This window comes from Harpia harpyja, chromosome 12 (assembly GCF_026419915.1).
Source record: "Harpia harpyja isolate bHarHar1 chromosome 12, bHarHar1 primary haplotype, whole genome shotgun sequence".
Classification (NCBI taxonomy): domain Eukaryota; kingdom Metazoa; phylum Chordata; class Aves; order Accipitriformes; family Accipitridae; genus Harpia; species Harpia harpyja.
Window position 1 is genome coordinate 45,024,608 of NC_068951.1, and position 572,433 is coordinate 45,597,040.

At 42.1% G+C, this 572,433-nt stretch overlaps 20 protein-coding genes, 6 long non-coding RNA genes and 1 pseudogene across 71 annotated transcripts in view; 13 read left to right on the forward strand and 14 right to left on the reverse strand.

Moving 5' to 3' along the window:
• Window positions 1-1,493: 1,493 nt before the first annotated feature.
• On the forward strand, window positions 1,494-13,447 carry CLRN1 (clarin 1). Of its 2 annotated transcripts, none has more exons than XM_052804967.1 (3): window positions 1,494-2,060; window positions 9,649-9,762; window positions 10,847-13,447. In XM_052804967.1, the coding sequence occupies exons 1-3, from the start codon at window positions 1,742-1,744 to the stop codon at window positions 11,110-11,112; spliced, it is 699 nt and encodes a 232-aa protein (XP_052660927.1). In that variant the 5' UTR covers window positions 1,494-1,741; the 3' UTR covers window positions 11,113-13,447. The 2 variants fall into 2 exon arrangements, with proteins under 2 accessions (XP_052660927.1, XP_052660926.1); XM_052804966.1 differs by having other exon boundaries at window positions 1,497-2,060; window positions 9,583-9,762.
• A 3,060-nt stretch (window positions 13,448-16,507) lies between these two features.
• Window positions 16,508-26,907, forward strand: MINDY4B (MINDY family member 4B). The gene is made up of 12 exons (XM_052804931.1): window positions 16,508-17,013; window positions 17,264-17,291; window positions 17,918-18,064; window positions 19,710-19,829; window positions 21,310-21,401; window positions 22,151-22,316; window positions 22,764-22,829; window positions 23,363-23,433; window positions 24,289-24,361; window positions 24,680-24,832; window positions 24,945-25,125; window positions 26,765-26,907. Exons 1-12 carry the CDS (start codon window positions 16,907-16,909, stop codon window positions 26,905-26,907), a joined length of 1,347 nt encoding a protein of 448 aa, XP_052660891.1. The 5' UTR covers window positions 16,508-16,906.
• A 177-nt stretch (window positions 26,908-27,084) lies between these two features.
• On the reverse strand, window positions 27,085-44,658 carry LOC128149582 (uncharacterized). Its single transcript, XR_008237683.1, has 9 exons — window positions 43,081-44,658; window positions 40,506-40,640; window positions 39,798-39,891; window positions 39,151-39,258; window positions 36,975-37,118; window positions 32,096-34,163; window positions 31,644-31,829; window positions 28,383-28,437; window positions 27,085-27,196 (listed from the first exon to the last, which is right to left on the reverse strand). It is a non-coding gene; the product is annotated as an uncharacterized LOC128149582 (long non-coding RNA).
• On the reverse strand, window positions 28,889-30,943 carry LOC128149584 (uncharacterized). The gene is made up of 2 exons (XR_008237684.1): window positions 30,873-30,943; window positions 28,889-30,528 (listed from the first exon to the last, which is right to left on the reverse strand). It is a non-coding gene; the product is annotated as an uncharacterized LOC128149584 (long non-coding RNA).
• On the forward strand, window positions 31,418-41,828 carry SIAH2 (siah E3 ubiquitin protein ligase 2). Its single transcript, XM_052804932.1, is given in 3 exon segments — window positions 31,418-31,621; window positions 31,623-31,836; window positions 40,362-41,828. Coding segments are annotated over 3 exon segments (948 nt in total). The 5' UTR covers window positions 31,418-31,445; the 3' UTR covers window positions 40,920-41,828.
• Window positions 44,659-45,250: 592 nt separating the features above from the next.
• Window positions 45,251-54,169, forward strand: ERICH6 (glutamate rich 6). Of its 2 annotated transcripts, XM_052804929.1 has the most exons (11): window positions 45,251-45,375; window positions 47,564-47,610; window positions 47,713-47,829; window positions 49,085-49,186; window positions 49,264-49,421; window positions 50,416-50,483; window positions 51,332-51,493; window positions 51,641-51,722; window positions 52,785-52,937; window positions 53,219-53,450; window positions 53,906-54,169. In XM_052804929.1, exons 1-11 carry the CDS (start codon window positions 45,264-45,266, stop codon window positions 54,167-54,169), a joined length of 1,497 nt encoding a protein of 498 aa, XP_052660889.1. In that variant the 5' UTR covers window positions 45,251-45,263. The 2 variants fall into 2 exon arrangements, with proteins under 2 accessions (XP_052660889.1, XP_052660890.1); XM_052804930.1 differs by lacking the exon at window positions 47,713-47,829.
• A 614-nt stretch (window positions 54,170-54,783) lies between these two features.
• LOC128149580 (glucose-dependent insulinotropic receptor-like) lies at window positions 54,784-56,254 on the reverse strand (annotated as a pseudogene).
• A 3,530-nt stretch (window positions 56,255-59,784) lies between these two features.
• On the reverse strand, window positions 59,785-68,544 carry SELENOT (selenoprotein T). The gene is made up of 6 exons (XM_052804933.1): window positions 68,343-68,544; window positions 66,817-66,927; window positions 65,595-65,721; window positions 64,026-64,113; window positions 62,396-62,547; window positions 59,785-60,517 (listed from the first exon to the last, which is right to left on the reverse strand). Exons 1-5 carry the CDS (start codon window positions 68,480-68,482, stop codon window positions 62,423-62,425), a joined length of 591 nt encoding a protein of 196 aa, XP_052660893.1. The 5' UTR covers window positions 68,483-68,544; the 3' UTR covers window positions 59,785-60,517; window positions 62,396-62,422.
• A 374-nt stretch (window positions 68,545-68,918) lies between these two features.
• On the reverse strand, window positions 68,919-85,028 carry EIF2A (eukaryotic translation initiation factor 2A). 4 transcript variants are annotated; one of them, XR_008237467.1, is made up of 15 exons: window positions 84,914-85,028; window positions 82,371-82,440; window positions 81,969-82,043; window positions 80,383-80,501; window positions 79,107-79,206; window positions 78,643-78,725; window positions 77,236-77,309; window positions 76,951-77,095; window positions 75,933-76,049; window positions 73,001-73,572; window positions 71,579-71,695; window positions 70,552-70,680; window positions 69,517-69,582; window positions 69,046-69,434; window positions 68,919-69,013 (listed from the first exon to the last, which is right to left on the reverse strand). XR_008237467.1 is itself a non-coding variant. In XM_052803381.1 (14 exons), exons 1-14 carry the CDS (start codon window positions 84,939-84,941, stop codon window positions 69,369-69,371), a joined length of 1,761 nt encoding a protein of 586 aa, XP_052659341.1. In that variant the 5' UTR covers window positions 84,942-85,028; the 3' UTR covers window positions 68,919-69,368. The 4 variants fall into 4 exon arrangements, 3 of the variants coding, with proteins under 3 accessions (XP_052659341.1, XP_052659342.1, XP_052659343.1); XM_052803381.1 differs by having other exon boundaries at window positions 68,919-69,434; XM_052803382.1 differs by lacking the exon at window positions 84,914-85,028 and adding an exon at window positions 83,206-84,801 and having other exon boundaries at window positions 68,919-69,434.
• A 106-nt stretch (window positions 85,029-85,134) lies between these two features.
• Window positions 85,135-87,262, forward strand: SERP1 (stress associated endoplasmic reticulum protein 1). Its single transcript, XM_052803385.1, has 3 exons — window positions 85,135-85,332; window positions 85,424-85,499; window positions 85,646-87,262. Exons 1-3 carry the CDS (start codon window positions 85,249-85,251, stop codon window positions 85,684-85,686), a joined length of 201 nt encoding a protein of 66 aa, XP_052659345.1. The 5' UTR covers window positions 85,135-85,248; the 3' UTR covers window positions 85,687-87,262.
• A 7,658-nt stretch (window positions 87,263-94,920) lies between these two features.
• TSC22D2 (TSC22 domain family member 2) lies at window positions 94,921-125,718 on the reverse strand. Of its 8 annotated transcripts, XR_008237479.1 has the most exons (5): window positions 123,492-125,714; window positions 106,690-106,761; window positions 98,050-99,322; window positions 97,426-97,477; window positions 96,566-96,627 (listed from the first exon to the last, which is right to left on the reverse strand). XR_008237479.1 is itself a non-coding variant. In XM_052803423.1 (4 exons), exons 1-4 carry the CDS (start codon window positions 125,483-125,485, stop codon window positions 96,367-96,369), a joined length of 2,403 nt encoding a protein of 800 aa, XP_052659383.1. In that variant the 5' UTR covers window positions 125,486-125,712; the 3' UTR covers window positions 94,921-96,366. The 8 variants fall into 8 exon arrangements, 4 of the variants coding, with proteins under 4 accessions (XP_052659383.1, XP_052659384.1, XP_052659385.1 ...); XM_052803423.1 differs by lacking the exons at window positions 98,050-99,322; window positions 106,690-106,761 and adding an exon at window positions 122,795-122,890 and having other exon boundaries at window positions 94,921-96,627; window positions 123,492-125,712; XM_052803424.1 differs by lacking the exon at window positions 98,050-99,322 and having other exon boundaries at window positions 94,921-96,627; window positions 123,492-125,710.
• Window positions 125,719-126,509: 791 nt separating this feature from the next.
• Window positions 126,510-158,750, forward strand: LOC128148698 (uncharacterized). 3 transcript variants are annotated; one of them, XR_008237379.1, is made up of 7 exons: window positions 126,510-126,679; window positions 137,872-138,034; window positions 148,608-148,778; window positions 153,003-153,205; window positions 155,421-156,010; window positions 156,862-157,080; window positions 157,692-158,750. It is a non-coding gene; the product is annotated as an uncharacterized LOC128148698 (long non-coding RNA). The 3 variants fall into 3 exon arrangements; XR_008237381.1 differs by having other exon boundaries at window positions 153,003-153,084; XR_008237380.1 differs by lacking the exon at window positions 157,692-158,750 and having other exon boundaries at window positions 156,862-157,343.
• LOC128148695 (uncharacterized) lies at window positions 127,237-135,297 on the reverse strand. 2 transcript variants are annotated; one of them, XR_008237377.1, is made up of 4 exons: window positions 135,114-135,297; window positions 131,944-132,059; window positions 129,924-129,974; window positions 127,237-128,659 (listed from the first exon to the last, which is right to left on the reverse strand). It is a non-coding gene; the product is annotated as an uncharacterized LOC128148695 (long non-coding RNA). The 2 variants fall into 2 exon arrangements; XR_008237376.1 differs by having other exon boundaries at window positions 131,858-132,059.
• LOC128148692 (uncharacterized) lies at window positions 137,455-237,777 on the reverse strand. Of its 12 annotated transcripts, XR_008237372.1 has the most exons (12): window positions 237,434-237,777; window positions 219,318-219,459; window positions 218,478-218,709; window positions 216,667-216,742; window positions 213,996-214,233; window positions 198,065-198,164; window positions 171,853-172,028; window positions 170,630-170,771; window positions 148,971-149,158; window positions 145,879-146,746; window positions 145,139-145,312; window positions 142,257-142,741 (listed from the first exon to the last, which is right to left on the reverse strand). XR_008237372.1 is itself a non-coding variant. In XM_052802769.1 (7 exons), exons 1-5 carry the CDS (start codon window positions 197,243-197,245, stop codon window positions 145,945-145,947), a joined length of 612 nt encoding a protein of 203 aa, XP_052658729.1. In that variant the 5' UTR covers window positions 197,246-197,249; the 3' UTR covers window positions 142,257-142,741; window positions 145,139-145,312; window positions 145,879-145,944. The 12 variants fall into 12 exon arrangements, 3 of the variants coding, with proteins under 3 accessions (XP_052658728.1, XP_052658729.1, XP_052658727.1); XR_008237373.1 differs by lacking the exon at window positions 148,971-149,158 and having other exon boundaries at window positions 198,081-198,164; window positions 237,434-237,774; XR_008237367.1 differs by lacking the exon at window positions 148,971-149,158 and having other exon boundaries at window positions 237,434-237,772.
• A 43-nt stretch (window positions 237,778-237,820) lies between these two features.
• PFN2 (profilin 2) lies at window positions 237,821-243,670 on the forward strand. 2 transcript variants are annotated; one of them, XM_052802774.1, is made up of 3 exons: window positions 237,821-238,169; window positions 239,656-239,848; window positions 241,917-243,670. In XM_052802774.1, the coding sequence occupies exons 1-3, from the start codon at window positions 238,038-238,040 to the stop codon at window positions 242,012-242,014; spliced, it is 423 nt and encodes a 140-aa protein (XP_052658734.1). In that variant the 5' UTR covers window positions 237,821-238,037; the 3' UTR covers window positions 242,015-243,670. The 2 variants fall into 2 exon arrangements, with proteins under 2 accessions (XP_052658734.1, XP_052658733.1); XM_052802773.1 differs by having other exon boundaries at window positions 237,826-238,169; window positions 241,596-243,670.
• A 4,282-nt stretch (window positions 243,671-247,952) lies between these two features.
• On the reverse strand, window positions 247,953-294,278 carry RNF13 (ring finger protein 13). 2 transcript variants are annotated; one of them, XM_052802764.1, is made up of 10 exons: window positions 294,152-294,278; window positions 287,318-287,445; window positions 284,249-284,329; window positions 278,913-279,038; window positions 273,874-273,961; window positions 271,918-272,008; window positions 270,437-270,542; window positions 264,555-264,648; window positions 251,165-251,245; window positions 247,953-249,428 (listed from the first exon to the last, which is right to left on the reverse strand). In XM_052802764.1, exons 2-10 carry the CDS (start codon window positions 287,429-287,431, stop codon window positions 249,064-249,066), a joined length of 1,146 nt encoding a protein of 381 aa, XP_052658724.1. In that variant the 5' UTR covers window positions 287,432-287,445; window positions 294,152-294,278; the 3' UTR covers window positions 247,953-249,063. The 2 variants fall into 2 exon arrangements, with proteins under 2 accessions (XP_052658724.1, XP_052658725.1); XM_052802765.1 differs by lacking the exon at window positions 294,152-294,278 and adding an exon at window positions 293,573-293,913.
• Window positions 294,279-294,652: 374 nt separating this feature from the next.
• COMMD2 (COMM domain containing 2) lies at window positions 294,653-304,396 on the forward strand. Of its 2 annotated transcripts, XM_052802772.1 has the most exons (6): window positions 294,653-294,785; window positions 296,641-296,742; window positions 301,351-301,428; window positions 301,980-302,062; window positions 303,417-303,590; window positions 304,096-304,396. In XM_052802772.1, the coding sequence occupies exons 2-6, from the start codon at window positions 296,688-296,690 to the stop codon at window positions 304,291-304,293; spliced, it is 588 nt and encodes a 195-aa protein (XP_052658732.1). In that variant the 5' UTR covers window positions 294,653-294,785; window positions 296,641-296,687; the 3' UTR covers window positions 304,294-304,396. The 2 variants fall into 2 exon arrangements, with proteins under 2 accessions (XP_052658732.1, XP_052658731.1); XM_052802771.1 differs by lacking the exons at window positions 294,653-294,785; window positions 296,641-296,742 and adding an exon at window positions 301,059-301,205.
• Window positions 304,397-313,928: 9,532 nt separating this feature from the next.
• On the reverse strand, window positions 313,929-316,363 carry LOC128148697 (uncharacterized). Its single transcript, XR_008237378.1, has 3 exons — window positions 315,349-316,363; window positions 314,999-315,069; window positions 313,929-314,292 (listed from the first exon to the last, which is right to left on the reverse strand). It is a non-coding gene; the product is annotated as an uncharacterized LOC128148697 (long non-coding RNA).
• A 58-nt stretch (window positions 316,364-316,421) lies between these two features.
• On the forward strand, window positions 316,422-400,892 carry WWTR1 (WW domain containing transcription regulator 1). Its single transcript, XM_052802766.1, has 6 exons — window positions 316,422-317,091; window positions 363,577-363,713; window positions 384,079-384,278; window positions 395,174-395,307; window positions 395,880-395,992; window positions 397,076-400,892. Exons 1-6 carry the CDS (start codon window positions 316,697-316,699, stop codon window positions 397,258-397,260), a joined length of 1,164 nt encoding a protein of 387 aa, XP_052658726.1. The 5' UTR covers window positions 316,422-316,696; the 3' UTR covers window positions 397,261-400,892.
• A 6,895-nt stretch (window positions 400,893-407,787) lies between these two features.
• On the reverse strand, window positions 407,788-413,905 carry TM4SF4 (transmembrane 4 L six family member 4). Its single transcript, XM_052802775.1, has 5 exons — window positions 413,485-413,905; window positions 413,130-413,219; window positions 410,835-410,968; window positions 408,301-408,490; window positions 407,788-408,009 (listed from the first exon to the last, which is right to left on the reverse strand). Exons 1-5 carry the CDS (start codon window positions 413,656-413,658, stop codon window positions 407,992-407,994), a joined length of 606 nt encoding a protein of 201 aa, XP_052658735.1. The 5' UTR covers window positions 413,659-413,905; the 3' UTR covers window positions 407,788-407,991.
• A 36,857-nt stretch (window positions 413,906-450,762) lies between these two features.
• TM4SF1 (transmembrane 4 L six family member 1) lies at window positions 450,763-465,664 on the forward strand. Of its 4 annotated transcripts, XM_052805120.1 has the most exons (8): window positions 450,775-451,007; window positions 452,758-452,847; window positions 452,937-453,085; window positions 454,482-454,662; window positions 461,698-461,787; window positions 462,486-462,628; window positions 464,179-464,359; window positions 465,573-465,664. In XM_052805120.1, exons 1-8 carry the CDS (start codon window positions 450,831-450,833, stop codon window positions 465,585-465,587), a joined length of 1,026 nt encoding a protein of 341 aa, XP_052661080.1. In that variant the 5' UTR covers window positions 450,775-450,830; the 3' UTR covers window positions 465,588-465,664. The 4 variants fall into 4 exon arrangements, with proteins under 4 accessions (XP_052661082.1, XP_052661081.1, XP_052661080.1 ...); XM_052805122.1 differs by lacking the exons at window positions 461,698-461,787; window positions 462,486-462,628; window positions 464,179-464,359; window positions 465,573-465,664 and adding exons at window positions 455,615-455,664; window positions 455,954-456,142 and having other exon boundaries at window positions 450,763-451,007; XM_052805121.1 differs by lacking the exons at window positions 461,698-461,787; window positions 462,486-462,628; window positions 464,179-464,359; window positions 465,573-465,664 and adding an exon at window positions 455,615-456,142 and having other exon boundaries at window positions 450,763-451,007.
• Window positions 465,665-469,937: 4,273 nt separating this feature from the next.
• Window positions 469,938-491,304, forward strand: CP (ceruloplasmin). The gene is made up of 20 exons (XM_052805100.1): window positions 469,938-469,979; window positions 471,574-471,743; window positions 474,618-474,862; window positions 476,101-476,313; window positions 476,834-477,007; window positions 477,597-477,851; window positions 479,104-479,269; window positions 480,249-480,388; window positions 480,994-481,134; window positions 481,250-481,461; window positions 482,026-482,176; window positions 484,076-484,288; window positions 484,661-484,868; window positions 486,109-486,248; window positions 486,728-486,856; window positions 487,443-487,549; window positions 488,300-488,516; window positions 489,157-489,296; window positions 489,784-489,946; window positions 491,015-491,304. The coding sequence occupies exons 1-20, from the start codon at window positions 469,953-469,955 to the stop codon at window positions 491,083-491,085; spliced, it is 3,282 nt and encodes a 1,093-aa protein (XP_052661060.1). The 5' UTR covers window positions 469,938-469,952; the 3' UTR covers window positions 491,086-491,304.
• A 327-nt stretch (window positions 491,305-491,631) lies between these two features.
• On the forward strand, window positions 491,632-495,306 carry LOC128149645 (uncharacterized). Its single transcript, XR_008237721.1, has 2 exons — window positions 491,632-492,183; window positions 493,321-495,306. It is a non-coding gene; the product is annotated as an uncharacterized LOC128149645 (long non-coding RNA).
• Window positions 492,592-512,960, reverse strand: HPS3 (HPS3 biogenesis of lysosomal organelles complex 2 subunit 1). 2 transcript variants are annotated; one of them, XM_052805101.1, is made up of 17 exons: window positions 512,660-512,960; window positions 511,324-511,818; window positions 509,807-509,996; window positions 507,650-507,735; window positions 506,264-506,456; window positions 505,921-506,002; window positions 503,858-504,012; window positions 502,304-502,412; window positions 501,912-502,093; window positions 501,398-501,575; window positions 500,544-500,774; window positions 498,595-498,780; window positions 497,239-497,427; window positions 496,591-496,698; window positions 496,021-496,227; window positions 494,598-494,688; window positions 492,592-493,444 (listed from the first exon to the last, which is right to left on the reverse strand). In XM_052805101.1, the coding sequence occupies exons 1-17, from the start codon at window positions 512,880-512,882 to the stop codon at window positions 493,317-493,319; spliced, it is 3,033 nt and encodes a 1,010-aa protein (XP_052661061.1). In that variant the 5' UTR covers window positions 512,883-512,960; the 3' UTR covers window positions 492,592-493,316. The 2 variants fall into 2 exon arrangements, with proteins under 2 accessions (XP_052661061.1, XP_052661062.1); XM_052805102.1 differs by having other exon boundaries at window positions 511,324-511,838; window positions 512,660-512,761.
• A 1,022-nt stretch (window positions 512,961-513,982) lies between these two features.
• LOC128149641 (tubulin alpha-3 chain) lies at window positions 513,983-519,318 on the reverse strand. Of its 5 annotated transcripts, none has more exons than XM_052805112.1 (5): window positions 518,701-518,799; window positions 516,864-517,086; window positions 516,204-516,352; window positions 514,616-515,296; window positions 513,983-514,378 (listed from the first exon to the last, which is right to left on the reverse strand). In XM_052805112.1, exons 2-5 carry the CDS (start codon window positions 516,982-516,984, stop codon window positions 514,073-514,075), a joined length of 1,257 nt encoding a protein of 418 aa, XP_052661072.1. In that variant the 5' UTR covers window positions 516,985-517,086; window positions 518,701-518,799; the 3' UTR covers window positions 513,983-514,072. The 5 variants fall into 5 exon arrangements, with proteins under 5 accessions (XP_052661072.1, XP_052661068.1, XP_052661071.1 ...); XM_052805108.1 differs by lacking the exon at window positions 518,701-518,799 and adding an exon at window positions 518,559-518,690; XM_052805111.1 differs by lacking the exon at window positions 518,701-518,799 and adding an exon at window positions 517,871-518,035.
• Window positions 519,319-527,649: 8,331 nt separating this feature from the next.
• HLTF (helicase like transcription factor) lies at window positions 527,650-554,809 on the forward strand. Of its 5 annotated transcripts, none has more exons than XM_052805105.1 (24): window positions 527,650-527,720; window positions 529,652-529,862; window positions 530,416-530,582; window positions 531,038-531,171; window positions 532,182-532,282; window positions 533,024-533,098; window positions 533,305-533,496; window positions 533,633-533,728; window positions 534,750-534,798; window positions 536,574-536,661; window positions 537,382-537,461; window positions 538,366-538,455; window positions 538,675-538,772; window positions 541,101-541,244; window positions 542,046-542,184; window positions 542,878-543,013; window positions 543,317-543,496; window positions 543,957-544,078; window positions 545,079-545,257; window positions 548,518-548,646; window positions 550,003-550,115; window positions 550,415-550,595; window positions 553,591-553,671; window positions 554,378-554,809. In XM_052805105.1, the coding sequence occupies exons 1-24, from the start codon at window positions 527,665-527,667 to the stop codon at window positions 554,528-554,530; spliced, it is 2,994 nt and encodes a 997-aa protein (XP_052661065.1). In that variant the 5' UTR covers window positions 527,650-527,664; the 3' UTR covers window positions 554,531-554,809. The 5 variants fall into 5 exon arrangements, with proteins under 5 accessions (XP_052661065.1, XP_052661063.1, XP_052661064.1 ...); XM_052805103.1 differs by having other exon boundaries at window positions 536,574-536,660; window positions 537,372-537,461; XM_052805104.1 differs by having other exon boundaries at window positions 532,185-532,282; window positions 536,574-536,660; window positions 537,372-537,461.
• Window positions 554,810-558,226: 3,417 nt separating this feature from the next.
• Window positions 558,227-572,433, reverse strand: part of GYG1 (glycogenin 1) — a 15,480-nt gene continuing 1,273 nt past the window's right edge. The window contains exons 1-8 of one of the 5 annotated variants that reach the window (XM_052805118.1): window positions 572,242-572,323; window positions 569,951-570,086; window positions 567,873-568,047; window positions 567,285-567,447; window positions 563,383-563,509; window positions 559,969-560,188; window positions 559,256-559,306; window positions 558,227-559,028 (exon numbers count right to left, since the gene is read on the reverse strand). In XM_052805118.1, coding sequence (XP_052661078.1) covers window positions 558,858-559,028; window positions 559,256-559,306; window positions 559,969-560,188; window positions 563,383-563,509; window positions 567,285-567,447; window positions 567,873-568,047; window positions 569,951-569,955 — 912 coding nt within the window. In that variant the 5' untranslated portion in view covers window positions 569,956-570,086; window positions 572,242-572,323 and the 3' untranslated portion in view covers window positions 558,227-558,857. Of the gene's footprint in view, window positions 559,029-559,255; window positions 559,307-559,968; window positions 560,189-563,382; window positions 563,510-567,284; window positions 567,448-567,872; window positions 568,048-569,950; window positions 570,087-572,241; window positions 572,324-572,433 lie in introns of those variants that run through there. The other 4 variants (XM_052805116.1, XM_052805114.1, XM_052805117.1 and 1 more) reach the window with 4 other exon arrangements.

The window sequence follows — 572,433 nt, forward strand, 5'->3', positions numbered from 1 at the left end:
CCAGCCACTGCCTAGCCTACGGCAAGACACGGCCAAACTGAGGCAAAGACCCCTCGGTGCTAGCTGCTCCCCTGTCACCACCTCTGCTTTTCTGAGGGATTCTGAAACTTCTTAGCTCATTGAGAAAACTATATAATTTTCCATGGCATAAACTATTGCTTCATATGAAAAGACTGTCAGAAAGCTGACTCTTGAAAAAAAGTAGTCACCAAGACAGATCAATGCAATTAAATTTTTTCCCCCCCCATCAAATTCTTCCTAGGACATAGTCACTTTCATATGCATGTGTTCAAGTCTGTTCCTTTCACCGCTTTTGTGCTGGTGATAATCATAGTAAAATACTACAGTCCCTCTTCAGGGAACAATAAATGCATTCTGCTCAAGTAAAGTATTCGAGACCATCTTTAAAAATAAACATTTTCCCAAACCTGTGTGTATTCAGCACCGCACACAGTGCAAGCTCAGTGGTAACAGACCCCAGTGATACAGCAGTCTGCCATCTCTTGGTTACATGTAGTGATCACAGCACAAACCACAGCTTTATTTAAGCATTAGCTTAAAAAAAAAAAAGTAAATCATTTGTCTGTACACAGCCTTGCTTCGTTTTAATTCCAAGGTTGTCTTAAAACCTATGTAGTTAAACCAGACACAGGCTTTAAGCCTAACTGGTATGATACTCTTAAACCACCTGAAGAGTATTCCTGCAACAGATATGCATCCAACTAACAAACCACTTTAAGTTGATCTAGTTCGGAAAAAAACCCAAACCCTGTGTTTGCTGAAGTCACCAGCATTCAGTAGACCGATGCAGATGGCCATGATTCTGGTCCTAGCCGAGGCCCCAAGCTAGCCACCCTCCAAGGGATGGGTTAGTTCGTGCCCATGACTTTGGCTCGCATGAAGAGCGAGGCAGATGCCCGGCCGCAGCAGGAGCCCAGCGGTGCCTCTCCTGCACGAACCACAGGGAGCCGGTGTGCTGCCAAGCTGCAGGGTAGACTGGGTCTCGTGTAAAGAAGTAAGAGAAAATGTATTTGTGTATATTTGAAACCTAAACCGAAACGTTTATCTGAGCATCATACACACTGCAGCCAAAACAATACAATATATAACAGACACGCTGCCCTTACCAGGGAATGCCTTGACAGGGAAAAGCAAGTGCCCAAATGCAACCAAATACTGCCGAGGGGGTCTCCTGGCTTCACAGGGGTACTGTGTGTTACCTGTGCTATCGCATTAGGAACAATGGCAAAAAAAGAAAAACACCCCCCCAAAAAAGAAAAAGAACAGAGCAGCTCAGCATTGCTAGCTTTAGGGGAAAACCAGGAAAAATAAAACCCTCCGAAAACTTCCTTTTTGGAGAGCAGGTAATCAGATGCGGCAGCCAAGCCTGTCTGAAATGCCCCGCTCGCCCAACCAGACAGGGCTGGGAAGAGCAGAGCACTCATCAAATTACAGAGAGGCTCCTTCTGTCATCTTAAACCCCAGTTATCAAGTGACACAGAGGATGCGCTGAAACACTCGACAGACTGCTCTATTTTCCAGCTTATTTAAACACATTAGTGTGCAAGCTGGAGCGATACAGAAGGGGACAGGGAAGAAAAACCTTCACAGCATCTTTCAGGAAACGTATGCCTCGCGGAGGTTTGCTGCCAAAGCTCTCCAAGGAGACAGCTCCCGCCGCGAGCAGGGCTGGCTGGGCGCCCGGGGCTCTGTCCGGGGAGCTCAGCCCTTTGCCACGCTGATGGGAAGAATTCCTTGTCACTGCCTCGCTGAAAACTGCGTCCCTCAGAGGACTTTGGACGCCACCATGCCAGCCCAGCAGAAGAAAATTATCTTTTGCATAGCCGGGGTGTTGAGCTTTGCTTGTGCGCTGGGGACCGCAGCAGCCATCGGCACGCAGCGGTGGGTTAAGGGGATGATACTCTGCAAGACGGGAGCCCTGCTCGTCAACGCCACTGGCCAGGAGCTGGAGAAGTTCATTGGCGAAATCCAGTATGGGCTTTTTCACGGCGAGCGTGTGAGGCAGTGTGGGCTCGGGGGGAGACCCTTCCAGTTTTCATGTGAGTAACAATGGCATTTGAATTATTTAACACCACACTGCTGATGGCTAGGGGAGCCGGGAGATGCTGCCCGTGTCCCCTTGCTCATACACAGAGCCTAACGAGCATGAAATACTCTAAAGCAAATGCTGCCGTTACGGCGTTCTGACCTTCAGGTTCAAATAACTTATTTTCTGATACTAGTAAAGCCACGCTAACATTTTCAACAATCTATATTTGTTACACAGATACCTACATTTCAAAAGATTTATACTACTACTATAAAAAAAGAATATTTTTGGTTTTCAATTAATCTTTCATCTTCCTCTGTGTGTCTGTGTCAACGTTACATCCTCTGTGCCTTCATGAAAGAATGAACTGAACTAGCAGAAATCTTATGAAAGAGCTAGGGCATAGATAGGTTTGGCTGCTGTTGAGAAACAAAGCAGCCAAAAAGTTAGCAACCTGCTGCATTAACTGGAAGAACAGCTGGTTGGTGCTAGCTGATGTTCAGTTGGCTGATCTGCAAGTTGAACTTGGTATCTGACATATAGAATTTTATCAAAGACTGTTAGCAGTGGTTTTGCTTTACATGTAATATTCATAACCTATTTATCTTCAAGGATAAGAAGATCAATTAAATGATCAAGTGAACACACACTTTGTATATATAGCAGCACATTAAACAGATGATAACAAACAGCCATTTGTTATATGTGCAATATGCCACCTGAAGTTATTACAAAACACAGTTTAGAAGCATTCTGCTACAACAGCACTGGTAAATTCCTTCCCCGAGTCATTTGAGGCAAGGTAAGGTTACCAGGTTAGGTATCAGAAATTATTTACTATAGAATAATTTTCCAAAGTAGTAGACCAAATTAATTTAATATAATATTAAGATTTGCCATCTCTAATTAAATTCCATCACTAGTCCATGGATACAGCTGAAGTTCTCCTCTCAATCACCTTGTTCACCATCACAGCACACAGCTATTCCGCCCTGCTGGTTACAGGCTGGGGTGAATTTTCAGAGGGGTCCACTAAACCCCAAGGAATTAGTTCTCTGCTGTAGGTGAAATCGTTATGAACCACAGCCGACAAAGCCGCTAGCGATCAGCAGCCCTGTGACAGACGCTTGTCTGGGTTCGTCGCAGCGACGGAGCTGCGAGGCAGAGCTGAGCTGCTGTACAACGAGGACAAGATGCAGCTGCAGCCCGAGGCCGGGGCCGTCCCCCACCGTCCCCCCGGCCGGGTGCGCGCCCCACTTCCCGCAACTCCCGGCCGTGGGACGGAGCCCGGCTGAGCAGCCCCGGGGCTCGCACCAGCCCCCCCCGGGATCTCCCCAGGCAGGGAGAGCAGCAGCAGCAGAATGGATCGGTGGCCAGTTTGGTGCAAGTGAAATTTTGGAAGGGTCGCCCGCAGCGACCTGGGCACGCGGCAAGAAGCGGGGCGTCCCTCCTAGTCCGTATCGGCTCCGTGCACGAGGCAGGACTGAACCCCGCTGCAGCAGACAGCCCCCACATCAGAGAAGCCACAGTCGAGACAGCCCGTTAGGCTTCTCTCATTATTTTCTTTCCACGTATTTGTTACTTTGATACTTCTAAACCATTTCATTGAGGTGCCTTACATTCAGGCTCCCATCTGTACATTTCATCTTGTTGTGGCTGAAATATTTTAATATACTGCTAGTGTGATTGTAGCAATAGCTTCAAAGAATTTTAATTTTGTGGGCAGTGTGAATTAATATTACACATACAAGAGAGAATACAAAAGTCAGCTTGTTTGTGATGATTTAATTATATCAATCATCACGTATTTTTAAATATCTTACAATGCTACATACATGTAAGCTCCGCAAGTACTGCATTTTCAACCAAAAGTACTCCACGGTTACAGAGTTTCCTCTCACTATGGCCATACACTTTCCATCCACACTCACAGAAGTCTCATGTAACCAAGCTTTCCTATCCAAATGTTTACCAAACTTGCATTCACAAGTATAATTTCAACTGAACACAAACACAGATTAACCAAAGAACAGAAATAATACAATGTGAATTTTTCAATTAGTCACAGCTAAACAATCCACAAAACCTGAGTGTTCATACAGAGCTGCAGAATCCTACTGCACAGGACAATATTAAAAATTAACTTCTTTAATATGAGTGCCTAATGTACATATTCAAAGAACTCCAAGGCTTTCAGGAATTGCATAAAGAAGAAAAGATTGAAAAAGTAATTCACTCAACATCAGTAAATATCACTGTTCTCATTTTCAGACAGAGAAAATGAGGTTTGATGCATGTGCTTTAATGCCTGTTCCCAGGATCTGAAATCAAGGCTGGATTTAATCTTATGCCCGAGACTCCTCCAGGCAGAAGTGAAGCTGCTGACATGCCTGAAATGGAGCAGCATCTTTCCCTGGAGAGAGCAGCCTTGTTCCATGTGTCCCAGCCCATCGGGCATCATCACTTGCAGCAGCAGAGCTAGCAGGTCACTGGGGTTGGAAACACAACCCAAGAGCCTTGACTGACCTAAAACCAAACCCAAGCTTGCTTATTAGAGAAATCTTTTACCTTTTATTCTCCTTCCATACAAGGCAAGCATTAATAGCAAAATATCTCAATAGGTCTCACTCACAACATTACAAGCCCATCTTGTCAGTCTTATTTGCCTGCACTGGCATCCTTTATATAGCACTCTGAAAAGGTAATGCTACGAGGTGATCTTTGGCACTGCCTATACCTGAGATGTAGCCCAGTTACAGCCTAAATAATTTCACAAGCCCAGCTGTACCCATCAGAGCACTCCGCAGGGCAGGCTTTGCCTCTGTGAGCTTTCACAGACAGCTGAGGGTGGAAGCATTGCTGTCCTCCTCACAAATTGTTCTCAGATCATCTTTTATTTAGATTAAAAAGCAAATGCAACACTTACTTTAATAGGATTTAGAAACAATGATTGGGTGGCTTAGCAAAATATGCCTCTACTAGAAGTGTTCACTTCAGAGACCGCTTAATGAAGGAGGCTGGTTCACGTTCTCAGGGCTGCAGCAGACCTGTCCCATCCGAGTCGGGGCTCTCGGGAACTCACCGGAAGCGTCCCGGAAAGCAGGATAACCATATACAATATACACATCCATAGTTTAATGCACTGAAGTGCACTTTAGCGTGTCTCAGAGGAAAAGGCACAGAAAATAGGCTAAATGATTTAGTTCTATGTTTGTTCCCATTAAATGCTCCCCTCTGACCACTATATCTCTCTTAATTGTAAAATGAATTTGCTCTGCCAGCAAACCCAGTTCAGCTGGGGAAAGCCTTCTGCTTCATTTGCTCTTGCTGATTCTCATCAGTTTCTGGGTCAGCAGTTCATTTTCTAAAGGTCACTGGCATGCATACCTAACACACAATTTCATTCATTACAATGAAGGAATGTTTTTCTTTCAAGACAACATAGCTGCTGGAACTAATTTTTCCTGATATGTCACATATAAAATTTTAATGACATAAACAACTATAAATGCAGGTGCCAAGGGAAAGATTCAATACAATGTAGTAACATGTTTTCTTAAAATAAACAACACAAAATTCTGTTATTAAATACACAAGTTCTCCCAAAACATCAGGTGGCATTGCAAGAACTAATGCTATTCCCTGTAGAAATTCTGCACAGGCAGGGATTCTTCAGCCTTTTTGTTGGCTAGCCTGACTGGTACAAAGGTGAAATTGTACCTTATACCCCACTAACAGTACAACTGCCTCTTACGCTTGCAAATATTTGAATTATGTAATATAAAGTCCAACAAACACAAGGTCTAGTTTCTAAAACATGCTTTGTGTTTTACTAGGATGATATAAGGAATTTAAGCACCGGTGGCCAAACTGGACAATTAAGTAGCCATCAGCAGAAGTAACCTTTTATGCACGTAAATTCTTCCTCTAGGTAAATAGGTGAATTTAGCAAACAGGTAGTTTTGCTGTGTGCGGCACTTGCACGTGCAAAGACAGCAAGCGGTTGCGTTCCTGGTCTAGACCGGACAGCCACAAGCTCCCCGCGTCAGGAGCCAGGCGGGGGGATGCCCCAGGGAAGGGGGTCCGGCGGAGCAGAGCCCGGGGCCGGGGCCATCCCCAGGAGCAGGCGGCTCCTCCGTGACCCAAGGAAGGTGCGAGCGCTCGTGTAGTGTCGTGGAAGGTGGGCGCAGGGCTCTGCGTGCCCCCTCGTGACCCCGGGCCACGGTCCCCCACGGGCACCGGGTGCCCCTCTCTGCTCCCAGCCAGCAACAACGCAAAAGGTGATATTTATGTAACACGGCTTCAAGAATAGTTTGCAAACATTTGCTTCGTTAATTTCCCTTTCATTTAGTCGGGGAGATGAATTGACTTGACACCACATTACCTGCTTCTCTGTGTTTACTGCGTGGCAAGCTGCAGAACTGTTTGCTGGTAAACATTTTACAAGGTAGAGTAATTTATGTGAGGCTTTTTTACTCTCTGCACATTACAGCTGCAGCAAGGCAGCGCTGAGGCGTTATTACCCCCACTTTAATCGTGCCCCTGTGGATCAGGAGCAGTTAAGTGTATTTGATGATTCCTTCCAAAATACCCATTGTTGCCAAACAAACATGAATGATTAAAAATTATTCTCTCGTACCGAGTCTGATTGACTATCCCCTTGTGCCCTAGCTAAGCAGGATCGCAATATGAAATAGTGGCTAAAAAGCTGCACTAAAATATTTAAAATAAAGTATTCCTAAATATTTGCATACGTAGTCACACCGGCTGTTACATAGCTGGAACTCAGCACAGCCTTCAGCCCATCGGGCAGCGCTTCACCAGGCAGCAGCCACCAACTCCAAGTGCAAAACCGCACACGCCGGTCGGCTGCCGCTTCCCACAGCGGCCGACCTGCTCCGTGGGCTCTCGCGGGGCAGCGACCAGGGCAAGGGATGTAGTGGCAAAGGCAGCTGATGGGATAGTTTCCAGCTTTGGGAAACTTCAAATTAAATAGCATGTGGATGAAAGCGTTCCATTAACTGCGTAACAGATGCAGTATTTGCACCTACCGAGCAACAGCCTTCTTACACTCAACTCCACGGAGCAAAGCTCCGCTGCAAACAACCGGCATTTCACCCGCCGGCAGGAGGAGAGCTGGCAGGGCACAGCACAGCAACAGCCCTTGCAGCTGCACACTTTTTATTTGTTCTGTCCTATTTTAGCTTGGTACCCCACTTTGTCATTGTAAGATTTCTCCATTTCCTCTCATTGATTTATCATCTTCCCTTTTTGGCTTTGTGCTTCTAGGCACAAAATGTTCCACAAGACTTTTACTTGGGGAAATACAGGGGAGAAAGTTTTGATCATACAAAATTTGTTTATTCTTTCAAAATTTCATTCAGAGAGTTTGTTGCAAATAACTCTTTGATGTAACCTTTATGAATTTCTCCCTCTTCAGTATCATATTTCGTTTTTAAAATAATTTAAGAGATTAATGTATGTACAGAAATACATGCTTTTTCTATTTTTAAGGACTTTTGTCAAAATACCAAGGTTTTTTTCTGTTTTCTAAAAATAGAAAAGTGCCAAAGGATAGGAGGTAAGAAACCTTCAATCCTTTTACATGTCTACACATCTCTTTGGCAATAACTGTTGATGGATTTTCACAGGGAGTCTCCATACTATAAACAACTTCACACATTATCATCCCCAGATATCAATCCTTCCTGGAGCCCTGAGTGTCTCCCAGCAACACACAGTGCACGACACGTTTAACCTGCCAGCGTGTCAGCACCGTGGCTTCACTAATGATTTCCTGCTTCTTCATAATAAAATGCAGAGCTTTTCACTTACAGATTTCAGAAGAAAAACCACATATTTTTTGTCAAGTTTACACCTATAGAATTTTGGCTAAACAGCACTGTACATTTGTATAAATGAAAGCAGTGGAATCACCGCTCTGAAACAGAATGGAAACTGGCATCCCAGCCAGGAGCAGCTCTTTGCTTCCCCAGCAGACAAAGTGGCCAAACCCGAACATTTGCTCACTTCAGGCACATCGGACAAAAATAAACAGCACACGCTACCGCAAACGGAGCAGCACACGTGCCGAGGCTGCGGGAGCCTTCCGCACCACCTGCCCGGTCACCTCCTCGCTTGTCCGTACAGCCAGGGCTTGGATACTCCCAAGGACTTTGTCCGTCATGCTTTGCCCATGACGTGGTCCAGACCGAGAGGCCGGTGCGAGGGAGAGGGACCCCCGCGGGACCCCCCGCACCCACAGGGGCTGCCCAGCCTCCTCCCTGCCCACGCACCCGCCCCGGGAGGGGGGACCCAGCAGCAGCATCCCTTGGGAAGGGGAGCTACCTCACCCTGTCCCGGCTACCACAAGACACACAACGCACACGGTAGGGATACTGAGACAGAGTCAGGAACTTCTCATCCTCACCTGACCCTCCCTGCACCTGTGTTTTGGAAAACAAGATAAATACAAGACTCTACTGACCAGAACAATCCAGTCCGAGAAACGCATTTTGTACAAAGTGCTGACCACTCCAGGCAGGGTCAGGTGTAAGTGACACACATCAATTGTGAGCAAGCCCACAAGCTGATAAAGATCCAGGCAAGCAAATAAGTATCAATTGCCTTCCATTCAGTGAATAAGCCGAGCAGGTATAATTTCATTTCCAAGCTCATGTCCCTCAGTGGGACCTCATAAGCATAAGTGCAGAGAGTCTGTTTCTGGATTTACCATCCCCCCCCTCTCCCAAAGAGGAGTAGATGGCCAAGCCTTCAGCTGAGGGACACAAGATCAGACCTGTAACACAGGCGCTGTGGGTAGCCCTTCATGCCATCCTGCAGACCAGTGCAAGGTGGACCTGCTTCCCCAAATACAGCTTCCAATTTTTTTTTCTAAGTATATGCTATTCACGTTAAGGACCAAATACCACCTTGGCAGATGGTAGGCACATTACCTTCCACCTTGCATCCGCATGATCTGGTTTCTGAGGAACGAATAACCCCCAAAACCTCGCACTGCCCTGAATAGTGCTTACAGGTGGAGAAGAGGCTGTTCTGCCTGCCAAGACACCGGGGTGAGGGAGCAGCCACTGAGGATGCTGAGCCGGATCAGGTCCCCAGCGTTTAAAGAGCTGGAGGTGCTGGGGGTCACACCCTGCAGAGCCCGGCACAGATGCCAGGCAGGGACAGCAGCATTGCAGAGGTGCCGTTCTGCATCCCGCAGGGGCTATGGCCAGGGCAGCGGGAATAACACCCTTAGGGAAATACCCTCAGGAAGGGGACGAGAGGCTTTCCCTGGAGCTGGTCTTTCTCTCCTTGCCAGTCTACACTTCCGAGCATCACAAAATGCCTCTGCCTCCAAACATCCATGAAAACCTGTTTCTAGTTAATAACTTCACTTTCACCTTTGGCTGCATTTGGAAGAGCGTGTTTTAAAACAATTATCACAAACCAGCAAGAAATCCCTGGCCTGACTTCTGAAACAACTTTGCCTAATGTGTATAATAATGTTTTGTTTGTTTTGTTTTTAGTTTTTCCAGATTTGCTCAAAGTTATCCCTGCAAGTATCCATGTTAGTGTCATTCTCTTCTGTACAGTACTGATTATCTTTGCTCTGGTGGGAGCAGGTTTCTTCATGTTCAATGCTTTTGGCAGCCCTTATGAAACTCTGCATGGCCCCATCGGGTTGTACCTCTGGAGCTTCATTGCCTGTAAGTACCACCCCACCCTGGGCTACCAGGCTAATGCCTGTCCGTGTTTGCTGCTTGCCACGACTGATTCATCGGTGTAGGAGACCTTATTAAGGACCGTAGCTGCATTGACTCTAAACTGGCAAAACAGAGGTAGGCAGAAAGGCTGATGATTTTGCTGTATCAAAACACATTTTTTCCAAACTGGAGTTAAGAGATAAAACGCTGAACTCCTCCACAAGGGCGGACAGTGGGATGGGTGCGGGAGAGCGGCTGCAGGAGGCCGTGGCAGGCAGCCCCAGCACCTCTGGCTCTTCTGCATAAGCTGGCAGAAAAAGGGGATGGTGCCCACAAGCCCCAGGCACCCAGCGCTGGGCTGACACCACGGACACACAGCACATGGTCTGAACTGGGAATCACACCAGAGGGGGGAATGGGGCAGGGTGGGGGGAACCCAACCAAAAAAAGTCAGTGGTGCAACTGCTCATATCCACCACGATGGGAGGTTTCCAGCCGCGTAAGGGAGATCACCACTTACACCAGCAAGACTTTCTCGAGGAAGAAAGGAACTGAGAAGCAGAGAGGGAGAGACTGCCAGCAGCTCACTGTAAAAGCAGTCTCTGAAAAAACATGGCCAACAGGGATGATGGACCATTCCCGTCCCTCTGCCACTTAGAGAAGGTAAAGCCCATTCTCTGTGTTGCTGGCTTAGCTGACAAGAACATTTACCATTACTTTACAAGGTAATATGTATTACAACCATAATGTAAAAGTACTTAAGTACATATTTATCTTTAAACATGCAGCCAGTTCAGTTATGTTCACTGGGACAATGACAGCTTAAAGCTGAAAAAGAGCACAGAGACCTTGCCAGATCAGGGCAAAGAAGCAGCCGTGCTAAATATTACTGGTCCTAAGCCAAATTCAATTTAAAAAGCTTACCAATTTCTGTAGCCATTGGCTTGGATTCTAAAAATAACCCCTGATAAAGCTAAGTTACAGTAGCCATAATAACACTATCAATATGGCATTTGGTTGTGATGTACATCACATGGCCTTGCTGCAGGGATGGCCAAGATGATGAGCATCTCCCCCTCCATTTCAGGTTCCTGTGGTTGCCTCATCATGATTCTCTTCTCTTCAGAAGTGAAAATCCACCACCTTTCAGAGAAAATTGCTAATTTCAAAGAGGGAAGTTTTACATTCAAGACTCACAGTGAACAGTTTGCAAATTCATTCTGGATCATCCTGGTTTGCTCCCTGGTGCACTTCCTGAACGCCTTGCTAATACGTTTTGCTGGATTCCAATTTCCCTTTTCAAAATCAAAAGATTCAGGGACAATCACTGGAGCGGTTGACCTGATGTATTAGAACTACATAATTTAAGAACATTTCAAGTAAAGAGGTTCATCACTGCTACATTCAACAACCACCAGATGTACTAACTTGTAAATGATTAGCTCTAAAGAAGTTAAAAAGAGTGAAGGTTTCAAATAAACATCAATATGGCATATGCAGTAAACAAAAGATGACATGCTACTTGGTAATGTCTAGATCAAAATACCCTCTCTTTCTTGGGGTAAGCCCTTATGAAGACATTTGCCTTTTTTTCCAGCAAGTTACTTGAAAAGTAGCTGGTATAAAAAAAACTAGGAATATCAATAGCATTTAACAGGATCTGGAAAGTAAAATAAGTGGGTTGCAGTAGAGGCACACACTATCACCAGCAGCAGTTTCACCCTTTAGCCCTTGCGAAGACAAGGATGCAGTTATTACCATGTCAGGGCAGTGGAGAACAAGGACACCCAGCAGAGCTACAGACATCAAACAAGAGAAGAGAAATTGTACGGGCTTTGCTCGTAACACACATCAGGCTCCATCTCAAAAGCACAATGCTCAGGAGGAACACAATGCTATAGCAAGTGCTTGCAGGACAAAACCCAAACACCTGAACCCACCACTAACACTTTAACATAGCATCACATGCACGGCAATATCATAATTTCTGTCCATAAAGCTCTCTTTTGGTTTTTTAGTTTTAACAAACCAAATTGTAACCCTTTGACCCTGAAGTCCCAAAAGCCCTCATTTCCCTGTGCCACCACGGTGGCTGGGGGCTTCACGATCTTGGTTAAAAAGCGGCACACGGCAAAGCAGGATGTAGAGGAGATGCAACACACTCCTGCTTGCCTGCGGGAGGCAGCCTGGCTTGGTCCTGCGGAACAACCCCTCTGCAACGCACCAAAGCAAAGAGCATTTCCCAGAGCAAAGGGACAGGAGTGAGACCAGGCACCCTTCACATTGCACTGCAGCCTCCCAAAGCCTCACGGTCAGAAGCATGAAGAGCCCTGCCCAGAAAAGAGCCCCGCAAACTCTCTCTCATCAAACAATACAAATAAACAAAGTCAAAACCTTTGACAAAGGGCAGCAACAGACAGGCTTACAAGGCATGCTGCAGTTCATCAGAGAGCAATGAAGAAATACGTGAGGTTCTCTACCTCAAGGCATGCAGGAAGCCAGAATGGACCAACACATCAGCCCCTACACGCTTAAACTTCTGCAGGTCAGTTAAAGCAACCAGACCACTCATCCCAGGTACAGCTGAGCCAGCCCAGTTACAAACAGAGAGATGAAAAGAGCATTATGCCACCAAACACTACCTCTGTGGGATTACATGGGTACCTTGAAGATGAGGCGGTCCTTGCAGGACACAGAAACAACATTCAGAACAAACACAAGAGGAGACATGCAGAGGGGCAGGTGCTGCCCCAGCCGCCCATTTATCTGCAGGGGCTGCAGCCTGCTTCTGCACAGCTGGAGGCGAGGAGCAATCCCGCTCAGCATCCATCGAGTCACCTGTGGTGCAAATCAGGCCCAGGTGCCTGCTAGGACTCACCTCTGGAAACCATAAGCTTCAGGCTCTAGCAACCTGCAAGATGACCTCACTGACTTTTATGCCATTTTTTTTGTACTTCTACTACAAATGGCAAAACATTGCTGGGTTTTGTGTAAAACGTTTGTCAACTATAGCCCTACTCCACAAACCGTTTCACAAAGCAGCTCAGTCTCCCCATGCTGTACCCCATCTCCCTAGATTTTTACAATGTGTAAGGGCTACTGCCAGATGCCACGACCCCCAACCTTTTTTTCATCATTTTCGTCTTAATTAATATGCATATTCTTCTTAATGTTAATGTATCTTCTTAATGCATAATTTGTATTACATCTCATGGTATTGTTTACTATACAGAAAATAATGAGGAGTAACGTTCCATCCTTCTCGTTCCTGACGTTTCATGAAGCTGCTCTGCTTTGCAGCTCTGTGGCAGCTTTGGCAATCGGCAGCGTACAGGCTGCTCACGTGCGTGTGTCTTTCTGAGTGATCCTTGCCAGTCCTGAAGAAGGACCCGGCGCCTATGTGTGAAATACAGAGTTGCCCAGACCTGCCTCAGCTCAGAAGATAAACCCGTTCCCATTCCTTTTGCTGTGCAGGAGAGAGCAGCCCCTGACTCAGCGTCCAGGCGTTTTTGGGGGGGATCACGTCCCAAAGAGCCTGGCTCCACCGCTCCCCCCCGCATCCCACCCCGCTCACGAGCATGAGGCCAGCTGTTATTTGCATTCTTATCCAGTTCCCAAGGCAAACATAGCAACTTCTTACTAGCAAAATAAAATTGAGACAATATTTGTGTGTTTGACCAGCTGAAAGTAACAGAGCAAGAATGACAGCAGTACCCTGTGGCTCACTTGTAATCAATGAGCATCAGCTAGAGAAGTTTTGCCCTGTTTAATTTCTAGGCTAGCATATTTCATGCTTTAAAAAACATAAAAATTTGTATAGCGAGGAGAAATATATAGATATATTTTGAAGGTTCCCGAAAAAAATCAGGTTTTTTCGTATCCCAATAAAAAGTTAGGATGTATGTGTGTATGCATGCAGTGTGCATACATATAAATACAAATAGAGCTATAGTAAGTATATATATATATATATACACAAGGGTGTGTACCAGGCTTAGACCACTGGCCCGTGATGCTGATGTAGGGGCGAGCAGACGAGCACCGTGTTGCAGGTGTGGAGCTCGCCGTGCTCTCTGGACCCGTATTGCACCCCACTGCTGCGACTGCCCTGCGCAGGGATCCTCAGGTCACACTGCTGGCTCCCATAGTGGACCCTTCTAAAGCGTATCCCCATTATCGGGTTTTCTTGTCAAAGTTACTACCCCAAGCAGAGATCATTTATCACTTGGAAACAGCGTGAACAACAGACTTAGTCAACTTCCCTGCAATGGCACGAGCGATACGCCCACACTGAAATCTGCGGCCGTAGATCCATAAAGCGCAGCCAAGAAAGGACACCGCAGCCAGACCCCGTGGTGTGGAGCAGTCGAGGCATTAGTGCGGCGGGAGCAATGCTCACGACAGCACTGCAGCCGGACGCCCCACGGCATGGGCCCGGGGAGCGGTGGGCCGAGGGATGCCCCCCGCTGCCTGACACAGGAGGGATGCTCAGCGCCGGCTCCGGCTGCGGAAATGCCGGTGTGGCTGCCCCAGCGAGGAGCCTTTCCTCCCCGAGTTATTGCAGAGCTGAGATTGCGCTAGGGAAGGAGTTAATTAAGCTTCACAGCTTCCCCTCTGACATCTCAAAGCATTTACCCACGTCATGGAGAAGTGGGGAGAGGTCTGTGCCAAAGCCCTGTTGACACAAGTGGGGGTTTCTCCCCTTGGGCCAATATTCACTTGTCTCTCTAGGGAAAGGGCTTTGACATCTGGAGACAGAAGCTGCCATGGAAATGCAAAATTTCATTGATTTAACTGCATTATTATTGCCGCCAGCCATTGTTCCCGTCAGAGGCCGAGAGGTGTGGGTCCATGTCCCCTCCAGCCTGGCAGTGGCACACGGATGGGGGTGTCACTCAGCTGCCATCGCCCCGAGGTTGAACTTCATCCTCCCCTGGGGGGGCACCAGGCAGGCTCACGAACAGCCCAGCCTGGATGGAGGTGGGAAAAGGGGAGAAGGGAACCAGCCCCTCGGGGGGACGGGACGGGACGGGGTGGTGTGGGCACTGCACGTGGCCGAGGGACGGGGTGTCCTGTGCCACGTCCTCCCTCCGGTTTTCCAGATCAACTGCTGAACCAGGCCGGGGGGGGGTTCTGCCTCCTGCAGCCAGGGCCTGGGCTGTTTGCTGCCCTGGTGCCTGAATTCGTCATCACCACCAGCACCGAGTTATGTGGCCTTGATGGGCAAAACCACCTTTCAGTCCGGCATTCTGCAGGAAGACACAATGTCAAGCACCTTATTGACATGATGATGCCATGCCTGTTGGAAAACATGAGAGCGGGGTACAGGACACTGTTCCCCCCCCAGCCAGCAACTAAGCACCACGCAGCCACTCACTTCCCCCCACCCAGTGGGATGGAGGAGAAAAATCGGGAAAAAAAAGTAAAACTCATGGGTTGAGATAAGAACATTTTAATAGACAGAAAGGAAGAAACTAATAATGATAATTATAACAATAATAAATTGACAATAATAATAAAAGGATTGGAATATACAAATGATGCACAATGCAATTGCTCACCACGCACCAACCTACACCCAGTTAGTTCCTGAGCAGCAATTCCCTCCCCAGCCAACTCCCCCCAGTTTATATACTGGGCATGACTTAACATGGTATGGAATATCCCTTTGGCCAGTTTGGGTCAGCTGTCCTGGCTGTGTCCCCTCCCAACTTCTCGTGCCCCTCCAGCCTTCTTGCTGGCTGGGCATGAGAAGCTGAAAAATCCTTGACTTTAGACTAAATATTACTCAGCCACAACTGAAAACATCAGCATTATCAACATTCTTCTCATATCTAACTCAAAAACCATAGCACTATACCAGCTACTAGGAAGACAATTAACTCTCTCCCAGCCGAAACCAGGACACCCTGGGAGCACAAGCTGGGGCTCACCCCAGCACGCTCAGCACAATGCTCCCGCCCGGCTCTTCCCCAGCCTTCTCCCAAGCAGAAGTGCGTGTTTTACACTCAATTTGTTGGGAACCTAGTGGATACTCCACCCTTTCTCTAAGGAAGTGCTACTCCAATAGAGACAAAGGGGATGAGGGATTTTATGTCAGTTTTTAGGAAGCTGAAAGACTGGAGCCTGTCTAGCACCAAAAAGGAGAGCAGCTCTTTTTACCAACTAAAGCCTCGGCTCCTTCAGCTGGAAGAAAAAAAAAAAAAAATGGGCATTTGATGTCTTGTGTGCAGGCTGGTCTGCATAGTCTCCATTTTCATAAACCAAGATCTGAGCCAAGCTGTTCCAAACGACCCTGCAGAGAATGCAAAGCCGCCAAGAGCCGGACCGTATGGCTGCCCTGGGCAGACTGAGCTTCGGCACACCTGGGGAAACCCAGAGCAGCTCCCCAGCGTGCACCAGGAAGCCAGGCTCAGCTCATTAACATCAGCTCAACCTCATGTTTTTTCCACTGAAACTCAGACAGATACCCCCGGTCACTGCGTTCTCACAGACTGAAAGAGAAGAAAAAAACCACATGAGATTTCCGTGACCCCAGCAGCACAAAACCAGCGGGTTTTCCCCCGCTCAGCTGCGCAGTGCCTGACCCGTGCCCCTGCACGCCAGCCTTGCCGCAGCGAGCGGCAGAAGTCACGGGAACATCGCTGCACAGATTTTGCCTTTCTCCAGCTTGTCTTCCTGGGGAACTTCCTCGGCTGTACAGACACCTGCTGAGTCTGCATTTTTTTTTTTCCACTTGAGCTACACACTTCCCACTCAGCCCTCGCGGCCCAGACTCCATCCCACTGGTTGTCAGCCCGCACAGAGGAGCTGAAGCCCTGCAGCTGGAAAATGCCCCCTGCTCCTGCACCGAGCCTGGAGCCAGCCCTTACAGAGCAGGCACGTAGCTGCGGTCAGCTTTATGTAGCTCCGTGTCTGGCATTAAACATTCATGCCCCTTATACAGCAAACAGAAAAACACAGACTATGACTGGCTCTAATGAAAATTTAATCACGTTGTGGCAGTGGGAGCTGACAGTGAGCCCCGGGAGGTGACAGGCAGAGGGGATTCGGATGCCTCGCAGAGCCGCGGGTCTCGGGGGAGCCACCCCTGAGCAGTCCCAGTGCCCGCACCCCTCAGCATCGGCCGGAGCGCAGGCGGGTGAGGATGGGTGACCGGGAGGCTGAGCACATGGTGCCACGGACAGAGCTAGAGCAGATCACCAGCAAAATTTCAGATCTAAATAAATGGAGAGAGATTTTTAGTTTCCATGGGTAAGATTTTTATTCTGCTTCATTATCACATGTTTTCAATTCCAGGTGGTTTTTTAGTATCATTTTTAAAGTTATGTTTTATTACAATACTTACGTGAGAAAGGTCTTCACATACTCAGTAATGCAAGTACTACAGCTTTTACTCTTCCTTTCTTTTGGGGTTCTTTTCTGGCTCGTCTCCTGTTTCTTCATATGTTAGCAATGCCTCTGTTGGGTTTTTTTTAATTTGTATTTTATTTTCCCTTTTCAGTTTCGAAATCGGTAATACAACTCATCAGGTAACTGTTTGTCTAAAAGGTAACATTTTGTATTTGTCTAGTGGTTTTTGCAACTGTTCCACCAGGTTAGCATGTTGAGGAAATTGCACATCTATATGTGCAGCACAGCAGACAGTTTATGGAGATTTATTTCTTACGCTCCTCCTTTAAGAAACATGCATTTTCTTCAGGTATTTTAAAGGAATGTCTTCCTGATCTAAATCAAAGTGGCAGAGTAGTCCAACATAAATTAAGCTTTCTGTCTGAAAGTTAAGGTTTTCATGGTCAGCTTTAGAACATGGGAAAAAAACAAGTTAAGGTCTCTTAAATATAAGTATTTGGAAAACCTGCTGTGTCTTTTGGTTGGAAAGCACTGAAGTTTATTCCCTGTAATTCAGACAAACACAACATTACTTTATACTCCAATCATTAGCTTGTAGGGTCGTATCCTTAACGACCGAAAAAAGCAGGGAGTCAAACACGCCAATGCTCCTGGCAGCACATCTCCTGCCTCCCCTGCCCCTCTCTAAGCTCATTGCCGGGTCGTTGTGCCCACTCCACTGGGAATACTGGGGGGGGGGGTAACTTCGGGCGCACACGAGGCAGCAGCGTGGGATGATGCACCATCCGCTCCTCTCTCTGTCCAGCGAGGCCAGGGCAGCGCTGGCGATGGAGCACCCGGAGCCGGAGAGCCCGCGGGGCCGCGGCCGTCTCACCCCCCCTGCGCCGTCCCCAGACCCCTCCTGGTCCCTCCAGACACGGGCGGCCAGCCCATCTCCTTGGAAATGGCAACGGTGAGCAGGCCTGCTGAATTAAGCATGAGCTGTAATTTAATCTCGTTAAAAGAAAGAAACTCGGGAACCTTACCTGGCGTTGTGGGAGGCTCAGAGCATTGCTGGGCTGAAGGCTGCAGCCTGCTGTTAGCTGTAACAGAAGGATAAAATCGCAATGATTTATTTATGAGACTTTTAAAGAACATGGTTGCAACACAACCTTAAAACTGATATACTATATTTCTCATTAGATAACAGGTCAAATGACAAAGTGTAATGTTTCCCTGCTCTTCAGTGCTTTCCTAGGGAATAGCCTCAGAACAGGAGGCAGAAGTTCGGGAGATCAGCAAGGTATTGCTACTCTCCCCCAAATACGTGGTTCCGAGAGCACTAGTGAGGGGTGCCTGCTGCCCCTAGAAGAGCCTTCACCAGAGGCTCGGGGGGTTCTGCAGGTGATGGCAGAATGGGCTCGTGCCGGCCTTATTGCCCATGACCTCCCACACCAAACCAGTCCCCCGGCACTTCAGCACAAACTTAATGAAAACCTCAAGGGCTTTAATACCGGAGGTGAAAGCCTGGCCAGGGCTGCGCTACTGAACACACATCCAAAAAGATCCTGAAAAGTCCTGAAAAGATTTAGATACATAGCCATGCTTACCGTCAGCTTCACATGAATCCACCTTCTCCGGTTCATGACCCACTTGCACAAATCACCCACATCGGAGGCAAAGCAATTTTTAACGGGAAGAACCATGATGTCTGTTTGGTTTACTTTGCTCAGCGAATACGTCATTCACTAAAATTAAAAATAATTAGGAAAAATGTTCCAGGTGGGCCCAGGCAGTGTCCACAGACTGGGGGTGGTGGGGGGTGAGGCCAGGAGGCAGGTTCACCCCCCCCAGCCACCCGCACCCAGGCAGGTCCCTCACACCACCCAGTGAGAGAGGGAGGGGGGCAGCCGGGGCCATCACCCCCACAGCCGCCCTGGTGAACAGCACCCGCCTGCCCTCCCAGCCACGTGCTTGTGTTAAAAGTTACCATAAGTGAAACTCACCGATACAGTTAGAGATTGCAAACATCTCTATTTTACGTGGAAGCCACGTGATTTTTTTTCGAACTTTCTCTTTTAATTCAGCTGCCAACCCGAAAGCTGGCTGTGCGTGCCTGGACGGGTCCTGGACACGGGACACGCTCAGCGATGCCCGTGCCTGCCCTCGGAGGAGGAGGCCACAGACAAACCCTCCTCTGCCTCCCACCAGCGCCCAGCCGCCCCGGCCACAGCTGAACAGGCACCGTATAGAGGGGTTGCACGGGCAAACGTAGATGTTTAATTCTGTCCCCAGATGTGCCGCTGATGACAGCGAGTGCCTTGCCCAGGTCTTCCCCCAAAAGGTGTAGCGTATCCAAATGTAAATTATTTACACACTGCAACTGTACTTCACAGGAGTGGTTGGATACTGAGTGAAGTAAATGACTGAATTAACTGCAAACATCACCTTTGCTTTGAAATTATGGAGCCTGCTTCTCGGTAGATGATTTTACACTGCTCTGGCCATGAGCACACACGCTGAACCTGTATCCCGAGGCCCCTCTGACATTAAAGATCTTCTATGACGCTGGGATGTGAAGGTAGCTGAACCCAGCCTGTCTTTCTGCTCCTCCGCAGAGCCTGCGAAAGCTGCTATTTGGAAACGTGTTCCACATCTTCACCTGTGAATGGACAAGGGCGTACTTCAGGTTTCGCGAGCCGTACTCTGACCTGGCCTATGCTTTGGAGGCAGGAAAGGTAAATGTTGCAGTGCAGCAACTGGCACCGTCTCCTCAATGTCTCGGACACTCGCGGGAGCTGGCAGCCAGCGCTGGGTGCCTCAGCACTGCACACGCCTGCTCCCCGCGCTCTGCACGCCTGCATTCTGCACGCTGCCTGCCCACACCCCACACCTGCACCCCACGCTCTGCACGCTTGCACCCCACATGCTTCACACCTGCACCCACGCTTGCACCCACACTTGCACCCCATGCTCTGCATGCCTGCACCCCATGCTTGCATCTCACTCTCTGCACACCTGCACCCCATGCTCTGCACACCTGCACCCCATGCCTGTACCCTACGCGCTGCACACGTGCACCCCGTGCTTGCACCTCACACTCTGCATGCCTGAACTCCACGCTCTGAACACCTGCACCCCATGCTCTGCTCACCTGCACCCCATGCCTGTACCCTATGCTCTGCACGTCTGCTCGGCTGAGCTTTCTCCACAGGGACTTCCAACTGCAGCCACACTCCATAGCTGTCCTGAGCAAAGCGCCAGCTGCCCTCGCAGTGGAGATGCTGAAACGTGTCTGGAAGCGGGATGAACTGTCCTGATCCAGCAGCATGCTGCAGACACAAACTTTAAATACCATGGTATTAAATGCTTCCAAGGTGAAGGCTCAAGAGAGAAGCAGCAGGTTGCTGTATGTGGGCACAAATAAGTGGTACTTGCCTCGTTTTGGGGGGAATTAGAGTTACCTACTTCTTACTGCCCCACCTGGAAATCAAACAGGTGATTTTACTTACATTTTCGTTTACTGAAAGAGGGAGGTTTTCTTCTTCCTTATTTACCATCATAATACTGGCCCCCAAAAAGCAGAAGCCCCCAAAAAGAAGAAGATACACACTTAAAGTTGCAAACACCCTTAACCTGCCAGGAAGCTAAAATGCTTTTTACAAATGCAGGTGAAGATCTGTGGGTTCAGAGGCTCTGTGGCTGCAGAGAGGACGACAGCCCTGACGTGCGCAGCCAGCATGGCTGGGAGCAGGCATGGTCACCCTTGTGCACTGCCCCACATCAGCCCCACGCTGCCTCAAGACCCTGGTCCCTTTGCTGTGAGGCTAGAGGAGAGAAAAAATAAGCCATGGTGCTTCTAGGCGTACGTGATACCTGGAGCTCGGAGCCCTTCCCTGCGGCTGCAGCGCTACAAGGGAGGGACCCCTGCCCGGGACCTCCCCTCCCCAGGAACACACAGGCAGGGCCACCCTGGAGTCTTTTCTTGCAGAAAGGCTTCTTGGTTTTAGGCGCATAAGACCTTTTTCAATTTACTTTTCCATTTACCTCAGGAGCTGTCAGCAGCGCTTCTGAATTCCCATGGAGAAAAGAAAAATTACCCTCCTGACACTGACAGCAGGATGGCTCGTGCTGGCCAGGGATTGCTGCTATTTCCCGGAGACTGACATGCTAGTTCAGGCTCGTTAGCACTGGGGAGTGTTGTCTTTCTGTTTCTAGGGGGGAACAAGAACAATTCTGATGGCTGTACAAGCACACATCATCAAATACCTGCTTTTCGTAAGAAACACAGAATATACTCACCTGGAAAGGTAAGAAGCTGAGCCTTCCCATGGGACATATGGAAACTATTTCCTTGCATTATTTGGACTAAGGCAGACTGGCACCAGCCTCTAAGTTCAACCGAACTAGACCCAAGTTCAGGTTTGCAGCTACAGGTGGGAATTTGCACGCAGGAGCAAAGCCTTGTCTGTCTCCCAGGCAAGGCCTTTTCCCACCAAAACGTTTGGTTTTGTAACAGCGGCGCTTGCTCCCTCGTCCCACTCCCCGGTGCCGCGGTCCCAGCCTGCGGCAGCACGTGCGCAGCGTCGACGCTGCATGGCTGCTCGCCAGGCTGCCGGCTGACGCCGGCCCCGGGTGCCAACCGCACCGTGGGCAGCGTTGGGAAGGGGAAGGCACAGCTCAGCCCTGGGTGCCGGGGACACCCACGCGGCAGCCCCAGCCGGGATGAAAGCCCCTGCGGCAGACGCGTCGCTCCCAGCGCACGGGAGGCACGTCCGCACCAGCAGCGGCGACGGCGCCGAGCGAAGAGTGGGAAGTTGAAGGACGATGGGCACGGCTCGACACGCAGCTGCCTCCTCCACAAACCCTCACCTGTGGCTGCACGGTCCTCCCAGCCACCAGACACCCCAGGCAGGGCAAGACCTCTGGGGTCCAATCCAGCCCTCCCTGGGAAGGGGCCCGTTTCACACTCAGGTTCAGCCTCGGGGCTGGGGTCTCTCAGCATCCCCGAGGACGGACCCTCGCCACAGACCCCCCGCCCCTGTCTCCTGCACTGCAGGCTGTGCGGGATAAGCCGGCAGGAGCAAGGGGAGGCGCTGGCTGCGGCCCTGGCAGACACCCTGTGGGCAGCAGGAGGAGGTGGGAGAGCGGTGGTCTGCCTCGTCACCGCAGCTGTCCACGTTATGCCAAGCCGAGACTACAAAGCCGACAACTTCACGGAAAGAGTGAGTACGAAAACGCCTTCTGCAAACAGGATTTTGTTTAAAGACATGTTTGGCCTGAAATTTCTCAAGGCAAGCAACATCAAATCTCATAAACCTCTTCCCTAACTCACGGTACATCACAAATTGTGAGCACTTTAGACCCGCGTCCCAGCTGCAGCCTGTAAGACACTTCTGCCTCCTCACAGAGGCTTTAGGTGAGCCCAGAGGCTGCCGTTCCCTTTCATTAAAGGCTGATCTTTCTTCTCCCGTAAAAAGGAGAAAGCAGTTAACGTAAAGCTGTTCCACTAACTCTTTGTATAGAGCTGAACTCACTTTAGGAAGGGGCAGAGTAGACTCTTGCATTATTCTTTCATTTGTCTAAAGGAAACACTGGATTAAAAAAGCTCAGCTTTTTCATATAATTAATGTCTCCTTTACAACATCTTCCCCTACACTCGTGCCCGACAGATCCAGCTGTTTGAGTTCTCTGAGAAAGCAGCAGCTCAGGAGTTCATCTTTGACCATATAAACTGTGTAAGTATGGGATATTTGCTTTATTCTGGTTATTTTTTTGCTTGCTTACAACTTACTTCCCATTCAAAAGTGGACCTCATGGAGATCAATGGTATCACCTTCAGCAGGACATTCAGACTGTTAACATACAGTTAGTGCATGGATCAGTTTTAACTTTTCCTATCCTGCTCCCACTAAAATCCCTGGGACTTCACCCACCGATAGCAGCACTCTCAGTCCACAAACGCTGAGTAAACAGCAGCAGCATTTTGTACATTACACAAATACAAAATACGGTTCCTTGCAACTTTAGCAAAAATCTGCGAAAAAAGTGTACAAAACCAGTTTAGCCAATGACTGGAAATTTCTTCTTTCTTTTTTTTTCACCTGATCCTATTCAACAATATTAGTTACAAAATCTTCCCAGAATAACACCTTATTCATTTGGCTCAACATAGTCACCTAAGGTTGTATTAAAGCAGAGGAATTGTTTTAATTAAACATCATATACCTGCCATAATTCCTCCCCTGTGATTACTTATTTCTTGTTCCAGTTCAAAGGCGAAGGAAGTCATGGAGTGATCCTATTTTTATACAGTTTAATTTTCTCTAGGACACTTGCAAGGTATATTTCATTTTTTAAACATTTTCCTCTAGTTTAGTTACATCTTCTGAAACGGTCTTTTCCTTGTTTTACTTAAACGTCCATTCTTAGTCGAATGTGGAGAAGCAGCTGTCCAAGAGGCAGATGCAGCTGGCTGGTTTACGGCTACAGATAATTGTACACCCCGAGCATCTGCCTGCACATCCAGGAGCAGGCAAGGAGGGGCAGCAGAGAGGAGAGAAACCCTCTGCATTCACAGCAAAAATAACGCACTGTGTAAAACCAGGAGTTATCCCACTGACGGCAATAGTCACTGTCACAGTCAATTAAACTTAAACAGGAAAGTCACAAGAAGTTTATTTAAACACAGAAGAATTCTGCCAGTGTGACTATGCTGGCAGAGGTGACTGACACAGTCTTTCTAAACCTGATGTAATTAGATTTGGGTAAAGATGCTTTAGAAACGTACAGAGGCATATTTATACCAACAGAAACCATGATTTATACTAATGTGACACTATGACAGCTATTTAGCAAAAAATTGCACTGCTACTTCAAATAGTTTGTTCAGGCTACAGCTGGGTGCAATGGAGGCCTTCCAGCAGTAATTGCAGGGAGGGAGATCCCGGCTCCGTCTGCAGGGGGTTTGAATCTGACCCCGAATTTGAATTTTAATGGGAACAGATCTGAAGTGCAAGAGCTCCAGCTGAGCATAGAACTGCTGTGTCAGGATAGCACTACTGTGGCAACAGCAAAGAGAAATAAAGGAGTCTTCGGAATTTCCTCATCTTTCCTGTTAATCAGACAGGGATGTACAGCAACCGCCTCAGGCGCCGATCCAGATGCTGCCGTAACACTTTGTGCTTGGTCATACAGGGTCCAAGAAGATTTAGACTGCGCAGCAACTCCTCTGTTAAAATTCAGTTTTGGAAACATCACCTGTACACAGGTAAGATTAGCCTTATTTCTCAAATTTTCTTCTTTTACTATCGTTACATTTGATTTAGGAAAAAATTCTCTCTTGTTACTCCAATGAAAAAAAAGCATAAGGCCACAGAAGAATATTTTGCAAATTTTAATCGTGGCTGTCCATTTACAAAATGGATGACGATGATGATGATAACAATAATAATAAAGCTGCAGGTAGTCTGGCGTTCCTCTGCTCGCGACAGGCACGACAGAGCTGGGAGCAGGACGCCAGCTGCCATTTTGCAGAGGCCTTTTGCTCCGCTGCCTCGTGGCGTGACCGTGGGCCGTTTCCCCGCAGGCCGTGCTCAGCCTCCTCCTAACGGGGCGAGCGAGCCCGCACCAGCTCGATGGCGGCCGGGAGCCGGGTCCCAGCGGCGCGGGCGTCGAGGCGTGGCGGCAGCGGGTCCCGGTGGGCTACCTGCGCTGGGGCAGGGCGCAGGCGGAGCGGCAGGTGAGAGCTGGCACGGCCCCGCGGCCGGGGGGGCCGTACCCGCACGCCAGACACCACGGCTTTGGGGACAAGGACGGCATTGAACGCCAGGCTTCACCCCCCCTCTGCCCAGGTGTGCCCTCGGCTGCGGACGCCCCGGCTGCCCGTCTGGCTGTGCGGCATCTCCGGCAGGCACAGCGTTCTCTTCGGCACAGACAGCCTGCTCCTCTCCGACTGGAAAAGGGAGAGGGTCTTCCACCTGTACTTCTACAACGGGCAGCAGGAGCAGACAACAACAGCCCATCTAACGATAGGTACGCACCGAGCTTGCCGGGGGAGGATATGGGGTATGGATGTCGCATACGGACCATGCATAGAACCCTGTATGTGTACAGCTAGGTGGGTCTACTTACACTACAATTCGTTGTTCTGTATTTAATGTATACATACATACACTGTATATATTACTAACCTTTCCAGAAAGTGAGGAGCCTCCTCTGAACAACAGCGTAAAAAGACACGAATAAAAACCTGGCTTTGAAAGGACCCTGGCCATTTTGGAAGGCGTAATGCTCTTAAGCAGGCGGCCCATTGCTGGGAAGAGCTATAGGAGTGTTTTCTGTAGAAGTAATAACTCCCGAGTCCCTGCGTAAACTCCGGTTCAGTGCCACCCCCCCCCCCCCCAGCCCCCAGCCGGCTCCTGGGGATGGTGGGTGCTCAGCACCGGGCGAAGCTGAGGCCGTGCCGTCCTCCAGTGCCGGGGGTGAGCGGGGCTCCGGTGGGCAGGCGCCGGGTGAGCTGCCAGCGGGACAGAGTCCATCCCACCCGTGGAGCACGCAGCGGGGGTGGCCACCGGGCTCACCTCCCCGGGCGCAGAGCCCGCGGTCTCGTCCCAGCATGGGGCCCACTCAGGACTTCGCCATTTCTTCCCCTACTCCCCGATGTGGCCAAAGAGCTTGTATTGGGGAAGGGACAGTTTTTCAGGACACAAGATGCAGCTGGCGCTTCTGCGTTAAATACCTGATACGGATGTCCTGTCTAAAACCGTGTTTCATCTTCCGTTGCTGTTAAGCCCCCATCAGTCCAATATGAATGCTCTGCTGACTAAGTGTCCTAGAACAACCAGTAGGAGAAGGAAAACCCACAGACACCCACCCCTCCCATGGGACAAATCCCAGGAGAGAGCGTTCCTGTAAGTGCAAAGTTTAAATAAAACAGGAAGCAGAATCGTTTCATGATTAATTCCAAATTTGTAATAAATCTACTTCTAATGCAGTGATGCTGGCATGCAGGATGGGTTAACAGCCTGTTTTCAGCATCTAACTTAGACTTAAGTCGGTATTTTCCTGCCCAGCAGCCAGGTGCCACCATGGCCCTCGTTCCCCTCAAGTTTTAAATCCACACCAGGAGGAGTGAACTGCTCCTTGCAGTATCAATTGGGTTGCAAACCAGGCTCCATGCTTAGGATGCGAGTTTCTTGTTTCTCTGTGCCACTGTGCACTGTTTACCTTCACTTTGTGAACGCCCAGCCCCTTTACCTTGCTCTCCTTTCACTACGGCATTTAAAGTAAAGTAAGAAACTTGAAAACATTACACTAAAGGCTGAATTTGCAGGAAAGAAGGGTGAATCGAGATTCACAGTCATGATAAGCAGCATGGCCGCAGATAAGGATGTGCCTATGTGTTCAGAAAACAATATGCAAATGGACCCTGCAAGGAATCGAGAGCTGTATTTATAGCACCTGAATTTCCCGAGATGGGGGCCCACACAGCGGGGGGGCAGCCCCCACCAGCCGGGGGAGGCCGAGTCAGCGCTGCCCCGAGCTCCCTCCTGGGGCAGGGTGGGCAGCACACCTGCAGCAATCCAGCCAGTTCTGCTTTTAACCTTTTCGGAAACTTTTTTGAGGGGGATGGGTTTTTTAGACTTTTTTTTAAACTGCATTTCCTTTTCAGACACTCATTCGCATCACTGGGAAGAGGACCAAAGCGAAGACCCAAGCGGCCCAGAGAAGAGGCGTCCGTCCGTGGAGATGGCAATCAGGACCAAGTGGGCAGGCGCGACCGTCAGCTGGAACGGGACAGACCCCTTCTTCTGAGGAGTCCCCGCATCTCCCACTCGCTGCCAACTCCACCAAACACTGTGGTCTGGAGGAGAAAAAACACTTTCACCAATAAAACAGCCTTTGGCGCCTGGAGCGCTGTGAAAGCCTGCGCCCCTGAGGAACAGTCGCTAGCAACACTGCCTTACTGCACGCATTTTCCAGGTGGTAGGATGCAGGTTCTTCTGCTTCCCACGACAGCTGGCAGAAAAAGGAAAGAGAGTGGGAATTTGCCTTCCTCCGTGCCAGGCAGAGATGTTAGAGAAATCAAGGTGTCTCTTGAGTGCTGTGGAAATGAAATCGATATTGAGCATTGGCAATACTGTGTGCATCTAATTTATTTAATCCAGTGTGTGCAACTAATTTAGCTGTTTGCAACGAGTAAGGTTTCCTCCCAGCTCCCTGCAGCTGTGACTTCTGCAGCCGGGTCTCTCTGCTGCTTCAGCGACAGCTCGAGTGCAGACCCCGGCCGGGTTGGCTCACAGAGCTACCCTGCATCCCACGCACCAGTGGGGAAGCACAGCTCGTACATGGGCACCGAGGCAAAAGAAAGTCTCATGAGGTGCTCCTTGCTGTGATTTCAACAATTTTACTGGCTCTGAGTGTGGCCAAGTCCTGGCACCTGTGGCAGCCTGGCGAGCACGGGCAGGGCACATCACTCCTCGCTCACGTTAACCACTTTCCACTTCCTTTTTTATAGACATCACCCAAAAAAGACCTATTAGTCATACCAAAACGTGTGTTGCTGATGACAGCTGTACTGAGAACAACAAACCTTTCTGCAAGCAATCCAGAAGTTTGGTTAAAATGATTTGATTTGAATTAAAAAGTGGTCACAAACAGCCTGAGATTCAGCCCAGCCAGGGCGAGGAGCCTGCTGGTGAGCAAGCTAATATGGGGTCTGCGCTTGTCATTGCCCCCCCCTTCAATTTCTGCTGAATTCAGAGCTCCCCTGAGCGCGTGGCATCCCCGCTGCACAGCTGTGGTTCAGCCGAAGCGCTGCAGCCCCCCGGCACCCGCAGCCCCGGTGACACCGTGACAGGCGTGCCGCCGCCGCCCAGGCACGGGCACCACGCAGAAGGGCCTGGGGCAGGGCTGGCAGCACCCAAAAGCTGGGGGGCATTGGCGAGACGGCAGCCCCCAGTGCCGGCCGCGGAGCTACCAGCACAAGCCAGAGCCAGAGGGTGCTGGCAGGTGACAGGCAGCCTGCCTGCAGGCAGGAGGGCACCCTGTGCCCCCATCCCACCAGAACCTCCTGCCAGACTGGGGAGGACACGCTGCCCACCCAGCAGCACCGGGGGCTGCACGCTGACTTTCCTGGCAGGTAGGGAAGATGTCAGCTCTTCCCTGCGTGGATGTACCAGCACCTGTTAAGTCTCGGCTGCGCGCTGCCGCGTCCCTCCCAGCCACCCACCCACCGCCCTCCCCATCCCGGCCACGCAGCTTCAGAAAGTGGTGGAAACGTCCGTCACCCTCAAGGTCCCTCTCCTGCGTGGACCTGGTCGCGATGGGCGGTGGGCTCTGAAGCTGCAGAGGAGACAAGCAGAGCTCATGGCTCCATTTACCACTGTTTTACAAATCACCTTTTTACTGCAAACAATTATTCCTATGGCATAGACACAGTAACCTACAGCGTTGCAGGGAGCCAGGCTACGGTTATCTCCAGAGACCAGGGTCTTTTTTAGCAGAGGATCAATAACCGGGGAAGCCGGTGGCAGCCTCATACCTTTCTGGCACTTATTCGACCAGCTCAGAGTCTGAATTGTGCTTCCCCATTTATTCCAAGCAGAAGAAATGGACTCTATTCAGAGCATCTTTAAACCAGACACCAACCTTCTAAAAACTATTTTGTACATTATTTATTTAAGAGGAGTCTTTGGGGCTGCTGAAAAAAAGTGTGATAGCCACATTCTGACCTTTAAAAAATATAATTTTATATATATATATAGCTTAAATAACATGTTTTTAAATTACCCTGTATTATTGAAAGCACAGAAAAAACATATTTTATTTGTATAAACATCCACACCGTTCCAGTCTATTTGTGAAAAGGCTCTTATTTTTCCTCCTCCCTATACCACAGAATATATAATAAACCACAAACCAAGTAAGAGGTCTTCTCCAAGACCACAGGACTATTCTGGCCTTGTTTTCATGCCAGGCCGTGGGATCAGGGCGGGAAAGGACTCAGCACTCCAGGATGCAGACTAGAATCTCAGGGACTGTTAACTTTGATTTTCTAATCTCAAAAGAGACACTCATATGCCTATGGCAAAGTTTCTCAACAGCTTTTACAACCCAAGTTTCCCATTTTGTTTTGATAAAACCTACAGATAAAAAAGAGGGAACTTCTTAAAAGCCTTAATAACTCAGTAGTCTTTTTTAGTCTATATATCATACGGCCATATAATTTCTAGAGAAAATGGTACAAATGTCTCAATTATACCATGTCTGAATCTATTAAACATTTTTTTTCCCAGCAGTTAGTTATCAAGAGTTTCGCTTTCTGTTGTGAATTCAGTTTTAACTGGAATCGGTTTGGTAAGACATTGGTGAAGATTTTAAGTGTAATTTTATTCCAAGATGTCAAAATACTGTCATTCTTTGAGAGTGGTGGTGTTGGTTTTTTTTTTTAAACTACTCAGTGTAACTCGCAAATCTTTCCTTAGTGCCATCTAACTTCTAGGGCTCGTGGAGAGACGGCTCTCAGGCTTCATTCAGTGCAGTGCTTGGTTCCTATAAAACTCAGCAAGAATTCAGGTGCTCATTCCCATTTGTGCTTTCGTGGTGAGGTCCACCCTATAATCTTGTTGATTTGAACCTTATATAAAGTGCAAGGCCTTTTCATTACACCCAAATGCACGGTGCATTATTGAATGATTTCTCAAAACAGCAAAAGAAAACAACCTGTAAAACACTGCCAGGACAACTGTATACAAAAGGATTTTTTCTCATTTCTTGGCCTGTGCCATCTTGCAAGGTTTAATGGAACTTTAGAAACCTGACAAAAAAATCAGACTTCAGCTAATAAGGCACCTCCTTTTTAATGGAAGTTGAGTACAGATAGTGCCTCAACTGAAAATTTTGTGAGGCCCGGAGTCAAGAATGAGTCACACAGCTGCACATCCTGATGGGTCTCTGACAATAACACCGCTTTAGTGAAGTGTTAAAAATGCTCAGTGCGGGTATCTTGGAAGAAAGCATCACTCATTTAAGGACAAGGATCCTCAGAGCCAAATAGCAAGAAGAACTCTTGGGAAAATAATGTATGTGAGAAAAACTTGCCCATTTTGCTGACAGGGGAAATAACCTTGTATGACAGAGCTCATTTCTGGTCACCCTGACTGGATATGCTGCACAGGGGCACCGGGCCGGGTTTTGCACGGGAGAGGTGAGAACTGCATCTCCACCCAGAGCGAGGAGAGCCGCGACATCACAGGGGCCAGGTGAATATTAAACAACAAGCCTACACACAAATATGCCTTTTTTAACAATGACTCCACCACCTACGAGCAAACACTCTTCTTTATTCCTCGATCTTGCTATAATAGGAAGGGGATTTTGGAAGATTTCTGTCCTGAGACTTCAGCGTCATCACTTCTCCAGTGAAGTTTATATCTGGGTAATGAAAACAGCCCAGCTTCTTTCCTTGTCTGGTCCTCACACGTGAAACCAGAACTAAGAAAATATCTCATTCTAAATAACACTTCAAAAGAGCAAAAAACACTTTTCATTGTTCTTTCTCACATTTTTACCACTGCAACCCACCCCGTAAGCATCGCATCGGCCTGCGCCCAGCTCTCCTAATGCCCGCTCCCGTTTGCAGGAGTCACCTCTGTTATCCCGGTGCGGTCCCACGGGTCCATAACCACGCGTGCTGGCGGGTGCGATTCTCAGCGGCGACCACCCCCCTACTGAGAAGTCAAAGGCAGCCCCCGAGGGGAGATGTCCCTCGCACCCACCTCTGAGGGAGATGTCCCTCACACCCACCTCTGAGGGGAGATGTCCCTCACACCCGTGAGGGGAGATGTCCCTCGCACCCACCTCTGAGGGAGATGTCCCTCGCACCCACCTCTGAGGGGAGATGTCCCTCACACCCCTGAGGGGAGATGTCCCTCACACCCCTGCGGGGAGATGTCCCTCGCACCCATCTCTGAGGGAGACGTCCCTCGCACCTTCCCGACCCCCCTCGCAGGGCACCCCACGCTCCGCCAGCCCACAGACCGGTCACCACCGCCGGCACCTTCCACGCTGGGAAGGCTCTGGGTACAGAACGACAGGCGCTTAATTACCGCCGACAACGACAGGCGGTCAATTACCGCGGACAGCTCCTCTTCCCCGCGCAACCGCCCCCCCGCCCCGCCGCGCCCCCTCCTCCTCCTCCTCCTCCGCCCGCCGTCCCCGCCGCTCCCGCCGCTCGGCGGAGGCCCCGCCCGCCCGGAGCATGCCGGGACCGGGGCGGAGGCCGCGCGCAGCCGCCGCTGCCGTCAGCGCCGCCTCCCTCCCTCCCTCCCTCCCTCCGGCGGCCCGGCGCGATGAGCCGCCCGTCCTCCGCCGGCCCCGGCGCTAGCAAACCCTGCGGCAAGCAGCAGCACGCCCCGTCCCCCGCCGTGCCCGCCGCCGTCCTCCCGGGTCCCGGCGGGGCGTCTCCGCCGCCTCCCCCCCCCCCCTCCTCCTCCTCCTCCCCCCCCGCCGCCGCCGCCGCCGCAACAGCAGCAGCATCACGAACTGACCTCGCTCTTCGAGTGCCCCGTCTGCTTCGACTATGTGCTGCCGCCCATCCTCCAGTGTCAGGCCGGGCATCTGGTCTGCAATCAATGCAGGCAGAAGCTGAGCCTCTGCCCCACTTGCCGGGGCTCCCTCACCCCCAGCATCAGGAACCTGGCCATGGAGAAGGTGGCCTCGGCCGTGCTCTTCCCCTGCAAGGTAAGGAGGGGGTTTTTTAGGGGGATGGGGATGGGGGGGGGGGGGTCCGGGCGGCCCGGTAGGGCCGCCCGGGCCCCCCCCCCCCCATCCCCATCCCCCTGCCTTCTGTCTCAAGGCTTTCCCCACAAAACCCTTTTCCCCTAGTAAAAAGGGGGAAAAACTTTCTGTCCGGGTGGCAAAGTTTGGGTGTTGGCGGCTTGCAGTCAGGTTAGGTTCCCCCTCCGCAAAAAAAAAAACCCAGCGCAGCGGAAAAGCTTACTCATTTGGGTGTTTCGGTATAAATGCGGCCTCGAAGCGTGGCGGGTTGGTTTTTTTGTTTTGCGGTTGTTTCTTTTAACGGCAAAGAATCCTCTACCTTCGTGGTCTTTCACTTCCAAAACCCCGTGAACCAGCTGGGGTAGGTACAGTGTCATGTTTGGCCGCCTCTGCGCTGGCCTCAGATTTGCACGCCGAGCGGACTGAGGAGGGGAGAGCAGACCGATGCAGAATTTCCCGATGGGTTTATGTCTCGCCTTCGTTGCTAGTTCGATAGCGAAACATTGCAGCTCACGAGAAGACTTTAAGGCGCTTTCTAAGGTTCATCCAACATAAGCAATAGCAGGTTCACTTGGCAGTTTGTAGAAGGTGATGATTTGGCACGTACAATAATGCCCACGCTGAAGACACCCGAGGCGTCTCCTCCCACACCAGCATGTGGGACTTGTCCAGACCCACTGCAGACAGCAAAGCTGTAGCTCTGCAGCTTCATTCTCTGCTGGTCCAAGTCCCCTTCCTCCCTTTCTTTCTTCACTGTCATAAACACTGAACAGTAAAAGGAGGCACTTGCTGGCCTCCATGAGCCTGTTTCATGGTTCCGCAGGTTTCTAAAGTAAAATAAGATGATAGGAGCGCCACCAGCCTTTAAAAGCAAAACTTCTAATGATTCTTTCTAATTCACTGAAAATCCGGCTCTAAATTTTGTCCTAGTATTTGGCATAATCAGTAGATACAAAGGATAGACTTCCCCCCCCCCCTCCCCCCCTAGTTATTTTAACCTATGCTGATGCTCAGTCTTAAAAAAGGGTTTTATGGAGGTAGCAGAAGTTCTGTTCATGTCCCTCTTGTTAGTTCTCTGCAGCCCTCCTTTGGAAGGGCAGGGGCTGGTAAGCTGTCAGGTCAGTAATTACATCTGAATTATTCTTTTTTCAAGTCTGTTCTCTCTCAGCACTATTTCACATATTCAGATTAAACATTTAAATCTCTTTTTTTTTAAAGTGAGTTTTCTATTTAAAAGAACTAGATGAACTGCTCTAAAGTGCACATCCTTCCTAATAGACATTCACCAGGATGGCAGATAGATACATACACGCAGGCAATGCTGAGTAGGCCCTTTTTATATCTTCCTGGAGCCCCTTGATCCTCATACCTCTGTAATATCAAAAGCACTTTAAAACCACAGGCTGAAGTGATGGAGGGACAGATACAGGAACTGCTGGAGCCATCGCTGATGTGGAATGTGAGAAGAAAGTTTTAAAATATAGAGCTGTCCATGGAGAACTGTGGTCGGGCTGGCAGTGGGACCGATGCAGCCGGAGCGGGCCCCGCCGGGCTCCAGCGGCACGTGGCGAGCTTTCCGGTGAGAGCTGCGAGCAGGCACTCGCCACCTCTGCCTGGAAAAGCCAGTCCCTAGCAGCAGCTTTCCCCGGCCGGCCCGCAGGAGCATCGCTAAGGATGCGCAGGGAGTAACGGCACCTCCAGAGGGAATCGTCTGTGTCAATTCTTGCAGCACGGTGTGGTCGGTGGTGAAAGCCCCGTCTGCCTCAGGGGGCTGGCTGGGTCACGGGATGGGATCGCTGTCTTGCGGAGCTTTTCATAGTGTGGGGCTGTTTTACCACTTGCCCTTGAACGGGAGTCAACCTCACGGTGGCAGTAACAGATGGAGCGCAGTGGTGGGACACAGGTCCTCTCTGCTGAACACAGCAACAAGTGCAGCCAGCCACACGCCCAGCTGTGACCCAGTCTGAGCCCAAGGGAATACAAACAGCCAGCGCGGGTTTTTCACTGAAACGCTGGCCTAGTTCTCGTTTTCTGAAGTCTCTTGTCGGTCTCGTCTGTGGCAGCTAGTTTTCCCTGCTTGTCCTTAATGAAACGGATGCATCCAGGCTGGAGCGGCTCCCCGGACCAGAGTCCTCGCAGCCCTTCATTGTACTGAGGTGCAGCTCTGCTGCCCGCAGGATGCCAGTCTGTCCAGCAGCTGAACTGCCAGGCAGGACTCCTGCCTGCTCATCCCCATGCTTTGGGGGTAAACAAAGCGTGGGAGAAGGAGGAAAAAGCCTACAGACTCTTCGCTGTAAAGAGAAGAAGATGAGATGTTCCTAACTTTACCTGTCAGATGTTACTTTACTCACTTGGTAAGAGAAAGGTTTCTTAAGCCCTTAATTATGGGATTGGCTTCTTTACCCCTTGAGGTTTACTTTCTCCATGGTTCAAGAAGTAAGCACCAACAAAGAGAAGTATGTATAAGAACACACACACCCCCCCATGCCGTATCCTCCCGGGAGAACTGAATAGCAATCCCTGTGTCTGTCAGGGAAGTTCTGGTTCAGGTGCATCAGCTGTAAACACTCCTCCAGTTTGGCATTCTCTGAAGATAAATAAGAAGGCTAGCAGATGTCAGCCAGTTAAGAAAAGAGCATTTCCAGAAGTTCCTCCCAGTATTACTCCTGTGGTTGACGTTGTGCTCTTCAAAGCAGCAACATGGAGGAGGAGGGATGCTGGTGAGGTTTGCAATGCGCTGGGGATCGGGCAGCTCAGCATCTTGGTTACGGGGCTGTGAGTGTTTCGCCTTGACCCGGGGGTGTTTTGGTGGTCTCTGCAGTAACCCAAGGCACAGGTCTGTGCTGGTTGGCATGTCAGACGCTGCTGCTGCAGCCAGCAGGAGGTCGCGGACTGGGCTCACGCCAGCTCGGGGCTTGGTTTGGTTTCTCGATACAGTGCCTGCGAGCCAGTTTAGAGCTGGGAGAGCTGGAGAGGGACTGAACCAGCAGCGGTCGGCGTGCTGCACCTCGCAGCTACCTGGCGAGATGCTAGCACAGGCAGGAGCCCTGGGCTGCAGCGCGTGGGAGGGGACGGCCAGGGCAGCCCCCGGCCTCAGCTGCGCGCAGGGGCGCTGGGCGGCACTGCCAGCAGGATGTCAGGTTCCCCCACGCCATGCTGCTGCGGTCACACGCGCACCTGTGAGTTGTCTAGCTCGGACCCGAAAACATGGCGCGCTCGGAGCCCCGCGTCCCAGACCGTGCCGCGGTACGACCGGTGTGGGAGTGTGCATCCTCCCCGCGCACCAGCATCTGCTCGCGAGCTCTCCGCCCCTCACTCGTCGGGCTCCCAGAAGCTCCTCGCAGAGGCGTAGATAAGTCTCTGCTCCTCTTCCCTCGCACACCCTCTCTTTTATGTGGATTTTTTTCTGCCGTGAGCAATTCCTGCTCTGCTGCTTTCACTGTTCCCAAGAGCCGCAAAGTGAAATTAGCACACGTTAACGCTTTTCGCTCTCACTTCTTGGGCCCAGAAACAGCAACACGCCGTCAGGGCTGTAATTCTCAGTCAGCGTTATGTAGGTCGCAGTCAGCCAGCGGGGATGTGGCCCACCGTGCCCCTCGGCGGTGGGCGTCCATTGTGTGCTGCAGCAGCACCAGGGGTTTCGGCAAGAACTGCCCCGCTCTGCAGCCGGCACGCGGCAGCTGACCATGCACCAGGGCCTGGCCCTGGTCTGACTCACCTGTGGTTTTCACCATGTTAAGGGAACCTGATGTAAGCTTGCGGGAGGCGAGGGGGAAGTCAGAGTTCCAGAAAATGTGAAAGAACAAATAGAGACAGTGGTCTGTCCAGAGGAGGACCCTGCACTTCCAGAGACAACTATGAATGGCACTCGAAATAAGTAGGACTGAGACACAACAGTGCAGAGCCAACAGAAAATGGGGATTTGGTGTTGCCTGTGGCTCTAGTTGCTTTGAGGGTTGTTCTTAAAATGCTTTAAGAAAGAATTACAGTTATTGCATCTCGGTGCTTTTTACAGGGCTTCTGGGAAAAAAAAAAAAATCTATAGGAGGATTTAAGTCGTAAAGTCACAGTAAAGCTACTGAAAATGTAAAATGCCTTTTAGTGCTCTAAGCAATCTGCACAAGATAAAATGCACTTCATAAACACACTCAAACTCCTAATTAGTAAGTACCAAAAGGAATCGGTTGTTTTCTTTCATCTTTTAAACAAGTACAAGTGGAAAATAATACAAAGGTGCTCTCTAGTTATGAAGCTGACTTAATTTGGACATAGGTTCTTCCGTAACTTTGGGGGTTTTGTCCAATACTGGCTATGAAAGAAAATAAATCTTATGAATTGGCAGCTTCTTGAACAGACACCAGAATCCATTTTCACAGCAGTTGTGTGAGGTATGCTGTGATCATTAGCTGCTAAACTTGGAACTGTGACCTGGCTAACTGAGCAGTGTAGGGCGGGAGAGGTGTTTCTCGATTTAACCACTTCATCCAAAGTCTATGAGAAAACGAGTTGTGAGTGTTCTCTGTTGTCATTGGCAGAACTGCAGTCCTCGCATAACCACGAGTATTAGCCGAGATCTGTGTCCTGACGTGTTTTGCTAGCCTTTTGTGGTGGGACTTGACAAACAAAGATGTTCATGCTTGAGTGATCTTAGCATGGCCACGGAAATGACGTGGGACCAGCACTCCTCGTCTACCCTGTGTAAAACTGCAGGCAGTTCCTGCTTGCATTTCAGTTTATAGTAGAACTTACCTCCAACATACACGGGCAGAAACTAGCCCAGCACTAAGGAAAGAATATCCAATAGCAAATTCAGTATTTGTTTACACACTGATAGGAGCCCAGTTGGGCAGCTATATGGATGGCATTTAGCAATGTGTGATAGGGAAAAAGAAAAAAAAAAACAAAACACCACACAAAAAAAACTCCACCAAAAATCCTGCATAGGTACACCAGTGAATTGTCACTGCTGTGATTAATTCAACCTAACAATGAGTTTTACTTATAATAAAGGAAATTTACTTTTCTAGTTATTACATACATACATTAAAAAAATCTAAGTACACAGGGCTTGATTTTTCAGAGGACTGAGACCCCATTCTTACCAGCTTTCCTAGGAGTGGTAATGCTCTGCATCGTGGAAGCTAGGACAGATACCTCGCATGAAGAGAGTCTTCTGAGATCCTTGAACACAGCCATCTCTAACTGGAGATACTGCCATGTTTCTGAGTCTCCAGATGGTCCTGGTCCTTTTGAAGAAAAGTGAATCCAGTAAATTCATTGTGCTGTACTCTTACACTTTGCTCTGTGGAAAAGTCTTTCTGCACTTCACAACCATCACTTTGTGTTTAAAAAGTGGAAGGCATAGTGAGACTGTATATAAGCTAACAAGTCTTAAATAATACCAGACTAATCACTTTAATTTTCTTTAGACAGGTGGTACGAGGTAGGCAAAGCCGCTCTATGTCCTTAGACCACTGCTGCTACACTATCAGTTCAAGGGAAAGCATGAGAGGTTTCGCATGTAAGCAAACAACTTGCAAACAGAAATTGCAAGTCATGTTATTGTATACAAACTTACTCCTGTATACTGTCCAATGCTGCTTCTACAGCCTCTTCAGAGCTTTAATTAAAAAAAAAAATTATGTCATTTTAAAGATTTTAAGCAAATATACTAAACCTAAATAAGGTCACCCTTCCTATTTCCAAGACATAGTAGACTCTAATAAAGCGGTGGGATTTTTTTCTGATAAAAATGCAGTTTATTTTGGTTGTAATTGAACAGGAGTCTGCTTACATCACCCTACCTGCACAGGTGCATAGAGCTTGCATGCTCTATGCATGAAATGACAGAATGTTCGCTGGTCCTTTCCCATGTGAACCATAACAGCAGACCCAGCACTGCTGGCAGAACAGAGTTTATAAATGCACTCTGCCAGGCAGCTGGCTGTGGCCCAAGCCGGTTTCCTCACTGGTGTGAGGCTCTGGAAAGCACAGAGGCTCGCCGTTTTCTGGGCTGGACCTCGCTGTGCATCCCTGGGGGAGCTCCCTACTGTCAGTGCTAGACTGGCCTGAGCATCTGTACCCAAGGTTCAGCGAATACTTCGGAAGGCTGGAGGGATCTTAAAAGCAGGGACAGAGGTTTTACAAAGTGCTGGAGGAGGGAGAAGTACGAGAGGGTCTCAATCCTTGTTGAGTCCGTGAACATTGCTGATGCACATACAGGAGCAGGCAGGCATATTCTTTCCAGAAGCATTATTTGTATCTCACACTACTTCTATACTAGAGGGAGAGGCTGCTGGCTAGAGCAGGAGGGATTTGGACTTGGCAGTCTATTCCCAGCTCTGCCACTGATTTCCCATGTGGCTTCAGACAAGTTACTTTAATCCTGTGTCCCTGCCTGGCTTAATTTACAGGGTTGATAATACTGGCCTGCCTCTGCTGAACACTTTCAAGCTTAACTGGTGTTTTCCAAATGCTTTAGGACACTCAGAAAGCTATCCTGTCAAAGTGAAATTCAGAGCAGCACACGCAGAGTGACACACGTGGCGAAAATGTGGCACACTAAGCTATGTATATGGTGATGAGCTCTGAGCTGACTGTTTCCTCTTAGGAAAGAGAATACAGTGCTAAACAAATGACTACAAAAACAAGTACATAATACTTTCCGGCATGGAATACCAGAAATTATGAGAAGGGCAATGAAAAAGCAGAAAACAGTCATGCCAGCCCAGGCATTAGTAGCATACCTGCACTGTTAACACTGCACGCAGCCCTGGCTCCCCGTCTCAAGGATGCGGTAGAGGTGGAGAAGGTGCACAGGCCACATAGCTCAAAGGTATTGTATAACCTGTACACAGGGAGAGGTGAAGCAGGCTTTTGAGGGGTATGATAAAGATGAATGGCATTTGCGAAGCAGCACAAAGACAGCAAGTCAGTTTTTGCTGTTCATGGTCTCCCACTGTTGGTAGGGCTCCTCACCAAACAAAACCCGCAGTGATGGGTTTGGGAGCACATGAGCTCAGGTACTTCTCACGAGGAAGGGCAAAGCCAACGGTATTTGCTTATCTTGTTTTTAAGCTCTCGCTTCTCTACTCACCACTGGTCGCTTTTGTGAGACGGCTGCTTTCGCCCAATCAGCAGCTTGTATATTCTTACTATTTTTGTTAATGAGGTTAGACTCGGAGCTGGTCTTCAGCACCTCGCACGATTGAAGCGTTAACGGGGGTAGGAACATGGGAAACACCAGCAGGCTGGTGGGGCTTGCGAGTATACACGTACCTGGGTCGCTGCATTGCGCGGCAGGGCAGCAGACATGGCAGACGGGCGTGTTTGCCGTGATGGGGCTTCTGCCTTTGGCAGGAGGACGCCTTGTTCCACTGTAGCACCCTGCAATAAAGCCACTAGCAGAGGATTAAGCAGCAGGGGCAGACACAGTAAGTGAAGCCTCACGTTAACTCTTTATGGCTTATAAAACAAGCTCCTCCAGACGCACAACGTCAAGGTTCTGTCCCAGTATTCCTAGCGCCATGTTCGCAGCACGGGTGATTTGCATCTTGGGCATTTAACCCTTTGAGCTGAAACTTCTTTCAGACATATTAGCGCAGAAATAATCATTTATACCTTGGTTATATTTGTCCTCAAGGAAGTGTCATAGCATCCATAAGCAGCCGTGCACGCATGTTGTAACGTTCATGCTCGTGTTAGCAGTGGAGTTGATATTGCTACAGATACCTACAGACTGGGGGAGCTGTGCTCTTGGGGAGAACAGGAGAGACTTTTTTTTCCTCTATGGAGGTAGCGTCAAAGCAATATGGTCAGTGTGGACAACTGAACTGACCGTAGAGAAAGGAAGAGCATCCCCGGTTTAAAGCAAATTAACCCTCCAAATTGCCCAATGACTTTAAGAGAAGTTAGAGGGTACTTACTTGTGTGCTAGCTTTATGCTTGGTGAAAAATCATCCTCTCCCTTTCCACTTCTCACAATTGCAGTGTTGAAACTGTTCCAGTGTTTAAAAAAAGCTGTGGGGAATCTGCATTTGAATTTAATGGGAGTGCTTTTGCTCTCTGATGGTAATAAGGTACATCTATTAAAAATACTTCACTCTAGTAGCTGTTTGCTGAAACTAGAATCCTTTGTTCTTTTTAAAGAAAAGAAAAATCCAAACCAGGACCACTTCAGCTGATCTGGACCGATCAGATCTAACTACAACAGCAAATCTAACTACAACTCAGCCTTACAATCCGTTTTATCTAAGCGCTTGCATTAGAAAAAAAACAACCACAAAAGACAAGAAGAATCCATTTTTAAGTGGAAACAAAAATAAGTAAAACTCAGCTCTGAATCCAGGGCTAAATAGAAGTATCTAATGTAAAATTTGCAATGAGAACAAGAGTTCTGGTTGATCACCAGTGTTTCCAGTTGACAGGTGGGAGCAGCGAACACTAGTGCTGGTGCCTTTCCTGACAGCTTGTATTTGGTCTTTTTCCAGTACGCCACAACAGGCTGCTCTCTGACACTCCATCACACAGAAAAGCCAGAACACGAAGACATCTGTGAGTATCGTCCCTACTCCTGCCCATGCCCTGGTGCCTCCTGTAAATGGCAGGGATCCCTGGAAGCCGTGATGTCCCACCTCATGCACGCCCACAAAAGCATTACCACCCTTCAGGGAGAAGACATCGTTTTTCTTGCCACAGACATTAACCTTCCAGGGGCTGTTGACTGGGTGATGATGCAGTCGTGCTTCGGTCACCACTTCATGCTGGTGCTGGAGAAACAAGAGAAGTATGAAGGTCACCAGCAGTTTTTTGCCATCGTGCTGCTCATCGGCACCCGTAAGCAAGCGGAGAACTTTGCATACAGACTGGAGCTGAATGGCAACCGCCGCCGGCTGACCTGGGAGGCAACGCCTTGCTCCATCCACGACGGGGTGGCTGCGGCCATTCTGAACAGCGACTGCCTAATTTTTGATACGGCTATAGCACACCTTTTTGCTGACAATGGAAACCTTGGCATTAACGTGACTATTTCTACGTGTTGTCCGTGATGTATTTGCGTAGCTAGCAAAACCTAGGCTGTCTGGACATAGTGCTTTACATTCACCAAGGGTTTTCTTTTTGTTCCGTTTTTTTTAATGCTATTCAACTATGTCATTGTGTATGCTAAGGTTCCTAACTAGCCAACATTTTTAACCTTGGAGAGAAGAGGAACAAGAGTGTCCTGTAAGTAATATGAGTGGGAAAAGGTCTTTTTAAATTCTTGGGTGCCTTAGGAAGATTCCCCACACACAGTCACCTTTTTTAATTTAATTATATTTTATTTAAAGAGTGCTTCCATTAGACATGTGGCTTAAGAGACCTGGAGGACTGCATTCCCATTTGGAGCGCAACTAAAAGCCCTTTCAGCAGGAACACTGACTTGCTCTCTCACTGGTGAGCTTTAATAACAGTTTTTAGAAGGCGGGAAAGGAAAGAAATCCAAGCAACCTCTCACAAGAGAAGTTCTGACTCAAAGGGGAACAATAGGTACTTCAGTGTTGATACTCCATTTCCTGCTACCTTATTAAAAAGGGATGGGCATTGGATCATTTGCTGCATTTTTAAAACAAAATAGGGGAGGAAGAGCTGGGGTAAAGCATGGCAGAGCATGGGAATTGCTGGCTCCTGTCTGTTTTAGGGGGATCAGTGAGCCCAGCACACAGTACAACCGCTCACAGCCAGGTACAGGTGAAAGCAGGAGGCACACATCTAATGTATCTCAAACAGCTAGAGCCAATAATATAGAAATATGTGCAAGCTGTCCACATGCAGCTTCCCTTGGAGACATACTTGACTATTGATTATTGTAAAAGACTAATAATATAGCAAGAGCTTTATGGCCAGTGTCGCATCATTTGCTATTTAAGTTTTGTTGCCATATTTACTTTTATTTTGTAATAAATACTTTGCAAAAACTACACTGCATAGCATGCTGTGCTAACATGCGTGTGCGTGACAGTAGCTATGACTTCCCGGTTACTTTGCGTGCTCTGGCTCGCTGGATCTGCTGGGCTTCCTCCTGCGCGGGCTAGCTCACCCAGGCGAGCGGCAGGACGCCGCAGGGCTGAGGGGGTGCTCACCCCCACCACCTCCCAGCCCTGCTGCCAGAGGGCCGCTTTGCAGCACGAGCAGGAGAACCGGGTGGGGATTTGAGTCCCAGGGGCAACAGTGACAGCCTGACTCGTGCAAACTGAAATCACGGTCTGTCACCAAAGCTGAATCTGCCTGCAGCCTCCCCTCTGCAACCAGAACCTTCTGTCTGATTCACTCAAGCAGAATACTAGCTCCGCATATGGCTTTCCTGAATATTAAGATGTTTGCCATTTGGAAGAGGCAATGAGTTGTGAGGTGATACAGTCTGCTGAGTTATTCAGTGGTAGGAAGCCTCACGATAGTAGAAAACTACACGTAAAGTGACAGATGAAGCTTGGTATGAATAAATATAATGCATAGGGAGGAAAAACAGTCCTAACTGCATCCCTCCAGGGAAGAGCACTTTGGAGTTATGACAGAGTCCCATGCAAACATCACCTAACGCCTGGTAGCAGTCCCCAGAAAAGTGCACAAGAGAATGACGAGGACCACATCAGTGAAGAGAAGCTTGTTCCAGCCTTGAGAATTTGGAAGTGACCACAGGAAAAAACCTCCCAAGGAATTACTCTAATCTTTTTGTATCCAGTTCCTATAAAGATCCTACATCTGATCTCAGTTACACTGTGCTGGCAGAACTCCAGCAGCATCAGCCGAGTAAACTAATTTACTCCTGCTTAAGCAGGATCAAAGTCAAGCTCTGGCTCTGACAGGCGTTAACACCTGTGCTTTCAGCAGAACTTGTTAAGCAACAGTTCCTAAGGATTTGATTCATTTTCCCATATTTCAGCAACATTTATAGTGGAAGATAATTTTTCTTACTGACAGTTGGGACATAAGAGCTTTTTTGTGTAAAACAAAACTCTGAGGCATGTCTTTGATTATAGCAGGATTAATGAAATTAATTACTCCAGTGTTGCCTATAACCCACATTAGATAAATTAACACACATTATTTCATTAGGTCTTTCCACACCATTCAGTGCTGAAGGAATGGCAAACTTTCATTATATCTCACACCAAAAAAACCCCAACACCCAGTATCTTTTCTGTCTGAAACCGAATTTAGGATAAGGAATACCTCAGCTGGTACTGCCAAGAAGCGATGTGTTTCCTCTTCAGATCAATAAATGAACAGGTGACATTCATTCCAGCAGTGACAAAGCGTTTCAGGTTTTCTTCCCTATGCAGCTGGGCACAACGCAGCTGGTACGACTTCCCAAGCATGATGTCCAAGTGCCAGAGGCAGGAGGGGCTTGCAGGGCACCAGTACCTTGCCAAGGGAAGTGGCAGCACATCAGTAAATGTGTGAAAGTTCCTCTAAATATTCAGAAAAAAGTTACTGAGGCCAGCCTCGTTTTCTTAACAAAACTCCTGACCACCAACAAAGCAACCTGACTTTGAAATGGACGATGAAACGTACCCAGAGAAAACTCTGCCCAGGGGCCGGCAGCAGCCAAGGAGCCGCAGCCGGCAGACCTCCCTGCCACGGGGAGCTCTCCCACTGCCCAGCCGGGCTGCAGCAAACAGCGTGTGCCCAACAGCCCCTCTCAGCTGCACTCAGCACTGCCTGGGAGAGGTTAGCTGCACAAGGCGACACGAGCTACCAAGAGTTGTCCCTATGAAGTGGTTTTTCTGTTGAGTCGCTACACTATATTGTTGACAGTTCTCCCGAAAAACAATTTCTGCTTTAAACACAAAGAAAAAAATGCAAAAACTCCTAGGGACTGATGAGTTTATAGCAAGAGCATGGCACAACTTGAGTGGTTCCCACCCGCGGCTGTGCCAGCGTTGGGCTGTGTGCTGTTAGGACAGGCACTCTCCTCCAGCCGTGCCACAGCCAGAGGCGAAAGCTGCAGCAATACCAGGATCTGCACCAACCGACATTGGAAGCAATGTCCCAGGACCCCAATGCTACGGGGAGCTATGAGCACCAACGCCAGCCGAGCAGCGTGTCCAAACGCGGCACTAATACCACCGGCTGCACCTCAACATATTCCTTCCAGTTTTAAAAACGAGTGACTTGCTTCTTTTGTTGTAGAACTCACGTGCTTGTAAGACAACTGCAAGTTCTTATAAAAAGCCCAGATAACGTAGCACATACACGTTGTCCTAAGGTGCACCTAAAGCCTGCGTTTGTTTGCAAACGACGTTTCTGAAGAAAACTGCTTTCTTTTGTTCTCCAAGCGCAAATTCCTTGGAGGGATCCAACCGCCCCTAGTCCTACAGGAGACATCAGCGACAGATGCGCAACACGCCTATGACACAAACGTAAGAAATCTGCCCGGGCAGGTGTTTCGGGGGCAGTTAGGAGTTCATGCCCAAACAGCCAAGCCGCAGCAGGTTTTGTAACCCGCCTTTCACCTTCGGCCCAGCTCCCATCCCACGCAGAAGGCTGCGGCTCGGCTCCCGCGCTCCCTCGGATCCCCAGCAGCGGCGGGACGAGGACGGGCCCCCCCGCTCCAGCCCGCAGCGCGGCCCCGGCGCAGCGGCTCCGCGGGCACCGTCACGGCGGGCTTCTGCGGCCCCGGCCACCCCCGGCTCCCCACGCCCGGCCGCAGGCTCCCGGGGCGGCTCTCCCACCGGAGGAACCCGCGCAGGCGCGGCGGGGGGAGCACCGGCCCGGGGCAGGCGGGCCCCAGCGCCTCAGGCGGAGGAGCCGCCGCCGGCCTCTGCCGCCGCCGCCCCGGCAGCCCCCGCGCCCGCCGCGTCGCCCTGGAGACGCCGCACGACGCCACGGACGGGCCGGGAGCGGGGCCGGGAGGCTGCCGAGAGCCCGCCGGCCTCGCAGGGGCGCGGGCCGGGCCGGCGGGACAGCGCGGTTTCTCTGCGCCTCCCGGCGGCGCGGGCGTTCCCGCCGCCCTCGGCTCTCTGAGGAGAGACCGGGCGGGTCGGTAGCGCCGGCCGCGGGGAGAACCCGAGGTACGGGAGGTTCCCCCGGCCGGCACGCAGCTCCCTGCCCTTCTCGGGGACGCTCCGAGCATCGCACGTACCGAGCCCGTCCCCCGGCAGACGGCGGTGCTGAAGGGACGGGCTGCTGCCGCCCCGGGCAGCCGCCGCCCCGGGCAGCCGTCCGGCGGGATCGCGGCGGGCCAGGCGTTCAGCCGCGGCAGCGAAACTGCGGGCAAGCCCCACCGAGCGTATCATCTCAAGCGCTCGGATTTTTAGCGAGATACGTCTGGAAGAGCCTCCTTCCTTAGTACAAGCGTCAAGGGCAACGCTGGGCGTGACTAACAGGTGGGTTTGTGCCTTCCGTTAAGGGAAATGGAGGCGTCGGGCAGCGTTGAACCCATCGCGGCGCAGGAGCTGCCAGGAATTTCGGCGTCGGTGCAGACAGAAGCTAGCTGGCTTCATGAACACGCCCACAGAAAATCAAGTAAGAAACAGCCTTGTTCAAGAAAGAGGTTGCTCACTTGTACTGTCATTCACTCAAGCTGCCTCGTACCCCACCGTCCTTCGTAGAAGGCGCGTGACTTTGCAATTTCCCAGACATGCGTTTGCAAAGTGGCAGCAGACCCGGGAGCGGCCCCCAGGAATCCCCCTCTGCGGTCCCCTCGTTAACCTCTCTGCAGAGCCACTTCGAAATGAACCTCTGGGTCCCCGTTAAGCATGCGGGAACGCTCTGCCAGCCAGCAGGCGTAGGAATGCTCAGCAGATGGCAGAAATAGCGTATTGTATTCCTGTGAGAGGTACTGGCAAAGCCTCTAAGGAGAGCTGAAAATAATCAACCTTTTTTCTCCTTCTGCTCGGCTGAGTCATCCCGGCACGTGACCGAGTAACCAGCTCCTTGGCTTGCTCGCTGCAGTACAGCGTTGTACCTTAGCATGCAGCATATTAGTGGTAGTTGCTGCCTGATCCCATCCCTTTTGGGCACCACATCAAACAGCCTTTGTGCTTCATTTTCAGTGCCAGGCAGCTCTCCTCTGTAGGAGAATGTCTCCCGCATCTCACGTGCCTCTGAGAGCAGGAGGAGTGATCTGGGCCACAAAACACAGCGCACCAGCTGAAAGTACTGGGGAAAGTTGTATGCAGACCTATCGCAATAGAAAGGGGGCATGCACAGCCCACAACAGATAAACAGTGCTCTCTTTGTTTGGAAATGCACTGTGAACATGTTTGCAGGAGAAAAACAGTGTAGGCTTTGTACTTTAGTTGGAGCTTCACGAGTCCTTGGGATGACTATCACTGTAATGATCAAAGTACAGCATAACCAAACTTGTGCCAGCAGTAAATCATCTACCTGGGTTTGGATGCAGCAGCGGTAGGTAGATAGAGATGATACAGAAGCTGCAAAGCCCATTAGAGAGGACAGAGTAAGGTACCAGGCGTCCCTGTGTCCCTCGGTGCCACGGTGCACCCAGAGCCGTGCCCCAGCTGCACAGCTCCACTGGTGCATTTTGCACTCCCTGAAGTCACTTCTTCTCAGGCAGGGTTTGTGATCGGTTACTCTCTGTGACACAGCTTGATTGCAGAGGGCGATAACTACACGTCTTTGTACTGCAATTTAAAAAGACAAAGTTCAAGGAAACCAGCAGCCACATCATTCAGCCTTCTAAAAGCATAAGCAACTCCCATAGCATCGCTTTCTGCCACTTTCTGCTTTTCCTCCTGTGTGGGTGCATTCACTTCCAGGCGCCTGCCCAAGCTGTGGTTCCCACTGCAGGCCTGGGAGCTGGGTGTTGACCTGGGGCTGTCGTGATTTTTACCCCTTCCTTTTTAAATGCCTGTCCTGATTTTTTCATACTTTCCAAAGAGGAGGACTTAGAAAGGGTTTGGTATTTCAGCCTGCCCAGAGTTTCATCTGGCTGAGTGTTTTCTGGAAAGCAGAACAAGCTTACTTAGAAGGGCCAGACAAATTGGGTGGCAGCAAGGGAAACTGAAATTCAAGATTAAAAGAACAAGGAATGTGTTTAGTTTGCCTGAAGGGGAGGCTATGGCAGCTGGCATGGTGGCCATGTCGATGTTCAAATAGAAGGTGACATATGGGACAGCACACAGTTGTGCACCTGAGGCAGCTGGATGTCGGTAGCACTGCCTGCCGAGAGGGAACCTGGGACTGCCGAGGACAGTGATAGACACTCAGTCATCTGAGACGTCTCCTGTTGCCTCAAAGGCTAAAAAACCCTTCGTTGCACTCACGCAGCATGGACTGCACTTGGAAATGAGAAAAAGCTTCAATCATCTCTACAGCTCTTTCTTCTTAGGACAAGAGAGGCTGGAAATGCTTTAGAGGATAATGTAATATTAGATTAGTGCTACAAGTCACTGACCCTAAGCAATAAGCCGTCTCCATGACTTCAGTGGAATGATTTTGTAAAGCCCTGATCCAATGTCAGTGCCCAGTTCCAGTCCCTCAGGCATTTGGGAAGGGTTGCACACAGATCCAGAGCTGCCCTTCTGAAAGCGTAGGAGCAAGTCTGGCAAGAAGGTCTTGGGCAGCCAATGTGGTTGGTGAGAAAAGGCTGGCATGCTGAAAAAGGAACAAACAAATGTGTCTAGAAGATAAGCTTTCCGAGAACACAGCACTGCTGTTCAGTAATTCTCATTATCGCTATTCCTTGCAGCCCTGTCAGAAGAGTTCAGCAGCTTGGATGTTTTGTGTGACATGGAGGTAAGGACTCACCCAGGTTGCATATATACGTTTTATGCTTAATGGTTTTACCTCTGAACAAAGATATGACTCCACATTGCTTTTGGTATTTTCCACTTTGAGTTCAAAGAAGATTTTGTGAACCTGTTCAAGAAATCACTGTGCATGCTCCCCTCCGTTGGCCTGCCTACCCTCCTGGCCTACAGACCCGAATTGTCACGAGAAAACATACAGATTGAGGTGAGCCAGTGGTGGGTGTTCCCTACTGTGTGGCTTTTTTAGTTTATTTTAATTCCTACGATTGCCACGCAGGAAAAGTAATAATAATGCCCTTTGCCAAACTAGCGCAGGAGTTCCTTTATGAAAGGGTTTTTCTTCTGTGAGGCTGTTGAAATGATGCTTGTTGTGCACTCCTAAACAGCAAGAGGCTGTGCAACTCCTCTCACCACCACTACATCCTATGTTGAGAATTGCCTAGCAGAAGATTCTGCCCTTTGGCTAAAACAGAGGTACAAAATTTATATAAATACTAGGCATACAGTCAAAGAATACAAGCTGGGCATAGAGTTCTCTGTAATCCTTAGCAGAGTAAAGTCATCAGAGAGAGTTAATCTTACGCGTGAGGTGGGGACAAGGGAATTTCCAGGAACTACGCTCCAGAGAAGTCAAGTATTTCAAATTAGTATGTTCAGAAAAGGGTTTGAATGAAAGTGCTAAACACGTAGTATAGTAAATGAAGTGTAAGTGAAGCACACCAGCTAAGCAGCCCCAGAGCAAGTACCCTTCACCCCTTGCTGCTGTGGCTGGGTGGCTGCTGTCTCTCCGAGGAGCGCTGAGCTCGGTGTGCTGCCCTGGGGAGCAGAGGCATTAGACACGAAATTCAGCAGCGTACTCTTGGCAGCTGCATCTTCTACAACTCAGCTTCAAAATGTGTTTTCAAAAAATAGATATTTCTTTCAGAATATCTAGTACCCGTCCTCAAAATATATCCTGCAGCAGCCCTGATTTGCATCTGGTCAAATATGCTCAGCTCTTTTGTCAACAAATCTGCTGGTGGTTCCTCATGAAATTTCCCACAGATTTTCCTATGATGAACAGTGCAACAATCTGGGCACTTTTTCTCTTCGAAGCCCCAAGCAATGTATTTGCAAGGGTTAATGCACTGGAGTACTCAACTATAGCGTTCTGCATGCTCTGAAGCATTCCCTTGGAAGAAACGGGTCTCATAAATGCTACAGTAATTCTATTTCTTTGAGGGGTTTTATTTATTTATTTACTACAGATTGGCTTTTGGTTTTGGTGGTTTCCTGAACCTAATGTGTTGAGTTAAACCGTTCCACGGTATCACAGACACAGATCTGTTTTAACTGCTCTTATGCACTTTATAACATTGCATTTTGAGCAGAGCCCTCTTTCCCCAAGATAAAACAAGGATTTGCATGCTGATACCGTATTTCTGTCCTCCCCTTGTTCTCTCTCCCCACCTCCACTTCAGACAGAGGAGGACTCTGCTCCGAGGTGCGAGTACTGTGGCAGTCTGCTGAAGCCGTTCCCTTCCGTCGAAGGCGTTTGCCCACCGTCACAGGATTATGAATCAGTAAGCTGGCGGGAAAGATTAACAGAGGTTTGCTGTGGAAAGGCCCGCTCTCATGGCACCGCTCGTCTGCCTTTCAGAAATTCTGCTGCGAGCGTAATCAAGACCTCTACGAGTTCATCGTAAATGAGAGGAAGAACCACGAAGGTGCCTGGAGTGTTCCCATTGCTGTTGGGCCCCACGAATCCCACGGCACTGAAGCCGACAGGCTGCTGTCAAAGGAGAGAGCGTACCAGAGGTACCATGAAGTGACTACAGGGAGAACTGGGGATCAGGTCTGTATGAGGAACAACAGGCGACTCCGGAGGGAAAAGAAGCATTAAGAAAATGAAACTGCAGCAAGAGGGAATGAAAGAAGAAAAAAATTTGCTTTAGGCAGCACAAGTTCATATTCTATCTAAACCCTCTTGGCTCTTCTCTCATCAGGCTGTATTAGAAGGTGGCGAGGTACATGCTAGGTAAAGCATTAATTCTGCTGCTGACAGACATAACACCTAGAGACAGGTAGAGCCAAAACCAAATTGCAGCTGTGGGAGGGTCTAGCTTTTACCTCAGGTGCTGAAACAATTTGTATTTCTCAATTTTGCTGCATAAACTGTGACATGCATTTGGATTCCAATTTCCAGAGTCATGAGAACTCTGCGAGTTTGACTTCTGCTGGGCTGTTTAGCAGGAGGCCCAAAGCTTATACAAATATCTAAGCCTATGGCATAGACATAAAGAAAAGTAAATCAGCATACCTGGAAGTAAACCGTTAGTTTCCTTGAAGATCCTTTGCAGACTGATGATGCGAGTACCTCATATTATGTACAGAGCATAAACCAAAGCCATTGTCAGACACTGTCAAATTTATAGGAAGCTAGATAAGAAGAACAGTGAAAATATTCTTGGAGATTAGCTGTTTTCTTGATCTTGTGGGCAGCTCTCCTTCTCTTTTACATAAAATCTTGATACAAAATCCACTACAATGTTTAGCTCTGCTGTCAGTAGAGCTGATGCTATTGCAATTGCAGAGTCTGTTCACTGAAATCTCTGTATGGGAGCAATTCCTTTTTGCTGAGATTATTATTATTTTGGTGAGATTCCGTTGCCTCTAACTGTTATTTGCAATTATGAGAGCGGAGAGAAAAACAGGTTCAAAAACTTGTGTTCCTACAGCAAGGATATCCAGTACTTCTAGCTTTCAAAACAGGATATATGAAATGTATATCAGGAACACTTTCATTTTCCAGGCAGCAGGAGAGACAAATGGCCAGACAGTTAGCTTTCCTGGCAGCAGAGGCGACGAGTGTAGCTGAATGTGAGTTTGCATTTCCTTATGTATTTATTTGTCTATTTATTACAACAATGAATTGAATGGAATTGCTTGTCTCTAATGCTCTCTAACTGAACAGGAGGATTTATACAGCAACATGTTAGTTCATTGTCAAGTGTGCAATCCCATTAAATTAGATACTGCCATATTAAATAATCCCTCACATGAAAAAACAAAAGCAGTTACATTCCCATTGCACAGAGAGGATCTCCTTGCTGTGACTTTCAGTATTTATATCTGAACATTTCAGCTGAGAGGCACAGAAATTGACCTTAGAGAATAGTAAGTTGGCAAAGCCAAGCCCTTGGAAGGTAGGAACTGCCAGCATTAGGGTGATCAACTTTTTGCCTAATCAGGTGAATACTCCACTAATTCCTAGCCCAGGCTGTGGATGACTGAGCAGCCCTTTGGATCTAGCTATAAAATCAAAGGCATTTTGACTAAGAACAGATGAACTAGGTTTACGATATGGGCATATTTTCACAGAGGATGGCAGGGCACTGAGGCTTTTGCAGCACCAAGGATTTCAGCACGTCAGTCCTCCAGAGCATGGAGCTGTGAATGCTATCCAAAAAAAAGTCATTCTTTACTCACACAGATATGTATGTATACATAATTGAAAAAACTACAATCCTGTTCTCTGAAATAGCTGAACACTTTGGACTGTCCTTGTTAGATAGAAAATACCGCAAGACAGACTCCCAGGATGGAGCATTTCAGCCAGAAATTCTCACTCCCCCAAGTTACAGCCTCCCTGCAGAGGTGCCAGGCAGCCCCGACATTGACGCTGCCAGCCCTACCCGATGCAGACAAACCCTCCCTTTGCTCTCTAGGTTCAAATCAAGCTGGCACAATTTCCTACCTGCTTTCTCGGGAGCCCCCATCACCAAAGGGCCGGACGCTGGTGCCTGGTGGGAAAGCAGCAGAGCCCGAGGAGGATCCCGTCTCCGACAGCGTCACCTGCTGCAATTTTACCCTTGTGGGTGGAAAGGCAAGTAGCTGCTGCCTGATGGTGATGGGCTGTGCCTCGGCCGTGTCCACACTCCGGAGCGGCTGGAGCCTGGCACCTGCCTGTCTTTAAAGGGCAGCTGGTGCAGGACTGCTCTCATCCATTTTATCATTTCTTTTCGAATCTTAGGTAGTGAAGAATGAACTGTTGGAAAAGTACTACAAACATGGAGGGAAATTCCTTACCATGCTTCCAGATGGAACAGCACAGTTATTGTATCCTTTACGGGATTCACTTGCCTGCATTAGTCCAGGGTTGTAACTGTAATTTTAAGTGTGTTCTAGTCTGCTTTATCACCGAATAACCTGGTCCACCACTCACTCTCGCTTTCACAGTCTGAAAAAAAGCAGTAGGGAAACTGCTTCCATAGCTCTTGGTCTGAAGTTTTTCAGATCAGCCAGTAGCTTTGATGAGGGACAGGCACTTGTGTCTTTAAAACCCAGCTTAAGAAATGCGCTAGCCCAGTGTTCGGACACTCTCCCAAGCTCTGGCCACCCGTGGAAGGGCTCTGCTGGCTGAGTGGGCTCCGAAAGTGCTCAGCCCCAACAAACCAGCACAATGTTTCCGACCAGCACTGGTGTGGGGCTGACGTCTCTGTCTGGCACGTAGGAGCATGTAAGAGGTGCACAGACAAACTGAAGTTACCAGTGTAACTAAGAGTACTGTCTGAAGAAATAAAAACATGGCAGTTTCACCAAAGGACCCCATAGCTTTCAGGCTGCCTTTGCTATTATTTAAGCCGTAACACTTTAAGTCACCCACATTATTTTTCCTTACTGTGAGACACAAAATACCTGCTGTTTGGATATGTTCAACTCAGGTTTAAGGGCCAAGGGCCTTTTTTTCCCCCTGGTTGGTTGTTTTTTTCCTCTGGGAGAATAATACCTCTCCCTGTTTTCTCTGCTGTCATCCAAGTTGAGTATTTTGATCACTTCACTTTGCTAGGCTTCTACAATCGTAAGCATTGTCCAAGAACATGTCTTTAAAATAAATTTGCTAAGTGGTTCTGCCTGGGTTATTGGTTAGAAAACAACAAAAATGTATTCCATATCTCTAACAGCTCTTTTGTCAGTGTACACAGAATACTTCAATGTAGGAGAAAAGCACTGGCAGTGTCCCAGGTAACACTGGCAGCACACCACCATTCCGCCTTTAACACAGGGATCTAGGTAATATGTCAATTTTTATACTCCAAACTAGCACTCTGAAATACTTAGTATGTAATAATAGACAAACCAGACAAAAAAGGGGGTTATGAACACCTTATCTGATGACAGCTATCCATCTGGAAATCTGGCAATCATTGTTGTACGAGAGAAGAAATGGCTTACTTGCATAGTACAGGAAGACAAGCTGAGTAACGTCAAAATACAAGCAGTATTTAAGTCCAATGGCAGAAGTACTTGCTATTATCCAAATGGAGCTGTGTGGTATGTTCACGTTAGTCAGAGCAGTTTTGCTTTCCACTGTGCCTTTTAAATTTCAAAGGTCATAAAGGGTATTTTTAACAGCATTCAAAAATTAAGACAAATACAGCAGCTCATGAACCCTGCTTTGGGTGCCTCCCAGAAGAGCAAGGCTACCCCAGCTGTGTCTTGAGATGGGGGTTAGATCCCAAACTAGCTGTGCCTCGGTCCCATCCCTCTGGGGAAGGAGGGACATAGGCTGTGGGTGCTGCAGGGTTCAGAGCTTTGATTTTCCTCTCTTTTAGGATAAACATGAGTATTCAGGGAGGGCAGTATTTGGACCAAGCAGGCAGCAGGGTGAGAAGGTGGACGTGGCCAAACAGCGTCATGTCATCAGGACCCCATGTCCCGCTGAGCCCCATCTTCATCTCCCTGAACTGGCACGTGGGGGTCAGGATCCTAGGCCAGGACAAGATCACTGTTTCCTTCCTCGCCATGGGGCAACAAGCAAAATTCAGCGTGGGAACTAAAGTGCAGGTATTTCTCAAGCACACAGGCAGCTCCACAGAAAGCCGCTCCCCACAGCAGGAGTGGGGCGGCCAGGGAAGCTCCCATCCGTAGGGAAGAACGCTCATCCCACAGTGGGTACTCCCTATGTTGCCCCATGGTCCTGCCCCCCAAAATAGCAAACAGTGGAGGTGTACCAGTGCTCAGTCCCATGCAGACAGGGGACTCAGCAGCCCTGGCAGCCCTGGCTCTCTGCAAGGGGCTGCAGAGTGCAGGAAGCACTCCCGCGCCGGTCCCCAGTGTCCCTGGCTGCATCCCCAAGGGACACCCGGGCTCTGCCATGGGGAGGAGAGCCGTGATCCATGGGGGCAGGGTGCGTGGCGGCTCCCTTCCTCCACAGGGGCAGGTTTATCTGCTGGGGAGAGACCAAAGCCCCATCCCGCAATGCTGCGGCTCTGCTGACAGAGTTCGCCTCTGCTCCCCAGGTCAGCGACATCGGCCGGCTGCCTCCCCCTACCTGGCTGGGCGAAGATGAGCTCCTGCTGCTTGCCTTCAGGGTGAGGATTCTGCGGCTCTTCGACAGACTGCGTGGATGCTTAAACTTTCCTTCTAACGAGCAATGGGACAAAATTAAGCCTCCGGCTTACCTTGTCACACAGACTTTAAAGATCTTACAGCTTTGCACAACTTCTGACATAAGCGATGAGCTACGCAGCTCGGTCAGGGCAATAGTAAATGCTCAAGTCTGATCAGCACATGTGTGGTGTGAACGCAAAAGGAGCCAGGGATGCTCCCTGACACTGCAGCGCTTGCGCACACACACTCAGCAAGGTTCCACCTGCAGCCCTGCCATGGCATGGAGCAAAGGGCAGCCCGTGGCTGTTCTGCATGGCCCCTCTCCCGGGGCTCTCCCACCCCAAGGGGGACTTCCTCAGCATGAGCAGGGCTGTGGGGCAGGTAGTACCAGACCACATTTTCTTGTTAGCCCACAGTGAAGTGCAGCTTGGCCATGGAGGCACAAAGAAGAGCTTTGCTCGGGGCAGAGTGAATCCGTGCTTGATGTCGGTGCGTTGCTCCTAAGCAATCTCCCTTATGTCTCCCAGCAGAAACCAGCCCAGGCTGACCAGTTGTTTCAGCCCATGGACGTGGCACAAAGATAAAAGCAAACAGAGCACAGCTAAGTCATAGCCTGTGACAGGTATATGGGGAGGAGGCATTTGCTCAGAAGTCACCCACGCAGGCACCGCTCTGTACAACCAGCGGCTTCTGCCAAGGACATGGCACCAGCGGGATGCCCAGACTTCCCTGACGTGAGCGCTGGATGGCAGCTCAGCCTGCTACAGGTACGAGACACAGCAGTTCTCCACGCAGAGAGAGGGACAAAAGCCCACAGTTTGTCCAAAGCAATCAAAGGTCTCTATCTTGGCGACATTTGTGTGGATGCCAGGGACAGAAGGCTGTTACGGACAGCAGAGAGTGTGGACGAGACGCAGCCTCTTGGCAGGAGCTCATAAATGGCTGATGCAGCAGGAAGGCTCTGCTGTACCGGGTACCCTGCGTTTCCCTCCTGCCATGGGCACGGTGGCCACGGGAGCAGCATGGGCGGAGGTGGTAGGGCACAGACCTCTCATGAACCAGATGCCTGAGGCTGGCCCCCACCCCAGCTCCCAACAGTTCAGCCATTTGAGGCCAGGGGCTTCACCTGGCCCTTCATCCTGCACCTGAGCAGCTTTGCGAGGTGGCTCTGGATGTCTTTGCTGTACAGGGCGTTGATGAGGGAGTTGGTCTCACCCAGCAGGAATAAGATGTCCTTGAGCAGGCCGGCCAGGTCGCAGGAGCTGCAGGCAGCCTCCACGGTGCCCCCCACCAGGTAGGGACCCCAGGAGAGGCTGAAGCCAACGAGGACAATGAGCACAGTACACAGCACTTTGAAGTGGTGCAGGTGGGTGTGGAGAGGCCCTGCCCGGGCGCAGGCGTGCTGGAGCCGCGTGTGCTGCACGTAGGCAATGCTGCCCACCAAGACCTGCAGGCACACCAGCACCGGCAAGGACAGAGCAAAGACGCCGAAGCAGATCACATAGAGGCGCTCGCTCTTGGCCACGCACAGAAGCCCGCAGTAACTGGTGTAGTTGCCTCGCTGGAGGGAGGGCAAGATCAGAGGCAAGTGCCCGAAAAGGAAGGATGGAGCCAATGCAAGACGTCACGCTCATGGCGATGTGGTCAAACTCCCCGTTGAGGATGTCGACCAGCGCCTCGGCAATGCACATCACACCCACCAGCAGGTCAGCAGCGGCCAGGTTGAGGATGTAGGCGTCGCTGGTGCCTGGCTGCTTCCTCATCAGCTAGTAGACGGCCACGATCACCAGCAGGTCGGCTGGCAGGATGAGGCAGCCCAGGAGGGAGTGCGACACCATGTACAGGAGGTTGACCATCTTCCCTGGTGAGAAGGGTTGAAAAAGATGTCCAGGAAAACTTGGCACCAGTGCAGAAAAACCCCACCACGAGGAGACTTGTGGCTGAGCTGGAGGGATGGGACAGAAGTGCCTCAGACCCTCCAGCTGCAGCCCAAAGCCAGAAGCACCTAAGTCACTCCTTTAAGGGGCACTTTGTCCACCCCAGGAGACCTCCAGGACCTTCCCAGCTGCTATGAGTCTCCGGTGGTTTTTCCAGGGCTCTTGGCCTCCCTCCTACCCATCCAATTTTGCTCTGCGCCTGCAGGGGTGCTCTGAGATGCAGAAGAGCCAGAGCCCTCGCCTGCACTCAGCACGAACTGTCACAAAGTGAACACACCCAGGGCAGGAGCTCACCGCCCGGGCGCTGGCTGGGTCGGCCGGCTCCTGAGCACGCCTGTGACGCAGAGCGATAAGGAGCAACTTTGCCAAACAAAACCGAGACAAGCAGTCAGCAAGGATGGGAATGCGGGCAGTCAGTGCTCCTCCCAGCGAGCCAGCACCATCCCCTCCCAGCACAGCGCCCACAGACAGGCAGCCAACACACCAGCTTCCTTGGGGCACTGCCTCTTGGCAACAGGGACGTGTGGGGCCAAAGGAGTACCTGCTGCGCCAGGACACCGTGCTGGGCAATGCACGGCCGACAGCCCAAGCTGCCGCATACGGCATCTGATACGGGGACACCTTGCAGCCTCCAGACCCCGCTCATGGATGGGAGCACATGGAGAAGGAGGAATGGCAAAGGAAGCACCACCTCCTTGGGCTCCGGGCAGCCTGTCCATACAGCCAGGGCATGGCCAGGCAGCGCTGCCCTGGTCGGTGCAGAAAACCCTGGAGGTTGGTCTGCTAAGGCCATGGGAAATAAGGACACATTGGAAAACCAGGGGAGCAAGGCAATGCTTGGAGGGTTCCTCACTGTCCCATCTTTTAACAGGTTCTCCTGGCCACAGGTCAGCAAACACATATGAAATGAGCTTTTACACTATACAGCTGCAACCGCAACACTAGTAGGAAGTTGCACAGTAAATGAATCCCAAAAAATTAAATCCAATTTTTGTCAAATTAGGCTCTGGATAAACATACTATATTCATTAAGTTCACATTTGTTACAGATTTGGAATTTAAGTCTACCAGTCCAAGACAGGCAGTACTTGCAAGTTCTTGTTACTGAGCTGCATGATGGCTCTGCTAATAGCACCACAAACACCACTTGCAAGGGGCTCGTGCCATGCCGTCGTAGCCAGGCAGCCACGCACAGTGCCTGCCAGCCTCTGCCGCCTCGAGAAACACCCCATCCCCAGGAGAGCGGCAGTGGAGGGGACTGCTCCTGCCCGCGAGCCTGGGCTCACGCTGGTCTCATCACAGGGGTGTCAGTCGGGTGCAGAGCCCTTGGGAAAGGGTAGAAACTGGATGCTCAACGGAGTAACTGAGGTTTAAATCCACTCCAAAGCCTGTAACACAGTCCACTGGGCAAAATCACATACTAAAATTACCAGAAGTGGTGGGGCATCAGAACGCTCCCACCGCCAGCTGCCCCTCACCTCTCCATTCCCAGGCAATTTCAGAGCTTTCCCCAGAGACGGAGCAACGGACCGTCCCCCCACGACGCAGGGCCCAAGGCAGAGCAGCATCCTGCTGCTGCACAGCCCAGCTCCTGTGAAACTCCGCAGGCTCGGGCACGGTGGCCTGGGTGAAAATTGATTAGATTAGGTGTCTTCTAGATTCTAAATCTTTGATTTAGAAAGATGAAGATCACACCTGGGAGTTTGATTTTGACCTGTTATGCCATTGTAATTTCAATTTTTAGCAGGGTTACGTCTGATTTACGCCAGCACGAAGTAAGACTTGAACACAGATCTCCGCTGCAAATGGCTTACATGTAACGGCCCCTTTTTCTGCTCTCACAGCAGGAAACGCGAGACCCATTTTTTGTCCTTCCCTAGTCTGCACCCAGCTCACAGCAACTCCACCAGACCTGTATCATCTATCCTTGTGCTTAACAAGCCATGATCAACAAGCTTGAATCTGCCCCTCAGATCTATTCTTTAATATCCATTTTGCACATGGGTGAAATCAATCAAGTGTTCAAACAGGGCTTTTTTAGATAAATGGGTCTTTACACCTTCATGTTAAAATTAGAAATTAGCATTGGGCAGGAGGGGAAAGCAAAAAACTGCAATTTTAACACCAGGACGACACACGGGTATCTGGGCTTCCTGCTGACCCCAGCAATGCCGCTTGTCCTTCTCTGCAAAAGACAGACACGTTTAATAAGATGATTCAAGGAGAAACCCTTTCAGATTGCTGAATACACAGAAAGCACAGAGAGCCCAGAAAGCCCCATGCTGAGTGCTTCTGGAGGCCAGGAGGCTAGAGAAGGTGAAGGGGATGCGGTGTATGCTGGCCCTGGAGCCTGTCCCCCTGGGCACTGCTGGAGGCAGGATTCCAGGCTCAGGACCCCTGTGAGCCAAAACTGCCCAGCTGGGCTTAAACTTGACATTAATAAGCACTGATTTCAGACCAGAACAAGTTCTCCTGGTTAAAGCACCACAAATACCAAGCCATCAGCTGGCCTTTAGCAACTGGTTTACAGGAAGGCTGGCAGGTATCACTGGCTTTAATGACCGTCAAGGTTCTTTATTTCCATTTTATTGTTCCACTTTTTCTGTTTGGAAGCGCTCTATGAATGGGGATCATGGGGCTTGGTCCCACCCATAAAAAGTCTGCTCTGCACACCCTGCAACTCAGAGCAATTACAGATAAGACTGAAACACAGCCCAGCCTGTGCCCACCCAACAGAAAAAGCTTCTGGTGCATTTAAGGGACATCAGCAAAGGTTCTCGCATACCTAACTCCAACATATCAATAAACCATCTTGCTCAGATGGAAGAGAAGGAATATTGGGGGCAGCAAGCAGATCGTGACCAAGTACCACTAGGGTGATGCTGCAAACAGCTCATGGAGAATCTTAGCCTAGCAACACACCCGTGCATTTTTCTAATTTGTCTGAAGTATATAATTAATGAGAAACTAAAACTCTAACCAAAATTTTCTAGTGTGGATAATCTGTTTCAGAAGAAAAGGCCTGAATTACCTAGAGATGATTTCATCACAGAGTCAAAGCAGCCTTGAGGCCATCATGTTTAATGGTTGTGATGAGCGACACCTCTGTAACAACAGGCATCCACTCTTCTCTCAGCTGCATGGACAGAGCTTTCGCTACCTGAAGCATTTCTTACGTCAGTCCCTAAAGCCTTGGGGAGGGTCAAAGACGATTCTTACAAACCGTGACAGCTGCCTTCGTCGCGGCTCTGCAGATTCCCTTCTCATCTGATTTACTGTCCCAACAGACAACATCTCCCTCCCCCTCCAGAGATCATGTTTGGTAAGAAGGATCCAGGAGGTACTTCAGCTGGTTTTACAAGGGGCATGAAACCCTGTAGCTCAGAGCAGGGACAAAAAACAGGGTGGGAGGCAGGTGCTGCTGGAACCGAGCCTCCCTGCACAGGTGCCACAAGCAACAGCCGCTCAGCCATCCAGCCTGGAGCACGCCGCAGTCAGGAGGCATGATGGTGAAGAAGAACCGCAGACCAGAGGCTGCAGCCTGCAGCTCGCACCGACTCGGGAAGCCAGACTGAGGAAAATTCCCAGCCCCTGCAAGAGAACTGCATTTGAGACTTGCCTTTAACCCAGTGACCTTCCCTCGGGACAACAGCAGCCGAACCCTCATCGCAGCTGAACCTGGCAAGCACACGAAGGAAAAGACAAAGCTCTGTGCGTTCCTTCCAGAACATGGAGGTTGTTAGGGGCTTAGACACAACAAACACAAGATTAATGACTTTGGAAAGTAGGCTTTTTATGCGTTTTTTCAATTGCAATTCTAAGAGTATCCATCAGCGACTCAAACAAGGTACTTCACACAGTAAATGAGAACTCTTTATTTAAATTAACTTTCTTGGTTTCTATTTAGGACAGTAGAAAGGCCCAGCTTTTCACCTCTTCAGAATGGTGAAGGAAAAACCTCTTGAGCTGGCCAACACAATTTAAAGAGCAGTCGGTTGTAATTTTTACCGAAGTCACAAAATGATGTAACTACTCTGCATATAATTTTGTTTATATAATTTAGTATATAATGCACTGTTCAACTCTGCCATATACTTTGAAAAATATACAAACCTGCTTTAACCACATTAGAGATATTTGATAGACAGCTGTCAATTACTTAACAGTTTAGGACAGTATCAGACACTCCTATAACTTCATTTTAAACTACAAAAAGAACATAAATTCATATAAAATACAACAGATTAAACAAACTTTTTTTCCGAGGAAAAATTAGATATCAACTCAATCTGCCATTGTGTGAAACATGAATATAAAATAAGTTACAATTAGTAATGCCTGCATTGTTGAGCTATGAACTGGTCGAATGACATCTTAAAAAAACTATACAGTATTATTGCACTCCATGAATGTGCAGTATCTGGAAACACGCCAGCACTGAAAGAGGTCTTTCATTAAGTTTTTTTTCAGGAGGCACAACGTGGCTGCGAGAGAAGCATCCAGTCTGTACTAACAGCGTGCTGTCTTCAGTACAGGCCTTCATGGGTCTGAGCCACGCTGCCTTTGGAAATCACCACTTAATGCCTGGAAATGGAGACACAAGCATTACAGTCGGCAAACACTCCTGCGTTAACGAGCAAGCCATCTCCAACGCTGTCAGAACAGAGAGCCAAGGCATTTTCTGTAAGCTAGGGAGAACAGCAGGCTATGTACGCTTCGGATTATAAAACCTGAATTACAAGCACTGTCTCTTGGGAGGTCATAACTCCAGCAAGAGAGCACTATTATTATTTCATTCTGGGCGACTGCCTGCTAGGATACCATCAGAATGACAATCATTAGCATGAATTTAGATAAGGAGACATGAAAACACAAAGCCACTAAGTCTCACTATCAGACTCTCCTAACCTGTAGCATTACTTCCCACATGGATGCAAATACAACTGAATGGGGTTTTCTGTTGCTGTTTTTCTAAACTCATATCCCATTACATAAAATGTAATGACACAAGAACAGTCTTGGCATGCTTCGTAAGCTTAAAAGTGACATCAATCTACTTTGCAACAGACTACTACCTGAGACCCTCTAAATCCATACATACAGGACGTTGAGCTTCAGCAAGCCCATCTGAAAAGTACAGATAACACCAAAATTTTTGATACTAAGTAATATTTAAAAAATACAAAACAATTTATTTCACAATTAATGTGTTTTTTGCTAAATTACTAGGACAAACCAGACTTAACTGAACAAATGGGACATGCCTGCAGGAATCAAAAGTCAACTGTTCCTCACATTCCCTGCATGAGGACTTTGAGGTAGCAGTCTCTCCGAATTGCTCTCCCTACTTCAGGAAGCCACAGGGGTGTCAGTGGAGGGAGAGATCAATAGGGCAAAAAAGCAGGGTTTGAAGACTGAGCTCTGAAGCAGCGAGAAACAGCAGAGCGAGCCCTGGTTAGGGAGCATGCTTTCCTACAAGGAGTGAGACTGCCTGCAGTGCTTTGACAGAGCTTTGGTTTCTCCAAACATTATGCTCCATGTGCCACGTTCTTGCCTATGTAAATACGAACTTGCAGAAGCCGCATCATATTAAACAGAGCTCCAAAGAAAATCTGTGTTCGAATAGAGCCAGGTCATTAACTGCTACAGCTGGGACCAACTGATCAGTTTAAGTTGGTGAGATGAGTTGCGGGACGTCAGTCAACAGAAATGGCAGCACAGGGTCTGCCAGCTGAGTGGGCTGTCTCTCAGCAAGGTAAAGCCAAGAAACGAGTCTCTCAAACCAAAGCGTTCTTCTGCAAAAAACTGCACCACAGATCACTACTTAAGTGGTCTCCTAAGTGTCAACTGTAAATTTTTGCACCAAGACAGTCTTTTTGTAGCACATCAATGTTCCTATGAAGAACCGTAAGCCAAATGTTTTCAAAGCCACAGGCAACATAGGAACATGGATTTGGTTTGTCATAAAATATATAAGCACGGATGCAAACCCTCTGCTTCTAAGTGTCAAGAGGTATTTGCAAAAGCTTAAAACAGTATAGCACACAGATGGGAGCAAGAAAATGTTCTACTTTCTAAGGTCATGCAATTCAACTAGGTTACAAGTTATAGAGAAATCCTCCGCACACAGACTATTTTAAGGCACACAATGCAGCGTGTTTTCTGATCTCTGCACAATACAGTTCACTAACTTAAGCCTTCTGCACACAGTAACACATCTTTTTCTGCCCAAAGGAATACCAGCTTCCAGTTTCGAAATAGGCAGAACAAACCCCAACCCAAAACCTCCCACCAAAACAGCACCTGTAAAATCATACATGTCAATTTACTTAAAGTCACTAGAGCTGGTTCTCCAGTAAAACACTTTCAAATGAACAAATATATGATTACAATGTTCAATCTGCAACATGCAGTCCTTCACACCCAAGTCAACAGACAGCTGGTGACTGGAAGAAGACTTACAAGAAGTTTCAGTGCTGATAGATGGGGCTATGATCGATGATGAGGCATTGACTCCATGTGCACATTGAGCTTCATTTCGTTATCAAGAATTTCTACAAGCTGCTGCATGGAAGGAAGGTGGCCAGACTCTAGCTTAGACCACACTGGAACATCTACCACAAAACAGAGGGGAGAAAAGCACCATTACATTGACAGTCGGAAAACACGTAGGGCTAGTTTAAACATAAAATTCAAAAGAGCTAGGAAGCTATGCAAGTTAGTACTATTTTATACTGAGGAAAATACCTGATCAACAACGCTTCAACCCTCTAGCTGTACTAAAACCCAGTCCAACTAGGAGAACAAAGAGTCTAATGCTTCCATTTAGAAGTACATCATATGGATTTAGAGGTTCACAATATCCACTGACAGAATGTCTGAAAATACCTTAGTGAGTGGCAGAATACCATACCGAGTTTTTAAACCATTGCTAAAACTTTGAAACTTGTGGGTCTCATTAGTTTTCATCTCACTCTGCCTAACATCTAAGGCTGACCCTCAAAAGTTCTGCTTACCAAGACCTGGCTTGGAAGGTTCCACTGAAAGTAGCTGCAACCATTATTCCATGCCCACCCCACCCCCCTTGAAATATAAAAGGCAGCACAGTCCATAAATACTTTAGGGTAAACACAGTATTAATTTCTGATGTTGACAAATACTTATTGCCTCAAATACCCCTCACTGCTATAGCACTTCATGAACCCACACTGAAAAATACAATTGCTGTCACCTACATAAACCAAAAGCCAGACTGGAACCACATTGTCCCAAAATGCAACAGAGAAACTTACAGAAGTCCAGATGCGACCGTTCACCCCTAGGAAGGCTCTGCTGCCAATTCTAATCAGAGATTTAGGACTAGAAGTGCATAGAGTTCAACTAGTTTGATTCAATACAGTCAGGCTTTAAAAGGTTCTGCAGTATATGACTTGACTTCGAAACTACTGTATTGAAATGCATCCTGCACAACTATAAATTGAGATTATAAAGCACAGAGCTAGATTACATACTTGTACCTAGAGCTTGAAGAATTCTGTACTCCATCAAGCTTACATATTCTTTAAAACTATAAAATTATCTGAAGGCAGAAGGTCCACAGACTCTTAACCTAAAAAATCAGTATTGCTGTCCACTGGTACTGAGAAACTGGGAATAGCAATGGATTCAATAGGATTCCAAGGCTAAACCACGAAACGCGATAGGGAAAGCATCTAATTAACTAGAGAGTATGCTTCCCTAGTTGATTATTTTTTACTTAATGCACATCACATGCAAAGAAAGAACATAATACAGTTACCCCAAGTGACCAAGCATTCCTCTTATAAGTTTTTACATAGCTGTTTTAAAACATATGTAACTGACATCTGTACAGGCTGCTTTATAAAACTTCCATGATTTTCATCATTTATTGTGATATATAACATCTGAAGTTTCAAAATGGATGGCGATTACCGCATGCCATCACATTTTCAAACACACCACATTTCATAACGTCATCCCTCATTGTCCCAACACAACAGCTCTCACCAATCTGTGTGTACACATGCAAACCAATGTGATTAATCCCTTAAACAGAAAGTTCTCAGCTCACCATTCAAAGTTATTTCAAATGCACCTGTTGACATACACTGGTTCTCAATCATGTTGCTCAGGAAGAAGACCATCATACAAGCATAAACCTAGAAGAGAACAGAGAGAATCCCAGATACTTCAGCCATGTGAGCCACAGCTTATTTTACTCACTCTTAATAAGCACTAGAAGTTTACAGGTGTCTTTGAATTCCCCTCTGCAGTTTAGCAAGTAATCTTCTAATCGCACAAACATCTTTCATCCTCTTTTTAAAAAGATTGCGCACATTGCCTTCCCTAGACAGGTATCAAAATAGTTCTGAAATCACCCAACTCACAATCCTGATTCAAACCAAGTTCCATCTTCTCGCTCCTTTCCTCCACAAATCAATGCACATCTTGACAGCCAGTTTGCAGAAGTACATAGCTACAATGCCAAGGGAACACAAACTGTTCCTACATGTTGCCTGCCATTGTCAGAGTAACACTTCAGATCAAAGAACCACAGGCCTAGACACAAACAGCAAAGCAAGTCAAATTGCATTTGTTCACAAGAACTGTCAGCTCTCTAGCATTTCTTCAAGCTAATCATCTGGAATTTTCTGTGTGTATTGGTGCCTCAGGATGAAATGATGCAATCTTCAGCAACACAGCATCTCCCTCCATCACCATCACCTTTATAATTCCCTTTTCATGCACAAGGGCCCATTCACACGGTTACTGCAATACAAAAGAATTTAGCATGGGAGATAGATAGTTGTTTACAGCACCACAGACCACAGACGTACCGCAGGCAGCCTAGCCTGTTAGTGTATTTGGCCCACTTAATTGAACAGGATATATTACAGCTTCTGTACGTTCAAACTGACTGGTGACAGAGACCCACTGCACTGGGTAGCTCAGTTTGAGGATCTGTGCACCAATAAAATAAAAGTTAATGAACTTATTCATTGCTTTTGTAGAATAAATCCAGAATAAATCTGGAATAAGGTTACTATAAATCAGAGGACAACAACATTAATCTCTTAGCACCATCAGTACTGACTCACAGGGATATTCATCCCACAAAGCACAGGCTGTCATGCCTGAGTATGTTCTGCAAAAACACCCACAAAATTTCAACTTGATTTTTCTAACCACCATCTAATTGAGTGCCTAATCTATTAAAAGTCTCATGAAAGCAACAACTGCAAAATAGTTATGAGACAATAGAAGAGGGAAGCTGTAAAGGTAACGCCAACAACACCGGCTTGAAACTCTACTCCTGAGCCCTAAAAAGATTAAAAAAAAAATCTTTTATCATCTTTGTCAGTAATGTTAACCTCACTGCCCCTCTGCAGCATCATCAGCTTCGAAAGAGATGCTGAGAATCAAAGCTGGGTCTGTCAAAAACATGAAGCACTACTATTAAGGATAATTATGCTACTGTTAAATTCTCAAGTGTATTTAGTTATAGAAGCCTAAAGGTTCTGTTAAGGCTGCAGTGTGTGAAAGTTAAAGCAGTAACAATTGTGAAGTACTCCCAGAGCACTCTCATGAAGTCATTCTAAAACTGCTTTTTCAAAATAAAAGAAGAAAGTATGCTCTTTACCTTATTTTCTTGGCCCCACTGCCAGATACTTGGAGCTTGCATGCCAAAGAAAGCAAATGGATCCTTGCCAACGATTATTAAGCCTATTAATACTAGTTTGAAGACAGACAGGAAGGATGCTATGTGCCTATCAAAAGACAACACATAAAAGTGACTTAGAAGGTTCACAGTTACTACTTCACCACTATATAGCTGTAATTCACCTAATTAGCAGCATTTTGATAGTGTACAATCAAGTGTTTCAAAGAAAATACAAAACTTCTCAACCAAGTTTATCTCGCTGTTAAAAACAAACAAAAAAAAGCAACACATACGAACAAACCCACACATCCTCAGAAGGATATCGTGTGCACCACGCATACAGATTTTTTTTTTTCCTAAGCAGACGTCAAATAGAAATTTGCTTTCCACTTATACATGTTTAAACTGGATAATACATTCAGTTTCTTAAAGAAGTTGTTCCATATTATAGAGACATGTCTAATTGACATGCACTACTTCTTTGTAAAGCATTTTCCCAGCAGATGCAGAAAACCCTACAGTTTTTTTCTAAGAATTAAACCTATAGCCAGAGAGCAAATTGACACCGAGGTATTTGATCCTGTAGCATTCTTACCGTTGTAATTATTACAGTAATTAGGTCAAGAAGTGGTTCAGAAGCCACCACAGCACCTATGGCATCACTCTCCAGCATGCACACAATGGTTTAAATAATAGGAATAACACTATTTTCGTTTTGCCTTTTTCCAAATTTCTTTGGGCTTCCTCCCCACCCCTGTAGTTAAGGACACCCTGGTAGTCTCTCCGATGAGGTCAGCTCTCCCCTGACTTAGATGTTAAAAACAAACTCTTCCCTCCTCTGCAGCCTTAACCTATTACAGGAATTTGTCACTAAGGGCATAAGCCTGAGCAACAAAAGTGAGTTTACGTCCAGATACATCATGAAGAAGAGCTGGAAAAATTCACTGTGAAAAGAAGTTAATTATATAATTTATTTCAGATTGGAACACGACAGGCCTCATCATATGGATGTCCAGATGGAAAACTAAGGTGGCTACCTGGAAGGGAGCAGATAACCAAGGTGTATGTAACCATAATGCAAAAACCCCCTTAAGTTCTCATTTTCAATATTATTTAAGTGTAAATGCACATATTCAGAACTCACCATGCTGAGCCTACATATTAGAAAAAAGACAATTCGTACTGCTAGTCATTTGCTTACCTATATATAGGTTGAGGAAGGTAGTTCTCCCCTTCAATTCGGATGTCTGGGTACCGCTGGCTAATAACCCGCATGTACTCCTCAAACACCCGCCTGTAGCCTCAGGAGACACTAAATGCAGACAGACATTGTCACTGAAACTGGAATGCTCTAGGTTAAAGTCGCTGCTAAACTGGCAACACCAGTACTCGCACTGTTCATAATCCATTCAGTTTAAAATAAAACTAGAATTCTTCATGCCAAAGAAAAAAACTGATTTGCTGCTAAGCTACACATCAAAAATCCTGACAGCTGGCTAGGCACTTGGTTTTACACAGATTTGTTTTCACGTACTAGCACAGACACAACGTTTTGGTCAAGTCCACTGAGCAAGGAATTATTTGTTTCCCCCTAAAAAGCCAAGTTAGACAGTCAGCTTAAGTATCACCTTGCCCTGTGTCCAAAAAAAAGAAAAAAGTTTCACACAATGCCGTTTTAATTCCTCACTAGTCAAATTTAACCCTCTCTGGGACTGCCGACAGACAGGTAACATCGCTCCCAGGTATTTCTCGACACGGGTGACCAGAGTAACCACAGAAGAGTGAAGTATTACAGAGCTGTACTTTGACTTCTACCAGCTGCCTCTGTAATAATCGAAATAAAAATTACCCAGCCCCAGCCTACCGCAAAAGAAATCAAACAAAGCACTTTCTCCCGAGGCTTTGGCGGTGCTTCGCAGGTCCGCCTGACACAACCCGGACCAGACTCTGCTCCGGGAACCGCAGCGAACGAACCTTCTCGTTCCTCCACGCCCCGGGGCGGCGGCGGCGGCACCGGTGGGTCCGGCCCGGCCCGGCCGCCCTCGGAGCGCCACGAAAACACGGTGACGGGCGCTGAAGGCTCCTTTTTTTTTTCTTTTTTTCCCCGCAAACAAGCTACATGTGCTAGAACTAGCTCAGCCCTTCCTACTGCTCTTCGGTTTTGCTCCCCGCAGCTGACGCCACCGGTAACGTTCCGAGAACGACGTAAAGGTGCCTGGTCTCCCTGACCGACAGCAACACAGCCGTTAAAAAACCAAACAAACAAACAAAACCGCTCCACTACGGTCTTCGTTAAAACATCAGCTCCTCCTAACTGTAACCCTCAATCACTAAAACGCCTCGTCTTACACCAAAAGGGCCCGGAAACGGCGTTTTTTACCGCGAATCGCCATTTTGCAGAGCCCTTTTCTCTAAGCGCGGCCCGCCGGGCGCCAGCGCCCCACAACCCAGCCCCAGCCCCGGCCCCGACCCCCGCCCCAGGGGAGCCCGCAGCCCCGGCAAGCGAGGGCCGGCACCGCGGGGCCGCGCTCCCGCCGGCCTCCCCCGCCCCAGCCGGGGTCGGGCGGCCCGCGGCCGCTCGCCTTCCGCGGAGGAGAGGAGCGAGCGGAGCCGGAGCCGGCCCTGCCCGGCCGCCACGGCGAGGATGGGGAGGGGGGGAGGGAGGGAGGGGGAAGGGGGGGCAGGCGTCGGCCCGGCCGGCGCCGCCATCTTGCCGGGCGCCCTCACCAGATCTGGAACTTGAGCAGCGGCCCGGTGGCGTAGGCCATGCGCAGCTTCTTGGCCGGCAGGCCGCCCTGCTCCGCCGAGCCGCCGCCCGGCCCCGCCGCCAGCGCCAGGAGCAGCAGCAGCAGCACCGCCGCCCGCATCTCGCCGCTGCCCGCCGCCAGCCGCCGCACCAAGGTCACGCGAGCGCCGCCCCGCTCCGCGCAGGCGCCGGCGGCCACGTGAGGCCGGCCAGGCCCCGCCCCCGCGCCGCCGTCGGGCGGTGGGGGCCGTCCCCGGTTTTCATTAAGCCAACGAGGAGGCGACGGCGGTGAGCGAGCAGCGGAGGCCGGGGTAGGCCCGTCCCTGCCCCGAGGCGGGAGGCCGGTGGGTGAACGGGTCAACGGCCACGGGGAAAGGGACCAAAAAAGGGAGGGGTGGGCGGAAGGAGAACGGAAAATAAAAACCGCGGAGTCGGGCAAAAAAAGGTGCGAGGGTCACCACAGCAGCCGCAGCATGGGAAGCGTCGTCTGTCCTCAGCGGCGGCACGGCCTCGTTATTTTAAGAAGCTCTGCCCGTATGACCAAAGAAGGGAAGTACTTCTTATTAAATGCTCTTTATTTTTATCTACAGCCCAGTATTGCATATAGATCACCTGTCTTTTTCAATACAATAAAGCTATCAAGCGGGTAAACCTCATCGCCTTCCTTCCTCACACCGGGTAAACCTCAGCGCCTTCCTTCCTCACGCCCAAACACAAAAGAGATAGACCAACAGGCTGCTGCTGGTTTTGGGGCAATATGCTTACGTCAGCACGTTTCTGGTTTGAACAGCAGCAGAACTGGCTGACGTGATACTCGTTACTTGCCTACAGTTCCACACGTGCACAGATCTTTAGGAAAGCTCTTTAAAAGGCAAGTGTGCAGCAAAGCCCTGGACTTTTGCATCCTCAGTAATTTGCTGAAACATTTTATTATGTTCAAGTTAATAACAAATTATATTTTTCATGAACTTTGTGTTAACGTCGCACTGGATTTCCGTGAAGTGTTTTTAAAGACCCAGTTCTAGGTCTTCCAGTTCCTGAAGGAGAGCAGTTTCTTTCTGAATCTTCTCCAACTAGAACAAAAAAGCACAAGACGTCACAGAGCTAGCTTATTATAAAATGAAACGAGAATAAACTGCATACATCTTACAGTACCTGATTTTTCTCTAGCTGTTTGCCAGCAGCTGCTTGTTCCTTCAGCTGCTCAATTGCTTTTAGTTTCTGTAAAAACAAACAACCAAAACACACTAATGCAAAAATATTGGTGAACCACGAGTAGAAAAAAGTCTTAGAAGTTCCTGCCCTTGCAATTGCTGATTTACCAGGAGGCAGATCTCAATATGGAAGGCACATTTCATTTAAGCATCTCCAGATGCTCAATCCAGAATTTCCCACCAATAAAAGACATTTCTTTCAAGAACAAAACTAGAGAATAGAAGCGCTGCTTAGTCTCTGAAACATAAACACCATACATTAGCTCACTGCAGGGCTGGATCCAAATTCAGAAATTACTCCTCCAGTATCACTATATCCCTCTTCACCACACATTTTCCTCAGAAAGCCTGTAATATTAATCCAAACAGAGATGATGAAAAACAGGAGGCAGCCAAGAGAAGAAAGCCCCGATGGATTACGTAGAAATGGGAAAGATTCTCTAGCCTGAACCAAACAACTTCCGTTCTGAAATTATTTCATCCAAGAATTTCCAAGATTGGCAGTAAACTTCACACTCATACCATTTAGAAGTTAGGGAAGAAACCAAAACCACATAGCATTTTCTCAGATCCAAGATCCAATAAAGAAGCAGCCCACACAGCTGCTTTCTAAGCACAAACACCTTTAAGCTGTACCCCTACCCCTCAGCTCTGAGCAGCGGCTGCACATGCAGCAGCATTCATCACAGGAGACTGCAATACTCTTCCATGCACCTGTCAGTGGCTTCTACCCTGTCTAGATGCTACTCTGGTAAGATCTTTAGGAGTCCTGGCAAAGGATGACCTCCACTGTTTTAGGAGAGGGAAAAGCAAAAGGAAGTTGGTTTACAAATTCAGGAAATTACCATCTGTGTAAATGCTACCCTTCTAAGCTCAAGTCACCTTACAATCAGACTAGATCTTACAGACCATCTCTTAGAGAAATCTGCTGTTTGTTAGAAAAAAAAAAAAACCCACCCAACAAAAAACACCTCACCTTTTTTAAATTCTTTATCTTCTTGTCAACTTCAGGATCTCCTGATGTAAAGGTAGGCACAGCACTCCGTGGTGCATTCTGTGATGCTGAGGACTGTGTAGATTCCTGGTTTGCTTCAGCTTTGGCCTCCTGTAGACAAATAAGATAAACACATTATCTTGATTGCAAAGGGACTGAAAAATGTCTTTAATCATTTTAAGAAATCCATTTAATATTTCTTCTTTCACTAGTTTGCTGGTATTCTCCAAAATTTCTAAGTGACTTGCTTTGATGTATTGAATTACCTATATATATGCTTTCCACAAAAAAGGGGTTATCTATAACAACTCACATGCTGCATCTTGTTTAATTTCTACTTCCTCAAGACACCAACCATACATAGCATAGGGAAGCATCAGTAAGGATGACACGACAAACACATACACAAATATTTTATAAAGTGGACTGGTGGGTCATTGTCTCTGAAGTAAAAGGGCTCAAAACCAGTGTAAGAAACTAAAAAAAAAAAAAAAAATCTTATTTAAAGAAATTATTGCTTCAGAATTTTGTAGAAATTGGAAGGCTAATACCAAAAACTGATTTTTATCTACCTAGCCAAAGAACAGCAAGCAAAACAGAACAGGCTGTCTTTGATCTGCCCTCATAACATGCCTCAGCCCTGACCTGCCGGGGGGGACACATCAAAGCAGCAAGTCTGTTCTTAACCTCTCACCAACCATTGAAAAAAAAAAAAAAAACAAACCCCCAAACCTGTGCAGATTGTCTGAAGGTCAAAAGTCAGGATTACTTAGTCTTAACACTGATTTCTGCTACCATTCACAGCAACTAACCAAAGCTGTTATTTTTAAGTCATCCTTTTGTACCTGCTTCAGTCTGATAAGAAACTCTACCACCCTCCCCACAACTTAACACATGCAAGATGTGTGGAGGGCTCTCAGTGGGACTAACAGTCACTGCCCTGAGACTGATCAACACCGTTTGTTAAAACGAATTAACATTATCATTGAAAGAACTACTTTTGCAGTACCTGTTTAGCAGCTTTCTTTGCTTCATGCTTCCTTTGATTTTTGAGAGCTGTTTTAGAGAGTGGCTTATCACCGCTTCCTGACTGAGGTTTCATATTCTGAGGTGGCTCATCCTCATGCTGCAGCATATGGAAAATTAACAGTTACAAAACCAATACTCCATGTTGGCAAGCGCATTGGTACAAAAAACCCAACAGTGATGCTCTAAACCTACTTAAGACAACACCATATGCAAGATGGACCATAAAGGAAGAAGAAAGAAAAACAAACAAAGGAAGGAAAAAAAAAAAGTTTGTGCCCTTTCAAGTAGCAGAAGACAGTGTGAAAAGGGTTTCAAACTCATTCATTCTCAAGTTTGGATGGGACTATCCTGTATGTCCTAAAGATTTCATGGACTTCTGATAAAATAATCATCATGTTTTCTATCTGGGGCTGAGGGGGGGCAGGGGGAATAAAATCAGAGAGGAATAAATCAGCACAAAATTACTGAAGCTTGGCATTTTGCTTTTGCTGACAACTTTTAAAACTCAGTCTCCTAGTGACAAGAAAGGAAAAACAGGCTGCTGGGAGGGTAGATGGGGTGGGGTTTCTTGGGGGGGTGTGTGTGAAAAGGGTTTTTTTAAGGTAACTCTTAACTGAGGAGCTGGATTGTTTTAATGCACATGACAAGATTTCTTGCCCATATAAGTAAACAATTACTTTATTTAATGCATCTTTTCTCTACTACCTCTGCTTGTTGATCATTTGCAAAAACTGACATGAGCATGAGATTCCTCACAAGCCAAACAGCAGTCTTTCCTTCAAAAGCACCAGGCTCAAAATCAAAGCTCTTCTAAGACTTACACATCAAGGGTGCAATTGTTAAGTGTCGTTAGTTGCTACTCAGCCTACTTTGAAAATTTGCAGAAAAGAAACTAATTAGACAAGTAGGTCACTATACTGAAACCTGTTTAAACTGCAGCTGACTGGCTAACAATCAATCTCTTTCTAGCAAGGGAACTTACCTTAAAAAAAAAAAAAAAAGCAGCTGTTAGAAGGACAGTCAAACCACCTGTCTAGCTGGATTTAGACTGGTAAGTCGGGTCACCCAAATCAGAGGTTTCTATCTTAACTAGAGTATCCAATTTCACCATAAACCAAATTTGCTGTTTATTATTCCAGTGGATGTTGTAGAGAGCGTTTTTAAAGTTTGCAAATGACTTTGTAAAAGGAGAGTATTTGGACCAAAGAAATTTCAGTTTTCTAGCATACATTCCTTCAAATGGTGAGCAAAGTGTCAAAGAGGATTATCAAGAAAACCTCCGAAAAAACCCACAATACTACCGCCAGTCTGATTACTCTTCTGATGTGTCTCATTAAATACAGACGGGAGAAGCAAGGAACAGAACAATTTAGTTAGTTCACATACGAAACTGTCTACTTACAAGCTTGGAACTTGTTACAGGTTTGTTTCTCAGGGCTGGAGGTCTATACGCTTGAGCAGGCTTTGGCTCAGCACTGGGCAATTCACTTGGAACTGCCTGGTATTTTACTGCTTTCGCTGGGAACACTCCATCCAAGAAGGGCTGCCAGGAAACTTGCCACATTTCTTCGTTTGATGGAACTTCATAGTTGTGTAACAGAGAGCCAGTGTAGTGCCATATCTTGTAACCGTTACTGACTCGTAGCCTGGGAGCACATGTGGCTGTTACAATATGCTCCCCGTCAGGACACCAAGCAAAGTATGTGGAATCCGAGGCTACTGGTTTGGAAATGAGTTTGTAGTTTTTAACGTCCCACACTTCCATCTGTCCCCTGAGATTTCCAAATCCTGCTAGCACTAGGATGTGTCCATGGGGGCTGTAGTAGGCAGCATTGCGAGGCCCGGTTCCAAAATCAAACACGGGGTCACATTTCAGATTAAAAATTGTTGCTTTGGCAGGCATAAAACCATAGACAGCACAGAACTCAACAGAATTGGGGTTCCAAACAACATCATAAATAGGACCATTTTTTGCTAAAGGAAAAGGAAAATATGCAGCTGTTGTTAGGAGACTGTATCTTTTCAGTGTAAGCAAAAATAAAATGAATAGTAATTCTTAACTTCACGCTTTGCCAAAATGCTGTGATCTAATTATTGACAGTGAAAATTAATTCTGCTAACAATAGAGGTAGAAACAACATTTTATCTTCTGATAATTTTAGTTAAGGTTTGCAACAATAACTGCAGCCATTCCAAATTACCTCTGTAGGGTCAGCATCAGCACTTTAACAGTAAGCATATTTTTTTCCATGTAAAAAAATTCCTTTTTTTTTCCCCCTCGTTATTCAAGTATGATCTCTCAGAACCTTCTCAAACTGTCCCACTGGAAACCTGCAAAAACAGGAGTTTTATACCAGCTGGATACTAGTTCCTCTTTTTTTTAATCTAAGAAATATTGCATAGCTCAGCTTTGTAGAGCTAAGAAATATTGATCTAAGTTACCTTTGGACCATGCTCACACACGGTATTTTATAAGACAGATTTTAAAGTGAGAGAGCACACAAAAAATGGTTTTACACATAATGATTAAAACTTGGTATTGTTAGACGCTATTCTGGGGGTTGGAACTTTAGGAGATACTGAAGAATGATGAAGTAGTGATGGAAACTCATGTAAAATGTACAGGGGTAAATTAAAACCATAGGTCGTTGTAACTTTTCATAATCTGGGTATCTGCACCTGTATTTCAGATAAGTGCTACGTGCGTTACTGACAATTCTTAAATCCAGACGTTGACCCAAAATATCAAACTGATTTAAATCATTCATTCCTGTTGTTATTCTAAAGCCTCATTATCTTTAGAAACTAGCCTGTGCAATCACACTGTCTGTGTGTTTTCCCTTTTAAAACTTTCCAGATGACATTAACCAAGTCCAACTGCAGAGACAGAGGTCTGACAGAAAATTATGTCTCTGCACGTTTCATGACAGTAGGCAGCTGGAGAGATGAGGACAGCTTTATACAGGCTTCAACAGCTAAGGCAAAGGCTACAGCATGAGCATGTATTAGTCAAAAATGAAAAACCCTCTACAAATGCCAGTGTGAAAAAAACTTCAAAACTGGACCTCAAAAGTAACCAGATGATACAAATCCACAGGAAATGAGGCACCACTCAAAGTGCCCACCACTTGCTTTTGTTGGAAAAAACAGTTTTACAAAACAGACATCAGTTTGTTTTGTTCCTTGAAAGGAATAGCTAAATTAAATGAAAATTAGCAATAAACTTCCTGTTAAATAAAGATGCGTTGGAAATAAATAATTTCAAAGGGCAAAGAAGGTTTTAATAAGCACGTAATTAAACAACTAGTGTTCTCAATCCAGGAAACTGTTCCCAGAGACATTCTAGATACAGAGTTATAATCCTGATTATTTTTCCCCAGTGAAGTTAGCAACAAAGGGAAACAGGGCATGGTACTTGCTCCCACAAGTTTTGCTACAGAAGGCAAACTGGGGAAGTTCTCCCAGTCAGCACTAGTATTGAAAAGAACATATTCTCAGTCTCTCTATGGTCACTTAGACATAGATAGTCTGCATCACCCCATCCCCAGTGTTTTGAAATATTCACAACAAACTAGCCTCTCTACAACCCCAAAGAAGACAGGTGTTTATGGTAAACAGCAACAGCTTAAAATAATGACAAAATACCAACATAGGGGAAATTAACAAATGGACTTCCAGTTCAAACAAGACACTGAAATTAAGCACATCCACTTGCCTCTCCCTGACATGTCATTTTTATGTCTCAGAACACTTTCCATTTTACAATACAAAATAAAGGACTTCTATTTTCCAATATGCTTCAAAAAATTGTTCTCACTCTGCCCCAGCTCCTTAAGTAACACTATCAATTGCACATCTAAAAGTGCAGGTAGGATTATTCTGTTTGGTAACATACCTTCCCGCCCATTTTGGATTCTCAGACACTAACTGGCTTCGTTGTCCAGGTGTTTCCTTAGTAAACATACACAATTCCCTTCCTGTGCACATGAACACCCTCCCAAGCAAATTATTTGTATATACTAACTGAAAGTGTCATCTTAATGTCAGTGGCAGAGAGCACACAAGTATGCCAAAGATGACAAGATAATTCAGCTATTAAAAAAAAAAAAAACAACAAATAAACCCCACACACCACCGCTTTACTCCAGAGTAAAAAAAAGTCTGGTGAAGGTTTTTTTTTGTTAATAGTACTTTGATTTTTTTTTTTTAAAGATTACTTCATTACACTAACAAAAAAACACTTCATACATTAAACAAAAGCTGGTGAAACAGCAATTCCCACTATCAAGAGCTGTAATACATTGAAAAAATGCCTGAGAGTGAGAGCTACTTACGCAATTGTACGACCGCACTTTCTCCATTTGTTGCAATGTAGTGCAGAGTTTGCTCTCCGTAGTACGAAGCACCCGTTTTATCAACTTCTGTACTAGCTATTACTAGCACAGCAGTGGCTAATAGAACAGACACACAGTTACTTTAATACAATTACTGCAAATTATATAAACTATTTCACAAACTACCATGAACAAAGAGAAATTAGTTCGATTATGAATTCTAGTTAGTTGCTTACATAACAGTAATGTTATTCTCTTCTGAATTTAATTTCTCCTCAGTGTTAACCCAAACAGAAGGAGTATCTTCCTTTCTCAAATGAAAAGTGTAAGCTAAGTCTATTCATCCACCGCTGAATTACGAGAAAGCGAACATACTTTTGCAGCCATAAAAAGAAGATTCCCATCTAAGGCAGAAACCAAGCAACCTGATCAGTCCTTGAATGAAATGTTTCATCAACAGCTTTTGTATGTATATCTATTTTATCCAAAACTGTGTGCCCACATGTGGTTTCTACATGTACATAATACCTTCCCTGTATTCCAAACAATGTGGGTTGAAGTAAAACAGTTTTTACTAAATTATTCTGAAACAGCTCATGGCTAACAAATAGCAAAGCACTCAGAGAACTGTCCAAGTCTTCCCAGTTGCGATACGCCTGGGTATATACAATTTTACAGATTAAGAACAGTTTATGCTCTGGTATAATCTTATGTTTATTGTCCAAGTACATTATCATCACAGAATGCAAAATTAAATTTGAATTTGTTACTCAACTGCAAAATTTACCACCATGTAGAATATTCTCAATTACAATATACAAAATCATGGAAGTCAACACAGAAAAGTTATGAGTACTTCAGGGTATTCAGAATTGTAACCTTAACATTGCACTGGCATTAATGGCTATCTTCAGTATTTATCTGCACATGGAAATTAAACGCAAAACCCACACAGTAAACAAAGTAATTAAATCCAAAATGGGTGGAATACAAAAACTTAAACATAGAGCTATTATACCTTTTTTGTTCCATAGCATTGTCACCTTGTCAGCTTTAAAGAAACTTTTATTGGCTAGTGCAGACTGAGGGCCACCAAAGTTGGGATACTGATAGAGTCTAACAAATGACGGTGCGCCTTTACTGCCTGGAACATACACAGCCACCTAAAACAAAGCCACGAGATTTTATTGCAGGCAATATTGTTGGTAGCATGGGGTCTATTCACTACTAGTATGCTGTACTAAAATTACAGTAATTTTTTGAAGAAAACCAAGAAAAAAATTGGAAACATCAGCAGAAATACCTTGGTTGGCTGTGCTCCTGGAGATAACACAAAATCATTAACCTTCTGCAAATGCAGTTTATTTGCAATAGTAGCTGAAAAAAAACCAAAACAAAGTCCACAGATGTGATGATGTTAATGACAAACCATTTTAGCCTGGATTACTTAACTATACCTTTTTATGGGTCTGTATCATGGATAATAAAGAACAGTATATATAATGATAAATGATTTTTTTTCCCTAGGCAAACAACCATTACCTTCCCATTTCATCACACATTTTTACTTACAAAACCAACTTGAACTGAGCCTAGGTCTGAAATCCAGTATTTAGTATCTGGAAGTTCAATCAGCAAGGAAGCTTCTGAACCCCATGTGAACACAGCTCATGTTTTAAGCAAGGGACAGTGTTCTTCGTCTTATCTGTGCTGACTTCAGAGGAAGCAGCATCAGTCACATCCAGGTAACACACACCATTACAGAGAGCTGGAGTTCTCCCCTTGCAACTTTACTGGATGATTCTTCCTGATAGGAGGTGTTCATAAAGGCCTGTTCTGTGCTGAACATTGCCCCTTTCCACAAACAACTTATGGGAAACACGCTTTTAAAAAGTAAACAAACAGCAGCAACCCACAACCTTATTCCAGCAAGGAAGTCTGCACTGAGCAGCAGACCTCATGCTGGAACAGATATTCCATACTTCCCTAGTATAGCTTTGTTAACATCAGTAGGGCTAATTCTCAGGAAACTGCATCTCTCATAGGCTGTATTTTTAGCTCCCAGAATAAATTATTGTACCAGCTTTATATTAAAAAAAAAAACAAAACAAAACCAACAAAACCAAACCAACAAAAAAACCACCAAAAAACCACACCACTGTTCTCCCCCCAGTAGTTGTCTTGTATTCCTTTAAATTTTTGTTCTAATCCATTTTTATCTTCCTGCCTTTTTCTTCCCCTTTCTCTTTTCAACCTCTATTGACTCCAAATATTCTACCACTAGTAGTAAATTTCCTTGAAAAAAAAATGCTCTAGCTGTACAACTTCATTTTTGCCATAAATTTTCATTTTTAATAGCTCATTGACAGAATACACACAACCCAAAGAAGTAAGCATAGATCACGTTCTCTATTGACAATTTCCTGGATCTCATTAAATGAGAAACGATACAGAATCAGGCCTCTTTAATTAAAAAAATTAGATGCACTTCATACTAGATAAGTCACTAAAAAGGTAAACAAGAAAGTGAAAACAAACTTCATTAAAACATAATGATTCTGAATTCCAAATTCAAACAGAATGTAGGCAATATTTAAAATAAAAAGCAAGCAAAAGAAAAAATGAGGAAAACTTTGGAAAAAAAAAACCCAACACCCAAAACCAGATCTCTATATAGAATGCAATGAAACATATAGAAATACTTGCGTACCAAAGTTGTTGTTTTCAAAGAAGTGCACTTCATTGTTTACATTCCTGGCACAAATGCTTTCGTCATCTGCCCAGCAAGGACACCTACATTTAAAGAAAAAAATCAGAAACACTGAATGATGCTCATCTTTAGGAGCCTGGGATTTTTTTTTTCTTCCATTTTTAAAGCCAAGCAAGTTCAAACATGATACATGTTTCAAATGGACAAATGACATCTGTATAGTAAAAAATATACAACTAGACTTTGTTATTGTCTCCCCAGCTTTCTCTGTGGTGCAAAATGATAGTGAATTTATACTAAGAAACAACAACTATAACTACATACAAAGATACTTACAAGCACAGATACTTGCTTTCAGGCAGTATTTTGAAAGCCACCACCACCCTAAAAGCTCTATTTACCCGGATCAGATTTTGGAAACCACATTTTTTTGCAAACAATTAGCAGCTGGAAATGTTATTTACCAGTTCTGCATCTTCTTCTGGATGAAAGATTTTAAACATTTTCCAGTTTTCACATCATGAAGTTGTAGGTTGGGCACCCCCACTGTGCCATCTTTAGCAGCTGCAACAAAAACAGTAGCGGTCTCTGGGGATTAAATCTGCTTCACCACAATGACGTTCTCTCTCATGATTGCAGAAGCAACCAAACATGCATAAACTTCTTACAAGAAGCATCCTACCCTGAGGGACTAAACCCTAGGTTGCTAATTGCTTTACCTATGAACATAAGTCTTTCTACAGTCTTTCAGTCTGCAGAAAGAACTAACATTTGGAAGTATAGGGTTTCTACTCCCCATTACAAGACTAGAACCACCAACACTTAACACAGCTTTTTTAATGCGTGTTTTTTAACCAAAATCAAAAGCTGTCCTCTTGGCAAACAATGAAGGTATGTTCTCCACTCCTACATTTTGTTCTCACAAGAACACAGTGCATTTTGTCCATCACATTGCAGTCACAGCTCTACCTGCAAGCCATACAAAATGGTTCTGCTGGTTTTAAACTCTCTGTACCCTTCTACTCACTCTGGATACTACAGCCTGCCTCTTTCTACCAATGATTCAGAACAGACCTCCTAACAGTTCTCTAACAGTCCACAGCTGGCATCAGTTCTGTCACTTGTGCTGCCTTATCTTATCCTACAACCTGTCCCAGACCACTTCCCACACACTCAGCTTATGGCCAGCTCGCTCTGTCTAAGGAAGCATTTACATCATCTACTTTAGACACACAACTTGGATGAGACGGAGGCTGCCTAAATCAGGAATATAAACTCCACAAAGAGGCAGAGGAGAGAACAAAGCCCTCTGGACGATGGAGAACACTCAAGTCAGCTATGACCAGTGGAGGACATGACTACTCTGACACAGCTTACAATTTTCCTGGTCTGTATATGAATATATGCTGTTCAAGCAGTTTATATTCATAACATACTCTTTGCACTAAGATCAGTTAGCAATTTTTAGAAACACGTGATTTACTTTTATTAAGTAATTGTTAGTACATGCGCTCTGATTTAGTGTTTGTAGGAACGGTCGATACCAGATGCTTTCAGAAGATGGCAGCCCTCCCTCCTCCACTATATACTTGATTACCCATATAATTTTCTGTACACTTTCTATACTGCTCATTTAGCCAATAAACATGCTACAATGACAAATCAGGTACTGGAAAGCCTGCAAACCGAATTAAAGTATGCAGTTACCCCATGTACTTTTACAGCTGGAAAAATACTCACCTGTATAGGCCTGCCATGTTGCCAGAATATTATTCTTTGGTGAAAATTCAAGGCAAACTGCCTTTGGAAGATCAAAGGAACGCAGTAACTGAGCATTGGTGACATTAACAATATTTACTCTGGAACCAAAAGATGCCATTTCAATAAAACATGCTTAGAACAGTTAATTAATAGCCAAGGTAACTTTTCATGTATTTGACTGTTCTGGATCTGTCCCAAATTTGGCCACGGTAACAAAATTAGAAGAGCATTTTTCCCCTCCTGCTTTTACTAAATTTTTGCAAGAACACATTTTAAAACCAGATACCCAAGCATAACAGAAACTAAGTGAAAGCACTGGTCAAAACATATAACTTATTTTTATCTGCAACATTTAAAGTCTGAACAAGAGACAAGAAATACTCTAACCATACAGAGTCCATCTACGCTCCCACAGTGCTAAAGTTGAGCAACGGCCAACAGAAAGATTCTAACTTAATTAAAACACACATTTATCCCACGTATTTTTAAAGGTCTTCTATCTATAAGGATACAACTTGTAAGATTTGGGCTTTTTGAGGTTGGGGGATGCAGGGAGACACAGACAATAAAAAGCACAGGTCAGACAGCCGAACAAACAAGGTCAAGTGGCACCTCTGAACACTGTATATTAAAGATCTGCCGCATATGGAATCCAAAGTAACAAAAAAGATCACATCAAGATGCATCCAAACCACGGCTGTTCTCAGAAGCTGCATTAGGAGCCTGTTCCTCACCATCTCATTCACTGCTCCCCCTCAAAAATGAAGGAAGATGGACAGCCCCCAAAACAGAGAGGCATGGCAGGACTGGAAAGATTTGCCATTTGGAATATATATGGGTACCTGGATATACAATCTGGTTGTTTGAAAAACATTTTTCCCCACAAACATTTTCTGGAAATGGACCTTTCCAATTGACAAAAATAAAGTTTTTAATGAAAAATGAAGTCTGAACATTTTGGAGAACCAGAAGCAACAGCAGAAGTTACAAATCCTACATCTAAGCTACCTACTTTAAAAGAAGTGGTTAAATAGTATTACTAAACACTTTTGCAGATTTTTTTTAATCTGTTAGTAAGAATACCATCGTTTCAGAGAAGCCTGATCACCTCTTTACAGCAGCAACCCCATGATGCACTCTTATGTAAAGGATGATGTCTAGTGAACTCTATAATGCACCTGGTCTATAAAAAAAGGAAACCTTGTGATGTTTGTACATAAGGTGCATAGACTCTTCATTTTCTGTGACCTTTACTAATAGATTAATCTCAGAAAACCAGGTACTATCATACTGGGAACTATGAACAAAAAACCCAAATAAAGCGTATCCAGATTCCAGGGGAATGGGTGCATTATAAACATGAGAAAAACCAGTAAATATTTCATCTGATATTCAGGAAACAAAGCCACTAGTGCCAATAACACAAAAATAAACTGCATTTAAAGCATGTATGCAAACACTTGCATTAATAGCAATAGCCTTTACACAGACAAGAGTAAATGGGGCATAACTGATCCAGTTTATTTAATACAAACTATATGATTAATATAATGAAATGCACCAACTTTTCTCCATTGCACCAGCCAAAGAGGGAACCATCCTTGCTAAAAGCAACAGCTTTGCAATTTTTTCCAGAGTCCCTAAAGAAATAAGAAATGCACATTAGTATTCAAACATACTGCGTAAGTTAAGGTATTTTTAACAAAAATAAAAATCAACACACCAATTTTCCTGCTGCGCTCCCGAGTGGCGCTTTGTAACAGTGTGATCTACTCTGCAATTGTTCAATGATTATTACCTGGGCAATGAGAAGTCAGGCAAGCATAAAACCATCAATTTTCTGAACTACTGACAGTAGGAGAAAATTCACTTATGTTTATACATTTTTTAATTCTAGAGTCTACCTTTGCTTTCTAGAAAATTATTTCTTTTGTGCAAAAGATCAAAAATAGTGATAATAACAGTACCTTTGAAATGCTGTGCTCTCTGTGAAACTAGGTGGCCCATTCACCATATAAAGCCCTTCGGATCCTCTCACTGGAAGAGGAAACAAAGAACTACTCGTTTCAAACTCAGAAAATCGTCCAAAGCAAAAGCTTTTTCTAATTTGTGAATGTTGAGACCTGCACGCGCTTTTCCCCTGCTTGCATTTTAGAGTAAAGGCGAGAGAGGGTTGTAAAGGAAAATCAGAATGTAACAGGTGCCGAGACACCTGACTTCATCCAAAGTGGCCGCAGGATTAAAACACAGGACAGGGGCAGAGCTGAGCTGAGCTATCAGCTCCAGCACCAGCTCTGACACACAACCTGCAGGCAACTGAGGCGCCAGTTTGCCGTACAACTCCGCAGACGCAACAGCAACCAGCCAGCACTTCTCCGGAGCTGAGGACTGAAGTGGGACAACTGCTGCCAGTTCCAGCCTCCCTGGACCCACAGCTGTGCAATCTGCTCTCCGCTTCGACCGGCACGGCCCTTCCCGTGCAGCCTTCCCGATGGGGTCGGTCTACGGACCGGTTCGTCCCTCTGCTACGGGAGCACGGGTGCCAGTGCAAAGAAGGGAGCAGAAGTGCTGCCGAGGGCAGCGGGGCAGGGTGGGATAAAGCCAAACGAGGTGCATGGCAGAGGGGCCAAGGCGGGGGAACCCCTGGACCCCCACCCTTCCCCTGCTCCAGCAGGGCCAGCGACACCAGGCTGTGGAGCCCTGCCCGGCCAGGAGGCGAGTATCCCCAAGGATGGAGACCTACGGCCTCTCTGGGCAGCCTGCGCCCGTGTTCAGTCTCAGAGTAAAAACAGTTTTCCTTACGTTTAAATGCAATTTCCTGACTTCCAGTTTGAGCCCATTGCCCATCACCCCCTCACTGGTTACCACAAAACAAGAGCCTGGCTTCAGCTCGCAGGATGACCTCAAACTACAAAAGAGCTGCACCTGCATAAGGAAGGAGGGTGGGACAACAGCTCATCCCAAAATGGCCGATGGTCCTCAGCTCTCAACCCTGCTGCAGGAGGCACTTTCATGAAGCCTAACCTGCAGAAGCTGACAATTCTCTGTCGCTGCAAGAGCTGCATGAGAGTCCTGCACAATGGAGCTCAAAAGGGCTGCCTAGATATTCCCCAAAGCGAGGATTAGCTGCTTAAACACAGGAAGAGCATTTGCCAGAGAAAGATTCTGTTGGACTGATTTTTTTGCTGACATGAGACAGGATTTGCCCTATTGTTAGTTCCAACATTGGAGCTCAACTTGGAAAACAGAAGGCATGAAAGAAATACCAATACAAAATGAGTTTTAAATTTCATTCTTTTCAGGGACACTGCCATGCTTACGGCACTACAAAACAAAGAAGAAATAAAGACAGATTCATGCAAAACCATGCAGTTGGAGTTGTTATATAGTGAATAAACCACAACTTTTTAAGGTCATTCTATGACAAGCATATCAAAATTCAAAGTTAAACCACAAAATGGCCAATTGATACGTAGGCGTTAGCTGTGTTTTATGCGTTTTCCTGTGACACCAAAGATGCCTACTGAGGTGACAACTTTTTACTGTCAAACATGACTCAAGAAAGCAGGATCTGTGCTAGCTCAAGCTGCAGGTTCTGCAGCTGTATTATTTCAAGGAAGCGTTAGGGCCAGCAGCACACGAGAGGTCTGACAGCAGAACACAGCAGCACTCCCGCTTGGCCAGGTCAGTCCATACACGAACCACGCGATGGAATCCACGTGCAGATGCAGCAACGCCCAGACGGCAGCAACATCTGCAACCAGACATCCTTACACCGCCCTTCAGAGCTGCTCTTTTAACTGCCACGTAACCTTACTTCACCTCTCTCTTAGCACTTTAGAAATTAACAAATAAAAAACATTTTAAGCAATAGCTTATTAGAGTGGAGAAAATGCTGTTTTGATAGGTTTCAAATCTCCACCTGCTCTATAGCCCTGTACTTCACTGGGGGCACACCGTGCCCCTGACACACCTCGAGGGTACATTTTAACAGCACTTTAAATATGACCCACGAGCTTCGCACCCCTGCCTTGAGCCTGTTCTCCAGGTCCTCCGTCAGACTCCCAAGTTAAGATCCACATTTACGACAGATCATCGACAGTAGCGAGGCGTCCAAAATCCACCCCGAACAACTGCAGCCCCCCGATACACCCAAGCGAGGACAAAGGTGCCAGTGTTAAAAGCTTAGAAACACAGGAAAGGAAAAACGCGCGTCCCTGATGCTAGGGACAACTTAAAAAGCAGAAGAGAGAGAAAAGGAAGAAGGACTCCTAAAAGGAACTCCACAGAACGCGGCGACCGGCCCGCAAAATGCAGCGAACACGCTTCAGTCAGCTACGAGCTCCCGCCGGCTGCTCAGCGGTTTGGGGAGGCCCCGCTACGCCGGCCCCGCGTCCTGCCGGCCCCCGCGGCTGCCGCCGCCCGCGGGCGTGCCCGCCAGGCGAGAACGCTGCCCGGCCCGGCCCGGCCCCCGCGGCCCCGCCGCCGCCGCCGCCCGGTCTCGCCGCACCTGCCAGCAGCGGCGCGGGGGGCGCCATCTTGGCCCGTCGCGTTCAGCTTCCGCTTCCGGGTGAGCGGCGGCGCGGCCGCCCCAGAGACATCCACGTCGCGCGGGGCGGTCACGGTGACGCGCGGGGCGGCCGCTTCCGCCCGCTGCCCCGGAAGCGCCGCCGCCGGCGGGCGCGCGGGTTGGCGGCGGGTAGGCGGGCCCCGCCCGCCGGCCGTGCGCGTGTTTCCGGCGGGCGGCGCCGCGCGGTGCTGACGCTGGCAGCGGGCGGCGCGCGGACCCCAGGCAGCGCAGCGGCGGCGGCGGCGGCCCGGGCCGGCCGGTCGGTCGGTCGCACCATGGTGGCGAAGCAGCGCATCCGCATGGCCAACGAGAAGCACAGCAAGAACATCACGCAGCGCGGGAACGTCGCCAAGACCTCGGTGCGCGGGGGGCCGGGGGCGGCGGGGGCCGGGGGCGGCGGCGGGGGCGGCGGGGCGGGGGCCCGGGGTGACGGCGGTGCTGTGCCCGCAGAGGACGGCCCCGGAGGAGAAGGCGTCGGTCGGGCCCTGGCTGCTGGCGCTGTTCATCTTCGTCGTCTGCGGATCAGGTGAGCGGGCGGGCCCCGGTCCCCTCCCGGTCCCCTCCCGGTCCCCCGCCGGCGGCTCGGGCCCCCGAGGAGAGCCCGCCGCCCCCGCGGGCGCTGCCCGGCGAGCGCTCCCCTCCACTCCCCGCTCCTCCTCCGCTCTCTTGCAGCCATCTTCCAGATCATCCAGAGCATCCGGATGGGCATGTGAGGGGCCCGGCGCCGGGCGAGGCCCGTCCGCGCCCCCCGCCACCCCCCAGCGCTGCCATGAACTGTCCCCCCCCGGCCGGCGCCCCGTCAGCCCCGGTTCGTCGCAGCGGCTGTCCAGGAGCGGGTGCTCGGCATCGGCCGTGTCGCATTCCAGGTCCCTTCACGAGTCATTCCGAGTTTTCTAGCCCGTGCCACAGTGCCTTGAACAGCACCCCGTGTATAAAGCAATAAAATTACACTGTTGATCTACGATCGTGGACCTGCTTATTCCAGTGAAGTATACGGTCATGTTCTCTGTAGATATGTTAAACTGTACGCGATGTAGATACTTTGGAATAACTGACATCTGTTGTAAACGCCGGTCTCGAGATCTGCTTGAGTCTCTGTATAGCTGGAAATGGTTTTATTTAAAGTCGGGAGCCAGGATCTTTTTAGCAGCCGGAGTACGAACCCGAAGCATGCTCTTAGTGAAGCAGTTGGGCTGTGCAGCGTTCTGTAGCTTACCCGAGTGCATCGTCCTCTCTGTACGCGTAGAGTAGTCTTACTGCAGCATGTGGCAGTGCGTTAGCGCTCAAACGCTTATCACGACGGGAAACTTTATCCTATACCTCTTGTCCCAATAAATACGAAAACGCTTGTTTGTATAGAGTTAGTGGGTGTTGCTTAATTAGAAACCGGCATGACCGAGCAGCAGCTGTTTCTGACATAACCTGATGCTGAAGTTTCACAACTGCCAAGCGGCGCAGGCCAGAGCTGCTGGCTTACCGAGCCTCTCCTGGCCGTGGGCCGCGGCTGTGCTGTAAATACTTCTTGGACAACTTTCAACAAGTGGTGATAGTTTTAAATTTTACGATGTTGTGTGGGAATGTTTCGTGCAGGCACAGGGACCCTGCTCTTCCTGCCCACGGTTCTGCTTTTATGTGCAGCATCTGCAGAGTGTGGTATGTCTTGCAATATATATATTTAATCCTATTTAAGGTAAATCCTGCTTTCAACTCGATTTTATCTAACGATGGATCCAGTACTTAACTGCTTCCCTATGGATGATCACAGTTCCTTCTTAGTGATGCTGAAGCAAAAAAAAAAAAAGCCCTCCTTACATCTGTAGAAGGCTGTAACTTGAGATCGCAGTGGAAAATGCTGCTATTGATCATATTTTGTTGCTGGTGGCCCAGGCTTTGCGCTGGCCTCTTGCTGTCTGTGGTGGTAACAGAGGCAGTCTGAAATCGGTCTGCTGTTGTACGCTGTTGCTAAAGGAGGATTTCCTTTTTTCAGGTTTCTTAGCAGAAGACAAATTTAAAATCTAGTTACGCTAGAAGTAATACAAAAAAGTTTCTGTAGAGATTAATTAAATGCCTGTTAGCCGTGAAGGAGCAGATCTTTTGTATGAGTTGTCATATTTCCATACGAGATCATTGGGACTGGTGTAAACAGCGCGGCCAAGAGCATGCCCCGGAACCGAGCCGTACAAGGTAACATGCATTCCTTGTTCTCGGACGCTCGTATTTTGTAAGTGGCGGTGGTGGGAGGAAGTATGTATAATCTCTGATTTTAAATAAAGTTCTGTTCAAATGCGAGTTGTGTTCGTTTTGAGGTTGGCAAAACGGTGCCTTACTGGGTGTTGAAACTAGGCCGCTTCACCCTGACTGCAGCTTAATTAGCTTACTCTCAGAGAGGAGCCCCTTTGCCACAGGCAACCCCCCTGCTCGGCTGTTCAGGGGTCTGGGCCGTGCTGGTGCCCCAGCGCCAGTGCCGCGGTGCCTCCGAGCCGTCGGCTGCAGGGGCTCTGGCTACGGAAGTGACCCGGTGCTGCTGCCTTTCCCCTCAGGGACCAGCCTGTCTCCCCGTAGGGGTCTGGCAGGTGTCTGTTCTCTGGTCCCTGGGGCTGCAGCAGAGCCCTGGGGGGTCTACAGGAGATGTTGGCTTTCAACTGTGTGTTACAGCACAGTAATGACAGCGCTTATGCAGCCTCACCAGGGGCTGAGGTGACCTGAGAGTTGCTGGTGGTTTTTACTGAACTTTGAAGAACAAGTTTGCAGGAGATTTGCTTGCTTTGGTGCAAATACAGAATGCACTGGTGTTTGCGGTGCTTTGCCCATGAAGTAGCTCAGCTTGCTTTTTCCACCCCTAGCATCACTGGATTCAGAAGAACAGAAGCACATTGTTAGTCACATGTAAATAAAGGGATGTGCAGCGGCTGCTTTTGTTGTAATTGCAGCATGAACAGCAATCCTTGTCTGACAGACCAGGGGCCAGCGATGGCCTCCATCAGATAATTTGCAGTTTGGCACATCGTGCCACTTGAAAAGCGCTGTTGGATTGAAACCAAAGTGTTCTGGGGGTGTTCTACATTGAAAAGTGGTGAAAGAGTAGTTACAGCCAAGAACAGGCAATTGCACAAGGGATGAGAAGGATCCGTAGCTCACAGCTGCTTTTGCGATGAGCTGACAAAACAAGAACGGGGTTGTTCTGCAGGTGATGTGGTATTAAATATCGGGAAAATGCAGTTAGAGGAGGGATACGGTGAAGTGCTGTAGGAGCTGCACAATGAGGAGCGTCTGCTTTGTCTGTGCCTGGCAGCCAAAGGCCCTGGGGAGGGTCTCTGCTTCCAGGCATGTTCTCGTAGTCCTCACAACAAGGGACTCTGCCCCAGCAGCCAGGGCAGTGAAGGGCAGCTCAGAGGTTTTTTGGGACAAGGAGAGGAAACAGTGGTCGGAGGTGGGTCATTGAGATCTGAAGTGCGCATAGCTTATCCTTAGAAACTGCCTTGAGCGATGTTCGCTCTAAGGTGACAGTCGAGGGGACGCTGATATCCTAGGTTATTCCTTCCAGGCAGTGGGTCTTTATTTTACAACCGCTTTGCATGACGCTGGAAAAGCAACTTGACGTGAGCACGTGAAACTACTACAAAATTTCCTTTGACCATTAGGCTCTATGTGCTTAGAAAGATCCAACTGTGTGTGACACGACACAACTTGAAAAGACAAAAAAAAGAAAGAGAATAACCCCCTGCCTTGTTTCTAGGCTCCTGTGAGCGGCAGATGCTCTTTGGTGGCTGTGTAGCGAGGAAGACGAGGTGGAGGAGGCTCAGGTTAGGGAACATTTAAACAAACTGGACGTACGTGAGTCCATGGGACCCGACAGGATGCACCTGCGGGAGAGATTCCTGAGGACTGGAAGAAAGCTGAAGTCATGCCTGTCCTCACAAAGGACGAGGAGGAGGAGCTGGGAAACTGCAGGTTGGTTCTCCTCACCCCGAGGCGATGGAGTGCAAAGCCTCCTGGAAACCACCTCGAGGTACAGGGAGAACAAGAAGGTGATCAGGAGCGGTCATCGTTTTATGAATGGGAAAAAGAGCTCAATTAACCTGCCAGCCTTCTGCCAGGAGATGACCGGCTCGGCGGAGGGTGGGACAGCAGTGGATGCTGCTTACCTTTACTTTGGCATGGTTTTCGACATGGCCTCCCGTCACAGCTTTGCAGACGGGCTGGGTAAGTGGACGGTGAGGACCAAGCCCCGGCCGACCCACTAGGCTCGCAGGGCTGCCAGCGGTGGTATGAAATCCCACTGGAGGCCAGTCACTGGTGGAAGTGGCTCCGCAGGGAAGGGCCTGGGGCTGGAAAGAGCATGACCAGTGGGTCGAGGTCTCCTTCCCCTCTGCTCAGCACTGCTGAGCACATCTGGAGCGCTGCACTCACTGCTGCTGGGCTCCCAGTACAACACGGGTGGGGACGCACTGCAGCACGGGGCTGCAAAGTCGATCTGACATACCAGGGGGCTGAGAGAGTCTGGAGGAGAGGAGGCTCAGGGGATCTGACAAGTGACAGGACAAGCAGTGATAGGCAGACACTCAAATAGGAGAAATTCCATTTAAACATAGAGAATAAAACTTCTTTGAGGGTGATCAGACCCTGGAAGAGGTTGCCGAGGGAAACGGTGGAGTCTCCATCCTCGGAGACAGTCACCACGCGACCGGACAGAGGGCCTGGGCAGCCCGCGGTGCCGGAGCAGGGGCTGGGCCAGGGCATCTCTCAAGGTGCCTGCCAGCCCCAGCTGTGCTCCAACTCTGCAGCTTGCTGCAAAGCGCCAAGCTTGTTTCTTCTCAAAAACCTCAGAGAGCAATACCCAGGTTATTCCCCCTCTCATGAGACTGCAACTTCTCATTTCCAGGAACTGATAGAGCATCTTTTTTGATACAATGGCCCGCAGCAGAGTACCTTGTCCTGGCAAAGTAACGCAGTACCGCAATTTACAGAAGCGGTCAGGTTCTTCAGTAGAGCTGAACTTGCTGTCCTGTTGAGGTGATGTCATTAACCGTGCGCGACTCACTTTTATCTCAAATCCTTGTCTTTTTTCCCCTGTGAAGCCTTCTCAAGGCTGGCTACAAGACTGCGTTTCAGTAAGGCGCATCAGGATCGGCATACGTCTTGCTTCGCAAGGCAAGGCGTCCCTCTTCTCCTGCGAAGTCTCTCCTAGCTTGCCGTTGCTGCACGACTGGAGCTGCAGCTGCGGTTGGCGCAGCACAGTGACTGCGGCCGCGCCTCTGGCATTTTACACCCGCCCGGCATCACGTCGCGCAGCACCAGTTGCGGCCGGGACCACGCCGGAAGGTTCCCTTCGCCTCGGTACGGCACAAACCGAAAAACGATCGACCCACCGCTGACATGAAAAACGTCCGGTGATAAAACCGATCTTACGAGCCGACGTGGCCCACGTGTATCCGCTCAGCCATAACCATACGGGGCATACAGCGCTTACCTGATAGCGTCAGCTGCCGCACATCGTCTTAAACAGCCAGGAGGGAATCAAAGAGCTTACAGAACGGGAGCGATCCCCCCCCCTTTCGCAACAATTATTACTCGGGAGCCTAGAGGCTGTCACCGGGGCGGTCTGAAACAACCGGTTAACACGGATAGCGGGGAGGGTGGCCGGATACCTAAGGAGGACGCGACCCCCGGCAGAAAGGGGGGACGCCCGAGGACGGCTCTGCCCTGCCGGCCGAGCGCGGCCCGTCTCAGCGCATCTGAGCAACCGGCAATCGGCCGCGGGGAAGAGCGCGGTTGCCCGGGAGCCCGCAGGCCCCCGGCGGCCAGGGGCCGGGAGGGCGCTGGTGCCGGCGCCGAGGGGCAGCAGGACCCGGAGCTCCGGAGAGCAGCCCCCCCCCCGCCCCTCCCCGGGCACCGGCCCGGCCCCCCGCAGGGCCGCGCCTCCGGCCGCGGGCCCCGCCGCCCGCTCCTCTCCGCCTTTCCCCCGCCTGCCCGCTGCGCTGCGCCGCGCCGCCCCGTGGCCGGCGGTCGCCATGGCCGGAGAGCGCCGGGCCAGCGGCCCGGCCCGGCCCGGCCCCGCCGCCGGCAGCCACCGCGGGCCGAGGGCAGCCCGCGGCCGGGCCGGGAGGCCGCTGCCGTCTCCCCGCCGCCGCCGAGCCGGGAGCCTCGTCCCCTCCCGGGCAGCAGCCGCTCCGGCCCCGACCGCCCGTTCGGAGCCGGGCGTTTCATCCTCTCCGCCGGGAGTCTCTGCCCTGCTGCCCGCCCCGGCCGAGCAGCCGCAGGTGCTCGAGCCCTCGGTCGTGCGTCCACGGAGGGACATTTTCCTATTTAAGGCACAAGCACCGAGAGAGCTGCAGGCGAACTTCGCGTCAGATGTTAATTCTGCTGTTTTTCACAGCGCCGCTTTACGGTTCAAGCCCTCGCTGAGCAGAGGGCCTGCATCCCCCCCAGTCACTCCGGGGGCTCCTGGGCGATACCCCTTGCAGCGTCCTCCCCGACCCAGCGGCCCCGACGGCCCCGGTGAAACAGGTACTAAATCATTCCCACCAACAGTACAGAATCCGTGGAAAAACACCGACAGCGACGTGGGCTGCGGCTGGCTCCCCCAGCACCGCTGCCCACCAAGCTCGGGCTCCTGCCCCAGGGACAACAAGCAAAGCCCGTCAGTGGGGAGGGTCTGGGTGCACAGCTCTCACCATCAGCTACAAAACCTGCTTGAACCTGGCTCCGAGAGACAAACAAGAGAAGACACGGCGTTACCACCTCAGCCACCACGCAGCAGAACCTCTCACCTGGTACTTGGGGAAGGAAGAGCAGGCCTAGATGCTGCAGAAAGACAGAGGACCTGGGACTTTGCCAAATGTCTCTTCTCCAGCGCTCTTCAGAAACGAAAGGGAAAACTCGTGGTCCTTTAACATGAACACAGACTGTCCACGAAGAGAAAAGCACTTATTAATCACAAAAGCAGCATATCAGATGGTGTCAGCAGAAATAAATGCCCTTGCGTGCTCACGGAGGGGCACGAGGGGGGAAATCAAGGAAAGATGGCTGTACTGGTTCTTGAACTCAGAATTGCCACATCCCACACCTCAGTGATATAGATGACTTGCCTTTCTGGGGCATGTTAATAGAAACACAAGGAAATTTGCTCAAACTAAAATTTGAGGGGGCTGATTTGCTAGACTGTTGCTCAACTGAAATCTTAACTTAGACCACAAAACATTGTGAATCTGTTACTGAAGAGCAAAGCTCTCTTTCAGAAAAGACTGGCCCTGACTAGCCCAGTGCTTTATCTCGAGCAGAGGTGGTAGGAGATGCTATGAAGGACAGACAAGTTCAGCCACTCTTTACAGTTCATTGCCCTCTTCACATCCAGAAGCATTGTGCAGGGGTGGTAAGAGGGTACATCCGTTTTCATCAATCTGCTGCCCAAGAATCTGCCTAACCCTTTTCAGAACATCCTACCCGCCTCCACAACATCCCGTGGCAGCCAGCTCCAAAGTTCACGTTCTGCTACATGAAAAAATATGCATTCCCTGTAGGTGAGATCTGGTGAATAACAGTTCTGTGCTCACCTCCCCCGTCACCTTCTCTGGAGACTCTGGGCTGCTTGTGTCAGCCTTCCCACAGCCTTCTCCCCTTCAAGCCAGAGTCACAGCCTTCTCAGGCTCTCCTCATTAAGCCTTTCCTCATTAAGCATTTCCTCCACATCCTCCACTGTTTTTGTAGCCTTTCCCTGCACGTTCCATCACATCTTTGTTGAGACACAGGGGCTAATTCAAAGCTCAGCATCATCGCTTTGAGACCTTTCTGCTCTGGTGTGCTTTCTGCCACGACTGCAGCCTCCCTCCCACCCGTGCCAAGCAGGCACATAGTCTTAGGGTCAGCCCCATTTCAAAGCACAGCAAGTACAGTAGCTGGATTACTTCTCTATTCGTTATGCTGAAGCTATAGAATAATTTCAAAGACACATTTCCAGGAAAATGCAACAGCACTGCTTCCCACAGAGGACAGCATCACATCTCAAGAGGCCACTTTCACACACGGCTCCCTAAACACAGTCATTGCCCTAAAAAAGCACCCAAAAGTAATTAGCTGACACCAAGCAGCAGGGAACAGTGGGCACGGCTGCCTGCACCCATTCACAGCGCCAGCCAGAGCCCTGAGCATGGGGAGCACAGATCTCTTTGTCACCCAGCCTCGTACGATGCAAACGCTGACGGGCGGTTGATTGACGTCGCTGGTGCCGTCACACGTAAGGACAACAAAGAAAGGCTTTACAGCAGCAGGAAGCTGATGGACACTGTGTGCACAAAGCAGTGCAGCAGCCAATACAGCCTGACAGTAACACGATCATTTGTCAATAAGCCTTTCTTCCCCCTCTCTGAAATCAAACATTTAGTAACATCAAGATGATCTTCTCACATTGAGGAACTGCGTTTCTTTCTCTCCCCAGGCAGCAGCCTCAGACTGCCTCTCGGGAAGAGACAGCAATTCAAAGACCCTTTTCTGCCATTTTATAGTGTTCTCGCACAGCAAGCAGAGTTGGCATTTAGCACTGAACACAACTTACCACTAGGAGAAAACTAAAACCAAAAACCAAAACCAAACCTGACAGGAGTGGAGCAAAGCAAACAAAGGATTTCTAAGAGGATCAGTTTAATCTTTGTTTCATCCCTTTTTCAGCAGATTTACTGAATGCTTTTTTCCTTCAGAGAAAAAAACCAGAACACCTGTGTCTAAGCGGATCTAACTGTCACTGTAGGGCAGAGCTCACACAAAGACAACTCCACACAGCAAGGTCACAAGCGTTACACAAGAGGGAGAGGAGATGCACAGACCCCCAGCTCCACGGGAACGCAGAGGTGCTTAGGACTGTCTTCTCATCGGCTTGATTCTCTACTTCTACCATCAGCGGGTCATTAACAACTTCAGTCATGTTTCAAATGTCTCCTTTCTATTTCACTCCTTAAGAATGAATTGACAGTTAGAGTGTTCCCTCTGTAAAAGTTTTAATCAACTATTCATCTGAAGGACTTCTGTTCCCAGAAGTTCCCCCCATTTGTCCCTTTTTACTTACTTTACCAGCTGCATCCTTACCGTATAGCTGGAGGGAGCTATTGATCATGCTGGAGGGAAAATACACTTAGCTACTGAAATACTTTGTTTTCTAATTTGCATGCAAAGCTCTTGTTTCACTAAAGGATTTACAGAAGGATACATGCATGCTTAGAGCAGGCCAAGAGCACCAATCTACAACCGAAGATAATTTTAATGTATTACTTCAGCGAGTACTTTTTTATAAATATGTATATATATACACACACACAGCTTTTTTGAACTGTGTTGTGAACTGATGCTTACCAGGAAGGTGTGATGCTCTAAGTTTCTGGAACACGGGACAAGGATGCTTCCTTGAGATCTGAAGACACCAAAACTTGCAGTTTCCAGTGTTGCTGCTTTTGTTTTGTTTTACCTAACACATAAACCTGACCACAGTTAGACATATACAAGGATAAGAGATTGAAGCAAACATCTGCAGGCAGCCTGACAAAATAGGTACAGGCTCAAGAGTGCACTGGACTGCAGCACACTGGGGTGCCAACACGGCTGCGCCCACGATGCCTGCCTGGGAAGGCACGCTGTGCCGTTTGCTCTTGTAAGTGTTTCTGTAAAGTAAATTCTTGGTTTTAACACACCAAGACCGCAAACTGTTCCAAAACCCCAGCACACAGCCAAATGTTAATTTATATATATCAGTGCAAAACCAAAACCAATGGGGTCACTGACAACATCAGAATTATGCTTCTCCTAGAATAAAGGAAAAAAGTCTGCTGCAAGAGAAGTGGTTATAATTTTGGCATTATTCTATTACTGGCCCACTGAAGTTACCTTTCTTCATTTTGTTAAGGAAAAAAGTGCTACTGAATTTAGTTACACTGTAACGACATCTACAGCCAAAAAAAAAATTCAACAAAACTGCAGTTTAATTTCAGAAAATGTGTTAAAATATATATATTTATACATCAATTTGACACACTGTGTTAGTTTACACAAATGATGGTCTCTCTTGAAACTGTATTTATGAAATGTACATTTTTAATTTAAATACTCAGTATACACTGCACTTAATCTGCATGTTGCATTTATTAAATACATTAAAATCTGCAATGTAACAAAATGTTTTCTGCATACGAAATTCAAAACACCATTTTAAATGAACAAAAGATGGCTCACTTCATTTATTTTTTTTTTTTTAAACAACTAGTGCATAGCACACTAGCTCAGCTCCACCAACACCAGCTGTTCTTTCTTTTTTTATTTGACATTGTTCACAGACTATTACATATTACAATAAGAGTGCTGGATAAAAACATGAGGTACGAAAGTGGTTCAAAGATTACAGGTCATGCAGATCATGCTAGACAGCAAAGAAAGTTGTGAATGAGAAAACGCTAAATAAAAATACATAAAGAATGTGCATTATAAAATAAAAAAAAAACTCAATTACACAGCTTTGCTTCTTTGGTTACAAAGTAGGTTGAACAATTTCACAGCTTTTTATTCCCACCCAAAAAAAAAAATTATACGAAATGTCAAAAAGCAGAGGAATCATGGCAATTTCTCTCTATTAGAAAGTAGAAACAGAAATGAGCAAAGTTTTCTTCATCAAAATAGCCCATCAATTATTTATTATATCACAATAACTGGTGACTACCTGTACAGATGCACTATGGTCTTCATACTTACACTCTATACAAAATTTACATTCAAGCTGGATCTTTACTACCGTAAATAAATACCAAAGGTAAATTGCCATTAGTGTTAGAAATATGCCAGGATTCTTTTGTTCAATTATTGCCTAAACATTTTATCTATTAAACGCAATCCCATCTATCATTTTACTGATACATATATTTATTAAAAAAAAAATTAAAAAAGTTCTGTGACATTGTTCATGTACATTATGAAAATAGCAGCCCTGTAATAAATAAAACAAATAAATGAAACTAATGTAGGCAAATGTTACTTATATTGAAAGAACAGTGGCTCTTAAGATGAATTGTTACTTCTTACCAGATAGCAAGGCTCAAAGTAATCCACGGGAAATGGAAACCTTGGAGAGCCACCAAAGCTCTTAAAGACCTCACTCCTGCACACCAAGCAAATGCATTATTTGCATTAGTAACTCCTTGTACGACTTCCCTTGTGCACTGATGACATAACGGACACCAACTGCACTTCATGATATACCAGTGAGGGACAGCTCTTGGAGAATGATTGTCTAATACTGAAAAGGCCAAACACACAACAGAAGCATGGCTACTCGCTTTCATTTAAAGTGGAAAGAACATCAGTGGCACACAAGGACAGACTGCTCTCAGGTTTTTGTTTTCAAAGGAGGCAAGAAAGCTTTACGCTGAGGAGACATTCGGCTGCTGTGGAGGTTGCGTTGGCTGCGGAGGCTGTGCTATCACTGTTTGCGCTTGTGAAGTGCTACTAGGATTGGCCTGTTGGGTTGAAAGTTGGGATAACTGATCACTGTTTGAAAGAGATTTTAACAGTGCGTTTTCTCGTTCAAGTAAAGAGTTTCTTTCAACTAATTCTTTTATTTGTTCCTTCAGGACTTCCACTTCTTCTCTTACTGCATACATCAAATGGCTTTTCACTAGATCCTGTGAAGAACAAGTTAACAGTTAAACCAAGTGAAAGAACAGTTTCATTCCACTCCAGCCCCAGGATTTACTTTTACTGCTTTCACTGAAGTAAGTGGTAAGCCTGGAAAACTAAAGCACTTGTCACTAAAAATATATGAATAAATTAGCCTTCAAGAGCAAATAACCTAGGCCTTTTATTCACTGTAAAGTGGCCCTTACATCAGAAGCTTTGTTTCCAGCATTCAGCATTAAGTTCTAGTCACCTCGGTTACGCTGAAGACAAGGACTAGAATTACGTTCCAGCTGCTCCACACTGAATGGAAGTATCAGCTCTGAAGCTTTGAGCTGGAGGTAGGAGTCTGCGTTACGCAATCCCAAGCACTGAGGTGTATGAGAACCAAGAAATAAGAAAGCCTCTAAATCAGCAGGAGCGTAAATCAAGCATACGTAACTGAAGCTGAACAAAATGTCAAGGATGGCATAGCGTTAAGTGCCAATTGAGAAAAAACTAGTGATGAACTTTATTAAAGTAAGAGACTTAAATGCATTATTTATTTTCAGCACCTAAGTTCCATCAGCTTGTTCACAGAAATTTGTAGGAAAATTCATTTAAGAACATTTCTGGGCCAACAGTAAAGGCAATCATGGTTTGTGGCCATCCCATACTTGATACAGAAAATCCTTTTTTCAAATGATGGTCTCAGTCTGACCTGACTGAAGGGATAGTACAGATGCACAGAAACGCAATACAGCTGGAAACTTATGCTCAATGACAAACCACTCATCCTAACAGAAATAACTCATTTTTTTACTTACCATTGCCTGTTCTATTTTGTTGTCAATGGCAACAACGCTTGCACCAGATGCACTGTAAATATAAGGAGAAAACTTTGTGAGTATTACTGCATCATTCAGTTAAAACTATGCACCCATTGGCACCCACAGGACTCCTAGAACATGCTTTCACTGGAAGGCTAAAGCTTCAGATTCAAGAATGTGGTACATAATCATGGGGTTTTTCCTCCCCCTCCCTGTATTTCCCAGTACAGTTAGAGCTCTTAAGAGGCACTGCTCCTTCAGTTTATAATTCCTCAGGCTATGCTTATGACACTCATAACCAGAAAAACACATTAGAATAAACAGTAAATTAACTGCTTTGATTCCTTGCCTCATTTTTCAGCTTTCTTCACTGGGGAAAACAGGGATTCATGGGATATTCACAGGGTCCTTACTTCTAGTTTTATTTCTGCTAAATTGCTTTTATAAAGCATCGAAGAAAAAAACCTGTTATAATATTTGTTCTCTGGCTTTACTTGAAGACTACTTTCCAGTTAAAAAGTTCCTGGATCAGCACTGTATTTACAACTTTGCAACTGAGCAACGGTAGTCAATAGAAGAGTAAGACATGACCAAAGCCCTGAACTCCACAAGCGCACTTACTTGGTTTCAATGAATCCTCACTGGATCACGTTTAACATTTAAGAAATGCGCTGCAGTTGGCTGGTTACAGTTAGGGTTAGCCTTGTTCCAAAGACATACTAGTGCAGAACAGTCCAACAAAACATCTCAGTCATCACTATAAGAATGTGTATTTACTGCGCGAAACAAGATGTTCAACTACATCTTTAAATCGCAGGTTACGGCAATCCAGGCTTTAATATTTTTGGTGTGTTTTCCAAGTCACAAGACAGGAACACAAGCCAGTCGCTCACTCGTAACTCTCTGGAGTTGGAATTTCAGGGGGCTGGGGGTGTCCCTGTGCTCTTGCAGGCTCTGATCTCTCTGTTTGGAGAGAAGCTGCAGCTCTCCCCAGGAGGTCAGACAGGGCAGCCCACACTGCCCACTCCAGCGCAGGAACACCCCCCCAGCAGCCAGAGAACGCTCCATCCACACACATGCTCTCTCGGTCCCATGCTCTCCACGTCCGCCCTCCCACACTAGGTCTCAGTGGTCCGACTTTACTCCACAGCTCCGTGTCTGACGCGAGACGGCAGTTCTTGGGCTATTTAGCAGGCCCGCCAGTGATAACTACTGATAATGCTCCCCTGGAGATGGAAGTTGCTATCAGCAGCGTGCAGCTACATTTAAAAAAAAGTTAACATATGGGAAAAATGCAAGGTTTGTGGTCATGCTTGGAAACTCGCCTCTCTGAAAATATGTAACGCTCACTAGAACCAAGTGTTAAGAATAAACTACTTAAGGCTTTTTAAAATGAGTACTGGCAATATGCCTAGCAGTATTAGTTACATACATGAAACAAAGCTCAACTGTTGAAAGAATATGACACTATTTACAGAAATCCATTTTAACAAGTCTCACAAGAATTGTCAGTACCTAGCACCAAGCATTTGCAAGTAGAGGGCATCAGCTTTTTGGACTGAGGGAGTAACAGCCTCTATGTCTAAATTGAGCAAAGCTAGTAATCTAAAACAAAAGCACTGAACACCCATTTCACAAGAAAACTGTTCCAGTGTCTTCCTGTCTTCTAAGCCTCTTTTCAAGCCATATTTGTGGTAAAACTCCTCAGAACACAAAGTCTTTATAATTCATGACAAGGTTAAGTATTCCTTTCCATCTTGAATTAATGTGTTTCAGATCTATCTGAAACTGTCCAGAACGTCTGTGTTCAAGAGTCATTGAAATCCCCAGGACTGCTCCATGCCCCTGATACAGCCTCTCATGAACACCACTCTAGAAGTCAGGTGAGGCAGCTCTGAAGAGATAAAGACAAGAGGAGCAAAATTAAAGCAAACAGCACACTTTGTAGTGGGATCTGCTTCTGCATCTTTACAGTGTAATTATACACCTTTTGTCAATACTTTTCTAGTTAAATTTGAGATTGGGACTTTGTTCTTCTATTCCTGTTTCAACTGTTTTGCAATGTGATTATCTAAAAAATAAAGTCCACTACACCACTCAAAGTTAAGGCATTCAATCAGTTCCATGAAAAACCCTCTCAAGTGGAAGATAGGCAGTCTTCCCCTTAATCACCTGAAACACTCACTACCTGCATGGCATGCTGCAGAAGCACCTTTCCCATGCTGTACCTTGTGCTCCAAATTCTCGCCTGCCCTTTAAATGAGTACAGTGTTCACAATGTGGGTATAAGAACTGTCCCTCTCCTACATGTGATTTGAATGCAGCTAGAGAAACTATTGCTCTCCCACCCATATTTTACACTTAAAGTGATACTAACAGGCAGTGCTGAAAGCCATGAGTAGTTTATACACTACTTTTATTCCTTTCAATGTTCTTGTTGCCCTTATCCCCAGAGCAGCTTGCACTAGCATTGAAGTACCAAGTCAGGATTCCAGACCTGCTCCCTGCACAAGTCCCAGTGTCCATCCTGCTTGTCTCCAGCAGGCTGAGTCCAGGACCATGCAGACCACCGCCCACCCACCCCAGGAGAAGTTCCACACTGACAGAGCAGCCTTCAGTTAGTCAGATGCGGTTTTGTCCTGATGACAGTATTTCATTTCCCTTTCGAAAAGCATATGAGAATTAGATTTTATGCTAGCACAATTCCTGTATGATTCTGTCCTTTATTCATTTTATAATGCTCCCCTCAACAAATAGCTCCTGTGAGACATTCAGAAGCAGAGTGCTACAGTGCCAGCTATTCTTATGGTACAGTCCAAATATGCTGCCAAATCTTAAGATTTTGTATTTTTCTCAAATCCTTGACTGTTGATATCAAATCTCAGTTTGCATAAAAATATTTTATCCCACGGCTGCAGAATGAAATTTATAGATACAATCCAGTCCTTATGAAAAGGCGAGGAAAAAAAATATCTGTTAAGTCTTTTTAGAAGTCAAACATACATCAGACTGGAAAGTTTGATACATTCTGTGAGTGCACCATCCACTGTATATCCAATGCCTCAACTTGCAAATTCTTGAGTTAGAAGTGGAAAGACACTATTTAGCTCTTATAAAAAAAAGACCAATTACTATGCTGTGCTTTCAGACAAAGTTGATTGCTCCAGGAACTACAGACATCTGACAATTATTGTCAAAGCTGTAATACATAAAAAAAAAAAATCCACATCAAGTAACGTAGGGCAGTTGAAAGGCATGCACTAAGCATATAATTTTTTTTTTGGTAACTGCAAACTCCCCCCCCCCCCCCAACTCAAACTGAGTTTTTGCAGCCAACTAGCTACCATACATACACACTGTAATTTAAAAGAACAATTCAGTTTGACTTGGACCTCCAAGTTAAGGTTACATAAATGAAGGCTCTGACCAAAGAGAGGTTATATTGGTATACCAAGATCACTCTGAAGCCCATCAAGTACAAGGCAAGATTTATAGTTAGCAAAAATGACAAAGATTACCAAGCACAGTTTGCCATTTCCAGAGATGCATGGTAAAACCAATATTTTTCTACCTTACACACCAGATAGGCAAAACCCTATTTCATCTGAGAAATCCTCATTTCATTTTTAAAAAAAAAATCTTAGTGGCTTAAATGTAATTTTTTCACATTTTACATTGAAAGACAAAGGGGAAAGCCAGATTTTGACTGCTAATAACACTGCTCAGCTATAGCTCACAATCAGGTATGCAGCGTTGGGAACAAAGTGTTTTATCAAATACTTACAGCTTGCACCTCAAAATTCTTTAAGTTGTATTTTAGGTATATTTCTTCTCTAAGCCTACAACTCAAGAATAGCACTGTAATTTTTTTTGTTTGTTTCAAATGTCTCGCAAACAAAGTGACAGAAGTGTCTTGGACAATCACATACATACAGATTAAGAAAATGGGAAGAGAACCGGCCAGTCTAAGTGCAAGTCTGATTTCTAATGCATGTTACACAACATACAGCAATCACACCTTTCCACAGCGCAGCACACTCTTAAAAGTCTTGGTATAATTCTGACTTCATTGCTGCAAAAACTTTTCCAACGGAGACATGGTATCCCAAGAGTATGGTAAGGTATTATTGGAAAGATGTTTCAGTATCATCAACAAGCTATAGTACTGTTAAAGTGTTTGGTAGCCCTGTTAGCACAACATGTATCAGTGTACAACTTCATTGAAAATACAGATATTATATTATGACCAAACAAGTGTTCTTTGTAAAGCATAATTTTGCAGTTCAAGAAAGCTTACTTACTACAGACTATTCCAAACAACACTGTTCACAGAATGGGACAGTGATTGAAGGGATTAATGGAAAAAATGAGGAAGAATGGATCACAAGACAGAAAAAAAGGTTAATGTCTTAATGTTAAGTTGTTAATGGTTGGAGGAAAATTTCACCATCAACATCACCTCACATTTGTAGGCATCAAGATCTATTTCAATGGTGAATTCAACTAGCACCGCTGTACTCAGCTTGGTGTTTTCACCATTAATGTCTTTAGATATAATTGTCATCCAAGAGACATGTTCTCACTTCAAAATTCACTTTGCAATGTAGGTAGAAAGACTAGGAATCAAACTTAAAAATAAAGGCATTTGCAGCTTAATTCACTCTGTATGCTTAAAAAAAGAACACAGTGGTTCATTTTTAGAGATTCCACAGTCCTCAGTAATGTGTGTATTTTATACCAGTGTTGGATGCATTAAGAATGAGAGTTATAAACAGCCCTACTTTGGCACTGTCAAGTACTACACTAGGTAATAGTGTTTCACATTTAAATGAGACCGCAAATCCTACTGACTGGATAATGTAAACCAACTTTGAAGCTTCAAGTTTTTTAGTCAATAACAAAAAACATTCTGGATTCAGCTGTATTACTGATTATCTGCATACTACTTTCCCAAGGAATTTCTCAGCAGCAAGTCACCCCCCAAAAGGTTGCCAGAATGCATGAGTTTTCTTGCTTTTTCTTGCTCTTGATGTTTCTTTTAAATTTTAGCATCAAGAGTTACTGTACTCTTGCTCACCTCATGCTTTTAGATACATAAAACCTATCACTCAACATTGCTAATCCCACAAGAGTGGAAAAGACTGCCAGCAGAACAGACTACAAAAGGGTAAACTGATGCTAGCAAGAGTCTTGTACAACAGCCTCTATAGACAACTCTTCCTTTAAAGCACTAGATCTACTTTGCTTTAGGTGGAAATGGAAAAGATGTTACATGCTGTAGTCTCAGACAGACATCCCTGAACCAAGTGATCTCCCCTAGCTCTTTCATTGTTACTGCTTTAAATCAAATTATCAAGCAACCTTTCTGGAAGGAACAGTAAGGTACCTTGAAGTGTTCCCACATTTGTTTTGCTCACAAGTGAGCTACAGACTAAAACCGTGTGTTAATTTATACTTTCCCTCATTGGTTTACTCATTTATGAGCTCCTGTAGTGACTTAGCCATGCACTCTTCATGTCTTACCACTAGTTGAGCTATTTAGTCCATCCAGAGAAACCTTATCTGTTCTTGAAACAGTTAAGGCATGTTTAATTAGCCTCCATCCAATTATGAGATAATGATAGCTTCCCAATAAAATCAATTATCCAGCATTGAAAGAGTATGCAAGTATTTCAGATTTTCATCATTGTTCTTTGTCAAAGCCATATGAGAATGTGAGAAAGTTTGAGGCAGTGAATTCACAGCCTCAGGATTACTGGCAGGTTCGTGGCTTTCCCGGCAGTCTACTTAAGCTCCACATTACTCAGCTCCTGTGTCAAACAGAGAAGTACTTGCTTCCACAGGACAGTTAAGTTTTCCTCAATTCTACATGAAACTCAAGACAAATTATTCAACACAACATCATAATTGAACTTGGAAGCAACACGTGAGCTCTATAAAAGAATACTTCTGGGGAAAACGAAGATGTTGTTTGAGTTGAATTGTTTTAGGTTTGGGTTTTTTTTGACTTTGAAGAAAAATGTGGTCCCTTCATAGTTTTGGTAAGATTGAGTTACACTAATGAACCAAACACTCTTGCCTATGCATGAAGACAGTCACATTGTGCACCACTTCCATGAGAATGAAGCATCAAGAAGAAACGTATTAGCCACAATACTGACTAGATCAGTGTGTTACCTGAAATGTCAGCCTCATCCTAAATCTCTTTTTACATTTCATGTGGAGTTTTAGACTTTTAATTTCAAATCAGGAAATTTTCACCCATAAAAGAACCTCCAAATAAGGCTACAATCAAAAAGCGAGATGTGTAACTCTTGACTTTCTCCTGTCTACAGGAAGAGCATCTCATTTAACAGAAAGCCACCGAATAGGGAAATGGAAGTTCGGAAAAATCCATCACATGAAGAAATGCTAATTCATCACATTCACATAAGAAGAAAGATGTTTACCAGCAACGCTTAGAATACATTTATCTAGGTGCTAATGTGGGGAGAAAATCCACATTTTATGAGTTAATTTATATTGTGAAGGTTTAATGTTTCACACAAAAATGCAGTGGAAACATAAATCTTACTGCTTTAAATTCAAGTTTACCAACAATGGCTATGTTTTAGGCAAATCCATCTAAAGCTCCTATGGCACTATGATGATACAAAGGCAATCCAGGCACAGAAGAGCAGTCACCCAGACTCACGTGAATATGCCAAGAAGCCATTATTCCCCTCCTTAATCTTCTCAGTAACCATGTCAGTTGAAAAGAAAGACCCATGAGACTTGTGCCCTTAGCAACACCCATGTGAACACGATGCAGAAAAACACTTGCAAGCTTCCTGCAAATGTGTCAGTAACAACTAGTATTTTACTAACATTTAATAGTTTGAATGTTACCAGCATTCTTCTCTGCCATGGTGTGTTAGTGAAAAATAAACAAGTCTCTATTTTACTGGAGCAATTTAGCAATCTTTTACTGTCTATTGCAACAGCATGTGGTTAGCTTTGCTGACTTCAAATGGTCCGAAGAGATGGCTGCTCATAGGAGAATAATATGTATTTGTTAGAAAAAAAATACTGAAATTACACAGGAAGATTTTCTGTTATGTTGACACCAAAGTCTCCTAAGTCAAGCCCCTGAGATTCACAAAGTACTTCTGAAGGAGCTGCAAAATGTAATTAAAGAGTACTGCCAGCAGGCTTAAGATCCTTATGTTTTGCAGTGTGTTAACCCCCACACTCTGGGATGGGGAAAACAAAGAGATTCTGAGGAAATTAGATGAGCTTATAGTTTTCACAGGAGAGATTTCTCTTTCTGAAACCAAAGATCACAAAAGCAGCCCCAAACCACTTTACTGTTACCAAACTACTCAAGTTTGACAACAGATCCCCACCTGCATCAGAAGCCATCCTGCCTACGCAAAGCAGAGCTCCCAGGGCACCGTCCGTCTCCCGTCCTGCCGCTGCCAGGACACACATCGCTGGCAGAGCCGCACAGCTGAGCTCCACCATACCCCTACCCTGTGAAGGGCTCCCCAGAACTGGCTTTACTGGCTATGCCCTTGAAGTTCCCTCCATTAGGTTTCATTGGAAGTTTATTGTTGAAAGCTTTTCAGTTTCAGTCATCTAGTAAAGCAAAAACTACATAATGTGATCTTAAGAAAAATCTAATAGCTGGGGTATAAATGCAAAACCTTCTAAATCCTGTCAAAGACTTTGGAATTTGAACAGATTAGAAGTTTAAAACTTGCATCAATTCTGATGAATTTGATGTTTTTACAAATACTTGTTTTTACCACAAAGTGTTCAACAGCAAAGATGCAAGACTATTTTAAAGGAAGCCGTTTACATTCTTCTACCTGAATTTAATGGTTTTCTATATCCCACGCTTCCAGTACTTGCTTCAGACATTGTATATAAACCTCAGCTTTGTGAACCCTCAATCTTAATCATTAATTATTTGATTTTAGTTTTCTTTTTTTTTTAATCAGCTTCCTCATCTTAAGAATTATTTCCAGTTGAGACATGAAAATAGAGAAACAGATGAAGGCTAGACCTTAAAGTGAGCTTTTGGTCTACATACCAAATTTGTATTCAAAGCCCTGAAGTTTGTTTCGTGAAATAATGAAGGCCTTGGAACCTAAATACCACCTCTGTCCCACAAACACAGGAAAGTGGCATCATCCGGAGCTTAAAGTAAAAATGCAAATTTGTCCAAGTTTCTGCTAGAAAAGGAAGACATGCTTTTGAAACTTAGCCTAATGCTAGTACTCCAGCAATAAAAAAAAAAAAAAGCAGGATGCATGAGCATTACTTTCAACCATCAGTGTTGTACAGTATCCATCCAAATTGTTGCCAAGCAAACTTTAAAGGATTCAGTTAAGCTTTGCAAGTTGAAAAGCCTCAAGTCAAATAGTCAGTACAATGATGAAATAGTTATCAATACTTCAATAGCTAAACAAAATTTATATTCTACAGAGCTTAAGTTAAGCAGAAGTATTGACAAGCCAGAGCATCACAAGGCATGAAGTCACATGATCACTAGGACTTCAGCTTAATGCTGACAAAAAAAACCCTTCAAAATCATTACAGTGTGGGAAAGAAACAGTTTGCAGCTACTGATGAATTAGTAATGCATCTCTGACAAGCCATATCCATAACAGATATGACTTTGTTGCACTTCATTGCAGTTTGTCGCCATGAGTTCAATGCTAACTTAGTAGATTTACTGCGTCCTCGTATCTTGTCACGGTTCACGTTTGTTCCCACCTAGCTTTACTTAAGCAGAACAAAAGCAAGCCAGAAAGCTTCCTTTCCTGGTTTTGAGAATGAAAGATTTTAACTTTGCCAAAATTGCATTTAGATATAACATTTTCTCAACTTGTTTTCTGATACAGGACTCAATAGCCGCAATGCCAAAAAGTTTCCTTTTTTTGGAAAAGGAAGCTGTAAATATTTTCCTGAAGGTCAGCTAGTAGCTGACTAGCATTAAACTCTTTCAGCTTACACATTATGTATGATACATGCATAATGGAAGGAGGAAGAAAAAAAAAGTCATGTTATATATTTTATACTTATTTAGTTTTAAGTTTCAGTATGAATACTTCACTTCCACAACTGTTTTCAGACCTTCAGGCTGCAGAAGCCCAATATGAAGCTCTAAACACAAGCAGCAGTTCTGTGCAAATGAAAATGCCGAGAAACTTGCATAGAGCGAAGCTGTTCATGCATACCTCAGCACGTATGCATTCCATACTTAAGCATTCATACCTATCCCAGAAGGTCTTTGACTCGCGTAACTTGTTGAAATGGAACGCTTGGTAGAATGCAGTTGACGGATTCCTATGAGATCCAAGAATCAAACAGACATATTGAAAATGGGTACGTAACAAAAATACTAACTCTCTTATTCAACCTGCATTACAAAGTAAATTAGCTGTCCAGACAGGTTAAATTTATGTCCAAAAGTTTACAGACTTTACAGAAAACCTGAAGAATAGTTTAGTGACTGAAAGGCCTTACTGTTCCTGTGGGTTTCCATTAACGACATACCGATTCAAAAAGAAAAAGTAATCCTCGAGCCCTATGGATTTTTGTGCTATTTCAAGTTGTTACTGTAAAAAGATGACTGTATAGACATTAATGAAACATCTCATGTCGTGCTGACAATCTTGTATAGGTAAGCTGTATAGCACTCAATGCTATACATACCTAAATTCAAAAGATAGCTTTCACATTCTTCACATTTCACAAAAAGTCTCTGCAAATAGTACCCAGTATACCTATTCTACTTAGCACCCTACTTTATATTCAGAACAGAAGAGTTCTCGAAGGGGACCTAGAAGTCAGAGCTAAATATGCCATATTCAAGCTACGACAGATTAAGTTACAACTGAAAACCAGATCAAGTTAAAACTGAAAAGTGGAATCTAAAATATTGCTAAGCAGTTGTCAGTCATCCTCATGCTTCCCCTTCTTGATGTGCAATAGTGCAACTGTTGTTTGGAGGCACTTTGCCAAGCAGTAAATCGGAGTGCTCTAGTTACCACCCTGGGTCCCACAAGCCTTCACCACAGGCTCCAGTAACCTTGCTGAAAACTGGACACTACAGCACAAATTCTGCCACCAGGGCCAAACCCCTGACACAGCCTGACCCTCCTTGTTCAGCGCACATTTGCCCCACAGATAGCAACTATACGAAGAGCCTAATTTGAAGATCTTAATTCTCCAAAGTCACATCTGAACACTTACTCTTTACAAGATACTGGATGAAGCACAAAGTCAAAATTTTCTACTGCTAGTGGCTGTATCATAGCATTATACTTAAACTTAGAAACTCCTTTTACCAATACTGCAGTTCATCCTTACGTTGGTATAGCTATATCAGCCCTAGAGAAGCATGCAACAGCTTAGCTGAAAAATATTCAGAAAAAGCTAGTATTAGTTCAAATTCCTTTTAAAGCTAGTTTTAAAATTAGAAGTTTATACCAATGTTAGAAGCATAGCTGCCCATCTCTTTTCTAAGTTTATGGCAAGAATACTTCTTAAAACAACTGTCTTCAAGTTATTTAATTATTTCCATTTAAGTGCAATTACTGTATAGTTGAAAACATAGAACAGAACAAAACAAAACAAAAAAATCACAGAAGCAGCACCATAAGAAAACGCTATCTGAAGTAAATTGATTCCCATGGCAGGTATATGCCAAAAACCTCGCAAGAATAACAATATTTGTGCATCGGGAATGATCAGGAATCATATGTTTGAAGCATTTGTCACTCCTACTCCCACCTTCACCACTTTACCCTTAAAAGAAAAAAAAATTCCATGTGAATCTGGAATTTAGCTTAAAACCTGCTACAGAAGTTGTTTCATTAAGCTGATAAATATCTTATGTTGGTACTATCTACGTTTTCATAAGTATTGGACACTTGAGTGACAACTAAATACAACTAATTATAGGAAGAGCAACACAATAGCTAAAGGACATTTGAGTGACACAGGGACTTAACATATGGAAAGCAATTGGCATCTGCAGATCAAGAGAGCATTCCTTTGTTGAAGGGGAGGACCAGGCCCAAGCTCTTCTTTCTAGTTCAGTAGTCTGAGGAGTATGTAAAAAGTCTCTTCCTCAGAAAGTGATTGTAAATAGAAAGTCGTTTAACTTCCAAGATAAATTTACTTTCAGCATATAAAACCCTGTTGCTATTGTTAGGTATAAAAAGTTGTAGTTTATAACCACATGGCACATATTTCATACAGTCTATTTTTACACTGATACCCTATATGCTATATGTTTTTGTACTATTCTTAAGCAAGTATCTGGAAAGGTATGAAAAAGTATTCCTCGTTAAATTCTCATTTGCACCCCCTGCTGTTGAAATTGCTTTTGCATTACTTCAGACAATTAAGGGAACATTTTTTAGTCCATAGCTATATTTTAGCAAGATGTTAATTGGGGGTGAGGGGGGGTGGGCGAGGGGTGCTACCTAGACAGGAAAAGCAAATCCATGGAGGTAACATGAATGATGGCTAATGTGCAGGTCTGAACTAATACAACTGAGTTTCAGACTGTTGAGGCACCTATTTTTAACCACATCAAACTGTAAAAGGTTAGAGAATTACTAAAAATTCCTTTCTGTTTGAAGAAACAACTGAGAAAATGGCTTGCAGAAGTAGTATAATCTAGCCTGCTGCTGCTGTGTCACAGCTGAAACACCAGAAGTCCTTCTGACTTAACTGAACGTAGGGAGAGAGACTGCCTGGACTAGATTCCTCAGGTCCCCTCCCCAGCAGACAGCCAGGTCCGAGTGGTCACTACTCAGTCCCAGTTGTTGGCAGATCGACACAGTGGAGCCAACAGCCAGCCAGAAAGGGGATGTCCCTGCTGCTGAACCAGAGCCCACCTCCTCTTCCACAGGAGGTACACCAGGCACTTCTCTTCCTCCGTCTCTGATAAGAGAGGAGAACAGGTATTCCCAAGGATAGAGAGGCTCCATTCCAGTCCCAGAGACTATGACAGACAACTAGCTTAGCACATTTAAACATTCAAACTGTCTCGATTGGCAAAAAATGCCTCCATGTCTCTATAAAGAAGTCCTACAACACTTACCATATTTATTTCTTTTAAAAGCTCACAAACATCAATATTCACAACACACTCCAATGTTACAGTTTCTAACAACAGTTTTCATGCAACAGAAATATCTAAATTTAAAGGATGAGAATTTATTCAGTCCTCTCAATACTTGAAACTTCAAGTTGTTCCTTTGAAAGGGAAGTCTAAATCACATCCAAAGTCTCACTTCATATGCAAAAAAGTATCCTCCCACTGCCATTAATCAGGACAAGCATATGCCAGAAACAAACTTTATTCTAGAGACCTCTGGTTCACTAGAAACCAAGCCCATGAAAGTTGGCAAATTTTCAACTGTACAGATAAATGCCTTTTAGTTTAAATAATGATACCGGCTTTGGAAGTGCCGGGTATTAGTTTGGTATACAGAGGCTGCTGAACAGATGCCTTTTTTACAGCTACTACCTTTGAAGAAGGAATAGTAACATGATTGTTCATGACATAGCTGAAGCTACATTTCCATCTTCAAACTACTGACCAACATCAGCAAGTAAAAGTCAAAAGAGGAAGAACACATGAAGAATACCACACTTTTTCCCCCTGCCCCAAGGTGGCAAAAAAAAAAAAATTCACACTAGCGCACCTCAGACAGTTCTCTCTCTCAATATCAGTGACTATTGTTTTCATTAACTTTGAGAACAGGAATGATCCAGAAGATTAATAAGGCCTAAGCACCTGTCTTTGAAGAACATGACAATAACAGGTCAGAAAACCTGTGCTCAATACCTCAGAGGAAAACCAAAGCAAAGCAGAACCACCTATTTATTATTACCTAGACAGCAGCAAGCCAACATGGATGGCCTTTTTAGAAGCTCACATCAGACAAAAATTCCTTCCAAGAAAAATTAACAGGCCTCATATGGAAAAAACACAGAAGATCTGGTCATGTTATAAAATTAGTAGAGCTTTTAATGCCATCTTGCATGACATTTTTCTAAGTAAGAACACGGCTAGTACAAAGCGGGTCCACCATTGATAACTACTCTGCACACGTGGCTCTCCAACGGTTCAGTGGAAGAGTGGAAGGATGCACCAAACAGAGCTCTCCAGGGGTCTCCTCCGAGTGTGTTATAGGATACTTTAATCCATGACTTGGACAGTGGAGTACAGACTATCTTTACACCTGCAGATGATCTGCAAGCACTCTGGACAGCAGGAATAGAATTCAGGAAGATCTTGCCCAATTGGAGCAATGGTCTGAAATAAAAAGGATGCAGTTCAATAAGGATAAGCATGAAGTATTATGCTCTGGTAGCAATAATCAGCTGCACAAGCACAAAACATGGAACGAGTAGCTGACTGCCATTCCACAGAAGAGAATCTAAACAGCAGTTAAAAAATAAAAATCTTGCAAAGGCATCAAACTTGCAATACTCCTCTTACATAGGATGTACACATACTAACTGAAGTCTTGTTTTATTTGGCCTTTCTGAGCCCTTAACTTAGATTTTATGGCCAGTTTTGGATACCAACTCTCCAGAAGGATGTAAGCCTACCAAAGTCCAGATAAGACCACTAGAAGACATGTCATATTCCCGTTTTTTTTCCAATAATCAGAATCACTAAGTAGGAAAATCAAGCATTTAAAAGAGATGACAGAGACAGTTACAGGCTTCACACAGTTTAAAGTATCTGCAAAGGAGAAAACTTGTTTGCAAACCTGTTAGGTATAAGCACAGCACAAACACTACAGGGTTTAAATGCAGCAAAGAAAGTTTAAGCTAGATGTCAGAATTGTCTTCCACACAAACAGCAAGGAATAGAAAAGACTTCTTACAGAAGTGGTGGGATTCCCATATTTGTCATTCTAGAAGCAATCAAGCTGTTATTGCTCCAAAAGATTTCAGGCCCTTAAGTCTCCAGATCAGCCCATAGGCCACCTTTCATGATTCTTTGAGAATTTAGGATGTTGCTAGCAAGAACTTTAAAGCAGAAGTTCTGCCTTTGAACAGGATCAAATCCTGTAGGAACCAAATCTAACTATGAAATAGAAAAGAAAGAAGTAAAGAAAGAGGCTAGTTTTTACTTTGAAATTAAACTGCTTTTCTGTTCAACTGTAAAGTTCATGTCTTTTTTTGGTGGAAAGTGAAATGACCTTTCTAAAACAAAATTCTTCTTAACTGCAGACAAAGCTCATACTGAAGCACCAAGTTTAAAATTAGAAAGTATCAGTAAAACATCCATTATTCTTGTGTTCCTAGTCTTAGAAGTAAGGTCATTAATCATACAGTGATGCATCAATAGGACTGGGAATTCAACAGCAAGGTTCTAGCTTCCTATCCATTGCACAGAAAGCTATAGGAGCCTGACAATATGCCTGTAAATAAATCTGTGTTCTTCAGCCACATTTATCAAAGAAAAGATGCTAGTATGTTACTTTGTCAATCTACATTATTTCTACAGTGCCAAAACTGAACTAAACACATTGAGAAAGAAGAGACTCAAAAATAGGCTAAAGATGAAGTCAGCAAACAAAAGTATTTAGCCCTTATGCAACATCAGAATTATTATTTAACAATCAAGAGACCTGATGGTGAGCACACAGTCTGAGCTTACTTAAGAGAACTATCAGCATATACAGATGTGTTTTTATTATGATGATCAATAAGGAATCAAGGCATCAAAAAAAAAAAAAGGAAGGTAGAGCCATCAACTGCCCAATTTGATGTGCACTAAAGGACAACAAATTAATCCTTCCTTCATTTCTAAGGTTTATAAAAGATTGGATGTATTATTACCCAGAAGCATTTCAAACCCAAGTTAGTTTTTAGTTATATGTCTTACTGATCACCAACAAAAGGCTGTGTTTAACTAGCTATGACCTGCAATAAAGATTGATTACAGTTGGTCTCCAAATTAAAACACCTGGCATGGCTTATTTAGGTTCTGAACCAGGGGTTTTGCGATCACTTGATCATAGCTTATCAGGAAACACCCAGTAAGTTTATGGCATTTTGAGATTATGTTTACACTAGTAACAGAATTCCTCCTCCGTTGCTCTTCTTTAAAAGACATTTCACTTTTTTATTTATATCGCCTTCTATTTAAAGCAACTGCAACTTTGAATCAGCTTCACTTCATAAGACTTCACCTACAAAACAGAGTACCTGGAGTACAAAACTTTGCAGGAGAGAATTGACAAAGACTAAGCATGGGGAAGTCAATGTGGAATTATGGGGAAAAAAAAAAAACCCTCAAGATTAAAGCTCTTAAATTTTGTGTTTAATTACATACTCTGTTCATGTAGTTCCCTAAAGCCATTATACTTGAAACACATACCCTGAAAAACCAGCAAGAATTAGACATTGTTATGTTCAATTTTAGGTGCATTCTAGCTACAAATGACAGGAAAGGCTGACTCAATTAGCAGCCTGCACGACAGTTTTTGGGACAGCTGCCCTCAACCACCATGATAGATTTTAAAAGGGTTCACATGCTACTTCTAAATGAAAATACTGTTAACAGTGGAGAGAAAGCATACTGTATGGATCTGATCTCCACTGGAAAATTAAGAGATACACAGATTTAAGTGCTAAAAATCACCAAACTAGCACATGCTTAACAGCAGTTTTGTAATTGAATTAAAGAGGAAGGAGATGAAAGAACTACTGATGTAGATGTACTACACGATCATTAGCAAGACAGTGCCAGCAGCACCAGCACTCAGTTTCAGCTGTTTTCAAACAAACTACACACTCCCTCCCAACACTTTCAGAAATGATGAAAATCACCTTCAGGTAACTTTACTGAGAGAACTAAAGCAGCACACATGACCTGGAATAAGACAGGAAAGTCTGACATCAGCAGATCCATTTCAACTAGCTGCATCTCAGACTCCTGATGTTTGGATTTCAAGTATCAGAGGAGAAAGAACTGGACTTTGCTACCAGAGTTGCATCCTCCTTTCCATAGGAAAGATCAGAGCAGTAGCCCTTACTTCCTTTGCCTTGCTTTCAAAAGAAGATTTTGGAAAATAATCTTCTGCATTGACTAGCAGTCTCTAAGTAAAAGTGAAGGACAGATGACTGTCTCAAGTGCACAGGGTAAGAAAGTCCAGCAGAGGCATTTCACTGATCACTTGCTTGCTCTGTTGAGATGCTAGCATGAGCTTTCCCCTATTCTGGGGGCTTGGCTCTCTTAAAAAAGACACTAGTAACATTTTTCAGTCCCTATGAATGCTAGGGAAAAAAATAAAACCATGTTTACAAAAACTGGTAATGAGAATGCAGCATGGAGACAGCAGGTTACATCAACATTAATAATGGTCACACCAGAGGGATGTAGTGAATAATCTGAGTATTTAGTGAGAAACAGTTGGAAGCTTCTCAAATGTTCCAGCCCACCCTGAACAAAGAGCAGTCACTGGTATCACCACATGCCCTCCCTCTCCTGAGGACAATCACCATTCTCCTCAGTTATACAAGAGAGACACCAACAATTTCTCGTCTAGTCCCAGCACTGAATAGTTGCAGAAAACACTTTTATACGTGACTCACCACTGCATTTTAAAACATACTCAAAGCCTTTAACAGTCTTGTACTAAATTAGAGCAGATGCACTATACCATTTCATATCTTTACTGAACTGACAGACCTGAGGTGATACTGATTTGTGAGACAAAAGGTGATCTCACTTCTCTTCTACGCTTTATTATTATCTGATAAAATAGCAGCAAGTTTTCTCCTGCCTGCAAAGGATTTGATTATTGACTATGAAAATCTGGTCTAAAAAACCAAGAAGCATTTTGACACTGTTAAATTCAAACTCACTTAACAGGTTACAATAATTTAGTATCAACAAGTCTTCTGCAAATACAAAGTTTCCAGCTGTAAAATCAGGATAGTTTCTTCTACTATATACTCCAGAGACCAGCTAGTACAGAACACTGTTTAGCACAGGTGTTTCATAAAGATTTGCTTTACCAAAGCTAATGAGCCTAGATGTTTCAGGTGAAGCTGCACCTAGTTATTCACTTAAGTCTACCAAATTTTGCTATTAGTAATTCAAAGCCTGCTCTCATTAACATCACTTTGTAGTTTCTGCCTTTCAAGTCTCCGGTAGACACTAAATCAGTAGAGCATAGGAACATGAAAAATGAGACAACATTTCCCTTGATTTTATTATATTCTTTCAAAGTCCAAGTTTCTATAAAGAAAGATTTAAAGTTTAAGTATACTGGCAAAAATTAATGAGGCCAGAAGGACATCACGCTTCTTGTTCACAGAGCCTTGGATCAATAAAACAGTGGCACCTTGCCTAAGTAACAGCAGTCAGTAATAGTTTTATTAATTAAAATAAAATTACCTGTGTTAGGTAATAATCATTCACATTTCTGAAGGAGCTTTGCTGAAGAGTTCGAATAGTAAATTCTGATATGACTATTTGATACTAATCATGGAAAGAACAATGCAAGTGCTCATCTTCTAAATCTCTTCTTAGTTCTTTCTGATTTCAACAGCTGCAACTCAAAACTCTAGGGTCCAAGTCTCTTGGGTCCTAGAAACTGGTCCCCAAACCTCAGATGTCCTGTATAGTAGACAATCCTGTAATCGTAACAGCTTTAAGGTCATTCAGGACTCGCTGATGATCTTTTCCATCCTCCACACCCCATCTTCCCACTTTCCAAAGCCAGACTCGGTACACTCTTAGTTCACTCCTGACTAGTACTTCTGTTTCACCCAGGTCACCAATGCTCTCGTGCTCCTCCTCCGTGCAGACAGCTTCATCACAGATAGACTTATTAAAACACTGCGTGCTAATAAAGCAAGGCTGTTCTGCGAAGGCTGTGATGGTTGTCAGTCAGGCTGAATTACAGACTACGTAAGGAATAATCCGAGTGATTCTGTTCTCAAATCAAAACACATAACAAGTGTTAGATTTCTCATACTAATGACTTGTCTCCTCACTGGGTAAAGTTAACCTTCAGTTCTTGTAGGGAGGATAAAAGACAACGTAGTTGACGTAATGCGCAGCTTAGCTTCAAGAAAAAAAACAGAGTAGTTCACATCTTCAGAGAGAAACAACTATAGATTAGAAGTTGATAAACTTAATGGCAATGCAGAAAGGCTTTGCTTGACCCAGTCAGGGATTCACTGGATGAAAGGAGGTAGTAAAAAACAACATAAATTCTGTATTTCTGAATTAAAAAGATCCACATTTGCTAATATTGCATTATACAAACAAATATCTGGAAGAGGTGTCAAAACTCTTAAAAATACTGACTCGGCTAGTAAAGAAAAAGGCATTTATTAATATGTATGAACATGTTATTGTAGAGTATTAGGCTCCTACTGCCTGCTCTGCCCACAAAGCTAAATTTCCTCAAACCTATTGATGAAAGGGAAAGCTGCTTGTGATTATTGGTGAAAGTAGCTTTGCATAGTGGAACAGCTGGCTTGAGTATTCATCTTCAAAGAAAACAGCCCAAAAATGAGAATTTTTTTTTTTCCACTAAGTTGCAGTACAGCAGTTTCAGATATTTCAGTTATCTATAAATACAAGTGGTTCCTGTTTTTTTGGCAACAAACTATGTCAATAATTAGGGGGAAAAAACAAGTGGATAAAACAGATTTAAGCAGACTCCATCAAATCCTACCCGACCTTACTTATGTGACATTGGCCAATAAAGCCTCTATTAGCAAACATTTTAAATTAAATACTTAGCTTTTTTAAAAGAGATTAGAACCTAGACCATGTACGGCATAGTTTATTACAGAGTATATTATAAATGTATTTGTCTGCCTTTCTGCACCATTTACAAGTTCTTTACAACTTTTCAAGTTTCACGCCAGTCTGCACTCAGCTGAAGTTCTAACTAAAGCACTGTCAGTATAAGAGCTTACCACTTGGCTTAAAGAAACAGTATTTTTAAAAAGGCATTTGTAGGGTTGGTCAAGGTATTTATGGTCCTTGCACGCACCAGTGTTCTACATAAGGAGACATTCCCAGGAGTTGTCATCTACAGCCCTACAAAAATAGCTGAGAGAATTTGACAGAGAAGCAAGTAGGGTTTTTTTAACCCTCATTTTTGATCACCCCATCATCCTCCAATAAACCAGACAAGTTAAACTTGCTCTAGACGGACACAAAATCTTCAGAAACTTCACTGAAACCAGTATCTCATTTCTTATCCATTCTACACTTCTCCATTGCCACCTCACATACATACCACACTCATCCCCTCCCAGAAATAAAAGTCAGGACTGTGCCGCTGCTGCAGAGAAGGTGAATGATATCCTGGGCTGCATTAGGCAAAATATTGCCAGCAGGTCGAGGGAGGTGATCCTTCCCCTCTGCTCAGCACTGGTGAGGCTGCACCTGAAGCGCTGTGTGCAGTGCTGGCCTCCCCAGTTCAAGAGAGACATGGGCATACTGGAGAGAGTCAACAAAGGGCCACAAGGATGATGAAGGGACAAGAAAGCCTCTCTCCCATGAGGAGAGGCTGAGAGAGCTGGGGCTGTTCAGCCTGGGGAAGAAAAGGCTCAGGGGGATCTCGTCAATGGATATAAACACCTGCCAGGAGGGTGCAAAGAGCACAGAGCCAGGCTCTTCCCAGTGGTGCCCAGCGACAGGACCAGAGGCGATGGGCACACACTGGCACACAGGAGGTTCCCTCTGAACATCAGGAAACACTTTTTCACTGTGAGGGGGACCGAGCCCTGGCACAGGCTGCCTGGGGAGGTGGTGGAGTCTCCATCCTTGGAGGTATTCAAAGGCCACCTGGACATGGTCCTGGGCAACCAGCTCTGGGTGACCCTGCTTGAACAGGGGGGGTTGTACCCGATGACCTCCAGAGATCCCTTCTAACCTCAACCAGTCTGCGATTCTGAGACTGGGTCTGCTATTGACATAGATCCCTATTTCAGTTTGTAATCTTTAATGAGTACTAGACAAACATGCCAGTTGTCACTGTGATAGCTGACACCTCTCTATAGTACTAATTAATATTTCTGCCTTCTCTCTGCACTGTTAAAAGCATTCAAGCAAGCTGTCATGATAGAATTGCATTACTCATAGCTTTGAAAGGAAAATAGATATATCCAAAAAAACTCTTGAAATAATTTTATTTTGCAAGACAAAAAAAATTGAGAAGCATCCAGCTATCCTTCATGTGGCTAACTCACCTGCCCTGCATGAGTAAAAATAGATTACCTCATAATGCAAAGAATTTACTAACACTCAATATACATTTGTATTTAAAAAGCATGAAGTTTAAAGACAGAGGAATTTTCAAGAAGAGGAATGAAGATACAACCTTACGCTGCACTTCAAGTGACCTTTTATGTCTGAAGAACCTTCTCAGAAGACAGTAGCTTTAGCAGTTACTATAAATACTTCTATCTTTACACTTTGTCAAATGTAGAAATAAAAGCAGACACCTGTGGCTGACAATCTAGATTTATCTACCAGAACTAAACCAGTTGTACTTTCACAGGAGGAGTCTCTCAGAAGTTTCTTATGGAATCTTTGCTGACACAAAGAGAGCACAAACAAGGTTTGCATCTTCCATGAGCAACAGAAGCTGCTAATCACCAGCTTTAAAACTGAAAAATTAATATATAGCTTCAACATGCAACAGGCCAATACTCAAATACCCAGTACAGTAACAGGGAACAATTCCTTTTTACTATAGTGTCACCTGAAGTCATAAAAGATAATCAGTACCTCCTGTAAAAATGCACAGCCTGAGAGAAATTTCAGCTCTTCAGTAGTTTGATAGCAGTTTGGTAGTCCTGCCTGCTCAAAAACCCGAAATACTTGAATATTTAGCTTTTAACAAGAAGCTTAAAAAAACTTCCATGAAACATATGCTGTTATTTCTACCATACAAGACAGCATTCAGAAATAAGCTGACTATGGAACACTTGCACTCTTCTGTAGGGGAGCAGAAAAAAATTAACCCACAGCAGCTGAGCAGAATACTTAGGAGCACAAGGTACAGAGAACCATTTATGCCAGAGCTGGTACACCACAGCCTTTAAAACAAATTGAACTGTTTCAATTTGTGAATTTCTTTCACGTATCTTCCCCCTTTCCTCCTTTTAATAACTATCTCATCTGAAACACTTATAGCTCATAAATTTTTAAGAACGTATTGACTCCTCCTTAATGAAGGCATTTGAATGTTTAAACTGGGAAACAGTGCTCTCAAATGAGCAACCACATTTTTCTGTTTAGATATCCTGTAACACTCAAAAACTGAATGCATAGCAGGATAGGTTTTCCGTAATGTAGGAACTGGTGTGGTGCTGGCGTTACTTTATGTAATTTTTGTTATAGAAAGTACAGCAAAAAGTGAACACAACTAACTGGAGTTTTGTTTGCATTAACCATCATTTGATATCACCAACTGTAATGTTCACCTCAGAAGACCCATCTCAACTGTTTTTACCAAATGCTGTAGTTCTGGCCATCGAACTGAAGGCACTCGTGACTCTGGAGCATGTCTGTCCCTGTTTCATTCTCACCTGCTTCTACAAACACTCGTAAACACAATCCTTCAGGAGGTGAGGTGAAAAGATTCAAGTCTGCAGCTGCAGTAGAACTCAAATCTCTAGTAAGTTTATGAGCAAAGTGAAGAAAGAGACAGTATTCAATAATAATAATGCAATTTGAGTATTGCTTACTGGTACGTATTTGCAGAATACTTTCTTTTTTCTTTAGGAGTACAATAAAATATGCATCTAGGGCAATACATAAGGAAACCCTTATCAAAGTTGCATTAATGCCCATGCCCAGTTTTGTCCTTATATTATGAACATGGTCTCAAGAGCTCAGTTTTATCAACAGTTAGTACACTACACAAATACATGATTTAGCTGAGCTGAGAGATATATGCTGTGAAGAGGTCTGCACAATCAGGTTTTCAACAGTTTAGCTGCTGTCGTTGACAGTTCACAATTGCAGCCATTCATTAGCGTTCCTGGAATACAGCCTGCACAGTCCAAGCTGGTCAGCTATCTCTGGAAAATGATCTATACTCTGCTACTCTTCCAACATGCCTGGTAATATTTTGCCCCAAAAGTCTGCCAAACATGTAGGAGGTTTGAACAAGCTTTCTCAGTAACATTCTTTTAACAGAGGCAACATATTTCTTTCCCCCCCAAGAGCCAAAATAAAGTTAAGACAGCTGGAATATTATGCTTGTCAACTACAAATTTGTGTATACATGGGCATAAAGGTGAGTAGAGAAACTGACATACACTGATCCTGAAATCCTCTCAGGTACTCTAACTGCCCTCCATCCAAAACAATTAGTACTGCTGCTAAAGTCCAGCAAAAGAAGAGTCAGGGCAATTATGAGATCTAGTTCTACTTGTGTTTTTATAGTATTTGTCAGACTCCAAATTCGAAGTGGATTGCAATGTTCACATCTGCCTCAATAAGAGTACTATTTTCTCCATCCTTGAATACCGTTGCAGTTTATTCTACTTATAGCCACGTTTAGAGAGGAAAAGAAAATAAAACTACATTATGCTGTAGATCTTTCATAACATCCACAGAACATATTTCTCTTTAAGAGCTTAGCAAATTAGACACATCAACTGAAAAAACCAGCTTTGCTTTTTAAAGGTGTGACATGCCAAAGGCTTTTTTTTTCTTTTTTTTTTTAATTCTTTTGGACCACCTACCTCCCCTTTCTTCCCCCTCAGATAAGATTTCTTCATTAATTTATTCTTCCATTATTCATCAGGTCAATGCAAGAAAGCACAGCTTTGTCTAGACTACTGTAAAAGTGTATTGGACTATCAGGACAGGAAATTAAAGGTTTTCAGACAAGGTCTTGCAAAAAAGTCAGTTCTACATCTATAGATACATAAGTTCTATATATCTGTCTATATATCAGGCTATATAACCTTACACCTCCACCTCTATCTTAGACATAGTTTGATTTAAACCAGCAGATCATAAGATAGGAATAATACAAAGAACTTTCTTCAGAAAGATGGGAACTGACCAGCTTTTTGCATCAGACCTCTCTGTCTCATACTTAATGTATTTCTCACATTCTGTTTTCAAAGAATTCCCATCCTAAACTATTTTACCTTTAAAACAGTTCCTCTTTGTATTCAGAATGGTGAATGACTTACTAGATAAATCCAGGATATTTAGAGCTATACAGTATTCCTTGACAAATCACTATTTTAGAAGATGACTATAGGAGAATGATCTACACAAGTTTGTCAAGCTTCAAGTATGTACAAATACTTAAATATAATTGAAGGTGTCAGAAGAAATGTAGATACCTGCCTGCACATTGACCCTCCCCCTTCCTGGGTATGTTACATATTAATATAAAAGAGAAAAATGCTTTCCACAAATTTCTAGCTCTTATGATCACAAAGTAAACTCTCTAAACAAAACCAAGCATTAACTTCCTGAACCTGCAGGCAGCCTGAAACAGTGACTCATGATGTGTGAACTCCCTTTGTGCCCTATTAGTTTTATCAGTGGGTCAACCCTCAGCCTACTAATGACACTTGAAGGTCTTCATTAACTATTTCACCACTGATTTCAGTAGATAAAGCAGCTGGGCATAAGCCCATGGGACCAGTGGCACAATTTAAATGGCTGGAAAGAGGAAAAAAGCAGGAGCAAGAAGAGAACAGCAGACAAGCAGGAGACAGTTTTATAATAAAGCCTCGTCAGTGAGTAAAGCAAACAAAAATAAAGTGGTAAAACAGCTTTAACAAGCTGCTACGTTTTTTATTTTCTCCTTTCTCTGTCTGAAACGAGTGGAAGGCAGGCTACTGTTTGAGGGGAGCAAAGAATAAGCTTAGATCTACTAGCTCGGTATGCATCTCCTACTTTGTATGAAGTCTAGGCCTGTTCAAAGTAAGCTTTTATTGCTTCTCAGTATCACTACTAAAGAAAGATATTCCAAGCCAGGAGAGACTCTGATGTACCATATAGCTCCTTGCTTAGTGTACCACTTCAGCAAAGGACAAGGTTTTATCATCCAGTGCAGAAGCGGACATCCAAGAAGTACACATTTCTCTTCAGATAACCACAAGTTAGTTTCTCTACTGAACATCATAATGTGGCATGTCAAAAAGAGCGCCTGGCATTTAGAGTCCATTCCTATTTCTTACTCATAGTTCTCATAGTCAAGTTTCTGAAAAAGTTTCTTTAGAAACGAACACGTGAAGCAATGCTGCAAGGTGGCTCAAGTTCAAAGACAAAACTACAAAAATAACTTTAAAAATCACTGTTCAGGGTAAGAGTACCAAGAACTGCCTCACTAGTGTGCAACACAAAGTTAGCAGCCTACAGATTTGAATAAGAAGGACAAGTTTTTCCTTATCATTATATAAAGCGATTAATCTGTCACAGATAATCATGTCTGTTACTACAATTTATATAAATATTAAGTATTAAAAGCTATGCAAAACGAAAGCAAAACACATTCCTTTCTGACTCCTTAATCATCAGAATGATTAAAAACGAGACAAATCATCTTCTGATAATATACTGAGCTATGAAAAAAAACCTACCAGCTTGAAATCTAACCTTATTTGCACAAAGAAGAGTTTGTCAGCTGGGTCAGCAAGCCTCTTAAGGTAGGCTAGAAACTTTTAACTTCTTAACTTTTTCTTTTAAGTCCTCTACTGCTTTAATCAGAACTAGCACAATTCTCCAAAACACGGCTTTTGCTTGCATAAAGGCATTAGCAGAGTTACTATCTCAAACGCAGCTCCTGTGAGCACAAGGCCTGCATTACTGCAGATTTAACTCTCCAAACGCTAATTTATCTTTGAGGTACTTTCTCCATCCACTACACCCTAACCCCACACACACAGCTGCTTTACTAGAAGGCACTCCAAGCAACACCAACTGTGGTATCTTAAAGTCTGATACTCTCCCAAGGTGAGGGAAGTCTTACAGGATAATTCAGCACATCAGACCTTCTCTCCTAATGGTGTTACTCCGATTTTTAAAAATACAAATACATATAACCCCCATGTATTTCATTCCTCCAAATTGCAGTAATCCCAACAGTAAACATTAATTACATTAATTCAATTCTCAAGCACTGCTCTCCCTGAAAGTCTTCTTTCAAAAAAGTCAATTAAGAACAGTTTTGGGCATCACACTACCCTTCAGAGCAGTCTGACAAGTCTATGGGCATAGAAGTCACATACATGCTTCTTCTCTCAGGTCCTCTGATGAGTCTGCTCATACTACACACCTTTGTTACAACTAGTAGCTCCAAATTACTTTCCTATAAAGAAAACTCACTGTAAGGTTGTACTTTCCACTGTGTCTACATCTTTGCCCACGTAAGTGGTGTCCATTTTTTTCCAATGCAAAGGACCATTACCTGTAGAGCTTTCACTGTGTGAGGGCATAAAAATTCATATCCAGATGCAAGTACTTTCTTTACTAACTGATACTATCAAGTGCAAACATAACACAGATTCTTAATTTTTATCCTGCTGTTATAAGCCTTGAAGTTTTCCAAGATACCTCACCTGATGGCCCTGAGATAGCACTACACTTCTATTTTTAACAACACTGCAATATAGTGGTGTTGATAAATCCATTTTAAGCTGGCTGTTATTTGAGTGCTTTACAATGCATTCAGGGGAGAGAACAGACTTCCTCGCATACTGAGCAATTGGGTGCAGAAGGACAGTTTTCAGTCTTTAATTTGCAAGAAGTCACATTATTTGTGCATTAAGCAGCTTTCAGGCTACTTTCTGACCCGTTTTGTAAGAAAACTAATCACACTGACAGCCTAAGAACAAGTACAGTTCACTACTTGCCTAAACACTTCGCTATGTTTTTTACCCTTAAAAAAAAAAACTAACCCAGGTAATTTCAGTATGACTTTCTGAAAATATGAACTTACAAAAACCACCTGACAATAACGTGAAAGTTGATTTTTTTTCCCTTAAGAAAAGGTATTTTTATGGCATTATAAAATAATTCATACCTGTCTTCATCACCATCAACAGGAATAGATATGCCAAACACAGAGCTGGCAAGACTGTTCATAGGAGTACTCGCAGGTAACTGAAGAGGATTTGCTAGAGTGTCTGGAATGGGAGGCTTCACAAGAGGTTTATTTTCAGCTATAAGAGAAAGTGGTGGCTGAGGTAGGGGTTCCGATTTTCTTCTCGTATCATCAATCTGGCCTGCTAAGGATTGAGCTTGAGTCTGAAACTGTCCGAGGTTTGACTGTGGCAGATTCGCAGGTACATTAGGCGAGCCTTGCATTAACGAGTGTCCGACATGCTGTGGTTGGACGACACCGGTACTTCTGCTGACAGAAGTGTGGCTAGTCAGCTGGGACTGGACTAGCGTAACAGGGACATTTGGCATAGTAACAGAAGTGGTGGTAGACACACTAGGCACACTTGTACCGGGCACAACCGCAGGCACGTTCTGAACTCCAGAGACCACAGCATGGGGAGCACCAGGCATTCCGGACACTTGACTGCTTCCACCCATTTGATGCTGAGTCACAGATTTCTGTTGCACAACCCCTGTATGTCCAATGCCTTGCTGCACCACACCTCCTGGTTGCGGAATGGCAGTCTGACTAGCTTGTGTCTGGCCACTCTGCATTAATCCTGATCCCTGTCCGACTGCTTCGCCAGGCTGCGCTGACACCCCCATCACTGGCGCTCCCACAGGTGAGGGATTTTGGCCAGTCACCTGGCCCACAGGAAGGCTGGAAGCCACAGTACTTGGAACAGAGCCCGTAGTAGCCTGTTGAATAGCTCCTTGAGACTGCATAATTGTCATGTGCTGCATGTATTCGGTCTGACCAGAAGGTTGCGTCGGCAGTAGATGCACTGGTGGAATCTGGGACTGAGAATAAGCAAATTGTTGAGGCTGAGTCACTGGTATGTTTGCCTGCTGCACCTGCTGCTGTGCCACAGGAATGCTTGGCTGCCCTATTGTCACATTTGGAGGTGCCATGCCTTTCCCGTTCGGTCCAGCCTGTGCAACACCCTGCGTATTTACCTGTGGCTGCGATTGCTGTGGCACCATCATTTGCTGATTTGCTACCGAAGCCCCAGAAAACATAGGCTGAGCAGTACTTTGAGGCATGGCCCCACCTACGGGTTGCTGCGGCTGCTGTTGTTGCCCAATGACAAAATTAGGTTGCTGTAGAGAGGACTGGTTCATTTTCTCTGTCTGGAACAGCTGTGACACAGCAGTCAGGGAACTGTCAGCTATAGAATCGGGGCCATGGGCCGATGCTGGCACAGCCGAGACCACGACGGAACCTCCTGTGGCACCGAGGCCGCTGTCCCTCTCTTGAGCAGCCTGCTCGAAGGTGCTGCTGTGCCTAATGCAATCTCCAGTCCTGCCCAGGACACCACCACCATCCGAGTCCCGGTCATAATACTCCATACACGTCCATCGTCCTCGCCTGTAGGGCTCCCCTGTACCATGGTCCAGCTTGATCACCCTGAAGCGTGAGCTGCAGGCAGCAGCCACTGTCTGAGACATCGTCCCAGGAGCGGCAGATGCAGCAGGCCCTGTGGAGGGCAAGGGGGTCTGAGCACTGCTGCCTCCTGCCACGGCAGTGCCAGGGGCAGCAGCCGGCAGGGGCACAGCGGAGCTCTTGGGCACGGCCCCCCCATTAGGGGCCACGGCTGGCAGAGCCGCAGCTACCCCACCAGCAGCCACAGCCAGCTGCCCGTCCAAAAGGAGGTTGGGAGAGACGCTGCCAGGAGTTTCGGCCTCGCCCACGTTGTTGAGAGTCTCCTCGGAGGAGCTCCGCTCGCAGACGTCCTCGGGGCCGTAGTCGGTGGCTCGGGAAACATCAAAGATTTCAGAAGACACGTCCTCGGTGCGGGACTCATCCGGGTCGTCCAGGCTCTCGGTGTCCTCGGTGATGCTGCTGGCCACCTGAGCCGTGGTCACGCTGGTGATCTGGAAGCAGCTCTTCTTCTTGGCCGGCATCTTGGACATGTTGCCTCCGCGGGGAGCGGCTCCGCCAGCCGGGGCGAGGCGAGTGCGGTGCCGGGGAGGGCTGTCACGGCGTGCCGGCCGGGCCCCCGGCGCTACCGCACATCCTCCGGCTGCTTCCTGCGGCGGGCGGGCGGGCCGCGGCGCTCCCGCTGGCGGGCAACGGGCCGCGCGGGGGGCGGCGGGGCTCCTCCTCTTCCTCCCCGTCCGCAGCCCTCCTCCCGCGGCCGGGACGCGGGCCTCCTCCTCCGCCTCCGCCTCCTCCCCGCCGCAGCCCCCGCTCCGAGCGCGGCGGGACCGGCCGAGCGCCCCGCGGCTTCCTGCCGGCCTCGGCGCGGCGCGGGCCCCGGGCGGGCTCGGCGGCCGCAGAAGCGGGCCCGCGGCCCGGCCCGGCCCACGCGAGGGGCCCCGCGGCGGCCGGGCGAGGCCCAGGCGGCCCCGTCTCCCCCGCCGCTTCCCGACCCCCCCCCCCCCCCGCCCCCGGCCCTGTCTCCGCGCTCTACCTGGAGACCAGCGCCAGGCGCATCCTGCTCGGAACCAGCCCGCGGGCGAGCCCCACGGGCAACACGCACCCCCCACCCCCTCCCGGGGCGGGGGGCCGGCGCGGCGGCGAGGAAGAGGAGGAGAGGCGGCCCTTTCGCTGGGCGGGAGCGGGCGGCCCCGCTGCGCTGCGCCGGCCCCGGGAGCGCGGGCTCCGACTGCGGCTCCCCTCGCCCAAGATGGGGCTCAACTTCTGCGCTGCACCCTGGGAAGAGGCGGCGGCCACGCCCCCCTCCCCGACGCCGCGGCGTGGTGACGTCACTCCCGGACGGAGCTTAGCGGGGCGGGGAGGGGGGAGCAGAGCGGTGCGGTGGCCCTTTTGGAATGTGCCACCGCCCGCTAACACCCCCCACTCCTCCCCCGCCCCGCCCGGCTTGGTCCTTCCCGGCCGCGCGCGGGCCGGCGTCGGCCGTTGGGCGCGCAGCCCCGGCCTGAGGAGAGCGGGCGCCCGCGCTCCTGAGGGGACGCCCGCTCTCCTCAGGCCGGGGCTGCCCGTGGAGCCTGACGAGGGAGGCATTCCTCCCGTCGAACGGCAGTTGCCCCGACACAATGGGAAGTTACTTCAGAAACTCGCTCCTCTAATCATTAAAATCGTCGTGTTTTCCAGCCTGAACTGATGTACGGCCGATTTCTAGTCAGGGTTCTGTGGTCATGAAGGTAACCAAAATTCCGAGTTACTGCTCGTATTTCCCATGGTCGTTCTCACAGCCCGGCTCTGCACGATTTGCGGTTTGGATCAATCCCTCTCGCAGACAAGTGAGCAGAACTGCACACGCAGGCGTGCCGATGAGGCACTGCTGGTATCGCATCATAGAACGGGTTTTTCGCTGTGTCTGCTTCCACTGTGTTTCCTGCTAGATCCTCTTTTGTTGGGTTTTCTTCCACAGTTATGTCATACTGGTGGTTCATAGCCAAACCGTAAGGAGCCTACCTTTGGTGTCTTCAGGTGCTCACCTCTCATAAATCCCTGCTACAATATGTAAATCAACCTTTTATTATATCTTGTTTCTGTTATTCCGGCCACCAATGTCATTAGCGTTTTCCTGTGTGATCATCTGGTCCCAGTTTGAAGTGTCACACCTTGCAACCGTACCATTAACCCATCCTGGCTTTTTGTGTAAGGTCACAAGGTGCTTTAAAGACCAGTTCTAAAATATGGAAGATCCCCACTACTAGCTTCCCTTCAGTTCAGCTGTTCCCTGTAAAAGCAACAGTTCAGCCAAGTTCTGATTTATTTTGCAATATTGCATGCTAATCCAGCTCTTCTGTATCTGTTTTCAGTAATATTTTCTAATACAGTATCATACCAAATACTTCTCTAGCTTCAACAGAGATTAAACTTAATGCATTAACAATGTAAGAACTCACTCACGTTAGAAAAGAGCTTTGACTTAATCTGGCATGAGCCACCTTGGTAAATTTATCCATGAAAATCAGGCATGCCAATTACATGAGTCTTTGGCAAATGCCTTTCCACTTCCCCCCCTCCCCTGCAACTTTAGTTTGAAGTTCTTATCAACTGTGCTAGCCCCAATTCCAGAAAACTTCTGCAAGCGGTGTTTGAGTAAGTGCCTGTTCATGTTATTAGGGTCTTCCATTAATCAGGTATTTCAAACGGTTAGAGCCTCCATCATCCTTGAACTTTCTGTCTTCATTATCCTGTCACACCTTCTCATTTCTTCTCAGGGAGGAAAGAATTCTGATGATCACCCAGGTTTCCATTTCTTTGAGCATTGCCATCTTTTCACCAGCCTGGTGAAGGTGCTCTGGTATAATTCAGTGGGAATCTGGTAGTGTTGTTTGACCAAATGTAGAAGATAACCAATGGGGTTTTCTCCGTTAACCTCAGGTCAATGCCCCACAGTTTTAAGTCCTGCCAAGTAAGAAACCCCAGCTTTTCTGGGTATACTCTGAGTAGAGGACTGTCCCTTCATCTGTCACCATACGCACTGGGTAGTGTCTTTCGAGTCATGAATCTCAGGTTATACCCCGTTTGTTCCACTTTTGGTAAAGCATTCTGTTCTGTGGTGCCTTGTGAATTCTCTTTATGTGTGTCACATCCTTGGTTTCTGTGTCTGTGTGCATACAGCATGCCAAGACTTGCTTTTCTTCTCATCTTCCTTGGCACTTCATCTTCTGCCTACTTCTTTTTACACTAGTATGAACCTTATTTTTGATTCTGTTTCTCTTTGTACTACCTCATCCATTATTATTTCCTGTCCTCATATTCTTCAAAGTCTGCCTTCTAGAGTTTCTTCATTCTGCATATGTTAGGAGACGATGAACTCCCTGTGCGGCATCCTTTTTCCTCCTTAATGATTTTCAATTCCCATCTGAATTCCCTTTGTAATTCTTGGATTTCGTCCTGGTATACAGGGGTTTTCACTCCTGATATGACACAAGTTCTGCCAGGCAGCACTTTCTGGAGCAGCTTCTACCAGGTACCCACTGGAGGATAAAGCATATTCTTTATCTTCTGTTTACTGCCATCTTTTAGCCCTCTGATCGAATCTACATTCTTAGAATTCGTCTTTTCTCTCCAACCTTGACTTTGAAGAGTTTGAATAAAGACGATCCCCCAAACTTCCCAACGAATTCCCTCCAACATGCAGTCCTTTGTTTCTTGCACCCTGTTCACTGCATGATTTCAAATACACAAATGTTAGGGAGGAAATGTAATGTACACAGTACAATATCTCTAAAAATGAGTAATATCGTCTTAATACCAAATCGCAATGTTAAAACTTTGTATTTCAATCCAAGAAATGCCTTATGTCCGTGAGAAAGTGTATTTTTGGCATGGGGTGTGAGACGTTAGACCTTAAACCTGCCATTAGGCCAGGAACTATTACTCCTTGTTCTGCAAGTCAACCAAGTATAATTTGATAAAAGAATGGAACTCTGTATTTGAGCAGAGAGGGCAATGCTGCTTTGGCAAGTTAAGTTTCATCTTAACAGGCAGCGTGTGGATGTGTCTGGGAGTTTTTAAATTAGTCACAACAATGGTGGATTAAATAACCAAGGGAAAGTCATATGGCTGAAGATGTATAATAATGCAACATATTATACAGCACTATTGTTTCTACCACAGATACCAATGAGGTCAGCAGGAGTTCTGGGTTTTTTTTCAGGTTAGTATGAAAGCTGTAGGGAGGTGAAGCACCTGTGGCATAGATCTTCGATAAATGACAATGATAATCTTTGGAGAAAATTTCACAAGGGCAAGGAATAGCTACCTACAGGAAATAGTAAAGACTTGAGATAACTTTTGTATATGGATTCTTAAAATTTTCTTAATTTTCAAACAGGAATCATTTGGGCATATTAATCCAATACATTCTGGACAACATATGATAAAACCATTTGGGATAGGAATACATTTTAAAAACACTGTCTCCACATAGATAAATAATAGGCATATCAGTGGAAAGGTGCAGGATGCCAGAACATAAGAGTGAGTCAATCCAACAAATACTTCTCAGTCAATAAGGCATTCTGTGGAGGACTGTTTATCATGAGCAAAGGTGGCACAATCTCCCCCAAACTGTAATATTTAACATTTTCTTTGCTTTAAAATAGTACATTTTAAATATACAATGATATGATGTAGTTGTGAAGACTCTTATTAATCGACTATTGAATTTGTGTGTGGTATTTCATCTCAGTAAAACGTGAAATCAAAAAAGTCTCCCTCAAGAAGTGACATATTAAAAATATGCAAGGGAGCCTTGAAAACAGAGGCAGAAGTTATTCTACTAGACCTACCCCTATAAGTGATCTTTCAAAATTATTATAGGAAGGAGACTGATACATAATTAGTGGGATGAAGTTATTTCCCATCATATAGGTACACAGACCCATAACAGATAGGATAACACTTTTTTCAACATTGAACAGCTACCAGTAGGCTGTTGAACAGCAGGCTGCTAAGCTGTAAGAACAGATGTTTTTCCTGACACTGCAGTAAACCAAAATGAAAAGTTATTTTCTTCTCATTTTCATGCAACTAATACATTACTTTAGTGTATGAAAATATGCGTTAGTAGGGTAGAGTGGTCTTCTAATTTAAATAGGTCTGAAATTTAAAATAGCAAAGGTTCTATTTTAGAATCCATTGATTTGCCACTGTTCAGAATAAATTAACATTTGAAATTATAAAATTCTAAATCCCAGACTGAAACAGCCATTTACTAAACCCTCCATTCATGAACTGTGTATATATGAATATTTGAACGTAACCTAAAATGTAATGAGGAATGGGCTATTTGGCTGCCATTTAGCAAAGGAGAAAGGGAAATTAATAAAAGGTAAAATAGGGAAAGGATGAAGAACAAGAATGAACAAGATAAACTGATTCACTAACAAACCAGAAAAGTTTCTGAAAAGTCAAGTATAAAAATTGCTACAGCCCATGGCCAAGTTTGCCAAGATATACACAAATAATCCACACAATGGCCTTGGCAACATTACACTGATAATGTTTTTGCAAGGTTGAATTAGTGCTGAACAATATTCTAGTATGTTGGGTACAAATATACTGAAATTTTTGTTTAAGTGTCAAGCATGTATATATTCCTTTTTTGCCTTCAAGAAAAACATCTGCCACAGTTACTTAAATTCTCACATGACTCCTGTTGGTGTTTCTGTCAGTGTCAACTGTATGGGACTCTTGTGGCTTCTGTGTGTATGTGCGCGTGTTCCTGTTTTTTCGAGATCGGGCAAGGACAGATTTAGCAGGCAGTGGTGAGAGCAGCAGACTCCTTTTCAGTGCTCCTATGTCATGTGACAGAGTTTTGTGTAATTCTTCCACTCTTTCTCCATCACCTTCTACCATTACACATTTCACTAGGAGCATGCCTTGACACAGTTTCAGTAGCAATGAGAGGTATTAGCAGCTTTCCGCACTTGTGGTTCTGCTGTTTGGGGACTGCAGGTGAATTTACATATCTTGGCATTTAAGGATCATGCACCAGTCATGCAAAAGAGGTGTATCTTTCACAAAATCTCTCAGCCTCAGAGACTGAGAGAGCAGAAATGATATCACAGAGGATAGAAGACCAAAAAAGAAGCTCCTCTAGAGTGTAAGCTCTAAAGACTCAAACACTGACCGCATGTATGTATCCAGTGAAAAATGGTATTAAAATGTTCTCTTTCCTTGTTTATATGATTTTAAATAGGCAAAAGATGGTTCTTCCCACTGATCATAGCTTAAATCTGTGTATCATTCAGAAAGTCATAAAAGCTGCACATTAAAAACTCTAAACACTTACGGAGCCTACACAGGCACACACATCTTCTAAATTACCACAAATGATCTCAAACCGGACTGAGATGCAATGGTAATTTGAATTTCAAGTCCTTTTGAATTTCAAGCTGCAAGACATTGACTGCAAGACCTGGAAGACAAATTCCAGCTTACAGACTGCTGGAGGGAAGAAGGGAGTAGAAAAGGGCAAATGAGTTATTTGAATGTCTAAGTAGGATTTTTGCATTTATAAAGGCCACTAACTATCAAGAGAACCAGCAAATAGTAGCTGCAGGATTTAGCTCTAGGCTCTTCTTAAAGTCTCATGTGACAAAAAGCATGGAAATTTCCTCTTTCCCTGACCCTAACAAAATTGCTCTTTTTTGTCTTTGCAGTGTTCATTGTCTTCTATATGGAAAATAATAGGCACTAAATCCAACAACTAATGAAAAAAAAATTAATATGACCAACAACTAAGAATGAATAGAAACTGTTACACACATGGAAACATATTTAAATGGGGGATCTGGCCCCTTCCAAGTCAATGGTAAAACCCATTAAATGTCAGTGGGAGCTGTGTTTCGCTTAACCGAGATACATTAAAATGTAAGATGAACAATCGTACAGATCAACGGACAGGTCTTTAGCATAATAGGCTCTTCTTCATGATGGGTACCTTTACTTTTTCCATACTATCTCATGCTGCACCTGATTGTGCTGTTTGACCAGGACCAGTCTGAGGCAGGACTTTTCCTCTATTCAGCATAACATGTCAAAGACCATTGTGCACACCTAAGGAATTATATAAATAATTTAGGGAAATTACAGCATTATATGGAACAGTTGCCTAAAGAGTGCTGTTTCACATGGGGAGTCTGAGTTTGTTTGTTAATGGACTAGTTATTGTCAATTACTTCTGGGCTGTATAAGCCCCTGCATGGTTTTCATCTGTTTGATTTGGCTGTTCTCATTTACATAGTTGTTCTCTGCCTTACTCTGCTGTATTTTGAATCATTTGTGGTTTAGAGGCAGAAAGAAGAGAGCATAAGTCAAATCTGAGCTGCAAATCCAGTTTGGGATTGTAGTATGTTCCTGATGCTGAAAAAATGTATGTATTTTGAAGGTCATTATAAGGCAACTACCATGTGTTGGCACTAGCAATGATTTATCGCTGCAGGAACAACACTTTTAGGGAAGGCATAGAGCAGACCTGGGTTTGGTCCATAGTTTAAAAGCCAGGAAGTAAATCCTGGTTTTAGAATAAATAAGTCAGGTTGGTCTGTCTTTTCTTTCCCAGTTTGAACATGGAACAGTTTGTAAACTGTTGATATTTAGTTAATACACTGGAATGCAATGAAATTTAAAGACACAAAATTTCTTCAATTTGATATATAAATAGATTACAGCATTTTCAGCATTCCAGTCTCATGTTCAAGTGGAATCCAGATCAGGTTTCATTTAACCTAGTTAAAAGAACAATGCGAATGGTTTCAGATATCTTACATGGAGTTCAGCAGCATATTCTTTCATATATTTCAAACTCATATGGAGTAAAGACTAATATCAATAGTGGAGAAAATCCACATCTCTTCGATAGACTTTGTATGTCTTAAATCTTTCTGTTTGGCATGAGTGTATTTTAATGGGACACTTCTATAATTCATTGCTGGATTTCCTGGAATCTCCGTTGCTCGTTTTCTTGAATAATTCTTCTTTGAACAGTAAGTAATCACTTTACTTTGTGTATAAACAACTATTTTGGTTTTTTTCCCAGCTATATCAGTTATCTCAGTGTTAAAAGCATGAATAATGGCAGGGCATTTTTTTTTTTAATTAACATTGGATGTTGTCTAAGCAAAAAGGGAATGTACACAAATTTCGGATAGCTAGTCAGATACTTTAAGTAACCTGTGGCACCACTTGATCTATACTTACAGATCAGTTTGCAGTACTGAGTTCCTAAAGTGTAGGTCCTTATGTAATATTTGTAGTGTAAGAGGAAGTGTGGAGTAGAAAGATTGTCTATTTTTAAGATGGGAGAGTGGTTACAGAGTAGACGTTACAGTGATTGTAACTCTGTAATAATAATATTTAGATGGCCTACTTAAATAGACTTTCCAGGGTGTCCTGATTGTTTGGAATGGTGATGTCTGTGCTCTGTAACTAGCTGAGACAACATTGATTTGGTTCAAGTATGTGAGATACTTGGGTTCAAAGGTGAACCTGTATCTATGGCCCTCACATTTCACTTCAACAAGTGCAGTGCCTTTTCTTCCCCTTTTTACTGGTTAAGCATGCATTCAAGAGCAAAGATTAGAGCTAGATAAATAAAGGTGTGGGGGAACTTCTATGTATTTAGGTTCTGAGTAATTTTTGACAGGTCTATTGCTACCATATCATGTGGGATACTGATTAGCCAAAACTAGTTTCCTGGCCTTTTTTGCATAAACATGCTACATAAGACTTACATTCTGCAATAGCTGCAACTTTTCTACAAAAGCACAAATATTGGTTTTGTAGTGGATAGTGGATTAAATGGATTCTCTGGCTCCAAATGGAAGCTGTATACAAAATATATACCAAAAAAGTCATGCTTCTGTGACTAATTCCTGCTTTTGTCGTCAGACTGTATAGGTACTACAAAAGCCTGTGACTTTGCACCTACTGAAACACTCATGCTGCCAGACACTAAAAGGATGTGGCGAATATAAACCTAAATTCTGTTCACATAAGTCTCAGTTTTTCTGCTGTTAATTTTGTTTTAAAACTTACATAGGTAGTTCCACTGAAAGCCACTGAAATAGAATTGTCAGTGAAATGGAGAGATTACTCAGCAAAAATAAGTGTTAGAAGTAGACAAGCAATTGTTGTTTATGATGATCTGCATTTTGTATTGTAATTATTATTATTTTATAATGGAACACTTTCATTATAAACTTGCTTAAAAGAACAGGCACAATTTGTTGTCCTTCATCATTAATGCTGAAGAAGTGATCTCAGTATATTTCCGTGTGTGCAAATTCAAAACACTTTCAGAGTTCTGCCTTGGGTGCCTGAGAAAAATGAGAAAACAGAACATTTGGGGAAGTGAGTATTATGAAGCTTGTCGGAGTAAACTGATGGAAGTGGTACAAACTTACTTCTGGGTTAAATGAAAAATATCACAATACTTTTTTAAAAAAATCACTACTAAGATTTCCATAATAATCACCTATTTCATGGCAAGCCCTAACAGATTCTGCATTAGGAGTTTGATCAGTGGAATTGTCCTGAAGGTGTTAAATGGTGTGGAAACGCATTAGTAATACATTGCAAAAGCAGTGATACATTAAGCATTTTCATTTGGAGGAGGTTTTTTCTTCTCAGTTGCACTATAAATAAGTCATTCTGTATGGATAAAAATTAGCTTGTAAAGTTTGCAAGTTAAGACCATAGGGTATTTTTCTTCGGGGAGTTATATTCTGTTGAGGCATATGAAAATCATTAAAGGCTATCGACACACAGTGGCCTCCAAGAAGACAAGCTGTGGTCTCTGTGGGGAGTAGTCAGGACTTAGTGACTCCCTCTTACAGAAAGAGAGGGGTGGTTGTTGGGGTTTTTTTTCCAACCACAATCACACTCTTGCTGATGTTTGAATGAATTTGACAGCATCTGAACTGAACTGGTAGATGGGCTGCACAAGTTTAGCATTGCTCTGCAGCAAATGTGACATCACAGCAGCCAAGTTTAAGCGTGGAAGGACATACACATTATATGCAGTAGATACAAAACAGAAAGAGCGGAGTTAGATCTTTGGCTTTATCTCAAGGGAAATCTTGTAGTAATGTTACCGTTAGTAGCGCTGACCTGTGCAACACGCACCCAGGCACCTATGTCCCGTCTCCCAGTGCTGCCAGCTGACCAAATGTCCTTGTAACATCAGTACAGAGGCCAGAAAGAACAGCAGCAGTATCAGAAACGTGAGGTTAGTGTAATTAGGATGGGTCCGCAGGGAGTCTTCCCCACCTTGACACACCTGCCCCGCTGTTATTGCCACTGCTGTTGTTCCTAACACTCTTCCTTTTGTGTGTAATGCAGTAAAAAACCTATTTCTGTTAGCTATTGCTGTTCCCAAAACAGTAGTTGCAAATCTCAGCTCAGTTGGAAGGTCACAGAGAGTGCTTTTATCAGGAACCCAATCAAAGGGCAGCCAGAAAAGCACTGTCTGGTACAGTGTTGTCAAGAAGCATCCCGTAAGAAAACAGCATTTCACCTTTACACTACCAGAACTAGTCCCCTAACTTAGTACTCTCTCTGTTTCCCCACACATTAGCATTTACAGTAGTTCTAAAACAGATTTACATATAAAGTGCTAGTTGGAAAAGTGGTAACTGGCTTGCTTTTGTAGCTGGTGTCAACAAGACAGGAGCATGAGAGTCCATTTTACACTGGCTTTTGTGATCATCAGCAAGTACATTATAAGAGAGAATGGAGAAAATATTTGTCAGAAAGAAACATTTGTTCCCCACTCATGAGAGTAATCCTAATAAGAAAACCATGGATTCACCTTCAGCGCTTTTTAGTGTCAGACCGTGCAATTCTATTGCAAAAAGGCAGGCATTTTGTTTTAGTTTACTCTAACAAGTGACTATTGTTTCCCCTTCTGCTTAACAAGGTTTTATTTAATCATGCAGTGAGTCTCAGGTACAGCTGTTAATTCTATATTCTATTTATATCAACAGAATTTACCTTACATTAATGGTTGCAAAAAGTAAATATTAATGTGCTGAGAACATGGAAAACAAAATATGGTTTCTGGCTTGCCAAATCTTTGTCACTGAGCATATTTTTTCTAAGTGGTTGCCTTGCTGTAGTAAACAAAATTAAGGGCTAGGCCATTTTATTAGTAGTAATTCTGTATTGATGCATAAGAAAATTAATTGTTGTCCTTCCTTTTCAAAAGAGGAAGTTGCTGTTTTGCTGTAGCATGACATACAAAGCCATAAAAAAGAAACAAACAAATTTTGGTTAGGAAAAACAAATACGTTTATTGATACTACACAAAAAAAGTAGTTCTGTGACATCTAAAAGCGCAGCTCTTATATGGTTGTTTAGTTAGTGATAGAATTAGAAGCAACAGTATGGCTTCCTTATTTGTGGATAAATTTACTGGACAGTGCAACTATCACATGGAAATAAGTCTTGAAGTTGTATTGCTCTCTACTAAAAATGTAGAGTTGGGTAACTGAAATTAATACTAGCAGGCATACATGAAATGCAGGAGTCAAGCTTGAAATCCTTGTTCAAGCAGAATTTCCATCAAAATCTGATTTGGAACTAGGTGTCAGCAAGCACTTAGCAAGTTTTAGCAATGTCTCAAACATAACATATGTAATAAGAGTTGCTGGAACTGCAGTGAGGATAATGGATTCTTATTGCCTTTCCCATATTGCGGCATTGTGCTGTGGTTTGGTTTTGGCAGCAGATGATGCAGAGATTAAATATCACTCTGGGCGCTGCCTGAAGTCGCAGGCATCAAATTGTTATGACTGGTTCTTTTAATACTCTTCCAAATACTAGAAAAGGTGTAAGATGAATTTATATTAAAAACAAACATGGTTTGGAAAATTAATAGAAAATATAGAGGTGAATCCCTCTCTAACTGAACTGCAAGATTTCCTTTTACTTCAACATTGTGGTCACAAACCTGTAAAGATAATATGCATTCATTTGAGAATGAGCCACCCTAATAAAATGAGATAGTTGGCAATTATTATGCAACATATTATCCAATATCTCCAATTTCTCCCTGAATTAGTAAGTCTTATTCACCTCTTTTTTTTTCACCTTTTCTCCCTTCCTCTTTGGAGACAATAATAATTTCAACTCACATATGCGTGGTTCCCCTAAGAATGGTTCTAAAATGCTTTTGGAGTTACTCTACCACTTGAATAACCCTCTTCTGGGTCAGCACAAATTTGGCCTGTATTTTTCATTTGTTTCCTTTTTCAGTTTTTATATAATATTTGAAAATGGGGAAAAAAAAAATCATCTCCTCTACTTAAGTAGTAGACAAGGTTTGATTATTGAAGACCAGGAGTGATGTAGATTTCCCTCCTTGGACAATAGTATTTGTTTGTACTGGCTGATACTCGCACTCTACAGATAACTCACTTCAACAGCACACAGTAATGTAAGTTATGACTAATTCAGCTTGTAAGCAGTTTTATTGTGGCCTCTCCAGTATAGGAGGCTTTGGCTTTTTTTTAGCATTAAGTCATACACAATTTTTAGATGATATAGTCATACAAAGATAAGATCAGTTGAAGGAAAAGGGAAAAGTTTATTTCTGAATTTCCTAGTCTTTCAGCATTAGCACCTCCAGTTTGCATTATGATGACCATGTAACAGCCATTCGGTTTCTCACTTTTTTCCCCTTAGTGAGGTACTTGGAAGATTACATATCTTACTATGAATTGGGCACTGTCTAGATCAAAGATCCTCCTTTTTTTAAGTTTTAGGACATATCTCCTTCTAATTATCTCGGAGCTGATTTTTTGTCTTCTCATCTGGTGCCACTAACAAAGGGCAGGGAGATTGAGATCAATATTGTTCTCTGTTACAGAATTGCAGGTTGCACAATGCTATACAGTGGATCCAACAAAATTCTGAAAGAAGGTCTGCAGCAGTCCTCCAGATCTCAAACACCTTGATGGGAAAGTTTGCCTGCAAGTCGCATGGCCCTTACCTGATAGTCCTTCCTATTTAGAGATGCTAATTGAATGCTGGTAAGTGTAAACCAATGCAAAACAAGCTGAGCACAAAATGTGAACTATAAATGGAAGTTTTCTGAAGGAAAGGATGTAGGCTATGAGAAAATGTTACTGTCAGAGTGTGGGTGGCCCTTGTGCTGTTTCAGCATGGGGGCTCGCCTTGCCAGCAATGACAGGGAGATGGTGGGCACGCTCCTGCTCTCTTCTACCCTGGCTGAGGGTGACTATGGCAAGCAGTTCCCTTCAGTGAAAGACACACAGGGCGTAATTCTTCGTCTGATGGCTATATTGTGCTTCAGTGAACCAGAGTTTCTTCCTGGGTTTCTTCCTAGGGGCAACTGTCCAGTCATAGTCTGCTCCAGTTGGAAGATTATCATATCATCAAGGTCTTGACGAGTACACATAGGTCAGAACAAACTGGAGGAGACAAAGCTGATGGTGGAAGTATGATGCTGAAATACAGAACAACAGTGCAGTGGAACTGTATTTTTATTCTATGTAGACCAATATCATGGTTAACCTGTGTAAATATTTCGGTACTTACTCATGTGGTAAAGGACTTCTATAATAGTAAGTAAATATATAGTATGATAGATTTAGCATGTGGGAAAGTTCATGGTGAGCTCTGTAAGAATATGAAGGTTAAGCAATATCAATGTACGTGCAAGTAAGCAGAAAGGGGGTTCAGATTTTTTTAAAGTTAAAATGTGCATGCAGGCATGCTGTTCAAATTAGCATGACAGTATACACATAATAATTTATCTGAAATGACTCTTTTCAAGAATGCTGACATATTCAAATATCTTAGTCTACAGCTCGACACCTAAGAAAATACCCACTTTTCTTCCAGTGTACTTTACAGAACCAGGCCTTCAACACTATCATACACCCAGTTGTTAAAAGAAATATGCCATGTCTTCTGTATCATGTACTGTCTGTTTCTATAGTGTTCCTTCTGTGAATGGTATGCAGAGACATTTCAGCTGCTGTTGAAATGTTAATTAACAGGTGGATTTTAGGGGAATTTCCTGGAAGTTCTACAAGGCTTATAAATAATATCTCCCAATTTTTTCAGGTAATACAACTGAAATCTAAATTGCAAATGATTCACTCAAAGCTGCAGACCAAGTCAGTACCCAAAGTAAAATTAAAATCTAGGACTTCTTGATCTCCTGCCTACTACTGTGAACACTAAACAGCTTGTTGTGCAAACCATCTTGAGCATATATGTGCCTTGTATAATATATGTTGCACTAGTCTGTTGTTTCTGCATCTGTATTTTTGCAGATGCATTGACACCACATAGGATATGGGGGGAAAAGTGATTTTGAGTGTTAAATTACTAAAGGATTTTTGAGCTAGACTTCTTGGAGTGTTCTCAGACAAGAAAGGAAACAAGTTTCTGCTCATAACAGAGGTGATGCAGAGCAGAAACTTGGAAAGTGGGAGATAAAGTTGTGCAAGAAGGGAGATGCTTTCAGTTCCCTCCCACATTTTCTGTTTATATCTTTCTCTATCGCATTTGCTTTCTCATTCCTGCTTCCCCCTTTGCATGTGTGGCAGCAGGATGAAATTTGCTAGGTTCACGGTGTAAGATTCTCCACGGAGTCAGTGCTGCTGACTTGCATGGAGCTGCAGTGGCTTCCCAGAGCTGGTGGTCTAGTGCTTGGTCATCAAAGTTCTCAAGCACAGCACTTTGAGAACTGCAAGCCAAAGTCTTCTGTCTTCCTAGCAGATTGCTAGAGATTTTACATAAGAATGTGCATTTAGGTCACATCAGCATAACTGAAAACAGTAGTTAGATCTGGGATTTTGCTTTGGCCAGTATTCACAAAGACAAGCTATGGGACGTGAAATAAAGTCAGTAACAGGAACCTTACAGGGACTTGCGTTATGTACAAAGAAACCCCAAGTGACAAGCTTGTATGACTTTACCCTGTAGAATGTGTAACGTGTATTACTTCCTTCCATGACTCATACACAGTTGCACGTAGATAGGAACCCTGTAACCCTGTTTTCGCTTTGTAAATCATTAGACTTAATACCTTTCAGCCTCGTCTTGCTGAAATACTAAAATGAAAAACCACACCCGCACAGTCCCCACTGGCCCTCATTCCAGCCTGGACAAATTCCTCTCTGCAGTATTTACTGGCACTAGCCCACCCAACTGTAAAAGAAAAAGCTTTATGACAGAGTGTTGATGGTAGGATCATGACTGCAGGACAATTCTTCTTCCTTTATTTTGAAGTTATATTTATAGGAAATAACGTGTGGTAAATTAAGCCATTCGGGGATCTACAAATACAGAGCAGAAAAGGCTGGGTAACATATAGCATAGTAACGTTCTGGTCTGTAAGGAATCTATCTAGATAGTATGCTAATTCAAATAATAACAAAAAGTTTTAATGATTAAAGCGCTCAGAATCTGATACCACATCTGGGTGCGTTCAGGGGGCAGAGATGAGCATTCTACAGTTTTTCCCAGATGACACAGAACCTGAATTACAAGCTCACATCACAGCTCTGATAGTAAGTAAACTTGAAAGCACTTCTCCACAGTTTCCTCCATGCTGTGTTGCAAAGTAAAAGTATCAGAATATCTTGGAAGGCATGGAAGTTAGAGTTTTATGAGCTTATTTTCACAGGTTATAAAACAAGAAGAAAAGAGTAATTCAGCAATGTTTTTCTTCATAAATTTTGTGAGTATTACTTTTTAAAAAATTTACAATAGTGCATTGTATAGGTACTTAGAAGAAAACAACAGAAGCAAAGAAATTTGATGTCAAGTTTGCTTCCAAATTCAGTAAATATTATGCAAGAAGAACCTTGTTCTTAATTGCACTGGTATCTATCTATCTGGAACAACTGCACTATCAAGTGGAAGTAATACAGAAATTGTGTACAGTCTGACTCTGTAAAAATTAACTTCTGGTAACACAGAGGACCTGAGAAGTACCCAGTGGGTATCCATGAAAATTATTGGATTTGCATATCGGTTGCTTCAATTTCCTACATTTACATTTTCCACCACAATTTTTTTAACCATATGTCAACTACCCACCAAAGATTTGATTACCCACCCCAAAAAAAGGCCCAAGAAAGGAAATGTCATAAAAACATCATGGCTGCATATTCTTATTTTATTCTTCTCAGTGGCTTCCTGAAGCTTAAAAGGACTACCAAAACCCAGACTTCTCTATATAGAATCACCTCTCCGTAAATACGATCCTTGTCTTGAATTTGCATGAACTTTTGAAGACTCTGAATTTCAGTCCCTAAAATGCCATGATAGTCTAAGCTAAGTAACAACAGTCCTTATTCAAGCAAAGCCACCCTTCAGACAAGGCATATTCTTTGTGCTTGAAGGATTCCTGTTGCAATAAGCCACAATCTGAATCATTATCACTGGAAAAAATGTGCAGAGCTGCCACTCAGAGATACTGAGGCTGGAGCAGTGGCCCTTATGAAATTCAACAAGAACAAATGCAAAATCCTGTACGTGGAAGGGAAGAAGCCCACCGGTGGTGCAGGCTGGGGATCAACTGCGTGGGGAGAAGCTCTGGTGGAAAGGCCCTGGAGTCTGGTGGACAGCAAGCTGGACGCGAGCCCCCTGCCTGCCCTGGCAGCAAGGGTGCCAGCAGCATCCTGGGCTGGGTTAGCAGCAGCACAGCAGTCAGTCGAGGGAAGTGATTATCCCTCTCTGCTCAGTATTCCTTTTGGCCTCCCCCAGTACAGAAAAGACACCCATAAACTGGAGTGAGTTCAGCAGAAGGCCACCAAGATGGTCATGGGGCTGGAGCACTTGCACTGTGGGGAGAGGCTGAGGGACCAGGGCTTGCTGAGCCTGGAGAAGAGAAAGTTTCAAGGGGACCTAATGGCAGCCCTCCAGTACAGACAAGGAGGTTATTGAGAAGATGGCACCAGGTTCTTCAGTGCTGCGTGGTAGGAAGGTGGGAGACAACAGGCATAGGCTGAAACAACACCGATTCAGACTGGGTATGAGGGGAAACTTTCAGCTTAGGACAGTCAGAGAAGTGGAGCAGGTGGCCCGTTTGCAGTCACCACCCGTCCAGGTTTTCAAGACCAACCTGGATGAAGACCCGAGTGCCCCCTTCTGACCCCATAGCTGGCCCTACTTTGAGTAGCCGGTTGGACTAGACACCTCCCAAAGTCCCTTCCAACTGGGGTTATCCTGTGATCCTAGAACAGAGATCTCTCTCTCTCTCGGGAGGTTCTCCTCACTCTTGTCGGTAGACAGCAATAGCCTTTTCTCAGCACACCTCAACCCAGGGCCTTACTTTGTGCCACTGCAGTCAGCCAGGTTTTTTCCATTTCCTATGTCCCTAGGTACAAATCAGAAAAATAATGCCAGGCATTGCTCTGTCTCTAGTGGCTGTGGTGGTGGCAGGAGCAACGGTGGTGGTGGTAACGTCACGCAGAACAAACTGGAGTCTGTGGCTCCTCATAGGTCTGTGAGCCAGAGAAATGCCTTGTATCATGGCTGTGTTGGCTACATGTTCCTCCAAGGGTCAAGAACTGCAAAAATCTGTCATAGCAATGTCACTGCAGGCCTTAACACTTGGTTGGACTCACGGTTCTTCAGGAGGACAGTGAGGGAAGGGAGGGGTAGACCTGTGGAAGGAACTACATGGTGAAAGAGCACACATTGTGGGCTTTTTTCTGCTGCTGCTGAAGTCCTCTTTTTAGTCATAACAGAGTTTCCTGAAAAAAAGTGTGAAAAGTGAAGATTTAATGCCTAGTTCTTCGATGCCCTAGTCTGTTGAAACATAGTGAATGGCAATAAGAAGTGGTTTTGGCATTCTTGTGTGGTGGATTACGAATGGCACCAGGAATAAGGAAATGTGTTCTAATCCTTGTATGGACGCTAATTCATTCAATGATATCAAGCAAATTTCTTCATCTCATTACATCACAGTTACTCCATTTTCGAAATAAGGTTGATGAATATCCAGCGTTGTTAATTGTCTTGAAATCTGCTGTTATAAAATAACAACAGCATAGGCAGATTCAGGATGACAAATGATCCACCTGTAGTTTCATGATCCTGGCCTATGGCAAAAGCTGTATGTTGCCATGATAGTTTATTCAATAGTCTGTAGCAGTTGCCAAGTAAGCACTGTAGATTATGAAATAACTAATACCCAGAATTAAAAACTGTGGAAAGATTTATCAAGTTCACCACAAGACCTCTCTAAAGACTTCCTCAGTTTCTTTTTTGGAGAGCATTTTAAATTCATCATTATTTTTATGTTGCTAATTCCCAGAGCCCTATTCAAGTTTTATGCATCGAAAAGAATAATTGCGTTATCCAAGTAGGTCTTCAGAAACTGACTTCTTCATTTGTCTGTTACTCAGTATGTATGGTCATTTTGTGCATGTTAGGATCTGGCCTAATAAATACAAAATAAATACAAAAACCTGATTATCATGTATTCATCACTGTCTTATCTAGGTACTATCTAGCTTAGCTTTTCACTAGCACTTACAAAACACGATTCCCTAAAAGCTTTTTCTCATGACATGAGAATGTTCATGAATAAGGCTTATTCATGGGAGCAAGATTTACAGGGCTGGGTTCAAAGGTAGCAAGTATATTGAAGTTCTGTAGCTTTTGAAAAAAAGAAGTAGGAAACTTTATCTCTAAGCATGGAGAATAGGTCCTGAACATATAATCAGTGGCAGTCTCTATGAAGGCAATCCTTTGGCAATGAAACATGACCCAAATGGGTGTCAGAGGCACGTCTGCCATTCACCAACATTAGCTTCACCTCTCACACGTGGCGTGCTTAAGGAGAGTCCAATGTTTCTGTATTAAATTGGAGGAGAATGGATGCATTCCTGGTTCTAGGATCAAGACCATGAAGGCCTTTAAGACATTGTCCAGTGGCTTTGCATTCCAGTAAACATGACAACTCAGTCCTGACAGCGCCGGTGTTACAGCCCCTCTTGCCTGTTGCCTACTCTTGCCTCCGACAGACACATGCATATGTTGGCCTTACAGTGTGCTTGCAGCAGAAAAATTTCTCCGTTATCTATTACAGTGTGGCTGTCCATACAGGTACACACAGCAGAGTCCACTGCTGGGGACAAGCTCCACGCCAACATCAGCTTGCCAGTTCGCTGCCCGTCAGAGCTGGGTACACCCTGGCCAGACTCAGAGCTAGGTGCAGGGCTGTTTCCACTCTAGACAGATTATATTGCAGCAAGCTTGCTTACAGAGAGCAAAGGTGTGCTAGATGGAGTCTGATCCTTTGGATATTGCCAAAGTGAATAAAATTGAAAGGTATGCTTTACCCTTACCAATTCTGAGCAATTCCTATCCTTAATGTAAACCTCTGTATGATACAATGCTTGTTTCCTTAACCCAGGACATGCCTTTATAACCATAACTTTGTTTTGCACACATATGCATGCCTCTAAAATTGTCTAGTTCTGTCTAAGAAACATATGAAACCCATCAGAATTATATTCATTTTGGGGACATGTAGTTATACCTTGGACCAGACCAAACTTATAAGCCTTAGGGATATATAGTGTAGCTTTCATCCAAGGCCTGATTTTATTTTCAGTTCCGTTGATGAATTTTCTGTACTGATTTCAAAGTCATAGGGCATGTTAGCTGGATGGCTAAAATTTCTTCAGAAAGGGGATTGTGTATTTATAAGGATAACAGTAATATTCAGAATGACATCAGTAAGGGTTATAAAAATAATCAAAAGAGTTTAGTTAAGGAATTAATACATTACCACACAGAATAACAAATGAGGAGTGGGAAAATATGATTCCTCTGTGGAGGTTTTGCATAGCTGCCTGCCACTATTCTGCTTTCCTCTCCCCCACTGATCATCAGGGCTGCACACGAGATCGAATACATCACTTTAAAGTGGCCCACCAGATGGGAAAACACCGCGCAAATGTGGTCACTAAGATCTTGCAATCCCTCATAAATATGGTATGGTTTTACTAAGGAGCATGAATGACTATGGTAAAAATATAGTAAAGACCAGGGATTTAAGGTTTTTTGGAGGTATATACTGTGAGCTCAGCTGTTTCATGCTATGGAAAAACCAACGTGCTTGTTCTCCGCTGCATTCTTACCTTGAGATTGCTTGTGCGTGTTTGTTCCTTCCAGTTTGCTCTTCCAAGCGGTGCAGACAAGCCCTCATTCCCATCCTCCCGGAGCAGGAACAATGCATCGTCACGTCTTGCGGTGACTTTGTAATGTGGAGAAACTGGCATGGGGATGAGCTCACGCTTGTTCTGTTTTCTGACCTGAAGGAATGTAAACCTATTGACCTCATATATATGCAGACGTTGGCAGATGCTCTTATTCACACCACTTTGTAATTCAACATTATACTTAGCTCTTACATTGCATCGTGCAGTGCAGAAATTAACAGCAAGTGGTCTTACGAGATGCCACCATTGCATCAAGAATAAAAGCAAGCTCCTCAGGTGGGCTAACTCTGACATCAGAGGTGGCCCAAAGGTGGATCAGAGTCCCTCATTCCCTGGGCAGGCCCATGAGAAGGGACCAAGAAGAGAAAACCTGCCTACCACGTTAGTTACTGCAGAGGACAACTCAGAAGAAAAAGTGTGATGGGCAACAGAGTCTCTAGAGACTACCACCTGAATCCAGGTGAGCTGTGGGAAAATCCTCTTGAACGTCCAAGATGCCAGTTACCTGCCTCCATAGCTGCCTCTGTGCAGCCATGGGAGCCCCTGTGGAAGGTGCCCTATGAATTTCCTTTGGAATGCATTCATTCCTGGTGTGAATTCCACATGGAAGGCTGCAGTCAGCAGCCTCACGAGTGTGCAAACTGCATGTGCTGTCTTACCTGAAACCAGCCTTCTCCATGCTCTACTGCAGCTCAGGTTGGCTCCAGAGGCAAATCTGTGGCATCCTAGTTGAACAGGGGTTGCTCCTGAAGAAGATGACATAGCCCTTTGTTCTGTTTGGGCAGGGAGTAGTTTTCTGAAGAGGATCTATCTCTGAGAAACACATGGAAGGAACAAGCTGTCCATACAAAATAATTGCTATCACTGTCTAGGACAGTGAGAAGTCAGTATTAACCTCTAATCATATATCCTCATTTTCTCCTATAAAACTGGGTGCTCAGGCAGCATAAACTGGACTTGAAAGGTAGAATTTACTTGACTGTAGCTTGTCTAACGCTAGCTGTCTACAGCATAGGTAATTGAGAGAAGGGTGCTGAGGTTCCTGGTGTGCTCAAAGGATACCTTCAATGGCATTTAGGGTAGGGGCATTTAGGTGTAGACTCCTTGGTAGCAATCACTTATACTATGTAAGAAGATTATGATCCCTGACTAATCCTATTAATTAATATAATTAATTATATTAATTCTAATGTGCAGAGAGAGCTTCCACCAAGAATGTGCCAGAGCGAGCTCCCTGCTACTGGTGCACAGGGGATGTTCCAGGATTGGATAAAGCAGGGGAGGCACACAGGAAAGTCAGTTTTGTTGCACCACCTTCAGCATGAGTGAACAGTGGTGAAATGCCACTTGTCTGAGCTGACCTTGCAGAAGGGCTGTGTGCTCCCAGCTGGGGCTGAGCTTGGGTGGAACAGTCTGCCTCAGTATGGGTTGTTACAGTTTGATGATTCTTTTCCAGTTGAAACAATATCTTATTCTGGATTTTCTTTAAATCAGTCTCCTTCCTCTGGTGAGGCTGGGTAAAAAGCTCTACAAGCAAATAAACAAACAGAATTACAATACGTACACATTGTGCTTATAAATTATTTATTAGTATTACTTCAGCTACAATAAATATAATAATCTCTTACAGAAAAATAAAATTTATAAAATTGTATGGTATAGCTACAGGGAATGAAAAGTTGTTTCTGCTCCAGCAACAGAGTTTCTCTATTTCCATAAGAATCCACTTACTAACCCAGTTCGGTCCCTGCTGACTAGAGAAGTCTAGGGAGTGGAGAGGAGCAGAGATAATTAAATGTTTAAGGAGAAGCTCTGATGAGGATAATTTAGAAAGCAAGCAGCATAATAAAAGACCTGTCCATTACGACTACAGGTTATTATCTCATCCCAAACCAAACTCTCAACCCAAACAATTTTATTTTCAAATGCCTTTGAAACAATGAGAAAACATGATAAGGTCCATCCATTTGCATGCTATGGATTCATGAAAGATACTTCTGTATCTTTACAGGATATGTTTGTGCTACGCTATAAATTGTCTACCTTTACTTTGATTTTGGAAGCTGTAACAAGATGGCTCATGGTTCAAATCTGTATTAGGCTGTAGTAGTGAGAAAAAACATACAACTGTTCTTGCGTTTGATATTTTAAGCGCTTTTTAGTGATGTTGAATATCCAGACAAACCAACATTACTTGGAAAGCTACTGTGGAAAATCAGCAATGATAATACGGCCAGAGACAATTATAAACATGTAAAATAAACAAAACTGGCATTTTCTAAATATGCCCCTGAGGTCTGATCATTTGCTCTGCATCACATGCATTTCAAAGGATTCATAGATGTGCTATGAAGAGTAAATTTGTATATATAGCAAAATTAAAAAATAGGTCATAGTTACATGCAAAAATAACACTTCTCCTTTAAGAATGAATAGCTAAGAGTCATTATACCATGTCGTATGTCCCCATGAGCAGAGTTACTGACTTCAGTGAGGATAGCTGTGGGAGCAGAGGGATGTGAAATTGGGTCCAATTTTTGTTTGCTTACTCTAGCATAGATCCTCCTTAGAAAAGCAAGAAAAAGGCTCTTTATTCCTGCAAAACTTGTGGCATTATCCTCTGTAACCTTCATGAGGGTGGGGAGTTAATACCAGAACCTTTGCAGAGCTGCTCCCAGGCTGGCTGCCCAGGGCTGCTCTGCTGAGGAGTCAGTGCAAACCCGGGCACTCCTTAACGCAGCACTGAGTGATGCTGACCCCCCCAAAATGCAAAGGGTCATTACTGCGGGAATAAACCCTCTTTCTTAGAAAGAGAGGTGTAGAATTTAGGGGGGAAATTAAAAGGTTTGGTCATGTTCCCACTGAAGCTGCTTGAAATGCGTAAGACTGAATTATCTAGGGAGTATGACAAAAGTCTGACAAAACCTGGCAGTTTTAATTAATAGCCTCTGTTCAGCTGTCAGAATCCAGCAGGTCTGCTGACAAGACAGAGAGATGACAGATCAGCCTCTACTAACATCCTGTGTCAATGCCTTTAAGGTAGTAAAATGTATGTTTAAAAACATATACTTAGTCACCTGCACAAATCTTGAAGTCTTTCACAGATTCCCAGATGCCCAGATTTGTATCTCTATTACAGATTTCCTTGAACGAGACACTCAATTTAACTCCCTAAAACAAGTCAAACCTGACACAAAATTAATTGTTGAACAAAAGGTATCATGACTACCTATGAATAAAAAGAAGGGGGCAGGGGGTTCACCACTGGAAATACAAAATTCACAGTTGTAAGATCTAATGTGTGTGTGTGGGTTAACAAATAATTTATTTCGGAATTGCTAAAATGACCAATTAACATGGTTTTGGGTGCTGTTGTTTTGTTTTGCAGTGACAGAGATTTCCGCAGGGGAAAAATGTGGAATCCCAGCCTAAAATCTCACATCGCAGAGGCAATGTCTTCAGCTTCATGTTGTGCCAGGACTGGCCGCCTGCTAGGGAACGTCACTGAAACGCTTGCAGCTGCCAGTGAAAGCACATCAGCCCCTTTCACTAACTGCAGGTATGACAACAGGGATTTCTACGTGGTCTTTTCTGACGGTGAGTGCTCAGCTGCTCAGCAGAGCTCCCTTTTATAAGAAACCACACTATTTCTTGTGAGACACATGCAGTGTCAAGTACTAGATAACGATTACATCTGACCAGACTAAACCTCGTGGCGTTAGCATTATCTCAAAGTTAGTAGTTGAATTACCGTGGGTATGTTCCTGCTTCCTAATGGAGTGGTGCGCAGCAGAGCAGCACCCCAGAGCAGCGTCGGGTCACAGGGGGAGCTCAGAGCTGTCAGTGCCCCTCAGGGCATCCTTACTGCAACTGCCTTCTTCCTTTGGAGGAGGTTCTTGTTTGGAGAAGGTCCCCTCAATGTTGGAACCCCTAAAAGAGCTTTTCTTTGTGGGAGAAAGCAGATCTGTGAAAATCCTCAGGCCAGCCTGGGGGATCTCTCATTTCAGGAAGAAGCCGTGGAGCCTTTGGGAAACAGCCTACACTTGTCTTCTGCAGGCTGTGGAGGAAAGTTTATCTGTCTCCTGACTGTGTACTGAGTGATGTGTACTAACCATGTTTGTGGGTAAACACAGCAGAGAGTGCCCTTAAAGGAGGTAAGGGCAGCACAGCAGGCTAAGGGAGCAGAGCTGAGCTTTAGCTCACAGCTGAAAAGGTCTGGTCTCCACTGCTCGTGCACAAGGACGGTGACCACGTGTGACTTGCATCACAGCTGGGTATTTAGCCAGTGGGAAGCACACTCTGGGCAGCAAAGAGAAAGCAAGAAAGTGAAAAGTGACAGAAACAGGCCTTCAGGTTAGTACTTCAGTCTCCATATCATCCCTGCAAATGAATTCATATACCCTCAGCCAATCAATTTTCTTTCATTTGCATAGCTGTGTTGAGATCCACAGGGTAATATAGGGTCTCCCTGTGCAAACACCTGCCCTGCATGAACACCTCTTCTGTGGCTGCTGGGAGATTTTGGAGGCTGTGAGCCTATGGCAAGAAATAGGTGGGTCTGGTTTCCCTAGTCATCATGTTTAGTATTACACATGCCGTGATGATGAAGCACTGTAAATCATGAGTCTGCTGGCATTCACTGATAAACCGGTCATGCAAAAGGCTCTTTGGAGTAGGAATTCAGCAGAAGGCATTTTACATCTGTCAGAAATAATTCAAGGGTGTGGAGTGACTCATTGGGAACTGCATGAATAATCAAGACTTCATTTTCAGTAAGACAAAGCCATGAACTTTTGTCTGGCACATCAGCGGGGAACATGTTCCCCATGTTAGGGATTGTGTGCTGGGGACTGATGCTAGCAAAAATACCAGAAGGAGGGATTTTTTCAATGGGAAAAAAAAAAAAGCCTTCCTTTGGGAAGGCTTGCAGAGCACCTCCCCTGCAGTAGGACTGCAAACCTTCACGTAGACAACAACAGGGGCTTCTCTGCCTGAAGAGTCTCTGACTCCTCTGTGTGTCTCCATCCCTCTTCCCAGGCATCTCTCCTAAATGAAGCTCTTTTGCAAAGGGCCTGAAGTGAATCTGTCAGCAACGTCTTATTTACCATCAACAAGTTCTCAACATATACACCTTAACCTGTCACAACCCTCATATCTAATGGTCAGCAGGACCTGCACGTGCAGAAAGGTGACTGGAAGAAAACGAGAGTAATCAGTGAGACATCTTTCCCACCTAGAGCCCAGGGACACCTTCTCTACCACACAAATTTAACAAACTCTTCTTGAGATATCACTTAGATTTTTTTTCCCCAGAACAGAATACCATTTTAATTATCATCAGGTAACATGTTAGATAAACAGCTAATAAGTCTAATTAATGGACAGAATGAACAGTTTTCAGAAGCAGCTGATGCAGGTAAACCTTAAAAATAAAGGATTAAGCTAAAAATCAAGGCATAAAATTTGTGACTAGAACAGAAAAATGGTAAATTAAATCAGACTAAGCTGAGTGTTTTAATATTAGTCAAAGACTCAGATCTTTCCCTTGCCCCGGTAAGAAGCAGAGAGATTGGCGTTTCAAAGGAGTGATAGATTAACTATTATTTCCTTTGGCCTTGGCCAAGGCTAGAAAGTTGCCAACCCCTGCTGGTTCCCACTTACTGTATGGAAATGAGGAGCCTCTTTTTTTTTTTTCCTAGATTGCAAATCAAGCAACAATAGGAGTTATGCTGCTCTAAGGTTTTGATTTGCTGCACTGTGTAAGAAGAACGATGAGAAGGGGGGAAGGTGGGATCATTTTTCGGCTGGCCTGTGCCAAGGTCCAGAGTCAAGGTACCCTCCGGGGTCAGGTGCTGTGCCCCCCAGATTGTTCCATTAGAGCTACCAGGTACTGCTTCCCCTGGAAGACAGAGCTTCCTCTGCCACAGAAACTCTGAGAGCTGGAAATATCAACAGCACTTGGGAACTGGAGACTTGGTAAATGTAAGCGGTGACAGGAAAAAGCTTTATAAGCTGAGAAAAGGCTGGGAGAAAGCTTGCAAGTTCTGGTCACAGAACTGACAACAGACAAAAATGCATCAAGAGATGGACATTAACTGGTGTTACATGTGTAGTAAGGCCCAGAGGTTGTCACTACAGATCATGTATTTCCAGCACTTATTTTCTTTCTGTAAATTGTAAAATACTTCCAAAGTACCAGTTAGGCAACAGGATAATCTACCCTTGATCTGTTCGTGCAAGTACAGGGCTAAATTCATCATGACCACAACTTACCAGCACTTCAGAGGACTACTTGATCCCACATGAATAAGACAGACAGTGAATGTGAGCTCTGAGAGCACAAGTCCATGAAGAAGGCATGTCTTGGAGCAGGGTGAGGAATGCTGAGGCATGTGCTGGAAGGTGTGGCAGGTATGTGTGAGCTGTTAATGACTGTGCTGAAGAAATCCTGGTGATAGAGAGGTGAAGGAGTCCAAGAACTGGAGCACAACCCATGCTTATTGGTATCAACTGAAGGACTGATCTGCAGCTGTAGCAGCCGGTGCAGGTTCCTGGCATGGAAATGCCGTTCAGCAGCAAAGATTCTGAATCTCACACGCTAGCAAAAGATATGGGCCTGCCTTATTATTACCTTAATTTTCAAAGACTTTATAATGCTTTGCACAGCTATCCTGCCTTTCATTTGAGACTTCACTGGACAGGGCACTTCACAGCTGTTACCACCCTCCTCTTCACAAGGCCTCTGTGAAGCTGACCTCCTTGTCATCCACTTACAAGCAAGGAAAGGCAGCAAAATTAGGGGTTTAATTTACTCTGATGGAAAGTGGATAAAACTGAGAAATCTGACAGATGAAATATGGCAAAAACACTGTCTAGCATTCATAAAGCTGAAATACAAAAAGCTTAAGTTCTGCAACTTGAAATGTACGGAGTCTGTCAGATTGTGAGTCAAAGCCGTGGCAGGATCCGAACCCACCTTTTCAGCCCTGCAAATGAGTTGCGAGTCTCTCTTTCCTCATTTTATGTGATTCAGCTGTGGCATACCAAAGGGACCTACACAATCCATACATGAACGCTGCTCTGCCTGCCCATATTGCCTCGCTGCAAAGAGTGACCGAAGTATGGGTGGTCAACATTGCACCAAAACTGCTTTCCCCCAGGAAGTTTGGTGCCGTTCACCTTATTTGCTTCATTGGCTTTCACAGTCCCCCTGGGTGGTCCCAGACCACTGCGAAGGGCTGTAGCACACTCCTGGGAACAGTCACAGCCTGGCAGTGGACACGCTAGCCGCAGTCAGTGCTTCACACCTGGGAACAAGGTATGCCTTGCCTGGGAAATGAACCATAGGTGTAAGTGGTCTTTCCTAATGCCTGGCAGTTGTCCCACCCAGGTGTCACCTGCTTCTCCCGCAGCCAGAAGGAGGGAGAGGGATCATGCAGCTGGCAGGTGAGTGGCTGTAGGCTTGACCCCCATCCGACCAGCAGTACACAGTCAGGCATGCTACCAACAAACACTCCCAGGTATTCTAGGCAGGAGACATGCCGCGTCCATCTCATCTAGATTTTTGAAATTTTCCATCCCAAAGACTTGGCTAGATGAGTGTTGTTTGGGTTTTTTTTCTCTTTCTGTGTGGTAACTTAAGATGTTTACTACCAGACAGGATTTTTGGTTCCTTAAGAAAGGCAGCGAGTCTCAGCTACTGAAAGCAGACATCTTCAGTGGTTGCACTGGGTGTCTGCTGACTTTGGGCCTTGTTCTTTTATCTGTCTTGTCACTGACCCAGGTCTGCTGATGTGCAGGGATTGAATATACAGTGCCAACAGCCTCCTGGGGATGTATTTCCCCCTGCAGTATCCAGAGTCACTGTAAGTGCCTGCCCTGCACTGCACAGTGTGGTGGGAAATGGGGACATCAGGAGGAAGGGGAAGCACATGCTGTACTCTGTTCTGGGATAATGCAACGAGGGCTTTTTGTTGGAAACGTGAGGTATGTGCCAAATGCTATCATTGCCATTCAAAATAAAGGGCTGCTCTGGTACAGTCATCTATGGTTTAATGTCTGGTTATTGTGAAAGCTAAGAAATGCCATCCTGTCCACAATAAGAGGCCATCTCTGAATCATATCCTTCAGCAGATGTGCCAGGAGGAATGCAAAGGAGCTCCTCATCACTGTATATGTCAGTAATAAAGTTTTCTGGGAATAAGTGAGGGGTCTAGAGGCTCATGGTATTTGTCTCATGAGTTCTTTTGTTTGCACGGGTTGATCCTTGGAAAGCTGCAGTAACACACTAGGAGGAGAGCATGTTAGTCATTCCTTTACCTGTGCTTTGCATATTCCTACCCAAGAGGAAAATGGATGTCATCACAGTAGTTGTCTGCCACATCCCTGGCTTTTCTGAGCTGAACGGATTTGTGTTAGCTGAGAAGAGTGAAGCTGACCTTCTATGTGGAAAGTGCAGTAACATTGCAATTAAACTCAAATTCTTTAAATGTATGCACTTGGGGGTATTCTCTTGGTAAAAGCTAGTACATCCTGTGCTACTGATTTCTTCCAGGTTGACTCATATTTAAATCTAATTGTTGCAAGAGAAGCAGAACAAACCTAGTCAGCCAAAATGGTTATAGGAGGAAGAGAGAAATCAATTTAGGAAATATGAATCACTTGAACTTCACAAAATTCCTGAATGGGGAAGCTGGGGCTCAAAGATAATATAAAAAATCTGTTCAGTACTGGAAACAAGCCAAGTCCTGTGGCTCCTAAGTGGGTGCCTAACCACAAGACTTCCCGTCTTCATCTAACTAAAGATGCTTGCTCATCATTCTTGAAAAAGATGCTACTCTAACCTTTTTTGTTCACATAACAGTGCAAAGAACTTAGCTTTTGTCCTGGTTTCGGCTGGGAGAGAGTTAATTTTCTTTCTAGTAGCTGCTATAGTGTTATGTTTTGGATTTAGGATGAGAAGAATGTTGGTAACACACTGATGTTTTCAGCTGTAGCTAAGTAGTGTTTGTACTAAGTCAAGGACTTTTCAGCTTCTGATACCCAGCCAGCAGGAAGGCTGGAGGGCCACAAGAAGTTGGGAGGGGACACAGCCAGGACAGCTGACCCAAACTGGCCAAAGGGATATTCCTAGTATATACAGTGATTACAAAATCACCTGCTTTGGTGAAAAAGGGGATTATAGTGACTGGTTTAAAATTGGCTACTTGGCCTGACCAAACAGCTTTATCCACTGCAGAGATCATAAAGATTTTTATCACAGTGGGATTAAGGCATTGATTTACGTCTGACAGTAAATTAAACTGGGTAATGCTGTAACCATCTCCAGTTTCCTGCCTTGACTCTCTTCGATGTTGCTAACCCTGGAGGGAAAATGCTGAACAGGACTTCTAGCAGCTCCTGACTCAGCGCAGCTTACAGCCCAGCGCATTAAAGATTACTAGCACTTATTTCCATATATTGCAGTGGTAAGAGTTGACTATGATGAAATGCATAAGACCCTACCAAAACTGAGTACAGGCCAATACAACAGCAAATTATATTTAATGTATATAACTGCAAAGTGATGTAACTAGAAAAAACTATAGCTTCACCTATAAAAAATGAGCTGACCATCACCAGGCAGGAGTGAGGCCTCGAGCTTGTGCTAGTTAGTGTGAAAACATCAGCTCAGTGCTCTGCAGTGGTCAAAAAACCCCAACAGATTTAACACTGGCAATTATTAGGGCACCAAAAGGGAACCAAAACAAAAGACATAATTATGGTAGGATACAAATCCAGGGTTCAGACACACATTGAGCACCGTTTGCAGTTCTGGTTGCTTCATCCCCAACAGACACATTAGAACTGGAAAAGATTCAGAGAAAGGCAACATGCTAGAAGCCATCGAGCAGGGTGGATAAAGGTGCCTACAAAGAGCAAAGGATCGTAAGAGCCAGGTTCAAAGCAAATCAGAGGAGGTCATTCCTCATACAGCAGCACTAGCCCTGCAGAACGTTTTGCAAAGGGCACTTGCAAAAACATGCAAAAATTTCTCAGGGACTCAAGGGGAAAATGGACAAGTACGTGAAATAGAGCCAGTGGGAATTAACAAAGAGACCACAACCAGCTCATAAAATCCCCTGAACTGAAAATATTAAAGGCTGGGAGATTAGCAGGGGGAAAATAGCAGATATGTCTCCATTTTCTTTCTGTTTTGTAGGTATCTGCTTGCAGCTGTGTTGGGAGAGAGGACACTGGACTAACAGGGGCCTTGGTCTGATGCAGTATGGTCTGTGTTACATCGTACACCAGACTATAAAGCGTGGCTTTGCAGAGGCTGCTGTGTGTCCTACTCGTCTGTTCTTGCTTTAGGGCCAGCAACCTCCAAGATAGTGATGTGGAAAGCAGCCTGTGGTCATAAGAGCTTTGGACGTGCAGTTGAGTCTACCACTGCACATGAATCATCATCTGACTGCACCATGCTAGATTTACTAAGGAACTGAATACTGTCCTTCACAAGAGTCAGTATGAACAGCCCTGCCTCTGCCTGCACATCTTCAGCACAGGGAATTGGCCAGCAGCAACCCTGAATCCCATTTACCAGCTTCACGCTCTGTAATTATAGAGAAGCCAGGAAAGAAAAACAAGACTGATCTCTAGCACCCAGTGAGGATCAGGCAGCAAAAAATGTCTCTGGGTTGGGTTCAAAGTATACATGAAGAAAGAAGCAGCATGTTAGAGTGATCCAGCTCTTCACCAACTGGCCTTGCTGTTACTGTTAGCTACAGTTGTTATCCCAAGACTAAACCTGTAAGTACATAGCCATTGAAACTTATTCAGTCTTCAGGCCTCCTGCCTGCAAAAATGTAGCTAAGACTCCGTGAAGAGCACGATAAATGTCTGACATGCAGCTGAAGGTTCAGGTAGTCTGCCCTTTCCACTGTGGCTTTCGTCTTTCTAATTCTTTTTTGTGTTGCTATTCCCCTTCTGATAATTGTCGCTCCTTGCTGAAAAGTCTGGATGAGAGTTTCAAAACACTTCTCTGAAAGAGGGATGTGGTGTTGGTTGTGGATATTTAGAGCCACTGCTCCGAGTGATCACTGACGCTCACGGATGTGAGAGTCTGTGTAAACAAGCAGGGAGACAGATCTGCTTTCATACGCTGGCTCTAACGTCGTGGGTCTCTAGTCTCAGGAATAGCATCAGAAGAGACGTCCTGCTGAACAGTGTCCTTATTTAAGCAGTGACTGCCTTACCATGCTGGGTTCACGCCTGCGCCTTCACTGGATGTTACTGTGTTCTGGTATTCTGTGTGGTTTTCGTTATAGTTTCGCTAAATTATAACTAGAGATTCAGCTGTCCTCTAACGGCACAGATTTTAGCCGATGACAGAGTCACACAGTGACTGATCTCCCGCCTGGTGCGATGTGCACAAAGCTCTGCTGAAAGCTTCTGTGGTGTGCAACGGAAATACCAGATATTTCAATTCGTAATTGTCTCTGCATATTATCTTGGAAATTCACTGACTGGTGTTCAGGCATGAAATGAAGCGATTGTTTGGAAGGTGTCAGGAAAATCCCCACATTTCAGGTGCGAGTTGTCTTTGTGGGTTTTGTCTAGCAAAGAGGCAATGTGGTTCAATGGACTTTTTCTCCCTGCAGCCCGAGGTGATACTGGCATCCCTTCAAACCATAAGAAGCAAGATAGCTGGGCCATGAACGCCTCTGAGCTGAGAGTGCAACCTGTGTAACACAAACCAGCACAGCTCCACACCCATCCGAAACTGGCCCCGATCTGCTGCAATAGCCTATGGCTTTTCCAGGTGCAAGGACTGCCCCAACTGAAGATCGGAGGACTTGTGACAATCCTTCATCTCTCTGGTACATATTACTCTTCTCTCTAAAACCTACCTTTATTCTCATTCCCACCTTATTATTATTTGAATGGATATAATGGTTTTTCCCTTCCATCTATATTTCTTTCCTAAGTTATCTCAATTGTAATCCTGTAATTGCTCTAAAACAACTCTGTAAAATCTCTTTAAAAGTTTGCTACCAAAAAGTTTTGTCTACAGTGTATTTTAAATTGTATTCCTAAGGACTTCTTTTACAAGTGTTAAAAAAGAAAAAAATAAATCTGAAAGCTGACCAAATTCTGCACTTTTTGTGTGCAAGGCAATAGACTGGTATAGGCTAAATGCCAGGCAAGCTCAGCCATCACTCCGAGTAGCGCAGCTTGTCCTCGTTTTGGTGGGAGCTGAACCTCTCGCATCTCCTCTGCGCTGCGGGGAGGTGGTGGGGCCGGGGGTGCAGTGGGGAACCATGGCATGGGGGCTGTGGGGCAGACGGGCCCATGGCTCTGAGTGGCAGGGCGAGCAGGCAGCACCGTGTTGCACAGGTTTCCAGCCGTCCTCAGCCACAGTTTCTCGTTAAAGCCCTGGGATGCCAAAGTAATTTGCTAAAAGGGCTCATGAGGCTTTTGCCCTTCGCAGGTGGCATCCTCATCCAGCTGTTCCTCTGCCAGGAGCTGGCGCTGGTAGTAGTGCATGCGTCCATAGTAATCCTCTGCTGAGCCTTTTACCCAGGACTGGCTGTCCCCAGTTTCTTCGGAAAATGCCTTTGAACTTACTGTGCTGTGCTAGCTTCCAGAGGTGCCACCCAGGTATGTTCCCCATCCCTCTGCTGCTCCCAGAGAGCTCACAGCTCCCCGCAGCGCGAGCCAAAGTCCGGAGACAAGATGGGGATGACACCAAGAGGGGAGCGATGCAGAGAAACATTCAGAGACGGGGAGTTGAAGGAGAAGGGAAAAAGCTGGGAGGTGAGGAGGACCTTTGGCATGGAAACATCCTGCCAGTGCCACAGTGAAGAAAGCAGCAGCAGGAGCTGGCACCTGCCTGGGGCAGGCCGTGGGGCAGGAGCCCCCAAAGAGGCTGTGGCAACCCAGGCTATAAGCCTAGGCCGATGGCGAGGCGGCTGGTGCCGAAATGGGTAGGTGCTGCGCACAAGGCGAACCTGCCTCGTACAGGGTGATGCCAGGAGCTTCTTGCGAGGCAGTTGGCATCGCCGCTGTCTGCCCAGAGGAGCCGCGGTGGAGGCGGCATCTCCTCAGCGTCTCCGGCACTGCCAGCAGGACTGAGTGCCCGGGGAAGGGGCTCTGAGCACACCTCTTCCTGCGGCTGTGCACGAGGAGTGCCGAGAGCAATTACTGATCAAAACAGAACAAAGAGGAAGAAAATGTGACTGACTACCACGAATATTAAGAAATTTTTTCTAGCTGTTCAGAGAGCCACCAGCTTAATTCACAAAGGCACAGAGTTTATTTCTAGACCTATTGTACTTCCATGTCATAATATATAATAATTATGTACCGATTTTAGGCATAGCTGTTAATTTTAAGTCACGCTGAAGCCACACGTGGTTAATGGTGGGGTGAGAGAGTTGGGCGCTTGCTCCCAGAGGAGGAGCAGGCTCAGGGCCCGGAGCCAGGCTCGGCGTTATCTCAGCTGTCACCGTGAACTCTTCAACCCTCACAGACGTTAAACAGCTTCACATTTGTCCCCTCTGCCAAGGACTTTCTCTTTCAAAAATCCTGGCAGCGTAGGGCCACAGCCAAGCTGGAAGCTGGCTCCTGTGGGCTGAGCCCTCCTCGCCAGCTCACTGCCCAACTGCTGCCGACCAATGCCGGGACGTCACTGTTCCTCCACGTCCCCCCGGTGCTTGCTGGCGTCTCTGGCCAGGTGGTGGGCTCGGCAGAGCCGAGCAGGTCCCAGCCCTCTCCGCGGGCCCGACTCCAGGCTGGTGGTACATGACAAGGTGGTTTGGAGCAGGACGGGGTTCTGCTCCGCCCGAAGCACCAAGCTTTACCAGGAGGCTGGAGAGGGCTCCTGCTGTCCAGCCCTGCCTCCCGGAGACACGGCTGAGCTGCGGAGCAAGTGTACTGCCGGAGTGGGGACCGTCTTCTGGATCCTCCCAACGCTGAGGCACAGCCGGGGAGCTGGGGGCCACTTAAGCCATGTTCCTGGCTCCCGGGTGGGTGCCTTTGGTGGAGAGAGAGAGAGAGACCCTGTCCAGAGAAAGAAAGTGCATGTCTTCAGGTGCCCCGCAGGGTCTTACAGCCTCGGGGCATTACTCACGAGGGGGTAACTTAGGCGACGAGGCTGTGTCCACCCAGCCCCGTCAGCGGGTGCCCGCCGTCCCCAGGGAGCTCCGGGCCGGCTGCACGGGGCAGCGCTCACGCAGGCAGGGGCTGCCACCGGACTTCAGCAGACACTGAGTGTGTTTGCAAAAGGATTAAGCAAAATAAGCTGTTGGGTTTCTCCATCCCCCCCATTCATGGGGCCTAGTCGCTTCTTCATCTTTCTTTGTCCATGTAGTATTTAAAGGCCTGTATTTTAAGCCCACTAGTCCCCTCAGGAGTGCATTACAGGCTGGCTAAACATTATGTGGTTGTCTGCAATGCCACAAGGACCTGAGCTGCACTCTCCTCCACTACAAAGCCCCTGTACAATGCTGCTTTTGGTAGCGTGTATGGAGCAGGCACAGCTATTGGCGTCTGGTGTCTGCTCAGCTTTACTTTGAGGTATTTAAACTTAGCAAACTGGCTTTTTTTAGGTCCACATGCATAGATCAGGTGGTCACCTGTGGCAATATGTTTATTCACAGGTTCTAGCTGCTTTCAGGGAACAGCCTTCTCTAAACATAATTAGGGCTATTTAAGTCGCTGCTCACAATTACCTCTCGGTTCACACAAAACACCACATACTCCCTCATTGAGCAATAACTCCTGGAGATACAAGGGTGAAAAGCCACAGGCAACTTGCTGTTGAGTGCCTCAAAGATTTTTATGATCCTGCTGTAAATGGATGTTTACTTTGAAGAGGTGCACACCTAGTATACTCTGCCATTATATTAGTTTCCATACTAGCAGATTTACCTGGCAGTTCAACAGTTGTTAATATCCTTTAGCCTCCTTTGCCCATATTAAGTAGGCAGTAGATAGATGAAGAAAAGCCTGACTGAGGGATGGATGTGCATTTAACTGGTGACACAGCACGTCCTTTCAGCTCTGGTAAGTAAGCCCAGGTGGAGGACTAGGGACAGCTTGTAGGAGAGGAGGAATGGGAAAGCCTCGGCACAAAGAGGAGGGGTGAAGCCTGAAAGGTTGGACAACATCAACAGAGGACAGTTTTCATGTCATGATGACCACGTTCCTTTCCTTGGCGCCTCTCCTCGCCCAAGATTACAGTGCTCCTTCTGCCTCTCCTCCTTGCCCTCTCCTCCCCTCTTTCTCCTCCATTGTGCTGTTTCTTGCCTTCTTTCTTTGCCCCTTGACATTCACAGTGGCCTCCAGACTCCATCCGTGGTGGCAGCTGCTCCCTCTCCCACGGCCGCCTGGCCCCACTCATTCCCACCGTGCCCCTCGTGCACGCCACCGGCCCTCCCTCCACCTGCCTGGCTTGTCCCTCCTTCGCAGTGGGCCTGGGGCTTGCTGGGATAAAGGGTTGGGGTCCTTCAAAAGGCAACTTCTCAGTACCAAGAGGATGGAGAGTAGACAAGAATTCACCTCTCCAGGGACATGACTGCTTGCTTTGAATAAAAAAATAAAGACATCTTCAGATCTGGGGGATTTGCTTAGTGCCTTCTTGTCACCAGACCATTTGGTTTTGCCGAGAAGAACATGTCATCATTTTGGAATGAAGAATCTGCATCTCTCTCAGAGAGAATTTCAGCCAAAGAAGTTTTTGTAGGTCCAGAAGGAATGTGCGATTCATCAACACATGTAATAACACAGGTAAGAACTTTCCTGAGAAACTCTGTAGTAGGATTTTAGGAGTGATGCAAGAATCAGGAGCTTACACATCTTTGGTAGAAACTTTGCATTCCCTGCACATACGTCATTGCTACCTGACCCACCCAGAAATTTGGGTGTCCAGAGAGCAGAGAACCAGTGCCAGCATGTTAGATCACACCGTGGAGACCTGCAGCAACCACATTACTCCAGCTACTGCCGTTCCTGCATTCATCTAGCACTGTCACAAATACAATTACTCTAAGACTAACAGGGAAATAAGAAACATGAAAGACACAAAAGCTGCTTATAAACAGCTTCCCTCTCTTCCTAAAAATGTTATTAACTATTTCATAATGCAACATCAAGCTGGAAACTTGGTGCCAGTTTCCAGCCCTACAGATGCAACTGAAAAACAAAGGAAGCTTTCCAAGCAGAAAAAGGGGCCACAAAAAAGTGCGAGCCATGCAGAAACATTCCTTGTATTTCACGTCCCCTCCTGCTCTAGCAGTAATGGTACAAAATATGCACTCCAGTCTGCCAAGGCAAAATGCAGACCTTTTTCCTCTTCGTTCTGCCTTTGAGAGGACTGCTTTGAGAGCAACCAGACTGCCCTTGTACCAGCTCCACACTGAAATTTATACACTTCTGAGATCTATTAATAACATTTTTCTGAAACATCACAGGCTAAGTCCTCGAGGAGGATGAAGCTGAGCTGACTGCAAGCAGAATTACAGACAGTGCTATTTACCAGGGTCTTTTCTAACAGGCTGTACCAAACAAATAAAATCCTGTTGTCATTTTTAGACCTTTTTTGCCATGTTACCTGCACGATTTATGTTTCATCGTTTTCCTTCCCAATAACCAGTCTCATCTGCTACCCCGCCATTGTAAACCAGTGCACAACAGAGGGGTTTGAAGAACTGTACTGCGCAGAATTTTTCTTTGTGTTGTTGACTTTACCATGCCAGCCGCATGGTGAGGAGAGAGACTGCATTAGAGCTCAGAATTCACACCTGTAAGTCTTGTTTTTTATGGGTATCACGGGTATCCCTTGCCCTGCGTACCTGCTGCGCAGCAGGAGGGAGGCAGCCCAGCATGCTGCTGGCTGCAGGCGTGTGGCTCCGCTCCCACAGGGACTCACGCTTTGGGACTGGGACGGCTTGGATCCCGTCACCGTTGCTGCAGTGTTAAAGGGTGCACTGACACACGTGTTGCACAAATATGACTTGACACAAAAAGAGACATAGGAAGGTTAACTCTGACAGTTTCCTCAGTGTTTCACTGCTGTCTAGACTCCCCACTTTTTTTTTCTGCAAGTTGCCTGCATGTGGTTTCAGTGGAGAAGCTCTTCAGCTTTTGTCCTTCCACCAGCCCTAAATAAGTTCATTTCTGGGATTCCAAGAAGGCCATCATACTAAATGGATCATAAAACTTACTTGCTCTTTAGGCTCAGCAGGAACAATGTTGCCCCTAGCTCATGCTAGTTTGAGCGACATTATCCTGAGTCTATGCAAGTGTTGGTGAGCAGAACTTGGCCCCAGACTTGGCCCCAGCGGGTGCTGAGCTATCAAGTCATCTGGAATGAGTCTCATTTTCAGAGCAGTGCAATTTTCTCCACAACGATGTTATCTTTGTTCCTTGGTTTCTGGCAGCAGAGCTGCTCACACATGCTATTAGCAGATGGCAGAAGACGTACACGGAATTTGCTCTCAGAACATTTCTTCCATTCTTCCTCCCAGAGTGAAGAAGTGCAAATTCAAGCTAAAAGCATGTACTAACTACAGCCCTTTTCCAAACAGGGCTACAGATAGTTAAAAGCAGGCCTCAGTAGAAACCTCTCAAATATTTCAGTCTCTCTGCCATAGTTTAACTACTCAGCACATACCCTCTAGTCAGAAATGCAGGGAGTGCATTTCTGTAAAGCCATACTCCTCAGTGCCCTTATGTCAGCTCCTTTTCAGGATCAGCTGTTAACAAGCAGCAGGCTTTGCAGGAAGGCAGAAAACTTCCACGCAGTCTGTCCAGTAAGTTGAGGCATCCATCTGTGGCCCACAGCTAACTGCCATAGGCTTGGCAGAGCTTAGTGCACTTGGTGTAGACCAAAATGAACACATAAATTTAAGGATCAGGCAAACAAATTGCCAGAACACGCATGAATTCAGGAGCGCGGATGCGTGCACATTGTTCAGCCTCCAAAAGGAGGAGGCACGAGCCTGATGAACTCCACATCATCCCGTATTTATGCTGCTATAAGCTGAAACTAAACTGGCCTTCCAGTGGAGCTGCTGTCAGAGGGAGTCTAGGAGCTGTTGTTGTAACCATGTGCTTGAGCACTTTCCTGAATCGCCATTCACTTTTGATCTGGATGTCTTGTCTAGGAAAAGAAACGGCTTTTTGAAAATATCTTCTTATTCAGGGTTGTTCTTATATTTGTAACATATGATTCTTTTCTGCCTCCCTAAACTGAGACAAATCCTGCTCAGAGTTGCTCCTGAACTTGAAGGAAAACAAACAGATGAAAGACCACCCCTTTGAGACCACCTTAGCCTTCAGACCTTAGATGAGCACTTATTTTTCATCTGTTTCGTTTTGTTTTGTCCCCAAAGGACAATTTTATTCCAAGTTCATGAGCTCGTGCTGAAAAACAACAGAACATTTCCAAAGTCCCAAAATTCTGTGGAAACATGAGTCTAACACTTTGGGTCCAAAGTTAAACTTGGCATGTTGACCCCATGTAGCGCCAAGTGGAACAATCTCATGTCAACAAGAAAGGTGCAATAGTTCCAGACTTTCAGGGTAGTTGTGCTCAGATACCCGCTCCACAGTTCACCGTGTCCCTGCCCACCTGCCACCACGGACTCCTGCTTCCCATGGAGGCATCATTCACAGCCAAGAACTGTCTCCTGGCGGTGGGGGCCTCAGCCTACAGCCAAACTCCTTTTGCCCACTGACCCGCTAGTTAGATAGAGCTCATCATTGGCAAGCAGGGATCTAATTAAGCCTCTGCCCGAAGGGCCTCAAGCCTCACACCTTGCTCACTCCAGTTGCGCCTCAGTGCTAAAGCGAGCGGCTGTGCAGCACGCAGCCCCTGGCCGGAGGTGCTCCACTGAGCACCACAGCATCGCTGGGAGCGGCACTGCCACTGGGGCTCGGCGTCAGGGGCAAAGCCACCAGGAGCCATGCGGCAGCGCCGGGGGTCTTGCTGCTTGCTGCGTCTGGCCCTGTGTACAGCTTTGTTATCTGCGCAAAGCAGACAGTGTGCACCGCAGCGACGGTGTCTCCTCCTCTGGGGAGGAGACCAGCCCTGCCCAGAAGACCTTGGCCCTCTCAGCCACAGGAGAAATGGGATCCTGGGTTTTCCCATGCCCTGGCTGAGCGCTGCAAGTACCAGGTAAACAAACTGCAGCACACCCGCTGCAGGTCTGCAGCACCAGGCTGTCTTGCCTTGGGAACTTCGAGGGTCTTGACCCAGCAGAGAGATGCAGAGAAGAGCCAGGAGCACGAGTCCCAGGGGGAAGAGGGCTGGGCGATGCAGGGTGTGCCGTGGCAGAGCCATACACCCTGGTGTGTGCTGACTGCTGCAGGAGCTGTGCCGGCGGATGCTACAATCACAGGGCACCTTCGCCTTTGATTTGGGATTTAGACACCTATCTGCAGTTCCAGGTGCCGATGCCATGCATTGGAGTATCAGCCCACTCATCCTTAGTAAACCATGGTTAAAATACCCAAAGAGAAAGATTTCAACTGTAAATCAGATACATGCTGCTGACCACGGTGGGACACAGTCAAAACGTGTCTTCAAAGGACTTCTCAGGCAGAACAGGCTATGATGCCCCACAGATACTGGAGGTTACCGCTATTTCATAACGCAAGACTGAAAGACTGGAGTACTCAAAAATTCTGATTGCTACCTGCCTGGATTTACAGTTTCAATTTTCAAGCCACTATTTCAAATGTGAAATCTGATTTTTTTTTCCCACAAAGATACTTGATCAAATAGTTAAAAACTGTTTCAGTTTTACAATTATCACATTGATGCTCTTATCTTTCTACCCTGTCTCAGAGAATTTGTTCCTTTTGTTAGATAATGCAGACAGAAAGGGTACTGACTACTTGCTCTTGTTCATGAAAGTTTTTATGTTCCAAGATTATTTAAAATAATTTTCTTCCATACAAATGTACTTCCTATTGCGCACTATGCTCTCTCATCAAAGATGGAAATCCAATTCCCTAGTTTCCAGAAGTCTTCAAGTTTTCAGGTGTTGCTGTTTTCACACCATACGAAGGCCCCCCTCTCTGTGCACCCGTGCAATTCTGCTGGCAGTTCAGAGCAGAGGGGCAGCATGTAAAATGCTGCTTTGTGTCTCTGCCAATACTACACTATTGAAGGCATACTTTTATGTGCACCTGGTTATAGCTTCCACTGAAAACAGTGCATGGTAGAGGCACTTTTGTGCCAACCATGGAATTATCTCCTTAAAAAACTATTTTCCCTAAAGCCTAATAGAGATTGCAGCCCTAGATAACTCACTTGCTTTGTTCCAGTGTCAGGAGCATGCAGTGGAAAGACCTCAAACTCTGCAGAGAGGGCACAGCCGGACGCTGGCGTGAACACTGGTGGCCAGACAGCCAAGTGATCTCCTGTGTGCAGGGCAACCAAGGGCAGAAGGAAAGAAAAGGCACTGGAGGAAAAAAGGATTTTTGTTATATTTTTGTTGTACTTGGGGAAAAAAAAGAATTTGTCATCTGGCTAAGAAAGCTAAGTATGATGTATTCTACAGTTCCTACCTAACTCCATGAAACAGCTTATCTCGAGTGCTGTTGATACCTCAGATCTCTCCTATTTACTTGCTTTTGAAGCTTAAAGCCAAAAACCTACTTTGAGTTGGCTACATTTATTTGCCCTTTCCTTCCCTTGAAGCAAACATAACCCGTAAAATTCCCTGGCATATTTCTCTCCTTCCTGAAGTTTCTTTTCTCATTTGCCCTTCTCCATACAATCAGACCCCTTTTCACACATGAGTGAACCTAGAAAATCATTGCAGGAACCACGTGAACCAGTTCAGTGAACATCAGGTAATTGTGCCTTAGAGGCCTTTTTGAAGGTCAAATATTTCTGGGTAATTTTTCCAGCTACTTTCCTTGTTAAATGAGAGCCCACTGAAACCGGGAAAAGAACAAGGTGGCTTTGTAAAAGTCTCTAACTCACTGGCTCCGTGAATCCATCTGCCCCACATCCCTGCATGATTTCCTTCTACATTTTCTTTCCAAGATGCCCATCTTCACAAGTCACCTGCTTGTGCAAAATTTGTATTGCTCACCGTTGCTCTGAGAATGGCTGAGATTTTCAAATACACTTCTCAGCAGATTCTTACACTACTAAGTCACTTCCGAGCTTTTGGAAAAAAAGGCTTACTTTACGTTTGCACCACGGTATGAGAAACAATCGAAACAATCTGAGACACAGAGACACACACACACACACACAGACAAGCAGGAGTGCTTGTGAACCTGGCCATCTGTGGTTGCTTTCTGTGTGATTTTTCCTATGTTGAGCATTATAGGTGAGTTCACACTGCGGCTTTTCCTTTCAGGCATTGTAAATTTGGGTATTACTGCTAACAAATCAATAAAATTTGTGATAATAAATAAGAAACTGAAACATCAATTTAAATTATGGTCACATAATCCCAACTGTCATACAAAACTAGACAAAGAACATCAAACAAAATTAAAGAAACTTTATGTTCTTCTTTAAAATGTGCAATTTCAACTACAGAAGTAAATAAATTTGTTTTATACTAAGAATGGAAGCACAGAGGGACTTTTCTAGACAAAATTTCTATTTTAGGAGAGATTTTAATTTAATATACTGGACTTGTTTTCTGAAAAACAACTTGTAATCGAGAACAGAACAATGCCACTTAGGCTGTAAATTCATTAAAGCAAAGGCTTTTTTAAATTGCAAAACCTAGCACAACAAGGCCCTGGTTTGTCCTCTTAGGAATGCAATACCAATAAATAACAATGCAGTGAGTTCCCAATCCCAAATTCTTTACTGTTGCTCCAGACACTACGAAGGTTATGCAGAGTTTGCACTGCACAGGATTCCTTTCCCGCACACAACTGTGAATGTGCACAAGTATTTCCAGATTCTGGACAACAATCATTACACAGACCCAAATACGACGGCAGTCACAGTCAGATATGCATGTAGAGATGCACGTGAATGGGCAGGTATATGCTGAAATGGGCTCATTTTAATTAAGAAAAACATGAAAACTGACAAATATATTTCAGAAAGTAATTTTAATGTAATACAAGTGCATTTACTGCTAAACCTCAGTACATCTACATAGGGGAACACTTTGGCTGCTGCAGGTCACCCTAGAAGAGCCGAGCCTTGTGTGCTGCACTCGCTGAGAGCTGAGCTCCACTTTCCACTGCGCACTGGACCCTAATTGGGCACAAATCCTTTTTCCCCTGTGGACTCCACCCCCGCAGGCACGAGCTCTGGGGAACATGGGACCATCCACCCCATTGTCCTTGCTGCTCCTCCAGAAAGCAACTGGTGAGCCCCTCACCTCTCCTGTGTCTGCTGCCATGGGGCGTCCGTGTCCCCCTGGGGAGGAAAGCCTTGCCCCAGTCAGCCCCAGCGACTGCTTCCGACTCGCTGTCCCCAATGTGGTGGTCTGCTCCAGCCAGAGAGTTAAGACTGTGTTTAAAATACACAAATGCCAGAAAAACTCCGTACCCCATTTAAAGATTTAGCTCAAACTCCTATGCCATTCTGCTCTGGAGAGGAAGGAGAGCTTTTGGAAGAATTAACGAAAAAGAATTTGCAAAATGTCCTTGCAAGCTAGTAAAGAAAAGGAAAGCAGTCACTGCCTTAGTGCAGCACATCTGGATTAGGCCCAGGCTCTGGATTAGGCTGAGCAATGCTGGGCTCTTGGGGCTCTGGGAGCTGTTTACCTCATCGACGGCTCGCACAAAAGCCCTTCTAAAGCTTTATCCTAAAGGAATGCAGTGTCCAGCAAGGACTGATAGGGATCGGAGTGATGAAGTCCCCGCAGGCATGTGCTTCCAGGGAACAATGGCAGTTAACTGCACGCTGGGAAAAAGTCCCTCATCAGTACAGCAAGGGCAGAGCATGGCAAGGCGACAGATACTGTTGGCTTAGAGAGAGAAAAGGAAAGAACAGATAGAAGGCTGGAAGAAATCTGCTCTTCAGTGGCAACGTGCTATTGCCCGAGAATTAAACTACTTGTTTCACCATGTTTTCTTTGGGGATGCTGCTGAGGGACATCTGAAGAACATCGACAGCTCTCCTGTGAAACTTCACCAGCCTTTCTGCGTACTTCAGATGACTAATGCTGGCTACATGTCCATGTGGCTAAGTGCTGAACAAAAGTTACTTGTTGCCATCCGAACCTATTGCTGCTGCTCTTCCTCGGTGCAGAGTCCTTAAGGCATCTTATCAGCCATACTGGGCAAAGGAGTCATCTGCCACACCTAGGTTTATCCAGATCTGGATAAAACTCATTGGTTTTCAGGGTATTCAGATGCTTGCCAGAGCTATTTGTTGCTTTTGGGATAGCTGTCATAGGCAAAATGACTGGAAAAGTTCAAGGATAGCCTTTGGGGGCATGTACTAAATAAAAGCAAATCAAGATAAAGTGTAGCAGTGCACTGCTCCTTCCTCCTCTTGCCTATGGCCTTGGACTATTGAGATCTGTTCATTATTTCTAGACCTTCCACGAAAAGTAACTTTTGCAAGCTGTCGTTATTGCACAAGGATCTGCACCTCTACTGGGAAAACGCTGCACAAATCAAGATGATGGAAGTGACTCCTCTGTATTGAGCTCTTCTAGAGAACAGAAACTGCCTCAGGCTTTAGACGCTGTCGAAGACACAGGGACATGAAATTTGTCTGAGGTTCATCCAGCCCAACAGTGTCTCCAATAGCTGTCATTATCAGCTCCTCAGGGGAAGGCAACCGAGGTACTTGGGGCTGACTGTATCACTTGAACCACATTCATACAGACTATTTCAAAGATTTCCAGTAGAGGCATCAGACCTCAAAACCACTTCCAATCTTCTGGAAAGTATTCGCTGTTCCCAACATTTTGCAGACCATAAAGGAACAGAATAATTACACAAATGCAGTTCCCAAGAGGTTGTTTGGTAAAAAAGCTTGACATTAATCAGTAGATCAGTGGATTACCTCTGAAGCCTTTTAAAAGGCTCAGCTATATCTGCCGACTTCCATTTCTCAGCCATCAGTGTTGACTTACACAGTGAGATCCACACTGCAGTTAGCTGAGCAGTGCCAGTTTCACATTCTTCTAGAACTCTTGAGCAGAAAAATCCTAGTTCTGGAGGTTCGTTATTCAGCTTACTGATTTGCTGCTCCTTGGCTGACAGCTGAAGTGGGGACAGGTCCTCCTGCTCACCGGGTGAAGCGTGGTTCTCCTGAGAGAAGGTCCTTCTCAAGTGTCCCCACAGCAGGCGCTGACACTGGGATTTGTGGCATTTTGGAGCTGTGCCTCCCCCTGTGCTGCTTTGGCACCACAGCCATCAGCTGGGCTGCTCAGCAGCACACACAGCTAAGCTGCTCCCTGGACATGTGCTGGTTACAGCAGTGAGCATCAGCTCAAAGACAATTTCTGAGAAACCCCATTTAAGACATTTAAGGAACATGACTTAATTAGGTAACTTTCATAGACACAAAAATTTGCATAATGCTACGGATACCAACATATGGTCGACCCAACTTGCCCCACGCAATAGTCACAGTAAGACACGCTGCTGCTGCTGCACAAAACCTACCAGCCAGGAAGCTGTGCACTCTGCGTGGGCTAAGATCCCTGGGTGCCAAAATAGATGGTGGATGAGCTAGAACTGCTGGGCTCCATAAAGGGGCTGCAGGTGAGAGAGCCTGAGACAGAATGAGATGTTTTCAGGGTGTTTTTGTCAACAGGTGGGTTCCAAGGAAAGGGACCGGGTGCTCCTGGGCTGGGGGAGTGTTGAAGATATTCAGCTGTTGGTAGTAGGAGGGCAGCTCAAGGAACGCTCACTAAACCAGACCCTCCTTGTTTGTCACTGACATTGGGCTTGCCACACACTGCTGCAGCCAGCTTACCTTCTCCCCTCGCTTTTGCTGCCAGGCTCTGGCAGAAGCATAGACAAAACGGATGTGTGCAGGCTGCACAGCATCTCTTGCAGCTGCAGGAAGAATCACCACCCCGCTCCTGCAGTGAGTGGGATAGGAAAACCCTGGCTGAGCTAGGTTTGTGTGAGATGGAGCATCCCCTGAGTGACAGTAACACACGCTGCAGCGCATTTGCTAGCTGTGAATAGTGCCCTGATGGGTATGGCTACAAGCTATGGGCAGAAGAAATCACCCAGCCATGCACTGCATACTGCTCAGTGTCACTCACAGCATTATCCTGCACTTGTACCATTCCACAGAAATACATGTTCTTTAAGAAATAAGAAAAAGCGTGTTAATTCTAATTATTTCTAATATTCTAACTGTCCATCACATGCACACACCCACAGTTTTTTCCACTGAAGTGCAAACACAACATCTTTTAATCAGTCCTTTCTGCATGGTTAAAAAACTGTTTTTTGACATACCGTACTTTCTTCCCTTCACGCCTGCTTTGATTTCTTGATGCAAGTCAACATCCACTCCAACAGCATTTATCTTGTACTTGTGTTTGGAATGAAATATTTCATAACATGCACATGGAGATCTAATTTGAGTAAATATGAAATTCTATAATTAGAAAAAAACACAGACCAAACCATTTCAGTATTCTCAGACTACAAACATGTTCTTTGTCCCCATTAATAGCAGTCTAAAACTATAAAATATATGGTATAACATCTGCAATGTTTATATAACATATATATATAGCATTTGTTAAAGACATACTGTCCTTTGAAATCAGCTACATTTAATAACTTCTGGTTACTGTGTGCATTTGCAAACTGTAGTAAATCACAAGATTTGAAGAATGCTGGGAATAAAATAACATCTGTGAGTATCAGTGCAACCTAAAAGATCATGGCATCTAGACACTGGATCTCAGCTTGTATCCCTCCGTCCCACGAAATATATTTATTTTGTACATTACTTAGCAGTTTGGGGTTGAAATGCAGCCCAAGCTGGAAGAGGCCTGGTGGCATCTCTCCCAGGCTGTATGGGAGACAAACAAGCACCCTTGGGGCAACCCAGGGGCTGGGATGGTTTTGGCAGGCAGGACAGGAGTCTGTATTTAGCAGGGACGGACCTCTCCCTTTCCTTCTCCCCTCTAATGACAACCCTGAACTGGCACTGTCTGGCAAGCATGTGTTCCCTGTATAAGTATGATATCTTTAATGAATGATACGTTGATTTTTTCTGCTGGGGTGGATGCCAGGAGTTCTTTTTAATATCAGTAATGTTTCATTCATGATTTCAGCTGCTCCTTCATGGAAGGAGCACAAAGGAACAGGCTGCCTGAAGACAGAGGGCTCCTGCGGGGAGAGCAGCAGCAGACCCCCCAGAATTACTGCTGACCAGAGAACCTGGCTCGGAGTCGAAAGAGAGAGTATTAATTAGGATTAAAGGGAAGTAACTGGCTTAGTATAATATGACAGCTGTGCCAAAGCGAATGCCACATTTTCTAGCTGCAATCCTTACTGTCAGATCTCGTGTTATATTTTGGGTATTGGCCAAATCATGCTGGCTGCAGAATATTCTCCGTTACTGTAAGTCACTGGAGAGGGGCAGAATTGTCTATATTTAGGCCACCAAGTCCCCCATGTTAATCTTTATTCCTTCTTTATTTTAGTACTCTGCTTTCTATTTTTACCTTGCATATTCTGCAGCAGGTCTGGACGCTTGAAGAAGGCAGGCTGTCCTTTCCCCAGAAGAATTAATGGCCATGCCTGAAGTTTGTTTTCCATTTACTTCTTTCTTCCTTTCTTCATGTGTGGGTTTTCTTATAATGCAGACTATAAAAAATACTCCAACCAGAAAACAGCAGACCTGAAACAGAAAGCAAATGATAAATCAAATAGCAGTAGCAGAAAAGAAGGCAAGGGGTAACATTTGTAGTGCAATTTTGCCTAGAATTTCAGTCGCATCTGTGCTTGTTTAAGATTATGAAGGTACCTTTGAAAAAGAAAACAAAGGATTTGTGGATGCCAGATGCAAATCATAACAGCACAGTTGCCAGACTGAGACAGGAGCAATACTCGCTGCATACCTCTGTCCTCCATCAGCCAGGCTCTCTGCCGTATTCACAGTCAATGGTACCACATTCAGCCAGGAAAACAGCTCACTCAGTAAAAAGGGTGGTAAAACTTGGCACCGCATAAATAAGTCCGTCATATACTTCTCATTGTAAGCCAATGTTATTTCTGAACATCTGATCTCTACATTATTTGAAACATGGGCTGATGGGAAAATTGGTATTTTCCAATAATATGACCTTCAAAAGCAGTGGTTTGCATTATTCATCAATCTGAACAAAAGTCCACAGGACCACCTCGAGGTGTTTTCCTTCTGACGGGACTGAGCCTGGCTGGCTGGCTCCTCCCTGAAACGATGAAGCAGCTTAGGTGCAGTTGGGGATGGGATCATGGCTGCCGCAGGGCACGAGGTGCTTCGCTCCGGCTCTGCATGTTGCTGCTGGACCACTCCTGCCCTGGGCCTGACCATTCACCCTGCCTCCTCCAGTTCTCCTCAGAAGGAACCTGATCTGGGCAGAACATTTTTCATTTCCTCCAGCTCTCCTGGTTTGTGAACTCAAACACAGCAGTGATGTGCATGCTGCTCTCCCCTGCCATCCTTGAGAGCGCAGGCAGCACCAGGAAGATTCCCTTCTGTGTGTCCTGATCCCTTTCTGCTTTCCACTGGGAAAGGGAGAGTAAGAGAAAGAGGTGAATTCAGAGGAAGAACAGCTGTGAGAGTGGTGCTGGAGCCATCTCCTCTCCCAGACAGGGCAGGGGTCTGGATTGTTCCCCCACCTTCCCCAGCGCTGTGCTGGGATGCTCCTCCAACAGCATCTTGTGGGCAGGTTTGCACTGAAGACCTGGAGCAGGCAGCTGCTGCCCATGGGGAGCTGTCTGCCCTGCAGGGACATCCAGTATGGAGTGGTATTTTGTATACTATCTTCCCTCACCATCTCGTCTTCCCAGCTGTTGCTGCTGGATGCACACTGCAGGAAAGGAAAGCCAGCAGAGCACTGTGGAGGGAAAATGCCTAGGAGATTCAGGCCTTGCCAGCTGTGATCAGTAGTTGCAGAGCCCTTTCCCTGCAGGACATGCTTTGGAACAAACTTTGCATGGTTTCAAGTAATACAGATCAAAGTGATATTCCCCACTAAAGAGGAATCCACTAGCCAACAGTGATGCTTTCCTCAAAGCAGGACAGGTATGAAGAGGAGCATAGGCAAGGAGAAGGGAGGAGAAGGGAAGAAGTATCTTTGGAAAAAAGCTCCAGGGCTGGTGGTGATATGAAATGCACAACCTCAAACCTGGTCAGTGCACAAATAAACAGAACTCTGGAAAGACAAAAAAAAAAAGGGGGGGGGGGAGAGAGAAAAGGTTAAGAATCATCTCTGAGCAGTGGTGGAGCCACCCTACCCCTACCAGTAAGTGCCAGCAGCAGCAGGTAGGTAACTCATGTTCTCATCCATCTCAATAGACAAGAAATGAAAAAAAGAGATCAGAAAAAAATAAGGGAACAAGGCATTTTCCTGGGAGCAAGGAGCAGCAGTATAGCAGGCTTAAGACTACAGCACAGAGAATTTCTCTTTCCTTGCAAAGGTGTTTGGAGGTCCTGAATGTTTTTAACTTCCAGGGGGTTTGCTGGTTGTTGATGCTCACAGCGTGACAGCAACAACAGGTCAATTTGTGCTCCTTGTTTGTGGTCATTGAACTCAACCCTTTACAAAAGTTCTCCTGTATAAAATCCAGCAGGGTGCTGTGGGTGTAAGCTCTTCCTTCTCAGCACTGAAGGGACGTGGGTCCTCCCTGCCTGGCTGTGTCTATAGATAGATTTAGATCGACCTCTGTCATCTGCCTGCACAAGTCACGCATTCCCTCTGAGGATTTATTTAGACACCTGGCACTCCCTCCAGACAGAAGTGAATTACTGCACAGGGCACGCACAGTGCGACAGAAGTAGCGGACACCGAGATGCCTGCGTCCTTTTCAGCCACCTCGCTCCCTGAGCTTCAGCCGAGAGCGTAGGTGCCTTGACTTGACTCTGGGCTGAGCAGATTGCCATAGGGGACGTGCAGAGTGGCTCCAGTGCCCATCAGTACCAGACAAAACAAGGCAGTGAGGAGAGGTAGTAACATGCAGGACGGAAGGGGGATAGTACGGGGAGGGTGGGGAGAGAAATTAATTCAGAGCTGGAGCTAATTTTGTAGAATCTGGCTGTTAAACAAAGAACCGCAGTGTTTTTAAAATTCTGCTTATTGAATTAAGTCACTCTCCTGCCAACTGGATTACTTCAGCTGGCTGAACAATATGACACCTCTCTTTAGAAAAGAATTTGCTAACATGACCAACTCAGTATGACAGCATACCTAACCATCCCCTTCGCTGCGCTCTCGGGGAAAACCAGGCACTACAGCTGAAAACAAAGCCCTTTTATGGGAAACTTCTATAGAATTCAGAAAAGACTTGAAATAGAAATTAAAAGAAAACTCAAATAATTTCTATTTTGAAGCCTAATAGAATAATGCATTGGTACTTAGAGTCTAGCACTTTTTATACATTTGCATTAATGTACAAAATGTGTACTCTTTTGCATTAAAATTTTAAAAGAAATAATTTGATTATTACATATTAACAGGTGCTTTTGGAGCATGAGATTTCTCCTTGGCTTCTGAGAATGTTGTTTATAGAAACACTCAGAATCAGGCTCTGAAGTCAGGTAAGTAGCCTCCCTTCGCCCTCTGTGATAGCGAGTATTGTGCTGCCAGCATGGCTGGATGTTCGTGTTGTTATTTGTATAGCAGCAGCACTCCCAGGGCTGAACTGGGATCAGGTCTTTATGGTGCTGGCTGTGATTTTTGTACCCTCAGAGGCAGTCCTTGACCCAAACAAGTCTGCTTAGAAGGGAAGTTTGTGTTTTATATAAGGGAGCAGACGCAGAAAGATTATCCATGCTACCTAAGCAAGACTGCTGGAAAGCTTTTTTTGGATGCCAAAGCAGTGGATTAACCTGAGGATACATGTCTGCTAAAAGGAAACAGATAGCTACTAAACTTCACCTTTTCTTAACTTCTTTACTGTTACAGTTTAATTACTGTGCAGTCTGAACACCTGATATAAGTCATTCTCGCAAAAATCCCCTGCAGACACGCTTCAGCTCTCCTTATAGCCTAGAGTTGTGACAGTGGGACAAATGCAAACACACCGAGTTTTGGAAAGTTATGGGCACCCTCTGGCTTCTTCTATGGTATCTCCAAGACATTGTGACTTCTTCTTTACCTCCAAGACAGCTCTATCAGTCTCTGAGGGCCTTTTAATTCCTCTGAAAGCCAGTCCTGCCTTCTTGCCCACTGCTTTCTTGCTCAGAAATAAAAGCAGGTGTTTTACCCCCAGCTGATACTTTCAGTGTTAAAACACTTGGATGTCACAGGACAGTATTAAAACCAAACCAACATAGCTAGAAAGCGCTGGAAGCCCTTGGGACAGATATCCCAACAGCATTTTTTGGGATGCCACCTGTGTAAGAGGTCGTTCTTCTGGAGCATTCTTTGGTGACTTTTTTTGTATCTCAAATTCATTGATGGAAATCATCAAAACTTCATTAGATCAAACCGTAATATCTTGCTCTGCTCACAGACAGATCATAGCCTTTGGCCACAAGTTGTACCAGTCATTGGTTCTTAAACTAAAACTAACTATTCAATTGGCATAAAGACTAGCACAGACATATTTAGAGGAGGTCATCATTTTAGCTTATTCTCAGTGAGCATAATCTAATACTCCTGAGACAGCTCCATATTAACTCAGGGCAAGATTTGATGGGGATTTGGAACCAGCTTAGTGAAATCAATTTACAAAACATGTCTTCAGTTAAACCAGTTCAACTTTGCACAGTTCTTTAAATAACAATCATTTTTATGGCTAGTGTTCATCTGAAAATAGGCCTGGTGCCATGCAGCATGCTTTACTTGCCCCTTTTCTTTCTGACATTTGCTCAAAGTGCAAGATGGAGCAACAGAGACACTGTCCTTAACTTCCTTTCACTCCTGGAAAGCTGGATCCCTGAATTCCCCCCAGACACCACTTTGGTTGCTTGCCTCAGGCACAAAGGAAAGCAGAGCTGAGAACAGAGTCCTCCTGTATGGCTGGCCCAAGGACCCGCAGAATCCACCATATGCCCAGCTGAGTGGAGAGAGCAGAGAGGCTTCGGGGACCCTGCGGCTTCGTGGTTCCCGTGCTCCTGTGCTGCCAGCCCTTTGTGACCCCGCAGCTGTCACCCTTCTCCTGGAGGTGGGGACCCTTTCCCAGGAACTCCCCCAGTCCTCCAGGGCCGATGGCACCTTTCCCCCCTTTCCTGCGCAGAGGACGAGCCATGCCTTTCAGCAGCACACAGTGCATCGGGACAGCAGCTGTACCACCAGCTGTTTGTTCAAAGGCCACTCACGCTCACTGGCTTCAACGTGTTAGGGAGCAGGCCATGCGTGAGGACACCAGTCCTTGTAGGGCTCCTGCAGAGTGTCTAAGACACCAGCCACATTTGGTCGCCACTTCAGGAGGAGATGCAGGCATCCTCTCACTTGTGCTGCAGCTTTAATGCAAAGGAAACCCAGGTATAGAGTCACGCCAGCAAGACGAAGGGGCCCACGCATAGCGCACGCATGCAGCCAAAGGCTACGCCAACACTGCGGCAAACACTGGAGTGTTGGGGAGTCCGGCTGGAAAATGCCTTAACGTCGTCCTCCTGCACCATGAAACCTGGAGCCTTTGGCTGCCGGTTTGTTACCCATTGTAACGTGCTGGTCACAGGGCACGCCACAGTGAGCTGCGCACCTTCTTTAATACTGTAATTTGAACATACCTGCTTTTTCACTTCATACAGACAACTGTTGTTTCAGTGTCCCCTCAGGACATTATGTTCTCCAGAGAAAGGCCCAGGGACAAAGAGCATCTTTTGAAGGCTTTCATTACTTCTGTGCCATATTTCTCATATCTGATAAGCCTATCTGTGAAATTCCAAGAGAGCCAAGAGGCTATCTCCTCTTACACAAATAACTTAGGCTAACATTACTTTGATACAAACCTTCTGTAATACATTTCTGTAAGGAAAGAACTACTTAAGTACTACCCTTGAGGAAATACTAGCATAATGTTTCACATCTGTCTCATTTTGACTCTAATGAAGACTATTTTTTGTACCACCTCTGCCCTTATATCATTACAGCATGTTTTTCCTTTCAGTAAGCAGTCATAATTCTATTTACTAGTTACTGCAGTTACCGCTTCGAATGCATTTCTCTTTGGAATCAGCAAAACACCAAGGATATTCTGCGTGAAAGAAACGTTTATGTGATTTTGCCAAACAGTAGAAAAGGCGTTTTGTGGATTTTTGGATTTGCCTAAGTATTTCTTGATAATACTCCAGAGTATACGAGAAATTAACAACTGTGCCTTGGAAACTGTACTAGCCCTTGCAGGCTGGACCCTAGGTCGAGGCCCGTAGCCTTAGGCTGTCAGTCAGCACCACACTGACCCTGTACTGAACCATATTCCCACTGCCACGGAACATTAATTCTGACTTATCCATGAGAATGAACAATTTTCCAATGGCAGAATGGACTGAAATTGGTGATCTTGGACACGCAGGCTCTAACTAGGTGAGAGTCGAGTCCTGTTAAGTCTTGCAAGCATGAATGAAAGAGGCAGCTGTTCTTCCTACGTATGAAAGGCCCATAATGGAGGCTGTGACCAAACAGGCTGGCTTGGTCTACAGTGTCTGCAGTCAGTACCGAAAAGGCTCCTGCAAGAGCAGATCTCGTCTGCCACACCGTGGACCTCCCAGCGGGGCTGGGGCACACCTTCGGCCTCTCACATGCTTTTTTCCACAGGCAGAGTCAATCCGGTGCATCAACCCGGTGTGGAAGGGACCCAAGCACATGGTGTCTCTAGGCTCATGCCCTGGGGCAGCTTTGTCTCTGGGGCTCACAGGCATGTGTAACTGAGCCTGGCGTGTCAAAGCATCACTGCTGCACCTGCAGCTACTGACCTCACACGCAGTCTGCTGGCAGGACGCTGCACGCCGTGCTGGTGGCTGCACCAGGGACAGCCTTTGCAGGGCTATGTAGCATAGAGTAGAACCAGTGAACAGGTTTCTTTGTCTATTGCATTTGCTAGACTTATTTCACTGGCTGTTGTGGTCCTTACCCTTTTTTTTAACATGCAGATGGAACTGCACATTAAAGGGCAAAAGAGAAAAAACTCTATGGCGTTGCCAGAAAATATCTATACTTTTCTACAAAACATGTATTAGACCAGTCTAGGCTAAGCTTATCATAAGTCTTAGATCTCTGCATGTTGCTCATTCCAATGCAGAATTTAGGGCTAACCACAGTAGAGAGAGAAATAGCTGAGGACACAAAACACAAGAAGAATTTTAAGCATTCACCACTAAAATACAGTATATATTAAAAATCCTGTCAGTGTTTACTGCTAAAGTCAAGAGCATCCCTGGATTTAGGCTTTGTTCTATATTTCATGCTGAGTTCAACAATAAATATTCAATCACAAAAACTTAGTTTGAAAGTTCAGAAATTCTTAAGGCCCCTCAAAAAGAGTTTAAAACGACTCCCTAAAGCAAAGGGCCTTTCACAACATTTAGAACGCATTGAGGTTATTATTGCAAATCATGGACTCAGAGCGTAACTGCAAAGCCTGCTGCACAGAGTACTGCCTTTTAAGAAGTGGTTTAGGAAAGAATGAATCCATTAAGAAACCTAGGTCGAGGGTTTGATGTGGAGCCAGCCCTGGCTATTCTCACCCACTGCAGGCCAAGCCCAGCACAGACCAAGCTTTAGCGCACGGGAGCCACAGCTTCTCTGGCTCCTGGCAGGACTTCAGCATCAAAAAGACGCAGGGCTCAGACTCACCCAGAAAGACTTTATGCGGCAACATCCAGGAGGACTAGAAACCACTCCAGCTGTGGGGACGGCTGGTCTGCTTCTGAAGAGCTTCCCAAACCCCTGTTTACAGCTCAGCTGCAATCACCCCCCATAAACCCCAGACAGGGGAAATGGTTGAGTTCAGCAGTTCATGCAGTACTGTCGTCATCAGCTCTGCTCATTAATTAGTGCTCCCAAGCCCGAGAACACAGTTGTGCTTTACTTCCAGGTGGGCCACAGACAGCGGGCACCACTGCAGGTGGGATCCGGGCACCGCTGCGGGTGGGATGTGGGCACCACTGCAGGTGGGATCCGGGCACTCCTGCGGGTGGGACACAGGTATCGTGGCTGGCTCTGCTCTCTGGGACCCTGCAGGGGGGCAGGCGCTGCCCTCCAGGACAGGTCTCTCTGTGTACACGAAAAGCCTTTCACAAAGGGATCCTTCACAAATTGGCCTTGTCTCCTGTTTCGCTTATTTATAAAACGGAACAAAAGTCTGAAATGCTGGGGAACAGGTGAAGGAACAAGTTTGGGTTTTTTTTCCCCTTGTTTAAGAAGTATTTAAGGAATGTTAAGTCTGCCTTGACTTGCTAGAGGTCTCTTGGGGCCTGCAAGGATGTTACTTGTCCCATCACTTCCTCAGTAATTGTACAGACTTTCAGGACCAGAATTTCTCATCTAGAACACAAAACAGCAAAACCCCACACCTTCCTGCAGTAGTTAAATCTGTTCTTCTTTATTTATCAATGCAATATCCCTCAGAATCAAAAAGCCTAACTCCTTCCTCCCCTCCCTGCAAAGTTCATGCGACACCAGTGAATGCTCACGACCAGTGACTTGGCCTGGCAGCTGCATCACTAACCACCCGCATTGCTGACCACCCTCCAAGGGGCCCAGTGAAGCCAGTCATGAAGGGTCGGAAAGTGAGTCTTTCAGAAATGTTGTCAGTCAGAAAGATGAGTAAATCTGCCTCACAGGTTTGCAAAACCCCTGAAAATGCAAGTGCAGGTTGCCAACTGAAGACAGAAGATATGAAACACGTTAAACTATTCAAAGTGAGGAATAAAATAAATTTATTCCAATAAGGAATACTTGCATTTTAAAAAATTGATACATATATTAACAGTCTGAAAGGCTGTCTCTCCAGAATGTACTGCTTCTAACTTGTTGGCTGGTGTAACCACTAACACCTGAGACAGCAAACAACAGCTAATCCTTACACTGTTTTTGTGCTAATGACTGAACCAAGATAACTGGAGTCCCTGGCAAGCTTCCCATTTAATTCAATTAACTCCAACCAGGCCTGTGGTGATTGCACCAGTCAGCATAAGAGAAAGCCAGAAGCCAGATCCCTGGATTCAGATGTTAAAACCCAAGGAAGTCTGCACCATAACTTTTTGGTAGTTACCAGCAGTCTACCCTGCTGTTACTGAGCAACCCAGCATCCTCAACAGTTTCTACAAAATAGTGTGGAAAAACATAACTTTTTTCTGAAAATGCTCATCTTTTTGCTGAGAAAATGGAAGCAACTTATTTATTCTGAAATGCTCTGTTATGTGTCAGTTTAAGCAAACATTACGCTGCACCTCCTTACTCGTAAGCTGTGTTAGAGCTGCAGAGCCTCCAGGAAGATCATGTTTCCCCTAATGCAATGCAGATGTCTTGATGGCCAATCTGCTCAAGCACCCTGGGAGCTGCTGACCTCTCCCTGGGGACCCTGACACTTGGAGACATTTAGGTTCCTGGGGTATTAGCTGAAAAATGCAGCTTAACAGGGAAAAGACTTCAAGTGGAAATTGACTTTGAAGCCAGTTCAACAGACTGAACACTATTGAGTCTGGGAATGTCAAAATGTTTCACTTAAATAAAAAAGACATTCCTGACTCTTGTTTGGAGTTTTATTCCCACAAAAAAAAAAATTCTTTGTTTTTGAGATGAAAACAAACGGAATCTATATAAATTTCTCATCAGACAGATACTTGATTTCATTCATCTCTAATTTCATTTCAAGGTAATTTCTTTAGAACACAAACAACAGAAAATCTAAACAGTGTCCAACATACAGTTACAGAACTGCACAGGTATAATACCAGGCCTCTCCTCCCCAAACTCACAAACCATCTGATTCCACTAACACCATTAGCTGCTTTTTGCAAACAACTGTGAGAGGAGGAGGAAATCTGCTGCTGCTGATGATGTTTGTACAGATGCGGCTCTCTAGCACATTTGGGTCGCAGCGCCAGAACCAGAAGAACTTGAGACCAAATCTGAGGAACGTGCGAATCCAACAACATCGGTGCAGACCTTGGTGAACCTCTGCAAACCCTGTCAGAAAGCACCTAAGGCTATTCAGCTGGTGGGATGACTTGACTGGTGGGACATTCTTGACTGCGGTGTGTGACTGGAGGATGCCTTGTGCTGCACAAGGACTTCTGTTACAATAGGCTGATCTACACCCAAGAAAGGAAATTAGCAGCCCTGTGGATCTGAACGACACAAGAAAATTCATACGTTTGCCTACAGTAAGCAAGTTGCCTTCTTAACACCCTGCTAGCACGAATCAAGTTCACAGTGCAGCTGTATTAGAAAAAAAAAAATCCTGTTAATACAGACAGTCCCAACGATGGATAGTGAACCCACCAGGTCACTTCCAACATGCAGTATATTTAGCAAGCCGAGGCTGTGGGGCACAGCATACCATTGTTCTGTAGACGGAAAATCCTGCCCTTGGCGGGGCTCATCAGATTATGCTCTGTGGCTGTGTAGGGGCTGAACTCGGGGGCTGCTTTCGGCAGCCCCCCCACCCGAGCGGCACCTCCACGACCGGAGGCCATGCAGGAGCACAGCCCCAGGCTGTCAGCTCCTCTCACAGAAATCTTGTTATACAGTATACTTGTAATACTTAAATGAAAACGCAGTGATGTTTTTTGTCAAAGCATTGACCATTCTTTGACAACTAAACTGTCAGTTCAAGCTTAGAGAAACGTTAGGAAGGGTTTTGGTTTGGTAACTTGGAATTCTGATAAACATGAAAAATAAATTAACCAGGAAAAATTAAGCTGCAAGAACAACTGGTATATCCTCCCAGTTGATACAACTACCAGGTCTGTGTGACAGTAAAAAAATACTTTCCAAATATTTTCTTTTTACTCTTGAACAATCTCCTACTGTAAACCCCAACGGGCTGCAACATAATTTGCCCACTCACATTATTTAGTTAAGAAGTTTTGAAATAGAAAGAGATTTGCATAGATGTTTCCTCGGTGGTGCTTTTGAGGTGTTATGTCTGGGCTAACCGGTAAAATCCCTAGAAGTCTGTACGCTGCCAACATAAATAGAAAGTATATTTAAGGATGGGGGATTATCCATTCCTTGACAGGGCTATGCTACATACCACTAGCTGTCATACATAGTCTGCTGTCAGTTCCTAGCAGCGATTTTGTTTGAAGTTCAGTCCAGCACAAATAATGCTCAGATTGGCTTTTCTCCTGGAAAACAAAGTCTTCAGACCTTCAAAAGGAGCTGTAAGGATTCATATGTGACCACCATCTTGGATGTATCTCAGAAACAGCATGAGCCAGTGGAGATTTTTGAAGCTTCAGAAAGCCTTGTTTTCTTTGTGGAAAACCTGTTATGGCACTCCTGTCACCTTCTGTGTGTGCATCCTCCAGGATGGCTGAGAGTACAACGGGGAAGCCAAACCCAGGGTTATCAGTTACCATGACACTGTGTTCCTACCTGCAAATTCACTGGAGAATAACAATTCTCTGCAAATAAAGCTTAGGTGCTCTATGTCAGCAACCAGCCTTTGAAGTTAGAAAACCTATGCTGTGGGTTCAACTCATTAACATTAAATATATGTTTAAATAAGTCTCTACATTTTATGGAAGTTTTTCCCATCCCATGGCTCCAATGGATGGAGGTGCTGAGCACTCCTGGCAGGGATGCTGGGGACTTGTCTTCCATGCACTCCCATTTACGTGTTCAGTATCTTCCAGAAAAGAATAAACCTCCCCACTGTGCTCTAAAACCTGAACGTGTCCAGGTGTTTTATAGAGGTCCCAGGTTACCCTGCCAGGCACCACTCTTATGCTAGTTTAAGATCCATGAGAGATAACACAGGGGAGAGTACAGCCATGCAGAAATACCTGCAAGCAGATGCGATGCCATGAAGCACAGTACAGTTGAAATTCCCACCCTCAGCAGTGCCAATGGTTCCTTGGCAGGCTGTGCTTGTGTGCTGCTGTGGCCGTGCTGCAATCCAGAGCAGGGCTGCATGGAGCAAAGCCTGTTACACCCAGAAGAGCACCAGGCTGCGCTGGGACCATGCCAGCAGCAGGACTGGGACAGAGCTGAACCCGCTGCTGTCCTTTGCTCTGACACCCTCTGTCCCGGTGTGTCCCAAGGGACACACCGTGGAGACCCGCAGGTGGCTGCTGCCTGAGGGACACTTCTGTCCTTCCTCACTGCTCACAGGTACAGGGCCAGAGCAGCACATGTCTAAGGCATCCTAAAATTAGCAGCCTCCCCGTTTCAGATCTGTGAGTTAGTGAGCTCAAATACAATTGTGTTAAGCAAACCTTTATCTTTTGCCAAACGGGGGATCAACCAAGGCAAAATCGTGCCTGACCAGGGCTGGTGCCTGCGTGGGTCATGGTGGGGCAGCAGCGGGGTGGTGGCGGGGCGGCAGTGGGGCAGCAGCAGGATGGCAGTAAAAAAACCAGTGTAAAAAACCCAGGGCCTTTTAAAGCATTTCCAAATGCTGTCCTGATACTCCTGCTGGGTGTCAGGTTATAGGAACTAGACAATCCACTCGAAGCAGCTGCAAAGCCATGTCTAAAACTGTATCACCTGCTTCACAGAAAGAGCTGACAATAGTATTAGCATGAAACTAAAATTAGAGGCTTAATTGAGCTCTGCAGTCACTGAAATTGATGACAGTTCAGCAGTTCACATCCCCGATTTTTCTTGACTGAAATAATCAGAAAATCGGCTCCCATTCATGCTTCTCCCAGCTCCACAAGGAAAAGCCCTGGTAGCCTAGCACACCTTGCACCTGGGGAGCCTGTCTGACCTCTGCCAGGGCTCTTGCCATTCCCAGCAGTTACTGTGGCAGGAACAGACCTGGAAAGAGATTGTGTGTCCACAAATCAGCATAGTTTTACAAAAATGGGATGCTATATTCAATACCGGGGCATAGGAACCATCATTAACCATCACCAGTGCATGAAAAAATACAAGACACAGTACATTAGAAATGGACAAATAAAAACACATGCAGGATAATGACAGAAGATGAGGAGAGAGATGACAGAAACAGAAGGAGAGAAGTCAGGCTGTCAGTTAAACACTGAATCTCCACTGCACTGGAGTTATGAGGGATGTCATTAGTGCTGAGTTTGCCTCATCATTTGAAATGGAAAGACCTATTTGTTCACTTACACGGGCCATTCAAAAATAAGAATTCAGGAATCAGAGAAGGACCAGGATGCACAGCTGTGAGCACACACACTAGTTGTGTACTGGAAGAGCCTCATCAGCTGTCCTGCTGCCAAGGTTGAGATGGGATTCCCACTCCCAAGTCCTCTGCTCTGCAGAACAGCTAGCTCAGTGCTACACATTATTCCTCAAGCAGCAACTTGGTTCATATGCTAGCTCTAGAAGTGACTTCCTTTTCTTGCCTTAATATTTCTGGGATGCAGTTCTGGTCCACTGGAGTTGAGTGAAAACTGAAGAAAAATTTCAGATTTCTGTAGTTCTTGGATAATTTCATGCAATTAATTCTTCATGTGATAACAAAGAGTTAACTAATATATAGTCTGAAAGACAATGAGACTAGATTTACATTAATATTACTGTCAAGACTACTTTGTTCCCAAGAAGTGGGTCGTGCCTAGATCTAGCCAAGTTTCCCGTTTCGTTGCCACCACTTTCTCATGTGGTGTCCACAGCTGCAGGGAAAGAGAGCAGCACGGACCTGATCATGAGATGCAATTGCATGGTGTCACTTGGTCCTACGTACAGGTAAGTTTGGAAGAGATGTCAGGCTTGTGCTGCTGCTGCTCCTCGCAAAACAGGGAGGTGAAAGCATCTCCTGCTAAACACCAGATCGGTGTGTCAGAGTGGAAAATAGGCCCAGCCTCTATGAGCACATCTTGTAAATACATCAGAAGATCCTCTTTTAAGGGGTGCAACAAGATCTGTTGAAAGGAACGTGAGCCTTTCTATTGACCTCACTAGGGTGCATCACACATTTTAGGCAAAGGAAAATGGATCCTATTTAATTGTACGTGTTATTTACAAGTTGAGGGGGTTGTTCTTTAAGATCCAGAACGGAAGACCTAACATATTGCCGTTACAGCTGCAAAGTCATAGCAGCGAAGAAGCATGCAATTGCTCTGCTTCTATGTCAGAGAAAATGTGTTGAAGACCTGGTGTGAAGTATATGGCAACATGCAGACTCTTGCAGGCTTTCAATGCAAGAACTCGGTGTATGTCCTTCTGTCTCCGGCGTGCTCACCTGCAATTTGTGTGAGATTACTAGAGTTTTGTTTTTAGTTCATTGTTCCGTACAATATTTGGAGTTCCTGATCCATAAATACATGTTCTCATGGTGGTACGTTTGGAAAAGCCACAGGGTGCTCCTGCCTCCACTCACACCTGAAGCCTCTGATAGCTGACAGCGTTGAGCTTCTGAACCAGTCCCTCTTCTGTTCTTTCCTCAGCATCCGGCTTGCTTTTGGTCTGGTCAGCAATTTTATTTGCATGTTCTGGTCCAGATGTTGCCTGTGGCTCTTCACAAGAACCACAGAATCATAGAATGGTTTGGGTTGGAAAGGACCTTAAAGACCATCGAGTTCCAAGCCCCCTGCCATGGGCAGGGACACCTTCTGCTAGACCAGATTGCTCAAAGCCCCATCCAACCTGGCCTTGAACACTTCCAGGGATGGGGCCGCCACAGCCTCTCTGAGCAACCTGTTCCAGTGCCTCACCACCCTCACAGTGAAGAACTTCTTCCTTACATCTCATCTAAATCTACTTTCTTTCAGTTTAAAGCCATTACCTCTTGTCCTATCACTACATGCCCTTGTAAAAAGTCCTGCTCCATCTTTCCTGTAGGTCCCCTTTAGGTACTGGAAGGCCGCTATAAGGTCTCCCCAGAGCCTTCTCTTTTCCAGGCTGAACAACCCAAACTCTCTCAGCCTGTCTTCACAAGAGAGGTGCTCCAGTCCTCTGATCATCTTTGTGGCCCTCCTCTGGACTCGCTCCAACAGGTCCATGTCCTTCTCACGTTGGGGGCCCCAGAGCTGAATGCAGTACTGCAGGTGGGGTCTCACGAGAGTGGAGTAGAGGGGCAGAATTACCTCCCTCCACCTGCTGGCCACGCTTCTTTTGATGCAGCCCAGGATGCGGTTGGCTTTCTGGGCTGCAAATGCACATTGCCAGGTCATGGTGAGCTTCTCGTCAACCAACACCCCCAAGTCCTTCTCCTCAGGGCTGCTCTCAGTCCACTCATTGCCCAGCCTGTATTTGTGCTTGGGATTGCCCCAACCCATGTGCAGTACCTTGCATTCGGCCTTGTTGAACTTCATGAAGTTCACACAGGTCCACCTCTCAAGCATGTCAAGGTCCCTCTGGATGGCATCCCTTCCCTCCAGCGTGTTGACCACACCACTCAACTTGGTGTCATCGACAAACTTGCCAAGGGTGCACTCAATCCCACTGTCCATGTTGCCGACAAAGGTGTTAAACAGTGCCGGTCTCAGTACCAACCCCTGAGGAACCGCCACTTGTCACTGGTCTCCACTTGGACATCGAGCCGTTGACCCCAACTCTTTGAGTGTGACCATCCAGCCAATTCCTTATCCAGTAAGTGCTCCATCCATCAAATCCATGTCTCTCCAATTTAGAGAGAAGGATGTCACGCAGGACAGCATCAAATGCTTTGCACAAGTCCAGGTAGATGATGTCAGTTGGTCTTCCCTTACCCACCAACACTGTAACCCCATTGTAAAAGGCCACCAATTTGTCAGGCACGATTTGCCTTTAGTGAAGCCACGTTGGCTGTCACCAGTCACCTCCTTATTTTCCATGTACCTTAACATAATTTCCAGAAGAATCCACTCCATGATCTTGCTAGGCACAGAGGTGAGATTGACTGGCCTGTAGTTCCCCAGGTCTTCCTTTTTTCCCTTTTTATTATTAATTCTCCCAGTTCTGCTGTGACCCATGTGAAAGGAAGGGGCATGGTAAAATACCTGTTCTTCACCTCAACTGTGATAAAGACCTGGGCATGGCTGGGCCCCTCCGATGCTGCTCCTGCTCCTGATACTATGAGCAGCCGTATAATTCAGTGCAGTCACCACACAGCTCACTGCAGCTGGTCGGTTGTCTCTTCTCCTCCCTTCTTCCTACACTTGCTGCAGGCACGAAATGTTCCCAGGCTCCCACAGTCATCCCCTGGGGTATGCCAAGTCCATATGTTGCTGTCCCCTTTCACATGCGTTTCCAAAGAGCCAAAAAATTCACTCCTTGGAGATACATTGCTTTATGCACAGTCCATCCAGCAGAATGAAGAAACCTAGCCAAGATGGCCACAAAAACATGTCGTTGCTTAGTACAACTTCACATGACATTCAGAGATATTAAGTATATTATTTTGGGGTAAAGTAATATAACCAGCCCTATTTCCAACATAACATTCCTAACTTTTACTTAAGAAAAACCTTTTTATACTCTTTTGCTTTAAAATTCTGTTTGCCAGGAATAGAAATGTCCTTATATATTATACTACAGACACCTGTTCGTTCCACCATTTTTATCAGCATTTAGGGCTATGATCAGAGGACTCTGACTTTATTCTAAAAATCACCTGTGCATATTACAAGCAATCAGGTATCTGTATTAAAAGTCTACAGTTTACGGCTGTCCTTGGCTACCCTGGGTAGCTAATGCTATCAGAGATGTCTGCTCTGTCCCGGCATCCAGAGGGGAACGTGACATTTCACTGTCACTGCCAACAGGCAGACTGGTGCGAGGGCCTGTAACTCTCCCAGTGCCCCACTTCCCCTCTATGGGCTGCGTGGGTGTCCTGGTTTTGGCTGGGATAGAGTTAATTTTCTTTCTAGCAGCCACTATAGTGTTATGTTTTGGATTCAGGATGAGAAGAATGTTGATAACACTGATGTTTTCAGTTGTAGCTAAGTAGTGTTTGTACTAACTCAAGGATTTTTCAGCTTCTGATGGCCAGCCAGTAGGAAGGCTGGAGGGCCACAAGAAGTTGGGAGCAGGGACAGCCAGGGCAGCTGACTCAAACTGGCCAAAGGGATATTCCATACCATGTTAAGTCATGCCCGGTATATAAACTGGGGAGAGTTGGCCTTGGGGGGAGGATCACTGCTCGGGACCTCACTGGGCATTGGTTGGCGAGTGGTGAGCGACTGCATTGTGCATCACTTGTTTTGTATATTCCAATTCTTTTATTATTATTATTTTATTTCCTTTCTGTCCTATTAAACTGTTCTTATCTCAACACACGAGTTTTACTTTTTCCCGATTCCCTCCCCCATCCCACTGGGTGGGGGAGAGTGAGTGAGTAGCTGCGTGGTGCTTAGTTGCCAGCTGCGGTTAAATCACGACAGTGGGTCTGTCAGTCTCTGAGCCCAGCTCTTCAGATGATGTCTCTCTCCCTGAGGAGAGCATCATCAAGTGGACTGAAGCTTTACTTAAAGCTGGCTGCAGAATATAGACCACCGATCAGCATGTATTTTAAATGCCAGACTTTTTTTGACTAACGTTCCCAACTGATGAGTAAGTTCATGTTTTAAGGTAACATCACATTCATCAGTGTCACAAACGATCGCTGCTTTAAACGTCACCAAAATATTTCCCTTCATTAAGTATCATCTGCAGAGTCCCCACATGCAGGAAGATGTCCGATACAACTCTCTAGGACACCAAGGCATAATCAGCGTAAAGAACTGTGCTTTGAATGAAAGCTTAGACTTTGGGCTGGAAACGTCTTCTCCTGAACAGCAGCAACTGCAGCTCACTCACAACACTCTTGACAACAACAGCTGAAGATCCCTATTTCAAAAGTGACTGAACATTATAATGCAAACCTAAACACTCGTATTCACAGCTGTGACAGCCTTGTGGGGCTCATCTCCCTTCCTGTCTCTTAATGTGTATGAATTATCCTCCCAAATAGTTACTTTTCTATCAACAATATGCACAACATCTTTCCAAAGGCAAAATGGAAATCCCTGCAAGTATTTCTGGTGCTGCTTCCAGCCAGAAATAACAGTAATCTGATCCACAAGTGAATTCCATTTCTGTTGCTGAATTCCTTTGTACAAATATCTTTGCTTTGAAAAGGTTTGGCAACAGCGAGGCACAGGCTAATTTTACTTATAAGGTGTGAATCAAGGAAGATTTGCGAGTTTCTGAATCACAGAAAGGAAGCATCTGTGGCCTCTCTTACCACTTCTGCCCCCCAAAAGTATCACAGTTCAGCTGTTTTAGATACAACTTCAGACCTACTTGCTGCAACCCTGCAGATCCTCACCTCCCACCACCCTCACACTCTCCCCAAGCACAGCAACATGGCCAAATCCAGAGTCTTGTCTCAGGACCTGGGAAACTTCCAGCCTTACTCAAACTCTGTCGTTAATGGGCTGCATTACCATGGGCAAAATTTAGTCTGCAGCGTTAGAGTTGAGTAAATAATAATTTGGGAGAAACCAGCAGACAATTTGCAAGAGAAACAGGTGACCAAGGAAAGGACAAGCTACTCTCCACACTACACAGCACCAAAAGCCCTGGGAAGCTCAGGGACGAAGCTACAAACACCGCTGCAGCAGAAGCAAACTTCCAGGGACTGAGCAGTGCCTATGGCCTGACCTGGCCACAATGTAAACAAAGGCCTATGATCAATTAACACCTTTTGTGCTCCTTTGCTGCTGAGAGTGCTCCCATCCAAGGCCAGGTTGTTCTGAGGATGGGGACAGCTCCGCCACACTGGCTGCAGCAGCTTTGGGGAACACATACAGCCATTCAGCTCCGCTTCCTCCAGTCCTAAAGTTTTCACAACTTCTGAGACGCCGTTCATGGCCATGTTTAGTCAGCAGCTCAGCTGCAGGGGTCACTGGCAAAACCCAAAACAACGGGAGTTTATTTCTGTCTAAGGTATGCGGTTGGCCAGCCCACTTCTGCAGTCCCCAGGAAACAGGCACTGCCACCCCACGCAGTTCACCAGGGTGCTGGGGCCAGAGCTGCTGCGAACACTCCCCTAACATTTTATATCTTCATTCGCTGCTTATGATAGGCTTGATCTCCTCCAGCCCTGCAGGGACAACACCGAGGACTAGAAGGCTTTGACATGTCTTTCCAGTACCACCACTCATTGCTCTCCAGCCTCTAACAGACCATTTCACTGCCTTGCCCCAGTTTATGGGTGAACACCACTATATCTTCTTTCTTAAAACAGGTTCCAAGGGTTTACAGATGACAGGCATGGTATAAAAATTCAACAGCATTGTTTGCAGGAGTGGAGGGTGCTCCATCTCCCAGCAGTCTATGGGGTCTGGCCATTGAATATATGGGTGAACTCTCCCATAAAAATCAGTGTCAGGCATGCTTAATCTTGCTTAATTATTTTTGTACACTGCCGCTCTGCAGCCTGACAGTTTGTCTTCTGCACAGCTCCATGGTAGATCACAGCCATTTGTCAAACCAAATTGTTCCCTGACAGTCTGCAGAGATGCATATTTGCCATCTGCAATCTATTCCTCGGTTTCTGGCACATATTTTCAGTGCTTTCTTTTGAAATCTGTTTCAGATTTCCATGGGCTTCTTCATAACCTCTACTAGCAAAGCCTCACACAGTTTAACTGTTGACAGCTGTGTCATAAAAAGTATTTTACGTTTCTTTTGTTGTTCCTCTTGCTGCATACATATGAGTTGCTACAGTAAGGGCTGCTTGGCTGTGTAACACATACCACGATGTGGAAAGCAGACAGTGACTTCTGAGAGTGGGTTATTGGGGGGTTTAATTGTTTGTTACAGTCTTACAGATAGTTGCAGCTCCATATACATTAAAACACTGACAAGTAAAAGGCATGTGTGCAAACAGGTGAGAAGCTCTGAAATTACAGATTATTGATAAGCAAGTACAGAGTTAATTAGTATAATGGCGGTATGTAATGTGCTCAGACAGCTATGTGTCATTTCACAAAGGAAAATCCAACGCTAGTAACACATCCGTCAGAGTTAGGAAAAGTTGCATTTTCCTGCTCAAGCTCTGAGTACCAGCAGGGTCTGTCTCTCTGACAAAGGCACCTGCCACATGCTGTGGCACCCTGGCTGTGAACAAGCCAGCAGGCAGGCTGGTTATTAGGGGTAGGCTGAGCAAGGCTACAGGACCTCTGCTCACACCTAACTGTAGCACAGAGAGAAGAAAGGGGCCACAGCTGTATTTACAGCCCAGAAGCAAGAGAGCCTGGTACAGGCAGCGTCTGTGCCTCTCTGACCTAAAGCCTGACTATGCCATGACTTGTGTTGTCCCTGATGGGCCCTGTATCTGCAAGAAGTCTCACTCCAAAGCAGTCAGACAAATACCTAGATGCAAAAACCTCCATAAGTATAGCAAAGGCCAGCATTACTAAAACATTCAGGTGCTGGCCTCTGTGACTCTTGGGACATTCAAGACCCTCTACCCATGCATTTCACTTAGTGCAGTGTCACGTGAGAAATACTAGGCTGGATAGAAGTGAATCTCTCCTTTTCCTTTTGAGGAGTTTGCATTTCAGTTTCATGGTAAAGTCCAGTTAAAAAAAAAAAAAAAAATCACTGATGACTTTTTTTTTTCCAGGCAGAAAAGGACTGTAAATATCTGCAGAAGATGTGGTATCTGAGAGCATATCTAGGAGACGTTAGGTTGTGGTAATACTATGAAAGATGGAAAATGCTGGGGACTAGACTACTCTCTCTTTTCTGCCAGGCTGAACTCAAATCTGAAATATCTGTTCACATAATTTGAGATGAGCTCTCACAGTCAAGTAACATAAGCACAAACTCTTCCTAACATCAGTGCAGAACAACTATCAGTTAAGCTTTTTGTGGAAATCTAAGAATCCAGACACTTCTGATGTTCCCCTCAAGTATAGAATAACAATGTGTTTTGACCACCAGCAAATCACTTGCAGAGAAAAATTAGCACTTCTTACAAGTATTCTAAATCCTGAAATATTTGTTTTTTTCTATAACTAAATTGTACGCATTGTCCTGTAGGAGCTATTCAAACTGGCCAGTAATAGTTGTATTAAGATACATCTCAGGCCAGCACAATTGGCACTTGAACACTCTTAATTCAGCCTGTTACAAAGATAAAGGTCAGCAGAAAATAATCAGTTTTGAACATGCACTACCACTATTAAAAGCATAATCCAAAGGGCAGAGAGTAAATTTTAGCTGAAAGTAATGAGGACAGAATTTACTTGCAGAATTTGCATCCAGGCCTTGGTTCAGGTCTCACATCCCTCACTGCATCCCCAAGACTGGTAGAAGAGGGATCTACATTTTGTGCAGGGCTCAATTCTCATATAAATGCCTCTATACTTACACAAGTGTGTCTAGCTACATAGTAAGATACACTAAGTTCAGAAATAGTGCAGTGGCAAATCAAGCAAAAAGCCACAGAATTGTGTGCTATCTAGACCTTTTCCCTGCTTCTGCAGCTCTAAAGCAAGCGATGCCTGCAGCTCTCCAAGAAATCTCTGCATTCAACACATTTTGGAGACTGAACCCCCTCCTGTCAAGGAAATGGACTAGAAAGCAGGGTCAGTTTCTGGTTCTGCTCCTGTTTCTACACCTGCATGTAAAAGTCACTTAGTTTCCATGCTGCTGTTCTCAAAGCCTTTGTCTGCCTTGCCTGTTTAGTGATGGCTAAGTAGGGACTGTCCCCAGCTATGTACCTGCACAGGATCCAAGGCAAGAAACTGTATTTGAAGCGGAGAGCTCTAAAAGACACAGGAAGAAGAAAAAAAACCCAAACCAACCACCCCCCCCCCCCCCCAAAAAAAAAGAAAAGAGTAATACATGGTGTCCAGTAGCTTCTCGGGGGCGGGGGGAGGCCATTCTAGTTATTTTTGCCTTCTCTTTGTACAACAGTAGATGGAGCTCTCCTTTCACCAGCTTCAGGAGTCCATGAATGCCTGCAGTATCACAAATTCGAGCACTGTAATTATTCTGTCAGCACCTGCTAGGGCTGCTACATGTGACATAGCTGTGGTGGTTACAAAGGAGGGATCTCGGGCTCCACGGCTGCCTGCCTGACATCATTCAGCAGCATGAAATTCTCTGAAACTTCTAAATTACAAAAATTTTTGATTAACCACAGTATTGCCTTTCCTTCCAGTTAAGCATTGTGTAATATTCTTCCTTTCTTTTGTACATTGTTACCAGGATTACATGGAATTCAGCAGTTTGGGAAATGAGAAAGCATGTTTTATTTCTCTTGCAAAATAAGGAATGACATATTTTGCTTGCCACATTTAGAGAGAATGTATATAAAAATTGTATCATATCCACGAGCACTGAAAACTACATTATCCAGAGGATTTTACAGGAACTAAAGGTCAAGGGATCTGCAGCCAGTTTCTCAACTACTGCTTGCAGATCGAACACCTGCAATCTGTATGTAACAGTAGGACAGAGGAGCAGGGATGAGGGGGAAACACTGGCATTTACTTGCATCTCTGCAAACTGGCAAAAGTGATAAATGCATTATGTTGATTCCCCCCCCCACCCCGCATCTTCATGCGCTACTGCAAATGACTTCAGTAAGGCCCTGCACAGACACAGGCAGCCTTCCTAGTGTCATGCACCACAGGACCAGAAATACCGGCTGCAGTTTCCTCAAGACATGTCAGCCAGATCTTCAACAACAGCTGACAAATTCAATATTTCAGAGAAGTGAGAGCAAAATTAGGCTGCTCTCTCTTGTTTTTTTTTTTTTTGGGGGGGGGGGGGGGTGGTTGGCTTGATAATGCACCATGCACCATCCTGTTACATTCTGCTGCACATTCAAGTGCAGGCTTGACTTTAAACAAGAGCAATCATATGCTACTGACTGCCGAGGAAGGCTATCTTCAAAGCCAGTGTACAACTTGTTATTCTCTGGAATCATGTACTGCTATATAAGTAATATATAAAATGTTACTTTTTTTAGATTCTTTGAAGAAAGATTTTATGTTATGAAAGCAGGAAGACTGAGAATATTGTAGAGTTACATGAGATGCTGGAGATGATATTTGCCAGCAAGGTAATTCAATATACATCTATTCTGGCATTCAATAATTAAAGGGAGGCCCCCAGCAGTGAATTGCTGGGTGATTATCTCACAGCAGCAGCTATCCTCAGCCACCAGAGAAGTGCCAGCACCTGCAGACAGGCACTGGCAACTGCGCACCACATCTTCACAGTCAGGCTCTGAAACGCAAGCGGGCAGTACTTTTAGCAGAACTGATTTTTCATTTCTCTGAACAGAAGTTAACAGAAAAGGGAGATTAGACACCCATCTCTGAAGATGGTGGTTTTCTACTGATTAGCCTAGTAGTGACTGACTTTCTGGATTTAAGACCTTATCCTGCCTCTGATTCTGCATAGATATAATGGTCTGTTCAGACAGGATCCGTACTTCAGCCCTAACAGAGCAAAAATCTAGGCAAGGACTTTGGCATTTGGTCTTTAATGACTAGAAGCCAACAGCTGACAAATTAAATACTTCAGAGAAGTGAAAATTAAACAGTCCTGCAGTCACGAGTGTTGGCATATGGAAAGCTGCCACTGAGCTAATAATAGAAGTGTCTACCGCAGCAGAGAGGGAGGTCCCAGCGTCCTAGAGCAAGCCATACATCTGGGCACTGGGAAGACAGCCATTAGGCAATGTATGTTTAAGTAGCACATACTTGCTACCTTCCTGCCAGCTATTCATCTTTTGCAACCACAGGCCGAAGGCAGCAGTCCACAAGCAATAATGCGGCACTAGGGACAAAAATCAGATTGGGCTCTGTCCACCAGGCTCCCATTTTAGCAGGTAAGTTTCCTGTAGCCACAGGAATGCAGGAGGGTCCTTCACCAGCACACTGCCTGGTTGGGTACAACTACTTTACTTAATTCACCAAGAAAATGAACAAATGGTTCATTTGTCACACACTTGCATGTGCATATTCTGGACACCAGCCACTTTCTCTGGTTACTTCAGGTATCTATGAAGAACATAAAACCGCCTGGGGACAGTCTTCCTTGCTCACTCCAGACTGACCACTGCATAATTTTCTTGCATGCAGTGGAACCACGCTACTGAGAAACAGGAGGAGAACCAGGGTCATTACGCAGAAGATGAACAAAGCATGCAGATATTACTCACAACCAGACATGGAAAATGATTTACGGAGAGGTGGTTATGAAGCTAATCAGTAGTGCTTGCATAAGGTATTCACCCATTAATGAATGACAGAGGAAAGCGAATCAGGACAGTGGAACTGCAGACAGACCGCAGCCAGGCTACTTACCTTCAGTTGTCTACAAAAAACACGCAGGCAGAGATGGGAAGACCAAAGTATGTGATGTGCTACAGTAGCCAGCAGCAAGATCATGTATATATTCTACTGCCCTAGGAGGAAAGCACACTCACATGAAACACGCATCACCCACACATGCATAGCACTCTTGGAGATGACAGACAAGGTTGATTCACAGCACTCCTCCTAAACAGTGTCCTACACTCCGTAATGCAGATAGCTGACAAGAGATAATGGGCACTAAAGAGCAGAAGTGAGATAAAGCACTAAAGAGAAGAGGGAGATAAAGTGCTGAAGAGGAGATATGCATGAGTGCATGCACACACAAGAGGAACAAGCTCTAATATAAAGTACAGGCAGGCTCTGCTAGCTTCAGCACTGAATCACTGCTGCTTTTCCTGAAGTATCTGGCCCACGTGCTTTAGGAGACTTCCAAGAGGTACCAAGCTGTAGAAAGCTTTCGGCTGCATCACTACTAAGCAAGCTGGATAATAAGGGGCAAACGGCGTGGAGACAGAGCAACTCTACTGATGTTAAGGTCCCATCAGTCTTGGGAAGAGCAGCTCCTGGTGGCTGAGCGTGGCAGCAAGAAGCTTCTGCTCCCGAGAAAGCAAAAGGAAAGGAAACTCCAAGAAGTCAGAGCTGTTCAGATCAGAAGCCAAGAGACTGTCTGACAGTTCTGTGTCTTCTAGCTGCTTCCAGCAAATATAGCTGCTGTCTTCCACATGTGTAAGGCCTCCACAAGCAGAATTTAGTTGACAATTTAATCCTTACAGAGATTTCACCTATCAGTACTAACTGCATCATCTATCAGTAGAATAAGGCTTTTATATCATGTCTGATTGGGAACAAGAGCTTCAAAAAAGCTCAGAGCTGCATCAGGTGAGTTTATCACTAGTCTTTTGCTAACATCCCTTTGAGCTTGCCAGAGCAGGAGGTTTGACTCCTGCAGAACTGACTACAGGAGACACACCTGGCATAGATTTCTTCAGGGCTGGCCAGGTTCCTTAACCCATGAGGAGGAAGGGATGGCTCCTTCTCCTTGCTTGATGTATGGGCTACTGCGGCCAGGCCTGTCACCAGCCAGGAATGACAGGGAATGCTTCTGAAGGCCTGCTCTTTCCTCAGCACAGCATGCTGACCACGGCCACAGAAAGATTTTTGGCACCAAGAATGGTGCCCTGGCCTTCTCTATGTTCTGCCCCCACATTTCCCTTCGCTTTGGTCCCTTTACACCCTCCTCTCCTGCCCCTGCTTTGGCTTGAGCAGTGTGCGGTACAGCAAAACATGAAGAGCAGGAGACAGGCAGAGGGAGTACCAGGCAGGCTCATGCCCTCTTACTGCCTTCATGCCACTCCTGGCAGGTGACACTTGACCATGCATGGCAATGGTGTTGATACCACACAGGGCAGCAGCTCATAAGTTAAAATAGCAGCAACACTGACAGTACTCACAGGTCTCAGAAAAGAAAGGTGATGTGGAATTGGCTTGTTCATCTTTTCCATGACAGGAAACATTTCAACCCCCGTTACCAGCACAAACATTGTCTGCTTCAATCATTCTTTGCAACTCTCGATACTCTGCATCAGGACCACACAAGTAAGGAAAAGCACAGTATTCCTTTTGCTTTCTATGGACAGAGCTCAAAATGCAATAAAACCCAACCTCTCTGTGTTGTTCTTTGCATGCTCCAAGGCGTTCAGCTGCTCACCATTTATCGTGTTACAGCCTATGGATGTACCAACCTTCTAAGTAAAGCAAGCTGGTCACCCAGCAGTCAGCTGCTGCAGTGACTGCAGGACAGGCAGTCTGTCCGGGGGCCAGAAGCTCATGGGCCAGCACAGGCTGCCAGTGACAGTGCCAAGAGGAGCTGTCAGCCAGCCTGCCTCAGTGAAACAAAAATCTTCCGTTTTCTATCCAAATCCATTAACAGCAGAGTAAAGAGGCAAGAAGGAGGAACGGTAACCAGCTCTCACAAGTACATATACAGCACTGCCTTAAGCTACCATTTTTCAATTACTTTTCTGCTTTATGGCCCTTAGCAAAAGAGGAAAAATGGAGGCGAGATGCAGAAAGCAATCAGTTTCTCTTTCAGCTTCTAATACATTCACACCAAACCAGAGCTTGGATCAGGGAGACCCCCAGGAAGTATGGGAAAACATGTTCAAAGCTTTGTGAAAAATTGTTTTTACAGGACACAGGTCATTTTGGAAATTAAGAACAAGGGGCACTAAAGAGTAACAACTTTTTGAAAGTTACCCTCATCAAAAAATTCCTATGGCATTTCAGACACCCAAAATAAAAGTTTATGACTTCATAATGTTAATCAGGAATACCTTAAAGAAGCCTTACTGGAAGTCACAAGTGAATCCTAAGGACTTTGATCTAAGCTGGAATCTGGCTGTTTCAAATCTTACTGCAGAAAGGTTCACAGTCCTGAAAACAACAGAAAGGACACAGTGATGAAGTACATGTAAGAATAAGATCCATCGGGGGGGGTGGGGAGGTAGGGAGCAGGGAGTGGAAAATCTGATTTAATAAAACCAGGACGGGATATGATGTTAGCCTTGTCTTAAGTGGTTCTGAGCTGCAAAGTCCGTCTGCTTTTTCCTCTGAGGCGGGCTGCCCACACTGCACTTTGGCCTGCCCTGAAGCACTGTTGACCACAGACCCTGAGAGGGAAGCAAGGTGGACTTCCCCAGTGCTGCCCGAAATCCCCCGCCCGCCGCCTCCCACGAGCCGTGGAGCGCACACGACAGCAGCGCCGCTCTCCTCACCCTTCTAAATTCTCTTGGGGAAAAAATAAAATAAATCAACCAATCAATCTTCTGACCCCGAGTTACACCAGACTCCCAAAGGCCACCACGCTGACCCCAGAGGCCAGGTCTGCGCAGCAGCCTGCCAGCGCCCTGAGGGCCAGGCCGCAGGCCCGCTCCCTTCCCCGCGCCTGACCCAGCACAGCACTGCCCGGCTGGCACAGGGAGCGCAGCCCGGCCCCCAGCCTGCACAGAGCCTTCTGCCCGCTCCGTCCCCAAGACTGGGGCCGCGGCTGGGCATACCTGCAGCCCTTTGCCCTGGTGCCAGTTCTGCACGGCCATTGAGACAGGGACCCTTGGGGAGATGGCTCCCCACCATCGTGCTTGGCTGAGCCCGATCCCCCAGCAGCATGAGACCATCCCCAGTGCACGCTCCCAGGTGTCCACTCCATGGGCTCGGTTACAAGGAACAAACGCGAACAAGGGGCCTGCCGTGGCAGCGGGGCCATCGCACCAGCCTCAGCTCCCGGAGGGGTCCAACGTTCTGGACTGAGACAGGCCTGGGAGAAAGCAGGGCAGCTTGGATGAACAGGAGGAGGGTCTCGCCTCCAACACGTCCTGCGCCACCGCTGCAGCACTTGTCTCCATGACGTGCCCAGAGGCATCACAGGCCATGTCGAGGGAAGGCCGCTGGTGTGCTCGGGCCACCTCCCCCAGGTGCAGCCCACAGCTCTCAGTGGCTCCGCAGCAGATCCCAGCGTGGCACAGAGGCAAAACAGCCTCTTGGCTCGCTGCAGGCTTGCCGCATTTGGAGATGCCTGCGTGCACCGCAAGCCAGAGGGGAGGGTAGAGAGGCTCCAGACGTACCAGCCACTGGCCCCAAGGCCAGGGACTCAAGTGCAGATGGCTGGGACATGCTTGGACCAGTCCATGCGGGCACCCTCTCACCAGGGGACACCACACGGCCCCCACGCTACCAGGCCAACACACGCTGACGTACCCTGTGCCCAAGGCAAGGGAATGACTTCCCAAAGCCCATGCAGGCACCAAGAAATGCGTAGAGCGGTCCAGGACTGTGCAAAAACACAGCGAGCCAAGCTGGCCAAGCTCTCCAAAGCCTGTGCCCAGCTTCGGGGTTCTGCAGCAACCCAACGGGCCCTGGTGTCAGCTCCTCGCCTTCCCAGGCCTTCCAGGGGAAGGCCAGGAGGGGACAGACAGCTGAGACAGAGAGCATGTTGCCAGCACCATGACCCACACATGCAGATCTCCTCTAGAGATCTCTCCCTCCAGCCATACTGCCTGTTACCACAGGCGAGAGCCAGCAGGACCCCAGTGGTGCGAGCACAGTCAGTGGCCTGCTCATCTCCCCCACAGCTGAGCGGGTCATGCTCCAGCTTAAAAGTCTGTGTTAAGGACTGAAATATTCCATTTTTTCTGGGTGCGTGATGCACACTCAGTCCTGGATGCTATTGGAAATACTAAGGAGGCAACAGCAAAGGCCATTTCCCTCCCCACAAAGGGCTTGAACTTGCTTTTTTGCCTTAGCTTTTGGTTCATTCATGTATACTCTAAATTTAGACAGTGAATTAGCTAGATTTTTTTAATGACTGAATTATTTGTATTTCTCATTAAAAGCTGCCTCAATCAGCATTGTCTTTAGTGACATGGCTTTGGGGGTTTTACATACCTGTGTTTGGCTGAATTGCTATAGTTTGCCTCTCTACTGCAAGTGAGGGTTTGCCAGGGGAAAACAGCATTTGCAGTAACAAGCTGTGCTTAAGCCCCAACAGCACGAACTATAGTTTACTGTAACATACCAGCTATTCCAGATTTCTTTCTAACCTACATTATATACAGCATGGAGGTTTTAGCAGCTGTTAATTTTACTTCATGCAGAATGTGATTTTCTTTCACGCATCAAGCATCAGCTTGCACAATAACCCAGCAGTCCCATAACTGGGCTCCTGATCTTAGAGGTTAAAGTGAGGTCTCCAACCCCGGTCCCAGGGTGTCACAAGTATCAGATATTTATGTGTATGAACGTGGTGCACAATCACCCCAAAGCTCGTATATGCCTGTGCAGCTTGATAAAAACTTGGCCATCAAACATGAAAGCAGGAGAATATATAGGCAGAAATCTAATTTCAAATCACAGTAAATGCGTGTTCGTTTTACAGATACTAGTTATCTGCGTGGGCCTTGAAAAAACACTTGTACAGAATAAAGCAGCAAAGAGGTCCCACGGTTTTCCTTACCACCCAAAGACAGCATCAAGCAGCAGCTTTGGTGATTTACTTTCCCGAGTTTTAGATTATTATGTAAGGAGATGAGAGACAACCACAACAGATAACTCACTGCCTGCCTCTCCTCCTCTCTGTACTCTGGCCCTCTCTCAACTGAGCGGTTCCTTTTTCTTTTCTCCTGACTTCATGTTACTGCCAGTCCTGGTTTTTCTCCCAGATGGCAAACATTCATCTCCTGGCTGCATTCACTTGCAAGAAGAAACAAGCCTTCTCCCTTGTTCTGCACAGTATTAAAATGAATAACATGAGACCAAACTTCACTCTTAACCGTAACTGCGTCTAATCCACTAAAAAGCTGAGGGACCAAGCTTGCAGGACAAGCTACTCTCAGAAGTCTCAGTCCTGTGGGTGAAATGCAGAGCACCAGTTTTAACAGTATTTTACATGGTAGACAGAGGCCGCTCATTCAGTGTACTAGAGGTAGATGAACACAGAACCAGCATTAGCAGCTGATCACTTCCACGATGGGAGAGATTTATCCTGTAGCACTAGATATTAAAGTCTTTACATAGTGTGCCACTTGCTCAATAAAACTGAGATCAGAACCAAGATCAGAAGACAGTGGCACACATGTAGAGTTGATAAAGAAAACCCAATAAAAAGACAGAGATACAAAGACATCTTAAGCTCCCATCACAAGAACTAGACCAAGGACGGAGGCTAGGAAGTACTCTGTTCAGTGTACGTGCCCAGTCATCACTACGCTCCTCCCTTTGAGGGGTTCTCACCTGGGTAAGCAACACCCACCTGAGTGAAAGTTGGGAGCTCTCTTGTAAGAGGCAATGGCAAAAGCCAGCAAAAGAGCACGCAAGTCTAAAGCCATGAGTCTAAAGTTATTTGAAGACACAAGCATATACAGAAGAAGCCTCTGGTTTAAAACATGGGTTATAAAAGCCAAACAGTTGTGCCCAGTACTGTGATCAAATGCCATCCTTATTCCATCAGAGTTTAAAATAGGTTGAGTAACAAGGCAAACAACTGTAAAAATACCAAGCTGCTGCCAACACACAGCAGGCAGCGGCATTGCAATGTTTCACTTCACTTCCAACGACTGCAGTGTTGGTAGAAGGAAAGTCTCCGATATGATTCAGAAACACACTGAGCTGCCAGACAAGGACTTCATTGGTAAACTACATGCTGCAAAAAGATCCACAGACCACAATGTTAAACCAACCCGGCCCCAGCGTTACATGCAGTGCACGCATGCACAGCGTGGCTAGCTTCGAGAGCACCTTTAGCTGCCAGTACACAGGCAGGAGTCCCCTTATTTCATTTACTCAATCTGCAAGGCAAAAACTGGGTACAAGTTCACAATCCATGATCTTCCTAGCTCCTCTGAACTCCCTCTGTCAAGTCCAGGTAGTTCTCCTATTTTAGCTATTGACTGCACAGGCTTTGTTAGTGCTGTAGGCTGAGGCTTTGTAATAAGCCCCGGGAGTTCGGTACATTCTGTTCAGAGTGCCAAAGGCACTGAATAACCACTTACATTTACATTTGCCTAAACATAGCCTAAACATACTGCAAGCAAATAGCAGGAATAGGTTTAGCATTCAAGAGCACAATTAAAAGCAAAAAACATCCATCAATAATTTGGTATTTTTCCAGAACGACCAGAAAAAGCCAATATGAATCAGAATCATTGGAATGGTATTTTTGTACTGCAGCAAAAAACAAAGAATATAAAGTTTGAGGTGTTTGCCAAGAACTTTAGAACCTATTTTTAACCAGTCAGTACGTTTTATGACCTTATCTGTAGATAAGATAAACTGCTAAATACTGTTTCTGGGGTTTAGACTTGTTGCTACAGACATATGCAATCTCTGTTGCTGCCTGAGCCTGACTGCTTTTCTCTGCAGCAGCAGAGAGATTGCAGAGCGGTAGCCAGCCTTACAGCAGAACTGCTGCATTATGAATCAGATCATGCTCACCAGCAAAAGGCAGGCTGTAGTGTTTAGGGTGGGCTACAGAGAGCCAAGAGACTTGGGGTGCTATTCTTGGCGTCACCAATGATTCACAGCATGACCTTGTGAAAGTGACTTAATCATTGCATACATCAGTTTCTCAGCCTCTTCATGTTAAACATCAGTAGTACTGCAAAACACCCCAGAGGCTGCTCGCTTTAAGAAGAAAGGAAGAAAAAGAATTGGACTATCTGAAAAAGAAAGGAAATAGTGTGGTGCATCTGGGTGCAGTCACATTTCTGATTTCAAAGGCAGTTTGGACTGTGTTTGGAACAAAGGCTCTAACCCAAGTAATAAAAGAGAAATTAAGTATTAAAAAAGGAACAGCATCCCCTTACAATTATTTTGTCCCTCTGGGTGTTTGATGAGGCAGACATTACTATAATTGAACACCTGTGAGGTGTCTGGATGCTGAGGAAGTAGATGCCTTTGATATACCTGACTAGATTCATCCTCACAGCATCCCTGTGTGAGGGAAGTAGGACGCCAAGTGCTATTTGGTATGGAGATGGTTATAGAAGAATACTCACATAGTTAAAGATAGCCCATGTCGCTGGATCTGGTGATATATGCCAGCGATTTTTTAAAGAAGCTCCGCCTGGTAACAGCACAGGATACAACCTACCAGTGGCGGAGTGAAATTCCCACTCACAACTGATGTCACACCACGCCCCAGGCAGCAGCTCAGGGAGCGCACCGGTGCTGACACAGCCCTTGCCAACAGGCATATCAGCCAGCCCGTGGCACGGTATGATGTCAGCTGAAGTGTCTCATCAACAGGAGTTTCACTGAAACTGGGTTTCAGCCATGCCAGACAGCACGTCATTTGATCCAGCATGCCCTGTATCGGCCTGCAATAACCTGTGCTATAGACACACAACAGCTTCTGGAAGGAAGCTCCAGATGTGTGTTGAAACCTGAAATGTCCTTAGTTCACGCAAGTCTTCAGTGGATAACTGCAGCAGAGGTTTCCTTAACACAGCTGCAGGAGCAGAGGGGTCTGCTACAATGGCCAAGCCTCTTCCATCCCAAACACCAGCAACAGGGACCTACAGTCCCACTCATTCCCAGTTTCTGTCCAGTTGCACAGGATAGCTTTTGCTGCTGCCCAAAGCCAAAATCCAGCTCTGTGTGACCTCAGGGAGCCATCAGTTCTGCTGGTGCACCACAGCAGGATTTCATTCCTCCATAACAGAAGGCTCTGATGTGTGCAGCTTACTCCAAAACATCCATGCTTCAGTATCAGAATACACCACAGACCAAATCTGGAAACTGTTTGTTTGCTGTGCCCCCCCGCCCAGGGCTGACTCAGGTGAGAAACATCCACTCTTCTCTCCTAGACACACCATGTGCTCTGCTGGCCACTGTCCACCCACATGCCAGACCCTGGGACTCAGACAGAAAGGTGGAGAAGGCAGACAGGAGAAGAGGAGATGATTAGAAGACAAACTGGTAAGTAAAAAATAGAATTGGAACATAAAAGAATGTAGAAAATGGCAGGAAACACAAGTATAAAACCTCTGTTAAACTAGAGGTTGCACCGAACTGTGAAAGGACTACTAGATAGTCTGTGGAAGAAGGAGAAAGTTAAAAGAAAAAGGCTACATACACCATGAGCATCAGAAACCTTCATGTTTACTCTCTTGAGACTTCCACAGCAGCAAATACAAGCAGCAAAGGCCCAGAAATCACCAGAAGAAAATTCTGCTGCAGCTGGGGTAGGCAAGGCAGGGAGGCAGCACCGAGCCCAGGAAAAGGCTCTGCATCAGCATCCCTCAAAGCGCACCAGGCTCTGTGGGAATACTCTGTCTGAAATGCAAGCCTCAGCCTTCACTGCAAGAAATGAGAGTCTCCACAGAGGAGAAACAAGAGTCTTAATCTGCTGTGTTCTGGGGGTTTTGGTTCTTTTTTGACTACATTCATGAATACATTGTCATCAGATACGTATGTCTGTGCCAAAGCCCTTTTCCAAAATACTGGCAGCAGAAAACACGACCACTGTCTGATTACCACATATGATTTCAAAGCTCAGACAGATCCTAGATTGCATCCTGCAGACTGGATTCACAGCTCCACCTCAACATGCCACCTCATGGTTTATTGGGACGAGCCATCTCCTCTTTCAGCACACCACACAATCTCACACTTACTGTTTTCACTCCTTTACTTCTAGGTTAGCTGTACCTTTGCTGAACAGAAATACTGTGATTCCCAAGAAAGGAACTGTGACAAATCACTTCAGACAGTGACAGCAGCTCTGTGACTGCTAATACACAGTACAAGTGAGGCTTCCGGACAGGGACTGTCACTCCCATTTTTAAGACAGGAAAATGAGCCCCTCCTGAAGGCAAGGATGCAAATTGGCACTAAGTGACCAGCAGATCAGCTGTTTTTGAATGCTAATAATCACTTGTGTTTGCTCTGCCTTTACCACGTTAAACCCATGGGAACACAAGAGCACAAGCCATTGACTTTCTCCCCCTCTCTGTTCTGTAACAGTCACGGGTCTTCTCACCTCACCCCTTGCTTAGTCACCAAACACCCTTTTATTGGACATCCTCTCTGACAAATCAATTACATGCTTAATTCAGATAAACTCAGGACAATTACTGTACCTACACCCAGCTTGAAGTCCTCTGCTACTTCTCCAGAGGGCTTTGTGTGCTTCCTACACTGTTTTTTCCCCCGAACTGTATCAGTAGAGCAAACAGAAAACAGCATGCCTGATCAAAGCATCGTTCCAGTGGAGCAGCAATCATGAGTTACAACAGTCCCATCACCACAGTATTTCTTCATTGCCAAAAAACCCGTTTATAAAGTCCCAGAGCTGCACAGATTACACAAAACCTAATGTAAAGAAAACCACTTGTGCCACTGGACTGGTGCACCTGATGGCATCCCCATTCCTGGCAGAGGTCAGGGACACATCAGTGTGGGTCTTGGAGCCAGCCTGCCTGAAGAAGTCAGCGTGGAGTCAGCTACAGCATGAACCTACAGCAGAGAAATTCCTCGCACAGATATCCTCAGCGTGCACTGGGTGCAAGGCAGCTTACCCCACTGTCAGACACTGTCCACATGAAAACTTAGGATAGCTTGTGAGCTCCATGTTCATGTTCTGGCATCCTGCACATGAAGTTCTCAGTGTGGAGATAGTCTGAGGATCCTGGCTGTGCTTGCAGAGCTGGCAGAAAGAGATTAGAAAAAAGAGCACCCCAAAACAAACCAAAAAACACACCATAAGTAAACTCCATCCCCCTAACCCTGCTAAGCCTTTCTGCTGTCCCCAAATTCATGCCTCACAATGCAACATGGCCTCCACACAGCTGAACTAGCTCCTGTCTTCCTGCACTCTTCTCCAGTTGCCTGCCCCACCACTGTGCTAACACGGACATGGCAGTCATCAAGTCATCAAAAGGTAATACATCTGGGACTCCACCAGGCCCTCGTAACAAAATGACTTCCCAGAATAGAGCTATGCTTGCTAAAGCCTTGTCAAGATCAATGAGCAAGGGAGAGATTGAGACAAGAACTCAAACCCTTCTGATTTACACTACCTAATTCTGGCCACCACACACAAACCCCATCTTAGTTTTGCTACTTATCCCATTTAGAGAAGCCTCCTTGACAAGCACACATTGTGGTTCTTCCAAACCCATAGTGACCTCAGCTGTTTGCGAGACAGGAGTTCTCTACCTACAGATGGCTCAAATGTATTCCAACCTCTCCACTGCAGCCAGAAGCAGGAATTTTTTCCTAGGATTTCCTAAATCTTTTAATCTTCTACCTCTGAAATCTGTAATTCTACTTTTTAAAGTCCATATTCATGAAGGGAGATTGAAGTGGCCAAAATGCTGGTACCAGGGAGAAAAGAAATCCTATTTTTCGTTCTTCAGCTGCAGTTCATGACATCTCATTTCACAGTCACCAGCCAGGAAAAGGCTTACATAAGAGTTAATACAGAGAGTGAAGTGACTTACGGAGCATTTCACTAAAAGAAAAAACACACTACAAAACACTGAGAAGGAACTGTATTTGTGTACATGCTCTTGCTGGGGAACAGAGTAGCAGTCAGGACTGGTGTGATCTCCAGATTTGGCAATATTAAACATCACTTAATACCAGAGAGACTTGGACATACCAGAGAGTCCAATGAAGGACCATGAGGATGATGAAGGGATAGAAGCACATGACATACAGGGAGAGGCTGAGAAAGCTGGGAGCATGCAGGCTTGAGAAGAGAAGACTTGGGGGGGATTTTATCAATGTGTAAGCACTGATGGGGGGAGTAAACAGGACAGAGCCAGACTCTTCTCAGTGGTGTCCAGTGACAGAACAACAGGTGACAGGCACAAACTCAAATACAGGAAAATCTGTTCAGGCACAAGAGAAAATTTTTTTCCTGTGAGGCTGGTCAAACACTGGGGTAGGTTACCAGGGAGCCTGTGCAGTCTCCATGCTCAGGAGATATTCAACACATCTGACAGCACTCTGCACAACCTGCTCTTGTTGCCCCTGCTTTGAAGAGAAGAGTTGGACTAGATGATCTCCAGAGGTCCCTTACAACCTCAGCTGTCCTTCAATTCTGTGAGAAACAGGAAGAATGTGATTTGTTTAGTCTAGAAAGAGAAAGCTGAGGGTGGGCATAACAGATCCTTTTGAAGACAGCAATCCCTGCTGCTTCTTCCCAATACCGATTAAGTAGTAACAGGCGAGTTTGGGGGAAAGAAGATGTAGGCTGAGCTTCTACAGGTAGGGGTATCCAAGTGCTGGAACAGACCATGGAATGCCATCAGCAGCAGATTTAAAGAGGAAAATGGGTGAACAGCCATCAGGATGGCCTGGGTATTACTAATCTTGCTTCAGAGGGAAGTTGACTTCCTATCATATTTCAGTCATTTAAAAAAAGACATCTACCCCCAGCCCCCCCAATCTTCTGCTCCCCCACAACCCCAGACTGCTGTGCTCTAACTTTTTTGTATCTGTAGCATGTGAAAAGCTCTGAAATGGCTTTGTAAAGGCTCAGAAGAACAATGCATCTTTTTAGAAAGACTATTCCAGTTGCATTGGTAGATTTCATTATTTCAGAGCTAGAAAAGCTGATTAAAAAAAAAAAAGTGAAATTCACAACCTTCTGAAAGCTGGAAACTCACATTTTCCCTATTTATACTCTACAGTCAATGAAGACACAACTTAATCCAGTCTATGAATTCCTCAAAAACTTCTTGGGAGTTTTCAAAAATTCATTTTCAGTTCATTTAGTTAAAACTAGAATCTACAGAAGCATCACTTTGTTATATGCTGTTCAAATATGCGTGGTTTATTATAACCTGAGGTAAGCTGTGGTCATCCAAATCATACCTACTAGCTTCTCACTCTTCAGCACTTAGGATAGTACCTTCCTGTCTGGTTCCACAAAACTGTGCAGATCACTGAACAGAAGCAACAAACCCTCCCATTTGCCACATGTTTCTGCAAATCAGCCTGTGGGAAGGCTGGCTGCAACAATACTCCTTCTGCATTTGAGCAATACTCGGCCAATAGTCACCAGACCTGGATCACAGGTAGGGGCTGGAGGACAAGCACAGATGTTGCTCACTAGCTTGCCCTCTTCTCTCCAGTCAGCTGGAGAGATCCTACCTGGCATAAACAGGTTGTGGCATAACGTGTATACGGTTAAGGAAAAGAGAGTCACGGTGAAGCTCTAGTGCATGCTGCCAGATATGCCACCTAAGTAAACGGTAAGCTCTGCCTCCTCTGTCAAGCTCAGACCACTGCCACCTGCGATTTAAGCCCAGCCCTAGATAGCACTATCAGTGAAACAAGTCTCTGCTGCAACCATAGCAGGAATCACAGAAAGAGCATAGAAATATTTCCCCAATCTTGTAAGTAAAACACTGTCAGGCTTAAAGGCTGCAGTGGCAAACACAGGATAAACATCTAGTAACATGTACCAACAGCCAGTTCACTGACATCTGACATGTCACCACTGTTGATGCCATTACTGCAGGCTCCCGCACACCTGGTCATTAAGAGCACAAAGGCTTACTTTCATAATTTCCATAGTGTAACAGAAATGCATTACTGTTAGGTACCGTCACTTTCTCATTTCATTTGAGAGACCAAGCAGAAATGTTCTGACCCCAAAGATTTGTTTCTTGGCCTCAGTTTCATACAGTAAAAGAAGTGAAAGCAATGTTACTGAAAACCTTAGGTGCAAGCAATTTCTTTTTTGAAGCAAGAGTTTGGGCCCCATTCTCTGCTGAACTAGAGCTCCTCTACTTCTCCTCAGATTTCAGTCCCTGCTTCAATCCTTCCTGCTGCCTCAGGATGAGAAAAGACTACAAAGCTTCCCTAAGTAATCAGCTGAGGATTCCTTTGTAGATGAGGCCACCAGCAGTGTCTAGTCACTCTCTGCTCTCCTCTTGGCATACAGAAAGCTCAGGAAAGTGCTGACCATGAACACATCCAGAACCCTGCTGCTCCACAGAGCTGTCAGTCCATGCTGACACACAGGAAAGCTCAGCTCAGCCAGGAGCAGACAGTGGCTTCAGTAAAGTTGCCTCTACCATTTGGATGATAGAGCAGAGAATGGGTGGCTTTAGCCTAGACATCTTCAGGGAGTCCTTGCTCAGGTGGAGCCACCACAGCAAGAAGCTGGCAGTGGGCAGGAAGAAAGATCTGTGGACCCTGGTTCTCAAAGGAGGAAGAGGTACACAGACAGATGGAGAGCTGCGGGAGCCAGAAGGTGTAGTCATTCTGTCTTATCATCAGCAGGCCATAAGCCAAAATGACAATGCTCCTTAAAATGACAGAAAATAAAAATATCCATTAAACTGGGTAACTGGGGAGGAGAATGCCACCATGACCCCGTTCCTGCCAGCAAACTAGCTGGCTTGAGTCTTTCAGCATGTACAAAGTGCACTGGTCCTTAGCAGCAAAAAACATCACAACATTTCTTTTGCCATCCCCTGGGGAAAAAAAAAAAAAAAAAAAAAAAATCTCTATTCTGTAGGAAGGTTTTGCAGTCTTAAAGAAAGGTCAACGGAAGGGACAGGTAAGAAAAGAAATCTGATCTCAAGACTCTGATGAATTTAACTTGCTAGTATAAATGTGCATACTCCACATCTAAGAAGAAATCAAATACCCTAAAAACACCCCAAATGCAGCCTGAGAACAAAATTGTTGCCTAGCCAAATACTAACTTCATTCTAACTAATGCCTGCATTTTTCAGTTGCATTGCAAGTGGTGAATTTGCTTTCAAAAGCTTAGAGCTTTCAAACTCTGAAGTACACTAGCAAAAAATAGTCAGTTTAATTATCTAGAAGCCAAAGCTAGATAAGTAGGTGGTGCAAAGGGACCACCTACTTGAAGCCCTTCCCCGACACACACTATTCACAGGACACACCTTTGTGTGCTTTTTAATGTTTTTTAAGTGTTCCTTTTTAGTCTACTCCTGTCTTAACAAATTTATCTTCAATATTGGAAGTGGTGTTTCTGATAACACCATTTCTACTGTTGTACTGAAGCCATAGAGAAATTCAGACTAACATTGTCTTGAATGTATTACAAACACTCAGCCTCACCTTGTCCTTTAGAAGGCACCTGACAAGCAACATTAACATTGCTATATGCTCCATCACCTCTGTTTTTCAAGAAAGCTGGAATGCTCCATGCACAGTATGGGATGCAATAGGGCAGCAGTCACTGGGGAAGGAGATTAAATTAATATGCAAGCTTGTGTCTGGCTAGCTGGTTGGAGATCCATTCGTGCAAGGTTTTTTTAAAAACAGCAGATATACCCATGGCTACAAATACAAAACCAGCTTTTGCAGGTGGCAGCTTTCAGGGAACTGGCAACAAGACACAGCCTGTTTCAGTGGCTGACACCTGCTTGTAAATGACTGAAAGGCATGGCCAGATGATATAGCTATTGCAAGAGGAGACTGATCACCCCGGCCTAGTTCTCAGTCAGCAAGCAAACAGACAATGCACAAACATCTTCTCCCACACCTGCTTGCATTTGTCTTCTGCCTCCTGCTTTGCATTTGTCCGGCATCCATTCCAACAGGCCTGGTCTTTGGGGGAGATCCCACAGCCTCCAGAAACACAGATAACCACCAAAGATCACCACCGTCAGTCTCACTGGCAGGTTGAACATCAGGGCAGCCAGCTGACAAAGTCAGCAGGAGTCTTATTTACTTCCTTGAACTGGGCTTGAAATGGGCAAAGAGCGTACACACGGGGACCTCACAGGTCCTGCCAGCAGGACCATGACTCCCGCTGGGTTGGCGCGGGGCAACAGCAGCATGTCGGGAGCAAGGGGTTTTTGGAAAGCCCTGCGTCAACGCAGCAGCACAATAAAGTCTGCTCCACCTAGCAGCAGAGTGGAGCCAAACCTCATACCTAACAGGTGCTTGCTTTCCATTTATACTAAGGTCTTGGGCAATGAAGAGTAAGAAGCCTCAAACAGGCATAATATGACTTCCCTTTACACTACAAACTTTAATCCTGGTGTGACTTCCTATAAGGCAATAAAAAGTCTGCTACTGTCGTCTTTTTTTGTTGTTGCTTATATGCCATCATAAATGTGGAAACCACAGAATTATTCATAATATTGTTAGTATTTTTTCAACCAAATCAACTTTTTAAGCAGAGCGCGACTCACATACAAAGCAAACATTCCCCCCCCCCCACAGTGAATAATGTATTGGATTTCTTTGCCATTGTAAGATCCTTTACTTTCACCCAGCAGACCAGTAAATTGGGTTTGAAACCCCTCAGAGGTAGAAAATAAACAGATGAAGCTAACTAAAAACAAGGTATCTTTTTCCGTTTAAAAGCTATGTTGTTTCCACCAACGCGGCTAACAATTGCTATCCTGTCTGTAAGCAAGAACTATCCTCAAGTCTCACCAAGAGCAGCATGGTGAACCAGGATGTTTCTTGGTTGTGCAAACTGACTCATACTTGAGAGTGATCAGAGATCTTTAATGCCTGTTTCATAGTAGAAATACAGCAAGTCCTCACCAGGCTTCATTTCATGTTATGGCCCAAAATCCACACTTAACATTAGCAGGTGAAACTTGTGCCAGCCTGGGAGGAACACTACAATCGCGCAGCTGAGCCCCAGGGCTTGTCTCACTGCTTCCATCCACCTCCCTCTGCCAGTGCAGCACCAACAGTGAAGCAGGACAGCACCCCTTCTGAGGCAGAATAGCAGCACTGGGGCTTTCCACATCCTGAGAGGTTAAACAACACTACGTAGGTTGGTGTAACATGTACTTATTCACTTCTGTTACAACCCATGTTGTCTGAAGACCCAAGTTGTTGCTGAGATGCAGGTTCAAATGAACTCAAAGCAAAAATAAGTTAAAAAATAAAAATCAGTCACTGCTTTACAATTCAAATTCATGTGAAGAAACCAACCTGTGAATGCAAAATTAGATCAGCCCAGATTCACAACCAGATTTTGTATATAAACAGATCGAGCTTGTTCAATCTTGGATTTGTCCCATTTTCAGTATTTTTCTAGTTTTGCCATGTTCTTCCTAAACTGTGGACCCAGGAGTACAATATTTAGCTGCATTACAATCACACGTGTACTGTGGCATTCGCCTTGTATTTTCTGTTATCTCTCCCTGTACGTACCGGGATACATACTTGCAGATACAGCATTTGGAATAACTCTACCTACTGTCAAGGCTTCACATCACAACTGCTTCCAGGAGTTCATAGCATTGCCAGACTACAACTGTTCTACCTGTATTTTCCATGCCAAAAGCCTGTCTCAGATTGAAGTCTTCAGATTTGCAAAAACCAAATCAGGTGTTTTCAAGAACAAGAAGGAACAATATAGTACTTCAGGCATAAAAACGTTAACAACTGCAACCTCAGAGGAGGGTTTGACAGGCAGGCAAGAGAGGAACTAGTAGGCCACAGATAAACAAAACAGAGAAAGCAAGTACTGTTTAACTACTGTACTGCATACACAATGCAACTTCTTCCCCAAGGAATTATGTCAAAACAAGGTTAAATATTTCACTGGGACTAATACTTTAATTTATTTTTATAAATCAATCTGCATAATGTAAGCTGGCATCCTTCACGTTTCAATTTTGCTTACAGTAATAAAACTAACTCTGCAAATCATCCCCAGCTAGATGTTATTTTTATATCTAAGAGCACCAAGTGATAGAAGCTTGGCAGGACAGATCTAAGAGGGAGAAAAATTGTTCTACTTCCCAAACATACCAGAACACGACCATGCTCCATAGCCTGATTTTAAAGCAGTAGGATGAAAATGACTCAGCCTACGTTAAAATTAGAGGTATGACAAAATCGAGACTGCAAGATAAGTACTGAATTAAATGCATTTTCACTTGAGCTAAAGTAGCTTTTTTGTTAATGCCTGGTAAAGGAAATACTGGATAGCTAGCAACTTTAAAAGTCTGTAAAATAGTCAAACCTACAAGGTGTTTTAAGGACCTGTGAGTGCCACCTGCCATCATCGCCAGTGCAGGAAAGCCAGAGGCGACAGAGCACGGGAACCGTACAGGGCAGGGACAGTGCCGTGGGTCTCGCTCCCTGCAACGCGGCAGTCAGGCACCCCCAGCCTCGAGCTGCTGGCATGGGAGGACGAGGCGAGGACAGGGCAAAAGGGGACAGTAGTTGCACCATGCCACACGCATGCCTGTCGGCAGCAGCGTCCCAGCAGAAAGGGTTCCTGCCAAAAGCCTCTACAGCCACCTTTGGCTCCTCCAGCCCCCCATTTACCAGGATCCTCATGGTGGTTTCCCCAAGTCCACCTCTTCCCCCCAGTGCAGCAGGGAGATGCTGCAGGCAGGCGAGCGCTCACCTCCCCGCTCCCTGCAGCACTCCAGCAACAACCTGAAACATGTGGTACCACCACTCACCAACAAAAGCTTTTCTCAAATCAAATACTGACACAACTTACACAGCTGTAAGTCATTTAGCTCAGAGTAACCCTGACAAGTTTTTCTGTATCTTCTGTTGCTTCTCTTTGTGCTCAGAGACAGAAGCACAGTGTTTCTGGAGCCTTTTGTAATGAACACTTACTCAACTGCGCCCCATATACATATACATTTTTTAATATATATAAAAATATAAATGCCTCCAACATTTTGAATGCTAGATCAAAAAACTGTTAACTGGAAGAGTTCACTAGGCCAAATGACCAAACCGAGACATTCCCATTCCTATTCCCCTCCTTCCCGATACACTACTCACAGCCAGGAGGAATGTGTCACAGCTCGGTGTTTCTGCCTGCTGCTTCCCCAGGCTTCTCCTTTCTCTGACAGGAAATCCTCCAGCTGGCCCTGTTTTGTTCTGTAGTGCATTTTAAATTCAGCTTCTTTGCATCAATTGAATTCAGGTGCATGCAGGCGTTTGGTACCTGCACGTGGGTGTTGCTCCCGGTGAGATTTCCTTACTTTCTTCATTGCCTAGGCTTCCATCTAACAAATCCCTAACGAGCAAATTAGAAGCAAAAAAAGAAAAGAGTAATTCTTTCAATTATTTTCTGTCTTACTGCAATATATACACACACACATTCTTTAAAGAAATGTGAGAAACCAACTGCCACCAAAGGATTCTGCATCTCCCAACATGGATTAACTAAGTCCTGCCTAAGTTCGTGTTGAATGGTTTGCACAAATAACTGTTGTCGTTTTCTCCTTAATAGGAGGACACAGAGGACAATACTGCCACAAATTACTATTCCATCCATATGGTCAGTGCTGACTGCCTCCCTATGTCTCTAGTACAAGCCCAGGGAGTCACTGAGCTGTACTCTGGAGGTCAGGATGACAGGCACAGCCTGGGTGACCAGCTTTTTAGGCACAGGTCATTTTTACTAACCCAGTACTGAATGGTTGTGGTGCATAAGCAAGTATGAGGCCACCAGCATTTTGATGCTAACAATTTTAAAAAATCAGCAAGACTAAATCACAAAGAATCTGTTACTGACTGAACAACACAGAGTCTTGTTTATCTGGACTGATGTGCGTGAAATAAAGGTATCACTACAAAAATAATTTGCACCGGCCACTTGTGAACTGTCTTCCAGTCTGAATATGCTCTGCTTCAACAACGAGGGCAGTTCATCACCATCACATCTCACACTGTATGGCACATCATGACAATGGGGGGATCTAGCTTTGCTCCATCTGGAGCACTGGAATTTTTTATTTCCCCAAACCTTATGCTTAGAAGCAAAATTATTTACAAGTTGGTGTCATAAAATACCATGGGCAAAATTTTACTCTGGACATTAATTCTGTGGAGACCTAAGCAAATGCATATTGTGTCTTTCCAAAGTTTTCTTGGGGAATGGTCATGCCCATAATAGGCACTAGGCTCTCAGAGATAAGGGGATGTAGTATGTGAAACCAGGTGTTATGCCATATACCGTGGCCTGGGGTGTGTGTAGAAGGGGACATGTGGGTTTGATGCCACTACTGATGTGCAGTTCAGTATCACTTAAAATGTCTGAGCCTTGTGTAACACAAGAAGGGGGCAGATCTTGTAAAATGCTTGGCTGAAAGCATTGCCCATAGGAAAAATAATGGGGTAGAATTTGATAGATTGAGAGACAAAAGGAGTTTTCAGAAAGGAGGAAATTCTCCATTCCTTGGCTGGCTACTGTGTGCCCATTTTTCTGCAGGAAAGTGCTTTTTGTTTTTGATAAAGGAACATTTTATGTATCAGTTTCTATCCATCATCTGCTGGAGATCAAACTCCATCATTAGTCCTTGCACCGAGCAATACTTTGCTTTACTGAAATGTATACGTTTGTGCAGTAAAGTACTGTGATGTTTAAATAACGTACATGGGATATCGCCACTGTAACACCCCAGTGTTTGAAAGGGGTGCTCTCCCCGTGGCCTGGGAGGGAAATTAGAGACCCGACAGTAACGGAGCGTGCAGAGCTGTAACAAGTGCTGGCACCATGCAGTGTGAGATGGCCTAGAGCCGCCAGCCCTGCCAGCACCCAGGCACTCCTGCTGGCATTTGCACCCAGAATTTCTGACTTAGCAGAGTGATATAAAACATACTGAAAACACAATAAAAATGTGAGTTAGCAATTGCAATACACAGTTCAGTCCCCGTGCCAGTGTGATTCCCATTACTGGTGTCCATAATACACTCACCGCCACAGCACTGGGCGTCCCCGGTCACCAGGAACGGATATGTGGGTTGACGCCAGCTCAAGCCTGTTGCTCTCTTTGAAATTCCTCTGCTAGTAGTTTAGATTTTTACCTTAGGTTGGGCTGAGCCCGCCCCGGTCTGGCTAGCTCAGGGACACATTTACACCCCCAGGTGATCTGCTCAGCTGTTGATAGCTGTTTATCTAAAACACAGGCCACCCCCGCAGTCCCATTCACAATGAGATGAAGTCAGCTTCTTTGCATTACTCTCTGAGCGTCCCATCACCCTTGTCCATCTCCACAGAGCACTCTCCCCTGTGGCGTTTATTCAGAAGAGCCACCCTCCACCCCGCAGGGTTGACTCAGTCACACGCTTTCCGGAAAACCTTTTTCTGTTGTATTGACCCGTCGAAGCGGGAGGCTACAAGTCAGGAATGACCTGCAGGGTGCGTGGCATGGCCTCTCCCAAAGGGATGCTTGTATAAATGCCAGGTGTGATTTTGTGGCAAAGCTTTACACCCTGACCCCTCATCCTCCAGAAGGATAAAGGAGGCTGTGCTCTTGGCAGTCCCCGTATCCACCTCCTGTGCGGAAGTGTGGCGGTGCGACTCTCCCCTCGGTCACGCAGAGCCCAGTCAGAGCTACGTGACGCCACAGAAGGGCTGGTGGGTCACCCAGGAGCTTCTGACCCTCCCGTCTCCTGTGCCCAGCCCTTCCACCGCCTCTGCTGCGAGGAGCGCAGGAGTGCTTACCTGGCAAGGCGCCCGGGGGTCTGCACCTCACCGCTTCGGCCTCCCAGCAAGGCGATGGCAGTTCCTCCAGAAAAGTCTCAGGGAGAAAGAAAATGCAGCTCAATTACTTCATGTGACCTACTCACACACACTGAATTTTGAGGGCCAAAGCCCTTCGGGTTCTGCTCATCCAGCCAGTCCTTGCTTTCACAAGGCCATGCAGGGACTGCAAGAAAGCATGGATTATGTGTGTTTATAAGATATAAGAAAACCAAACCCTAGGAGGCCAGCTGCTGGTATAGCTGGAGGGGGTGAATCACTCTTCTTTCAGAAGCAGTATCCTTAGCCTGCAGCTAAAAGAAGCAAAACAGGGAGTAAGGTAAGGTACTTGCTAGGAAGAATATCCTTGGTTGGGTTTTTTGGGGGGTTTTTGTGGTTTTTTTTGATGCTTGAGAGCTATTACCACTAAATAGCAGAACCTGTGACAATACAGAGAATATAATTGTTTTCTGCTGAAAATATGGGGCAGCATTTTCACCAAACAAGAATGGACGTGTTGAGTTGTTTTAATCCCTGGCATAGCTGGGCATGTCTTATCTCCAGCTTGAAAAAATGGAAATACATAATGAAGACAGCCAGTTGTCTTGTTAGGTAACTACACACAACTTTCACCACAGGATAGGAATTGTTGGCAAGATGTGGCATCAGTACAGAGAAACTTAGTATTGCCAGCTGAATAGATCTGTCACATTTCTTTCTGCAAATGTTGTGTCTACTACTACTACAAATAGCACAGCTGAGTGATAAAACTTAAAAAATGTGAAAAAATATTTTCTCTATTTCAAGTCTGTTTGCCTTGTGAATCTGACAGCATTTTGTTTTGCCAAAGTCATGTTTCAGACCCACAGGGCCGGCACTTCTCTGACCTTTACACCCGTGCTTGTCATTAACAGCAGCAGAGCTTAAACAGACTTTGCAGCAACTCATACGGGACAGAGAAGGCAGTCTTGTTAGGGATCTTTTAACTAGAACGAAATAGGAATAAGATAACCTTATACAAGAATATTGCCCTTAAAACACTGGAATGTGCTCTTTAATGTCTGCTGGCTAAGGCCTGGCCCTACAGAGATTGAAAGAATTTCACATTGCCAGAACCTTCCTTCCACGAATAGTCACGCTGATTTCATGCACTTCTTTAGGATCAGGTCTTAGATCACACTATTTTTAACTACATGAAGAACAAGCAAGTCTAAAACACCTTAACCCTGCAGCTGAGTCTCCATATATTTTAAAGCCATTCTAATATGCACATAATTAATGTGTATATTACTCAGCAAAGAGTAAACAGCAAGTGCTGCAGTAAGTCTCATGTCACTAATTTCATTACTGTACAGAAATATGCTACTGTAAATTAACTAGTACATTATGGTGTGTTATAAATAATTAAAACTAAAACTGCAATTGACAAAACAAATGAAGCAAGAACATTCTATAACCCAGTGCTCTTCTTACCCTACTTAATAATTTCCTAAGTTGAGTAAAACACTAAATCTGAGTCTGTTTAAGCACAGGAAGGAATTCGTTAGTATAATTTATTAATTTGGAAAGCACCTTGGTCGCAAAAAATTAAAACATCTTAAAACCTACACACAAGCCACTTTCAGATAAAACATCAATCTGCATGCCATACAAAATAAACCAGTCTTTTATCATCTTTCACAGGGCTCCGAAGTAAAGCCAAAGGGAGCACGTCACAGAAGTGGCGACCCACCCAGGACAAAGCTCTGCTGCTGACTGTGGGACATCAAGACTTAAGAAAGCACCCATCCTACCTGATCTTAGAGGACGAGGGGAAGAGATGGGCTTCTCCAGTCATCCCAGCTGACACCACTTGATGCTCAAGGAGGTGAGTAGGAACTGTGTGTCTCATCAGCCAGGCTCTTCCACAGCAATATCTGCTTTACAGCATTGCAGGCAAGACTGATAGCTGAGTGCAGGGCACAGAGTCAGGAAAAACAGGTTCCACTTTGGCATGTGGATTTAGAGCAATTCAGCTTTTGAGACCTAGAGATGAGAAGAGACAGACAGGTGAACAGCATATGAGTAATATCACTGTATCTTTTAGAGGCATTTTTAAAGCAGACCAAAGACGCTTTTATGCAACTTCTTAGAACTCTACGTGCTCCATTACTTCAATCAATAGCAAGTGTCAAATTGTTTTTGCAGAGGTTTTCTGATTTTTTTTTATTTTTATTCTTTAGTTTCACTGAAATAGGTCTCTTTCTTTAGATAGACATAAAAGAGGCTGACAAAACCTGCTACTTCATTATCTCCAGGTGAATTCTGTATTCTGCTCCTTCACTCAGCTTCCTGCTCTGTCTTCTCTGAAGTACCACAGAGCTTTCCACCTGCCTTTTTTTTTTTAATTTGTTGGTATTTATTTACAAGACAAAAAGCTTTATCAATTAATCTAGTGTTTATGCTATCTGAGCTAGCCCTGACCTTCATCGGAATGGAGAACAATCCCTACTGACAAGGTAGGGCCAGACCCCGCACCGCTTCCTTGCAGTGCAGCACCGTGGAGGTGAGTGTCAGTGCCCAAAGCAGCAGGTGGGATGGTGTCCCCAGGATGAACCTTCAGGGAGAACTCCCCGTGCAGGGAGGGCTCTGACCGTGTTTCTGTAGCCTCCAAGACAGGGGTTCCTACATCTCTGGAGTCCACCATGGCATGAAAGGGTCCTTATTGGTGCTGGCTCATGTGGGTCCACAGGCATCCCTGGGCTGCTGGCTGGATGGTAGGCTGCACCCACCTCCCTGTCAGTGAGAAAGGGGAGAGGTGGAAGGGAAAAGCTGTAAGTATCTGCATAACCTTGACTTGTGCTGTTACACTGAAGCAGATGGAAATCATAAGGGACAACAATCCTCTTGCTTCACAGTGTAAGGCAGCTTCCACCCGGCGGAGTGGGGGCACGAACAGCAGGTGAAAATGGCCCAGGGGAAAAGCTCATTTGAAACTGCCCTCTGACAGTGGGAAAAAGGATCCTCCACCCATCTGTTACTGCCCACACTTGCTATGGCACCCTTACACGGAGGCTAAGGAGAGGACCCGACAGCCTGTTCTGGTACAAGACACCCCGCAGGCTACCCCAGGGAGTCTCTGGACCGTATGAGGAGATTCGTCAGGCACTGGGCGATACTGGGAGAGAACGGGATGCTCCCACAGGGATGTACTTCCCTAGGAGATCTTACTTCCAGACAAAGGCTTGTAGCTGAGAGCAGAAACCTGTAACACCATCCTTCCATGGATGAGGACACCGGTGGGTTTGCACTAGGTATAAGCAAGGGCGGTTTTTAATTCTCACTTTTTTATAATAATGACGGATTAATCCTGTCCTTGCTAATCCACTGGGACAGAACAGCTGACATAAGACTCCTCCAAGCTGCAATGGGTGCTCACAGCTGCATGAGCCAGAGATTGTTAAGCACACAGTTAACTCCCACAGACCGTGTCCTTCTTTTTTTATAACCATTTCTTTAGGCAAGTCTCTCCTGGTATTTTAAAAATTCATTTTAATCAATTTAAAATTAATAAAGAAACAGTGAAATCCTTAGGGCCTGAAAGCTCCAATCTCTGCCACGCTGGAAGTGATGAGTCAGCTCCAGCTCGGCCTGCCATGGAGCCTGCTGAGGGACGCCTCCGAAGCGCTGCTGCTGCGCTGAATTAGGTCACTCGGTTTGCTATTTACAGAGAGGCAACCGTCTCCGCGATTGGGTGTTCCCTTCTTTCTGATGTGAAAGAGCTGCTGTACTCCGAGGACACAACCGCTGGCGACACCTCGCCGTCGCCACAGATGCCATGGCTCTGTCCTGGGCATTTACCAGGCGGGAGCACGGCTGAGGCTCTCCAAGAGGAGGGAAAGGGCTGCGGCCATCCGCAACAGGACATGGCAACACGCGGGGTCCCGTCCCGCTCCCGCAGTGCCGCGCGGTGTCCCCGCAGGGGGACTCCAGGCTCCTGCCCTGGTTACTAACCTGTGCTCTGCTCGGGCCAGAAATGGAAACCAGCAACCCTGAGAGCCAGTCCTCTGGCTCACGCCTCCGCCCAAAGCCAAGACTCATGCCCAGGCCCAGCTCCGCTCGCTTCACAAGAGAACACGTGCTCCCTCGGTGCCGGAGCAGAGCCGCAATGCTCCCTCGCTAATCACCCGGGTCTAATTGCTGTGCCACGGCCCTAACAGGCAGGTCCTACAGCAGCTCTCCAGGGAATTAGCATTAAGCCGCCGTTCTGTATGCTAAGGCGGCACATGAGGAAGAGCAGTTCCCACCTCGCGTGCCCAGAGCATGTGAGCCGCGCGGGCCGGTCGCCTGCGTGTCCATGGGCCACAGCAGCGCTTGGATGCCAGCACCCCGGCAGGGCCAGCCTGGGGCAGGAGCGGGCCCGACGGCAGCAGGAGGCTGGCGTCCGTGGGCTGTAGGCAAGGAGGAACGCTCTGCCCTGCTCCCTGGGCCCGGTGCCAGGGGACGGGGGAGGCCGAGGAACTCTTCCAGTGCTCTTGCCGCACGGAAGGTCCCAGTCTGTAGCAGGGGAGCAGGAACAGGACTAAGGAAAGGGCAGAAGCCCTCGTACCCTGCCCACAACTTCCCTGCGTTGGGTCATCTCTGCCTGCCGACCAGGCTCAGCCCTCCCCAGCACGCCCCTTCTTGGGCACCCTAAGGAAGGGCACAGGGATCCCTGACACCGAGGGCCCGTTCCCTAAAGGCACACGGCACGACACGACTGCTGTTCCCCTGGGCTGGGAGAAGGGGGATGGGAAAGCTATGCGCCAGCCCTTTCAGGAGCAGCCAGGCTCTGCTGGAAGCAGAAAGGCTGCCCATCAGCTGGCAGCTATGCTGAAAAACAGATCTGAATCACCACCAGCTTACAGCACTTATCTGAAAACACTGGTGACCCGCTTTGGAAAAAACAAGCATATAGTGGCCCGTGACAGCCAGCACCACCTCTGCATCCCTGCCCAGCTCCGCTCTGGCATGGAAAGGACTGGCCAGATGGGAAGGCAGAGAAGTCAGCTCGACTCCCCTTGCCCCGGCAGCCACCCAAACTCTCCTCTCATGCTGCTCCGTTTCGTTCCTGGGTGCGGTTCACCTAATGTCAGTTATTCCTCCCCTGTGCTGGAGCACCAAGAGAATCAGGCACAGCAGGGGTCTCCCCTTGGCGAGAGAGAAACACACAGCGCTCAGCTGGGCCGTACAGTGGGGAACAAAACAGTCAAAAAGAACTGCTCGCGCTTTCTCAAAAGCAGTTTCACCTCCCCTACAAGCAGTGGCTCCAAATAACAAGATGCCTTGAGTAATTAACTGAATGTTCCTTGGATAGAGCTTGTAATAGGAGCTTATACATATTAAACAAGAAAGAAAGATCTACTGTCTATAACTTGTTCTTTACTAACAAACAAAAGGTTTGGACCAAATCCATTTTAGAGCAAACTTTACAAGGGCCTTACGCTGAAATTATTCAATAGAAAGAACTGAACAGAGTCCAGGGCATTTGTGAGGGTCTGACCACAGAAAGTAAGGTTTGTGGTCGGTTTGCTTGTTTTTTTTTTTTTAAGAAAATCAAATACTCTCTCCTTTTTGGCATTAACATGACAGAGCTGTAAAGATTTAGCAGTAGCACTGCATTAGCCTCCAAGAAACACACAAAACAACTGCTCCCTTAGCTAGATCAGCTGCTAGAGCAAGTGTTACAGTTGCCATTATCAGAGCTGAAAGTGGAAAGGAATTCCTCATTAATGCACTGAAGGACAAATGACCTTCTCTGCACCAAGGGCCTGTGTAGTGCTAGGCGCAGGGACTGCAGTGTCTTACATATGCTTGCCCAACATAGCCTGCTGTTCCATTGGGAGAAGTAACACTTTGGTAGTGAAGCGAAATAATTCTACTCTATGAATTGCTATTTTTCACTTGCAACAAGAACGAAAAGCCAATGTCCTACAGTCAAGATAAGGTAATCACAGCAACGTGGAGCTCTTCCAGGTAGAAACACAACAGCTACTCAGCATCAGCATTACTATGTAAGACTCAGATGCTCCAATGTATTTGGAATATATTGCAATAGCAGGCAGTTAACTACTGCCATGTAGTCTGTGAAAAATGGCATGTAAAGGAAATATGGGGAAAATGTTGTAATTATTTAAATGGGTTTGTTTTAATACCACCAGAAAAAAAACCTGCCTGAGTAAACGCAGTATCTAGCCCTTTATCTTTACAAATGGCCTTTAAAGAATAAAAGAACTGCTGCTCTCCTGTGCCTCTGCCCTGAATCTGGTATTATATTCATGTGGGAGCAGGCAAAAGCAGCCATGTCATGTAGCAGCAAGAGGCACCAGGAAAGCCTTGCGAGGCTGGCAGAGCTCACCAACTCCCATGCCCCAAACAACCCAGCCCAAGAAAACCCAAAGGGGACCCCCCCACCAACTGCATGAAGCCTGACGAGATGACTGCTACAATCCTGCCATTCAGTAGGCTAGCCGAACGCACCTAGTTTGGCCAGTAAACTGTTAAAAGCAGCCGCATTCTTCTACTAAGGAAAGAAAGCTTTGATGAGGCAACCGTTCCCAGCTGTTGGTAACTGGCTCAGTACAAAAGGTCAGGTTGGGAGTTATCCACAACACGGGGCTTTCTGTATTCCTGGCAGACTGTCTCATGCCAGCTATTCTGGAAACCAGCTCAAGCACAAGTGGTATATGACCTGGGGAGACACAGAGACACATCGCCTGTCACAGAGAGAACAGCAATCGGACGGTGGAGGACTCGGCTCGCTTTTGAGCCCAATTCCTGCTCTGGTAATCGTCCTCTTCCTCACAACAGCCTTCAGAAGGGTCCAGACACTTCAGGGACCCAGAGCTCTAACATTCCTGCTTACCAGCTGCCTAAACTCACAAATGTCTGCGTTTCTGAAGTTACAGTCTCCAGAGACCCAGAAAAAGATCTTCTGAATATACTGGGAAGCACATCAGTCTTAACACTGCAGAGCAGCCTAGTGTCTATTTTGTGCCTAAGCCTCTTCTATTCAAGAAGTGGTTTTGTCTCTTCCAGAGATAAGTGATGTGACAAAATTACTTCCTGTTCACCTATTAATATTCAGCTGTGATAGAGAGAAAAGATTTTGGCTTGTGCCCTCATTTGCTCACTGAAGAAAAATAAAGATGAACCAAAATGGTTGAACATGTTTCTTTTTTAAATTAATAAGTGGGTTTTTTTTTAATGATAGAAATTGAAGTTCTGCTTCACCAGAAGGCTGCAGGGTGACTAAGACCCAGTGCAATGGTAAATGATAGAATAAACCTGTAAAGTTTGTGTGTGAGATTTCAAAAAGCTTTCCTTGAATGTCACAGACTGAGCATCACAGGCATTCCTCAGGTAAGTAACAGAATTATTTAAAGAAACAAACAAAGCTTTTGTTACCTATCAAAAAGAAGGTGAGAAGAGAATTTCCTGTGCATTCTTTGTAGGTCATGTCTAACTGCATACTGCAAACAAGTGCATGCCTGGCTGAGGACTCCCATGCACTCTACCTGTCCTATTCATATACACCTACTGGTCAAAGCAAAGTCTCTGAAAATTTAGGCCTGTAAGAAGATTGAAATTCAAGGTCAGATTTTGTAGTGAAGCAACAAAAAAATACTCAGTGCTTTAATGACAAAAAATTTGTTATGAGCATCATCATTTTAGTTCCCAACTTCTGGTTTTTTCCTATTACTGAGATTAGGTCAGGGTGAAATAGAAACATCAAAGCACTGTCGTAATCAAAGAACAGTTGTTTTGCTTTCTTTTCTTGGCCAATTAACATAGCTTGCTAGGAGGAAAAAAAACCCACCCCATTAATACTCAAAGAGGAGCAACCTCAGCTTTAGGTCATAAGCTGCTTTCTATGGTTTGGGTTGCCACAGTTACTGTGGACCTAATTCTGTTGAATCAGGAATGATTCGGAGATCGGGAGTGATATCATCATAAGGAACAGGACACAATCCAATTCAGGCCCTGGGTGGTACGGAACATGTCTCTGTTCGCCCTTCCACTTTTCATTCACAGTGCGGTTGTCCTGCCAGACTGCCAACACAACAAAAGGAAAGAACTCCATACAATTTTTTTGAAGCAGTATTCGTAGAGTGCATTGTCCTTAAGCTTCTGATGCATCCAACCCAAAAAGCATCTGTTACAGAAGGTAAATAAAACATTACAAGAATCAGATTTTAATAATAATTATCAGGAAGGCAGGGCTTCCCTCCCAGAGTATGACAACACATACTGCTCCAGACTCACTCCATTCAAGGTTGTAGTATTACTTTGGGTTTACATCAGTAGAGGTAAGAGCATGATTGCTGCTTCCTTGCTTGATTTCATTAGCCTGATCCCTGCAAGTAGTAAGGATCATTCTGAGTAGTTAAGTGATTTATTTTCATTTCCCTCTGTGGCCAGTTTGAATTTATGATATTGCACATTCAGTAGTGCAATAGCAGAAAGTAGTCTAAAGGTGAAAAACCCTAACGAGAACCTCATTAATTACATAGGAATATTTCCCCAGCATGCTGCAGAAGAAAAAGACGGATTTCTCCCCCAATCAACTTTTACATTTCAAATATCCATAACTGTAGATTTAGTCTCTTGCACAAAAGGATGCATACGGATAAAGAAGAAATGGTGTAGCCTAGTTCTTCCAAGCACGATGGATGTGTCTGTGTTAAGTCTCAGTTTGACCTATCGCTCTTCAGCAACTGGTTGTGCTCAAGCAAGGGCAGTGTAGTAAGAAGGAACAAGGAGGTGATTTTAGCTCTGCTTGTGGCATTGGCATGAACAACACTGGAATTTTGTCTGCAGTTTTGTATGTCCACATTTAAAGGGGACACTAAAAAATCAGCCATGCAGACAAGAGCATGCTTGCCAAGAATTTCTTAAAGCAAAGGCACAAACCACACCTTGGGCAGTAATTAAATGCAGAACAGCAAAGCAAGGGACAACGTACACCTATATAAATATGGTCTTGCTGTCATATCCTGTATAAACTAATCAGTCCCTAGCCACCACAGATTCCTTTGTTCTGCAGTCCCTGAACCTGCTTAGTTTACTTGCCAAGATGTTATCCAGACTTCAGGGGTTACAGTTATTTATCTGAACATTTACATCTAATCTACAATCTAACCTCCACATTTACAAAGGGGAAACTTTTCCAAATCTTTAGGTCAGAGGAAGCTTTGTGGGTAAATCTTATACCCATCTTTGAAAACAGCATATGCACCTTCTTTTCCACTTGCAAGGAAAAGGTAAGATGTCCAGCCAGATTAATTGGTATATGGGACAATGAGATAAAGAGCATCTAAAAAAGAGAGAGAAGTAGGTTTATGCACTGCGCAGATTTTACGACACACACCTCTGTAGATACGCTTTCTATATAACAATGGTGGTGCCAAAGGACAGCTTACCAGCTACATCTACCCATTTAATGAAACAGTGTCTGCATGCACAACAGCAGAGGAGCTGCCAAATACAACAGAATGCTCCAGCACACTTTGATCCTTAGTAACTTTATGATCTACTTTTGTAAAATTAAAGTGTAAAGAAATAATGACATTTAACCTTTTTATGCCCTGTATCAGTGACGCCACCAGGAATTCTAACTTCTCATTGCTCTCCAGATGCATTTGAGGAATTGAGTATCAGTGTATTCATTCCTACTGCTTACTTCTGTCTTCAAAGGGTGGCAAACTACCAGCGCTAATGAAATTTTACAGTCTGAATGCAACTGGTGACTACCTCTTAAGAACAAATTCTTAAAAGATACTTAAGCACCAAAATTCCATTGATTCATATGGAAATTATGACTCTGAATACACTTAATCTGGTCCCAAGTAGCAATTAAAATTTTGCCAGGCCAACTACGAAACACCCTTCTAAAACTACTTTCTTCAGCAGGGTCTTTTTCTGAAAGCTGCTTGTGCTGTTTCCCCACCCAGTATGGCCAATACTGTAATCAGATTGCCATATGCAAACCCCGTTGTCTACAACACTGCATGTACTCTTCCATATATAATATGGCTCCCTAACAGCTTTGTAGGTATAGGACTCTTCCAGAAATATAAGCTTTTGCTCACACTAGCAATACAGCATTCATGTGAAGTTTTCTACAAAGGTTTTTCATTCTGTGGTATGCGCGGAGTCCCTCAGTCCTGCCGATAAAAGGTGAAAGACACTGAAGGATTAGACCTCAAGAAGGCGACGGGAGTGAGATGCAATACACAATCTTCTTCTTTATCACCTCCAGTGATCTGAGCACAGCACGCCTTGTGATTTTTTCCCAAGTATATATCTCCTGGTTTCCTATATTAAACCATTTAATAAAATAGCAGAGGGGCTGTGAATAGGAACTGATTACGTATTTGCTACTTCAAGGTCTGGACAATGGTTCTGACTGAACCAGTCTCTTGCTGATAAGAGCCCAGGCACCCAAGAACAAAACTAAATCTACTTCCAGTTATTTCTGTGGAAGGCAGAGCTGGTCTTAAATTTCTGATATGTGCTGTGCAGCCTGTGAGACATGGTGCTTGCTAAATGAAAAGTATTAAACGCTACAGTTTCAAAGCTGTATTTTATTTGTTTCTATTTGTTCAATATTTTCAAGGGTAACACATGGAGCAAAAAAAATGAAGTGGCTGATAACAGATGATTCTGAATTGTTGGCTTTGGTAGCATGAAGTGAAAATGCAAATGCATTATTAAATGAGCAGAGCAAACAGAAGGCTTGGTCACCCCCACCCCATCCTGAAATATAAACAGGAACTTTGTTCAGAAAATGGCATTACCTTTATTCAGCACAGCTTAGTTATTCGCTTAAACATGCAGCACATTTTCAGCATATCTAACTTACAGCAACTTCTCCCATGAGCCTGAGAATACATTAAAGGGTGCTAGTAAGAGCGATTATAAAGCACCTACTAGATCAAGGAGATTCTGCTGCAGTATTTTAATTTTCATTCAAATTAAATTTAAATTATAATTTACACCACTCTGCTAACAAAAGGGAAAAAGGGCACTGTAAGTGTAGCAGGCGGCATACATATCTTAATTTATTTTTTCCCTATTTTTAACTTGTGGTTAAACTTAATAGACTTCTAAGTGCAAGTAGATTAAAGCTCCATCTAGTGCCAGGGTCTTGGAAGTTACTGAAAAATTTGCAGTCCAAAAATAGCAAACCCGCTCACAAAACCATCAAGCAGCAGCAAGCCTAGCATCTCAAAGCTGTCACACACAGACGACAAGAAGCCTGTTGGAGTTACTTGCAGTGTATAAGGGCTTAATTTTAAAGCTGCTGTATCTTGGACCAACCAGAGAACACGGCACTACCTGGATAGGGACAAAGTGCTCGAAATATACACCTGCAACAGCGAGGGGAGTGCCAGCCTGCGGAGCCACCCGTGTACCCAGCACCTCTCCTCAGCAGCGCTCCGTGATCATCGCCGCAGTGCTTTGCACTGCTGTTCCTTTTTGTACCCAGGGAGCCGGGGTGCAGGCAGGGAGGGACGGAAGGCAGCGCACTCCTCCCAAAAGCCAGTCGCTGGGAGCTCGGGCACTCCCAAAAGCGAAGTGGAAGATTTCTAACTTCTCGGGAAAAGAAGGGATTTGAAACGTGGGCTTCCCGTTTCTTGCCAAGTGCTCTCAAAGGGCTGCGTGGAAAGGGCGATGGCACCCGGACTCCCCCCAGAACCAGATGCCCCTTCCTGGGGGACCCTGGCACTGGTGTTCACGAGCCATTCCTGAAGAGCAGCCTCCAGATCATGCTCTCCAGATCATGCTCTCTCATGTTTCTCCAAGAAACCAAGCTGGAGGAGAGCTGCCTCCCACTGTCGGTGCTGCGGGGCAGGCATCCCGCACCTCGGCCCCCCAGGCTTTCCCCGCAGCAGCTGCCTGTGGCTCCGAGAGCCGGGGACCTCGCACCAGGCTCTGTGCCCGCACAGAGGAGTCTGGTCACCTAAAGCTTAGCCAGAAACAAAGCAGGTTTCAGGGCGATTTCAGGACTGAAACTTTGGATGTAAGCACTTGAATTCCATTTTTTGGATCTATGCCCCAGCTACGTTCTCTTTTCTTTCAGCAGAAAATACTTTACGACACCAGCTGCCACGCTTGAAGCAGTGTGTCAATAAGACCGCTGTTTTAATTCTGGAAAGGAACTTACTGTAGCGGTATTTAATAGTAGTTGTGCTGTGGCAAGAAAAAGTATTCCTGATTAAAACTGAAAATACCTGAAGAGTGGATTAAGTTTTCAAAATATAATTAAAATATGGTTAAACTACCTGAGACATGTATTTATTTATTTATTTATTTATTTTTACACCCTTCAGAAAAAACTACCTTACAACTACCTGGAAATCAATCAATCAGTACTTTTTCACATACTTCAGAAGATGTTTGTACACACTACGCTGCTACTCTGAAAGAAGGACAGAGCACAGGGAAGGGCTGTGAGGGACAGGAAGGGGAGGAGGAAGGAGAGAGAAGAGAGGGCAGAACAGCTCAACTGATCTTTGCTAAACTCAAAGCACTATTTTGCATGCTGTAAGGTGAGCATGGCTATACCATGGTTATAAACTTAACTCCTTTTGTGGTATTTCTTTTCCTGTTACAGCATATAGTTTCTAAAATAGCAAAGATAGAAACAAAAATATTTAGTTACTTAAATTAAAAACGAACCTTTTTTTTTTCTTATAAAGGTTTTTTTATCTTAGTCTTTAACAATCATTTGAAAGGGATAATTATCCTCTCACACTACTGAATAACAGAAGCCACCACCAAAGCTAGTGCAGTTACAATGCCCGAAGTGTGGAGAGAGAAGCACAATCTTATTTTTCACCACAAACTACTCTTCAAAAAAAAAAAATTTTTAAAAAATCATTGGAACTACAGAAAAATATGTAAAGAAGAAGGAGAAACAGCTGTGTCCGAAAGAAAGGCATTATAAACAGATAAAGTGGAAAAGTGTATAAACCAGTGTTGAGGAGACGTGCAATTCGCTCTGCTGCAGCCATTATTTGGCTGATGACCATCCCCAGGTCCATGCCAACAGTAGGTTTTGAGAAACAAGTGTGCCTTTGCCTAAATGCTGTCTCCAAGCTGTTCAATTTCCTTCCAATCAAAGAGTGTGTATTCCAATCCACTCAATTAACCCATATCTAAAAACAGGTTATCGATGGTTTTGAAAGGCTGATGCCCTTACTCTAATATACGGCTTGACCACCTGCCAGCAGTTTATCTTCTCCACAGACATCTACTAACGACAACACAAGAAAATGGGTGTCTATTAAAACAAACGCACAAAAAAGCCTAGCTGGTGCTAACATTCCCTTCCTCTGTTTTTCTGCCTCTTTTTTTTTTTTTTTTTTTTTTTGCGATGGCAACTGCTAAAACCGCCCGTTTCTAGCTCTGTAACCAAAACCATGCTATATGTCACAACTCCCTTATGCACACTATGCACTAACCTAATAATGAGGACAAGGTTCGTATAGCAGAGGACAGTTATTCTGATTGTTCAGTCAAAGCAGTAACATGTTAGACTTTTTTTTTTTTAAATGTACTGAAGTCGTGTATTTTCATTTAAGAAAAGTGGTCCTCACTCTGCATTTTACATTTGAGTTTCAAAGAAAACTGAAATAGGAGGAATCCTTTCACTCTTCTAAATAAATGTAATACACCCAAGTTACAACTCTTTAAAAAGCAGTTTGCCAATTTGGCGTTTATCTTCACCCAGAGTACAGCACGAGTCCACTCCCGGTTGCTGTAAAGATTGATAATAAAAGCACAGCACCTGCTTCAGAACAGCATATAATCGGAGATTGAGACGCCTGCTTCCATTGGCACTTACTACGTAGCCAACATTAAACCAGTGATGCTGGGGGACACAATCCATCGACGAGACCAGTATACAATCAAAACCACGACCTCCTGAAGCCATCTACCACGTCTCTGCGGATGCCAGCTTACCGCAATGCTGAAGGAGACCTGCCTCAGCTCCACAGCCCTCTGCATCGCTTCTTCCCCGTAATGTTTTCAGCATGTTTATTTTTCATAATGAAGAGCTGTTTGGTCGAGATACGGTATTACTTGTCTCCTTCAGTGAGGTATTTAAAAAGAAGAGAAAATGTTCTAAATGAAACCACATCATTTTTAGGCTGTTTTCCCCTTTATCCACTTCTACTGTTCCCTGTTCCTCCCATTTCTAGATTCTTAATGTTTCCTTTCATCCATACCAGAGTGGCTGCTCTACAGTTCAGCAATATTAGGCTTTCAGACTGAGTACCTCTTTTCTAAGCATGTAATTCATGTATTTTAAAATTTTTCTTTGACATTCTTTTGTGATTATGTAGACAAATTTGAGCAGAATAATTTTCATATACTTTGTTTCTCAAAAATGTGATATTTATTTGACTAGATGCAATTCAGAGAAAAGCACTACAGCTATGGCAGAAATAATTCTCTGGGTGCTGAAGCTAAGTACTTCAACTATCAAAAATTTACACAAAAATATTCTAAATATTAAATATACATATACTGGCTCTTCTTTGGTGAGCTGACAGCAGCCAGGTTGACTGCTTCTCACAGCTAGAATCAAGTACTTAGTGGCTAGAGAGACATTTGGTACCAAATTAAAAAAGAATTACAAAAAAAAGAAAAATGTTTAGCCATTTCTGCTTCATTCAAAAAACAATATATATCTGTAATTTTACAGAGCATTATAAGGTTAGAACTGCATAATTGCTCTGGGAAAATATGGCTTTTTATACTTCAGAATTATTATTAAATGCTTTTGCAGACAGTGAATGTTTTGGTTAGAAATTATGTAAATTTATGTATCTGTGATCCAAAAATCCCCTGGACTTTTAACAAATAACAAGCACCAATAGCCAAAGTATTTGTGATCAGAGGAGGAAATATCAACCAGATAAACATATTTAGAGATTTACTGTCAGTGAAAGACAGCTTAGTGAAGGAAATAACATACTGAACAAAGCTTCAGAGTTCCCTGGCTAAACCACGTGGTAGACTGAATAAGCAGCAGAAAGCCATGCAAAAACCATCACCCAAAGAAACCATGAGCCAGAAAAACATAAAGGCCTGTCAGTTCAATAGCCAGAAATGACCATGCACAGGCAGCCAAGAACTGGACACCAACTACAACACATACATGGACTGCCAGGAGGATGCTGCTGACCTTGGGGTCCTGTTCAGCAGGAGAGGGTTCTGGTGTTACCGCAGCACACCCGCAATGCAATACGACATCAGGAAAAGTTTGGGGTTTTTTTCTTAATGTGTGCTAGCACAGTGCAAAAATGCAGATCAGCTAGTAAAAAGGTAAAACTATATACCAGTCAACTTTGACAGAGAAAAAAAAAACCCAAATACCCAAACAGATGAAGCCTGGGAAAAGTTAAATGTTGTTCTTTTTTATCTAACGTAATTTCTCAGTGCAGTCAGTGAAGTTTGCACAGAGTTCAGAGGTATAGACTTCATGCAGTAATAAGACTGTTAGCTGCTCTTGTTTAACCACACTGCACAAATAACCGTAAAAAATGACTGTGTTGAGAGCCCATGCTTGCTCTGCTCTATATTCCACCCTTCTGCTTTCTCTCCCTCTAACTTTGTGCTTCTCCAACTGCCTTACTGCATTTCTTAGCCTTAGTTTTCGCTTTTCAGATTAACTTCTATACAACCTTTCACCCACCAAAATAATCAGTTAACAAAGGCATGTAATGAGTTGCCACTGAGCTTGAATAAAATAAATAAAAGAGCTTGGATTGAAGATGCTACCACCTTCCCTCCACTGTGTCAAGCTATCTACAAACTTACTGAATTTCACAGTACACACCCTTGTTTCATAACTGAAAAGTTAACAGAGGGCTACCTATTTGGGGTCTGTTTGCTTTAGCAAAACAAAATACTGCAGGATCTAAGTACACTGAGGAGCCTGACTGTTTGATAAATCTGAATACACAGAAAGCTGGGTCATATAGGCCTAATTCTGCACATCTCGCTCATATCGGGACTGCCACTGAAGACACCATTATGAACCGGACACTACCTGTCCAAGTAAGAATTTACATATAACACACTTTAATTTCTAAGATTAAGGTTTATTTTTTGTTGGCCACCAGCAAGATCAAGAACTTACCTTAAAAATCCAAAAGCTGAGCAAAGTTGCATGACTTCAGACATCTTTTTTAGCGCTTTGGCCAGTCTATAAATCAGTTCCACAAAGAACCATCGTCCTTCCTCAGATTTAAAGCATTTCTGGAAGTCACCGAAATGGAAGCAATCTCATACCCTTATCATCTGACACAGCAATACCCCTAAGCTTGCATCTGATTTTAAAAGTTATCTTTTAGGTTTGTTATGTTTGAATTTGATGGTTAAATAAAGGATAAGGAAGGGAAATTCTTAACTGCTTACCTAATTAATCCTTAGAAAGACAAAGGTTTTGCTGAGCTATCTACACTGGTAAAACCATACCAGGCAAACCTCCCTGATGGAGACGAAACTCTCATCTGCTTGTGGAGTTAAACCACCTTTACAAACGATGCAAGATACACCAGAAAAGCATCTTTTTTTCAGAACTTTCTGGATGGTTTCCAAGAGCTGTTATACAGGGCTCTTTTGTAGCACAATCAAAGCTATGCTAGCACCAGACAGGACCTTTTTCACGCACAGGGGTAGCTATGCAATAAAACTTTGCATTGGGGTCTTAACCTACTGACTATTGCATTTTGTATCACCATATTTTTTAAAGCTAGCTTCAAGTTTTCAGCTCATTAATATGTCATTTTTACAATTTATTCCTAGCTAACACTCATCCCAGCATTCAGTGGCTTCCTCGTTTTTCAGCCAAGTCACTTCAGTAGCTGTGGAAGGACCCTGCAAAGCCCGTTTTCTAGTCATCACCAGGAGGCTGCGAGGCAGACTGCTCCCTGCTTCTTGGCTTTTAATCAGCAGAAGTGAATCTGCTAACTTGCAAGACTTCTAAATCAGTTTTACCCTCTGCACTTCCGAAAGCACTTGTGGTAAAGAGAAAGACTGCCACAGAAAATCCAATGTGGTCTGGAGAGGAAGCCCCCAGAGCAGCACCACAAACCGACGTCAGCAGTGGTGACGCTGGAGACGAACGATGCATCCGGTGAGCTTTGGCTCTGTAAAGTTTAATTTTCACAAAGAAGTTGAGCTGTGTTCTGTTGGTGGTCACTTGCCCTGCCTGTCTACACATAAATGCTGGTCAAAGTTATCTCCAAATGGGCCAATTTGGTGAAAAACAGGAAGAACCCGGGACATCATGAGAAACCTTACTGTTGGCTGCCCAACCATTTTGAGCACAGCAGCAGCTCTGGCAGTTACAAAGGCCTGACAGAAAACGGCAAGTTATTTTACTAATGAAATATACATGCTCCTTCAAGTTTTTGGCCAATTTCAACTTTTATGTTACTAATATAAAAGCAGTCAAGTTTCTCACAAAGCTATAAATAGTACACTCTGGCTAAGCACAGTCGGTACTTTAAAATTCTTTCAAATGATTATTTTTCTTAGATGTGATCCAACATAAACTTTAGACAAAGTTCTGAACCAAAGCAAAAAGACTAGTAATTGTTACAAGCTGCATAAAAAAGCCAAACTGTGGCTGTAGTATGCAAATACCTTCCAGAAAGAACAACCACCAGGCAGAATACAGAAAAGAGACTAAAATACAAGAAGTCACAATTTAGCAACTATTTATCATACATGTATAGCTTATGTTCAGACAGCACCATTTCATACATCAGTCCAGGTACCGATGTTAAAATGACCCACTACATCTATCAATTTTAACAGCAACATTTTTGCTTGTATATAAATCCTTCATTTAACAAACATCTCAAATTCCAGTTGTGACTTGTAACAAAAAAATAAAACTGGAACTCCTCTCTCGTATGGTCTTTAACACACGGAGCACATCCTCGTTTTCTTAAATCACTCAAAGGTCCTGTTGCAGTAGCACCTATACAAATAGCATTATAATCATCGTATGACATAGAAGGCAACCAAACGAGGCACTTAATAGTGAAAACAGAATTAAAGGATTATGATTTTTAGAAAAAAGCACTGGTGACTGCTGAATCTGCAAATTATACAAGCTACCTGGTAGTTTCATAACATTAAATAACGGTAACCCAATTTGGACTTCACTTTCTAAATATATTACTAGAGTTACTTCACAAATAACACGACTAAAAGCCGAGCTACCGAGCAGGTGGCAAATCTTCTACTCTCGTCCATCCATTTATGTTCAGGAGATCCCAGACTTCTGTGCGGTTATTTCCAATTTAGATCATTAAAAGCAGACAACTGTAGTCCCCGTATTGCTAACACAACCTGCTCATGAAAAATAGCACTCACACTACTGATCACCTGGTTTATGCAGCTATTCAAAAAAGGTGATATTCCCCACATAGCAGTGGTAATAATACCAGACTCACTCCTCATTCTTTGACATCCAGGTGAAACGTTTGGTTCATCAAAGAGGCGAACCACTGAACCCACCGCACATGTAACTGGGAAGGCTCTGGAATCCCGGGGACCGCCACGCAGTGCCTCGCGCCGCGGTTCGGCAGCTGCTAAAGCAGCAGCGTTTGCCCCCAGACTCGGCCCAGCTCCTAGCTGGCCGTGACCGTGGGGTCTTTGCCTCCCGTGAAACAGGACCAGACATCAGGTTGCGAGGGCTCAGAAACGCTTGCTTGGTCCTCAGGCAGAAGGGATGGACAGACGCGCGAAAGGGCGCATGCAGGAAGGCAAGATACCTCCAGGCAAGAGGCGAAGTAGCCTTTGGCAAAGGCCCTGGAAACCCACGGGTTCTTGCGCAAGAGACCTCCACGCTTGCACCAAGTGGCCTGCTGTCCATGCAAAGCCCACCTCTCATTAATCAAAGGATAATGACACTAGCAAACAGGAAGCTCCTAAATTCCCAAGGCCTGCCCCTGGGTGCAGGGTGATAAGATGTCCGCCTCTATATTTATTAAATCCACTTATTACAGTGAAACAATTTGGAATCCTTACTGCAGCTTGCAAAAACAATAAAAAATCCAAACCCCACATAGACAAAAAACAAACGCATTTTGGTTGAACTCTAAAAATAATGGACCCATCAGCCTCCTGTTCATTTAAGATGGATGCATTCCATTCTTTGCAAGTAATAAAGTGGGACCTCCTACAGACAAGCACTGAAAAAGAGTAGTGGCCCTCAACGGTGACTTCAGACAGAATAGAACTTTTTTTCCTTCCTATGGAAGAAATCTGCAGAGGGAGGATGATGAAGGCAATCCAAACTTCACAAAAAGCTTTAGCTATTTAAAAAGCCGAAAGCAAATTTAAAGCCTGTAACTCATTGGTAGATACAATGACACGAGGACTTTTTTGGTATACACGAATGGCCGGAAAAGGATAAAGCAAAGTTCCGGTGCTGTCCAAATTCAGAGGGGGAAAGGCACTGTGAAAATAAAATAGAGAAAATACTTATGGAATTAAGCTAAAAGATGCAAATAAGCTCTTTTTTAAGTATCTAGTAAACTAAGAAATCTCTGTTAGTATCTAAATACCACTCAATCCCATGACAACTGAACTAGGTTCTAAAAGGAGTAATAACACCCTGAAGTATGCTGTAGGGATATTCATTAGAAATACCTGGTGAATATTCTTCCTGGGGGATATAATGTCAGGAAAAGACGGATTCAATTATTGTATACTATGCCTTGGCATATCCTGGTATAAGATCTAACTTCCTGAATTAAAGCTTCAAAGTTAATTACATGGACAGCCACTTTACATCCCACCTGTCTCTATTTCCCAGAGAATCACAACAGATACCAAGCAAGGCAAAACCACCCTGCTCAAATGGAAGGTGACCCCCCCGCCCTCCCAGTTTCAATGTTAAGCAAGACCAAGCCATTGCTCTAGAGCATGCCCTGAAAGCTGCAGGCAAACATTCTTGCAATGTGTAGTAGAACAGTCTTCCGAGCAGTGATCCTGCCCAGGGCCCAATACCAATGCAGCAAAATACCGGTATCAGACCTGCACATCTTATAAAGGAACATGGAACCTAAATTATTGCAACAGAAACCTGGTGGAACCTGGAGGAATGGAACCTGAAATCGCCACTTGCAAAACCATGCAGAAGTAAAATGTAACAGATACTAGCCTGTGGGATGGCGAGCCCACCAGCTCAATACAAGACCAGCGGTTTGATACAGAGATCCTCTTACTGCATTGATGGGACATCGGTTCGCTTCACCGAGGGATGGAGGGCAGTAGAGTACGGCCAACTACCAGCAGTGTCACCAATGGCGCTTTCCCGAAGGATACTCACAGCTGCCGAGTTCCACAAAAGAAGACAAGTAACGTATAGGAATAAAACATAAATGCAACCGGCTGAGCTAACTAACGTTGCCTCCAAGAGAGGGACTCGGGGGAGTGGAGCCTCTACGCAGAGGCTTTCGGCCGGAGCAGCGGAGCAGGCCTCCTGGGCATCCTCAGGAGAAGGCTGCGCTCTGCTCTAGCTGGCTAGAACTAGGAACCTGCCTGACCGGCCCTGAAACCCACAGGGTTTACCCACGCCGCGACCACGGTTCCAGAAGGGGAGAAGGGGGCAACTTCTGGGACGCGAGAGCAACCTTCGACTTCCCCAGCCGAGGGCCCGACAGCAGAAGGCGGCACGGCAGCCGGTACTCACCCAGCCCCGGCCGCTGCTGGCGGAGGCCTCAGGTGTTCGGCGGCCGCCGCGGGGCCCGGGGCAGCGGGTCAGGCGGTGGCCGAGCTGTGTCTGCGGCGGGGACGCGGGGAGCGCCGGGCTCCGCCGCGCCTCTTCCCTCAGGCGGCTGCGAGCCGGCGCCGGCAGCGCTCCGCTCCGCTCCGCTCTCCTCTCCCGCCGGGCCGCAGCAGCCCCGGGCCCCACCGCACCTGCCCGCCGAGGGCCAGGCGGGACCGCCACCGGGAGCGAGACCCCGCCGCCGCCGCTCGGCTCGGCTCCGCCCGGCGGAAGGCGTCCGCGGCCCCGCCGCTCCCCGCCTCGGCCGCGCGGAGCCGGGCGGCGCGGGGGGCGGCGCCGGGCCGCGCCCCTCCTCCCCTCCGCCCCTCGGCGCCGGCAGCGCGGAGGGCTGGGCTGGGCCGCGCCGCTCGCTGCAGCGCTCGGCTCCGCTCCGCCGTCGAGGAGGGAGAGGCGAGAGGAAAGGAGAGGAGAGGAGAGGGACGGGACCGCCTCGCCCAGCCCCGCCGCCCGCCGCCCGGCCCGCGCCTCGCCGCCCGCCCCACTCGCCCCCACCGCCGCCCGCGCGAAGATGGCCGGCTGGCAGAGCTACGTGGACAACCTGATGTGCGATGGCTGCTGCCAGGAGGCCGCCATTGTGGGCTACTGCGACGCCAAGTACGTCTGGGCAGCCACGGCCGGCGGCATCTTCCAGAGCATCACGGTGAGGGCGGCGGCGGCGGGGCGGGAGCCGGGGGAGGGCGAGCCCGCCCGCGGCGCCGGCCCGGCCCCGCGGGAGCGAGGCGGCGGCGCCCGGGGGACGGGGGCACCTTGCGGGGCGGCGGGGGAGGGCGGCGGCGGCGGGGGAGCGAGCCCGAGGGGCCGAGCCGGCCGCGCCGCCTTTTTGTCTGCGGCTGCCGGCGGGAGAGGGGCCCCTTCCCGGGGGCGGGGGCCGGGGCTGCGGCCCGATGCGGCGTGGGGCCGCCGGTGCCGCCGCGCGGGGGCCGCGGGAGCCGGCGGGAGAGGAGAGGAGAGAAGAGGCCGCGCGGGGCGTGCGCGGCGGGGCTTGCGTAGGGCCGCCCGCGCCCGGGCCCGGCGCTGCGGCGAGGCTTACGTGCGCGGCGTAGGAGGCGTTCGTGAATGCCCACCTCGCCGCCGGCTCCATGTTTTTCACCGCCAAGATGGCGCACTGCCATTGATTCCTCCCTCCCCTCCCCTTCCCCCCCCCCCCGCCCTGGCCCCGGCCCGTCCTTCTCCCCCGCCGGCCCCGCTCCCGCCGCCCGCCGGTTTGGGGCCCGCGCCGCCGTTACATAAGGGCCGCACCGGGCCGGCGGCGCGCTGCAGCGCGGCCTGCCCCGGCCGGCCCGCCGGCCAGCGCCGTGCCGCGCCCCGCCCCGGGTGCGGCGGGGGCCGGTGCCGGGGCTGGAGCCGAGCGGGCCCCGTGGCGGCGGCCGCGCGGGGCCGGGCCGGCATCGGGGCGGCCGGGCCTGCCGTGACGCTGCACTTTGAGGCCGCCGCGGCGCGGCCGGGCCCGCGCCCCCCCCACCCACCCCCGCCTCCTCCCCGCCCGCCCTCCCCGCCGCCGCCCGACCCCCGCCGCCGCGCTCGCCGGGCCCTTGCGCTCTCCCTCAGGCGGGGATGAATGGCGGCACGGCGCGCCCGCCCTCCGCCACACAGCCGAGGCCCGCCACTGCGGCGCGGGCGGGCGCGGTGCCGCGCCGCGCCGCCGCAGAGGGCGGCCGGGCCGCCGGGAGCTGCCCCAGGCCGTGCGGGGGCCGGCGCAGCTGCTCGGCCGGGGCTGGGCTCGTCCCCCGCGGGTGCGGGCGGCACCCGAGCCGGCCCTTGGCGCTGGCAGGCCTCGGGCTTCGCGCAGTTGGCGTCCGAGCCGGCGCCTGCCAGCAGGCGGGCGCAGCCCATGCCCGGCTGGCCCCGGGGGTGCCGAGGCTCCCTGAGGGAGAGCTGGGGTCCGAGGAGGGCCGCGGGGCCCGGGCTGGGAAGCGTGGCGAGGCTGCGGTCCGGCGGGTTGCGGTGGCGAGAAAGCGGTGCAGTAGAAGCTGTGGCTAACAAAGCCCTGCGTTCTGGAGCAGTTCCTGGTGGGAGCAAGGGGACATCTGCTGCCTCGTCCTCTCAGCGTGAGACGGGACGCTTTCTAAATAGGAATGGAACGCGAAAATGCCGCCGCGCTAACTCTGGGCTTTTTTCTTTGACAGCCAGTAGAAATAGATATGATTGTAGGAAAAGACCGAGAGGGTTTCTTCACCAATGGTCTGACCCTTGGTGCGAAGAAGTGCTCTGTGATCAGAGATAGCCTGTATGTCGATGGCGACTGCACAATGGACATCAGGACAAAGAGTCAAGGTGGTGAGCCAACATACAATGTTGCTGTAGGCAGAGCTGGCCGAGGTAAGCGTGATTTTCTTTGCTTTCAGATCACTGAATTATGAATGCGGCCCTAAGCATAGACTCCAGCTATTAAGAAAACCAGGCCCCGGTATTTAATGGTTCGTTTCAGGAAGTGACGTAAGGGGGGGTGGATGGCAGCAGTCTGCCTGACAAACTGGGTTTCTGCCTAGGAATCGCACTTGTCCCTGTTCCCACCTGTGATCGCAGCTGGGGCCTGGGCTCTGAAATGGTTAAACAGATCTCTGGCAGGCAGGAAAGAGCAGACCACGCACAGCTTGAAGTAAGCTTACCAAGTATATGACAACTTGGTATCTAAAGCTTACGGTAGGGTTCTATTAATGATTGGTAGTGAAACTGGCTTTTCGTTGTAAACTTCTCGTCGGAAAGCTTATTCTGCAAAGATGTGAATTCCTTGTATGAGCTACTCCTACTTGCCTTTTAACAAGCTCTACACTAACTCTTTTTCCGCTTCCTATTGAGCTCTCTGAAGTCTCTCTTCAGGCAAAAAAGCCTGTCCAATTTGGTATCACAGAGAAACTTGCTTTATGCTAGTACGCCTACTCCTTGTGCTCCTCATTTAACTTCTAGTAAAACATACTACAGGGAAGGCACTAGGGTTGGATATAGAAAACTTGCCTCAAAATACTGGCTACGAGTAGTATGCCTTGTGTGGGAAAATTATCTGGCCTAGCATTTTTTGGCTGGCCGTAGAGCAAATGGGTGAGCAATGGACTTTCGCTCGTAAGTATAAAACCAAAACTAGAGCAAAATTTGCCTATAGGATAAAACTGGGTGGCAATGATAGAAGGAAGAATGTTTGCAGCGCTGAAGTGAAACAAGCGGAGTTCTGACTTGGCTGCAGATTGTGAAATGCCAACGAGAACTGTCTGTCTGAAGCTTTTTGTGAGCAAATTGCTATGGAGATGTACAATCACCTGTAGGCAGGCTGACTGCAGTATTTCCAGTTACAGTATTCCTAGCTTGGGAAACAATTGCTGTGCTTGTGGAAGCACAGTGCTTATTGTGTCTGTGTACCTGCTGGTGACATCTGCTGGCAACTCACAAGTGGTGTTTACTGGTGGAGGAGCCTTAGGATGTTCTTGTTTGCAAGACAGTTGGGACACTTCACCAAAATCGTGGGGTTAGAGAGGGTGTCGGCATTAAAATCTTCCCTGCGTTTTGTCTTACGCAAAAAGCACGTCTTAGAGTTGTGGTGTTGCATGAGAAGCCATAGCCCAAGTCGGACCCCATGGGTTTTTTTGCTAGTATCAAGGCAGTCACTCTGGTTCTTACACCAGTAGTGACCACTACAGATAAGAATACAAGAATATTACCTCTTCTGCTCTTCAGAGTCACAGTTCTTCTACATACACTACTACTTTTGTCCCTGACAACGCTTTTTTTTTTCCCCTTGGTTTTTTTTAAGATGCAGCCAGGGTTTCCTTGCTGGGTGATGACGGATGGTGCTGATCGTGGAGAGGCACTGTGATGCTTTTTTGAGATAGTTGGTGGCATTTTTCTTAGCGGTGAACTCTTATGACTTGCATAGTTAAGTAATATCCCTGAGGATAACTCGTGCCTTCTCCCAGCTCTGTCTACATCTGTATTTTTACAAAACTCCTGTTAAACTAGCTTAATACCCAAATACTAAATCTTGAATTTGAGTGTGTTTATTGCACTGCCTAAAACTTGCATTATTTCCTTGTCTAACACACTCTTTTTAAAACTTTTTTCTTTTCTCTTTCAGTCTTGGTCTTTGTAATGGGCAAAGAAGGGGTCCATGGAGGCGGATTGAATAAGAAGGCATACTCAATGGCAAAATACTTGAGAGACTCTGGGTTCTAGTTGCTAGGCAGACTGTTAAGTATTAGGGGAAGATTGCTATTAAACTTTCCTGGCGGTGAGCTTTAAACCTTACATTCTGGAAACTTTATTAGCAATGCAGGGTGATGGGGTATGAACCTGTGTCTCCTTTGTATCCCTTTGTTGGTGGGGAAAGGTGTTTGGTTTTGGTTTTTTTTTTTCTTTAATTCTTTTCGTTTCTGTTTTGTTTCCTTGTGTACTCCAGCATTGGTTATAGTCATGGGAAAGGAAGGTGTCCATGGAGGGACACTCAACAAGAAAGCATATGAACTGGCTTTATACCTGAGGAGGTCTGACGTCTAAGCAGCCTCTCCCCATCCAACTAGCAACTGTCTTCACCACCACCCAGTTGTGTTCAGTGCTACCAGATTGTAGATGGTAGTTTTGTGTTTTTTATTTACCCCATTTCCTAATGTCATAATTCCAGTTACCCTTTGTTCATTTATATGTTAACCACTGTATGTAACCAAGTCCCATATCTGGCACCATTACTGCACCACAAAGATGATATGCATGATACCTTGAAAAATTCTTGGGAGGGGAATATGCCAAGTGTAGGCTTTGCTTTGTCTTAGCAATTAGTGTGATATTGACAACTAAAACAACATAAATACTAAACAAGGTGCCGATTGTACAATCTAATTTGATCAATGCCTCTTCAGCACTTTGAGCGATGACACAGCTCACTAGTCTTCCTTTCATAGAGCATGGTTGGGAGGAAAAAAGTGCATGCATATCTTTACTTATGTCCCTCTTTTTTTTTTTTTTAAATCCATATTTGTTTGCTTACACCCATTTTATAGTGCCTGGTTTAACCAATTTGCCACTCAAAAGCTATTAACGTTACATTAGTTTTGTTGTTGCACTTCACTGTAGGCTTAAGTCTTTTATTTTTTCTTCACGATGTCTGAAGCTTGTACTGCTTAACGAGTGCAATCACAAAACTATGGAAGGGTACAGATGCACTTCCTCCCATGACCTTAAAAACCACCATCCTGAACGAATCCCCAGACATTCCATCATTGCAATAGCTCGGGCACTTTTTTTTTTTTTTTTTTTTTTTGCCAGCTCCTGTTCTGTAGTTGAATTGTAAAAGGCTGCCATTATGGACATTAGATATCCCAACATAACCATCTGGAGTGTGTCTGGTTTCAGTTTTTCATAGGACCAATGTTAATTTGCAGCTTGGGGGTTGTGGGGGTTTTTTTTGTTGTTTTTGTTTTTTAATATGAAACTGCAATGTCATTGTGGAAAACTGCCACCTTCAGCTATACCGGGAGCTCTGACTGACTCCAGTCCTTCTGCCAGATTACTTACTGGTAAAGAGTTTTGCTGCTCTGAAGCCACTGTTTGGATGAAGGTCGGTAGTTTGAAAGCTAAACTGTCAAAATGATGCCATTTCAAATTTAAAATCTTCATTTGGCCTGTCACACCCTTGCTGCAGAAATTATGGAGTGAACTGCCTTGTGCACTAGTCATCTGAAATGTCTGTAACCAAACTCTCAGTTCAGGCACGGTACTAACTTGTATGTCCATTTAAAGAGAACTGCAGAACTCTGTATACAAAAGAATAAATGGGAGATGGTATTGGTTGGAATAACTGACTTGGCTGTCTTGTGATGAATTTTTTAATATGTATTCTGTGCCATACTATTGTTAAAAAAAAAAAAATGAACTGTTGCTATTGTGAGATGGATTTTAACTGACTACGAGGGTTTCTTTCGAATGGCACTACTTTAGGGACATTCTAGTATTTGCTTCTATTGTTGGGCCTTGTGGATAATGTACAGATTTAAACAAATTCTTGTTGCTGATTTGTCCATTTCTTTCCCTGCACTTTGTTACATCTGGGATACAGTCTAACTCATCTGATTTAATATGCATTTCAAAAAATGCCATAACTATTAAAAACACCTTGTTTACAGACAGATGAAATAAATTTATTCCAACCAAACGAAATCGGACTGTTTGTAATTTTTTTTTCCCCTCACAGGAATCCTCCGAGGCCCTTCTTCATTGCATGGCTGGCTACACTAATAGTAGATAGAAGTGCGGTTGTAAGTTCTTTAAGACAGCCATAGTACAGTAATACAACTGTAGTCAAAGGCCAGGCAGTCTTTGGGGGTAGATCTCCTTAAATTAGGAGATGATTTCTTGGCACTTAACTCCACATTTATCCAACTCCATGGCGAGGGGGTTCTTCTGCCACATGAATGCCTAATAGGCAATCCCTGGAACGGAAGCTAGAGGAGACCTTTGCCACACAATCTGTTCATTAGGGTATGGGGTGGTCTTGCCAGAGTCAACCCACTGCAGGGTAAGAACATGCTCTCCTCAAATAGGGAAGGGAGAGATTTAAGGTCTGTTACCCCAAAAGAATTCCACCTGGCTTCTGGTACTTCTGCTACTGAAGTACTCTGAAAACTTGGGCCCTGCAAACAAAGGTGATTGTGAACAATGGGAGCTTGGGGGATGGGGAAAGAAAGAAAAGTCCAAGCCACAGGAGGTTAATCTTTAGCTAAGGCTATGCTTTTCTTGGTCCTGACAATGCCAGTTATGTGCTGCTTGGGCATTAACGTTAAAATACCTTTGTTCTCTCCTATCTTCCCCTACATCTTAATCTTCAATATAAGCTTGTACCTGCTCTGCTCCAGGTCTAACTAAAACCTTTACATACAAAGTGTTTATCTTCTCCAACTACTTGAGTTGCTTCGTGTCTGAACTGTATCCTGCAGCTCTTGGTGCTAAAGTTAGAACAGACTTGAACAAGCCCATAGCACTAAGCAAGTTTACATTTAGTAGTAACTAGTACAGAGAGTGCAAACCTCTCACTTCCCCCATAAAATTATGTTAGTGTGTGAACCTGTGTTTCACTCTGCATCTAAACTTTGCCTAAACCCAATTTAAAATTGCACTCACATTCTGAATGGAGGATTGTTTTTTTTCTGGGGTGTGTGTCCATCCCTAGAGCTTTTCTGTAATAAGGCCATAGCCAGGATTCACTGTAATGGCAGCTCAGGAATAGCCATTAGCAGTACACACCAAGTACTCTTCATCCTATTCCTTATTTATTTTAATGTCATTCCTTTCTGATCAATTCCCCTCTCCTGAGCAGGTGTCTGTATGTATGTCACCCAAACTTTTTCTTGGTAAGAATTAGGTGTTGCTCAAATTCCTTTTTCAAATGCATTTATTGTTGAATTTCCACAGCAGAATGGTCTCTGTGCACCTCATTTGCTAGGGTCTACCTCAGATACCTTTCTTGAATTACCTGGACTCTCAACAAATTTTACATTTAACTCCCATTTCCAGATAAATAGACAATTTGAATACAAAGGGTTATTTTCCTATGCTAAAGGTTTGAATGCTAAATTGTGACCTAGGTCAGAAATTTGCATTTTTTTCCTTGCAAAAAGTTGTTAGAAGAGATACAGTGAAACACTGTCTCGGACATAAAACGTTCCATGTGAAAAAGCAGCTCTCCAATGGCTCATACGCTTTAGAAGTATTGCATCTTTTCTTACATCAGCAGTCCCCAACCAGAAGGAAGCCAAGCACCTGCCCCACCCTGCCCTCTCCACCCCCCCCCCCTTTTTTTTTTCTTCTGTGGCATATATGTTCTTATTCAAGGCTTGGGTAGAAGAACAGAACTGACATTAGAACAGAACTTACATGAGTGTTTTAAAAAATTGATGAGGAGAAAGGAGTAGGAAAGAGGTGCCGACTAAGAGCAATACAGAGAAGAGGCAGAATTGCTTCAAAGGGTGGGTTTTTAAGGGTAGTTCTCAAGTTGTTCTGCCTCTCCAAATTCGGGAATATCATTCACTATTGACTGAATTGCTTCACTTTCTGAAGGCTCACTTCTATCCCCAATTACTTACACCTCTTAGATTGCATGGCACATGCTGGAAGATGATGAGGGCTGCATTTATGTGCAGAGTATCAGGGCTTTACAAGTTTTTAATGCTGACTTCCAGGCCATTCTAATCAGTCCCTTACTTTCTCTGAAATACATTTCTGAAGTTGTCAGCGTGCTTAGTTTCTGCACCATAATAATTCACAGACAGATTTTAATTGTACCAGCCATTATTACTTAGCCTTTCAGAGGGTCTTACTTTTATAATGAACATGTTATTTAGAATTCTTAGAATTCAGTAGAAACATTTAACTATCCCGAACTGCTGACATCATTGCATTTTTAGACATTATCCAATCTTTAATATTCATTATATTATTTTGCATGTAGGTACCCATTATTACCGTTTGATTCAAACCCTGGCCCTGGAACTCTCCCAACATTATGCACTGTCAAGGGGGGGTGAGCAGAGTTGTTTGTTTTTCTATTTAAAACTTCTCCATTCCTTGATTACTGACTTGTCAAGGAAAAAACTTGTCAGACCCATCACTTTCTTCCAGTTGCTTTTTACTGGATTATTCTTGCCCCCAAGCCCCCCTCCCAACAAATGGAAGCTTAGTTTCCCCTTTGAGGGCAAGTTTTAATTCCTGTCCTCTTTTGGCTCCTTTTTCAAGTAGTTTGTTCTCATTAAGCAATGAAAGGTTTGGTACAAGCTTGTTTTGTAAGGAGCTATTCATACTGGTCATACAAATAATATTTTGATAACCACCAATGATACCTGAGCTGTTTTATGCAGAGGGATGATATATGTCAGAGGTCCCATGAAATAACTACTTATTAGAAGAAATTTTTTCAACTAGGCAATCAAGTATGAACCGCTTTAAAGCACGAACATCCTGTTCTCGAAGACAGGCAGAGACTGAAGTTAGATCAACAGACTTCACATAAGCAAAAAATCCCAGGAGTCAGCTGTTCATGGCGTATGGTGAGGAAATGGTGCTACTTCATGTGGATAATGTAGTAGGTCATAGCCCAAAGAAAAATCCGTATTTTATCTTTTCCTGTGGGTTTGGAGAGGCCATACCTTTGGAGACGGAAGATTGATCCAGCAAGTTTTAATGAAATATGCAAGTTCTACTTAGAAATGCCAAGAGATACTTAACCTTCCAAAGTATTTCTAATAATAAAGTGCTATTCCTGCTTTAATCTTCATTTTCATTCTCGCTGGCAACGGCAACTGACAAACTGTATCTGTGGCACAAGGGATGTAGAGCAAGGGGAGTATCACTACGATGTTTACTACCAAGGCCTGCTGAAATAAAATTTACATTAATACCATTAGGAAATTTAGAAAATGGAACAGGTTTGTTTTTTTTTTTTAAAACGTACAGTGTATTTGCGATGGAAACAGAATACCCTTTGCTCCACACACTTCCTCTGTATAGCACGGAGGATAGCAGGTAAGAGTGTAATTTTACTTTTTGCCATTGAAGCAAATACTACAACCAGAGTTACATATGGCATAGGTTATAAAATTTACTTCAGTTCATGGTTCTGGATCTCTTCAGGTTTTGGGGTGCTTGAAATACAGTTATGAAAAAACACACACACTCACAACATACGAACAGCAGGAACCTATTTTAAGAAACATCTTTCAGCTTAGTAAATTTTCAGAAATCAGTTTTCACATTTAGACTTAACTAGACATAAGCAAGCTGAAGTGGAATTTTACATCGTGAAAATATAGTAATACATTATTTGTCGTTAACGCCATGGATTGCTGGTGGCAGTGGAGATGAAGGTGAATCATTCTTTCATTGTTATCCTTTTACCATGCCTCATTCTGCAAAATAAACTTTCTCTGCTCTTAGCCAGTCCCAGAGAATTGATTTCCATTGCCAGGTTGAGGCAAGGAAGGTGTAGCTGCACTGTGTATTAGGTCAGAAATAACAAAAATGGAAACACCTCACCTGTCATCACCTCAGTCCAGGATTTGGTGTTTTCTGACTTCCAGAACACAGGCTCACAGACTGCAGCTCTAAAGGTGTTGGCAGGTAGGCAGGAAATATTAATAGCACTCTGGTCCTCCTTCCCTCTCCCCCATACAAATTGCAGGTACAGACCCAGACTGATTCCAACTTCTCCTCAAACTAAAAGTGAACAAAAATTAAGGTTTTCTATGTAACTTAGTTCTCCTGCATATAGTACTGACGAGTGCAGCACTTTGTACTGTGATAGACAGCACAATGTAGGTTAATGTTTACCGAGGGATCTTGACAGTTGCATGTTCTGGATATTTAAAAATACTTTAACCTTAGTAATAAATGTAAAAGAGTACACAATGAATGTAAGTAATGCAAAAGTTCAATAAATGCCTTTTGATACTTAAAGTGGAAAACATGTTTATTAACATTCTTTCAAGCTTTCCTTATTCAAGGCCATATAAAAAAAATCTCTGCATTTTGAGTATACGTATGTTTTTACTTTCTACATAGTTACAGAGGTATTATATAGCATTTTTTTCATGATACACTGGTAAGTACTGAGTTCTGTTAAACAGTTATAAGCACTTGTTTTCAAATCCGGTACTTGAAAAGAACAATTTTTTTATATACATAGTTTAGCAGACTAATGCAGCATAAAATGCTCTTTAGTAAGAGGTATATGAGTTGAGGATCAATAGAATACTTACCTAAAATTATTTTTCTATGTGGAACAAAACCTCTGTTTTGATCGCACGCTCCCCCCACCCCAACTCCCCCATCATTGCTGGAAACCAGACTACCTCATAGTAGCAAGTAGGGATAATTAATGTGTTTATGGTGGATCTTACCTTGTGAATTGCTCAAAACTAAACATATGTTCTAAGTTTCCTTATCCTAGGAATTGCTTAGTGGAACTGCTTAAACTCAGATACTGTGGCAAACTCCAAAGGATTATTTGGAATCGCTGCTTTGAGATAAAAGTGGAATTTCTTCTGCTTTGTTCTGATACACCAGCTTATAGAATATTGATCTGTTCTACATTTTTCTTTCAGTAGTGGTGACAGTTTTTAGGAAAACTCTATACACACATGCAAATACATTTTTTGTTGGACTTGAGGGGTAACACATACCATACATGTAATAAATATTGCTATCAGTATGACCCAGTTGTAGCTACAAAATGGAAAAAAATTACTTCCAGGTAAATCCCATTTCAGCAAGATACATTTAGAGTCTGTGTGGTATTTCTATTGATATAAACTATTAACATTATTCATTAGCATTGTGAAGTCCAGTTAAACTGTTCATTTTGAGAAGACAGAACGTGTGACAATACCTGAATCAAAAATAAATCTATCTGTAATGATTTAACCATAGTACTACTACATGAACTGCTGCTCCTATTGAAGAAACCAAATAGATTACAGATTAAAATATATTCCCTACATAAAGGTTTGTAACGTATAGCCTTAAGAACTCTTTTGTTCATACACTATTCAGCATTAGTAGTCTCAAACAGTATTTGCCACTCTGTACTCCCTTTCATCATTGGGCTGTAGTTGAACCACTACACTTTCTTCGTTTATTCCATTTTCTGCATCACTGCTATCAATATTGTCATTGTCATCTTCCTCATATTCTGAGGACTCGGTCATGTTCTGATGGGAATGCGATTCTGACAAAGCCCCGAATGACTGAGTACTAACTGAGGCTAATGGTCTAAGCAAAGGAGTATTTTCAGATACTTCATTCTCTTCTTGACTGCTGTCTGTTTCAGAGTCAGAGTCCCCCTGAGAAGGGACTACTTTCTGCTTACATACAGGACATGTTTTTTTTGTTTTTGTCAGCCACGGGTCCACACACTTGCAGTGATATGCTGTTAGAAAACAAAATACAAGTATATCATTATCTAAGTGAAAAGTACAAGAAAACCTGCTAAATTATATTTATGTTTAGTAACACAGGTGAATTTTACAATTTTACTCATACAGATAATGTTAGTCAGAAGTCTGTTGGCCATGTAGACTGTCCATCCTTATGTACAAAACACCTAAGAGTTAGGATCTTGGATATATGCAATAAATACCTATTTCCTCTATGAATGAATCTGAGAGCAGTCCTGCAATGGGCCACGTTTGACAAAATAAATTTAAAAGCTTCTTGAGGAATTATACCCACCTTGCAGCAGACACGCCCACTACCATTATCCTCATAATGCCTCTAACCTCCAATTTGTATTGAAGCACCTTGTTATTTAATAAAATTACTGCATGATTCTGCGGATTTCAAAGTAGGTCTACGATTGGCACTGCAAATATACCGGCCTTGTTTAAAAAGATGTGTTTGAAATTGTCTGTCTTATGGTATTAAAAACTTAGCTCTGCTTATTAGCAGAGACTTCTATCTGGCAAAGAGCTAAGTATTTACAAGGGCAAGCATGTTGTGTTTAGTACCTGTTCAAGCACGTTAGTAGCATGTTCTTCATGAGAACTGACAGTGGTGTTTTGGGGTTTGTTGTTGTTTTTTATTTGTCAGCAATCTTTGATATTGGTGATCAAGTTTAGTTAACTTTGCAGTCCCTAGCTGGGACAGATGCTATGGATCTGTTCTTTCTCTTCTGAAAACTCTTTGTTTGCCAGTCCGTTTTGAAATTGTTTTTTATGACTGAGGATCTACAAAGCTCAGTGTCATCTGCTGTGTTCACTGTGGACATGAGACTGTAACATCAGTTGCCTTTTCTTACATCTCTTTGTGATGTGGTATTTGCTGTTGCAGTGCCTGGTCAAAGCAGGAATTTAATGAGAAAAAGCTAGGTAAAACTGCACCCAGCTAAAATGTCTGTAATATAGTTAATGGACTGGGAGGTAGAGTCTCAAGCTAGGAAGGATGAATCCTATCTTTCTTGATAGATTTTACACAGCTTTTATCAAAAAAATGTTTCAATTTAGAGAGGCTCTTGGGCCTAGGCCTCTTCCAGATTTCTAGATATAAGCTCTTAAAATGCTTCTTGTACTTGCATGCAGTTAAGAGCAGTCTTGTCTTGTGGATATGTATGTATGTGACTACTAGATATACCTTTTGCAGTGGGCTGTATTTGAGAAATACTGTTCAGACAATGCACAACTTGTCACAGTAAAAATATTCCACTTATTTTTTGCACTGACAACACTGACTTCCAAGTACAGTCAAGGCAGTGGTCTATATAGCTTCAGGCTACGGGACAGACTATATCCCTTCATCTCTCTATGTCACTAATAGCTGAATTACATTTTATGGTTTAATTGTCTTGGAGAAAGCAAAAGCCTGTTTTTTAAAACGTGAAAACTAACTCTGGAATGTGTTTCCCTATTAAATACCAAGATTAAGGGGACAGCATCAGATTTTCTTTCATGTGGACACCCAAAGAAAAATGCAAAGTGGGAACGTTAGCCTTTTTGCTTTTAAAAAGAGAAAAAAGTTTGCTCTTGTCCCAATTTGTATATACACTCCTGCATATTAGCAAAAATAAATTTTTATAAATCAATCAATAAACATATTCACTGTGGGTTTTAGACATGGTGTTTTAGAGAGCTGTTTTAATGCAAATACCAAACCTAAAATACGGCTGCTTACCATGAGAACACGGAAGGATTCTGAGCTTGTCTCCATCCTCGTATTCATCCAGACAAATAGCACATACATCATATTCATCTCCTGCAGCACATAATTGAGAATCAGTTTAACTTTAAAAGATTTGCAACACACCTTCTCAAACACACACATACAGGTTCTCTTGGTTAGTTTCACAGGTTGAAGAAACTATTACTCTTCCTTGTCCATGCAAGGGGCAGGTTCTCTGAAGCTATATAGTTGACTGCTATGTTTCTCTCATTAGGACTATAGCTTATTCACTTTCCCTTCAGGTTAATAAAAATGTTTTAAATTGTGTGAAGTGCTGTCTCTGTAATATTCTATCATTCTTATTAAAAGATAAAAGGATTTAAAATACAGGATTCACTTTATTATATAGGTATTAATAAGTTATTGAGAAAACTTAGGCAGAAAAATAGCAACAAAGACAACTCAGTAAAAAAGCAGATTAATGATCAAGAATGATAGTCTAGTCACAGGAGGAAGTTTGTTATTTTGTAATTCAAACCTCACAGATAAGATATACATTACTGACAGTATTGACATGACATACACTGTTGTGATACATTATATGACCAAAATATAAACACTTTTTAGAAGTCAATGTATTCCTCTTTCGCATGGTCCTTTCATCAATCCAAATGGTTCTTTCCAATTTCCTGGAAGATGCTGGCCCTCTAAAGTTTGCAGTTACACCAGCAGCTTATGTCCTTCCTGTGGTTTAACCCCAGCCGGCAGCTCATCCCCACACAGCCACTCGCTCACTCCCCTCCAGTGGGATGGGGGAGAGAATCGGAAGGGTAAAAGTAAGAAAACTTGTGGGTTGAGATAAAGACGGTTTAATACATAAAGCAAAAGCCGCGCACGCAAGCAAAGCAAAACAAAGCATTCATTCACCACTTCCCATGGGCAGGCAGGTGTTCAGCCATCCCCAGGAAAGCAGGGCTCCATCACATGTAACAGCGACTTGGCAAGACAAACACCATCGCTCTGAACGTCCCCCCTTGCTCCTTCTTCCCCCAGCTTTTATTGCTGGGCACAACATGGTGTGGGATGCCCCTCCGGTCAGTTGGGGCAGCTGTCCTGGCTGACCCCTCTCCCAGCTCCTTGTGCAGCCCCAGCTGCTGGCTGGCAGGGCAGAGTGAAGAGCAGAACAGCCCTTGGTGCTGTGCGAGCACCGCTCAGCCGTAACTAACACATTGGGGTGTTACCAACACTGTTTCCAGCACAAACCCCAAAGGTAGCCCCATACCAGCTACTATGAAGAAAATTAACTCTATCCCAACCAAAACCGGTACAGTCCTTTTCACAGATGAAGTTACTGCAAAGTTGTAAAATACCACAATTTTCAGTATTGACTTTCTCCTCCTAACCTATGTGTCGTTGAATATTTATATACAATATTTAGATAGACTTCTTGTCCTGTCACTGGTCACCACTGGAAAGAGCCTGGCTCCATTTTTTGTGCCCTGCCTTAGCTATTTATACACATTGGAGAGATCACCCTGAGCCTTCTCTTCCCCACGCTGAACAGTCCCAGCTCTATCAGCCTCTCCTCATAGGAGATATGCTCCAGTCCACTAATCTTCATGGTCTCTCACTGGACTCTCTCCAGTAGCTCCATGTCTCTGTGTCCAGTTCTGGGCTTCCCAGTACAGGAGAGAGCTGACATTATTCTTATTCCATCTTTTGTTTCCTTAGCTTCAGAAACTTAAGTCCAACAGCCTTCAGCCTTACCAACATCTGGTACAACTGCTGGAGCTAGAAAGCTTCAGGAAATTCAGCAGAACTTATTCCACAAACATGTACATTCACAATGTGCATGCATGTGTGTTTCTCAAGATAGCTGAAGGCACTTGCTCTTTAGCCTCATTTTTCAAAGGTGGCATGATATCCTGAATAACAACAATTCTTGCAGATCTCTTAGTTTCATACATATATAATGCTTTTCACGGTTATACAGCAGGTATTTTTGTTGGCAAAGGGGTGGAGAAACCGGTGAAGAGAACAGCCTAGAGATGTTGGCAAAAGACAAAACAGTAGAAAGCAGAACAAAGCAGTGAGAGAACAAATACAAATCCATGGTATGTTTCTGAAATTTAAACCACCTCCCTCAACACATATGCATTCAAAGACATCTCTCCCTCTGGGTGAGGACAGAAAGTCTTGAACCTTTTGGTGCCTTCCTTGCCCGTCTGAATCTAGGATTCTCCTCTGTGAAGCATATACAAGCTCAACAGAAGGGGGGGAGAGAAGGGCCCTTCCCAGAGTGGCCCACAACATAAGTTAGGTCACATAATGAATGATAAGCTATGTAAATAAAGAGAAAACAGGATCAAATATAGCATGGCCCTAGTAAAGGTAGACAATGCCTTTGCAAACTGATTTCTAGAAATATGACATCTTATCTATGTGGACTTTGGTATAATATTCAGTGAAGTTCTATGTGTGAAAATGATTGCTTCTTGTCGGTAAGATTAGTAAGGATTAGTAGATGGACCTGAATAAATGGAAGTTGCTACTGGTGGTGTTGGAAGGCTGAAGGAGAGTTAATCAGTATTGTCTTTTTACAACATTGCTTTGGAACAGTATTGATACAAAAACAAGGAGTGTATCAATGATACATATACGAGACGATTAAGTAGGCATCATCAGGAAGGTAACTGGGATAGCACAGAAAAATCTGTAAATCTGGAATAATGGTACATGAATGAAATTCAATACTATAGCATGCAAGTGCATCCATTTAGGGATTACGTCCTTGCGGATTTTTAGCTGAGATTTCATCAGTTATAAAAAAATTGAGAAGAAACAGAGTATACTGACTACTACAGTGTTCCTAATGTGATACAACTGGGAAAAATAAAAATGCAACAGTAGGAAGCATCAAGAGTAGTCTTCCCAGAAGCAGTAAGTACTGTTCAGTAGTGTGTAACATGGCCACCCATATCCTCAAAAGATTCATTCAAACAGAAACAAAGAAAGTATATTATGAGCACATAACAGAGAAACTATCATGCAAGAAAAAATTTAAAAAAAATAGCCTGATAATTTTAATCTAACAATCTGAAGGCTGAAAGGAGATTCAGCTTTCTCTATAAACACCACAAAGGAGCAATACCATGGACAGAGAGAAGCGGGGCAGGGTGGCAGGGCAGAGAAAAAAGAGCTATCATCTGACCAGGAATCATTAGGTTGGAAGTGAAAAGAAAGCTTGACCACTGGAGCAGTGATATTCTGAACTAGCCTTTCAGGACCATCAGAAGGTCATCATGGTAAAGGGCCAAACCTCCCCCTTTCCCCCAACCTAGTTTTAGGTCAAGGCTTTAGACACATGACACAGGAAATCCCTAAGAGAATAGCATCTGGAAGGAGATGGAAACAGACATCTTAATCCTAGAAGACATTGGAGGGAACTGAACCTAGATCCCCCAATTCCTGTCTAAGACTGTCAATTACTAGGCTCTATTATTAAAGGTCAGTAGTGCAAAGTACATCTTTAGGAAAAAAAAAAAAAAAAGAGAAGTAGCTCCATTTCATTTTGTAAGAAGCCGCATTTCATTATATGCCTTGTGAATACTTACCTAGTCAAGCCCTGAGAGGTATTTAAGCAGTGAAATGGTCCCTGTCACTGCTTGGATCCCTTGCTTTGACATGAGCTGGGTTGAGTATTTGCTCAGCTCTGTCAAGGCTGGAAAAGTTCTGGCCATGTGCACAAAGCCACTGTATCTGCAAAAGTTAGTGAAGTCTTCTTTCATACACCTCTTGTAACTTAGACACATACAATGCTGCTACTCACTATTTCCAGATGGTACTTCTCCTATTATGCCATTAGCACTTTATTTAGACAACTGAAACTTACTGTCTTAACACTGTCCAGTACTGCAACATCTCTTCACAAGCAGCTGCTTGCTAGGGCTGCACACTCTCCTGACCACGCAGCATTCCTTAGATGCCCAAACTACAGTGTACCAGAAAAAAAAAATTAGTCTGGCCCAGCCTACCTCTCTCCCTATTAAGTCCTCCCCATCACACGGCTAGAAGCACATGTGCCAGCAGACTAAACTGCAAGCTTTCCTATCACTTGACTAACACATGTTTGGTTGAGGGACTGGGTAGTTACAGGGTCAACTGATCCAATGCATATTTGTACATCCTATCATAAGAGCAGTCATGTGCTCAACATGCGGTGCTAGAGTGCCTGCATCCTGGTTATACACTTTGTGATAAGGAAAGGCACCAATGATAGTGCCTCAGGAAAAAAAGATTATATGGCCCACCTTGCCCAAAGGATGGACACCCCAGATACAGCCTTCAATATCCTGGGGGTGGTCCCAAAGAACTATGTCACTCTCTCTGCATATTTTGGCTAAGTATTTGTAATAGCACTCCTAACCCACTAAGTCTGCCTGTTCCCAACCTGTACTGTCTTCACAGCTGCTTCTTAATTTTCCCGTGCTCAGCAGTTTACATTTTCACCATATTCAGGGCTAGGTAAGATCCTGGGTTTTACCATACAGCAGAGGAGCTAGGGAAGTAAGGAGATGTAGATCCCCATCAGAAAGAGTATGTGCAGAGAAGGTTCACTGTATATCAAAATACAAATGGGAAAAAAGCATACAGCAAGGCAGAGACCCCTGTAAGAGAAATGAAGCCCCTGTGACCTTGTCACCTCAAGGTAAAAGAAAGAAGGGTTGAGACAGCATATCTTGTTCCCAGTGCTCCTCAGGGCAGCTTTCCCCATCTCCTTCCACATTCCACCTAACCTGAGCCCCATCCATCCCACAAGTGTTAGCTCATCAGCCATCCTCACAACTCAATTATCTACTCCTGTTCCCTGCAGTGTCAACTTAATCCTCTCGCAGTAAACTTCTACAAAGTCTTTTCTGAACTGCCCGCTGCACTAAAACTTCCTTGCTGCACATCACTGAGATTTGACATTGGAGATGTCAGATTTAAGTGCATAAGACTGACAAGTGCTAGAGCTAGAGTTAACAGCCACAACAAGAATCTCTCACTTAGTTCACCTTTCAACACACACATCTCACACACAGTAACTTGTGACACAACACTTTTTAGCACAAATTTAGTTTGTTTTTTTTTTTTCCATAGCAATTCCCATGTTACTTCCCAAAGCACTGTCCAGATTACATACATGAGACTGAGATCAATGGGGGACAAATCAGAGGCACAGTTCACACTCAAGCTTGTTCAAAAGAGTTGATATAATACACAAGTTGTCAAAGTGTTGTTTTGGGGCAAAGGTGGAAATAATGGGGCAGATTTCGATAATGTGTAGCTAGAGCAGGCCCACATTTGGGTCATGAGCTTATCCTACGTTATCAAAAAGCTTGCAAATGAAGGAAGCAGGCAGATTTTGCATTACTCAGGGATGTCGTTTCAACACAAAAGCTCAAGCAGTAGCAGAGCTTTCCCTTTACTGTAATGAAACTACATGACAAGAGAGAATTTCTGGAAACTCAGCTCAAAATTTCTTTTGATACCATGCTGCTAAACCTAATGGTTTTCTACAGATGGCAAAAGTAGCTACATTGGGTATTTAGAATCAGTTTTCAAAGAAAAACTTAGTTTTCATATGCAACTCAGCATGGTTGTTCTGTATGTGTTTAGCACATGTAAGGAGACTAAGTACATCACAGTAGGAAAATTAAGAGCTGTGCACCAGCAACAGAAGAGCTGAGCTTTCCAGGGAAGCTGCAGAAAGCTAACAGAAATAACACTGGTGACTCATCAGTGAGGTAGAGGCACAAAAGATTAATCGCTATCATCAGCTCAGATTTCAAGTATTACATGAAAGTCAGTCTTCGGGGAAAGAGAATCAGCAAAACGAAGTTGTTCAGTGACAGAAAAGAGGCAAAGATGTACTATTTTTTTATGTTCAGAATAAGATCATTAATAAAGCACAAATGTTAAAAATTCAATACAAAGTTCTAAAAAGGAACTTGACCAGGATTTTTAATTAAGTGTGTAACAATATACTTTGCTGAGAAAAAAAAACTTTCTTTGTAAATGTTAAAAAAAATCTTAAGCATTTTTAATTCCAAAACGCAGAAACCTGCCAGTCAAATAAATGCAGTGTAACAGCTTCTCCCTTTTAGTCTGTAAACAATCTTTAACTCACATGATTAGTCTTGATCATGTTTAAATACTTTCTCATTAAAAAAAAAATTATAAAAAACAAACTGAAGAATTACAGTAGTAGCCTAATAGCATTCCTACATTCATATAGAAATAACTGTAGCTTCAGCTTTTAAATAAGGACACGGCTTATATTCCACATTACCAGAATAGAAGGCAAGTGCTCCTCTGCCTTAATTCAGGATTCTTGCAAGCCTTCTTTTTTAGATGTTAATAAAAGTTAGCTAAGAACTGAGACAGCTCATTAACAATAGGGCTGTTTAATTTATCTGAATTTGTGTTTAGCTGCATTATTGGCAGGTACCTTTTGCATCATTCCCATGTCAAAATATCATTGACTATGATGTAAAAAATCAAAATCATACATGATTGATTTTTGTAGTGCAGGGAATTATTTTACTATAGAATCCCATATTGTTGTGCACACAATTCTCTGAAGTCTACAGCAACTAACATTCTGTAGACTTAAAAATTTTCAGTATAAAGCATGTTCACGGAAATAGTTCTATTCTGGGCTTTTCTAAAGGTGCTGTCAATTTTTTTAAAAATACATACAACACCTGGTGTTGTTTATCTAGAATCTCTCTTCTACAGGATGGAAAATATGGAACAGGATCTTACACAGGATCATGACTGTCATGTGTTGCTGTTCTGCTAAAATGATTTTTTTTTTTTTTTAAGGACTTCAATATTTCAGAAGTACTACACAAAAAATTGAAACTTGACATCTATTAGAGATGAAAACAGAAGGAACATACAGCATGTGAAGGGCTATCCATTGTGGTACTAAGTATATATTTGGAAGGTGGTTAAGGGAAGCCTACTTGCATACAATTCTCTTCTTGCCTCATTCATAAGGCTTGCTTTTGTATTCCCTGTGCAACCTGAACTCCCAAAATAAGGAAAGGAATGCAAAATGAGCCCTCTCATTTTTCCAAAATATTGGTTACACTTATTTCTCATATTTTATGGTGACCATGACAGAATTTCTACTGAATCTATCTTTTGCCTGTGCCTAACACTTCCACTTTAAAATAAAAAAAGAGCAAGAACTTCTAAACTTCCTCCCTTCCAAAGGTATAAAACCAACAAAATATTTTAAATAGTACTCAATTATATAGCCGATACGAAACCAAGGCACATAAGATATCCTTAGGTGAGTTCTTCATGTTATTAAAAGGATTTCTCTATTTGTGGATGTAAGATAGATGCTAAAAACTATTCACACCTATGTAATAACGGACTGACCTCTAATGCAGTAAGGTCTTGTGTTACCTACTACCTGACTTCTGCATTATTATAGATCACACAAAATAAACCAGCCAGCCAGCAGTATGGGTACAATTAACAAAGACACAGCAAATTGTTTAAATTACAGGTTTGCTAAAGCTAGTGGTTTGACAGGGAAAAAAGAAGGGAGGCAAGACTGCAGAGAAAGTGAAGGAGCACACAATGTGCTTCACTATCAGCAAAGGAGAACTACAGGGATTAGTACATATGCATGAATTACATTGCTTTCATTACAATTTTTTTTTAAAACCAGAAAGGCAATAAAAGGAAGATTAATGAAAAAAAGTATCATAATGTTGCAATGCTCTATCAATACTAAGTACTCAACTTCCACAAGAGCACTGCAAAGTAAATATTCTCAATCCTACTTTATAGGGATGGAAAAGAAAGTGGACAGAGATTATAATTATTTTATCTTGGCATGCAGTAAATCAGAGTAAAAGTTGCTACTCAGGATCTCCTAGTTCATAGGTCTATTCTCCAAGTAACAGAAGTCCATGATTAAAACCAAATTCTCATGTTTCCCAAAAGATAAATTCCAAGGGCTTCTGTGGTAGCACAGAAAGTCTGCGAAATGTGATTCATGTTATTTTTCTTAATATATATTATTCAACATAAAGGCAAAGCTGATGACCACCATTGGAAAATAACATTGCTGTAATTTGGCATTTCAGAAAACAAGCACAGTGGACATGAGGACCACTTATAAACACAGTTTTCCTGATAGTTACTATACAACAAGAAATGATAAAGGAAAAGCAGGAGAAAGAAAAAAGGCTCATGGGCAGGCAGGAAAAGTCAGAGATATTACATGGAGTTCACCACTGCCAGACCTGCATCACCGAAGTACGAGTTTTCGTCTAATGTAACACAGTGAAGTATTTCAGCTATAGCTTTCCTAAAAAATCACTTCCTCTTTTGCCATGACATTCCTTCTCTCCATTGTTTCTATTAGTCAAACCACGTTTATGGATCATTTATAATCAGCACATTATTATGTTCAACACAAATGAATGTCAACCATTAGTCAGTACTGTCAAGGGCATCATATCTCAGAAAAAAAACACCTTCAAATAATACAGCTATCTTTTTTTCCCCCACTAGTCATTCAACATGTGTAAGAAAGTCCTGAAAAATGATAGCACACTGTTCTTGACTAGGCTGATCTCACTAAGGGACCCCCTGGCAAATGAAGAACAGCACATTCAGAAAAAAAAAGATGGAGTGGTAAAGCATCGCATCCACTCCTAGGCCAGGTAAATACCGATAAAGTTTTCTCAGTAAGGCCAATGCTAAAGTTGTCAAACATGTAGGCCACAGGTGTACCTGACTCCATCCTGGCTAACTGCAAGAAAGATATTCCTCTGACTCTTGCCAAGGCCATGTATCCCAGGCTGCCTCCCCCAGCTTCACAGCCCCATCTTGCACTGCACAGTAATCTCCAACAAGCCCTCAGCCCAGCTGCTTCACCTGCACCCACTGCATCCACCCACTGCAGTCCATCTGCTGCATTTCTCCAACAGGTCATCACACAAATTAATTAACACTATTACCCAGATTCTTGCTCTCATTGTGGCTTGGAGAAGGGAGGCAAGCCCACGCAGCAGCCAGGACCAGAAACGCCAGCCCTCCTCAGTGCTGAGACCTGTATGATTTCTCTTGGAATCCTGAAGCCTCTTTGACTAGTCTCCAAGTTAGCTTCACCTCCTTGACTACGTGACCCTCAAAGAACAGAAGATTTAATTTTTAAAAGGGACACTCTGCAGTCAACTTTTTCTCAAATACTGTATTTTAGAAGCTGGCTCAGAACCACCAAAAATCAGGGAAAAAAAGGAAGTATCTTGCTTATATAAACTGTGTATGAAAAGTCTTAGTAAGAAAAGTTATCTTCTAACTACTTGGCACATATAAATAAATAAAAAAAATATTTTCAGAAACACAGAATTACCCATCCACATATATGTGTACTTTTGAACAATGAAAAATGCAAAAAATAAAACTGCCAAGACTTTGCTAGACCTTATGACTTGTTTTCTCTGTTAGACCCTAACTGTACTGTGCAGTCAAGCAGACGGGTCAGTAATGAACAGTAATTAGATCAGTTACAATCCCATTTGCAGGGAAAAAAAATCAATTTAGGAATATCTAGTAAAATGCAGAACTGCACTGACTCTGGAGTAGATTTTTAAAAGGCATTGAGATACATCTATTTCCCACTATTGCTCAATCATATCTTTATATGCAGATTGATACATAAGTATACAAAAATTCAATACTTAAAAATATGTATTTGCTTAAAAAACACGTACTCTTACAGCTTATTCTTTGTCACATATGTTGGGGCTTTTTTCCACGTGTACATAAAGCATTTCAAAGCTGACTGTCTAAAGTTAAGCTCTTCTTTCATAAACACCTAACCAAACAGCTCCATTTTTAGAAGTCTTTTGGATGTAGCAAGTCCCAAATTCTGTATTCTTTATCAGGTATCTAACCACTCATTTAGGATCCTAACTTTTGATGCTCAATGTAGAAAAAAATTGCTTTGTTCATTTTTAAGTTCTTAATAATATGCCCACACATCTCTTTCTTTTGCAGCATTCTATCTTCACTAAATTTACGATATTTTCTTTTCTACACAGTGAGAGGTTACAGTGTAATTTCATTGCAGTTAAGATCTAAAATCTTTTCAGTCTTGGCCAAGATTCCATTTTAGTGTAAAGTCAAGCTAGCTTGCAAATAATATTATATATTTCCGAAAATAAATTCTACAATACATACCAATTCACAAAATTTCTAACCTGTATTTTTTCTAAGCTATTATTTTCAGAATTTTCACATTTGCTAATGATAAAATTACAGGCACATTAAATGGATTTGTCTTTTTTGCTGTGTTCACTTTTGTTTTAAAGACATCATACAAAAGATATCAACTCCCACTAACTTTTGTATGACCAAAATGTAATCCATTTGGTAAGGAACCACAATGCAACAACTGCCCCAATACTCTTTGTGTAGAAAACAGATTTTAATATAGTGTACATTGCATTCTGAGGAATTATTCAAAGGCGAGGCTTGTTGATTAGGACTTTGCAAAGATAGTCAATGCCACATCTTTTGTTACTGCATTCTTTACTCATTACAGAAATGCTAAGTGCCTGATCTAAAGCCTACTGAAATTAGTAAAAAATTCCCATGTATTACAGTGGTATTTGACTCAAATCCTATTTAGAGATGACTCGTGTATTTTCTGTGTTAACAACTCTTTAGGAATGTCAGAGTGCAACAACCCCTACAGAAGAATCATCTTCATTACATCATCATTTGCCTATCAACCTATTAAATTCTAGAAATCCACTAAAGCCAGCTTTCCCTTAAAAAACCTTTTACAGCACAGTGAAACCATTTATTAGGCAGTGATTCATGATACAAAAAGCAGTGCAAGAAAGAGAAGAACCAGTATCTATGGTGTCTTAGCTTCAGTATTTGACTAACATTTCAATCTGTTTTAATACAAACAGATTTTTAAGAATACACTGGAGACAAAAGAAAATCCAGCACTCCTAAAACCAGCATTATAGTCCACAGGAGTTACTTTCACCTATCCTTCCAAAGCAAAAGGTAAGATCATTTGGATATATCATCAAGACTGAAGTGAATGGATTTTGCAATAATGTCTTGAGAAATCCTATCTTTCACAAAGAAGCATGAAGCAATATATTTTTATTGTAATTGCCAAAGGTAACATACTGCAAGCACTGGGTCAAATTTTGTCCTTTTAGTAAAAAGACTTAAAGTAATGTAAGGGTTTAATTTCATAGCAGTAGAGCCAAAGTGATCATTTGCTTAAAGAAACTGAAATCCTAGTTGAAAAAATAAGCTTTTTGTTCTGTTTTTTCATAAGCCACTGAATGCAGTGAATACCTGGATATTTACAGCCAGGTTTACTTTAAAATGACTGACTGAGCTCCGAACAATTCATATTGTGTAATATTCAGCAAAAGCAAAGAGGAAGGAGAATAAGGAAAACAGCAATGAGATATTTTCATACACTGGCTACTTAGTCATGTAATTCTGAGAGAGTTATTACAGATGCACACAAAGAAATGAAAAAGACATTAACTGACTTCATTGAAGCAACTTTTTCCTTGCAAATTTCTCTTTAAAGTACAACATAATTTACTTTGTATTTTTATTCTAATTAGGTTGCACAGGGAATCAGTAAGAGGAAACAAAGTTAATATTAGCTTTATTGGCTTAAGATAATTTTTTAGAGTTAATTTTAAATCTGTAACAATAGGTCACTACAGCAAGGTTCAGTCAACCCTGCAGAGGAAAACAGTTTTTAAAATTTTTTTTCTTTCTATGAGGCTGACTAACATTGCACAAATACTGTATCCGCTCAAACTGAACATCTGCTTTGCACAAAGTGAGAGCAATGTCGTTATTAATGCAGGTTGGCTTTATCAAGGGCAAAGAACAGTAAGCGATTCCATCCTTGAATCCAGGCATATCCCCTAACATGGTCTTTGTGCCTCAGCAGATACATTCTCTAGACACGCGTTATGTAGTAATCAATCATTTCAATTAAGTACTTTTTCCACCTTTTCTTCTCCTACCTTGCAATAGCTCATATGAACAAACAAGCAGATGGCAAAATGATAACCCATTTAAAAAAACAAAATGGCGAAGAAAAGTAGCAGATTATTTTCTACTTTAAAAGAGTAGACTACAACAGAGAAGGACTTAAGGCAGCTTTTCTATTTCATTGAATAAAGTAACTTACTACAGCTTTATTTCTCATCTTGTCATTAGATCTTGCATAAAATTAATCACTACAAAGAATCACAACAGCAAGTATTTTCATATTAAATTTGAGTCACTCTTGCCCTCGCAGAAGTATTGTGATTGAATGAAAGGACCACTCCTCTGGAAAAGCAGATAAATTATACCCACAAGACAGTTTTGTTTTTATAGTCTCTACAATTTCAGGCAACTTACATGCCACTAGTGTTTATCAGTTTCCAAACAAATAATCATAGAATCACAGAATGGTTTGGGTTGGAAGGGACCTTAAAGATCACCTAGTTCCAACCTCCCTGCCCTGGGCAGAGATGCCTTCCACTAGACCAGGTTGCTCAAAGCCCCGTCCAACCTGGCCTTGAACACTTCCAGGGATGGGGCAGCCACAACCTCTCTGGGCAACCTGTTCCAGTGCCTCACCACCTTCATTGTAAAAAATTTCCTCCTTATATCTACTCTGAATCTACCCTCTTTTAGTTTAAAACCATAACCCCTTGTCCTATTGCAACTGGCCCTACTAAAAAGTTTGTCCCTATCTTTCTTATAAGCCCCCTTTATATATTGAAAGGCCACAAGAACGTCTCCCCGGAGCCTTCTCTCCTCCAGGCTGAACAACCCCAACTCTCTCAGCCTGTCCTCAGAGCAGAGGTGTTCCAGCCCTCGGATCATCTTCGTGGCCTCCTCTGGACCTACTCCAGCAGGTCCATGTCTTCCTTGTACTGAGGACTCCCAGCTGGATGTAGTACTCCAGGTGGGACTTCCAAATAATGGAAATAATGTATCACAGTGACTGACTGCTGCGGTCACTGTTAATGACAGTGCAACAAGGCAGTTTTGCCGAATTTCTGTACTGATTTTGTGGTTTATTAAGCAACATTTTAATTCTCAGCCACAGTCTACATATGGCGTCTGTTCTGCTTCCATTAAAGAAATGTTAGAACTCCTCTATTTCAGTGAGAACAGGGTCAAGTCAAACTTTTTGTGTGCTTTCACTCCAAACTCTACTATCTATTTCAAAAGCACCCAACGTTATCTCCAAAACTAAAAACAGTCTCAATTTAGAGGTCTTTTGGTGTTAAAAACAATGGGGTCTAATTAGTTCGACAAAGAATGATCCACTTGCCTTTCTTAAATTTATGTACAGGAAGTTTCTTAAGCTGATCCTTCCTAAGCCGATTCCTTCTTGCTCTGTGTCTGTCTTGCACGAATTTTGTGATCTGGAAACAGACATAAGTAAGACAATGTGAACAGTAAGTTAAAACAATAAAAGAGCAATAGAAGTTTTGATTTATGAGTCTTCACAGTAAGTTAGTCAAAAGGGAACCCCAGCTCAAACTGAATCACCTCTTCCTTTGCCTGGACTCAAGGATGAAGCCAGACAAGTCTCAAGAATGCTCTCGATAATCACACTTGAAACTGAAAATACACAAGCTTTTTTAGAAAGGAAAGAGAAAAAAACCAAACTGTCCATACTATATAAAATCATGGCCATTGCTGCAATCCTCTGCTGAGGCCCATGCACAGTAGGATGGCACATTTCAGAGCAAAACACAATTCATCAAGTTTGACTGATTTTTGCTTGCAGTTTTACATCATTACAGCTCTTTTCGAGGATTATTCCCATGTTCATCAGAACTGTCTTCATAGTATCTGGATGTAGTTTGGGGAGGAGTAAAGGGGTTACTTCAAGCCCTAGTTACTTGCTGTCTTCAAGATTCTGTTTTCATTTTCTTAATAGTCCCTAATGCTATTTCCATTCAGTTTCTAATTCTAGCACCTGTGATAGAACATTCTTTTCAAATATGACAGACAAACAAACAAACAAAAAGGGCTTAACCAAAGTATACACACTGACAAGTCTTTTGAAATTTGCAGAGGTGCTCTATACCTACCTACACTGTGGATAAGGTAAACATTGAGACAATATTAATATTATAACAGCATTAATATCTCTCACTTTAGGAGTCCCTGAAAGGCATTGATATACTTCAGATTATTTTTTTAAAAGTATGAATGTATGTATATTATGGACAAATATTAATAGGACCATTTGAAACTGTAACTGGTTTTGACAAAAAATTTATTTATCCTGCGTCACACCTGGCCTCAATTTTTAAGCATATTTGGATCTAAACTGTTAGTTCAGACCCAGCTAAACTATGAGCTGTATGCATAAACTGCAGATTTTCTGCTGTAATTCAGATACTTAGTCACAATCAGAGAGTCCCACATTCATTTCTTCGTTAAAAACAAGATTTCCTGGAAGAAGCAGGGCCGAAACCACAAATTAATGAGGACCAAATCCAACCTGGAACCTCCCTGGGATCAAGTTCACTGCACTAATTAATTGTCCAGTGCTCTAATCTATCAAGATCTCTCTGTTAAGGCCTCTCTACGCTCAAGGGAAACAATGTCTCCTAAGTTAGTACCATTGGCAAAGTTACTTAGTGTGTACTCAACTCCTGTATCCAGGTCACCGATAGAAACATTGAAAAGAACTGGTCCTGAAGTTGAACCCTGAACACCACTAATGACTGGCTGCCAGCCAGATGTTACCCCATTTACTACAACTCTGAGCCTATCCTGCAGCCAATTGTTCACCCATCTTATTGTGTACGTGTCTAGCTCTATAGTGGACATTTTGTCCAGAAGGATACTGTAAAAGCCAGTATCAAAAGCTTTGCTTAAAACCACAAACAAACAAACCCCCAAAAAACTCAAACCAAAACAAAACATAACTCAAAAACAAAGAAACCCCAAAACCCACAACCTCACACATCTACTGCCTTCCCTTCATCCACTAGGTGGGTAACCTTGTTATAAAAGGATATTAAGTTAGTAAGGACTGAATTTCCCTTCGTGAACCCATGACAGCTTTGACTGATGACTGCATCATCTTTCAAGTGCTTCTCAGGAACTCCCAGAATAATTTTCTCCGTAATTTTACCAGGCAATGAAGTGAGACTGACAAGCCTATAATTACCAGGGTCTTCCTTTTTCATCTTCTTGAAAAAAGGGCAAATAACATTTGCTAGCTTCCAGTCAATGGGAACCTCTCCAAATTCCCCAAGATTGTTGACAAATAACCGAGAGAGGTCTCACAATAACATTGGCCAACTCCTTCAGTAGCCTGGGATGAACACCATCGGGCCCTACAGACTTATGTGCATTCAGTTGCAGCAGCAAATCCTGTACAAGTTCAAAGTCACCTAGGAGCTTATCACTTCCCCAGTCACGGTCCATCAACCTAGGGCTCTGGGGGTCCCAGGGCCCATCATTGGTGTTAAAAAAAAAAAAAAGACAACAACATCCACTTTATTAGCTTTTCCTCTAATCCTTACCCAGAGGCTCTCAGCCATTTCATCCCCAACTGCAAGCACTGTACAGTCCAACCCCTCCTTTACAGGCAGTGCTACCCCTCCGCCTCACCTGTCCTGCCTATCTCTCCCAAAAAGCCTGTAACAATCCATCACAACACTCCAATCACAGGACTCTTCCCACTAAGTCTCACTTATGCCAATGATGATGTAGCTCTGGGAGTGAGCTAAAGCTTCTAGTTCCTTTTGTTTATTCGTCACACTGCCTATGTTAGCATAAACACATTTCAGAAGTGCCCCAGTGTACTCGGTATGTCATGGAGCAGAGTGAAAGCCCTCACCAGCACACCATCCATCCAACATTGTCATGCCTCCCCATAGTTTTAGCGAGCCTGATCTTATCCTGTTCCCCCTTCAAACCTGTACTACACTCTGGAAAACGCTTTCAAATACCTCTCTGCTTTTCTTCTCTCACAGTTTAACATGAGCTGTGTAGATGGATTTTGGCATTTCCAACATTATGTAACCTCTTTTCTAAACCCTCCAAACATCTGTCCAAATACATAGTATAGGTAACCCCAACTTGCAGACATACAACAGAACTTTCTCCTGGTTCCTGTCTGGTTTTCCTCTACAACTCAATGACATGGAAAGAACCATTCATTTTAGCACTGACTACCTATTGACACTAACAGAAGCGGAATTCAGGTCTCTCAAAGCCTTTGCTTTTATAAATGGGACATATTTGGAAAAATAAATTCTTAATCATAGTTTACAGACATGCCCTTTTTTACATTTCCTCCCACTGCACAAGCAAGTAAACTGGAGGCAAATTTAAATGCCTGCAATTTTCCTCACCAAATGTTTATTTCCCCTCCTCATAGCTAATCCTGCCTAGCATCTGTTTATTCCTTTTGGATTGTACAGATGGTTCTTCCCTATATATTTTATTTGGAGTCTGGAACTCTCAAATTCACATATTAAGTAAAAAATTGTTTTAATTCAGAGCATCAGCATGCTGATACAAAAAGATCCAGCTCTTAAAAGGCAAATTTAAAAGAATCAGTATCTACGAAAGACAGTATATTTAGATTGGATATAATGAAGAAAGTTTTTATGATGCTGGTAGCAAGACACTGGAACAGGTTGCCAAGTGAAGTTGTAGATGCCTCATTATTGGAAGTGTTCAAGGTCAGGTTGGACAGGGCTTTCAGCAATCTGGTCTAGTGAAAGATGTCCCTGCTGATGGCAGCAGGGGGGTGGACAAGATGATTTTTAAAGGTCCCTTCTGACCCAAACCACTCTGTGATTCTATGGCTGCTGCTGAGAGAACTCACTTATGCCCTAAAGACAAACTCTTTACAAATTCGTTTAGCTCACTCCTGTAACATTTGTAATGCTTCTTTTGGTGCAGAAAACTGCTGTTTTCACAGTGAGGGAAACATCTGCAATCCTAAAGAGAGATGGCCTTTCAGTGGGATTAGCCTTGTGTTTGTTACATAACTCCAGTTCCTTGCTAAAGTGATTGTGCAAATTAGTCTGTAATTTAGTTCATTTCTTGACCTGAAGATGACAGCACTGAAGTCCATGATAAATTTTTGCAACTAACTTAACATCATCTAAAAACAAAAGCAGCTGAACTGGTGAAAAACTCTGAAGCAAAATACAAAGAAATATCCTGAGAGTAAAACCCACCTCTTTTGTTCCCAGATTTCCACAGTAGTGGTTGTAATAAAAGTCAAGCTCACACTCATGATTACAGTTTTCATATGTCCCCCCTCCTTCATTAGTTTTCTCTTCAACAGTGTCCTGGTTTTGGCTGGGATACAGTTAATTGTCTTCCTAGTAGCTGGTATAGTGCTATGTTTTGGGTTCAGTATGAGAAGAATCTTGATAACACACTGATGGTTTCAGTTGTGGCTAAGTAGTGTTTGTGCTAAGTCAAGGATTTTTCAGCATCTCATGCCGAGCCAGCAAGAAGGCTGGAGGGGAACAAGAAGTTGGGAGGCGACACAGCCGGGACAGCTGACCCAAGGGACATTCCATACCATGTGACATCGTGTCTAATATATAAACTGGGGGGAGTGGGGCTGGGGGAATTGCCACTCGGGAACTAACTGGGCATCGGTTGGTGAGTGGTGAGCAATCGCATTTTGCATCACTTGTATATTCCAATCCTTTTATTATTACTATTGTAATTTTATTAATGTTATCATTATTAGTTTCTTCTTTTCTGTTCTATTAAACTGTTCTTATCTCAACCCACAAGTTTTACTTTTTTTTTTTCCCCCTGATTCTCTCCCGCATCCCACTCGGTGCAGGGGGAGTGAGCGAGCAGCTGCATGGCGCTTAGTTGCTGGCTGGGGTTAAACAATGACAAACAGTAACCTTCTAAATCGCTCTTTTAATAAGAGAGACCCCCTAACTATTCTTATTGCCTTTCTCTTCATTCACCAATTAGTATCTTTCTGAAAAATGACGGATCAGTGCTTCACACCATATTTTGACAGGGTGCAAAGCCAGTACTTACGATTTTCAAAATGATACTACTTTCATAGCCTTCTTCATTCCGTTTCTTAGATAACCAATATTTTGCTTGAATTTTCAACTTAGATGCACTATAAGCAGATTATTAGTGAAGCTCAAGTTGGAATACTGATGGTCTCAGAACAACAGATGTTCACAGAATATTATCCCTGGTGACTACTCTCCTTTAGAAATACCATCTCTCCTTACCTCAAACTGCTGACCTTCAGGATACAAAGATAAGGATATATGTTCACCTAATTAACTGAAACAAAGTCCTCTATGATCAAGGTTATCACCATAAGGTCAGACAAAGCATTGGTGAATTTTACATCACCTCGAGTTGATCGCTTCTGCTTTGTTTTCAGACAGCTGCTGCAATTTGGATTGTGCCAAGCGTGCCCAGGATTTATGCTAAAGCCCACTTCACACTAAAGTGTTATGAAATACATAACTTGCAGTGCAAAAACCACTAACACAGAAAGAAGTATTTTAAGAAAATGTTATGGAACAGTTGATGCATTACTTGATTTTTAACAAAAGGTAAAATAATAAATTGGTCAGAGACCAGCAGAGACTCCAAAAAGTGGGATGTCAGTATTCTGAAATAATATATAGCTATACTATTTTACCTTTATAGGAAACGTGCCCAACTGAGAACCTCTATAGGTAATGTATATGCTCTAAGATATGCTATATGTTGTAACAGGTTCTGAGCTTGCTGATTGATTACTATACCTCCAGTAAAAAAAGGTGAGACCTGCACTGTGGAACAGTGGAACTAACGTTTATTAAGTAGTACAAATTTGGTGAGGTGGGACATACTCTCAGTGTCCGAGAGCACAAGGACAGGTCATTCTTTATGGGGCAACAAAGAAAGAGCTTGTGTGGTAGAAGAGTAGCAGTGAGGACAATTCTTTGTAAGTAGTTACATGCCAGATAGAACATCCTAAGGGCTCCTGATATCCCTTTGCCAAAATTCTGCACCTGTTTATTGTACTGAGAAAATAAAGGATTACAGGTAAGCATGGTACAGGTATGTACAGTACACAAAGCTTTTGCTGTTCCTTTACTATACCCCTTCATTTAACTTCAGTAAGTGACAGTTCCGCGATGATTTGTTTGAAAGGAAAAAAAAATCTTATTAAAAGAAGGAACTTACCATAAATATGACGATGAGAATAAGACAGATCCCTACTATTATTAAGAAAGGGATTAAGTAGTACTCCAAAGGAAGACTGAACTCTGGGATTAACACAACATGGCCACTGCGGGGAGAAAAAGATAACACTTTCTAATAGGTTAGAATTTAATGAACAATGAATTAAAGAATAAATACAATGAAAAAAACCCATTAAAATAAAAGGTCATCACTAGACACACTAAAGGAATATCTATCTACCTGTGCACAACAACATAGAAAATTCAGCTGATATCCACATAACATGAAGTCAATTAAATAAAAGGATAAAACAATGTTTCTTAGAACATTTTTTGAGTTAAAACTACTTACTGACTTAAATCATAAATAAATCTAAAGCAACCAGGAAAACAACGTCATAGCTGCTTTGATAGCAGAATGAGAAAAATATCACATGACAATCAAAAGATAGTGCAAAATCATTCTTATTTACTAAAGCATTTTGGATTATACGGGAGGTTTAGTTTCAAATCATGAAGCATGGTAAAGTGCACCCTTTGTCCTCTAGAGAATCAATAAATTACAGTACAACAACCAAAAATCTTCCTAGAGAACCTGATATGGATGCTGGCAACTAGATATCTGAATACTAGTATTTATTGATACTTAAGGAAGTAAAATTGCATTATTATTCTGTTGGCACAAGCAGTCAGAAACACCTGAGAAGGCACAATGTAGAAAAGTATTATTAGTTCTATAACCACTACTCATGTGGAGTCACACTTGACTTATCAAGTAATTTCATCAGCAAGGTGTCTACTTAAGAATGACACAATCTTGTTGTTCTGATTAATTTAGTGAAAGGACGTCAGAGAGACCTGAAGAAGCAAGATCATTAGGCTAGTCATAGGAAACACACCTCCTTTTCCATCCTATTCAAGGTATATATTTTAACTATCTTGTCCTTGCAATGCTTTTGTTTTTAAAGTTTTAAACTTAAATACGGAACAGAAGCAGTGCAAACCTAATCATGTATCCCGTCAGAATCATCTTAAATGCATCCTGTAGATTCACCTAGCACAGGAAGTTCTCTGACTTGTTCTAGAACTATCAATAAAGGATTAATTATTTTTTTTTAAAAACCAGCATCTGACTTCAATGAGAACTGACATATATTGTAAGAAGAACACATCCTTAGACCTGAAATACACATACTCTCACAAACAGTTCTGTGATTCCTAGATCATCAGCTAAACTCATATATTTAACACTGTATGAAAATTAAAGGAGTAACATTTGATAAACATACCGTAACCCTCTTGCAGGAAGGCAATTTATATTAATTTTTAAAACGCTTTCTGCCCATTGCTCTCAGGCACAAGGTTTCACCTGGAATACCTATAGCCTCTGTCATCACAACATCCTATCCTAATTCTGTAAATATTAAAAAGAGGCAATGACTTGATGCAAGGAATAACACAGCTGCATATGAGGTAACTTACCCCTTTTCATAAGTAAACTCTTCTTTAAGAGAATTAGCTGATGTCTCACCAATAAAGACAGAAGGAATGTCAATCTTCTTTAAAACCTCAACTGTATAAAAAGAGCAGGAAAATAAAACTATTACTATGCAGACACTCTATGGGCACGTGTAAGACATAAGACTTGAACATTATGAGAATATCACAACATGAAGACATATTTTAACATAATGACATATAGACTGACGCACATGCATGCTACACCCTTTACAACATATAAGAAGTGGTATTATTTTTCCTACTGAATATCTAAGGACTTGATTGCAGGTACAGAAATCAAAATTCTTAATGGAATATTTAAAGGGAGCATAAAACCAAAATATTTTGACAAAGAGGCATCATCAGAATAAGTTTAACCAGAATATCATTCTTACTCAGAGACTCGATAAAGTCACACAGCTCCATTGATTTCCAGAATTTCTGGCAACTTATATGATTTGGTGAACTTGTACTGTAAATTTTAATTAATCTTTCTTCCCTCCTTTTCACCCTAAACATAAATGAACAGCCTGGAAAGAGCTGTGGCTAGAAAAGGTCAAAAAGAAGAAAGAGAATAAACAAATCCCGCATCTTTATTTCAGTCTCAAGAAACTGGATGGAACTGTCTCCCCCTTTTCTACTTACTACTGAAGGCAATAATAAGCTTAGAAGATGCAGCACAAATGAAAAATTATTGAAAGATAAATCCCATATTCTAGAAAACCTTCTCCTTGGCTTCATTTTATATTGATTTGCACCTCTGACTTACACTTCACATTAAAGGGTCAAAGTATCCTGAGTTTAGTCAATATGAAAGCATTCAGGTTCCCCAAGGCAAAAGCATACATGGCTTAATGTCACCTCACACTACGCAAGTCTGTATTTGTTGTGAACTTGTTCTACGTTTTGATTTCTCAGTGAAACCTGAAAATAAGATTCACACGGGTTGGGAATTCATTAAAACCACTTTCACATAGCTTTCTGGGCTACTCAGAGGGCATTTAGTTTGTTGAAAGTTCATTTCCTAGTTTACTCAATGGTGTTTCCACTTGGAAAGACTTTTTTTGTTCTCATTTATGTTCTTGTTCCATATTGGCCAAGCTCAAAAACTGGACAAAATAAAGAAATTTCACAAAGGAAGTCATAACAGCACTATAGACAAAAAAACATACCATAAACCAAAACCAAAATTATGACTAGATTACAAGATGTTCTGAACATATTAACTCCATGAAAGGTTAAAATTGGAAGAGCTAGCATCAGAATCAATCAGAAAACGGTGCACTGGTCTCTAAACATTCTTTTTCCAACTGAAAAACTGAAAATACGTACATGTAGTATGTATTAGTATGAAATTAGAATCCATTTGTCCAAAGGAACAGAAAAATGTACACAACAGTGCAAGAACAAAACGGAACCACTAACAAATACTAAAAAGTCATATTTTAAAGTTTGATTTCCTTCCAAAAAGAGTAGGTTTTTTTTACTTTTCCTATATTTCTACTTAACAACACATCAGCTATTTTCCTCATCAGTCATGTAACTCTATCTCATAAATTTAACCATTTAACCCAGAACAATTGAACTAAAATTTAAAGGAAAAACAAAAGAAACACCGAGAGAACGTACAAACCTAATGCCACAAATAATACACAAGTATACATGTATGTTCTTACATGAACATCTCCCATTTTAAAATGTTAAAAGCAGGAGGATTTCTGGTTGGGGTGGGGTTTCTTCTGGGTTTTTTTGGTGGTGGTGGGTTTTTTTGTTGTTTTGGTTTCTTTGGTGATTTTTGTTTTGTTTTGGTGGGGTTTTTTTGTTTGGGATTTTTTATGTGAGAGTCCATCATAATACTTTATACTGATTTTAATACTGTACGCTTTAGTGGGTGAAATGATTTTCAAACAGGAGAGAAGAAGTGATACCTGTACTTACTGTCGTTGGATCCCATGCTTATGAGGTCATCAGAATCAACATTGTGAACTATAGCTGCCTTGTATCCAGCTCTCTGTGCATTTAAAACCTGTAAGCCATACAAAATACTTATTAGAAAGACTACTGCTTCAAAATACACTAACCTGTCTGTCCTCTCTAAGACAAGGTACACTTTCAGGAAGTTAATAGATATTAGCACAACATCATTTGCACTTATAAAACAAGTGTCACCTTTCAAAATAAAATCATACAATTACTCTTACACTCATGTAATTATGTTATTTTTTCAGAAAAATAATTTAATATTGTCTGCAGACAAACAGTTTTTACATATATTAAAAACAGGATTAAAAAATTTCGATGGGTGTATAAAAATACTATTTAATCATAATTGAAAATAAAGGCACTAACTAACTTTGGTAAACTAGAAATTACCACTTGATAACTTATGATGTCACATCAGTACTATCTTTTCTGTGTCTTTAGAGATGTGGAAATACCTTACTTGACAGCCCAAGTATCAGTAGCTTTCTTATGAAAAAGTACAAAACTATAAATATTGGTACAAAACTATAAATGTATTGTGTACCAGTTACCTTTCTGATATATACTGACTTTTTTGTCAATACAAGCAAAGTCTAAGGTCCACGTAAATGGCACTTGCTGCAGTGACCATCACTAACGCAAACATAACTAAACTACAACTATTCATCTTAGATATTGCTTCTAATGCATCCACGACAGTACAAAAACTCATCACAAGATGCAAAAAGCACTACAGAACCTTGAGGAACATTTGGGTTTCAACCTGTATTCAACTCCTGTTTAAAACTACATAATAAGCTTGGCTATAGCTGGATAGACTTGCTCTGAACTGAGCTAGTATCGGACATGATGATAGCTTTTATTTCCACTTAGATGCATGTATTTAAGACGACTGTAATGCAAATACATATTTATGTAACGGGCAAACAACCCATCATTAAGTACAACCGAAAAAGAGATCACAGCTTTAAATACCTTTGAAACTGGAAAACAGTTGCAGCATTTGGATATTATGGCATCACAACAGCTTTATTAATCAGTCAACAAATACCAACTATAGCACCACCCTTGCAAACAAACATACATACAAACAAACCTTATGGAACCCTCTCCCACACTAATTCACCATGAAATCACCACCATTTCTCTTTTACAGCAAACTATCAGCACCAGATCTGAAAAACCTAGGGGAAATTCTGGTGCTCTTTTTCAAGACCTCTACCCTCAAAGTTAGGAGAGGGGAAAACATATGTGTATATATACACATACACACACACATATATATACACACACACACTCCCCATTTCTCTTCTTAAGAGACAAACAATAATGAGGAACATGAGTTGTAAAGCTGGAAAACTTCCACTGATTTTTCTAAAAAAAGGTTCTCTAGGTCAAGCTTGAAATACGAAGCCTTCTTGCAGGCTGCACAACAGCAAAAATAGGCAAAAAAAGAAAAAAAAAGCCTAAGAATTTTAAATAAAACCGTCAAAAGTAAGACAAGGAAAGGATTAAAAGCATTGAACATCTACATATCTGAGCTTGTGACACAGAATGGCAGTCAGTAATAGAGTCATCATAGACAACATACATCACAAATCACCAAGTGTTGAAACTGAAGAAAGGAATACAGAAGTTCATTGGGCGATCTGAGCTTTAAAGCTCCCTGGTTATCACAGGTTCTTAATCTTCATATCCACATAAATGTGCTATGGTAATCAGTGACAGTTGCTATGTAGTATTAATTTTTTTGTTTGCTTGTTTTATTTCTTTAACATCATGTCCCGAATAGTGCTTATTAACTGTCCATTATACATTGAAATATGTCCTTCAGGACAGGTAGTAAATAATTTATATTAGTTAAGGAAATGTTTTCGTTCCCTACACACTTTTGACACTTACATATAACATAGACTCTTAGTTTAATTATTGGATTATAAAATTATAGTGTTTGTGTAAAACCATACATAAATATGCTTACAGGATATTCAGCTGACACAGGGTTACTCGAGTAAAGAGTGACATGAACACAACAATCACAGCCGGGCACCTTCTGCACAAACTACCATGAACAAGCACAGGCTTAACGACACCATCTAGCTGCAAAAAGCAGTAGCAATTGCCTGTTCAATTATACTGTGAAGTTGCAAGGTCACCCTCGCTACCCAGGGTCCCAAAGACAAAAACATTAATTGTGCACCAAAACTGAAGCATTAACCCAGTTTTAAGATATATCTAAGCAGGATGGTACAGCTTCAGGAAGTGATTTCTTGTTGCACAGTAGCTTTCCACTACAAGAAAAAGACAACTCTTTACTCAACAGTTACATGCTTCAGAGCACCTTCAATTCAGATTCTCTCCCCATAGTCCTAACAACTATATTCCAAACAGCAGAACAATGTTATTGGAAAACACAGACACCTTGAGAAATCCCAATATAAAAAAAAACAAAAAAACCCCCACACAGTTTTAGGTGTAAACATAAATGCATGGTTGGGAGTTCGGCCAGTATTATCTCACTACAGAAAATATCCATAGTGCATACATAAAATGATGTAAAGTTTAATTATGTATTTGCTGGCTTTTATGCCTTAAGAGGCAGTTTTAATATAGCGAGGTATCATTTACTTAAATTACATATAATCCCAGACCATTCTAATAAGTTTTTCCATTGTAGCACAATTTTACATGATGTTTATTTTGCCAAACAGACCTTTTATGTCGGCAGAAAATACGTGATGCTTCCTACATGATGTCAACAACGTATTTCAGAGTCACTGATGAACAGACCCTAAATGCAGGCTTGAGAAGTAAGTTTTGTAATTAGGCAGGAGTTGAAAGCACAGCACCACCCTCTCTTGATGAGTCCCTTCCCACGCTAGTCACCAACACAGACAGCAGTAAAAAGCAGTTGTAACAAGTGAGAAGACATTCCAAAAGGCTCCGAACTGCTTCTACTTGCTTCCGGCTTTTACCCTTCTCCTACTGTGACAATTTTTCCTGTAAGAAATCACTAGATGCTATGAGAGAGATGGAAGGGAAGAGGAGACTGTTTCTGGCCTAGTAAAGATTCATACACAATAAAAACCAAGAAACAGCAATGCATCTGTATTTGCAGTTTTCAATGTAAAACAGAAGGAGATGGGACTTTCAAATAAACTCCAGTTTTTGTTAAAATCTATATCCTGTCAAGTAGCTGGTACATAATATAAGTCACATCTCAGTGCACATGCCACTCCCTGGCAGAAACTTCAGGGCAAAATGCTGTAGTATGTAGGAAACTACGTAACACAATATTGCAATAGTATTAACAACATAATATAAAAGTGAATTCACCGGCCAGTGAGTACACAGATACCCATGCTCACCTTGGAACTTCTGATCCACTTTCTACCTTACCCTTTGTCTAATAAAGAAATGTGTGGGAATCCACTTTTCTGTGGATATTACATGAAATATAAAACATGACCAAAAAATGCTTACTTACAGAGCTAGCGTAACTTAATCCTTAAAGAACTGACCATGGAAATACCTCAATGATAATGTACAAATATTCCATTTTCTGCAAGGAACACTCATTGACTGTGTGTGGCAAACCAAGATGTGTAAAATTAAAATACAAGAGTTCACATTTACTAAGTTGATAGCTATGTGGAAAAGCAATTCTGCATGTCTCTCCCTGCTTGACTCTTGCCTTCAGCTATGCGGCTTTCCAAAGCTTCTCAGAATCTCAGAATTCTGTGACCAGCAACAGAGATGTGATTTTTCTGGTTTAGCACCCAGAGTAAAAAAGCTGAAGGCTCAGCCACAATGCCAACTTCTTCAACAAAACAAGTTGTTTTCAGTCAACAAGCATTTGCCATATTTCTGATTAAAAATGTATTCCACTAGAAAAATTCTGACCTGTTCCTTTAACAGTGTCTGCAGCAGTAATAATGTCCCATCAATTTAGGGGCAGCAATTAGACAGTCAAAAAGGACATGAGAAAGACAAGTGTCATTTCCCTTTCTTTTTCCCACTAAGCCATATACACACATGGTGACAGGATTCACAGTACAAAATATATGACATTCCTGAGTTTGATGTGAAGGTAGATTACATGAGCAGTGAGGCTGCCTCTACAGCTGGAATCTACAGTCTGGGAAGAATTTACATGTTCAACCACAATACCACATAACTGAATATACCACATAGCAGCAACTACAGTTGGATCTCCTTTTGGTTCATGAAAGTCAACAACAAATTGAAGAGCCCTGTCTTCCTTAAGACATCCTTTGCTGCCCCATATATTAGGGTCATTTTCAAGAAAACCACATATTCTAGCCAAACACAAATAATTTTGTATTTTTAAAATAACACAGAGAATACTCCAGCTACAGGTCAAAATTTTTATAATATAAATACTTCATAATATAACATCTAGCTGTTGTACCCTTTTAAAAAACATTCCCATCCTGCCACTTGTGCCTGTTTCTACCCAGCAGTGCACTGTGTCCTCTCCCCATCAACCAACTGTGACACTACCATTGTTTATGGGGTCTCAGTGTGAGCCACAAGAAGATGATCCAGCTATTAAAAACAAAAAACAAATCAGGAAAGTGGCTTCCAGATTTTGGGTGCTTTTATGTTATCTCCATTCCCTAATCTCCCCTGCGATCCCTGGCAGCAAAGAGTCTAACTGGCAAGAAAAGCTGATACTGCTACTGAATGCTTTCTATTATAAAACTGCAGCATCTGCCACCCTTATTTGCCATGTAAGCTGGGTCACAAACAGGTAATCTTAAATTAAATCATATTACAATACTGCTTCATCTTCCTGTAGACAATAAAACTCTCCCTTCCCTTTGCATCAGTATCTATCCTGCTGTTAGCTATAGATATTTTTCTGAAACACCAGTAAATTCTTTAAGACTTTGAAACAGAAAGGGGGGGGAAATTAAAAACAAAACAAAAACAAACAAAAAACAACCAAAAAACCCACCATAAAATCTTACCTTGGTATCAAAGTTACACTCCAGCCTTCGAATTAACACAATAAAAACACTGGTCGAGTTGTCTTTGAATGGAGGTGGGGCTATAGGCTCACATGCATTCTCTGGTTTTGAATTTATTAGGAACCCCTAGAAAACAGAAACAGGAACTTCATTTCTTTTTCCTTATATTTGTCTGCCAAGCCTTTTGTTAAGACAGAAAATTGTATGCTTTCATACAACAGCTAAACAAATTCTTATTATCAATTCAGTCCCATATCATAGCCAGATTTCTGCTACATCCCTGACTATTTTGATTCATCAGAATCTTTATGTCTGTAAAGAATTAGAAAGTTAGAAAGAAAATACAGTTTTTCCAACTACCTCATCTGAAGTTCATAACTCAGACTTTCCAGTATAATTCAGCACAGAGAGGACTGCATATACTACATTAATATTGTGGAACTATTATCCTAAGACATATGGAGACTAATCAAGAAAACTGAAGTATAGTAGCCTAAGAAGGGGAAACCGAAGAAAGTTAGGTGTGTGAAATCAACACTGAACTAGCATACAAAATAGCTGGTTTACTATGGTAAGCAAAGACTATAGGTCATCAAATCTGCTACAGTTGAAAGATTCACAGAAGTAGGAAATTCTGGCAATACCAATCTCGAAGCAATCTCTGGATTGTTTTTAGGTGACCGAGTTAGTACCCCACCACTGAAAATGTTTGGAGTAGAAACTCTCCTAACCTCATGCTTTTAACATCTGCTGAAAAATTCTCCAGCTTCCCTTGGAGGAAACCTGCTCACCTGAATACTGAATGCACTGACACTAGTCCCTCTGTTGTGTACTTACAATGCTGTGACTTCAGGGTTGCCTGCTCCCTAGAACTTTCTTCCCTACTACTGTAAATGCTCTGTAAACACTGCTGACAGAAATTTACACAAGACAAATGCCGAAAGAATACCACACATACTGCACAATAGTATTTGTTCTAGCTCCAAAAAGAGCAGACCTTCCCTTTTTCCTTTACTAGAATATGCTTGCTTCCTTGGTCACATCTCTAGATTGCCTGAAAATGAGCTTCTTTATTAATTAGATTAATATTAATTTGTTAATTAATAATTAGATTGATATTAATTAGATTCCCTTCTGTCAGTCTCTTTACAACAGATTTTGATTACCAAGATACAGAAAAGTCCAGACTGTACACCTAGAGGAGGTTTTGTCTACCTTTCATTTGAAATACACCTCTTCAGAAAAATTACTTTCTTTGTAAGGTGTTCATGCAATAAGGTCACAGTGTGATAGAGGCTTTTGGATCCTAATGCAATGGAGTATCATTTGACATCAGACTATTCCTACAAGATTCACACTTGTTTAAATCAGTTTTAAAGCCACAGCAAACTATCACACAGATAAAGAGCAGTGAATTGCCAGAAAATAAGAATATAAGTAATTTGTTTTATGCAAATACAGAACATGAGAGGCTGCACTGCTGCGGGCTCAAGAAATTGCTACAGTTCTAGATATATCCTCAAGAGCTTTAAACTCAGTTTTCACTGACAGCTTTAGAGATATAGATGTCATCACCTGTGTAGAAACAATAATTATTATATATGATAACTATATTATATAATAATATATACATATAAACTGTCAGTTTAAATATATAAAATACATGTAAGTTTATATATATACGCAGTTTATATATATAAATTGTCAGTTTAAATGTACTTTTTATATATAATCTTACATTTTATCCATAAATATGTATTATTCATAAAGTTTAACCTACAACAGAGAGAAGCAATTTTGTTTTGAGGAATAGGTTTTTGTAATGATAATATTCCTTTTGGCAGAGAAGCTGCACCAGCAATCTGTTCTTTGCCAAGTTTGTGGTGACAGGCACAACATTACAGAGCCTGTAACAATTAAAAGCAATATCCACTGAAAATTCTACACTGATTTGCTGACAGCCAAATTTAGGTCCCTAAGGTTCCCGATTGGTATAGCAAATGCTACTTATGTTACGTAGTTTCACACAAAGCATTTACTCTTTTTTAACCTGAGTGGTACATCTGGAACCAACTGCATTCTACAGAGAAGTTTTACACAAACCACGCAACATCATCTTACAGTTCAAGAAATGCATACATAGAAACCAAAAGCTAACTATGACTAGACTGGATTTTTCTGAATGCTACCATACATTCTTAAATATCTTTAATTGAGGACCTGTTCTTCTAAGAACACAGGCACAAATGACTGACCACTTTAACTAGAGCATACAAACCAAAAAAAACAAAAAAAAAAGGCACCTACATTTATGCTTTGGCACAAATTATTATAGAATCTGACAGACTGTGTTTTACAAGTTGCATATTAATAAATCTTAATCATAAGTATTGAAAAAGTATACTATTTTCATCCTATTTCAACCAATATCATAGCATTTTTTTAAGTAATAAAATCTTAATGCAAACAAGGAAAAAAGTTTTAGTATTATATTCAGGATTAAAACTCATTATTATTTCTACACAGGTGATGACATCTACCTTAGTTAAGACACAGAGCTGTCCAACAGTTATAAAGGTTAGAATCAAAGCTCCTTATATCTATTTTTGATGTATTAAATTGGCTCACTACTTGGGCAAATCACTTAATCACCCTCTGTTTCTCAATATAGTCAGTAAACAACTATACAGCTCTAACACCACTTCTCCCCATGATAAAACCCACTGGGCATGGAAATTAAGTCTTCCTGAAGTTTCATTTGCAGAGAAATTCTTAGTGTTACACGAATTCTTACAGCAATTTATTCCCCTTTGGGATTAGAAGGACACCATGCAATCAAAGAGAGATCCAACCTTGTACCTTCACATCAGCTTCATTTTTTACATAGTGTTTATTCACAAGCATTACAACATCAACGATGATGCAGAGCCAGATTTTTGGGACCATACAGGCTACAGACAGAATGAATAGGAAAGCAGCTCTCTGCCCCCACGTGCTATTCATGGTCTCCGTAGGTGCATAAATGATAGCAATTCCCGTTCACCAGAACTTGGAAGGTAGTCTGCCTAAATGTGTTTACAGCTTAGAATTCTTATACAAAATAAAACACACCTACATCTCAGTCATAAATACTTACTCATGCACTGTTCAAAGTGACAGCCAGACAAACAAGTTACTGCCACAAGACTGGCTCCATGTAGCCACTTCCACAATAAATAAAGTAATGAAATCTGAACTTCACACAAGTAGTAAACTGGACAGCTAAACTAAATTGCTTTTCTTGTAGATTAGTGTTTCAAGCACAGGAAAGGAACAGAAAATAAGATTTATCTGAAATGAACAAACTTACTGACACTGACTGCAAGAATGTGATCCTAGAGAAAGTAAATGGTTCATGTCAGTGCATAGGCATCTTATGTCAGGCAAAGAGAAAAATGCAGCATGCCCACTGTTCTTGAATTCAACACAGCACACCAGCATTTGACAACAAGCATCAGCTACATAATCTCAGCAACAAACTTACCTCAGAGGATGAGAAGACTATAACTGAACTGGACATTCATCTAGCTTTTAAATACTTTTCTAAGCAGCAGGACTGTGACACCAGTTTGCAGCGTTAACGTCACCATATATTATTTATTTTTAAATAATTTATTTTCTATCTCCTCTATCTTATTTTACACAGATAGAAGTGAGTTTGTCTTTACACCAGTTTCTGACTACTGCCACCAGAATGTATGGACAGCTCCTACCTTCGCAGAAGTCAGAAAGAGTAGAACATGCCTTCTCATCGCTGCCTACAGAAGCTATATTTATTTAACCTTCTTCATAGTACTTTCCCATTTCACCTTGAACATAATTTCCCTTCTATTAATTTCATTCAGTCCATCTACACATCTTACTACATACCAAGCGTATTAACCACACCAGACACACGGAAAAGAAATTGTCCCACTGCACAAAACATGCTTGCTGCTGTATTTCAGAAGACATCACGTCTTCAGAATTTCTAATCTAGTGCAAAATAATGATAAAGTCCTATATGTATTCCCATGGTTATAGCCATCTTTGACATTTTTTGCACGTTAACCACTTTGCATAATATGTCAATATGATTTTTCCCTTTCCAGTTCCATTAACATTTTCAAATCCTTACACCTTACTTCTGTCTTCCCTAATACTAGGTGCATCTTAGAATTTAACACACTATAATATTTATGTGCTTTTTAGTTCTTATATATCAAACTGGATTAACAAAACTTAAAAAGTCACATGTACTTTTTCTGCTAATTCAATGTATTATCACTTACTAGTGCCTTCTGTTAACAATCCTATGTCCGGTTTTCAATTCATGTCACAGCATTCCTACCCCAATACAATTTTATTTGGGGTATAAGACCCTATGACAGACAACTAACAAAAATGTTTATATGTGCTATCTACATTTTCCCCACTTAATGACACAGAGTAAAATAAAACAGCATTAGTGCAACACATGCCTGAGAGGAGCACTGGGAGAATGAGGAACTTCTCATCTGCTATGGGGTGCAGAATGCAATTGAAAGGAGGCTGTGTAAGGATAGGGTGCACGATCAACCACCTGCTACATAGCCACTAGCTTTGTGGCACAGCACACAGGGATTAAGGCAGAACTGCAGCCCTTGAGCTTCTCCATTCAGTTGCTTAAGAAATGCAAGGAGGGAAGCAAACCGACAACAGTTCTTGTACTTTCCCAAGAAAATGAGCTACAAATTCCTTTACACAACACTCTTAATGTGGGCCACATGCAAGGAAGATAATCTCTCTTGCCTTTCCACACTTTACAGTGCAAAAGGGCTCGCCAATATACAACCCTACAGAGACAATAAATCCTCCAGGTATTTTTTTTTTTTTTAAATAAATCAAGACAAAATTCAATCTGACATCCACTGATACCAGTGCAAGATAACTGACATGATATATCAGTATTGCCACCAACTTCAGAAAAAACAATGGTCTACCAAACTTACTTTCTTAGATTCCCATCATTCAGCTATTTTAAATTTATTTATTTATTAAAAATGTTCAGCAAATTCTCTCTTACATACAAAAGGTCAGATTACCAAAATTCTCTTTTTAGGAGAGGAATCTCCTATTCACAGGCAACAGTTCATATCAGACCCTTTGTACATTTGTTTTGCTTGAGAAGTAGATTAATCAGTTCTGTATTTATTTTTCCTCAATACTATATTCATTTAACTTTTCTCTTTTTTAGCTTACAGAAGAAGTGTTCAGCAGATATGGTCCTCTATATATATTCAGGATATATACTTTTTTTTTTTTTTTTTTTTTTTTACCTTCAAGCCTTCTGCTGGCAGTCTGTAGCCAAATCTAGCAGGTAGATCATCAAAGGTCTGGGTTCCATTTTCAAGGTTATACTAAGAGAAATAAATTTTAAAGAAAATTCAGGTTTGCAACAAGAGAGAAATAGACAACAAGTGTAAATAGGAATAAACAACACTGCACATTTTTTTTAGATTAAAATATTTATCAGACATAGGACCTCTTGTGACTATGTCAATGAAACCACAAAATTGCTTCTTCCACTTGTCTTCCACACACGTGGCAACATCATTCTTATCTAGTTGTCAGAACAAGAAAGTAATACATAGGTCTTTCATTAAATTACCTGTATGTTAAATTTTTCTTTTTACTGTCTACAATTCAAATACCATCATATATTCAGACAAGAAACTACAAACAACCCAAAAAAGCAAAAATGTGAAGAGCTGGGCTTTTTGGGTGTGGGGCTTTTTTTGGATGGTGTTGTTCTTGCTGTTTTGCTTTGAATTCAGTTGCATACGGGGAAGAACAGCTTTTAACAGGTGGTTTACTGTAGGCACAGAATAGCCTCCATATATTATCCCTTCTCAATTCCCTGCTAGCTATTCAGGTTAGTAGCTGAGAACTCTCTCTACAGTTTTGTTTTATACTAACTATAAGCTTTCATTTCAAAACAGAGGAATACTGTAAAGACCTTAAAACTGTGGAAGCTTTGTTTCCCCTTTCCTCGTTCATGTTTTGTAGCTCTATGATATGCCTAACCAATGCAGAATCCATACAATAAAAAGTACAAATTGTATGTATGCTAAAATTCTTTCCATTAAAAGTAAAAAAAGTTAGTTTCCTGCTGAAGTTGTGAATTATACAATAACTGACGTGAATGCACATCAGTTGATAAGTTTTATTAGTTTAGTGACTGAGAAATATTTATCTATTCACTGTTATCATCCAATTGTCATACAGAACAGTGAAGTAAGGATTGTGTTTATTTCAGAGGTACAAGATATTTCCTAAGAGCCAGACTTGGACAGGGGAACTCAAACCATAGTTCAAAGAAAAATACTACCATCATTTATCTTAACTCTTTCAAAGCAGCAACATTTCAAAGGAGCCTCCGCCCCACAGACTTTAATAAAATTGAGGGGAAAGAGGTAGGAATGAAGGCAAATTTCAAGGAAGCGTTTTTGTTCTGTGTAATCAATCTGCTCCATACAACTTCTCCCTCCTGGTCTTCCATCCTTCCATCATGTAGCACAGCTCTGCGCCAGTACACTGTCTTCCTCCATCCTCACTATTCACTCAGCTACCTTCTTCAAAACATTCTTCCTGAGCCTGTGCTACAGTAAGTTTTCCCCTGAATCACTTAGCAAGCCCCAACTTAAGCTAGGAGTCAGACACAAACCTGTTTATTTTTATCCCTTATTTAAAAAATAACCAGTCACGCTTCATATACACATAACAGTACTTTATACAAACATACTCCTTCATTTGAGGGTGCAACTACATGAGAACACAGAAGCATAAAAATACACCTAAATCAGTAGGGAAAAGAATAATTTCTTTTGTTGACAAACCCAAAACTTCAGCCTGGATTTTGCTCCCCAAATGGGCAATCAATAAACCATGAAATCTCTCAAGATTATAAGATATCTGTATGCCTTCAATTCCACGTGACAGTGCGCAAACGTTCCCTCTTCTTCAGAGTATCTCACAAGCATTCAACTGGCTCCTTTTCACAGCAAAGTTTTAGTAAGTATCTAGTTCACCTCTTCATTTCCTACTTCAAAGACATTCTCAGAATAGATCTGTAACTTCCAAATATCCAAGAATAAAAGACACTTCATTTTTTAGATGGAATTATTTTAGAATACTGCACACAGAAGCTCAAATAGAAAAAATTAAACTGAACTTCCAAAATGCCTTTTTTCCTTTTTTTTTTTTTGAGGTTGGTGGGGGTTTTGTTTTGTTTTTTTTTAAATATCTTTCCTAAGGGAGGAAGTAGCAAGAATTAAAATTATTTTTTTTTTTTTTATGAAAAGAGGAAACACGGGCATGGTGAGAATGGAAAGGGGGGAGGGGAAATCAGGTTTACAGTAGAAAGCCAGTTTAAAATTTCACAATAGAATGGTGATGTCAGTTCCATAATAAAGCAATTATCTATCTGCATTAATTGTTTCTTAAAATTTTTATCTACAGCAAATAGTAACAGTAACAACCCAAAGATCCAAATAACATAACTCAGTATTCATCAACCCCACATTACCACAAAGTTTTAAGTATTTTTATTTTAACATTTAGCTTCACGGGTTTTTCAGTCTGTTCTCCTAAATTGATATATTATCAACTCTCCTGGATATGACTGTAACTAGCAGAGAATATATAGACTACAGTACTTAGGTTTAATTATGTCAGTCGCTTAAGTTCTATCCTACAAAGACACATATAACTTCCTCCATAAAACTACACGATATATAAAATTGGTAATAAATAGCCCAGCAACAACTTTAACCGCTGACCCTATGTTCATTACACTGTTTATCAGTCTGATCATTTAAAAATTCTACACACCCCAAAAATATTATTCTTAATGATAGCAGAGGTTATCAGCTATTCAAAAAAATATATCTAGGTGTAACATACACAAAAACTTTACTGACAAGGCCTCCAGCGCACACAAATTATACTAGCCATAGAAGATTATTTTACTTTATTTATTTATATACAGTTACCCTACAAAATGGCATCCATCACCAAAACTTAAATTGCTGTCTAAATCAAATAATTATGGAATTCTTTTAACAGGGTTATAACATGCAATAGGATATCTGGTCAGATTGGAACTTGTTAAATGACTAAGGGAATTAAGTGCTTTCACTGCCACGGTATCTGAGCACACATCATCTGTAAGCTCATTTGAAAATGTACAATTTATTTTTTTATTGAACTAAAGTGTTAAGGCAATTCCATTCCAAGCAACCTGCTATAACATTTATTGTACGAACTGATTCATTAATAGACTAGCTTAAAAGAAGATTCAGTTTTATAGAGATTTCATCTATGTAGAAAAATATTCTTATACTTACTGCTAAAATATCTGCCTCCACAGGTAAAAGATTCAGGAAAGCAAATAACTGAACAGTCAAAATAGTGTATATCTGAGTAGCAGACAACATCAGCATTCCTATTGACAACAGCATATTTTATTTAATATCTGCAACAAAAAAAAGAGAGTCAAGGCATATAGCAAATATCTTCCTCTGTCATTTTACTGGGCTCTATTGGTCAGTTAAAACTTTTCTTCTAAATTAAGTACGCAAAATGTTATTCTACCTTTACTTTTGAGAAACAAGTAATCTTTAATTTATATGATTATTTTAGAGATAAAAGTCCCCTTTGCTAAGAACATGTAACCTCCATGAGAATACAGGCATAAAACACAAATTATAATAGTAGCACTTCAAAAAGCTTTAGGCAACACATAGCAATGCAAGCGGTATACAGGAATAAACACTTACACAATATTAATCATCCTTAGACATTCTCAATTTTAACCTTCCCTTCTTCTAGTATAAATCCAAATCGGCAAAATTCCTCATGTACCTGGAGTAATTCTACTAAAAGCATTTATTCTAAATATACGCTTGCAAAACCAGTGTGATACCAACAGGTAACAAATACAAACTAGTTCTATCAACTTCACTAAAATTCACAAATGCTCAAATGTGACTCATGGTCTGGACAGCAGATGTAGTCTCCTGTAAAGTGTGTGCATTTCTGAGACCTTTAAAAAAAAGAACACAAGTACTCTGTAAAGTATTTCACAAGCTCATGACATTAAAAGGAAGTTAATTCCGCTTTGTTAATAAATCTTCATCAAAACCAGCAGCAAAAAGCAACAGCTTGTGTCCGGAAATAAAGGGACATGTTTTCTAACAGAAACTGTTCTTTAAAACTGCTGATTAATCATTAATCAAAGAAAAAAAAAAAAGAAAAAAAAGAAGAGAGGGGTTAGGAGAAAGCAAAACAAATATTTTTATATTTTTCCTTTGCCACACAAAGAGGGTTTGGGTTTTTTTTAAAATGAATTAAAAACACAAATTTAGGGCCTGAATGCCCTCCTTGTATGAGCAATGATATCTGCACCCTTAACTGAAGTCATTGAGAGTATCACATTAGCCTCAAAAAAAACCACCAACAAAAACCAACCCGAACAAAACAAACATTTGCATGAACAGAACTTTGAACTCCTTCTCAAATTTAACACCTGCATCAACTGCAATGGTAATAGATTTCATTCCATAATCTCTCATACCAAAAATTAGCCAATTTTACAATGATACGTATCTTGAAGCCACAAAATTTGCCCATCAAATACAACACGGATGTTAAAGATACAACGTTTAAATCCTGAACATTTCAATTCTTTCCAGCAAAGATGAATGCTAACACTTAAGATAATAATACACAGCACTGCTCAGCTTAGAAACTCAGTATTCTTTGAAACAGGTTACAGATTACTTTCCACTTATCTCTTCCAAATTATCATTTTTCTGGCACCAATGAGAGTCCCGATCTAGACAACAAACATGATTCATGTTGAAATGTCATTTCCATGACTGATAAAGGCTATTCCTTAGGACCACAGAATTTACTGAATGTCTGTGAAAGACCAACTTCCTCCACACTTATTATAGGGCTCTCAAATTTATGCTCTCACAATTCACATACATATAAACAACACGGTGCAAATCTGCAACATTTGCTAAATATCATGTTTAATGTAGTAAGAAATGGTGTCTCTGCAAAGCTTTAGTCTAAAATGCTCAATACCATGTGCCCACGGGCATTTAATCTAATGCAGGTCTTTCAGATTCTAATACAAACAAGAGGCAATTACCTAATACACACTCATATGTAGGTAACAATTCTACTACCTAAATTGCAAAATCAAGCATCCAAGAACTTGGGTTAGGCAAGGGAGAGGAAGAAGTTTCAGCCTTCCACATAACTGACTTATGTCTTTTAGTGCATGCTACTCTCATACTGAATGAAGCAAGGTTCTGTAAGGGAAAAATATGAGAATATGATTTATTAAACTATATAGCCATTTCTACACAAAAGGGCAAATGGATAAACTGAAGTTGCACAAGGAGCCATAAAAGCAGCATTTCCTCATTTTGGAGTCCTTGAATTTCCACATAAACTGTACCTTTTAATACTTTTCCTCCCCCTTAGAAGTTTCCTAATGTTTTTAAAGGGGTTTAAATTCCTGTATATATACTTCCCACAGCTTGCAGTATGTGGGAGTTTGAGATTTAGCCTTAATTTGTGCTGTTGAGAAATGCAATCTGAACTGGAGGAATAGTTAGCTGACAAAGGGATAGAGACTTCTGGAGAGGAAAGATGTGGAGCTGGATAAGAATCCTGGCCAGATGCCCATCTATCTATCTACTCCCCCATCTCTCATGAGCTACATGTAGAGGCTTCTGTCCTGTCTGATGTTCCCAAAATACAGGCTGGATTACTGCCATGCCTCTCTCCCCCAGCCCTGTCTCTATAAAAATTAAACCAGTATTTGTTTTCTCCACCTCTTTACTGACTTTACTCTTTCACCTTCTCTTTCCCAGATGTTATATTCTATCAAGTTTATTTTATTAAAACAGAACTCAACATCAATGTACAATTTCACCACAGTGCTGGTATAACATGTTCTGCATCAATACTCTGAGTGACAAAAATACACTTAATCTATATGAGCATACTATAAGCCTTTATAAGCATACTGACATTGGAGATGTTTTCTAAATTTGCATTTTAAAAGAAAGCATTTAAACTATCTAATAACCTAGACCATTTAATAGCAGCACTTTCATCTACAGAACTTGAGAGACAACAACTATCATTCATTTCTGTGTGTCATGCTCTTACAATCTGACTGTACTACCCAAGTTTGGTGGGACAGCTACAAGCACACAAGCTTAGAGGGGAAAGACTCAGTAGGATTCTGCATTATGATCCACCTGGACAACAGACTCTTCGTCTGCTGGACATGGCCTTAAAAAAGAATGACAGAGAACTCTTTCACACAGAAAGTTTACTCCAAACGAAACTACTGAGTGAGGTAATACATTTTAGTGCTTAAACAAATACCTTTTTGTTTTTCTTTGAAAAGGACCATCTTAACAACAAAAACTCTTTAGAGCAAGGAGTAGTAATGGAGAATTTCCCTAACTAAGTCTCCCACAACAGCCTAACTTACTAACTTGGGATACAGTAAGAGAGGAGTGTAGAGCCTGATCATCATTAATTCCCAGAAAATCTCTGGCATCAGGAATAGCCCCATGACAATGGTGCTAGTCACTGTTAGTGAGAAGCAGCCAGGAAGAACCTCCCCCTGAGCTCTTACTTCTAAATGCCTTTCACTGCAAAAACACAACCTAATACTGAAGATCAGGACCTCTGTCCTCCACTGACAAGTTACATCTGACAATTTCTTTTTGTACTGTTGCTACAGTCATAATCCAGTCTTAAGACAGACAATGATTAGCTGCCTACAGAGGAACTTCAGATTCCTCTTAGGCTTAGCTACAACATGATTATATGCAGGCAATCTCTTAAGAACACAGAAGTACAAAATATCTTATTCCCCTTATAAAAACTCACACCTAAATGTGGGCAAGCTAAAAAAAAATCCAACATTCAAAATTCCAACACATTCAACAAAAACCCATGTGATCCAGTACACCAGCTACTTCAGAGTACAAACCAAGCAACAATTAAGTGCTACATTCAGCATGAAATCTAACCACTTTCATTGCTGAATTTAAAAGAATTGCTTGGTCCTTAGATGGATGACTAAGTCTCTCTAGTAATTCTTCTAGTCTCACAGTAAGAAATTACTTGAAATGACTTAAAATAGTGGCAACACAAAACAACAGCAAATACACTGGATCCAATATTATTGTAACAGTTAAAATAATTCAGGGACAAGTTTTAAAAGTAGATGGTACATGCTTGATAACAGCATTATCAGAACACCTGGATCTCCTCTAACTTCTTTTATTGGAGGAATTAAAAGTACTTCACAAACAATTAAACTCAATTAGGTCATCCAAACTGTTTGTATGATTGTTGAAAACCTCTAGATTGAGGCTTCTTATTTAAATGGTTCCATGTGGATTTGTTTTCATCTGACTGTAGATACTTCATTCTGAAAATTGTAACTTTGTTGACTTAGGAAGTCACAGCCAAGACTACTACATTCTCTTTCAGAATCAAGAAACACCTAAGAATTTCTGTCCTCCTGTCCTATCCTTTGTGGGTTTTTTAAGCAGAAAGCATTGTCCCATGATCTGAGGTCCTCAGCGTTAATTAAAGCAAAGACTGGAGAGTTAGATTTGATTTAAACTGACACTAACATGAAGGTAATTAAAATTCATTATTACTAATGGGAAGAAAAAGCTGTTATTTTCAAAAATAGTTCTCATGATTATGACGATCATTCTGACATATGATGCTTTGCGAAACTTTCAACTGGTTAGCGGAACAGAAGTTGCAGTCACAGGAACCCGTAATGAATTACGAAATTCATTAATTTTTATTTCTAAATTCCTATTTACCAGTTTCTCTCATCAGCCTGCCCTAACAAAGAGGATGTCAGTGAAACCATAAGGATAAACAACCATTGTTCAAAAAATACCATCATTTTTACCACGACAGAAGCAACAATACACTTGAAGCTATCACAGTACTTTAACCAATACAGTAAATTCAGCACATACCTTACAACACGGAGAAAGCTTTAAAATAGTATAGAGCAAGGTTAGAAAATACCAGAAATAAAAGTTGTCCTTGCAGAGAACATGCACGTACAGTGCAGTCTTCTCTGTCAAAGTTACATACATACAGATTCTTCTGGGCCCAAGAACTACTGCCTCAAATGCAAGCAAAAAAGCCTTACAATTCCTGAAATTCCGTGGCTCATTTGTAGACCACACTCTTAATTGAACGAGGCAGCTTATAGCACACAAACACAGGTGTATGTAATTAAAGACTATACTGTAAACCACACAAAAAGTTAAACTTGACTCTGCATTAAATCTTCAGCACTTTACCCCTGATTTTCCAGTACGTATAGGCAAAGTTCTCCTTAAGTAACTTCAGGCGTTTTGAGAGTCTTTTTTTTTTTCTTCCCACTCTGCATCCTAGAACTCACAAAACAAACTAAGCCTGAGCAGCTACATCCCTCCATCACAGGACTGGACAGGATCACCAGGTCAGAAGTGAAGAGGTGAAAATGTGGGGTGTGCTGTAGAGCATGCTATATCACAGCATATCTACAAGCAGCAAGACAACCATGAAGTAAATACAGTAACTTGGAATACATCAGACAACGTACTGCCCATGAAGATAAGGCAGCAGTAGCATTTTTGTACGTACAATAGAAAATACATTCCTAATTACACTTTTGAAGGAAGAGGACAGCAAAATGTCCATTCTCGCTTGAAGATAAGGACGGCTAAATAAGCTCGATACAAGAACTGACAATACACGACAGATGTATCTATCTGCTCTAGCGGACACTAAGAACGCCTTGCCTACCTTTTAATATATTAACAGTATTGTTTGTATTAATACAAAGGTGTTATGAAACACACAGTGTTTTTAACACAATACACTGACTCCCAGACCAGAATAGGCAACCTGAGTGGAAAACATTCTTCTGGAGAGACCTGCACCCCATCAAAAATACCAGTTTCATACCTGCCAACGTGAACAAGCCTTGGGAACACATTTAAGACTTATGTCATGAAAAAATTACATGGCTTGGGATATGGATAAGAATATTCAGGTTTTGGCAACTCTCCACAAACCAAGCTCCACAAAGTACATACAAGTATCAAATTTTCAGAAGTCTGTATCTCAATCAACTCAAAATGTATTTCACAGCAGAAGACAATACAAAGAATTCCTTGCCCACATGGTTATGCTCATACTTCAAATCTCTCCAGAAAACAGCTGTTTCCCCTCCCACTGGTGAAAAAAAAAACCTAACCTGCACATCTGTATTAAACAAACTTAAATTCTATTTTAGTGCCAAATAGGATCACAACGCTTACAGCAATCACAAAAGTCACATGAGCATACAGAAACTTCGTCCTGCCACAAACTCAGTGACAACATTCTAAATATTCTGGTAGATTGGGTTGCACCTTCCAAAATTACCCAAGCAGTGGATGAACAAAAGTTACACAAATATCAATAATTTTCACACATATCCCCAAAAGCCCCAGTGTCTCTAGCTTTTTGCATTTTGATGCCATCGTATCATTACTGACCCGAATCTCCATCTATGATCTATCCACTGAACTGAAAACTAATGCACGCAAAGGAGGTTCAGCGTTCCGATCTGCTAAGGCGCAGGAACGATTCCTCTCAGTTTGTTTTCCTCTTTTTATTAGCAATTTGGCTGTCAGCCAGCCAGCCTCCATGCTACTCATTATCTTCCGAGCACAGACAGCGCCTCAGCGCACAGCCAGCCTCCGAGGAACCACGCAGCAGACAGAGCTGTACAAGGCCAGAGCGAGGATTTAGCTTCCATCGCTCTCGAAGCGATGCCCGGCGAGCCCTTTACCCACCGACCGAGGCGGATCTCCGCGCAGACCGCAGCGACGGCCTACGGGAAAGGCAAGCGCCAGGGCCAGCGACGCTGGCAGCCGGGCATACCGCGGCGGGGCCCGAGCCGCGGGGCCGCGGCCGGCCCCGCCTCGCCGCTCGAAGGGCGGAGGCGAATAAGCGCTGCGCAATGGAGCGACGGGCCCGCTAATTCCTTAACCGCCACGAAGCCAGGGCGCTCGGCAGCAGGGAAGAGGCCCGAGGGGACCCGCGACCGCGTCCCCCGCCCCGGCGGCCCTCACCTGCGGGCCCGGCTCAGGGCCCGGCGCGGGGAGCCGAGGGCCGCGCCTAGGCCGACTCCATAGCGCTCTCCGCCCGCTCAGCGGCCACGGCGGAAGTCCCGCCCCGCCGCCGCGCAGCAAGCGGCGTCGGCTCGGGGCAGGCTATTGCTCGCCGGGGCTGCCACTCAGCCGCCGGCGCGTGACGCGGGGCGGGCTTAGCAGGCGAGCGGGCGGTGCCAAGCTCCGCTGTCGGTCCCGCCCGCGGGGTGAGGGGAGGCCCCGCCTCTGCCGCGCCCTGCGCCCGGGCAGGGGGCGGGGCGGGCTAGCTGCGGCCACCTCACCCTCCGCCGCCGACACCACCCACTTGGGCTGAGGCGGTTGAGGCGGCGGCTCCTCCTCCTCCTCCGCTGCCCCCCCCCCCCCCGCACCGGCCGCCCGCGCCGTCAGCAGTCGGCGGCCTCCCGGGGCAAGGTATGGGGCGCAGACGTGTCCGCTGTCACCGCTCTCCGATACTGCCGGCCCGGCCCGGCGCGGCCTCCTCAGAGCCTCGAGTGCGGCGGGAGCGTGTCTCGGCCAGGGTTTGCCGTCGCCTCCGAACTGGCGGTTAGCGTGAGGGACAGCAGAGCGGTCCCGCGAAGGGAACCTGGGGAAGCAGGTAACGGAGACGAGCGTCGGCGCCTCCCGCTGCAGGCGCCTCTCTGGCGCCGGGCCGCCCCCTCGCCGCCTTCACCTCGGCTCGCAGCCCGCCGGCTCCTGTGGGAGCTGGAGGCGTGGCCTACGCGTTCACCGGCCGCCGCCTCCCGCCCGCGCCGCGCCGCGCCGCCGGGTGGCAGGGGCGGCGGGAGCTGGCGCCGAGGGCCGCGGGGGACGGCGCGGGAGCCGAGCGGGCTTCAGAAGCGGACGGCGGGCTCCAGCAGTGTGTGGGAGACGGGGCGGGAGGGGTTACCCCTCCGCTGACTGTAGCCCAGCTCTGTGTTTAAAAAAAAACAAAACAGAATAACGCACTTGAGAAATGTCAGCTAAGCACAAAAAGTGAGCGGGGCGAGGTAGCCACGCGGGGGTCGGCCTCTTTTCTCAAGTAACAAGCGATAGGACGAGAGGAAACGGCCTCCAGTTGCGCCAGGGGAGGTTTAGATTGGACATCAGGAAAAATTTCTTCGCCGAAAGGGCTGTCAAGCACTGGAACGGGATGCGCAGGGAAGCGGTGGAGTCGCCATCCCCGGAGGGATTTAAAAGACGTATAGATGTGGCGCTTAGGGACGCGGTTTGGTGGTGGACCTGGCAGGGCCAGGTTAACGGTTGGACTCGGTGATCCTAAAGGTCTTTTCCAACCTAAACAATCCTATGATAATTAACGTACTTGCTATGTTATGCCAGTTACCGCTTTTGTATCCTTCAGGGGTTGACAATAGCTCATACATACGAGAACAGTGAGTGAAGGTCCTTTTCCTTCAATGTGTGGTATGCTTAGCTTTAACAGAATAATATTTATGAAAAAAACATGCAGCCTTTCTCTAAACTTCACTTGTATACAGATTTGTGTCTTCCCTTAATTATTCTTTTCCTTCATGCTTACAATAACATTTTCTCTGGGCAAGATACAGGATGTTCTATCCACACAGAAAGGATATGTAGACTAGAATTACAACTGCCTGACCAGCCACTCGGAAACAGTATGAATTTTTATCCTTTGACCAGATTCACAACAGGTAAAGGAACTTAATTGTACTTGAAACGTTTTGCCTTTGCCAAACTGGCTGCTAAGTTTCAGAGCTGGTACAGTGGGGAGTAAATAGCAAGTGAACAGGCATTTCTCAGGTCAATTTTGTTTCACTGGGAAGCAAGGATGTAAAAACCACTGTGATTTTTAAAGGATTTTTTCCCTACAAAATATGAAATGCAGGAGTACTTAATGAATTTATAAATTGCTCATTGCTGTAATACTTGACTACATGTAAATCCGGTGGACTTTTACCGTACATACTGGTTTGGCAGCTTCTGTCAACATTTGGATCTGCGCAGCTCTTTGTGATTTTCTGTGATAGCAGTACCAATGTCTTGGGAGATGTAGTGACTGAGGAAAAAGGAAGGGAACTCACGAAAACATTGTGGAATTTTAAAAGCACATATTATGGTTTCTAGCTTATGACACCAGTCTCCCCTGTCAGGAGAGGATGAGCGGAAAAGTTCATCTCAATAACGGGAGATAATATCTGGATTTTTTCCCCAGTTTCATTGTGAGGTAATGGGCAGCATTTCCAGAAGGTATGGATCTCTCTAACAGCTATGTTCGTTATTATTTTGAGGCCAGCTGGGGAGCTAACGTCCTTTACACAAATTAGTGGAGATAGCCTTTGCGTATGCCTTATTTCTTTCCCAGAATGTTAAAGTATTCCACAACTTGGTCAATTTTCTGAACTCGTCCTTGGGCTATTTTAAAACGGTCCTATCTAACACAGGGTGTTTCTGTGTTCACACAGTATGTCTCTTTTCTGCCTGGCGTACCATAGGATTCCTGAGTGGACTGGATGACTGCTAAGGAAAGGGCTTCACAAAGATGGATCCTACCAGTTTTGTGGCAGTGGAGAACATCACAGTTTCGCAGCTGGATTGTACGTGCCTACTATTGAGCAAATCCTTCTAGAAATTTGCACATTCCAGTTAGGTAGATAATATCTTCGTATTACCTGTTGGTTCATTTTATGTTTCCAGTCTTCGACTTTGCCTCATTATTCTTCTTGCCATGTATACTGTGTATTTCTCTGCACTATCCTACTGATGCTCTTATGGCACAAAGGAAACAAGCTGCCATTCTGACCCAATTACCAAGATTCCTAGAGTAGTAGTTAGGAATTAGTATTGTACGTATAGATATTCAGGGGTTTTTTTCCTCCTTTTTTCATGCTTGTTATCTCCTCCATCTTATTTCTTTTTTACCTTCTCCCATCGTTTTTATACTTGCTTGTCAAGCATAAGATTTGTATTCCCTTTTCTCACTTCTAAACTTACTTTCTAATCACCTTTAGTTTATGATTTCACAGTCTGTTACTGTATTGTGTTCTTAAAATATGCACGCACATATACACACACATTTCTTCAAGGTAAACCAAAGGTTTTCTGATTTCTGGCTTAAAGAAATTATCCAAACATAATGGAGATACTTTTGTATGAAAAAGATTAAAAGTATAAGATAAGCTGTCCCATTTAGTATTCACTTCTCTGCTATTTTCTGGAGTAAAAAATCCACCAAAGTTTTTCATTATATAATGTATATGTTCTTTAGAAACATATACAAGTAAAACTTGTATCTTTCTCAAAATTCCATTTAGCTAATGCATTAACTCCTGTAAGGCTAATTGGTCAATTAGCCTGCGGAGAGGAGACAGTGCATATCTGTAATTCTACCAGCGTATGTATATGTGTTAGGAATTTCTAGGGCTGAAGGATGTATTATCCTAAACAGCAAAGCCAAACTGTTGGCCAAGAGCAGAGTAGCCAGAATTAATCTCTTTTCTTGGAGTCACTTGATCTTAAATATGAGTATAAGAAGATGGCAGTTGCCTGCAAAAAACTTGATGTTGATCTACCGAACTTAAATATTTGTAGAGAGATTCCTTACATATCTTGGTAAACAAATATAACAGAGATCCTAATGGATGTAATCTTTATCCTACTCCCATGAAAGAATTGGTCTTTGTAAAAACTTATTTTGATAGTTTGTCAACTAATTAGAGATCCCACCCTCTTTCAAATACTAGCTCCGTTCTTCCAAAGTTTTTTGCATTTGATTGTGGCTGCAAATGAGAGGCGAGGTTGAAACCTTTCTGAGAATTCCTAGGAAAAATGTTCTGTGAGCCTCTGTTTTGTTTACGGTAGGTTTAAAGGGAGTGTCTTCTTCTAGAACATCTAGCTTTACTTGCCACTGAACTGGAGACAGCAGGAAAATGTGTGATTTATTGTATGCTTTCAAAACACAGTTCCCTGGCTCTCTTTCAAAATACAAAAATCCACGAGTCTTCTGTAATTCAGAGATGATCTGTCAGCATAAAGTGTCCTTCAGACCAGAAATCACAAAATAAATGGAGAGTAAAAAATGATGCATTGGTAACTGCAAGGAATAGTAATCTTAAGCAAAATGGACCATGTTAACAGAAGTGCTAAAAATACATTTTATTTGTACAAGGAAGTGAGTTATGTTCCATAATTAGTTTCTCTTTAGTAAATTGTAATATATTCTATGGCAGGGTTTAAACGCAGTATGGAAAATAGGAGAGGATGTCTTGAAATGAGAATTTCCAATGCAGTGAGAGTACTGCCGTGCTCATTAAACATAACCTTAGCTAAGTCACCCAGGTCTCTCTGTACTCTTAAACTTTCTAGTTCAAGTCCTAGAAATGGTCTAACTATAGTAGCATAGAGTATCGTATTGGTTAATTTATTCTGCAGTATATGTAAGTGTCTCCTTGCTTTGGTATTCCCATCTGTTAACTGGGGATCATTATTATTTCTTACTTCAGAGTTACAATATTTTAAGATCTTCTGTGCTCTTCAGATGAAAAGTGTTATGAAGGCAGAGTATAATCTTTTAGGGGCCGAAGCTGGGTAAGAGAGCAACCATAGGCAGGACACTGAAAATTGCTAAGGTAAATCAAATCATCAGCTGAGGAGACAGAGGTCCTGAGTGGGGGTTAATACTGGCAAAGGACAGAAGGAATTCAGATGAATGACTGAAATCTGAAAGATTTGGGTGAAGAATCAGCAAATGAGAAGGGAAGTTAGTTTCTGAACTGGTTTGGAGGTTTTTTTTTTGATTCAGCTTCTGGTTATACCAACCAAAAACAGGCTGAGTCCAAAATAAAGACACTTGAATTATTGTTGAGCAGCACCAGTGAATAGTCTGTCCTGAGTGGAGTAGAGGGTAGATTTAGATGAGATGTAAGGAAGAAGTTCTTCACTGAGAGGGTGGTGAGGCACCGGAACAGGTTGCCCAGAGAAGTTGTGGCTGCCCCATCCCTGGAAGTGTTCAAGGCCAGGTTGAACAGGGCTTTGAGCAACCTGGTCTAGTGGAAGGTGTCCCTGCCCATGGCAGGGAGGTTGGAACTAGATGATCTTTAAGGTCCCCTCCAATCCAAACCATTCTGTGAGTCTGTGAGTAATACTTCCCCAAGTCCAGGTAGATGTACCAAGTAGAGAATACAAAAATCTACCCTGTAGCTTGGAAAAAATATGGCAGGACTGTCTGTGGAATGCACAGGTCAGATGCATAGAAGGACTTGGCAAATAAAATTATTTGGATGAGTCGATGAGGAACTTTGCTGCTTTGGGTGTGAACATCTGCTGGAAGGTCATGCTTGAAAGCCAAAACTAGGAACAAAAATTTGCAATCCTAATATACTGCCAAAAGTTGATTTCATTTGAGCGGATGGCTAAGAAATTACATTCCCTTCATGCTGATTCACAGTCGTTACCTCTACTTCCTCCGTTATGATTTTAAGAAGTAATGTGAAGCTATCGTCTACAATCTCCGAAGAACAAGTGCTGAAGTACTACATCTGGTATCTCAGAGTCTCTGATATCTGTGCTTGTAACACTGGACTTGCTCCTGGAAAGCACTCGAACTAAATAAGGAAAAGGTAAGGAATGAATCCATAATGTATTTTCCTATCTTTCATAGTAGAAGGTCTTGGTCCTGAGATCTATTGACCATCATTAACCAGAGCACTTAACAGGGTGGGTGAATGTTTAAAACAGGGTGGGGTGGAGGGGGAGTGGAAATAATGGACAAACTTACCAAGAATAGATTATTTTAGCTTGATAGCCACTCATAAGGAAGCCATGGCGTTAAGGCTACTCTCCTGGAGAGTAAGAACCCCCACCCCACTGGCCTTGCAGGAACTTGCGCTATACCTATTTCCCAGCCACGAAGTGGCAAAAAATTCCTGTAGATGTAGCTATGGTAATTTATTAGTTTATAAATTGAAGATACAGTTATACTGGAACATAGCTGTTGGCAGGTGTGACATTTCACCCAGATGTGTGGGACAGCTGGAAAGGGTGCTTGACTGCCGGTCTCATGGAAGAGCACAGCGTTACTGAAGAAAGGCCAGTCCTTCAGTCTGGTAACAAAATGCAGTCAAGTATTTTTCTGCTCACATTTTCCAAAGGCTATTCTGTTCTAAAACAGACCTTTCAAAAGCTGACCAGCCTTTTCTCTTTAAGGAAATGAACTACCTCCTAAAAGAGAAAAAAGTTCTATGAGAAGTAAGTTACACATCGTTTTAGTAATTTAGAACCTTGTTATCTTTTTTTTTTTTGGCTTTATTTAACATGGTAGGAATACACGTTTTCAGAAAGTCATTTTAGGCAGATGGGAACGTTGGTGCCATCTCCAGGTGCTTGCAGCCCATAAACGCCGTTGTGTATGGCCCGTGGGACACGGTAGTGTCACCAGTGTCATCTTTTTCCTTTAAATTTGGCTGACGCAGCACAGTGCCCCCCCGTGGGATCTCGGTGTTAGCGCGGGCTGTACGCGCAAAATGGCTTTGAATTGCGTATGTAAGGTCGGGTAAGAGAATTACCGGGAAGCAAAGGTCGCTAAAATGAGGATTTCGGCGCAGGTGTGTGAAACAGAAGAACGCTTCCACCGCAGTAACGAAGACCTCGGGCGGACCTCGTCGTTCTGGCCGCTGCCCGTTTGCGTGCTGGGCAGCCGGCAGCGCTCCCGCCGCCCCCGCGCCCTCTCTCTGCCGCGGCTCCCCAGGCTGGTTCCGTTCGCCTGCCCCTCACAACAGCGCGGCCTCCGCGCAGCCCGGGGCGGGGCTCGGCTCGGCGGGAGCCCCGGCCCCGCCCGCCTCTCCTCAGGCCGGCGCCGCCGCCACCCAGCCGGCGAGGGGCTGCCGCGGGGGCGGGCGCTGCTCCTCCCGCCCCGCCCCGCCCCGGCGGTGGCGGCCGCCTCCCGGGCGCCGAGCCCCGGCCCCTTCCTGGGCGGGCGGCGGCGGCGGCGCAGGGATGCTGCTGGTGCTGTCAGAGGAGCAGAAGGCGCACCTGGGCTGCCTGCCGCGGGTGGGCGCCGCAGGTCCGGCAGTGTCCGCCTCCGGCCGCCCCGGAGCCGGCTGTGGGGGGAGGCGGTGGTTGGGGGGGCGCAGCCCGCCCGGCGGGGCTGGGCGGGAGGCGGCGGCCGGCGCCGCGGCCTGCAGCGGAGTTGCCTCTTCTCGTTTCAGCCGTCGGCGAGCTGGGGCGCCTGGCGGTGGAGCTGCTGCGGCGGGGCGCGGCGGCGCGGGCCTGCGAGGCGGCCGCCAGTAAGGGCCGGGCCGGGCCGGGGGCTGTCACCGGGGGGAGGGGTCCGGGGCCGGCCGTGACGACTCCGCAGCGGGGGCGGGAGAGCGGGAAACGCGGTGGCTGCCGGAGGGGAGGGGGCTGACGGCAGGGAGCGGCCGCGGGCAGCCGGGCCCGGCGGGACCCTGGGCAGGCAGTGCCCGGTCGTGCTCGGTGCCCGGGGGGGGGGGGGGGGGGGGCTGGCCGCAGGCCCTTCTCTGCCGGGAGGGAGTCTGCGGGCTGGCCCGTTGCCTGCCCGCGCATTCGGGGCGCAGTTGCGGTACGTGAGCGTGCCGTTTTCTCTGCGTGGGGCCGAAAGAGGTGGGTTTGGGTTTTTCTTGGGTTCCGGTTGGTTTGTTCGTTGCGGGCGGGGGGGGGGGGTAACGCGCTGCCTGAAGGGTGCGCAACCCTCTGCTTTTTTTTTGTCTTTTCGGTGACTATTTTGCAAGGTAGCTGTGGATATATTTCCAGTTGTGCATATCGTTGCTGCGGCAGCTTCATAAGGAAGTAAAAGGTACTTGTGCTTTCTTTGAAGGAAAACTTAACGTTGGTGTTGACACCATTCAGCGTGGGGTGGAAGGACTAACCTACCTTCTTACGGAAAGCTCCAAGCTTATGGTAAGGATACCTTTGTGTAATGAATCCAGGGACACGCTCAAGAGATGTCTTCTGAACACTTACAGCTCTGAAAATGCTGATGAACGGGGAAAACCTAGTTCAAAATTCTGATGACATGTATTCTTTTAATTTAAAAAAAAGTTTATTCTGTTCTCTTACTGAAACACTGCATCTGCGTGGATCACTGGAATTTGTATTGAGTGTCTGAAGCTAAAACTCGACAACGTTGTAGTAGCGTATAGCAGGAACGTGCAGTAATGTAGTCCATACAGAGAAGCACGCTTCGGGATTAAGCTCTATCTAAATAACAGAACTTGAGTGATGATGATGTTGTTCAGCTGCTGTGCAGGATGTGTGCTGTACTAACCCACCGTTAAGCATTCCGTGTGTTTGTCCGATACAGTAGGTTTGAGACCTTTTTCAGCTCCTGACATCAGAAGTTCGGGTGAGTGTAAGCAGATATTAAAATTAAAAAAAAAAAAAAAAAAAAAGTTGGATAATAACTCCTTCCATTGGAAAGACTTTTTACTGTTGATGTAGTAGAAGAGTTGAACAACGAAGACATGGAGAAGGGATAGAGAGACACGTAATTCCAAATTAAACTCAAGCAGGCATTGTTCTGAAGAGCAGGTGGGGAAGGGATTGAAATATTGCAGAATCTTCCCTTGAAGTAAGGCAACTTGACTGACAGATAAATTATAGTGTATTACGGTAGAATATAGTTGATCACAGAATGTGTTTATGGTACAAATGCATTGTAAAGGTATGACACTTTCTGTTGAGTAAATAACTGCTTCCACAAGGGTGAACCAAGCTTCTCCAGTTCAGCACAGAGGCATTGACCTGTGGGAATTGGCTTCTTGGGGCCACTCTAAGGTACTGTAACGTGAGCCTTAAAAGTCGTACCTGGTGCTCGCTCACATGTGCAGACATTCGGATCATTTCGGAGTATTTATAATTTGAGTATCAGTATTATGTTAACATACTGTTGATAAACTGATGATCGAAATACGTACTTCCTCATGACAAAGTTGAGATCCTTTTTTGTGCTGCTTTTTGTTCTCTGATGTGGAGGCTTAAATGTGAGGATGTTGAATGTTTTTCTTTTTTAAAAAAAAAAATCTAAAACTGCTCCTGAAGCTGATGCAAATCAGCTGTAATACATCAACATGTGTAAATCACATAAAACCAGGATGATTTGTTTTGTCCTAGCTGTAGAATTGTCCTCGCACATTCCTGCAGGAAAATGGCTGCACCACACCATACATAATGTTTACTTACCATTTTACTTGTTTCTCAACAAATAATGGTTATTACATAGCTCTGTATTAAGGCCTAAATTTGTTATTTCTAGATTTCTGAGATAGACTTCCAAGATTCCATTCATGTTCTGGGATTCTCAGATGAATTGAACAAATTACTGCTCCAGCTATACCTCGATAACAGGAAGGAGATAAGAAGCATTCTCAGCGAGCTGGCACCAAAGCTTCCCAGCTACCACAATCTTGAATGGAGACTGGATGTGCAGGTAACTTCTCTTACGTTTTCGGTATTCTGTATTTTACTTTACATTTTTTTAACATCATAAACAACTACTAAACAATGAATTTATATTCTTTCAAAGTAATTGAGGCAACAGTTTTTCCTGTATTTAAAACTGACATAATTTTGTTATTGCACCAAAGATAGCTAGTTAGGAGATGAACAGGATATGTGACGATGTTGCTTTCTGAAAATTGAATTCATAGCTCCATTGGTGTTTTTTTAGCATATACTAAATACATTCGTTCTTAGTTATCACCTAATTTTCAGAAATAGTATGAAAGCATTGATCAAGGTGGATTAGTGTTGCCTAATGATAAACCTAAATAATAGATTGTGTGTATCTTTAATGTGGATGAAAAGGATTTTTAAACAGTCTTCCAAGTGGGTCCTACAAACCTGTTGTGAATTGTAAATATGGAAGTTGATAACCATCTTTTGTCTGTTTGTTTGTTTCCCTATTCCCATTTCATCTAAACTCCCTCATGCAGCTTGCAAGCAGAAGCCTGAGACAACAGATTAAGCCTGCCGTGACTATGAAGCTACATCTTAATCAGAACGAAGATCAAATTGCCCAAGTGTTGCAAACCGACCCTTCTACCCTCCTCCACCTAATTCAGCAACTGGAACAAGCGTTGGGGGAAATGAAAACAAACCATTGCAGGAGGATAGTGCGCAACATGAAATAGTATTGATTCGTGGCTGTTGTCTTACTAAGCAGTTTGTGAAACAACTAAAAACAATGTTCACAAATACACTTTGAGGAAGAATAAACATCTGGATCAGATGAAATGCTTTCCTGTGCTAGGATCTTGAGCCAGTAATGATAGGCTGAATGTCCTCTGGTGCTAACTTTACACACCTGCCTGATATGAGATAGGTAATTGGTTTTGCTTTACTTGCAGATGTAGAAATTCAGTATGCTATGCAGAGAATTTCTTTAGCCCTAACTTAGTATAGTTCTACTTGAAGAGCTTTCCTACATTAAGGAGAGCTGTCTTAATATTACATGAAGCTGCACATTTATTTTTACATTTATCAAGTAGGTTTTTTCCCTTGATTTTGCTTCTGTTTTGAAATTAAAAACCCAAAACACTAGACTGGTAGAAATGATACTTCACAGGAATGTTTCTTCCATCTAGCTCCATATACGTGTAAGAGTACGTGTGGGACTACTGCCCTCTTCCTCCAAAGGATTCAGTCAGCTCAGAGGCTGGGTGTTAATGCTGCTTTGTTACCCTTCTTCTATAATGCAAGAAAGGACAGTCAAGCTAACGCTCCCATTTTAATGAAGCTCTCTCTAACCCCTCTGTGGCAGTCGCATGCTTTCTGCAGGGAGCGGTTACCACAGAAAACCCAGTTAGCATACTGATTATATGTAAAGGTGATCTGAAAAATCACAAAAGTAAAACCACGGGCTGGGAGGCAGATTAAGAATATTGTTAACTTCTGCTAAATCTGACCTTCACGTTGTGATGCAACAATTTTTGTTCCCCCGTTTGGATAGTTTGCTCATAAAGGAAAGACTAGCGAAGTATTGCAACATAAATGATGCTTTTCCATTTTTAAGAAAAATGTCTTAACAAAGGTTACATCAAAAGTCACTTTTCAATTGTATTCTAATGCAATATTTTGTAGGTTTTGTGACTACGGTTAAATAGCTTTACTAATTAATGTTTTACTGTCACTAGCGAGGGTACATCATAAAGCCCTTAAAGTATATTGGAGAGGACCAATAGGCAAGAGAGAACCTTAACATACAGATTCTGGCAATAACTGTGTATTTACTGTCTGCCGTAGCAACACCATCAGTCTCTCTATCAACTGGGTTACTGCATTCACAAATGCATTGCATTTTCTTACTGTTTTGATTTTTTGTACCTTTGAGAGGTACTATTTCAGCTGAAACCTGCATGGCAGAAGTGCTTTAATCAGTAACACTACCACTTAAAAAAAGTCAGTTTTCTAGAATATGGAGTTGCTTATTCTCTAATTGCTTTATATAGTGTGGATGTAGTGTGAACAAACTTAATTTCCTCTCCCATACATGAATCAGCAGTGTGTTTGATTTACCATCTATCTGTGGTTGACTTTTTCATAAAATAGAATTTCCTTCACATATAGTATGTGGTAATTAAATGTTATCAAATGTTACTACTTGGGATTTCTGATTAGTGGGTTTTTTTATGTAATTGGCCTACCTTTTCAGGTGAAATACAAGAACAGCCTATATGTAGGCCAGTGTTTTCTCTTTATTCCATCTCTCCCCGCTATAGCCATAGTTTAGAACTCATGGCAGTAAAATAGAAGTTTTAGATAGAAGTCCTAGAAGCTTTTTGTGTCTCATCTTGCTACTGCCCTGTGACTCTGAACATACTTACCTTTCTGTCTCTTACACTTTTTAAAAAAAGAAAACTAGCTGCTGTAGAGCTAGTTGGCATCATGGTAAATGCTGGCAGTTTACATGGGTGTCATGTCCTGAAGCACGTGCTAGAAGAGAAGGGGAGGGTTTCCCTCGGTAATTGTGAGTAAAACAGTTCAAAGCGGATTTTGTGAATGCAGAATGTCACTAGAAAGCGTGCATATTTTGTTTTTTGGAAGCTTATTACAATAGCGTACCAGTAAAAACTGTGATACTGAATGGTCTTGTTTCCTCTAACAAAAAATGACCTGACCTGAACTGAGGGTGGTCAAGGTTAAATTTTGAAGCTGGTTGAAATTTAGAGAAATTCGAACTCTGGCAGTGATCCATGAACAGACTGCAGAAGAAAAGTAAGGAGAAAAGGTCCTTTACACCAAGCACGTTGCCTTTGAGTAGTACCTTTTGGTTTGTTCTGGGGAGGGAATTGCTGAGCCTGGAAAAGCAGCTTTTCGGCAGCTAGGGATTTTAGCTTCGTTATTAGAAAGAGAGATTTGCCTTTGTGGGGGTTTGGAACAGGTCTTTCTACAGCTCTGCAGGTTCCCTCTTCCCCTGTCTTCATAGCACACACAGCAGCTACCGTGGGCTTTGCAGCTGCAACGACAGAAATGCTGATGTGCAGACAGAGCAGAATTGTATCTAAAATGCGACAATTAGTGCAAATGCACAGTAAATGACACTGCTGTTGATGTAATCACACCGATTTGAGTTACCAGTGTCGGAATGGCGGTTCTTGTATAGCTGCTGGTTTGCAGGGCAGTTGAAGGTGGGGAGTGAAAAAGCATCTACTTCAGTAACCCAGGGATAGTGGTAAAATAAGAATTTACTCAATCTGGATTTTTCAGTTTTAATGTAAGCTCTATCCAAAACTGAAGATGACATAGAAAGCTGTATTTAATATAATGTGTTTCCTCTCATGAGTTTGCAGTTGCTTTATAGAAACCCTTGAACAAGACATGGAGAGTACACAGCATTATTCACAAGCTATTGGAAAAAAAAAAAAAAGTAATGTTGCTACTTTTAACACATTTTATTTTTAATAGGCTTTTTAAAATTTGCCCTGGTATCTAGCCCCTAAAAGTAAAGTTAAATTTGAGGCCATTTCTCCACTATTTGTTTGCAAGTCTGGAAGAACTGATTTGATTTTATAACAGAAGAAAGTGACTTTCAACTTACCTCTTAAAAAAGGTAAGTAACTTTTTTCAAAGTGACTAATCAAATCGGATTTGTAGACAGTGCAGTATTTTAATCTTGAAGCAATTTACAAACATCAGTTAAGTTCTGAATAATCTGTGAGGAAGTTGAGTGTTACTACTGTTTCATCTTTAGGAATCTATTAAGCATGGAACATAATCTGTTACCCTCTGTGTAGAACTTCTGCGTGGTTTACTGCAAATTTAACTTTGTTTTGCAGAACTGCCCTTCCTGTGTATGTCAAGTAACTTTTGGTTTTATGAAGTAAGCAACTTGTGAATGGCTCCCTGGCACTTTTTGATAGACTGCTAAATTCAGGCAAACTTCATGCCAGTGCGGAGTCCGAGTGCACAGTAGAACTAAAAATCCAACTAGTTTAAGCATAAACCAGATTATTTTCTTAAAAGCAGAGTTAGGCTCAGCTATATGCTTCTCAACAGGTTTGTATCCCAGTTTATTTTTTCCTGGTCTAAACAGCAGAGGGCAGAAAGTTTGTTTTTTATAATCTACAAAGAAGTTTCGCTATACAATCATTTTCAGTGTTTGTCTTCCGATAAGAATTGTTAGCTTGGAATGTATTTCACCTTATATTTTCCAAATTTGTGATCAATTTTAAACTGAAAACAATAAAACTTCCAGTTTTCAACCCCTGTAAAACATTGTTTCTTGAATCTGCTAATTAATTTGCTAACCCACTTAGCAAAGAACATAATATAACCCAATTCTTAAAACTTAGGATGACGTAATTTGTTTGGTGTTGTAAAATGTTTATATTTTTTAAGTGTTGAGTAACCTCAAGAAGCAATGCTTTTCTTGCTCCTGGCTGGTTTTTGTTTTATTTTGTTTTAAATCTTTTTGAATGAACTCGGTATGATCCCTGTCCATTTTGTAAAAGCTATCGTTTAAGTTTCTGATACAAGTTTCAATGAATTCCCTGTCTCCGAAGCATATTTAGACTCTCTTACAAGCTTTATTTTCTTGTACTTTTGCTTGTCCCTGCCATGCTTTCTTGCAAGCTTTTAATGTACTAAATACTTTTTCACCTTTTAATTGGCTAATTAATTAGGTGTTCCTTGATTTATATGGGGAAAACTCTTTTCATTTAAACAGCTATGTAGTTAGTTTAGATATACGCCTATATAAATCTGAATTTTGGATTAGGCCTACAATTCTCATTTAACAGAAAACCCACTGAACTAAGATTTTGTCTTAACATTATATTTTGAATCTAATGATAAATCTATTAGACCTGTTTTAAATTTAGTGCTGTTTACGAAGTGTGTCCATGTATAGACTCAAAGGTATGAATGGTGATTTTGTTCCAGTTTTTGTAAGAATGCCCGTTTCCTATACTGTGACTTTGTAATATTAACAATAGATAGTGTGTAGGAAAGGAAGTCCAAGATTAGGAACAACCTGGCAAAACTCCATGAGTAGAGCTCTGCTGTTTCTTACTTAAGTAAATCAAGGGAAGGAAGTCTCCTGTCACTCCATGCTTGGCTTTGTGGTCAGGGTCAGGTATATTACAGCACAGTCTCTTTTTTTAAATACTCATACTGATTTTATTTTCAAGGTAAGTGTGAACTGGGGCGGTTTGATTACTGCAGTTGTATCTTGAAATTTGAAATTTCACTCACCCATCAGATTATATGTATCAATAGAAAACACTATTACTTCATTTAGGATTCTGGGTTTTGATTTATTTGTAATGTGGCAGGTTTTAAACATTACTAGTAGTTCTACTAGAAGATGGACTAGTGAGCAGACTGCTTTTACGTGCATAAAAGTGCAGTTTTTACTGCAATTGTGTAATAGAATTTTAGAATACATTTTAGGAATTACCATGAACATCAACTTTGACTTGCTCATTCCAGATTCTTTATGACAACTTATTCTAAACACATAAGGACAGGCAATCCTTCAGTCCATCTGTCAGATTAATGATGTTCATAAGAGGAACACCACTCTAAATAGTTGCATCCTGATTGTCTCAAAATGTAGATAATAATCAGACTAAGATACAAGCCATAGTGACCAAATATGCTGCAAAACACATTAAATACATTTTTTCCCATCATTAAATATGTAAGAACCTTCTACTGATCTTACTCTTTTCCTTTCCCTATCTATTGCTCTGTCAAAGTGGCTTGGTTGGGGTTTTTTTGTTGTTGTTGTTTTCAAAAGGAAAACGTAAGTAAATAGTTTAAAACTGAGTTTCACTTTATGGAATCTATCTTACTCCATAGTGTGCTTGTGTGTGTGTGAGCATTCAAAGTAGTATTCCTAGTGCTCCAACAGATACTTAAAAATAGCAGAAGTGCAGAAATCAGGAAGCTTCTCTACCAGGCCTTTCGAGCATTCAGTGTTCATAGATCTACCATAAGATAATAGAAAAATTTCTGTCCTGTTAGGTTTGTCTTTACCAGAAGCCCTAAGTAAGCCCTCATTTTAGAGAAATCCCTCTGTTGGTACTTACACTATTACTGAGGCAAAACCTCTTGTAAATATTTTTTGTTCTGAATTTCAGGAATTGGTTAATAATTTCATATGGGTGGCCTTTAAAATCACCATTGTTTATGCTTTTCTACATCCAAAAGTATCGTCTAATTTCTGGACCTAAGAACTCAAAAGTTTCCCAAATACTTCTCGATTCTTGCTGGGGATTGCCATTGCAGATTTTGCTGACAGTTAGCAGTCTGAAGTGGAAAGTGTGAACACGCAGGGCTGCCATCTCAGCCTGCAGTCTTGATGAAGCTGGTCTCCTTAAGTTGGCTGACTTTGCATGAACCCTGACCATGCACAAAGTGTTCAGATGTTCCCTTCTGCCAGCTGAGCCCTCTTGGACAGCAGCATCCAGGTAGCAGATGGCTGCAAGCCATCTGAGGGATGAGAGCAACTGGAGCTGCTCCAAGCAGATCTAAAATAAGAGTCAGTGCTTTGAGAACCAAGAGTTCAAGCCCCAACAAAGCTAACGTGGGATCTTCTGAGAAACTTTGTTACATAAAAAAGATGAGACTTTGTCATTTGTCTTGATTTTGTAATTATTGGAGGTTGTGGCATTTTCTAAAAAAGATTTTCTTCAGTGATCTTTGCTTCTTCATGTGATTTGAATATTGGGGGAATTTCCTCCTAACCGTGGCTAATTTAGGGATGTGTTGTAAAATCTCATATCACAAAGTCTAGCGTGGTCTCATAGTAGATGCTGTCAAGAACTCGCAAGAAAGCAAGATACATGCCTTTTATAAATCACTCAACAAATACCCTGAAAAGGATGCATGCATTTTGAGAACTTCTATGTAGGTTGTTTTTACCACACAAAGTTTACTTTTTCATCCTCTTTGAGTAAGTTCTATAATCATACCTTTTAATTTTTTAATGCATTGCTGCACCAGGTCCAGTATTTCACATCTTCCTCATGAAAATCATAAAACCAAAACAAGAAGGAAAGCAATACTATGTCTTCTACTCTTCCCAGGTATCAACATTAGAAAAGAGAAAATGCAGCTTTCTCTGTCGCACTACACCTACGCTTCATGGTCTCTCAGCTAACAGATGGAGATGTTTGCCTATTTCTTCCCACCTAAAGAATAAAGGCTCTCATTGCTCCGCATACTAGCACCCACTCTTGGGCTTCTCCCTGTGCAGCTAAACAAAAAGGGACATGGAAGAGAAGTACTTCTCTTTCTGCTTCACTAGCTGTTCTCGCTGTCACCTATGTCCTCGATGGCAGGACCACATCTTACGTGATTGTTTTTAGACTGGCCAACTTTAACACTTCCTAAAACAACAATTTGCCTCTCACCCCTGCTCGTTCTGCCACCACGGTTAAAAGTTAGTATCAAGGATGACATTCCAGGCAAAAAGAAAACACATGATGAAAACAGGGAATACTGATCATGAATGTTCCTTCTACTTGCTAGGGGAAATAGAGGATCCTACAATTCAAAAATATGCAGAACAAGTCACATAGGCCTTATCTTCTGCAGAGAGGGGAAAAGGTGAAATACACAGTGCGGAGCAACAAGTACAACCAACAACATATGTTGAAGTTGTGTTAAGAAATATAGGACCTGCCTTTTTATTTATTTTTATATATACACACACTTATTAGGTGACAACTGGCATGTTTTACGCTAACAGCAGTAGCAGGATGTTGGAATAATTAGGCTCTGTTTCAAATTGCCCTGCTGAGCTTGAGCAAATCGTATGCCCTCTGTATTGGACACAGGAAATTCAAACTGGAAGACTCTCCCAAAATATCAAATCTGATTGTAATTAAAATACTAGCTTTGTTTCCTGGCAAAATCTAAATCAGAAAACCCTCTCCATGTACATGCAGTTTTTATTAACAGAAAAGAAAACTGCATCTTACTGTATCTTTCTGCAAGTTAAATTACTTATGCTAGAAAAAGTACTTTTCAGGCTGGTACGATTCTCAGCACTGTTCTGTGCTACCCTTCTGCTAAGGTTTGCAGAGCTATTCCAGAATATTTTTTCTCTGTAGCTACTCCTGTGTATTTTAGTCTTATTAGCTGGGTAATTATTCTGGTATTGTCAGCAGTGGTCACGCAGGAAGCCAGACTGACCTAACTATTCCAGAACAACTCTTGCCAATAAGATCATACTGTATTAAGCAATTTCTTTTTTTTCTTTTTGCAATTCTGGACTTTCATTCTGAAGCACCAGATCAGATCAGGTCCCAGTTTATTTTACATGACTATTTTAGGACTTACTCATCCTACAGAATTTGGCCAAAAATCATCTTCCAAATCTGCCTCGAGTAACTGGAAATCTTAAAGACTAGCTGGTTTTCTGTCCTTTAAACGTTTACCACCATTTCCACAAATGTGAATGTGCTTCTTAATTCACTTACGTGCAAAGTCAGCCATATTAGGAAACCTCATTTTTGTCAGCAGTTGAAGCTACCTGAGACAAACTGATTATGGCGTGCCTATGCATTTTGTTCCACTATCTTCTTGGGAGGCGGCATGCTAACCTCAGTAACAAGCAGCTGTAGTGTGGTGACTTCTGACACAGCTTCAGCTGTTTGCAAACTAGACACCACAGCTTTTCCCAAATCGCTGTTGCAGACTGTTTACGTGTAATCTGACTTTGGACTGATGTGGATGAGCAGTGTTGGTGTGTCCCATTCCACTGGCTTTGCTGTAAGGGGAATAACCTCTGAGACACAAACATTGGTGCAATTTTTTGTTAGCACAGCTGTTTCTGAAATGAATGTCTGAGCAGTCATCTACTATAGATGTTCACATAGCTTTCTTGCCAGTAAAATTACATCAACTTATAAAACAACATGAACTAAGCTGACAGAAGTTCTTTTTTTTTTTTTTTTCCCCGCTAGCAGATTGTGTCCACATTAGAGGTTTTGCTGGGTTGGAGATGTTGGCTGGGCAGATATGCTGACATAGCCATTTTTGTGAAACTTTGTCATATAGATCAGGTCTTTGTATTAAATAAACCACATCACAGTTGGCTACATAGGATATTCTTTCGTGCGTTCTGAGGTGCCAACCAAAGTGTAAAAGCTGTTAGCTACCTGAGAAACAAATAGCTGTGAAATGCACACAGATAAAACCCAGAATCTTAAGTATTGACCCCTTTCTTAAAAACCACATTTACTGAAGTATACCTTTCCAGAAGAAGTCTCTTGAAAATTAGATTAATATAAAACTATTAGCAAGAGCATAATATACAAAAAAGTCTATCAAACAATACCCAATTGCCACAAGTGCAAATAAGAATTAATTTCCATGACAAAATATAAATTTTTTTTAAGTGTAAATGTGGGTGTATGATGCACATGTATACCTTTGTATAGTGAAACCTCATGTAATCTCTTTACTGTTCCATTGTATCCTTTGTTCTCCATTATTTATTTTGGAGGAATAGAAGCTTTCTTTCTATGTATGACTCTTCACTGAAGTATATGAAAGCAACTAGATGTAGTTAATGACAGCTTAAAGTCTCTTTGCACAGTGCATACCCAAACAGAAGGCAGGAACTGTGCTCGTTCTTTCTGGTCTGCACTGTGTAATTGTTATTTGGTTACCCAGAAAGCATGAGATTTTCCCAGAGAATCCTGAATGTTTTATTTTATAGTAGACATCACACATGCATCTTCACTTATGTAGGCTTTCTCAGAAATATTTTAATGCATGTAGGGCTTTGATACAAAGCAGTGATGGATCTAGATTAAAAACTACAATATGTGGTATTGTTTCTTTAAACCATTAGATGCTCATTATCTAAGCGTACATTTGAAAGTGGACTTACTTCTTCTGATCTGTTTGCTTGGCTTTCCACTGATGTATAGACTGAATTTGCTGCTAGAAAATGGATGACAAATAGGGTATACTCAAAGTACTGTGCTTTTATGCATCCTTCAGTTGAACAAAAATGTCTGTACTATTCAAAAACATTTGAACAGCACATGAAATTGAGGTAAAATAATGTTATCGTCTTATTTTTTATAAGGTACTATCTTGTAATTAGAAGAAAGAAGTAATGATAAGGAGGCTTTCTATGTCACATTTGTGGTTTGGTTCCTTTATCACTTAATTCAATCTCATTGTGATGGAAGTGTCATTGTCTTCCATGGACTTGAACATATTGAATCATTTTCTATAAAAGCTGGTGGTCATATCCTATTTTTGTGTCCAAAGAAGGAAGTTACTGTTTTCTAAACAAAGAACAATAACAACAATAAGAATTTATTCTTACAGTTTTAATCACTTTCAGATTAGTGTAGAAAGATGCTTTAGCCTACACCAAGTGGTACAATAGCAGCTAATTATATTATTCAGTAAAAAGCGCAGCCGAAATACTATCATCTTGCTGAAGAAGACAGTTCTAGCTGTAATAAATACTGCTTAAGTTTAGAACAGATGTGCATATGCTTCCACATGAGATGCCACACTGTCTTATGGAAGTGGTCTAATTATTGTAGATGAGATGTCACCATGAATGAGATTACCAGAGCCTTGCCTTGAATAGGCATGTCATCTGGAAAGGAATGTAACAGGTAGATGGGTGTGTCTTTAGTCAAGGATACAGAGGCCTGGAGGAAGCAAAAAAGCCCTTGTAAAGGCTGTATGAAAAATCACTCATGTTCAGATCATTATCTGTACAATAATCACATGTGCACACACACAATCATCTAATATCCAAAGGTTTTAAACAAGGAAATTGCATGGGGAAAAAAAAAAAGTTATGTCATATCTGCATAACCCTGGAGCAGGTGCTGTAATTAGCACAGCTGTCTGAGCTAGTAAAAATGCTAGCAAGTGACCCAGTAAGGAAGGAGTAGAAGAATGGTACAAAAGATACCATGGAAAATTCTTAGGGAAGGGAAGCATAAACAAGTCTCAGGAGTACCGCATTTCCTGACCAGAAATATAGCAGATGTGGGGGAGAAAACAAAAAAAACCAACAAAGCCCAAGGAGGAGATCTGCCTAGTCAATGGAAACATGAACAGGAAATGTAAGGAAAAATAAATGACACAGAATATTTGTTAAAGCAAGGAAATCAGGAAATGCACAAGTAAGATCTGTTCCATAGAGCTAGCTGATCCTAATCTGGAGTTCATGTACAGGCTTAAGCTGTGAATCTCAGAATCTGCATTACCAATATTAAATGTAATACTGATCAAGGGACAAAGATTGTCCAAGAGTCAGGTCCAAGTTCTAAGCTGGAGAAGCCAAGTGAAGTTCAGAATAGTTCATGCTTCTTAAGAACTAAGTCAGTTCAGAAAAAAATTACTTACCTAGGACTTCTCTAATGTAGATTCTGATTACTGAGGAGGATGTGTTCTTATCAATCAGCATAGCCTGAAGTCTGTCCAAAAGGCAGAAATAAAATGAAGAAATGCATTACTAAAATAAAGTGTGTGTTTGTATAGCCAATGTGTGATATCTCTATGTGTGTAGTCATAAAAGCACTGTATGCTTCCTATTGTAAAAAACCACACTGAAGTTGGAAAGTGAACAATATTATTCTTTATAGATGCAGCTACAGAATTTAAGCAAATTCTGGTCACATCACCATTCAAAAGTTGTTCCAAGTGCACCAGAAAATGAGACAAGATGAAAAAAAAATTGTATGTATCACATTTACTTTATAGAAAGTCTCAGGAATGCATTTTGATGACAGCTCTGGCTTCTAGTACAGACTAAGTGGAAGACAAGTGACTGTGAACAGGCGGTCAGGATAGATGCACAAAGTATCACAGCTACATTTGAAATACCACCTATGGATAGTGAGTTGGAAAGATTCGTGAAACAACTCTGCACGGAACTCGTACCTGTCAGCAAAGGGCTAAACCTTACCTAAACTGCAACAAAGGAATGCTTCCTTCCTTTTTTCCCCATTGCCATAGCATCACTAAATTATGCTATGAAGCTTGTACGTGAACTGATTTACGTATCATTTTGCTTCCAGAAATTAGTGTCACCCATGAATTTCCTCAATAATGGTTTTAAAGCAAAGCTAATTAGGTTGACAGAAATTCGCTTGCATCAGGAGAGAAAGTGCTCCACGTTCCCTTGAAGGCTAAAGCCACGCTTGTAACTGCATTGCGTGACAGGAAGGCGCAGCTGCTCCGCCTGCTGCGGGCCCCGGGGCGACGGCCGGGCCGGGCCAGCCGCTCCCGCCAACGAGCCGGCCCGGCCCCCCCGCGGGCCGCCTGGGGCCCTCCGCAGCGCGCCGGGGCCCGGGCCGGCAGCGAGCGCGGCCGCGGTCGCCGCGCCCACCCGGAACGCCCCGCCCGGCCTCCATGGCGCCGCCTTCCCCCGGCCTCCGCTAACTCCGTGCGGGACGGGGGCAGCGGCGGCCCGAGGACAGACCCTCTTGCCAGGGCTCTGAGGGACACCCGGGCAGTCCCCGGCCCCAGCCCCGGCGCGCTCTGAGGGACACCCGGGCAGTCCCCGGCCCCAGCCCCGGCGCGCTCTGAGGGACACCCCGGCGGTCCCCTGCCCCGATCCCGGCGGGCTCTGAGGGACACTTGGGCGGGCCGGGCCTGACCCGTGGCCCCGCCGCCCCGAGGGTCCCTCTGCTAGGCGGGGAAGCCGCCCCCGCCACACAGCGGCTCCGAGTACCCAAAGTTTCCGCGGCAGTTGCATAACTGCGGGCGGGGCGGGGCGGGGCGGGCCGTCGCGGGGCGGGCGGGCGGGGCCGGCGCTGCCCTCGTCCCGCCGCTGCCCGGCGCGGCCCGGCCCGGGGGAGGGCGCCGCGCTGCCCGGGGGCTGACCCGCCCGCCCCTCCGCCGGCCGCGCGGGACACCGACACTGCCGACGGGGGCGCAGAGGCACTTCCCCGCGCCGCCCGCCCGCTCCGGCAGAGCGGCGCTGGTCCCGGAGAGCCGCCCGCCCGGCTCCGAAAGGCGCGTTCTCGGCGGCGGCCTGCAGCGGGGCCGGCCCCGGCCACTGCCTGCCCGCGCCCGCCGTCGGGGCCGACGGGTGTGAAAATGAACCCTGCTCCCGCGCCTCCGCCGCCGGGGCAGCAGGTGATCCACGTCACGCAGGACCTGGACACGGAGCTGGAGGCGCTTTTCAACGCGGTGATGAACCCGAAGCCCAGCTCCTGGAGGAAGAAGATCCTGCCCGAGTCCTTCTTCAAGGAGCCCGACTCGGGCTCGCACTCGCGGCAGTCGAGCACGGACTCGGGCGGCCCCCCGCCGCGGCCCGTCGCCGCCGCGCAGCACGTCCGCTCCCACTCCTCGCCCGCCTCGCTGGTGGGCTCGGGCGCGGCGCCGCAGCACGCGCACCTCCGCCAGCGCTCCTACGACGTGACGGACGAGGTGCCGCTGCCGCCCGGCTGGGAGATGGCGCTCACGCACACGGGACAGCGGTACTTCCTCAAGTGAGTGGGGCGGCGGGCGGCTGCGGGGGCGCTGGCGGGGAGCTCCTGCGCCCGGCGGTGGCTGCAGCCCCGGGGCCGGCGCGGAGTCCCGGGCCGGAGGGCGGTTGCCGCGGCCCGGTCCGCACCGGGGGAGGGTTGTCGGCCAAGTTTCACGGCGGCCAGATGGGGCTGGCGCAGAGGAGCGCGACGGGGGGTTGCTGGTCGCCGGGCCGGCCGACGCGAGCTGCGCCGTAAGGCGGCGGCGGCAGCGGGAGAGTGGGGGGGGGGCGGGGCGCGCCCTCGCCGTGAGGTGAGGGCGGCGGGGAGGGGGGGGGGGGGGCGCCGAGACCTTCCAAGGCTGAGGTGGATGCGAGGAAGCTCCTTCCCGCTTCACCGGAGGGAAGAGGAAGACGGTCGAGGTGAAGCGAGCCGTCGGGCGCGGGCTGGAGGGCTGCTTCCAGAGCAGGGGGGAAGCCCTGCCTGTAAAACTGTCGGTTCCGTATTTCTTTACTGCTTCGTCTCACGTCCAAGATTCAGAAACTATTTTTTTTTTTTAAGAAGTTTAATAGCAGTTGTTCCAGGGAGTTTTCCAGAACGTGGGAACAGGACACTGTGTGTCTGTGACCTGTTGGAGGTAAACCAGGCTGTGGATGGGGGAGCTACATAACCTGGGCTCTCAGGTCTCCAGTCCAGGCTTTTAACTGCGAAACCACCGTGTTCGTTTCATGGGTGGCTTTTCACAAACGGAATGCACTGCTGCGGTACAAGTGGTGTGTATTATATTTATAGTATCCATATCTTTAGGGACACGGGAGGAGGCTTCCTTATTTTAGTCATAGATTTTGAGAAGTGTGGTAACATAACTGCCCATCCCTTCTGGCCAGTAATTTTTGGCCAGAGTGTTTTATTTATGACATTTGGAATTTGATTCAAAGCAGTTTAATAGGCCTTAAAATATGTAATAATTGTTATATGTGGTAAGACAACAGTGCCTTATTTTGGTAGATTCTGTTATCTCTGGTCCAGATTCATTGCAGATTAAGCGGCACTGTATTAACCCAATAAATATGCAGTGACAAAATGTTTACTAATGAAAAAAAACACTTACTGATGAAGCATCTACCTAAGGATACTGAGGGAGTTAAACTGCCAGGGTTACAGGACGTCATTTACTTGTTTACTATGGCCTTCTCAGTCAGAAGAGTAGTTCATACTCAACCTTGTGTGTGTATTCAGCCATAATAAATGGCATATAGACAATGCATGATGGGACTGGCAAAGATAGAGGATATTTACTGTTTAGAAAACTGATTAAATGCATAATTTACATGATTCTGTAACAATTTCTTTGCCTTGTGGCTTTGGAATATCCAAAGGGTTACTCAAGAGCTCAATCTTCGAATTACTCTGCGCAGAGTTTACATTTTTGACTCTTGTCATACTCTGAGTTACTAGCAAAGCACGAAAATACGTTTCGTTTCTATCTGCCATTCTGTATGTTACTGTATATGGTTTATAATACTGGGTGGACAAGTACCAGGGTCCAAATTAGGAGTTTTTCATTAATCTGGTTTATCACCTGAATGAGAAGATCTTGTTGCTCTGTGCTTTGCATGTATTTTTCTTGATAGAGCAGAACAGAGAAACAGCAGCTGACTGATAAGAGCACTGTAACAGATCATTCATAAATAAATATTTTATATAAATTCTTGCTAGGGCTTGGCGAGCAGGTGGTTTTGGATACCTCTGGCTAAAAATTACATAACATAATCTTTGTCTGCCATTGGGTTTTTTACTAATATCAAAATGAGCTCATGTGGTTTCACCTTCCTGTCACACATTTCTGACGCAGAGACAGAGTTTTCCAAGCTGGTGGATTCTTGTTGCTTAGGCCAAAAATGCAAGTCCCTTATTTAGAAAAAAAAAAAAAAAAAAAAAAAAAAGGGCTACGGATAAAACCCAAAGTATCTTTCATTTTTTTCCAAATCCTGTCAACAGTAATACTGTCATTAACGACATCCTTTTTCATATATAAAACAAAAATTTCATTGTGTGTGTAATTTATTACCTAGTTTTGTTTCCCCAGTTTTCTTTATCCAACAGGACTTTTCTCATTTCTATAAAAATTAATTAGAATAATGTATTTATACCTATAATGTATTTCTTTATACCTCAATGCTGTTGGGATTAATACTTAGCTATAAAATAATCACATATGAATTATAATACTTGGCAAGTGGTGTAAAGTTTTTCAGGTGAAAATAGAATTTTCTGCAGAGATCTAAGATTGTTTATGGAAAGCAGCATTTAGAACTATGTGCAATAATATGTAGGGTTCAATTGGATTATGTACTTGAAAATCCTATTTGGTCAAACCAGGCATACAAGGTTACATTTTCCTATATTCAAGGCCTGTCTGTCAAAAAAATTTGCCATTTCTTTCCAGCTTAATGATAAAGATTTGTTTACAGCCATTAGCAAAAGAAAATTGAGAAGGAAATTAAAAGCAAATAGCCAAATTAGGTCCCGTTAAAGCCTTTATTATCTGTTGAAGTTTAGAATGCAATTTGTTGTGTTTAAACATATTTTCAAGAATTATTAAACAAAAGTAGTGATGGGACTTTCAGTGAACAGTGAGCTAACCTTCTTGACCGGGAACCAGCTATAACTTGAAGCAATCACACTCCTGCATGTCAGTTCCTGCAGAAATTTTCTGGCTGTGACTGGAAGAAACATAAGTAGCCTGGGGACCACTCCACCCTGTAATTAAATACCAAACCGCAGAAGTGGGGGATGGAAAACGGGCTAATGAACACACACTTCCAGCAATGTTATCTAAAGCATTTCTCTCTGTGTGCATGTGTGGAAAAAAATTTAAGTGTGAATTATTTCTGATAAAAAGAGTTTCTGGAAAGACAGGCAAACTGCCCTGCATAGCTCTTATGTTGTTAGATGGGAATATCAGTTGCATATCGATCCACATGCTGAGCTGTGTACACATACTCTGTAAAAAGAATTTTTCAAGTATTACTTTCCATCAATTTGTTTTTAGGTCGTACAGCCTTGTATTTCAAATGAAGACTAAGATTTTAATGTTTTCTCAGTGTGTGTACAGTGCTTCTTAGTCAGACTCCGATTTCATTTCAGAAGGTAAACAGAATATAGAGAACACAGCGTTTGCACTGAACAGATTTGTGAAACTGTTATCTTTATCACAGTGTTTTCTAAAATGTTACAGTGAACGTTTGCCATACCAGGACGTATTTGCCAGTAAATTGTGCTCAAGGGGAAAGAAGGCTAATTACTTTCAATAATTTATTTGACACGTTCAGATTTTTTCCTACTGGTTTCTGTTGGTGGAGAAGCTTGATTTAACACATGATCAGTTTTACATTACTGAGCGTGTTCAGCAGGACAACAGGAGAAGAAAAGTAATGTAAATGCTATGATAACTTTTTTCTGAAAATGACAAAACAAGTAATATTAAGACAGTTGAAGTGCTCAAATGATTTCCAAATATAGCCTTTCCCTGAAAACCATTTGTGTTAATTCTTTAGGGTTTTTTATATTGATTTTGTGCTTGGTGCTGTACAGTATTCATAACAGAGGTACTTTTCTGCCTCAGGACTGTAGTTACACAACTAGAAATGGAGGAGGAGATGGACAATGCATGAGACAGTTACTCTGTTGAGTTCTGATAAAAATGGGGAAAACACCAACACCTTTGAACGACACTTGCAGTATTGTTCCACAGTTATGACCACAATTACTCATGGACATGAGTAAGGTGGGGCTTACATCGATGTAGCTTTGGTCCTTGTAGAAAAATGGTGGAAAGCAAGAGGCCACGCATCCTGGCTGGTTTTGGTGTCATGCATTAGGAAGAGACATTTACAAAAGGATGCGGCTTTTGGAGCATTTAATCCCCACTTTAGGGGATTTGTTTTGTTCCCCGTCTCCAGTGGTTATGTGGGACTTTGTGTGCCTGAACTCCTCTCCTTGCCAGCATTCCTTTATTAAAAATGAGTTATGGTGTGAAAGTGTCAAGATGTATTACTACTAATGACTTTTATCTGGAATGAATGCATGTATCTACTGTTTTAGAGTTCCTAACAGACAGGAAAACTGTGATACAATACCAAAGTTTAACTGATGGAAACTTAACTGTAGATCACCTTTGTAACTCATTTTAGAGGTGCTTAGAAAGTTCTGTACACATCAAAACTAAATTTGCAAGCTGTGATTGACAGCATTAGAGGTCTACCTGATTGCTCCTTTGATTGGAGTCTGTAGTTCAAATGCTGTTTCAATGATGATGTTTTAAATCCAGAGAACTTCCTTAACTTTTGTGCAAATGAGAATTGTTTTCTACCTTCCTGGGATCAACATGGTGTATGGAGTAATTTCAGCCTCTTGATTCTGAGATTGAGCCAGATCTCATTTTGGCAAAACTTGAGTGATTGGGCTTTGGCTAAGGGACCCCTAATGTAATCAAATAGAGAGGATCAGCACATGAACTCTTCAGACATAGGCAGTTAGGTCATTTAATTCCTACAAATTAAAATAATGAAATACAAAACTAGGAAGAATCATTTTAGGATTAGAAATAAATTGTTATATTCTCTTGGTTTAATGATCTCTGGCACTATGTACAAGCAAGGAAAACAATGGAATTTCCAAGTTGTCTCTCAAAACAGAGTTATTTTAGCTTGCTAGTTAGTTTAATGCAAATATTAGGCCTTGATAGGATTTTTGCCCAACTGAGGACAGAATAAGAATTTCAGAAATTGACCTTATACATTGTTTAGGAATAACTGTTTTGTTTCAGTACAAAATATTGTCTAAATTTCTGGTAAGGGAGAGTTATAGAGATAAATTTGAGCATGCTCCCAAAATTAGGTGTGTAAATTTTAAAGTACAGTAAAAACAATAGTATCAGGAACCACCAGAGTATTTAATAAGTTTTATTAAAGAACTGTTGATATTGAAAGTTACTATTGGGACATACTAATAAAAGGCATATAAACTAGTCCATATTCTTGCTGTTACATACTGTGTAGGCTGTTCTGCTTCATTAGAATTGCATGCCTATGACTGCAGTCAGAACTTGCATTTCGGTCATCACAGCTTTAAAAGTTTCTCAATTTAATACGTATGTACAGAATGCAACCATATTTCAGATACATCTGTATGAGCTTAATTTAATTACTGTACTTGGCAAATAAATAATAAACACTGACAAACTATAACAGTAATTATTTCATGATAATCTGCATACAAAGTTAAATTTTTTTTTTAATATTACATGAAGGAAATGCTGTTTCCTGATAGTTTTTAGGTACCTTTTTGATTTATAATAATGTTTTCTTATCAATATGTTCCACTAAATCATGAGTAAATTCTCGTGATTGTATTCAGCTTGATATAAACATGTAACTTGATAGGAATGTTCAGATAGAGCAAACAGTGAAGTTCATGTGATCACTTGAAAGCCTACACTGATTTTTTTGTTTCTGAAGATGTTTGTTAATTTTGAATTTTAGATGGCTCTCTTACAAGTACATTTAAACAGGGTATATATACTGCCTAAGACAATTCTGTATGATTAGCTGTTAAGTACAACAGTACTGACATGGAATTTTTCATTTATTTATTTATTTATTTCTATTTCTTTTGTTGATTTGAAAAGTTTAATAGATTAACTTCCATATTCAGTGTTACATTAGTAGTGAATTGAACTAAAAACAGACCTGCAATGGTCTCCACGGGGGGGGGGGGGGGGGGGATTTTGACCATACTAATTTAATTTGTTTGTGCTTCTGTCAATGCAAAGGAGTATATGGAAGTAAAATGCTGAGAAATAAAGGACAATTAAAATGGTATGCAAAAATGACTGGACAATAAATGTGATCAGATTGTTATGCACAAACTGCAAGCTTGGATAGGTTTCACTACTGTAGGTTACAAAGTTGATAATGAAACAGGTGTAATTCTTTCTCTTACAGTGAATTGTCTGGCTGAACTATTTCGTGGGTTAAAATTTGCATTTTGCATAATCTTTGAAGTTCAGTTGCTTTTAATTGAGTACACTTGCTAACATTTTTCAGGAGAAGTGGGGCAGAACCATTCATTTTTTTCTGGTGATCAAGCCAAGAATTCACATTTTGTGTGTGAAAAAATTTTTCTTCCCATTGACAATTATAAATATTTGGAATAGATTACTTCAAAATCAGAGTGATTCATTGGACCTGCATAAACAAATAACTTCTTTTGATATAAATTTATAAAGCCTAGCTGAAAAGAAAAATTAAGCTAATTCCTATATTGACATTGGAGTCCCTCTTAAAAACTTAAAAGACCACCAAGGATTTATGAGCTACTTTTTTCCCTCTGAATTTGGTAGTAGGAATGGCTACAGAGTTTCCCATGAAAGCTCATAATTATTCATTTTCTGGTCCAAGACAATGTCTTTTCATGATCAATAGACTGTTTTCTCAGGATCTAAAATCATGTCACCTGTGGTGCTTAATAAAATTTGGTGGTTAATGTGGTGCTTAATAAAATCTGAGGATGAAAGCAGATCTGGAATAAAATTATGTTGAGAACACATTCAATTTACAGGATGTGATCTAATTCCCTCTTTTGTCAGGTTTTCTGAGTTAGGATACAAGCTATGTTTTTGACTTGGCTGCAAAGTGTCAGTGAAGAAAGCTTTAAGCAAGACTACGCTGACCCTGGAAGTGTTACCAAGAAGGGTTTCCTTTGAGGGAAATATTTAAGACAGTTAATTGTAAAGGGCTGTCTAGACACAAAAGTTGCACTAAATTTAGGTGTATGCAGTTCCAGATGATTTAAGGAAACTGATGACAACCCTGCTACACACGCTAGTTTGTTGATACAAAATGGGATATATTGGACTGATGCATACTTTTAAGCTAGTAAATGAATAATTTGCATGCAGAGGATTGCATTGGTTTAATTACATTTGTCTTAAATTACTCCTTTAGTCTTCATGTTAAACCCAAAGTCCAGGAGTATTTGTGCATTAATGGATGACAACTGTCTGGCATCCATCTTGTGATATAAGCTGAAAATACAATTGCTTTATGCATTAATCATTAGAAAAGAATATCAATTATAATATTTTTAGAAAGATGTGTATAGAATAGATAAAGGTGTTAATTAAGAATGCTACCATGAAAACTTTTTTCTGGAACCATCTGAAAGGCTATTGGCTTTACTAATGGTTTGGGTTGCTCACAGAAAGAAAAATGAGCAGTAGGTTTATTTTTATAATTTTCGTGAGCTGCTGTAGTCAACATCTAAAAGATGCTCTGCCTGACCATCTTTACTCCATAATTGGTAAATAGGTGACAGTATGCAGAGCCATTTGCTTCCTAAGTTGATGAATGTGTCCAACTTTGAGCAGATTTGACAACGTAGAATCTGTAAAGTCTGTCTTTTCCAGCTTTTTACTGTTCACTCCTTCAAATCATGTTGGAAGAGTCGGTGGTTAGGCTTTGACTTGTTTCCTGTTTGGATGCTTTGGATGAAGTTGAAAATCGGTTTTACCCATAAGTCTGTCTCTTTGATTAAGGAGGTTATTGCAGGACAAGAGCTTCTTTGTAACAGCATATTTAGTGCTCTGGGGCGTAGCGTGACTAGCAGATACAAATTGTATGGAAGCAATTAAATCCAAAGGAAATGTCATGTGGGCTGAATTTCAACATACAAGCTTGTGGCATTTTCCCTCTTTGTTTTAGAGAGAGAGAGGGAGAGAGGTGGGCGTGATGTGGGGTGGAGGTGGGTGGGTTTTTTTTTTTTTCGTTTGGGGATTTTTTTTTTACATTGATTAAATCAAAGTCCAGACCTAGCATGAATGCTAATGCCGGTGACTGTTGTATGAACTGTTCAAGAATGTGAAACTTGGGAACACTGTACTGTACTGCAGTATTCCCTACCTATGACTATTTTTAAGGCAGATGTGACTGAAGCTACAGTGAAGAGACAGATACAGGCTTTCTTAGAGAACTGAACAGAATGTATTGTGTTAAAACTGAACTAATTGCTTGGAGTGTCACCACAAATTACTACAATCTAAGGGGAGGTGTGAAAGAGGAGTTAGCTGTCTTGCATTTCCTCATGGCTAATAGCATGCATGTAGGCAGTTACAGCGTAAGCATAGCAATAGTAGAGTTACAAGTCCAGACAGAGCTTTTCCTGCAGTAACTTGTTTGTCTGCCCATACCCTATGCGACATCTGCTGGCCCCTCGCTATTTTCTTGGTCAGAATGCTCCTTTTTGTTCATTGGGTATTGATCTGTCCCTAATCCTTTTGAGGTTCAATACTCTTGACAGTCTTTCAGGTTTGTGAATAGAAGGACACTTCCATGGTACATTTGAGTTTTTCCCTGTACCACAAGTAATCCTTTTTTTCTACCTGTGATCAATTTAACCTAGTGTACCTGCTGATGGTGTTTTTACTAAATGTTCTACGTTCCTATTTTTCAATGACTGATTGGTGAGCAATGGTGTAAGCATCACAAAATGAAATAACAGTCTTCTGTCAAGAAATTCTTAAAGGTTGCATTAAAGTATATTGTGTTTCCGAAATCAAAAATTGTATTTGAACTGTGAGACTTCTGTTTATGTGAGATTCTTGAAGGCCACTAGCAGTCTTAAATTGTGTGGTGTTTTTTTTAAAGAAGTTCTTAAAACTACTTGACTGACATGTTTTCTTAGGCTTCACCTTCACTGCAAAGCCCCTAAATACAGCAGCATCAGAGAAGAAGGAAGTAGCAGTCATTGGGAAGCTGACCTAGGTTGAAGGAAACAGCGGTGCAGTTCCTGTTGTGCTGCAGAGTGTGACTCTTAGGAAATCATGTAATCTCTTTGTGCCTTCATTCATGGTGTGTAAAGCTAGAAGAATACCTTTTCCCACTTTCTGGTAGCTCATGTGAAATAGTATATTAAAGATTGAGGCACTAGCACAAAACTCAGAAGTATCTATAGTGATATTGATAATGCAGGGCATATGTATTAAGCATCTGTTCTTGTCGATGAAAAATTTCTGTGTATTGAAGCAGATAGTGTACAGGAATAAACACTAAATTTTTGCTCAGTGGAAGTTGTTTCTTACAATGTAAGCTTACATCCTTCTGCAGTGTTACCATTCTAAGTGGATACAAAGCTTGCGTTTCCATAGGGCACCTCAGACATTAACCACCAGGATGTCGTAGTGCAGTTTTTGGTGATTCTTGACCATTCTACCAGCAGCAGGAGTTCAAAATCCCCGGAGGTGACTGCTGATTGCTTTTTAATATGCTTCTCCTGTGGGCACATTTACAAAAACTAACTATAGTTTGTACAAACTACAGCAACACCCCAAACACGCTTGGAGGTAGAACAGAATTTTTCATAGGAGCAGACTTCACAAACGTAAGAGGAAGGCACCTTGCCCAACTGGAGTTTGTTAGATTCACAGACTATATTTTCCAAGGTCTCTTTACCTGATAAATCATTTGGGGGATGTGGGTTTGGAGTCTTCTTTTTTAAAAAGGAAGGAAGAAAAAGAACAAAACCAAACTGTTTTATGTCGTTTGCCTAAGCAGCTTTTTGTACACATTCAGGTGGAAATGTGAATGTTGTTTTCAGAATTTTCTCAAAATACGATATTTTTAAAAGCTTCAGAAGTAAAAAAGTAATTACCATTTGAGAAAGGCTTTGGATTGTCTCCTTAGTTGGACAGTTTGGACAAAAGTAGCTTTTCTAATATTAACTTCCATTCTGTATGATTTCTTTTAGAGCCATATAGGAAGCTGCATTGTGTGGATATACTTCTCTGCAGCCTCTTGCTGGTGCCATTATTCACCTAGGTTAGATATCTGGGGACTGAAACAAAGCAGGCTTTGCATCAGTAAATGTGTACAGCCTGCACTGTGTGGTCATCACTGTACAGCTTTGTGGGGAATGTAGTAAAAGGTCAACATTTTTGAGCTTACAAGAGCAGAATTTAGTGTGGGAGTTCTTCACAAAAGGTTTTTTTATTTCACATTTGGTTTTGACACTACATTTTCCTAGTCATGTTTGTCATTTTACTCATTCTACGGTATATACTTAAACAGAATTGTAAGTGCTTTTGCCTTGAGAGGTTAGGAAAAAATTTTTTTTGCAAATATATACGGCTTAATTGCATAGTCACGTGTCAAAAATGAGGATTTGATGTGATGTGAAGTTAATGTGAAAATTGTGGACCAGATTTTAATGTTGAATAAAAGTGTGTATATGCAATCTATGACTCCTCTACCTGACATGGCAGCCTTGCTAGCAGGAGGGATATAGTGATGCCAGTGATTCTTACCATCCCTTCATACTGCACAGGATATACTTAGTGTAACTTTTTGACAGCCATTCCTTTAATGATGACTTTTGCGGTCACGGGATGATCTTTTCATGGATGCTGCCATCACTGTCTGAGCCCTGACATCACCCAAATGGTAATTATAATTTTAGACAAAACTTCTTTTTATTAGAGGTGGCAGAGGGTTCTGCTTCTTTATTCATGTTTATATTTGGCATTTTGATTTTTATCTGCTACTGAAGGACTTTATGGCAGTGAAGAATCAATGAAATTATGCCACTGCAAGAGAGTGGACAATGTAAAATTGAATAACTAGAGTAAAAGAGATTTCTAGTGAGACTATTTACAACTTATTGCAAGTGGAACATTAAATGATTGATATTTAAAAGAAATTATAGTTTTTCTAAAGATTCAGCACTGAGAATAGTCAGTAAGGGTATGTATGTTGTAAAAGATACTTTGTCAAAGCTAGGAAAGATCCTGGTTTGAGATCTGTGACACTCCCAGGATTAAACAAGCATCCTTTTTAAATTCTGCCAAACTTGAAAGCAGAAAATTGTTGAATCAGTCATCATGAAAAAAAAAAAAAAAAAAAAAAAAAGAGGGGCACAATTCCAATGAAACAAACAAACAGACAAAGCATCTATTTATGAAAATTTCTGGAGCTACTGATTTCATATTACTTTTACTTTGATTATGTTCTATTTACATTTCTTTAATTTAATTTTTTTAATATGATTTGCTCTAAGTTCCTTCAAAAAATAGGTTAAGAATATGAAAAGCTCAGTTTCAAAGTTACTCTGACAGCCTTGTAAAGACCTCTGTAGACAATTGTTGGTATAAAGATTGTGGGTGTGATCAACTGTAGTGGAGCCTCAGCAGAAGGTCACCCAGCCAAAATTCCATATGTTTGTTCACCTTTGGGAACACTTGTTATTTTTCTTGTTGTCTTGCTTTCAATTTACATCTGGAAAGGGAAAATAAAGTTCTCTGGGAAGTCTGAGACACAGGCAACAGGTCATTTTTTTCAGTGTCACACTCAGCCACACATAATTGGACAAATTTTAATTTGGAATTAATAGTTCACTTCAGTGTTTGGGTGCTTGTTTTTAATTTTATATTTTTTTAAGACAATTTCAGAGGGCTTTCTTGTTTGAAAAGTGCTGTTGGACTTGTTCATCTGTGTTTATTAGTCAGCAGAAAAAACAAGTTAATGTAATGGAAAGGCAGAAGCTTAGCTGTTTTGATAGGTTTTTAAAGTGTCTTTATCACCTCTACAATCTAAAAAAGTGTTTCAAAACACATAATTAGATAATTTTCTGGTACAATGAAACATCTCTTTTGGAAAAGATGCTTTGCAAAATGAAATTGGTGATTGTTACACTGATTTTCTTTGTTGCAAATGAAAAGTTTGATCTCATAAATCCATACTTGAGATAGATTACTCTTGTGAGTAGGAATTATTTATTTAAGCATTTTCAAGATGGAATCCAGAAGCAGAGGACCCAGACCTCCCTGCTTCATGAAGGTGTGAAACATAAGATTTGAAACATGTGCTTGGTTACCTCGCAGGGGTTTATCTGTGACAGTGACGTGACTGGGGAAGGCTACAGTGCAAAGCAGTAGCTGGAGATCACAACACCTGATGGTGCTCTGTTCAGTGTGCAGTCCTTTTGGAGAGACACTTCTGACTGCAGCACAAACATTCAGCTACCTGTTTCTCTCTCTCAAGTCCCACAGTGACAAAGGGCTGGTAGATCAGGCAGCCTTACTGCCTGCATCTGGTATGCAGGGGTCCCAGAATGACAGAGTACACTGCTGTGTGGGTGCCTGAGCTGCTGGTGGTGGTGGGGCATGTGTCAGGACTCTTCTGGTGTGTTGCAGTTCATGCTTGGCGAGTTAGAGTTGGTGAGAGTATGTCTTTCAATGGAAGTTCAATGGAAAGAATTCCATCTCTCGACTGCCCAAAGACAAAAGAGGGTCCCAGAACTTTAAATTTAGAATTGATGGATGATTTCTTCTCTTCTGCCCTTACTCAAGAAGGACCATACAACCCATACTTCAAACCAAGCAAGTCCTGAATAAGTATGGAGAACCCTAGTGACTCAGTTGTGGGATTTTGTTCTCAGAGTTCCCTTTTGCGCTCTTAACAGAACAGTTTGCCTCTTAGTTGGTAGCCAGTGACTGTGATTGCATTTTGGTCCCTTGTGCAAGTAGAGAGAAGATGACATGAAAGTCAGGAATGCCCCTAGAGAATTTGTATTCCCTATTCCAGCCTGTTGGTTCCCTAACAAAAGGCTGACATGCTCTAGTAGGGGACATGCTTCCCACAATGCATTTTATGCATTGCTTTATCACTGGCTTGTAGGAAATATTTTGCAATCTGTGATGTCTTCAGTCTGTGTAAATGGTGTATTGATTTTATATTGATTTTATATATTTTTAATTTTTTTATTTTTATTGATTTTTTATCATGTGAAAAGTATTCTCCATTAGCTACAGAGGATTAATAAGAGTATTTCTTATCCTTTTTTAATAGTCCAAATATTGTTTCAAGCTTTTATTTGAAATTCTTATTAACAGATATTGCCAATATTCCTCATTTATCCAAACAAGGGTCCCAAAATCACTAAATGGTTTTCTAAGTTTAGGTTGTCATTAATGATCTGAGAGGTGTCAAACTCTCCATAACTTCTGTAGGCAACAGTTTGGTTTAAATGCTTAACACTTACCAAGATGAGGCAAAAGTTTACTTTTCAAGGTTTTTCCCTTTGGAATTTCTATTTTTAGTACCAAAAGTAATTATTATTTTTTCCTGCAAATAGCTGAAGTAAGGGGATCTGTGTGCTGATGTGTTCAGTAGCTGTGGAGACTCTTAGCTTGGACTTTCACCAGATGTGCTTGGCTTTTGATGTTAATTAAAATAACGCCGTTGACAAGATGAGTAAGCTTATTTTGTTCACTGATGCCTCCATTTGTCTCGCCCCGCCACAGCGTATTGTTAGATAACTGTGTTTCAGCAGTGAGTAGAATGTAGGGGTTTTTTTTTCCCCTGGATTCTATCTTGTTATGAGAAAAAATGATTGTTCTGCATGTTGTAATAGTTCTTGCCTCAAAACTTGACTTTTATGGGGTTTCTTATTCCTCAGGTTTCCGGTGGATTTTTTTCAGAGATGGAACACATAAACACAGCAAATATACACAAACACAACACGTATACAAGTAAAAAATCTATAGTTTCTTCTTTGGTGTATCTCTCTGTGAGAACAGCATTCTTATTTTAGGATATGCAAAGTACTTGATATGATGGAATGGTTATAATTTAGTTATTTTAGGCTACTGAAAAGGGACTGTCAAAAAACACTTGGTTGTTTTCGTGAATTTATTAAATAAGTGGCACGTTAAGTACACCATTGGAAAACATGCTCTAATTGATTCTACCTGGTTTTGCTTTAAACAGAATTAATTATTTGAACTTCTTGCGAAGGTAAGATAAAGCATAAAGAAAGAATAAAAATAGAAAGAAAAGGAGCTAAAATATGTGTAGAAGTTTTGCTTTTCAGGTTCCAGAGCAAATACCACTCTAGTGCTGATAGAAGTAGTGTATGGAGCATGGACCCCTGCCAGCAACATCTTGAAACAGTAGTACAGCAATGTAGAGCGGTTTATAGCTGACCATGGGCTTGGAGCATGTGACACCTTGGAAGGGCACCTGCAGGTTATGGGGCCAATCATCATGCTGCTTTTGGGTGAAGAAAACTTTAAAATTCTCAAAATATAGGCTGCTGTATTACTTTAATGAAAACTAATAAGAAGCAGAATGTTTCAGTAGCTAGTTAGTCTGAGTAACTTGAATTGCTGGCCCCAAGATTAATTGTCCACCTTGTGACCATGTACATGTCTTTCCCATTCATATTCTGTAAGTGTTGTAAAATCACTGAACTGTAAGGGCTTTTTAACTGAGATTTCTCTGACTGGGAAGACAACTGCTATTGAAACAAAAATAATGAAAATGAAAAAGGTGTGTAAATATTGCATCTTTAAAATTAGCACAGTATCATCAGAAATTACGACGTACAGCCACGTGTTCTCCTGGTTTGGTTTTTTTTTTTTTCAGGGACGGGGGCATCCACCAGGCACTGAAGGCAGTGCTAGGATGAGAAGAAATTAAAGCTGAGTTTACTCTAATGAGATGGAAAGTATCATCCAACTCCAAGTGAGTAGTTGGGGCCTTATAGCTTCTCCCCTGTCGTGGTTTAACCCCAGCCGGCAACTAAGCCCCACGCAGCTGCTCACTCACTTGCCCTGCATCAGCATAAGGGAGAGAATCGGGAGGGTAAAAGTGAGAAAACTTGTGGGTTGAGATAAAGGCAGTTTAATAGGTAGAGCAAAAGCTGCGCATGCAAGCAAAGTGAAACAAGGAATTAATTCACCCCTTCCCATGGGCAAGCAGGTGTTCAGCCATCTCCAGGAAAGCAGGGCTCCATCGTGTAATGGTGACTTAGGAAGACAAACGCCATCACTCTGAACATCTCCTCCTTCCTTCTTCTTCCCCCCCTTTATAGGCTGAGTATGACATCATACGGTCTGGAATATCCCTTTGGCCAGTTTGGGTCAGCTGTCCTGGCTGTGTCCCCTCCCAACTTCTTGTGCCCCCCCAGCCTGCTTGCTAGTGGGGTGGGGTGAGAAGCAGAAGAGGCCTTGGCTCTGTGTAAGCACTGCTCAGGAGTAACAAAAGCATCCCTGTGTTATCAACACTTTTCAGCACAAAACCAAAGCATAGCCCCATACCAGCTACTATGAAGAAAATTAATTCTATCCCAGCCAAAACCAGCACATGCCCCCCAAAAAAGTTCAGACCAGAAGTTTGCAAAAGTGTTGAGAGTTAAGTTTTTTCATGTAAGCAAATTACAGGAGAGTTTTGTCAACCTTGTTTGTTTGTGACAATATTAAAAAAAAAAAACTCATGTGTTCTTGAAAATGGGAAATCTGAGTCATTGACACTAACAGGTTTGCAAAAAATTTTTTGCCATGGGACTGTTTCATGTAATTTCAGTTTACGGTGACTATTTTGTAGAAGCATAGGATGTAGCAGGAATCCAGTCCAGTCCCCTTCTATTAGAGACAACTCCTTCATATAATCCACTTTACATTTCATAAAAACTTCTTAAGTTTTTTTGACCCTGCTCTTCCTCTTAACACAGTTGCAGAAACTTCTCTGATAGGCAGAAATCTTGTTTTAATATCCCGCCTTTTTACAGTGTAATGAGTGTTATATGTGTATAATGAGAATATTACAATAGAAATACAAATTTGTAGGTTTCTATACTTATTTGTCTAGTGTAATTCACTGTGCAGTAAGTTCACAAATAACTTTGCAGTTCTGGTCCATAAATTGTAAAGAAGAGGTAGCTCTTGTTATTAACCATGCTAACACTCACCCAAATCTATGGAGAAACATTATTTTAAGCAGTCATCTGCAGTGGCTGAGTGATTCATATTATTAGGTTTAGTTTCTTTCCATGGTAGACTTGCTCTGAGGACAGAGGGATGATCTAACTTTGATTCCTTAAATTCTGTTTAATTATATCAACAGCTAGATCTGCCATCTCTTGTGAATTACTTGACAGAAACAGGCTTGCCATGGTGCTCCATTGCCAAACATTTGGGTGAAGTTTCTTGCTGCCGTGGCAGGTCACCTTTTTGTGTTACCACATGGAAATATATGAACAGTCTGTGGCACCAGATGTGGTTTCACATGCTGTACGTTCCAGAAAGCAACTCTTGCGTGATCTGGGGTTGTGCTAGGTAAAAGGAGTCATCCTGTTCATGTCTGATGCTCTGCTTTTTAAAAAACACCTCAGATTTAAGAGGTTATTATAGTTACTACATTATATATTACACTAGATTATTATATGGAGGCTCTTGTGTTGATTTTCTTGTCAAATAATTGCCAAAACTTAGGCATTGCAATTGATTCCAATATTTGGTGCAGTATATTTATAGTCAAATACTTCTCAAAACATCCATTAAATTTTGAGGTTTTGACATGCTGTTTTTTAGCAATTAACACAGATCTTTCTTGTAACAGAGAGTAGCACATTAAAAGGTGAAAGAGAAGCATAAGATTGCATGTAAAACAAATGGGGATGCAGTTAAGACACAGGAGTACTGTCATTTTCCAGTTTGTACTACTTTTCCTGTAGATGCAGACATAGGTTTGCATTTATTTGAGTAGTTTTGGGGTACTGTCTCGTTTGCTTTACTAAAACCATGCCTTTTGCTGAGGATATTGTCTCATGAACATTTCCTTTTTCTGTCAGGATGGCCTCTACTAGAACAATATTTTCAGTAGTCTTTTTTATCTTGGAGAAACAAATGTCTGATTCATTTTTCTAGAAAAAACAGGAAGCTGTAAAGAAGACAGACTGAAAAAGAAATGCATACTATTACTTACAATTTAATTTGTAAAGGTATAAAGCAAACTGGAGGTAACTCTCTGTTAGATACTGAGGGGATATTACAGTTTTACTGTTTTCCTCGTATTATCTAAACCTTATGTGAAGAGCAATTTAAGATGAGCTTGTTAAAAAACAAAACCAAAAAACTACCTACACATATGAAAACCTCAAATTAAAGCAGCTTCAGCACAGCAGCATGTACTTTGAAAGCATCCAGTCTGTGCACCTTTGTGAGCTATGTTATCTGTCACGATGTTCAGTACTACTACTGCACTATGGCTGGTACAGATTCTGACTATAAAACAACAAATGGGGAAATTTGAGCTGAAAGTTCTTTCTGGACTGTATGAGTTTGAGATTTTTTTGAAATGGGATTACATGATTAATGGATAAAATGTTCCAATTAATTTTAGTAGACTGAAAAAAACCCTGCATATTAATAATCACATTACTAAGCATGGCTCTTTTTGCTATAGAAATAATTAATCCTAAAGGCAAATTCTTCTCAGATTTGCATACAGATCTGTTACTCTGGCCTTCCTGTATGCTGGAAATACCCACCGACATTTTGCATCTTTAAAAAGCAGAATGACTGCGTGCTGAAAGGAAAGTGGAGTATTAAAAAGCACGTACCACAGTAACCACTGCAGTAGGATGATGGTTCTAAGTATATGCAATCTTAAGCAATAACTGAGTGATGAGGTGTTGATACTTTGGTGTATCACTGGTACTAGCTTTGTACTTACCTTGCTGTGCATAACCTGGTCCTCCACTCTGGTACCTTTGTTACTATTCTTTTTCCCTGTTGGTGAAAAAGTATCCCCTTAACACAAGCATTGTTAAAACTTAAAGATTAGGCCTTCATGTTTTAATACCCATGACGGTGGAAGGAAGCTTAGAAATCTAACAGGAATGCGTCCTAAGGAAAAGAAAAGTCAAGTTAAAAAACTTCTGTTATTCTCATGCTTTCGCCCTCTGACAGATACGAGATGAACTCCCTAAAAACTGTAATGAACCAGGTGTATTGAAAATACGTGAGGTTCAGTTTTCACTTCTGCAGGTAGATAAAACACTCTGTAGTAAGATTATCTTGACTGTATTTAAAGAGCGCTTGCATAATGCAGAACCATCAGAAATTAAGCTGACACTGTATAGCTGAAGTCTCTGCCTTTGAGGTAGTGTTGAGAGAAACTGTAGATTTGTATCCAAATGTGGAGTGGTGCCACTTGGTTCACAGCCTTTGCAGATTCATTGCACAAAACAATTCAAATATATTTGATAGTTTGTAACGGCCAACAACCTGCCTGACTGGCTCCAGCTCAACTCACTCAGGCATCTTGATCCCAAGCTCCAAAATTGCTTTTAGGCTTTTGATTGCAGAGCACAAATTTTCTCATAATGAATAAATTTGTCTATTTTGAAGTGGTGTTTTTTTCTTGATGACTGCACTAGGAACAGCAGGGAAGAAAAAGAAGTCTTAACTAAAATTCCTCTTGGGGCCATATGGAAAGAGATATCACTGCAAAAATTCCACATGATACAGACATGACATTTGTCCTGACTTTGTTGTGCATGCCAGTGTTGCAGCTTGCCTTTTTAGATAGCATTTTAGATACTGGCAGAAGGGAAATGTTTTCTAGTCAGTCAGTATCCAGCCTTTTTACAAAAAAGTAAAGTTGCAAAAGCTGCTTTTGGTGTTTTACCTTGGGGTCTTTGAGACAAAGCTATGCCAGTCTTTAAAATTTTAATCAATACATGAAATTTTATATAAACCAAAGCTTAAAGAAAAAAGTTAACTGCTGAGAGATTGCAGTTTACAAATGACTCACTCCTTTGAGTCATTTGAATGAGTATTCCTTTGATAGTGTAATTCTAGATGGGATGTGCAAGAGTCTTGACCTGCCAGATCATCTCTGCTAGACCTAAATGCATCCTGCAAACTCTTCCCTTATACTGAATTTTCATTTTTAAGTTGAAATGAAATAAACGTTTTTAAAATCCTGGGAATATCACCTTAGTGTAAAGCATTTAAATACAGGTATTTCAAAATAAAGATAAAAAGCTTACCAATTCGATTTAATTCTAAGACAATTTGGATTTTACAGGGCAATGTTTTGTTTTCATGAATATTAAAGAAGAAAGACACAATGCAAACCATATGTAGGTTTGTTAAATTGTGTGGCGAGTTGCTTTGAAAGGAAGATCATATGTGTGAGTTTTATTCCTAAAGAGGGCTTTTATGAAAAAAGCGCCTGTGTGTTTTAACGCAATCTGCATGCGCAAAGTAGGCAACGGAAGTACCATTTTTCACTATTTGATATGAAGAGTTTTGTCTTTAATTCATGTGTTTGGAATTTAAAAAATTGTAATGAAGATTAATAGTAAACGTTTTAAATAAGCATAAGAAGTTGATGACAAGACTGTCTTTTAATATATTTTGTAATGGGTTGTTAGTCCAATGCAAAAAAAAAATGTAGTATATTTTAGCATATTGGTTTCCAGTGGTTGAAACAGGACTGAGAGCTAGCTGATCAGCGTTCTGTTCCAGTCTATCACTGCATGATGATTGAATACAACATTTTGTCTGTATTTCCATACTTTTTTGTTCTTGGCAAGTCAGGAAATTTTAATACTAACTGTGGTCTGGAGCTGGTTGAATGTGGCTGAGTCCCAGAGGTATTTAATTGGAAAGTGCTAGGTGAATGGAATATTATTTATCATTGTAACAGACTTACAGGGTCTTTATAGAATTGTCAGTGAAATTGGTGGATATGATCCATTATTTTTACTTTGTAATTTTGAGAGTCATCTTTAACAGATCCATTTCTTTGTATCACATCATCATGGTGAGATCAAAAGTAGCTTTTTTTGTTGACATGACATTTGTAATTGGTGTAATGACTAGACTGTGTTTTAGTCCTTAATCTGTTAGTATTATTAAGCTAATTCTAATTTCACTTAATGCTTACCTGCTTAAAATAATCTAAAGCAAGATGATGATCACTTTAAACGTAAGCGAGGCATACATACTTGTTCTTCAGTTCACACGGCTAGTTTGGCCTTCCTTTTCTGTATGAGGTCAAACCTCAGATATCAGGGCTAATTATGCCATTAAAAGGACTACAAATTTAAATCCAGGGTTGATAAATTACATGATCATACGCATGTCGAGCCCAGATTCTTTTGGCTATTGAATAATACCATTGTTACTAAAAATCTTCAGAATATTTTTCTTGAGGTTGGAAAAAAATGGAACTGCTAAGATAGAAGTAATTTCTTTTTCTATGTCAGTGAGAAAGATTTATCCATGAAGAATATTTTAGTTTAAATGCCTTAAAAGGAAGTGAGTGAAAGATGATCCCTTTTCAAAGACATCTACCCACATTAAACAATTACTGCTTGTGGCCTGAACTCTTTGCTTACAGAGTGTTTGAATAGTTTACTCCTATCTAGCTAACATTTGTAAGAGGGCTGATTCTCAGGCCTCATTAAATGCATCTCTACTGAAATACAGTGTGGTGTTTTGTAATTCTTGCAGTGTTAGAGGCTGTGCTAGTGATGGAATACAAATGCCTTTAAAGGCTTTTCCTGAAGAGGGAGAATGTGAGATTTTCTCATTTGAAATACTTGTTATATTTTTACAATACCTTATGTATATCTTTACAAGAAAATTCTGAAGAGGTCACTAAACTTGCAACGTATAAGATTTTTGATTGATTGCTGATGAATGCAGTATTTAATTGTTAAAATTTTTTGTTGATCTTACTGTTAGCAGTCACATTACTGTTAACTGGTAGCTTTTCTTTAGTGAAAGAACTGTTACTGAAGACTTAAGAAATCTTTTATTGAAAGTTGGGAAATAGCAGCCATTCTTTTCAGACTATATAATTCAGCAGCGCACTCTCCGTTCCTTTAGCTATTGAGAATTGCAGTGCACCTAAGAGCTGCAACTCCAAGTGCCCTATTGCTTAAGAAGGTACAAGCATTGCTTCTCTGGAAGAAGAAAGTACCATCTTGGATATGCACTGCTTTATCTTGCTGCAGATGACCGCTTCTTACTTGGCCCTGCAGTTAGTGGATTTTTTGCCATTCACTTCAGTAGAAATAAGATAGGGGAGTTCAGTAAAATAGCCGTGTCTAGATTACATCTTTAATGAAAATATTAAGCATTTGTTTAATGTGTTAATAAGAGTTGGTGCTTTGGGCTCTCACTAAGCAAAATACTGACTGAAATCAGTTGGAGTGTTGGATTAAAGTCCACAATATTTGGCACCTGAGAGAGAACAGCTGATCCCTATCTGGAGGGATTTTTGCTTTGTAGAAAGATGAGAGAGAAGTGTAAGTATTCATGAGAAATTGTTCATATAGCTGCTCACAGACAGACAAAAGTAAACCAGTGCTACATAATATAGGGGTTAACTAATTGATTTCCATAACGGCTGGAGAATACTCTCCAGCTCTTGCTGTGGGAAAAGTTTTTTTTTTTTTTTTTGTTGCAGGGGTTTGGCCCAGCTCCTCCCCTCCTCCCCCCGTTCCTTTCTGCTGATGCCAGGTGGGACTGTGGAAGTGGGTTTAGTTTTGATGAATTGAACAGGCATGTTAGTATGTATGATAGAGTCTTGTTTTTAGGTACATCACAGTTGCTAAAAAGAAAGGGACCTCTATTGTACAAGATACAGAGAGAACATCATGTGTTATGACAACTACGTGCTTTAGGAACATCTGTGAAAATCACTTGTTCTGGGAATAACCACCATTATTTCTCTGACCACAGAGTTGTAACTGCATGGTTGGACTGAAATTCAAAGTGTATTTCTTTCTGCCAAAGACATCGTTCTCTTGCTGGGGTTTTGTAGTTGGATGCCTCTTCCAGAATTAGTTCTTGAAGCTGACGCACCTCAGCAAGGAATACGGAAGGTCCCATCCACTTAGGCAGTGCTTCACGCTCTGTGGATTTAGCAAGCTAACTGCCTGCTGTGAAACACAGCAGTAAATGAGTTTTGCAGTCATGGCCATGCAGAACTCATTGAAGTTTAATATTCCTTGCTGCAAGGTGTAGTGAACAACTCTTAGTGATCTCCAGCTGATTACACTGTGAAGATGCTTGCTGGCCTTTTAAACCTTTTTTACAAACTGGATGGCTAGCAACTCACAACTTCAGAAAGAGAAGCCAGACATGCATTCTACATGAAAAAAGATCAGGGTGAGTTGAAACTTGTACGTAGCTTGCAATGAATTTAGTGCCTGAACAATTACAACTTCTCAACCCATCTTTTTTTTTCCCCCTCCTTTGTCATTCATGTTTGTAGTAACCAGACCTGTTAACTTGTTTTTCTGTGAAACTTCCTGCTGCTTTATTAGATCCAGTTTTTATTGCCCTGCGCAACCTTTATTTTGACAGCTAAAGCTGTCTTTAGTTATGCTCTTGCATATTATTTCCCTGGCTTATTGACTCATTCACTACACAGGATTAAAAGTTCACAGTTAATAAACAGCTAGGTGCTTTACTTCATCTCCTTTCATGTGTTCTCCTGCCTTACTTGCTGCACACTACTGAACTTGTTCCAAAGACAGAAATACTATCTTCTTATTGGAGTTTCTCTGGTGCCCTTTGGTGAGTTGTGCCAGTCCTATGGATAGCCTTGTAAACTTTCCTGATGTGTTCAGTCCTTTTCCTAGTTATGAGAGATTACCTATGAAACAGTGATTCGATCTGTAGTTTCCCTCCAGATTTGAGGTTCCAAATGTGTCTCTAGTAAAATGAAAAAGGAATTCATAATCTGGCTGTCTGATTTGTGGGCACAGTCAGGCAAATGTATACTTAAAAATTCCAAATTTAAGATAACATTTAATTGTGGGTGACAAAACTGTCTTGTAAATTACAGCCACAAAATAGTGTTTTATTTTTCAGCTGAGTCTTTCAAAGCCAAGCTCTGTAACTGGGTGACCTGCAGAATGTTAATTAAGTCTAGGTGTTCCCAGCAGAAGCTGTTATGTGTAACATTCATTTCGCATTGAATGAGAAGAAAAGTCTGGGTTTGGTTTTTTTTTTCTCCATATGTTCAGCTTTGGTAGAAAAACATGCACTTGTCTGTTTTTGAAGAAGATGTCTGTAAGAAATGACTCGGAGTGCAATATTGTGGGGTTTTGTCTATTTGTGTGTAGTATGTTGATACTTTTAGAGTATCGTTGCAGTGTTTCCAGAGAGCATACAGAAAAGCTTGGGGGGGAACAATAATCATGTGGAGATATTAAGTTGTTATTTGTCTCAGGTCATATATTGACCTTCATGTCTTAGAGTCTGGAAGGTCCAGAGAAGATTGATGGCTTCACACTTGCCCTGGATCAGGAGTTTGTGGCAGCAGAAAGCAATTAGTTGCCATGAGGAAAAAACCCAGCAATTCTGATTTCTTTCCTGTGCTTGTCTGTTTTTATTTATATGCTTTATGTCAACAAATCAGTACATAAGATTGTATTATATGATGCAGGCTAAGGGGAATTAGTGTAAGTACTGACACTGACTTCAATGGAAATAACACCGCAATAATATCCTCGGTAGTGGAAGACACTGTGACATTGGAAAGTAAAAATATAGAGCATGTACAGTCAGTTGAACCCAGTAGATGAGTGAGACGAGCATATTTTAAAAGTGAAGTGTAGAAAATAATTTTTCCCCTCCTCTTTGGTGGTTCAGTTGGCAGTGGCCTCCCGGCTGCCCCTCAAGTTACTTATATTCTGCCTCTTGTTCAGCTGTTACTCAGTTCCCTCCCTGGTAGGAGCAGAGAGCTGCTCTTCTGTTAGGTCTTCATTCCTGCTACTGGTTTTACTAATGGAGATAAGGGGCTGATAAGCAGCCAGACACTGAAGTGGCCTCCCGCTCCTCTTGGTCCATTATGACCCCTGATGCAGGCACTGGTTGATGAGACAAGGAGATAGCTCCATTTGATTCCTTGCCCTGGCTTCTTTATATGCAAGAACAAAGATGACTACACAACCCTATCTGTGTCAAGGACAGTAATGTCAGTCCCCTCTGACTTCATCAGTGTTGTAGTCATGGCTTTAGGGGCACATATCTGATGTATATCTCGGGTCACAATTCAGTGGCACCCAAAGAAAAAGACTCTGTGAATTTGTTTTGGCTGATAGAAGCTGAACTGAAAATAAAAATACAGGATGATTGCTCTTACCTCTCAGTCAGGTGATAACCTGATTACTTTCATTATTGTAAATATGAAAGTGCCAACATATGGTTAAAGTTTACCAGGTAAATTTTGAAATAGGACTGCTTTATTCCTCTTCTGAACACAGTATGCCAATAAAACATGACAAATCTTCATTAAGATGACAGAGCTCCTTGCAGGTCATATCTTAATTTGCATTCTCATGGTTTCTTTTGCCTCCTAGTAGTTTATTTTTGGTCAAGGGTTCATTTTCATTTACTATTTCATTGAATTTGGATGCTACAAATTCTTTGCCTGTTTTTTTAAAGACCATAAAGGATTTTAAGGCTTTGAACTCAATAAAATACAGTCTTACCAAAAATATTTACAATGTGAAGTTGTAAAGGAGGGCAACAATGGTGGTGAAAGGAGTAGAGGACATGACTTTGGAGGAGCCACTAAGGTACTAGGTTTGTGCAGCTTGGAGAAGACTGAGGTGTGGCCTCATTGCTGTCTACAGCTTCCTCACAGGGGGAGCAGAGAGGAGTTGCTGATCTCTTCTCCCTGGTGTCTGGTGATAGGATGCAAGGGGATGGCTTAAAGCTGTGTCAGGGGAAGTTCAGACTGGATATTAAGAAAAAGTTGTCCTGTGAGAGGGTGGTAAAACACTGGAACAAGCTCCCCAGGGAAGCAGTCATGGCCCTAAGCTGGTTGTTGTTCAAGAAGCATTTGGACAACTCTCAGATACCTGGTTTAACTTTTAGGTTGTCCTGTGTGGAGTCAGGAGTTGGACTTGATCCTTGTGGGTCCCTTCCAACTCAGGATATTGCATGTTTCTATGAAATAATTCTGCATTTATTTAATAAGAAGTCCAACTGAAATACAGGGAGACTATTTTCCAGGTAAGAAGCTGGTCTAAAATACTTCATTCCTACTAGATTTCAAAGATCGGATTTTAGATACCAGATGTTAAATGGTTTATTAGGAAATTTTACAGTGTTCCGTGACACTGCCTTTTTAATGTTTTTTCAGTCAATATTAGCATTTTTCATAGCTATGGTACAGCATTCTAATATTAAAAAAATAGTTACACCTTTTCTGAGGATAGCAAGCCTCTTTCTCTTTTCCCCGCCCCAAAATTGTATTTGTTACCCAGGTTTAATGCATAGGTTAAACATTACCTGATCAGTCACTCTCTTTTCCATTACTAAATAAATAGGCTTAGGGCCTGCGTCTAAACTGCTAATAATGTGGTTAATGTGTGCTGCTTCAATGTCATAGCATTATTCCTTTTAAATACAGCACAGTATATTCCTATGAAATGTACACAACTTCTCATACTTGTACAAGTAATTCTCAAAAAAGTGTGTGCTTGTACTTCTAATGGAACTGTGCTCTCCATTGTAAATCGGTGAGATGCACCTACATTGTTAAATGTCTGATATTTTTATACGTTATTCTCAGCTTAAGGGAAGTCTTGCTTGTCCACATTTGTACTTAAATTTTAAAAAGACAGGTTTCCTTTCAAGTAGACTACATTTGATCGAAATATTACTGCAGTGTCAGAATTGACAGCAATTCCTTATGTTCAGCTAAATCTTATTTGAAATTCTGGCCTCGTTTAAAATTCTCAAATTATGTACAGAGAGCACCAGTGCAGAACCGTCACCCTTCCTCAGCTGAGGTCAACTGACAGCTACCAGACATTGTTTCTTTATTTTGGAAAGGTTTTGTTTGGGCAAAGGCTTGGTCTTTTAACCAGATCCTGCTTTTCATCTGTTTTTCATGGCAGACGATCACATTTCCCAACCATTTGCAAACAGTGACTGTCTGGCAGGATTTCCTGGATACACAGTAGTTTGAGATTGTAAAAGGCCAACTTGCTGAACTCTAGCGATTAGTATGGTTATTTGTACTGCCTTTTCTTCCATGGGAACTAATCGGTTCATCATATGGAAGGCAGAAATAAGGTCCAAGAAAAATTCGTCTGCTAGCTAATCACCTCCACCATGAATCATAAAGAAAAAAAAATCGGAATAGGACACCTCTCAACCTTTGTGTACTAAAACTTTCTGAAGAGCTGGAACCAATATTTTGGGAGTCAAAATTTTGTAAGAAACTCCTGAAAAAGTTATTTATAACCTGATCACGTTTTTGTCTAGAGTGAAGTACTGAGGACCTCACAGCACAAAACCCATGAATTAAAGTGGTGTAAGCAGAAGGCAGTGGATAACCAGTGCTAACTGTGAAAAGAACCGTTTCTTTATTAAACTTTTTTCTTATATTCTAAGCTGACCTTCAAAATTGAAAGCAAGGGGGTAATAAAAACATGTAAACACACAGATGCTACAAGAAATTCGATCAACCTTAATTTGTTTCCTGTGAGTCAATTCACTGGAAGAAGTGGTGGGATTTTTCTCATGTGTATACGTCATGTAAGAAATTGAACCCTTTGAAATGTTCCCATGTTCTGAGGGAACCCCCTAAACGGGTAATATGGAATAGCAGAGAAGATGTTGATGAGAGACAGGTTTTTGTCATTATTTTAATAGAATCCATCAGATGTTTCTTCAGGTCCTGAAAGTGAGGGTATTTTCTGAGTATCAGGAGTCCTAATGGATTTCTTCGTAATCTTACAGGGAAGAGGAAAGAGCTATGCTCCGTTTTCCTTAGCATACATCAGTTGATGTTGGTTGATTGCTTTCCTTTTCTTCACCTTATGAGAACTTACGAAGAGGGCAATGTTCTGTTCAACCTTCTGTCTGTTAAAAATATGTTTATCCTGAACTGTCTTTTGTCCTTACTGTATTCTCAGTAGTGATAGAAATGGTCCAAATAGACGAAGTAAGATGAAGTTCTGATCCATTCAAGTTCATGGGTGTCTCAGTATTAGTTTAAATGAAGCAGATTTTCTCCCACTGAATTTATTCTATGGAGGAAATGTAAAAGGCATCCTGATACCCTCTTTCTCTGCCCATATTGTCCAGAGTCTAACTTTTTTACACAGGTTTGAAAGAATGCTTCTTACTCTACACCATATAACACTGAAAGAAGAGCAGGGACTGAAAAACGGAGTTTGGTGGTTAGATTAGCAGCATGAAGCACAGATTCTTTCTTATCCCTCTAAGTGATTCCATGCTTCTTGGACAAGCATCACCCCAATGAAATCAATAGAAGATTTGCTTCCACAAGCAGCAGGCAGTCTTGTAACGCAACTATGAGCTGCCCTTTTTTCAGTGTCTGCTTCTTTCACTCCATAAATCTGCAAAACAAAAGTGTGATGCATTGCATCACTGGCAAGTTGATGAACCTTCAGCACTTACAGTTAGCAGTCACAAAAGTTGTTCCTGACAATTTTCAGTAACAAAAAAAATTATTTTCTAAAATACTGAGAGATTTGGGGAGCTTGAAATTTAAAATAATCTTAGCTACCTCATAGCCACTATTGTGGTAGATAAATACACATCTAAAGTAATTTTATTCACCTGAATAAAAATATATATAAAAATACAATTATAATTTTAAAAAATTATATCTGTGATATAGTGAATGAAGTTGGTTTCCTAAATATTATTTTTAATTGCTTATGTTTTAACTAAATCATAGGAGAAAATGCTTTTGCCAAAGTAATTTTGGCAAACTAGTTAGTCTTATTGACAAGATGTAAATCTTGGTTTGAACAATTAGGGGGTTTGGGCTTTGAGGAAAAACAAAAAATGTATTTTAGGATCTAGTTTGGTTCTGCATGTCTGTTGTGCTGTAGCCATAGGCCTTCCTATTAAAATATAAAGATTGCTGCCTGTAAAGTTCAGAGAGCAGAAGCTATTTTGACTTTTTTTGGAGCTTAATAAATGTACTGACCTGAAAGCTGAGGTTGTGAGAATGATCTTTGAATGAGAGTTGCAGTACCAGGAACTGCTTTGCACAAATGTGTGTATTTTGAGCCAGAGTACTCAGTTTCCAGTGAAGGAGAATCGTCTGTTTTGGAAATATATTCTTCAAGCCAATTCATGTTATCGTTTGGAAACTCTGACCAAGCAGAACTGGAAAAAGAGGGCTTGTCATAGGAAACAGTTAGAACAACTGCTGTGCATTTGTGGAAAGAAATTCTAGAGACTGTGGTAACACCATTTTGTTGTCTTTTTAAGAAAAGCTGGTCCCTCTATGATATCAAAACCAGCAGGCAGACAGGATTGCAGATGTGCCTACTTTTGGAGTAGGAAATAAATTATTTCTGCAACAAAAACCTTTTACAAAAGTATGCTTGAATATATTGCAATGATCTGAAGCTCTTGACAGTTATTCTCCAAATTACAAAGAGAAAACAGTACATGACAGTTAGTTAAATAGCACAAATAGAGTGTTACTGGTATTATGGTATGAGTTCAACCCTATTAATTCTCTGAGCAAAAGAGCACTGGTACTAGAAAAAAAATCCTTTTTTTTTTTTCTTTTTTTTTTTTCATGCACATGCAAAATGAACAATGCTCTGGCAACATTAATGGTGATTTTCTGACAGCCTCGGAAAGCAAAACGTGAAATAAAAATCTAGACTGCAGAAGAGAATTCTGGGACCAAATTCTGCAGTGTCATACATTTCTCTGCCTCTGGCCAATGCAGTGGGATACAACTTTAAAGGAGAATTTTTCTATAACTTCATAGGGATTTTATGTCCTGTTTTGTTCTGGGTTGTTTGTCTGTCCCATTATCTGTTCTTGCCTGGGGAAGATTTTGATTATTTCCCTATAAGGGGATTCTGCATAGTTGAAAGGGGGTTTCTTGTTTGTTTGTTTGTTTGTTTATTTTTACTGGAATGCAGAGTATGTTAAAATAACAGCTTGTCTAGAAATGCCAGCTTGATAGTAAAAGAACATTTATTAGATTGGGCTGCTTCTCCATTTCTTCTTACAACACAGCACCATTTTGTATTTCATGTATGTAAACCATAATTGTTCATAAATATGGTCACTTTTGACATGGCTTTTTTATTGGTAAATAGAGGCATTCACAACAAAACCTGATTATAGCCCTCTAGTTCAAGTGGAGGACAGTTAATTATTTTTTATTCTATAACATATTTAATTTCTGTAACTTCATGAACCTGAAAGTGCCATGTATCTCTCTCAAAGGAATATTTTGTCTTCAGATTTTTCCATTTTTTCCCCTAAAATAAAATAAACATGGTTTTAGTAGAATCACTAATATGTCTCTAAATACGAGTGCTACAGGCACTCATCAAGTAAACAACTGCATTAATGTCATTGTATATTGTATACATTAAAAAATCCTGTAAGAATGTTCTGTATAACAATTTCATTCAGTACCTTATTTTCTTCCTTTCAAGAGTTGGGATTTCATCCAAATTCTAAAGGTTAAGTTGTCAATAGAACTCAAAGGGTGTTTTGTTTCCCTTTGTATAACTAGTTTAATGTTTTTTAAGTCCTCAGTGTACACCAACAATGGAATCAGTCAATTACAGGGAAGCTTAGCAGGACATTCTTAAAGTTTTCTTCACAGTAGCAAATAATGCTGAAACTAATTCAGGAAAGGAGCAACTCTTTTCACTGAAGAAGTTATTGTAATTAGTACTTAGTGTAAGATAATAACTATTCAAATACTTATGTAATGTTCCAGCTTCAAGATTAGAAATTATGATGAACATGCAGTAGGAGAATGAAGTCCATGGTTCAATCAGTTTAATAATTACATTGTGTCTCCTTGTTAAAACTTCATGAAATTTTCATGAAACATTATCGATGTCTGAAAAAGCAAGTACCATGAATTTTATTAGCTAAACCTGCAGGTTGAAATACTGTAGACTGTCACTTGAACCTACTACAGTAATGAATAGTTGAACTATTGAATGTTAGTTATTAATTTCTGTACTTTCAAAGGAGAATCGATAGAGAGATACTGGTTTTATGTGTTTGTGTGCTTTTAGTGATATAATAAATGATAAAATCTTACTCTTTCCAACTGTTGAACTGTATAAATGAAATCAATAGCATGCAGCTTTAAGCTCTTCCACCTAACAGGTGTTTTCTCTTCATATGTATATACCATGTGCATGATCTTTTGCAAAATATTATTAACATTTTGGCTTTGAATAAGGCAAACTTTTTTGCTTTCCTGATTAACAGTCAATAATGTCAGCAGATAATTAAAATGCTGAAGCTAGAAAATAATACTTAACAGCTGTTCTGACTGCCTACCACCAGTTGTTTCAAGGATATCAGTAGGGGCCACCCGGAGTGCTTTGCGGCAGCTGTAAATGTGGACTAGCTACACTAGCTTACTCTTAAGTGCCAGTGAGTTCAAAGTGCTCCCTGAAATTACTGGATACTTCTAAATATGTTGTACTCCTGATCTGTAAAATGGGGACATCAGTGCAAAACTGAATGGAAATCTCTGAAGTTGCACTGTGATGATTTACTCATTATCTTTTAAACACAGTTTATTATATCTGCATGCTAGATAAAGAAAATACTTAATAGCACATCAGTAACTGAGTCTTTGAATAGTCAAATGCGCTTAGTAAGTAAAGCAGGCACTCTCTGGAAAAATAGTGTGTGATTATATAATTAACAATGGTATCAGAGTGCACAACCATGAGAGGACCAAAAGAAGCTAACACTGAGTATGTTATTCCGGTTCATTGTATTAAACTTTTCACATTCCTTTTTTTGTGTGTAATGTAAACATAAGCTAAAAGAAAAGACTAAGACAACTGCAAACCTAATGCAGTTGATGCTTTGTCTGCACAGTCTGGCATGTAAACTGTCTATGCCAATAAAGATTTTTCTCCAAACATGTTCTGTGTGGGCTCATGCCAGAGTGAAGCTCATTGTCTTTAACAAGATGTGATTCAGGTCATAATTTAACTCGGTCCCATTTCCACTTAAGTTTGCATTTAACAGAGCTGTAAACAAGTGACAAGCCATAAAAATTGGACTATCCTACTGAAATTACTGCATGATCTTCAAGCTTTACATTAAGAGAAGTGACTGTCTCTTACATGTTTGGAAGGTAGTTCCCACATTGGGGGGACTGTTGCAGTTTACTTAATGAGTTACCGTTATCAAATGCACAGGTGGGTGCATGATGTTAGGACATGGTGCTGTCGTTTCTGTAAAGCCTTTTCATGTTGTGATGAGAAGCAGAATTTGGTTTTTGAAATTTTCCAGTCTGTGGTGAGAGAAAGGGAAAAGAAGCGGGGCAAAGGAAGAGGAATCCAACTGCATGCTACAGACAGAACAGTGTATTCTCATACAGTTATTGAACCATGTCCTGCCCTTCTTTTGTGCATATAATGGGCATGGAGAAGATAGAATATCTGCAAAGAAATATAAAATATTTGTATATATAAATTACAATATATCTAATATATATTTATCTAGTGGAAGGTGCCCCTGCCCATGGGGGGGGGGTGGAACTAGGTGATCTTTAAGGTCCCTTCCAACCCAAACCATTCTGTGATTCTATGATCTTTTGAAACTAAAGCTACTTGAAGTTGAGAATTAATTAACCCACTAGTATTAATAATTAAGAGTGTTTAATGGAGGATTCTTACAAAGAAGCATTCACAAATTCTCTTTTAATATCCAAGGGAGCACATAGCATATGTAGTTTTCTTACTAGAGACAATCTAAAATGTTTCTCACTTACTTTTTTTAATGAACAATAAATTCCTCCCCCTTTCAGGATTAGAAAGATGACAGCAATAACTGAAGTGCATCCCTAAGTTGCAGAACCAACAGGTGTTGGTATAAGGTGACCTTGGTAAGACGTGGGGCGGGGACAGTGCTGAGGGTGATAGGCTGCGTATGGTCTGGTGAGGAAGACTTTTGCTAGTTGTTGTGGCACTCCCCAGCCAGTCCTCCCACTGGTTCCAACAGCTGACATAAGCTGCTGTAAAGTATCACTTAATTATAGAATTTCCTTGATCCTCTTCATCCCCTTCAGAGATTCCTGGCCCCACCCTTGATCAAACTAACCACCTTAAGGCAAGGAATTCATGGTGTTATCACAGCAGCACTGCTGCTTCTGTGATCCTTAGGGAGCTGTTGGTGTTTCCCTAGTGAACAGTGGGTTTGGAGGTTTCTAAACATGTCGATAAATGTAACTGCTGTTGGTAAGCATTTAAAAATACTCATTTGTGAGTTAATTTTTTTACCCAAACCAGTATTTTTATTTTTCTGTGCACAGTGGGTCTCACCCTTCAATTGAAGTTTCCTGGGAACAGACACTAGGCCAGGAAGTAATTTTGAAGTGTGTGAGGGAAATAACATCAAAGGTTTTCTTAAGGAAAAAAGGATATTTTTATTTGCACAGTAATTTTTTTCATCCTAATTGTTACACAGGACTAGGTACTTGTGCACCTTTTTTTCCACTTACCTTAGAGGGGTAAAATAATACTTCTGAAGGTCACTTCATGTGATTTTTGGGGGATGAATTGGGATCTTGTGACTTGCTATTTTTTTTTAATAATTTAAACTGTGCTAAGTAGATTTCATTTCTTTAGATTCTAGTCGTGGTTTTTGAATTCTCTGTTTAATGACAAAGAATATTGGTTCTATGGTTTTCTCTTTCATGCTTACTCACTTGCATGATGTCAAAGATCCAGTATAGTGAAGGACCTTCATGGCCCTTATGTTTTTTTAGCACAATATAGACACAAATTCCTTTAATTTCTGTGGGAATTGGACACATGCACATAGGGTAATTGTTCATTTGCATTCAATTCATATCTTAAGTTTTGCTCACCTGTGACTGCAAGACATAAAGGTAATTTCAGAAAATAATAGAGCTAAGATTTTTAAGAAGTTGGTGATACTAGACTTTTACAGTTGAACAAGATTCTGTGAGGCTAGCGAAGCAGTTCTCAAGAAATATGTTTTTAAAAATCATATCTTCACAGTCCAGTTGAGTTCACTTAGCATTTGAAAATCTTGAAGTACTATGCAGTTTAACTGGTAGAATGGGTAGATTAGCTTTGCAAATGTTGATTCCATCTACATTACCATGAAAAATCAGAGTTAATTTCGGTACCTTTACACTTTCTCTTTTAATGCTATATAACTCCACTTAGCAAGGAATAACTGTGACATGAAAAAATGGCAAGGCTTAAAATAAATTTAACTTGAAGTGAACTGCAGGTGGAAAAATAGCTTTTACAATATCTTTAACAATGCCATATTTAGAAAAAAGGCTATAAAATTTATACTGCCTGAAGCCTGGAAGAAACATTTTTTGAAATATTCAACGTTTAGTAAAACCCAGGGCGTAGAAAGAAGATTTCTTGTAAATAGCTTTTATGTCAAAACTGTTTTGGAACTAGAAACATATTTATATATCTGATGTCTCTAACAGTAAGCAAAAACCAAACCAGACTCTTCCAAACTAATTATCTGTGAACAACCTGAATCAACTGTTCCCCAACTCGCTCAAATATAACAAAGACTGTGAAAAGCTAGCCAGAGTTTATAGTCCAAGAAAAAGGATCTTTGTTCTGGCCACTGAGAATACAAGGTGTACACTGCCTTTTTTTTTTTTCCCCCCGACTTTTCTGAAATAATTTAGCAAGAAGCTGAGATTTTTAGTTGTTTGTTTATTTCTGCTTCTTAGTAAGGGTATTTCCTTTCTCTCCAATCTGCAGCACAGCTCACCAAATTCACATCTGTTTGGCTGTTTCCCTTTTAGTAGATAGGCTCTTTAAAACAATCTGCACTAAATGCCATCTAAAGCTGATTTTGTGCAGTTGTGAAGTCAAACCCTAGTGAAAGGGACTAGAGTGTGAAATAAGTTTAAAAGTAGAGCAAAGGAGAAAATATTTAAGAATTTTGAGGGAGCTCACAAGGCAAAGCCATAGAGGATGTTTCTTCCAATGGAAAGAGTTGCAAAAAAAAAAAAAAAACCAACCCCAAAACCTAGTGCCTTGTCTGCTTGAGACAAATTTTTTGAAGAGAGATCAAGCCAAAGCTAGATGAGCAAAGGACAGGGGGAGGGGAATTAGATGATAAAGTACTGTGAAATTGGCTGGGTCAAGTACATTGACAATTCTAAAATGAGAAGTCAGTTTGAATGGAACCTGGAATAACAGAAAACCAGTGAACCATTTGCAGATGGGACTGATGTGGTAAAAGTTACTGTTGTATAAAAGGTACTGGGAAAGATGAAAGCAAGCTACTCTATTTGAATACTCTCCTGTAGGAGACGAAATAAGGGACTGTCTCAGTGGTGGGTTCACTGTCTGCCCTCAGGCAGTTGACGAGTTTTTTTAGAGATGCATGAATGTACCAGGGCTGATGTGTACAGTAAACAACTGGCATTTATCATTTGATGCAAACAAAGATATGGCTAGTAGGCACCACCATAGTTAATAAGTATGCTAACACACATTCTCAGTCATGTATGCAGGATGAAGTCTTTTTTTGCTCTTGATATTCACTATTTTTTTCTTAATGTGAATGTACCATATGAATTTTTTCCCAGACCAATAGTTGTTGAATATTTGATTTAGACCGAAGTTTTAAAATAAATTTAACTTAGAAAATGATTGGAAAGTGGTCAATCTTGATTCTTTTTTTCACAGAAATAGATTTATGTGCATTCAGGAGCACAAACAAACGCACTTCTGTTTAGCAATTGCCCTTTGTGGTGTGAGGTTAGTCCTCTAAGCGCCTTTTGGGCAGGGAGTGAGTGCCTAAATATCTGAGGTGCACAGTATCCTGAACAGGCCCCCGCTTGTCTTGTGAAGGAAACGACAACAGTAATTAGCAATAGTACAGGTTCCTTTCATCTCTGCCGTAAGTCACCTTATTGAATTATAAAAGACAGTTGCTGAGAAATAGGTGAGGGGACTTTGCATGTTTAAAGGTAAGCAAATGCAACTGCTTGATCAAACAGTTACCTCCTTATTCAGGGTTCTTTTTAACCCACTTAATTTTGTGAATCTGGATTATAGTGCAGTCCCACAAAACTGTAGCATAACGGAAGGTGGGAGGCAGCAAACTGCACTGGGAGTGCAGGGATGAATGTCCAGGGACAGTGGGCTCTTGTGTCAGACTAGCTGTTGGGGGGGAAGTTGCATGCAGGTCTCTGCTGAAGGCCTTATCTCTGGAAAGCTGACATTTTATCTAGCCCAATGTGACAGTCCATGAGGAAATGTGTGAAGAGTTCCTGCCTTGAGGAATCACTCCTAACTTTTTTACCAACCCTTAAGTTGTCCTAAATTGATCCAATATATTAATTATTTTTATTAGGTCTGGTTTTAATCTGCATTGCTTTGCTGATTTGAGTTGCTGTCCATAGCCTAAACCAGTTGTACCAACTGATCTAAGGAGGTAGCAGAGGATCGGAATGAGCAAGGTGCAGAACTGACTGTGACATTGTGTTTGGCCTCACAAAGTATATTGCTGTCCTGGTTTCAGCTGGGATAGAGTTATTTTTCTTCTTAGTAGCTGGTACAGTGTGTTTTGGATTTAGTGCGAGAATAGTGTTGATAACACACTGATGTTTTAGTTGTTGCTAAGTAGTGCTTATCCTAAGTTAAGGATTTTTCAGTTTCCCATGCTCTGCCAGCAAGCAGGTGTACAAGGAGCTGGGAGGGAGCATGGCCAGGACAGCTGACCCAAACTGGCCAGAGGGATATTCCATAACATAGGATGTCATGCTCAGTATATAAACTAGGGGGAGTTGGCTGGGAGGCACAGATTGCTGCTTGGGCATCGGTTAGTGGGTGGTGAGCTATTATTATTGTTAGTATTATATTTAATTTTACTTCAGTTATTAAATCATTCTTATCTCAACCCACAAGTTACTACTGCTTTTTTTCAGTTCTCCTCCCCATCCCACTGGGTGCAGGGGAAGTGAGTGAGTGGCTGCGTGGTGCCTAGTTGCTGGCTGGGGTTAAACCATGACAACTGCAAACAGGTGATTACTTTGAACTCTGCTGAACCTTTTATGTTTTGAAGGGCTGAATGCTTAGCACCCTTGTGGGTTAGGCCCCTACACAGAGGAAGGCTTTAATGAAAATGAATATGAATTTTTCTTTATTTCCACTAGTTGTCTTCAGGCTACGCTAGGGTCTGAACTGGTGGTCACCGTGAAAGCAGGCTGCTCGTGTCGGTTGTGATCTCTCAAGAATCCTGGGCCAGCTGACTTGTGATACTAATGGTTGCTTTCATCAGGATCAGGGAGAGGGCCAAAATTACTAGCTCCTACTCAGGGAGAAAACCCACCTTGCCTTGTGAGAGGTGAGAATGTGGCCACTGGCAGGGCAGGAGGGGGAAGCTGTTCCTGTAGTTACTGGGAGCATCTCTGGTTTGTGTCAATAGATTGTTTTATACCAGCATGTTTTAAAGTAAGTTTCTAAGGCACTAAAACCTTATACACAATTTCTCTCTTGCTGCTTGATCCTGCATGATAACGGTTACTGAAATACTGTGTGGCTTGGCTCTGGCTGTAGTTTTACCAGAAATTGCACTGCAGTACCATAAGGCAGCTCACATAATAGACTAGGATGTTGTGGCCCCAAGGTAATTTTCTTAAATTTAAAAAACTTTCGATCTGTATAAAAGTATATCTGCCACATCACGCAGTGTCAAAGCACTGTGAGTGGACTCTTACTTGAGACAAGTTTCCTTTTTGTCCCTTTTTTGTTTACAAGGAGCAGAGGGACAGAGAGAAAAAGTTGGGCAACGATTTGGCTCTGCTTGCAGAGATGTAAACAGATTTCCCAATGTTTAGCCATGGTGGTGTAGCCGGAAGCGGATGACTGGATGTGCTCCAAGGCAGTGTGAGCTGTGGCCCTGTTTCGGAGCAGTTAATGAGTCAGAACATGAGGGCTGTTCGTGCTGATGAGTCATCAGCTTCCCACTTGCCCTGAAGCAGCTTTACTTTCATGTGGCTCAGCCGCAAAATCCACTCTCTCAGTCTGTATGACAAAGCCCTGGTAAAGGACCCGGTACAAGTACTACAGTGTTAGCCAAACTCTTAAGTTTGTGTTATTTCAGGTGAGAGCACACTTTTGGAATAATGTATTTCAAGTCAGTTCTTTCTCTTTAATTCCCCTTAAACCTTTTTAGATGAGTAGATTTGAATTTCCTAATACTAGGAAAAAAAAATATGGTCTGAAAATAGAACCCACTGAGATACATTTGTTGGAGTTAGTACAAGCAGAAAGAGAATTAGTATACTTCATGCTGCTGCTTGCTAATTTAAACTAACTGAGCTGTCTTGGCAAGGCTGCAGTGGAAGTCAGGGATTAGAGCCTAGCAGTTAAAAAATGCAGTACACAGCAGTAGCACAAATTCTGAAGGAACATTGGCATTTCAAAGTGGGAAGCAGACACCCAAACAGGAAGCATTGAACAAAAGCCTAAGGTACAACAGGTGGAACAGAATCAAAAAGTCCTGGTAAAATACTGAGTTTTTTAGATCTGAGCTTTGATTTCATTTTTCTCTGATGAGGGGCCACCATTAGGATACAATTTACCACTTACTGAGCTTGTGCACCATAGGACTTTATGGGTGTGAATGCTGTGATTTGGGCAGCTTAGGGGTGGCATTTAGCACTCACATGGCAACTCCAGGATAAGAGGAGGATCAGGCCCAGTCGGCATGGGTTTATGAAAGGCAGGTCCTGCTTGACCAACCTGATCTCCTTCTATGACCAGGTGACCCACCTAGTGGATGAGGGAAAGGCTGTGGATGTTATTTTCCTTGACTTCAGCAAGGCTTTGACACTGTCTCTCATGGCATACTCCTTGAGAAGCTGGCGTCTCATGGCCTGGATAAGTGCACTCTTCACTGGGTGAAAAACTGGCTGGATGGCTGAGCCCAGAGGGTTGTGGTGAATGGGGTGAAATCCAGTTGGCGGCGGGTCACAAGTGGTGTTCCCCAGGGCTCGGTGTTGGGCCCTGTTCTGTTTAATATCTTTATTGATGATTTGGATGAGGAGATCGAGTGCACCCTCAGCAAGTTTGCAGATAACACCAAGTTGGGAGGCAGGGTCGATCTGCTTGAGGGTAGGGAGGCTCTACAAAGAGATCTGGATCGATGGGCTGAGGCCAATCGTATGAAGTTCAACAAGGCCAAGTGCCGGGTCCTGCACTTCGGTCACAGCAACCCCATGCTGCACTACAGGCTTGGGGAAGAGTGTCTGGAAAGCTGCCCGGCAGAGAAAGACCTGGGGGTGCTGGTTGACAGCCAGCTGAATACGAGCCAGCAGCGTGCCCAGGTGGCCAAGAAGGCCAACGGCATCCTGGCCTGTATCAGAAATAGTGTGGCCAGCAGGAGCAGGGAGGTGATTGTTCCCCTGTACTTGGCACTGGTGAGGCTGCACCTCGAGTCCTGTGTTCAGTTTTGGGCCCCTCACTACAAGAAAGACACTGAGTTGCTGGAGCGTGTTCAGAGAAGGGCAACCGAGTTGGTGAGGGGCCTGGAGCACAAGTCTTATGAGGAGCGGCTGAGGGAGCTGGGGCTGTTTAGTCTAGAGAAGAGGAGTCTGAGGGGAGACCTTGTAGCTCTCTACAACTACCTGAAGGGGGGTTGTAGTGAGGTGGGTGCTGGTCTCTTCTGTCAGGTGGCTGGAGATAGGACAAGAGGAAATGGCCTCAAGTTGAGGCAAGGGAGATTTAGGTTAGATATTAGGAAAAATTTTTTTACTGAGAGGGTTGTCAAACATTGGAATGGGCTGCCCAGGGAAGTGGTTGAGTCACCATCCCTGGAGATATTCAAAAAGCGAGTGGACAGGGTACTTCAGGACATGGTTTAGTGGGCATGGTTAATGGTTGGACTCGATGATCTTGAAGGTCTTTTCCAACCGAAATGATTCTATGATTTATAATAGCATGTTCTGTGTCATGTTTGACAGATACTTGGTATATCTCATTTGATTTGTAAGTATTTAAGTTTCACTGATTTCAGTGGGAGCACTGAAACTTCTCGTTTGCCTAAGAACCTCCATCAGTCTCATCTGTGATGCAGAAATAGAAGATAAAATGAATGTCTCTTCTTTCCTACCCTTCTTATTTATGAAGACCTTATTGAGAAATGGCCTGTTCCCACATTAGGATTTATAATAATAAGAAATGCAAAGATTGCTTCTGAAAAACTTGAAAGTGAGAATTTGAATATGTATTTTGGGGCTACTTTCTCATGCGTTTGAATATTCCTCAAATAAGAATCTTATGAAAACAAGTCTTAAAAGTTCGTTACATTTCTACATAGCAGTTCTCTCTACTTCATAGTGAAGCTTCAATATTACAGGTTAGGCAAGATCTCTTTAAAGTTTGGGGCTCCTCCTCTTTGTATTCATACACATGTGATGGAGGCACTTACCTTCAAAATTTATAGCAAAGAACTGTTTCACTAATTCTCTCCCAAAGTTTTAGGCTGTCTTTTTGGATAATGTGTGTAGATGAGAAACAGAAAATGTCATGCAATAAAAGAGGTAATAATAGATAGATAATAATAGTAGAATATAATAATAATAAAAGAGCAAATAATTAAGAGATCTAGAGCACTCATAAAATTAGTCTTTTTCAGAATTGTTCTGACATTGAGTTTTAGCTTCATCTTTGGTTGAGCAATCAGTATAGTAATACTTGTTATAGAAAGTGTGTTTAAATGTGATCGGCACTTTTTATTCATATACTTTTTTAAACAAAAATCGTGTTATTGTTCCATCTCTTATTTTCCTCTCCCCCTGCCTTTTAGGGGAAAAGGAAAGTAAAAATGACAAGGGAAACTGAGAAATATTATTTACATAACTTTGGAGCTATTTTATGAAAAACTTTTGAAAATTAAAATGTTATCATTTGCAGAAAATTATGCAAAAATTAAAAGCATAAACTAACAATTATAGAAAAATACTTTTTTCTTAAGGGAGGTGGAAACTTACAGAAACAGAATATAGCTCTTAGGACTGACTGAATGAAAGATATTTTTGTGGTATTTATTAATTTAGATTTATTGTAATAGGTGATCCTTCTATATAGATGCTGCTACACCAGAATTAAGTGTGTAAAGTGTTTTATAACAATATGATTCTATTGATAAAGCAGGTAAAACTAGCATACAAGTCAGTGCCTTAGGGGACATTTAGACCAGAGGTTTAACACAGTGGAAGTGAAATGCTTAATCTTCATCCAGTACCAGTGTAAAGCTCAGATGTTGGGGGAAGTAAAAATGTTACTGTCTTCCAAGCGGGTCACCCATGTGGTACAGTTTAGCAATGAAGGCAAAATTTCTAGCCTATGTTACTTGCCTTTGCCTGAAGCTTTGTTTGCTGTCTCATTGTTGTAAGGCTATGTAATGTATGCCAAGAAAAAAATCCTTCTGGGATTAATAGTTCTGGAAATAATAGAACAAGGAACAGATGGATTGATACAATCCCAGATAAGGATATTTAGGGGTTCTCTCCGTAGTCTTATTCTTTCTTGTGTACAGATACACATTTCATAGCTGAAGAAATGGTTTTCATTACAGTGAAATTTCACACATGTGAGCGAAATTATTTTTTCCAGGGTTGAAATAAACAGTGGTAAAAGGGTATGCTTTCACAACCAGAAATGCTGCTTTTCTGCCACTAAGGCTCTGAATTGCGTCCCCCTTCCTCATGCAACCATACAGCTGGTTGGATGAGCATCCAGCAAAAACAGAATCGGCAAAACAGAAATTAGTATTAGCCATAAGAGTTTGCTTAGCCCAGTCTGGCAGACTGCACGACTGCGGGATCACTAGTGTCAGCCCAAGAAAAGGGATGAGAACACATGGCTGGGGACATGGGACTTCCCTTCTCAGCAGTAGCATGGACTTAAGTTGTCCTCAGCCAGTCATGAAATCACAGTTCAGTCTGACTTACTCTAACATTAGCCTGTATCATACTTTTTAAAAAAAAACCAAACCAAAACAAACAGTCCTATGGAAAGTCCAGAGCTAAATACTACTCTTACGCCTGCTCATTGTGACTGAGTCTGATCTGGCTACTCAACACAGTGTGCGTTGCTGAACATTTGCAACAGGGTTATGGATGGGAGCCACCTGTCGTTTGGTGATTGTAGACTGGTAACTGTCTTTGCATTGATTTTAATGATGACGGCCCTGAATTTTAGGACAGTATTCTGCATTTTAGTGTTTGAAATCCACCTGTAATGTTTAATGTTTCACGCATTGGCCTTTAAGAAAAAGGAGGGTGTTCTGAGTTGAATTTTGTCAGTTCTGATACCCAGGAGGCTCTAAGGATCTAAAAAAGGCTAATTTCTGTCACTGCTACATTTTCTGTTATTCTCTTGTATAAATAAAAAGATAGTGGGCCAAAATCTGTTATTCCAGTGTAAGTCCAATGCATTTCAAGTGGAATGAACTGGTACCTGTTTCTCCAAGGGTTTCACATAACCTTTTCTATACCTGTGTATAAATAAAGGGGGGGGGGGGGAATTTACATGAACAGTGGAAATCGGGGTGGGGGGAGGCTTCTCTGGCCTGAAACCAAGCCCTTTATTTTAGAATCTTAGTCTGATAGTAGGGATTTGTTGGGGTTTCAGTTCTGCTATCTTAAGTTGTTAAATTAGCATTGTCTAATGTTTAACAGCCTTTTCTTTAATAACTGGATAAAACCAAATTAGTTTAGTGGTCATAGTAATAAATTCTAGTAACAACCAGCCATTACTTGATCTTGAATCATAATATCAATGCCATATTTGAGGCTTCTGTTTCAGACACTCTGTCTGCATGTTTTTTAATGAAGAAGATATGTTTGTGCACTGCCAGGATGGCACCAGGAAGGGTAAGCAAGGCCACTTGTGGATCCTGGCTATGGCTGCTGAGAAGTTACCATGTTTACACAGAAAATTCCTGTGTTTTGTTTTGTTTTAAATGCAGCTGAATTTTTTTAGATCTATGATCCTTATGTTTTTTGATCAATTTTTCAGTTGTTCTGTGAGTTAAGAAGCGTTGCTAAGTGGTTGTCATTGCCCTGCTTCTCACATGTGTAATTAAAGTACAGATTGTTTTCTCTATAAAAAGGATAAAAGATATTTTGAACAAAAGAGTATTAGTTTTCAGCTACAGTTTCATGGCTGGTTGCTTTGCCTAGCAATTTGCAGAACGTTTTTATCTTTTCTTATAAGCACTTCTTATGTGAGAAGAGGCTTTATGAATTTATTAAAACTTGATTGCGTATTTTTAATTTGCAACTCTTATTTCAGCTGAAAAAGGAGAAAATCTGCAAGGCAATAAAGATACATCCTAGAAAGATATTAACTTAGAAATTACTTCCTTGTTTATTGATTCTAGATTATGTGCTGCTTCATGTTTTGTGCTGGCTTAATGCTGGCTGCCTTGGATTAATGCTGACTGCCTCACTATGTCAATAACTAAGAAAAGACACATACTCAGGGAGAACAAATGTCAGAGCTCTTCCTCGTAATCCTTTGTAGGCAGGGCATTTTAAGTGGGCATATTTTAAAACAACAAGAAAGGGATGGAGAATTATCTCGTGGTACAATGTGGAAAAAAGTCCTTTACAGAACTACAGCTCGTTTCATCCTAATTTGGTGATGAGAAACCAAGTGTTTCAACAAGAAGTGTTATGCCAAACGTGTTTCTAGAAGAGTAACTATTGCTTGACTCTCTGGTTTTTAAAGTATATTGAGGATAATATTAACATAGTACTGTTCTTAGAAAGTTTTTTTTCAAAGTCATTATTTGGACAGGATTTTGCTGAGCTAACGATGTTTACTGTCAGCACAATATAAACTAACTAATGACTTCTGTTACCTAAATCCTATATGATTCAAAATTTTTTACAGTTTCAGTAAAGTAAACCAAATGACCCTGTATTAAAAGACAAAAAAAATCCATAGTTACTGTAATAGACTGCCAACTGCAACCAAGCATTCCTGCTACTATGCTCCTTCCTAAATATCTGCAATGCTGTGAATCTGTGCAAAATTAAAAGGATATGACCCACTTTCCATTGGCATCTGTAGCAAAACTTCTGGTGAATTCAGTGCTTCAGAAGCCACAAAGGAGGAGCAGCCACCCTCTGCCACCGTGGGCAGCCCCTGCCATTCCCTCCCCTGCCCTCTCCTCTCAGCCCTTGTTCACCTGGCTACTTGTCTGCCAGCCTGGTCTGTTGCAACTCACAACGAGTATAAAATACTCATCCTGGGTCACCCATGTCAGCAACAACTGCCCTGTGACATGGCCACCACCAGTGTTCTGTCTGCTGTGACACAGCCAATGACACCGCCAGGCTAGTTCTGGGAGCTGGTGGCTGCCTGTTGTGACATAGCCATGATGTCACCACGGCTGGTGCCTGGAGGTAGTGCTGCATCACTGTGACATGGTTATTATCTTCCACCATTCAGGCAAGAAGACACAATTAAAAATAAATATAAATAAATAAATTAAATGACAGCTGGCAATACTGGTGTGGGAAATTAGGTAGCTGTAGCAACAATTTAAAGAACAGGACCTCAGCAAAAGTTAGAAAAGAACTAAAACTGGCAAGTCCTACCCACTGCCCAATTTTAAAGATTTGTGTGGTACTTCCTGTTGAGATTTGTGGGTTTGAAGACAGTTCTGGAAGAAAAATGCTTGTCCTGTTGACTAAAAGTAGTATTTCACACCTGTGGAATTAAAGCCATGTCTAGTGCCAAACCCTGCACCCATGAGTGGCTGACAGCGCTGAGCATGGTTCAGCATGAACTGCGAGACTCGCATCTTTCTTTCCCCGAAACAAACTAAAGATTTTGCCAGGGGCTGTTTTGTGCTACACACTTCAGTTGAACACTAGAGTGAAATGCATGAATTAGCTTCCATCTGCTTGGTTCACTGCAGGCTGTTACATCCAACCTTTTTAATTGACAGGACCAGAGGCAATGGGCACGAACTGAAACAGAGGAGGTTCCCTCTGAACATCAGAAAACACTCTTTTACTGTGAGGGTGACCAAGGACTGTACTGGGTAGACTTGTTCTCTTTTCCCAAATACTTAAAATGGAGGGATCCTCAAAATCTTAAGTATGTACTCACATGACTCTGCATGTGTTCATAGTTCTCACCTGAATCAAAAAATGAACATACTTTGTTGTCTTTCAATGCCGATGAAATATGAGAATCTTACTGCTGAAAGGAACTTTGATAACAAAACAGAATTTTTGAAGTTGACCGTTTTGGTATTCTAGTGTGTCTTTGTTAAGAGCGCTTCCTGTTATTGCTCATTTCATGTAATTGGCAGTTCTAGTTGAAGGTTTTGGATTTGTAGTTAGAGTGAGGAATATGTTCAAACAAGTTACAGATTGCTTAATATAGCTGACTTCATAAATACTTTAACTTGTGCTTCAAGTTTTCCTAACAGGAATTTGTGCTTTCAGTTTTTAGAGATGAACATTACAGGAAAGAAAGTCTGATTTAATTTTAACCTTTTTGCTTAAATTTTACAGTCTTTATATGTAAAAAAAATATGCTTTGAAGTCAGAAATGTGTTTTGATACAAGCTTCATCAAGGCAGTATTTATTTTATCACTAAAGCTCATGCTTAAAAACATGTTTCGCACTATTTGGGGAAAAATCTTTTCTATTATATGTTGGTATTCCAAAATTCATAGCTTTGATTAAGTGTAGCTTCTTTATTTGAATTACAGTGCCAGAGAAACAAAACAATGGAACTTTAAGTAAAAAAGCTTTTCATCTCATTTAGGCACAATTAGGACTTAACAGAAAACATTGCCCAATTTATTGCTGTAGCAGCATCTTCCATTCGGAATGCCATTCCTTAATTTTGGAAAAAGATCATTTAACTGAACTGGATAAAAGAATTCTTATACTTGGATAGTAAGAGTAAAAGAAGAAAAGCTAAAATATAGTAAAGGTTTACAATGAGGAGAGAATAAAGTGTTTTAATGCTCGGGAGAAGCAATGGTGGGTGGTTTCACTGTGAATGATAACAAATATTCTAGAAGCTATGAAGAAAAGAAGTGACTCAACAGCTTAGAGGCTGAGTTTTAGACAAGCATTGAAGTGAAAGTTTGATCTTCAGTTACAGTTTTGGAACTATACATTAAATGTAAAGTATTAGGAAATGAAAATGGCTATGGACTAAATAAAAACAGTGTCACTTTTTTCCGTTCTTTAAGAAATGGTTCGGGTTGTTCTTTTTTTTTTTCCTGCTTGTAATTCACATTATTTTTTGTAATATCAGAGACTTACTGTAAAGAGTTTGGACGTGGTAACATCACAATAGACGGAAACTTGCTTGTGAAATAATACTGGTGATCAGCTGAGTCTGAAGATGTGGAGTGGTCACAGCAGTAATGGCAATGCTAGTAATGTAGGTGAAAGTAGCAGTGATGAGCCTGAGACTTAGTTCAGTAAAGATGATGTTAGACTGTGCTTTTATGACAGGTGTATTGGAAGGGGTTTCCAGACACAGAATATTTAAATTTTTATCCTTTACACTTTCTTCTTAAAGACTTGCCTCTTTTAAAGTTTTCTAACAAAAACCATAGAGGAAAACCCATCCCAAGTCCAGCCAGTAATCAGTAGCCTGGTCAGTGAGTTGGGTGAAAGCTGGGCATGGAACCAGGCAGTCCCTAGAGAGATACCAGATTATTGATTGCTTTAAGATAGTTCCTTTGTCTTTTCTTGTTTCAGATAGAATTACGTGCTGATCCTTAAAATCTTTGTCCTGATAAGTTTCTTCCAAAACCAATGCATTTCAGTGAAAACCTTCAGTTGCAACAAAACCACAGTTCCTTCTCCGCTGTATTCTGTGGCAAAAAATATTTTAGAGATCACATTCTATAGTTATCTCACTGTAAAATCTCATGCAGATTTATGCACTACTCCATTGTTTTCAGGGTAATATAGGTAAATGAGGGTTTACATACTAGAGTGGTAGATACGTTGTTGACCTACATTGACTACATTGCAATAAAAACTGTTAATGCCTTTACAGAAAAATTGGCGATTACACATGAGTCATGAGGACATAATCTGCCCCTTTTGGTAATGAGAATATATTCTGATATTCTTGGAGACATACCGACAGACTAGTTTTCATGGTGTGGTAAGGAACAAAGCAGTTGAATTTGGCAAGACAAACACTTGTCTTTTCAAAAATGACCATACATTGCTGGATGAAGAATGGTCATATGTTTGAATATGTAGAAAAAGATTGGTAGGACAAGAGTAAACAACTTTTGGACAATTAAATAATCTGGGAGATGAGTGTGTATTACAGATTTTCAATATTGTAATAGAATCCACCAATCGTTCAAGTAAAAGTAATTATTCAACAGTAGTGCATAAAAAGTTAGAATGGCGGGGCAGATGATCAGAAGAAAAAATAAATTATGAGATCATAGATAATTTCAAGCGGGTTAGGGTGAGATAAGAAGGGTAGAAAAATGTGGGATAAGAAAAGCAAATATGACTTCCATGACATTATGCCTAACCGTGTATATAATATACTCGGGTATTTTGTGTTAAGCTTGTGTTTTATCTTTTCTTTCTCAGTCACATAGAAAAAATTACAACATGGCAAGATCCTCGAAAAACTATGAACCAACCGCTGAATCACATGAGCCACCATCCTGCAGCTACTTCCACACCAATACCACAGAGGTCTATGGCAATGTCTCAGCCAAATCTCGGTGAGTACTGGATGTCATCTCTGTGGTGAAAATACAAAAGAGAGAGGAGAGCCACCTTTTACTAATTTGTTTGCCAAAGTAATTTTTGCTTCAAGAAGGGTAGCTCTGATTCTGTCAGGCCTAACAGTATGTTCTCCACTTCCTTTTCTTATTTTTCCCTCTGTAGAGTTGGCAGCAAGTGAATTGGTACTGTTTGAGCTGAAGTTCTAACATCTCATGCATTTTATTTTAGAGCCCCTGTGACAAATTTTTATGTAGTATTGAACATAGAAAAATAAGCTCTTGCTGTGCTTTTTTATTCAGAGGTGGTGTAAAGCCTCTACAAGCCCACCACATAATTTTCAAAGCTTACTGTGCAAAGTGCTGTTAGATAATCTGTCTGCAGTCTTTCCTGTGTTTCTTCAGGTCAGAGGTTGTAGCTGGTTTGCTTGTTTGTTTCCAGTGGTGGGGTTTTTTTGCATAGTTAGGTGCTGCACTGGAAGCTACTTGCAAAACACTAAAAAGGCTATTTTGCAGTATGAATTACCTAAAGACTTTCTATAAATGCTGTGGTTTCATTGCTGTTCCTGTTTAGCACTTCAAGGTTAAATTTAAACATCAACTTACATTCCTCTGATTTTGCCAGATATGAGCCTTAGTGAACATAAAGCCATGAAAACTCTGAAAATTTTAAAGAAAATACGTAAATGGAAGAAAACATTTTCATGCATATTTGAGAATTACAAATAATCCCTAATATTTCACTTCTGCAGCTTCAACTTTTCTACCACTTAAGGAAATGAGTAACAGATAGGTCAGCTTATAGGCTCAAGATCACAAAACTATGTCAAGTAGGTAGTTTTAAAAACACAGACCAGATTCTTGTTCAGATTAACTTTTGGTAAGTTGGTCTCATGATTTCATGATTATTCATTTGCAGTGTGGTTGATCAGGGCTGTCTCTTCATGTACCAAGGAAATGGAAAACGTTTGGCTGCCAATGGTCACCAATAGCAGTAATGCAATAAACATATTACTTTTGTCTTAAGTTTATAATAAACACTTAGGCTGTCCCCTGAAGTAACTAACTTCAGTTCTTTCTTCTACCTTTCTCTCAACAGCTGTCCTGCTTGAATATATTCAGTAAAAAGTGTTGGTTATGTTACATGATTCAGCGGACAGTAGCAAATTGTATCATGAGAGTGGATATCTGAAGAAGAAACCTAAGTAAAATCTGAAAGGTTAGGGTGTACTGCAGTGTGTCACACTACATGGTAAAACTAACAGTTGCTCTGCGCATGTTACTTCAAACCACAGCTGCATTTAGGTCAATCTGTTTATAGCAATTCTAAAATGGCCAAGATATAGGAATAGGACAGTGGGGTTTTTTGTTCATACCAACTCCTCAGCTTATGTTGACATCTGTTATATTCTAATTAAAAAACAAAGGAGGTACCATAAATCAGGACAGTGTACAGCAAGCTTTTTCCCCCAGTTTGTCAGTGGAAGTGAATCAAAGCCAAATCCTGTACTGAAATACTTGTGTACTGAATTTTAGGGAAGGGTCTTTCTCAGGATGCAAAGGATTAGAAATAAAGGCATACACCTAAGTGACAGTCTGTTCTTGAAGGTACTTCAGGTCCTCAACAGGGGCATTTCCACAGACTTCAAAATCTGTCACATCAAATACAGACTATATTTCATTCAGTATCCATCACATTTATAGATGAGGTTCCACTTTTGGTAGGTATTTGTACAGTGCTTGGCATAGTGCTTCATATCTGTGACTGAAATTCCTAAACATTAGCCCACTAGAAATACTATGTAAAAATTTCCACAGTGTTCATATTTATTTAATCAAGAAAATATTTTGTCAGTATGTTTTGGTGAACTTTTTCTCATTCTGGTGGCTTTCAAAAGGCTTGCTGTGACACTTTGGAAGTAAGCAAATCTGTTTGCACAGCCAAGTAGCACTTTCAGCACTGTATTATTAAATTCAGCATCACAGTCCCTGATTTTCCAATCCACCTGTTTGAACATACCAAGTGTGACACTATTTTCTTTAAAAATTTATTTTAAAAGATTTAATCTAGAAATACAGAAATTACAAGATTGCAATAATCTGAACAGAATACAGTAGCCTCTGAATACTTCAAGTGACAGTTTAAAATACATATGAGTGCAGTTTCCAGTACTAAAGTAGAATGTCTCTATTTTGAAATTATCTTGGCCAAAAGGAGGGGCCTTTCTGCTCTTTTGTGATGCTAACCGTGTTACTGCTAAACCTGCTTTCTTGGGTCTGCTGAGACATTGAAGTGAGCAATTTGTTGGTCTGGCAGTCAGACCTCTAAGCCAAAAGTGATTGTGCCAACATCTTACAGACATCAGAGGAGAAATGGAAACTGGATACCCAGTTAAGCCACTCTTCTGGCCATAATTTTGTAACTTTTTAGCAAATGAAGTCTATGCATCTGTCTTTTGCCTTAGCATTTTTTGGTACTGTAGGAATTAAAAGAAGTTTTTCTTTTGAAGATGAGCCACTTAAAAGAAAAGGATTTAAGTATTCCAGGTCTGCATACTGGTCTGCACTTCCAATTGCTAACACATGTGTTTTCCTTGCTTTGCTTCTTCTGAAGAGATGGAAAATATGGTCTGTTCTGTACAGTTTGTTGCTTTGGTTTATAAACTCCTTTCAGCAATATTTGCTGGAAAGTGTACAAAGGCACTTATAAACATTCTATCAAAATCACAGAGTGTGACTAAGTGATACCAAATCATAGTATGCCTATGCTTGAGACATAGAGAAACATAGTGAAGGTTGACTGAAATTAGTAGACATACCTTAAAAAATCTGCTGTATTTTTCTACCTTTTTTCTTAGTGTGGTTTTATGTTGTCTATTTATGAGCTACACATACTGGTTTTCTTATAGCTTCAGCGGTGTTAGTTTTGTCACTAACATTTAAAGCATTGCTTTTTAAATGTTACATAACAAAGGCATCTGAAGGTATTTCTTCCTTTGATGCATCTTGTTAAATTTACAGAAAACTAATACATGCTAGACAGGTTTCTATGCTCATTTACACACCACCACTAAATTCAGTGAAGTTTCATGAATGAAAAGGGAAATTTATCCCAGAGATTGAAAGCATATTGTTGCAGGTTAGCATACATTCAGACTTGTCAGTCTGCTTTTTCTAAATATTTTACCTTTGTTCTTCTTCTAAGACAGTTTGTAGATGGATATGCTAAGGAAAGGACAACATCAACAGGAATCTTTTAACTATATGTTTTGTTGTTGGAATTCAACAGGGAAAATGATCAGCCTCTCACTGAAGACAGACAGAATCACTCTATTTTTTGCGTCTTCATAAGTACTTCATAAAACCCATTTACTTTGGTGCTGAATCTGCACGTGTATTAGTTTTCTGCCCATTCTGAAACATAGTCTTTTTCAGCTGATTGATAAGGTATTAACTATCTATTGCCAGTCAACTTCGTTACTGTGGTAGAATCAAAGACCATTTGTGGAAGGAGGGGTATTTGTGCACCCTTATTTTAGGCATCTAACCGAGGTCCCTGAATTAGGAGATGGAGCTCCATGGACTTCCTGTGAATGAAAGGAAGGAGAGAGCATTTGCATTGCGCCTAAGCTAATGGTTAAACTCCTGCCTGACTTAAATGACTAAATTGTTCTCTGGAAGTGCCTAAGTCCAAGCTAGGGAAGCTATTCTGCCTTAATGGCAGTCACTGGTGTAAGAAGATTCTGGAGGATGGTTTTTGGCTATGTGTAGCAAGATTAAGGGGAAAAAATAAGATCCTTATAAGAGTTTCTTTGTAACAATTTTTAATTAAATTCTGCTTGTTATGTAGTCTTTCTCTGTGCTACATTATGCAACACTCAAAACCATTGTTATTTTCATCCTGCTTCCTTCGAACTGTTTTAAAGAGATTTCTTTTGTGATTGTACTCTTCATCCGGTTGGTGAGCACAATCTGGTCTTCATTTAAATGTTTTTCAAGTTTAACAGTTTGCAACTTATTTTGACATAAAATGATAAAACCCTCTGATAGTATTTATGTTTTCTATATAAAATAGCTTGAATTTATATGCATGAGTTCCTTAAAAAGCTTGTACAAAAAGAATACAGTCTATCTGCAAAAAACCTCAGAAGGCCTTCTGGGTAAAGTGGCATACATCATGGTACAGTCGGTTGTAGAATTTAGGCCTTACAACTGGTATTTACCAGTTGCAGACTGCAAGGCACAGTTATTCGAGGTCCTGTGTGAGTGACTAAGCTGCGCCTTAAGTAGTGCCCGGAGTTTGGTGGTTTGAGAGTTTTGGGCGCTCTGCAACTTTGTAAAATGCCTTTGAGTTTATTTGGGTGTGGATAGGGGCTTTCAATTTATCTAACTAGAAACTGTGATTAAAATGTGTGTTTGGTCTAACTAAACTCACCGAAATCCAACCAGGCTGGACGTCCCTGATGCTCCCTAGTCCCTGGCTACCACTGTCATCTTTGCCTCTCTTCACAGTGGACAGTCCAGCATCAGCAATAACAGAAATGCATACCTGGTTTACCACTTTGCATTTTCCACTTCTGGTACACAAGAGAACTTGTGTGACTCATCAGACTTTGCATAGAGATGGGATTGATGGGTGGAAAGGCTTTTAAAAGCTGCAGTCATGTATGAGCTGGCTGTCAGGAAAGAATTGACAAGGGGTGAAGCAAAGAGACAAGCAGAGCTGTGTTTGTATAGATCCCTTATGCATTAGAGCTGAGCCATCTTCTCTTACCATATCTGGTTTTTCCCTCATAATCTATTATTTTCCATGTAAGTTTGGTCAAGATGATCTTTCAAGGTCCCTTGCAACCTGGGCTGTCCTATGATGATGGTTGATAACTTGGTAATTTCATAACTTGTAAATTATTATCTTAGTGCATAGTGTCTATTGGCCCAGCTAATCCTGCCTTCAGAAGATGTACCTGGATCACTCTTAAATCTGAACACTGACATAATACCTCATAACTATATGTTCTCTCAGGTTCTGTCAAAATGAATTCAGTAATACGTGTATTTGAGGGAAAAAAAAAAATCATAAAGATGCTTAACATTCTAATTCCTGAGGTTTCCAGTGTTCCCATACTCTGTCTGTATCTGGGTGTCATGGTTGAACCCCAGCCGGCAGCTCAGCCCCACGCAGCCGCTCACTCCCCCCCCAGTGGGATGGGGGACAGAATCAGAAGGGTAAAAGCGAGAAAACCCATGGGTTGAGATAAAGGCAGTTTAATAGGTAAAGCAAAAGCCGCGCACGCAAGCAAAGCAAAACAAGGAATTAATTCACCACTTCCCATGGGCAGGCAGGTGTTCAGCCATCTCCAGGAAAGCAGGGCTCCATCACACTAAGTAACGGTGACTTGGGAAGACAAACACGATCACTCCGAACATCCCCCCTTCCTCCTTCTTCCCCCACCTTTATAGGCTGAGTATGACATCATATGGTCTGGAATATCCCTTGGGTCAGTTGGGGTCAGCTGTCCTGGCTGTGTCCCCTCCCAACTTCTTGTGCTCCCCCCAGCCTGCTTGCTGGTGGGGTGGGGTGAGAAGCAGAAAAGGCCTTGGCTCTGTGTAAGCACTGCTCAGCAGTAACTAACACACCCCTGTGTTATCAACACTGTTTTCAGCACAAATCCAAAACATAGCCCCATAGGAGCTACTATGAAGAAAATGAACTCTCTCCCAGCCAAACCCAGCACATTGGGGCAGGTTGTTTTAATTTATTTCTGCACTGCTTGTTTTTTATCAGTTAGCTGCTAGTGGCATCCTCAGAGGGGTATTATAAGAAACTGTGAACGCATTCAGGTGTAATGAATTGAGGGACAGCTGCTAGAAGGTAAGTAATAATGTTATGAGCTTGCAAAAGTAAGGATGCCTATTCTGAGGTAAGGAAAGAAGCTGGATGAGTTTTCCCACATGGCTGAGGGATGGGGCCTTGCAAAATGTAAGGTTGTAGCCATCAGAATAATTCAGGTGGGAAGGGGCCTTGGGAGAACTCCAACCCAACCTCCTGCTCAAAGCAGTCAGCTATGAGATCAGACCAGGTGCTCAGGGCTTTATGCTATCAGATCTTGAAAACCTTTGTGACAGATTAGAGGGTCCTGGTAGAATTCTCATGCTTTCATCAGGTAGGAGGCTGGCACCATAAAGACAATGGGTGTTGTATCGTCAACACTGGGTGGTGGAGTTTCAGAATGTGTAATACACACTTAAGAATAGAGAACAATTTCTGGCAGGGAGAGGAAGGTGCTACATGTACTTTTGTTTGCACTTGACACCTGCACTTTCACCTGATCAGATCGTGTGTAAATAATAGAGTATAAGAAAAATAAAACATCATGGCACATCTTTGGTAGAAGCTGGTAATACTTATCTCCATTTTATAGATCAAGCAGGTCAGGCGTAAAACAGTAGAAAGCCTAAAGTTAATTTGTTTAGGGTCATTGTATGTACTGATCCTGAGAGTTCAACCATATTAACTTCCTGTGTCAAACTCCAGATGAAGAACTATTTGATTATTTTTTTTTGTCCTACTGAATGAGAAAGCTCCTTACCTTAGAAGCTTCCTGTATCAAGATCCACCAGCAGGCATGACCCAAGTGATACAAGCAGGATAGTTTTAACTGTTAAATAGACTGGTTCTCTAAGGGGAAAGATATTACATATTACACAGTAGAATTTAACATGAAGAGCCTCTTTACACTGACAACTGTTTGTGTTGTAGAATTTTTTCCATGAATCTAAAAAGTTTAGCTTTCAGCTGTATTGCTAATGGTAATTTAATTGGGTCTGGATACAACTGGGAGTTATGCCATTTTGCCTCTGCTTTCATTTTTTTTAATCAGCCAGGAAATCCAACCAATAAAACAATGCAATAATCCTGTCTTAAGAGCAATAAACACATGAACCAAAGTTTCCACATCCTGCCATGATAAAAGAGGTATAGCTACTATTGTTTCGAGGATGATAAAATGCAGTTTTGGTTACCATGTTAAAGTGAGTCTCTGGAGATAAGAACGCAGATCCCAAAGTGTTTAAAAACAGGTGGTATATATTTTAGTGATAACTAGCATACACGAAATGGTCTAGGTCTTGCAAGGCTTGGTTTGCATTGGCTGGAAATTTGGCTACAAATATGTAACATTGAGAGGAAGGTGTTTTTCCCTCAGTGTAGCCCATACCCTCACACCACCTGCACAGTGAAAAGGCTTCCTGTTCCAGGTCATTTTTAATTACTGGATATCCTGAAAGAAGCAGACACAATTCAGTTGTGGTCAATGTGAATAATTTTGGCACCTGCTTCTGCTTGATGAAATAATACTTACAGGAGAGCTGAAAGCATTGTAGAGGACTTGCACATTCTGTGGGAATGAGAGTTTTATGACACAGCTCTGGAAAAGAACGAAGAATGGGGGGTGGTTTTTGTTATTTGCAATTAAAACCTCTAAGAAGTAATTTATCAGGCAGATTTCAAATGGAGTAATTTTATTTATGTTTTAAGGATACTGGCTAATATTTCCAGAGACTAATAGGAATTAACTTCAGTATCGGGTAAATTAAATCCAGATAGCTCAAAGGACACACACCTTTAAACCAGCAACTGACTATCTAGTAAATCTGAAATGTTAATGGTTGATGTGTTCAAGAGAGATGTTGGTATTGTTTCAAAATCTAGTAATTCTTAATTTTAACACAAAGAAGTTCCTTTTGGTGTCAGCATTTCCCTTCAAGATTAGTAATCCAAACATGTGCCAGGGCAATAGCGGAGTGTCATTTTCATAGTTTCAAGGTGAATGAAATGCAAAAGCTGAAGATTGCATGAAACAAAAGTAAAAATAATTTAATAAATATTTTAAATAATAATGGTCATCAGTTATTGGTCATTAGCATTAAAGCTGTCTCTCCAGTCAAGCAGCCCTCACCGTTATTTGTTGTTACTGATTTATTGCTAAAAGTGCTTACAGAGTAAATCTCTAATCTTTTAAATAACTTCCTGCTAAATCATAGCTTTGATGCTGCACCTGCAGGTTGTTCATGGGTATTTTTTAAGCTTGAATCATTGAAGATGGGAAAGATGAGTTAAATGTGAATATCACAGAACTTAACATAACAGTTGAAACTGTTGAGAAATTTCTGTGTAGCTATTTTCAGCCCAGAAATCTGAATAAAGGAGTCTCTGTGCGCTGGGATAGTACAACTTTTTGGTTTAATACTTTACAGATTTTTGGAACAAAATGCACCAGAACTGAAAAGCAGCATTTTTTGCTGACCTTGTTGGAAGGCTAATGCTGTTTCTGGGAAATGAATGAAACAAGCAGTTCTTTGTTGGCAGAAGCAGAGAGAGAAAAGGAGGGGAGTCTAGTCTTTTTTTCTTCACAATGTCGTGACTAAGTCAAAACTGTAATATGGCTGCGTTCGTTCTTTTTTTTTTTTTTTTTTTTAACCTCTATAGACATTTGTTTTTCATCAGACTGTGTTGCGTGACACCTGACGCTGGCCAGTTCATATGAATTAGGCGCTGGACTGCCTATAAACAGAGTAGAGAAAAAGATCCACAGTTGCATCCAGACACTTCTGACACTAAAATAATAAAAGTTGGTACAATCAGTTCAACGTGTATGTCAGAAACAATTTATACTTGCGTGTTTTGTCTTCTGCAACTTGCAGAGTCTCTTGCCCACAAAATAATCCTTGCTTAGTATATATCCAGCAAAGTCATCAACAGAAAGGTCTTCTACAATGTCAGAAAACCTAATTCACTAGAATATCATTAATTTAAAAGCAAACAAAAGCAATAAAAGATTTTTTTCATTTTTCATCTAACTGGGAAAAGAAAATTACATAGGTCTAACTTGAGATGTGAACTAAATATGTAATTCCATGGACTGCAATGAAACTGTGGCCACATAGTCCATCCAGGTTTGGAACTTAACTCCACATTTTTACTCACTTTCATTTGAGCTGGAAAATTGTGTAATGCTGCTTATTGAAGAGACTTACTTCATTTTGCAAAATAAATTTGTTTTTCCCCAAGAGAACTGAATTCAAGGCCGCCCTGAGTCTGTCTGCTAGAATGGTGAATACTTTTCACCTGCTATGTTATATCTAATCTCCTTTACTATAGAGTGGTAGATTTGAGTTTTTTATATTTTTCCTTTGTTTGCAGAACCTCAGAAATGTTACACTGGGAGTGCCAAATCCTGCCTAGTGAATTTAAGCTTACTGAAGATGAGTTGATTTTCCTTAGTTACCTTTGACCTCTCAAAAACAGTCCAGAGGTCCTAAGGCTCCCCAGACCACAGGCTGAAAAGAGTTGTTAAAGTGTCACTGATTTATTAGATGAGTGTCATTGTACTGAAATCAGTATTCATATTGGGTAGTCAAGTTGGAGCATGAACTGCAGGTTTTTCTTTTTTAACCCAAACTCCATTATGTTCCTCATAGCATTCAAATACAAATTCAGAATTCAAATATAAATAATAGCAGGCATTAATAAAACTGCATAAATAGCCCAACAAAGGTGCCATACGATTATATCATAAGGAACAGAGATTTGTAGAATGTCATTTTATTGTTAAGTTGCTCGCTGGAGTTGACACAAGAATTTCCTTTGACTTCACTGGACTCATTCAAATCTTTAGTGACAGAGTTACCAGCTATATTCAAAAACAGTGTTACTGAACTGTTCAGTACAGGAGTTCAGTTCTGGTTCAGTTGACTAGTTCCAGGAAAAGCAGTTAGGTAGAAAACTTTTCTCAAACTAAGCTATATAGCACAGGGGTAATTTTTTGATTGTTGGGTTCCTTTCATTCCAACTGGTGTATTTAAAGATTCACTATTAATTGAAATCTAGACAATATCAGACATATCAAACACGCTTCAAATATTCCAGGTATTATATTTTTTTGTTTTCCCCATGCATTCCAATTGTAGCTCTACCGTTAAGAAAAGCAATTTACTGTTTATTCCAATTTTTTTTTCTTGTTGTTTGAAAAACTCACACAGTGGAAAATGCAAAAGCAGTGAGAAGTCTTGGTCCTGTAATAACTATATCATACTTTTCCACACTTCTTTTGAGGAGACTGGAGTTCTGCCTGGATGCTGGTTTTTGCCCAAGTAGATAGCATTGCAGGATAAAACCTACCTGATGTTACATATAATGTTGTGCATAGAAAATACAGAGGGGGATGGGATAGAGAAAGAAGAGGGAAGTCATTTTAAGTGATCATAAGTGTTGGCACAATTGTATGGGAGACACATGTGACTACAGATTTTAATGGTGTTGATTCTGTAAAGAAAATGTCTAGGAAGATGCAGGTAATTACCTGTAAAAGCAGACTTCATTACCAATATATAAACTAGAGGTTGATAATAGCAAGAATTGGATTCTCTGTTGAGACGTTTGGAATTGCCCTGTGTAGGGTGGTGTTTTAATTTGTACAGACTTGTAAACTTCAGTGTCATTTTTGCAAGCATAGAATAGGTAAAAGTATGTAATGACTTGCAATAAAAAACAGGTCACAAAGAAAGGTTTCCAGCAAATCTGAACCTTGGTTTTAACTTCTTTTGTGGAAGGTCCAGTCATATTAATTGTATCATTCCAGGACTACATACGTTGGAAACTTCAATATTTTTTGAGACAGTGAAAGGAAATAATCGTATTTTCTGTCATGAAATGTGGAGAAGCATACACAGGACTGATATGAGCAGATCCTTTGCCTTTGCAATATGTAAAGATGCTATCTATAATAAGATTAGTATGGGATGAAGTTATTTTTCATATGTAGCAAAACACAAATCACTCGCTAGTGTATTTTGGTTTATTCCCAGAGGTACCTTGCCATAGTCTCCCCGTGCAGTCAGAAAGTTTGAGACATTAGGAAACACCTGCAGTCTCCTCTCCAGCAGTGAAGCCAGCTCAGTGGAGCTACAGTATGTGCATTTGCGTCCAGATGTGGTTTCCTTTTTTTACCCAGACTTGAATTCAGGTAGAGCTTAAGGATTTTTTTAATATTCCTTTTGAATTACTAGTTTCCAGCATCCTGACTGAAAGGTACTGAAGAGTACATCGGATCAGTACTGCATCTGAACAGAAAGTATTTTACAGAAGCATTTAGTTTACTATGCAAGTGCTATGCACTCACCCTGCATTTGTACTGGGCTTGGCTGGGATGGACTTAATTTCATAGCAGCCCCTGTGGTGCTGTGTTTGGATTTGTGACTAAAACAGTGTTGACAACACACCAGCCTTACTGCTACGCCTGAGCAGAGCTTGCAGCTTGCAGAGTGTTGCGGCTTTCTGTTTTTTCCCACTGTTTCCCCTCCACACTGCAAGTAGGCTGGGGCTTCGCAAGAAATTGGGAGGTGATGCTGCTGAGACAGCTGATCTGAATTGCCTAAGGGGATATTCTATACCATATGATGCCATGCTCAGCAATAAAAGGTCAAGGAAAGGAGGAGGAAGGGGAGACATTCATAGTTACAGCATCCCAAGTAACCCTTACATGTGCTGAGTACCTGCTTTCCAGGAAGCGGCTAAACATCTGCCTGCTGATGGGAAGTCGTGAATAAATACTTTATTTCACTTTGCTTGTGTGTGCAGCTTTGCCTGACTTCTTAAACTGTCTTTATCTCAGCCCACAAGTTTTTCTTGCTTTTGCTCTTCCAATTCTCTCCCCCATCCTGCTGGCAGGGGCAGGAACTGAGTGACTGCCTGCATGGAGGCTTAGTTGCTGGCTGCTGGGGGGCCCAATCCGCCACAGCAGGACAACTGCAGTTTTAAAAAACTGGATGGACTTACTGCATATTTGCACTATGTTGAACCACCTATGCCCAGTAAGCTCGAAATTGTTGGATTTGCTTTGTGTACTCGCATACACTGTACACCACATGCAGATTTCTGCCAAACATCTCAAAGCCTTGTAGCCAGCTATCTTCCTAGTGGAATCGTTCACTTCACCAAGAAGTCCCTTTTCCCCATCTGTCAGAACTCTAATGGCAAATGCTTTTAGTTGCAGTTTGTGCAGCACTACTGCATTAGGTTTTCTGAAGCATCATTCAGTAGCTTTAACTGCTCTGCTAAACTGCAGGATTTCTGGGCCGATAGTTCGTTTAGGAGGATTACAAGTGCTGTGGGTTTTGCATTAGGACTGCCACTGCCTGTCTCTGTGCCTCTGGCTTTGTGTGTAACATCACCGCATTTCCTTTCTGTGCATCATTTGTCTCAAGTATTCCACTGCCACTAGGTTTGCAGGGAACATGGAAAGATCATTCGTCATTGGTAGACTTTATGTTCTTTGACCTGGACATTTCTTTAGGTCTTCTGATTTTCTCAGGTCAGAATTTCTCAGAGATAATGGCTATTGATGTAGGAAGCTGCAGTTTTCAGTATAAGGTTGTCTGCATTCTGGTAGTATAGTCATCTTTCTTTGTCTTGAGAGCATTATGCAGAGAATCCCAAATCTGGAATTGTATGAAGATCTAGCCCAGATCTGATAATGATCCTTTCAAAGCTGGTGCTAATACACTTCCACAAAATGAAGTGGGTGCCTCTGCACTGCAGTCTGTGGGTTCCAGGAGACTTAACCTGGGGATCAGATGACATCTACATGCCTCTGGAGAAGTCATGCTGGATGACACACTAGCATCCCTGTGCTATACTCTCCACAACACCTGATTCTGGAAGCATGTTGCAAAGATGGTTTAGATATCCTGCATGCTTTCCACAAGGTCCAGAAGGATTTATTGGTGTGGGCTTTGCACCACCTACAGGTAATAAAGCTGCCTTGAGACCCAAACTGGCCCTGGGTATAGCACAGGACTAATCCATGCCTGTTCGATGCAGCTGGTACTGATCTGTGTAAATAGTAAAACTAATCTGCACTCTGAACAAACCATATAGTTAATACTTTGAAAATTTACTGCATTTCACTCCTGGCTTATCTGGAGGATATCAATGCTGGATGCTATTCTTAACACCATAAACAGGAAGAACTTTTGTCTTGGGTAAATCAGCAGCCCATACAGTGTCTTTGGATAGCTTAATATGAGAAGTACTGGACTTGCTTGTGCAATTGCTGACTTCTTCACTGAAAATGACTGATACTGACAATTGCTACATTTACACAAAACTATGAGATGCCCAAGGGTATCTCTGGTACCAAAAATTTTAAAGTGGTTCTGTTCCTCATAGTCTTTTGACTGTTGTGTACAACCTGGAAATTTTCACCAATATCTTCCTGTGGTTACCAGGCTATGTTCTCAGTCAGCCTTTTTCTTAATTCACAGCTCCTTCAGCTGGAGCTGATATGCTTGTTCAGCACTACTGGCTGTAACTGTTTTCTTCATTTTCCTGGGTGTTTCAGTTAGATTTTCCCTGGTACTTGAAGACATTTTGCTATCAGTTATATTGTTTTCTTGAGAGCCACAGTCATGCTTTCTCTGAATGTTTTCTGTCTTGAATCAGGGACTCTTCATGTATTTAAGATTACCCATAAGTTACAGTCTCTGTAGTGTATCTACTACACCTGTATCACTTTAGGGGATTATTCCCAGTAATACTGTCCCATTCATTTTTTTTATGCTTTTCCCAGTGAGATAATAAAATCTTTCCACAGATTTCTCATCTTTATCTTCTGTGGTCAGTTCTGTATACAAAGTGAGATCTTTATATTGCTAATTCTGTGTTTGCAGAGTATTGTCTAGCACAGCTGTAGCAGTGGTGCTCTTCTGCAGGCAATAGCTCTTTGAACTTTTTTCTTGTATTCTGCCTCCTTGGGAGTACATTCTGCACCCCTCTCTTGTCCTGGAAAATGTATTGCTTACTGCAGTGCCCCAGTCACAGGCAACAAGCATGTGTGCATGTTCACACACAACCTCAAGCTCAAGAATTTCTATTAATGTGAGGCCAGTGAGTCAGCTGGTTTCCTGCACAATGAGGAGAATGACAGGGAACTGAGCAAGCAGTGTGTCCTGGTTTCAGCTGGGATAGAGTTAATTTTCTTTTCTAGTAGCTACTATGGTGTTATGTTTTGGATTTAGGATGAGAAGAATGTTGATAACACACTGATGTTTTCAGTTGTGGCTAAGTAGTGTTTGTACTAAGTCAAGGATTTTTCAGCTTCTCATGCCCAGCCAGTAAGAAGGCTGGAGGGGAACAAGAAGTTGGCAGGGGACACAGCCAGGGCAGCTGACCCAAACTGGCTAAAGGGATATTCCATACCATGTGACATCATGCCCAGTATATAAACTGGGGGAAGTTGGCCTGGGGGAATCGCTGCTCGGGAACTAACTGGGCATCGGTTGGTGAGTGGTGAGCAATTGCATTGCGCATCACTTGTTTTGTACATTCCAATTCTTTTATTATTATTATTATTGTCATTATTATTATTGTTATTATTATTTTCTTCCTTTCTGTCCTATTAAACTGTATTTCAACCTATGAGATTTACTCTTTTTCCTGATTCTCTCCCCTATCCCACTGAGTCGGGGGCAGTGAGCAAGTGGCTGCATGGTGCTTAGTTGCTGGCTGGGGTTTAACCATGACACAGGGAAACATGACACAGATAAAGGATTTATCTGCTGCCTATGGGTATTTGCTAGTGCACAAACTGTATGGAGTTTTTTAGTGCCCAAATCACCTAATACGGGCCAAGAACTGTGCTGAGGAAAGTGTCAGTGGCTGCAAGGTGGCTATTGACTGAGGGGAAAAGGAGCAAGCACTTCATCATCTGTGCACAACATGTCTTTGGCCTCGTGGTTTATCCTGTGGGGCTGTTTCAAACGGGAGATGATATGCTGCATTTCATATGACCCAGGCTTCAGGTGGTGAAAGGCACCAGGAAGGTGAGGGGCAGTGCTTTTCAAAAGTCTGGAGGACCATTTGGACAGACTGTTTTGCAGAGGACACGTTCCACATGCCATCACGTGTGAACTGCTGGTATAGGAAAGCCCTAAAACTTAACACATTAACTGAAGACTTGTTCATATTAATTTCAGTGCCTTTCAGTGGAACCAATGCAAAACAGTACTTGCAAATCTGCCATGATTTAATTACTCTTCAGCTAGTTCCCAGAGTCAGCTGTTTCATTACTGTACATGTAACATTTTGACCCTTAGGATATATTTTTAGAGCAGCTGAATGCAGCAGTTGTTGTGGGAAGTGCTGCAGAATGCCCCAGGTTTTGGTTTCATTTTGCTTTCTAAAATAGATATTAAAAAAGAATCACTTAACAGTCTTTGTGTTTTATACTATTTTCATTTCCAGTTAATATTTGTTTAGAGCTAGGTTAGACTAACTTAATGTGCATTATATGTGTTCATGCACATGCTCAAAAACTAGATTTGACTTCACAAAAGTAGACCACATATGTCCTAAATTTGCTTATGGGACATTATTGTGATTGCACTCAAGAATAATTCAAGTGGAATGATGCTGTTATGCAGTTGGTAGGATCAAAACCTGGGCTTTAGCACCTGTGTATTTATAAACTGGTTTTTATTGACATTAAAAAAAGAAAATGGATTTTTATCACCATATCAATTTAGCGCTCCATTTTAAGTTAGACTTTATCATAAACATACTCTATCCAGATACCTTGACAAAACTGTCTGTACTTGTTTGAAAGCACAGATACATGATTCCTCTATACTTAATGTTTCTGAGTCTGTCCAGTTCAGGCTGCTGTGAAAGTGGGTGTCTGGTATTCAAACTGAATGGAGAGTTACCTGAATCCCATTTTTTTCTTGAAGCAGTGTATGCTGGAGAAAAATGCAGTGTCAGCGGGTTCAAATGACCTTCAGTAAGTTTGTCTCTATGACCCAAATCAATGGTTCTTTAAAAGCCATTCCAATTAGTGGTAGTTTTGAACAGATCTGTTTTTCTGTGGACCAGAGATTTAGACTGACAAACCTGTGAGGAGAAAGGCACTGCCTGAAAGAGGAGCAGAGCCAAGTAATGCAGGTGGTGGAATTGGCTGAGGATAGCTCCTACCTACTCATTTGCCTTCTGTGAATCTCTTGCACTGAAACTTGTAAAACTTCACCATAGCTATAGCTTTATCAAACCCAGATGACGTAAATAACTTTTTTTGGAAGTAAAATGGATTTTTGTTGTTTCTTAGAAATATGATCACATACTTACGGCATACTTGACTTGTAGGAGATTTGGTTTGACATAATTTCTACTCCTAATATCAAGGTGTGGGAATGCTTACTTTACTCATTGTACTGAGCTTCCTGTAGTTCCTTGATGGTATGTAACAATGGGTAGTATTGCTTGAAAGAAAAGTAATTTACTCCAAGATACAGAGTTCATTGGACCAAAGCATTCTGTCTGTCCCCATGAGAAGAAATGACTTGGAGGGTTATTGGGGACCATAGCTCAGGGAGAAATATTCCTCAGCATTTTCATCTTGTCTTGTTCTTTGCCTTCTTGCATGTATAATTTCAGCTGTGATACAACATAGGTACAGATCAGCTGATGAAGAAGAGGGAGTATTTTATATAGCAAAGGCAACAAATAGTCATGACAAATAGTACTACAACTCATGCCCTAGCCCTGAGTGTATGCCAGACACACGGTACAGTCTATTAATCTTTACTTAACTTTGCCTGGTTCTATCATTTGCATGTGCTGCTTACATGAAAGCAATTTTCTTACAGAGAGCTTACTATATTGTGGTAATCCTTGAGCCAGCCTGGATTCTTACCATGGTTGTTCTATTCACTCAACCATTGACATGCCAAAAATTTAAGCACATGCTTTTGTAAATGAGAAGAGTTGAAGTCCTGCCTAAGTGCTTATGGTCCTGGCAATTTAACACCAGATTTACACTGATATAATTTATATAATTGTACTTATAATAGTTCTTACTTATTTAATGTGAATAAGACTAGATTCACTGCATCTTAAAATATGGGTCCACATACTGTTTTCCACTGTGAAAGTTGTTTGATGTCTGCACCCAGCTCTCATTCCTACCTTTCCCATCAGCACTGCAGCTTGCTAACCTTTCGGGTTTTTTACCACTGAAAAGTTACTGATCAGTGCTGGCTTTGGTCTGTCTTTCCTGCAACCAGCTTATTCTTCCCACCTGGATTCCTATGTTGGTTGCACATAAACAGTTTCATAGCTACCCAGTTACTTTTGCTGGGAACTGATCTAGTCAGAAAATACCTTCTTTTTATCCCTGGGCAATTTTTAGTTTGCTGTGTGGCCACAAAAATGCTTTTGCCAGCTCAGTAAAGGGGTAGCATGTGGGCAGGAACAAGCAGATGGGTGTGGAAGAGGTGATAAAACGGCAACACTCTGGTTTCATGTGGAAGCATGATGTCATTTGTGTGGATACAGCTGTTTGTGGACCACACATAAACTGAATCCGTGAAAAGGTTATATTACTGCAGGCCTGCTTTTAACTTGGATTATTTCTTGAGCTGGATTTGCCACTGAAGCTAAAATACCATGCAGCTGCACTCTCAAATGGTTCTATAGTCTTTACATGCTGGACCTGTGTGATAGTATATCACCCAGAAGGAAAAATTTGGTTCAGATTTGATGTGAGCACAAGTAAATATTTCTGTCAAACAAAGCAGGGCAAAGTTTATGCTGGCCTAATGCCTGTGTACCTGCGTTACTGCAGCTGCAGAAAGACAAGACAGTACCTGATTTGGCAGAAAGCTGGCTAGCATAAAGTCAACCTTTCAAAAAAATTTTTAACTTGGAACTGGCAGAGTGAGTTAAGTTCAGCACTTTGCATTGTATGGGTATCATACATTTGATCCAGGCTGGAAAATCATCAACCCATTTCTTTCAATGCACACTTCTAACAGTGCTTGCTGTACTGTATCCTTTAAGGTCAGATGTGTACACAGTGTAAGTATGTTCAGGTCTGAGAAGCATAGAACTGAGTTGAGATTTCAGTTCTCATACGGTAAGAACAATGAGTGAAAGATAAAAAGGAAGATACAAATCTTAGTCCTTTGGACAGAAAAATACTGTATCTCTTCTAGAGAGTATTTTAGTATCTGGGGTGTTCTTGTTGAAAGGTAAGAGCTTTGTTAATGATGCTATTGCCCCATTAGTGAAGGAATCCTTGTGGAAAATGTCAATTTTTAAAGCAGTACATGGCTACCACTTGTAATCCAGACTGGCTTTAGGTACTGTGTGTGTTTTTTACTGGAAATGTGAAAGTGGGGAAGAAGAAAGAACTGTTCACTCTGTGGTTCACTAAAGGTATTAGGTTGCATTGCTGGGAACTGATACATTTTACTCAAAAATAAAAAGGAGGTACAAGCAGAGGCTATGCGGTTTCCCCTCTCTGCCTCAATTTCCTCCTGTTTCTTCTAAGTCTATTACTGAGGGAAATAAGAGAAGGGGTGGTTCTGTTTCCATGGCCAAGTGATACCTGCTGTCGAAGGTGCCAAATGATTATTTTACCTTTGTGGCATGATTACCAGAGTGACTGTGGAGCTACAGACTCGCAGTTTCTTTCGTAACAGTTCTCTGAATAAAAATGCCCATCCAACAGAGAATTCTGCTCTGATTTATAGTTTCTAAATTTGACCAGAAAAGATTATGTTAAGTAACATGAACAGTCTAAGCAACATTAACTGTCTGAGCAGCAGCCTTCTGTCTGCAAGTGAAAGGGTTTAGCTGGTTTACATAGGTATAAATCAGGTTTGCTTAGCCCGTTTCTCACCTGCCATCTATGGAGTTATTACCCAGATGAACCTTTTGACTATCCTACCAAAGGTGGTAAATTAATGGGTCATTTCCAAATCTGAATACCCTAACAGATAAAGTTTCAGTTGTTAATCAAATGTGCAAAAGACTATTTTGGCTTTCTTTGTAAGACGTTAACTGTACGATATGGTGCTTGCATATCCAGAACACAGGAGAGAGTTACAAATCCCTCTGTTGTCTTAAATCAGGTCTAAAATCAGACACCTTAATCTCTAATTTATTAGACCTTTTTCATTTGCAAATGAAACCATGAATTGTAAATTCAGCCTTACCTGATTTATGTACCTCCTGAGAGGAGTTATGCCAGGCCTGAACTTGGCATCTTTTTTGGATTGATTTTATACAGCCTTGCATTTAAGAACTCATTAAACTCGATTCTTGTCTGATGTAACTGCTTAAAGCAGCAGTGAATTTAGGCAGTTATTTCAGTACAAGATTGATAAAGATTTTTGCTGAGTTTGATAATGAAACTGGTATAATGTATTAGTAACTTGCAGTTACACTGTTTTGCTATTGATAGTAATTCTTACACTGTGAACTCAGATAGCTAACTTATACTGACTGCATCCTGAAACACAGAATGGCTGAGGCCATTTTGAAAAAAGGGCAGTGTTTGTTCAAAAGTGACAAAGACATCTATGAAGAAGAGTTAGCAGTTATTCTCACTACTTTGCTTTTTTATTTATCAGTGTGGTACAGATTCAATTCAATTATCTTTTCCTTGCATTTCACCTGCTTTGAAAAAGTAAGTGAAAGTATGTTAAGGATATTATAGAAAGATATAGCTTCTGTTAGTTTCTGGTGTCTTTTTATTGTGCTGTTTTTGTAACTTCTGACAGTCCAGCTTGTTGCTGGATCTTATCAGATGCACTTTTTTTCTTCAGTTACAGTTCTCAAGCTGCTTTTGATTACTGTAAAGTGTGAGTGCCTGTGAGGGAAGGAGTGCTTAAAACACTTCTGCAAGATATAATATTAACCCTCATTTATAGATGAGTACACAGAGACTGTGACTCGTCCATGATAATACAGGAAGGCTACAGCCTGCCAGGGAACAGGACCTCCTACAAGGTTTGCTTCTTAACTGGAACTGGAACATCTCTCATCTGTGTGTCATTGAAAAAAGTGTGTATCTCCTTCATAGTGGTGGAAAACACACACAGTGCTCATTATTTATGCTGGTAATTATTCTTACAATAATTAATTTATATCTGTCAATAAAGAAAATGTTAAGATTGAAAACATTTTTACTAGCTTACTGCATATTACAGGCACACGTTTGTAGAGGAATTTTCAGTTAAAAAAACTTGCATGTCATTTACTACATATCATTAGGTAAACATTTGAACATACCAGGATGAATATAAATACTTGCTATAAGTATTCATGTTTTATATACATATGAAATATTAAAAATCATTTATTAAGCAATTACTAGTACCAGATCTTGCCAGATGGAGTAATCTCAGTCATTTGAAATACAGTAATTCTAATAACTCTCTACTGTAAATGAGCAGTGTGTCCTACGCCCTCTGTTATCTTAAAGTACAATTCTACTTAACCAGCCATGATTTATTTTCTTGCCCACAGTCATGAATCACCAGCACCAAATAACACCCAGCACAGCCATGTCGCAGCAGAGTCGTCCTCCCCAGACTCCACAGCCAGGGCTGTTGAACTTGCCCAGTGCACTGACCACACAACAACAGCAGCAGCAGAAGTTGAGGCTCCAGAGAATCCAGATGGAGAGGGAGCGAATTAGGATGCGTCAGGAGGAGTTACTGCGACAGGTAACGCCAAGGATACTCTTATTTTGTTCAAGAGCCTTTAGTTCAATGCATCCAAATTTTTACCAGGTACAATTAGTGGCTCTGTTACTTTTGTCAAGATTAACCATTATTTTAGGTAAGGGTAACCAAAAACCTAATATAAATAGAACATTTCATTTTTTTCTCTAAACTAGCATTGAACAGAACACAAAATGGCTGTCTGTCAGGAGTTACAGACCTGGTGTCTTTCTTACCAGCTATAATAGTAGTTTAAGGACCAAATTCTACTCTGCATCTGTTTATAAATCCAGAGCAACTATCACTGATTAATTCTCAGTTTAACTTGGGTTTGTGTAGTAGACCATGTTCTTGCTTCACTGAAGATAAAGGCAGAACACAGGGAGTTGTTCTTGACTCTGACCTCAACTCTATAATTTGCGCCCTTTGCTTTTGAATTAAAATAAAATCACATTCACATCTTACATGAATACCTCTGATTTGAAGACTTTCCAGAGATGGTTCTTTGTGGATGTTTTGTTTATTGTTCTATTTCTTAAGTTTCAGCTCTATATAATGACTCATGTTGTACAAAATAGGTATATAACTTCCTTTACACTGCCTTAAGGAAGTAAAAAGTTTTAACAGTTGCGTTTCTTCTGTTACGGACAACTCCACTGGTGATGTTATGTTTTGCACGGCATATTAATCAGCTTCCTTAGAGAAAATAAATAACGTATTTCTCTCAGGAACAGTGTGAACAAAGTACATTTTATCGAGAATAACACCATTATTGGTGGCCTTGTAAATGCTGCAGTTACGGTTCTAAGTACCTTTAAAAATAGTAGCTTTCACAAAATCACAGAATCGCAGACTGGTTGAGGTTAGAAGGGATCTCTGGAGGTCATCTGGTCCAACCCCCCCTGTTCAAGCAGGGTCACCCAGAGCTGGTTGCCCAGGACCATGTCCAGGTGGCCTTTGAATACCTCCAAGGATGGAGACTCCACCACCTCCCCAGGCAGCCTATGCCAGGGCTCGGTCCCCCTCACAGTGAAAAAGTGTTTCCTGATGTTCAGAGGGAACCTCCTGTGTGCCAGTGTGTGCCCATCGCCTCTGGTCCTGTCGCTGGGCTCCACTGGGAAGAGCCTGGCTCTGTGCTCTTTGCACCCTCCTGGCAGGTGTTTATATCCATTGACGAGATCCCCCTGAGCCTTTTCTTCCCCAGGCTGAACAGCCCCAGCTCTCTCAGCCTCTCCTCATAGGAAAAGCAGTGGGCCCGCATTTTCCCTAGCCTTCCTGTTGTCACCTAGGTACTTACAGAAGCCCTTCTTGTTGTCTGACTCCCCTGGCCAGATTCAATTCCAGCTGGGCTTTAGCTTTCCTAAACTCATCTCTGTGTTCTCAGACAATGTCTCTGTATTCCTCCCAGGTTACCCAACCTTACTTCCATACTCTGTGGAAATAATGATTTTGTGGAATTATTATTTCACACCTTCAGTCCTTTTGCCTTTGAGATTGTCCCACGATTTGTGGTTATTCTAGGGTAACATTTGTTTGTACTGTATTTAGAAATACAGTGTGACATTTCTTTGCAGCAGGTAGAAGCATGTTTGTTACTGGGCTAATAATGCCAATTGGCTGAACTTTTCTGATGATTTATTAGAGAACCATAAGTTGCTGTAATGTTTTGAAATGTTAGTGACTGGTGTAAAATGCAAAAAGAAGCCTAAGAAAAATCCTCACGCTTAGATGCCCTCTGAGGAGGAGTAGCAGAGTATATGTCATAGGTTGACTAGCTGCAAGTAGGTGAGGAGTGATGCACTTTTTCTTCCAAGTCTGGAGGAGAATGACTGAGAGAAAACACATTAGTGATGAAAACAGACTGGAGCATCTCAATGACCTCTGGAAGACTTTGTGGGCAGCAAAGAAAGGGACACATACATCTTTAAAACCTTTAGGTCTAAAATAGAGATCTGGATGATCGGAGCAGATTTACCAGAAGGGAGATGTGCTCACAAAGGATTTGTCATCTTTTAGAGGCAGCAGTCATGAAAACCACAAATAATGGCCGGCTTTTTGGTTTTCTCTCTGCAGCCTTTGAATGTTGTTTTTGCTAAATAGGTTGTTTTGGGTTTTTTTTTAAACATACCATCTCAGTAAAATTAATGGAAGAAAAAGTCTTTAATGTTTGTAATGATTGAGAATGTGAGGTACTCTTTTTCCATGCTTATATTTCAGAACAAATAATTTTTAATTGGATTTTACCAAAACGTCACTTTTCAAAAAGTAATAATAGACATTATTACAATCACTCACCACATTAAATATTATTAGAATTGTATTGAAAGTGCTTTTTTTTTGTTCATATACAGAAAATGCAGTTTTATATGGGTCTTTATAGTAATACAGACTTCTAACAACAAGAATATGATTGTACTTTTCTTCCCATGTACAAACTATATGTAAGTCAAATTTCTCTCCAGTTACACCACTGGAACCTTAGTAACTTCATCTTGTGCAGATAAAAAGACCAAACATAGGATGAACGTACATACTATCATATAGTAGGCTTTTGTAAAAGAGAGATTGATAACAAAATGAAAATGGATGTCTGACGAGTAGAATTGCAAAAACGTTACTGTGAATATTTGTAAAAACATTTTACAACCATATATTTGCTTCATTTATATTTTTACTTTTACCTCCATCTAAATATATGTATAAGAACTTAAAAAAAAAATTGCTTAACAAAAGTAAGTAGCAAAAATTCATTAATACATTTTGAAACTGTATAGCACCATCTAGCTGCATTTAAAAAAAAAAAAAAGCATTACAATTACGTGCTTTCGTAGTTCCTGCAGCAATGCTTGGCTATCTTTGCATGTGATTATTCCCATTGTCTTTGGTGAATATATGTACATGCGAAGTTAAGCAAGTGCTCAGTGCTCTTGCTGAACAGGGGTGAAAGGCAGATATGATTCCACTAAAGTTTCTGAATTTTTTTACCTGCTCGTGTCAGGGCTGAATTTGACTTTCATGGTTCAGACCTGAGTCTAGAAACTGTACAGACACCAATGTCTTGTGCCCACATCCCATTTACCCTTAATTTTTGGAGTTACATTATGATACATTACCTGCGTGTGCAGAACTGTGTTCAAGGTGGTGGTCTCTGCCCTGAGCAGTGATCTCAATCAAGCCTTTTGCATACCTTCTCCTTTACTATCAAGAGCTCAGAACATATTAGAGACGGGTGTGGGAAGAGAGTGGGGATATCTGGTATGAGCTTAGTCATAATTGTTATCGTGCTCATAATGTGTTACCTATTTTTACTCTTTGGCTCTGTTCTTCAGGACAAGAGCAAATTAAGCTTCAAAACAGTTGTGCCATTAACACAAGGGCTGGTTTCCCTGCTCTGCTGACTGCGTTTTACTTTGAAACTAATACATGCACAACACTCTGCAGCTGTGCCATACTTAATCAGGCCTCCAACATACTATGCCTAGTACCACCCTGCACCTATGGTGTTTGTTTGAGTTCCACATTATATAAAGCAGGACAGTATCACTTTGCATTACAAAAGTTTTCAGAACTGGTGTAGCTCTTGAGGAACAACATACTTCCCACCCAAGGAAAGCAAGATGCAAAATCCATCCTTCCTAACAGAACTTCGTGAACTTCCTGCCAGTAACCTGAGCGCTCCTGAACCCTGGCAGCTGAGAAGAATGCAACAAATCTCTGGAGTCGTCTGCATTCAAGTACAGTTACTCCTGCCCTGACCCTTCACTGCTGCTTTTGCTTTTCTAGTGTAACCTATCTGAGGGAAAAATGCTGAGTAAGTGTGCACACTGCTGCAAGCAACTGCGAGGAGGTGCAGAGTTTGAGTGAGAGGGGAGGAATTCTTTTGGTGGGTCACAAACCTCCTTTCAGCCTGGCAGCAGCTGCTGGCTCTCTACAGCCATTCCTGGCTGCAGCTGCTCGGGTGGAGCAGCACACACAACCAGGAGGAATACACAGTTCTGGAAGCTCACTGCTTAGGGAATTTGTTTCCTTCTTTGTCCTCCTCTTCATTTAGTTGGTAAAGCCTCTAGAACTGCTAACTGATTACGTGCAGGAAGGGCAGCATTTCAGAAAACCAGTATGACAGCTTGTATTTAAATGTTTCCTTACTCAGTTTTGTCATTCTGGAAAGAGTTAATTTTCTTTCTTACTGGTGTGTTTTTGTCGGCTTTCCAAAGGAAAAGGGAGAATCTGCTTGCTACTCAAGAGATTCTTGGATATGGAAGTAGTTAGAGGTGATATCAGTAAGAAATCTCTGAAAGGGTCCTACAGGGAAGATGTCCCAGTACTTCTCTTTGTGCATAAGTGCCATCTTGCACCTTGTTTAGAAGGGTACAAACAGTCACAAAAAGGCAACACTTCTCAGAGGTTCCTTTCTGATCCCCCAATCCTATTCATAAATTTTTGCAGAGAAAGTTACAAGGGCTCAAACGAGGCTGTAGAAGGAGTGGTGTATGGGGTTGCAGAGGAAGATTTGTCACTGTTTTGTCCTCGCAGAGTAGAACCTTACTGGCCTCCAACAGCCTGAACAGAAAAATGCCCTGCTGTGCTCGTCCCACTGCACAGACTGGCCCATAGTCGGATTTATTGATGGCACAGGCAATATCTAGATGTCTCACTTTCCACCCTAAGTACAAGGACTGGCAGAAAAGGAATTGCAGTAACTAGCAATGTAAACTTACTATAAAAATGCTCTCACTCGTCTCCCCCAGCTGGAAATGACTGTTTGGCAACTAAGCATGGAGCTCAGTTCAGTTCTGCCAAGGAGGGTTCCAGGAAATGTGGCAGTGAATTTCTAGATTTGTCTGGCATACAGCTAAAAAGGGGTTTACATCACAATTGTGTTCAGATGCAGTGAATAATTTAACTCGCTGCAGTGCTTTGAAGCTTTTAAAGATTTTTGCAAATAACCACTGATGAAGCTTTTTGACATGCCTTTGTGATGTCAGAGTACTGTGGGGATTTTTTAATTTATTTTGTTTTGTTAGTTATTTTGAAAATCCCCTTTGGGTTTTTAAAATAGCATATGCTGTAGTGGCAAGCAGATCATTATGGGTGTTTGGTCCTTTTTGAGCTAACCTCTGCTGGCCCACAGGAGGCACTCCTGCATTTGAGAGCTGAGAGCTAATTTGAATAGCTAAGGCTATGCTTGTCGCTTGCAACTGTAATATTGCCATCCACAGGGCTGTGAGAGGTCTCTGGTATTTTTTGCCAGACTTTTTAACCTAAGGTAGGAGATTCCTGAATATTCTTAAGAACCTTGTAGTCATGCTTACCATAGAGAACAGGACATAACAGGCTATCACAGAGCTTTTGTGATTGTGTAATTGATCCATTACTATTGAACATTGCTGTAATAATATCAAAGAAGCAAAGAACCAAGGGAGTCTTAACATCTGTAGCAGTACTAAAATTGTAATGTGACTTCTGAACAAATCACCTACGTGAGGCAGCAGCAGAGGAGGAGCATACTTAATGTATGGTAGAGCCAGTACTCTGCTTCCCCAGCCTAACTCTGACTCCAGTATGCAGGAGTCTGTTGTTCCGTATTATAAAGTACACACTGAGTTAATATTACAGGCAACATGGAATATGTTGAAATAAAGACACAGGAGGTGCCATGCCATTCCCCAAGTGAGAGTAAATCAAGTAACCTTACGATAAACGTAGTGTTTCTTGCAACAAATAAGAGACAGGAACTGAGATTTTTTAAGTGCCAGTGTGAGTCTGTCTTTAGGGTGCTGAAGGCTTTTCAGCTCACAAATTGTCTTGCTTTGCAAGGCCTGTCTAAATCATATAGTAGAATGAACTTTCCTGGAATGGATTGTTGGCCCTGCTGCAGTTAGCGGTTAGGAGGGCCAATTACTGTATCTGGGGACGTGATTAATAAACCTGGGTATGAATCTCTCCTTGTTGGACCAAGCAGTAGTTGGCACCATGTTTTCCAAAGAGATCACTATCTGAATTCCCTGATTGCATAGGTCAGCTGCAGGACAGAAAACAGCCAGCCAGCATTAAGGTCTGCAAATACATGTGAAATTCACAGTGTTTTGTGCAGGAGCAGTAAGTCCAGCACCCTGGAAAGAATGGACATTTTGCAATAATGCTTTCCTATTTGTGGAAGGCAGTTCAGTGAAAAACCTTCAAGTTTAACAAAAATCCTTCTCAAATGGCTGACAGTTCATCTTCCTGACCATAGGATAAAACAGTCTGATGCATAGCAGTAATGTAGTCTCTGAGCCCTTGTTCTTACTTTGTTAATAGTCTATTCTGAGCTACTTTTGGAAATTAAATTACTGTGGAAACGGGGAGGAAGTTACAGAAGTTACTGGTGTTTCGGTTTTTTCCCCTTACAATATGGTATAGAAGAATCTTTGTGTCTTTTTGGAGGAAGGCAGTGCCTGTGTCTATTCTGTAAAAAGAAGGTATGGTTGCAGCAAGTATAGGGTAATCTGAGGTTACAAGGCCAATAATAGTGTCATTGAAGTAGCACAGGTTTCAGCTTGGCCTGTACAAGCTTGCCCATGGCACTTGCTTGGGCATTTAGCCCACAACAAAACCTGTTCTGTTGTCATTTCGCTCCTGTTAGCTACAATTAGTTGTCCCAAGTACAGTCATAGCTGTTTATTGAAGTGGCACAGACATTGCATTATCAGAAAGTTCTTCTTCTAGTGTAACATGAAACATCTAGAGGTTAGAACTGGACTTGCTAAGTGTGCTCAGAGCAGTTATACTGTATATGCAATAAAGAGTTTGCACATTGTGACCAGGGCTATCAGCACTCAGAAAAACATACTGACCTTGGTAGTTGAGTGGCTTACTCCATGCTAGATAAACCTCACCTTGGAACTTAAGCTGTTCTGGGAGGAGTGTCCTTGAAACGCAGCCTGTGTATCTGTATTAACCTAAATTTAGGTAATATAGGTGCAGTTTTGGTTGGTTGTTTTTGCCAGATGGAACAAGCCAGCAGCAGTAGATATAAGAAATTATCTGCTCTTTTCAGTGTGTTTACTTGGCTGGGCATTTTTTGCATCAGTCTGTAAGAGAAATAAAAAGCTGTAAGGAAATTTTTGCCTATTTTCTTGCAGCTCAGTGTGAGAGGAATAATATTTATTTCACGGAGGGTTAGAGATATGAAACTCCTTTCATGAACAACGCTATGTTTTTTGCAATGTACTTTGATTTTATGTGCAACTGCATTTTTTAAGTAGTTGGAGGTTCAGAAATCTCCACTAGTGCTTTGTGTTTTGCTGTTTTGGAAAGTTACCAGAGGAATCATAGACTTAAGGGAGGAGAGGTGTGTTTGTGCTTCTGTAATGAGCTCAAAGGAATAAGGCATGACATGAAGAATGAGAAAAGCCTCATGTTTCTTGTGATCATTTAATTAAACGTGTTTCATAAAGAGATTTATCTCTGTCTCTGTTTAAAAACAATTCCATGGAATTGTACAGATTTTTCAGTGTTGTTTGGAGACCTTTCCTCACTTTCCACGTACACATCTTTTGTCTTAAATACAGTACTTCTACAATGGCTGTGGAAAGCAGTGGAGTGATTACAAGTCTTTGAAAGTAATAGAATTTACTAGTCTCAAATAAGCTGTCTTTGGCAGTATAGTGAGAACAATTATGTAAAATTAATTACTTGGCTAGAAATTTAGGCTGTCAATACATCATTACCTGTTGTGGAAATAGAATACACTAGAATATCATCCCTGCTAGGCATCTGGCATTTTTAATTAAAAGAGTTTCAGAACTCTTGCTGTGAATCCACCTACGAATTGTCAACAAATACACCCTTAAATAATGGCCTTTCTTCTCTGCAGGTGCATGACTTCATAGATTTTCTTTGGCACTGCTCTGTGGTAGAACAGTTGATTGTTAGCTTGTCACTCTGGTTAATCATTGTTATTATCAACTTTTCAGCTTTAATATTTTTAGTTCAGTTTTTCTCTTTCATGAGCAGGGAGCTTGGCAAGCTCTCCCCTACCCACCCAACATACATATACACAGTCCCCAACAAGTTGAGACACTGATTTGTACTATGTGATCCATTGAGAAGTTGCTGGCTACAGAAAAGATTTTCCACCACCTCCTACAGGCAAGATATTTTCAGGCTTATGTTTGATACAGTGCAGTAGTATTGAGCAATACAGTCGAATTTCAATCTGATAATTGAAAAAAAAGGGCATGACAGCTGGCAAGAAATTATTAAGAAGATTGACCAAAACAGAAAGGCAAAATCTTGTTCAGAAAGATGTATGTATGCACACGGTCATTCTTTGATTCATAGAGTCACAGGATAGTTGAGGCTGGAAGGGACCTCTAGAGATTGGCTAGTCCAACTCCCCTGCCCAAAGCAAGGTCAGTTACAGCAGGTTGCTCAGGGCTGCATCCAGTCAGGTTTTGAATATCTCCAAGGATGGAAACTCTGCAACCTCTCCAGTAAACCTGTTCCAATATTCAATCACCCTTACAGTAAAAAAGGGTGGTACTGGGGCAGTATTTTCAGTGCAGTGTCTCACCTTGCCTCAGTAGCAAAGGGAAATCATTTACATCAAATTAGGACTTAGTCACAATATTCTGAAAGTGGCAAATACTTGGATCTTGAACAGGGTGTTCTCAGTTATTTTCTTTTTAGTAATAGCATTTGATTTTCAGAAATGATAGCGACCAGAATGGTAACCAACATGTATTTTACATCTTGGCAAACTAGGGGAAAGCCTTTTTTTTTTTTTTTCTTGCTTTTTTTTTGCCTTTTTTTTTCCTGTTCTGATCTTACCTTTGTTAATGTGGAACAATGTCCAGTGAGATTTGAAAATGCACTGCTCAAGTATCAAAAACATAAACTTCATTGCTGGATTGGACTTTAACAAAAAAAAATCCTAGCTGAGTATATCCTGCTTCATGTTATCTGTCTTCCTTTTCTTCTCTCTTCCTTTCTCTTTCTGTATTTCTTTCTTTCTGGGTGTCTTTCTAGTACTAGCCTTGCTTGTGTTGCTGCAGTTGCTATTCTTATATTGAAAAAATACTTTCAGTATCTTCATGTAGACAGTTAAAAAAGCCAGTCTGCCCATTTTCTGAGGTTTGTACATTTTCACAGACTCCAGCTGATTTAATTATGAATAGAAACATCACCATTAAAATTGTCACTTGACAAATTAAATGACATACATAAGCTATCATACATAAGCTATTAAGAATCTTCAGACCATTTATTCTTAACACTTAGTAAATAATGACACCATCTAATGTAAATTATTATTTATCAGTGAATATATTGATAATTTGATTATAAAGGAAACACTGCATCAATGGGCAGCAGTATATGTTAATTCCCAATGAATAATTGTTACATTATTCATGAAGAGACCAGACCAGTCCTCCTCAATGAAGAAATCAATTGAAAACATAGTAAAACATCATATTCTAGCCTGAAAAACATTTTAGTCTTTTCTATACTTGGGAGAATGAATGACTGACTCAGTGGAGAAAAGTTTTCTACTAGGATTTAAATTAAATGCTTCCTTTGCTTATTTCATTTAAAAAAAAATAGTAAGGCTGAGTAAACTATGTAAAAAACAGATACAGCTTTATTATTTTAAGGTCTTTGGATATTTGTCTGGAACATCCCCGTGAAGCCAAACAACCTTTGTATAGACCTCTGTACCACTAGATGTCATGGTTGTTTCACAGAGATAATGCTAGAAGAATTCACCTTTCAGGAAGAGTTCTGAAACAAGTTTCCTTTGGCTCTTAATTGCTCATTTGTCATCCTAAAAACAGTGTACGTGAGACAGGTCATTAGGCAGATGCTTATTATCAGGCAGAGGGTTCATTCTAAAGATTATTGGGTCAAAGTGTTGGTTCCAGTGGTTTTCTTCTAATGTCTTAAGTACTTTATGGTTGCAAGTGATATTCTTCTGCTTTGGTATATAGCCAATTATATCATCTAGTAGCAACTCAAATAGTTTCAGTGCCTGATTTTGCTCTCTTTTGCACCAGTTTAAACTGAGAGCAATTCTGCTTAAGGTAAGCTGTTAGAAATGGATATGTGGGAGATTGTACATCTGTACGTTTTAAACTGCTTTATTATTGCTACTCCAGCTCTCAGAAAATTTGGCCTCACTGAACAGTAAACTGAAATTGTAATTTGAGTGTTACACAGCTCTAGTATGCATGTGAAACCCCTCAACTGGAGTTAGCTGGCCCATGAAGTGCGGACAGGCTGTCAATAATCAGCTGTAATGTGCAGGCCTATCAGTGTTTTATGATGAGGTGACACACAAGGTGTCCAAAGTTATAACATAGGTAATTGGATTTTGTAGGGATTATCCCTGTGGCCAGCAAGGCTGTAGAGGTGCCGTCATTCTGCAGGTAGTTGTGCTTGTTCAAGGTTTGGCTTTCCGCTGGTTGTCTGCCACTGCCCCTCACTCGAGGTTGCCAATTGGACAGCTCTGCCAGTAAAGCCATTATTACGAGCATTTTGTGATCTGCATCATGCAAAGAGAGTGAGGCTGGTTTAAGCAGGCAAACAGGCTCTCTGATTTAGTGTGAAACTGGTTAGAAAATCCTCAAACACGTCTGCCTGCTGGCTGAGCTGTGGGACTGGCTTCCAGCTGTGCTGGTAACTGAAGGGTAGATTCTGCAGTGTTTTAAGCCAGCACAGGTGGGTATGAAAAACTGTGTCTGTGTACATTATGATTTTCTTCACAGGATTGTAAACAAATAATTATCAGTTACATTGTTTAGAATTACTTTCCTAAATAAGATGATGTGTATATATTACATGTTTGCTTGTTGCAAGACTGCTGTACTTCCGAGCTGTTGGAATAACCCTTCCCTTATATTTATTTGCCTTTTCAGGAAGCTGCTCTATGCAGACAACTTCCCATGGACTCGGAAAATATGGTCCCAGTTCAGACAGCTGTGAATACACCTGCCATGACACAAGACATGAGGCCTATTACAAATAATGGATCTGATCCTTTCTTGAACAGGCAAGTTCATGTCCTCTTCACTAGGCAATTGGTTCTATTGCCTTCTCTACACTTTCAAAGCTGTCTCCCCAAAGTAGTTTCCTATATCATCTTCTTTTGTACTTACTGTGAAGAGCGGGTACGGCTGAGTGGCTGGCCTGAAACCTTTCAGTTTATACTTCGAGAAGGAATCTTAGAAAAATCAAACAAATAGTAACAGGTGGTTTTAATTGTACTGTAGGTGTATGTAGAAGACTCTAAGTAGAATAGGTACATTACCCAAGTATAAATACACTCAGTTTTTTTAGGCTATCAGAACTGGTTTTGTCTAGAGACTTATATATACATGTGTGTGCTTCAAAATTTAAGAGTGGCCTCACTTCAAGCAAATATAAAGCAAATATAAAGCTGCTTTATATTTGGGCTGATGTAACATGACCACATTAGTGGCCAACAGTTGAGAATGATTCGTAATGAGTCAGTATTTAACTTTAATACCTAACCTACTGTACTGTGTTTTTTCAAACACCATGATCAGGGACTATGTCTACCAGAACATCTTTACTGAGTCTTTTTCATGTTTCAATTTATAGTGGGCCATACCATTCCAGGGAACAGAGTACAGACAGTGGCTTGGGATTAGGATGCTACAGTATACCAACAACACCTGAAGATTTCCTCAGCAACGTAGATGAGATGGATACAGGTAGAATACTCTGATTAAGCTTAAAGTATAGTGATTTTAATAACTTTGTGTTACAGCCACTAATGTTTTACACTTGCATAACTGAATGATAGTCTCTCGCTTTCCTATGCAAGAGAACAGACTGAGACTGGGGGGGGAAATGCCTAAAAGGTACTTAGTGCCTAGAAGTTTCTCAGCTTTAACTTAGGTCCCAATTCTGCCCTTTTGCCTTAGACTGATATTAAACAAAATAAGTAAAAGTTGGAAAATACAAGCCTTAGTTTGTATTTTCATACCATAGTCCAAGGTAGGAGGAGTAAAAATCTGGTCTTGGGTTACATTCTTGGTACAAATCACTGTGTTTTCTAGCTCTGGGAAATCAGTCTCATTAGTAAGTCTCTTACAACGGCAAAGTTGGATTTGCCTTCAAACAATGTATTTAGCTAGTTTAGGTTTTGGTATGTATTTATTTTTATATCAGTGTCCTCATGGTGTTTAAAATACTGAAATAAATTACTAGGAAATCAACAAGTTTTTTTCCAGATAGTGAAATTCTCAGCACTTCCTCACCTAAACTTACTTTTGAAGCCATCAGAAGTTCTAGGTGGTGCAAAGAGTGAAAGGTTTGTCTGTTAAAGATTTTCATGCTTGTTATTATTAATTTATGAAAAAGGTGATATAATATTGCAGAGCTAAATTGCTGTAAAACACTTTTTTCAATTATGCCCCATGGACAGCATTCACCCTTGTGCAGAGAGCAGGTTAGAGGGTTTATGTAAGAGTCAGTTGCATTGCTCCCTGTGGAGACTAGTGAACATCGGAACTATTATGCTTCCCAAGTGAAGGTCAGAGGCTGATTGCTTTGAACACTGCTGGAAAGGGCCTTTTGTGCTTTTGAGAGCAAAGCCAAGGATATGAAATTAACTCTTAGGAGAATATGCATTCTGCAAGCAAATGTGGTTTTGAGGTAGCATTTGTAGAGGATAGGAATGCTCACAAGTGCTTATGGGAAAGGGGGAGTCTAATTTTTATATGAATTGTGTTGTTTTAAATGACCCACAAGAAGAGTTTGGTATTTCAAAAGTTCTTCTTTACTTTTCCTAGGAGAAACTATTGCACAGACAACAATGAACATAAATCCACAACAAACACGTTTCCCTGATTTCCTCGACTGTCTTCCAGGAACAAATGTTGATCTTGGGACTCTAGAGTCAGAAGACTTGATCCCTATTCTCAACGATGTGGAGTCAGTACTCACCAAAAATGAGCCCTTCCTTACCTGGCTGTAATCATTCAGTGCTGATTGGGCCTACAATGCAATTCAACATTTCTTTTTCCTCTTGAGATAGAGGTAGAATATCTGAAAATCCTCAAGAGATACAACTTACTGCCTTAATGACTTTTGTTACATGATCTTTATGGTCAGTTTAATCTCCGCCTGGATTTGATTGACACTAATTTAAATATAAAATACATATATATATATATATATATTAAAAAAAAATACATATATGCATATATATTTCTCCCTCTTTAAAAAAAAGCACACTACTTTACACATCTTTTCAGACCAAGCAGAAACGTTTCACTTCAAGGACAGAAAGTGGGTGGTGTTTGTGCACGTCCCTGACTGATCTCCTAGGTATTGATTAACATCACAAACCCTTCATGAATCACAAAAGCTAACTACTAGGTCACTTGGTGCACAGCATCAGACCATGAGAGCCGTTTTATTACTATGTTTATGACAATAGTACCAGAAGCTTTTTTTATCAACTTAAGCTTTAAAAATCTTTCTTTTGTTCTTAGTAACTAACTGTGCTGTATGGAATACAGATTAAATCTGATCCATATCAGCCATAATACTTCTCATTATATATTTGTAAAGGCACAAACAGTACTATTGCAGTTTCTTTTTTTCAGTATATTACTGTATAGTTTTCGGAAAATAAATACTTCCAATCTGAAAGTACCAGAATTGTTTAGCAACGTTTTTTCACTACAATATTGTTGCAAAATTGACCAGACTGGTACTGACTGCTGCCTTTTAAAAACAAGGCAATGTATTATAAACAAGCATTTTTTAAAAAGATCTTAGATTTTGATGTTTATTATATTAAGCACTACAATTTTGTAACTTAACACATGAACAAACTTTTTTATATATATAAAATCTGTGGCAAATACCTTAAATGCAAAAACATGCTTTTAAAATCAGGTCTGGAAAATGTGGCACAACTTGTTAATGTCATATGTAGTGGGAAAAAACCCTTGCTCATACTGTTTTCAGTAATGTTTTTAACTGACAATGTCAAAATACATGTAGTTGTATACATGAAGAAAGATGGTAACTTTATCAGGGCAACGCTAAAGCAGTACAGTAACTGGTCTGGTAAAGTTGCTTAGTTCTTAAGTCTTTCACTTATTGTAATTGGTGTACAGGACACAAGGCATGTTCTGTGTATTTCTACCTATTGTATATCCTACAAATACTTCTTTATCACAGGTTTGGGACTGAGAAGGCATCAAGGACATTAAGCTTGCAGTTCCCCTGAAATGCAAATGAAGTCCTAAAATTTTTAAATATTTTGAAATTATAGTATTTATAATCTATGAATTTAAGCTTTTTATGTTGAAAAAGATGTCTTTTTATGAAAAGCATTAAAGCTTTTCTCTAATCTTTATCCAGGCTATGTAGAGAGAGGAAGAGATGTAGCACTCGGTGTAAATGTGTGTTTGCCAGGTCTAATAACACTTTACAAGATCTTACTGATGCACCAGAATATTGATCACTAAAGACTTTTTTCCATCTGGTTGGGTGAAGGTAGGTGAAAAGGTCAGAGATGAAGTGATGGGAATATGGAGTAGGTTTGGAAGACAAATGATTACGTAAGAAGTGTAGATCCTTGCTGGTGGGGTGGCTGCAGATAGGGATACACAGAAAACGAATCACCAGTGTTCAGTGAAAAACATAACAGAAGAACTTGATACAATAAACTACCTTGTCAGTGATGAACTGCTGGGTGTACATGATATCAGAAGATGGAAAATAAAAAGCACACACACCAAAATTTTGAAAAAAGAGATGGAAAGGAAAGACGTACAGTCATGAAATTTTATTACATAGGGAAAAGTAGCTCTTTTTATGTTGGTGGTTTTGTTTGGTTTTTTTAATAGAAAATGAGATGTGACAGCAGAGTTGTGTCTGCACAGAATTTAATTGCTGAATGGGCATTGTGTTTCTTTTATTCTTTCGGAGGGGTTATTTGTTGTTTGTTGTTTTTTTTTTAATTATTTTTGCTAGTGCTAACTGTTGACATAGCACAAATTTCTTTTCAACAAGCAGGGGACTGGGCAGGGCTGACCAATATTACTGTAATTATGATTAATCTCTCTCTTAAGGAGTTCTTCAGGTTGTCAGCCTAAATGAAAAACAGATGGTCCTAAGGCTTTGTTCTTTAGTGACATGACTGACTTTGGTAAAAGAATTGGAGATTTTTTTGGCATCTGGTTGTGATGCCAACTTGTAAGGCCAGCTCGTCAGCACTGCATGATTGGCCTAACAAACTGAAAACCATTGGTGCTAGAGAGCCATTTACAATAGCTGCAGATCTGAGCTCTAATATGATTCAGTTGTTATTGCTCATCATTAGATTATGTTAGAAAATGCAGCATGTTCATTTGCTACTAAGTCTGTACTATTGTAAATTTAAGTTTTCTCATAATAAAAGATACTCCAAGCAGGTCAGGTTCACAGCTGGTGTGAATTAGCTAACCTGTGTTGACTTCTGTTTAGCTACACTAATTTTCATCAACTGAAGGCCATACTACTTACAGTGAAAACTCATGCAGTTTTCTGGTAAAGTCAAATAAGATGTTTATCAGAGTTGCGAAGCTACAAACTTGATTCCTCTTTCATTGGTGTTTCAGGTGGTTAAGTGTCTTGGTTCAAAGACCTTAACGAGGTAAAAAAATCAGAAACTGTGTTTCCATATTACTTCCATAATAAACCAGCAGCAGATTTGGAACAGGACGGTGCTATGTGAAATGAAACTTCCAGTGTAAAGCAACTGCCAAAATCTTAGGTCAGATCTTTACTCAGCCATGAACCAAATCACGGTTAAGTTAAAAGTGATTCTTCACACTGTAAGCTTTTCATTTTTGTAATGGAGAGGATGTATCAGAGGAAGCGAAACAAGAACAAAATCTATTTTTTAAAGTTCTCTTTTTTAAAAAAATTCTGGCTTTAAACAGGCTTATGGCAGAACTTTTAAGTATTCAAAGCATATGTAATTCTTATGAAACTAAATTTATTGCTGACTGTTTCACTGTACTATTTCAGGTTTTGAACATTTGCTTTACTAAATGTACACTGTCTACTTGTAGTATAAATACAATAAATGTGCCAGCTGGACAGTTTTACTGTTGACCATCAATGAGGGTGGCATACATAAGTCTTGGTGATACAGAAGTAATGGGATGTTGTTAATTACAGTTTGTATTCTGGTAATACTGTTAGAATATAACTTGGGGGGTGGATTGGGTTTGACTTTTTGACAACAAATGCTGTTCAGGGGGTGGGAAGGATTTAAATGTCTATTTTAAATACAGAAAAATATGGGTGTTCAGATAAACTTGTTTCCTAGTATACTACATCCATGTACATCCTAGTACTTTAACTTTTTTGTTTACTTTTTTCATTTTGTTATATGACGTGTGAGCATTTGTTTTTAATTTTGAGTACCTTGCAACAGATTGTATGTATCAAAAGTAATCAGATCAAACTGTTGTATCCAGGGTTTGATTCTGTTTGTTTGTTGGGGTTTTTTTTATTTCTTTGATCTTGTACATGAAAAACAAATATAAATGAACTTAAAGGTTTTGGATGCATATTGCTTTATTAAATTGTTTCTTTTTTTTCTTTGGAGGATTTTAGTATGTGCTTCCCAGGGAACTGTATAACACTGCTTGGAATAAAGGTACAGACATACTATTCTGTGCAAAAGGTATACATTTTGAATTAAATGATTAGCACTTAGCAAATGAAATGGGTTCTTTTACCATTATGTTTCAGTTTATTAGTAGTTGTTATGGCTGTTAGTGGTGGTTACACTCATAATGGTTACAACATGCTCCCCAGTGCCACCATTACTTGTTTCTTTTAGTGGCACCTTGTGATTCGTAAGTCACTAACACAAATGTTCTGTTACGATTTAATACCACTGTCTCTCAGCAGAAGAGTTAGCACCAAGTCCATTTGCTATTAAGTTCTGGTTTGGGGACTTAAATAGTGCATTGTTTTCAGCCTGATCCCTTGAATTCAAGAAGTTTCTTAAATTCTGCATTAAGAAAATACCTGCCTTCTTTCCTAGGAGCAAGCCATGAAACCTAAACATCCTGGGTTCGTATTTGAATATCTGGTCTTTACTGTCATGGTACATGACATGGGTGATTTAAGATCCAATGCAACTGTTACTATTAATTAATTTTAATACTCTTCCTTGAATCATTCCCTTACATAATTTATCCTAATTAATTGTTAGAATGCTTCTAACAATATCTGGCATTTACATAAAAAACCTCTGGAAGCTCCACCAAACAGAAATGCAAAGTGTATTAGCTTCTGACCCTGTCTTGGGAAATGTGTTTGTTAATTCATGGTTTATTTACTCAGGAATATTAGCAAGTTTCTTTGGCAAAAACACTGAACGTGTGTTTGTTTATAAGGGTCACTCAGTTTGTTCCTCGTGGTGCCAACTCACATCTTGGAAGGTATCTCTCTTTGCTTCCAAGCTGCTCAGCTGTGCTCTGTGCATATTGCTGCTCCTGCATATTGTTACCCAAGAGCTGTGATAAAACTGTTTGTCAGGGAGGGATTTCCTGAGATTGTGAGGTACTGTAAAACCCCAGTCGTTTCAGGGGAAGCATGTCAATACTCAGGCTTTCCCAGAGAGCAGTGTAATGTAGCAGTCCCACCGATGCGCCTTCTGTTCTCCTTTCTCTACACAAGTTCAGAAAGCCAGTTCAGGCTGCACCAAAACCGCACACAGTTTTCAAAATCCAAATCCAGCTGCACAGGATTCCAGCGCCGGCGTTTTCTTCTGGGTCACTGGTGTGCACATCGCTCCCGGCAGTCTCGCCTCTCACACCGGTGTCCATCGAGTTCTGTCAGGAGAGCATCCTGACAATGTTATTTTCAGCGTGGTAACGTCAGTTAAAATCTTACACGTTTTTTCTTCCTGGTCCTCAAAGCTCGCTCTTCCCCATATCATCAGCAATGCCCGCATCCCCTGCCAGGTCCCTTTTAATCCTTCAAAACGCGATGGCTTGAGTTGCACGCAATACTCCACAGAAGTTAAGACCTTGTGTTTGGGTTTCTTCTCGTTTCTTTTCAAAACAAGCTCTCTTGTGAGCTGTGGTTTACTGAATTTCCCGAGGAGGGTGAGGACGGGCCGAGCGAGGGCGAAGGCGGGAGGCCCGGGGCGGGGGACAGGCGGCGGGGCGGCCGCCGCCCGAGGCCCGCTCGTTCCGCCCGGCCAGGCCGCGGCCTGCCGGGTCGTCCCGCCGCCCCGCCACCGCCACCGCAGGCGGCCGTTCCCGGGACGCCTCTCGCCACGGCCCCCACCGGCGGGGCGGGCCGAGCCGGGCGCCGTCCGCCTGGAGCCTCGCAGCGGCCGCGGCTCCCGCCCTCTCCTCGGGAGCGAGTGGGCCCGCCGGCGGCGGGAGGAGCGATGCCGGCAGCAGGCGGGCGAGGGTGACCCCGGCCTGCGGGACCGGGCTGAAGGCGCGGGCGGGAGCTCCCGCTGCCTTGTCGGTCTGACCTCCCCCGCAAGGGTCGGGTCGGGACGGGCTGGCCCGGGGCAGGGGCTGCGCGGCGTCGCTCGGCCCTGCGGGGCCTCTCCCACCCGCCGCTGCCTCGGCCGGGCCCGGCGGGGCCCGTGAGGTGCGGCCGGGGCGCTGGGCACTGCCGCCACTCCTGCACGGGTGGGCGGCCCGGCAGGAAGGCCGACCGACACCGGGCAGAACTGGAAGGCACAAGGTCTGTGCAGACCCGTCGCTGGCGCCGTTGTCTGCGCGCACCGGTCTACAAGTCATGCCGGAAGCTACTCTGGTTGGCGCGATTAATTCGTGTATTAATGGTGTATTTTTCAGTGCCTACCCGTGATTTTTTTCGCTGTGGGCTGTCTGGACCCGCAGGTGGGAGCAATCTGTATTTCAGCAAAGGGTCCCGCAGCAAATTGGCGGTGACAGGTGGAGGAGAATGGTGATGCTTCACAGGTGAAGATGTCTGTAAGATAAAGTCCCATTGCACTGGCTGAGCTTTTGTCATTTCAGTTAAACGGTGTATCCTGTCCCAGTGAAGAAGTAATTTGGCAAGAAAAAACTTCAGAGGTGTTTTATCTGGGTTTTTATTCATGTCCATCAGTGTGATACCAGTGCCTGTGCTCTCGAGTAAAGACCCCACCCCTAGCAATGCTGTTGAACGAGTCGGTCTCCCCATCCTGGGGCAGCAGGGGTTGTTCCAGAGTTTGCCATTGTTTGCCTTGTTGCTGGTTGCACCATGAGTAATGCAGAAGACGTGAGGAGGGATAAAGTTGAACTGGGGGCAGGTGATGAACATTCAAGACTAGAATGATGTGAGAAAACACCCTTTGCTCTTGGCTGAGCAAACATCTTTTAACTTTGTGGATGTTACTTTCTGATTTTAGAAACGAACCTTTTGCGAAGAGTTGCCAGTTAAATAATGCATCCTTCCCTGAGAGGTGATGCTGTACTGTGGTTAATGTATCACCTTGTTGCAGTCGATTTATTGGAGACCATCAATAAAGAGAGCTCCAACTGTATGTAGTTGAGTCGTGTAGGGGCACCAGTTTTGTTAGGCTGAAGTTGAAACGCGTGGGCTCAAAATCACATGCACCCACTCCACGTGTTGTAATCTGAGTTGTTAAATAACCTGTGTGTTGCTTTTTATGTAAACTCTCAGCTGAAACAATGCTGTGCAGTGTCAGAATAGCCATGCTCTCAGCACCCTAGTCAACCAGTCACCGAGCAGCCAGTTTTTATGGGTGAATAACAAAGCTTCAGGTAACATGTGCATCTCTGAGATTTTACAAATGGTACTAATATTTTTTGTTTAGGCTACTAGGATTTCTGTATCTGTATAAGTGTATATATGTTGACATTTGTACACAGTAAAACTGAGTGTGGTGTTCAAGCTGGTCAGGACTACTGAGGTCTGTTTTAACACTTTCAGTTCTCCCTGTTCGTCGTTTCTCTCTTGCCATCATCTTTCTGTCCCTGTCTAGCATCGTAGTCTCTCCACGTGTGACTTCTCTCTCAGGAGTACCACTGGCCCATTATATCTTTCTCTGTTACAGCAATCTATGATCAGTCTCTCTCCTTGATTTTACTGGACGCTTCGCTCAGTAAAAACACACAGAGCAATCTCCAGTTACTGCAGAACTGACACTGGAAATGTGTGATTCCCTTGAAATGAAATGCTAGGGGAGAGCCTCAGATGTTAACCATAACTGCATAGATTTAGGAACACTGTTGTTGGCACTTTAAAATGCTAGATCAGCTGAGCTGCTGGTTCCAGTTCATTTGTGCTTGTTCAGTACGCCCCAAGGCTAAGGTGCAAATGCAGTCCAGATCACAAGATGAAATGTGTGTGCCTTGTCTCGGTATCTACTATGTATTAGCTGATGTTAGAAACCCACTGTGTAGTTGGGCATCTTAGAAGCATTGACTCATGAAGCACCCATTGTTTTTGGTTTTAGGTATCGTAGCTTCCTGTCTGTTATTTCTTATCCCAAGTCTCCCACAGAGATGTATGTATTCTGTTTATTAATATATTAAAATTGTACACTATGCAGCTACCCGTCCCTTTGTTGAATGCTGATGAGAAACATTCCATGTTCCCAAAGGCTTCATATAAATAAAACAAGACAAATGCGAGATGAGGTGCAGGACAGCTGCTAACCACAGATGAAATAATAGATGTAAGATGGTTGCACCAGTGGGTGGTGATATAAAGGGTACTCTCAAATTCCCTAGCAATGCCGTAGAACAGGTGGGAGAGACAGCTGTTTCTAAAGAGGTTTTTTTATAATTTCTTCTATCATCTTGCACAATGTATCACTGAGGCCACTTTGCTTTTATTAATGTAACTCTTAGTACCTAAATCTAGCTATTTAACATTTTTGCATATGGCTCACCAGCTTTTAGGGCTTCTGAATGCTTTTAAGTTCTTTGGTTACCTCTAGTGTCGATACAAAGTACATGAAATACATTTTCTGAAAGCACAGGCCACAGAATCATTATTTCAGGAGGAAAACTTGTGGGAAGAGATGTGGCAAATACATTGATGAACTAGAAGCCTTGAGACATCCAGTCTGGCAAGCTGGTTTGTGAAAATTTGTTTTAGGAATTTCTTAAGAAGCATACCAGTTGATCTGGATCCCTCAAACTTCTCCAATCCTTATTTCCTCCTTGATTTCTTTGGGAAATAGTTTTTAAATTTTAAAAGACTAGTTCTTTCTAAAAAAGTACTTTTGCCTTTCCTATCTCTTTTGCCTTTCCTGTCTGTTTCATAGCACTGTGCCCAACACAGCTAAATTGAACTTCTGCAAAAAGATGAATAAACAGCATTTGCACTCATGTATAGATTGGAAGCTTTAGGAAGAGCGGTTACGAGCTACTCAACTCAACTAAATAGAAATTTTAACCTGTCTTGAAGCCACAAGTCGAGTGTTCAGCTTCTGGAAAGTTGTAGGAGAAGCTTGCAGGAGCACAACATGAATACTGAGTTGTGAAAGAACATCAGTTATGACAAAAGAGTGAAACTTTTTTGTTTTGTCAGATGTGAGGATCAAAACATGATAGGGGTTTCCAAGTATGTAAAAGTTTGCTGTGAAGAGCAAGACTTTTCCATAAGCCCACCAGGAAGAGAACAGCTTTGTACCAGGGGTGTGCATGATTACATATTAAGAAAGTCTTTCTAACTTCCAGAACAGTTAGCAGTGTTATAAAATACTGAAGATGCTGGATCTCTGACCTTAGAGATTTTTAAGAACAGGTTACACAGATGTCTTACAAATTTTTTAAGTGTTGTTTGCACTGCCTTTGCTTATAAAGGTAGGCTCCAGAGATGCCTCCCAGACCTGTTTATCTGTGACTCTAAGTCACCACATCACCGTAGTTAGACAAGAGATCACCATTGGTTAGTTAGTGCCATGAACAGGGGGTTAAAAGCCCTTTTACTTCACAAGTAGAAATAGATTTGGTTACTTACTGTGAATATTTCTACATCATTAACTTACACAGGCTGCGCAGTTTCTGTACAAGAGAGATTCAAGACAAGGATTACGGGTATAGGACATATTTCAGCATGTCAATAGATATGTATGTTGAAGTTTTAATTTTCTCATCACATAGCTGGATTTAAATAGGGTATGTCCCTCTCCTTTTCATGGGTACCAATTTTATATTTTGTCAGAGATGTGGAAAATTATTTGATTTTCTAGAAATGAGGCTTCATTTACCATTTGTTTGGAGCCAGTGTTTGAATATGATGTTCTGTATGAGAAATTGGCTTGCTCTCTAACAAGACAAGACCTGTGGGATTCACAGTAGGGACCAATCAGGTTGTGTTTCATCCTTGTCTTTGTAGCTAATGACCTTTGCTGTTAGAATAAATGGCTAGGGCAGTGTGCCTGTGCCTGGAACACTGCTGCTCTGTCCCTCCCATCTCAGAATGTAATGGGGAAAGTTGAAAAAAACTTCCAATAAAGGTGAAGCAACTTCTGTATGAAGAATAGCTAAATATACTAATGTTCTTCAGGCTAAAAAAAGGGAGAGCTGAGAGGAGATATGGGAGAAACTATGAAATTAGGTATCATGGGGAAGAGGGGGTAGGACTGGCTGTGCACTCTTCCTTGCAGGCAAGAACTAGGAGGCATCAAACAAAAGGAACAGGTGGCAGGGTCAGAACAAAGGAAGTTCTTCCCACAACATGGAGTTAGACTATGGAAGGGATATTGTGATCCAAGAAACAACTGGACAGCTTCATGGAGAAGGAGTCCCTCAAGAAGAGGTCAATGCAGAGGTGGAACCTTTGTCTCAGGAGGTCCCTGGAGTACAAAGAATTGTAGGCTGGGAAAGTCTCTCTGTAAGCCTCCCGTATTCTTATACTCTCTGTTTTCAGTGTCATCTTCTACAGCCATACTGTGTTGTTACATTCCCTCTGGTGAGAGTGACTGGAGGAAAATTGATAATGGATTAGTTAAGAAGGCAAATCCCCACCATGCTGAGAAATGGCTGTGAATTGCCCTTTCTCACTGAATTCCTGGTGTGAAGCAGGGTATCATGGTGTCCAAGATAACTCATAACACCTCAGACTAGAGATCCACAGTACTCTCTTCTTTTGCCTGTTACTTTGACCCTACACTTACCTGCACAGCAGTGCTGCTGAATACAGCCATCTGTCAGACAGAGTCAAGAAAAGAGACCTCACCATGAGATTCACGAATCTCTTTTGTAACAGAGACTCTCTTTATAGAGAGCATTTTAATCAGAGCAGGTCTGGAAGAGAAATGTCCTCGCTTTTCCACGTAACGTAAACGTACTCGACAAAAGTTAGACTTGTGATGTTTCCATCTGATAAACCTCAAAGGAAAATACACACAACTGCATTACAACTGAGCTTGTACCAGCAGTATTTGGTGATCCCCAGTTGGAAAGCTGACTCAGGAGAGAAAATACTTTGCCTGAGAATACCCTCTTTTTAAATGGAAGCTGTTTTACAAAAATAAACATGAGAGTTGAATTTCACTTATTTTATTCCACAATGAGGGGTTTCAGGAAGGCTAGAAAGGGAGTCAGGGCTTCGTAACATTAGTGGGGGGAATGCCCTTCATTCTCACCTTCTTAGCGAGAGATGATGCATCTGAGGGCTGCTTCATGGAACATAAAAGGGAGCATCCCAAGGTAAGGAGGGTTGTCTGCAATATTCATATTCTTTAGACAGTTCCATCTCCCTGAAAGAAGAAGAACATGGAGGTAATTTAGTGGCTACTATTCCTGTGACTTTCAAAGGTTTTTATTATTTCCCAGTGGCTATTGCAAGCTGTCAGATAAACACCATAGATATGGACTGAGATCATATCTTCAGCACCTGGCAACACTGTAGGGTTTCAGCTGTACTTTAGAAATCATGATCATGGTGCTGAACAAAGGCTAGTTTAGTTTTTCAGATTGTCAGTTAGTCAGGTGTATATATAACTATTATCAGTACACAAAATAATGAAAGAAAAACATCAGTTGCTCACCCCACAACATCCGCAACATTGGCAGTCCCCACAGATTGTTCCCAACAGGCCATTCACCACCTGAATGCCACAGAGCACTACCTGGATCCCACTCATGACGAGCAGCAAGGAGAAGAGGGTTAGGTTCCACGGGACTATGTTTTCGGGTGACTGACATGCATTCCACAATGTGTGGTTAGCGAGGTAATTCCTGGGGGTGGGAACAAAACAGTTATGAAGACGATGTTAGCTCACAGAGAGGAAGTCTGTCACAGCTGACAAGTTGTCGCTGTTGTGATACGGCTGAGGTTCTGTTAGCTTCAGTACTGCAAGAAAGAATTTCCATTATCACACTGGTGCTAGATATCTGGAACATGATTTTGTTTTAGTTTCTACATCAATTGAAGCAATTGATTTGAAAAGACAAGGCATCAGAAGAGAACGATCAGAGATGAGTATGTGTTTGATACAATTGAACAGATTCTGGTATTTTGGGAAGAGGAGGTCTTAGCCAAGCATGTGCCAAATGCATGTTCATCTGTGCCAATGTCTTTTGTCAAAGGCATCTTTGCTACTGATGTTGCGGTTCTCTGCCGGATGAAGCAGAGCTGACATCTGGCGGTGTGTAATAGAATCATAGAATGGTTTGGGTTGGAATGGACCTTAAAGATCATCTAGTTCCAAGCCCCCTGCCATGGGCAGGGACACCTTCTGCTAGACCAGGTTGCTCAAAGCCCCATCCAACCTGGCCTTGAACACTTCCAGGGATGGGGCCGCCACAACTTCTCTGAGCAACCTGTTCCAGGGCCTCACTACCCTCACAGTGAAGAACTTCTTCCTTATGTCCAATCTAAATTTACCCTCTTTCAGTTTAAAGCCATTACCCCTTGTCCTATCACTACATGCCCTTGTAAAAAGTCCTTCCCCATCTTTCCTGTAGGTCCCCTTTAGGTACTGGAAGGCCGCTATAAGGTCTCCCCAGAGCCTTCTCTTTTCCAGGCCGAACAGCCCCAAGTCTCTCAACCTGACTTCACAGTAGAGGTGCTCCAGCCCTCTGATCATCTTTGTGGCCCTCCTCCGGACTCGCTCCAACAGGTCCATGTCCTTCTTATGTTGGGGGCCCCAGAGCTGAACACAGTACTGCAGGTGGGGTCTCATGAGAGCGGAGTAGAGGGGCAGAATCACCTCCCTCGGCCTGCTAGTCACGCTTCTTTTGATGCAACCCAGGATGCGGTTGGCTTTCTGGGCTGCAAACGCACATTGCTGGGTCATATTCATAATACACCCACAAAGCATACCCCTACAGATACGGGACTCACAGGGTCTCCTCGGGAGTGTGGCACCGTCTATAACTCCTCCGTGGCAGAGACCCCAGGCTTTTACTTGATTAGGGTATTAGATTTTTGTGGTTGCACATGTGTACGTGTGTGTGTGTGTGCATACATTGTAATAAGAACGAAACAGGTGAATTATCAAAACAGTATGATAAAAGATGAATAAACTCAGTTTTCCTTAAAAAACATCAAATGCTACCAGACCAGTTACCTCTTGCCCACCAAGCAGAAAAGAACCTTTCCTGTTCTAGATGCCTCATCTAAAGAACAGCAGTATTAGATAAAAGTATTTCCTGTAATTTTTACCTTCACATTTTGATTTAATTGTGGACGGCTTAACCACTTACTACATTTCCTCTGCATATTCTTAATGCTGTTTTGTTTCCTGTGTTCCTTGACTGTAACCAGAATTATGTTTGAAACAGAGCATATTTTTCCAAAGACTCCCAGAATTAGACCAAAGCAGTTGGTTTCCAGCCCTCACTGGCCCATGAAAAAATGATGTGTAACATACAACATTATACTTCTTTTTTTCTTTTTTTTTGTTTTCAACCTGAACTATAATTTTGTGGTGTATTATGCAAGAAACGCTGGTAGGTCACTCTCGACTGAGGAAGACTGCATTTAAGATCCTCAGATGATGAGGGGTTTACTGCACCCCTTGTCAATCTGTTCTGATCACACCTGCTCTCCTTGGTAACACATTGCATCCTGTTTTCAGTTGAACCTTTGCTGACTTCAGCCCTGAGCAATTGGTCCTTTGCACCACCTCACTGAAAATGATAAATATACATGACAGCAAACGTGTTTGAGTTGCAGAGTGTGGGGAACAGACAACTTCCAAATTCCATAACCAGGTTAAAACGACACATAGATACTAATTATTTGAATACCATCAAATGTCAATATAAGATGTCATGCTATTCATCTAGGTGGAATTTATCCCTGTATACTGCTTATCATCCCAAGAATAACCTAGAAGGCTGTGTGTTTCTCTTTATTGGCTCCTTTGAAACTCAGTAGCTTGGATTGTACTTGCTATTCTTTACATCCGTGCTCTTGAACCTTATTTAGTATTGCTGTGCATTGCTGGGTCTTTTAAGACCTTCTGTGTTTCATACAAACAGTATAATTCCCATTTTTATACAATGGATTTGGAAGTTAAATCATATCACAAACTTAAAACATGTATAACTTTTTTTTCTGATTGTCTTGTCTTACCCATCCTGGAAAGGATAGGTCCACTCTGTTCCATTGTAACATTTAGGGCCTCTGTTTAGGGCTACTGCTGACAAAACAAAGCAGTATCCAGCTCCCAGAACTCCAACTGCAGCAAATATTATAGAAGAAAACATCTGATGAAGAGAAAAATAATGTTATTTTTGTTCTCATTCAAACAATGAAATGTACCCTATTAATGCGAATGTACGTTCCCTAAATTCAGCTCTTAACAGTCAAAATAGTCAACTTCTGAACAGCTAAAATATATTAGTTTGCAATTACATAATAAATGTATAACGCATGCCTGCACTGGTGTTTAAAAGCTTTAAAAGAATGAGCACGAGAGGGGTGGATGCTGACACAGTAGATGGCACTCCTCCCCTTTAGACAGTATTTATCCAATAGCCCTCGTTGTTCAAGGTCCTGTGTTTCACTGAAGTGGATGTCTTTCTCAAGAGATTACAAGCAAGACTGAAGCCTTGGACCACTCAAGGCATTAAAAAAAAAAATCTACAGTACCCGTTACAAGTTAGCTTTGATATCTTGGTCATATTTGGACCGAGTAATTACGTTTTTCCTTCCTGAGTCTCCCCTTCAGGGTTCATGTTCGTATGCTTTATCTCCTCACAGGTATTTGTCATCATTAGCTCCAACAGTGCAATTGGAGTGGATTGGAAAGGATGTCTTTATTTTTCTGGCTTTCCATTACAGCATTTTCATATATACTAATATGTAAGTAAATAATGCAAAAACTAATGCCCTGCTTGAATTCTGAAGCACTTGTAGCTGTAACAGTTTATGAGTAGAGGTAGTATATTTTATCGGATCAAAGTGGTGTAGGTGGAGGAAAAACAGAAACGTACTTTCAGGTCTGTGAGCTTTTATTCAAACCACATCACAAGACTCTTGCCTTGAGGGTTGACATGCATTTTTATGTTGATATATCTGATGGGGCTAACTTAAATGTTAATGTTTATGTAGTAGATATAATAATGGTGTTTCTGCTAACATACAAGAACAAATCCAGTTCTCAGTCATGCTGTGGTAAGGCCACCAGGACTCTTCTAGTACGGTGTACTTAGTACTTGTGACTCTATTAATATTCCCAGTCTCTCAGTCAGCTGTGCTCTAAAGTGAGTTGTCAACAAGGTACCGCACTGCAGAACGTAGGTTGCTTTCTGGGCAGCACCGTGCGTGCACGGTTTAGCTTACCCATGCCAGTGAGTGCTCACAGCTGGTTTGTCCCCGTGTCCCCCCGCCGTGTAGAACCATGTGCTCAGTTCAGCTGCATTGCAGAGGTGTGAGTGACAGCCTGGCAGCAAAGCATCAGTAGTTTGGTAGTTGCTGAGTTATACATGGTCTTCAAAGCTAAACTAAGATATGTTTACTGCTAACAGAAAATTGATAATACAATATGGTGGAGAGAAATATGTGGCTCCATTTCCCCCTCCTCGAAGTTCCACCTGGTTTGTTGGGATTGCATGAAGACAGCATCAAAGACGGGATTTAGGGAAGGCTCTTTGTTAACATCACAGTCATGATTCATTTCCTATTTGTTTTTTCCTTTTTTTTCAATTGAAAACATGTTCCCTTATAAAAAAGTGTAATGATCTACTAGAGCCAAACAACTTATTTCAAAAGCACAGACTTTCCTAGTAGAAGTATATTTATTTTTTCTCTAATCTCATTTTTAAACTAAAATGCTTGAAATGTTTACTAGTGTCTGACGGTATCCATTTGAAACTTTTCACTTGTGATGTGAAATGAAGCTATAAATTCAAAGTGGAGCCTGGTCCCCCTGGCTTTAAGCAGGAGGTGGGATTAGGTGACCTCCCGAGGTCTCTTCCAACCTGAAATTTACTCTGAACCTAATGAGATACTCGCAGCCCATTGCATGGGTCTGCAGTGAGCTGGGAATGTAGTGCCCAACTGTCAGAGTAATTTTAAAAACTGCCAACAAAAAATGGCTAAAGAGAGAACTGTTGTGCTCTGCAAAACAAAGTGCAGATCTTTCAGAAATTAGTTTTAATTGTGATACCAACTGTAAGTACCTTGTGATGGCAAAACACAACAAGGCAGTACAGTTGGGGTACCTGTGGCACAACATCAAAGGCATAATACAATTTTTACAGCCTGCTATTTCTACTTTCCAGCACTCAGACAAATGGCAGGGCTTTGTGTCCTACGCTCTGGACCCCATCTGTCTAGTCTCTCAATGACTGTGAGCAGAAGATACGTATATCGTATCAGTAACAATTTAGCTTTTACTTTTTTGCCATGTTTCTTCTCACTTACCGCAAACCTCTTTCCACAGCTTTCATTACCACAGCATCCACAGCAATCATTATTCTTAAGGCCCAAAAATACCAAGGCAGGAAAGATCATCTACCAATAAAAGAAATAAAGTTTGAATTGGGATGAATTCTAGTTACATTTGCTTTTAAATATCACAGTTCTATGTCTTTCTTTTTTATCACTAAATTAAGTTACTTACTGATGGATGATTTGTAACTTATTTGTTTATCAAAGAAGTATTTGCAGTGTTGGAACCTGCATTTGAGGTCCTGAGGAAATTCAACAATGCAAAGTCATGGCATGGGGGGTGGGGGGATGGGGGGGAAGGTGGGAATGTCTGAATTTATATACTCACCAATACACCAGATCCCAAGATCCCTCCGAAGTACCAAACCTCATTTGTAATGTGTACGTTGTTTTCAACCACTTTTCCTCCAGGGAAAAACAACAAAATGTTAGCGAGGGTACATAGCACAGCCAGAGGGATAAGAGTGGTTCCCAGGCACTTAGCACAACCTCCCGTGCACATGGTTTTTTAAAGAAATGGCAAACACAATTAAAGGCAGAGGAAAAATCTGTCAGACGTCCTCAGAGCTGTTTTATAAAAAGATGTTTCTCGGTGTACAATCCAGTTTCTGCTGTGCCTTTAGAGGAGCCGAGCCTGTAGAATGCTCCCTTAGAGATGTTGCTGCAGACGATCAGAAAGGCACTGTCCTGGTTATTTATACGTTCTTGCAGGCATGATGTCAATTTTCTGAACGTCCGTAAATGAAATTATGTTCAGTGCAGCCTCTCATTTTACTGTAACCACCAGTAACCTCTGTTAATATTTTACTAATGTGGATGAGACACTTCATTATCTGGGCTCAGGTCATGGGTAGATATCCTTCTTAGTTCAGGATCATCGTTTTTACGATGTATGGTCCTTCTTCACAGTACAAAATACTTTGTAAAGACTGACATGAAAACACATAGCAAACCAGCTGATGTTAATAACAGCTGTGTGCAATGGAAAAGTTCTAGTGAATTTTCTTTGGGTAAGTTGAGCTAATCGTTTGTTATTTTGAAGCACTCGGACAATAGATTTGCAATAGGTAATGAATTATTATGGAGGCAGTGCTTTGCAGCTGGTATCTCTGAATAAGGAAGGGCTAATGATCAAAAAAAGTTGCAGTGAATTTGCTCCTTATGTTGTGTCATTTTGTGTTCTCTAAGGATAATGTGTTCCCTCAAAGCCCAGCTTTTCATCTGCAGTCAGGCAAAATTTCCACTTAAAATTAGGCTGCATGTGGCAGACAGACTCCCGAGCTCAAGCAGAGCCTCACTGGCTTAGCATGCAACATTTTATTCAAGCAAGCACGTCTTTTAAAGCAGGTTCTGCAGCTCTTTAACAGATACTGGATACCTTCTCTTTCATATTTAGACTTAGTATATTGTCCTGTAGAACTTATGTTAGGATGATTTTCACACCAATCTTCATTCCTAGCAAATAGTGATAGATGCAATTCCATTGCCATCCCTGTGTGGACATGTGAATTCCATGTATTTTGAGATGGACAACAGTTTCCACTTTGCTCAGAGGGTAAAGCTCAGGAAATTTTCATTCAAATTTGAAATAAGCATCGTTTAAAGATGTTTGAGGCTTTGTTTTGGTCCATATAGTGGATCTCTGCTGAATCTTCAAAGACAGGCAGCCCAGAAACATCTAAAATTTTACCCTGTACAACCACAAAATCCCATGAAGTACATGATACCGAACTGTCCAAAGCTGTCTGGAACTGTCCAGAGCTATGGCCTCAGGTTAAGTGGCAATGCTAAATAAGCTGGTTTTTGCAGCCAGCAACCTTATAGAAATGACACAGCTGAAAGAAACCCAAGTCACTCTTCATCTAGACTAATTCCCTGATCTGGTTCATCACAAGCCACACCGACAATTGTGTGGATACAAGGAAGCCAGGAGAGCAGGGACCGGGATATCTTGAGCCATCACTGATGCTGAAGGAATGTATTTGCAACCAGAGCCTGGCCTGTCAACTTCAGGCTTCTTTGCGGAAACAGAAGGATACGAAGCAGTTTTATCAGACTGGAGGGCCAGACCTCATGTTTTTAGGCAAATACCTTTTTAAGGTGACAGTAGTAATACTAGAAATCCTATTGAATTATATATGCAATGCTTGTAGTTGTGAGGTGCAATTGGAAAGGTTGTCAACTTGCGCGAGGGCTCTCAAATGCCTTTTTTCCCGAAGGTGCCGATAGGATTGAACACACACAGGTACTGTCTCTGGCAGGTAGTGTGTTTGGGGTTCTGCTGTAAAATATGCATCAGACTTAAAGAAAAATAGTTACCAATAATTTAGGTGTGGCACTGGGTACACATTGTTTTCAGTAGCTGAATTCTGTCTAACTTCAGGCAGAAAGGATCACAGTCTTCGTTTTTTTATTAAAAGATGAAACTATGAAACCCATTTTCACATCAGACTTAAGACTAGATTTTTGAGCTTCGTGTTTACTTCAGGGAGCCTGCACTCAGACTAAGAAAATTATCACAGTATGACTTAATCTTCGCAGGTAAAAAATCAGCTCACTTATTTACTATGCACTCACTTGGCCTTGAGTGGAGCAATTTCTGCAAAGAAATCTTACTTTTCCAAAGTGTTCTTCTGTAGATAGTAGGAACGAACTGGGCAAATGCTAAAGGCTCTCAGGTTCTTTGATGGGTTAATTGATAATCACATCTTTCTGATATGTCTATTATTGCTTTAATTAAAATAAGTATTTGCATATATCAAGGGAAGTAGGAAACACTCATTGAAAGTTTTTTTTATTGGGAATTTTTGGAACTCCCAATACCAGTCACTAAAACAGCTTTTAATGGCTTGGAGAGTAAAAATGGTGCTTCATTTACAGAAGGACCACTAAGGAAAAATATGTGTGATTCACATCAGGTCCATACCTGTGGCACCAGAAATTCCCATGGCACTGGGAAACTAAGAACTTATTTAAACAACTCCCCTTCCCCTAAGAGTATCAGAAGACCCTGGGATGATGCTAGAGACTCTTTCTACTCTTTAGTTGACCTTTTCTCTGGCAGACTGGTCTGTGTAGATGACTTGCCAGAGATCAGAAACCTACAGATGTTTCCTACTGGACTGTGCCATGTGTTTCTCCGTATTTGGGATTAAAGAGTTGATTTTATATTTATTTTGTGATTTCTGGAAACTGTGCTACATGGTGCAAGACTGTTTGCGGGAAAGATTGAATGAGAAATGCTCTAATTTTTAATAGCCCTCTTCACTGAAACATTAAGTCATATGATGAAGATGAATCAAAATCTGAATGTACCTTCCAAGGCTTGTACTTTGAAATTATGGCATATGCCACATTTTAGCATAATGCACACATTTTTTTGTTTAAAAGAAGAATGTTTCGTATCATATATACTTAAGCCCATTCAATAAAGGATGGCAAGAAATGATTGTCACCAATGCCAAAATAATCATATGCATTCTTTTGTGTATTAAGACGACCAGAGGATGGTTCCTTTTTGAGGACCACTCCTAGGAGCAAACATGTCTGTAGTGCTGAGCGGACTCACGATTCCTGAGAAAATCTAGTTTATTTTACTTTGTAAAAAGAGTTTTATATAGGTATTTAGTAAGACACATTTTGAGTGGCTCCTCAAGTCTGCATATAATGCAATGCAAATGAAGTCCACAGGTCCTTGGTGTGAAAAGCAGATCCAGCAGAACAGCCTGGACAGTGACAGTGGCTGTTCCCAGTGGGCTGGCAGATCCCGGTCAAGCACAGTGCATTCCGCGCTACTGGCACAGGCGGTTTTAGGAGGAGTCCGTAACTGATGATTCATTGAACAGTTTCTGGGAGTTGTGCTGTGTTTGTTTTTCTCATTGTGTCATTGTGATTCCTCTCTTAGCCATTTTGCTAGAAGTCATGGAGGCTGTGAACAACCTAAGCTGTTTGGTATACAGTTGGAAAGCACGGCCCTTCACATCCCACCCTGCTCAGGGAGAGCAATTACCTCTGTCAGGCTCTGGGAGCTGCCCGCTGCTGGCCGCGTGCTGCTTTGGCCCGTGTCGTGTCTAATCTGGGAGCTGGCTGTACCTGTCCTCCTTCTCACCCAACAGACGCTGTTGGAGGCATCGCCCCTGATTGCCAGTTGGGACCCTAAAGGAGAGAGGAGCATCTGGTCCCATCTGCCTAAAAGCAACGTGTGCATGACCACCAAGGAGAGTGTTTTCAAAGGCTCGTGCTCATAAATTTAACATTTCATCCCAAGAAGGACAGCTATTATGCAACAGAAAAGCAGACAGAGAAACAAATGAAGAAGTGCTGACTGACAGCACAGTCTACATGTGTTCAGTCGGATGTCAGAGTTAGGCCAATGTAAGCAGTTTTCATGGCTTTCTATTGCTTCTGTGGCAAAGATTCAGAACTTGAAAACTCTCCATACTTCACCTGATATGTTAAATAGACTTTCATGACATTCCCAGTGGGTAGAGAGCATCTGTAATTTGGCTCCCAGTTATAGCACAGTGACTCAGTAACAGGCATAGGGAAAATATTTGCTGTAGCTGGAACATAAATTTTACTTCTTTTTTTTTCCCCTTCTCTATCAGTCTAGAATGTGGCTTTTATGCAGTTGTGAATCCTGGCTTGCAGTAAGGAGAAAAGGTTTAAATTGTATTGCATCCAGCACCCTGCCATCCTGATTTACTGCAAGTGGCTCAAAGGCAGATGCTTCTACCAGGCTCTTGCCAGACTTTCAAGCTGAGCTTCACAACAGTGCTCTTTCCCTCTTACTCCACTCACCAACAGTGTCAGTACCACAGAAGGCTAGCCAGACTCCTCCATTCAACTATATTCTTATTTATGCATGGCCTTTTCAAACTACTGCCAACCTTTATGTGAGGGTTTAAGTTACACTTACTTGTCAGCAGGGTTGGCATAAGGGGAAGTGGCATCCAGCCTGAGCTGGAAAACAAAACTCAGGTTGACTCAAGCCTTTTTCCAGGGAAAAACTGAGTGATGTGCACACTCGGTTCCTCTCAGAGGAGTTCTTACATTCTAGCCCACATTTTCCAACTCTGGCCATCTCTCTGGGAGGAGGCCCAGTGAGCCCATTGTCAAGCATTAGGCACGACTGTTTGTCCCAGTGAGCCCATTGTCAAGCATTAGGCACGACTGCTTGTCCTGGAATAAATACTCCCTTGTAAGAGACTTTGAGGGCTGGTACCTGGGGTGGAGCTGGTCTTTTAATGTTGTGTCATCCTGTCCTGTTCAACAGTGTTTTCCTAGCAATTGTGGAGTCACGATGGAAGGCACTCCTTTCCGGTGTGCTAGGAGAGGGTGTTTCCTCCTCTCCTCACCTCCTAAATCATGCAGAGTCCATGCTGTGCAGAGAAAGGTGAAATGACATATTTTCCTATGGAAAAATAATAGGAATGGAAGGCTACTCAGATAGTTTTGGTAGTTTCAGGACAATGTAAGTGGTGATGATACCTTATCAATTCTTTGCCTGGTTTCTTAAAACACAGACAGGCAATGATCTGCAAACTATGTGGAGACTGAGAAATGAGAGGAACAGAAAATTTGATAGATATAAAGAATATAAATACAGCTGCATGCCCTGTGGCCATATATAAACCTGCAGAGTGCATGATAGCTGGTAGCTGTAAATGAGAAAGATCAATAATCGGAAGCAGTGATCCTGAAACAGAACCAGATGTAGCATAGATGGTAACTGGAAGAGTAGAGTAAATTGTGTGGATGCAGCACACATTAGTTAACCATCCTTTTCTCAGTACCTGGGCTAGCCCCTTGAGATACCACCAGTACTATTATCACAATAAGTTCCATTTTTTTGTTGCCATGGATTTCTTGCTAATCTTGATAATCAGATTTTGATTTTGTTCAGATAGATGGATGTGGCTTAACATGTATTTTGATCTATCTGTTCATTTTTAATTGTAGATAGGTGTGTCTTGATTGGTTCTTGTGTCAATGACTGAACTCATTAGACAGTTATGACCCAAGTTCTTGCTATTGTGATTTGTGTAGCAGCTTCCATATTCTAAACATAGTTTGGATATCTGGAGCTTCATGAGTTTCTGTGAGAAGTACTGATCCTGCCTCCAATTAAGCCAGGGAGGATTTTGCTATGAATTTATGGGTAGGATTGGACTTACAGTAGCATAGCTGAAACCAGGTCTGTTCAAGCCTCTGCTGCTGCAAGTAAATTTGTGTGTATCTGTGTTTATATATATCACATATATAGTGACACACTGATCTCAAGCAAGAAATACAGAAGGAATTTCCTGCGTAAAATCACTCTGAACACACGTAACAGTGTTGCATTTCCTTTTGTGTTGTGCCGTTCCATTGAGGACTGGAGAGAGGCTGGTAAACTGTGGACGAAGTTTCTTTTCTTCGAAGAGAGACCAAAGAAGAATGAGCTGAAAAATGCCTCCCTTCATATTAACCCAATCTTCATTGCAGTGAAGGATCACATTAGTAGAATCTCTCCTTTGGAGAACACAGGGAAGCCCCCCACCTCTGACACCAGTGTAGAATGAACCCAGGTAGACATGCAGAGGGGACAGACCCCGCTCCTCTTTGCTAGCGATTCAGACGAGCCACTCCTTCTCTGTGAAATGCACGGATATGGGAATGCATATTGGTGAGATGCTAAAAGAGTGGGGCTGCGTAAATGGGGCTGTGTATGTGCAGAGTAAAAGCCATCATCACACCCTCATCCACAGCTTTGACACAGAAGTTCATTCCCTTTTCCATTCACAGACTTCTCAAACCTGGGGGCTAGCTGTGTGGTGAGGCATGTGAAAGCAGAGAAGGGGAAAAGGTCTAAGAGGAAACTAGATATCGTGGGCTTCCCTGTGACGGTGTTTTCCTACCCCAGTCCCAGCTGCCAGGCTTCCCCCTGGCTCTGAGGACAGACTGGGAACATGCACAGTTTCCATAGTATCTTGTTTGACCTTTGCTCTCTTCCTGACATTTCTGTTCAGATGAGAGCTTGTGGCAGATGTAGCTTGGCCTAGGTGGTATTTTAAGTTGCAAATTGATATCGTTGTGAACACAGAAAAGCAAGGTACGCTAATGAAGAGTATTTAAGAGAAGTGGGCTGGAAGGCACGTTAGAACGAAAACAAGCCTGAGTTCATGCCCTGTGTGGGCAGTTCTGCTGTCAGTAAGTCAGGATTTAGATACTATTTCAGCTTCCAAGAAAGATCAAATTAATTAGTCACAGACTATGTGCTATAGGTAGATAACTGCCAGCTTAGAGTGGGAGATCCCTCTGCCTCTTTTGTGACTGGAAATAGGTCAGATGAAGAAGCCTGAAGTTTAACGTCCTATTCCGAGTAAAGTTTTTATTCCATGACATCACTCTGACATCTGATAGCCCAGTCCTTTCTTATTAGGGAAAAGTATTTGAAAAGAAGTTTCAATTTCCGCTGGTGTCAGACATGTCTCAGTCGGCAGCGAGACCAGCAGCGGCAACGGTAAGTCGGCGGCTGAGCAGCAGGCTGAGGCGGAGAGGAAGGCTCCTGAAGCGCGGGAAAATCGAGGGGGAGCAGAGATACCCTTCCAGAACCGGCAGCTCTCGCGAGAGGGGCTGACGTGATGTGGGCGTTACCAGGGGCAACCGCGGGAGATTAAACGGCTCTGAGGAGCGCGGGCGACCCGCAGCGCGGCGAGCAGGGCGGGCAAACGAAGGGGCGTGGCGTGGCGTGGCAGTTTGGGCGGCAGTACGCGAAGGGAGGGCGCAGTCCCCTTCCCAGCTCGAGAAGGCGACTCAGCCGGCGGGCATCGTCCTCTCGGCAGACCCAGGTATGGTTGCCACTCGGGTGAAAGCCATTGCCAGGAAAAATGTGGCGACCCAGACAGAGCTCCCAAGCAAACGTGCGGCTGTCCGGGTCTCCGGCTGCAGGGAGTGCCTGAGCCTGTCACTGGTACCGGAGGGCAGCAGAGACAACTCCTGTGTGCGGTGTTGATCATCCTGGGTGGATGATCTGCTCAGCCAGGTGGCAGAGCTGAAGGAGGAAGTGGGAAGGTTGAGGAGTATCAGGGAGTGTGAGAGGGAGATAGATTGGTGGACCCACACCCTACCATCCCTGAGGCAGAGGCAGCAGATGGAGGCTCCGCAAGAAGCGGAGGTTCCCCTGCCCCCTTGCCACCAGGCAGGAGGGGACCTAAGGGATGGAGGGGAATGGATACAGGTCCCTGCTTGGGGAGGCAGGTGAATCCCCTCCCGGTCTCCCTTACCTTCCCAGTTGCCCCTACATAACAGGTATGGGGCTCTGGAACTTGAGGCCCAGGCCAATGAAGATCAGGGTGTAGATGAAGGCCTATCCAGGGGTCTGCCTAGGCTGAGTCAGTCAGCCTCATGCATTCTGACAGCCTCTGTTAAGAGAAAAAGGAGGGCAATTGTCATAGGCCATTCCCTTCTGAGGGGGACAGAGGGCCTGGTATGCAGGCCTGACCCATCTCACAGGGAAGTCTGCTGCCTCCCTGGGGCCCAGGTAAAAGACATTACTAGGAAGCTCCCTGGTCTGGTTCGGCCCTCTGATTATTACCTGCTATTGGTTGTGCAGGTTGGCAGTGATGAGATTGTGGAGAGAAATCCAAAGGCAATCAAAAGGGACTTCAGGGCACTGGAGAGATTAGTGGAAGGATCAGGAGCACAGGTAGTGTTTTCCTCAATCCCTTCAGTGGCAGGGAAATACGCTGAAAGGAACAGGAAAACACACCTGATTAACACGTGGTTCAGAGGCTGGTGCCATTGGTGGAATTTTGGGTTTTTTGGTCATGGGGAGGTTTACATGACACCAGGCTTGCTGGCGACAGATGGAGTCCAGCTATCTCAAAGGGGGAAAAGGATCCTTGCTCATGAGTTGGCAGGGCTTATAGAGAGGGCTTTAAACTACATTCAAAGGGAGAAAGGGATAAAACTAGGCTCACCAGAGATGAGCCTGGGGGCGGCATGCCAGTGTTGGGGGTGGAATCGATAGCTCAGCTCAAGTGCATCTATGCCAATGCACACAGCATGGGCAATAAGCAGGAGGAGCTGGAAGCCATGGTGCAGCAGGATAGATATGACTTAGTCGCCATCACGGAAACATGGTGGGACAACTCCCATGACTGGAGTGCTGCAATGGATGGCTATAAGCTCTTCAGAAGGGATAGGCAAGGAAGGAGAGGTGGTGGGGTGGCTCTCTATGTTAGGGAGGGTTTGGACTGTACAGAGCTCCATGACTGTGATGATAAGGTTGAGTGCTTATGCGTAAGGAAGAGAGGGAAGGCCAACAAGGCAGATATCATGGTGGAAGTCTGCTATAGACCACCCGACCAGGATGAAGAGACAGATGAAACATTCTACAAGTGGCTGGCAGTAGTCTCACAATCGTGTGCCCTTGTTCTCATGGGGGACTTCAACTTTCTGGATGTCTGCTGGAAATACAACACAGCAGAGAGCAAGCAGTCTAGGAGGTTCCTGGAGTGTGTGGAAGATAACTTCCTGACACAGCTGGTAGGTGAGCCTACCAGGGGAGGAGCCTCGCTAGACCTACTGTTTACAACCAGGGAAGGACTGGTGAGAGATGGTTGGAGGCCATCTCGGGCTTAGCGACCATGAAATGATAGAATTCTTGATTCTTGGTGAGGTAAGGAAGGGGGTCAGCAAAACCACTACTATGGACTTCCGGAGACCAAACTTTGGCCTGTTCAGGACACTGGTTGAGAGAGTCCCTTGGGAGACAGTCCTGAAAGGCAAAGGGGTCCAGGAAGGCTGGACATTCTTCAAGAAGGAAGTCTTAAAGGCTCAGGACCAGGCTATTCCCATGTGCCACAAGACGAACTGCTGGGGAAGATGACCAGCCTGGCTGAACTGGGAGCTTTTGCTGGGACTCAGGAGAAAAAAAAAAAAAGAAAGGAAAAAAAAAAAAAGGAGAGTTCACCATCTTTGGAAGAAAGGGCAGGCAACTTGCAAAGAGTACAGGGATGTTGTTGGGTCAGGCAGAGAGGAAATTAGAAAGGCAAAAGCTCAGCTAGAACTCAATCTGGCCACTGTCGTAAGAGACAATGTTTTTACAAATGTGTTAATAAAAAGAGAACCAAGCAGAATATCTATCCTTTATTGGATGCAGAGGGAAACATTGGCACCGAAGACAAGGAAAAGGCTGAGGTACTTAATGCCTTCTTTGCCTCAGTCTTTAATAGTGAGACCAGTTATCCCCAGGGTACTCAGCTCCCTGAGCTGGAAGACAGGGACTGAGAACAGAATATACCCCCCATAATCCAGGAGGAAATAGTTAATGACCTGCTACGCCACCTGGACACTCACAAGTCTATGGGACCAGATGGGATCCATCCGAGAGTACTGAAGAAACTGGCAGAGGAGCTTGCCAAGCCACTCTCCATCATTTATCAGCAGCCCTCATCAACAGGGGAGGTCCCAGATGACTGGAGGCTTGCCACTGTGACTCCCATTTATAAGAAGGGTTGGAGGGAGGATCCAGGGAACTACAGGCCTGTCAGCCTGACCTCGGTACCAGGGAAGATTACGGAGCGGTTCATCTTGAGTGCACTCACACAGCATGTTCAGGACAACCAGGGGATCAGGCCCAGCCAGCATGGGTTCATGAAAGGCAGGTCCTGCTTGACCAATCTGATCTCCTTCTATGACCATGTGACCCACCTAGTGGATGAGGGAAAGGCTGTGGATGTTGTCTACCTGGACTTTAGTAAGGCCTCTGACACTGTCTCTCACGGCATACTCCTTGAGAAGCTGGTGGCTCATGGCTTAGACAAGTGTACTCTTCGCTGCATAAAAAAATGGCTGGATGGCCGAGGCCAGAGGGTTGTGGTGAATGGAGTTAAATCCAGTTGGCGACCGGTCACAAGCGGTGTTCCCCAGGGCTCAGTATTGGGGCCAGTTGTGTTTAATATCTTTATCAATGATCTGGACGAGGGGATCGAGTGCACCCTCAGTAAGTTTGCAGATGACGCCAAGCTGGGAGGGAGGGTCGATCTGCTCGAGGGTAGGAAGGCTCTGCAGAGGGATCTGGACAGGCTGGATCAATGGGCTGAGGCCAATTGTATGAGGTTCAACAAGGCCGAGTGCCGGGTCCTGCACTTCGGTCACAACAACCCCATGCAGCGCTACAGGCTTGGGGAAGAGTGTCTGGAAAGCTGCCTGGCAGAGAAAGACCTGGGGGTGCTGGTTGACAGCCAGCTGAATACGAGCCAGCAGCGTGCCCAGGTGGCCAAGAAGGCCAACGGCATCCTGGCCTGTATCAGAAATAGTGTGGCCAGCAGGAGCAGGGAGGTGATTGTTCCCCTGTACTTGGCACTGGTGAGGCTGCACCTCGAGTACTGCATTCAGTTTTGGGCCCCTCACTGCAGGAAAGACATTGAGGTGCTGGAGCGTGTCCAAAGAAGGGCAACCAAGTTGGTGAGGGGCCTGGAGCACAAGTCTTATGAGGAGCAGCTGAGGGAACTGGGGTTGTTTAGTCTAGAGAAAAGGAGGCTGAGGGGAGACCTTATTGCTCTCTACAACCACCTGAAAGGAGGTTGTAGTGAGGTGGGTGCTGGTCTCTTCTGTCAAGTAACTAGTGTTAGGACGAGAGGAAATGGCCTCAAGTTGTGCCAGAGGAGGTTTAGATTGGATATTAGGAAAAATTTTTTTACTGAGAGGGTTGTCAGGCATTGGAACAGGCTGCCCAGGGAAGCGGTGGTGTCACCATCCCTGGAGGTATTAAAAAAAATGTGTACACAAGGCACTTCAAGACATGGTTTAGTGGGCATGGTTGGCGGTTGGACTCGAGGATCTTAAAGGTCTTTTTCAACCTAAACGATTCTATGATTCTATATGTTTAAGTTACTGACATTTTCATTTAAAGTGAAATTACACAGAAATTTATTTTACTAATTGGACTTTTACATCTTTACCGTAACTCAACTTTATACTTCTTTGCTGTTTTACTGTTCTGTAGTCATGTTCTGTTACTTTCCATTTTACCCACCTCCACTGCCCGTTCACCAACTTGCCCACAAATGCCCTTTTCTATGTGGAATGTCTTCCATTAAGGCTTTAATAATCCCATTCCTTCATTCTCCTCAAGGCATACTCTAACCATGGGGCCAAAAGTAACTGTCAACCAGTAGCAAATAAGCGTGTGGCCCCTAAGCAACCTCTGATGCTTCTCTGATTTATATTACTTTTAAGTAAGTAAAAGTTATCTAACTATGTGTATGTAATGCCTCTTTTTACTACTGTCAGATTTGTTGAGGCTTGTGATATTTATTTTTGTTCCTTTGCAGAAAAGGTGTTTTGTTACATATTAATCAAAATTGCTTTTTTGTAAACCACAATGCCTGCAGCAGAAAACAAAGGAACTTCAATACTGCTGCGGGCCACCTAAGCACCACAGAAATACTTTTAATATGTAATACTGAGAACTAAAATTCCACCTCAGGTATTTTCCAAAATGGGAGAACAAAGGGACTGTTTCCTTTAGTGTCACCTGTTAATTATTTCTGTGTGGTGGTGTATGTAATTTATAGTTTTGCTATGATTTTTTGTCAAGTCCCACAAATTAAAAAGATCAGAATTATTTACAGAGGTTATGCAGCGCTTACAGTTACGTATTCTTCCTGTCACTGTGAGTGCTGAAGAGCACAACTGTCTATCAGGCACCGTCATTCTCTTGCTGAGTATAATTTATGTTTTCTTCTTCCTCTTGACCTTACAGAAGTAGGCAAACCGGCAAGATGCTTGGGAAACCATGCCAGTTTCTTCAAGTTTGAGGAACAGATGAATCCGCCTCATGTTTTTACCAGATGTTTTTGTTCTTCCAGTGGATGAACTGGTTCTCCTGCCTTGCAGGGGAAGCATCACTGGATGCTATCACCACTCTTGGTTTTCTGTAACTTCTTTCTCAGAGTGACCATTTGTCACTCACTTGTCATATGTCTTCAGAGCCCAGTAGTGTTCATCCTGACTCAGTACGTTTCTGAAGAATGCAGGGATACACAGTGTGCCTCCATGTGTATTATCCCTGCCAAAAGCAGTGTTTTTCATGCTTTGGTCTGCTTCTAGTTTCTTTTTCTAGCAGTCAGTGCACCTGATGTTTCACAAGAAAATTTCACCTGTAAGTAACATTTGTACAAGTTCTGTAAAGCTTTGAAAACATGAGAAATTGAAATTACTGTTGCTTGAGTGAAATCTTGGGTACAACTTAAAGGACAGTTCCCACCAGGTTCAGTGAGGGCAGATTTTAATCCTTGTATTGTTGTTTCTGACAGGTTTTTTTATGTCTGTCTTTTTAAATTATTGTGCTTCTGTGCCTTCTGCAACAACAAACATCTTTAAACTAAGAAGTTTTCACAATCTCTGTCTGTGAACCTGGGATTTCCTTCTTTGCATCTGTAAGCACTCAGATCCTTATTATCTGGTCATGTAGTGGCTGGATAATTTTGCTATTTTTTTTTTTCCTCTCCCACTTTCCTTTCAAGGGGTCTTTCAGACTGCTCAGATTTTGATCAACCTCTCAGGCGCAAATACCTGAAAGAACTCCTATGGCTGCTGCGGTGCTGCTGTGGCTGCAGCTGCTGCCCTCAGCGTCACTGAACCTGTCAGTGCTGGTGTAGGTGGAGATTGCTTCTGTCTTTACTGGGATGCAAGCATCAAGTGTGTGCATGGTCCTAAAGGAGGGTAGGTTCCAGAGATAAAGCCTGGGCGTTCTTATCCCTTGCTAGATACCAGTGCAATTGAGAGGAGAATCCTCCTGTGAATTCATTAACTCTTCTTATCTAGGAACAAACTATGGCCTAAGTGGCCCCAAATGTAAAGCAGGAATAATGCTGCAAATTTACATGGAGTTGCTTTGGTTTTACCCTGGAAGAGAATACCGGTCTCTCGTCTTTCTTTCTAGACTTGGAGGTGATGGGAGCAAAGGAGAACTAGCTCTTCGTTTCTGCTGTTTGTTTGTGTTCCTGACATTCCCTGTATGCTAGCTCTTCGACACCATGTGGGCTCTGGTGGCAGTGAGGAGATGTGAGCTGCATTTCAGTCAAACCAAGTGTCTCTCTCCAGTTGCATCCCTGCTGCCTGGCTTCATATCCTCCATTTGTGTTGTCCAGGTGAATTGTTCGCATGCTCCATAGAAATGACACGATTGTAGCCCATTGGATCTTTTGCTTCTCTCACCCATTTGTCTTTAGGGCAGCCACATCCCCTACAGAAATCTTTGCTCTAAAATCCCTTATGTGAAAATGGTTCATGTGTCACAGAGGAAAATAATGGACCCTGGTCTGCAGGAAAGAACTCCTATGGTGTCAAAAATGTTAATCTTATGTTATGATATTGATACTTGGAATATCTGGATGGTATAGGTAGATTCAGTTTTACTTCCAGATCACCTGTCCAAAGTGAGGGCACTTCTCATTATGGATCATAAATTGTGTAGGGAGGCAGACTGAAGAAAGACAGGAAGGCTGTCTTTTCTGTGAAAGTGGAACTGGATGTTTCCTATTTCCATGTTGGATCAAATTGGAAATACCGTTACGGTTTTGAATTCATTCAAATTTAAGAATTGCCATGGATCATATCTTCCAAACTGTATGTCTCATGTACTTAGATGCAATTCTGTACAGCCTTTGATTGACAGTAAGAATGCTATTATGTACTGCATTCATTTTAAGCCATTTGGTGTGAGACTGGGATGCTTAATACCTCATGTTTCTCTTACTCATAACTACAAGCATGCTTCCAGCTGGCTAGTGCATCTCCCATGCTGATTTCACTGGGCACATCTGTTAAGAATGGGGTCAGAGTCCATGTTTACACTTCATTTCCTCTTCAGTTGTTTGTTTAACTATCCTCTGCTTGAATTCTGTTCAAAAGAGAGATTTTTATGACCGAATAGTATTTTCTTCCACACTGAGCTCCTCTGATAGCAAGAATCAAGAAGTTTTAAAGGAAGCAGCCAGCTGGGATTTTAGCTTTGGGATGCCTAGAACTCACATATGTGACTTGTTCTTTGTTTTTCCAGAATAAATAAAACATTTAATTTTTAGTTATACATTAAGGATCTAGTTACGTACCTTGTATGTATCCACGGTTCCCACTGACTTCTGCGCAAAGCCTTGTTGGAGAAGAAATGCAGAGTTGAGTTGTCTTATCAAAATCTTTCTTCATCCACAATTAAGGCAGTGCATTATTTTGCCCAACATGCCTCAAATTGCTGGTGGCTTGACTTTGCAGTCTCTGTTACTTCCTGTTGTCAGCATTTGGCTCCACAGGCTCTTGGAGCGCTCATCCTTGTGGGCAATATGTGACTAGAGGTTAGTGGCCTTACCTGCAGTGGACTTATGCCCTAATCACTGCTGTAATGGAGAGAAGAATCTGAGCAGTTTGCCTTTGCACCGTTGTAGTTGTTCATTGGTTTCTCAGTTAACAAATAAATTAAAAAATGAGGCAGATCATGCAATGGTAAGTCTAATTTCTCACCAATTCTGTGAAAGTTTGTATTCTTCTTTTTATGAATCGGTTGAAAATGTATAAAATTTGGGGTGTTTTGTGAATTGTATGCTGTTTGTTGACAGCCCCGTGCTATCCAAAGAAAAGCCTGTGGAGGCAAGGACATGATCTGCTATTGCTGTTACCAGACAGTTACTACTTTTTTTTTTAGCTTGGATTTCTTGGCTGGAGTTTTGGAGGGAGGACAGGACATCCCCCACACCTTCTCCCAACCTCTTTGCCCCTTCAGTTCTTCCTTCGCTGTTGCAGCTTTTAGAAGCTTACCCTGTTCCTGTTTCCAGAGCACTCGCATGAGGAGTGGTACATTTTTCATATTCCTCTCTCACCCGCCACGAAATGACCTTGCAATCATGAAATTTGTATTAGGTACAGCAACAAATCAGTTGCTCTGTAAATAGACATCCAGACGGTCTAAGGCATATGAACTGTTTTGTAGTACATACTGTTTGTGGCTGGTAACTATTGATTTGTTGTTATCAAATTTGCCAGGTTAGGAGTAGAATTATACTGCTGGTAACAGCATCCATATTAAACTTCAAATGATCCTTGGCACTGAAAATCTTGCTTCTGGGTATGCTCTGTCCATCCTTATAGCATAGTTCTTGTCATTGTCACTATGCAGTATCTGTTTAGACAGGGATCTGTTCCTGAATTGTTACTAAACAAAAGAATATTCTAGCTGTTCCTTCATTTAGTTACACCTTTTTTTTTTTTTTTTTTTTGCAGGTGGTTTGTCCCAGCTTGAAACTTAATTAGCTGTTACTCCCTCATTGAAAGTCCATACGGTTTTCAGGTAGAGTGTAACAGTATCCTGTCAAGAGCAGAGCTGGAATATGTTAACTATTTCACAGATTTGTCTTTTATTATACTCTATCCTTTAAAGTTTCTTTTATTTCCTGAGATTTGACATGGACCATTTCATTTTGTCATATTGAAAACATTCACGATACATTTTTCTGAAAGAATTTGACAGTCTGGATTTCAGAAGTGAAAACAAATTTAAAACTTAAATTCTAAATCAGATCTTTTTGTTTCAAAACAAGCAAGATAAGTCTTTATTGCTTTTTTCAGGAATGAGTTATATTCAGTTTTATAGATGAACCTTCACTTGTGTGCTCAAAGTTGACACAAATCGTGAATTGCTTTTCACAGCTTCAGTTTAAACTGTATCATGAAGTATTAAAAAACATGGCACAAAACTGTGCTGATGCATTTCTTCCTAAAGCATGGAATATACAAGAAGTGAAGAGCAGCTGTATTTTTCCTATTGTGTCATTGAAATGATACCAACTACATTTAATGAGAGGAGAAATGGTTTTACCATAAATAGGTTAATTAATGGAGGTTTTGCAGCAGCCTGTGTTAAATCGGTTTTATTTCCATGGCAACTCTTTCTGCTTCCTGGATAACTTCCTTTCAGTAAATGTGAGACAGAAGTGAGTGGAAGATAGGCCTTTCTGTGTAGTAATAAGTGGGCAACTACAATAAATTTCCATATCATGAACAGATAAATATAGGCACTTAACCTTGTTGTGTAGGCAATGTAATGTTACAGGTTGCTGAGAATGAAATGTCAGCGAAAACAAATAGGTAACTGAGAGTGAGAGCCTATTGATAGTGCTAGTTCATCCATGCTAAAAGCACATACAGGATCTCAGCTGTAGGAAACATAATGCATTGCTTTTTTGTTTTCTTTCTTTCTGCTGTGAAATTTTATTGTGTTTACTAGTGTGACTAGAGCTAGGTAACTGTTAATCTATTCTGTAAAACCCCCTCTTGCTCCTGTTTCTGCTTCAAATTTGAAGTCAGCTACCATGCAATTAGAAGGCCCAGAGAGAAGTTTACCAGGACACCATTTATTTCAGAGATATATCATGTATGGGTTTAGGGTTTGGTTTTGCTTTTTGTGAGGGCATAGAGGTAGTCCAGTTTGAATGCAGAAGACTGAGCTGTTCCATAAAACTGTAAGAACTGCAAGCTCAGGGTTGGTTACAATTTTTTAATTTTTTTTTCCAAGCAGCAAAATAAAATTCTGATCTTTTCACATATACCTTTCCTCTCAAAACTATAATCTAGCATGCCTTGCAATAATTTATGTGCTTAGACTTGATTTGTTAAACTTTTTTTGTAAATGGTTAAAACTGCGGTCAGAGTTGACTCACCTTGAGTAGATTAGTTATCGCTTGTGTTAATATTTAATGGTATGGTACCAGGCTGTAACCTGTTACTTTCAGAACACTCCCATGTTGTTTTGAGAGATAACGTATCTCCTGCCTTAATACCAGGTATCTGGGATAGAGCGTGCCGTGTGGCCTCAAAGGCCCGGTGCTTCTGTTGCATTCATCTTTGTTTAAAGGTTCTGATGGATCCTAACAGTGCAAATGTTAAGATTCTGAGATCCTAATTCTGGTCTTGCTCATAGTGATTAGAAAAAAGTTCGAAATAAATTAGATCAGAAAAAAAGTAGAAATACATCAGAAATCATACTAGTTAGTTATCTGTATCTCGTTGTGAAAAATACACTGACCCTTTTGCAGCTGGCCTGAGGTCGAGGGACTGTAGCAGCCCTTAAGTTTGATATTTCACTTTTTTCATGCCTGTCTTTTAAGCTGTCTTTTTCCTACATCTCCTGTCACCAGCGCCTGAGATCAGGTGTGCCTCTGAGATGGGCTGCATTCTGCTGCTCCCCACCCCCTGCCGTCACTGCTCTGCCCACCTGCTGCTTCCCTGGCCATCACCCACCTCTGTGCTTGCTCAACACACCACAGTCTTTCTGTGAGCCATGGTGGAAATGTGTACCTTGTGGTGTTCTCATGATGTTCTCTCTACCCCTCTGCTGTTCTGAATGTCCCTGCATGCTGTGCAGCGTGCCCGGGGTAGAAACCCGTGAGCAAGACCCTTTGCCTGCCCCCACCTCCCCACCCAGCCAGTAGGCAATCACAGAGGAAATAAGGCCAAGGCAGGCTTTTTCCCTTCTTCTTGCCAAAGGAATGGCAGTGGGTGTACAGCACGGTGGCTGGCTACCCTGGAAGTGGGTCTCCCCAAAATGCTGTCTGATGTTCCCAGCCCTGGGAAGGGACAGCCTCAAGCCACGGTTTGGATGGGTCATACCTCAGCTTGGGCTCCATTGTCAGGTGTGCTCATGGTTAAAATATGTATCAGCACTGACTGAGTTTAACAAAATTCGTGTGAGATGCGGGTTAGCAGCAGGATACTGCTTTGGAAGCTGGCAAAAACTTACTGCCATGGGGTCTCCTGCCTTGGTTTGCCTAATGTAGAGGTGTCTTTTTGTTTTAATTTTTTTTGAGGTATCTCTCTGTTTCTGTTTTCCCTTTTGGACTACTAGCAGTCTGGGGTGATTTTAGGAACCAAGGATGGACTTACATATGTGGTACTAAGGGTTTCTTTTAATAGTTTCAAGTTCAATGTGTGTGAATTGATTTTATTGCTCCATGTTTGTTAACTTCTTAGTGGCTAATCCTTACATCATTTAGAGCAGCTGGGAATAACTGTTTTAAAATTTAACCAGGTACCTTACTCTTCTTTTTTTGGGGGGGGGATTAAGTTTGTGGTTTGTTTGGTTTTTTTTTTTTTTTAAATGGTGAATATATTTCAAAACCTCAGTAAACCTTATAGCTTGATTGTAGCAAAATAGGTTCTTTTAGATCAGCACCAGTATGTGTCATAATACCATGCCAGGTTGTGCTTAATTGACCTGACAGGGGATTCTCCTCAGGTCCTCTGACTGTCATTACTGTATGACTTCTTGCAAATGCTTCAGCTGCTGCCACACCCTTGCATTTTTGAGTAAAAGTATTGTATACTCTTGCAATATAATTATCTATAATAACTCAAAGCTACCTGACCTGCTACATGAAGTGTCATCTTAATACAATGAGGTCTTTATACCCAGCTTCATCTTTGTTTTCTGCTGTTTTTACTGACTTACCAGTCTCTTTAATTTGAGTGTAGAGGTCATCCTGTAAATTTGACAACAGCATTGAAATGTGCTAAGCCATTTTATATGTGCATGTCCATGGGATAAAATTGCCATTTCTCCAGAATTCCAGAGCAGGAGGAGCTCTGGTTGCATAGCTGGTTCATCTTTTGCTCACATGCTCAGAGCCATGCTTATGCTCGCAGGTAGAACCAGGTGCTCCCAGGCACAGCAGATCTGCACTTTGACTTTGTCAAAACTCCTGGTTTTTAACAGCATGCTTTTCTTAGTTTTTTTGTCTGTCTTTCAATGAAAGTTACTGATGCGCATGATTTTTTCTTAGTGTTTCAATAAACCATTCCTCTTCATAGAATGCCATTAGTCAAAGCATCACAAACTAGTGTAAACATTAAATCTCCCCACCTTTCTGTGATATAGACTGCATTCCTTCTTTATAACAGGGTACAATTTGAGGACAATGCTGTCAGACTTGGATTTCTAAAATTAGTCACCTGTAATTTCTATTTAGGCAACAGAATAAGTGACCTAAATTTCAAGGTGCTGAATATCCCAATTCATGAATTGAAATCTTTGGGGTTTGGTACGTGAACTGCAACCAACTTTCAGTATGAACAGCAATTGGAGTAGTTATATGTCTTTAAACAAACACTTGTAGCCCTCATGCAGAAATCTTTCTCTCGTCCCCACTACCTCTGCAGTTAGTTATGTTAGTAACTTTGGCTCCATATTCCTTGGCTGTTTCTGTGCAGTTGCTATGCTGTGCTGTTCACACAGGAGCATTCTGTTCCCTCTGAAAACACTACTGTTTTCACCTAATGGTAAAGAGCCACCTTCCTCACAGTTAAGGGAGAAGTTACATGCAGCTTACCTGAGGAAGCCTACTGCTCTCCAGGACAAGCTCAGGTGATGACTTTCTGTCTGAAGCTTTAACTTGCCAGATGACACTGCATACCTGCTCTGACTTTTGCATTGTGGAGGCCACAGAATTCACCGAGGGATTCCCATGGTTGTTCAGCTGTGTTTTGCTGAAAGCAGTCACTAGGAATGCACTGGGGTTTTGTTTATAGATTCAAATGATGAGAAATCTGCTGCCAGCCTAGATGGTCTGCGCTCAGTGGTTATTTTCCCCCTGTTCTGCTTGAAAACGAGATCTTTTTAATACTGCTGATAGACCATAGAAATGATACTTCCTTAGTGGTGGTACATGTTGGTGGTATCTGTAACAATGTGGAGACAGATGTTTTCAGAACTGTCGTTAGTCTTTAAAAAGTAACAAATATGGAAGATTTAAGACAAAGCCTTTTTTAAAAAGTGATCTCTATTTTCTTGACTGTCCCAATCATTAACCCTGACAACATGCATTTCTGTCACATATACAGCAATCATTACAATGTAGTAACAATAATGGAAAAAAACAAAACAAAACCAAAAAAAAAAAACCCCCAACCCCCCCAAAATAAGGCAATAATGTGTTTATTTCTACATAATGTTCTAGGGCATATGATACAAAGGGTTTGCTCCTAAGTTATTTTTCAGTTGGAGTGCTTCTACTCAAAAGGTATAAATATGATCATATGTATCATGCATAGAAAAGCAAAGCTGCATTTTTAATTTCTTGCTGATTAGATATTTAAGCTTTGCCTAGTTATACTTCCTAATATTCCTCATACTTCCAAAAACTTGTGTAGTTCTGTTTTATACTGAGGCTATATAATAAAATGATAGTTGGTTTGCAAAATGTGTGGAAAAAGGGAAGGTTTGTATTCTTGCCATAGAAGTTACTACTTGCATTGTCTCAGCAGGTAGGTCAGCATACTCTGCACACCCACCTGTTAGACACAGTATCCCAAAATACCATAAAGCTTCTTACTCCCAAGAGCAAGCATTCCTTCTAATCCAGGGTTTACAGGAAAAAGTTATTAGTCATTCATTCAGCGGCACACCCTTTGCCTCTTGAGAAATATTTTTAGAAAGAAGCTGAAGTCCACAGCATGGCTTACAGAGACTATTTTGAAATACCTGGCACACCCATGCCTGTAGCCTTTACTCTAGGAAACTTTTTAATTACATCAATGGGAGTTGTGTCCAAGTTGAGCAACAGAGGACAGACTCTTAGGACTAATGGGCTACCTGTTGGGCTCCTGCATTTCCTATTTTCAAAGCAGGAAAATCCATGTGCTGAGTAATACTGAAATCAAAACATCCAGATACATAGCAGCTTTGGAAACAGACATAAAACTCTACAAGGTTTTTGTAGACTTAGCAAGATAATTTGGGTTAGCTCAGTCTTAAAGGAGGTGTTTGCTTTAGTGGTCAGCAGGTGTGCATGTGGCATCTGAAACATCGGATACATTTGTACCTGTGTCCTGCGGAGCCAGAGCATGGCTTGCCAGGGTGATGTGTGCTGGAAGAGGGATGGGAAATGCTTGATCTGTCTTGATGTGGTCTATGGCTGCAAAGGTGCCTCAGAACTGACACTGACTTCCAAGGGGTGTTGGAACACCTGCTCTGGAGCTGCGGCAGGGGGAGAGGGAATTCCTCCTGTGGGGTGGGTTTGGCAGTAGCAGTGGCTGCTGGAATACATTGTTGGCCAGGAGGAGTGGGTCATGCCTTGATCCCATCAAAGGGAAGAGGGAGTTTTGGAGGTTTGGCAAATCAGTGTGCAGAGGCACGTTTTAAAAGTGGAGCAAACATCGCTGCTTTTGGAGCACAGCTGTAGAAGAAGTTGGGGTGCCCAGTTCTTAAGAACAGATCATTAAAATGCCTCCCCAACATGAGGAAAGTCATAGGCCTTCCTCAGCCTCAGGACATCTTAAACCACATATCTTACTCCATGTGAAACCCCTTGTCAAGTAGGCTGGTCTTGCTGCGAGTGTTGCCTTCTTGCCTTACGCGCAACCTCAAGTAACAAAGGGTTCAAGAGTTGCAAGGCTGCAGCAGAGCAGCAGCTGGCCCAGGGAGCTGCATCCTGCTGATCAGGACTACGGTAACAGTTGTCCAACAAAGCAGAATTTTAGGGAAATGCCTGTTTGGCAGGGTTTACGGGGCATCTTACTTCTACTGATGTCCTCCTACAAGCAAGCAAGCGCAGTCTAGGCTTTTATTCTTTGACAGGTAGTTTACAGATCCTGTGCTGAAGGCAAAAGAGGGTTTTTCATAATTTTATATGCTTCTCACAAACCATTTTGACTGGCACATTTCTGCTGCAGACAGGTTCTGAGCTTTTTAGGCTCTTGGGAATACTAGGCAAAAACAAAGGCCACAATCTGACCCTGAATGCACCAAGTGTTAAGTAACCTTCAAGTGCATTATGAAAAATGCGTATCTGTAATTAATCTGCAGCTAAAATCCATTCTGTGTGAAGACTCAACGTTCCCCCCCCATGTAACAATAATGATAGTATTAGCACTTTCTTACACTGGATTAGACAGTGGATTGGGTTACTGCTGCAGAACACTGTGCTAATTTATAATGCTTATCTCTTATTCTAAAAGATTGAGTTGGAGAAGTGGGGAAAGCCACTACCTTCCTGTTGGGAGTTTGTGTGTTTATGTTAGGAAGAAATACCTTCACTCTATGCTGGTTTTAGTATAAATTTCTAATAATGCTCTCTTTGTTGTTTAAAGCTTGTTTAAAGGGGAAAAAAAGCTTTTTTTTCTCACTGTAGTGTGTGAATGTTTGGGAAATACCTCCAAGTGGACAAGGAATCACAGCCTTGACCCTAAACATTTTGGAAAATTCGTTAAAGTATGACTTTTATATCCAGTAAGAGATTTGAGTGGCATGTGTTTGTTTTTCAAGTCTGTCCAACTCTGAAAGTATGATTCAGACACAGAAGAATGAATCTGTAAAAATTTTCAGCCATTTACAGTTCAAGGAAACTCTTCATTGAAGCCCAGTCAGAAGGCATGACTTCAATTCAAGTAAACTGTACAATGAATAGTTTTCTACCGCTAAATAAAATGTGATATTATTTGGAGAGAGATTCTTAGTGTGAAACTGTTTTCATTTTTATGTGGAAAATATTATGTTTTGCAAGCTACAATATAAATGTCAAAGAAAATCTCCAGTATGATTTAACTGATTTTTATATACAACTTTATACCATTTCAGAATTCCTCATTGCTAACTACTGTGCAATGCTGTGAACAATATGATTAAATTAATACCTCAAAAAATGTATGTGAATAATGTCTGGATGCACCATGTTCTTTATTATGCAGTAACACTGGACGTTTTTAAATGTGTGGTAAATCTAATGCAATTGTACTTTTGTTGTTGCTGCTTTCAGACATGGGTCATAATACAGCTGACGCTCTGCATGTGCTGACTGAGGCTGTGAAACTCAGCTTCACTGATGCATTCTCTATCTGTGCTGACCCCAACAAAGTTCTGGTGCCTAGAAAAAAAGCCTGTCCAGATCCGATGCTAAGGAGCGTTCTCAGCTAACTAACTTTAAAAAGTATTCTCTCTTCCCTTGCATTTATGGATTAGGCATGCATGTACACTCTGTAGTATGAGGAGGAACTCTGTTACGGGAGATTTTAATCTGCTTCTGTACATATGATGGTCATAAGACTTCCCTCAGAATTACTTAGTTTGAAGTATGTCTGTCTGTTAAATAATTTGGCTCAAAAAATTGTTTGTTCTTATAACATTAGTCCATGTATACTGTTGTACTACTTAAAAAATGAAAGGCAGTAGGAAAAGAGCAAATAACAATTGGTAAATTGCAGTAAAGACTTACTAGAAACAATTAGTCTGCAGATTTAAAATAAACTAAAAAGTACAGAAATGGAAGAGGTGCACTGATGTCTTAACCTAATTTTAATCAAAATGCTTTAAGATGTTCAATTTCAAAAATTACTCTATAATGACTACATGATACTTTCCTCTTGCCTAAGAATAACACTAAAAATTTTGCTTGGACAGTCAGGGAACAGAAAAAAATGAGAAAAATGTGGCTCAAACTTTATCTCTCAGTCAGGGTGATCAGAGAACCATACGGATGCTATGGCACACCCCGAAGTTATTAGGTCTTTGTGTGTCTGGAGGTGTCTGTGCCTCTTGACAGCTGATTTCTTCAGTACTGACTTCTATCACGAAGGAGCAGTAAATGTAGTATCAGCAGCATCCTTCCCTTAGGCAGAGGGGAGAGGAGAGGACCGACTGTCAAAGCTGACTGCAGCTCTCCTGAGAGCTCTGCTGCTTTCTGTGGCAGACGTTTGGGCCCTGAATTTCTGCCCCCACCTGAGAGTTCAGGGTGGCAGGAACCGCACCCCCATGTGCAGAGCAGAAAGCGGAAGGCGAACCCAGGAACAGGTGAGCGCTGTGGGAAAGCTCTCCAAACACACTCCATGTGGCTTTGCTCCCCCGCCAGCCAGCCTTCAGCACTAATCTTTCTATTTAATGGTTTTGTTTCACTAGTGTTTTTGAAGGGCAGAAAGGAAATATTGGAGGCTGACAGGGTTTGCAGTCTGGTCAAATTCAGTAAGGTCCCTGCTTAGCCAGGTCTTGTAGCTAAAAGTCATCTTAATGTTTTGTACAATGCCAGCCTTACTGAAGGAAAATGAAGAAAGTCCTATGAGCACAGTGATTACACATGCACAGGTAGAAATTCCCATGTGTGTAAGTACCAGGCTGTGTTAGTCTGGTTTTGTGTACTTTAGATAGGTGTGTTTACTTTAATTTATTGGCAGCATTGTGTTTGAACTTAACCAAATATTAGTTATAAAGTTGAAATGCCTTATTGATATAGGCATTACGTGGCTATAAGAGGACTTTGGCTCCATCCAGTACTTTGTCTTTCATATGATAACATCTGTCATTTCAAAGTGTCCATCTGAAACTTGGTGTGTCACATTTGTTTCAGATTATGGTTTATACTAGCAATCTGGAGTTACTCTCCTTAAATTTTCTCCAGTTCTGTACCAGTATGAGGAGTCTTGACTAGTCTAGCCCTTTGCTTTAATAAAGCAAGTGTGGATTAGGATCATATTTTTGTTATTTGCTGGTATCCTCTGGTTCTAGTAGGACAGTTCACAAGATGGGGTGAGTTATGTCTTGTAGGTGTACAGTGGTTTATTTTTAACTGAGCTAGAATTTTTATGTGTGCCAAACTTTATTATTTTATGCATTTCAGAGCAGTAAGAAATCTAGTTCTGAAAATGTCTTACTGTTAGAACTGAGTCAGTTTACTTCACTGTGGTGGATCCTCAAGGCAATGCCTGTTTTTTCACCAAGTGTAACTGCATGAGCTTTGGCACAGGACTGGTTCCAAGTGGCTGAGGATTTACGCTGCAAGTGAGAAAATATTTCCCAATGTAACATATTCTAGTATGTGTGACGACTCTGAGAAGATGATCAGAGAGTCCAAACAGTACTATTCTTACAGGATAGGACAGTTAATTTTCAGATTTTGTAAATACAGATTTCCTGTTCTTGTTAAGCTCTGTCTGACTAAAGGAACTAATTTTTGTTTTACACAAAGTCGTCTTTGTGCAACAGGAGAACAGGGGTGGAGTTCCAGCCTTCTCTGCCCGTGTTCTCGTTCTGCACAGTAGATGTGAGATTGCAGGAGAGGACTGACTGATGTGTGTGCTGGCCGACTCCAGGAGCCGAGGTTGTCACACACCTTCACTGGCCTCTGCAGGTCAGCCTTGTGTCCGTGCAGAACTGTGCAAATACAGTGTGGGTGAAGTTACATTTGGGGTACTGCGGCCATAGTTGAGCCTTTTTTCTGTAAGGCCAGGAAAGATAGAAGTATCTTCCATGAATTCCAAGATACTTAAAAGTGACTCCTCTAGCAGTGCAAGATTATATCGCCCTGACAACTGTGTATCCTGTAAGCCGTATGTATAGAGCTCCTGCGTGTAACCAATGGTGATAACTTTTCTTTTTGCTCTTTGTAAACATAATTTACAATGTTAAGGAAGTTTTTCATGAGTTCTTTGCAAGATGTGCTTGTAAATTCTAGATCTTCATTTTATTTTGAGAGAAAAGTAGAAATGTCTTATGTTTCTTGGATTACTGTTTTATAGTCTTTGCACCAGTTAAGCACCCACATGGGAATAGGATTTGCTCTGTTACTTGTTTTTCACAATGGGAAAATTCTTGTCCTCGCTCAGTCTCTGCTTATCTCTTTGGAAGGATTCTGTTGCTATATATTTCCTCCCCTTTTCTTTCCTTGTTTGCTCCCCTTTTACACAGCTAAAGGGGTGGCCCGAAAACTTTAAGCATAGCAGGTTTTATGGTTCTCTTTTCATCAAATATAATTAATAGTAGAGTTTATTTTTAAATATGAAATGCAGCAGAAATTGCTGTATTTAAATATCAAACGCAGCGGGAATGCAGCAGAAATTTAATTGTTGTAAAAGACCAATAGCAGTATAGGTTTGGCATGACAGCAAGTTCTCAAACTTTGTACTTAAGGGGAAAAAAAAAAAAAATCCAAATTGTGCCTTGGCATCATTTTTTTGTTCAGAATCCTGAAATATCAAGACTGAGTTACTAATGATAAACTTTAGTAGCATCTTATTGTGTATATTACTTATCAACATACCGTTTAGGCATTTGTCATGGTTTAACCCCAGCCAGCAGCTCAGCCCCACCCAGCTGCTTGCTCACTCCCCCCCCAATGGGATGGGGGAGAGAATTGGAAGGGTAAAAGTGAGAAAACTTGTGGCTTGAGATAAGAACAGTTTAATAATTGAAATAAAATAATAATAATAATAATAATAAATTGTAATGAAAAGGAAAATAACAAAAAGAGAGAGACATAAAACCGAAGAAAAACAAGTGATGCAAATGAAAAACAATTGCTCACCACGAACTGACCGATGCCCAGCCTGTTCCTGAGCAGCAGCCTGCCACCCCCCCGGTCAACTCCCCCCAGTTTATACCCTGAGCATGATGTCATATGGTATGGAATATCCCTTTGGCCAGTTGGGGTCAGCTGTCCTGACTGTGTCCCCTCACAGCTCCTTGTGTGTTCCCAGCCTGCTCGCTGGCGGGGTGGGGTGAGAAGCTGAAAGGTCCTTGACTTAGTGTAAACACCACTTAGCAAGAACTAAAAGATCAGTGTGTTATCAACATTATTCTCATCCTAAATCCCAAAGACAACACTATACCAGCTGCTAGGCAGAAAATTAACTCTATCCCAGCCAAAACCAGGACAGCATTTTTGTTTGCATCAATATAATTTTTTAAACTGAATTAATTGGTCTTATTCTGAAGAAGAAATTGTATCTTTTTGTAAAGAAAATTACTTCCTGCCACAAGGAAAATGGCAATATGTATTTCTCTATTTGTCTGTTAGCTAGCTAATTCCTGTTGATACTTGTAAAAGCCATCATATCTTGTGGGCCATACAGTTGTTCTCATTTCCCAAAGAATTTCTGCACAGTTTAAATGAAAATGTATATGGAATATAGAAAATTTGATATTTACTAATCACAAATATGCACATCTGTATTTGGGACACAACACTGAAGCAGGTCTGCAATTTTTTTAACTCTACTTGTAGAGTTAAATAGTATAAATAGTACTAAATTGCTTTCACCAATATAGGACACACAAGCAAATTTCTGCTTCTTCAGCCTCTGTTTCCAGTTATTGACAAGCCCTTGACTTGGCTAGCATCAAGGTATCTGCATTAAACTTCTACAAGGAAGTAGACAGGCTTGAGAGGTGGGCCCGTGTGAACTTCATGAAGTTCAATAAAGCCAAGTGCAAGGTCCTGCACATGGGTCAGGGCAATCCCAAGCACAAATACAGGCCGGGCAATGAGTGGACTGAGAGCAGCCCTGAGGAGAAGGACTTGGGGGTGTTGGTTGACAAGAAGCTCACCATGACCTGGCAACCGCATCCTGGGCTGCATCAAAAGAAGCGTGGCCAGCAGGTGGAAAGAGGTGATTGTCCCCCTCTGCTCCGCTCCTGTGAGACCCCCGCCTGCAGTACTGCGTTCAGCTCTGGGGCCCCCAACATGAGAAGAACATGGACCTGTTGGAGCGAGTCCAGAGGAGGGCCACAAAGATGATCAGAGGGCTGGAGCACCTCTACTGTGAAGTCAGGTTGAGAGACTTGGGGCTGTTCGGCCTGGAAAAGAGAAGGCTCTGGGGAGACCTTATAGCGGCCTTCCAGTACCTAAAGGGGACCTACAGGAAAGATGGGGAGGGACTTTTTACAAGGGCATGTAGTGATAGGACAAGGGGTAATGGCTTTAAACTGAAAGAGGGTAAATTTAGATTGGACATAAGGAAGAAGTTCTTCACTGTGAGGGTGGTGAGGCCCTGGAACAGGTTGCTCAGAGAGGCTGTGGCGGCCCCATCCCTGGAAGTGTTCAAGGCCAGGTTGGATGGGGCTTTGAGCAACCTGGTCTAACAGAAGGTGTCCCTGCCCATGGCAGGGGGCATGGAACTAGATGATCTTTAAGGTCCCTTCCAACCCAAACTGTTCTGTGATTTTATGAAGGAAAAAAAAATCAGGCCTCTGAAGTTGAATTTAAAATAATTTCCACAAAGGCAGCTTACGTGTAAAACAGCAGTCTTCCAATGAAGTGTCAGAAAAGGTTTTGTGATATTTGTTGCATTATATACACTCTACCTCCCTGTAGAACTTTGCTTAATCTTTTTAAAGGTGCTACTAAATGTGTTGGAGTTTGGGATGGATCCTCAGCAAGCTTTAGCTACAGCCTGGCTTTGAACTCTTACAAGAGAGGTATGATCTTACTTTAATGCTTGAAAAGTAAACGGTTAGGCCAGGAGTTTCCCATCATAGCATAGACACGGTGGAAGTGACTGTGAGGACCATGTAACCAGCTGCTCTCAGCATTATCTGTATACAGCAGAGAAGTGGTGGTGCAGTATGGTCTGTTGTGCTTGCCTGCCGTTCTCAGGCCTGTTGGTAAAGGAGTATTTTGCTTGCTTAGCGCACAATCTGAAATAAAATAAATTTGCTCTGAGATGGCGTTGGAAACTCATTCCTGTTGTGATAGTCTTTTTATATTCATTGTGCATTAATCATAGGCTGGATTAATCAGCAACCCTCTTACAAAGTCTGCATATGAAGAACTGTGTAATGGCTTTATAATTGTAATGGTTCTACAGGACACATTTTAATTTTCCTTCAGCCTTTTGTATGCCCCTGAGTAGCACTCAATTAGTAAGCCCTATGTCTTCAACTTAGGGCAGAGTCTAACTGATCAAAATTTTGGGAGTTGATGAGGATTAACACAAAAAAAAAACCCCAAGGTGTTTTGCCTGACAGGCAAGTGCTATTGTTGGCGTGGTTGCAGTTTCCTCAAAGACAGTGCCTGCCTTTTTGGAGGAAAGTGTCACCTGACTCAGCTCAGATACTAGGGAAGGCCTGGGTTTTTGGGTTTTTTGGTGTAGTTTTTTTTGTTGTGTTTTGGTTTTTTTGTGTCCCCACCTTTAGAGGAAACTTCCAGTATTTTTGTTTTGTTTCCTTTGTCTTTGTGCTTGTGAAGAGCAAAGAGCAGGACTACTTGTCTGCTGTGAAGATCTGTAAAAGAAGAAAGTTGGTTTACTTCCTTTTTTTAACTTGCCATATAGTAGTGCTTTTCCTGGAAGAGCTGTCTTTTGGAACTAGCACCTGAACCAAATCCAGTCCTACTGAAGCCTTCAGGATTTGACTCAGTGGGTACGATGCCTTAGTTCAGATCCTATTATTGCAGAGTGTGTTGTGCCTGACTCCTGTGCCATCAGTAGCTGTTACTGAGTGTTGTCTTAGGCAAAAGGCAGGTGGTGTCTGTCACTTGAAGATGGTATTTCATGAGCTGTTGTAGAACACTTGAGAGCTGGTGGCCCATGAGTGGGCACAAAGGAGCCTGTTTGGTCATAGCGTGACTACCAGTAGAGGGAGCTGGTGGAAATCTTGGGGCTCTTTGTCTTCCAAGCACTTGCAGAAAGTCCTGTGGGCAGGATCTGACCCCTGAGGAGATGGCTGTGCAATGGAATACTACTATGGAATGAACATATGTGTAATTCTGCAGCACTAACTTCCATGTTTAGGTGCACTGGTGACATGAATACTTTTAGCTGTAATTATAGTTCAAAGGAATATAAAACTCCTAATTCAGGAACTTAGTCTTTCCTCACCCTCCAAACCAAATTGCAGTTCATTAGAATGGCACCACATATATGAGTTAGAAGGACCTTGTGAAAGAAGCAGCCACAGTAAAGCATTGTACATAGTACAGGCACCATATGGCAGACAGGTATTTTGTGTATCTACACAGAATACAGTCTCAGTTGTATCGTTCCAGTAGGTTTCCTTAAAAAAAGACTAAGAATTAATAAAAATATAATCAGTGTTAAATGTTATTTTCTTCTGCTTTTCTCCATTAAATGTTGCTCAGATTAAAAGGGTTCATCTGTAGTCTGATTTATTCTTTAACTGTAGTTTTTAATTCTTTTTTTTTTAATTAACGTTCTGCTATTAAAAATGTGTGCTACATTTGTATAGCATTTTTGAGGTCTTGATGTGACTGGTGGAAGAACATGACCGTGAAATAGTTGGCTGTATGATTGACAGCCATTTTAAGGACCAGCTGGTAGCAAAAATTCAGTGCACTGAGTGTATATTGTTAAATGAGCTTCAGAGTTCCAATTTAAATGGTGATAGCAAAGGTTGATGGAAAAGTGGGAGTGCAGTTTAGGAAATCATCTTTCAAGAATCTTGTGGTCATGTCTGATTTGCTCTTCGGATTGTGATGTGTGTGATCCAATTACTACTGATGCTGAAAGATTTGCAAGCAAATACAGCATACTGCAATATCAGTCACGATAAAATGAAAGACACGTTAATTTTAAATGCTAAATTTCACATTTTACTGCTCTGGAATCAATACATAGACTGTTCCTAGCCAAGCAGTAGTTGTAGAATCATGCAGCAAGAATAATTTTCAAAGTTTTTAACGGGCATGAACTTACTAATGGCTAATTCCAGAGACAGGACTGCATGAACAATGCATGAAGCATATGCTAATGAAACAAAATGGGCAATGAAATTTGTTGCTTTTTTTTTTTCTTTCCTTTTTTGAACCTACAGATCTAAAATATATGGTATGACACAGGTAATTTTTTTTGCTAGATTAGAGGTAAGTAGAAAACTACTCATAGGATCACTATGAGAAACACAAAGATGCGTAATGATTGACTTTTGCACCACAACAGCCAACGACATAATGGTGATATTTTTTGTTCCGTGTTCTCTGAAGTGTCAGAATTGGATGTCTTTTACTGGATGCCTGTTTTATGCATACCGCTACAGGGGAGCAGAGTCACAAAAGTGGCACACTCCAAGGCTGAAGACAGTCTGTTCGCTGTGCTGTGCAGAGATATGTATGCTAAGCCAATCCCAATTTTCTGATTCATACAGACATTACATACACACAGTATAGAACAGAGTATGCTTATAGCACAGTGATAATAATGCTTCATGCTTGTTTAACTTCTGCAAGAATGTCACAATTTTAGGGATAGACTAGAAATATAGAATGCAAACCTGTGTGTAAATACTACAGTCCAAGGGAAACAAACTTTTGTTGGTCATTTTGTACGGCCAAGGTTTCACCCATAAGACATAGAATTTGTCTTATGTCCTACTTTTATCATAATAACATTGTTGCAAGACGTAATGAATGCAGGCCACATCATGGTTTTTATATGTCACCAGAAAACAGTTTTTTGAAGTGGTTTATTTGATTGTGGAATGATGTTACAGTAGCATTGCAAGTCTAGGGTCAGTAATAGTTGTTCTTAAGTAAGGTTTATGGGCTCTTCTTTAGAGAGAGGAATTTCTATACGCTCATTTAGTGGTAGCTTTGCCCTGATTTTAAGCTTTTGAATCTCCAAGCTGGTTGGTTAAGTGTCAAGACTACTTTTGTTGCATCGTTGCTGACTCGTTCTTGGGTCAGCATTATTACTAATAAATTAAATCTTCTCTATATGTGTCAATGTGTGTTGTTGCATAAAAGTGTGAGTGCTCACTTCAAGCTGACTTCTACGGTTCAGATCACTTTTCTGTCTCAGAGTGATGGCAGAGATGGCAAGTGAGCAGATGTGTGCATGTTATAGCTGTGTAAGGAGTGATTGCTGTTATGTTCTGTGATACCTCTCATGGCAACAGGTGGTTGCTCCTCCTCAGAAGTAGCTCATTAGTTCATCTGAGGATCTGTCATGTCATTAATAAAGCTAATCTGGAAACTTTCTTCTGGCTGTGGCCAGGAGACCGCAGACATCAAGGACTTCATGGGAGCAGTTTCCTCTTGTGACTGTCCGGGTGGAGTTTGCTGGTTGACATGCACTTGTGAGGTGGTGTGCCTGAGGACAATTATAGCTACAGCATAGTGTTTTTGTGGACGATGGCTGGAAAACATGAGCAATGCATCACTTGGACATTGAGAAATGGGTGGTAGCACGGATGGGTGTTTCTCCATGTGATTGAAGGGAAATCGTGGGTGTTCATAAGATCACTGGGAGCTCTGTCTGAATAGCTGGCTGAGAGGCTTCCCTTAGTTTAGCTGACAGGTGACTGCATATTCATCATACATTCCCAGCGGTTGTCTGAGCTAGTATTTGCCTCTGTGAGCAGTAACCTACTAAACAGTAAGAGAAGAACAAATGAGAATAGCTCATAATACAAGTGTGAATTCATAACCTGTGTTGATACACATACATTGTGTTGCCCAGTGTTTCCAAATGCATCTGTGCAGCCTATGCTATTATTTCCCGGGCCATGTCTCATCTACAGATGTCATGCAGTTACCACACCCTGCCAGTGCTTCCACAAGAGGTACTTCCATGCCATTAACCTTTTGCCAATGGTGGGTGGGACCAGAAGCTTTGCAAGAAAAGTTAGAATGAGAAACTCTCTGGTAGAAGTTGTAGCGTAGGGTATCCAAATGGCAGTGATATTAGTAAAGCCCCCTTGATTCACATCTGACCTGTTTTTATAATGTAAAAAAATGTTATTTGCTTTAAGGCTTTTTGTGTTTTTCTTTAGATTGTTTTCAAGGTAATTGGAAGACATTTGTCATGTTGTCATTTCAGCTGTCTCTTGATCACTATTGTGTCTTTTAGCAAACCATGTCTAGGGGTGGCTATAAGGCAGCATAAAGCAGTAGGACTGATCATTTTGAGCATTAGAAGAAACTATTGGGAAGAAACATGTTTTTCAGTAAAGTGACATCTTTCCATCTTTCTGGCATCTTTAATTTAAATCAGGAGATTGCTTACACTTGCTCAGAAAACACTGATGGCAGAAACATTTATTGCAAATGTTTTATCCTTTGTGTGGTTATAAGGAATGAGAACCTCTTTAGGTGCTAAAATACTTAAAGAAAAAGAAACATTCCGTTTAGGGAGGATTAGCAAGATTAGTGCTGGGAATTTGGGATAGCTGAGCTATAAAAATCTCCATTTCCGTGAAGGGAGTAGCAGCCAGCCTGTCCTGACTGTGTGCCAGAGAGCTAAGGGAAGAGGGGTCTGTGGCATCCTCAGAGCACAGGAGCCTTACAGCGTACACGTGCAGCAAGTTCAAATATGGTCGCGTGCCCAGTGTCTGGTCAGGGAAACTGAGCCTGGTCTGTGTGACCCTGTTCTTGACAGCATGCTGACTCTGATGTGATGGGTCTGGGTCTGTCTGATCACTTCTGTATTTATTTTGCAGATATCCTTCCCCCCGGCCCCCCTTGATTTCCTCCTTAGTAGAGGGATATGGGTGTTTCCAGGATTACTGTGGGCATTAAAATATATTAGTAGAGTACAGAGATCTCCTTTTTTGTATGGCACTTTTCTTTCAACTCAGTTTCTTCTGTTGATTATGAAGAATCCCTTTGGGAAGCTGGCTTAGGGTGCAGGTGCTAGATGTGGTTGTAGTTGAAGTAATTTTCTTTTGTAGGAGAAATGTGATACTTCACAGTTTTCTTGATAAAATTCTGTGGGTTTGTGGGTTAGGGTTTTTTTTTCTTCTTCTTCTCTGCAAGTATTTGGTAACTTTGCAAGTTGTGGTAACTTTGACAGTCTTTGACAAACTCCTCCTCTACAACAGGTAAATTTAGGACTTGTCCAAAAATATAGCAAGGGTTTCCAATACACTGCTGAGCTGGAGAAAGTAACTTCTGTTACTCTTGTCATGCTGATTGAGGAGCAGGTACACAAAGCTGGAGAATGCTCAGCTTTTCAGAGCTTGAATGTAGAGAGCTCGTCTACTATTTATGAGATCTCCCTCTTTTTGGCATCAGGAAACACTAGTCTCTTTCTAACATCTTTATTTTGTGAAAGAAGCAGGCTTCTGTCCTCCTGCTGCAATAGAAGGGACAAAGCAACAGTGACTATTGAGGTGGGGTTTTTTTGTTTTTTAGAGGGGCTGCTGGATCCTTGGACCCCATGTGAAATTAGGCTTGGTATTAGATGCCTCAGTAATTGGACAAGGCACCTAATTTTAGCCACTTCTCTGGCATGAAGGGTCAGTATCCTGCCCCATGTAGCACTGTTCTGCTGACAAACTTTATCCTGCAGAATTGATGATTTGGGGATACAAGCCAGTTGCTGTAATTGTTCGTAAAGTAGCCCCCTTCTGCCAGGAGAGGATATGAAAGCTTTTCACAATGGTCCTACCTGCTGGACCGTAGAGTGTGCTATCAAAATTGCTTCACTGCCCCTTTGTCTTGTCTTTCCTGTACCACACTGCAGTAGGTGCTTCTCAGCCAGAGCTGAGGACTAGACCTACAGTCTAAAGTCAGGTTTTAGCCTAGAATTAGACTTTTATTGTCTCTAATAACACTGGGCGATCGATTGCCTTTTCACATGTGTTCTTTGTCCAGGACAGGCATCAGAGCTACAGGAATAGTCCTGTGAGAGAGAATTAGTGGAGTTTCCCATGGGGAAGCACCTGTGAGCAAGTAAGCAGTTATCTTACCTCTTTACGTGCAAACCCTGTGGTTCTTGCATAAAAGACTCAAAACCCGATTCTGGCTTTGTTTACGCTAGTGTAAACTCTGCTGTCTCCTGGTGCTGGAGTATGTCACAAGCTGCAGTTTCAGCCCTGCTGTTTCTCAGGTTGATGAGAAGCTCATGTTTGGCTGCTGCTCGTGTGGGGTCAGTTTCATCATTTAAAATTCAACAGGCCCGCGATGTGTTCCAAAAATCCACTACTGCTCACTTTGCCAAGCAGTAAAATTAGAATTTCTGAAGCAAACAGGCACGAGAAGTAAACAAGCTCAAGATTTTTGTAACCTAAATTATTATATAGGAGAGTGATCTGAACTACTATTGTATTGTTTGGGGTGTTGGGGTTGGTAGTAACTGCAGACTGCAACGTCCATGCAATGTCCTGCATGCTTGATAAAGTACAGAATAGATTTTAAATATAGGAAGTTCTTGACTATGTGACATTTTATTTCAGATCACGTGTTTAGAAAACAATTATACAGGTTATAAATATAACAGATTTTAAATCTACTTCCCAGTGGCCATATGTGTGGTGCAGTTGTTGCAGGGTGTTGGGTGGTGGTTTGGGGGGGGCGGGGGGGAGTGGTTTGGTTTTTTTAGCGTAACACAATAAAGGGAGTTTTCAGTTGAGCAGCCATCTCCTTCTGCAGAGGAAGCTTGCAGGATGATGTTGACACTTGTTTTAGTCATCAGAGGTGAAGTGCACAATAATGGTAAGCCTATGTTTCTACAATTGGAGGATATTTCTCATAAAGAAGGAAGTCTCCAAGGTCAACAGCTACAATACCCGGAGAAGTTACATCACAGACCCACATCTGCACAAGACTGCTCTCTTCCCTGCCCCCACCACCCTTGTCTTTTTGTGCACGCAATCCCTCTCTCTCTCTCAGCTTAAGTGTTGCTCATGTCACTTGCAAGAATACCATGGATTTGATTTGGGCTTCCGTTTACAGTGTTATTTAGCTGTTAAAAAAACCAAAACCAAACAAAAAACCCACCCCCACTCCCCAACCCAGAAAAACTCTAAATAATTGAAAAAGTCTCACTATAGTCTTCTAATATCCTGTACATTCCCAAAATTAGTTTGTCTAGCTACTGTTTTTGCAATGAGAATTACACTGTATTATGATGATGGCAGCAGCAGCACTTCCCAGATCTAGTCTGAGCTTGTGCATTTCTTAGTTATCTCCTGTCATGTGATAGTAGTGGGCATGGCAGCTCATGCCTCTGTGTTGAGCTGTATGTATGTGAAGAAGAAAGCTTTTGGCTGTTTTAGCAAAATTTGCATGAGGGAAAAGAGAGAAGGCTAGTTCTCAATAATTCCAGGTCACTTTGTATCTCCATTTACTGTGCAAATTAGTGTTACAGGTACACATAACACCCCTGATACAATACATTTCTCTCAGTTTGGGGTTTTTCTTTTTCGTGTTTCTATACATGAAACTTCAGTGCAACGGCTATTTTATAATCCTTTTTGAAGCAGTATTTTTCACCAGTGTTTGCTTGGTTTAGCTTTAACAAATGGCTGTTAATCTAAATTCGGCTTGTTTTATAATGGCAAGAATGAGGACACTCCTTAGAAGCCTACCTGTCAATTTTATTTGTTTTCCAACCTCCTGATGAGGTTTGTTCTTATTCCATCAACAGGATAGCAAAGCGAGAGGGTGCTCTACATAATCCTCATTGCTGTAGACCTTATTCTATTTACACCCAAAACTCTGACTCAGTACTGCTGAAGTCACCTGAGTCTTTCCCTGGCTTCAGGTTGTTCTGAATCAGTCTATAAACCTAAAAGTCAAAGCTCCTTCTAACAAAGAAAACAGAACCTTTTTCCTTCAGTTCCTAATAGAACTTGTGTTGTGGTTTAAGCTGTGTTGTTCATGTCTAATCATGCTCACTGGTGATCATTCCAAGCATCATATATTAGAGTGAAATTACCTAGTATTCAATATTTCCTTGATTGCATTTGGTTTGCCAACAATTATTGCATTTAAAAGGGTGGTGGCTTTCTGCCATCCCTGTTCCCTCACTCTACAATTGGTTATGGTAGCTATGAAGAGGTGTAAACGTCATCCAGGTAGCTGGGTAACCCTGAGTATTTAAGGAGGTCAGAATAAAGACTGATCTTCTTTTAGGTGTGGACCGGTATGAGACAGGTTGGACTGCACTAGTGAAAGAAGGATTTGTAAAGCTGAGGACATGTGTTTTGGAAGCTGTGCTAGATGTATTGGTTATAAGTTGCTCATCCTTGCCTTGCTCAGCATCGTGGCCAACATTTTACTTTATTTTCCCAATGGTGAAACAAGATTTGCTTCAGAGCATCACCTCGGCAAATATGTGGAGTGCCTTCATGGCATTCTAGGTGGAGGCTTTTTGGTAAGTAATGAGCTAGTAGTTTCTCTCAAGTTTATTTTGGAGCTACTTGGTATTACTGTTTCTTTACCAGTTACATTAATTTATTGATCAAATACCTTGTCAGCAGGAATCTCTGGAGTTGTATCAAAAGAAATTAGCTATATTACCCCATAGGTATTATGAGTTACTATTGTTTATCTTATATGCAACATTATGTCACTTTAAAGCTGAGAAAATCATAGGGTCTAGGTCGCAGAATCCAAATGCAAAACTGGAACCAAGCCTCTCAGTGGGTCACAGTTTGTGTTAAGGGTTAAATCTTACTTTTTTGTTATATTATTGAACTATTCTCCTTTTAAATGTCCCTAGATAACCAGCATTTAGTTGCAATTCCTTAATTTCTATTATCTGAGATGTTGACAGTTATTTCTCTGCCTTAGCTCTTTATTCAGAGGAATCAATTGGTAGTTATCAAAGCTTTGATTCAAGTAACAGCAAAGGGTGAAGAATCGAGTATGTTCATTATAGGACATAGTTAATCTGAAGCTATTATTTTCTACCTTTTCGATGTTGTGGACCACATTGTACCATATTTAAGTTCCCTGACTCCAGGCTTCCTTTTTCATTTGCTTTTAAAGTCCTCTTAGAAATAGGCTACAGATCTCAAGGTGTCTGCAAATCAGAGGTTGAAAAAGATTGCATGATAAGGCCCTCTGTCTTGTGAGAGGTTCTTACAGCTGTGTTACAGCCCCATTGGAACCTAGACTGGGATTTGCAAAGACTGGGCTTTACACACAGAATAATACAGGTGAAATCAATGGAACTGTTCCTGGAACACACCTGTACAACCTCTTCTGGACCTGCAGCATTGGGGCTCAGCGATAGGTTTGAGTAAGGGCTGACAAGTATGTGACTGTTCAACTGGATAGTTTTTTAGTGTCTTGTTAAATCTGTGCAGTTTGCAGACAACGCTTTGCTCTTTCTTTATGGTTTTCTAGGGTAACCCTGGGTGTAGAGTCTTTATAAGTGCAAACTATTATTAAGTCCTGTTAGGGAGGATACTCTGTTTAATCAACTCTGCTCCTTCTTGATTTTATGCTAGAAGCTCTGGAGTATGGATGATTTATGTTTCTTACAGATGCTTCTGCTTTGTTACTTTGCATTTCTGTCACTGGAAGCTGGTTGTGAAAACCTAGAAAAAGCTAGATGTCTGTAATGAGATGTTTGCCTGAATTGGGCAAAATATTCCTAGACTTTCTAGTCAGACTGGTTTGTCACACAGGCAGTGATGACTCACTCCTCTTCAGTAACTAGTATGTTGGTAGTAGTTGTTTTTTTAACAAATAATTGAGAGATTTATCTTGTTCTGATTTGGTAGAAAGTTAATGCTTTCTCTTTTTTTTTTTTTTTTTCTTCAAAGCATTTTATTTGCAGGATACAGCCTTTAATGTGAACAAAAACTTTTAAAGTTGAAGTACTTTAAATTGCAGCAATACCACAGCAGGCTCTTTATTGATGGGCTCTTTACGCACTTAAGTGCTGTGTATACACAAAGTGGAAATAGAAATATACCCATCCTGGTGTTGGTGCTACTGATATCAGTAATGAGATGCCTACTGTGTTAAACAGAAGTAAAACTGAATAATCTATACAGGCTGCCCCCCACTCCTCTGCCAAGAAGCAATATAAAGGAATGCAATGTGAGGACTGTGTTTTATCAGCCCTGTCTGTACAACAAAATAGAACAGTGGTTTTTTTGTTCCATACCTAGGTGCTCATTCCAGCTGCGGTATTCATTGGACTTCACAATGATGACTGTTGTGGGTGCTTTGGCCATGAGGACTGTGGGAAAAGCTGTGCGGTAAGTGAGCCTTTACACTCCAGTCCCAGATAATCCCAAAGACAAGGTGATGGCTATGTTGAAAGTTCATGTCTGTGTTTGCTGTGCAGATGCTGTCTTCAGTTCTGGCAGCCTTTGTTGGGATCCTTGGTTCTGGATACTGTATAATCATTTCAGCACTGGGCTTGTCTCATGGACCATATTGTTTTACTCACCTAGAGAGAAACTGGATCTATCCTTTCAGTGAATCCTCTGGAGGGTAAGTTGTCTGTTCATGAGGGTGTTATATCTTCCCCCATGTACACACGGGCTTTATTCCAGTACATTTCAGCAATATCCAGTAACCATATACCAAAATTCATTCTTAAGTTTATGCTTCTCACTCACTAAGAACTAAACAGAAGTCATCAGTTACCCACGCTGGTATAGTTTAAAACCAAAGCAATATAAATCCTCCATCCTACAAAAAGGGATCTGAACGTATATGTATATATATAGGTAATAATATCTATATACCATATACTGTTCATGTCCATGAACAGGTCTAACAAAGTTTTAGGCCTTTGAGGGATTTACAAACCATGAATAGCAGTTGTTATGAAATTTGTCTTATCATTTGTGTAAGAACCTCTTTTGTGATGCTTGCTTCTGAAGTTGCTTTGTGTCAGTGTAAACTGGCATAATACCTTCATTAGTGGCAATGGCATAGAAGCTTTGTAAATGAAACTAGAAAAGGTTTGTAAGAATCTTTGTATGCTGCAGGTTGGGGAGGGCCAGAAGCTCTTAATTATCCCTAATTAGGGTTCTCCAGCAAACCAAGCCTATGTAGCTGAGTTGTATGCTATTCCCCATTAATCCTCACAAATCCTGTAGTTTGGAAGGGGATTTGGTTTGGGTCATGACATGCTTTTACAGTGTCTGTATGGTCGGCAACCTCGAGTCCGTTTCTATTAACAGTTTATGGCTGATGCCAGACTAGAAACAGTTTGAGTACTAAGAAGCCACATAAAGCTCCTTTGCAGCAGAGTTTGAATTTTATATTTCAGTTGCACCTCTCCCAAGAGGGGGCATTCCTCCTCCCCCATTCCCTCAACTATGACTGAATATAGAATTACGTCCTTGCTGAAGGCTCATCAGTGCTGATGTTCTGAAGATGTGGGTGAGGATTAATAGCTGGAATACTGCAGTACCCCTCTGAATTTATTCCATGTTTGGCTCTTCCAGGGTAGGCATGTGAGGGCCCCAAGACAGCAGCACAAGAGAGGAAGTGACCCACTTGCTTCAGATCAGTAATTGCTGTCTTTAGAATAAAGGCCCAGACCTGAAAAGCTCTGTGGTTGTTTTGAGAAATAGCTTTGCTCTTTCAGCTTTCTTGCATTTGTGTCTCACTTTAGTCAGTAATAGAAGATTCTGCCTTTATAGCTTAGATTTTTTTTTTTTTTAAGGAAATTAAGGCTTAACAAAAATGTATGGCTGATAGTTCAACACGTTCTTCAACAGAGCAAACTTTGCATGGAATAAACCATTGCATTTTCTATTCCCACTTAGAGTGATTATCTTTGATGCAGCTACAGACTAGATGCAATTTAGTTCTCGTGTCTGGTAAGCATCCCACTCTGTCACAATGTTAGTATGTTTTTAATTGCTGTGTACAGGTACTTGTTTGAGTATAACAAGTGGTCTAAATGTCAAGAACCTCAAAACATCGTGCAGTGGAACGTCACCCTCTTTTCCATCCTCCTTGTCTTGGGAGGAATAGAGTTCATTCTGTGCTTCATACAGATAATCAATGGCATTCTTGGAGGACTATGTGGGTTGTGCTGCAGTCATGAGGAGGTAAGCCATTTGTAGTTCTAACCGTGCTTCTCAGATGAATATGAAACACTATTGTTACTGATGCTACTATGGGGTCTTGCTTAGAAGCTATTTTTTAAGTATTCTTCTACACTGAATTGTTGCTTAACTTTTTTTATAGCACTGTTGTGTTTAGCTTTTTCATGTAGTATTTGACCACATGCTTTCAGCTGATTCCTCAGCTGTCACAGTGAAGTCAGTCTGCATAGGAGCTGGAAGGCTTTTCTTCCTCCATATGGCACATGTGGTCATCATCACTATATAGATGATATAACTGAAACACAGATCTCCTGGTGGTGGTGGTCTTTGCCAGAGCATAAACCATTGTTGCGTAGTGTGGTGCAGTTTTGTGGTAGGCTGCTTGTTCTAACTATATTGCTTTAGCCTTGTATTTTGCTCACAGCAGCTGATAGACTACTGAGAATATGCCATATGTAACGAAAACTACAGCATCCTAGACTTGCTTAGTAAAAGTAAGATAAGAGAAGGAATTAAATTGCACATAGCTGACAAAACCTGCTGACAGACATGAAGGGTTTTCTGAAGGTGGGGTTTTTTTGAGTGAGGAAGGGGAATTTCCTCCAAATTTCTCTAGAGTCTTGTTAAACAGTTTATGCGTGTTGTTAAAATCAGTATCATAGTGGTAGTGTTGGTATTGCAATGGCTTAAGATATGAACCAGATATGATATAAATCACATGCACATTATGGCTAAGAATGTGTTTCATGTTTTTAATTGACATAGTTTAATGTTGGGGCTCTTGCAAAGCTATTACTGTCTTCTCACTCCTGTCTTCCATGCTGTAACTGCAATATAAAAGAGCCGTGCTATGGTTGTCTAAATGTGGTCAGGTTAATTTTAGCTCTTATAGTTGGATACAATATTAGCATTCTTCCCCTTAATATGTGTTTCTTTCTTTTTGTTTCCCCCACAGACATATGTTTGCTAGAAACCTGACAATGCATTGACATTGGTGCATGCGTGGTGCGTTGAGTATTCTGTGGTTCTTTGGTTTTGTTTTTTAATATTCTATGCATACTAAAATGCACATCGTTTGTTGTCAAAGTGTGCTGTTGCCATCAATTTAATTGACTTGGGGCCAGCCTTTGTTCTTGGAGTCATATGCAGATTTTCCACTAACCTGCCTGTATCTAAAAGGAAAACGTATCCTGAATTTCTTTGGTTCATTTCATCTTAGTACGGTCAACTGCCTGAGCACATGTCACTGAAGATGCTTTTTTTTTTTTTTTTTTCTTTTCTACTGACACAACAGCACTGTACTTTTTGCTGCTTTCCCAATAAAGTTGCACTTTCATTCTGATGTTGGAATGAACACAAACTCAATCTAGTCTGGCCTGGGTATAAATGAATACTCAGCTGGAGTAAAAACAAAGCAGCAGTAAAATGTGGATGATCAAGGACAGATACATGAACTTCACCTTTTCAGGATTTTTCTGAACTTCACCTGTATTTCACAAATAAAGATTTGTATTATAAATACCCAGCAGGTGTCAGTGATTCTCTCCCTGCCCATGCTGAAACACTGCTTTCCTGGTCTCAGAGTAAAGGACAGTGGTGGCATAAGAACATGAATATAAAGCAGTCAGGTTATAACCTACTTTTGCTCCCCAGCAGACTCTGTCAGGGTGGGAACCGCTTCACTGTTTGGTGTAGATCATTTAGCTGAGCCAGGCAATTGTGCATCAACAAGGGTATGATAGTTCAATGACAGCTCTGTGACAGGTACAACTGCGTGCGTGGAGTCTTAGTCCTGGATCTGGGCTAGCAGTTCACTGCTGATGGCCATTCCAAGGACCGGAGGGAGGTTCCTGCGCCATTGAGCCACAGCTCTGGGTCAATTCTGCTGCTCTCCCAAGGGGGGCTTTCCTCCTGACTGCTTATTCAAGAGTCTTGAGACAAAACCAAAATGCGGGTCTGGGTCCTGGTTTTTACCTCACTCAGCAGACCCCCAGGCATAGCAGTGTTCAGAAAATACAATGCAAATTCAGGTCAGCAGTTATAGATTAATCTGAAATATTTGACTTCAGCAGTAAGCAGCCTGGAGGCAGTATTCTAAGATCCTGTGCAAGAACCTCCAAAGCATAGCTTGTAGCATATTACAGTGAATGTTTTATCACAAGGTAAAGTAAATCTGAATGATATGCTGCCAACAGCCTTGCTGGCAAGGTCAATATGCTACTGGCAATGGCATCTTTCAAGTGAAAAACAAAATATGACATGCCATTTATTTCAAAGAAATGAGGCTGATTACCATTATTGCTCAGTTTTGGAATCCAGCAGTTAAAGTTGTCTTTGAAAACAGGCGAGTTAATTTCTGTTTATGGAGAAAAAGAATTTCCCATGGGTGTCAGTGTGTACTTAGTACTATTTGTAACTAGGAGTGTGGTCTTCAGAGGTAGCCAGAAACTTGAGGTGTATCTCAGGCTCTCTTCACAGCCAAGTCTGCCCAGTATGAAAACATATCTGAAATAAATTAACTGTGAAAACAAAATTGCACACACACATCCACAGCAGCAAAAGAACCCACAGATGGGAAGAGTTTGTGTTTAGAATCTCAGGCTCTCTGCTTCTTGCAATAGCATTTATTCATACATAAATAAACAGTAGTAGTTGAGGGCAATCTTTAATACCGTTTCTACTTGTGTTTACCCATGTCTTGCCCTGCTGTGGAAGGGAGGAGAATAAGTACGTGCATGTGTGTATACACACACACAAAATTCCTTGCAGCTGTGCAGTATGGTTTCTTTGTATGTGAAGAAGCACTGTTTGAAAAAGGGTCTGCAATTTTAAATTAAGTGTGGAGCGAGAAAAGGAAAAGATAGTCTCGGTGGAATAGGGTAAAATTCCCATGCAACTTACAGATTTTTGCCTTTATGCTTGCATAATTGTTACTGGTCTTTCTGGTACACACAACTAATTAAAGAATTGAAACAATTTTAGAAATTCCAATGGACACAGTGATTAGGCTAGAGTTTAGAATTAAAACTTTAGCTCAGATCCATGTAGCCCTAATGCACAGCATTACTACTCACTGTTTGTGTTGTCATTTAAAAAAAGCTCAGTTGAATTTCTTTGTTGCCTGATGCATAAGACAACGTTTTGGGAGTTTTATCAGTTACATTGTGGAGAACCAGTTGTTTTAGGTTATATTCATTTCAGTTAGCAGAGATGTCACTCGTCCAGAGTAAACATGGCTTTTCGGTAATGGGCTCGGCATCAACTCATGGATATTGACAGCAACAGGAAAGCAGTTCTTGCAACACTTGGTAAGATATTTGAGAAACTGGTTGCCAGGTTTGCTTAATACTTAGTATAAAATTGTTGCTTCCTGTTCTAGCAGTACAGTGTGCCAGCAGAAAAAACACACCTTGATTTGGTATTTGCAGAGCTCAGTTTAAATACAAAATAAGTCATGATGCAGACTGCTGTACTGCAGAATGAATGTTGTTTCAGTTGTCATTTTCCAAGTAAGTTTCTTCTAATCAGAACAGATCACTATGGGAAGTAGCAGCAAATTTGATTATAAACTAAGCTGCTCGCTAGTAATTTTGGCCTTTGCTTTTAGAAAAAAAGATTTCAGCTGATTACATGATCTCTGAGTTTTGTAATAAAAAAATCAGTCCTGAGGATGTGATGTGCCTGCTTTTAACTCAGCTGTTTGATCTGTAAGGCACAGTGTTGATGATATGAGTTCTGTCCATGCCTGTGAGCCTGCAAAGGGAGATTTGCCACTAATTTCAATTAGAGGGAGGCTTGAAAAAAGTGTCCATATTGATTAGGGAGTAAACCAGGAAATATGGGAAGATCCTCAGAGTAAAGTCTGAGGACTTCAAAATGAAACCTCCTAGAAAAGGTAGGGAGAGGGAAACGGGAGAGTCACTGCAGAGAACGGGTAGAGAAATGGTGTAATTGCATGAGTACCACCATGCCCATTTCCTTGGGTGATCTCATTCAAAGGAATAGGAGGCAATTAGTTGCAACATGCAACCCGAACAGCTTTTATGAGATCATGAGAGAAGCCTCATGTGTGCAGAGCCTAAAACAGCTCATGAGGAAACAGAAGGAAAATATGCCATGACATCATTGCTTCTAAAATCAGTCTTCTTGCTTTTGATAGAGCCCCAAATTTTGTTCTCTGACTACAACTTTCCTATTGAGTAAACCCTAAGCTCATTCTTACTTTTCTGATGACTCACAGGGGCATAGAAAGAAGGCTTGTGTCGTGCTGTGAGCATTCAAACAGCTCCGGCTCTGTGTTACTGAGATGGATGTTTAGTTGCTTAGGGAATGATGACACATGAAAATAGGGAAACAGTCTGGCTTTGGCTTTGCACAGTGCAAAACGGCAGGCATTTCAAAAAACAGCCAGACCTTTTGTCCTGTACAAGAAGTCACGTGGACTTAGGTCAGATCTGTAGCTATGCATACTCAGCTGTAAGCACAGAATAAAACAACTGGAGAAATAGGATTTAATTCGTCAAACAGCTGAGCTGCATAATGCTGCGGAAAAGAGTAATTAAGTAAAGTATGACAATAAGTCTGCCTGGCAGTTTCTAACCAGTGTTACTTGGGCTTCTGTACTCCCTGCAAGGTGGTCAAGACTCAGCTTGGTGTTTTTGTGAGGCTGCCCCAAGTTAGCAGCAAGTGTTGGTTCACCCTTAGGGCAGTATCTGCCGAGCTCTGGTATTAATTCTCTGTAGTGTGAGGAAATGTGTGGCCTTCTGTACAGAGACTGGACATACTTATCATTTGACAGCCCCCTTCCCCATGTAAGGTAGAAAAAATTGTGCTACACTGAGGCTGAGCAGCCTGCCTTATGTTACAGAATATCTGCATCGTAATCCGTGTTCTCGGGAGGAGTGCATTTCTAAGCAGTCACTAGGAAATGAGATTTTTGAAGTTCCTTCCTGAGTCTGATTCTAGGCATATTTCATTTGGAAGATCACAAAGGAGGATCTTTTAGAAGGGAAACTGCTACTTAAAGACATTGTGCTTAGAAAGGACAGTGAGTTTAGACAGCGATATTAATCTATTGTTCTGCTAACCATTAAGCACATTTCTATCTCTGGAACCATACCCCAGTCACCAGGTTTCTGTGAATATGAAATGACTGAATCAAGCTGAGGAGGTCAAAATGCTTTTCATATTTAAAACCTTGTAATCTTTTGTTAGCTTAGAAGAGCAAAACTTTATAGTTCTTGAGAGATGGCTTTAGAGACATGTGGAAGCTGTTTGAGCTGTCTGCTGATACCTCTTGCACTTTGGAATATTGTTGTTAACATCCTATTATACTTCCCTAATGGGAAAGCTTCACATGCTGCCAGCTACCAGCTTCCCAACTACGTGTGGTATTTTGAAGGGATCTGTTTCTCAGGTGTGATGGTAAGTGTTGATTCTATGGATTTTTAATGAATTGCATTCTACTGCAAATAACATTAGGTTACTGTGCAGCAATGTAATTGTGTTTTTAAAGAGAATATGGATTACTTTGGCAAAAACACTGCAGGCAGAAAAACTTCATCAAACTGAAAAAAATGTGAATATACTGAATGACATGCTATGTATATACTATTTAATTTCACATAAGTGATTTTGCAGAGTTTATTTTTTTTTCTGCTGGCTTTTTGTTTATGTGTAATTTACATTTGTATTATGGAGGCAGGCTCTATGTTGATTTAATCCTCTCTGAAGGTTGAATTAGAGCTCTTTTACCAAAACAAAATGAAACAAAAACTAAAAAAGCTTCTCATAACTGTTCAGATGTTTTTAAAAGCTGTATGCAGTCCAGTATTTTGAGGACTGGATACACTTCACAATGCAGCAAGTGCCGCTGTTGTTAGACTAAATACAGAAGACTGTCTCACTGTGATTGGCATAGTAGGACTTTCTCCATTACACTTGTAATACGCTCATCTGCAGTAATAAACTAACGGAGTTGCCCACTGCTCATACTGTTTGCTATGTTCATAAAGAACTGTAGCCTCAGGGACAGAAAGCAGTTGTATAATGAAATGTATGCACACAGTCAATACTTAAAAAGGTCTCATCTGCACAGGTAAGGTGTTTTTATGAAGGTGCTGAACTGGGAGACTTATTAAAATGTGAGGCATTATTTTGAAATTGTGTATTCTTCCTAAAGCAGAAGAAAACCCTTCTCTTTTCTAGCAGAGGAAAAAGCTATCAGGCAGCAAATTTGAACAGAAAAGGTTAGTTGAAAATTTTGGAAAAAGTTAACTGCAACAGTGACACTCATATTTTGAAGCATTTTTTGCCTTAGGATTATTACCAATTTATTAAAAATGTATATATTTTCCTGTTACAAATAGGGCAGCAGCATGTGAGAGGGTAGTGCTGTGATTCAGAAACATTCCCTTTTCATATTTCCCCTTTCAAACCAGTGCCTCTCTGAGCAGCAGTTTGTGATTCTGGAGTCCAAAACTTATTTATTGAAATGATTCTAGTACCAGGTTTAAATAATCCAAGAGTCTGAGAAAAACCGTATGGATACTTGACAGAGAAAACAAATGAAAGTCCAGGTGAATTTAACAAAAAGCTTGTACTACTGACTTTTTCTAGCATAAGTGTGTTGGTAAGGAAGGTGATACCCTGATCCATGTACCTGTGCCAGCAAGAAGCCATTGAACTGATATGGCTGTGTCAATAAAATACCCTTCCCTTCATTGATACTGGTTCTTTTACTTGTGAGCTTGGTTTTATTCTTTCAGCTTCACTGGTATAGCTGTGCCCATGCTATAATGCTTTGTTGTGGTGGGACATATTGTACTCCTGTCTTTCAAGTATAAGAAACAAGTACAGTGACAGCCTAATAAAAACAGTCCAGTTCCGTGGTGCGCCTTGAGTAATTGTGCTTTCCTACTGAGCAGCTTTAAAATCTCAACAGACCATAACAGATGCAGTCCCTGCCTTCCATAGGCAAAGGAGACTTTGGCTTAGTATCTGCAGTCATTTCACTGACCTTATGATGTTCCCTTATAGATCCTTCTGTTGGCAGTGATTCTAATAACACTGGAGTGTAGCATGTTCTATCGGTGCTGTCAGAGTGAGAGCTGTAACAAAACCTACCGGGTGAGTCTGTGTTTTATTTTTGTGCATCTTTAGCATTTGTTTGGAGTGCCTTCCTGCTCTTGTGTTTCCAGCACGTCCTTTTGCCCTCTCCACTGCTCTGTTTCTGCTTCCTTTCACAGAGAAGGATTCTAAGTCGGGTTGAGAGGTCACAGAAAGTGTAGCTCCTTCCTTCTGATGCATCAGCAGGATGAAAGAAAATTAAACAGGGAAAAAAAAAACCCCAAACCAAAAAAAACCCACAAAAAAATCCTTGTAAAATAAAATAAGAATGTAGAAGACCTGAGAGTTTCAATGAAGTGCCCCAACTAAATAGCTTCATCCCTTTGCTTGTATTATTTGGAAGTTATTTTTTCCAGTAACGACTCAATATACACTATCTGGGATGCAAACATGTTTAATGCATGGTTGTGTTCCTCTAGCATTTTGGGAAACAATTTTGAAAAAATGCAAGTTTAAAAAAAAATAATCCCCAAACAATATTTAACTGAGAGTTGTGAAACTGTCTTAAACTCTGTCTTAATCTTTATTTTGTATGTGTATGCTTACTATCCTTTACCTGGTATTTTTCTTTCTGAATTTTGAAGATTGGGACAATCAAATGTGAAATTCAATCTCAAGGAAGTAGCTAGGCAGGCTGAATGACTGTATTTGGTGTGGACACTGTCCTCACACAGTAATATTTTTCTCTCCTTACTCAGAGTTTTATTTCAATTGTGTTAGCCCTGCTTGGAGTTGCTTTCTCTGGATACAGTTGCATCATTTTTACCTTGGGGCTGATCCAAGGCCCCTTCTGCAATTCATCAGGTGGATGGGATTATATCTTCAAAGACACTGCTGGAGGGTAAGAAACATCAGTGTAATTCTTCTGGAAGAACCTGTTCATCAAAACAATAGTCAGACAAATTCTCTCAGAGTTTTACACAAAATGGCACAGTCTCTTGAACACAAGACCTATATTAGCGAGTGAGGTTTTTCAGCTTCTTGAATGAGCACCAGAATCCTCAAAGACAGGTATTTGCCACTTTGTAAGGAAAGAGTAAGTGTAAGAATGTTCGTACTGACCAGACCTGGAGGTCCATCTAGCTAAGTGTCCTTTCTTTATCTGGTGGTGGTCACAATCACATGTAGTAAAGAATATAAGGTTAGAGTGAGCGTAGATGGATACTTTCTCAGAATATTCTCTCGAATTCCTCAAGTTTTTGGTTCAAAGATTATAGGTGGCTTTTTTCTATTTAATAACTCCATAGGTTTCTCTTTAACCCCTAAAGCTCAATGAAGTCTGGTTTGATCACTGGTAGTTTTTGCATACTGCTGCTGTATGTCATAACACACCTAAGTGAAGTAGACAAAGTGTTGTCCATGTCCCAGCCTCCTAGAGGCATGAAAGGTTTGATTCAGATCTGTAACCTGAGGCTGCTTTTGCAAGATTTTACATTCTCCCTTTAAAAGATCAAAGTTTTATAAGACTTGAATATTGCAAGTCATTAATGCCATGCTCTTCCAGCTGCATTTGAATGCACTGAGGATTAAATTTGTTGGAGGATCAAAACCAACTTCCTTCAGCATCCAACGGGAATAGTTCCTAAACTATGGCCTTCTCTGACTTAAGTCAGCTTTATTTTAAAACACTGAAGTGCATCCTACAATCTCTGCTACGTATCACCAGCATTACTATCCCATTTGGAAATGCAAACACGAGAGTTTGAGTTCAACATAAAGGGCCAGATGCTGAATAATGCACTTCAGATTTGGCTCAAAGCATTTCAGTTATGAATGTTTAGGAAAAAAGCAACTGACACTGAGCAAGTGAGTCTAACAAAGGTTCTTGCAATTAACCTCCAGGCTATAGCATGTCTCACAGTTAAAAGGGCACATGTCAGTTGTGCACATTATGATCCTTAAGGAGGGAAAGCGTGGCTCTTGAACAACTGGAAACTGCATGTGGTGACACTTAAGCTCAGCTCTGCCATTTAGGCTGCATGCAGTGGTTAGAATGATGGCGATGGGGTGTTCCTGCTCTCTGCACGGTACTGATGTCAGCTGGACTTAACCAAAAGCTGAAATTAAATCAATAAAAGGAAAATTCCCATTTTAAACTTGGCTTCTGCCACTTGAAAAAATGGCCATGTCTTTCTAACACTTAGGTGTCTAACAGGGAAACTGATGAAGCAGAGGTATTTGAGGAGCCTAAGCTTTTTCACTCAGCTGAGTTTGACAAACCTATGCAGGAGTTATGCTGGTGTAATGAAAGACTAGAATCTGGCTCCTAAACTTGAAGCATATAAAGGCCAGTATGGTTTTTCTATATATATTATAGGTAAAATAATGTGTATTTAAATTGAGTTGCACCCACCACATTTAATTTACTTCAAATGGCTGTTTCTTTAATAGGTACCTCACAGATTACCCTGCTTGGTCTCGGTGCACGGAACCTGCTAACATAGTAGAGTGGAACACCATTTTACTCTCTATTCTGATAGCTCTTAGTGGACTGCAGCTGATCATCTGTTTTCTCAAAGTGGCTGCTGAGTTGAAACGGACACTCTGTGGGACCTATTCTGTTTTTGTCCAGGTAACAAAATATCTGAGGTAATTTCACCAGCATCTCCAAGTCAGTTTAGCTTCAGCGATTTGTCTCAGTTGAGGACCTACCCTTTTGGTTTATGCATTCTCTATGCTACTGCATTTTTATTACCAGAGGATATGTACTGATAATAAATCTATTGTGTTTGATTCATCCACTGATTCCTTGTGGAATACAGGGATTGGTGACTGCTTACTCTGACCTTTAAGGCTAGGATTGAAAAGAAAAAAATGTGGCTGGGAATTCAGCACCAATGCTGAATCTATTACTCCTATGTCAGCAGAGGTTTCTGAGCACCTTTCTTCTAGCATTCAATTTAAAGTCGTTCTTATCAATGTGTGGGTTTCACAGCAAACAGAAGAAGATGCAACAGGTAATATGTAGCAGTTGTGATCTAGGCATCAGTTCTTACTATGTTTTCAGTAGGTTATTGAAACAATAACTGAGAGGGCTCTGCTTTGGGCAGAAGAATTAGTTGGAACCCCAGAGCTCAAGTGACTGACGCTGCTAAGCTGCACACTGGTGTGAAGTGGTGTGGTTTAATGTGGCATTCAGTTTCCCCAGCTTTGGAGGTAGGGTGAAATTAGACATGCTTACCCCTCCCTGTCCATCTGCACTGGGATCAAGGAGCCCTCAGGGTTTTTATGTAGCCAACAGCCTCAGTGATGACAGCATGTTCAGGAAAGATTTCTAATTAGAAAAAGCAGCAGCCCCCAAAAGCAGGCATGCACACCCCCAGACAGTAGGGTTAGTTCTGTCGTGTAAGTGGGAGACAAGGACAGACAGAGCAGGTAGGACAGCAGTGCCGCTGCAGCGTGAGGGCTCCTGCCCAGTGCTGGTGGGCCAGCGCAGGGGAACTGCAGGTGCCACGGAGGGCCTTGGGCAAGCAGGCAAGGAAGCGCTTCTTGGAGGAATTTACTGTAACAGCAACCTACAAAAAGGTCAAGGCCTGAGGCGATTTCTCTCAAAACATTCTGCTTGCCAGTGAGCGAGCCGCCTCAGCCTGGGAGCCAGCCCAGCTTCCAGCGAAGTCCAAAGCAATTCTGTCGGCTTGTCCCTGGGCGCAGAGTAGGGTCACCTCAGGAGCGCGGGGTGTGTGTCGGGTTTAGGTTGGATGTGGACATTGAAGAGTCAAGCAACTTCTATATTAACTTGAGTTGAAAAAAAGAGGGTGACTATTTCCTTCCTTTTTTATTTGCAGGCTGGGATTCTCTAAAAATGGCATGGAAATCTTCACTGCTTCTCCCCCACCCCCCAGAAAAAGAGAGAAATGGCTTCTCCAACATTTACGATGGTAGATTTGGGTGCTGCAAAGACAAACGAAACCCTTGTCTTAAATCTTTGTCTCTCAAGCCTCTCTATTTTGGATGAAGTTATCCGAACTGTTTGACATCTACATTTTTCTAGTTGTTTTCTAACCTGTCCAGTTGTCCCTGGCAGTGACTCTTCATTTGTTTACCCTCCAGCTTGTTCTGACAATAGGAAGGTTTGAATACCGTGGAACTGCTTTTGTATTGAAATCACCGTTTTTGAATGAACTGCTGTAAAACTGCTGTAGAACTGCTTTTATACTCCCCTCTCTTTGTTTAGAGCATAGAAATATTTGTTGTTCCGAAAGGGCCTGATTCAAAGCCCAGTATGTCAGGAGTTGTCCCCTTGAGAATTAGTGCACTGAATGAAGCCACGATTTCTAAATGAATAAATTTTAGTTACAGACAGACCATGATGGTCACGAAAAGCAGCAGCCTATCCTGCTCATTCTGTCTTGGAAGTTTTTAACTGCACAAAGCAATTACTGAAAAAAGGCTATCGAGTCTTCCTGCAGTAAGGCTTTTAGAAAGACATCCATGCCTGATTGAAAGATTAGATACACAAGTCTGAAGTCAGCCATGCTAATTAGTACATGTTAATAGCTGCACTGAGTTTCTTCTTATTTTATACTCAGAGGCAAACTGGTTGGTTTTTTTTTTTTTTGATCAAGTATTATATGACTTGAGGGAATATATGAGGCAACCTTGTGAGCACCCAGTGCTAGCTTATTAATACTCTTCTGAATATCCTGACTGGAAGACTAATGTTCTTGACAATAATAATCAGACGAAAAAGAATAACCTGTTTTAAATTAGCAGCTAAAAAGTCTTTGTAATTTCTCAAGGAATTATTTCATTCCCAGTGGAAATTCAGGGATTCACAGTAAAGTAGACATACGGCTCATTTGCAGCTGCATGGGCAACATTTGGCTGTATTCAGCACCTGTTTTGAGACAATGAGCGCCCAGAGGAAAGCTAAATATGTACTTGAGACTTGAGGTAATGCATGTATCTCTATTACATCAGAACTAGTGGGATTCAGCTATATCAACATCTAATATTAAACACTGTTACAACTGCCAACTGTACAGTAAGTGGCAGCTGTGGGTGAGATATTTAGAAAAAAATAGAGTATATCAGTCATTTAATTCTGTTTCAAGACAATATTGAGATTTTGCCTTAATATTCCTTTATCAGATTGTTTTGAAAAGCTGGTTTCTTCCTGTAGGATTTGAAGAATGCATCTAAAGTTTTAATTGCTTAGTTTCTATTAAGTTGTAAGAAGTAATAAAGAAATTAATGATGTTTAAGAATGGGGCTAGTCTTTTGGCAGATGGTTCAAGGTGGCATGGATGTTCAGAGATGCATGAAAAAAAGGCATGATTATGAAATGGGGACTGTTTGCAATTCACACTTGGTTTTTCCCTAGGCTTAAATATAAATCATATTGTATATCTACATAAATGATAATCCCACATTCTTATGGATTCGTGGATATTGTTTGCACACAGAAGAAAGAAAATTGACCAATCCACCGGTACTCCTACCAAACATCTTAGAGAATCTTGCTGATTTCATGCATGCAAACCATGGAGCTGTTTATTTTGAAAATGTTAGAAACATTTGAAAAAAAGGCTTTATTATCTGGATGAAAAATAGTATGTGTGGGGTAGGCATTCAAAGCAGAAAACCCCTAGAACTGCTAAACATTCCTAAAGTGAATGGTGCCATTTCACTGAGGAAAGCAAACAAACAGGGTATTCTATTTAGACTCCAACTCAGCCATGGGGAAAATACAGGCTTATCTTTAGGCAAACAGGGTCTATTGAGATAGATTTTGCTATGCTGGATGAGAGCAATGAAATACCTTAAAATTACACCTGTAAACTCTTAACCCTTTATCTTGGTCCTGTATGTGTCCTTTCTACTTTTCAATAACTTCTGTCTCTGATCATGGCAAGTCTTGAGCTTGGCAGACAGGAGACACAAAGAACAGTATCAATTTTGACAGTTTTTTTCCAAAGTAGTATTATTAGTGGCTGTACCTAATAACTGGCAAGGCTTGGCTGTCTTTAATTCATCCTTTTTTTTTGTGATTGCATCTTGTCAATTTACATTTCTGCTCTACCACAGGCTGGTATCTCCTATTTTAGTGGCTTAAATCAAAGAAAGAGATGTATAAGGCATTCTTGTTGGACATACTGATTCTGCAACCCTCTTTATCCATAATCCAGATATTGGCATCTCCATTGACATAGCCAGACTCAACTGTCACTTGATGGCTCAGCTTCTAAATGGGCAGTTTATTAATTTGAAATTGGCAGTGAGAATACTAAAGGTTAACAGTGGGTTGCATTTAAAAATTTAACAACTTGTTTCACACGGGGCTTTTGGATGTAAGGCAAGTTAAACTCGATCTAGTCAATTTATGTCCCGATTCAATCTGAAAGATGGTGTCTCTAACAAGGTGCTATGAACTGTGCCTGGTAGCAAAACCAAGATTCCTGTAAGGAATATTAACTGCCTTGAAATCTAGACATAACTCTGATGGTGCTGTTTGGGGCAATGTGACCATCTGGCTCTCCAGCTGCAGAATGCAGACCTCACCCTGACACCAGCAGAGAGAAGTGGGCCACAGAGCCAGGACAAAGCTCACACCATGCTGGCATATGAGAAACCCTTTCCTGAAGAAATGTTCCTGAACCTGAGGCGCATGTGCTGCCTGGTGAAATCCACACATAAAATACCCCAGGCACACCTGGAAGATGCATGCAGATTTGGGTTCATAAACTTCTGTAAGTGAGGAGTTAATGCTGAAAGCTAGAATTAAGAGTTCCAGCATTATTTGTTCCTCACAGCCAATGCATTTTGCCAGAGTAATATGATGCTGTGTCTGGAACATCATTCATTTAAAACGCTTCGACTGGAAATAGCTGTAGAGACTCAGTTTTGACCACTAATAATTGTGGGCAGAGATTTATAGTAAAATACTGTGGAGCCCATCCACCTTTGCATTTTGGGGCATATTATTCCTCGTGTAGGTAAAAGTGAGTCTCACTGAAGTACAATTTCCTGATTGCTAATTCTTCACATGTTGGATGGAGGTTTTTTCCACATTGAAAAAGAATAGGGTGGCAGAGGACAAATGAAGCTCCTCAGAACTTTAAAGGGTGTTTACCTGCAGAGGTTTGCAGCAGGTCAGAAGAGCAGCATAGGCAGCAGACTATAAACACATCATTCAGATTAGGGACTTATGAAATTGTGGGGTTTCAATTCAATCTCACTGGGACCTCTTGTTGAGACTTTTTTTTTCAGAATATTCCATTTTGGGTTGTTTTTTTCTCAAGGAAAATTTTTGAAGTAAAAGATCAGCTTTGTATTTTCAATGCAGTTTTGAGGGCTTTCAGAACAGTCATAGCATTTCAGCATCCTCAGTATGAGAAATGAGGTATTGTGGTTTAAAACAATAAGGGGATATTCATGACACCAAACTGCAGACTCATAATTTAACCAATTAAATTAGGTGCTCAGTCTTTTTAAGCCCTATGAGAGTCTACGAGAGGAGAGACGTTCCCACTCTTTAAATACCCTCTGAAGATAATAATACAGGCTTGGGAAGCTCAGTCACCTCTGTCAGTTTTTTTAGTTCCTTAAGAGAAAGATAATAGGAATGTGCTCAAGCACACAAATATCTTAAAGTTTGGGTGAGGTGCGGTTAAAAGTGATGATGGAAATATCTTGCCTGTCAAAAGTTTTTGTTTTATCTTTAAGTAAAAACAACATGCAGTACTTTTGCAAATCAAGAAAGAGTAATTTAGAGGAGTCAAGGGACTAAGGCAAAGGAATGCTCATGTTTTTACCCCCAAATAAATGTGGAGATTTCAAGGATACTGCGTGTGTGTTTTTTTCTCTTCCTCAGTCTGATGGAAATTTGAACAAAAATAAGCCAAATAGCCCACATATACATGAACAACTCTGTTAGCTGAGTATTAAGGAATAACTTTGAATTTAAGTAATATAAGAGAAGATAAACGGTTTCTCATTTTTACCTCAGTTAATTTACAGATGGGGCATACGCAACCTGTACAAGCTGATCTTTCCACTGAACCACCAACCTTCATCCATGATAAAGAAAAAAAATCCCTACAGAAATCATTTTGAGCATGTGACACCAACCTGGGAAATTCCAGAATTTCATCATAGATTAAGTCAGATTTTGAAAACTTGGCTTTGGCCACAGTCATTTAGACAGAAGCAGAATCCTCCATTTAATGCAGATGTGTAGAAGCTTCCAAAAGGTGAGATTATGAACTTCAATATTCTGATAGTGCCTGAAATTTTTTGTATGAATAGTGATTAAAATTGGTAATTTATCTGTATACCACAGTCCTGGTAAATAAAGGTTTAGATTTGTATGTCATTAAAGGAAACGTGGTGTACTTTAGTTATGTTCTAAATCTTAGTCTTCTATGCAAAATAATCATAATTTTTCTGACCATTAAGAAAATAGCTTCAAAGAAGATTGTGGTTATTACGGATATTTTTAAGTTGCCATATAATGAAAAATGTAATTTATAATGAGTGTGACTATGTCAGTGCTCAGAGTGCAGAAGAGATTTTTCAAGAATTCCCAAGTGACTGAAGATACATATTTTTTAATAGAAGTCTTTACAATTTCCAAGTTTACAGGTGGCTTTGTATATCTAAAGCTTCATACACAATCATGATGTAATGGAGGTATGCTTGAAAAGAAATGCAATTGCAAACTTTAGTTAGGTGTTTTTTAAACATCCCATGTTTAAGGTCCAATTTTGTTCTTATTTTTCAATGAGACTAACAGATACAAAATGTTTACAGAACTTGCATAAAGCAAAAGTATAGCCTTCTGCACTGGGTAGTACATTTAGATAATGGCAACAGTTAGGATTACCTGGAGCTTTATACATCTATTATGCTTTTAATCATTGAAGAATGTGGCTTATCCTGTCTGATGGTAGACTAGGAGGAAGATAACATAAATAGTTCATTTTGTGGAATTTCTGAGCCTCATTTCCTTTGGGCAATACTGAAACTGCTTAGGAATGAGATGCAAACATCCCCTGCCTCCATCTGTGACCAGCCGGTCCTTTTCATGTCTAGCTGTATATGCCACACTTTGTGCTAAAATTACATTTCCAAGGGGACTGTGGTGGGTTAGCAGAGCTTATCCATGCATACATCAGTGTGTAAGCTCTGCTCTGATACCAGTGACCTCAGTCCTCTCTTATCTGTCTGTGTTGCACCAGTTTAGTGATTGCTGTGCAGAGGGGAAGAAGCAGTGGTCTGTAGATTCAGAACGAGCAAGGGAAATAGGCAGCAGAAAGTCTGCACCTACAGGGTCTGCCGTGTATTCAGTTATGTCAGCCACAGGAGGAGATACACCAGGGAAAATGGGTGTCATTTGGAGCTTTTCTCAGTGCACTTACAAAGGTGTGTTCTTGTGCCACACGTCACAGAAATTATTTTCTCGGTAGTATACAAGTTATAGAGAGAGTGATAAAGATAGTGAAGAATGTAGTTAAGCTTAAGTCCGTAAATCCATTTAAATCTACAGTGCTTTCAATTCAGCTACAAGATTTACAATCCGATAACAGTCTAAATGGTAATTTGCGTGATAGTAGGTTGGCAGAAATTGAAAAAATTTCTTTGAAGATTATCTGAACTGACGAGGTTACCAGAATCTTTTGTTTACTCTTGACACACAGAGACATTGTGCAACATTTTATTGTGTTCACCAAAACAAACAGGAGCGGGGAGGGGGGAGGTAAGAAGAGTGGGGGTGGAAGAGACAAGAACATATAAAGGGAAATTGCGTGTGCCTGTCCAGTGTTTTTATTTCACGTTTTCCACAAGGTTCATGAATGCAAAATGAAGCTATTCTTCCTAAGCTGCTTGCTGGTTTCTTGCTGTTGCCTAGCTGGGGCAGTGAACAGGGAGTACTACATCGGCATTATAGAGACAGTCTGGAACTATGCACCTGGCGATACCAATATCATATCTGGACAGCTTTTTGCAGAAGAAGAGTAAGTAAAACAGTTTACACCGGTTGAGTTTGATTTTACAGCATTGTCTGCTTTAGACGCTAGTGGCTAGACTGAAAACCTGGTGAAGGCAGTGAAATGAATCATGTTGGTGTCACTGGATTTTCTGTCACACATATAAGGGAATTTTGATTTTTTCCTGGCTTGCTTGAGAATTACATTCCAATGCTCTGCTAATTAAAGGCACTGGGATATGTAGGGTTTTTGTGAATTTGTTGCAATGACACGTTTACTAAGTAGAGCCTAGAAAAAGACCCTGAATGTCTAATGATGTTTAATTTTGAATGGCTAAGGTGCCAGTGCTGAAGAGAAGATTTTTGCTGTTACGTTTTTAAATGTGGAAGTAAGTTTGACAAATTTAAAACTTTCCTATTGAGCACAGGTTTCCTTTTTAGGTATTCATTGTTGGCAGCGGTCATTTTCACTAGTGCAGCAGCACAGCTGGGTCCTTCCATCCACAGCAGAGGAGCTGGGTTGCTTGTTACAAGGCAAGGAGAGTCCTGTGCAGAGTGAGAGCAGTAAGTAGGATGAGGCTAAGTATGGTGAGGAGGAGGGGAGCACCCTGAAGAGTAATCAATAAAGAAAACTCAGATATAAAAAGCATCTGAGAAATATTTGAGAGAAAAAAAAGTTCCTTCCTGCTATTTTTTTCAGTGTCTTTAAAATGAAAGAGGACTATGCTAAAATAAAAACAATTAAGAGAGAAATCAGAAATTAGAAAAAACTTGAAAATACAGTTCTCATTTAGTCTGTAGATGAGGGACTAGAAGATTTCCAGTGGTTTGTTTTCTCTAGTGAGAGCCAACAATATCTCAGCCATAATCTGCCACTTCATCACGCATGAGATGAAGCAGTCAACTTTTAAAATTTTTACTCATAAACTAAGTGACGTGTAAGACACTGCCAGTGATTCAGCAGGCTAGTAATTCTGATAAATGGTGGAAGCAGGGTAACTTGTCTGAAAATTGCAGAGCAGTGTTGTAACAGAACAAGCCACCACCGTTCACTGCACTTTCACTGCTTTTCTCTGGTCTGTGGCAACCTGCAGCATGCTAAATTAATTCCAGTTTTTCAGTGGTTGTATGCCTGCAATAGAGCTGGTCCCTTTTATCATACTTTTCATTTTTAGCTTCTCTGATTCTTCTTCTCCTCCTGAACCCTTCAACTACGAGGCTGTGCTTGTACAGAGATTGATATTTATAGAGGCAGGGAAGAGCAGGAGAAGGGAAGACCGTGGTGTACCTGCTAGAAGGAATACTCTGCGATTGAATGGTAGCTGTTCAGACAGTCCTAGAAGAGCCATAACATATTTGTTTGATTTAATTTGTGGCTAAAAAGCTTCATGCACTAAGACTTCCAGTAAATGAGCTTTTGCAACTAAGATTATGTTCTCCAAGTTTCATGGAGCTCTGAATTGGCATTTTAATTACACTTCAGATCTGTGCTTGCCAAGGAACAAACAATTCCTTCCCCACGTGCTCAAACAATGCTCAGCCTTGTGGGAAATACTTTGCATTTTGGGGCAGTATTAACTTGCTTCACAATATGGCCTGATGGGAATACGAAACCCAGTTGGCTTGGTTTCTCATCGTGTAAGATGAGAAATCAGGAGGCTGCTGAACTTCAGGCAGTGTTGCCTTATCTCCCGGGATTGCCTCCTCCTGGATTAGGTACTCTCACAGCTAGTCCTCCTGAAACGGGCAGGGGAATGTGCAGGGGGATTTGTTGTTGAAGAGACTCTGGAGTTTGAGCTAACAGCATCAGCCAGTAGTAGCACTACTAGTTTGAACAGCCAGTGCTGGCAGTTTCTATCACCATTGTAGTCAGTGTATATAAGAACTTTTTCCACAAAGATAATTCTTCTCAGAGACTAAAATATTTAATGAAAGGTACCTGACCCTCAGCGCAGGCAAAGGTTGGCTCCAAAGCCATTCCCAGTTGATAGTTGTCAGAGACACATGGTGACCGTTCACCTGCAGCTGGTGGTGCTTAGGCAGCATATCCACGATGGCTACACGGTTCAGAGGTATTGATACCATGTGTAGGAAATACTGTCTCCATCAATCTCATTTTGGCTCATGGGTTAGGCTGTTTCCTCACTAACCAAGCTCTCATTTTTCATGTAAGTGTTTCATTAATTGAGAGGAGCAATGGTCCAGTAGTTAAGGCAGTCAGTGATTGAGGAGGTCATTGCTAATTCCCTGCCTCTCATGTAACCTGTTTGTATATTCCTGGGCTGAATCTGTAAAAATGAGACTTTATTAGAGTAAATCCATATCAAGTTATTCTTCATCTATGACTAGTGAGCCAGCTGAGGGCTTGGTCTCACTCATTTCAGCACTCTGCATGCCCGCCCCTCCGCCATGCACACGCTGGACCTTAGCAGCACCTTGTAGTTTTGCTCATGTCCAGACATCTTAAATGTATTTTACAGCAGAAAAGTCTGCTCCTCATTGCAATGGAGCAAGGACCATGCAGTCAACATAATAGCGTGATGATGGAAATTACTATTTTTAACAGGCCATGGAAAATTATACAGCAATTTAAGCATGCAAGTACAAAAGTTTCAAGGAATAAGAACTGTTATTTGCCTTGTCCACATGGTCTCAAATTTGCCCAGAATTGTATCAAATACCCTTATCTTCAGTCTACAAAATAAGTAGAAAAAAAATCAGGTTGGTGCATATTTATTCTCTATATGGGTGCCTAACTCTTTACAATAAGAGACAAACACAGATATAATTGTGCACAGCACTATGGAGGCGTGGTCTTTATTTGAGACCCTACTAATTAACGCCATTCAAATATAAAATGAGCATCTGACACTACAGATGTGTTTCTGTATTTTCTTTACAGGCAGGCTGGCATCTTTCTCAAAAGAGGATCACATAGGATAGGAAGCACTTACAAGAAGGCTGTCTACACTCAGTACACCAGTCAATTATATGATGTGATAGTTGACAAACCTTCCTGGCTGGGTTTTTTAGGCCCTATCATTAAGGGAGAAGTTGGAGATTCCATTATTATTCACTTGAAAAACTTTGCTTCCAGAAGCTACACACTGCATCCACATGGTGTAAGATACACAAAGGAAAATGAAGGTAAGCTTGAGTCCGTTCTGTGCCAGAATTTATCAAAAGTTAATCATTCCTCTGAGCATAAGTGATACTCTCTCATCAAAGAGAAGACTGGTCAAGTAAATAAAGATTTAAAACAGGACATAATCAATTTAAAATAGGAGCTAAGAAGTTTGATAATTTTTTAAGAGTGAAACACAAAGCCAAAAGTGGAATTCATAAAGGCGGCGATTTTAGATCAACATTTCACCTGAAATAAGAGTATTTATGTTTCACCTGAAATAAGGGTATAAAGGCATATAAGAGATGCAGGTATTGAGGATATTTAAAGGAAAAATTAATGCTGTTGTGAAGAAGATCTTGTTAACAGCGATAACTTACAGTTCCAGATTCTTAACACTAAATTTGCGTATATTGTATATAAGGTACACAAGAATTTCTTAAAATGGAGAAACAGCTATTGCTTTGTAATAAATAAATGAGATACAAGTCTGACACACTTTAAGATGTATTGTAGGGTTGCTGTTGTGATTAGTGATGAATTGCCCTTGCAATAGCTGGTCTTGCCACACTCAGGCGATGAGGGATTTTCGGCACCAGACGGCACCAGAATATGGCTCTTGAAAGTTTTATTAGTGGGCCTTTAAAACAGTGTGTGAATTGTTGAGAATATGATGTTGTCTCAAAAGCAGTCTTTAAAAATATTCATTAGAAGAATTTATGAAGTATCAGCCTAACTTCTAATATTTCATGAAGTTTTTTGTTACAGCTAATATATGACTTGATATAGACACATTCTCTGGGAGCAGAACAGTGTGTTATGTAGCAGTACATGCACTTTTTGGAACAAAGTTTAAATTTTTTTTCTGTTACTCTCATTCCAGTGACACCTATATTCCTTGAGGACATATGCAGTATTTTAGAACAGTTTCCAAGATTAATATTTAACAAATGTTTTACAAATATTTGAGCTGTTATCTTTTTAGCAGAAGTACATAGTGCCCTCCTAATAAATTAAGGACTAAATTTAATGTGCCATTAATCGAAGCACTCCCATGGAATTCAAAGGCAAATGAAGAGACACCTAAAGAGATGGAAAAGATCTACTTACCTGATTTTAAAGCTTTTTTTTTTTTAACCTGTATTCAGAAGTTCAGTCCATGTTACTGCAACATGTAGTCAACTTTGAAGCATGGCAGGTGCTATGCTGGCACCATATTGTGAATGTGTTGTGTTAATGGTGGCTGCGTGGCATTCTTCAGGTGCTTTTTATCCTGACAACACCAAAGATTTGCAGAAGAGAGATGATGCTGTGGAGCCTGGAGGCCAGTACACTTATACATGGGATGTGACAGAAGATCAAGGTCCAGCTAAGGGAGATGCAGACTGCATAACCAGGGTTTACCACTCCCACATAGATGCTCCAAGAGATGTTGCCTCAGGGCTTGTTGGACCCTTAATAATTTGCAGGAAAGGTAAACCATAAATATATAAGTAAATAAATACATATGCAAGGTGATTGATAATGTTTATTGATAAGTATCAGTGAAATAATTTACTGGAAGAGGAGAAGATTACAGTTGATTTTGAAATCGCAACTTTTTGTCTTCTCAATTAGCTGCCTTTCAATAGTGTAGGATGTGGTTTGATTTTGTGTGTGACAGTGAATATAATTTGCAGAATACTCTGTCCACAAATCCATGTGAGTGAGATATGTTCATGCTAGTAATGCAAAAGGATGTGTAAATACTGATATGAGAAACAGATTTACTGTAATCTTATCACATGCGATATTTATTCTTAGTAAAGTTCTTTTATAGTATCTGTCAAAACCAATCTTTGTTTTCTGAGCATGTCTGTAAGTTTATGTGTACACTTACACTCAGGAAAAGCAGCAAAATACGAAGTGACCAGCCCTACTGATACTACACTTAAAACTGATGAAAAGATAATGTCAGTTGCCAAAGACTTTGAATATACCACTCTCTTTTTCAGATACAATGAATAAGGACAGTGATAAACACTTTGATGCTGAATTTATCCTTATGTTTTCTGTGATGGATGAAAATCTCAGTTGGTATCTAGAGGATAATATCAGGACATACTGTTCTGAGCCTTCCAAAGTTGACAAAGATGATGAGGACTTCCAGGAAAGCAATAAAATGCACTGTGAGAGAACATTATACTAATGTTGCTTGTCACTGATGTGGTGAAGTAATATTTTTATGTGTTGTCTCTTTTAAAGATGAGCTGTAGATAATTTCTTTTTTTTAAGCAGGGCTTTTTCTTGGAGGATTAAGAAAGGTTCTTTTAAATAAAAAAAAAAATTAAAAGCGATGGCAAGTATTGTACAATCTAATCTTTGTAGTTGTGATATAAAATTCTTAGGGGCCAAGAACATTTTGCCAGTATAATTTCCCAGGCGCTCTAAACAGAGTTGTTACTTTGTTCTGTTTCTTAGTCCTGAACTCTGCACTATAATATTGCAGTTTAGAAAAACAGTTTTTACTGTTAGTGTCAACAAAGAAGATACCTTTGGCTCTGACACGGATTCCAGAATCATAGCAGGAACTGCTGTTCATTCAGATAGTTGTGGAGATGAAGTGTGTGTCTGATAGTGGCTCACTTTCAAAGGTGCAGTTTTGTTTTAAGCCTCTCTCTATTTTGAAGAATAGAGCAATAGTTGTGTGACACCTGCTTTTGAAGAAAAGATCCTAAGGTCTGTGAAGGTAACTGTAATAAATAACATTTCTTTTAGCAATCAATGGGTACGTGTATGGATACCTCCCAAACCTCACAATGTGTGTGGAAGATAAGGTAAAATGGCATCTTTTTGGCATGGGTAATGAAGCTGATATCCATTCAGCCTACTTTCATGGACAGACCTTAATAGAAAGGCATCATCGAGTTGACACCATCAACCTCTTCCCAGCCACATTCATTGATGCTGTCATGATACCAAGGAGTCCTGGGGAATGGCTGCTCAGCTGCCAAGTGAATGACCATATCGAAGGTACAGTGTAAGTTCCAGTGATCAGAATTTGTTTTAGCTTAAGCTAACAGTTTAGTGAGTCACTTTAGCAGTACTCCTGACCTGGTTATATGCCAGACAATATTCTCCTCTAGGTAACAAAACTCTCATAGTAATTGAAATGCCTAGAAGTGCATTAGATGAGCTTAAGCATGTAGCCACGGAAATCAAGGAAATTCTTGTCCATAATGGAAATTGTTATCAGTTGGCAGCAATTGGCACAGCTGCACTTTTGCAAGCCTCAACTTTAGACAAACAATAGCATGATGTTTGTCCCTTACTGAAGGTAATTAATCACAATTTTCCATTTGCCAACAAAAAAGTTGGGGCTCATTCTGTGTTTTGGCACAGGGCACACGACAGGCAGGCTCACTTGCCTCCTGACAAAGGCATGTTCTGGAAAAAGCATTGGCTAATAAGCAGAGATGATCTGCATTTCTCTTCCCTGTATCTTCCTGTATTTCCAGTGTTTGATAGACATATGAAATACTCAGAAGCTAATTCGACGCTTTTCCATGATCTATATCCCTGTAAGTGAATTAGAGAAGTAATTTGTCACAAAAGTGGGGAGGAACACAGAATTCAAATTCATTCTCCAAGATTTGAAAATTCTGATATAAAAAAAGAGTATGTTTAACCTGCAGATTCAACTACACAGACGTTATAAGTTTTGAAATAGCTATCATGTCAAGCAGCGTCCTGATGTGGCTGCAGCATCCTGGTCAAGACACAAATTTTACAAATGGGCCTAATCCATAGCTGTAAAAGGACTCTCTTTATTATATTATTTGTATCTCCAACAAGCAGATTTCCTAACAGACCTTTCTCCTAGGGTGCAGAGACCCAGGAGTTTCACAAGTAAGCTGATTAGATTTAGGGGGAAGATGGTCAGTCTTGGTAGCACCTGGCCTTAACTGAAGTGCTAACTGACAGTGCTGTTCCCACTCCACCCTGCTTTTCTCTTTAACTACTATGCCAGTTGCAGCTTTACAAGCAGAACGCACTTCACCACACCTGTCTGCCTACTGTAAATACCACGGCTGTGCTTCTACAGCCTAGCCCAGCTGGCGTGCATTCTTTTATATCATTCATCTTCCTTTTCATTTATGATTTGCATATCCATCAATGGTATGGGAATTCTCCAGGGAAGAGAAGAGCTATTGGAAGCAGGGAAAGAGAAAACAAAGTGCAGTTCCTTCTCCCTAGTTTTCTCTACCTCCTCATTTTTTTCCAGGTGGTATGCAGGCCCTCTTTAAAGTAAAAGATTGCAGGAAATCCACAACTGATCACAATGAGAGTACAAAGATAAGACAGTACTTCGTTGCTGCTGAAGAGGTCATCTGGAATTATGGCCCATCTGCAGTGAACCATTTTACAGGACAAGAACTAATCGCTGACAGGTAAGTGCTTCTAATTAAAGAAGTTTTACTTTCCAAGCAAAATTGATATGAACATGCTAAATAAGGTAAGCCACACGGTAGAACTTCTAAGCAGAATTTCTCATTGTCCTTGCTTCTGCTTAAATATCAATGCTAGGATAAACATCAGACCAAATTAGGTCTATTGTTTTCCTTGTAATCTTACTATAAATTTCGCTGTAATGTTAGTAATTTCACTGGGATGAAGATGAATTGTAATGTCACATGTAGGCAGTGACCCCTGATGATTCAAGATGATTGATTATTCTGAGTTAGAGAACAAAGCTAGGAATTCATGATTATCTCCTTAGCTGATGAAAATCATGCTAACAGCATCTCAGCTAGCAAACAACTTGCACGAGGTAGCTTTGCCCTTTGCTCTGTGTTTACGTATTTAAGACATGGATCAGTTCACTGAATACATTGATTCCTCAGATTTTTCATCTGTAAGTTAAAGAACACTCACCTGCTCCACAAGGGATGAGGCACAGTTCATTATTTGAATAGTGCTTGTAAAACATTGAAAGATCCTTTTTTGAAGACTAAAAGTGTAGACTAAATCTTCTCACTTTCTTTTTAGATGTTACATATTCTTGGTGTTTATATCTACTGTTGAATTATTTGGGACTTTTAATAAAAAGAAGAGTAAACTTCAGGTTACAAAATGTTGACTAGAAATCATTATTGATGAGTCTCTAAGCATGCTAGCTTTATAAAGGGCAACGGAGCAGTGTCTTTTTCTTAAAGAGAAGTTAGTCAAGGATAATGGATTCCTGCACATCCTTATATGGGACTGCCTGTAAGTGTGTGGCCACATCACTGAAAGGAGACCCGAAAGACAAACTCAGCACATCATACCACAGAAAATAGGGTTGAGGTCCTGACTGCCTCAGGAGTCAGCTCATAAAACTGAGCATTATGACTTAAACTGTTTGCATCTATTGCAATTTCTTTTACACAGTGAATCTCACATATTTTTTGAACAAAGTGAGACAAGAATTGGTGGCTCTTACAAAAAAGCTATTTACAAAGAATACACAGATGGTTCTTTCACTGAACATAAAAAAAGACTCGCAGAGGAAGCGCATCTCGGACTCTTAGGTAAGATATCTAAAATTATTTCATGTCAAAGATTTATGAGAGTAAACTATCACTTCCACGGGCTAGCCACAGTGCCCCTCTGCCTCCAAGGGAGGGGCCCTCAGCTCTCCCTGCCTCCTGCAGATGCTGGTGCCTGTGGCTTCCTCCAAGAGACACCTCAGGGTGTAAGAAAGCTCTTGAAGGCAATGCTGTGGTGGTCCCCGCCTTGCCTGTGGGAATAGGCCATGATCTCCAAAGGCCAGTCTCTGAATTACAAGGCCAGGCTAGGCAGGTCTAGCCCTATTTACAACCTGGCTGCTTCTGGCATCTCTCTGGACTGAGTCTGGGGTTGGTGCTAATGTCTGTAGGTCCCTTTCCAAAGGGAGGAACTGTCCTGCACATCACTAGGCCTCCATGAGGAATTGGGAACGGAGCAGTCCAGTGGCTGCTGGGCTGCCGTGTGATTCAGGCCACGTGCCAGGGACCTAGTCTGCGGCCACACAGGCCCAGGGGCAGTTCCCCATGCAATGGGAAAAGCATCCAGCCATTTATTGCCATAAGCTTGTGGTGATCTGTACCTCACTTGACAGGAACATCTTGTAATTAGACCGTGTGCTCTTTCCTAGGACCTGTTATCAAGGCTGAAGTGGGTGACAGCATCAGGGTGACCTTCCGAAACAATGCCAGCCACCCGTTTAGCATTCAGCCCCATGGTGTGAGTTATCGCAAGAGTGACGAGGGAGCATTGTACGGTGCTGCCTCCAGAGGTACGCCTATAGACGGGGATCCTGCAAGCACCCGAGAACAAGCTGTCACACATGTTGATGTATTAAAGGTGATAAAATAAACAATGTTCATTCCTACTGTTGGTTTCTATAATAGGTACTGAATCTCCAGCCTCTCACGTGAGTCCTGGTGCTACATTTACGTATGAGTGGAATGTGCCAGAAGATGTGGGCCCCACAGACCAAGATCCAGACTGTTTAACCTGGCTTTATTACTCAGCTGTGGATGCGGTCAGAGACACCAGTTCTGGCCTTGTGGGTCCTCTCCTGGTGTGCAGGAAAGGAGCTCTTCTTCCTTCTGGGAAACAGGTCAGTCAAAGAAGAAAAAAGGAAGTATTTGCATCACGGTAGCTGAATCTGCTGTCTCCTCCTGAATTGTGCCTTCAGGGCCTGCCACACTGAGGACCACTCAGCAACACCTCCTCTCCACATCACAGTCACATCCATGTGCTGAGGGGAATACATAAAATGAAGGAAGTGAGTTTGCTTTTTGGTTTTTTTAAAAAAAGCAAAATATGTCTGGCTCCAGATAGGCAGGCACTGAACTGTGAAACCACCATCACCGTGAGCAACCACTGGCATTCAAGTCTCAGCTAGGATGAGAATGACTAGAAAAATATAGACTTTAAAGACCAAAACACACATTCATTTCCCAAAGTGGTTCCTGCTGGTAGAAAGAGCATTAGCAGCAGATATCTAGTCACCAGATAACAGCAATTAGAGAGCTTTGAGATTATCAGAATGAAGTATCAATGTATGCATCTATCCTATTTTGTGAATTATACTTATAAATTATTATGCGTATAGAATTTTTCCCCTGACATTTTCTGTTCACTCATTTCTATTTTCCTTTGTGCTATTTCTTCTCAACAGAAAAATGTGAACATGGAGTTTTTTCTACTTGCCACAGTATTTGATGAGAATCTGAGCTGGTACTTGGATGACAATATTTTGATGTTTACACTGAATCCTAATAAAATTGACAAAGATGATGAGGACTTCCAAGAGTCTAACAAAATGCACTGTAAGAAAATTATTAGTTAGCCAAATATTCATTTCTACAATAAGATTTTTACTTTTGTGATCTCATGTTGGAGACTGGAAACTGTATAGTGGCAGAGACATTTCACTCCTTTCCATTGGAAACAAAATCATGTTTGAATGCAATTCAATTTCAGCTAAATGTGGTAGTTCAAAATGCCAGCTGCTCAGTGTCTTGCATGGCCGTTGAGCATTTAGCACTGTTAAGTACTACTTTGAGCAAACAGGAGGAGGAATTAGGTCTGTAGCCCACATGCAACCCCTACGAATGCAACCAGGCAGCAAGAGAAAACTGACTTCTGCCCTACAGATGATGTAGCTGAAAGGAGGATTTTCACAGAATCGCAGACTGGTTGAGGTTAGAAGGGATCTCTGGAGGTCATCGGGTCCAATCCCCCCTGTTCAAGCAGGGTCACCCAGAGCTGGTTGCCCAGGACCATGTCCAGGTGGCCTTTGAATACCTCCAAGGATGGAGACTCCACCACCTCCCCAGGCAGCCTGTGCCAGGGCTCGGTCCCCCTCACAGTGAAAAAGTGTTTCCTGATGTTCAGAGGGAACCTCCTGTGTGCCAGTGTGTGCCCATCGCCTCTGGTCCTGTCGCTGGGCTCCACTGGGAAGAGCCTGGCTCTGTGCTCTTTGCACCCTCCTGGCAGGTGTTTATATCCATTGACGAGATCCCCCTGAGCCTTTTCTTCCCCAGGCTGAACAGCCCCAGCTCTCTCAGCCTCTCCTCGTAGGAGAGAGGCTTTCTTGTCCCTTCATCATCCTTGTGGCCCGTTGTTGACTCTCTCCAGTATGCCCATGTCTCTCTTGTACTGGGGAGGCCAGCACTGGACACAGCACTCCAGGTGCAGCCTCACCAGTGCTGAGCAGAGGGGAACGATCACCTCCCTCGACCTGCTGGCAATACTTTGCCTAATGCAGCCCAGGATATCATTCACTTTCTTTGCAGTAAGGGCACATTGCTGGCTCGTGTTCAACTTGGTGTCCACCAGTACCTCCAGGTCCTTTTCTGCCAAGCTGCTTTCCAGCTCAATTTGTCTGAAGCCTTTCTACAATAGCATCTGCAATCTCACCTTCATAATCTGACCTGCTGGCAACGCTCTTCCTAATGCAGCCCAAGATACCATTAGCCTTCTTTGTAGCAAGGGAACATTGCTGGCTTATTTTGTGTTCGTGGCTGAGTCTGGATTCCTTTACCAGCACTATGGCCCCCTTAGAATGAAAATCTTTGCTTCTTTACTAGGGCAGAGCTGAGTTTCACACTGATTGTGTTTTGGTACTGTAGAAACAGCTTTCAAGTTTCATGTGGAAGAACATTTTTATCTTCAGTACCTAGTTCTGCAAATAAGTCCTAATCTTTAAACATATTTGCTTGTGCTCTTTCTTAAATTTTGCCTTCAGGGGCATTCCTACTATTTACAGAGCCTTGATACTGAGCATTAAGTGGTACACGTGAGGCTCAGGCTTTGAAAATTTTGCAGAGTAGCTAGAAAGGATTAGTAACTCAAACTAAAAAACACTTCAGACTGTCTCCACTGTGTGGCTGGAGGGTCTTGCAGGGTATAAAGCAGGATGCTTTATGCATCCTGTACACTTGACAGGTATAAAGCAGTGGAAGTTCCAGTTGGTCAAGTCAGCTACCTGTGCTTTAGACATTGAAAAGGAACAGTTAGAAATTGTTTTAGAACAGCGGGTTTTAAAAGTTGTTTTGCTTGAATTGATTCTCTAATTTTGCTGATGTGATAAAGTATTTTATTATTGATATTTCTGTCAGTCTAAGGCATCACATTACAGCTGAAGTATGTATTATTTAATCTGTATTGCAGAATTAAGTAATGTGTTAATCAAGGTGGGTTTTGTTTCCTCAAATCTTCTGCAGCCATTAATGGTTATATGTATGGAAATCAACCTGGTCTTGAGATGTGTAAAGGAAGCGTGGTTTCCTGGCATTTGATGGGCTTGGGGTCAGAAGTCGACATCCATGGGATATACTTTTCAGAAAACACATTCGTAACTAAAGGAACACGAAGAGATACAGCAAATCTTTTTCCACATACGTTCCTTACAGCTGTTATGAAGCCTGATTCTGAAGGTAAATGTCTTGTTTAAAAATCCTGTTACTAGTTTAGAAACTGTTTACCTATGAACATTTTATGCTTAGAGACAAGCTTTAAATAGCTGATATTTTGATCCTTTGTGAGCTAAAACTGTGTGCAGCTGTGTTTGAAGGGCAGCAAACTTGTGTTCATAGGATATAAGCTCTTAATGCTAGATTCTTCTGGCTTCTATGTACGCTGAATTTTATTACTACAAGTAGCCATGCTGCACAAAGAATTTGGATCTTATAGGAGCAATAGCCTGTGTCTCAGTCTCTAAACACTAAATCAACATAGGTAATACAATCTCAAGATCTACTAGTAACAGATATTTATCCTCAAGTCTTTGTTTCTTGTACGACCTCTAGGAGTTTTTGAAGTGTCATGCCTGACAACAGATCACTACACAGGGGGCATGAAACAGAACTACAAAGTGAAACAATGCCATTGGTGGAATGTGGATTTATCTATGTATTTGCATGAAAAGACTTACTATATTGCTGCAGTGGAAGTTGAATGGGACTATTCTCCTAACAGGACATGGGAATTTGAGAGGCATCAATACCATGAGGAAAGGTACTTTGGAATACAGGCAAGGGAAAAAAAACCAAAAAAGCAAAGGAGCAACTCACTTCTCCTCTGAACCTTTTCCTCCTCCAGGCATTTCTAGACATCCTTTCTTTGCATATATATTTTCAGGGCTCACTTGAATTTGTGGTCCTTCTCCACTAATGTTGCCATGTAACTGTGAGCCAGACAGCATGATGTTCATGAAATGGTCCAGCATAAATCTTCTGTGGGGCACCTGCAAATTTTCATGAATCCTGGATAGTGCATGCACATTTATTATTTCCTGATGTTGGTACAGTCCTTGATGCTTAAAATGTTCATTAATTTGTCGATACGATGACTACTTTGTCCTGATATTTGATTACCTACCATATGTAGCACATCTTTGTCTCATGTTTATCTGTACTCTGAATAAGGTTCTTTTTTACTCCTCTCCATTTCATTAGTTTACACAAGAGAAGTCCATGACTGAATCCGTTCACTACGAAGCTTGTCACCTTGATGTTTTATTCCCAGTATTTGAATCTCAGTGAGAGGGAACTGATTGGATCAAATAATTTATGCCAATTAGCAGAAGAGGCTAAACAATGAACTGACGAATTTCTACATGTTCCACCTGTATAACTTCATTTGAGGTTAAAGTAGTAGATTGTAACTGCCTGTATTTTTTTTATTGACTTAATTGTATTTTCTTTTTCCTGAGTTTGATAGCATATCTCCTTGCCTTGCACACCACAGTGGACTCTGTCATAGTTCTAAGCACAAGTACTATAGACTATGCTGTTACCAGACTTTTTTTCCCACTGTCTCCAGCTCCCATAATCTCAGCAGAGAATCAGTCCCTCACATTTCATTTCAGCAAGGCACTTAAGCTTTACAAGTTTTAGCCTTCATTTCAGATCTACAGAAGTCACCGAGGGCTCTATTTTTTGGTATGCAAGTTGTTGGATGACTTCTTGCAATGTGAAATACTGGTCAGGCTGAGCACTCAGTATTCTCTCAAATATTATATAGACTTGGTCTATTTATAGTGGGTTTTTTTAACCTTCTAGGTTAAGAGAAACCTCCTAGCTTAACAAGAATGTTTTCATGTTGAAGATACTAGTGGTCTATGAGATTACAGTTTCACTGAGCTGGATTTTTGTTTGATGGTCAATTGACATACTTGCAAAAGATGTTTTAAAATACATGAAGAAATGTACAACATATTCTTATCTCTATTTTCTTTTTTTTTGTTTGTTTGCAGCCCTGGCAATCCATTTTTAAATAAAGACGACAAATTCATTGGCTCAAAATACAGAAAGGTAGTATATCGCGAGTACACTGATCAGACATTCAGTACTCTCAAACCCAGAGGAGAGGAGCAGCAGCACCTGGAAATTCAAGGTACAGTCATCATGAAGTTCAGTTTTGAAACTGGGAAAAATGTAGTGAAACAAAACAAGAAGATACTATTTGAATAATACCGAGTATAGTTCTACCCACACAAAGCACCTAAACCTACATGGAATTGCTACTTTTATCATGGTGCTTTCCTTGCAAGATGACATTGCTTGCTTTACAAGAAAAAAACCTGCTTGGCTGCCTGATCACAGGTCAGTATTTTCAAAGTCAGCATAAAACTGGGCAGCAACATCCAAACTGACTTCAAATATACGGTAGGTGTTGGAGCTTTTGAGATTTAGGCCTCTACTTAGATGCCTACCTTCAGCTACTCAAGTTAACATATCACAGTGAATGACATTATCTGTGTACAGTTTTTAGTTGAATTATAAGCCAATGATGTATATTTGAACATAACAACCTCTCTCTCTCTGCTCTGATCTTCTGTAAAACCGAGTTAATCTTTCTTTTCAATCCAACAGGGCCACTGCTTATGTCAAATATTGGAGATAAAATTATAATAGTTTTTAAGAACTTGGCATCAAGACCTTATTCTATACATGCCCATGGAGTGAAAACAGACAGTTCTGTTGTTGCTGTAACTAACCCAGGTATCAAAGCATCCTTGTTTATTTCTAGCAGGTAACGTCAAGCCTTCTAGCAAGGTTTAGCAAGCTTTCATTTTAGGATAGCAGGGAAGATTTTATTTTTGTTTGTTTGTTTTTACCTTAGGTTCTTAAATTTTTTATGCCAATTATGACAAATAGTTCTACAATTAAAACGGCCCTGCTAACTATCGCTGTGTATCCTAGCCCTTGACAGATCAGTAATTTTTTGACATAGCATCAAAAAGGCTGCACCTTTCATGAAAGCAAACAGATTTAGCTACATAGGGAGAGCACAGCTTATGGTACCTATTATTTCAGAAGTTCCTCTGTGATCTTTACAAAAGATACAATTGTTTTTATTAAGAATGATAAACTGGACAGCGCAGCCACACGCACAAAAAAATGTTGGCAAGAAGAGTCCGGGATCTGCAGAAGGGAAATAACAATAAGCTAGCTAGTGCAGTAATTGGGAAGAGGAAGTTCAAGAAAAATATAAACTGTAAATGGAGATAACATCTGTTTCAGGATGACCTCTTATAGGTCAGCACACAGAAAACTTCTAAAATTAATCGATATTTATTCAATTCAGGTGAAACAAAAATGTATGTCTGGAAAATCCCAGAGAGATCTAGTTCTGAGAGAGGAGATCCACATTGTATTGCATGGGCATACCATTCAACGGTGGACATCATTAAGGTACATTATTAATATCAATCTAAAGGGTTTTGTTCTTCCTTACAGCAAAAGGGAGAGGAGTTTGAAACTTTCTGCTTTCTCTGTCAAGCCATTCTTCCCATTACCATATGTTTGAATTTGTCTCTTGAATAATGCAAGAAAGTCAGGGCAGAATTTGAGAGTCACAGCCCTTCATGTTCTTGCTCCCTGGTTTTTCTGCTGTTGGTATAGATCACCTCACTCAGATTCCATTCTTAAAGCTAACACTTTATAGCTTGCTCAATGTCTAATCAGTCATGTGTGGGAAAACTAACAAGCAACTGTGGAACATAAATCTGCCATTTTTGTACAAGCACCCATTAACTTAACATGACTAATAATTTTTAATGGAAATTAATGTATTCTTTCCTTCATGTCTCAGCAAACACGAATAAAAAAGTGTCAAGAAGTATATTTTGAATGGAAACCAAGCTCAAAATCCTAAAACCTAAAAAGAATTTGGAAAAAAAAGATGAGCAAGAAATTAAAAAGGAATAAATGTTTACTTCTAGCAAGAGATGAAAAAGAGGCAGTTACTCTTCATAATCCATTGAACTTGATCCATGGGTAGTATATAACAGTAAAGAAATCACCTTGTTTGTCTCACACTGGCTACCTTTATTCCCAGATACTGACAGCCGTAAAAATAGTAAGAGGATTCATGTCTGCCATTAAAAGTGCTTCTGCTTAGTCACATCTTGTAATTATATGATTTTTCATTTATGATTTCAGGACACTTACAGTGGATTAATAGGCACACTTGTTGTGTGTCATAAACATTATTTGCCATCATTTCACACTAAAAAGAAAGTGCAGTTTGCTCTTCTTTTTATGGTTTTTGATGAAAATGAGTCATGGTACTTGGATGAAAACATTCAAACCTATTCCAGCAACCCACACCTTGTTGATAAAGAGGATGAGGAATTCCTTGAAAGTAATAAAATGCATGGTATGTTTACAATTTAGTTAATGTAACTCTGGAAACTCTATAAAATTATGTGTTTGAAAGTACTGCATATGAATTTGACTTTCTCATCCCTTCTGAATTTCCAGTTCCAGGGTGGATTGCCTGAAAAATTTCACTCAAACTGTTTGAAAACACCCTTAATGCCACTGAATTACTCTTTTTTTTTTTTTTTTTTAAAAAACTATGAAAAATGGTCTTATGTTGAAATTTTGAGGAGAGAAAAGAGTAAAAATGAAATTTGAAATTTTCATTTAATGTCAGAAAACAACTGTTCTGGATAAGTAAGTTGGAAAGGCAATGTGCATCCTGAAAGCATGTCATGGTAAAGCTTACCCTTTACAAACAGCTGCAGGAAATGCAAATCTTTAAGAACTGCAATATTAGCAATGATGTACAGCAAAGAACTTTTCTTTTAACTACATCCTACTTTCTAGTTAAATATGGAATATAATCAGACCCATTCATAATATACTGTCCAATTGTTTTGTTTTTATATACCATTCAAAGCCGTTACTTTTGCCTGGCATTAGCTTTCAAATCTTGTATTCTATTGAAAGTTTAGAGAATAACAATACACAAAATCTTGTTTGTTTTCGCTGTCTTGCTCTTTCCCTCTTTTTAGCCATTAATGGAAAGGTGTTTGGAAATTTACATGGCCTGACTATGCATGTTGGAGATGAAGTAAGCTGGTATTTGATGGGAATGGGCAATGAAGTAGACATTCACACAGCACACTTCCATGGTCACAGCTTTGATTATAAGGTAACAGGTCCTTTCCACTCATTTCTTGCTGCGTTAAGAATGAAAGGTAGATCAAATACCAAGGACTGTACTCTCTGGTGAAAAGTCAGATGTTACAATATTAAGCAGGACTTGTAATTTGACCGTACAGTTTTTATGCCTCAAACCTGTATTTTATCAACATACAAGAGAAGGAGAATATCTGCCAGTAGCATTTGCTGACTGGTAACCTCACAAGTTGTTTTCACAAGGTAGCTGTGAATTTTCATGGCTGTGGTAAAACAACAGCTGTAGTTTTCCTTCATTTCCACGTAGCTGCTAGTTTATTGATCTTTTAAGCATGAAGCAGATGTACAAAGTGATGCTTCTGTAGAAATGACATACAGCAGGTGTCTTTTCACTCAACTGTGATTAAAAAGTTTGGTGGGAATATGCATAAAAGGTAGCTTAAATTACGGCTATCTGGTAATGCCACACTGTTTAACCATTGGGTTTTTTTATCCTGAAGCAAACGGGGGTTTACCGGGCAGATGTCTTTGATCTGTTCCCTGGGACATTTCAAACCGTGGAAATGACCCCGCAGAACCCTGGAACCTGGCTATTACACTGTCATGTTACTGACCACATCCATGCAGGCATGGAAGCAACCTACACGGTGCTCCCAAAGGAAGGTAGGAGCTTATCTATCTCAATAATGTTCATTATGTTTAAAGATGCAGAATGGGGCTCACAGACAGGCCTGTGTACTCAGAACCGGTTCAGGCATCCAACAATATTTCATGGCTTAATATTGATGTCTGGAGGCCAGAACGTTGCAAACTACCCAATCATACTTGCCTCAGCGCTGGTGCTCAGAAAACAGAAATAGCTGAAGGACTAAATGTTAACTGACTATTGCTTCAGCTTCCCATCAATGAAATTAAAATGTCCGATTTTTTTTTTTAAAAAGAATTCATCATGAGACAGAGTAATTCTGTACCCAAGAAGTGCCAGTAGTGTCAGACTCGCACCCAATCTTCATTTAAAACAAAAATAACAGTTGGTAAATAAAGCTAAAGTCGTCATCCCTAACAGTTAAAGTACTGAAAAACGAAAATAGTGTTTTTTCTTTCTAAAAGACATGTTTTAGCTATACAGACACTATTACCTTGCTTTAGCAATATTACCTGTGAAAAAAACTTGTCTTGAAGAATTTTGAAAGTTCTTGTTTCTACAAAGTTAATACAATTTTAAAAGCAACACTTTCCTGTATGCAAAAGACAGAGCGTAATAGGTATGCCTTATAGTTAATTGACAGAAAGAGAACAGTAGGAACATTTCAAAATGTGTGTATGTAGATGTATATATAGATATACAATTATATAATGTACATGTGTATCTATACTAAAAACAGACAGGACTATTAAACACAATCTAGTTCTATTTTATAAACCATTCTGATTTACAGAATATATTGTGCCAAACTTGCACAGATAATAAAAAGATTGACCTAAGAGTACGCAGAGACGCAGAAACAGACTTTACCTTGTAGAAGCAGTACGTTGTTTTTTTTCATAATCAGCCATCTAAAATGCATTAAATTGCACCCTTCAGTGCATTTTAAAGCTGTTTATAAGTGTAATTTGCAATGTCTAGAAGGTACTGGGATCTATTGCTCTCATTTTGGACTCTGTTGTTCATATCCATAGACTATTCTTTTGATTAAATACATGTAACAAAAGCTATTTTCCCCCTTACAGACAAACAGTCTTTGTTCCCAAGATTATTCAATCAGTTCAGATGTAAAGGTATGGCAGGCACACCAGAATGATGAAAACATTTTACCACAGCGATTCTCCAAGGTCTACCTTCAGTGAAGCATTTCTTGAGAAATACTATCTCCTGGACAATTCATCTCCACGTGTGTTTTGGAAGATTTCATTTGGCGGCCCACAGCTAACAAAAGGGCCATAGACTAAGACAGCTGAATGGATCTAACAGCTTATAAATATGTTTTTCTTTAAATAAAAATGGTATCTTTCAAGCTAAACATATTCTAGGCAATGCCTAATGCATGCTATTTAACTGCTGAGGGAACATGGAAGAGCCAAATGAAATGTGCTTTCCTTTTTTTTTCAAGGTTGTAAATAACCCTGTGTAACAGCAAAATTTGTTTTAGGCATCTGCTGTCACATTTTACTAGTCAGATATGTTAGTAGTTATTGCTTGCAAAATAGGAATTTGGTTATCACTTTATCCATAGGTTCACACTTAAAACTTATATACTATGGTATAATTGAGCAGCTAACAAAAAAGTTCTATTATTTCTGTTGAATTATAATTTTATCCAGTAACCTCTTTCAAGATAGTGGAGGGATCATGGTTGCACAAGATGTTTTTGTTTTTCTGTTATGAAAATAATTGCAAGACAGACAAAGTTATGCTGAAATAAGCCTGATGAAATTCAGACGGTGAAGGGCAAAATTTGGTGACTACTATACCTAAGAGCTTTGCTCTGATTAATCTTAAACAACTCCTGCAGTGGAATTATTTTGCTGTTAGTTATGTAGGGCAGACCTAGGCAAATTAAGCATTTCCTGACATATGGAAGCAGCAGTATTGGTGCATGACTGGTGCTGGTCAAAAATGAAAGCAGTAGGAGCAGGTATCATCATGCCATCCGGTTGTTTTAATAGCCCAACTCCACGTATGTTAGACCTGTGTCAAACAAGAGGGAAGGATGTATGGGACAGGCAGGCAGAGCAAAACATTGGGGCTTTACAGCTACCAGAACAAAGGAAGTTGCTTCTCTGTAACAAGCCTAAATCGCTTTGGCCTTTTTTAAGGTAGAAAGATTCTACTGGAACCAGCATAATCCCTGCTAGTAAATTAGATCATTGATTTTGGCTGTAGCAGGAATGCTACATAGGTAAGTTAAACTATTTTTTTCTTTTTTAATATATTTGCAATGTAGATGATCTCTTCTGACTGACTTCTACAGGTTTAAGTAATAGTACAGCTTCAGTGAAAATGGATTTGATAAAGTCAGTGTCAGCTAATTAGGCCTTTAGATGGTTATGGGATCATGGAGTCATTGTTTTATTTGTCGTAGATTCTCAAAAAACCAAACTGCATTCATAAGAAAGTCATAAACATTGTGACAGTTTATTATGACTGAATTCCAGCTGAAGAAAGAGGATGTTTTCTGCCCAGAAAAAGACAAGCATCAGTACATACATGCACAAGTACCTGAGACGCTTACCAAAATCCTAGAAGAAATATGAATTTTCAGCTGGATTTTTGGCCTAGCAATACTTCAAATACTTGTCTACAAGTGGCAGTCCATATCTTCCACTCCCCTTAGAAACATTTCCATTTCTCTTTGATTATGGCTTTTTTTGTGAATTGCTAAGTGAAAACACTTTCAGTGTTACACCTGCATGGGTATTTAATTAAGATGACAGAGCAGCTGACTGGTTTTGCTAGCTGGAATTCAAGGGAATGTCTATGTTGCAAAATGAAGTAAGTAAAAGTGGGGCCCAATTCCACTCGGAAGAGTAAGGCACTTACTTTTACGCATAGTTAGACACATGCCTGAACTTAAACTCCTCCCTAGGTCAGTGATCCAACTAACACACACAGAATTACGACCTGCTCCCTGCTTTACTTTCAGTGAACATTGTATGTCCAATTGTACTGTAGTCTGTATTTTCTAGCTGTTTTGGCCTTAAGTTCACCCTCACTGAGAAAGAAGATGAGTGATTCTGCCTAACAGTTGAATAGCTATGTTTTTACCTGTCCAACCACCATTCAGTTCTACCTGGCAGGAATTCTGGTTTGCTGACCTTTGTCAGAGTGTAATAGTATTAGCTTCAAACAGATGCTTTGCCTCAGACAATAGCTGTCATTCAACAGTTGTCATAAGGTTTCAGGTGAGAAATAAGGTGATTTATGTGAGGGGAGTCCCACAGTACCTTATACGTAGTTCTACTGTTTGTTTCTTTTACTTTTTTTATTCCAGCACATTCTTTGTATTTGAGCGCATAGTAGACTTTCATTGTTTTAGGTCAGCAGCTTCCTCTGGCTGCAGTGAAGAAGATGTGGCAGGAAAAATGCTGCAGTTCCATCCTCCGGTAGAAGACTGAGGAAATCCCTTAGTTCCAGTTCCATTGCAACAACTGATAAAGTTTCTGCTCAGAGCAGGGGAGAAATTCTTGTTTAGGTATTTTGGTTTTAGAACAAAGAAATAAAAAAACATTAACAATGTAATTACTAATTGAAGTCATCAAATTATATTGCAAGAGGAATGAAATTTAAGACACACCCATTTGGAAGCAAATACAACTATAGGAAATCTCAAAAGGAAACTGAAATTATGTCTTAGATTAAAACCATACCTCTATCTTGACTCATCAGGTCTACCTGTGGCACTAATGCTTATGGAATTCTGATCTAGTACTTCACACATTTTGTATGAAATGCAAAGGAAGCCCTAAAAATCTATACCAGTACCCTAACTCAGCACTATCTGTAAAATGGGATGTTATGCAAGCAGCTTCTCAGACCAAGCTGTTTAACGTTATGTTCTTAAGCGATTACAGCACAGTTACTATGTGAAAACAATGCTTCAAAAGAAAAACTGCTAGCACTAGAAACTAAAACTTTATGATAGAGCATGGCAACCTGTACTGCACAATGCAACCCCATGATGCTGTTGTTCTGCCCTCAGGCGTTAGTTACATTGGCACTTTTAAAAAAATATACATGCTTTATTAAATCTTCTTATTCTGTCAAAACAAACACACTGGCCCCTCAGCTATACACAATATTATTGACTTCCTGCAAACATGTAACAATAGGACTACATCAACTACCAGGATGGGTTTCTCTACTTCTAGTACTAACACACTGTGTTTTTTCAGTCTATGACCTAATCATCAATACATACTTCAACACCCACTGGGTTATCAATAGTAGCCTGTTAGCTGTCATTGCTTAGAACCATACAGTCACTTAGCCTAGGAAAAAACCCTATTACTATCTATTAGTTCTATTTAGTAAGCTTTTTTAATGGTGTCTATTCTTGACCTATATAGAAACAAACAGTATGATTCCAACCATTTAACTATTTTCAGTACAAAATGAACGCCATGATTTTTATATGAGGCAACACACTGTACGGTGCAGAATCCTGTGCTAATGACTAGAAAGCCTGCTGAGCTGTATTAGTTTTAACTGTAGAAAAAGTTATCATCACATCAGTAGTCCTTAGCCTGAACAGTATGTAGAATGCCAGATGATGTGCAAAGGCTTCTGGAGTTGAGTTGCAATCAATTGATTTACCTTTCAGCGATGAAATAAGACCAGGGCAGTCATTTCCAGTAAGTCTGGTTCTCTTGCAAAGTTCAGGAAGCAGCTTGTTCCACCACAACGCCTAATCCACAGAAACCCACAGCAAAAGTATAAATTAACAAGTACTGCAATTAAGAATATGAAAGACCTGCTAAAGATACACCAAACTAAGGTCAGAGGTGTACGAATACAGGTAAGTTATGATGAACTCAGTGATTTGTTTATATAATGCTTTGAAATGCAGTGGTTTTGCACGTGTTGTATTTTTCAATTTTCAGTGCGACCTTTTTCTACTTGAAAATTTTTACACAGGGCACCCTAGTGCCTCTATAGATACAAGTTTGAAAGAGAAAAAAAATCACATAATTAGCAAGACTGATGCAGTCAGAAAATTAAGTTTTTTCCCTCCAAACAGCTTCCATGCAAAGTGGTGAATAGCATTACTATAAGAACACTGCTCTGTCTCCTGACCTAATCTGTCTACTTCCAACAGCTGTAGTAGTGAATTATGTTTTGTCTATAATTTTGTTGATAAGAAAGGGGAAAGGATTTCTTTCCTTCTTTTTTAAACGTGGTAACTTTCCTTCCACCTGTGTTCAGATTCAGTACTGCAACCTCACATTCAACTCTATAACTAATGTGGTAACAATCAACGAAACTATTTTCAGATCTGAATAAAAAGCACAAATCTTGTTTTGAACAGAGTTCTAGTATGTCCATCTGGTAGAGGATCACCTTTGCTGACTCTGGCCAGCAAAACTGTGTAAAATTATTTGAGTGGCTTTGCTGGGCAATGGAAGTAAACTCCTGTACTCCTGGAACACTGGAATAAAATCAGTTCCAAAATTAAAACTGTATAGAGGCCTAAGGGGAAAATGGGACATAAAGAACGTAATCTTTCCATTAGTGCACTAGTACCATTCTGATGTTGTAAGGTCAGAAGATGTCACTAGAACACAGGAAGAACGTATTTAAGTGTGATTTTATTTGAAGGACCATGTTCTCTTACCAGTTAGCTTATCACTAAAACTTCACATTACACAACACTGTCAAACAACTTAGAACACTGATTAGTGAGAAACTAGGTAGTTTTTAATTTACAGTGGAAAAAGAACATATTACTCTTCCTTTTCTGAGGCACTTTGCCATCTGAAAAGACTATGCTTTAAATTTACTAGAATTAATACAGGAAGTCACAGAAGAAACTGGGGGAAAAAATATTCCCTTAAAATTAGTGGGAACTGAGTTATCGAATTTAAATGCCAAGCAAGAGGTTCAAAGCAAGCTAAGCAATTTATGTTGTCTGAAAGCTGGGCTACCTGATCCATCCAGAGTCCGCCTGTACACAATAGCATTTTAGTAGAAAAAAAACCAAAACAAAAAGTACTGAACAACTTCAACATAAGTAGCTCACCCGATTGTCATCTTTCAGCTCATGCTGAGCGTATAATACAGCTGCATTGGGACACCTTTTGAGAAGCTGGTCAATGGCTTCCTCATACTTGCCTAGGCGGGTATTGCAGAGAACATGGATGGTGAGGCCGACATTGCCAGCCTCTGTCAGAGGCTCCAAGACAGGCAGAGCTGAAGCTATATTGATTGACTGACTACATAAAAGAGACTGAAGACAAGAAGAAAAAGTATTGTTTGGATTTAAGATAAACTTTGCAAAAAAATGCTAGCCATAACCTTAGAACAGAAGCCCTTACTTATTGGAATGATTTTGAAATAATACTTTCTTTAATAAATGTTACTGAAAACTGAGAAAGCAAGTTTAGAGTGGACTGCAAATGTAAATATCATTGTTACGACAGATCTCTTTCAGTACTTTTTTCTTCCATTATTTCAATGGGCCTTTTAGTTCAACTTGGTTAACCTGGGGGGGAAGGAGGAGGGTAGTCTGCTAGAGAAAGTTGTTCACACATACAAGAACATTTGCAGAATAGATCCTAGCTGTAAACAGTAAGATTTAAGGGTTTCATACCTGTAGTTTTGAGATATCGTCACCGTAATCTTTATCAGATGGAGATCCCGCTGACATTATGGAAGTTACCCATGGGAAAATCAACCCAAAATGATTACATGAGTTTATCTATACGAGAAAGAATAAAGTTGCAATAAAAGGAATATTTCTGTTAGTGACAGTTCTATGTGAAACCCACCACAAGTGAAGAAAATTTTGCTCTCAAATAGCCTAATTTAAAATAGCAGCTGCTCTTTCTTCTGGTTCATGCAATTTAGTAACAAATACACTGGAAACTTCTATTTAATTCTGTATTTCAGATTTCCCATTCAAAATCCTTTAAAATTCATCATTCACACATTTTTCTCATTTAGTCAGCTTTGTAAAATTGCAAACATTCCACCTGACAAACTCTCATTGTTTCATTTTAGCCCTTATTTCTATCCAGAGCTGAGATTCCTGTTGGAAGTATATTTGCAAATGTCCCCAAAGAGTAGGACTGCCCAGAACCAGCAATACCTATTTGGTAACTGCACACTACCTTATTTGCTTTCAGTCTTGCTTCTTTTAAGAGATAAACTGTCCAGAATTAAAATATTAAGGATAGTATTTGGATAGATTTTGGAGGGACAATGCAGTCATAAAAATTCCTCTGAGTGGTATACTTACCAGATCCTCTGTTGTTTTCAGTGGCTTAGTCTCAGGAAGTTGCTGCTTTGATATTCTCCAAACATACTGAGAAGTAACCCTCAATAAAAGCTCCTGAAGTATTTCTTCCTGAGAGCACACTACAAGAAGAGCTTCCCAGAAATCCACCAAGAGCTGAGGAATAGCGTTTTCACTGTTACTACACAACAGCTAAGAACAAAAACATTAGAAGACAGCAAGTTAGCACAGACTATGGTACTTACTAGTGGCAGAAGTTAGAAGAGACAGGAGAAACAGTTTTTCACTTTTACTTGAAGCAGAATATTGGTTCCTTTTTTGTCTTGATGTATTTCTAATGGGTGTGATTCTACATGATGCAGTGCTAGGCAAAGTAAAAAGTTCATGGAATGATTATCTGGTAATCAATTCTAAACAATAGATTTGATTTCTTCTTCAAGATATACTCTACTGCCAGAGATGTCAGCACACTGACAGCAAGTATTTACAGACTGCTAATTTGGAGGATTTTTATATATGTCAATAGCCAGGCAGACATCTTCAAAAGAATCTAAAGGCCATGATAAGAGATGCTGTGTAGCTCAGTTAGGTATAATGGTAGGACCACAAGCAAGATGCTTTAAGGTCTGGTGTGTCAGCAAAAAGGACTTTTACTTGGTTTCCAACTGGCTTTAAACAACACCACTTATTCTGAGTTTCATGACTTGGTATTTCTGGTACAGGTCTTTCACAGTAACAGACATAAGACTGCAACATACCTACACTGAAGAACATATGGTTTCAATCCAATGTTATTCATTGTAGAGAAAAGAAAAAAGGTTTGTCTATTCCCAATCTAAATAAAGAAAATTTCAGTGACACCAGAAAAACTATTCTATTTATCTTTCTTTTCATGAACTGTAGAGACCCACTCTTCTTTCAGGAATTTATACAGAATATCAGAACATTATATACCTTCATATTTAAGTCTGATTCTTTAGAATTACATTTCAACCCTAATGAGTTCTTAAGAAGGAGCTTATGGAAGTGATTTATCTAAATTCTGTTAAATTTCAGTAGCCTTAGGAAGCCATTGAAAGACCCCTGAGATCAGGGTATTCTCCATGCAAATGACAGGGTTAAAACAAAGAACTTAATGGATTTTTTTTTTTTTTTGCTTGATTTAACCAGTATTTCTTTCCAGAAGGTCCAGTTTCTGACTCTGTAGTCATCTATCATGACTGGAATATATCCAACCCTCATCTTCCTCTTTCTGAAGAAATACTGAAATGTGAGTGAAGGAGCAAATGAGGCTGCTTTGCTTACCCATAACAACATCACTATGAGAAAAATAGAAGCTAAAAATGATCACATGCCAACCTTGAAAAACGTATCTGCTTCTTCCAGTTCAATTTTACTGTTCTCATGTAAAGCCACAGTGGCAGCCACCAGTAAACCAGGCTGCATCTCCTTCAGGTGAACAGCAAACTCAGTTGGCAGAACCATTCCTTCCTTACGCTGTCTCAAGAGTTTTGGTTGTCCAATGAAGCCACAGGCCAGTATTGTCTACAAATAAATCAGGTAAAGAATTCAACCCACATACGATTCAACTCAGCAAACTCAGTATTTCCTCACGCAGCGAAGTTTAGACTGATGAAATGACGAAGAGTCAAGGGAAGGAAATAAATTCTTTCTACAATTTATAGAATAGCTCTCCGGAGACTGAGCTCCAAATGGTGTGCTGGAGCAGTGACTCCTGAGCAGTAGGCCATTTGCCTGAACACTGAAAGTAACGTGCTGCTGAAATCCGGAGTTACTGTGCACATAACAAAGGTAGATTTCACTATGAAATCCAGGACATGCAATACACATGGTGTTTTGAAAAATGACTGGCTGAAATTTCAATAGACTACTTGCTAAATTTCAGTAGACTACTTTGCTAAAGTATGATTTTTATTTTGAAATTACCCCTGAAACAATGATCAAAATCTGCTGCACTATGTGTAACAGTAAGTTGTTTCTGGATATCTGAGTGCTTTTGAAGGTAAGCATGACAAGGTACTATTTCCACTGTAAAGACAGTGGGGAAATGATGCCTAAGCAGATTGAATGAATTACACAGGAAATATAAGGCAGACCTAAGAGGAAAATTCAGATTCCACCCCACTATGCATACAAACTGTCTTTCCTTTCTTTATCTTTCTGAAAGTGTTATTTTTTCTACGTTGCAACAAAATGCTTTTTAAAGGTGAGGTGCAATAGAACATTTTTTTAATAGGTCAGATTAAAAAGGAAAAAAAAAACCCCAAAACTCAACACCCAAACCCCAGCCACCTTATTCTTTAAATAACATCCACGCAGTAGAACGTGTATGTTTGCTCACAACATGGCAATTTCACTTGATCACGCTGCAAGTGGTTAGAAAGCAGGTGGTGCTGAATATCATTGTTGAAACAGCTCTCCACAGTTCCCACCTTGCAATTCAAAACCTGCAAACTTCGAAAGCTCTCCAGGACTTCTCCTACCAAAGCATGATATCCAACTTTGGAACAGCTATCAGTTTATTTTAAAAGTTTTTAGACCTCCAAAATCTCACTCTCAGAAAGAGTCTGTATCTTGAGCTCTGTCACCTTTGAATATTCAACAGTCCTGATTAACCGTAACAAGAAGTAATTTACAGACTGGTCTCAATCTAAAACCACATGTGAACATCTATGGCAGAGACTGTTTCACTAACATTTTTCCCCCACTGATGTGGAATTCTTACTTTGATAACACTGAAGTAGGTTCTGATCTGATCTTAATGAAGGTTAAGTGCTTTGATTCTACGTAAGAAAGATGGGAAATTGTATACAGAAACTTCAGTTTGTGTGCACCATGGATATTCTGCTTCAATAGCAATTTTATAAGGGCTGTTTGCATACAGATGGTGTTTTCATGGGCATATCCCATACTAATTACAGGTGGAGGTGTGTGAAAAAGCTACTATACAACCCTGCCATACTGCTGAAGAGCACTGGCTCTGCAGAGCTTGTTACACCCCAGTAAACAGCATTTAATTTATCAAAAATTAACAGCTTCAAAACTTTTGCTTATTTGGTAAGGCTTTGCCAAGATAAGACTACCCTAACCTGCAAGGTAAACAGTACAGTCCCAGTATACGCCAGCCCTTGATACTACTGTTATTGCGCACGTTCAATGGACCCTACACAGTATATCAAGAGAAAGAGGAGTAAAAGTTTCTTTTACTGTAAAATACAACTACAGGCCAAACCTACTCACTTGGTCTTTGCAAAGCATGAATAGCTCATGCTTTCAGCATACTTTACCTCCTTATAGGAGTCCATCTCATGTTCATACATTGTCAGGTCTCCCATTTTCAGAGCCATGAAAGCCTTAGTAAGTGTCAGGACCACTGATGGCATAATCTTTCCTACTTTCTGAAGATACTTCACAGCTGTCACAGGACATACGTTTCTCATGCAGGGGCTGCAGAGGATGTGAGGCAGCTGCACAGGGTCAGCAAGATAGAATATTTGGAGAACTTTATTTGCTGATTCCTATTGAAATAAAAGCCATTTGACAGTTTAGACTTTTCCAGATATACAGTCTTGAATGGCATATGAAAGTATTGCAGTTTTGTTTTGTTTTTTTTTTCATAAAACAGACAAGTACATCTTAGCTATCAAATCACAGTGCCTTTCCTGCCTCTTTCCCCCCTACAGGTAAAAGTAAAGGATCTCTAACCGGCAGTGATTCAACTCATATTCTGAGGTGCTAGAGAACATCCACCACCACAGTCAATTGGTTTTACCAACCTGTGCAATTTTGTAATGTTCAGAGAAACAGTCTGTTGTTACAGAAATGGGAGATGAAAGAAATTTGAGGCAGAGCTTTCCTAAAGCGCAAGTGTCTCTGTGTGCAAGTGAGAACCAGATCATTAGCAACGTGCATCATGATAGCCAAACTCACAATATGTTGCGTGAAAACAGCCCAAAGCATCACAGGTGCTGCTTGCTATTTTGTCAACAAAAAAGGGAAAATAAAAACCATGTGAAAAAGAACAACTGTAAAACTAAAGCAGCAGCTCAGCATTTTCAAAGGGAATTTAATTAAAATCTGATACACACTTCCTAAAATCAGAACTAAATCAATAGATTAAGAAAAAAAAACTTGTTTCTACCTTACTTAGTTCTTCATTTAAGTCTTCATTAAGAGAGTGAGTTAAGTAAAATACAAATCCTCTCTCATATGTCTGCATTTCATCACCTTCTGAAACTAGCCTCTTTAAAACTTCAGTCATGGATAAACCTGACATTCTGTAGTATGGCAAAGCAAGGTGGTAATCCTTTGTGTCAAACCTGAAGGCAACAGAGGAAGGAAAAAAAGAACTAAGGGCAACACTTTCGCCATCACTGTTTATAAGAACTAAAATAATACATCAAACAAAGTTGCAGACTCACCAGTATCTGCAAATACTTAGCTATATTCAACATAATGTATTCTCTGTTCAATGACAATAAAGACAACCAAATACTGAAGAGATGACTAGATTAAGCTGTTGTCATAGAATGTAAACGCTTATATTATATATGCAATACTAATGTAAAACAGCAAAGAATGATGGATTTTCATTTTAAGGTTACATTATTGGAAACAAAAGCTCACTTGTATCACTTTGGCACCTAAAACCATACCTGCTGTAGCAGTCTCCTAAGAAGGCACAACTTTCTCTGAATGCTCTTAGAAGTTCTTCTTTCTCATGTGATGTAAGGAAACAAGGGTCCATTATAGCTGCTCTGACCAGTAAGTGAGCCTCACTTAGAAGATGGATGCAACTCTCAGTTTTTACATTTTCGTAAGTTCTACTATAATCTACCTAGAACAGACACAGGATATTCTTAGGCTGCTGGCAAAAATTAAGAATATACAGCAACAGTTCTAATGAGGGTAGCAACCACTTGAAATAGGATTATAGGCTATTCATGAGAAATACATTACATTATATTCAGCAATGGCATGCATCAAAGATTAAATAACAGCACTTATTTTTAGTCACCAAACAACAAAAGCAGGAGTTGGGCAATACCATTTCTCTGTAAAGCTGAATGGTTGAAACAGTGTTTATAATATATAAATTCCAACCAGGTTCTGACTCAGAATTTGTTCTGGATTTGATGCTGTCAGCCTTTCTGGAACTAGAGAAAAGAAAAACAGTTGAGTTGTCAGTGTCCAAATAAACACTATGCAGCCAAAAAAACCCCACTCACTTGATAATTCAAATGCATAAATAGGTATGTTTGCAGGCTAGTAAATGCTTGAGAGTTAAGCTGTGAATTTAAGTCATAATGGCTAATAACAAAACAGGGATAGGCATGTTCATACACCAGGAACATCATCAAAACTATCTACTACATCTTCTCCGGGGCTTAACACCAGGCAGTATCAGATACTTACATTAAAGTTAAGTAATTCAAATTAGCTAAGATGTTTACTTACTTTCTGTAAGGACTTACTGCACCTTTGCCCCTGCAGCTCTATTAATGTTTTTGCCAAGACGTGGTGTAAAAAAATATCTGAATGCTTTTACTGTAACACATTGGCTAGGTCCGTAATGCCCTAAAGGTTAAAACGCTGTAGGAAAACACAGACTCTTTTTGTTCTGGTTTTTGGGGTTTTGGTTTTAACTGTTCTGGGATATTTACATCTTCATTTTCAAATGATGGTGTTAAGTAGACTAGCATTCATTCAACTTACATTCTTTACAGAAGGCAAAAAGCATATCTTCCTCAAATGCCAACTACAATCTTTGAAACAACACAATTGGCAGAAGAAACTGTACTTTATGCATAGAAAACTACAGTATTTTGCATTACCATTCGCCTTGACGGGCTTATCCTCATCTTCTCCTGAATAATGTCTGTTCAAGGCTTTAAGAAATACTGGTTCAAATAACTCTTCAATCAATTATATCTGCCCCACTTTTGTTAATGAACTTGAACTGACTTTAATAATGTGATTTCTAAATAGCTGTTCTAGAATAGCTGTTTAGCTGTTTTGTGAAAAGACCTCAGAAAAGAATGGGAATAGCAGTTCTCACGGAAATAGATAAAAAGTCACAAATGCCTCTGGCTACATACATGCTACAGAGCATCTTGGGCCAAAGTCCGATCCTTCTTTTGTCAGGGATTACTATAGTGATGTTCACAACTTTCCTTGGAAAGAACCCTTAGCCAAATGTAAGACATTTTCATTTTGTGCTACAACACATTTTGTTAGCCTCTAGCTTCAGTACTCCTACATATTTTTGTTTCTCAAGATAAATATTTTTTCTTCTCAGCAGATACATTCTTAGTAACATAATTTTAACACTACTTAAGAAAGTTAAGTTTTTTACAATCTTGAGTAACTTAATTTTGTTGACTTCAAGCATTTGTGACCCTACGCTCTTTTCTTCTACGTCAGTTAATACAGTAGAATTGAAAAAAAATAAATGCTTGACTTCTGCTCTTATGCACCAACTAGGGAATTATTCCCAAACAGTTTTTCCACAGAGGAACCCCTCTTCAACTCCAACATCCACAAATTCAGCACTGTACACAGAGCTATAAATACCATCTCCCCAAAAAACACAAATCCTTACAGCATCCTTCTTGTAGGCTTTCTTCTTTCAGTAATATCTTCCAAGTCTGCCTTAGTCAAAAGAATTATATGGTTTCTGAAATGACAGATAGCTCTCGGCCCTATAAAAAGCTGCATTCTTAATGTGCAGACATCCAGTGCAACAGGTGGACAAGCCTATAAAGGAAAGAGATTGTTTTGTAATTTCAGTTAGTATGTACTTTGAGTCTTTAAATAAAAAAAATGAAAAGAAAAAAAGGTAACCTTTGTCCAATGATCTGACAGTAAAAAGATTCACTGGCTTTCCTAACTTTGAGTGCTTCACTTAAGCAAGAATAAAAATACTCATAAAACTATGACATAAATTATATAACAATGGGTAAAAAAAAAAAATCATTTCACTCTTCAAAGCAACTACACAGTTTTAGATGTGTGTCTCAAAACAACTGAGCCTGAGCGAGATGCCTAACATGGAAAACTCAATCCCAAATAGTTTGAATTTGGCCAAGTTGTAGAGGATTGCCTGCCACGGTTATAAAAGTCTTGATTTCAGTTGCTTATAAAAAGCAATTATAGATAGAAGTATTTGCCTGCCTATTGGTACATTACATACCCAGTATTACATCCCTGATTTGTTCAATATGCACCTTTCAGGTAAAACTTACCGTATCATCTATACTAGACTAAAAATGGAAAAATTCAACCTCATTTGCCCAGAAATATTCTAAATTTACAGCTTTAAGAAGATAAAATACCATATTTACAAACTAGCATACAGAGTGAAGCAAGGCAACACAGCATCATATGTACACTCAACTTTTTGAAGAAACCTCAAACTTTCTTGTAAAGAGGCAGAGGGCTGCAGTGGTGACCAGGAGGCTTTAATCTGCCCTAGGCTAGTCAGAGCCAGGACCAGCACCAGCCAGCTCTGAAACTGATCTAAAAAAAACAGCAGGAAAAATAATAATAGCCATCACTATCGTCACACTTCCAAGCTCCACACTGGGGCAGAGACACCCCAGAGGGACTGCAGCCCATGGAGGACCCGTACCAGGGCAGGGACACCCCTGCGTGAACATGGCCCATGGAAGACCCGTACCAGGGCAGGGACACCCCAGAGGGACTGCAGCCTATGGAGGACCCATGCCAGAGTGGGTCTGCTGCCTGTGGAGGGCAAGCTGCAGTACGGACACCCATGAGGGACTGCAGCCTGCAGACCACCATTGTGGGCACACCTCCTCAAACCTCCTGCTGAGGCAGGAGGCAACGTGTTGCCTGACTGGAGGAATTGTGATGGACTGAATGTAACCCACAGTGAAAACACAGAAAGCTGAGACTGGAGAAGGGACAGGAGAGACTGTGTCACATGTTTGTATTCTTTATCTCAATACCTCCACGGAGAGCAGAGAATACGTGTTTGGCTCTTGAAAATTTTATACTACTTCCACTGTCCTATGGTTTCTTTATGTCTGCTGTCTACATGCTCAAAAGAAATCCTTAAATGCTAACTTAAAATACCTTTCAGTCTATCTTTCCTGGTATTTTTATTAATGTATATCCCAAACTTTACAATTCAATAGATTTTTACTGGTAAGCAATTTAAGGAAGGGGAAAAGTCTAGACCGTCAAGGATCAAAAGCCCTCCTAAAAAAACAGGCACAAAGTATCTGGTAGCAGACTTCCTCAAGTGTCTACGCTCCTCTTACAAAAATTGTTTTTTCAAGGACACCTGAGAGACACAAACATCATCAGCTGCAATAAGGGAAAACTCTGCACCCTTCATTTAGATTTATACAGGAAAGCATGGAATTTAGTTTAAAATGTAAGTGATTTTATAGCTTCTGATGTTTTTGAAAACATTCTACTAATGGTCTAGAATCTTAAACCACAGTAATAGATTGTTTCATTGAGACATTTGTAGACCATTAAAATACAATATGCTATAGACTGAAGTAAAATACTAATTTTGGATGTTATACTAATGGTTCAGCCAATAGAAACTAACAGGATTTCAGAAGGAAACATAAGGAGACTAAGCGCCACACTACCGCCCCCATTGTTTTAGCAAGATAACGAGAGGTGCACCTTCACGGTCGTGTCTATGTATGGATCCTCATCACGAGCTGCTGCTGCACTGCACCGCACTGTGAAACACTGCAGGTTCTCACTAGAGGGAAAGAAGAAACCACAATGATGATGGAAAAAACCAAAGACTTGCAAAAATCAAGTAGTCAAGACTACAGAGAATCAGATCTTTCTCCTTCGTAGAAATGGGCCTCGAAGCCTAAGCAGGAGGGCATGCTGCACTATCACATGAGCCTACCCAGAGAGTTCCAGGAGGCTATGAAGGACATATGGGGGGGGGGGGGGGGAGGCAGCAGCATAGAGAAACGTAGTAATACTACCAGCAAAATCATAAACGTAGTACCTTGTAATGACATGCAGGAACTGTGGAGTGAGAACTGCCTGCTCTGACTTCTCTGAATACTGGTAAGTAGAAATCAGTTCTACTAACTTCCCAACAGAGTAGAGATATCCAACATGAGGTAAAGAGAAAAAGCAAAAGAGACTCAGTAGTTCTTTCTTGTTCTCAGTTTCCTCATGAGCTGTCACAGAACCTCCTAGATGTAACAATAAGAAAGGCATTTTATATACCTCATAAATCAAAACCTGGCAATTCCTATGCAAGCCTGATACCTAAAAGACACTATCAAACCTGCCCAGGTTGCAGACTGGTTTTGCTAGTAGCTTGCGAAGAGAAAAAGAATTATATTAAGATCAGTGTACAGGCTGGATCAGTGCACAGGTCAAAAATTTATATGTCCTGTCATCTCATTTGGAGGCATTTTTAACAAAAGTGCAGATGTACCAGCGAGTGAAGAAATTCTACAGATATAACAGCATCTGAGAGTCCTGGCAGATTCATCACAACTAAGCATCCATGAATTGAACGATCAGCCCGATCTTAGACAACTACTTGTGAGCTGGGATGAACGCTCATCCAGAGCTACAGCTGCAGTGCACCAAAATACAGGCCCTCACTTAAGGGAAAGAAAGGCTGGGAGTGGCAGAATTTATTTATAAAGCCACTTTGGCACGTAAAGGCTGTGTTCAGATTCTACAGACCCTCTTGTCAAAGACTGTAAATCACAAGAGAACATAAGATAGCTGGACTTACAATGGCAAGTAGCTTATTCTCGAGTCAGCTGCAACTTAAATGAGGCTTTGCTCCTTAGCAGACAGACAACCACAAACTGGGTGAGCAGTCAGTAAAGCTGATTGATAACATACAGCATTAAATTTTTCCATGGGTCTGTTGGGGCTTGAGCTAGTGTGTATTAGCGAATCCCTAAAATTGGCATTCATCCCTTGCAGTTTTATTTAAAGCCTGGCAGAAAGGTAACCTGTATCTTAATGATTATTAAGGTTTACTACTCTGATTTCCACTGTTGACTAATGAGAGGCAGCCTAGTATCTTATAACACTGAGGATAATTTTATTAACGCAGTGTAAAGAGTAACTGTTTTATGATGTAAAATTAATCAGTAGAGAACTGATAAAAGCTGATCTAATCTTCCTCTTTTGGTGTGGTGAATTGATATTTTAGTTCAAGGTTTATGCAGAACTTAGAGAAACTTAAAAGACTTTTTTGTCAAGAGAAGCTCAGTTTAAATCATTGAAAAGGGAGGAAAGACCTTAATTTAAAAACACATCGTACAGAAACAGTGTACAAAACAGAATATACAAAGAAGCTCCTTCCTTTCCCAGGTCTCCTGTAACACAGGCCATCATGCATCCAAGCATATCCATATACCTGTCTGGTATACAGGAAGCAGCTGAAGAGAGTGCAACTTTGTCTCCTCACAAAACCCAAAAGGCGACTGGTCTGGTGTAAAACGCCTAGAGAAAAAAATCCAAAACAACATGGAACCTTAGTGAGAAATTATTATGAGCTACTTTGGACAAGTAAACAGCACTAGCTATAACAGGCATAACTGACGTTTTAATACTCAACAACAATGTGCACTTCTACTACTAATGTAATTCGCACGGCAATCAATGCCAAGAAACGTGGCACAGCTAGAGACAACTATTCTTGCAAACAAAATCCTCTTTCTTCGCTTGTCTACAAGACGTGTGTCAAAGTTTGGGATCACTGGAAGACATGTTGCAATTGGTTTGAACCTCAATTTAACCTTTTATTTTCCTCTCTTTTTATTCAGCTGAGCTATATGTAACAGGGTGCCATCTTCAGTCCTACTTTTCTTCCCTAGTATGTGTCATCTTTTTTCCTGCTTTGCTTTGGAATTTACTACTGGACTGTAACATCAATTCTTCCTCAGTTTTGGATAAAAGTTTAATGGCTTTGATCACTAACAAAATAAAAAGTATAGTTTCTTAGCGCTTAAGATACTTGCTAAAGCCCCTTTGCTAGCTGGAGAAAGGGAGAATGTGGGTTTTTTTAGAGTTACTCAAATAAGTATCACTTCAGCTGGATCTGATGAAAGCTGCAGAATAAACAGAAGGCAGTACCTTGATTACGGTCACACAGACAGGACTGCTGATCAGTCTCGCGTGTAATCCTTTAAAATAGGCTTCTCTAAACAGTAACAAGATTTGACACAAGCCACTTCGGAATAAGGTGTGTAAAACTTGGTTTTGCCAGTTCCGCATAAAAGTGTAAAAACTGTGGGTGGTCAGAGACTGGACCCAGAGATGCTGTTGAGTCTCCATCTGTGGAGACACTCAAAACCTGACCAGACAGGGTCCTGGAAAACCTGTTCTAGCTGACCGTGCCTGAGAAGAGAGGGGGTGGGGTATTGGACTACATGGTCTCACAAGGTCCCTTCCAACCTAAATGATTTTGTCATTCTGTATTCCTTGAGAAAGGACCATTCCTTCTAATACATCACAAGAGAAGCTGCCATGCATGGTCTTCACAGCATACAAGGATGTATGATGAAAGCAGATGTTAAACATCACTAGATCTGCAAACCCACCAAAGTTCTATTCTATTTCAATTGTACCAACAAGTCACATTCCCCAAATAAAATGAAACTTAGGATTTGCAAGGCCAAAAGTTGTCCAACTCAGATGAGTAGGTTCACGGTGTGCTGAGTTAAGAACTGGCTGGACAACAGAGCTCACAGGGTTGTAGTGAATGGGGCTACATCTGGCTGGTGACTGGTCACCAGCAGTGTTCCTCAGGGTTCAATCCTGGGGCCAGTGCTGGTCAATATTTTGATCAATCATCTGGATGCAGGGGTTGAATGCACCATTAGCAACTTCACTGACAATACCAAAATGGGAGGTGCTGTTGACTCTCTTGAGGGACAAGAGGCTTTGCAGAGGGATCTAGATAAGACTGGAGCACTGGGCAATCACCAACGGCATGAAATGGAACAAATCCAAGTGCCGGATTCTGCACCTAGGACGGAGTAATGCCAGGCACAAGTATAAACTGGGAGAGGAGTTGCTGGAGAGCAGCCCTGCAGAAAAGGACCTGGGGGTGCTGGTCAGCAGCAGGCTCAATAGGAGGCTCATCAGGACAGGTTCAGACTTGACATCAGGAAACTTTTCTTTACCAAGAGGGTGGTCAAACCGTGGAACAGGCTTCCTAGAGAGGTGGCCAACGCCCCACGCTTGTCAGTGTTTAAGAGGCATTTGGACAATGCCCTTAATAATATGCTTTAACATTGGGTCAGCCCTGAAGTGGTCAGGCAGCTGGACTAGACGATCATTGCAGGTCTCTTCCAATTGCAACAAAATAGAAATATTCTGTTCTATTCAAAAATGGGCTTTCTTTGGTATCACATTGTTTTCTCAGTGCAAAAAAAAAAACCCCAAAAAACCCTTATAAAAACCCCAGAAGTCGAAATATCAAGGTGGATTTTTGTTTCAAGGAGATGTGAGCCACAGCTCATTATGTGTAGTAAATTAACCCATAAAGGGGAAAATGCATTTGTAATACCTGAAAAGCAGATACCGCACTTGGAAGCGCTTTGTGTCTTCTGTAGGTAACTCTGTGGATTCCAGTGTGATGGGTATCTCACATAGCTTACTTTCTTCCCCAAGCAGTTCCACTGGCTTCTGACATATGATGAACTCATCTAATTCAAGCTGCAAAGTATGTGTTGAAAGGCCTTCATCTTTTTTTACACCTTAACAATGAAAATGCCATATTAATTGTTCAAACCATTCCATTTAGCAGTAAGAAAATGATATGACAGAGTATCAATTAAATACTCCAATTACAGCTACTTGGCTAGCATTGGCTTCCTCAAACCATGAGATTTTGAAAACAGCTATGCTAGAAGATGGGAACAATCCTTCATTTAAGCCTCAACAGTCTGAATACCTAAGAGTCAAGACTTCTGAAAGAACAGGTAAACTGTTCATTATAAGGCCAGTCCAAGGCAACCTGTGCTGCAAATGGCTGGCTGTCAAAAAATGTTGTCATTTGGCTGGAGAGGTTTTAAGACGGAAAAGGCAGCTATGATAGAATGTTGTGTTATCTTAAACTCACTTAAGTTCTGGAAAGCAAATCCTAACAGCACTCAGAAAGTAATTTGAACTTTTCTATTTAGTTTTTAGTAATAAAAAAAACTAGGGGCAGGATGCCATTATCTGAGTTAAGATCCATCTTCACTCAGTGACCAACATTCCAGTTTATATTCTTCATATCTGACCAGTCTTATATACCTTTCAATTTTTTTCTAGGTGGAGTTTCCACTTCTGAAAGACCATCCTTTTCTGTTTTAAGTTTCTTCAAATACAAATGAAGCATTTTCCTAAGGTCTGTTGGTGTTCATCTGACACTTTGGAAAGGTGGGAATTGATTACATATGGATCAATTTCTTGCAATACACAGGAACGAAACCTACTGAGTATATCTATTTCTGGGATTTCTAGGATTCTAAGGCAAGCCCCTGAATAAGGGGGGACTGAAGGACTGAAAAAGGAGAACTTGCTGACACCTTGCTTACGCAGGTTCTGAGCCAACTAAGAGTTACAAAAGAGCATGCACATTGCCACAGAAGCATTCTTAAATGTGTAAGCCAATATGCATGGTCCGTTTCAAGGTTCATGAGATGCTTCTTCCATTTGGCCTCCCACTTGTCCCTTAGAAGAGACACAGTTATTTGGGCAGTGACACTGATAGAATAGTATTTCTGAACACAGCACACTGAACTACTACCACTTCGATTTGGCCCATGCTGGCACCCCAAAACAAGGACCCGATTCTAAGTCTTTAGAGGTTGCACTATACTGAAAGTGTCTGCAGAACGACGGCATTATTTGTTTTAAGTGTTACCTCCAACCACAGGTGGTACAACTTTTCATGCACTAGAATATTCAGCTGACAGTCCTAACATGACTGGGAAATATTTACTGAAAGGCAATGACCTTGTTTGAGCCTAATTCGAGAATAACAGGAATCAGTCAGCAGATTCTTGGAAATAAAAAAAATTTAATTTCTGTACTTACCCCCATCCCCAGGCTTTTCTAGTGTACTAACTCTATGTGCACATTGCTCTGTCCTGTCTGCACTTTGCTGGACCACTTCCAGTTTCAGGATAAGAACATCCAGCTCTGTTGTTATGGCTATATGTCTGGCACAAAATGCAACTTCAGCAGGAATGAGGTTATCAATGTGTAAAATTAAGGAGCGTTCAAAGTCTAACACAGTCAAATTCTGGTTTATGACCAGATATTTCAAGCAGAACATGACTAGTTTATTTTTGCAGCCCACAAGAAGATCTCCATTTACAGGACAACACGAAATGCACAGTGGAGGATCCGAAAGTGGCATTTCCACAATTGACATCTGTTCTTTTAAGGTTTCACTGTATGACTCTTCCATCTTGTGACCAACCATACGAACACAAACACGAGAACTCCCTGCAGACATGCATCTCCAGTTCATATACGCTCTTAGGAAAGTTGCTTTGCTTTTTTCTTCAATTGTCACCAGATAGTCTCCTTAAAAGAAAGCAGTGGTCCTGATATATCATTAAAGAATAGATGACAGTTTTTGAGCTCTTTACCTGCTGTAGTACATTACAAAGATCATCTTAAATTCTCGACTCCTACAAAAAATTCCCCCAAACGGTTTTCAGCAATTTTTCTCTAATGAAATCCAAAGCGCAAGCTCCTTTGCTGGGTGGAACACACTTCCCATACCATTAAAACAAAGGACTTCTAGATCTAGGTCCAGGCTAACTCCTAAGCGAATCCGCTTTATGAGCTGCGATTGCAGACAAGGTGTTTCCTCCCCCCCCCCCCCCCGAGAATATCCATTAACGAGAAAATGTTTTGTTCTCTGAAGACCAGGGAAAGACTCAGGAACAGCTGTGGGATCGGCTGGGGAGACCACCCGCCCCGTGCTCCGAAGCCAAAAAAAAAAAACCAAACAAAGGCAGGAGCACGGGCTGCAGCAGGGCGGAGGAACGCGGCAGAAGCAGCAACGCGCCGGCCACGCACTCCCCACCGGCCCCAGCGCTTCCAACCGCCCGCGCGGCTCTCGGACCAGGCCGCGCCTCACGGCCCGCCGCTCCCCGACCTGGCCCGCGGCAGCCAGCCCGCTCCGGCGAGGAGCGCCCGGGCCCGCCCTCAGCGCCAGGCAGCCGCGGGCAGGGAGCGCCAGGCCCGCCCGGCGGAGCCCGGCCGCCTCCGCTGGCCCACCGACCTCCCCGGCCCGGCCCGAGCGCCTCGGCCCGGCGTCCTGTCCCCCACCCCGCCCGGGCGCAGAGCGGTGGGGGCCCGCAGGCCTCTCCCCGCACGCGAGCCGGCGCTCCCGGGCCCAGCGGCGAACGAGACTGACCTGCCTGGCTGTGCGCCATGCGCAGCACGGGACCCAGCGTGGCGAAGGAGCCCAGGGCCTCGCAGCGGCCGCGGTCGCGCACCGCGAACACCTCGACCCCGCAGCTGGCCGCCGCGCTGGCCACGAACAGCACGTCGCGGCCGCAGCAGAAGTGCGCCGGCTCTTGCTTGCAGGGCACCACCCGCTGCGACCCGAAGGGGTGCAAGTTGTAAAGCTGCACCATGGTCCCCGAAGACCTCCGCCACGGCCGCGCACAGAGCGCCCTCCGGCCTCCGGGGGCCGCGCTCCCCCACCGCCACTTCCGCGGGGCGGCTCGGGGCCGGCGCCGCCAGCAGCAGCAGGAGCAGCACCAGCAGCAGGAACGGCGGCGGCGCGCCAGGCTGCGGCCTCCCGGAGGCAAAAAGGAAGGCGGTTTGGGCTCGAAATGCAGCAAGTCTTTCTTTAGAACTCCGTCAACTGCACGCTCCACAGCTACTGGTCACAAGGACTTCTGAAAATAATTCGCTTCTGGCTATCGTTAGCACATGTAGCCCTTTCTCTCCAGGTTTTGTAGAACGCGTGGGGAAGGAAAAAACCAAAACCAAACCTGCAAAAAACCAAAACAAAACACTAAAGCTTTTTCTCCTTTACCAGGATTCAAGACTAAAACAACTTAAGGTAGCGGGTCAGCAGTTTTTACCCGAGCCGAGTGTCCTACAATTTAACTGCTTCCAAGTGTCTATAAAGCTATATTAATCAGAACATACTGTTAAAGGACACTGTTTTTTTAATGGGCCAAGGTAGGAATGTAAATAATTACAATGCTCTTTTAAAGCAGCTAACAGATCTGCTCTTTTATTTTCCTTTTATCTGAAATCAAATGCAGGGGGGTGTGCTGGTTGGAAAATTTTGCTTTTTCCTCTGCATAATGTCACCCCCCCTCTTTTTTTTTTTTTTGAAGTAGCAAGTTTTATGTTGTTAGCAAGTAATCTGATAATAAGTGCTAGTTCTGTTCAAAAAGGTAACAGCATCTGCCATAACTAGTCAGGTAAATTACTAAGTATGGTATCACGCAGTTAACCCTGGAGATTTTAAGAAGTCTTCTGCGAAGCCAGCCTTACTGGGAAAATGCCTTCAGGAAAGATTAGGTTCCTTTGTATTGTGCAGAGAGGCTTGGAATAGTAACAGTGATGTTAGTACTGTAACAACCTGAAGCAGAAGCAGTTTCCTGCTTGTGAGAAACCAAAAATCAAAGAGAGTATGTCTCAGAACATGTTGGGATCACAGGAAAGTGCACACAAATACACATAAATAAATAGCAAAGAAGAAAAAAATAGAAGGTAGAACCTTTAAAACTTTATTTGAAAACAATCAAACAAGTGAACAGGGTTCTGCAATTCTTTTTTTTTTGTCCCCAATAAATTTTTCCAGACTTCAGTTTTCTAAATATTCGTCTCCTTCTTCAGCCTCTGCTTCTACTGAGTCTACACCAACTTCTTCATAATCTTTCTCAAGGGCAGCCAGATCTTCCCGTGCTTCAGAAAATTCTCCTTCCTCCATTCCTTCACCAACATACCAATGTACAAAGGCACGCTTAGCATACATGAGATCAAATTTGTGGTCGAGGCGAGCCCATGCTTCAGCAATAGCCGTTGTATTACTTAGCATACACACAGCCCGCTGGACCTTGGCAAGGTCACCACCTGGCACCACAGTTGGAGGCTGGTAGTTAATGCCCACCTTCAAGAAAACAAATGAAAACTTTCCTCATGAGTGCTAATGCTTAAAGACTGATTTCTCATAACAATCAAAAATCACCATGGTTACGAACAAATAAATAGCTTACAGTTATTCTGCACTTCTTCATCAAAAGATTTAACAGGGACATTACAACGTTGTAGAATGACTGTTACCTCTGAATACTATACAATTCCTAGTTATTTCAAACATCAACCACTTAAAAAGCTATGGAAGTACCTTGAATCCAGTTGGGCACCAATCCACAAATTGAATGGTACGTTTAGTCTTGATAGTAGCAATCGCTGCATTGACGTCTTTGGGAACAACATCACCTCTATATAACATACAGCAGGCCATGTATTTGCCATGGCGAGGGTCGCATTTTACCATCTGGTTGGCTGGTTCAAAACAAGCATTGGTAATTTCAGCCACAGACAACTGCTCATGATACGCTTTTTCAGCGGAGATGACAGGGGCGTATGTTACCAGGGGGAAATGGATTCGTGGGTATGGAACAAGGTTAGTTTGAAATTCTGTCAGATCTACGTTGAGGGCTCCATCAAAACGCAGTGAGGCTGTGATGGATGAAACAATTTGCCCAATTAATCGGTTTAAATTGGTATAAGTAGGACGTTCAATGTCAAGGTTACGACGACATATATCGTAAATGGCTTCATTATCGACCATGAAGGCACAGTCTGAATGCTCTAATGTTGTGTGGGTAGTTAGAATTGAGTTGTAAGGTTCCACTACAGCAGTGGAAACTTGTGGTGCTGGATAAATCGCAAACTCTAGTTTAGATTTTTTGCCGTAGTCAACAGACAGCCTTTCCATGAGCAGAGATGCAAACCCTGAACCAGTGCCTCCTCCAAAACTATGAAAGATAAGGAAACCTTGCAGCCCTGTGCACAGATCAGCCTATAATGGGGTGGGAAAAAAGTGGGAGAAAAAAAAAAGTTATTGATGATTTTGGAGAAAGCAGTATTAAAATAATCATTCAAAAGCACTTCTTTCTTAAGTTTGGTAGGTTTAGACTGTTACAATAAAAAACCAGCATTCTTGAAAGGTGGCCTTCCTTTTTTCTTGCATGTCTTTTACTCAAAAGTACCAGTGCCTCTGCATAACTTTTTCTGAATATTTTAATACTTAAAAGTTGCTTTATTGTCTCTGATGCCATTTTAATACCACTGTAAGCAAGAGCAGCTGTGCACCACTGTGACAAGTTACTATAAACTACAGCTGGGTTACAGCTTTAGGATCTCTTTATGTTCCCACACTAGCTTTCAGCAAGTATCAACCAGATGCTGAAAACGGGTTTTTTTTATTTTTGTAATTTTAAGTAGACAATCACTAATTCACTTTGAATCATATCATCTACGTGAATATCTCACAATGCAACGTCACGATTAAAAAAACTAGAGAAGTAATTAAAATTGCTAAGCATTCAGCCATAGCCTGATGTTCAGGGTACTAGCAATATTTTGCATGACACATAATGGCATGATTCAAAATGAAAATAACAAACAAAAAAGTGTAACAAAGGTTGCTACACTTGTTTAAGGCTTTTATAATATGTTTCTGAGGTATCCTTAAAATACTTTAAAATAATATTTCAGAGCCTAAAAAATTTTAAGTTTTACTGACTGAATTTTTATTTAACTGGGGGCGGGGGGGACACAAGGAGATAAAAGTTTTGTTTTGTTCCGTTTTAAGCAATCAACTATGCACAAAATTCTTAGGGAAAAAACATAGCAAACTATCGTTATAGATAGCTATAGAGCTGTATCAATTATTTTAAATACTGACTTGCAGCATGAATTCTCACCAGTTTGCGAATGCGGTCTAGCACTAGATCAACAATCTCTTTTCCAATGGTATAATGGCCTCTGGCATAATTATTGGCTGCATCTTCTTTCCCAGTAATGAGCTGCTCAGGATGGAATAACTGCCTGTATGTGCCTGTACGTACTTCATCTACAAAAAAAAAAATACCACAACATAAATTTGATCAGTTCTGTGTGTGCTGCCTAGTGACTACACACTAAGTGCACATGTCAAAAGAGTGTAGACAGCATCCCCGACTATACACAGCTTGTCTGACTAGCCTAAAAAGTTGGCACAACTTCAGCCCCTTTGTTTAGGGGAAAACATCAGGCATTCACAAAGCAGTATTTGTACCTGAGAACACAGAGGTCACTCAGAAAACTACATTACAGGTATAGACAAGACTGCGGATAGCAATTTAACAAAACTCTGGATGCAGTGCAGCAGCCTAGAAAGATTATCCAGACTCTAAAAAAGTTCTATTGTTTTCCAAATGTTGTTACTTGTAGACCATTATTTCATTTCTTTCAAATAATAACCTCAAATGTCAAAACAGCATCCAGACACACATCTTTTAAAATATATAGTGTTCTGAACAAACAAAAAAGACCATAGGGAATCTGCACTTTTACACTGAAGATCTTTAATGTTGGGTACATACCAACTACGGTTGGCTCTAGGTCCACAAACACTGCTCTGGGAACATGTTTACCAGCTCCCGTCTCACTGAAGAAGGTATTAAATGAATCATCTCCACCTCCAATAGTTTTATCGCTAGGCATTTGACCATCAGGCTGGATCCCATGTTCAAGACAATACAATTCCCAACACGCATTGCCAATCTGAACACCAGCCTGACCAACGTGGATGGATATGCATTCACGCTGCAAATTAAAAACAGTACAATGACAATGAGATATGGAGCTACCTGTCTTCTAGATTTTATTCTCATAATAACTACCTATCTGCGGGTTGTATCTTTCCACGCTCTTTCTCTGCTGCAGTATTCCCTGGTTGCTCGAGTGACAATTTAACTGATCAAATTGTCTGCTGCTGGCAAGACTCTACTCACCTTAGTTGACCTGGGCTGACTTCAAGAATATTGGAAGATCTTAAAGACAATATAGTCTCTATGAACACAGAGGGTGAATACAGATTCATCATCCCTTACCATGCTGCACATATATCGTATCTTTAATATTCTGCCTAGTCTCTTTTTCACCTTCCTTTAGTTTTGGAAGACTTCTTTATATAATATCCCTAAATTTCCTTGATATGTTGCCAAATCGCATACTGGATAACTGCCCCAAGAATCTTTCCTGCACAGGACCACTTAGTACATTTTCCTTTATAATTGCCCCTGGCAATTCATACATATTTGAGTTCCTCTGTGAAATCATCTGTGAGTCCCCATCAAATGTCATCTGCCCACTTTTATCCAGCTCCTTTGATTCTAAGCAACTGTGCCATGTATGTTTAATCTCTCAAGACCTCCATTTTGTCTTACACCCCAGACGGAAATAAGCCATTTTTCTAGCTTACTGTTACAGTGTATCTAGGAAAAAGAAGAGGTAGTGAATTAAAAGTAGGGCATCTGGGCTGCTCTTTCCTGTTTTCTTGATGGCTTCATCAAAACTTGTATCCTTGATTCCACATTTTGATTCTCACCCCGTGGTTCTGTCAGAAGTCTTTTGCCAGGGAGACTAACTCTGTGCTTACTTCCACTCCCATTCGGTTGGCACCAAGTTCCCGAAGCTTTCACGCCGCCTCACCGTTCCCCATCCCCCGTCGCGTTACCGCCAGGCCGCGCTCGCAGCCGGCGGCAGACAATCCCCGCAACAACGGCCCACCCCGCCCCTTCACCACTGCCCTCTCAAGAGCACGCGGTGCCGTTGGCTGCCGGCCACACTCCTCTCCTCTGATTGGCTACGCGCAAGCCTCTGCGGCTTGGCTTGGCTTGGCTCGGCGAGACGGCCCAGCAACGGCGGAGCGATGCGGTTGGTTGCCGCCGTACTTTCCCGCCGTCTCTCTGCCGCCCGGGTCAGGTTTCAGCCCGCCCCTCACCCCTCCGCGTGGGAGGCGCCTGCCACCGACAGACGTCCGTCGCTTTTCTACACGTCTCGTCTTACTAGCTACCGGCCAGTTTCTGTGCCTCGCCTCCCTTGAACTATTAACTCTTGCACCAATTTCTCTCCTTCTCCCCAGTCCATCTGCCTTACTGCTACCGCGGTGACTCCACGCAGAGGCTGCCTGCAAGTCCTGCCGCAGCGCATGCGGGCCAAACTCCCCAGACTGCCGCAGCAGAAGCACTCTCAAGTACCCTTCCCCTCCCCACCCCGAGGATTCCCTTCCCCACCATGATGTCTTGCAAAGCTGAAGAACTCCGGCCGCGCCGCACCACACCACATCCACCGCCACCTGTCGCACAGCTCCAACTGCCGACGGCTAACCGCCTCGAGCCCCTCGCCCTCGCGTGCCGGCTCCCCATTGGCTGTTACCAGGGCGGCGTAGAGGTGAACGGAGATCGCTGATTAGCCGAGGGCGCTCTTCTCCCCACGTGGAGCGATGATTGCCACGTGCTCTCCTGAAAGCGAGCGAGCTGTCGCGTCTCCAGAGGGCGGGGCTTGAGCCGCACTGGGCGTGGGGGTGTCGGCTCGAGGCGGTAAACTGCGGCGTGGGAGGCGTCTTGGGGTGGGCTGGGGTTGCCCTCGGGGCTGTGGTGAAGGTCCGGCGCGGGCTCGCCGCGGGCAGCTGTGCTCGCACCGGCTCTGGGGGTTGTTCGGGCCAGAGGCTGGAGGTGCGGACGGCTGCGAAGCTCTGGATTAACTGGGGCACGCCGCTGCAATGGCCGTTCTCCAGGCCGCGAGACGGCTGCTGCCGGTCAGGGCAACGACAGGAGTGCCTGCGTGCAGCTCCGGCCGGGGAGAGGAGACCTCCGAGGGCCTGGAGATCCCTGTCAGCAGAAAAATACTGCCTGGTGGATAGGTGAAGCTGGATGTCCGGAGCTGAAGTGAGTATGCTTGGTTGCTTTCTGGAGTAGCAGCCACGCCACAGTTGGTTTTTTCCTTCCTTTTGTTCCTCTTTCAGCCCTTCTTTCCTCTTTCTCCCTTTCTTTTCTTTTCATAGCATCACAGAATGGTTTGGGTTGGAAGGGACCTTAAAGATCACCTGGTTCCAACCCCCCTGCCCTGGGCAGGGATGCCTTCCACTAGACCAGGTTGCTCAGAGCCCCATCCAGCCTGGCCTTGAACACTTCCAGGGATGGGGCATCCACAACCTCTCTGGGCAGCCTGTTCTTTCTCCCCTTCTTTCCTCTTTCTCCCTCTCCTTTCTGTCAAAACTTAATTCTTTTCAAGTGGTCAGCACATCGCCTGTAATGCTCCCCTTGTAGCATTCTTGCATGGAGGTTTTTCCTGGTGGGTACATGAGGCTGGAGGAGATCAAACTGGTCCACGAAATGCAGGAAGTGCTCTATGAATTTTTTTACTAGCAGCAGAGAAGATTATTCTTCTGTAATGTTAGTTCTGCCTAACAGGCCAACAGAAATATCACAGAAAGATACCTAGCTAGAAGTCTTCATTTATTTTAATGTACTTCTAATCAAGATTGGACAGGAAGGCATTACAATCAAATAATCCTTTTTTTTTTTCTGTCAAGACTTTCTTCTTAAACTTGGGCATAGCTTAATAACAGCCTTGTACAATAGAAATATTCAGTCTAGGTTATTATCTTCCTGACAGAGTGAATGAGAGTTGAAGAAAAAACTTAACTTTGTTGAGGGAGCTGCCTGAAAGTTGAAATAGGAAAAGAAATTCCATGTGTTATTATAAACGCCAAGCTATTCACATTCAATTCTGGTAAACTGTATCCTTGCTCTGTATTTAAAAAATGCTGTGCTGAGCAAAAGACATTCTCTGTTTCAGGGGTCTGCCCACAAGGTGTGATTTCACGTTATTGGAGGTAGTTAAGTTCTGTTTCTCTGCAATATATAAGCTATGTATCTGTGGTTCTAGAAGAAAAAAACCTTTCAAAAGAAACTACAAAACTCAATAGTGTTTTGTTTGGGGTTTTGATGTTTTGGGGTTGTTTTTTTTTAATGATTGAAGCTAGAGTATTTTTCTATGAGATTTCAGTTGTTCCAGTGCAAGTTTTATGCAATTTTTTATGAGGTTTTACATAATTTACAACCACTTGCATTTAAAGCTACATCTGAGGGAGCAGTTTAAAACTGAGATTAACGCCTGGTTCCTGCTATCGTTTTGACTTTTTTTTTTTTTTAAACAAGCCTTTTTATAAAAGCAGTTTATACCTGGGAACTGATGCAAATATGGCCATATTCTTACTAAACAGATTTTTCCCACTTGTACTCATGAATGTAACAATAGGATTCTTACCATTTTAAATTTCTGTTAGTTTTATAGGGTCAATACCGCTATGGAATATTGAGCTGAAGGAGGTCTATGGCATGACTTGCTTTCATCTACACGATATTTTGTACATAACTTAGATATATGTACGTCTATATCTCTGGTAGCGTTGTGAGTTAGGCCGGTTTATTGATAAGTTCTTTAATACGTAGAGGACTAGGAGTGAGGAAATAAGATAACACTCACACCCGTATAATCATATCCTAAGTTGAGACTGTGTTAGTGGTGAGGTTATATTTAAAGTCAGAGATACCAAAGGCTGACGTACTTCCTTTCAAGCCTGCTGCATAGAAAAGGCTTGCAAAGACAAATTAATTATGTACTAAGGATGACCTAGTTTATGGTTGAAATATGACTTTGGCCTTAAAGTTAGAGTTAATTTAAAGCCCAGGACAGGAGAGTTTTAAGAGATAGGTGTACAGCTTGATTCTGAAAGTCGTAGGCTTTTAATGAAGATTGCCATGATAAAAGAGAATGTAATTCTTTTGAGTGGTGGTGTGCTTCATCCATCCTGAAGCTTATCTTTAACAGTGTGACTAAGGAGTCTGTTTAAGATGCAGTTTTAGAAACACCAAAGTAATTTGAAAATGGGCCCATTTGGGCTTTTTTAAAAAATTTATTTATTGTGCTCATTTTTAAAGGTGCCAGACACTTTATTGTGTCCAGTTCTTTATGCTGATTTACATCCACATAATCATTGCTTTTTATCGTGTGAGTTGTAACTCCATTTTGCAGTACAAAAGTTGGTAAAATTTCTGTTGAGAGTGAAAAAATCTGTGCTTGAATCATTAGAAGGGCCAGGTCTAAGTGTAGGCACTTTCTTGCACAAAGTCCTAGCTTTGGTCATATAAAGCCTGGAAAACCAGACTGGGAAGAATCAGATGTTGGGCAGAAGCCCTTTGTGAGACAAAGATGGCACCACTCAGCAGCAACAGCATTTGCATCTTTCCTTTGAATCATCTTTTCTTCAGAGCAGCTAGCCTGAGCCTCCTAGGCTCATCATTGCTGCTTTTTGTCCCTGCTCCATCCCTTTCCTTTTTCTGGAAGGGATACAGAGAAAATGGTATGTTGCCTGCAGTGCTGGGAACTCTTGAAACAACCCTTGAGCTGAATGCAATCCTCTATTTAGTTTGGAAATCAAAAAAAGATGGGGGGGACATATTTGCTTGTGAACAATTTATCCTTTTTATCTTTGGGGTTTGCTTTTTATGAATAACATACTAAAATTAAGGTTTCTTTATTTTCTACTTGTAATATATTAATATCAAAATATATCATCTTTATAAAATTGCATTGGATTATTTGAAAACAATCAAGTATCATCTTACAGATCTTTCTGTGAATAGCTTTTCTGAAGAAGTCATGGAGGTGACTTTAAATGATGGTGCTTTTCAGTATAAATGACAGATAATACTTCAAAGGTGGTCCTTTTTGGACTGGCCCCTCTGTACACACAGGAAGGAAAACAAGCTTTGAAGGATGATACCTTTAGTTTTCTTTAGACAACATTTTCTTAATGTAATTGAAATATACCAAGGCAATATGTATAAGTTTCTAAAAGTGATAGTGCCCTTAACTTCAGCGTTCCTGTTTTTCTTGTGCAACTTGCATCTGATAGAGATGTGCTCAGTGTGCATTTGCATCTGAATTGTATGTGTGTTTGTCTGCTTGAATCCTGAAATACACGGGAGTAGTAAAAGTTGACAGACTTTATATTAGAATGCAATTTTATGTTCTTATTATATTGGGTCTCTAAATGCATTGAGGGTCTTCAGATGTTTCAGTGAAGATTTTTTTCTTTTTTCTTTTTTCCTTGCCCCTTGCCCATCCATTTCCTCTTGCAAGTCCTTTCACTTTTTTTTTAAAGTTCTATTTATACATTTTTGTTTTCTTACTATTGTGTCTGTAAATTATTCCTATATTGGCGTAAACCATCAGCCAGTCATTTGGAGCCAATAATAAAGGCCTATTGTTTAGTCTCCTGCAGTAAAATGGGACTTTGGGTACAGGCCAAGATGGAACAGGGATTAAAATTGGAGAGGGCAAAAGTGGTCATGACATTATTTTTGCCAGCATGCCATCATTCCTGGGGTATCACTTTTTCCAGTGACTTCCTAGCTACTGACAACACTTATATCATTCTTAAGTTTTTGTCAATATGTCTAATACATTTTAACATAACTTTAGGCAAGATGCTGCTTGGGCCCTTCTTCCTTATGAAAACTATTTACTATGATTCAAATGCTGAGTGTCTTGTTTGGAGAAACATAGAACTACTCACAAATAGAATATGCCTTAATTGGTAGAGAGATTTCAAGAATTATTATAATTCACTAGTAAATATTAGAAATCTAGAGAATTTACCAATAGGAAGACAGTATAAAAATACTATAAACTAGCATATCTAGTAAAGAAGCCACAAATGCAATTACTAAAGCAAGCATTTTTGAAGGTCACACTGGTTTGCAATGAGGAGGTTATATGCCTTTCTTGTTAGGCTATAAAATGCAAGTAGATCTGATAGCACTGTGGAGTTCCATTAATCAGTACTTCTTGTTGATTCATCAAATTTTCTTACAGTAGAGGCTATACTAACAAATAATTAATGACCCTTAAGATCTAATACTTGTTATCTATTCCTTTGTAGCGTAGAATTCTTTATAAGAAAATTGCTACTGCCATTTTTTCTCAGCTGCATCAAGATGATACAGTACAGTATTAACTTACATTTTTTTAAAACATATTCCCTCTTAGAGTGGAAATTACAGTGATTACAATACTGTTAACATTACTAACATTGTTTCCATTAATTTATTAATTTCTAGACCTTTCCGTATATTATGCTTTTGTAATTGGCAGGCAAAAAAAGCTACTCTGTGCAGTAATTAACGGCCTTTCCTGTGTTAAGTATAAAACCGTAAAAAAAAACAAACAAACAACCAAAACTTCCAAACAAAAAAACCCACTCTGTAATGATTTTGGGCTATTTATGATGAAGATCATAAATGAATTTTTCTACATATTTTTTTTTTTTTACTGTTAAGCGAGGAGAACAATGTGATTACCTCTTTCTCATTTTTACCAGAAATAGTAGCTAAAACAGTAGTGAAATTAGAGTAAAACTGATGCTTTTCATGTGTTGTTCTCGTTAAACTGTATAAAATTATAGCATGATTTAGAATAAAACGGGCTTTGTAGAGACTGCTTCAAATGAGGTTCCACCTAGAATAAATGTACCACACATTTGTGAAGCGAAGCATCTGCTAACTAACATCAATCAGTTGCATCTTGTTCTTTTCACCAAAAGTGATATAGCAGTTTACCTTTTATTTTTCTCAAAAAAACCCACCCCAAACAAAAACCCCTAAACCAACCAACCACCAAAAAAATAAACCCTAAACCCCCAAAATTTAAAGAAAAGCAAATGACAGATCTGCTGTTAACAGTAAGAACTGGTAAAAAATTAAGATGAAGAAATTGCTATTAATTCATTGAAGCCAGTGGAGTGATGCTTAATTCATGCTAAGCATGAGCCTAACCTGAGCTGATGTGTTTCTAATTGCAGTGCTTTGGGTTTTTCTAAGGTAAGTGTAGTGGAAAACACGCGAAGAACACTGCCACCTTTATTAATTACATAAAAATAGATTAGCTTGTTAACTTGTTTGCTTTTAAGTCCTCAGAAGAAGGTGATTTTTTTCTTTACTTAGGGATGCATTAATATGTTAGGGTCAAATTATTGCTAGGCAAATCTGCTCTGTGCTCCTCAAATTCCTGCCCAATATGACAATAGTTCAAGCTGGTCTGAATCGCAGCAGGGGCAGAGGCCCTTGTCCATTTCATGTAACTCATAACTTCTACAGCTTACTGGAGCAACTTTTTTGTGAGCCACTTGCTCTAGACTCCTCCTGTAAGCAAAGGAGAGAAAAGCACTTCCACAGGATGACTTAGACTCTTTGAGCTCCACCATACTCCCAAGATGCCTACTTTTTTCTCTCATGGTGACCCACAGATCTATTTCACTCTCTGTCTCAAGATTCCAGATATGTTCCTTCCTGCATCGTCAGACCATTGGCTTGCTGAGAGTACCAAATTATGGGGATTTACTAATTTTCTTCCATTTATTGGTATGTCATTGATGCTGACTTACTGAGTACAGTTCCTTACTGACACAGGCAGCTATGTCACAGAATTCCTATTATAAATTGGTCTCAAAGATAACCATTTATTTTGGTCTCATTCCTTCTGGAAGGGTTATCTAGAACCGAACTATTCATGTTAGTATCTTTTTCTATTTATTTGTGGTCTAAATGTACGTATGAGTAGCTACAACCATTTGTGCTTGTGTGAACAATTTTGGTTAGGTTATATAATCTTACTTCCTCTCTCTGTGGTTTGCTCTGTTGATATGTGTATAAAAATTAGTCATACCCTGTTTCTCAGACTTTGTCTTAGTACATTAAGTAAGCCAAGCTCTTTTAGGCCTCTTGTAATGCACATTTTTTATTCCTTATCACTGTCTAACTAAAGCTGATCAAACTTAATTCTCATGACCTTTGGTGTTTAGAATTGTGCACAAAGCTATATTCCCTCTTTTACTGGCAAAAATTCTGTGGGGCCATTAATTGTACTCTGCTGGAAAGAGTTGTGCAGATACATGCCAAGATAGCATTTACATTTAAACTATAGAATTATCCATTTACCACTGACTGACTTGACTATGTTCAGCTTTTCCTATTATCCTTTTATACATGTCAAACTCCTTTATATACTCTTAGTTACAGAATTTCTTGTACATCTTAACCATTCTAGCCTGATGGGTCATGTGAGCTCAGGAAGATTTTTTACCTTGACTCTTTGTGGACATAAATCTTTATGAAAAGGCAGTTATCCTACACATACAGCAATGGCTGTGGCACGGATGAGAAAAAAATAGGCCTATGCAGCATTGCCATCCTATGGTAACAACAGAAAAAATGTTTAGCGTCAGCAAAGGGAGAAATGAGAGGAGGCATCACTGTAGACCACTCATTTCACTTTAGGAAATGAGCCTGAGAAAGTAAGTTCTCAAAAATATTAGCTGTACTATAGAGCCTCTAAGAGGGACTGTGTATTCAGCCTTTTTCATGTATTCTTCAAGAGAAATTATGATTTAAAAATGTCCTTTAAAAAAATTCTGAAAGGACTTGATATTCCATCACTGCCGGATATTTTGTCTGTAGATACTGAACTCCTGATGCAGAAAATACAGCCCTTTTGAAAACACAGACAGGACATAAGCCTAACCTTTTATAGGATATGGTGTGTGCTGATCTTTGTGGTCTCAGCCTTATTGATCATATCACATTGGAAAATAACCAGACTGGAATATGCTGTTATTTTATAGATGACTGTGTTTCTGGTATATTCAAGAGAAGATAACAAAAATCTTGCAAGCTTTGTATGCAAGAAGAAAAATTATGTGGTGGTGGGGGAAGTATAAGGAAACAGTATGGGGATAATGAACAGTATAAATGAATGAAGAAAAGTATTTGTTTCTGAAAGGCTTTTGATATTTAACATTGTTCCTCTTCGAATGTGTAGCAATCTTAAATATCAAAGTTGTATGTGAAAGGGAGAGAGCAGCGAACTGTGCAAGCCTTAGCATTTCTGACTGCAAGGCGTTATCTGTTGTAGGTTTTCATGGAACTGTGGATGTTGGAAGCTCAGTTTTAGGCTCCGCTTCCCAGGTCTCCTGGCTTGCCTCAGAGTAGGATTTCCTTCAGTCTGCCACATGCATTGCTTAAGAGTTGGGAAGCAAGTGGGAACCAGTCCAGTTTGCAGAAGAGCTTCTGTTGGAAAATTACTGTAAATGAACTCTGTCACTTTTGGTTTTGACAGAGGTGCAAGTCCTTATGGGATAATGTTCTATCAATCTTTTTTTCTCAAAAAAAAAAAAGTCTAATAAATAGTTACCTAGAATCTTATCTTCTTATAGTTTTCCTTGTAACTATATAGCTTTAACTGTAAAAGCTGTAACGTAACTTTTATTTCGGTAAATTTGCACTGACCAAAACAGGTACACGGACAGATTTTAAACTCTATCTTGAACCACTGAATCTGTGAGAATGTGTCAGTAATTTAATGAAAAACAGGGTCTTGCCTAGAAAGCTACACTTCAGTTTGAAAGATCTCTGCAGACTCAAGTTAAAATTGGCTTCTAAAGATGGAGTAAGTCAGTCTTGAAACTATCTAGGACCATGGCAGTATCTGTATGAATCTAAAGAGGAGAAATTATGTATTCACCTAGAAGAAAATTCTGTCAAAAATCAATCTAACAATCTGGGTTTTCTTTTACTGTTTTAGCCTCTGACAAAGTTAGTCTGGCAAATCTATTATAAGCCAACAAATTTATACATCGGATACATAAGATTTTAATTCTGGGACAGTTTTCCCTGATGATAATCTTTATATAGAAGTTGTTGGCAAAGTTTTAAGGATACATAATTGAAAAGCTGGGATTTGGTTTCCTTTTTGTTGTTGTTGTTGTTTGTGGCGTTTTGGTTGGTTGTTTTTTTTTTTACATTAACCTGCATCTTTAGATAAAACTATGTAACTTTCTTTCGTCTAGCATCCACGTTAATCCAGGAAGACTGCTGCATAAATCCCTTTTTGACAGAACATTTCTTTCAATGGATAGCAGTGGCTGCCTCGGTGACTTTGTGAAGTATTTCAATTATTTAATGGGATGGAACAGCACGCTGGAGCAGTGGGTGAAAGTATTCAGTTTTTAGCAAAGGAAGCTTTTAAAACTCCTTTTTTTTTTTTTTTTAACAGTAGGCCAATGAAGAAGAAAAATTCTATGTTCCTCATCTGCTGTTGGTTACAGCAAATATCTATTTGACTTAAATTACAGCTCGTTTGGTTACAGTTTTTGGGAGAAGCTGCGGGAAACTTCAGAGTGGTTTCACCTAAGTGACATGAAAGTATTTTTCAAAAGGCTTTATCCTGCAAGGGTATAAATGCTTTTAAAGGTCGCTGACCGTGGCAACAATTGACATGTTCGCACACAGATACATCGACGACTCACAACAACGTACTGTTTTCTGCATAAGGTAGTGTACCACATGCTTTTATCTTGGTCAGTGTATGAGGCAGGCTACTTTCTAAATCGGATTCTCATTACAAGATAAACTTTCAGAAAATCTCATTCTGACAAACCCCTGCTTTGCCCTTTGCATCCTCTCCCAGTTTCTTGGCATCTTTGCAAGCTCGTGAACGTTCCCTTGTCTATAACCTACGGTTAATTGCACTTGTTCTCCACTGCCGCGAACGGATCGTTTTGACACTCCCCCGTGTCCGATGAAGCTTACGCGGTGTGCCGGTAGGGCCGGGAGCCCCGGAGGGAGGGCTGCCTGCCTTCTCCGGCACGGGTCGCGCGGGCTGACCGCGCCGCCGGCGGGCCACTGGCGGGCGGGGCAGGTGGGGCGGGCGGGCGGGAAAGCAGCGTCGCCTTCCTGTCGGTAGCGTCTTCATTGGCCAGCGTCTGTGAGGTCCCTGGCAGGGATTGGCGGTTGCCGTTGGCGTCCGGAGCGCGGGCGCGCGGCCGGGGAGCGGCGGCGGGGGAAGCGCTCGCGGGGCTTTGCGGGCCGCGGGAGCCCTGCTGCCGCCATGTCCTGGGGGCTGCCCAAGTGAGACGGGGGTGGCGGCGGCGGGCGCCGTGCCGTGCCTGTGCTGATTGGCGGCGCGGCCGGTCCCGCCTGCGCTCGGCCGCTTCGCGCCGTGTCCCGCGAGCGGCGGCCGGGGCAGGGGTCGCCGCGGGCGGCGAGGTGCTGGCGGGCGGGCGGGCGCAGGTGGCTCGCGTAGAAGCTCGGAGTCTCCACCGCCCTGTTCGTGTCGGCGCTGGGCGCCAAGGCCGCTCGGGTGGCTTCTGCGTTCCGGCGGGGCTCCCGAGAGGCCTGCCGCAGCGCAGTGGCAAAATGGCTTCTGGTTAACCCCTCGCTGGCTCATCTGCAATTAGCTCGGAGCAAAGCCTCTTAAACGGTGTCTCTTTTCTGTCGGAGAAAACGGAAATGCCGATTATACAGTAACTTTAGATACCGTTTGCAAAAGGAACCAAAGCTTACTATGCTAAGCTCTGAATAACTAGTATATGGAAACTAATTATTTTTAAATCACAGTATTCTTAAATTAATCCAGCAACATAGGAGGGTAGTTTTGGGATGTACCAAAGGTCATGATTATTATGTATCAGCTGAAATTTGTATTGAGATTTTATTGTTACGTACTACTTGATAAAAACAGTTGTTAGTATGTTGGTCTTCACTCAAACATTCATTAAATGCATGGCCAGAGATGTTTCCATCTCTCCATGTGCAATAACGTGAGTTACTAGGCGTATCCCTTCACCAAAAGGGGAACCTGGCAGACGGCAGTTTGTATTAGAGATACATAGTGTAATTACCCAGGTTAGGTTGGAGTAGCTGATTCTCTCTCAACTTTATTATGAAGTATTAATAATAGATGTCAAGGTGTGAAGGTAAGGTTAAGAAATATGTAGGGAACAGTTGTTTTAGCATTTCAACTTTTGTGGATATAGGGATGAAGTTATACAGAGTTAATCAGTTACAAAGAGGGTTTTTTAACCTTTTTGTTAGATGAGAAAAATTGGTGTTAGGAAAATGCATGGAAATTTTGCTGTGCCAGGTATAATTAGAGATGTAACTAGATCTAGAGAATTCTTAATGTTGTTGACAGAGAGGGAAGGTAGGGCAGAATGCACAGATATTGTAGTTTAGTCAGTTAAATTGTCAGCTCTTTATTGTAATTGGTGTAAACTAATTTATTTGGGATTAAAAAATGGCAGACAAAAGTTTTCTCCTAATATAAAACTTTTTTTGAATGTTTCCAGGTAAATATTATCTGAATAAAGTTGTAAAACCAGGGTTTATAGTTAGCCTTATATAAAGAGTAAAAGAGATTACAAGGAAATAATAATTCTATTATTAAAGTAATTGTCAAATATTTCACACTTTTCTTTCTGTAGAGATTCTGCAAGAGGATACTGTCAGTATAACATCTGCAGAGGAGAGAGAAACTACTCCCGTTTTTCCTGTCCTGACTTTTACTCCAGTCTTGGGTTGGAAGACTTCCTTTCTGTAGGTGACACTTCTGGAACAGAGGAGGATACGGACTCAGCTATCTTATATGGAACTTTGCGAGGAAGTGTTGTTGGATTACGATACTACACGGGGATTGTAAGTGCATGATAAATTATAAAGCAGAAGAAAAAGTTGTTGTCAGCCTCAGAAGAAATAAGTTTAATTCAATTTCAAGAATTCCTAGAACTTTTGACCAAGCATAATTATTTTTTTTTCTTAACTTGCTGTATTCAACATTCTTCACAGGAGGTACTTAATCTAAAACTTTAATTTAAAATTTAATTAAGGTAGCAAGCTTTCAAATCTGGTTTAGTTATTTGGTAGCTCTGCTAACCCACAGAAGGCAAATGAAAGTGACTGAAAACAAGAAATTAGGTCTTTGAACTGTTTGCATGGACAAAAAGGGATGTTTTATTCCCTTACAAAATGTGTTAGCAGTTCTTGCTCAGAAATTGCTGACATGTATCAGGTAGCTGTTCTGTAATGCTTTTGGTATCTTGAATAAGTAGTAGGTTATTAGACTGACAACAGAATGCTATACCAAATTAATCTTTAAGCTTCATGATATTTAAGTAAGCATACGTTAGATATTTCTGCAAACAATTTGCAACTAAATGAATGTGTTCTGGCATTTGTTTTGCTTTGTTAGGTTAATAACAATGAAATGGTTGCACTTCAGAGGGAGCCCAATAATCCTTATGATAAAAATGCAGTGAAAGTAAATAATGTGAACGGAGACCAGGTAGGCCATATAAAAAAAGAACTAGCGGCAGCGTTGGCAGGCATTATGGACAACAAACTAGCATTAATTGAAGGGTAAGTGAGAAGATTACGCTTTTGGTTCCATGAATATAAATGATGGAAATGTTTTTTGTTGCTATGCTAGCAAATTCTGAAAACTATAAGTGTTCTCTTTTGACAGAAATGACAGTGCTTGGTAATATGATTAAAGCATCATGTTTTTAGACTCTATTCTTCTGTTGAACTACTTGCATCCAGTTCAGTCTTTCCCATATATGATAAAACGTAGAGACACTAGTGAAAGCAAATTCCTTAAAGATTCTTGTGGAACTCTTAAATTAACTGTCTGTGGTGGTTTGTTATAAAAGATTTACACACTATGAGTACTTAACACCTATCTGGAACATTCTGTGTTTTGATGAAAATAAGCACTTTGGAGTACCTCTTGCTGAAGAAATAACAAGGTTTATAATAAAAAAATTAAACCATTAAAAGATTACTGCTGTGGGTTTTTCCTTGCTTTTTATCAGGGTTGTCCCTTATGGAGCAAAAAATGCCTTTACCATGCCTGTACAAATGAGCTTTTGGGGAAGACAAGAAAACAAGGAAGCAGTGCTAGATCAGCTAAAAAGGCATGGATTTAAATTGGCTCCTCCTCTGAAAGGTAAGTTGTGAAGTTTTGGGGTTTTTTTCTTTTTAAAATATTCAGATTGAACTTGCCACTGGTTGGAATTAATGTTTTAGGGCTTAAACCTTGTCATAGTCTTGTTATTCACAAAATGATTTTTTTCACTTAGTTGTGGAATAATGCAGAGCCCACAGCTATTAATTTTAAACTTCATAGGAAGTATACTTTAGTGTCCTGCCTTTTATGTTACCTGCCAGCAACTGCAGAGGCATTTGAGCAACGTCTGTTTCTGAGGTTCTATTGCTCAATTCCTTAGGTTTCTTAAAAATCTGTAATGATACCCTGCATTTCTCTAAACTGAATTTTTTTTTTTTTTTTTTTTAAGAAACAGCTTACACCCTTTCATAGGATGAGGGTTTCAGGGACAGTGCTGCTTTTTAGCAGGGTGCTAGGACATGTATCCTGCTAGTGAGGAGTGAGCAAATAGAGATGAGGTGTCTCTCTGAACGTATAAGCTTACCAGACCTGATGCTTTGCAGAGCTAGCCTCGCACAAAAAGCACCTGAGCTCCTGAAACTAGGCTTTGTTGAAGCAGTGGTAGTCAGGAATAAGGATGCGTGCAGAAATAAACACTTGGTGAGGGACAGATCTGTTTTACATATGGCAAGATTTCAGTTTTTAGCTTACAGGTTCTATTGTGCATAGTTAACAGAAAGAGTTTGGAGTAAAAAAGCCTTTTGCGTTATCAGTCATCATACTGTTACCAAGTCAAGTTTCATGTAAGACGACAATTTCTAAGAAACATGGTTACCATCTCGAAGGATCCCAACCCATAGCTCATTGCCTGTGAGTGTCACGCAGCTTTGTGGAAAGCCTTTGTGGCCCATTGAAAGTAAAGGATAAATTGAGGCTAAAAGACAAAATGTGAAAGATACTGTCTTATAGCCCACAATCTGATCAGTATTGTTACTGAGGAGCCAATGAAGGCTGAGATTGGGAAGTCATCACACCGTTGAGTTTCAAAATACTGTCTTTTTAACGGCAAGTAGGTTCAGAATGTGGTTTTGGATCAAAGTGGATTTCTGGGAGAGCTGGTCCAAGTTACGGTGCTCCGGTTCATGCTGCTGTGCAGTTGACAACTGAACAGGTTTGCATTTCACACTTAAACACCAGGAAGTCGGAATTTTAACAGTGGGGGTCTTTTAACTTTTTTCATTAATAAAACACTGCTTGTGAAGTGGAAGTCTGTCACTTATTTTTTTTTCCTTTTCTGAACCACAGATTTGCTTTGAAGTCATCTTGAACTTTTGAACTTTTTCATTTTTATAATGTAAGGAGACATTTTAGCTGTGACAGCCTTGAGTCCCATGTAACTTTGGGAGGTTTTGGTTGTTCAGTGTTTTGGTTTTTTTTTTACATTGTTGTGGTGGTGTGTTTTCTTTTCTCTGTCCTAATGCTTTACCAGATAACAAGTATGTTAAGTTCTCAAATGCAAATAAAATCTGACTTCCAGACTTTATCTTCAGATTTGACCCAAGGTGATACCTGAAGGGTTGGGTGGTGGGTTTTTTTTTGTTTTGCTTTTTGTTTGCTCTTTAGGGTGAAGTAATTACTTTACTGAGTGTTGTACAAGGATGTGAATATATTTAGCCATCCCTTCTCAAGCCCTTGCTTGTATTGGCATGTGTTTGTCTTGGGAAAACTGAACGTAGTTTTTGTATAGCGGTAGCTAATGAACGTATTCCAGCAAATGAGTCCTAAAGTGGTAGACCTATCTATACTGATCATCATATGACAGGTAATTGTAATTTAATAGTTATTGATTATTTAGTGAGGTTATTTTTAATTGCAATAATTTTAATTGCAATTTTTGTGTTCATTTATGCAGCTTAAAAGTGAATTTGACAAATTGTTTGAGGATCTGAAGGAAGATGATAAAACTTGTGAAATGGAAGGAGCAGAGGTATTTCTTAAGCTAGAAACCGTTTTCTATAAAAATATAAATACTTAAACATCTAGAAGCATATTTAGCTTTTTCTGGACATAGGAGATGCTTGAATCAGAAAAAAAATTAGTAGATACAAAGGACTCTGTAAAAATTTTTCTTCCAAAAATGGAATGTCATATTTAATAGGCAAATAGTGCATAACATATCCGTTTAATTTGCAGGCTGTTGGCACACCCTTGCTTCCCCATCAGAAGCAGGCTTTAGCTTGGATGGTTTCACGTGAGAACAGTAATGATTTGCCACCCTTTTGGGAAGAGAGAAGTAACTTCTACTACAATATACTTACAAACTTTGCAGAAAAGAAACGACCTAAGAATGTTCTTGGAGGAATACTGGCTGATGAGATGGGACTGGTAATAATACTTACCAAGCTTGATTGATTTTTTTTTTTTTTTTTTTTTTTGTACAAAACGTGTGTGTTTCTTGATTGGTTGGTCATTTGGTTCGTTTTAATCTGTGGAAAATATAATGTTCTTTTCTGTTACGCAGGGTAAAACGCTTACTACTATTGCATTGATTCTCACAAATTTTCAAGATAGCAAGCCTCTTCCTGTTGAAAAGATCACAAGTGATAAGTTTTATGAGGTGAGATGAAAGGAGAAGGTTGTTTTAACAGAGTTAATGTAGCAGTTAGTAAAAAAACCTGTGCCTAGTAACTTTTTGTATGGTAAACTTTGTATAAATCTTGTAGAAAAAGTTATTCAAATACATCAAATAAGAGGAAGGATAGGGTAGACTAGTTGAAGGTAGGTGGACTATGTTACTTCAGAGTGTATAACTGAGCTGTAGACTGTGTTATCTTAGGATGGTATGCTTAAGCGTATTCCAAGGAAGAATTTATGAAGGCTTAAACATTTTCAATGTTAAGTTTTGTAAATTCTTAAATTTCTTACGAATTTCTCCTGTAGGCAAATTGTGACTGCACAAATAGAAGTGGTGTTTTTTCTGGGGGTGTGCATGTGTCGTTCCTCTGTGGTTTGGAGGAAGTGCCTGAAACAACCAAAATAGCAAGCAGAGGGTCTTGGTATAAAGTAAATAAATAAGTCTTGGTTAATATTTTTGCCAGATGCTTGAAATGGAGAGGGGAGGGGAAACTACAGTTAGTGAACTAACACCAATGTGCAAACTCTTCTTAGGTATTGCAGTTAAGTGCTTTTTGCTTTCGTTATGACACGATTTTCAAGACGATGAAATCAACTAAATGCTAGGATTAGGTGATTTATTATCCCTGACAGTATTAAGGTTGGGGGTTTTGTTTTGTTTTGCCATACTTGTCTAAATTTAACAAAATAATGCTTTGTGTTTGACCTCAGAACGTTAACTGGGAAATCTTATTAGCGTGTTTTCTTTCTAGGGTAGCTGTGTAGACTGAGTTTCTCTCCTCTGCCTCTACAGTTTCATTTGAACTTTGTATGTGGCTATTAAAAAAAAAAAAATATACATAGAGCTTTTTCAGTATCTTTAAGTGACTGTCTGATTTGCCACTGAGCAAGTCTTTCTCATGTTTCAGAGCAGTAATTAATCACTGGTCAGATTAGCATAATGATGTTATTGGCATTTTTTCCTGTTGCTACATTAAAGAATAAAAGTTTCCATTCCTCAATAGGAATCTGGTACTAACAGCATGAACAGCGTTGGACGCAGACTATGTAAAGGTGACAGCAAACTATGAAAAGTCCAGTACTGTTTGCATGATAATTAATGTTACTGCCTGGGGTAGTCTTAGTCTGTGGTTAGTACCAGTCTTCGCAAACTCTTGACAAACTAAGTTATCTCAGAGAAGTATTTAAAACGTACTTTTACAGATGTTTCAGTTGACATGTGAGAAGATGAAGTGCCTTGTGAGAAAGTTGCACCCTGCCAGGAAAGTTACCACATCCAGGAAATGGATCCTGGTTTTCTTTTGCATTCCTTTTTCCCTCCTTGTAGACAAAACAGGAGCACTCTATGCATCTGTTAGAATCATGTTTGTTTAAACAGTAAATGTTAATAGTTAAATTGTAATTAGGTTCTATATTAAGTCGCCTTTTTTTTTTTTAATATATATATTTTTTTAAGTAATGAGCAAATGACAGGTATTTAGAAGGATTTTATCACACCTGTAGTTTTTAGGTTGTATCAGGAGAATTTATAGATGTATATGAAAAATTATACTTGCTGTTAGTATGTTTTGTAATTCATCATGCTCTCGAAAATGACTGAAGAAATGTATGGGGCTTGAAGTTTTCTTGAGTAACTTTCCCTCACTGTTCTCTCACGCAAGGAATTTTAATACGGATGGCCTAACTGATAGCACAAGAGAAATGAAAGGGACTGATAAGTAGAGAACACATTAGTGTGAACTGCCTCTGGTGAAAGTTATTTTGATCAGTAGTCTGGAAGGGAGAAAATGCAGACTTTCATGGGGATCAATATGACTGTCACCAGAAAATCAGAACCTTTACCAAAGCTGAAATGCCTAGCAACAGCCAAGATATTTATTTATTTATCAGAGCATTAAGCATTTTAACAAGATACTATTTACAGCAGTGAGGGGAGAGCCTGTTTCTACTATTGCTTAATCTGAAAAAGTGATGATAATGTCTTTCAGACCCTTACACCCCACCCCGTCCCTATTTCTCATTTTATGGTATATTAAATTGATACCTACTTCTTGAGTCTTTGCAAGTTTTGCCATCTTCAGGATAGTATTAAACTTTTTTTTAATATTAAAAAAAAAAGTCTTTACTGAAGTTTAAATCGGGAATTCAAGCATGAATTTACTTACCTGAGTTATAGTAAAACTCTTTCTGCAAGCGCTGTTGCTTTCAGTTTTGATATCAACTCTGTCCTAATGCGTTTTCTTTTTTGCATTTGCTTCTGATTTGGTATTATTGGCAGAGCGCAGAGGTGATGTTTTGTTCACTACCTGATAGAAGACCTTAAAAAAACCCAACAAAACAAGCCCCCTGCGATCCCCCCTGCCCCCCAAAAACCCCCACATGTGCATCTGTAATGCTACCACATTTTTTTCTGTTAATGTTGCTTTTACCCATTTAGCTTTAGGCAATGTAGAAATCATTAATTAGTAAGGTTTGACCCATAGAAAAACCCCTCACCGTTTAGCATTATTTAAAACTTCTTTATAGACCTTTACCTTTGCTGTTAACAGTACAGTGCTTACATTTGGTATTTCGTCGTCTTGATGGTTTTTGACCACCTGCAAACTCAGTACATGTTTGATGACTTTGTAAATATTTAAGATTGTTTTAAGAGTATTTTTTATTTCTCATTTGTGATCTCAGTATCAGCAGTCCTTGTCCCGTACAGAACAAAGGTTGTTTTAAAGGACGTTTGTACTTGTTCTTATCAAGTTATGCTAAAGTTGGTTTGATAACCAAGCTGAAGACTATGTATATTTTTCTTAAATACCAATTTCTTCTTTATGAAGACTCTAGCAATGTGATGGAGCCTGGTGTTTCTAACATAAAAAAGTTTGAAACCACTCCGTTGAAATACTCAAGTTGTCTTCCAAAAAGGTAGATAGCTGGAATAATAATTTTCTTTTTGTTGCTTTGCTACATAGATTTTGAGTAAAAATAAAGTGGTACTTTGTTATGATTAACCTGAGCCTAAAATGCATTCCTGCTCACTCTTCACCTTTCAGTATGCTGTACATCTGCTTACATTTATCATAAGCGTTCTGTATCTGTGTTGCACTTTGGAATATATTAAAAAAGCATTAACTCATTTTATGTGGCTTGCATGAATGCATGCTTGGATGTCTCCTTCAGTAGTAAAGATGTCTAATAACATCAGTGTGTGGCATCTAAAAAACTGGCTGGGAAATAATCTTTTAGGATCAGTTGGGGTTTTTTAGTGGTTAAGAAATACTTTGCAGGCATGCTTCTGACAGACAGCTTTGAGCTGATGGAAGTTGTGAAGCTTACTAACGTGTTTTAACCTTCCCACCACATCAGCGTCGTCTTATAATTGGTGTGAACTACAGTGATAATCTGTACCAAGTTTTATGAGCATCATTCACCTTGCAGCTCTGTGTTCTGTGCTTTCCATTTTCTAACCCTGCAAAAGAGAAAATTTTCAAACCACAGTGGTATCTTATTTGCAATATCAAGTTCATTTGCTTTATGCTCTTGAGATTTAATATGTAAATTTAAGCAGTAGTAGAGTTGTGGGGGTTTTTTTGGTTTGGTTTGTGGTTGGTTTTTTTTTTTTCTTTCTTAATGACGATATCTTAGAGAGAAAGCCAAGAAACCCAGATATTCAGGAAGCAGTGACTTGGGAGAGTCTGAAGAACGGCTACTGCAACAAACAGAAAGTAAGTTGCAAGGAATTCTTTTTTTTTAATTGGTTACTATGACACCTGGTGACTTCCTTTCTGAAGCCAAACTGAAAAGGCTTTCTAACTAACTGAAAAAGGAGTTGACTAAACTACTTGGGGTTTTTGGTTTTTTGTGTTGTTGTTTTGGGTTTTTTTTTCTTTATTCAACCAAAGCTTTAAGCAGAAAGTTTTAGAAATTGCTGAATGGAAAAGCAGTGTTTTAGGACTATGTGTTGTAGTTTGTTTCTTACTTGAACTAATGGTGGTGTAACAAGCTATGAGTGTCAAATGGATGGTGAAATACAGAATTGTGAAGATTTTTAGAATTTGATACAGACTTGTCAGTGCACTAGGGTTGGAAAAAAAATTTTAAAAATTAAGTCCATCTTTTGTGGTAAATACCCAAAACATGATCATGAAGAGGTAAGAACGCATCATTTGTTGAACTAAGTATCTTGCTTGGAAAAAAAATGAAGGGCTACAGGTACTCTGGAGTAAGCAGTTAAGTTTAGATTTAAAGTACTTGGAGTGAAACCTATGCTAAACTATTTTTATCTGTTTTTTTAAATGACTGGTAAACTGCATTCCTCTGAAGATTCATAACCTGAAATAGAGGTATAAGATACTATATTTCTGCACACGTGCCTGTCAGGGTTCAAGGAGCGTCTGGACTATGCTCTTAGCCGTATGGTTTAGTTTTAGGTAGTCCTGCGAGGAGCAGGGAGTTGGACTCGATGATCCTTATGGGTCCCTTGCAACTCGAGATATTCTACATTATTGTATTGGAGAGGAGAAGTAATTTGGTTAACAGGTTTGACTTTTATGAAATGTGTCATAAAAATATATGCATGCATATGCTCTGCGTGGTGTGAAAAATATATGTTCGTCTGGCTTTTTGCAGCAACTTCCTGTGTTGTACAAGAAGATACAGGCTTTGCATCTGTTCTTCTACCTTCATCTACTTGTTTAAAAAGACAAACAAAAAGAAAAGGTAATGAAGGAATAAACAGATTAATATTAATTTCTGAGTTTTTTGAAGCTGAAATATTATACATATTTGACTTAATAAATGAAGCTTATATCTTTGTAAATTGCTTTGATGCTGTTCAGGTGAAGAAATTTAGAAAAGACTTCAGGGAAACAAGTTTCTTTAACTACTTTGCTTTAAAGTGAACTGTTATGCCACTAAATATGATTTCTGTTTCCTCAGGTACCGCTAGCGTTCACTGTGTTGAGAAGAAATGTTCTGATGATGGCCCCAGAGCAACACTGATTGTATGTCCACTCTCTGTCCTGAGCAATTGGATTGTAAGTGCTACGCTGTTTTAATGTGTAAATGTGATACATGTTGATTATGATGCTGTAGAAATAGTACTGCCTGTAGTCTCTCATGCTAGTAAAGGTCATGGTTTTCCTTGTTTATGAAACAGAGCTGCTTTCACAAGGGAGGTTTATTTGATAGAAATTTAAAGACTGGAGTAGTATTGTAGTGAGAGTGCAGTTCCATGAGCAGCAAGCTCACCACTATCAGAAAGAACGAGCTCACTTTCCATTCCCTGCTTTTGACTAGGCAGATTCACTTTGGCACTTCTGGAACTCGTGTCATTTAACTCCTTAAACGAGATGCAGAAGGTGGAGGAGACAGGTCCTTCTTGCATGCTCAGAATAAAATATTATTGTACTTTATTGATAATGCATGTGACGTTTCATTTACTAGAGGTGTTCAGTAATTTGGCAATCCTGTTGGTGATCTGTGGGAGTAGGTCTGCTAGGGTGAACAGGCTGAAGGGCCCTTCTAGCGCTCTCTGCGTCGGTTTAATTTTTTTTGTTTCCATGACATTTTGAATACAAATATTAAGGGGATATCTTCAACCTTGAAAGTTATATTTTATTTGGAAGTTTTTGCTGTATGGGGTTAGAACATTAATAAGAAAAGGTAGCAAATTTAGACTGTAGGTAAAACATTAAAATCATATAATTGAGTAACATCGAATAGTGTAAAAAAAAAAAGTACTCTTCAATTAAAAACTGAATTAAGTATTTAAAAAGAAAACTTGTGAGTCTGGTGCTTCAAAAATCAAATTGTTGACTTTTATTGGCTGTCAGAATTACTGTATGCTGAGTTCTTCACAGAACAAACGTAGGGAATATAAACACTGGTTTTAAAATGAATACTTTGACAGTTGTGGTGTCATTTATGTTAAAACTTAGGTGGTTAACCCAGTAAGGGGAAGAAGCTGTGAATGTACAGTGAAAGGATAAACAAAGAGAAGATGAAGGTAGAAAGTGAAAAACAACATAAAAGTTCTTCCGTTACAGTTTGGAAGGAACAGTAGATTTTGAAGTGCATATATGTATTGGGTCTGGCTGAGATGGAGTTAATTCATAGAATCATTTCGGTTGGAAAAGACCTTCAAGATCATCAAGTCCAACCATTAACCATGCCCCCTAAACCATGTCCTGGAGTACCCTGTCCACTCGCTTTTTTGAATACCTCCAGGGATGGTGAATCAACCACTTCCCTGGGCAGCCCATTCCAATGTTTGACAACCCTCTCAGTAAAAAAATTTTTCCTAATATCTAACCTAAATCTCCCTTGCCTCAACTTGAGGCCATTTCCTCTTGTCCTATCTCCAGCCACCTGACAGAAGAGACCAACACCCACCTCACTACAACCCCCTTTCAGGTAGTTGTAGAGAGCGATAAGGTCTCCCCTCAGCCTTCTCTTTTCTAGACTGAACAACCCCAGATCCTTCAGCCGCTCCTCATAAGACTTGTGCTTCTCCCCATAGCAGCCCTCCTAGTGCTGTGCTCTGCATCGGTACATAAAGGTGTTGATAACACTCCAGTGTTTTGGCTACTGCTGAGCAGTGCTGGCACAGCATCAAGGCTGTCTCTCCAACATTTTTGCACGCACCCCACCCCCCCCCCCCAACAGCAGGCTGGGGCTGGGCAAGATCTTGGGAGGGGACATAACCAGGACAGCTGACGTAAACTAACCAAACAGATATTCTGTACCATATGATGTCAGCTTAGGTATAAAAGCTAAGTAAAGGGAGGCGGAAGGGGGACATTTTTGTCTTCTGGAGCAACCACTACGCGTACTGAAGTCCTGCTTCCCAGGAGGTAGCTAGACATCGCCTGCTGATGGGAAGTAGAGAGTAACATCATTTGGTTTTCTTTGCTTTCGCACGTGACCTTTGCTTTCACTTTATTAAACTGTCCTTATCTTGACCCACGAGCCTTTTGTTATATTATCTACCCCCTGTCCAGCTGAGGAGGGGGAGTGATAGAGTGGCTTTGGTGGGCACCTGGTGCCCAGCCAGGGTCAACGCACCACCAATATACCATCAGGATGTGAATTAATACTTGTGCAAGAAGTAGAGCTAGAGTTACCAGAATGTGATACTGTGTCTGTTACTAATGACTGAGGTGACTACTTATGGTCCCTCTTCTCACCTGGGTGGAGAGGTAAAAAGAAACCCAAATTCAAATTGCTTTTGTTATGTAAGTGGATGTAGCACGTCACAGAGCTAGAGGAAGTGGGTTTTAGTTAAGGCAACTTAGAAGGATATTATTCTAACAGTCGTGTAGTAACACAGTATCTTTTGGGTGACTTGACAACTTTTCTTTCAGGACCAGTTTGAACAACATATCCACCAAGATTTTCACGTAAATATTTATGTTTATTATGGTTCTGACCGTAGCAAAGACCCATCAGTTCTTTCAGAACAAGACATCGTACTGACAACGTACAACATCTTGGCTACTGATTACGGAGTAAGTAAATGAGAAAGTGTTTTTTGAAGATCCCTTACTGTTCAAGACTCCTGGTGTTTGGGCTAATGATGGCAGTATATTCGAGTGCTATTCTGGTAGACAATAAAAGGTTATAGCTGTAGTTGTGCTTTACATACTTTCTTATGGGTTTGCTGTGGTAACGAAGGGAGTTTTTTATCGATTGCTCCTGTAGAGACAATTATTTGGCTGCAATTGTGACAGCTTAAGGAAGAGACTTCTTAAGGATAGAAAAGGATGGCAAGTATGTAAATCTCCTCAAATATCAGTGGCATCCCATTTCTACCTTCCCCTGTCAAATTCAAAGAATATGGAGCATATAAAACCATAATTCCTTAGTTCTTGTTGCACATGGGCTACAACCAAGTAACTCATTGCATGGGATGTATTTGTAAAGTGATGCTTTCATAGAAATTCCAGCAATTTTAAAAGCCTGAAGATTGCATCTTCAAATATAATATAAACTTCTGATGTTCTCTCTGATCCATTTTCCATATCTCTGTGTCTTTGACACCTTTCTTCTTTTCAGGCTTAGCTTGTTTTTGCTGTAGTTCATTCCTCATACTGGAGTATGAGAAGACTGGTAACATTTTCCAGGAATCATTAAATCTAAAAGAAGGAACGCTTCATTCTTAGTTTTGCTTTTCTGTGCTGATAAATAAACAAGATGTGAATAAATACTATCCATTATTAATTGTGGAATTATTATTTAAATAGCTTGCTTAATTCAAATTGCAAAAAAGTATTTTAACTTGAGTCAAAGATTAAAATACTGTGTTTCAGATTAGAGGTGACAGCCCTTTACATAAAGTCAGGTGGCTGAGAATTGTGTTGGATGAGGGGCATACTATACGAAATCCAAATGCTCAGCAAACTAAAGCTGCCTTAAATCTGGAGGGACACAGAAGATGGGTACTTACAGGTAAAATATTTGATACCAGAGGAAATGCGGTGCAGATCATCTTAGTGTAATACTGTCTTGTGTTTCCCACTTGGTGTTTCTACTTTTGCTTTTTCTGGGAGATGGTTAATGTCTGTCTGTGTCAGATTCATTTGGAATGTTTTTAAACTTGTCTTTGAGCAGGGATTTATGTATGTTGTCTTTTAGTTGTTTTTTATTTTGTCTGCTTGGTTTTGTGGTTTGGCTTTTTGGGGGTTATTTTGGGGGGTTTTTTGTTTTGTTTTTAATTTCTGTTTTTACTCAGTTTGTAGACACAAATTTTAAAATAACTTTTGCTACACAGGTTTGGTGGAAGTGCAAGTGAAAAGGGACCTATTTATAAACTGGCATGTTATGTCTGGTTAGAAGCTCACACTCTTAATGTACTTAACCAAACCTCAGCTTTTTGAAATGTAATAGTCATCCTATAAACTGCCAGGGACCATGCAAGCATATGATAAATAATATGATAAATGTAATTTAAAGAAGATCATGATGTAACCACTACTGATGAAGCTGAAATGGAAATATTAACATCCAAGTCTTCCTAGCACTGAGAGCTGTAGTTTTCTCACTGTTAGATATTTAAGTGTTTTGTAATATTTTAATTAAAAAAATAATACGTATTTTTTAGTTTCTTTGAGGTTTTACAATCTTTGTTTGTTTTCTGTTCAGGCACTCCTATTCAGAATTCTGTAAAGGATTTGTGGTCTCTTATTTCCTTCTTAAAACTGAAACCTTTTACTGATCGAGAGTGGTGGCACAGAACAATTCAGCGTCCAGTCACAATGGGAGCTCCAGGAGGACTTGGGTACGAAGTGTTCCCAAAGGGTTTGTGAACGAGTATGACTAGTAGTGCCTGGGCAATGTGACAAATTAGTGTTTCACATTTAAAATTGGAATGCATGTGTCATCAGTTCTTATTTGAATTTTTTAGTTCAAATTAATAAATATTAAATAATTCAAATTATTTAATGTTTTGGGTTAATGAATTACATCGTACTACTGGGCTTGGATTTTGTACAGAATGTGTATTTATGCAATAAACTGAAAAAAAAAATCCCAACAAACCAACCCCAGCTGGGTAATATATTGTCTATATATTTATTTTTAGGCGTTTACAGTCTCTGATTAGGAGCATTACCCTTAGAAGAACTAAAACAAGTAAAGTTAAAGGAAAACCCATTCTGGAGTTACCAGAACGTAAAGTACTTATTCAGCATGTTACGTTGACAGAGGAAGAGAGACAGATCTATCAATCTGTGAAGAAGGAGGGCAAGGCTGCTATTAGCAGGTAAGCAGATGGCTTTCTGAATCCTGAAGGCTGAAGTTTGATATCATCAACTTGTGTTTCGGAAGTTTTGATTATGTGAGCTTTAGTAGCCAAGTGTGTCAGTGTGTATGCCTTAAGCAAATAATTGCAAATTAGCATAGCCTCTGTTCAGTTCTGCGGAGTGAAGTAGAGACTATTGCAGAACTATATATTAGAAGTTCTGTCTTGAGAGAAGCAGAAAGGGATAGCAGATACATAAAGAATGGCCTTAAAATTTTTGTCACCACGTGTTAGCATTTCTTCTAGTAGAACATGCTGCTGGCAGCATTTTGTACCTTGTTTCAGAAGAGGATTTGATAGAATTATGTTCTGATTTTTCACTTTCCTGTTCAAATATATTTTAACGGCTAACTTGATCACTTGATGTCATCTGTTACTTCAGGCTGTAGCATTTCACACTAATGATAAAACTCTTGTTCAGATTTTTCAGTGAAGGGACTGTACTAGCTCACTATGCTGACATCCTTGGTGTCCTGCTCAGATTGAGGCAGCTTTGTTGTCATCCTCATCTCTGTATAAATGCATCTTCTAGTTTTTCAGCTGGTGAGTGAATGCTTTCAGTTCCTGTGTTTCTAAACACAGGATTTGCACTTTGTATTCAAGAACAGAAACACGTTTGTGTGTTTACAAGCTTTCTAGCTTCAGCCTTCCTCTTTTCAGCTTGGTTTTTAGCTTTTACCTACTTCTAGCTTTGTTACCTTTATTTTTTTCATACCATAATATGTTTGATTATGTTTGAGAAGTGGGTACTCGAGCATATACTCAAATATGAATGAAAGTAATGAAGTATGAGTAGTTATAAAGAGTAGAAGCAGGAGTTAATAAGCTTTGACAACCCATAAAGAAATAACTGAAGAGGACCTCTGCAGAGCCAAATGCAGAAGGCTTGTTAAAAAGCAGTGTATCTGTTGTGGTAATAATTTACAGAAGTGCTTTTACAGCAAATTTTTTTCTTTGCCTCAGGAGATAAGATGTAGAGGGGCTTTGGGGAATGGCTTGTAGATTGGTAGCCATGTCAGCAGAACCATTGCCTCTTCAGCAGAATAGGAAACTGTTGACTTTGTTACGGCTGCAAGGAAGGGTGAACACAGAGGACTGAAAGGAGAGTGAAATTTTATTTTTGACAAGCCAGAACTGTACAGCTGCATAGTGTTGAAAATTATATACATTTGTTTTAGCAGAAAGTATAGTCTGTTTGAAATACTCTAAATTTGAGAGTTCTCAAATTTAATGTTTTGAAAAATCCTATTTTGAGATGCCATTGGTATAGGTGTGATTTTTCAGAAAACCAAAAGACCAATGAGATATGGTAAGAACCTTTTTTTAGAAGGCTGTCATTTATCTTCTGAAAAATACAAGATGGAGAAATGATTGGATAATTTCTAAATAATTAATGAACAATTAACTAGTGAGTAAGGCTATATCCTCATTGTGTATAAACTGTCCTAATAGCATTTTGACCAATGGAACTGTGTTGATGTGTGCCACCTCAGTGTTTTCTGTATGGAAATCTCTGTTTTTAAGTATCTTTCTGTATTTGCAGATAATAAAACCCCTGAAGAACTGCCTGAGACATTAGTGAGTAAAATGAAGTTGGTTCTGAGCTCTGGTTCAGATGAAGAATGTGCAGTTTGCTTGGAATCACTGACTCTTCCTGTGATAACACGCTGTGCGCATGTCTTTTGTAAGCCATGTATTTTTGAAGTCATCAGAAGTGAACAGGTTGGTGATCTATGGTTACAGTTAATAAGTAATAGCTATTAAAAAGCAATGAACTGGTATCACCAGAAGGCCACCTAGCTGTCATTCTTTTGAATCGTAAATGGTGAACAGTGTAAACGTAGTTATCAGCTGGGTTATAAAAACTATTGGCCTGAAATCAAACTATGGAGAGAGTAGGTGTCAAACTGAACAGTGTTAAGGTGCATCATTATTTTCAAAGACCTTTTCCCTAGTTCTGACCTTACTTTGTCCCTAGAGTAAAAATGATGGCATCTAGTGCAGCGTTGTATACCTCTGTGTAGCTGGATGCCTCTTCACTGCTTGTATGTGATGTGATGCATGTATATATTGCTGTGCTTAAAAAAGACCAAAGCTGTGTATTGGAAGTTGACTGTTGAACTAAAATCGTGTCTACTCTCCTTATTGCAAGCTGATAAACTTCTATGGTGAAATAGCTGCCTTACTAGAGGGCCATCTTCATGGCCCTTCTCTGGACTCTCTCCAGAATAAGCTTGTGGATGAGTGTCTTTTGATTGCTTTTTCGAAAAACACAGTATTTATTTTTCATGTGTGCTTCTAAGCTATACTTTTCCTTCTTGTTTGCCCTTTCCTTTCTAGGGCAGTCTGATAGTGTGGTAGTCTCACCATCTGTATCCAGTGCTGCTGCACTTGCCCTCTGGAATTGTTCTGCCTCCTACTCAGCTGCAGTAGAGCTGCAAGTGCCAGGCTAAATCTAGGTGGTGGTCTTCATAGGAGGCAGCAGGGGACAAAGTAGTCCCTGCTTGTGCATAATCAGTCAACCTAACAAGACAAAGGTAGGAAGTGTTGTCTGTCTGGCACGTAGATTGCCTTTGTTTCATTGCCAGACACGCAAGGTTCTGTTCTGATGCAGATAACCCAGTCGAGAGTTCTGACAATTTTGAGGGAAACTAGTGATGTGAAATTACCCTCTAAGGAAAGGGCACTCGCAGAGGCCTTTTTCCTGTGCAGAGGTTCTTGACGTGTCTGTAGCAGAGTTGGTGCCCCTGCTCAACCTTCAGGCATATTTAGGCATGCAGAGAAATAAATTGGGTTATGATGTGATGGAACCCATATTACTTGACTGTGCTGTCAAGTTATTTACTATGCTTTGCCTAGAAAAGACCTTGGAATCTGCAGAACCTAGGGCCTTTTTCCAATTCCGCATTGTTCCATAGATTGCTTTCATAGTAGTGAAGTCTGAACAGAGGTCGGTGTAGATTCTGCTCTTTTGAAGTTGAACTATTGTGAGTTCATAAAGCAGCAAGTGAGTAAGCCTTTCTTAAGTTCAAATGATTCCTGATTTAAATCAATTCCCAAGGAAGTTTTTGCTGCTTCCAGCCAAAACACTATTTCAGAGTTGGGGAATTAACTGTTTCCGCGTAATAGGTATTTGTCCTAGTGCTGCATCTCAGTGGGGTACTTCCTGTGCCTGAATGGTTACAATGCAACTCTCTCTTAGTAAATAGCTGGGGAAAGTACTTTACTTCCCACCTTAAAAACAAAGCAAACCAACAAACACATACCCCCTCCCTCAAAACAGTTTGGATTCAAACAGGATTCTTCCAGGCAAGATGCCTGCGCTTTCCATTATTAATACAAATGAGAGCATTAAGCCATCAGTGAGGAATGGGATGTGAAGCTGCCGACACAAAACTGCTGAGTGAAAAGTTTGGCCTTTCGTTGTATTACAAACTTGGAGACCATTTTATCTTTCTAAATGTTAACCTAAAAGTATTTACCGAAATTGGAAAAACTTTTTACTAGTTAACAGCTTGAGAATTAACACCTTCATTTCAGTCTTTCCTTGAGGCTAGCTTCAGAGTTGTGCCAGTAAGTGAACATCCTATGCCGAAGTCCCAATAAAGCTGTAAAATCTCTACAGTAATCTACTGTCTTTGTGTATTAACTGCATTCTTGTAAAAGTTTGCCAGATACGCATTAAAACATGCTCTTTTTTCTTCTAGTTGTTGATTGCAAGACACTTTTTGTCACTTTCATATGCTTTCACTGCAAGTCTTTGGTATCTGTATTGGCATTGTTCAGCTGTGTTTTGGGTTTTCTGTTGTTTTTAATTACAGTACTAAATTGGAGAAGGGATGCAGAAAGATGTGAGCCTTTTATTGAGGGGGGGGAAAAAAAGTCTTTATGAGCACTGTTAGGATTTTTTTTTTCCTGAAAACTTTTTCATATTTATTGGAATTCATTTATTTTGCCTCATCATTGGAGGATTTTTGGATTGCTGCCAAATCAGGAATGGTTTGTTTGTAACTATGTTTTGGAGGCTCATTTCGGATTCATTTGTGTTAAGATTCTGTCTCTCGAAAGGATATCTTTATTGCTGCAATTAATTCATGTATGCAGACTGCGACTGCCAGCCTCTTTAATTGGCTAGAGGTTCATTCCAGATTAGCAGCCCCCAGTAATCATCTGCTTTCTGAGGTCTGCTTTGCAGCCGGTCTAAAGATGCCTTGGTTCTGTGGCCAGATTGCTATATAAACTGAGGTAGCCAATTTTAAAGGGTTGCTCTGTTAGGCAAAAGTTTTTCATGTCTGTTGGTTTTGCTGTGCAAAGTTGTGTATTTGTATAGTGCACGCAGTCTTTTGTTAAATTTTGTGAGTAGTCCTATGTAAGTGCTATTGTATAAATTCTAAACTTTGCCTTATCTAGAGTATGCTTCAGAGAAAAAAAGCTTTTGGTGTTAAATTATGTCTCATTTCTCATGTGTGTTGTGGAAAAAGAGAAGATACCCTGTGTCTGGCCCTGACAAAGCATATTTCGTCAGACTGCTATTATTTCTGTGCAGGCTTTGAAGAAAAAGGGTAAAAGGTCATTCTTTGTTTGTAACTAAGAAAGATCTTGTCTTTGAAAGATAGTTTATTTTTCTGGTATTTTAAATAGTCTTCTCCCCATAGTCCAAGTATTTGCTTGCTTTCAAATCTTCAGCTGCTTCTTTCAAGTATAAATATGCTTGGAAAGATGACCACTTTTAAGGAAGGCTGAGTGTTTTTAAAACATGTAGCATTTATGTCACCTTAATGTTCTCACAAATATTTTGATCGTTATGTCGGAAATGACAAACCAATGTGTTACAAGAACGAATGTAGTCCTTGAAGATTTTTTTGTATGAACACCGATATAATAATTTCATAAAAGGTGCTTTGTAAAGGTGATCTTCAGTACTCACTATAAATAATTTGATTTAATATGTTTCTTCTAATGTTATTTGGACTTTTTTGTAGCCAAATGCCAAATGCCCTCTCTGTAGGAATGAGCTTAGAGTAGAGCACTTGGTGGAATGTCCCCTAGACGAGGAAATAGACTCCAGTAAAGGAAATAAGTCTGATCGGGAGTGGATATCCAGTTCAAAGGTACATTCCATTGTGTTTTACTCGGCTTTCATTATGGTTTTGTAGAGCACTCTCTAGAATTTTTATGTAAATATGCTGAGCCTACTTTACATATGCATAACATACTTTAAATTGTTATTTAAAAGTCTGCACAGCGTGTCTAGCCAGCACAGGATGAAGTGCATAATAAAATCTCATCACAAACAAATTTTGTAGCAGGGAAGCAAGACAAAAGGAGCACCAGTTGTAATTTGATGCTGGTGATTGCGCAGTACATAGATGCGTATTAATTAAATGAAACTTTCGGTAAAAGAGCTGTTGCTTTGTCTTTTGTTTCTGTTTCTGAAGATAGAGTAGTTCTATAACCACTGAAACTATTCAGGTCTTAATTTACTTTTGGAAACTAAAAATCTAAGTAAATCCTTCTTTCTTAGAACTGTCTATATATTCTGCTCTAAAGGGGAAAACTAAGTGGGCATCATATGTTCAATATAACACCTGTCAGATAAACTAGTGAGATATTCTTATTTTACTTTGCAGACCTGTTTCTCAAGGTCTGTCACATCGTTTTTTGTCTTACCTTTATTGTGCATTTGCTGCCAGAAATTAAATCTTCCTTCTGGTAGCTTGACCTTTTTGTTTTGAGATTGCTTTTCTGAAACTTTTTTTTATTTTAATTTGTAATGAAGTTGTTGTTCTTTCAGAAGTTGGTTATAAACTTATTTTCTAAAAATCTTTCTGTGAAGACCTAAGAACTAATTTAGGACATTGTGCTCCAGGATAAATGAAGATTTTTTTTTTTTTAATTTTTTTTTTATTTTTTACCTGGTGTAGTTACTTGCATTCTCTAGTTAGTGGTTCTTTACCTCATCATAGCTAAACTTTACATGAGAAAACTGGCAATGTTCTTCTGCCTCAGACCCAATTCCTTGCTCCTTTTGTTCTCATGTTGGTCCCGAGACTTTCTGGTGCCTCCTTATCCTCTGTCATACCTAGCCCAGGGTCTTGCATGGCTTATTTGCCTGAACGTTCCTAGGGGATGCCTTTCTTGCTTCTTGAGTATTGCTACAGTAGAGCACTTGGCCTGTGGCTGTTCCCTTTTTCCCTGTATGCCCTGGGTAGTAGGGGACCGGGTTTCTGACTCCTCTTCCGCAAAGCACCATCAATCACCCTGTAGTTTGTGACCATTCAAAGTGCTCAACCCTTAGTTTCCTGTGGAAAATAAAAGAAACCCTACCCATAGAATTTAAGATTAGTTCTTTTAAAAGGTATTACTGAACAGTGATTTCTCAATTGATGTGAACTTTATCAAAGTACCTGTAGGAGTGGCATCTAACGAAGTCAGAATAAGCTGCGTAAGTCTTCATTTGATTTCAGATAAATGCTCTCATGCATGCTTTGATAGAACTACGGAGGGATAATCCAACTGCTAAATGTCTGGTTGTTTCTCAGTTCACAACTTTCCTGTCGCTGATAGAAAATCCCTTGAAGTAAGTAGAACTACTGTCATTTTTAATAAACATGTGCTTTTATGGTGTTTCAGAAAGATCTCTCAAAGGATATAGTATCCTTTTGATCTTTAGAACTTCAGAAGAGGAACAAATTACTTAAATACTTCGTTTAGTGGAATAAAGCCATGAATCTCATTTTTGTTATTTTTAATATATCACCTGTTAAATGCAGAATTTTAAATACGCATTTCAAAGTAGAGGTCGGGTTTTGAATGTATTTATTTCCTGTTGTCACAGAAAATGGATTGTTAAATTGAACATTTTTACTTTCTCTTCAGAGAATCAGGGTTTGCCTTCACTCGTTTGGATGGCTCAATGGCACAGAAGAAAAGAGTAGAAGCAATTCATTGTTTCCAAAGCAGCCAAGCAGGATCCCCAACCGTAATGCTTTTGTCTCTGAAAGCAGGTGGAGTTGGATTAAATCTGACAGCAGCTTCCCGAGTGTTTTTAATGGATCCTGTGAGTAATGGGTCGTTCATAATTATCTAACTTAATCTCGGTGAAGCTCCTTTGGTGTTTTCCTAAGAGGTAGAAGGAAAGCCCCTCTGGGAATGAATGACACTGTTGAGTATCTGTTAAAGGGCAAAGAGGAGTTTTTGTTTGTTTCCCTGGCATGTTTTTGTTTTAACACAATATTTTTGTGCTGTCCATTTATTTACCGTGAATGGACAGAATGCTAGTAGTACTGTTAACAAAGTGGTGTGCCACCTTACAGTGTAGCATTTGATATCTGTTCCTTCTTTATTTCTTTCTCTCTGATACTTTTGAATGTTATTTTGTTTGTTCTAGTTAATAACTTCAAAAGCCGTGAAGTGGAATTTCAGGAACAGTATATTTTTTTCTGTGTTATAATGCAGTGCTTCTCTGCTCTAGTCTTTCCTGTTATTTTTGTGAATTTATTTATTTATAAAGACATTAATCTGAGGTTACTTTTTGTGGTTGTAGGAGACTAAGAAAGATGGTGATATCTACATTTAGGAAGTTTTTTTCTTTCATTAAAGCACTCAGGGATGCAAAATTTTTTGGAAGGAATAAAAATGTAAATTACATTTATTGATAGCAAAATGGTGGTATTAACAGAATTTGTTCGTGTCTTGTGTCATTGTACAAAATGGAAGTTTTTCTGTTCACTTCCTCCCTTCCCCACTATTTACTCCTCTGCTCTGATGTCCTAGATTTTGGGCAGTTGCAAACTGAGACAAATTCTGCAGTTTGTGCACTTGAAAACAAAATCAAAGTAAATGAAAATAGAGTAGCTTTAGACTTGGGTATCTGGTAACACCAATACTAAAGAAAAACTACTAGCTTGGGCATCAGGTTAGTGATAACAACAGCATGAAGACAAAAGCTATTTATTTAATAAACTAAAGGAATTAAATACAAGTGAGAGTGTGGAGAGGTTGCCTTGGAAAAAGGTTTTTCGTGAATTGCAGTACATCTTCACAAGTATTGTTTCTGTATGTGTTGCATTGAATAGTTCAGTTGGAAGAGGACCTACAACACCATCTAGTCCAACTGCCTTTTTTTTAAAAAAAAAAAAAATTCTCTGAATAAGAAAACTTGTGGAAAGTCCAAAAGAATTTTCATTTTCTGTGAAGATAATTAATGAGGTATAATGCATACACTGTCCTGTGGCAAGCAGTTTTAAGAAAATAAGCTAAGCATTGTTAACGCTGAGTCATCTACAGTATATAGTTATACCTCACAAACCAGAGCCAAATACAATTGTAGCCTTCATACACCATTGAACAACTTCTCCTCATCCTGCTGGTGACCATTCTGTGATGGTAACTGTCCCAAGTGGCAGTGGTTGACTGCTTGTATTTGATGAAGGGGCAGTGGGACCATGTCATCCTTTGTGATCTCAGTTTTGAATGTTCAGTGCCAAATGAGATTCAGTCATGCATTAGCATTCCTTCAAGTGAATTGGCAGCAATAATAGGATTTAAGAAGCAGAAATACCTCTGGAGCCAATGGAGTAACCAGTTTTTCTACTCAGATTCTGTGGATTTGTTGTAGAACTGTAGCTTAGAGGTCTGCATTCTTCTCTGAGAGGTATTATACCACAGTGCAAAGCAGGAACATTTATCCAACCATAGACGACTTTCTTCCCTTCTTTTTTTTATTTTTTTATTTATTTTTTAAAATTGTTTATTTGTTTAAATACAATCATATCTGCTGAATTCTCACCTTTAGGAAGAAATCCGAACCTTTAATGTGAGAGTATCACAAGTATACGGACACTTCTCTGAGGCTAAAGTTTCTTCATATTTTCCCATGTAAAATACAGTATCCTTTGTATGAGATATTGCAGAAAGGCATAGAGGTATTGCAATTCAGTTTTCCTCTGCTGGATTCATGAGAGAAGAAGAGTAGTACACTTTGGTCCTCCTCAACTACAGCAAAGATAGAATGAAACATGCTTGTGCATGTTTGGGCTAGGTCTTTCCTCAAGACTTCTTGTTTGTACAGTCAGATTAGTATTAGAACCATTTGCCGTACATACATCGCTTGCCAGGAATGTTCATCTTGCAGTGGCAGATGTATCATTTGTTGCACTTCTGCTCGCTACCTTAGACTGGAGAAACAAGACTTGTTTTGCTTTTATTTTGCAGCTTGATGTCTTAAGTGTCTTTAGGCATCAGAGGTTCTTAGAATCTAGTGAATTTTTTGTGCTAGCCTACTGCTGGTTTTTCCCCCCCTTCTATAGAAAGGAGTCATTAAGAGTTCCTAGATAACTTACAGTATGTGGGTGACATGGCAAGGTGAGCCCATTGGATGAGGCTTGCTTATCACAGACAGAACATTATAATATTTTAGGTAGATTTAAATATCTGTTATGTGAGAACCAGTAGTGCTATACCTTTACATAGAAAAAACATGCTGGAAGAATCCAGAGCACAGACCTGGCACTTCACAAATCCTTGTGTTTAGTGTTATATCCTAAGCATAAGTAGGAACAGCTATGCTACCATTTTATGTTCAGCAAATTTCTTGTTTACCTAACTTGGTGATGATTGCATATACCAATGTAAGTATACATGGGCTTTCTTAACAGTCAGGGGACTTAGTCCACTGATAAATAACTGCCTGTGTTCAGCTGGTTTAGATTTTGCTATCAGGAAAAGGGTACCGAGGCAGTTAGTATATGCAGCGTTTATTTCAGAATTAAAATGATAACGAGATTGTTTTGCTGTCTCCTAGACTCCTGACAGACTTAGTTTTTAAAGCATTTACCTGAAGTTCCTGCTTGTTATGAATATATAACCAGAAGTTCTCAAAGCTTTCTTTATAGTGGGATACTTAAGGAGTGAGGATTAGATCGGGAGTAATTAATCTGCAAGCGATATTTGTTCAAGAGGTGATGGTACAGTAACTTCTTTGTGATTGCATGTGCATCTTGCTATGTATTTTGAAGTAAGTTATTTAGCTTGTTCATTGCTGCTACTGACAGGCTTGGAATCCTGCTGCAGAAGACCAGTGTTTCGACAGGTGTCACAGGCTGGGTCAGAAGCATAATGTTGTTATTACTAAGGTGAGTTGAGAGGTGATCTGTTTGAACATTTTTCTGGTTATGAATAAATAAATTATTTTCCAAAACACTTTACTGCATTTTTAAAAGAATTGTGACATCATATGTCTCACCAGTAAACTTAAATTGTGGTATGATTTTGAAGGTGTGGGCTTTGGATTGTAAGATTCAATAAAATGTAACCTATTCCCTGCAAAATAGTAATTTTAAAAATTAGATGTCCCTGTTGAGCTATTTGGACCGACTAAGATGGGGTAATATTGCTGTTGTCTAGCCTGGCTATTACAGTTTATTGTCTTGAAGGTACGTAGAATGCTTTTGCTCTTGTCATAGCAGCTTGTCTAGCTGCAGAAGAGCAGCTGGTCTGCCTCATTAATACCCGCTGACAAAAACATTACTTGGGAAACTGAAGACAGGTTCTCTTCTAATATAAGTAGCGAAGAAGAGATAGATATTCTTCCAATAAGCATTTTTAAAAAAAAAAAAAAGGCAAAAAAAATTAAAATGCCAAACCTTCTCCTTCAGCTGCTTTATAACCCTTCCCTCTTGTGTTTTCTTTACAAAGTAATAATGAAATAATGTAACTGTGCTTTAGGCTACTCAGCTTTTTAACTTTTCTTCCAAAGTATCTAAATTTCTCATCCTAAACTTTTAATTTTAAAAAAAAAAAAAAGTCCCTTCATTTCATTGGGCCTTTTTTCTATTTCAGTTCATAGTGAAGGATTCAGTGGAAGAAAATATGCTGAAAATTCAGAACAAGAAGAGGGAACTTGCAGCAGGAGCCTTTGCTACCAAAAAGCCTTCAGCAAGTGAAGTAAAACAAACCAAAATTAATGAAATTAAGGCTCTAATTGACTTATAGCTTGAAACCGTGGTATTTTGAGTAAATTATATATTTAATACTTTAGTTAATACTGCTGTTCAAGTTACATGTCTCGTGCTAACTTCTGGTTTTGCTGTCTTTGCTGTCAAAACATAAATGCTTCAAATAAAATATAAAAACTGATTTGCTCCTAAATGTTAATTTAGAAATGCACAAAACTTGTTTTGCACTCCTGAAATCTTGCCAGTGTTCATTCTTTGAAATGTTGCTTATTATGTACAACGCTTAAGAGTACATAAAAATCCCTCAAAACAGAAATGCGTTTTCATGCATTCTAACTAACAAGAATTTCATCTCTTAGAGGTGAAAAGGTAACAAACAGTAAGTAATGTGTGTTTTGTCCTTCAGACAAAACCCTTAAGAAATTAATTAGCTTCATGTTTCAATCTCAACGTTTCCTGATAACCAAACAGATCATCTGGGCTGTTTGTTTCAGAATAGGTCGTCAGTGATCACTTCATAAGGAATTCTTACTTTTGCAGACTATGTTCAAAGATGGTATTTAATTCAAAATTTTAAAACATTTTTTTACTATTTCTGAATAATACATGGGTGCACCAGGGAGTTCCTCTGTTGATTACTTCCCAGGAGCTAGTAAAAATGAAGTACTTAAATTTGTAAAACACTTTCTTTTAATATTTTACTTCCCTTAAAGAGAATTCCACTGATTTTTTTTTTTTTTAAAGTAAAGGTTTTGTGATTTGGATAAAATGCTAGAATCGTAGGCTTCTATTGATAATGTGCTTTCTAATTTCTGTACACACTTTGAACAATACAGCTGTGCTATATGCAAAGTAGAATGACCCACTCGTCAGTGAATCAGCCCTTGCAAAATAAACAGAACATCTTATTTTAATAGCTGCCAGCTTTCTAACAGTTTTCTTCCACTAAGTGGTTTTCCAGTCCCATGCATAAGTCTTAATGGAATACTGATCTTCATGCACCTTGATTTATAGAGGAAGAATTTGGTAAATTACTTGTGTTCATGTACTGCAAAGTGATAAATAGCACTGAAGAATCTCAGTTAAATATTACTTGAATATTCTTGTCTGTTCCTTCTATCTCTTTCCGTTTGATTCTGGTCTTCGGTGATGCTGCCTTCCCTGTAACGCTCAAACTTCAAATTGGAGGCAGAGATTGCTATGTTTAGGTCCTGTTTAGATTCTATGTTTAGATTCAGGAAGTGTATTTGGCAGCAGAGAAATGGAATCTGATTTGCTTCTAATGCCTTTCAACTTTTCTTCTGTCTTAGAATACCAGCTAGCTGATTATAAGATGAATTGCAAACATAGGAAATAGAAAAGGACTGAGAAATAAAGGGAAGATGTCTGATATTTGGAGAAACAGTGAGCCAATGGAAGGAGTGAGAAAGGAATTCAAAATATGTAACCTAACAAGCTGATGCAGTTTTGGGGAAGCCAGCATCTTAGCTATAGAGAAAAGTGCTTTAAGTCTGTTAGAGAAAGAATTAAAAAGACATGAATGACTGAAGACAGTGTGAACCCCAGTAACTGGCTGTCATTGTAAGTTGACAAAAGAACAAGAAAACAGAGCTATGCCTGATAGATTTTTTTTTTTTATAGACTTTATGTAAATTAGACTTTCTTTGGGTTTTTGTGGTTCAGGTTCTGATGTTTAGAGATAAGCTGGAGAAATAATTCTTGATTATGAATGATAGATTTGGCTTTGTATCATTCTTTCCATTTTCCAAGTTAAAATTCCATGAGGAAAAGACCTGTTTCAATGGCTAGTCAAGCTACATCATTACTTGTGTTAAAATACACTGATATTTTGCAGAGTGGCTGAGTTATGATTATGAAAACAATTACTAGTATCATTTTTCCTCTACTAGATGATGGTTTCCATGTTGCAAAGCCAAATAAAAACTTAGTGGAGTTAGCACTAAGCTGTATGGCTAGTTAAGGTCTCTCACAAGAAAACCATTAATGTATCTGAGAGAACAGTTAAAGGTCAAAGCTGAGAGCAGAAAAGTCCTTTCCGATTTGATGGAGCTGTTCAGTTACTCAGGTGGTTAAAAGCCACAGTGTTCTGGTTGCTTGGGGTTTCTTTCTGCTTTTCACGATCTGTAAGTAGCGTTTGGCTCTTGGTATTCTCTTCCTTGGAGTTCTAATGTATGTTCTGTAGCATGTTCTAGAAATGAGCTTTTGAGTTACGAATGTAACATTTTTAATTCCAAAGACTGAGTTAGTAGTCTATCATTCTGGGTTTTTTTTACCCCCTACATAAAGATATAAATGGAAAAAAAGAGTTTAAGACTTGCTCTGAGTTGTCACTGTCTAAGGAACACCTTTGATTACATGCTTTTTAAAGGCAAATGAGTTCCAATACTTGAGCTGCAATCTAAGCAGGGCTATGACTTTTGAATAAGGATGTTTTGAGTATAGTGCTTTAATTCAGTTACTGGTTTGAATACCTACAGCTTAGAGCAGAAAATTATTTGATGTATTAAGTGATAATATTACATGGGATAAAAAGCGATTTCTTCTTCTGCAAATGCTGCCTGCAGTATTCATGAAGGAAATAGTGGCAGATAATGACATAAAGGTCGTTTTATTGAAAATAAGCTGCATAGAGTTTCGTAGAGATATCATACCTTTCACTTTCCTGAGGCTGTGGGTAAACACTTGACCATAGTATGAGTCACAGAGGCTAGGACAGAATGGTTTTATAGGTGTTCTTTCTTTACTAACTATATTTGTTAACCCAAAACATGCAGGTTTTCATCTTATTCATCATCTTTCCTCATCTTCTTGTATTAATGTAACAAAACTTACATACTAAACCAGAATTTCAGGTTGGTATAGTCTTATGCTTTTACACTTTCAGTTCTTCCCAACTGAGCTTAAAAAGAAGTAACGTGCTTATTCTCTAGTATGAATACAGACAAGGGGAGCAAAACTAAGACTGTTTAGCTGTTTTCAAGAGTATTTTACCATTTTCCATAGAGTATTTTATGAGTATGTAAACTCCAATATTTGTACTTGTTGGATAAAGTATACTTTTGTCACTATACATTGTAACTAGTAATCCCTCCTGCTTTCACACAACTTCAAATTTATCTGTTAAAAAAACCCAACACAGCAAAAGAAAAACCCACACAGGAAAGGGCTAGTTACAACTGAGAGTTCAGATATTAGGTACTTTTAAATTAGCTACAAGCTACTTTGTTTTGGACCTCATCTTTAGCATTTTTGCTAAATAGTGACCAAGGAATCTTAGAGCAATTAAATAGTGAAAACAACTTACTTAAAACAAACTAACTCTCATACCCAGATTACATCTTCTGCTTTACCAGCAAATGGTGAGCTTGTTGATTGTTTATTTTACATTAGGGATGATGTTTCTTTAGTCACCAAAAGAAAGACTCCTTCTTCCCAAGCTCCATGTTGCTTCTGTGAGTAGCTTCAGCAGGTACTTCCTCCACTGCCCTGTCCTATACTTAGGGCAAGCTAATAGGTGGATTGGCCCTAAACAGCTCCTTGGCAAATGACTATATACTCTGTAAATAATTACAGAACTAAAAGTTGGACATTTGCTAATGACAACTAGAGTAGCATTAGCAAAGCGTAAGGGTTATACCTGTTGAATATTTTAGTTAGACTGCTTCAGAGCTCCCTTTTTTTTAATTGCTCAAGAGTTTAGGGAAGCCAGAAATGCATGACAACTTTTTATTTTTGTATCAAGTGCAACATTGCAAGTAACAGATAAAACTCAGTTTACTAGTCCCATAGTATACAGAACTGAAAAATGCATTCTGCCATGCTGTAGGCACTGTGCGTAAGAACCTGGTCAAAACTTCAGTGCAATTGTGACTGGAAGAGCAAAGCAGTGCTATTACTGTTACATCTGTATGTATCCCAGTGTCATTAAAACATTTATGGTAAAGCAGAATGGCTACCACTCTAGTGTATGAGCAATCCCATGAATTAGATTTTACATCTAAAACAGCAAGCAAAGGAATCAATGCTAATCACCTTAATGAGGTGAGGTAACAAACCCAGTTTCAAGGAATATGTTGAGCCAATTGATCACAACAGAAAAAAATTTAAGCTGAAAATACCTGGTTTTATCTAGTAGGGAGAATTGGAAATTGGGCAGTTATAGGTGGCCCAAGGAATTCTGCTTCCTAGCTTTTGCTCATTCTTCATCTGTAGCACTGCAGCGGCCTTCAGCCAAGAAGTTTTTCATCAAGCTACTAGCAAGTGTAACTGACCACCATCTACACCTTTCTAGCTGTTAGTTCTGGAACAAGTCCTTGCATCACCACTGTTTGAGACAGGCATTTCTACTGAAGGTAGGTATCAAGTTTCTTCTTGATGTTGTCAAAGGAATCCACTCCCATATAGTCAGCTTGGCCCTGTTCCCACCGTTCCTTGCGTTCTTCTGAAGATACAGTTGGTAATGCTGGTGATGGTGCTGATATTGATATGTGGGACACTCCCTCTGTAATCTCTGCCTAAAAGGAAAGGCAGAGTAAAAATACAGAAATACTTTGCATAGCTGAAGTGAGCAACAGGCTATAGAATGGGATAATGAAGTAGATAGTCTCATGCACAGCAGCAAGCATTGCCAGTGGGCAGGGATTGTGCAGCTTTCCTAGCAAAGTAACAAAGCAGAGTTACAGAAGTTAGTTAGCAGGGAGAAAAGGAAAAAAAAAAAAGGTAAAGTTTAAGTTCTTCATACCTCTCTACAGAAGCCACAAGAGAAAGCCAGAGTATAGACCAAGCCCGATAGCTGCAAATAGTTTGTTAGAAAGATGTAAGATTAACAAGAGAAAGCACATCTTAAGAGATCAGTAACTTTGGTCTTAGAAAGGTTGAGAACTTAAACTGGCCCATGCACTAAGCTAAGACTATGAAGTCTGCAGTTAGATGCAAGCTACTGAACTCTGTGAATGAGAACTAAAGTCAGAAGTATTACTTTGGCTTTGATAGGTATTGGGATTCATAACTGCCAGTCTACGTAAGCATGCATTCTCTACTTATCCTAGGCTTACCTAGATTTGTTTCACCATGCAAGATCTGTATGTACATATTGCATGCTGAACTGGGGTTCTTCTGCTTGAGAACCTTATTAGCTGCAACACATTAAGAGTTGGGGCCCTTCCCTGTATATATTAAAGAAGTTGCTACAGTGTAATTTCTGGTGCATCATTAGCTACTTACATAGTTTGGTTTAGGCAAGCAGACAGCTACCTTCAAGACCACTATAGCATGCTTCCCTTCTGTGGTATTATTTATTCCAAGCTTAAAAGAACAAAACCAAAAAACCTTGCATCCCACAAACTAAACCACATCCATGCTTTGAGTTGGACAGAGGGAAAGGAAATCAGTGGAATTGTAAAGAACCTGTCATCCATACTTAGGTAGTTTGTACAAGAATATTAAAGCACATACCATGTTTACACCTGTAGTAATTTCTTTAACAATTCCATGCTGTTCTAGTAATGGTAAAACATTAGCTGTATAGGTATCCCACCACATTTTGAGGAATTCTGGGTGAACTATTTTAGGGTCGTCCATGTTGCCTTTTATGCTTTTTGTTCTGGAGTCATATGTATAGTTCCATGGCTTTGTGCTTCCCAGAAAATGCACCACTTTAGTATTTGCACCAAACCTGTTGGACAGAAAAAGTTAGAACCCACAGTTTGTGCAGGTGTCTAGAAAACAAGAGTTTTGACTGGCAGGCATAATTTTTTTTTTTAACCTGCAGTTTCTGTAGGTGTCCAGAAAACAGAAATATGAATATATTTAGGAGGCTAAACACTAAATGATCAAACTGCCATTGCCTACTGGGACTGAAAGCATCGCTTATACAACAGAAAAAATGCAAACTGAATTCTACATTACACTAGTCAGAATACAGCCAAAACCTAATGGTCTGGGCTATTTAAGTACTTACAGCCAACTCAAGTCTTTAGGTAGAGTGATGTCCATAGCTCAGGAGAGAGCAGTCTCAAGCAGCCGTTGCAATCGGAACTGGTTTTAAAAGTGAAAAAGATTCTACTCCAAAGTCAGTGATCCAGATAGTTAGGCATTACAAGCATTATGTAGAGAAGGGTCAGTGTTAGAGTTACCCTTTCAGTTTACAGCCCTATAGAAAAGGATCATTGGAAGGCCTGCTGCAGGAAGACTGTGTCCCTGCAAAATAACAGCTTTGTATAGCCTAGGCAATTTCAGAGGACTTCTGATCTTGGTGCAGCAGGGTCTTGCTAGACAACCAACCATTCTTTTCTAAATAACCTCAGTTTACCCATGGGTGGGGTTTTGTGGTGGTGGTGGGTTTTTTTGTTTCTTTTAAAAACTATTTTAACCCCATTTTCAGTATGGGCTTCTAGCTTTGTCCCAAATGCTACCAGTGTGTTCTTTTGCATTAAGAGTGTAGATGAGATGCACCCCTTTTGATGTAAAGAACACTAAAAGAGACAGCATTCATTCTATTCTTTTATGGTTCTAGAACTAGAGTTCAGCTTGAGTCAATTTTGTGAACAAGCAATACCAGTCTCTCTAGTAACAGGGACTGCCTCACCTAGTTAAGTTTGTATCACATTAGGATTTCTTCTCAACATAATATGATTAAAATGGATAATAATGCCAAACCAGTTTCTCTAATAATTTGTTAAGCACACCCTGGCCATTTTGACCAGGACTCAGATGTTTAAGTTTTACATATGGAGACAATGCAGGTATGTTTCAAAAACTTTAGAATATTCAAAACAAGGCAGTGTGCATTTGGGGGGGGGGGGGGGTGTTGTACTACTGTAAGACCCTTGACTGTATTTCAGTATTCACGATCAATGTTTCGAACACATCCGATCTTACTGCAGAATGAAAACAAACTTATGCATGTGTGAAACAAGGTCAAGTATTTGTGCTAATTGCAAGAAAAAAAAAAATGTATCCTTAAGAGGTCAGTTCCTGGGCTTTAACTTTAAACTCCGTATGTCAAGATTTGGCATAAGAGGACTACCTTAGTTTTATTAGCTGTCACAGCACTACTTACCAGCCTGAGTTTTCTTCATCTCAGGCTGCTGCTGTTCTGAGGAAACTTATAATTGTTTAAAAATCAAGGCTATTTAAGCTAGAGAATGCCTAAGAAGTGTTATGTTACACCTGCTGCAAGTGGAGAAGTGTATTCTTAGTATTCTGTCCGCTTAAGACCTGTACAACAGTTGACAGATGCCAAGCTTCTACAATGTTTTCAGTATCTGTTTTCTAGATCTGCAATACTTTCTTTTGAAATTTAAGCTCAACTGTTAGGAAGCTTTATGTCCACACTGGCCTCAGCAACTAATCTGTCTTTCCCCATTTCCCAGAAAAGTCCTTCATCAATGTTTTGAGGTTAGAGAGCGTTTGTCATGAATTGGCATTTTCCTTTGGAAAAAGGATTACTGAGACTGCTGTGAAATCTAGTCTCGCTGTACAAAGCTGCAAAAAACTTAGCTATTGATGTCAGTAGGTTTAAATTTCACTTTATTCCAACTGCTGATTATTAGGAGTGTAGCTGCTAATCTAACCAAGCGAAATTGTTCCACCTATTGAGCTGGGCATTCTACTTAAAAGGCCTGCACTTCCAGCATTCTACTTTTGAAGGTCTGCTGAATTCAGTTCGGCAATTGATTCAATCAGTTAAGTGGAATTTTTGTCGGGAGCCCCCAGACGCAATTAGTCTTTTGTGGCAACAAGGTGATTAGTAAATCTAAGGTCATGTGTCTAACAACCAGCCAGCCATGGAAAGAGGACATACTTTACAATAGATGCTAGCTTATCAAATGCTATCTAACTACTTAGTCATTCTTAGGCTTGCATATATTTCTTTAAATAAGCGTTCCGCTTTTAGCATGACAGGATTTCAAATGGTATTCTGATCACAAGACAACATAGTTTGATCTTGAGCCAGCAACAGTCCTGCTTATGCTAGCTGCTGCTTTAGACACTAGTAACCTGATGTCATTCAGAGATCAGATTTTTTTTTTATGCAATTGGTACTTTCCCTCCCCTGCCACCAGCTTTTGCCACTCTTAATGAAGAAGAGTTTCTGTGTAACATTTCAGCTTCCCCCGCTTCCTCCTCCGTTTATTGTAACACTTTGAGTGACCCTGCCACTGACATATGGTTTACTCACATGCCAAATCTAATACTGCTAGCTAGGGAGGATACAGTTGTTTTCCTTACACAGGAAACACGCAATGGTATGGTGGTAGGCTGTAGTCTTTGTTCCATCTTGGTATTACTTAAGGAACTGTCTGAGATCTAGAAAGACCGTTGGGAGAGAATTCTAGCTTTATACAAGCCTTTGTTCACCATGTTTACTTGAATGGTACAGGTTGATTAGATGAACTTTAACTACTGTTTGTTAAATAACCTAAGTAATTTGAGTGAGGAAAGGGCAAGTTATCTAGGTGGGAACAATACCACCAGTGACATGCTGGAGTTCAGCTCAAGCCCATTCAAGAGCTGATTCAAGAACTACTGCCTTTGGTTAGAGCTGTAATAGACAGTATCCCATACTGGAGAAGTGGTTCTCCCTTTTGCAAGTGATCTGTCAAATGTGCTTACTCTAAATCAGCTTCAGTGTTGCCACCAGGGATGAGTGGTTTAAGCTACAGATACAGCTTTCTGCATTTATCATGAGATGATTCATTTAACTAGTATTAAATCAACTTTTTTTTTTTAAGAGAAGAAACTATTATACTTTCTTTTAGGTCTCCCTTTAGAAAAACTGTGTAAGTTCACATTCTGCCTGTTCATTCTGTTACAAGAAATTAGTTTACATAAGCTCTGAAAGTCATCTTAGAATTTTGAACTTACGCTTTAAATGCTGGAAGGTAGGAATATACAGAAGTGCTGCTCAAATTATAAATAAATGGTAGATGTTTGCTCATGTCTGTTGTTGCCCAGCTGCTGAAGAAGGTGTTTAATAACCCCTGATCTGCACCTGAAAGAGAAAGCATTAATAGGCTACAAGCATCAGGTAGCTGTTTTAGGATCTTTTTCAATCACTTCACTAATTAAGAGCTGGTAATGCAGTTGTCATGTCCAGCAGGAGTTTGGCACAGAGCACTAGAGTTCTATTTGCGAACAACCCTTTGAAAATCCAAAAGTGCACAGAATGAAAGAGATGATATGTGTGGGGTTACTTTTGCTAAAACATAGCAAGCTGCTCTCAAACCCTGCCATTCATTTTCTTTTACAGCCTAAATTCAAGCTGTATAAGGCAGCAAAAAACAGGACTTGACAATTAAGCACTGTTCAGCTTCAGGAAAGCTGTAGCTTGGAAGATCAAGTGCCAACTATTAGTTTTATTACTTATGCTTACAGATGCATGACCAAAATCTGAACAAGAGTTAGGGTATCAATAGTCTGTTAGACCTGCAGTCCTGGATGCATCTACCTACACTGTGATCTGATAAGGAAAGCACATTCAGTCTTGGTGACAACTCTAGTAAAACTTCATCAAATCCCTTAACAGGCAGTAGGCATTCCTAGTTCTGTACTAAAAAGCTGCTGACTAAGCCCTAAGTGAGGATAACAATCTAAGTTATGGCCAGACCTATTGTGTTGGGAGGGATCACCTCTTAAGTTTGCAAGTAGAGGTTGTAATGAGGTCACATGAGTCTGAAGTTGTTTGGTATGTCAGTAGTAGAATAGCTAAAAAAAAAAACCAACCCTCTGGCCCAAAGCAGACTAGTTTATAAGCAGCTACTGAGAAGTAAAAACTACTTATTTATATCCATTCATTCTTTATTGCAGTGAGTACACTTAGTCTTTAAGCGCTAATAGTTCCTCTTATGAAGGAGATTGAAGGGAGTCCCTTAACTTTGCCGTCTTCCCTTTACCTGTAACTGCATTCACAAGTAGCATTGCTAAAGAGTAGGTAAATGGATAGCTCAGAAGAGAGACAATGTTTTATTTTAGTCTTTAATTTTCTAAAGCATTCAGTCTCTGCTGACTCAGGAAAGGTCTTTTTATTGGCCTATGATTAGATTTAGGGCAGTACTAAGGTTTACACCCTCACTGCTGTTTAAGCAGAATATGCTTTTTGCAACTGCATTATCTAGACACTGAGCATAAACTTAGATGTACAGACGATACACTGACAAATACCAATTCTAAGTATCCTGTTACAGCATACATACAGATTGCAGAGTGAGGAATTGCCTAGAGACTCAAGTCCAGTAATTTCAAACCTCTGACTTGCCTCTCAACCCATAAAGGAAGGAAAGCACTTTTTAAGAAGTTGTGCCCATCAACTGTTCAAGAGAACAGAGTCAAAGAAACCAGACAAGTCCCCTGGTCTTTACTCGGCTATGTTTTCATTTTAACCTCTAACTTAACGTTGTGTTAAGAATTTGTATGTTCATCTAAAAGAGAAGGAAGTCTGGGATGCCCTCTCAGAACAGACAGCTCATCACTGAAGGGGAAGCAACAGTGTATTTAACTTATTCTACAGGACACTCACTCAGATTGTTTCACATACTTGGCTTTTTTTCAGATTGCATGCATTTGTGCCAAAGCAGCCACTGAAAGTGGCATTTAGCTGTCCTAGTTCAGACTTCAACAGTAGTCTTGTATAAACTGGACCTTAGACATAAGGTGAAAGAATCAGGCAGTATTTACATTAGCAACATATCTACAGCTACAGTCGTGCTGCATTATATCTTTATATGTAAAAGCAAAGATTTTAGATCCCAGGCTAAAGAGCCAGAGGATTGTTGAAGCAATAGCAACGTTCTTAAGGTATCAGTACTACCAGGTTTGGGGTTTTTTTTTTAAACCAAACTTTTTTTTTTCCCCCTCCACTACTTTTAGTTGGTATCTAGAATTATTGCATGACATATTCCTCATTATCTAGAAAGGTGAAGTTCAAACAGACAAAGTAGTTGTCTACATAAGTAGCCATCACTCTACCATTTCTGGACAATAGCATTACATAGGAGGCATCTGTCTGTTGTTACAAGCATGAAATACTCCGCAAAGTCTTGCATTGCCTAGTTACTACTACTGCAGATGGGGTGCTTAGAGCTTGACTTCAATTATGCACAGCTTGGTAGCTTGTTGAGTTTGCATCCCTGTGTCCTATTAAGGGGCAGTGACCCTTCACAGGTGTTTCTCTTATAACATTTCCTATGAACTTTTATTACTGTCTAGATCAATTTAAGTTTAAATCCCCTTTCTCTCCACTGGGTTCATGAGCTCAGCAGCAGCTTACGCAGGTAGTGTAAGTCTCCATGGTCTCATTACTCAGATCAGTGCTACCATTTGATAAAAACTGAATAAATTTTAAACCATTAACACACCATTTTTGCTGTTAAGAGCTGCAACAATTGCTTCATATTTAGGACGCTGAGGAAGTCAGAAAGTATATTGTGGAAGCAGTTCTATTCTTTTAAAGGACAGGGGCCTTAGACCTAGAACATGGGGTCTGCTAGCAGTTGAGCACAAAGCTCAGAGGAGACAATCGGCAAGTCTCAGATGTTCCTGGAGCTACTCAACAGTCAGTTTGCACAAAGACGTGGGTTTGTTTGGGGTTTTTTTGTTTTGTTTTTGGGTGTTTGTTGGGGTTTTTTTAATGCAACAATTCAGTACAGTGCTACAGCTTTTGCCATAGCTGGTGATCAATTTACAACCAATATTTGAGAGCACTCCCAGAGCTACCAACTGCTACCTTGTCAGTAGCGAGGTACAGACAGACCCTTGATTACATTGCAGTACTCATTTTCACTGGAGTTTATTCATATGGTAGCATTAAGCATCCAACTGCAACTAATGTTCTTTAGGAGGCCACACACAGGAGTCCACACAGTAACAGGGATTATTCTGCAGACTAGGAGTAACATCTAGAATTTTTACTTTTTACAAAGTACTGAAAGGTAAGTCAACAGGCTGGCTAATTGCCTTCTATTAAGACTTCCATTTTATGGTCTTACTTACGTAGTTTTCTGTAGCTTTTTCAGTTAGACTTTGGTTTTGTACCACAGTAGTTACATAACAAAATTTAGTGACAGGAGACAGCGATAGTCATTCAGAAGCCTTTAACTATAGCAGTCTTCAAGCAACATGTGCATTTACTCCAATAGTAATAGATTTAGGAGACTTACAGGACGGCAGAACTTCGCTTCTCAAGCTTAAATCTGGCACAGTGGCCAATCCCAAGTGACCTATAGTGGGAAGCAGCCAAGGCTACATGCACTTGATATTGGGAAAGAGACAGTCACCACCCTATAATGACAGGAAGCTATCACAAAGCATATGGAGAGACAGTTGCATCTTTAAATGTTTGTTTCTCTGAATCTGCACTCAAGTTCATCAGTACTGTTTTTTCCACAGCAACTTGGGTTGGCATAGAACATTCAAGCCTCGAGCGTTAGGAGTGCATGAAGCATAGTACTGCAGTTTCATTTGCTAATGCATGCACTGTGCTTGCTGCATCTTAAGATTTCTTGTTACATGATTTTTACATTGCTAATGCTTACAGCTGCTAGTTTGGAGGCCAAACTCTTAGGTTTTTCTTTTCATGAAGTCTGAAAAAAGTTTTACTACTTATTGTAATGATAGCCTCTGTTGTGAGAAGGTTCTAATTTTTGTGTAGTTACACTGAGTTCAGAATTCTGTCGCACAGAGTCCCCATGACACATAAGTAGTTACTGCGCCATCCCAACCACTATTACTATTTTGGTCTAACTTATATTGAAATACAAATTAATACATACCATCAAAGCTGCCTTTTTCTGTGGCAAACTGTAACAGCTGATTGTATGTTTCAATGGAAGGTCGGTAAACAAAAACTCCAGAATTAAAACAGTCAGGCCAGCCTGGGTCTGGTGCTGCAGACAGCTCTTCTCTCTCAAAAAGCTCGTCGATATTTGACAAAACCTAGTTGTAAAGGGGGTAAAAAAATTGTTTTCTGGTTTTTAGGTTAGGAATTGGGGTACCATGTTGTAACAGATTTTGACATCCACCTTAAGACATGAAAGAAAGTTCTCCTATCAGTGCTCTTGTCTTATGGAAGACAATACTTTATGGAGATAGTCCCCACAGACTACGTTACAATTGATTCAGATAAAAAGAGGCACATACATTTTTAGAGTTGCTAGTCCAAACAGTAAAAAGGCCTCTATTACCCTTCCTCTTAAAAAAACAAACAAAAGAAACACACCAAAACCACACAAACAACCCACAACACCAACCCCTCTTCCTCCCCCCCCAAAAAAAACCAAACCAAGAACAACCCACAGAAAAAAAATCCAACCACCCCCATACCATGTCATTAAGAAGTACCATGGGACATAACCACTTACCATTGTGTCTGCATCCATGAAAACGCATTTTGAAAACTGTGTCAGTTCCCAGCAGTGAAGCTTTGTTAGTGTGACACCCAGCTCAGGTCTTTTCATTAACGCCAAGTGTGCTGAATCCCCACTATCCAAGACGTTTACCAATATGACTTCATCAAAGACTTTTTCCAGCACTCTCCTGGAGAAAGATTCAATTGCCGAGATTTAGTTCTATTGTTATTCCAGCACCAGACCGCTGACAGATTCCATAAAGGGAAATGGAATAACAGCAAACCTGGCAGTATTTCTTATGCCATCAGTAAGAGTTGACTGCATGTGTTGGAATGCACAAGCACACCTGTCTGCCTCAAGGTTTCTAGTTTGTAATGGGCATCATTTTGTGGAACAAAGAAGTTTGCTTGGGTTTTTCTTCCACAAACAGGGCTTTAGTTGGCATTGCTACCAAGTCCAGTAGGTCATGGTTACGTAGTACAACCCTTCCACACAGCTTTTTTTCCAGCCAGACTCTGATTTTTGGCAAGTTAAGTCTACTTTGAGCAGGCAATTAAGAAATGGGAAGCTGTTAGAGTAGCTTGAGCAGGACAGTAGCTGAATCCTAAACAGCTGAAACAGAAGTTTATGCAATAGTTATGACAACACTGTTCTGGATTTGTGACTGTTGAAGCCATCTGACTAGACCCACTTGCTAAAACTTCCTTTATCCCATTAATTTTTAAAGACTCGCTTAATCATAGCTGTGGGTACAGCAGTGTTTTGACCCAGAATCATGTTCACCTAAGGGTGAGAGACTTTCAGACAGTGTAGTGAAATTTTGTGGCAGATATCCAACCTTTGCTTTACCATCAGTAAAGCACTACCATTAGTTCAAGAGAGGTTAAGGAGTTCATGCTGCTTAGAATATGAAGCATCCGTGAAGCCTCACTATTCTACAGTGTATCTTGAATGCTCACCAGTTATCAGTACAATTTGAGCCATAGAGTTTGTAAATGAGTTTTAGAACTCTGCCTTGCAAGGTTGTCTTTATATTGACAGTTTGGTATGGACAGTTGCCTCTGAACTTAACGCATACCTTGTTAGTGGATACAGAGTGAGAAATGCAAGCTCCAGTTACACCACTAGGTAGGCAGGTATCACTGGTCTAAGGGTATAGTACTAGCTGACTTACACTAGCACATAAGCACATTTATGATTCATCTTAAAAGAGCACACTGACCTAATAGGCTAGAATGGATGTTCCTATATGTAACATCTTTATGGTGATAAGGCCATTTAGCTGCCAAGAGACTCCAAGGAAAGTCACTCTATTATTGAGCCACTTCTCTACTGCCTCTATAAATTGAGACATCTTTTCAGAAGAACTTCCCCATGTAAAGAATCTTGACCTATCATCTATAGTTCATGTAGCTATTAAGTTACTTGTTTTTTTACCCTCCTCTTACATGCGGAAAGAGCACCCAGTCCACTCCATACTGAGACTATTCTAGAGAGGCTGTAGGAAGCAGTTGCCTGTTAATTTCATTTGTTGTACTGCAGTGGCCTCATTAGATGCCTCTGCTGATTTGACATACTTGGTGCTACTTTAGTTCTGCTCATTTTCTTCTCTCATGATGAAATTTGATTTGAAGTGTCTGCTAGATTTCAAGAGAGCTTCTCTTACATTATCTCAATTGGGAATGCTTCTGCAAGACAAATAAATACCAATCCCCTACTCCCACCTCCACATGCATACACACAGCACTAATGAACACACAGGCAATATCATATTGTTGGACAGTTCTAAGCAGGACTATGAAAGAGCAAAGATCCAGTTGAAATATCAGTATCAAGTCACAGTTTAGTGCTCTAACTACAGAGTATTTGTTAACTCATCATATGGAAGAAAGGGAAAAAAAAAAAAACACCAAACCAGTTTCACGTTTGAAGAACTTACAGAATTCCAGACAGTATAAGTTGAATTCTGCTAAGCTTAGCTGTTAAGCTTCCAGAGTTTTGGAAGGTTACTATTAAGGAATTTAACTTCCGTTTTTCAACCTTCACATCAGCAGGAACTGTGGCAGTTTGAAGTACATAAGTGACCTTACCTCATAAGATCTGAGACCTGAGGAGTTATGAGTGCAGTCAGCTTCCTTGTTGTTCTGTACTGTTGCAAGGATGAACCAAGTACCAGTGCTCCTTTCACATAGGAGTCATTTGTGGCTAGAGTCACAAAAGACTGGTCTGGAAGAAATGAACTTGGTCAAGTTAGCATGATCCACTACTTTATTCTGAGACAGATATACTAGAAACCTAGTATCGTTAGATAATCATGCTGTGAGACCTCCAAGATGTGCCCTTTAACTCTGCATATTGGGCCTACCTACATGGCTGAATGAAGCAGATTATACTTGCATAGCTATACTTGCTATTTATTAGTAACTTGACACAGGGCAAAATGCAGTAAAAAGAAACACAACAAAATCAAGACTGTTGCAAGAGAAAACCAGTTCCAGTTAAGGTTAAATAAGTCATGCCAGATGTTAAGAGATAATCCAAAAGGTCTAAAGAGCCTTATTTTGGCCATTAATATACTATTTTAAAGCTAGAAGTATTGGGATTCAGTGGGCTTACATTTGGCCTAAAGTTGGTAGAGTTTTGCAGTTACTCTAGGTTCAGCTCTCAACCCTGAAGCTAGGGCAGTATAAAACTTACATTTCATTTTCAAATGAAAGTAAGCATTGAATTAGATCTTGGACAACAGTATTAAGTTTTGCTAGCTCAGGATTTTGCAGATGAGTTGTTCTGCAACCCATGGTTGGAGCTCTATCAGAAGAATGCAAGATAATATGAGAAGTAATATGAGAAGCAGTTTAAGACTTGAAGCAACAGTTTTTGCTCTTCAAGCAAAAAGAGGTAAGGTTGGATTGTTATTACAATCTTCTGCTCCAGCTGTATCTTAAAAATAGATTAAGATGGATCACTTCACTGTACACTGCTTATCGAGGCCATGTAATACAAGCTTTGCATTCTTTCAATTGTCATGTTGTTTTAAACTGCCAGGGTAGGACTGAAAAAAGCAAACAAGTAACTTTAACCTTCTTCAGTTCACTGTTAACTATCATCGCGTAGTACTCCTTTCCAAGATACAGTGCTTTCTTTATAAAGAAGTGTGCTCTTTTATACAAACCATTTTTGATATCATCAACAAAATAGTTTCTTCCTAAGAATTTCAAGAGTAGATTTTCACGTTCAAATTTATTTTAGCAACTATGATTTCTTTTCTTTACACAAGTTAACTAGGTTAGATGAGTATTGAGAGTGAGTGTTCTGGACACTTAAAGGCTTACCACCAAGTGTAGTCATAAGATTAAAATACTGACTGCTCTACTTTCAGAGAGATTGTTGTTTGGTCTAACTCCTCAGCCCATGAGACAATCATCATCAATATCTTTTTAACTTAATACCATCTTAACAGTTGATGACAAAGTCATGTACCGTAATTGTCTATAAGCTCTGCAAACCTGGTTTGCAAGCTGTACAGACCAGCTACAAAACCTTCTATTTTGCTTAGCAGCAAAACCAACTAGTCCCAAGGGATTTACATTATAGTGGTCAATTACAAAGTTCAAAAAAGCTTCTACAATGCCAGGAATAAAGTTGGGTTTTTTTTCAGTTCACTTTAGCTACCAATTTGTAATAGTTCATATAATTCAGCAAATCTACAGGACAATTTTCTGTTTCTTTGAAGCTTTACAATTGGCAAGTGTGTAACATTTTAAGTGGTAAGAACAGCCTCCTAATAGGGCAGCTTTTTTCATTACTTAATTTGCATGTTACTCCTCAACTACTCAATACAGGAGTCCACCACTCTTATGCTGACAGACAGCTCACTAAAAATCAAGTGTAGACAAACTGGGATTGTCCCCAACATTCATCTGAATGTTGTGGGGGTTTTTTTCCAGCAGTATAAGACGTAATTCTTGAAGTGACCTTGCCATTGAAAGACTAGTCTTTTTCATTGACTTGTTAGCAGGTATACTCCTACCATGTCTCCTCATCTTAATGAAACTGATTATTCACACACAAAGGTCTTGGAGAAATAGAGTCAATTAAATGATGGAGCAAAGGCTAAGGCGGCCCCTATTACATCCCAACTGCAGTAGGAAACTTTATGACTGCTTGATAGGTGGAGGACATGGGCAACTTGCAGAGAGAGCATCCAAGTCAGTACAGCTTTCTAAAGTTTTGCATAAACTACGTTCTATTTCATACCTTCTCTAAAGTACACTCACAAGTACGTTCAGACACGTTATGCATGAGTCCATACTACAGTTTGGGCAAGACTAGCTGCTGCTTAATATGGAAGTTACATCTGCAAGAGACCAGTCCATTTTACCTAAACCACCAGTATTTCAGTTGTGTGGGTCTCCTTTCCCATCCTTTCCCCCTTCTCCATTCTCTGTAAACATTTCCTCCACAGTAGGTTACGTTCACACAACAGTCACTGTTATGCCTGAAACATACTGAACTATTAGTAATAGTGTGGCCGCAAAAACACAGAGAATGCGAGACAGTTGCACGTCTTCAT

Excerpts from the sequence above, each read along its gene's own strand:
- WWTR1 (XM_052802766.1), top strand. The coding sequence starts at position 316,697 with ATGAACCCTGCTCCCGCGCCTCCGCCGCCGGGGCAGCAGGTGATCCAC. Across the intron at positions 317,092-363,576 it reads GGACAGCGGTACTTCCTCAA|TCACATAGAAAAAATTACAA; the intron begins GTGAGTGGGGCG and ends TTTCTTTCTCAG. Across the intron at positions 395,308-395,879 it reads TCTGATCCTTTCTTGAACAG|TGGGCCATACCATTCCAGGG; the intron begins GCAAGTTCATGT and ends TTCAATTTATAG.
- ERICH6 (XM_052804929.1), top strand. The coding sequence starts at position 45,264 with ATGGAGGCGTCGGGCAGCGTTGAACCCATCGCGGCGCAGGAGCTGCCA. Across the intron at positions 49,187-49,263 it reads CGTCACAGGATTATGAATCA|AAATTCTGCTGCGAGCGTAA; the intron begins GTAAGCTGGCGG and ends TCTGCCTTTCAG. Across the intron at positions 53,451-53,905 it reads GCGTGGGAACTAAAGTGCAG|GTCAGCGACATCGGCCGGCT; the intron begins GTATTTCTCAAG and ends TCTGCTCCCCAG.
- COMMD2 (XM_052802771.1), top strand. The coding sequence starts at position 301,139 with ATGCTGCTGGTGCTGTCAGAGGAGCAGAAGGCGCACCTGGGCTGCCTG. Across the intron at positions 301,206-301,350 it reads GCCGCGGGTGGGCGCCGCAG|CCGTCGGCGAGCTGGGGCGC; the intron begins GTCCGGCAGTGT and ends TTCTCGTTTCAG. Across the intron at positions 301,429-301,979 it reads GGCCTGCGAGGCGGCCGCCA|GAAAACTTAACGTTGGTGTT; the intron begins GTAAGGGCCGGG and ends CTTTCTTTGAAG.
- SERP1 (XM_052803385.1), top strand. The coding sequence starts at position 85,249 with ATGGTGGCGAAGCAGCGCATCCGCATGGCCAACGAGAAGCACAGCAAG. Across the intron at positions 85,333-85,423 it reads GGAACGTCGCCAAGACCTCG|AGGACGGCCCCGGAGGAGAA; the intron begins GTGCGCGGGGGG and ends CTGTGCCCGCAG. Across the intron at positions 85,500-85,645 it reads CTTCGTCGTCTGCGGATCAG|CCATCTTCCAGATCATCCAG; the intron begins GTGAGCGGGCGG and ends GCTCTCTTGCAG.
- PFN2 (XM_052802774.1), top strand. The coding sequence starts at position 238,038 with ATGGCCGGCTGGCAGAGCTACGTGGACAACCTGATGTGCGATGGCTGC. Across the intron at positions 238,170-239,655 it reads GCATCTTCCAGAGCATCACG|CCAGTAGAAATAGATATGAT; the intron begins GTGAGGGCGGCG and ends TTTCTTTGACAG. Across the intron at positions 239,849-241,916 it reads TGTAGGCAGAGCTGGCCGAG|CATTGGTTATAGTCATGGGA; the intron begins GTAAGCGTGATT and ends TGTGTACTCCAG.
- CLRN1 (XM_052804966.1), top strand. The coding sequence starts at position 1,742 with ATGGGAAGAATTCCTTGTCACTGCCTCGCTGAAAACTGCGTCCCTCAG. Across the intron at positions 2,061-9,582 it reads GAGACCCTTCCAGTTTTCAT|TTTTTCCAGATTTGCTCAAA; the intron begins GTGAGTAACAAT and ends TTTTGTTTTTAG. Across the intron at positions 9,763-10,846 it reads CCTCTGGAGCTTCATTGCCT|GTTCCTGTGGTTGCCTCATC; the intron begins GTAAGTACCACC and ends CCTCCATTTCAG.
- TSC22D2 (XM_052803423.1), bottom strand. The coding sequence starts at position 125,485 with ATGTCCAAGATGCCGGCCAAGAAGAAGAGCTGCTTCCAGATCACCAGC. Across the intron at positions 122,891-123,491 it reads GTTGATGGTGATGAAGACAG|TGAAAGCTCTACAGGTAATG; the intron begins GTATGAATTATT and ends GCCCTCACACAG. Across the intron at positions 96,628-97,425 it reads ACAAAATAGAACAGGCAATG|GATCTAGTGAAAAGCCATTT; the intron begins GTAAGTAAAAAA and ends TGTTCTTCACAG.
- HPS3 (XM_052805101.1), bottom strand. The coding sequence starts at position 512,882 with ATGGTGCAGCTTTACAACTTGCACCCCTTCGGGTCGCAGCGGGTGGTG. Across the intron at positions 502,094-502,303 it reads TTCAGCTTTACAGAGAAATG|GTAGATTATAGTAGAACTTA; the intron begins GTATTGCCCAAC and ends TGTCTGTTCTAG. Across the intron at positions 493,445-494,597 it reads TCTTATTTCATCGCTGAAAG|AAACTTTATCAGTTGTTGCA; the intron begins GTAAATCAATTG and ends TGCTCTGAGCAG.
- CP (XM_052805100.1), top strand. The coding sequence starts at position 469,953 with ATGCAGATGTGTAGAAGCTTCCAAAAG. Across the intron at positions 474,863-476,100 it reads ATACACAAAGGAAAATGAAG|GTGCTTTTTATCCTGACAAC; the intron begins GTAAGCTTGAGT and ends GGCATTCTTCAG. Across the intron at positions 479,270-480,248 it reads CAAGAACTAATCGCTGACAG|TGAATCTCACATATTTTTTG; the intron begins GTAAGTGCTTCT and ends TCTTTTACACAG.
- RNF13 (XM_052802764.1), bottom strand. The coding sequence starts at position 287,431 with ATGCTGTTGTCAATAGGAATGCTGATGTTGTCTGCTACTCAGATATAC. Across the intron at positions 284,330-287,317 it reads TGGAGGCAGATATTTTAGCA|TATAACCTTGAAAATGGAAC; the intron begins GTAAGTATAAGA and ends TATTTCTCTTAG. Across the intron at positions 272,009-273,873 it reads AAGCATGGGATCCAACGACA|TTGAGGTTTTAAAGAAGATT; the intron begins GTAAGTACAGGT and ends CTTTTTATACAG.
- TM4SF4 (XM_052802775.1), bottom strand. The coding sequence starts at position 413,658 with ATGTGCACGGGAGGTTGTGCTAAGTGCCTGGGAACCACTCTTATCCCT. Across the intron at positions 410,969-413,129 it reads GCTGTGGAAAGAGGTTTGCG|ATGTTTTCTTCTATAATATT; the intron begins GTAAGTGAGAAG and ends TCTCTTCATCAG. Across the intron at positions 408,491-410,834 it reads ACCTATCCTTTCCAGGATGG|GAATTACCTCGCTAACCACA; the intron begins GTAAGACAAGAC and ends TCCCACCCCCAG.
- LOC128149641 (XM_052805108.1), bottom strand. The coding sequence starts at position 518,690 with ATGGGGAGCCGGCACGCGAGGGCGAGGGGCTCGAGGCGGTTAGCCGTC. Across the intron at positions 517,087-518,558 it reads CAGCTTTGCAAGACATCATG|CGTGAATGCATATCCATCCA; the intron begins GTGGGGAAGGGA and ends TTTAATTTGCAG. Across the intron at positions 515,297-516,203 it reads TAGACCGCATTCGCAAACTG|GCTGATCTGTGCACAGGGCT; the intron begins GTGAGAATTCAT and ends ACCCCATTATAG.
- MINDY4B (XM_052804931.1), top strand. The coding sequence starts at position 16,907 with ATGGGTGACCGGGAGGCTGAGCACATGGTGCCACGGACAGAGCTAGAG. Across the intron at positions 17,014-17,263 it reads GAGATTTTTAGTTTCCATGG|TTTCGAAATCGGTAATACAA; the intron begins GTAAGATTTTTA and ends TTCCCTTTTCAG. Across the intron at positions 24,362-24,679 it reads GAAACATCACCTGTACACAG|GCCGTGCTCAGCCTCCTCCT; the intron begins GTAAGATTAGCC and ends GTTTCCCCGCAG.
- LOC128148692 (XM_052802767.1), bottom strand. The coding sequence starts at position 197,245 with ATGTTTCCTGTCATGGAAAAGATGAACAAGCCAATTCCACATCACCTT. Across the intron at positions 170,749-171,852 it reads CCTGCTGCAGAATATGCAAG|ATCTCCATGTGCATGTTATG; the intron begins GTAAAAATAGAA and ends TACTCAAATTAG. Across the intron at positions 167,706-170,629 it reads CGTGAAGGGAAGAAAGTACG|TCTTAACTCTCTGGCTGGAG; the intron begins GTATGTCAAAAA and ends TTTTAAACACAG.
- EIF2A (XM_052803381.1), bottom strand. The coding sequence starts at position 84,941 with ATGGCGCCCCCCGCGCCGCTGCTGGCAG. Across the intron at positions 71,696-73,000 it reads CTGTAACAAGTTCCAAGCTT|CATGAGGATGAGCCACCTCA; the intron begins GTAAGTAGACAG and ends CATATGCTGCAG. Across the intron at positions 70,681-71,578 it reads CAAAGAAAGCTGCTAAACAG|GAGGCCAAAGCTGAAGCAAA; the intron begins GTACTGCAAAAG and ends ATTTGTCTACAG.
- HLTF (XM_052805103.1), top strand. The coding sequence starts at position 527,665 with ATGTTCGCACACAGATACATCGACGACTCACAACAACGTACTGTTTTC. Across the intron at positions 529,863-530,415 it reads TACGATACTACACGGGGATT|GTTAATAACAATGAAATGGT; the intron begins GTAAGTGCATGA and ends TTGCTTTGTTAG. Across the intron at positions 545,258-548,517 it reads AAGTCATCAGAAGTGAACAG|CCAAATGCCAAATGCCCTCT; the intron begins GTTGGTGATCTA and ends ACTTTTTTGTAG.
- TM4SF1 (XM_052805120.1), top strand. The coding sequence starts at position 450,831 with ATGTGTTTTGGAAGCTGTGCTAGATGTATTGGTTATAAGTTGCTCATC. Across the intron at positions 451,008-452,757 it reads TTCTAGGTGGAGGCTTTTTG|GTGCTCATTCCAGCTGCGGT; the intron begins GTAAGTAATGAG and ends TTCCATACCTAG. Across the intron at positions 462,629-464,178 it reads TTCAAAGACACTGCTGGAGG|GTACCTCACAGATTACCCTG; the intron begins GTAAGAAACATC and ends TTTCTTTAATAG.